A 576,716-nucleotide genomic window follows, 5' to 3' on the forward strand; every position below is an offset into this window, starting at 1 on the left:
TCCTTCTCCACACCCTTTTCAAAAAGTCATTTTTACCTTAGTCACATCCTTCTAGCACAGTAATCTGCCCTTTTGATTTCACCTTCTTCTCTTCCTAAGCCATGCTGTTCTGAGCTCACAGGGACCCTTATATGGTGTGTATATATTTAATTGATAACCCAACACTCTAGTTGTAAAAACATCACAATTCACTACAGAATAATTTTAGTATAACTAATTGCTGTTTTGCCATCTCTTAAGTCACTAGGTCTTCTCCTTTGGGCTCCCCAAAGATGCCAAAGGCTTGCTGAGGCATGCTGGGACCCAGGACCAAAGCCAAAGCTTGGGCCCGGCTGCCCAGGGTCAAAGCCTGAGGGCTTCAGCTCTGAGCAGTTGGGCTTAGTTTACAGGTCAGCTGCCTGGGGCTGAAGTCCTTTGGTTTTGGCTTCATCCTCCACCAGGATTGGTGGGGCTCGGAATTTGGTGTTGGCCTTCCACCTGGGGATGGCAGGGCTTGGGTGGGCTCAGGCTTCTGTAATCTCTCCTGGGCTTATGTAATAATTGCGGTTGTCAGATGGGCTTTGCAGTGCAATGAAGTCTGAAAACTCCTGGAATAGTGAATCTGGAATCATGCTGTCTATCTACAGTGGTCCTCTTCTCTGACTTGTGTTCTTGGACTTATCTGAAGCATTCATTGTGAGGGACTAACTTCTTCCTCTGTATAGGCACTAACGCTGTGCTAATACATGCAGAAATTGAAACATTTTGTTTTCTACAAACAAAGTGAAACTGACCGGTCCATATCTGAGCTGTACATAGTAGTAAATAGTGAGAAGTTCAATAGATAGCTAAAATTTAAGCTTTAATAATCCTGTTCTTTTCAATGATAATCATGATTGAGTGTGATCAGCAGGATTTGAACTGTAACATACAGTATATAAAGATTTTTTTTACTTTTAATAACTTTTAACAGTTATCAGTATCCCCATAAGTCTCCTCTTCATATAACTCTAGGTGTATATAGCTAATCTGTTGAATGCAATTCCTTATTACTTGTGATTAACACCAGTATAAAAAAAGACATGAAAATCCGCTGATTCATTCTTTATGATCTTGGTTTGCTAAGGTAAAAGTTAATACGAAGAATACTGAGGGCAGAATGTTAATGAAAATCAAGAGCCAAATAAATGCCAGTCAGGAAAGAGAGGAAATAAACTTCCATTTACCATTGAAGGTCATTGAATCCCTTGTTCAGCTCTTGTACACCTTTGTTTTAAATTCAATTTAATTTAAGTTTACTGCTTCTTGAAGGAACCACATTGGGACTCTTTAGCTAAAACATACAAACTAACAGGAAAGTACATGAAATGTGCATTTTCACTGACAGGAAATAATAAAGGAAAATATTTGTCTGTTTAGCTCATCCTCTGTCATGCACGCAGAAGTGCTTGGCTGGAACCTGGCTTGGGTTTTCGTTACGATACCTACCTCTGGCACAGAAATAGTTATTATATTTATTGAAAATTGCAGGGTGGATCCTCCTGTGAACTGAAAATAATACTTTACATTTCTTGACGAAAATAAGTAAATATTTTCTAACAAGGGTCTGTGAAGCATGCCCTGTACTCTAAGTTCAGAAGAGTGCAGTCTCATGGGATTTGCCAGCATCCATAAATAAGCTTGGTGAAGTCACAAATATAGACGTGTTTAGTAATGGTTAAACAGCCATTGGTAACTGCTTCGATGCTTAAGAGCTTTCAAATGGGCTCTAATAGAGAAACTTCACTTAGAAATCTTTGAGTTTGAAAATGTTTTGAAACGCAAATCAGTGATGAGGTTTACACATTGGAAATTCTGTAACTTATGCTTTCTCTGGGGTGGGTTTAGGGTGGAGTGTCGATGCAAGTGTTTAGCTTCATATTACTGCCTGGCATTAAGCCACAAGGCTGCCCCAGACCAGAAAGTGATTTCTGTATTCAACTATTGATAAGTAGCTAATGCCTTAGCTAGAATGCTGAGGTTACAAAGCCCCCACTCTAGTGTTACAGTAGTGTGTATATATATATATATACACACATTGCACCCAGGGACCCATATATGTGATTATATAGTTGTGTACATTGCTGCATGGTTATCCTTTTTATTTTGCCACAGAACTGCACTCTAGAATCTAATCTTTCATTGTGAAAATAATTAAAGGGCCAGATTCTCTCAATTTGACTCACGTTAAGTAACATCTCATTCCAGGAGTCAGAAATGGATTGCTCACACAGCAGGTAGATCCATTGCCTGCTTGGGCTTGAGCTGTTCAGCTGCTTCATTGCTGTGTAGTCTTCTGAATTTGGGTGGCAGTACACTCTGAGTCCCTCTGAAGGGAAGATCCTAGATCTCAGTTCCTAGCTGAAACTCAGAAGAGTACCCAGCAATTAGATAGGCCTGTAGCCCAAGCAAGCTGACCAGAGGCCACTTGTAGGTGTCTAGTTGCTATGTTAGATATACTTAATAAGATCATTGAATCTGCTCAAGAACTAAGGTTGACAGATTGAAAAGGAATCTTTTTGAAATTAAAACAGAAAGTAAACCAGCACAGGGAAACAGAAATATTAGCCTTTAAAGCTGCTAAGTGCTTTAGTCATCTTCAGGGTGTTCTAACTCCAATCCTTTACATATCGCTTCATTAGACATTTAATGCTGCTTATTTTAGAACATTTAATATACACCCTTTTGTTATTGGATACTTCTCTGCTTGTATCTGTACACAGATACTAGGACATCAACAAAAAGCAGTTCAGTGGCACTTTAGAGACTAACAAAATAATTTATTAGGTGATGAGCTTTTGTGGGACAGACCCACTTCTTCAGATCTGATACTACGACATGTTACAGTTGTCACTAATTAAGATGACATGTTAAGCAATCTCTGCCTGTTCCCATCCATTGTCAGATGTTTTATTCTTTTTTGAAAAAAATATCTAATACCTAATGCTTTGAGCAAAGAGGAGCTTTTCTGTAAAGTCTTCATGGAACTAAAAATTTAGAGACTGTTTTTGATTAAGAACATTTTATTAAAATGCGTATACTTTATTGCTCATATTGCATTTTGAAGATATAAAGCATTAAGTATACGTAAAGTTATTTCTTTGATCTGAGGGACTGTTGTGCTTAACCTTCAGTGCTGGAAATGGGAGACAATTTTCTTTAAATGAATCCTTTGCAAAAGACATTTCAGGACAGCCTGTTAAATCACACCTCATCTGTTTGTGTAATTCACATCATAGTTGGGTAGGCATTAAATAATTTTTTATTTACGATACTGAGAAAGCTATCTTAAGTGACAAAGTGTAGACCAATAAAAATGGGCTGCCTTGCATAGGATTTTGCACATCAGTAGTGGAGCAAAAGTGTTCTTTGTAGTTCAGAAATTCTCTGGATGGCTTAAATATAGGAATAAGTCTAATAAATATGATCCATGGTACCATTTTCATTGTATTAGTTAAGTTAGCTATTTTTTTCAAGCTTCAAATTCCTGAATTAATGTACCAACTAATTTTAGATTGCGCTTATTAATATAGAGCTTTCCCTCTCAGTGCTATTTTGTCCCATTTCTGGGAATCGTTGCTTGACGCTCCTACCTAAAAATGACTCATGCGTAAACGGCCCAAATTAATTTCAAAATAAAACAATAACCAAACCAAATAAAAAAAAACTAAAGACAAACATACACTGAATAACTTCAACCACTGAAAATTATTCCTCTCCATCTAATGTTGACACCAGTTACAATAATCATGTTTATATGACATATTTACACTTAGTTCTGTTAGTTATTCCTCATAGGTCTTGCTTACAAGTCCGTATTGTCAACATCTAACCTCTTTAAACAGACATTTGAAAGAAAAATAGGAATACACAGCCTAACTCCATTGAAATATATCCAGCAAGACTGTGGTTTGGAAATAGTTGAAAAAATGAGGATAAATAAGGCTATCAAAGTACTGTTGGAAATCATTCAATCTCCACAGTAAATATTATGTATTTTGCAGGGCTGTAGCACAGGCAGAGGCCACTTATTATGGTATAGATATGCTGGAAGCACAAACACTACATGAGGCCATTGGGTTTCACTTATTCTGGGCTTGCATGGACAATCTACAGATGTCTAGCCCCCCATGTTGGTGCATACAGGTATGTCCTACAGAAATGCTTTATCCTGGCTGGTGAATACATGGGCCTCCTCTAGTTGTTTAGCTGTCTTTTGCACAACTGGCAGGTATTGTGCCAACTTCTGTTGGACTCAGCACAGCAGGTCTTTCTGTTTTTATTAGCATCCTCCAGAGCCACAGTCTTTTTATTGAATTTGATGCAAGAACTTTTGTTTGTGGGTGATAGTGGTTTTCTGGGACTAGGAAACCCATAATGTATCATAATAGAGGTTCACTTGCTGGATAACATCTATTTTTGTATCTATATAATTAGTTGCTGTCTTTTTCTCACTTCCACCTGTTTGCCTGTCACTTCCCAGATACAGCCCTATACCCTAATAGAGTCCTGCGTGGGACTATTTTTTAGTTCCACTCGTGTCCTGAAATTCTTATGTCCATTTACTCCTGCACTGTCTTGAATTTTTATCTGGCTCTTGATATTATGACATTAGAACCTGCAGCATCCCAGTCCTGCTGCAGTACTCTAGAAGTGCTCCAGTAATGGCTGGACATACTACTCCTTAGGGACCCAGGGGAGTCTAGTCCTGCTGCAAGCCTTTAACTCCCACCTCCAATAGTGCCACAATGCCAGCTAACATCATCCCTTGTTTCCATATACCCATCAGACTGAGAATCTTAATTTCTTATATGGAGTGTCTTAGAGCACGTATTTTTATTCCATTGATAATTTAAATATGCACATGAGGATACGGGAGGTGTAGCCACACACGTGAAGGATATTTGCAAATGGATATTTTAAAATTCCATATAATTGCAAGGATCTAGCTCCTGCTTGGGACCTCATTGTCTTGCATGGTCAAGCATTAGTAGACTTAATTATTTACCTGATATTGTGGCTCCCTCGTAGATAACCTGGAAAGATCAGAAGTGTTGCGCTGCTAATGAAAGATAGGATGCATTATTATGGTGTTAAACCTCCACTGAGCATATTCACCTCAGCTATTATGTAATCAGCTGGTCAGAGATGTGTCCCGTCTAGCAGGACAGACTACATGAGCTATTGTATTTTTTGTAATATATGACTCTCTTGTGTTGAGAACTGGGTTGTTATCACAAAGTAGATGCCAGTGCAGTAGAAATATCAGTGCAATTACAAGGGAATTTAAGGTGAAATTTAAAGGTGAGCCTGAACCCCCATTGTTTATGTAACAAGATGTATTTTGTTGAGTTGATAGAAGTCAGTTAATTCCCACAAGGACAGATTCTCCATGTTGGTAGTTACATGTAACTGCCGCTAGAGCCTTTTTTCTTCATAGAGGCTCCCCTTCTCTCACCAATTAGTTGGGAACTTTTCCAAGCCCTGGTACAACATCCCAGATCACTGGACTGCTTCTTTGTTTTGATAGCATATAGACTAGCACGGCTATCTCTCTGTTACTATCCCAGATCATTGCGTTTGTATCTCTTCTTCGCATCTAATAGGCAATCAGAAGTTTCTACTATGCTACTGTCTACATAGTTGACTTTGCCCCTCCCTCGTATAAGTTAGCATGAATGCATTAGCACTATCATTCCATGTATCTGGTACAGACACCTGCTAGCAAGCTACTATGCATTGCTATGTAACCCTATGAGAATGGAAGGCATGGTAGACCAACCTGTTTCTCAGAAAGTTGATCTCTGAGATTTTAGCTAATGTAAGAATTTTGGGTATATGTCTATGGTTAGCATATCTTTGTACATCAGAAAAAGCCCACTTTTCCCCCCACCGATTAAACTCACACTTTGCTTAGTTTGCCAGGATGTGGGCCAGCACAATCCTTTGTAGAAACTTGAGCACAAGCTGTGGTGGCAATTTTAGCGCATGTCATAGAAAGTACCTTTCAAGGAGGTAACAATCAGTACAACTTATAGTGCTCTGTAGGTGGTATTGATGTCTTATTACTTTCATGTACTTACAACAAGAGGCAAGTGGCTTCAGTACTTAGGTCTGCCCTTCATCTTTCTCCCTGTTCCAGAGCCAGCACACAAGTCTTCTTCACTGTTTCTTTTGAATCTAGTCTGAGAAAGTTTTACTATGAGGAATTGCCCAGATTTATCACAGCAGCACTGGCAGTTTCCTTGTTTTGTGTCAATTACTGTTGTTTAGTGGTTACATACTACTTGTTATTTAATTACTTATTGAAAAGTGGTGGCTAGGGAAGCCAGTCAAAGATCCTTATTTTGCTAGGCACTGTACAGAAAAGTGACAAAGACGGTACTTGAAAAAAGTTCACAATGTACTTGACAAACAATATGCAACAGAATGAAACAGACAAATAGCATGAGGCAAGAAATGGAATGGTGGTGGCCAGGAAAGCAGAAGTCAGAGCTAGTCACCTGGAGCTTCACAGGCATGAGGTAAGGGACTGCATGGATGAATGCATGGTGGTACATGCTTGAGAAGCAGGTGCTTGAGGCTGCTTTCATTAGTAGAGCAGGGTTCAACAGTCCAATAATCTGTTAGATCTGATAAAGTAGGGTCAAATGGTGATAGGCACTGAAGACAGAAAAGGTGCTAGTGCTTGATACGAGGGAAGAAAGATCTTGGAAGGATGCAAAGAAGGTAGTTTTATTAATGAGGTGACAAACCAGAAAAAAAATGGCCTCAGTAGCATTAGTCTGAATAGTGACTGAGAAATTCATGAAAGTAGGTTTTCAGGCATATTTGCATAAGAGACCAAAAGTTATATTTTGGCTATGTTCAGCTTAAGTTACCAACTAGGCATCCATGAGATGTCAGAAAGAGATGTGGGGATTGTACAGATATACAGAGGCTGCCTTGTTTCCTTTTTGGCTCATGACATTGCAAGTATTTTTGACTGAGCACATTTGCTGCCCAGACCAGATGCTGCATTTTCAGAAATTTTACACTATGTAGTTCCATGGTACACACATATATTGAATACTGTATGCAGTTCTAATTACCCATCTCCAAGAAGATACATTAGAATTGGAACCGGTACAGGGATGGACAACAAAAATGATTAAGGGTATGGAAAAACTTCTGTACAAGGAGATATTAAAAAGTCCCAGACTTTTGCAGTTTGGAAAAGAGAACTGTACACATCCTGATTAGTCATCTATAAAATTATAACTCACCGAGAAAGTGAATAAGGAAGATTTATCCCTTCCCATTACACATCAACCAGGGGCTACCAATGAAATTAACAGGCAGCAGGTCTAAAACAAAAGGAAGTACTACTTCATACAAGACACAGTCGACCTATGGAAACTGTTTCCAGATGTTGAAGGCCACAACTATAGTTAGCTTCATAAAAAAAAAAACAAAAAAAACTAAGTAAGTTCATGGAGTATAGGTCACTCAATGGCTATCAGCCAAGAGGTTCACAGGGCAGATCGTTCATTTCCTTGGAAGTATCTGGCACTGGCTATTTTCAAAAGTTATCATACTGGGCTAGAGGGACCATTGGGAATAATTGCCATTCCTATGTATACCACTTGCCCCTAAGGTTTTCAAATTCCTGATTTCTGGAATGCTGAAAAAGTACTCCCATTTCTTTGCATGTCTACATCACCCCAACAAATGCTACGACCAAGCAACCTACAATTCACTTAGCTTCTTAAACTGTTTGCAATTGCCACTGCAAGGCACTTCAGAATACATAGGTCAACATTCATTTATATCTAGAGCAGTAAAAGGTAATATCTTCAGAAGTACCTAGGAGCTTTAGGAGCATGCATTATATTTTCTTTTTATATGCTGTGTTCCTGAAATGCCAAAGTACTCTTGAAAATCCTAATCATTGTAAAAGACAAAGCTTCCCTCTCACGCAAATTCAGATTTGTGCAGATTTGATAGTTTAAAAAAAACCTATATTGTATGTAATATGTCTCAAAGGAGCTCTGTGCGCTACACTGGGCCAAGGAAAAACAATTGCAAGCAATTTAAAATATTACATTGCATTACAATTAAAAACTTGAAGTGTCTAATGGTACCAGCAAAAGCTAAATTTAAAGTTCCGCTAAGCTACGTGTACATAGTAACAGAGAGTAAGCCATGCTACTCTATACACTATCAAAACAAAAAGCAGTCAAGTAGCACTTTAAAGACTAGCAAATTAGTTTATTAGGTGAGCTTTCGTGGGACAGACCCACTTCTTCAGACCATATCCAGACCAGAACAGACTCAATGTTTAAATACTGAATATTAAAAAAATTAAATTAAAATGTAAATTAAATAAAAATTAAAAATTAAATATTAAATATCTTAAATATTGAGTCTGTTCTGGTCCGGATATGGTCTGAAGAAGTGGGTCTGTCCCACGAAAGCTCACCTAATAAACTAATTTGCTAGTCTTTAAAGTGCTACTTGACTGCTTTTTGTTTTGCTACATGTACATAGCTTGCATTGTAACAATATTATCAGTGCAGTCTGTTTTAGTCTTGAAACCTTTAAATATCTGAAAAAAATTCCCCCAACTGGGTAATTAAAAAAACCCAAAACTAAAAACACTTGCACTGGTCATGAAGCACAACTGCTTGACCTACACTGTAAAAGGTGATCTGCAAAACAACGATGGGTAGTGTCCATTTGGTTCTAAAACAGTATATAAAAAGTCCTAAAATGGGTATTTAAATACACAAAGGATCCCTTCCACAAAAGAATTCTTGATTAATTTTTCACCATAAGGTACGTATATTGTGGCAAGGTGCCCCCTTATCTGGTTCCCATCCCATGCCTCTCCCCCTAGCTGTAGGGTTTAGACTGTGGCTACCTCTGCTGCTGCAGACAGGTAGCCAGTCTCTTTCCCTCCCCTACTCACAGCCAGGGCTGTCGACCTTGCTGGGGAAGAGGAACCCAGGAACTCTTTCCTCCACAGCTGTCGTTACCTGCACTCCTTGGCTGCATCTACACTAGCAAGTTCTTTCAAAGATCCCAGAGCATCTACACACACAGGGCATTCTTTCAAAAGTAAATCAAAAGAATGCAGTGCTCCTTTTGAAATCAGTCTTCCTTTCCTATTTCAGGAAAAGTGCCTTCTTTTGAAAGCTTCTTTCAGAAGAAAATGTGTGTAGACACCCTGCAGGGCCCTTCTTTCGAAATAGCAATCCTCATGGCACTTGAGTTTTTTGATCCCTGGCCCATTCTTTCAAAAGAGTGGGGACTGTGTAAACACACACTTTCAAAAGAGATCTTCCAGAAGGGCTTTTTTTGAAAGATCTCTGTAGTGGAAGACATAGCCTTTATCCGTTTTGCTTTCTCCTCAACTGGTCTCAAAACTCCTCCCTCATTCTCTGCCAGTTCCTACTTCATGGACCTGCTTTTGAGCCTGTGGGCAGTCAGATCCACTGGCTCTCATTATTTGATTGCAATTGCTCTCATGTGTTGCAGCACGAGCTGCTTCCCCAGCTCGGCTGGCAGCTTGAGCTGCCTTTTCCTCCTTCCTAGCAGGGTTTGCTCGTCTCCCTGTTACAGTATGTAAGAAACTAATATGACCATGACATTTCAGGGCTTAAAAAGAGTCAACTCCAGCAAGGGCCTTGGTTCTCTCACCTCCGTGATCACACATCTTCCTGTTAAGCCCTGCAAAAGCATTCAGTGCTGCAGTGGAAACAGGTGCATCTCCCCAAGCTCCAAAGATGTCATGGCTGGACCAGAAGTGTTCCTCCTAAGGCTCTAGAAAGGAGCACCTGGGACTGGGAGGGAAGGGGCCAGTAGGTCCAGCTATTAGGTGGGGAACCATGAGGCTCTTACTTGGGTGGACAGGGTGTTTCCCTCGCTCTCAGGAGCTGGACCTACTGGTTGCTTATGGGGAGCAGCACAGTGCACAGGACACGCAAACACCTAAACCACCTTACTCAGCATTTCTGACCATAAGCCACCCATGTATGCCCCAGACTCAAGTCCCTGACCCATCTTGCCTCCCACAAAACCTGCTGCAACCTCCCAGCCTTAAGTCCACAGCTTGTATCTGCTCCCACATGCAAGCCCTTGACCCAAAATCTTCACCCCTACTGCTTCCCAATCCCCTGCTCCACCCTACTACCCCATCTTGTGTTCCAAATCCCTTGGTCCCACCCCCACAACCTGGAGTCCTCCTGCACCCCCAGCTGCTCATCTCCTGTCCCACTCCAGAGCCCAGACCCCCTCCTGTTCCCCCAGCCCAGAGTCCCCCCCACCCCCATGTAGCTGAATGCCCCTTTGGAGCCCTCACCTCACCCTGTCGAGATACCCAACGACGTTTGTTATGGGCCATAAGGGGAAAACTGCTCAAGTCAGGCCTGCCGCCCCTTCCGGGGCTACCCCGCAGCCAACCATGCAGGAGGCGCGTGGGGTGCAGGGGGAGCTCCAGGCGGTCCGGGAAGGACCGTTCCTGCCACAGCTCTCGCCGCCTTTTGCTAAACAAAGAACTCTGAGCCCGCCAAGTCTTTGTCCGCGCACCGCGCCCTGCCCCGTCACAAGCGGGGTGCGGCAGGACCGTGCGCAGGAGGAAGGACTGCCGGCCAGGCTCGAGTGAGCAGAAGCCCCAGCCTGGCACGGGGAGCAGGCAGAGAGGAGGGCCCGGGCCGGGGGTGCCCTCGGCCCAGCCTCACCCCCTGGCCAGCGCCCCCAGCTCTGCTCGCTGCCCCAGGCCACGCCCCACAGGCACCAAAGCGGCCGGCGGCGCCTGGGGCAGGTCCCAGCGGAGCTCTCTGGGTCCGGCTCCCCGCCGCGTTATTTGCGGCCTAGAATAACCGCTCCCAGCGGCAACGCGCTGCCTGGCGCCGCAACTGCTACTGCTATGGCTCGGTGGCTTTGTTCGCCGGCCTGTGGCGGGGGCGGGGCCGTGGCGTGCGGGGGCGGGGCCGTGGCCTGAGCGGAGAGGGGCGGCCTAGGCCAGGCCACGCGGCTCCTCCCCTGCCGCTGTCCCGGGTCCGGGCCCCACCGACCGCCCGCTCCGCGCCGCCGCACGTTGGTGGGAGGCGCCTGCTGAGGCCGCGGAGGCGGCGGGAGCCACCATGGCGGGCGGGCCGCGCTCCGCGCTCTCCCAGTCCGGCTGGTAAGTGGGGCCCGCGCCGGGCACGGTGGCTGCGGCGCCCATAGGCCTCTCTCTGGTTCCGCCCCCGCAGGGTGCGCGGAGCAGGGTGGGGGAAGGGAAGTGGCGCTCGCTGTTGAATGGCAGCTGTTGACGTTACGGGTCCCGTGGCGGGACAAGGGGCTCAGACCCAGCCCCGGGCTTTCCCGGCTTGCCGGGGGGCGAGACCTCGTCCCGCGGGCGGACCTCTGACACGGGCCTGCTGGGGCCTTCTCCGTTGCTTCCCGCACAGGAAGCGGGGTCGCGGGGGGCTCTTCATGCAGCTGCTCAGCCCCCCCCCCCCCAGTAGCTGCTCCTGAGCTGGTGGGACCAGCGTGAGCAAAGGGTGAAGCTTAATTCGCCAAGGAGGTGCCTACGTGGGCAGGCGCTGTGCGCTCCAGCCTTTCTGAGCAGGGCTGGTAGTGGGGTGCAGCTCCACGAGTCCGCAGAGCCAAGCCACTCCGCACTGGGCAGGCAAAGAGGGAAGGGAATAGTGAGGGAGGCCGGAGACACCAGCGGGCGCTGAGCCCTTGGCTAGGGCGGCCAGCCGTCCCGTGTTGGGAGGGATGGTCCCACACTTGGGGTGCCAAAGAGGGGTCCTGATTTATTTTTTAAAAGGGGACGAATTGTCCCATATTTAGGCCCTTCGGGGATGGGGGTCCCACGGCCACCACTTTCCCAGGGCCCCAGATCAGCATCGCCCGTGGCTGCCCCTTCCCTGCGAGGCAGCTCCCCTGGGGCTGTGGGAGGAGCACCAGCTCCATGGGGCTTGGTGGAGCCAGGAGGAGCCACCCTTTCCCCCTGCATATCTCCCTGTCCTGTATTTGGGATAGGGAGGTATGGTCACCCTACCCATGGTTGATGATGATGATGATGATGCAGCTCCACTAGTGGGATGGCTGATTTAGCAAAGTTCTGAACACCTGCCAGTAGTTTTTACTTTCATTTGTGAAGGCACACTGCAGATATGTTCAGTTGAGCTGTAGTTAAAAATGCTGTAGGTCACTGATACATGTTGAACCTCTCTACGCTGAAAGTCTCTCATCCAGCAACATCCATAATCCAGCATGATTTTAGTAATCTAGATGACCACTTACCATTGGTGTGACCAATTTTTCTGCAGTCCCATAAAGTTTCTTTACAGCCACAAGTCCTGGTCTCAGTGTGTTATTTAGCTGTAATTTACCCCAAATGTCTTGTAAGAGCCCAGTGAGCAGTGGAAGTGTTGGTAATATGTTAGACAACGTTCACCTCCTATGGTCTGGCAAGTTCTCTAGTTTGACAGTGGTCAAGTCCCCAGGGTGCAGGATGAGGGAGGTTCAACCTGTACTCTGACTGGTTGTGCTGCATGGGTGGGAAGCCATTTAAAAAAAGGGGCTACTGCAAAGAAAGCTGTAGTGTTAGGCTAGAACACAGGAATCCTGACTCTGTCCAGTTTGTGCTAACCAGTAGAGATATTTCTGCTCTCAGAAAAAACCACCTAACCAGACTTAGCATTTTTTCCAGTACAAAGCGCACACAAACGCAGGAGGGTATGGGTTCATATTACACTAGTTTAGATGTTTTTCTTGACTGTTTTACAACACTTTTTTGTAAAAATGGGCACTCCTAGCCCTGTCTGTGAATTGTAATACTTAGTCATTCAGACTTAACCTGGAAAATTACTATAATAGATGCTTACGCTGCAAGCCTGTGAGTAGGCTCCTTGACTTGAGTGAGAATATTTGCTTGTTTGAAGTCCCACATGCCTAAATTTTAGCATGTACCTCACTGAGTTCTATTGGATGGTGGCCTTAGAGTACCTACATTTGTTACCACTTTAAAAGGCTCACAGCAAAGGTTGTATTTTGATTGCTTGAGCTTATGCACTATTATACTTACACTGATTTTTTTTTTTTCCCCCTCAAATTTTAATTCAGAGTTGAGTTTCTGGAGAAAATAACAATCTATAGGAAGACTGTAGAGCTGCTGATGTGTGAACTTTCTTCTCTTAGAAACTTGGATTGCCTTTGAAATAACCTGCTTTTCTTTTATGGACTCATTTATCAAACTGAGAATCTGAGGTGTCTTACTAGGACTGCTTCTCTGCAGATGCACGACCAAGGACTAAGGGTGCTAATTTCAGAAATTACATTGTTTTAATGCTGTTCTAGAGTGCAGGTTTTAGTAAAAAATGTCATGACTTGGCTGCTAGAGGTGAGGCCAGGATTGGACAAAATATGGTGTGTGGGCTGCATCTGGCCTGCCAAACCAGCCCACCATTGTCTTGTGGCCTAGCTAGAGCTTTAGGTAGGCTCCTTGCCAGTTGGGCTCCTGTTTGCTGCTCAAAGCAGCTGGCTGCAGTGCCACATTCATATTTGTATGCTGCATGCCTGGTGGCGGGTGAGATGGGGCAGGGCTTTGTATTGTGCTGAAGCCCCCAGCAAAATCTTGCAGCTCCCTTTGGCTGAAAAGTGGTCAGTGGGTACTGCCTGGGCCATCCTTGCAGCAAAGGCAGCACATGGAGGGGCTACCCCTTCCCTTAGGGGCATGCAATTTGCAGAGATGCATCTCCCTGCAGTCAGCCACTTTGAGGGGCATGCAGGCACATTGGAGGCAGGGAGCCTGCCTGAGGCGGCTCCTGGGCTGCTGGCTGGGAGCCACTTAAGGTTAGGTGCTTCCTGGTCAGAGCCTGCACTTGGCACCCAACCCTCCTGCACCCCAACTCCCTGCTCAAGGTTACACATCAGATCCTCTGCCCCCGGGGTTGCATCCCTGCGTCAGGTCACAACCCAGACCCTCTGCAGTCCTGCTTCTGGAACTATAACCCCTCACAGACCTTGCATCTCTCCCCACCTGGTCACAAACCAGACTCTACTTACCCACGCTTGCATTCCCTTCCACAGATTACAACCTGCTTCTTCAGCCAAACTCCCTCTCAGACCCTGTACCTCAGTCCCCTACCCTGAGCTCCCAACTGCACCTAATCTCTCTCCCAGATCCTGTACTTCCTCTGTTAATATAGAAGAGTATGACCCTTGAACACTTACCACATTCTTGGTGTGCCTCCCCCCATCAAAAATTATTGCCCACCCTGGATTATACACTTCAATTTTCATAAAAATTGTGGTCAAGGAGATCAGCAGATATAAACTGAAATTAGCAAAATTCCCAGACAAGTTATTTTATATTTTTGTACTTCAGCCTTTTTTGGACTATCCAGTGCTGTGGGCCACAATTCAAGAAGAATGTTGAAATATTGAAGCTGGTTCAGAGAAGAGCCATGAGAATAAACAAAGGATAAAAGAATGCCTTGTAGTGATAGGCTTGAGCTCAGTTTATTTAGTTCAACAAAGAGAAAGTTAAGGGGTTGGGGTGCAGGGTCCAGGAGGGGAGTCTGACCAGGGAGAGGGACATAGGAGTGGGTGCAGGATCTGAGAGGGAGTTGTGACCTGGGGCCGGGGTTTGGGGTGGTGGGTCCATTGGAGGCATGGGTGCAGGAGTGGATTCTGGCCTGAAGGGAGGATGTAGGATGGGTGCAGGATCTAGGGTGAAGTTGGCATGCAGTGCCAGAAGCAAGCTCTGACCAAGAGATGCTTACATAAACAGTTGCTGTTGAGCAGCACTTTCCGGTAGGCTTTGTTCCCTGCTAGGAGCCCCAGCCCACTGGCCGTTCCATGTGGCTCTCTGCACTGCTTCCTTTGCAGCCCTCACCCCCAGCAGAATCTCTCAGCTCCTATTTGCCAGTAATTGGCCAACGAGAAGCAAGAAATTGTGTTGGACTGCCCTTGGCCACAGTGACAACTCTTCGCTCCCATTGGTTTCTGGTCAATGTGAGCTGAAAGAATTTGCTGGGAGCTGGGGTGGCACCTTGAGCTATCCCCTGCCACAGGCAGCTGTATGGGCAGGCTGGATTAAAAGGACCGTGGACTGTTTCGTGCCCAGCCATGTTTTAGATCCCGTCTTATTGTACCTAGAACTACTTAAGTGCTTGGCATCTGTACTCAAGATCTTCTTCTGTTGTTGGCTCTGTTGGGTCTGGTAATTATTTGCCTTTACCCTTGTACCCTCTGGTAGTAGCAGCAGAGCTTCAAGCAGCTTTTAAATAAGTCTTCCAAACTGTTACTTAACTGGTGTGTTTCTGATCCTGGCTTGTAGTTTAAAACATGCTCAACACCAGTTTCCTTGTAACTGTGGCTGGCACACTTTGTCAAAAGTGGGTACCTTGTACTGTAGAGAGGGTTAAAAGAATCTGTAAGCCAAATTTTGTTCTCCTTTACACCAGTCATGCTCTTTTTTACGTATGTGAAACACCACTGTCTTTCTGCAACTGCAGTTTAATGATCTTATCTGTTGGTTTCTGAGGTACCATGTGCTCCAGCTTTCTTTCCCAAATCCTTACTGGGTCAGCTACAGTTAAAAGAATTGAGAGTAATAAAAAGTTATTGCTGACACTGAGGTAAGCAGGTATAACTCCAATTGCATTTATGAAGCTGATACATTGAGTGAGGTGGTGGTGACATTATGGAGTCATTTTGCAACGTAGAACAGCACTTGATTTTTTTGAATGTAGGGATATTTTAAACTTATTTTCCCCTAGACAGTTGTGCCCATTAAAGTATTGTAGTTTGGAATTGCTACTAGACTCCATTTTACTACCCGATATAAGAACTTCTATGAGCACAGAGAACTACCGTCTGATTCCAGATAAATAAAAGTTTTGAGATAGAAAACAACAGTCTAGCTTACATCCAACTGGAAATATTAAAGATTTGTCCTATGTATTTGTTTTGGTATTACCAAATGTATTGTTTTTAATTCCGTGAATGTTATTTGCTGTCAAGTGGAACTCTGGTGATCACTAATTATAGTAGGTGTATTTTCTCACCCTATTTGAAAAATGTAGAGATTGAGCCTGGGTAGTATTATCACTGATGTTAATTTAGCTGTATTTCGTTATGTTTCTTTGTTCAGTTTGGAAATTTTTTCTCTTTGGAAGTCCAGAATGCCAGGTAGTAGAGGGTGTTGTTATAACAGGTAGTTGCAACAACATTGATAGTGTCTGATAAATTTTGCACAGTATTTGTGTGTAGTCTATATGAAAGACACTTAAAATTTGATGTAATACAAAAGTATTTGAAATTTTTGGATTTGGAAATGCTTTTGATATTTCAACTTCATTATTGTATGATGCCCACAAAAATGATATTAATAGTATATTAAAATAGATGTTCTCATACTGTTCTCCTTCCCAGTCACCTCCATCTATTACTGTTTCTGATTTGGTAAAAATTGGGAAGAAGGTGTGTGCCCTTGACTTTTTTAAACATGTATTTCAGCCTGTGCTTTGAATGAAACCAGGTTCTGTGAAAGAAGTGTGTGTGATAGTCCTACATTATGCTACGGTTTTTTTCCTGTCCTAATACACGCACACAAAGTAGCAGATAAAAAGTGGCGTGATCAGTGTTTAATCTGACATTTCTGACTTTTGAGTGCTTGGCGTTGTAAGCCAAATGATGATGGATTCTCAGATGTATGAGATTCAGCAAAAACTTTAGGTGAACAGGTACATTTGAGGCCAGACCATAGTGAGAAAGGCAAACAAAATTATGTGGGCATGTAAGATTGCCCATGACCACTACAGGCTGTTGTGTGTTTGCTTTGTAACGGTTTTTCAAGCAAACTGTTCCTGTGCCTTATTTCAAAGTGGTCATTGATAAATCTGCCATCATGTAGTTTTATTGTAGGCTCTTGCTTCCCATTTCTGGGCTGAAACTTGATGTGCTTTCAGATATGGGCTTCAGTGTACCTTTATATCATTTGGAATCTTAAATAATTTTCTTTTACAGTCTTTTTGTAACTTTTTTTAAGGAAAAAAATTTAACCGTGCATATTTTATTGTATACACTTGCATCATATTTCTGTCAGCAGAGTTTGAGCCCTGTTCCTTTTGTGGTATATGAAATAACCTTCCCATACAAGTTACAAAAGTTGTGTTAGCTGACTGTTGAAGAAGATTGTTACTCTAGATGATGATAGGACCGTTGATGATAGGTGGAGTCCAGCAGGTTATCAGGGAGTTGGCCGACTTTTACTCTCTCTCCTGCCACGCTTGATGGAAGTTTCTTATCACATGATGCTTCTGAAATGGGGGATGGCCTTTGAAATAGTGTGCTAGGTCTGGATGGTTGCTGTTGAGCGTAACATGACCTTATTCTGTTCTCAGGATGTCTGCAGCAGTTGCTCAGACAGGGTCAGAAAGTTTCTAATGCAACAGCTGCTGCTTTGCTTTTGTGTGGGCCCAGCCTTAAAAAAATGTTTGTTTTCATGTTACTGTTTTGGTGTGCTCCCAGAATTTTCCTGTGGAATGCAAGAAAGGGGAAGAATGTGGTAATTTTCAACAGTTGTCTACTGGCAAAACTTTAAGGCTATGTCTATACTACAGCAGTCTGTTGACAAGTTACATTGGAAGAGATCTTCCTGCAAAACCTATGTTGACAGATCATGTCTGTGCACAGAAGTGAATCAAAAGAGCAATCTGTTCTGTTGACAGAGGGGTCCAGACTGCTTGTCAGGTCTCTCAACAGATGGGTCAAACGGAGAACCGGAAGTCTTATCTGTTGACAAAATAATGGAGTGTCTACACGTCTTTTTGTTGACAGAAAACGGTTGATAAAGGCATTATACCTGAACATGGAGAGGCACAGTGCTACTGATGGATGTGCAGGGTTTTGTTGACAAGTCTGACAACAAAGCACATTTTGTATGTTAGACGCTCCACGAGTCTTTCTGATAAAAGGCCGGTTTTTCTGGAAAAACCCTCTTGCGTGGATGTAGCCTAACAGGATATCATGGCACAAATGAAATATACCTCTCTAACCTGAGTGATTTCCCCACCTGCCAGATTCCAGTGGCTTTCTATGATGGTGGAAAATTTAAACTTCACAAACAAACCAGTCCTTCCTCCCCACCCTTCGCAAAACAGTTGCAAGTATCTTTCTTTTTTATAAGATGAGAAGTGTTAGGTAACCTAAATATAGGGTTTGCTACCAGGATTCCTTTTAATAGAAAGCAGTGTTTGCCAATAGTTAATACAAAGGTCATCTATTTGTAAGTACAGGGATATACTGAGAACATGAGACTGCATGGTATGTTAACTGTTGGCAAATTCTATTTTTTTTTCCTCACTGCAAAGACTGCGTGCTGATTAAAATGTTACTCCTGAAAGAATTCTGCACCAAAACCTGAAATATTCTGGGCACAATATTTTAAAATTCTGCAAAGTTCTGCATATTTTTTAAAATAACAGAATATTACCAGATTATTTTCAGTTTGCTGATACCTATTTTGAAGTAAATGACAGAATAATTGAAAATGGTGTGATCATATTTGTTTGTGTTATTTTGACAATTAAAATATGGGTAAGTTTTTCAAAGTTAAACTTTTTCTAGTTTCTCAGTACAGAATTCTCTTGAGTTCCAGTATTCTGTGTGGTGTAGACAATGGTGCAGACAGGGTGGGGGCAGCTTGGTGGAGCGTCTTGGTGCCCATGGAAGAGTTGGTGCACAGTGTCTTGGAGCTCTGGATTCTAGGCTCAAAGGAATGAGACTCTGGAAGGCTACATGCATGCCAGCACTTCAAAGTTTGACACTTTGAAGGTGCTGCAGGAGGAGGGGGGAATTAGCCTAATGAAGTGCTGCGTATTCACTGCAGCACCTCATAAGTAATTTCCCATCTCCCTGATTAACATGCCCCCTTGAAAGTTGGGGGCAAGTGTAGACAAGCCATTTGAATTTTATTGTTGAGGAACTCTGCAAGAGTACTAAGAATTTTTATTCAGTAATGTTAGTGGCTCATGCAGGAGTGGGAGAAGAAAGTGGATTATTTTCAGAGATCTGTCTGTGACTTTATTCATGCATCCATTTTTTGAGTGAGTATAATACTAGGAGACTGAAGTGGTGAGTGAATTTGAGAATGAGGAGCCTCTTTTTTTTTAAAAAAAAAATGAAATGTTTCATAACATGAATAAGAATGCCATTACTTCTTTTGATAAAAAAAATCAAGTTCTTGAAGATGGAAACCATGAATACGTTGTATCACAAACATGCGCATGCAAGTGCACACACACATAACATACAGATACATCACACAAACATTTACACACAGATATATTTCTATCAAAACAAAAAGCAGTCAAGTAGCACTTTAAAGACTTGCAAAATAGTTTATTAGGTGAGCTTTCGTGGGACAGACCCACTTCTTCTGGTTCATAAGACACACTGAGGTACATTTTTTAAAGACCTGTGTGTATGTGTATGTATATATCTGTAGGTATATCTATATGTTAATAGCCTCAAGAAAATTCATGACTGAGAAGAGGAACATTTAATTACTCTTCAGTAAGTTTGAAAACATCTACAGACTTTGGGATTCTTGCTTAAAGTAACCAGTATTCAACACTTTCTCTTAGCATTATCATTAACTTTTCATCTGTAGAGTGGTGTGTGTATGTATAATATTTTAAATCTAACATTACAAACTCAATAGTAGAAATTCATTTTGGTATTAACGAGCAATACCAGTGTTTCTCAACCAGGGAGATGTGTACGTACCCATGAGATTTCGAGATTTGCTTAGGTTTACAACAGGCTACGTAAAAACACTGCTAAAGTCAGTACAATCTTAACATGAATTCAGACAGTGTGGCTTATGTTGAAATGTAAGTACAGTATTTCTATTTCAATTGATTTATTGATAATAAAATGGTAGAAAGTCAGCAAGTTTTCAAAAGTAGTGTGTGATATTTTTGCATGTTTTTGTAAGTAAGTAGTTTTTAAGTGAGGTGTAACGTGGTGGTATGCAGGACAAATTTGACTCCTGAAGAAGGTACGGTTATCCGGAAAGGTTGAATGGCACGTGTCTCAAGACCTCAGATTGCATTTATATAGCATTTTGCATTTTCAAAGCACTGTACCTACATTATATAAGGTCAGGTGCTCTAAAATCTGCCTTTCTGTGATAGCAAAGGCTGTTAATGAGTTCACACATGGTTTGAAACATTTGCTGTGCACAGATTACCCAAAGATCCATGCTGATTAGTCAGAGGCGTATTCCAAAAACGTAGGGAGTCTACAAGTAGCAAATGGGTGAGAAGACTCTTTTTAATCTTTGTCTGGTAGTTAAGGAATGTTAACTTTTGGCTTTTCCCTGTTCCCAGCCTTGGATTTATCCTTCTGTGTCAAATGTGTTTTTAAAATCTGCCTAGCAATTTATGGATATCTCTATTGTCTCTGGGCTGCTGACAGAATGAGCGGAACCTGTCTCTTGCCATAAGTCTAGGAGGAGCGAGCGGCACATTTCAACAAAACACTGGCAGAGATTGTGACTGGTCCTTTGAATTCCTCTGTCTTCATATTGGGAGGCTTCTCTCTTCAACTATCTATACATGATAAAGTCAAATGTAAGACAGTTAGCTCAGTTTTACAGTGTCAGTGTCTTTACTGTAAATACTATTATTTTGATTTTAGGAAGTGCTAAGGTCGATCTCATAACATCATCGAAAGCTGTTGGGTGAAATGTCAAGTTGGAATTTAAAAATTTGAATTAAGGCTAGTGTGGAAACGCCGTGTCTACTAGTAGACTTTAATAGCCTCCAGAGATGTCCCATATGTATCCCAGAATGCCTCACAGTCCTCCGCTTTGGCTACTTCCATCTCCACTGCTCTCCAGATGCGCAGGAATTAGATAACAGGAAACCCATGAATTTGAACTGAGCACCAGGAAGCCTGTGGCTATGGGGGTCATACTTCTCAGCCTCTCAGACAAGCGTCTGTCTTTGCTATCAGTGCTGTGAGCACATCTTCTCATTAAAAGTAACCCACAACACGGAGTTTATGGTTCTGTGTCTACCTCTGCAAGCTGTGCACTTGGGTTTTTATTTCAGCGTTGGTGCCAGCCTGTCCTCATGCACGACATGGCAGCTAGGCTGTCATGGGAGTTGTGCTTGTACGAGAGGCCGAGAAACTTCTTTCCTGTGACTTACATTTGTGTGTGAACCCTCTTTCTCCCCCACAGGTGCCACGCAGTTGAGGTCTTTCCTGTGCCCAACCACATCATATGGCTATCCCCAAGCATCCAAGGCATCCTTCAGTCTGCGTAGACTATGGATCGTGCCCTTCGTAACTCCATTTAAGATTGTCATTTGCAGCATTGACTGTGACTGTGGAGGCCCACGTGAGAGTGACAGTCCTTGATACATCTGCTGCATATGTAGTGGATGTCTGACAGGTCCTTGCTGTCCTTTCTACGGGCTTGCTTCTCCTCTGCCAGCTGTCTGATCTTCATCTCGCCCTTCTGAAGGCCTTTGTGTAGTTCCTGCTTCCAGCTGCTGCGGTCATCTGCCAGCTCTTCCCAACCATCTGGGTCGATGTCTACCTCGTTGAGGCCCCTCTTACAGATGTCTTTGTAGCACAACTGGGGGCGTCCAGGAGGTCTTTTGCCAGAGGCTAGCTTGCTCTACAGGATGTCTTTTGGGATCCTTCCATCATTCATCCTGTGGATGTGGCCAAGCCAGCGGAGCCGCCGCTGCCTGAGGAGGGTATGCATGGTTGGAATTCCAGCTTGCTCAAGGATGGCGTTGTTGGGCACTCTGTCCTTCCATGATATCCCAAGAATGTGCCTGAGACAGTGCAAGTGGAAGACATTCAGCCTGTTTTCCAGGTGGGCATACAAGGTCCAAGACTCGCTGGTGTAGAGGAGGGTGCTGAGGATGAAGGCTCTGTAGACTTGCATTTTGGTGTGAGTGTACAGCTTGTTGTTCCACACTCTTGCTAAGTCTGAACAGAGTTGTGGCTGCTTTTCCAATCCTTCTGTTTAGCTCAGACTCCAGAGACAGGGTGTCAGTGATGGTGGACCCGAGGTAAGTAAACTCGTGGACGGCCTCTAACATGTAATTGTCAGTGCCGATTGATGGAGGTTCAACAATGTCCTGACCAAGTACGTTTGTCTTCTCTAGGCTGATGGTAAGCCTGAAGTCCTTGCATGCTTTGGAGAAGTGATCCAGCAGTTTTTGAAGCTGGCCTTCTGTGTGTGTCATTACAGCAGCGTCGTCTGCGAACAGCATGTCTCTAATGAGCACTTCCCGCACCTTAGACTTAGCCTTCAGCCTTGCAAGATTAAACAGTTTACCATGAGATCTTGTGTGCAAAAAGATGCCCTCTGTTGAAGATCCAAAGGCATGCTTCGGGAGGAGCGCGAAGAAGACTCCGAACAATGTCAGAGCAAGGACGCATCCTTGTTTGATGCCACTCCTGATGCTGAAGGCATCAGATGATGTGCCATCGTATTGGATGGTTCCTCTCATGTCTTTGTGGAAAGAGTGGATCATCTTGAGTAGTTGTGGTGGACAGCCTATCTTGTGGAGCAATTTAAAAAGTCCATCCTCACTGACCAAGTCGAAAGCCTTGGTCAGGTTGACAAAGGCGACATAGAGTGGCTTCCTCTGCTCTCTGCATTTCTCCTGCAGCTGCCTCAGGGAGAAGATCATGTCAATGGTAGATCTTGTGGCTCGGAATCTGCACTGGGATTCAGGATACACCCTCTCAGCAAGCTTCTGGAGTCTGCCGAGGATGACACGAGCGAATAATTTACCAGTGATGCTTAGAAGGGAGATTCCACGGTAATTGTTGCAGTCACTTCTGTCTCCTTTGTTCTTATACAAGGTTACAATGTTGGCGTCCCGTATATCCTGTGGAACCTCACCCTTTCTCCAGCACCAGGCACAGCAGCTCATGTGGGGGTTCCAGGAGTGTGTCCAAGGCACACTTAATTACCTCTGATAGTATGCCGTCCTGGCCAGGGGCCTTTCCTACTGCAGTGCTGTCAATAGCTTTCTTCAGTTTGACCACAGTTGATTCTTGGTCCAGCTTGTCCATGACTGACAGGAGCTCGATGGCATTGAGGGCTGTATCAACCACAGTGTTCTCGCATGAGTACAGCTCGACGTAGTGCTCAACCCATCACTCCATCTGTTTGGCTTTGTCAGTGATAACTTCACCAGATTTGGATTTCAGAGGTGCCATCTTGTTCTGGATGGGTCCCATTGCTTAATTTATGCCCTCGTACATTCCCCTGAGATTACCAGAGTCAGCACAGGTTTGGATACTGCTGTATAGCTTAAGCCAGTAGTTGTTGGCACAGCACCTGGCTGTCTGCTGTACTGTTTTTCTGGGTGCTCTGAGTGCTTGCTGGTACTCTGACTCAGTGAGCGTTTGTACTCCAGAAGCGCAGCGTGCTTCTTTTCGGTGTCTGAAATCATCTCATCAGAGTTAGCTTCAAACCAGTCATTTGTGTTTCCAGCTCTTCTTCCAAACACTGACAAGGCCGTATTGTAAATTGTGTCCCTCAGATGCTGCCATCTGGATGTCGCATCTGCACCCCCAGGGCTGCTGCGCAGATTCTCCTCAAGGGTCTTTCTGAACATTTCAGCCTTCTGAGTTTGCCGTCTTTCTGGCATCAATGTGGGGCCTTCCAGTTGGTTTAGAGTGGTGCAGCTTCTTGGGTCTCAGCTTGAGCTTGGAGCAGACGAGCGAATGATCCGTATCACAATTGGCACTGTGGTAGCTGCATGTCAGGAGGACGTTTTTGAGGTTGTCACATCTGGTGATGACCAAGTCTAATTGGTGCCAGTGTTTCGAGCGAGGGTGTCTTCATGACACTCTGTGCTGTGGCTTGGTTTGGAAAAATGTGTTTGTGATGCACAGATTGTGGTATGTACAAAGTTCGAGGAGACGGTGTCCGTTGTCATTTATTTTTCCACACCGAGGTGACCTAGGCAAGAGGGCCATGAGTCATGATCAGCTCCAACACTTGCACTGAAGTTACCCAAAAGGTACAATTGTTCGCTAGCAGGTATTTGCACTATGGTGGCACTGAGCTCGTCGTAGAACTTGTCCTTTGCTTCTGGTGTGGCATGCAGGGTTGGAGCGTAAGCACTGATCAGGTGGACGGGACTGGCGCAGGTTTGAGGTTTGACCTGAAGGAGTCTTTCTGATCTGCCCGTGACTAGTTCCACCATTTGTAGAAGGGTGTTTCTGAAGGCAAAGCTGACACCGTGCTCCCTGGGTTCTTCTTGGGCTTTGCCCTGCCAGAAAAAGGTGTCGTCCTTTTCCTTTAGGGATCCCGAAGCTGCGAGTTGTGTCTCATGCAAAGTGGTGATGCCACCTTGGAGCCTCTTCAGTTCCTCGTTGATGACAGCGGTCTTTCGGGTGTCGCTGATGTCCTGAAGATCTTCAGTCAAACTGGTCAACGTGGTCCGTACATTCCAACAAGCAAGCTTGAAACTTTGACGATTTCCTTTTCTTAATAACTTTCTTGTTGGTTTGTCTGGTGCTCGTTTTAGTCACTTGTCAGGTTTGGGAACCTTAAGCCTCATGCACCCAGTGAGGCAAGTGAACTGTGGCAAGACAGTAACCTACTGGCTGGAGACTGCCCAGCTTAGGGCGGGCGGTGACTGTCCAATGAAATGCGATGATCTCTCCCACCGTCGGAAGCAACCCCTGGCACTTGTTCTCTACGCCAATCGAGCAGGAGCTTATAACCAGTATCTGTTGCCTCCCGTGTTGGTTCAACGCTGTTAAGCGCTGCTGGAGTACCTCTCCAAGCGCAAGCCTGGGCAATTTTTATGGAGACCCTGTGATGCCCAGACACCAGGCCCTGCCTCTCGGCTTTACTGATATAATCCAAAGGAAAGGATAACCTCTACGTTTGGTACCAGCTCAGCTGCAGGAGTTGCCGGACAGTGCCAGAAGTTGACACAGAACTGCCTTAGGACTCCCCTCCAGATTTTCTATCAGGGTTTACTCCCTTAGCCGTACTCCTTCCCAGAATAACCCACAAGGCAGTGGGGCATCTTTCTCCGCCTTCACAGGAGTTGTCGATTTGCAGCACCACACCTTCTGGTCCGTTGTTGAGACTGTGCATTAGAAGGGAGAAGGAACAAGTCCCTCCATAAGGTCGGTATGAGAGACAGACCAGACCCCCCTCACTGTGTTTCACCTGCGAGCTGATGCAGTTGCCCAGGGGATGGTGTCTCTGTAATGCACAACAGCTGCTAGGAGCCAACAATGAGAGTTGAGTCGTGGGTGAGGACGAGTGCTTCCGTCCGCCTGAAAAGGCGCAGCTGCTGGAGAGTCAAGTGTACTTCCTCTACCCCAGACACCCACATAGCCCCCGGCTAGCCCCCAACCCAATAAAAGGATTATTCCTGCTGTTCAGTGCAGATCATGTTGCCAGGCAGCACCATTCCTGACTTGCAGGCTGTGAGGGCCTTCAAAGATGGGTAAGATTTTTGGGGACTTGCTGCCATGTGGGGGAAGTCTTCCCTGGCGACTAAGATTTTCAGGGGCTTGCTGCCATGGGGGTGACCATATGAGCTGTGCTCTGCAGCCACAGAACCTCTCCCATGCACCCAAAGAGTTCCAGGAGGTTTGCTGCCACCGAGGGTCTATGTCAACTGGCTCTACAGCCACAGACCCCACATACTCCCTATGGTGATTAAGGGGGCTGACCCCCAACACAGTTGAGGCTGGCCCCCCCACCTGAGCAACACTGATGGGACCATGTCAACTGACTGTGCAGCCACAGACCCCCACATCCCTCGATGGGGATGAGGGGGACTGGCCCCGACAGAGTCAACAGGGGCACCCCCCCCCCCACCACCTGAGCAACGCTGCTTGTTAAAATTTGATGAGCCCCATGTTGGACAACTTGATGTAGTGAAGTGGGAAGTCAAAATCTTTTTCCTAACTTTTTCGATCCTTTCTTCGTTTTGGCCGCCTTAACACAGGGAAAAGTGACTGGAGGAACAGTTGAGATGATACAGACAGACATCTTGGTGCAGTTTAAGCCCATTGCAGACACTTGTGACTTATTGTAATAATCTTTGGTATTTCGGTTATTTCTTATCCTATTCTCTTTCTTCAAGCTTTGGCTCTCTTAACATAGGGAAAAGTGGCTGGAAGGCCAGTTCATAAGACAGACACCTGCTACTTTTTGCAAAATCTTTGTTGTTTCAATTGTAAAAGCTAGATATTTCATTAATTTGGCGATCATTGTTGATGCCCTACTTTTCCTTCCTTCCTTCTGGAAAAATGGCTGTTTTGTTTTCCACGGGAGGGCAATGCAATGTGGGAAGATGACATCACGTACCCACAACCACTTGTGGGGCATTTTTTTCCCTTGCTGTACCAGCAAAAATACCCAGATTGTTACAGAGCTGAGGGAACTGTGGGGTAAGTTCCCAATATGCACTGCTGCAACAGGTGATGTTTGATGATTGAGTGTGGCAGCAGTAAGTTGATTTTTGTGGGGAATTTGTGGGGAGGTGAGAATACTCCAATTTATAAAACCCAGCATTACACCATCAATTTTAATACATTCAAATTTATCTTGTAGTGTAGATGTAGCCTTCTAGTCCCTTCTCATTCTTCTCCTGTCTTTTTTTCTTGATCCTCTTTATGCTTAGGCTACATTTCTACCTTGTAAAACTCATCTTCCCCTCATCCAACCCTCCTTGTGTTTCAGTGGAAAAAACAACTGGTGATCTAGTAGGCTGCACATGGAATGATGGGATTGAGACAGCTGAATCACATGACACTGTGTGCTCCATGAAGCATTGCAAACCCTTCCCATAGCATCCTACAGTCAGTTCACAATGGGATAGCTATACACAATGTGCTGTTCTCTTTGTTGATGCAAAAACTGCTAGCGTGAATGCACTCTGTCAACACAAGAACATAATGTGGACGTGCTACAGCAGTTTAATTAACATGATGGCTGTGTCATGCTAACTTTTATTGACAAAACTCTGTATTGTAGACAAAAAACTTATGAATTTTTTTCCCTCAAGGAACTCCCTGTCTCTTTGCTGTCCTGAGACCCTAAAATACAAATGATTCATTTCCTGGGTCTAAAAAAGAAAGAGAATACAGTACAAAATGTAGTAGTCTGTTTCCCATTGCACCTCATTTTGTCCTGGTGAGGTTTGACAGAAACAAAAGTTAAGTCAGTCCATTTATTCCTAGGTTGGATTAATTTAAGTCAAAGTGATTTAAATGATCCATTTGCATCATGTTTTAAATCAACATGCAGGAAAGAGAAGTTACTCACCTGTGTAGTAACGATGGTTCTTCGAGATGTGTCCCCGTGGGTGCTCCACAGTAGGTGTTGGGCTCGCCCTGGCACCGCAGCTCGGAAATTCTTCAGCAGTCTCCGTTGAGTCGCACATGCGCCGATGCGCGTCGGCCCTTACCGCGCTTACGGTCACGTGCGCGATCCGGTCCCCACCGGTTCCTGATGAACCGCTCCGGACACCCCTGAAAAACACACAAACAGAGCTCCGAAGTGGGGAGGAACGGGTGGGTAGTGGAGCACCCCCGGGGACACATCTCGAAGAACCATCGTTACTACACAGGTGAGTAACTTCTCTTTCTTCTTCGAGTGGTCCCCGTGGGTGCTCCACAGTAGGTGACTACCCAGCAGTAACACCCCCCCCCCCCAAAAAGGAGGTGGGTACCCGATTTATGCGCAGCTTGCCCGTGAAAGGACTTCTGTCGACAGGCGTGTATCCTCATCAAGCATCCTGTGCATGGCGTAGTGCTTGGCGAAGGTGTCATAGGAAGACCACGTCGCCGCTCTGCAGATACCTCTCAGCGCAATCCCTTTGAAGAAGGCCGTTGACGCCGCCATCGCCCTAGTAGAGTGGGCTCTTGGCGGAAGTGGCAGAGGAGTCTTGCGAAGCTCGTAACACAGTCTTATGCAAGACACAATGTGATTTGAAATCCTCTGTGAAGATAGCGCTTCTCCTTTTGACCTGGATGCAATGGACACCAGGAGTCTGTCCGTTTTCCGGAAAGGTTTAGTTCTATCGATGTAGAAGGCCAGTGCCCTTCTTACGTCAAGTAAGTGCAACCGTGCCTCTTTATTTGAGTTGTGAGGCTTAGGGTAGAACGAGGGCAGCACTATTGGTTCGTTAGTATGAAAATCTGAAGAGACTTTCGGAACGAAGGCTGGGTGTAATCGTAAGACCAGCGCTTCTTTTGAGAAGATCGTGCAGGGTGGTGTGGACATTATGGCCACGAGCTCGCTCACTCTGCGAGCTGACGTGATTGCCAGGAGGAAAGTCGTTTTAACGGTGAGTAGTCGAAGGGGGACCGTAGCCAATGGTTCAAAGGGCATTCCCAAGAGGGTGTGTAGAACTAGGTCTAAACTCCATGACGGTGGTATTGGTTTCCGAGGGGGGTACATATTCACCAACCCCTTTAGGAAACGCAAGACAACAGGATGGGCAAATGTGGTTGATCCATCCTCTTCATGCCGAAACGCTGATATAGCCGCCAGATGCACCTTTATAGAGGATAACAAAAGTCCCTTTTGTTTGGGTTGTAGCAAATAGTCCAGAATCGTAGGTATGGTGGCGTCCTGGGGTATTAGTTGCCTGGAGGAGCACCATTCGGAAAACCACAACCATTTGTGCTGATAAGTATTTCTGGTAGAAGTTCTCCAACTACATTCAAGGACTTGTTGTATTCCCTCTGAGCATGTAGTCTCTAAGGCGCTTAGCCATGGATTAACCATGCTTGTAGCCGAAGTCTCTTCGGGTGCAGGTGCAGTATTGACCCCCGAGCCTGAGTGAGAATGTCCTGTACTGTTGGTAGGGGAAATGGCCGATGCTGGGCCATGTGCAGGAGCAATGGGAACCACTGTTGTCAGTCCCAGGCTGGGACTATGAGTATCATGCGTGCTTTCTCCCTTCTGGCCTTCTCCAAGACCTTGTGTGTAAGTGTTGTGGGAGGGAACGCATAAAGTAGAGGGCCCTTCCATGGGATCATGAAGGCGTCCCCCAAAGACCCCTGTCCCATGCCCGCTCTGGAGCAGTACTGGGGACATTTCTTGTTGTCTCAGGTGGCGAATAAGTCGATTTGGGGAAGAACCCCATCTGCGGAACACTTGGTGAAGTAGGTCTGAATGGATCTGCCACTCGTGAGTGGGCGCAAAGTGTCTGCTGAGCTGGTCCGCCTTGACGTTGTGGACACCCTGTAGGTATGAAGCCTTTATGGTTATATTGTTGGCAATGCACCAGTTCCACAGTCGGACCACCTCCGCACAAAGCGTACGAGACCTGGCTCCCCCCTGCCGGTTTATATAAAAAAATGGTGGTGGTGTTGTCGGTATTCACGCCAACTGTTTTTCCGCACAGATAATTGTGAAAATGCCTGCACGCATTGAACACTGCTCTGAGCTCTAATATGTTTATGTGCAGTGTCTTCTCCGCGGGGGACCATAACCCTTGAGTGGTTTTGTTATCCATGTGAGCCCCCACTCCCATACAGGAGGCATCTGTTGTAATGAACACAGTAATTTGCGGTTAGCGGAAGGGCACCCCTGTCAGAAGATTCTTGGGGTTTCCCCACCATGTTAGTGACCTTCGTGTCCTTGTTGTAAGTGACACCCTCTTGTGAATGGTGTGGATTGAGGGTTTGTATATGGTTGCCAACCAATGCTGCAATCCTCACATGTGCAGCCTGGCGTTTTGCACCACAAACGTGGTGGCTGCCATATGCCCCAACAGTTGTAAGCACGTAAGAACTGGAATAGTGGGGCTGTACATTAGTAGTTGTACGAGAGACTCGATGGCACGAAAACGAGCCTCGGGTAAATACACCCTTGACGTGACTGAGTCTATCTGAGCCCCTATAAACTCTATATTTTGCGTGGGGTCGGTCTTTGACTTTGAGAAGTTGATGATGAGGCCCAATGAGGTAAATGTGTTTGTAGTGATGTGTATCATCCGTAATACCTCTGCCCGGGAAGTTCCCTTTAGCAGGCAATCGTCCAGGTACGGGAAAATGAAAACGCCCTGTCTGTGTAGGTATGCTGATACCACCGCTAAGGTCTTGGTGAAGACTCTGGGCACTGAAGAGAGGCCGAATGGAAGGACTCTGTACTGAAAATGATCTGTGCCCACAATGAACCGGAGGAAGCGCCTGTGTGCTGGATGAATTGCGATATGAAAATACGCATCCTGTAAGTCGAGGGCTGCAAACCAATCGCCGTCGTTTAGTGCCGTGATTATTGAAGCCATCGTAGTCATCTTGAAGCGCTGTTTGCGTAGATACTGGTTCAGTGCGCGTAGATCCAAAATGGGTCTCCACCCTCCTGTCTTCTTTTCCGTCAGGAAGTACCTGGAGTTGAAACCTTTGCCTTGAAATTGCTCCGGTACTCTCTCTACCGCCCCTATGAATAGGAGGTAGTCCACCTCCCGCCTTAATTCTGGTAGGTGAGAGGGGTCTCTGAGAAGGGGTGCGGTGGGAGGATTTGGTGGAGGTAAAGACTGGAAGGGGATTGTGTATCCCGTGTTTACAATCTCCAATACCCACTTGTCCAAAGTGATGCTTTTCCATTGTGGGTAAAATGGCTTGAGTCGGTGATGAAACATGTACTGAGATTGGCACTGAGGTACGGTCTTGGCTTCGCGGCCCTCGACATACCCGTCAAACCTGCTGTCTTGCACTTTGCCCTGCGGAGGCGTTGCCCTGCTGAGGTCGGTGCCTAGGGCCCTTATAATGTGTTTGTTGATGACGTCCCTGATCATACAGCTGTTGAAATTGGGTATGTTGCTGTTGGTAACCATAACAGCGTTGCTGAGGATAAAACTTCTTCCTTCTGAACGGTGGGGTATATATCCCCAAAGTCCGAAGCGTCGCTCTGGAATCTTTGCTCGAGTGTAGGACTGAGTTGGTTGATTCAGCAAACAATTTTATTTTGTCGAAGGGGAGGTCTGCAATTTTGACTTGTTAGTCCTTTGGAATGCCGGATGTGTGAAGCCATGACTCTCTCCGCATTTCCACTGCAGTGGCCGCGGCGCGGGCCGCTGTGTCCGCCACATCCAATGCAATCTGGACGCCCGCTCGAGAAGCCGCATAGCCCTCTTGTACAATTGCCTTAAGAATCGGCCTTTTATCCTCCGGAAGGAAGTCCATGAGGGCGGTAAGTTTGGAATAGTTGTCGAAATTGTGGTTCGACAAATGAGCGGCATAGTTGGCCATGCGGAGCAACAGAGTAGAGGAGGAGTAGGCTTTTCTAACCAGGAGATCCAGCTTCTTTATGTCCTTGTCCAGTCCCCCAGATTTGTACTGGGGTGATTTGGACCTGTGTTGGGACGATTCAACCACGAGCGAGTTTGGCTGTGGATGACTAAATAGAAATTCCATACCTTTCGCAGGGACGAAGTACTTTTTGTCTGCTCTTTTGTTGGTAGGAGGAGCGGATGCCGGAGTTTGCCATATATTAGTGGCTGCCTCCATGATTGCATTGTCCAGAGGAATAGCTATTTTAGAAGAGGATGGAGGCCTGAGATTTTTAAGGAGTCTGTGGTGTTTCTCCTGCACCTCCGCCACTTGAATATCCTGGGATTGAGCTACTTGTTTTTGAACAGCTCCTGGAACTGTTTCAGGTCATCTGGGGGAGAAATGTCTCCAGGGACCACCGCCTCGTCTGGCAAGGATGAGGAGGCATCACTATGGTATCTCTCCTCCAATTCCTCTGGATCCTGGCTGTATTGGTGTGATTGCTTTTGTGAAATTTCGAGGTGGGGTTCAATGTCTTTAGACCCAGCCTCTGATTGGGGAACTTGTGGTGTTCCCCCAGGTGGAAGCTGAACACTGGCGCTGAGGGGGGGTCGACGGAGATCCACGGTGAGACGTCAACCTCCTATGCTGACGCCCTGCATAATGATGGCGGTCATAGCAACAGGGACAGGGGCCCGGTGATGGGGACCTGGACCATGATCCAAAGATGTAAGGGTGGTGCATGGAATGTCGAGACCAGCCTCTGTGGGAATACTCATAGGGGTCTCTGCTAGATGATGGAGAGAAGCGTGCAGCCCCTTGAGATGGACTCCGAAGAAAAGGAGAAAGGCGTCTGTGGCAGGCTGAAGGTGTTGCTGCCCGTCGAATCTCCGGTGGTGATCGTGGTGACAGAGGCAGCGCAATTACCTCGAGAGAGGGGCTGCGGTGCCTGGTCTTTGTTTTAGCCTTCACCCTCTCGAGTGGTCTTATTGGTGAGCTTGGTAGCGTAGCAGGTGTCATGCTGATTTCCACTGCTCCCGGTGCCGTCGTCGCCGGTGCCATCGTCCTCGGAGCTGTCGTCTCTGGTGCCTCTGGGGGAGCCTCGATCGGTGATGCAGTAGCCGGTGCTGGACTGTCTAGTGCCTGCACAGCTCTCTGTGCTGTCTCCCCAGTAGCTGTAGGGCCTTGAGTGGTTACATGCGCCGTGGCTTTACCAGTGGAGGAAGCCAGCGTGCGTGGGCCCTTTGTTACACTCGTCCTGCTCTCAGAAGTAAGGGGCAGGGATCGAGTAGGCGAGGCTCTGCTTTTCTTCTGCACAGAGGAGGTCAAAGAGGCAGCCTTCCTCTTGTGCGATCCTGAAGAGCCCTCCGCGTGCGTTGTCTCTGATGAGGCACGTTGAAGTTCTTTGTCAAATAGCAGCATCTTCAACCTCATTTCCCTATCTTTTCTAGCTCTATTCGTCAACTTGGAACAATTGGAGCACTTCTGGGGAACGTGTGTCTCCCTGAGGCACCGTATGCATCTGCTATGGCCATCCGAAGCAGGCATGGCCTCCCGGCAAGATTCACACTTCTTAAAGCCGGGGGATGACATTGTTAAAGCTGAACTCTGAGTCCTTAGGTGCTAATAGCACACTGAACAGTCTATTAGGTGATGTTAATAACCGTTGGCCTTTGGAGGCTTGACAAACAAAAGTAGCAGGCCCGCCCGGAGGTGGCCGCTGCAGTCTTTAAGATAGCCTTTAACTTCTAAACGAACTGTTAACAAGGTAACTAAACTATAACAACCATAGAACTGCTAACTATGAACTATTAAAACTATTAACACGAGAGAAAATAAGATTTATCTGTCTCGGGCGTTGGAGCCGGAGAGGATTCCGTCTGCAGCCGTTGGAGATTGAGAAGGAACTGGCGGGGACCAGATTGCGCACGTGACAGTAAGCGCGCGAAGAGCAGATGCGCATCGGCGCATGCGCGACCCGACGGAGACTGCTGAAGAATTTCCGAGCTGCGGCGCTGGGGCGAGCCCGACACCTACTGTGGAGCACCCACAGGGACCACTCGAAGAAGCAGCTCATTTAAATCATCAGGTTGAATCATATTTTACATTTGTACTCTTTTTAGTTGTTTTCCTAATGACAGTTTGACTCCCACAGGTGGTAACCATTAAAACATGTTTATTTACAACTAAATATGGCTTTAACATTGAATTCGATGCTTTTTTTCTGTTAACCTGGAGGATACATTGTATTAATGTACATATATGTAAGCAATTATGTAGCTTAATTTACATTTGTTCATCTTTTTGATTTTTACAGTTAAGTTAGAAAAAGGATGATGAATTATTTACTGGATTAATTTTTTTTAACTTGTGATTTTTGTCAAGGTCTGTCTGGATGGTAATTGGAGTAAAGTAAAAAAGCACAAATCCACATTTTACTTTTTTTAAAAAAAGCAGCTGTATGAGAAAAATGTTGATTAAATATTTTAGATTGAAATTGGTTTGAACCAGGGAAGTATTTTCTGTAGCTAGGGAGTTGAATAGATATTGCTGATCTCTGTTCTTCAATATGAGATCTCATTGTAAGGAGACCTTTGAAGAAGTCTACAGGGATTTCAGCAATTTGAACCTCACCATGAATATCAGCGTCAATCCTTCTGCACGAGATCCATTTCCTAGACCCTACAGTAGTCAAATTAATAGCAGTCTGTACCGGAAACCCACTGGCTGCTCTTCTTACCTACATGCTTCCAGCTTCCATCCAAGACACATCACACAATCTACTGTTTACAGCCAAGCTGTAGGATACAATGGTATCTGCTCTGATCGCACCAACAGAGATAAAAAACTACAAGATCTTTACCAAGCATTTGTAAAACTTAATTACTCACCAGGGGAAGTAAAGAAAGAGATTGACAGGGTCAGACGAGTTCTCAGAAGTCATCTACTTCATGATAGGCCCACGAAAGAAAATAACAGAGCACCACTTGTCATCACCAATAGCCCTCAGCTTAAGCCCCTCTTACTTCATCATTGGCAACCTACAGCCTATACTGGGGTATGATCCCTTACTCTCACAGGCCTTGGATTTACAGGCCTGTTATCTGCTACAGACAGCCACACAACCTCAAGAAAATACTCACTAGCAGCCACACACCATACCACAGAAACAAGAACCCAGGAACCTATCCCTGTAACGCACCCTGTTGCGTAGCTCTGTCCATATATTTATACTAGAGACGTTGTCACTGGACCTAACCACATCAGCCACAGCATCGGGCTTATACACCTGCACATCCACGACTGTGACATATGTCATTGGGTGCCCGCAACACCACTCTGCTATATTCACTGGACAAACTGGACAGACTCTGTGCTAAAGGATGAGTGGACACAAATCTGACATCAGGAATTGGAATACACACAAACCTATAGGGGAACATTTTTACTTTCCTGGATATTCAGTAAAGGATTTGAAAGTAGCCATTATTCTACAAATGGGTTTTACCACAAGATTACAGAGGGAGACACATGAATTGGAATTAATTTTCAAGTTTAACACATTTCTCCTGTGCCTTAATAGAGATTTCAGTGATCTTATGCATTCCGGTCCAATTTCCCCAACTTTGATATTTTCAGGAATGGCACTCATCCCACTTAATTTATTTCTTCCACTGATCATATGATGACAGGTGACTCCTCCTGCCTTTCCTTCCTTCCTTCCTTCCTTCCTTCCACCTGTCCACGAACCTATAAACTGTTTTTTTTGTTGTTGTCTTGTTCAGTCTGAAGAAGTGGGTCTTGCCCATGAAAGCTCATTACTTAATACAGAAAATTGTTAGTTTTTTAAGGTGCTACAAGACTGCTTGTTTTTTTTATTAAGTTTTTGTTCATAGATGGAAATAGGTAGAAATGCTTTCTTGCTTTTTCATCTTCTGGGAGGTTTCTTAATTATGAAAGTACTAATCATTGGACTGAACTTGCTGAGTAAACTTGGTTTAAAAAAAAAAAAGCCTTCTCTGTGCATTTGAAGAGGCTGTGAAAGTCAAAAGCTGGTCACAAATCAGACATCAGGAACGGTAACATACTGTATATGAGAACACTTCAATCTCACTGGACACTCATTAACAGATTTAAAAGTAGCAGTCCTACAATAAAAAACTTCAAAAACAGACACCAAAGAGAAACTGCAGAGCTGCAATTCATTTGTAAATTTGACACCATCCACCAAGGATTGAATAGAGACTGGAAGTGGCTGGCCAATTACAAAAGCAGTTTCTCCCTTCTTGATGTTCACACCTTCACATTAGCTCCTGATGCTGGGCTACATACTCCATGACTGAATTGACCTTGTCATCTCTGGCCCACCCCTTGACTGAGATTCCCTCATTTTCAGAAGCCTATATTTAAACCCTCCTCTGGAACCCCTCACTCATGCATCTGAGGAAGCTGGTCATTGCCCACAAAAGCTCATACTCCAAAATATCTGTTAGTTTGTAAGGTGCCACAGGACTACTTATTGTTTTTGAAGATACAGACTAACTTGGCTGCTACTCTGATAAAATCTGGTTTAGCATTTCAGCAAATTCTGGTTTGAGATGTTGAGCCAGTGAGTTATACCAGCTCATGCTGTTACTATCTTTATAATTTAACAACACACACTCCTTAATATCTTTTAAAATCCATAATTAAAATAATTTATTCTAAGTGTAGTCCTCAACATAGGTTGCCAAAGTTTGCTGTTTAAAATATAACACTTTGGCCGTGTCTACCCTAGCCCCAAACTTCAAAATGGCCATTCAAATGGCCATTTTGAAGTTTACTAATGAAGCACTGAAATGCATATTCAGCGCTTCATTGGCATGCGGGCGGCCGCGGCACTTCGAAATTGACGCGGCTCGTCCCGACGGGGCTCCTTTTTGAAAGGACCCCGCCTACTTCGAAGTCCCCTTATTCCCATGAGCAGATGGGAATAAGGGAACTTCGAAGTAGGCGGGGTCCTTTCGAAAAGGAGCCCCGTTGGGATGAGCCGCGTGGCAGCGAGCCGCGTCAATTTCCAAGTGCCGCGGCTGCCCAAATGCCAATGAAGCGCTGAATATGCATTTCAGCGCTTCATTAGTAAACTTGGAAATGGCCATTTGAATGGCCATTTCGAAATTTGGGGCTAGTGTAGACGTAGCCTTTATTTTGAATTAAAAACATCATTTTTGAATTCACCTGTTAGTTCTTTGTTAATATAAACAAACAGTAGCTAATTCAAGTCCCCTAAAAACAGCCTGTTACTTAACATGTCAAACTGAGATGCCTAAACTTTGACATAATCCTCCCGTGTTGTCCTTTGGAAGCATCCGTACTTGAACGAAAGGGATTGTTCTGTAATATCTTTCAGGGTATTAGCAATGGTGCATGATCAGAACTCTTTCTTTCATGGTGATAAATATTCGAGTCATCTACATTAAGATAGACTTTACTTAAATGGATGATAAAAGTGGGGAAAATTGAAATTATACAAATAGATGGTGAAAGACACCTATTGCAGCAAAGTATTTCTGCATAAAATTCAGTAGTCTGTTAATTCTTATTACTTCAGCCATCACAAGACTAACTTGCTTATAAATAAAACTCTGAATTTTAATGTTCCAAAGGATCATATTTAGGTTTATCGGCCAAGTTTAACAAATACTTATTAGCGGTTTCTGCAACTCTGCCCTACAAGTTTGTCACGTCATTGTACCAGGGTAGCCAGCTTGAACCTGAAGGATATAGATTTCACCAACATACATTGCTGGAGAGCCACAATAATGTGTAATACTTGTGTATCTATGCACAGATATGCTTGTGTGCCTATGCACAGTTCTCTTGAAGTTTGGTTTGTGTTCAGTTGTGCTTACACATAGCAGTTCTTTTAAGTGACCATTTGTAAAATTGATCAGTGCTTGCATTTCACATGTTTGAGTGTCCAACAAAACAAAAAGGAAACCAAAGCCAAAACCAGCCTCATAAAGAGATGTTGAGGCAAACAGAAGATAAATTGTAGGGATGTACTTATGTTGTTGGGGTACTTATTCTTGGGTACAGATTTCCAGAAAGTGAGGGTCGTATTTGTGTTCTGAACAGATTTCACTCTGTCATCTTCCAAAAGTTTTATTATTTCCATGTGGAATATTGTGTCATAAGTGACTAAAGAGGGCATCAAATAATTGGTTTCATCACTAAAAGGATGAATCAGAAGTCTAATAGGTCTTGTCATGTGCCAATCTTTTATCAAAACTTGTGTATCTGGCTGTACTCTGTTTTAGGGGTTCTGCTGCCTCATCTTTTGATCTGGCTTGAAGTTGTTACATTGAGGGAAAGTGAGTCAACTCTCCCTCAATCATTTATATGCTTTGTACTAAATCATACAGCAAATACAATTTTCCTTGTAAGTTCATGTTTAATTGATCTGCTTGTAGCAGCATGAGTGAAAGAAATACCAACTTTAGAACCCACCCAGTGTTTCTCATCTTGGGGTCTATTCTGTGAACCTGCAATTGTAGTGATTCCATGAGCTCAAAAAGAAGAAATTTATTGTACCTCTTGAGAACCAGCAAACTGTGCAGTGGAATGGCAAATTGACAGAGTAGTTGTCTTTATCGAGTTCTTCAATTAGATTTTGAAATTGCTTGAAAGCACTCCATCACAGACTGTGCAAGACAGGTTACACGATGTGCTCAAATTAGAGATTTTTATTTTTTGGATACTGGTTGTTCCAGATGAATAATACAGTAAAATGCCCAAAATTTGGGAGAGCTCTTGTCAGACTTAGAGTGCCCAAAAAATGTATTCACAGATCCCCACATGGATGGAGCCTTGTCTTTTGCAGCGAGCTTCTGTAAAGGCAGGTCATGTTTTCACAACTCCCCACGTCAGTGCTCCCCTTAGATCTCATCCATGACTTCTGTCCTTCAGTAACACAATGACAGTGACACAGTCATTGGACTTAGTGTAGACGAACTAAGGTATTAGTCTGTCCTGGGCATCATACAGCTCCTCCCCTGTGATGCTGAAATACTTAAATTGCTGAAGTTCCGCAAGTAGTTTGTCACTGTTCAGGTCAGAGACTTTGTGTGCCATTGTTGTTGCTCCTAAGGTAATTAAGTGTAAAAAAAAAAAAAAAACAAAAAAACAAAAAAAAACTGTGTGCCAAAACCTGAAATATCCTGCACACAATATTTTAAAATTCTGCAAAGTTTTGGATGTGTTTGTCAATATAAATATATGAATAGCCTATTTTCTATTTGCTGACATTTATTTTTATATATATTACTGAACAATTGAAAGTAGTGTGATTATGTTGTTGTGATTGTATCGTATTGACAATTAAAATTTTGCAGAACTTGTAAGAATTTGAATGAATTTGTGTTTTTCAGTGCAGTTTTGTTTTTCCAAGACTACTAGGTTCTGTATGTTGCAGTCTGGTTTTGGGGAGCTTGAGTGGAGAGGGAATTGGTGCACATGAATTGGTTGCATTCTGGGTGAAAGGGTAATGAAATTCTGCAAGGGGGATGAGATGAAGTTGGTTACAGATCACTGGGTGGGGAGTGGGGCTTGTGGGATGTGAGGGTCAAGGTGCATCTGGGTGTGACTCAGTAGGGCTGAGGGTCTAGCTATGGTGTGACTCTGATGCAGGGGGTGTGGTTGCGGGTGCAGGGGGACCCAGTGGTAGGGAGGGGGCCCAGCATGAGGGGGGGACGTCTAGGTGTGAGGGTTGTGGAGAGGTGTCACTGTTCAGAGAGGTGCTCTTCCTGTCTGTTCTACCTCATGCACCTGGAACCTCCCAAGCCTTACCTGCCTCTCCTGCCACAGTGCAGAGCTTCCTGCCACCAGGGGAAATTTCTGGGGCTTGATATGACCTAATCTTAGCTGTACAGTGCAGGGAAGGGGAACACTGTCTTCCCTATCTCAGCTGGGACTAAAGTCTCTGTGTAGCCAGGACATGTCCAGACCCCCCTCTGTGGTTTTCCTCTGCTTGGCCACCGGGGGGCAGACATGTCAAAGCAAGCAGGAGCAGTGAGTGTGTGTCTACAAAGCGGCCTTATTTCAAAATGAGCTATTCTGGAAGAGCTTATTCTGAAATAATGCTGCTACGCACAAAATGCATTTTGAAATGGCACTTAGCTGTTTCAAGAGAATGTCTGCCCACAGAGCCTGTTTTGAAATGTAGCTATTGGGTGCACTGTGACTTATTTCAAAATAGGCTCTACTCCCTGTCTAAGCAGCTCCTATTTCAAAATAGCTGTTTTGAAATAGGCACTATTCCTTGTGCAGTGAGGCTTACCAATTTCGAAATAAGCCACCTTTTATTTTGAAATAGTGGTTATGCTGTGTAGATGCTAGGATAGTTATTTTTGGAATAACAGTTGATATTTCAAAGTAGCTTTGCTGTAGAGACCTACCCTGAGTGGGCAGCGATTGGCGCAGCTTCCTTTTGCTTCCCTTCAGAAACCATTTTCTGCAAGGAAGCAAGGGAATTCTTCAGAAGGAATTTCTCTGCTGTGCTGCAGGTGCCGAGATTTTCTCCAAGAGCAATTATTTGGCATTTAGGCCTGAAATGTTGTTCTGTAGATTCTTATTCTCCGGTGACAAGACTGAAATCACATCCGTGATTTTATAACTCCCCTTTGGAGTAGAGCTGTGTCGTATGGGCTGTGTGGCAGGCCGCATAATAGGAAGCAGACGTTACCGTCTGCTGTTGGTTGGCAAATCTGGTGAAGAAAGAGCTAGGCTTTCTGCATCTATCTTTTTTTCTCTTAAGTTTTCATTTTTAAAGTGTGGAGTTCAGAACCTCATGGGAATTTTTGATTCATGTGTGCATGGTTCAGAGCAAAATGTCAGTGGAATTGTTAAGATTTAAATACGTCTGGCAGACAGGACACGTGGCCTTATTTTCTTCCTCCTTTTGGAAGCCTTGATTTTTCATCTGTGTTTTTTCTCTCTTTTTTGCATTTGCCTTCCATTGTTAGCTGTGTAAGAAAAATTCTGATTAAAAACTTGCATAGCAGAACAAACAGCATTTATGATCTTGTTTCTGAGCCCAAATCAAATAATGGGCTTTCCATAAGCAGTCACGTAACATTACAGGAATAATGTGACATAATGGCTGTGGGAGCTAGTCACCACAGCTACGTCTACACTAGAAGCATTGGTCAATAGAAGTTACTGTAATAGGGCCCTGTAATTGAGTATAGGCTCACCACCATGGCGTCTGCTGTTGGTCAGTCCAGGAATTGGCTCAGTCTGAGTGCAGTCTCTGGCTGGTGTCTCATCCATCCTCTATTCTGCTGCCTACACCATCCATACCTGGACCCATTTCACTCCTGGATTTTGGCATTGACTTGAATGCATGGCCCTCTGGCTGTGACCCAACTCCATTCTCCCCATTTCCATGGGAATCGGCAGTCTGGCAGTCTATGCACCTGCCTCCTTGGCCAACTGCAGCTTCAAAATTTAGCCCATCATCTCAATTGTAATGAACAATGTATCTTGGCTGTGCTCCTCTGTGGAAAGTACAGTACAAAGGGGTGTGGTGGATCCCCACCTGCTCACCACTCTGGGTCTTGACCCAGGGAACTTGTAGTGGCAGACATAGACCACAACTCCTTTTCTTTTTTCCTAGGTTTGCATTCCCTGGGCTACTTCTCCATGGCCCTGACACCTTCTCTGCCCATTTGTCAGGGGCCTTAGCCTAGATGGAGCTCTACCTCTGCCTACCCAGTACTGCTCTGTCCAAGATGCTTTTCACTTCTACAGGAAGCCAGGTTTTCACCCTTGCTGATTGGGTTGTAATTGAAGTCTAGGAAATGAATATCAGTTGCCAAGTCTCTACCTTGTCAGTCAGGAAGGGTTGGAAATGCTACTGTTTTTTTCATGTTTATTTCATGCAGAATGAAAAGCATTGCAACACCCATAATATTCTCTGTTGCTGTTACTAATTAAGGTATTTAGGAGGCTGTGGAAGGAAACTAATTTTAGTCTGGTTTTTCCTTTTCTTCCTCTCCATATAGTTATGTAAAGGATTTTTTCCTTAAATAAAAAAATGCTTTTATTCATTAATCTAAGTTTCTCTAATGTGTTTTTTTTAAAAAAAAAAACAACCAACAAAAACAACAAAACCCAAGATAACATACCCGAGACTTCTTGTTTCTTATTTAATATGTATTTTGGGTGAGTATCTATACATGAAGTCTACAGGAATATAAAATAAATTGTTTTCTGCCAACTTAAAAAAGGTTTTGCCTGTTGAAATATTGTTGGTCTGCTGTGACGTATAAGTGGATTAGTTACTATACTGTGTAAACTTTAATGTTTGCATTTGACTTTCGCCCTGATGCTGCAGTTCATCTATGGTGGTGAATCTCTGTGCACATTTGCAGATTTATTGATGTTTGTGAGATCTGGGACATGGGATTGCCTGTATGCATTGGCTCTCAGGGTTGGGCTTATGGAGTTTTATCAGCTATGTTCTTACTATTATATGAACATAACTATTTTTATTTTAATATACTTACAGTTGATAAATGTACCGTAAAGCAGTTGATATGCTGTTATAATGAAATGGACCTTAAGCTATCAAAATAGTTACATATCAGTTGCTAATATAACCACAAAACAGGTCTGGTATTAAATGTGTGCTGAGAAATATAGTTGGTATATGCAACAGTGCTTAATTTTTTTGAGTTGACCAAATAGGTCTAATAAATGGAGTGAGCAAGATGATCCTGGCACTGTTGGAGAAATATTTTTGACAGTCGGCATAGGTAATGTTAAGAGTTAATGGGACATCTTGGAAATGGTCTTCTAAATGAACATTACTGTCGGTGCAGGCAAAGTCGCGGGCCAAGGCCACACTGACCGCACACCAGTATGCTGCTCGGATCCTCAAGGGGCCTGGGACGAGGATAAGGAGGGGACGGCGGAGACCCGGCGACGAGTAGAGGTCGCCCCACCCCTCTGCAAGCTGCCCCCACCCACCTCCGGCAGGAGGCCCCTGGGGATTGTGCACTGGCCCTGTACCGCTGTTTGAGAGGCTGGCAGGTTTTTCCCTGGAAGGCAGGAGGCTGGCTCTAAGAGAGAGGGGTGAGACGAGAAGAGGAAGGCTGGTGCAGGTGTAAACAGTTACGAAGTTTATTGATTAACAGGACAGGAGAAAAAGGGAACAACAAATATAACACAGTAAATTATTTCTTACAACGTAACTATATAAGCTAGTGATTACTACTACTAATATACTAAGTTGCAACACTTAAACACTTACAATAGTAACACACAGGAAATCCATAGGGCAGACCTGTATGGCAGTTTTTATTGAGTTGGGAGGCAAAAGGATGGTTAAAAGGAAAGCTTATGGAAAGAGGCTTAGGAGTTTTAAATGGTTTTGGCTTCCGAGCAGGGGAAGTTGGTTTGCTAGGCCACCCTAGTGGAGGCCCTAGGGCTCTGCCTGCTTGGGCCTCCTCCCAGCTGAGTGAGGGGGAGTGTTACCTCCCCAGCTGGGGCTTGGAGGATAAGGACAGGAAAGGGGTTAAGGTAAAATGCAGGGTTTGCAGGGTACTGGGAGGTCAAGCCTCTACCTAGATGTTTTGCCTATTTTTTGAGCCACTAATACACTTATTAAATATTATTGCAAAATAAACACTATTAAGATTAACAGATTGACTGACTATAATCGTACTAAGTAGACACTATTAACCAATTAACAGAAAAACTATTAATACAAGTGTGCAGTAATAATTTAAGCCTGGGCAGTAAGGCCCGGCCTTAGGGTTGAGCCCCTAGGTGTGGCCCTTCCCTGGCCCTGGAAGGGCACGGTCCGGTTTGTGACCCCGAACCCCGCAATGTGGGGACCCAATGTCCACAGTGTTGTGATAGTATAACTTGTATGGCCCGGGCTGGGCCTCGGGCCTATGAAAAGTCTATGTGGCCTGGGCTGAGCCTCAGGCCTATGGTAGTCCTAGTCGCCTGGGCTGGGCCTCAGGCCTGTAATAGTTGCCTGGGCTGGGCCTCAGGCCTATAAGAGTCTGTGTAGCCCAAGTTAGGCCTTAGGGCTGTGAGAGTCTGTGCAGCCTGGGCTGGGCCTCAGGCCTGTGGTAAATTTACGTTTCCGGACGGTTGCAGTCCTGTCAGGCAGGTGGGTTGTGCCCATTGTCGTCTCCGCAGAATGGTTGGCGGCGGGAGCGAGGGTGCCGCTTCGATGGCAGGCTCTGGGCTTCAACAGCTGGGCACGCAGTACCTCACCCTAATGGTGAGGCCAGTTCGCCACCCAGCTGATCCACCTCAGAGCCTGCTTGCCGCTTTAGATGGCAGACCGTGGTTTTTAGCAGGCGAGCGCGCAGTACCTCACCCTAGAGATGAGGCCAGTTCGCCGCTCGCCTGATCTATCTCAGGGCTGCTGAGGTCAAAAACCAGCACGCTGTCACCGCAGCAGGCGGACCCTGCTGGGCAGTGCTGGTAATGATTCAGGAGCTCTTCAAAAAAGGCAGGAGCTCTTCGAAAAGGCAGGAGCTCTTGTACCGCAGCCAGACCCCGCAGAGTGACACTGAGTGCTGTGCTGCGCCGCCTTTTATTTGGTGTCCTCATGCATGATTTATGATTCGATTTTAATATTCATGATTCTGTCCATGGTTTTCAACCAGGTCCTCCAGCCTGTGGAAGTTTCCAGAATCTCTCCGCAGGTGCCCAATCAGAGTCCTGGATTTTGAACCTGGGCATGAAGTGTTTGAGTTCAGGGTTACCAGGGAAACCAACTGACTCAGAGTGACCGTTACAGGGGGCTGCTAAATGGCAGCCTATGTGTTTTTAGATTCTACCTGTACTTGTAATGATGTTTAATGGCCAAAGGCTTGTTTCCCCTGACCCACGGGGGCGATAATGCCCGATGGATGAAAAATCCCTGACAATTACCACTGAGTACAATCAGAAATTGAGTGGAACAGCTTGCAAAACTTCAACTGCAGTTGGACCTTTCTCAAAATATTCTAAAAGAAAAAAGGAATGAAATATTGAGATACACTTAAACTAAGTAATTTGACAGTAAACTGGGTGATAGTCTTATTTTTGTGTTTCTGTTCAAGCATACACTGGCCCAGTTTCTGGGCTGCAGCTCCCTGCCTGTGGCCTTGGTGTCCAGCATCAGGGCTCTGCTCCCCAGCATGGCTGCCTGTTCTGGCAATATCCATATGGTTCTGCTGTGCTAGTTTTCCCCTTGAGGGCTCCAGCCCCAGACTACCAAGGGAATCTCTGAGGATGCGATCAGAGTGTCCTGGACTATGAGTAGTAGTGTCCTTCTTGTCTATTTGAAGTTTTTGGTGAGATGCCCTTATTCTTCTTTATTTCAGTCTGAATGAACCATAGTGTCTTCTGATCCAACAGCAGATTCTAAGCCATTGTTGAATTTCTTGTGATTGGGTAGAGGAAACCTTAAGAACAGGCAAACGGCTATATTTCCTTTTTTCCTCCTTTCACAGTACAGATTAAAAAAGAAAATCCCTCAAAGAAGGTGTAGAAAGGACGACTATATGTTCAAACTGCTCAGCTTTGGAGATTCAGCTGAGGATGAAACGGAGGTTGAAGCTTAATGGTTCTTAGTATTCTGTACAGAAATCTTTTGTATCTTGTGCTGAATTTTAATTTGTATTGAGCTAAGAAATTAGCAGCAGCCAAACATCTCCTGTGAGCAGCTGTCAAGAGCATGTTATCTCCAGTTGCAACATATTAACTCCACTGAAATGTCTGTCTAGTGAGAGCACTCACTGGGCAGTTACTGTAGTATTACCATCTGCTTGCCTGCAACAGGTTCTGAGATAGCAGTTATTAGCAGCTTGCCACTTTAAACTTACATCTGCTGAGCACGCATTTTAATAATCAAGTGATCATTTTTATATTTCTTTTAGCTCCATGAACTCTGATTTTCAGCTGAGAAGCCTATTAGTGATGGACAGTTGTCAAATATAGGTCCCAATGCCTCTGAAATATGTTCTCTGTTTTGAGAATCAATTAATAAATAACCAAATGTACATGTAATATTAGCCATGGTATTGCTTTACCTATATGTGATAATGCCTAAAAAAGCTACTTTGTCACTGCATTCTTTTTGATGACTTTTTCTTATGGCATCAGGCTGAAAAAAATAGGTAGAACAATATCAGAATAAGCACAGAACAGTTTACTCATTTGGATAGCTTCTTCCTGCTTCATAATACCTATATATTTGTCTCCTGGCTTGTCATAGATTTTCGTTCATTTGCCACGTGCATCATTTTTCTTTCAGGTAAAGATTTCCTGAGCTTCCGTAATGTGTAGCTCAAATGTACTTCATCGCTCTCAAAATGATTTTTGTTCATACACTTGCTTTTATCATGCTGCTGACAGACACCAAGAGCACAACATCAAAGATGTCAGCATCATCTGCCAACCAGTGTCTTTTCCATGGATTTCATAACATTCTCACTTTTATAGCTTTGAATTAATCTGGATTTTCTGAATTGGTGACAAGAGGCGATTGATCTATGTATGTCATTATCTGTCAGGTTAACATTGCTTGACATGGCTTCAATCATCTGCTTGAAAATGAAATTGAATTAGACAGAGTCTAGTACATAGTTTCTATTTTACTTTTGTCATTTTGTTCTCTGTGTAAATTGATTTGTTTATAATTATTTCATTAGTGGGGGGCTGTCAAGAATAATCAGCTTTTAATAGCCTTACACCTTCTCCTCTTCAATGCAGATATTAAAAATGCTTTGCCAAGACGGTTACGCTAAGTATCAGCAGATTCACAAGGCTATGATGCTGCTGTGGTGGTGCACAGAATGGGCTATCATATTTAGTGGTTCCTTGCAAGTCATCTTTCTTTGGCAAGAGGTCAGTACAGGACGATTTAGACTTCTTAAATCCTTCACTTTTATCTTCCAGCCTTATTGGTGGCCAGCCTTCTGCTCTATTTCCTTTCATTTCAGCTCCATAAAATGCCTGCCCAAGTGTACTAATTGACACTTTTCTGTTTCTCTCCTGTAGCTGCTGCATCTCACCTGTTGGATTATTTTATTTCTCTCATCTGTTATCCTACGCTTTCCATTTTTCATTGATGATTTTCCCCCACTGTCTGTCCACATTTTCCTCTTTGTTTCTGTTTTCCCTTAATTTTCATCATTTCTTTCCTCTTCTGCTTTTTCTTAATGTTGTTCCTTCGCCATTTTTCTTTATCTCTCGTGCTTGCCTCCGTAGTCCCAAGTCTTCCCTTTCCCTGTTCCTGCTACTGTAACTCAGTGCGGCTCTTCTGCTCTACACTTTCCCTATACCTTCATATTCTCTTCGTCTCTGTTCAGCTTTTATAAGTAGCTTTTTGTCATCTAGTCCTGTGCCAACCTGATTCTTCTTTTCTCCTTGCTGTCTTCTTTTCCCTTTGTTCTCCCATCTCCAACCATTTTTCATGTGTGTTGTCTGCTTTTTTGAGTGTTGGGTCTCAACTTGTCCTGGTAATTCTTGTGCTTTAGCAGTTGCAGTGAGGGGTGCCACGTAAGTCACACCCAGGAGGTTTTAGAGGAATAAATCACAGAGGCAGCAGCAGAAACACCAGGAGGGAAGAAGAGTATCTGGCAATAATTCTGTGCCCCTCCAGTATTAGAGATAAGGACACAACTTAATTTGCTCTCTGTGGGGTCTGTGTCAGAGACTACAGATCTGTAGCCCATCGCATATTGGAAACAACTAAAATATAACAAGAATATAGCATGGTTGTTAGACACTTAAATAAATTTAACTCAGGTAACTGAATGTTACTGAGAGAACATTAACTATCTCTAGAATATTGTGTATTATAGGCAGAACTGATTACTACAGGTAAGATTATCTCACGTTTTCTGTTACAAGATCCTGTTTTCGATTGTTTTAACTTTGCCAAACTTTAAGGGTGTGTCTACACTTGCATTCTTCTGTCGAAAGAGGTATGCAAATGAGGTAAATATAAAATGCAAATAAGGTGTAAATTTGCCTATTTGACACCTCATTTGCATATTCTAATTTCAAAGGAACTTCTTGCAAAAAAGAAAGCCAGTTTAGACGCTGCTCTTTCGAAAGTAAACCCCATCTTCGAAAGAATCCTTCTTACCATTAAATAAAGGCTTTCTTCTTTCAAAATTAGAATATGCAAATGAGGTATCAAATAGGCAAATTTATACCTCATTTGCATTTTCGATTTACCTTATTTGCATGCATCTTGCGAAAGAGGAATGCAAGTGTAGACGCACCCTGAGAGTTAGAGTTGAAATTTCCTATGCTAGGTTTCTATCTCAGGCTGATGTTTATTTTGAAAGTTTGAGCTACAAAGGACCAGGTATTTCTGAGACAGAGACTTTGGGAACAAGTATTGTTTTGCCAATGTTAAACAAGTCCTATAACTGTTATCTTGAGGAAACTCCGTGCCAAAATGATAAATGTGAAACATTTCATTTCACCCATGCTTAGCGAAGTTTTATTAGCTGCTAGGTTCTACAAAAAGTCATTTTTTAAAGATAATTTCGGAAGTGATTTTTAACCAATGTCTTAGAAAGCCCAAGAAGCTCATAATTTGGTGTTTTTAGGTTTAGATGTGTAGTAAAGGCGGCCTTGGGCTCCATGTCGTATGAGGATAAACAGAAGTATTAAATTGGTGAGGGGGCGGGGAGTAAAGTGCCTGTCAAGACTAGCAGAAGGTGTCTGGACCAGGACATCAAAGTAGGTTGTCGCAGTCATTCTTTATTCTGATACTTCCTATTTTACAACATTAATGCTCTTTTAATGTGGTGTTTTTATATACGCTAATATGATTTTTAATACTGTTCAGATACGATTATATGACAACTATAGTTTTCATTAGCCCATCCACTCAGGTTTTTCTGTTGCTTCAGTTGCCGTATGTTTAATTACATAATTTTAACCTCACATTTTAATTTGATGCTTGTAATTTGTACAAGAAAAGAATAGGCAAGGGGACAGAATAAAATGTACTTAATGTGCAAATGACTGAATTAGCTCATGAAGCCCGCTTCTCATTTATGTGAATCAGCACAGTTGTTGCTGGTATTGTCTGGCTGGGCGTCAATTTGTGCAGACGTAGATTAATTGAGTAGCTTGGATAGGTTAGTATCGTTGCAGTTGAAGAGGAAATGTAATGTTACAGGTGGAACTTCTGAAATCTGTGACATGCTGGTCTGGCAACATCCCAGAGAGGAGAAGCCTGGAAGTTCAGATGGGGAGTGGTGAGGCTGCGGCAGCTGGGCTGGGGAGCAGTGGGGCTGGGGCAAGGAAAGCGCAGCTGAATTTGGGAAACCAGCATCCAGAGCTAGGCAGTTGGGGCTGCGAAGCCTGTAGTCCTGTGGCAGGGGCCAGAGACTGGAAGCCAGCTTCTCAGACTGGGGAGCTGTAGTGGGGTGTAGGGGTGGTGGCTGACGGCTGGGAGGGGAGGCCCAAGTACATTGACCTCCCCTGGTCTGGCAAAATTCCTGGTCTGTGACTTCTCAGGACCTGAGGCTGCCAGAGCAGGGAGGTGTGCATCTGTATGAGAATTGAGGCTGGAATTAGGAAGTTTCCAGAGAAACTTAATGCAACACACTATGTCACCTAGGGTTTCCTTTCACTAATGTTAAGGCAGTACTCTGCTTTGTAGGCATTTCCCCCAAGGAGATATTTACACTTCTTGTATGCATATTGTTTTGATTGCAGCAGCATCCCTTGCAGATATCCGTTTTAGGCAAGGCAGGCAGGGAGTATATCTCCCACTCTGATGTGAAATCAGAAAAGTTACATACTTTGTGTATGTCAACTTGGATCCATAATTTATCACCCATGGGTGCTTTAGTGTAGGCTGATCTTAGTTGCTTTTACGACCAGATGCTGAGCTCTGTCTATACTTCAGCTTCCACCTCTCCTGTTTTTAGTGCCTCTGTGTGTAGCAGCAATGAATTTACAGGTGCCATTTTCCATTTTGCTATTGTAAATGCAGTCAGAGCAATCTGAATAAACTGCTATATCTTAGGAGGCTCAAAACGGCTACTCAGTTACTTGCTACTTTCCTTTATATTTTCCTGTAAAGTGGCGAAGAGACTTATAAATGACTCATGTCTGTTTGATTCTCTTTGATTAATTTTGTATTTAATAGTTAGCAATAAAATATTACTTGTATTTTGTTTCTTTTCACCCTCTTGAAACACAAATGGCTTAATTTAGGGCAGGTCTACATTACAATGGAAGGTCGAATTAAGGCACACAGTTCCAACTACATTAATTATGTAGTTCAAGTGGACATACCTTAATTTGGGCTTCTGTGCCATTTCCACTAAGGGAAGTTGATGGGAGTGCACGTTCCTGTTGACTTTATGTACTCCTAACCAGGGGCAAGAGTACCAGAGCCAAAGCAGGCAGCCTATAAGTTTGATTAAGTGTGTCCCTACTACGCGTGTTAAATCATTTCTGGAAGATCAACCACGGTAGGGTTGATCTTCCCTGCAGAGAAGACATACCCTTAAAGAGAGAGAGGGAGGAGAGACAACCAATGAAATCCTTGGGTATAGCAAATTTGGGTGTCTGCTCTGGATCCTTTGCTTTTTGGGAGCCCCCTGGAGAGGTGAGGTGCAGGAGGGCAAGCAGGATGAAGAGGGGGACGTACTGCGTGTTCTGAGACTGCTGTAACAAGAAGCATATGAAGGAATGTGGGTAAAACACAGCAGGATGCCTGCAGCTCTCTGCTCGGGGTAGACACCCAAAAATAATCAGTTTTTTTTTGTTTTTTTGTTTTTTTGTTTTTTTTTTTAAAAGAGCATTATCAGCCTGTGAGTGTGTTTTCTGGAATGGTATCCGAAGCAAGGGAGGGCATGTGAATGTTAAGCATGTCCGTCACATACATACATTAGTGATGCCTGCTACAAAAGTGCCACGGGAACACCTTTTCTGACTTTCAGGTGCTATTGTAAATTAGAAGCGGGTAGCATTTATCTTTGGGAAATTTAAGCAAACATTTCTCTGAGTGATAAGGTGAGCAAGAAATATGACTGAGTGGACTCATAGGCTCTAAAGATTGTGTTTTGTTTTTGAGTGCAATTATTTAACAAAAAGCCTTCATTTGTAAATTAAACTTGCAAAATAAGAGATTACATTAATTTACTTGCTTGAGGTAAATTTAATTGTTTTATTTCATTTGTTTATTTATGATGCAGACATTTGTAATAACATAAAGTGAGCATTGTAAACTTTGTGTTCTGTCTTGTAATGGAAAAAAGAAAAGTCATCCAAAGTAGTTAATAAATTTCAATTTGCAATATATTGTTTAGCCATACAATTACAATTAGTCATGAGAACAGCCACACTGGCTCAGAGCAAAGGTCCATCTAGCCCAGTATCCTGTCTTTCGACAGAGGCCAATACCTGAGGCCCCAGAGGGAATGAACAAAACAGGTAATCATGAAAGCGATACCTCTCCTGACATCCATTTCCAACCTCAGACAAACAGAGCCTGGGGATACCATTCCTGCCCATCCTGGCTAACGTCCATGAATTTATCTAGTTCTTTTTTTGAACACTGTTTAATCTTGGTCTTCACAACCTCTTCTGACAAGGAGTTCCACAGGCCAGCTACGCATTGCGTGAAGAAAACCTTCATTCTGTTAGTTTTGTGCCTGCCACCCATTAATTTCATTTGGTGACTCCTAATTCTTTTGTAATGGGAATAAGTAAATAACTTCCCTATTCACTTTTCCCACACCAGTCATGATTTTATATATCTCTATCATTCCCCCCTTAGTTTCCTTTTTTCTAAGTTAAAAAGACTGGGACTTTTCAGTCTTTCTTCATATGGCACATGTTCCAAATCCCTAATAATTTTTGTTGCCCTTTTCTGACCCTTTTCCAATGCTAATATATCTTTTTTGAGATGAGGCAACCACATCTGTACGCAGTGTTGAAAATGTGGGCATACCATGGATTCATATAGAGGCAGTAAGATATTCTGTCTAATTTTCTATCCCTTTTTTAATGATTCCTATCATTCTGTTTGCCTTTTTGACTGCTGCTGCTCATAGACTGGATGTTGTCAGAGACTTCAAAAGGCACATACTGGGTGGGTTTTGTTCTTGGATAGGATAGTGTAACTGAGGTCCTAGGCTGGGAAATGGTTGATTATTTTGGCTGTAGCCTCTCTATTGTTCATTCACACGTAGTGGTTGGCCGGAGTGATAAGTGTATGCTTCTGGAAGTGTAAGAATGGGAGAAGGTCTGCAACTTGTTACAGCATCACAGTGTAAGAGGGAGCCCAGGCTGGTGGGTCATAGGGCTCAGAGGTACCCAATTTCTGATGGCATCACAGAAGGAACATCAATGTGTTTTTGTTGGTCACGTGCATTTTTAAAACTGTCCCCTGTTTATAAACTGGTTGAAGTTAGAAACTACAGTTTCTTACGTATAAGCTTTTTGTATTGTATAATTTGCATACAGAATTTGTTTTGTCTGTGTAAGTCCCATAAGAGTTTGTGTGCAAATGAGTGAGCACAGACTTTCATGAGCAAGCAAGTGCCTTATTTTGGAAATTTCGCACTGAGTATCCCTTTTTAATTTTTGGAATAATTTTTTCAGAATATGGTACTGCTGGATGTACAATTTGACATAATTTACCCTGCCGAAGGGAGTCCAGGCCCATAGCAAGGTGCTGCCTGGATCCGAGAAGAAATCTTGTGGGAGGCCAGCCAGTTGGTTGGCTGAACTAGAGAGCTGTGCCCCAACTAACTGGATGTGTAAGAAGCACGCTAGGGTAATGCATCATGGTGTGAAGGGTACCTGTTTCCCTGTTCAGGGGTGGACACACACTGGGCCTACGGCTGGGACTCCTTGGAGAGTGAGGGCGCAGGTCCTCCTATATCTGCCCCCTCCTGCCCGTGATAACAGTCTTAAATGCTCAGGCCTCCCAGCCAGCAGGTGTCTGAGAGCCAGCTGACAATCACTAGGCCGTATAGGCACCCTGCTTCTTGTTACAAATTGGTGGAGAGTGCGGTCAGATGTCCTGTTCCCTGCATGAGAGAGCTGAACAACAAAAAAGGAGGAACCCATCTCTCTTCTGTGAAATGGAGCTTGAGGTGGAGATGCTGTTACAATGGATGACTAAAAATATCACCAGCCATCGTAATGAACAGCAACAACTGTTTGAGCAAATGGCCAGCTGGTTAACGGAAGCTGATCCATGAATTAGTTCCTGAGCAGCAACAAGAAGAGCAACAGCTGGTGGTCGCTGTACTCAGGTCATGTACTCCAAACCCTGCTGTTCTGGCCCATTTGTTTTGGGGCTAGTGGTCCACAGTTGCAGCCCATTCAAAGGTTTCAAGGAAGGCCTCAGAATTGCCTTTGGGCGCCATCTTGATAGATGCTACCCATTGGGTGGGGCATGGCTTGCTGGGCTCAAAGGCTTTCTTTAACCCTGTTTGTACTGGCTGGCGGTTACTCTGCTTCATCACACTCACCTTTTGAAGTTTTTTGTAATTGGCATGTGGAAGGTTCTAAGAACTAAGATAAATAATCTAAATAATGAAAGACTTGTTATACTATGTAAGCCAGAGACCAATTTAGGAAAGCAGAACTTGGTGCAAGAGCACATATGTTATTTTCCTACCAAATACACATATTTACTGCTGATCTAAAGTTAGAGATAAACTTCTGGATTTGGGCCAAACCTAGTTTCCAAGAAGAGGAAGTGAAAATGATAGATTAAGCATAATTCAGTTCACTTTAAAGATAGGGTAGCTGAGAAGTTTCACTTTCTTGATGTAGTTTAAGGTTGCAGAGACATTAACAGAAACATATTTTTCCATTAATGAATTTTATAGTTAAGAAAATATCATACAATATCTGGGTGAATTGCACAAATAGAACCTGCTGAGGTACCTGTGCCCCGTTTTCTTTTGGGAAAGGAGCGTGTGATTAGCCACATCCAGAACAAATTCTGTAACTTCTGGGTGACCAGATAGTCTTGCTCCCAGTGGAAGTGCTGTTGTATTAGCTCTTCTCAGGTATCCAAGGTATGAAAAATGACTTTTGACAGGATAATAGTCCTGGGCTTTACTAGGGTCTAATGCACAATACATGGTATGCATTACTCTGGTTAAGTAGGGGCTAGCACCAGGGCCCATCTTGTTAGTGACATTTCACTATTCAAAGTAGAAACAAAGAATACCATTCCCAAAACAGCACCTGAACGAAGATGAATTATCACAAAAACAACAGATTTGGAGTAGTAATGCCCAAATGCTTTAAAACAAATGAAAAAATTAATGTTGTGGTTTTACAGGATAAAGAACTGAAGGGTCTCTTTTCAGGAGAGAAATCAAGAACCCTAAGATGCTTTATAGTAAGTATTTTCATGCTTACTACAGAATCTCAAGTGAAACACCTGCATGGCGCTGAAACAGCAAATTGTTTGAGGCAGAAGTTGGCTGTTAGCAGAAGCTCATTAGCAGAATGCCAGTACAGATGAGCAGAGACATACGTATTAAATTGCCCAAGGCCTGAGGCAGCTCTTCACCATCTAAGAAAAGTAAAGATACTTCATAATGGGTCCCATTTTTATGCGATTTGACTAGGTGGCTGGCTGACTCCAACTGATGATTTAAATAACCTCAAATGTACTTTTGCATATACATAAAAAGATGTGTTATCCAGGTCTGCATCAGTTGGAAAGCTCTCTAAACTGGCATTTTAGATTTTCACTGAGAGTCTAGTTCATTGTTTGGTTGGTGCAGGGTCAGCTGGCTACTTGTCTGGTTCTGCCTGGCTCCCCAGAAGCAGCAATATAAGAGATTCCTGCTGCTCCTAATTGGAGTCATTGCTGAGGAGGTCCGTGTGCTATTCCCGCTGCTCCTAGGAGAGGGGAGGGAGAGTGTGTGTGTGTGTGAGATTTGCCTCTATCTCAAGTGCTGCATCCACTCTTTGCATTGGTCGGACCCTGAGCCAGAGTGAGATGTGGGGATAACGCATGCAGGTGGAAGCAAAGCATAGCTGCGCCTCTGCCTAGGAGCAGCTGGGACATGTTGCTTCTTATGGGGAGCCAACTAAGGTGAGTGTCCTCCAGATCTGGCACTCCAAACCTCCTGTGCTCCAGCTCCCTGCCTTGAACTTTCTCCCACCTCATACTTCCTACTTGAGTCTGAACTCTGTACCCCCCACATACTCTGGGGACATAGTTGCCTGCCAAAGGAGACTGGGGAGGGACCCCAGCACAGAACCTTCCAGAACTACAGAATCATTGTCTTGTCACTACTTTGTGGCTGCTCTGTCTGCAGGAGTCCAGGACCTACAGAATAATATCACCTCCCTGGAAATCCTTTGGAAAGTCGTATGCCCAATCAACTGGACTAGAGGGATTGTGAAGGCTGTTTCCTACTCTGACACTCCAAGTGCAGAAGAGCTCTTAAAAATATCTCACCTCTGTAGGCTTCTGCCTAAAAGCTTCCCAAGATCACAGTTCCCTGACCTTGGGAGGTAGCTTCCACTACCCAAGTGAGAAAACCCCTCTTTAGAACCTAGGAATATGCACCTGGGATGTCTCCCTGTGGAGTAACCCCAAGCTCTTAATCCCTCCCTTAAGAGAGAGCTTGAAAACAGAGAAAAAAAACCCCAAAACCTAAAATACAGTCTCTGAGAGCTGACCCTTCAATCTTAGACATGCATACACAGACCCTTTTCTGGGACACAGGAATCAAGTCATTGTCTTAAAAATGAAATTTACCATCAAAAACAAAAGATACACACAATAAAGCATACTCGGTTGCCAGGTATTTAGAGAACAGCTAAAAAAGTAGATTAAAGCACAGAGAATTACTTCCGTGGGATTCAATTTAAAAGTTAGGGTATTGGGGGATCTGTAGATCAGTCAGCCTGAGCAGTCTCACATCAAGCCCAAAATGAAAAAAAAAAAACATGGCATCTGACTAAACATGGCCTTTCCCAGATGTTCCCTGAGGCATGGATGTTTACTGAATCCTCCAAGCCTATCTTAGGCTTACATCATATGTCTCTCTTTCCTCTGGTCATACAAAAAAACCCCACCCTTCTCACTTTCCATTGGCTCATTGACTGCTTGTCAACGGAGAAACCACTATCTTTGGGTTTAAAACTTTACAGCCATTCATTCATGACATAAACCGTGGACCCAACCAAGTGGATGTGTAGGAAATAGCCCAGGGAAGTGGATTCTGATTGCATGTGATGAGGGACATCCCATCCCCATTCAGCAACTGACATGCACAGGGCCTTGGTCTAGCACCCCCTGCCACCTCAGTCTTAAAGGCTGAGGGCTCCCAGAAAGCCGATGGCTGAAAGCCAGGTGATTGAACCTCTAGTCCCTGTTGCATTGAGGTAATTCTCATTATTCCCATTTCAGAAGGTGTGAGTGAGGGTCAGTTCTTAATCCATGTCTCACAGGAAACAGTGGCATAGTTAGGAAAGGAACCCAGCTCTTACTGTCTCTCATTACTCTGCCCTGGTTATTGGGTAGCAGTGCAGGTTCTTGCTAATCTTGAGGCACAGCAGCAGATGGCAATATCTCTTTGATGTGTCATTTTTAAAACATGAAGTTTTCTGTCTTACATGATGATCTGGGTTTACTTGAGTACAACCGTTGAACAACAGGGAGGGGATTGTTACTGGTTAGAAGACTATCCAGACCTAGTTCTCTTCTTGGTTCTTCTGACTACACATATCAGAAAGCAAATGCAAGCAGGGGTAAGGTGAAGAAGGGAAAGTTCAGGGTTCACAAGAATATTCCCTCATCCACAGTCTAACTCTCAGAAAATAATGTGTGGTCCTGCAGTGTCCCAGGCCATATCCCTATGCTGTTGAACATAGCTGTCAATGATATGAAATAGAGGTTAGCAGTGAGGTATCAAAACCTGCAGAGTATACATGATTACTGTGGATAGTTAAGTCCTAATTGATGGTGAAGAGTTACAAATGAATCTCCCAAAATTGCGTGGCTGGGCAACAAAATAGAGGATGAAATTGAATGTTGAGAAATGTCAAATAATGTGCATTGGGCAACATCATCCCTACAACATGATGAGGCCTCTGTTAGCTGTTAACACTCAGGAAAAAGATACTGGAGTCATCAGGGAGAGTTCTCTGCAAACATCTGCTTTATGTGCAGTGTCAGTCAAAAAAACCTAACAGTGTTATGAACCATTGGAAAAAGGGCTGGATAATAAGACAGAAGATATCGTAAAACCCCATTCTCTGGGTCTTCACCTTCTTGTGGTGAGTGGGCTGGCATGTTGCAATGAACTCAAGAGATGTGGTATGGAGTCTCGTATTCCCAGCAGGGTCACCCATCATGGCGAAGTCAAGGGGAAGGATCCAAACGAAGAATGGCCCTAAAAGTTCTCAATGGCAGAACAGCAGGAGGATAGCAAGGGTAATGCGAGGGGCATGGGTTGGATGTAGGGTGGCCTGTTCTGTGAGGCTTCAGTGAATAGGAGATTCCCAATCATTGTGGATCCCATGCCATTAGTCCTGAGCCAAGAATCGTGTGGTGGCTGCAGTGCAACAGTTCAGCAGTTCCCCCACCGTACAGCAGTTCGCGCACATGTTGAAAGAAGTCATGTACAGCTGTTTCCCTATGCGTATAACTCTCCTAAGCCTAAACCCTACAGTGACTGGTGAATGGCAACGGGAGCAGAATTGTGAAATCTGGAAGCTTTTAGTCATGGAGCAGCATGTAGGTGGTGAAGGCATATATCAGTTGTTCCGTTTCAAGGATCAAGGTGGTATAACAGTTCAGCAGCTCCATACACAACTGAGTGGTCTTATTCAGGGTCAGCTCTGCTAATCCTGAATGGGGAGCGGGTTACAAATGGTGCCCTAAACATAGTGCACCCCACCCCCAGAACGTGATAACTGTGCCCAGTGGGTTCATTTCTGTGTGGTAAAAATCAAAGGGTACACTTTGGAACATGGCATATATGGACTCCAGTGGATAACCCAGCCAGTGAGTGAACTGAAGGGCACACGGCAATTATTGCCTGCCAGCTGCGGCAGTTCAACACTACCCTGGCAGATAAGTGTAAACCAGAAGGAGGACAGCTAAGACAAGAAGGCAGAGGGTACGCTTTTTTTTCTTTTGGGAAAGGAGCCCTGAAGGAAGAAAAACAAATTCATGGGGTAGGATTTGCCATCAGGAAGGAACTGAAAGAGATTATATCTGAAGTCCCTGTCAGCATGAGTGTCTCTTGACTCTGCGCTTGATGTTTGCTAAAAACCAACGGGAAACTGTCGTCAGTGCTTATACACCAACTCTGGATGGTGAAGGTGATGTGAAGAAGTAGTTCTATACCCAATTGGACACAGTCTTGAAATATGTGGAACATGAGTTTGTTATCACAAGCACCCTCTTCTGCCAGAAAAACAAATATAAGACCTCATGGCTGCAACCTCAATGGAAGTACTGGGACCTCATATACTGTGTGACTATCCGTGCTTGGAATTGGCGTGATGGCCTTCACACACGTGCAGTGACTATTGCTGGTGACTCCTGAACTGATCACTGCCTTATTTAATTCACAGTGGTGGTTAGAAGTGTCACCAAACAGAGAAGTCAGAGAAAACACATTTAGCAAAAGATGAATGTTCTGTCCTGAAGGACCCCATCAGAGGAAGTGACTTCCAGATAGATCTCCAAAGGAAGCTGCTGACAGGACTCCCCGTGTCTCTAATTGGGCTGGTCAGCCACGAATGGACTCACAAATAGGAGCATGACATGAAGATGTCCTATTCATTATTGAGTGATCACCAAGATCATAATGCCACTGTATCAATCCATCCAAAAATAATAGAATTACCAAAAGTACAGAAAGGGCAAAACAAATACGATTGGGGTATGGAACAGCTTCTACAGGAGGAGAAATGTGAAACACCCTCACCATTCAGCTTAGAAAAGAGAAGCCTGAGGGAGGCTGGATAGTGTTGTATCTAATCATGAATGGTTTGCAAGTAGTGCAACAGGAGATTTGCTCCTTCACATACATGAAGGACTACCCATGATATTCAGAGGCAGCAAATTTACAACAAACATAGAAGGAAATTTCATCACATAATACACACTAAGCCTGTGCTGCTCTGCCAGGGGCATTATGTGAAGGCCACACATGATTTTGATGTCCCTAAACTTTATACTGCCAGAAGCTGGGAGTAGATGACAGCTTCAGAGGGAGAGTACAGACAGTCATTGAATGATGAACTGCCACTGACGTGTCCGCTGACCCAGCATGGACATTCTTACGTTCTTGATAAGGTACAGACAATTCTACTCAAGGCTGTATCTAATAAAATAAACAACCTGTGATTCACTCTGAAAGCATCCCAGACTTCAAAAGGCACATACTGTTGAAAACAAAAAAAGCTTGAAAGTCTACAATTGAAACCCAAAGCATTAACTTAGTACCTAACCTGGTAACTATTCTTTTCACACATGCCTTTAGCTGGCAGTAAGCTCTTGCCAACTTACTACGTTTTCAGTGCTTAGTACACCACAAGTCTTTGATTTCAGCTGTCAGAACATGCAGTGCAGACGTGATTGAAATGGAACTGCTGGGCTAGTATTACAAATCTTTTATAAATTAGCAAAATGCTGAATTCTTCTGGTGGTTTCTTGCTTTCTACCATTTCCACCTTTCTTATCCATCTACCATAGCAGCTTGGAAACCCTAGTCATGGTCCTGATTAGTTGTGAATTCTAGATCCCCAATTTTAAGTACTAGAAGAGAGAGAGAATGAACTCTGGATTATATTTAGTCATTCACCTTTTTCTCCATTACTCCTTCAAGTATTGCCTCTGTATTAGAAAATAGAAGATTTAATTGGTGTTGTGTGGGTCCTTTACTGCGGAGTGTTTGGGTGTGTGTCTGTGTGTAGGTGGGGCTGCGTGGGTCAGGAGAGGGGCTTGAAGGTTTGCCGGGGGGCTTGGGGAGGAGTCTGGATGTGAGCACTGTACACTTTGCGTTCTCTGTTATAATAGAAATCTATTTATTTTGAAAATTATAGAAAAAAATCCAAAATATTGATTACATTTCAACTAGTATTCTGTTTGTGATTAAAAATGTGATTAATTGTGATACTTCTTTTACATAATCACATGAGTTAACTGTGGTTGACAGCTCTATTTAGAACATAATTCATCTTTATTAGTTCACAATATATGCTGCGAAATATCGCACCGCTGTGCAGACGAGGACAGGTGGAGAAGAAGAAAAAAGCATCAAAAATTGCACCATTCTCCTCCAACAGTTAACAACACCTGACCCTTTTGTGATAAAATCTGTGGCTCCAGAATCAGGCTGATCTGCAATCGACAGACTCAGAAATAGTAGGGTGACAGGAAGAGGTCCTCCTAGTTATTGAGTGACTGCTGAAAGAGAGGATACCTTTATACCATATCCATATACTTGGGTCAGAAGCAGACTAAGATGTAGTAAGTAGTATAAAACAGTCTTAGGCTGTGTGTACATACAGCTTTTAGTGACTTTCACTGAAAGTCAGGCAGTGTAAATGCCCTTTCCCATAACTTTTGAAAACAAAATACTTATTCTTCTTATGAGCAAAAGTTGCTTATTGATAGGAGAGTGCTTCTGTTGTCAATGAGGTGTCTACACTGTCATTTCCCATGGCAAAATTTTTGCCTTTTGGGAATTAGGCAGTTGAGTTTGTTGTTCAGTTGATAGCGTAGCCTCTTCCTGATTGTAATTGCGTCAGTACTAGAGGCTGTCTTGGTATAATGTGCCCTGCCCCTAAAATAGTAACATTGTGTAGACCAGGTTACGTGATGGCACAGATATTGATAGAGTAGTTCCTCTCTGTGCCTTGTTATTTAAGGATCTGAAGTAATGCCTAAGGCAGTATTGCTGTAAAAGTGAATTAGACTTCAAAGTAAATGCAGGGTGTGAAATTGAAAATATTGAATGTGGCATCAAAGTCTCAGAGGAATCTTGTGAGGTTTGAAAAGCTCCATTGCCTGGGGCTTTTCAGCTTTCTAGTGAAGGGACACTTTATTATCAACAGTTTTGATGGGCAGCCAAACTGTAGTAATATAATTATTTAAACTCAGAAAGTTACTATTTACACTGAGAAATGTCTCATTTCTTTGAATCATGTTTTATTGTAGGATACTAGGATAAACGCTATAGTTGTCTTCATTTAAACATTAGATTGTAGTGAAATGCTACGTCCAGTACCGTTGGGTTAAGTCCGGCTTTCCTTTTGAATTTCTATGGTTCTAAGAGCTATAAAATCCACACAAGTACTTAGATAGCCCTGACATTTGGTTTAACTCAGAGGGTTACCAGGGGTCACTTAGTGTAATTCAAATTTGGAGACTGTTGAATAAGGGATTCCAGGATAGAGCCCCCTGAAGAAAAATGACTTGGGCTTGTTGTACATGACAGAACTTTTAGGAACACACCTGTCTCACTACAAGTAGGGCAGTATAGCTGCTATTTTTTGGCTCTTTTGCCAACAAAATGCTTCCACCCCCTCCCCAGCTGTCAGTGGTGTTTACATTTCAGAGGTTTAGGGGGTGGGCTTGAGGTTTGTCATTTAATTGCCAATGTAGACATAGCCTTATATTAGCAATGTTTTTTCTGCCCATAACTGCCATCAAAGCATTGGTTCTGTTTGGGGTTCAGGAATTTCACTTGCTTGCAGTTATCTCCGGAAACTTCGTGGCACTCATTTAGCTCTTTAGACGGGGAGCAAAATCAGAATGTTGCTGGCAAAAATATTTGTTTCTCCAGGTATTCTTATGCCTAAAGTTCAAGCGCAACTAGGTTACGCTGAGTATGTGCAAAAAGAGAACTGAAGAACACTTCAGTGGAACACTTCCTATCATCATCATCATCATCATCAACAACCATGGGCTCAGCACACCCTTTGGTGTCCTGTGCCTCCCTCATTATTTCCTTCCATCATTCCCTGTTCAGTGCGGAGTTGGCTTTGTTTCTGTAGACTAGTTCCCCACCAATCTATTGTATCATCTACCTATTCTCTGTGGAGTCTGCCTTTCCCATTTGAGCCATCTATTATGCCAAATACCAGGGTCTTTGACTTTTCGCTTGTTCATTCTGCAGCTATGCTCGAATAGCTGTAACTTCCATTGTATAACATTCGGCAGTAGGTTCTCTTTCAGCAAAATCTTCCTATATAATTCCTCATTGATGCCCTTCTGCATCCATCCTATTCTCAGGATCTTTCTATAACAACTCCTCTCTAATGCTAATATCCTTCTTTTTGAATCTTTCATTATCACCATGTCTCACATCTGTACAACATGCTGCTGAATACATTTTCAAGACGCTCAGCTTTGTTCCTAAGCTAATACCTTTGCTTTTCCAGATCTTATCCATTACCTTCACACTTGCTCTTGCTTTTGCTATTCTAGTTGCTGTTTCCTTCTTACAAGCTAGATGATATGTCATGTTGCTCTCCAGATAGGTGAATTTCTCTACTTCTCTAATTTGACGCAATCTACGCTGATCTTCTTTCCTATTTCCTTATCTCCAAATACAATTTTGTTTGGTTTTTTTTGATGTTCATAATCAGTCTGTACCTCTTCCCTTCCTCATTTAATACCTACACTGTTCTTGCTAGCTGTCCTCGATAACTGTATCATCCATGAACCTCAAATTGTTAATTCTTATCCCGTGCACTGGTATGCCTTCTACCTCTTCCTTGATCTTGTCCATTGCTCTTTCTGGGTGCACGATGAAGATACTTCTTGTTTCATACCTCTTGTTCTAAACCAACTTAACAACTCTCTACACATTCTCACCACAGCCTCCGCGTTGTCTTTGATATCCTTCAACAGTATCAGTCTGCCATCCACTTTATAGGACTCCAACACCGCCCAAGTCACTTTGTGATCTATACTGACAAATGTCTTCTGAAAATTGACGGCGCAAATGCATCTGTCCCGTGAAAGCTTATCACCAAATAAACCATTCTGCTAGTCTTTAAAGTGCTACATTTCTGCTGTTCTGTTTTATGCACCAACTGTCAGTTCAAGTCACAGCTAGTGTAGACAAGTGAATGCTTTTGGAAGGGGAGAGTTTAGAAGGTGTGGCAAAAGGTGGGAGAGTGTTTGGGCTGCACCAAGTAGATATTGCCAGAGACGGTAATGAGGGGGAATAAATGGGAATAGGTGGTGAAGAGTTGGGAGTTGTAAGTGAGGTTTAGGGATCTTGGGAAGAGGGAGAGGATAACGTCAGAAAGACTGCAGTAGAATAGGTAGGGGCAAGGGTACTTGTCAGACTCATACTCTGTCTTGTGTGTATGCCAGGATCTGGATTGTTCTGAACCCCTCTCTATTGCTATGTGTCTTCTGGAATTTTTGCAGTCCTCTTCCCTTCTGCGGGGTGTCTGAGTCTCATTCCTTGTCTCTATTCTATAGGACAGCAGTTCTCCAACTGTGGGTTGGGACAACAAAGTGGGTTGTGACTCAGTTTTAATGGGTTTGTCAGGGCTGGCATTAGATTTGCTGCGGTATAGGTCTGAAGCCGAACTCCTTCTGCATGGGGCCAGGAGCTTCAACCTTGGGTGGTGGGCCTCTGCTTACAGACTGCCTCTTTGGGTATGAAGCTTTTGGGCTTTGGCTTTGGCCTTTTTGCCTGGACCAGTGGAGCTCAGGTGTGCTTAGGCTTTGGACCCCTCCCCACTCCTAGGATTGTAGAGTAATTTGTGTTGTCAGAAGAGGCTTTGGGTGCAATGGAGTTGGAGAACCATTGCTCTAGTGGTAGTCTGTGCCATATTTGGGGCGGGGGAAAGCCTTTATAAGGATTTGACAGCCCTCCCCCCCGCATACTGATATGCATTTGTTACAGGGGGATATGGAGAGGCTGTCAAATTAGCTTAGATAGATAAGACCTTCCCCCCTCCATCAAGTGTGGCACAGACCCAACCCTAGCTGAGATTTTAACATTGTGTAAAGAAAAGTATTCATCATCCCAAGTTGGGTTTGCACTGTTCCTTTGTGGGGGATCTGCTCTGTTTTGCTTTTTCCCCTCCCGTGAGTCAGGATATTCAGCCTCTTTTACAGACCTTTTACCCTTATGCATATGATGCTTTCAAACACTGTATTTACACTTAACCTGCATTAAACTGACATAGTAACACCTGTCTTCCACCTACCTGGTGACAGTTCCCCCAGGAGGAAGATTTCTGTGCCCTGCTAGTCACATAGTCTTTACACAATGTAGGTAGTCGTAGGCATCCTTCAGTCTGCATAGACTATGGATCGCGCCCTTTAAAGTTTCAATTGAGGACTTCATTTACAGCGTTTATTGTGACTTTGAAGACCCACACGAGAGTGACAGTCCTTGCTGCATCTCTTGCAGATGTAGTGGGTGTCTGGCAAGTCCTTATTGTGCTTTCTGTGCGCTCACTTCTCCTCTGCTAGCTGTCTGATCTTCATCTCACCCTTCTGAAGTCCCTTGTGTAACCCCTGCCTCCATCTGCTGCGGTCGTCTGCTAGTTCTTCCCAGTTGTCCAGCTCGATGTCTACCTCTCTGAGGTCTCTCTTGCAGACATCTTTGTAGCGCAACTGGGGGTACCCGGGAGGTCTTTTGCCAGAGGCTAGCTCGCCATACAGGATGTCTTTTGGAATCCTTCCATCATTCATCCTGTGGACGTGGCCAAGCCAGCGGAGTCGACGCTGCCTGAGGAGGGTGTGCATGGTTGGAATTCCAGCTTGTTCGAGGACGGCGGTGTTGGTCACTCTGTCCTTCCATGATATTCCAAGGATGTGCCTGAGGCAGCGCAAGTGGAAGACGTTCAGCCTCTTTTCCTGATGGGCATACAGGGTCCAAGTCTTGCTGCCATAAAGGAGGGTGCTGAGGATGCAGGCTCTGTAGACTTGCATTTTGGTGTGAGTGTACAGCTTGTTGTTGTTCCACACTCTCTTGTTGAGTCTGGACAGAGTTGTGGCCGCTTTTCTGATCCTCCTATTTAGCTCAGTGTCCAACGACAGGGTGTCAGTGATGGTGGACCCGAGGTAAACGAACTCGTGGACGACCTCTAACGTATAGTTGTCAATGCTGATTGATGGGGATTCAGCAACATCCTGACTGAGTACATTTGTCTTCTTTAGGCTGATTGTGAGCCCAAAGTCCTTGGACGCTTTGGAGAACTGATCCAGCAGTTTTTGAAGCTGGTCTTCTGTATGAGACACTACAGCAGCATCGTCTGCGAACAGCATGTCTCTGATGAGGACTTCCCGCACCTGAGACTTAGCTTTCAGCCTTGCAAGGTTAAACAGTTTCCCATCAGATCTTGGCTACGTCTACACGTGCAGCCAACATTGAAATAGTCTATTTCGATGAATAATGTCTACACGTCCTCCAGGGCCAGCAACGTCGATGTTCAACTTCGACGTTGCTCAGCCCAACATCGAAATAGGCACAGCGAGGGAACGTCTACACGTCAAAGTAGCACACATCGAAATAGGGATGCCAGGCACAGCTGCAGACAGGGTCACAGGGCGGACTCAACAGCCAGCCGCTCCCTTAAAGGGCCCCTCCCAGACACAGTTGCACTAAACAACACAAGATACACAGAGCTGACAACTGGTTGCAGACCCTGTGCCTGCAGCATAGATCCCCAGCTGCCGCAGAAGCAGCCAGAAGCCCTGGGCTAAGGGCTGCTGCCCACGGTGACCATAGAGCCCCGCAGGGGCTGGAGAGAGAGCATCTCTCAACCCCCCAGCTGATGGCCGCCATGGAGGACCCAGCAATTTCGACGTTGTGGGATGTGGATCGTCTACACGGTCCCTACTTCGACGTTGAACGTCGAAGTAGGGCGCTATTCCTATCTCCTCATGAGGTTAGCGACTTCGACGTCTCGCCGCCTAACGTCGAAGTTGGTGCCGCTACTTCGAAGTAGCGTGCACGTGTAGACGCAGCTCTTGTGTGCAGCAAGATGCCCTTTGTTGAAGATCCAAAGGCATGCTTCAGGAGGAGTGCGAAGAAGATCCCGAACAATGTCGGAGCAAGCACGCATCCTTGTTTGATGCCGCTGCTGATTCTGAAAGCATCCGATAATGCGCCGTCATATTGGATGGTTTCTCTCATGTCTTCGTGGAACGACTGGATCATCTTGAGTAACCGTGGAGGACAGCCTATCTTGTGGAGCAGTTTGAACAGACCATCCCTGCTGACAAGTCAAAGGCCTTGGTCAGGTCGATGAAGGCTATGTAGAGTGGGTTTCTCTGCTTCCTGCACTTCTCCAGCAGCTGCCTTAGAGAGAAGACCATGTCAACGGTAGACCTCTCTGTGCGGAATCCGCACTGCAATTCGGGGTACACCCTCTCAGCAGTCTTCTGGAGTCTGCCAAGGATGACGCGAGCGAACAGTTTACCAGTGACGCTTAGGAGGGAGATTCCACAGTAGTTGTTGCAGTCGCTTCTGTCTCCTTTGTTCTTATACAACGTTACAATGTTAGCATCGCGCATATCCTGTGGAACCTCACCCTCTTTCCAGCACAAGCACAGTAGCTCATGTAGGGGTTCCAGGAGTGTGTCCTTGGCACATTTGATTACCTCTGGTGGTATACCATCCTGACCAGGAGCCTTTCCTGCGGCAATGCTGTCGATGGCTCTCTTCAGTTCATCCACAGTCAGTTCTTGATCCAGTTCGTCCATTACTGGTAGGAGCTCGACGGCATCGAGGGCTGCGTCAACCACAACGTTCTCGCGTGAGTACAGCTCGGAGTAGTGCTCAACCCAGTGCTCCATCTGTTTGGCTTTGTCAGCAATGACTTCACCAGATTTGGATTTCAGAGGTGCCATCTTGTTCTGGGTAGGTCCTAGAAGAGCTTGGGTGAGTGTGGGATTTGGGGGGCAGTGTGGTGAGCTGGTGGGTGACTGTCTGTCTGTCTGTGCAGCTATGTTACTTTGCAGAGAAGGGCAGTTTGATCAGCTGCCTGGGTGCCTGTGCTTGTGCTGTGCAGAGAAGAGCAGTTTGCAAGGTATGAATTGGGGGAGTTCCCTGCCAGGTGAGCCTTCAAGGGCTGATTAGACTGGAGGCAAGGCTTTGAGCCAGGCCTGACCAGCTAGCAGCTCTCTCTATAAGAAGGGAGCTCCCAGCGAACAAGGGCTACGTCTACACGTGAACGCTCCATCGAAATAGGCTATTTCGGTGAATAATGTCTACACGTCCTCCAGGGCTGGCAACGTCGACGTTCAACATCGACGTTGCGCAGCACCACATCGGAATAGGTGCTGCGAGGGAACGTCTACATGCCACAGTAGCACACATTGAAATAAGGGTGCCAGGCACAGCTGCAGACAGGGTCACAGGGCGGACTCAACAGCAAGCCGCTCCCTTAAAGGGCCCCTCCCAGACACAGTTGCACTAAACAACACAAGATCCACAGAGCCAACAACTGGTTGCAGATCCCGTGCATGCAGCATGGATCCCCAGCTGCAGCAGCAGCAGCAGCCAGAAGCCCTGGTCTGAGGGCTGCTGCACACGGTGACCATAGAGCCCCGCAGGGGCTGGAGAGAGAGCGTCTCTCAACCCCTCAGCTGATGGCCACCATGGAGGACCCTGCAATTTCGATGTTGCAGGACGCGCAACGACTACACGGTCCCTACTTCGATGTTGAACGTCGAAGTAGGGCGCTATTCCTATCCCCTCATGGGGTTAGCGGCTTCGACGTCTCGCTGCTTAACGTCGATGTTAACATCGAAATAGCGCCCAACACGTGTAGCCATGACGGGCGCTATTTCGAAGTTAGTGCCGCTACTTTGAAGTAGCGTGCACGTGTAGACATGGCTAAGGTGAGCAGCGAACAGGGGGCAGCAGCTAACAGGGAAGGGAGTTTGCCTCTGGGCAAAGCGTCCTAGAGGAGCTTGGGTGAGTGTGGGATTTGGGGGGCTGTGTGGTGAGCTGGTGGGTGACTGTCTGTCTGTCTGTGCAGCTATGTTACTTTGCAGAGAAGGGCAGTTTGATCAGCTGCCTGGGTGCCTGTGCTTGCTCCCCGTCTAAAGAGCTAAATGAGTTCCACGAAGTTTCCTTGTCTTGGCAGCCATGGCCCCAGTGCTCCCCAGCTATCTTCCTGGCTGACTCTTTCGTCCTGGTTACCTGGTCAGCTAGCTGACCCAAACCAGCTTTCTGTGGTTACTCAGCCTCAGTGGGTTCTTGGCTCCATGCTTTCTGCTGGCTTGTGAGCCCTGCAGCTTTCCAGCCCCGCACCTCCCATGCCGGGTCCCCAGCCCTGTGGTTCCCTGGCTGGCTTCCCAGCCACTGGGGCCCCTCCACTCACCACTGGCTTCTGCTCTCCAGCTTCACTCTTCCTCCTTCTGCAGGGGCTTGGTGAGAGCTCCAGCAAGGGGTCTGGCTCCAGCCCTGAGCTCTAGCTGGGGGCTCTTTACTTCCCCACCCCCCAGGGGCTCCAGTTCTGGCCAAGGCCAGGCTACAGGCCACTGCTCTGGCCTTAGCTCCTGCCCTGCTGATGCAGCTGCAGCCCCAGACTAGGGACTCTTTGGTCCTGCAACATCTGTGATTATGCCAGACCATAGATATTGCTGGACGACAGATGACTGGATTTAAGAGGCTCACCCTCGAGAAAATACAGATGAAATGGCTCTATCGGTGTGAAGTCATTCATCACTGCGTGGCTGAAAAGTGTAGCTATTGAATTTTTCCCCCTTGACTAGGTAGGAAAACGAAGGCTAACAGGAGAGAACTATCAGAGAGGTAGCCTTCTTAGTCTTTATCTTCAAAAACAACAAGAAGTCTGACGAAATGGGTCTGTACCCACAAAAGCTTATGCTCCAAAATATCTGTTAGTAGAGAACTAGAAGCTTTTACCACACACCTTTTTTTTTTTTCCTTTTTTTGCTTTAGGTGTCTTCAGGAATGCATTATCTCACTAGTCAGAATCCGAAAGAAAAGTCTGAAATATTAAGATTTAACAAGTATCAGCAATTAACTTTTAAAAAACTGTTTTGCAAAACAATTTTAGCTCTAACCCTTGGGAGGATTTTGCAAGTCTCATTTCAACAAAACTTGAAGTTCTTCTTCGAGTGGTCCCCGTGGGTGCTCCACAATAGGTGTCGGGCTCGCCCAGCGCCGCAGATCGGAAATCTTCCAGCAGTTTCTCCTGGATCGCACATGCGCCGGCGCGTGTCGCCCCCCTGCGTGCCCCCGGCCGTGTGCATGATCCGGTCCCCGCCAGTTCCTTCTCAACCACCATCGGCTGCAGATGGAATCCACTCAGGCTAAGGCCAGAGTCAGATTACTTAGTGGTTTTTTTCCACGTGTAATTTGTTGTTTTCGGTTATTAAACAAAAAAAAAAAAGAGAGAAGGCAAAGACAAAGAGAATATCAGCAAAAAAAAAGAAAAGGAAAAAGAGGAGCGGAGAAGAGAAGAGCGGATGTGAAGGCCATTTAGGCCGCCCACTGCCGCAGGCTGGTGATCACTATTTGGGGTGGAAAGGCACGGATTAAGTGCTAAGTACCCTATTAACAATAAAGGACTCACTGCAATGACCTCTTCAGGTTTTACAAAGTGGGAGTCATGCCGTGAAGCAATGCTGGCCTCCGTGGGGCATAGCAAAGGCATCCGATGCCTGGGGGAATTACAAGCTACCCAGACGCGTTCTTGCTGTGCTAAGCTCACAGCCAGGGCCAGGAAGGACAGGGCGATGAGGCGTAAAATGCTCTTGTTGATAAGGCTCTCCAGCCGGACTTGCCGGAGAAGCCTCACCGAGAAGGGCCCTCTGGGTTGCATAGGAGGAGGGTAGTTTTTCTCTGACCCCCTCAGTGCAGAAATGGAGGAAACTCTCCCTGGCTCGATCCTTGCCGTGCGTTTGCAGCGAGCAGGACGAGCGGAGCACACAGCCCCCAGACGCATACTCAGGCAAGCGGCAGCGCACATGGCAGAGGCTGAGCCTCCAGTTATACAACAGCCGGCAAGCGTGGCGCCTAGAGTGTCAGCCAGGCAAGCACCGGAACCGGCGGCATCCCCACAGGTGGCACAAATCCCCGCCGCACCAGCGGTGCAGGGGCGCCAGGCACGGAGCCTGCAGGCACCGGAGGGGGATACCCGCGCGCACCGCAGCTGACAGTGCCGAGCGCGGCGCTGACAGCGGGGCCGAGATCCCCGGCATGGGAGGGGGCAGTGCCGGCCCCACAGCAGAGGGGCAAGGCAACATCAAAAACCCGGCACCGCAGTCCATCTCTGGACAGGGCTGTGCTGCTGTTAGCACCAAGCCCTCCCCCTGCGATACGCACGCCGCACTGAAGGCCTGTCTCTCCACCGGCCCATCCGGAAAAAAGAAACAAAAAACCTTCTTCTCTGTTCCTCCAACCAATGTCACCATGGCTTGGGCCACCTTCACCATTTCTGGGATTGGATCCCCTGGAGTACTGTCGAAAGCCAGTTTCACCTCTATCTGTGTTGTCGCGGAGGTCTCGCTCTCCCAGACATTAGGGGTACACACCCCGTGAGTGGTCCAGGTCTCCATCCCCGGACGCTTGCCCATGCTGCCATGTCGTCCTTATCATGCTGGACACAGACAAACCACAGGCCTACACCCAGGGGCAGGTCCCCCCCCGGCCGCTCAATACCCCCGTGGGCACTCCCAATCGGGCACGGAAACACAGTTGTCTCAAGGGGAGTTAATTTTAGAACCCCGAGACTTTCCTTCACGATCCTCCAGCAAGCAAGTGTATCATCGACCGCAGGAACCAGAGGGTTCGAGGGAGGTTTACCTTACTGGTTCCTGCTCATCCTCCCCAGATGAGGCCATGGCCCCCTGGGATGCCTCTCCCCTGGATGACCTTAAACAGTTTCAGGAGCTGTTTAAAAGGGTGGGTTTCACGCAAGACATTCAAACGGCAGAGGTGCAGGAGAAACATCACAAACTCCTGAAAAATTTGAGACCCCCGGCTTCATCCAAAATTGCTATTCTGCTGGACGAAGCCATTCTGGAGTCAGCCACTACTATATGGCAGACTCTGGCCTCTGTTCCGCCTATGAACAAGACAGCGGATAAGAAATACTTTGTCCCGGCAAAGGGCATGGAGTTCCTCTTCAGTCACCCACAACCAAATTCTTTGGTGGTCGGGTCGTCCCAGCAGAGGTCAAAGGCTTCTCAGTACAAATCGGGGGATTGGACAAAGATGCTAAGAAGCTAGAGCTGTTTGGCAGGAAGGTATATTCCTCTCCTATTCTGCTATTGAGAGTGGTAAATTATGGGCACACCTAGCAAACCATAATTTTGATAATTACTCTGGGCTTACTCCCCTCATGGATCCACTTCCAGAAGATAAAAAGCCGGTGTTAAAGGCGATTGTTCAAGAGGGCTACGCAGCATCGCGGACGGGAGTCCAGATCGCCCTGGACGTGGCGGACATGGCGGCACGCTCAACGGCTACAGCAGTGGTCCTGCGTAGAGAATCCTGGCCCCAGACGTCGGGTATCCCGAGGGACCTACAGGCGAAGATCGTGGACCTTCCCTTTGATACACAAAAGCTGTTTGCAGACTCAACTGACTCGGTCCCTCACTCCAGTAAGGACTCGAGAGCTACACTTAGAACCTCGGGCATTTATACTCCCCCATACAGGAGGGAAAAATTTTATCCTCAGCAAAGACGCTACGCTTACAACCACAGCGTGCTCAATATCAACGGGGCTACAGCCAAGGGCGCTATCAATAGCGGCAACAGTACAGAACTCCTAGGCGACGTTCTCCACAAAGCCGTACGCCCTTGGGTCAGGCCCAAAGGCAACAAGTTTGATGGGTATGTCGGGGGCTGCACTATCAATACCCTCGCTCAATGCCACTCTCATCTCATGTTCCATCATCGCCTCAGACCGTTCCACTCCCAATGGCAAAAGATCACCACAGACATATGGGTGTTGGAGATCATAGCCACAGGTTACGCAATCCCCTCCCAGTCGCTTCCACCGACGAAGCCTCCCACCAGGCCTCACCTCAGGGACGCTGCCATGAGGCGAGGCTCAAGCAGAAGGTTAATCACCTTATGTTCATAAGGGCGGTGGAAAGAGTGCCGGAATAATTCTAGGGGAAGGTTTTTATTCACGCTACTTCCTACCAGGGAAGAAAACAGGACACTGGAGGCCCATCTTTGGGGCCTCAACCGTTACTTGAGCAAGCAACGGTTTCGGATGATCACAGTTGCCTTGATACTCATGGCACTGGACGACGGAGACTGGGTTGCAGCACTCGACTTATGAGATGCTTACTTTCATGTAACAATCCACCCGGCACACAGACGCTTCCTCCGCTTCACGGTCGGCCAGGAGCGCTTTCAGCACAGGGTTCTTCCGTTCGGCCTCTCCTCGGCCCCCAGAGTCTTTACCAAAACCCTGGCAGTGGTGTCAGCCTACCTGCACAGACAGGGGGAGTTTATTTTTCCCATATCTGGGTGACTGCCTGCTAAAAGGGACCTCGAAGGCAGAGGTCTCACACATGATACGCGTCACAGAGGACACGTTTCTTCGCTGGGCCTAGTCATCAGCCTCGCAAAGTCAAATTCCGAACCCACACAACGTATAGAGTTCATAGGGGCACTCATAAACTCTATCTCAGCAAGGGTGTACCTACCCGACGCCCGCTTCCGCACAATCAGTTCGCTGGTGCAAGTCATTACATACAGCCCCACGGTGCCGGTCTTAACGTGCCTACGGCTGCTGGGCCACATGGCGGCAGCGACGTTTGTGGTACAGAATGCCAGGTTGCACATGTCAAGCCTGTAGCACTGGCTGGCGAGCGTTTACAAACCCGCATCCCACACTGTCCACAGGGTGGTGTTGCCCACAACAGAGGTGCGCAGATCCCTGGCGTGGTGGGAAGACCCCGAGAATCTGCTAGTGGGGGTGCCTTTTCACCAACCACAAATTTCTATTTTCTTACTATTGACGCCTCCCACATGGGATGGGGAGCGCACATCGGGGACAAAGTAACGGAAGGGCTATGGTCCCCTGCGGAGCAGACACTGCACATATCCATACTGGAGCTCGGAGCAGTGTTCAATGCCTGCAAACATTTTCGAGATTCCCTACATGGCAAAGTAGTCGGGATTCAATACTGACAATACCTCCACTATGTTTCTACATCAGTCGACAAGGAGGAGCACGATCCCATGCCCTATGTGTGGAAGCACTCCGATTGTGGAATCGGTGCATCGCCAACAACATAACGTTGAAAGCCTCGTACTTGCCGGGCGCTCACAACATGAATGCAGATCAGCTGAGCAGGCGCTTTGCAATCACACACGAATGGCAGATCCGCTCCGATCTGCTACAGCGCATTTTTCGTACATGGGGTTTCTCCCCAGATCGATCTGTTTGCCACCCAGTACAACAAAAAAAGTGTCCCCAGTACTGCTCCAGGGCAGGAGTGGGGCGGGGGTCCCTGGGGGATGCATTCATGTTTTCATGGAAGGGCTCCCTACTTTACGCGTTTCTTCTGCAGCGCTTATCCGCAAGGTCTTGCACAAAGCCAGAAGGGAGAGAGCTCGCATGATACGCATAGTCCTGCTTGGGATCGGCAGCAATGGTTTCCCTTGCTTCTGCGCATGTTGGACCGCCCACCACTCCCTGTACCGGTGGTGCTGGACTTACTCACGCGGGCTCAAGGGTCCATAGTGCACCAGCACCCTCAGGGTCTGCACCTACAAGCATGGCTAATCCTTGGCTCAGCTCCTTAAAGAGCACATGTATGGAGGGAGCACAACAAGTCTTGGAATGTAGCCGAAGGACCTCCACCAGGAGGACTTAGAAGCAGAAATGGACTTGATTCACAGTCTGGTGTTCCGCCAAGCAGTTAGCTCCCCTTGACGTTCCTATACCCGTAATACTAGAATACTTACTGGACCTCAAGAGAGGTGGGCTTTCTCTATCCTCGCTAAAGGTCCACCTCGCCGCTATATCAGCGTTTCGGCATACAGAGGAAGGGCCCACGGTATTCGCCCATCCTATCGTTACCAGGTTCTTGAAGGGGCTGGTAAACCTGTACCCCCCTTGGAAACCGCTTCCACTATCGTGGAATTTGGACTTGGTGCTCAGCACGCCATCGGGTCCACCTTTTGAACCATTAGCCACAGTTCCCATACGTCTCCTTACGATGAAAAAAAAAATAAATAACCTTCCTCCTTGCAACTACGTCAGCCTGCAGGGTGAGTGAGCTCGCGACAGTGATGGCAATGCCGCACTGCACAGTATTCTCAAAGGAGGCGGTAACCTTAAGGCTGCGCCCAGCCTTTGTTCCAAAAGTCTCTTCGGAGTCCAATCTTAACGAGCCAATAGTTTTACCCTTGTTTTACCTGAAGCCTCACAGCTCCGGCAAGGAGGCACGCCTGCATCTCCTAGATGTGAGGAGGGCATTGGCCTTCTACACAGAGAGAACTAAGTCCTTCTGGAAAACCGACAGGCTTCTAGTCTTTCTTGCTCCCGGGTCAAAAGGAGAAGGTCTCTCTTCCTGGATAATCTCAAAGCACATTGTGTCCTGTATAAAAATGTGCTTCGAACTTCAAAAGACTCCTTTGCTGGCCCCGCACAGGGCTCACTCCACCAGGGCGGTGGTGGCGTCAACAGTCTTCTTCAAGGGCATCACATTAACAGACATCTGTAGAGCGGCGACCTGGTCATCCTATGACACCTTCGCCAAGCATTATGCCCTGCCTCGGGTATTCTAAGAGTATACCCGTCTGTTGACAGCAGTCTTCTCGGGGCAAGCTGCACATAAACCGATTACCCACCTCCTTACTTGGGTTACTGCTGGGTAGTCACCTATTGTGGAGCACCCACGGGGACCACTCGAAGAAGAAAGGGAAGTTACTCACCTGTAGTAACGATGGTTCTTCGAGATGTGTCCCTGTGTGTGCTCCACCACCTGCCTATCTTCCCTGCTTCGGATCTCTGTCTAGTGTTTTTCAGGAGCATCCGAGGCGGTTGGTCAAGGAACTGGTGGGGACCCGATCGTGCATGCAGCCAGGGGCGCGCAGGGGGGCGGCGCGCACCGGTGCATGCGTGATCCAGGAGAAACTGCTGGAAGATTTCCGATCTGCGGCGCCAGGTGTGCCCGACACCTATTGTGGAGCACCCACGGGGACACATCTCGAAGAACCATCGTTACTACAGGTGAGTAACTTCTCTTTCGAGGTAGCATCTTGATGCACAGTTGTGCTGGAACTTGAGAACTTTTGATGACTCTTGAACTAGTTTCAGACAGTTGTATTGTGCTGTGTCATTTTACTTTGCTGCGAATTTAGTCACTTTCTTCAAGTCTCTTCTATTATTCCTTTGGGGAAAAACCTTTTTTTTCCCTACATTTCATCAGATTTAGTGTGCTTTTTATCCATTTTTTTAATCGTTTATTGGATTTGTGCATTGGCATATATTACTCCTTTTATCTCATCTACTTCTGTGTTCTTCTTTGCTTCATCTAGAGGTGGTGCATACAAAACAGGAGATATAAATTTTGGACAAATTTATTTGGCCCTTTGATTCTGAGTCCCTGGTTCTACTTTCAAAACTTGTACTCTATACATTTTCTGAAAAGAATTTCAATCCCATAGGTCGTTTCTACACAGGCCACTTCCGTGGCATACTAATACACAGAGCGAAAGATGCTAATGAGGCATGGATGCAAATTCTCTGCACCTCATTAGCATAACGTCACATGATTTGGAGTCTGGAAGACTGTTCTTCCGGACTCCAAAATGCTGTGTAGAAGCATGGCCCCCAGGGTGGCTTCTGGAAGGAAGTCCTTCTTCCGGAGGCCCCTTCTTCCCGAAAATTTTTGCATCTTTCGCTCTGTGTATTAGCATGCCACTTCTGAAGGAAGTGGCCTGTGTAGAAATGGCCATAAGTACTTATTGGACATACAGCTTCTTTTAAGATGAATTTAGAATTGTGACTAACTGCAGAGGTAGTTGCAACTTTGTGTCCTTTCTTGTCGAAGTACTAACCCACTGGTGTCAAACCCCATACCTTTGCTTATCTTGGGGTGGAATTCTCCAATTCTTGGATGAGGACCTAGGACATGGAACCATTCTTACGCTGCAAGTCCGCTGCAAGTACTTAATATTGTTTTCTTTGTTCAGTGATGTACATGGATCAGACAGCCTTCATAAAATACAGGTATTTGTTTCATTTTAGCAGTAGGACCAAAACATCCAGAGAGAGAAGGATTTTTAAACAATGGTCTACACTTGTGCATGATATATCAAAGCCCCATCTCTGCTGGGTGAGCTAGGAAAACCCAGGTTCTCCAGATATCGATAGATGGTGACTATGAGTTTTGCAGATGGCTAAAGAGAGAAGTAATACACTTAAGGGTTTCCTTCTTTTCTGTTTCTTTCAACCAATCCCTTGTTGAGCTATTATACAATAATCATCCCAATAATTAGACAAGCGTACAGTATTCATAAATTGTCACAGAGCAGCTCCAAATCCATCTCAAGAACGTTACTGTAACTTTCTAAACTTTAACAGGTAAATTACACGAGCAAGCTGAATAATGGAATCTACTTTATTATATGGTCATGCATTTGAGAAGTTTCTTCAAGGTTAAAAATATTAATAACAAATATTTGGGTTGTTTGTATGTATCTAAGACCTATTGTTTAATATGAACTCTTAATCAGATTTGTTCCTAGATGAGGGAATGTTTGCAAATACAAAAAAGAGGTTTGTATGAATCAAAAGAGAGCATTTAATAGGCCCAAATTTATATTACCTAGTTTAATATCTTGAGTGAACAACAGTTTTTTGTGTATTACTAGTTTTCTTCCCTCCTTTAAGTAACAATTTTGTTTTAAAAGATGTTCCTCTAAACCCCCTTCTCTCAAAAGAAAACCTTTACAATCATTGCAGCCACAGTGTGTCTGTTCTTGATAAAGTATCTTTTATGGGCATTGTATGAAACATCCTATGTTCTAAAGTAACAGAGAGGGAGCCATGCTAGTCTATATATATTATCAAAACAAAAAAGCCGTCAAGTAGCACTTTAAAGACTAACAAAATAATTTATTAGGTGAGCTATCGTGGGACAGACCCACTTCTTCAGACCATGCTTTAGGAAGAGAAGCTGCTGAACTCTCTTTCATGTTCAAATTCGACACATTAACATGTGATTTGAACCAGGATGCAAATTTTCTGGGGCATTATAGGGGCTCTTTGGCATACTTGGCTTAATCTAATTCTTGACTCCCCACCCCCCGCCGCCCCTCTGCTCTCTGATTTGCTCACCTTGATAATTTTTTTCTGATTTGTCAACTGTGATTACTGTTTTTGGTTCTCTGTGCCTTAAATATTGAGTCTGTTGTGGTATGGCTATGGTCTGAAGAAGTGGGTCTTTCCCATGAAAGCTTACCTAATAAATTGTTTTGTTAGTCTTTAAAGTGCTACTTGACTGCTTTTTTTATGTTCTCAAAGGGCACTTGAAATGAACAGTACATAAATAAGTTCTTTCATAATACAGTATAAGAGAACAGTTATAAAACTGTTGGAAATGAAAAACAGACTTTAAAATATTTTAACCACTATTGTGTTCTTACATCTATTAAAACACACACGCACAGCTTCGCTTTATTATTAATGATGATAATAATAAAGGAAACTTCCAAAATAATTTGGAAAAAGTATTGAGGTGTTCATACCTTGCATGATCAGGCCTGGTTTAGCTGAGCAGGAAAGTGTGGAAAAAGAGAAATAGGTTAGCCACAGGTGCTTTAAAATACTATATTAATTTAAGGCATGGGGAGAAAAAAAAATCTACCAGAGAGAACTGAAATTTGCTTTAAGAAAGACAAGTTGTAGATGCATTGGTTTCTCTGCCTGATAGTAGCCCTCAACTTGACGACTCCTTTCCTGAATGAATAGTAACAGTAATAGTAATAGTAAATAGTAATAAATATTACTATTTATTTACTATAAATAAATAGTAATAAATGAATAGTAATAAATATTGAGTATGTTCTGGTATGGCTATGATCTGAAGAAGTGGGTCTGTCCCACAAAAGCTCATCACCTAATAAATTATTTTGTTAATCTTCGGAGTGCTACTGGACTGCTTTTTTGTTTTTCTCCTGAATGAGTGAAATAATGCCTGAGGGGAGATCCATGCCTTGAATTGAGGCCAGTGTAAACACTATATTGTATTGAGTGATTGGCCTGTAGGTATTCCCAAGTGTTCTGTTGTAAACCTTCTGTCTAGCACTTTGAACTCCAACAGTCTTCAGCCAAGTGAGCAGGAAAAGCCCTGTGAGCTTTTGAATGTTCATTTTCCATTGCAGCTTACCAGCAGAGCTGAGCATGCATGCCTAGGGTCACAAATGCCTCCATCATCAAGTGTTCAGGACAAAGTGGAACTGAGGGGAGAAGAGCTTGTGCAGGCAGAGCTCTGAACCTGCAGACAAAACTCCATCTGTCCCAGCATCACACAGTGTATGGCTGATGAGGGGTACAAAGGGGACATAGAGAAATGCCGCTTGAGAATAAATGTGCTCCCATGAGCATGCCAAATAACGGAGGTCATGTCTGAGCCACAGAAATGGGAGACTGATGACATGCACCCACAGCCAGCTGCAATAATGTTTTATTCCATGAGGCGTTCAGTGCTGCTCCAGAATTCCGTTCTGTTGCAGGGACAGTTGGATAGCTATCCACTGAAATGACCTGGTTTCTTCTTTCTTGATGTTCGCAGCTCCACATTAACTGCTGATAATGGGCCATATCCTCCGTGATTGAATTGGCCTTGTCATCCCTGGCCCTCCTCTTGACGGGGATTCCCTCCTTTTCACGAACCTGTATAGTTAGACTCTCTTCTGGACCCACTCAAGCATCTGATGAAGCGGGTCTTTGCCCATGAAAACTTAAGCTCCAAAATATCTGCTAGTCTATAAGGTGCCACAGGACTTCGTGTTGTTATTGAAGATACAGACTAACTGGGCTACCCCGCTGATACCATACACAGTGCATCACTGGCAGTGAGAATGTGCTGTGTCAACCACTACCACCTAGAGGGGACTTGCAAAATTGCATTTGTGAAATTGGATGCTCAAAATTGAAGTAAATAAAAATTGAACTAGGCTGTGTTTACACTATGAAATAGAATCAGTTGTATTAAAATCCATTTCTTAACACTGGGTTTTATCCATTTGATTTTGAGCATTTTCACCTTCCCACATGCTCCCCACAAAATCGAATTACTGCTGCCACACACAAGTAGCTTAAATTGAGTGCTGCTGCAGTGTATTGTGGGAACCTATCCCACAGTTCCCTGAACCTATTTACATTCTGGCCCCACAAGTAGATGTGGGTATATGAAGCCATCTTCCCACATTTCATTCCTCTCTTTCCCCTGCCACGTTAAGTATGTTTAAGTAGACACGGGCGCTGTATTGAAACAGCGTGCCTAGGCTTTATTTTGGGCTTGGATATTGATTTAAACCTCCTGGGAAAAGAGGACACTAAGGAGACAAGGGTTCTACACTGAAACTTCAGTGAATCATCAGTAATGGCCAAGGGTGGCTAACAGACAATACTCTTTTGACAGCCACAGAAATTGTGACTGCCCACAGAGGCTCTTTCAGGAACTTGAATCTGGATTTAGGCCATCGGGGAAAGAAACCGTTATGCGCAAGGTATCAGTTCAGCTATATTTAAATTAAATATGGAGAAAGTTAGTATTTCATGTAGTTTCATACAACTTAAGACCACTGTATAAAAGCTGTGATAATTTGTTAATCCACTTGCCAGTTAGCTTTCACCTTTCCATGGTCTATTTTCTGCTGCTGCTCCTCAGCTGCAGTACATGTCTTTGGTTGTCCTTTGGGGTATGTAATTGATAGAGGTCTACAGAATCATGACAGGTGTGGAAAAAAGGAATAGCGAAAAGTTATTTACTTGTTCCCCTAACATGAGAACTAGGGGTCACCGAATGAAATTAGTGGGTAGCAGGTTTAAAATTAACCAAAGGAGTTTTTCTGTGTGCAGCACATGGTAGGCCTGTGGAACGTCTTGTCAGAGGATGTTGTGAAGACCAGGACTTCAACAGGGTTCAGAAAAGACCTGGATAAATTCATAGAGATTAAGCCCATCACTGGCTGTTATTCAGGAGGGGTAACAATGGGGGTCCCTAGCCTCTGTCAAAGGCTGGAAATGGATGATAGGAGAGGGATTGCTTGACTGTCTGTTCTGTTCACTCCCTCTGCGGCATCTGGCGTTGGCCACTGTTGGAAGTTGGGCTAGATGGACTTTTTGTCTTACCCAGTGTGGCCATTCTTATGAGTTTGTTTGAGTCTGGATGTCTCCAGTCACCGTGGGGTCTCTGGGAGCTTTTTCACTGTCAGACTGTGTTGCAGTGCCTCAATGTCTGGGTTCTTGTTACAGCTTGAGTGGAGTGGGCAGCACACATCCCTCTCCCCCAGTCATTACCCGCAACTGACTTGAGGTCCTTGCTTTTATACCTGATCAGTGGGTGCATGCCTAGTAAGTGGAAAAGGTGTGGCTTTCTCAGCCCTCTGTGCAGGGTTAACACTCTCTTGCCCAGTGTGGGGTGAGCACATCTTGGCATACTGCTGTTTTGTACCAAAAAGCCATTTGAAGCAGCTTCTCAAACATGGTTTGATTGAACAGCAATCACATGAATACATAATTTCATGATGAGGCAAAACCCTGAATATCTAAGATGTCTTAAAATGTAATTTTTGAAAAACTGTAAACACATACTATTTAATACAATAAAAAAGACCTTAGGAATAATTTTATTATATGGGCTGAAAAGTGTGCATTTGAAAAAAACAAAATAAAATCAACCCTGATTTATTGCATACTTGTGAGAATGGTGTCTCTGATTAGTAATATGCTTTTTACCAACTTTTGTCTGAGAGAGCAGGGAGGGGAGAGGTTGGGGGAAAAGGAAACAAACCGAGCGCCTTTGTCTACGCTATGCAGTTTTGTCAATAAAAGTTTGCTTTCGCTAACAGACTAGTGGAGGTGCAGACATTGCAGTGCTCTTCCTGGTGATTTAACTTTCCAGCTACACCTACAAGATAAACTGCCTGAACAAGAGGCGTAAAGCTTTTTTCAACAAAGTTAGTGATTGATTGTCAGTGTAGACTGTATGCTTGCATATGTTGTAAATAGGCTCCATGAGGTGTTCCACAAAGTCACCGTGACTGCTCTGATCAGCAGTTCCAGTTTCTCTTCCCTGCTGCAGGTACAAATATATGCTTCCTTTTTCTTTTAAAGCCCTGGAAATTCTTAAAATTCTATTTCCTGTTTGCTCAGCATGGAGAGTTCACATAGCATCTTTACAGCTCACCACATGAATTTTCTGCTGTAAATGCATTCTTGCCTGGAGCACACCTGGATTATTGGAACTGCTGCATCTTTGTGGATAGGAGATTTTGCAGTTGCATTTCCCCTCCAGACATAGGAAAATTGATAGGCACGAGCAGATGGCTTGTGCCATGGGGGCAAAGGGGCACAAAAGGGACCCAGAGCAATGCTGTGCTAAGACCAATGAGTTGAGGCAGGTGTTGTAGAACACAAGGGAAGCTGACAGTCATGCTGGGACAGCACCAAAAACATGCTGCTTCTACAAGGAGCCTCATACTATCCTCTCCAGTAACCCCACCTCCACCGCCAAGAACACTGTGAATACTTTGGGAGGACTGGAGGCAGCAGCCAATGTAGTCAGCCCTCTGGATGAAATGGGGTTGGAGGAGAATGTGGAATTCTCAACAGGATCACGTGGTGAACCAGGGCATCTTTTTTTGGCTACAGAGCCAGTAGCCTAGCTCTGAACCTGAAGCAGGAGGGTGGGGACACAGGTAAGTACTGCATGACAACCCTGGAGTAGAGATCTTTTATTTTGTTTACGTGGGAAAGGTGGGATAAAGGGTCACAGTTAACACTAGGACTGTTTTCATCTGCGACTCTGTGCAGCTGTGAGTGGAAGCCCCACAGAAAAGTTTGTAGTGCACATAAGAATGCCCTGGGAATTCTCTAGAGAGATCTTTAGAAACTTTTCTAGAGGTACTTTACAATCATCTGCTGAACTTACCTTGGGAAAATTGCTTTGTTTCATCCTGTGCTTTGAAACATTACTGTGCCAGTTAGTGATTACTACTTCAGGAAGAAAAGTAGCACACAGGTGAGCAGCATTCAGACCTGATCTGCAGCTGCATGCATGCCAGAGGTACACTCTTTCATCCTTGGTTACTGTTAGGAGTGAGATCGCAGCTTCAATCACTTCTGTCTGTGGAAAATTGTGCCAATATTTGGAATAGTGTCCCCAAGTGCTTGTAGTATTTCCTCTTCTGAATTCACTTTGTCCCATCTTATCCTTTTTCCTGCTGGACCAAATTCACCATGTTGAGTGATCTTACTATACTTGCACGTTTGACAAGGGAACCTATGAAAGAGGTGTATGTAACTTGTGATTCAAGACTGAGTGTATTGTTTCTTTTGCTTCTGCCAACTTTTCCCATTGGCTTCACAAATACTATGCAAAATATAGCAAGCTGCTATGATCATGGGATATTTTCCTCCCTGGTGTTTAACCTGCCAAAAGTCAGTGCCAGTGACCATTTAATCTGTCACAGATGCATTCTGAGGTTCTTACAAGCTTAGCAAGTGCCATTGTTGAATCACTCCTTTCTGCTTTCCAGGTTACCTGTTAAGTCTCTATGTGCCACTACAGTAAGGGGTATGCTGAGTCTTCCAGGATCACTGTGGGGATTTCTACATTCAATATTGTAATCCTCTGCCTTGAAAAGGGAGTTGCTGCTTGCAGCATTTTATACATGCCCTTGATCCTCAAGATGTGTGCATGTCATGCACCTTGCGTTTATGTTGGTAAAATGATGTTGCTCCAGTCTATGGAGACGTGCTCCTTTCTGTTGATGAAATCTTGCTTCCCAAGTTTCCTGGTCTTAAAAGCTGAAGTTGTAGTTTGGATTTGTTTCCCTAGCTAGCACTGTGCACAACTGTCAGAGGGGATTTCTTTCTTTTCATTTTTGGTAAGGAGATCATGAAATATCTTGGAACTTGCTGCAGCATCTAGGAAGCACAGTTAGGCTGAACATCACACGAAGGTGTTGACTGTATGTCTCTCTGTGGTCTTTGATTTCTACACCACAGAGCTGGATGTGAAACTAAGCTGTCAAAATCAACTTAATTAAATCATGAAACCTTGAATTAAGGGCAATCTTTTGAAATGTTTCAGATGTTTGTGCAAGAAAATAAATGTACCACTGTTGAAAAATATTTAAAGGAAAGTGCAGATTAACATTGGTAAATTAAAATGGTTAATGAAATATTAATTCACATACTGGGCTTCAGCTTCATTGTTTTTATTTTTTTTTGCGAAGTATGAAATTGAAAGTTTGCAACTCTGTGATGCTTCTGTTTTACTCCCCATTCCACCATTTCTCCCCCCAAAAGCCTGCCAATCTCTCCCTTACTTTCAGCAGTATTGTTTAGCTTGTTTGTATATGAATCAACTAATCTGATATGGGCAGATTGACACTTCATGGAGAAACATAGAATCACATGACTGGATAGGACCTCTAGAGGTCATCTCCTGTACTCCTGGCAGGATTAAGTATTATCTAGACCATCCCTGATAGGTATTCTCTAACATGCTCTTAAAAAATTTCCAGTAATGGAGGATCCAAAACCACCCCAGGCAATTTATTCCACTGGCTAACCACTGAAAGAAGCACTTGCCCCCTCTTATAAAACAGCAGTAGTACCTGTGCTCCACAGAGTGCAAGAGTTTAAGCCAAGTTCGGCTTTGTCTACACTGTGAGATAAATTTGATTTAAGGCACTTAGCTCAATATTGCAAGATGACTGTCTTCACCGTGAATACTATTAGCTGGATTTAGGTAGCACTAACATTGATATCATAACATTGCTGGAACCGGCTGGGTGTAGCATCAAGTTTGCATTTAGAAGTTCAAATAAAGGCCAGTATGTGCAAGGTCCACATTTTAAAATTGAATTTATTAGCCTCCATAGGTATCTTATATGTACCCCTCAGTGCCCCCCAGTGCTCTGCTCTGGCCGCTGCTTTCCAGGTGCACAGGAATTGGGTAACAGGAAGACCATGGCTTCAGGATCATGTTTGAATGAGAGGCTGAGAAACATCTGTTTTTCTTTGCTTTCAGCAGTGTGAGTGCATCTACCCATTACAATAGCCCCAACATGGAGTTTGTGGTTCTGTCTCTACCACTGTTAGCTGAGCACTTGGTATTTTTTCCTGCTCTGCTTGGTGCCAGCCACTGCCCCGCAACACCATGTGGCAGAAAGGCTGTTGTGGTTTACATTTGTGCATGCCCTCCATCTCCCTCCCCCCGCAGGCACCATGCAGTCCGGGGGTGGGGGAGTCTTTCCCACACTCAACCACATCACTTGGCTAGCCTCCGACCCAATAAAGAACATGCCTGCCATTCAGTGCTGACCATGCTGATAGGCAGCACCATGTGCTGGCTTGTGCGTGGTTAGGGCTCCCAAGGGTGGGAAAGAATCTCAGGGGCTTGCAGTTGCTACGGGGAAGTCTCCCCCAGTGGTGAAGATTTTTTGGGGCCTTTTTGTCATCCGGGGGACTTCTTCAACTTGCCCCACCACCAAAAATATTTTCTTTGGCTTTCCTGCTGCTGGGAGAGGGGAAGCTCTCCTGACAGCTAAGATTTTTGCAGCCTTTCTGATGCTGATGGGAAGTCTCCTCTGGTGGTGAAGATTTTTGGGGTCTTACAGCAGTCCGGGGGGACTACCTCAACCTGTTCCTCTCTGAAACCCCCAATTTCCCTTGCCCCCATCAAGGACTGGGGTGGGGAGAGTCTTACCCAGCAAATGCGAATTGTGGGGCCTGTCTGCCCGCCCCCCCCCCACCCGGGAAACAGTTTAAGTGGCCTTCAAGCCACGGGAACCAGTTTCCTGGCTCCCACAAGGCCAGGGGAGCCCGGTGCCCGGCTGCTGCCTGGTTCCCGGCTCCCCGCAACTTACATGAAATTCGAGTTACATAAGATTGCCCAGGAACGCAACCCTTGTGTAATTCGGGAGTCTACTGTATTATTTTCAGGGATCAGATGCAATCAAGGGAGTGGGAAAGTCAGTGGCGGGCCCGCCGGAACACAGACTGTGCATAGAGGCTGTATAATGATCTGGGAATCCCAAAAGCCCTCCCCTCAGCAAATCTTTTTTCAAAACTTTATCTACTTTTTCTTCATGATTTTTGTTGTCCCTGTATTGTTTTCAGGGATCAGATGTATTAAAGGGAGAAGGGACAGTTGGTGGAAGGTGAGAAGACACACACCCGCTGATTTCTATAAAATCTTCCACAGTTCAGTTACACCTTCAATTTTAAAAAGCAATTCAGTTAAAGAAGAAATAGATTTCTGTGTATTTGGTGATCTTAGTTGATACACTAGTTTTCCTTCCTTCCACCTGGAAAAATGGACATTTGCTTACCATGGGAGGAGAATGAACACAATGCAATGTGGGAAGATGTCATATACCAGTGAAAATACCCACAATGCATTGCTGCAAAAGTCGATGTTTGCTGATTGAGTGTAGTAGCAGTAAGTCGACTTTGTGAGGAGCAAGGGGGAGGTGAGGATAGTCAAATTTGAATTTATAAAATCTAGTGTTGCAGAATCAATATTAATATATTTGAATTTATCACATAGTTTAGGTGTAGCCCAAGTCAATAGAACAGGTGGCTGTAGCGCAAATATTTCACTCCTGTTTTTTGTCAGATTACCTCAGCATCTTGCAGAAAGGACCTCCTCTAAGGATGAGAGGGTATGTTATTTTCTTTGTCCCTTCAGTTCTTGGCCTTTTTTCTCCAGAGACTGTGCAAGCCTGTTGGCACTTGTGATGATGGTTTTTGTGTTGAAGGTGCTCAAACATAGTTAAATGTGCTGAGACCAACAAATTCATTTCATGTATAGTACTGAAAAACCACCTGGTCCTGTAGACCCTGTTCCCCTACCTCCCCTGCAGACCAATCTTTCCAGGGCTCAGATTAACCTGAAAGTTTTTATATTGTATTTCATCACAAAAGTTTCTTCAAAGGTTTATTGCTACAGTACCATAGCTGTTTGAAGGACAAAATTTTCTGGTGTTTGGACAGTGCCTAATACCTTGTGGGTTTATCTGGAATACAAATTATATTGCTAAGATTTTCTTTTATGAAATCTGTGACAGTAGATTTACTTAATCTTATGTTGGAGTGCTGTCAAATAATGAAAAATAAACCACACTTGTACGAAGATGAACAAAACATCTATTGCATTTTCTTAAATTGCTTGAATTATTACTTAGTGGTTGATCCTATGAGTGGCAAGGATGATGCTGAACACTTTCAGATTAAATGAGAACTGAAGGCACTTGGAATCTATTTCTAAAAATGACAGCTCACCAGTGCATAGATTTTTATAGTCATTTATGGGTTTTCCAGCTATTTTGAATTAGCAAAGTTCTACTCTGTTAGGAAAACTGTGAACTCAGAAATCACTCAGGCTTTTAATAGTGGTATATCGTGATAGGTAATACCTTTTTATTATGTACATTTCAATTCTCGTGAATCTTGCATTTGCTTTTTGTCAGGGATTTTTCATCCCTTGGGCATAATCGTCCCCGTGGGCCAGGGGAAACAAGCCTTGGGCCATTAATATCATCACAGGGGCAGGCAGACTCTAAAGGGTACATAGGCTGTCAGTTAACAGCCCCAGTAACGGTCACTCTGTGTCAGTTGGTTTTACCGGTAACCTGAACTCACCAGCATTTTAAATCATGAATTTCAAAATCCAGGGCCCTCATTGGTTAGAGGTAAGGCAGCTCCTGGAGAGGGACCTGATTGAAAACAGGCCCCTCAGAACTTTCGTATGCTAATATAATCATAAATATTCATGAGTACAGGAAATATAAGGCGGCGCCCCGCAGCCCTCGGGGGTCAGTCCGTTCCCATTCGCCCAGCCTGCCAGCTGCTTCAGAAGACTTTGTGAAGAGCTCCTCATTTGCGAAGAGCTCCTGTCTCCAGAGCCTGCAGTTCTGCAGCCGCCCAGCAGAGTCCGCTCTGCTGAGGCACTTTGCTTGAAATCACTCTTGAAATAACCCTCTCTAAAAGAGCTTAGGCAGATAACCCTGAGGTAAATTTAGGTGAGGGTCGAACTGGTCCCACCTTTAGGGTGGGATACTGCGCCCTCACCCCTTAGCACCCAGGGTCTGCCACATAAATCACTGCGGCACCTTCGATCTCGCCGCCAACAACCGGCTGAGAGCGGACGTGGAGTGGGACGAACTGGCCCCATCAATAGGGTGGGGTACTGCGCCCATTCCAACTGAGGCTCAAGGTCTGCGACTCACGCAGCACCACCGCCCTCGCTGTCACCGCCTCAGCCTTCCACCACCGGACATGACTACCGGACTCGACCAACGGACCACACGGACACGTAAAACCCCACATCCCGGAATACTAACTTTCTGACTTTTAAACCGGGCTTCGTGAGCTTAAATCTAACAAAAAACCATTATCTGGGCCGCACATTTGTTTAACAAAGCCCATAGTTAAACTTGTTAAGTTAAATCCCCATAGTTATATTCCCTTTTACCTCTTTTTTCCTACTTCTCTCCTTTTCCCCTTTTTTCTCCAAGCCCCACTGAATAAGCCAGTGGGAAAGGAGCCTTGTTTGGCTGGACCGCGAGGTATCCAATAGGGTAACCTACCCAGTTACCCAGGGTAATTGAGGGGGGCAAATTAAACCCCCCCTTATTGCTTGGAGAAGGCAAAAGGGCTCATTAAACTTTTTGTCCTTGTATTTAGCAAGGGAAGTCTCAAAGTGGCTTCATCAATGGGACCCTTAACTATACTCATTGTAAGTTAAAACCTAGGTAAATAAGATAGCATATAGAGTGGTAGTTATAAAGTAGTAGTTTAATTATTATATTGTTGACCTGTTAATTATCGTTGGCGTTAATAAATATAATTGTTGTTTATTATAACCTTCCTCTTCGTGCTTTACCCTCGTCACAAGCAATCCCTTGCCAGTTCCTACCCTGCCAGTGGTCAGCTTCTTCCCCGGTCTCTGGCGTTGTGTCTTAGGCCCCCTGCCGGAGGTGGGTGGGGTTGGTCTGGGAGGAGCGGAGCGGCCCTTGGGCGGGCTTTCTGCCGGCTCCTCTGTGCCCTCGTCTGAGGCCCTGTGGGGATCCGAACGGATTGCTCGTGCGGGGTCAGCGGGGGGTTTCATCACCCGCGATTCTGCCCGCACTGTCACTTTTGTAACTGGTAAAATATTAAATCATTTTTTAAATAAAATAAATCCGGAATTCAGGGAGATAATAGCACATAGTTCTTTTAAGAATTATATTTCTGTTGCTGCAGCAGCAGAATATATTCCTAGTGTTAGTAGAGAACTGCATAAAAGCTCTTCTCTTTAAATCCATGATTTTCCTGCTTTAATATAGAATTATATTTGTAAAACACCTTTTTAGAAGCTTTAATGGTATAGTCACTCAACAAAATTTGTGACACTACAGCAAATGTTTCTTCTTTTAGAAAACTAATGTTATAAGTTCAGCAGAAACCTTTGGATCTATACTGGGAAAAATATTCCCCAAGTTTGAAGTGACTCAGTAATAAAAATAGAAAAGCAACACAGTTGTTGTATTATGTAGCAGTATTGCCACCTAGTGGATATTTCAATGTTGTGCATTCCTTCTATAATTTCACGTTCTACTTACTTTAGATAAAATTTCTACTTATTTTAGATTAAAAAAAAGCAAATTATAAAATTGACTCTTTTGGTGACTGGTTAAAGACATTTGCATTTTGTGTATTCAGATAACAATTTTAAGAAATTCTCTTCTGCTTTTGATATTTATTTTGTAGGAGAACAAAAAAAATACAAAAACCAACAAAACAAAACAAACAGCCCAACCTGGTTGGGTTCTCAGTTTGACAATCTGAAAAAGGATTTTGATTTTTGATGTCTGCATAATTGAAGGTTCAGCAAATATGTAAAGTTTGGCAATAAGTCTCAAATGTGTTTAGGTGTCTGAAGTTGAGCTGGAAACACGCCGTTGCAGGAAATGCTGTAAAGTTGGTTTCATCTTCTGCTTGCACTAGTCAGCAGGTTTTTGGAGAAATCTGACTGTGTTGAGTTGGAGTACCAGTGCATTTGTGTTGAATGTTTATTAAAAATGTATCAGTTGTGTACTTGTTTGTTTTATAGTGACACAGAGGTAGCCGTGCTAGTCTGTAGTCTTATCAAAACAAAAAAGCAGTCAAGTAGCACTTTAAAGACTAACAAAATATTTTATTAGGTCATGAGCTTTCATGGGAAAGACCCACTTTTTCAGATCTGTCCCACGAAAGCTAATAAATTATTTTGTTAGTCTTTAAAGTGCTACTTGACTGCTTTTTTGTTTTGTTTTATATTTTTATTCTTAGCCAGAGCTGCTGCTTGCATAATGTGCAAAACCAGGAAGACGAGAAGAAAATTTAAAATAGATTTGTGACAAAAATACAATAATATGGGATAGCAGTAGTAGAAGATATTGAATATTGCTGTGAACATATGAACCATAAAACCCCCAAAGTGATCCTAATTTAATACATTTAAAGATAATTTGTTGTTGTATAGAATGACTCTTACTTTGAAAGTAGTTTTACCTGATTGATTCAGTTCAGCATTAAGTGCCCATATTTAAGGTTCCTCTAAGTAATATATTTTATTGGGTTGATTCAGCTTTATAGAAAGTAAAGAGCAAGTAAAATTGGATCTTGTTGTAGCTAACATTGATTTGGTTCCACATTTCAGGCATTCATGGTGTTACTGATGTGAATATGATAAGCGTTTTGAGTTTAGATATTTGGGTTGTAATCTGCTATCCTTAAAGAGTATAAACTGGGATCAGTGAATACAGGTGGACACTACCAGTGCATTTTTGTCAATGAGTGGATTTGTGAAAATTACAGTTCATATGCCTCTAAGTCAGTGTTTCCCAAACTTAAAACATTGGCGTACTCCTTTCGGGATGTCGGCTTCATTGGCATACTTCCTCTCTAAGTGCCATTCCAATGCTTATTTTCTGATTTTTAGTAATTTATTTTCTGCCATGTACCCTTGAAATCCTGTCATATATCACCAGTGGTAAGCATACTACGCTTTGGAAAACTCTGCCCTAAGTGGATAAGGTATATTCCTGCAATATAAAAACTTTGGATGTTAAGTATATTTACTTTATTTGATATGAGGGAAAATTTGGAAAACAAAGCCAAGTATGTATTTTCCATTGACCGGGTCCAGTTTTCTTCAGGTGTTAATGTAGTATAGATTAGAAACTACTTATCGAAGAAGGAAGTAGAGGCCTTTTTACATGCAAAAATGTAAACTCATCCACCAATGAATAGTAAAAAATATTGACTGTTTCTTTAAGTTTTTTCACTATTCTGCTTTAGTAGTAAGCTGATAACTATATGCCATTTCGAGAAGGTAGAGACATTAGTACTGCCCTTCCTTCTGTTCAAGAAAGACAATAGTCACCTGACTAAAATTGTTATCGTTTATTGGATACAATATAATTTTGATTCCAATCCACCTCTTCCTGCTCCCCACCGGGTGGGGGAAGAGCAGGGGACATGGAGAACATCCCATTTGAGCTCTTAGAGGGCATAAAATAGAAGAGAGGAATGCTGAGGTCACCTGATTGTATGTAGCTGCTGGGATTTCTTCCTCACCAAGTGAAAATTACACACATAAACTTGAGTGGCCTCATTTATTAGCCACTGTCAGGTATGTGTGTGTTCTGGTGAGCTTTAGGTGCTTTTTTATCATAATCCAAGATCACAAAGTTCACACTGATTCATAGTGGATTGCATTGGTATAAATCCATTGAATTCCAGTGTGTAAAACTGAAGTAACGCAGCAGTGAGTGAGATTAAAAACAGACTTAAAAGTTATCAAATAGCATTCTTATTTAAAAAAAAAAAAGTAAATTCTACATTTATGTATTTCATATTGTTTTGAGGGGCTTCAGCAGGGTGTGTTAGCATAATGTAACACTTAAGTATCTACAAAATTCAGCATCAGTGTTGCAAGGTATGCATAATGTGTGTAAGCAAATGAATAATTATTGGATTTCTGGGATTCAGGAATACTTTGGAGGAATATCCAACAATGCAGATGTTTGTGTGAACTTCCATTTGCTCCCGTCAGGCCTTATTGTCTCATGTTCCTTTCTGTTTGTGATGGACTGGATTGGATGTCATGCTTGCTTCTTTGTACGGGTTTTTGTGAGGCAACCTCTTCTATTTATTTTCTTTCTAGGCCTTTCTCTTTTGTTCTTCCTCTACCACTCTTGTGCCCCTTTCCCTTGTTTTGCAAGTGTTTTGCTTCTGCAGAGAGTGTGTGTGAGTTGTGGGGAGGGGCGGGGAGCACAATATAAAAGAGAATGTTTTCTGTTGCTGTCCAAGCTAATACACCTTTTGCTTTCTTGTTGAGAAGTAATTTGTGTATAATGATACACTCACAACCCACCTAGGTTAAGGGAAGGAGATCAAAGACTATCCAAAGCACAGACTATTCTGCTTTCAGGTGCCTGCTGAGAAGAGCCCTGCTCCAGCTGGCTGTCATTGCAATAGTAGTTGTCCAGTCTCTAGTAGAAAGCAGGAGTAAAGGGGGACTTCCTGTCTCTTGCAAACATATAGAAGGGGAAGGAGTGAGTCCCTGTAGGAACAGGGTGAGGAAATGTGTATGTGTACCTGGGGAAAGTAGATATTTGTCCTTATATCATTAAATTTGACTTAAAAATGTGCAAGTAGTACTTTAATCTTCCATAATCCCTTGTCCCCATAGAACACACACCAGCATATTATATGTTATGAAGTTCTGTGTATCTGGGTCTGCTGATCACTATATCTTTTCTGTTGCGCCCAGAAGGAATCAGATTGTTCCTCAGACATTTAAAAAAAAATGAATTTCCCCACTTCACATCTTAAGGGTTAATTTAGCAAGCTCTATACAGGCTTTGGTATAGCTTCAAATTTCTGAGGGTTGTATTTGTGTTTTTCATGTTAAGTTTACAGGGTCTCTGAATTAGATTTTTTTTAACTTGCAAAGCACATTTTATTTGTAATGCTTCAATTGGCAAAATTTATGAATAATAATTTCTATGCCTTGTTGAAATATAATACATCAGCCAAATAATTGAGTGAGAATTTTCATTAGCTTTGATGGTACATAATATGTACAATGTGATTGTGAAAAACATAATTTGATGTAAGGATTTTTCTCCTTTTAGCTATTTATACAGGAATCCTATCTAACCTCGTTAGAGCTCAGGTTGTGCTTAATAAAGCAGAATGTCTACTTATATATGTTTAGTCAGAATAGAAGTGATTAGGTTTGGAATATAGTGCATCCAGAGTTCCCATTAGGAAGAGAAAAAAGCATGCTCTTGCCAGTTGTTTTAGTAAACAGGAGTTCTCTGGGGTAAGAGGGTTTTGTTTTTTTTATACTTACAGTGGTGTGTGTGCTCTTGGGTCCTATATGCTCACAGACAACACCTGGGAACTGATTAGAAAGCTCAAGGCATTTTGATCCTTGTCTCCTGAGGTCCGCCGGTGCAGGTGTGCTGAGTTATCTTGAGACTTACTCTATACTAGTCTTTTTTCTTTTTCCTGTTGATGGAAGTAGTGATGGTGTTAAAACCTCTGTTACTTAAAAATGAGCACAGTTTTCTAATACATACCTAACTTTTTCTTAAAATATAATTTGTTTATGTTGATAGTGTCGTGTTTGTTTAATCTATAGAGAAAAAATGTTTGTGCCTTGTAGCAGTCTTGGGATTCATTAAGTAACAAACTAATGAATGACAAATAAACTTGAATAAAACCACTGAAGAGCTTCCATGGTGAGCTGCTGCAAATAGCCGTGAACTTCTTCCAACCCCCATCTCCAAATTTTTGCACCCACAATATTATCCCTTTATGATGGAGCATTTCTGAATCAACTATTTCATAAACGTATATTTACTAGCCTGTAAGCATATCAATTAGTGCCTTGTTCTTTCAGTTGGATCTTTTCCAATACGGACCCAGTAGATTTCAGATTAACAGGTATAAGGGTCTGCCTACTTACTTGCTTGGAACTGAATGAATGCCCAAGTTATGATGAGGGGATGAAATAAAAGAGGACATGGGTAGTTTAAAGCTACAGTATGATAATTGTATGACAGCTTGGCAGATTAGTGTATTGTGTAGACATTTACACAAAAAATAATTTGTGGTTATTACAAACAATGAAATGAAGGGACTTGAAGAAAAATGGGGAGGAATGGCAGAAATGATTTCTAAGGGGACAGTCAGTAGTGGGGCAGGGTGAAATAATCCTTTTATCTCTCTGTTGTTTCCTCAATTGCATTTGTAAGGATACAGGAGATATAGAATATAATGTATATTACTGCTGACCAAGCCTAAAGACCTGACATTGTGGTGAGGCTTCTAAAAGAAAGATTAACTACAGTAGCTTAGACTAAATCTCAAATGTATTTCAAATACCTTCCTAAAATAACTTCCTTTTGTTTTAACAGGTATCTTTCGGAGGAAGGAATTGAAACTTGCACAAATTCTTCTGACGAAATCAATATAAGTGATGTTATCCTGATTGCCCTTAATGTAGGTTACTGTTGCTAAATTTTTAAAAATATCTCATATTAGACTGTTCAGTCTTTACATTCTGTACATAATATACAATGTTTTTATTTCAGTGTATTCTTGATATTTTTATATCTGAATTAGATCTCAGGAATGTCATCTTTGCCACACAGTGATCTTTCTTTCTTTCTTTCTTAAAAAAAAGAAAAAGAAAAAAGCTATTTTTTTAAAAGAGCATATTTTGCATTGGAAAAACATGTAGTGTTTTCCAACCAAATGTTAATGTATTAAAAACTAACATCAACACCAAAAATACATTGCTTTGTGAAAGCATCCTATCGTGTAAGTATAAACACGAATTGTTGTGGTAATTAAGATATTTCATTGGGTACTTAGACTGGATCCCACATGCCTTAAAATTGATACCATGGAAAAATAACTCATCTATTTATATGCTTACAAACATGCAACTTGGAAGTAAAAAGTTTACTGTTGCAGGTGTGTTGCTCTGCCCATATCTGTTCTGACAGCCCTGATGATACCTGTGTATAAACAATGGACACAATGGATCAGAACGTTTAGTTGAAAAGGCCAAAATTTAACTGGGTGCTTTAAGTTTTGGAGAGTAGTTGATCGGTTGTTAAGGATGCTGCTTTATGATATAAAAATATTTGAGAAACTTTACGGTGCTTGTAACTGTCTTACACATGGTGTTCTTATATTACATCTCTTAAAACTACGTGCTTATAACTTCTATGAATATTCTTCTTGTAATACATTCGTCCATGGACTGTTCAGCATACCTGAAGATGCTTTTATGAAGGGACAAAAGGACAGCATAAATGCAACATGATTATGGCATTAAATATATGCATTTACAGAAGTAATCTGGATGAATAGTCTACCTATTCCTGTCAGTACATGGATAAATGATATATAAATATCTGAGTCTCATGTTGCTCATTTATCTTTTAAGAAGATTGGAAAAGTACGTATGAAATGTTAAAAAAAGCTGAGAATTGAAGCCAGTGCTTCCTCAATAAATATGATGGAGAGGTTCACTTGCTTTCCCCCCACCAGGGTATCAGTGACTCTTCAAAGAATAGACATCTTCTAGCCAGGGAAAGAGGTCTGTCCGTGTATCTCAGTTAGCATTGGTCAAGAAACTTAAGGTCTTACGAGTCTATCCCCAGCCTCAGATGAGGGTCCTAACTACCAGGCTGTAGTGAGTTTTCAGTCTCTGCTGTTGGAGCTTTTACACTTTGTATAAATGATTAAATATTCATTGAATGAAGGAGAGACCGAAGTATTGTCTCCAGAATTTTGTAAATGTAAGTTATGCTGACATTAAAAAAAGGTATAATTACATTGTTTATGCATGTTTTCACAATGCTCATTCTGTCAGCAGAACGTACTTTAGAATTGACAGAGGGACCAGGTCACAAAGAGTAGTGTTTTCTGTCTCTGCTTGCCACTTACGCAGGTAGGAGTTGTGGGAAAGTTGAATAGATGACAGTGCTTCAGTGGTGTAGGCTCAAAGTCCCATTTGCAGTTTTTTCTCTCTCTGCATTACATGGGCTTCCCACTTTGGTTTGTGGAGTTGCTCAATGGCCCCTGTATACTCTATGCCCACCATCTCTATCTGATCCTGCATTGCGCTCTACTGTTGCAGTCATTCTTACGAGCACGTCACATCTTGTCATTCAGTGTATCGTGAGCTCCCAATCTGAAATTTTTTTTTTGACGTTCATAGAGCAGCTGCACATGATGGCCTGTTGCTTTTACACTTGGGAATCAAACGCTGACTGAGTAGTGGGATCACATTGTTAGGCAGTCCTGGGATGACGAGCTATGGCTACAGAACTTTCAAGACCTGGAAAGCCACGTCTCTGGAACTGTACACAGAAGACATGAAAAAATATTGTGCGAGTCTGAGCTCAAGAGCAGGACTTACATCCATCATCAGAACATTGTAACTTTTGGCAGTAAACAGGATCTTTTGCAAAGGATTGGCAAGTGCTTCTGGGCAATTTTCCTATAGCATTCACTAGATCATCAATAACCGTGGGCTCAGTGCCCGTTGGTGTCTGGTGCCTCTCTCACTATGTCCTTCCATCTTTCCTCGTCCAGTGCGGAGCGGCTTAGTTTCTGTAGACTAGCTCTGCACCAATCTGCTATATCATCTATCCATTCTCTGTGGGTCTGCCTCTCCTATTCAAACCGTCCATTATGCTGAATTACCAGGGTCTTGATTTTTCGTTCATCATTTTATTCTGCAAATAAGCCCAAATAGCTGTAGCTTCCTTTTTATAACTTTCTGCGGCAGGTTCTCTTTCGGCTGTATCTTTCTATAGAATTCCTCATCGGTGACCTTCTTTATCCATCCTATTCTCAGAATCTTTCTATAACTCCTTTCAAACACCAATATTCTTCTTTTTGAATCTTTCGTTATCACCCATGTCTCACATCCATATAACATGCTGCTGAATACACACGTTTTCAAGGTGCTCAGCTTCGTTCTTAAGCTATTTGCTTTGCTTTTCCAGATCTTATCCATCGCCTTCAAACTTGCTTTTGTTTTCGCTATTCTAGTCGCTGTTTCCTTCTTCCAGTCTAGATCATACATTATGTTGCTCCCCAGATATGTGAACTTCTCTGCATTTTCTAGTTCAATACCATCAACACTGATATTCCTTCCTATTTCCTTATTTCCAAATACCATTGTTTTTGTTTTATTGATGTTCGTCATCAGTCCGTTCTGCTTCTCTTCCTCTTTTAACACCTGCACCTTTTTCGCTAGCTTCTCCTCATCTTCCTCAATGATAACTATATCATCCGTGAATCTCAAGTTACTAGTTCTTTTCCTGTGCACAGATACCGCTTCTACCTCTTCCTTGATCTTGTCCATCACTCTCTCCAGATGTGCGATGAAGATACTTGGTGATATTGGATCTCCTTGTCTCGTACCTCTGCTTGTTTTAACCACCTTCCCAACTCCCCATATGTTCTCACCACTGCCTCTGCATTATCACTGATATCCCTCAACAACCCTATCAGTTCAGCTATCCACTCTGTATGACTTCAACACCGGCCAAGTCACTTTCTCATCTATACTGTCAAATGCCTTTTGAAAATCGACAAAGCAAGTGTATACGTTCTTGTTCTTTCCTCGAGCTTTTTCCTCTATCAGTGCAATATCTGCTGTATGGTACTTCTATCTTTTTTGAACCCCGCTTGCTCGTCTGCTATATGTTCTTCTATCTGCGATCTTAGGGTCTCAGTCAGTATCATCATCAGCACCTTGCCTAGATGACTCATTAGGGCAATCATTCTGTAGTTCTTGCACTCTGATGTACTTCCTTTCTTGGGTATTGTCACTAGCACAGATCTTGTCCTTCCTTATGTGCCTTTCCTTCTTTCTATGCTATATTACATAGTCGGTGTATTTCCTGAATCATGCTTTCTCCGCCATATTTGATCATCTCTCCCGTGATCTTATCATTTCCAGGTCTCTTGTTGTTTAGTCGTTTCACTGCTTTTTCTGCTTCTGCCTTCAAAATATTGGTCTCGATCTCGATGCTCAGTGGAGATATGTCTTTCACTTCTTTAATTAGTCTCTCTGAGACACTGGGGTCCAATGGTGCATTGTATAGGTTGGTGCAATATCTCATCTGTTGCTTCATAGTCTTCTCCCTGTTCGTGAGCATTTCTTCGTTCTCATCTTTGGTTGCCGTTTCCTATTAATATTCCTAATTGTCTTATATACCTCCCTGGTCTTACATTCGCTGTAATACCTTGCTATATCTTCACATTGCTCCTCTAACCATTTCTCCTTATCCTTTCTGGCTGCTTTTCTTACCTCATTGCATTTCACCCTTAATTGCTGTTCTGCCATCTCAGAGACATCTCTTCTGAACTTCAACGCTGTCTTCTCTTGAACCAACTTCAGTGTCTCTTGGGTAATCCACTTCTTATTGATTTTTTTCTTCTTCTGGAAAAGTCTGCTCAGTTGCCTCTTCTACTGCAATGGCTATCCCTGCGACTCTTTTATCTAGGTCTTTCTCTGTGGGGACATTCTTAATCTCTTTGAGGGCTGCTCTGTATGCATTCCCTGTTTCTTCCTCACATAGCCTCGCCACGTCTCTTCTTTTCTTAAACTGTGTCTTACATTTTCTTTTGAGTTTTATCTTGATGTTTGTGATCACTAGACTGTGGTCTGAGTCTATATCTGCTCCTTGGAAAGTTTGGCACTGCTGTACTGATATTATCCATCTTCTTCTTATCAAAATCGTATATATTCTGTTCTTGGACCTCCTATCGTTCTATCGCCACATCTACTTCCTACAGTCCTTTTGTTGGAATCTCGTGTTACAGATCACCATCTCATGCTCTGTAGCAAAGTCTAGTAGTTTTTCACCTCGTTCATTTCTTTCTCCATATCCATACCTTCCCATGACTCTCTCCCACCCTTGGTTATCTGTTCCAACCTTCGCATTCCAATCTCCTCCGATGATCAACACATCTGTCTTCAGTATCTCCTCCACCGTCTTTGTCAAGTCTTAATAGAATAGCCCAATCTTTTCCTCCGTACTGTCCAACGTGGGTTTGTAAACCTGAATGACTGAAATTTTGAACAGCTTTTCTTCGAATCTCCCTACTATCATTCTTGCACTCACCAGTTTGTATCCTAAGAATGCTCTTCTAGCTGTTTTGCTAAGAAGGAATCCAACTCCTGCTTCGTGCTTCATTTCAGTTGCTGACCAAATGACTTTGCATCCGCATATCTCTCCTGATCCCATCCAGCACATCTCTGCCAGTCCAAGTATATCACATCGGTATCTCTCCATCTCCTTCCGAAGCAGCTCTTATTTTCCAGATGCCCACAGTGTTTGGACTTTCCATGTTCCAATGGATAGCATATGTATTAGCTGTAATTTTCTTTTGGTAGCCAACTTATCAACCCAACCCTGATTGCTCGATTGGTATCCCGGACCTTGTTTATCCAGGCGACGTCTGATCCGGCATCTTTTACAATTTAGTTGTGCTGGCATCAGATTTTATTTGTATTGTTGTTTGATGGTCAGTGTATCAACACACATCTGACCAACCCTCCTCCTTCATCCATGCTTGGGACTGGCATGGAGTTCATAGAGGCTTCATGGTGGAGTTCATTCACTAGATGGTTCCTGTGAGATCTAATTGTGCATTAACACACCATTCTGTTGCACTGTTTATCTGCAAAGGGAAATGGAAGGCATACACAAGCTCAGTTAGTTTTGTATATTTCTATTCTGCCTGCAACATGATTAAGGATTTCAGCATCTCTGTTTACTCCTCCATCACTTTTATTATCCACTCCTGGCTCTCCTTTCTGGCCTGCCTGGCTGTTTTATAACTTTTGTTCAAAATCTCTCTCCATATCCTGCATTCTTGTTTTGGTCTTGGTTGCTTCCTTATCTGGTGGGGGCACTCTGCTGATGTGTAGTGTGTTGCACTGAAAATTACATCTGCAGAAGCACAAGAAACAATACAAAGAAGCATGATTATTAGTGCATGCACAGCATGGGATTATAGTATAATGTACTTTTTAAAAATGTGAATCCATTTCTCATCTCTTGGCAAACATGGCTTGGTGAGAACCTGAAGTATGGTGAGTTTGGGCTTGGGTGGGGGGAACCCCCATTCAATTAACAAAGCACTCTTGTGGATCATACGTCTGCATGATCTATGGCAAAGCCAGTGTTAGCTCATATTCCTGTGGTTGGATGGTATAATTATGGACCAAATTCTCCTGACTCATTTGCTTTCTAGGCCCTCAAAACTTAGGGTTGACTTCTGCACCATCTGTCTGTGCAAAAGTTTGTAAATCTCCAGCTGTATGCAAACTGTCAATATGGTATAAAAGGCAAAATATCTTGTGTTTGTTTTATTAAAAGGGATTACTGCGGGGGACTAGGGGCAACTGTAAATTCTGCCATCATTTTCCATAGTCTCATGTCACTGTAGCTGATTATTTCACTCCCTAGAATAGGCAAGGATGTATTACCTGCATGGGTCTCCACCCTGCTCACCTGTGTGCTGCTTTATTCCTTGTGGCAGTAATTGACAATATGCACAGGACAGTTTCCTATAATTGTGGAAGGAAAAAGGCTAAATGTGAGCACAAATTTGAGAATGTACTCATAGATTTGTATGTTCTACTATCTGTGCAACATAGTCCATAGGACTTCCTTGAATTAATTTGTATAAACTAGAGAATCTCTTCTTTAGAAAATATTGAATTTTGATTTAAAAATATCCAGTCATGGAGAATCAACCAGAACCCTTGTGCAGTTGTTCCATGTTGCACCAAAACTAAAGATTTTTCCCTTTTCCATCTCAGGATGTTTTCAATATATGGGACCAGTGATAGCCTCACAACTTATTTTCCTTGGCCAGAGAAATGTTGGTACTCTGAAAGTGTGTTTTACCCATGCAAGCTTATGCCCAAATATATCTGTTAGTCTGTAAGGAGCCGCAGGACTCGTCTGTGTTTGTACTGATCCTCTATTTCAGCTACTCCACTTGCATGCTTAATTTATGCTTTGGACTGCCATTTTCTTTGGGAGACAAGGTGTGTCAGGTGCTATCTTTTATTGAACCCAAGAAATCTTTTATATCTGTTAGCAAGAGAGAGCAGCTTTTGAGCATAAGCAGAGCTCTTAGAAGACCTTTTAAAAGATTCATAACTTTTCTTAGATGATGCATGCAAAGGAAAACACTATTTTTCTAGTTAGTTACCTTTTTCTATAATTTGAAATCAGTAGGCTGCTAGAAAAATGGGAGACCAACTACTGGGTGCAGGCAAATCTGACTGATTTGCTGTTGTCAAACAATACTTCTCCCAAATTGTGTCAGATCTTATGTCTTATAAAAACCATGTCAGAAGAGATTACTCCCAAGATAAATCACACTTTAAGGACTAAATTTTCAAATTATGCCATCTGCTTGTTCACAGCATGAAATTACATGCAGGAGCAAGTACTCCAAGTTTCCATATTTAGTATAAATTAATTTAAGCTTTGCAATCTGTGTGAAATTTTCATATATTTAATGTAAGCAGTTGGAGTCTGCCCTCATTGTAGATCCAAATCTTTGAAGTTAGTTGATATGTTGGTACACAGGTATGTAGATTCTTCTTTGGGTGATGGTGCATACAAATACTCTCTTTGTGGGTGTTTATGTGCCCCATGGTCTAGAGCAGAAGGTTTTTGTGGAACTGTCTATTGATCGGCACAAGTGCAGTGTGTGTCCTCATCCTCCCAGCTGAGTACATAGTAAGTCAGTCTGGCTGACATCTCTCTGCTTCCCTCTTACTGTTGCATGCTCAGAGTTGGAACCCCTTTTATCCTCTGTCGTCTTACTGTTTACTTTCTTGTAGTTGTATGCTATTAGTATTCTTTTAGGGTGGATAATTTACATAGTTGTGACAATTTTCCGTGGTCATGGTCAGATCCCGACTTGAAATTGTCACATAATCCAGCATTCAAAAACTGTGGTTTGGTGAACATTACTCATTCTTCAGGAAAAATTAGCCTCGTACTGTCTCAGGGAAGCCCGTGTCACTGCACAGTCTGCCGTTTATAAGGCTTTCCTGCTGTGCACCTGGGAACTGCAACAACTTCAGTTCAGGAAGCACCTTTGGGAAGAGGCTATGAGGCTGCATGCATACTCGCATCTCAGCTTGTTAGAACTGATGATGATCTTCAAGTATAGTTTCTTCAAGTGCTCTGTTTTAGGCAGTTGTGAACCCTGTGCCTCTAGCCAGAGAACTGCAACAGTAGTGCTTGGCTGGGCTGCACATGCTCTCTTATAGCTGCAGTGGCCGTTGACTAATGAGACCTTCCATCCCCCAGTTCTTTGAGTGTTTGTTCGTGTGCATTCCCATCAGGCATGCATGCGCATGCAGAGTTAGGGGATTTTTTTTCCCCATTAGCAGGGTCTTGTGTTGATGACACTTATACCCATGCAAAGAAACTCCAGGGGTACTTAAGAGATGCAAGCCCTTTCCATGTTACCATATATACAGTTCTCATCACTACATTCATCCTTTCACTTTTAACACAGAACTTAGCTATTTTGTATTATTCTTTGCTTGTCATAACAGTTTGCCAGCCAACCCCTCCCTCCTCAGATGAATGCACTCAAGGCACTGGGTCTTACCAATTCCCCTGTCCCACTTCACGTGGAGAAGAGCATTAGCAGCCTTCAGGCACTATCCTTCACCAAACTCTGAAACTTAGTCTCAAGACTTTTTTCTTATTTGCAGTGCTGCCTTGGTCACGTTCACCTTGACTCACTCCTACCACTGCAATCCTTAACAACCCAGCCTTGCTTTCTCAGGCCACTGGGATTTTCATCTTCATCTCTCCATCTCCTTGCTCTCTTTCACTCTTTTCTACATCCCTTCCTCTCTCTTTGCAGAGGAGGGAGGGATAATTCAGTGGTTTGAGCATTGGTCTGCTAAACCTAGGTTTGTGAGTTCAGTCCTTCAGGGGTGGGAGGTGGCATTTAGGGATCTGGGGCGTATAGATGAAGAAAAAAATCAAACAAACATCTGTCAGGGATGGTGGTAGGTCCTTCTGTGAGTGCAGGGGGTCTGGATTCAATGACCTCTCAAGGTCCCTTCCGGTTCTATGAGATAGGTATATCTCCATTTATAGGCTCATCCTGGGCACACCTTGGAACAGTGCTTTTATGGTGCCCAATATTGTGCCTTGCCAATGACTCCGCATGCCCCACCACTTCCCAATGCCTTCTTACCACCAGTGATGGCTAGCTGAAACTCCCCTATGCTCTTGTTCCCGAGTGCAGCAGTCCTTGTTTAATTCTCTCTGATTCTTAGTGTTCAGTAGTTAATAGTTTTAGTAGTTATTTACATTGTTTCAGTTGGGAGATCTTTTTCCTCCTGCAAGCCGTGGCACCAGGGCAGGCTTCAGACCTGTGGATCCTGTGGCAGACATGCCCAGAAGCAACCCCCACGCTTCCTGTTGGAAGTGCTTAGTTAAAGGGTCATCAAAAAGATTTCTGTGTGATTTGCCAGACCTTCAGGTGCTGCACACTTGAAGTAGAGATCAGTGCCTCATAGTCTTGCTGAGGAAGGCAGCACTCTGGTCCCAGCCAGACCACGCGCTGACTGTTTTGGCACTGAGTGTTGCCTGCTCCATGTGCGGTGCCCTGGCATCTGTCTCATAAGCTCAGGTGCCTGCTACAGATTCACAGCACCGGACGGGCTCTTCTCGCGGCACCCACCAGAGCTGTCAATCACAGTCATTGGTGCTACAAAGGAAGCTGGGTAGAGGGCGGTGTCCCACAGCCAAAGCAACGGATAAGCCTGTGGTAAGATCTGAGTTGGACTAGCCTGTTCCAACTTCGGCTATGGAATCCTCCTCCACTCAAGTTGGAGGACCGTGAATTCCACTTTGGGCTTGATCTCCAGAGACATCAAGAGAACTTTGTGTGCCGTCAACGCCAGAGGTTTTTCAGTCAGCCCATGAGTTGATGCACAGTACAACACCCTTCTCTTCACCTGGACCAGCTTCTTCTAGGGCACCCCACTGGAGCCATGATGGCTCGGTGATCCCCTACACGGGGTGGAGAAGCATTTTCACAGAGGGGCAACTTCATGAATTTTGGTACTGGTTGCAGGCTGGGCCGTCAACAGAGTTGTAAGCTGGGGGCTACAGAGGGAGATAGAATATATGAGTATGAAGGAGAAACACTGTGTTTGAGAAGCAGATTTTGAGATACAGATTATATGGTACATATGTGTTAGTGACTTTGGTGTGGAACAAACTGGGTATGTGTGACTGTGACAGTGACAGTGTGTGTACATGCTGGCTGCTGCTGAGTGAGTTTCTGAGAGAAGCCACGCTGTCTGTCTCTTAAGCAAAATCTGTCCTGCTCTGTTGTCTTCTCACCCCCACCTCCGCCTCCCATGCTCCCGGTGCTCGGCACTCCTGAGTCAGTCACTTACAATCCATGTTTCAGACTGGAGCGGTTCTAGTGTGTGTCTCCTCTCCCTGATTCCGGCTCTGCAGATGTGGGATATAGAGGCAGGAGAACACTCTGACTTCAGCACTACGTTCTCCTGCACAGGTAGAAGGAGAATCCTAGGAGCAGCTTGGTTGTCGATGGAACCAAGGGGGAGGAGGAAGGGCAGCTGAGAACATGCAGCTGGCTATGGGTTATGCATTCTGTGCTGATCAGCTGTTCTCTCTGGCCCACACTGCGTGGTGGGCTAGAGCTGGTCCCCAGGTCTGATTTTTGCCCACCACCAAATGCATCCCTCTCCCATGCTGCAACAAGGGCACCAGAGTGGATCTTTGCATTTGAGCATAGTTCATAAAAGCACATTCCCTCCCTGCTCTTGTACAGATGCTAGTACCACAGTAGGAGTAGGTGATCTACATCCACCCATAATGAGCAGCACCGTTACACAGCACCATCGCCAGTCCAGTGGTAGTCCTTTGCCCAGTGGCCTTTTTTGGACTCCATGGGCTTATTATCAAAGCCAAGGTAGGAATAAAGGCCCCTGTTTAGGGCATTTTCTGGGCGCGGGGGAGAGGGGAGGAGACACAGACATGTTTACTACTGATGAGAGCACCATGAACCTTCGTGCCAGTTCCTGATGCAGGTCCGCCAACACTTTCAATCCCGCTGCAACTGGACACTGCGCCACTATTCTTGGCACCATTTCCCCACACGTCGTCTTTGGCACTGTCAGTAAGTTCAGCACTGGCACCACTTTAGTTGTTGTCAAGGTCTTTGACATCAGCGCCGTTACCTCCTGCTGGCACCAAAATCCTCCTCTTTGGCAGTGAAAGCATCTACAGTCAGTGGGGCACAGAGCGCTCTAAGCAGGGGCTATGCAATAGTCTCAGGAGATGGATGTCAAGGAGCATCCACTTTGGTGGGCCACCTCCTTGTTATTTTCTTCACATGAGGCACTAGTGTCACAGCTACTTTCCCAGCCCTATAAGACAGCTTGCAAGAGCTCCTTAGGAATGTGGCACAGGGTTTCAGTATTGAGTCAGAGGTGGTGGTACAGGACGTTGACCCTGTTGTGGACATACATGCTTGGTCTGCCCCAGCTTTGCCTCTCATTGGGACAGTTTTGGACACCACCAGGGTGTGGCTCACCCCTGCCTTATTGCTACCAACAACCAAGTGCAAAGAGAGATGTTATTTTTGGGCCATCCAGAGTTTTGGACCTACCTTGTGAGGTCCAACAGACCATTCAGGACCTTCCATTTGAGGGCACAACTCTTTTTCTGAAAAGCATGGCAAGAAACTGTATAGTTTTAAAACTCCAGAACCATCCTCAGGTTTCTAGGCCTCCACATTTCTGCAAGCAATGCAGGGATTTTACACCTCGCACCCACTCCTTCCCATACTGACCTCAGGGCTGCAAAGGTGGGCCAAGGAGGAGGAACAGGAGTGGCAGAAGCTTCCATTCTCCATGAAACCAAAGCTTGGGCCAACTCAAGGTGTCAACAGGCCATAAGCAGGTCTTTTGAGGGTACAGTTGACGATTATGTACCAGTCACCTTTCTGGATCTCTTCCACCTTAACTTCTCATGCCCACTATCTCCTTTCTGTCATGCCTCATCCTGAATTACATCAGATCAACGAGTACTCTCTGTGATGGAGTGTAGCTATTCCATGAAGCTTTCTCCTTCCCCCGTCATTTCACCCCCACTCCGTGTCTATCTTCAGGGATCCTTCTCATGCATTTCTCTTAATTCAGGATATGCAGTTGCTCCTGTCTCTCTGGTAGGGAGGGGAGGTCTCTCTGGAAAACTGGGAGTGGGGGTGAGGTGGGGAGGAAGGCATTTACTCTATTTACTTCCTAATACCAAAAAGCAAGGGTTGTCTCGGTCCCGTTTTGGACTGGCAGGATTTCAACAAGTTTTAAAAGAAGTTCAAATTCTGCTTGGCTTCCCTGATATTGATAGTTCCTGCTCTGGATCTGAAGGACTGGTATGCTACATTCGACTTCAGGGATGACTACTTCTACATCTCAATCTACCAACCCTACTGGAAGTATTTAAGATTTGTGGTAAACTACATGCAGTATCAATTCACGCTATTCCCTTTCAGCCTGTCCTTGACCGCTCAAGTGTTCACCAAGTGCATTGCAGTTATTGCCACCTTCTTTCACAAGCTTCAAGTAAAGGTGTGTCTATTCCTAGATGGCTGGCTCATGAAGATTCCATCCAGGTGTCAGGCAGGGGCCCACGTGAAAGTCATCAGAGCCACTTTTGACAATGTAGGCCACCTCCTCAACAAGAGAAAATTCACTCTTTCCCCTGTTCAGAGAATAGAGTTCATTGTGGCAGTAGTGGGCACAACCCAAGTAAGGGCATACCTTCCAGTGGAGAGGTTTCAGGTCATGGCTACAATCATTCAGGGGCTCAGACAGTTTCATACTACCAAAGCCAGGAACTGCTTGAAGCTGTTAAGTCACATGGTATCGTGCATCTATATAGGACATTATGCGAGACAAAGACTCATTCTCCTTCAGATATGACTGGGACCAACCTACTACCTATCTTGAGTCAAACTTGACAGCCTGGTAAAATTAGCCTGCTCAATACTAGACTTCCTCCTGTGATGGTTCTACCAGCATCAGGTGCACTCCAGAGCCTCCTTTGCAGCATCACGGCTGTTGTGAGCCCTGGTGGTGGACATCTCAGACTTGGAGTGGGGAGCACACGTAGGAGATCTTGGAACTCAAGGCCTGTGATCCCCTGCCAGTCTGGACTTTCACACAAACATTAGGGAACTCAAGTCAGTGTGGTACGCTATGCTTCCCAGACCCACCTGGCAGGTTTTTTATGTCAGTTTTGATGGAAAACACAACAACAGTGTTAGGTATCAGCAAAGATGGCAGTGCACACTCCTCTTCTCTGTGTCAGAAAGCACTTAAACTATGGGACTTATGTGGAACAGTCAATACACTACAGGCTTTGTACTTCTCAAGAGTGCAAAACAAGTTAACCAGCAGCCTGTCAGTCCTTTGTTATACCCAGTGGTCTCTTCACCTGGCTGATGTGTAGTCAATCATGCAGGAGTCGGGGCTTCCCTGGTAGGTGTCTTTGCAATGTGGCACACGAGAAGATGCTATCAGTTCTGCTCATTCTGTAGCCTCAGCCTGGATGCATGCCTCCTGAATTGGGCCGAATGTCTCTTTTATGCTTTTCGACTCATACCACTTCTATACAAGGCGTTGCTCAAAATCAGATGAGACTGAGTCCAGGTCATTCTCACAGTCCCAACCTGGGTCCACCAACATTGATATACCTCTTTGCAGCCCATGTATGTGGAGACCCTGATCCTGCTTCCATTCTTGCCAGCCTTGTGACAGAAGACTATGACTGTTTACACCACCTGAACCTCAAGTCTATTCACCCCAGCATGGAAGGTCCATGACTGAACCTTTTGGCGCTCGTTTGCTTGGACCAGGTTAGACAAGTTCTCCTGGGCAGTAGGAAACCCTCCATGAGAACAGTCTACCTTGCCAACAGGAAGAGATTTTCAGTCTAGTCCATGCAACACTATTTGCACCCAATGCAGGCCCCAGTACCCTTGATTCTATACTGTTTCTTCCACCTCGAATAGCAAGGGATTTCAGTCTTGAGTTAGTCCTCCTATCAGCTTTCCGCCCCAGGGCACAAGGCTGTTTCATGTTCATGAACCATTTGGTCTACCTTTTCTTTTATTCTTCAGTCTGCAGGCTGGTCCCTACCTGGAACCTTAACTTAGCTCTTTCTAAACTCTAGGGGCCACCATTTGAGCCACTTTCTGTGTGCTTGCTTCTCTACTTCTATTTTAACATCCCCCAGGAGGGTGTCTGAGCTCAGGGTTCTGTTATTGGAGCCTAGCTTGCCAGACGTTTCTACTTGAGATTCTTATGATACAATCACAGCACATGCAGCTCCTCATGAACAAATGTTGCAGCAATAGCTTACATCAGCAAAGAAGGTGGTGCCAGATGTTCATCCCCCTGCACAGTCTGTACTTGTGTGGAACTGGTGCATCTGCCATTATATGATGCTTCAGGCTACATGCCTGTCAGGCATCTCTAGTTCCATAGCTGATTATGCTTAGAAGAGCTGTCCACTTCAACCATGAGTGTGAACTTCACAAGCCACCTCTCTGCTACATCTTAAAAATCTGTGGCACCCCATTCTTGGACCATTTCACCACTTACGAGAATTGCAATTTGCTTCTCAAATGCACTTTTTCTGTTCTGGATGGGAAACACCCGTTATGCCTTTCCTCCCATTCCCCTTCTTCCACAGATCCTCCATGAGATTGACAAGACTGGGTTGCCATAATACTCATTAGCCTCACTGCCTCATAACACTCCACAGCTTCCAACAGCCTGATATTTGGATGGAGCTTGATGATAGACTAAGCATACTCCACTTCAGTGAACCCTGTCATTACTCAGAGTGGAAGGGTATCCACCACAGCCCACTAACAAGTTAAATAGAAATGTTTCATTGCTTGACCTTGCTGCCACCGCAACCATCTCAGTGTGATTTCTATTTGTGTCATCCTCAGGTTACTTCCTTGAGTTCAGAATGTTGGGCTTTGCACCCAGCATTATCCAGGCCCACCTGGCAGTGTTTAGTGACACCTTCCATCCAGTGGCTGGAATCAAAGGCTGCATCTACATTACGAGATAAATTTGAATTTAAGGCAGTTAACTCAATTGTACCAAGTGACTGTCTTCACTGTAAATATCATTAGCTCAATGAAAGGAGCACTAATATCGATATTATAATATTGGCAGAACTGGGTGGGTGTAGCATCAAGTTCAAATTTAAAATCTTAGATAAAGGCCATTGTGGAAGCCCCATGTCTTTAAATGGATATTATTAGCCTCCAGAAGTCTCCTGTATGTATCCCACAGAGTTTACACGGTTACCTGCCAAGTATGGCTGCTTCTTTCTCTGCTGCTCTCCACCAGGTGTGCAGTAAGAAGATCACAGGAAGCCCATGAATTTTTGATTAAATTTGAATGTATCAGCACCCAGCTGTGCAAATATAAAGAGCATCCACAATGAAAAAAAATTCTTTCACCCATTGCCATCACATCGCATCACACCACATGGGTAGTCATCACATTGCACTGATAGCAATCACATTGTTAGCTGTCTCCTGCAGTCATGAGCACTTGGGTATTCATCTACCTAGTAGTTCTCAGGCTTGCAAGAGAGCTCCAGCATGGGCCCTTTAGGAGACTCTGGATCTTCTTGCAGGTTGGGGAGACACATCAGTGGCTAGGAAAGCTTGGGTGGCCAACAGAATCATGCACCTCTATGCGTGAGATGACCGCCAGAGGTTAATCCTGGGACTCTATGCAGTGCTGGGTGCAGGTGAAAGAACTCAGGCCAGCCTATCACAAAGTTTGGGAAGCCAACCAGTGGTCAGGGTCATCTCCACAGACCTGCCACTATTATCAACAGCTGCATGTGTTTATCCAGGCACTCTTGTGTTTTTTGCACAAGATTTTTGGGCAGGCATGACTTACTGCAGTTTCCAGGATAGCAGACCTTGCCGCGCCAGGCATCTAGATAGTGATCTGGTGTTGCGCTACACAGCAATTTGGCAAATTGTCCAGGCTTGTGGTCACCCAGGATGAGCAGCTGTTCTTTGTGTGGAGTCACTGAAGTTTTTCTTGCTGCAGTCCATGTCTCCTGTGTAGGGCTTCATCAGGTAAGGGAGAAGAGGCTAAGCAGGGTTACCCAATATTATCATAGGTATCTCCACATCACCGATCTGATTTTCCAGTCTGGGAAAAAGTCCCATCCGTGACCTTTACCTGTGTACCAGAATTTTGGAAGATGTGCACCTTGTGAACCCTCCCCAACCATCCCATACAGATATTGGTGAAATGATCTTTCTGATCTACCAACACATGCAAAACCGTGGAGAAGTATCACTTCTGGCTTATAAGGGCCAGGTGGGCCGGGGCCTTGATGGGGATGTATGTGCCATCTGTTTCCTCACTGCAGTTAGGAAACCCTGGGCAGCAAAGCTGTCCACTATGGCTTGTCTTCCTGAGGAGACAGCGACAGATTGCATGGGCTACCTCCATCACCACAGACCTCACCCTAGATCTGCACCCCCCAAATTGATTTGTCACTGATCGGTAACTGTCAGACGTTGCAAACTTCCACAGAAGGATTGCCACTCACTTTTGAACTATTAAAGCCAGCCTCATTCTTGTGGTGTTGAGACTCAGTGCAGGGGTAAACACATCACAAAGTTCCATAAAAGTGGACTTACGTGTGCAAAAATTCTACAGCCACTGCTGGTGGTCCCAGGATTCCAAAATGATGTGGTCCTACCAGTGTGTACTGGTCTCACGAGTCTAAAACCGCCACTCCACTGTCAGCAATGCACCCAAGGCATCCAGCATTCATGAGTTCTTGGACTGTAGTTGTAAGATTTGCTTTTCAAAACCACCATCATTGTCATCATACTGAACCATCACTGCACTTTGTAATAGAAATCAATGGTTGTGCTAGTGCTGTGCTGGAGAAAATGGTACAATCTCCAGTTTTTCGCGTGGTTACTGGGTGCTCTGAATTCTGGGACAGTGCACTGCATTCTGGGATTCTGATACGAAACACCCACAAGCAACTGGGGCTAAGGCGCTGTCGGATAGGTACTCACACTGCATTGCTCACAGTCAAACTGGGATAATGCGGTGGGGGTGTGGAAACTAGATACGGAGAAATGGCTCAAGTTTCCAGAGAGTTTGTAGACACTTGAATTTGATAAGAACAAGGTTAAAAATTTATATTGAGTATATGTTGAATTTATTTCCTTGTTTAGATGCAGCCTAAGTGTTTTCTCACCTCACTACCACTTACTCTTCTCAGCACCTGTTTCCCAGCATTTAATCCTACATGCTTGTGGTATCTTGGTCTTGTACTTCTCTGTTCTCAAGAGCTGCTGGAAGAGTGCTCCTGTTTCTTCAATGAAGGTGTGGTTCTTGGTAGTCATTACCTCTGTTACATGGCGATCATGATGGCTGGTTTCCCTCCAACCCTCACTCACACCTTCACACCATGTTCTACAAAGACAAAAGTCTCCCTAAGATCCTCCCAAAAGTGATGTCACAGTTCCACCCCAATCTTTACATTTCCGCCTTCTGTCCCAAACACACAACTCCACTGGGTACAGGTACCTTTTGCTTTTGTAATGCCCTCCATACACTGGTCATCTAATCTCCACTGCCTTTCGGGCATTACTGGAAACTATTTGGTGCAATGCAGAGTTCTCAAAGCTCACACAGTTTTCTCGCAGTGGAACTGGGTCTCTCAGCACCCACACACTCTCCCATGTACAGCTGCTGGATATAGTTAAAGTGCCCTACATGTGAGCATGAGCTACCACATCAGCATACTTCATAGATTTCTTAAAACAAGATATCTGTCCAGCAGTGACATGGTGCTCTGTTCACATCTTCACATTTCACTACACCATTGCCAGTGGGGCAGCTGCAGATACTGCCATGGACCATGTTATACTGTGCACGGCATTTTCTCCTGCATCCTCCTGTGCACTGCGACGCTGATTAATGCTTGCTACTCACCCATGATTGGAATGCATACAGAATCCATCAGTCGAAGAAGAGTAGAAGGATACATATTTGTAACTTGAGGTGGCTTGAGATGTGTGGTCTGTATTTGTATTCGGTGTTCACCTTCTGTCCTCTCTGTGGGAGATTATCATAGCAGCAAGAGCATCAGTGGAGATGTGTTAACCCACACAACCTGTTATAACCTTAACTGGAAACGTGAGGAGAGTTGACAGACACTGCTATGACAGTATTTTTGCTGTGGCACATGTGCACCCATGATGGTAATGCAAATAGGGACCACACATCTCGAAGAACCTCCAATTACAGGTAGGAAGTTTCCCTTTCACACCTTAGGTTGTGACTTTGCCAAGTTATGTGTTTTGAGTAACAGTGTAAAGTCTGTATGATAGTAGGGAGTGTAAGGAGTTATTTGGGATTTTTAATGAAGATCTGGTGAAGCTAAGAAGTAGCTAGCTATTTTTCTAAACTGTATATAATAAAAAATATGCTTGACAGGATTTTCAAATGTTTCCATTGCCTGAACAATGTCTTCAAAGGATGTTATGTGGGATATTTTCCCATCCTGTCATTGCTGGGATGGCATAAAGTCCCTGTGACGTCTATACCTATTGCTTCCATGATTAGGCATATCTGGGAAACACATAATACCTATTTAGTTAACTCTTAATATGATTTAACTTTTGAAAATGAGAAGTCATTGCCAAAAGTCAGATCTTTCCCTGCAGATAACTTGAATTGTGTGTGAGGATTAAAAGAAAAAACCTGTTCTCTACTACGGGGTCCTCACAGTTCTGAAGTGTGGAGAATAACCATTTGGTCCAACTTTTATAAGTTATTAGTTTTCTAGTGTTTATATAATGTATCAAAGTAAATAAAAACATAAAAAAGAAAACTTAATGGAATTAAAATAAAATAGTGTAATATAAAATTATCACATTATTCCAATGTAAACCCATGCTTCTTTAATACATTTTAATTGGAGTGGAAGTCGATCTTGTTTGGTCACTCTGGTTGTGTCTCCACTTGCATTCCTCTTTCAAAAGAGGCATGCAAATGAGGGAAATCAAACATGCAAAGGAGGTGCATATTTACATATCTGGCACCTCATTTAAGTCAGACTATGAACAGGAGGCATCCAGACAACTCTCCAACACCACATATTACAGACCTCTCTCCTCTGATCCCATTTTGGAATACCAAAAGAAATTACAACTACTACTTAAGGAGCTCTCTGCTGCTACTCGGTACCTTATTCACTCAGACACACAATCTGAGCCCCAACCTGGATTATTCTATTTACTTCCCAAAATCCACAAACCTGGGATCCCCAGATGCACTATCATTTCGGGTATTGTCACCCTTACCACTGGACTATCCAGTTATGTGGACTCCCTCCTCAGACCCTATGCCACCAACACTCCCAGCTATCTCCAAGATACTACTGACTTCCTGAGGAAATTACAAAACATTGGAAAAGTTCCTGACAACACCATCCTTGCCACTATGGATGTGGAGGCTCTGTACTCTAATATTCCACACAAAGACAGATTACAAGCAATCAGGAATACGATCCCTGACATCATCACAGCCAGTCTGGTGTCTGACCTCTGTAACTTTCTTCTCACCCACAATTATTTTCGATTTGGGGACAATTTATACCTCCAGATTAGTGGAACTGCTATGGGCACCTACATAGGCCCCACAATATACTAATGTATTTATGGCTGACATGGAACAATGATTCCTCAGCTCTTGTCCCCTATAACTCATCTGCTACTAAAGATATATTGATGACCTATTTTATGATTTGGACCCATGGTATAGAGACTCTAGAATACTTCCACAGAGACTTTAACAATCTACACCCCACCATGAACTTACGCCTCAATTACTCCATGTGAGCGATACATTTCCTGGACTCTACAGTACAAATCAAGGATGGCCTGATTGGTACCACCCTCTACTGGAAACCCACTGATGGCTATACTTACCTACACACTTCTAGCTTCCATCCTGCACACATAATTAGATCCATTGTTTACAATCAAGCCCTTAGGTACAATTGCATTTGTTCTGATCCTAATGACAGAGACCGAAAACTACAAGATCTTTACCAAATATTCATGAACCTGAATTACCCACCAGGAGAAATGAAAAAACAAATCGACAGAGCCAGACAAATACCCAGAGACCAGCTACTTCAAGATAGGCCCAAAAAAGCCAATAACAGAACACGACTGGTTATTATTTACAGCCCCCAACTCAGACCACTGCAATGCATTATTAAAGACCTACAACCCATCCTTAATCAGGATGCCACACTGCAGAAGGCCCTAGGTGACAGGCCTGTTCTCTCCTACAGACAACCTCCCAACCTTAAGAGGATTCTCACCCACAACCACAGTCTGTACCGCAGGAACACCAGTCCCAGAACTTTTCCTTGAACAAAGCCCGCTGCCAGCTTTGTCCACGTATCTATTCTGGAGATACCATCACTGGACCTAACCAGGTTATTCAGAGAATCATGGGCACATTCTCATGTTCTTCAACTAACCTCATATATACCATCATGTGCCAACAATGCCCAGATGCTTTATATATTGGACAGACTTCAAACTCTCTTAGACAAAGAGTTAAAGGGGGCAAAACAGACATAAAAACACTCCTGATCCACAAACCTGTCAGCCAGCATTTTACTGGAGTGGGCCATTCTGTTAATGACCATAAAAGTTTGCATCTTACTAAAAAGGAATTTTCACAACAGTCTGGTAAGAGGCTGCTGAACTCTTCTTTTATATTCAAAGCTGATGCATGAACACGTGGTTTGAACTGGGATGGGAATTTTCTGAGTCATTATAGGGGCTCTTTTGCATACTTGGCTTAATGTAATTCTTGGTCCCCCTCTCCCCTGCCCCTCTATACTCTCATTTGCTCACCTTGATAATTTTTTCTGATTTGTCAACCTCGATTACTATTTTTGGTTCTCTCTGCCTTAAATATCGAGTCTGTTCTGGTATGGCTGTGGTCTGAAGAAGTTGGTCTGTGCCACAAAAGCTCACCTAATAAATTATTTTGTTAGTCTTTAAAGTGCTACTTGACTGTTTTTTTGCTTTGATAATTATAAAACGTGTTTAAATGCAATCCAGAATGATACAGCTTGTTACACTAAACTGCCAAATACAAATTTATGTGAAAATAACATTCTTTTCAATATTGAAACACCCAGCCTATAAAATATAGAAGTGTGATATTTCAGACAGGTGAGGTTATTTAATCTTATGCTGTTTTGGATATTTGAGTAAACACCCTGTATGTGTTGTTTTCAAAACCACACATATGCAAGCTTACTACCAGTCACTCACTAGGATTACTAACAAAAGTGCAAGAATGTTTAGGTTAGAGGAGTCTCTCTATGAACATTTAGGAGAATCAAAAAGTTGATAGCTATGTTATCAAAAGTCTTATGGTTTCAATCAGCATCAGAAAATTCATATATCAGCTGAGAGATTTTTCTGTCTCTTGACTTCTCTTTCTCCCCTCTGGCTGCATTTGTGTTAGCAAGTTGTTTTGAAAGATCCCGTGGAGCGTCTACACTAATGGTTCCCAAACTTTTTGGCATCACACCCTCCTTTGTGTTTTTTTGCAAGAAATTTAGTAAAATTTGGATTAAGTTCCATTAATTTTGCATAGTGTCTGTTTTAGACACGGACTGTCGTCCTGTTATCCAGTCTCAGTGCAACTCAGATGCTTATCTAAATTGTGTTTATATCCCCTGTTGTGATTGCTTGTGGTCCAGTTGCTTCTTGATCTTATGATGGTTCTTCTTTAAACATATTTAACATGTATAATTTTTTAGTATTCTCTAATATAAATGTGATATAAACTCTGAATATAATTATAAAAATCATCCACAAATTTTGAGTGATTTGAAATATGTACAGATGGAAATCAGGTTTTTAAAGAGTGTGGAGAAACACATGTTTACTGTGTAAATGACTTTATTAATTTGTTTAACGATTAGAGGTACTTAAAATGTTTGAGTTGCATATTTCTCTCAAGTATTTTGAAAAGCTTTCTAAAATAAATTCATAAGAGTAAACACACATTTAAAATGACCATCATCATAACTCTGTGGCTGTGTCTACACTAGCTCCTTACTTCAAAGGGAGAATGTTAAGTTGGGTGTCAGGAGATGATTAATGAAGTGCTGTGGTGCATATGCAGCTCTTCATTAAGCTAATTCTCCCCTGCAGCAACTTTGAAGTAGCCTGGGCGCTTCGAAGTACCCGTGGGTTGGCTGCAGATAAATGCAAGCTGGCTCTTAGATGTTGAACACGTCGAAGTTGCCACAGGGCAGAATTAGCTTAATGAAGTGCTGCATGTGCACCGCAGCACTTCATTAATAATTTCCCGGCACCGACCAACCGTGCTCTCTTTGAAGCTGGGAGCTAGTGTGTAGACAGCCTGTGTGTAGTACATTTTTCTTCTAGAATAAATCACTCCTTTTATTGAAATATATACTCACACTGCAATATGTAACAAAATATGCAAGTTGAAAGTATTGGGTGTAATAACTGGTAAATGTAGTGTGTTTCTGCTATTGTATGTTGACAAAGCATATTGGGATAATATATTTAAACTGTATTTTTTTTATCCTGTATTTTAATTTCAGACAGATTTAAGAACCATTGGCAAGAAATTCCTTCCTGGTGACATCAATGGTGGAAAAGTGGAAAAGGTACCAAAGAATATGAGTTACTAATTTACCTTCAGCCATTTTGAGTTCTTTATAATAGTTATTCCATGCTACTTTAATAATCTGGCTCACATTTAACATACATACTATGCAGATATTTAGATCTTTGTGCTTTTTCAGTGCATATGTATGTTTCATTCACAAGTTTTGGAAATTATGAACAAGTGTAAGTAACTTAAGTCAATTAAAATGAATGGAAATGTGATAAATTGTACCCCTTGTCTAGATGTGATGATCCATAAGTGCAGTCCTTTTTGTTTGAAACCATGATAAATGTGGTATGGGTTGTCTAGTACTTTCTGATCTGGCAATATCTGTAGTCCATCATGATTTTACTTAGGCAAATGTCCACTTATAAAGGACCTGGACAATTCTCTTGTGGACCCATAAAGTTTGTGTACAGTCACCAGTCCTGACACTGAGTTCTGTGCTCTTTTTTAGCTCTGATTTACCCCACATGTCTTCTGAGAGCCTGGTAAGCAGTGGAAGTGTTGGTAATGCTGCTAGACCAGTGGTTTCCAACATTTTCACTAGTGCGGACCCCAATCACACCGCTCAACAATTTGCCGACCCTCATCAAAGCCAATTTTAGCTGCTATGTACACTTAAATGAAAAAGGAAATCACAACATAGATTTTCATACAGCAATTAATAACATTATTGGCAGATATTTTATTTAAAAATAATAGACTGTAACTTTGCAATTTATTCAAATTATCTTGGTGGGTCTGTAGACCTCAGGTTGGGAACCATTGTGCTAGACAATAGTGATTTCTTGTGGTTCGGCAAATTCTCTGGTTTGGCACCAGGCAGGTCCCGGGGTGCCAGACTAAAGAGGTTCAACCTTTATTAGCTTTAATGAAGGAAACAGTACCTTATTTGAAACATTTTGGCAGTGTCTACACTAGCAAGATCTTTTGGAAAAGCCAGGGCTCTTTCCGAAGATCCCTTGGATCATCTACATGCAAAACATGTTCGTTCAGAAGTAAATCAAAAGAAAGCAGCGCTTCTTTCGGAGGCTGTCTTCCAGTCGCAGATCAGGAGGACCACCTTCTTTTGAAAGAGAGCATGTGTAGATGCTCCTCAAGCCCTCCTTTCGAAAGAGGAGTCATCCAAGGTGCCAGCCAGCTGGTGTGCAGAGACACCATGGCCATTTCTAGACGAGTTCTATACTCCCTGCGTCTGGCTGCCTTAAAAGCACAGGGAGCCCCGCAGACCCCACGCGGGAAGCTGAGAGCGTGCTGCCAATGAGTACATGATCCCTGAAGCAGCATATCCTATTACCCATCCCTACAGCTATTGGAGGCAGGATGTCTGGCACCCAGGCACTCCACTATCCCAGGGGGCACCTGGGCAGCTGACCACATGAGCCCACCCAGGCCACCAAAATGAGGCCCCTTCGTGGATGGAGCTGGAGCACTGGACCTCCTCAGGCTCTGGCAGGATGAAGAAGTCCTCCATGAGCCCATGAACAAGAAGTAGAATACACCCTCCTTTGCCCATCTGGCTGCTGGCTTGGATTCCCAGGGACACCACACCCACAACCAGGAGCAGGTGCACTCCAAAGTAAAGGAGGTAAGACAGGCCTACATCTGGGCCAGGGATGTGTCTAGCTGTTCAGGGTCAGCACCCGCTAACTGCCACCTACTATTGGGAGCTCAAGAACCTCCTCTGGGGCAAGGATGCCTCCTCATACTACCCTGAACAAGCTGAAGCCTGAGGTGGAGGCAGAGGAGCAGCCGGGATCTTCCACCTGGACTACACTTCTGGAGCCGGAGCTGACTCCATCCTTGGATGAGGAGGGATCCAGTGATGGGGTGCTGTTGGCTTCCTCCAGTCAGGCACCCTCGAGCAGGGTGTCCCTGGATCTTCCCAAGGGACTCTCTGGTAGGTACCCGGTACATTGCACACACTAGAGCGTGGGGAGGTGGTGCCCACTGCTGCCACAGCTAGAGGTGGGCCAGCCACGTGGCCACCACCTCCAGTCGAGACACCCCCCAGGTGTGGATCCCCTCAGTGCCCAGGATCCCCATGGCCGTCAGATCGTCGAACAGAGTTAGGGGTGCTGCTGCCTATAAGGGGTGGGAGATACAGCCCACAGCATTGGGCTGCAGGACTCTGTCTCTCTCCCTTTCCATCCTTATAGTTGTGCCATCCAAGGGCTGGGCAAGCCTCGACCAGGCTGTGAAGCTGGGGAGTGTGCCAGCAGTGGAGGAGAACGTCATGACACCCCCACCACTGGTGCCTGGGTGGCCCTGCAGGTCGAGGGTAGGTCACCACAGGCGGGATGAGGAGACCGTTGCCTTCATGGCTACTCTCTTCTCCACCAGCAGAATTCCCTCTTGGAGGAGTGGCTGGTGCTTGAGCAGGCTGACCTGGCCTGGTGGCGGGAGGCCTGGGGCAAGGTGGAATTGGTGCTGTGCACCCTCACCCAGGCTGTCACCAACTGGCTGGCCCAGTCTCCTGTCCCCCAGGGTGCCTCATCCTCCTCCCCACCAGCCTTCTCCCTCCACAACTCCCCCCCCCCCCAACCCCTGCTGTACCCCTCCCATGTCCCTACCTCTCTGTGGTCCCGGCCCCAGTGAGGACTCTGGATGCAGGGCGTTGGGGGCTCCCATGGCCGCCTCATTGTGGTCCTCCTCTTAGAGGATTAAGGCCTCCTGCCCCAGGCACCCCTCCACATTCAGATACCTCCCCTGTCCCATGCCCCCAATATGTACAGTATGCCTCTGCAGTATATAGTTACACCCCCATCCCCAGTCCCCATTGTATAGTTACTTGCACAGTTTGTATTTTGCACAAAGTTTATATATTTTGTTAAACAATTTTTTTTTTGCCTCCACCTCCATGTCCCTTGTTATTTGTTGGGGAGTGGTGAGGGGTGGATGGGTGGGAGAGACTTCAAGGAGCTGCCTGGGGGAGGGTCATTGGAGCCTGCGGGTGAAGCTCTTACAGAGGGCCTCCCTGATCCATACCCTGTCACCATGGGCCTTGTGGCTTGGGGCAGTGGCCTGCTGTTCGTAGCCGGGGCCGACTTTGGCTGCCCACCCCTGGACTAACGCCTCATCCTTTCTCTCAACCACGTTGTGGAGGGTACAGCACATCACCACCACCTGGGGGGGATTTTATGCAGCTCAATCTCCAGGCACATAAGGAGGCACCTGAAATGGCCCTTCAGGCGTCGGAATGTGCACTCTACCAGGTAGTGTACCTGGTTGAGCTGGCTGTGAATCAGCTCTTGTGTGGGGTCTGGGTGGCCAGTGTCGACCACATGAGCCGGGGCTGTAGGGGATAGGCCACGTCTGCAACCATGCAGAGGGGCATGGTCATGTCCTTGATGGAGCGACTCTGATGGGTGATGAAGGTCCCTTCCTCCATTTTCTGGCGGAGGCTGGAGTTCCAGCACAGAAGCACATTGTGGGCCCGGCCCCGCCAGCCCATGCAGATGTCCGTAAAGTGTCCCTTATGGTCCACCAGGGCCTGCATTACCACTGAGTGGTAGCCCTTCCGATTGATGAATCAGCCCAAGCTGTAGTGTGGGTCATGGATTGCAATGTGTGTGCCATCCAGGGTGCTGAATCTGAGGTTGGCGAATCCACTGATGAATATAACCCTCCAGAATAGCATGGTGTTGATGGCCTTGATGACCTGCATGGGAAGGAGAGTGCACGCACATGTGAGTGCGTGACAGGGTTCACCCAGTCCTTGGTGGGCTTCCCTGCCCCCTCTTGGCCCCCTTCTCCACTGCAAGGCTTGTGGGGTGGGTCAGTCCCCTGGGGATGGGCCTCCCACCACCCCATCCCGTCCCCTCACAGCCCTGTCCCCAGTCCCTCAGGGTCTCCCTTGCCCAGGAACTCCCTCCCCAGGGTGAATGTCTGAGCTGAGCATGCCTTATCTCCATGAGGACGGCCCCGACAGTCACCTTACCTGCCCCAAACTGGTGTCCTATGGACTGGTAGCTTTCCAGGGTGGCCAGCTTCCACACCACAATGGTGACCTATTCTGCAAGGGGAGAACGGGCTGCATGCAGGTGTCCTGGTATCGGAGGGTGGGGGCAAGCCAGTTATAGAGCTCCAGGAAGGTCTGCTTGGTCATCCTAAAGTTCTGGAGCCAGCGGATGTCATCCCACTCCCTCATCATGAGTTGGTCCCACCACTTGGAACTTCTGGGATGGCTCCAGAGGTGCCAGAGCACCTGGTGTGTCTGTGTGCATGCAGCCTGTGCCCCAGGGAGAAGGACTGCATGACCCCGCCGGGGCGTGGCTGGGATTTGCCTGCTGGAGTAGGTGGAGTGTGGCCAGCAGGCTGACCATGGTGTCTATGGGGTCTACACTGGGGAGCTGCTGGGCATACATGTGCCTCTGCAATGGGCTTCTGATCTATGCACCAGGTCTCCTCTGGCAGGCCTCAACAGCATGTGCAGGGAGGGAGTGTTGGGAAGGGCTTGCCAGGCATGAGACCCCATCTGCAGCGTTACCTGCTCTGCTCTTTTGAAAGAGTGGCTAGGACTGTGTGGCCACTCTCTTTTGAAAGAACGGATCGATGCTTCAATCCTGCTGTTTCGAAAGACCATCATCCAGAGGATCCCTTCCAGAAGATCTTCTTTTGAAAGAGCACTGTAGTGTGGACGTAGCAGAACAGATGTGAGTTTTCAACCAAACGTATCTTAATATGAATGTCAACAAAACAAAACAGCAGAAATGTAGCCCTTCAAACACTATGTGGATGTAGTTAACTATTTAAATAAATAAGTTGTCTCTGACAAAAGGTTTCTATTTTTATTTTACCTATGAAAACTGTTTAAATATTTCTAGAAACCTTTAAGTTGGTGTTTTATTATATGTTGCATGTAGGTGGATTTTTTATCCTCTGAAGCTTCTAAATAATGGTCTGTTTAAGTTTGATATTTTCCGTTCACATCACGAGTGCTCTCTTCACATTTGGTTTTTATTTGACTCTCTTTATCCATTTCCATGTCTTCTTTCTTTATTTCATATTTATTTCTCTTTCTGTTTTTTTGAAAAATTATTTTCTTTTGGTAAGTTGATAGGTTGTGTCATAATGACAAATTAGTATGGAAAGGAATAAAACAAATACTTCATGCTTCCTCAAACACCAACATAGTGGCACTCCAATTAATTGCTGAAGTATCACTCAGTTTTTGGCTTCTTCTCACATGGTACCCACCAGACTCTGTTGGGCAACACATGAGGTGTTTGAGAACTGGTTAATTTCCTTTGATTGCACTTATGGATTACTTGAATTGTAGCTGTTAGTTGGTTTTCACTGGTCACTGGGAATAGATCAGAAAATTGTGTTTGTCAGCTACTTCAGGCCTTTGCTCTCCAAGAAAATGCTTGCTGAAGTGTTTGTTACCTGACCCATGTTATTTCAAAATTTGAAGGCTATTTTCTCTCAAATATATTTGCATACTGAAAATTTGGTCACTAATCTAGTTGTTCTGGTCACTGTTGGATTCTGTTTCTTTTGCCATTTCAGAACAGATTAGAGAATGTGTTTTCCCAAAAGTGCTTCACAAAGGGCTCTGTGTTTGGATACCATGGTGACAGGTGATTTATAAGTAACAGAGATAGTAATGGCCAGCTGCTACAGCAAGCAATTGCCAAAAAATACAACTGCACTTTGCAGGATTGCATGCACAAAAAACTGAACTGTGTTTTAAAGGTTGTGCTCCACAATGTGAAGAAGAATACATTGCCCTTACTTTAAATTTTGAAGCTCACCTATAAATCTATTGTAATCTCTCAGGCATAATCTAATTCTGGTGGTACATTATTTGCAGTTGAGCAATGTGATTCACACTTGGAATCAACCTGTTGTTTGGCTTTCATTTTCTCTCCCATCTTCATGTTTTTTCTCTGTTTGCTTTGTTTATTCGTCTTTTCCTGTTAATATATTTCTGTGTCATGCTATGCTGACTTGATCTGCTTGTGGGAGCACTTGGATTTTCAAAGAGGATGAGTCAGATAGATTTCACTTTACTTTTTACAGATTGAGCACGGAAATCTTGGGATAACATGAGATCAATGTAAAAATCAGAAAAAAATCACGTTGTGGTAATGTGTTAATTCTAGAGCTAATGAATTCTCAGATGTCACAGAGGCCAGCTGTACACGTACACTTATATCAGTAAAATATACATCAGAGTTTTGAAAAACACCCTTCCCTGCTTCCCTTCGAATGACATACATTTCACTGGAGTAAGTGGTAGTGTGCACCGTGCTATGTTGGTGGGAGAACTTGTCCCACAGACATAGCTGTCACTGCTGTTGGATTGGGTTTAATTATATCGATGGGAGAGTTCTCTCCCCTCAGCATAGAACAGCTACTCAAGATATTTGCAGTGGTGCAGCTTCATCAGCACTGCTGTGCCACTGTAAGCTCTTTAGGGTATACAGCCTGAGCAACAGGAATGTCAACTGCAATAGGTATATCTTTGTTAGTTAAGTCTTAAATTTGATATTAAAATTATCTAGTGAGAATTATGTTTTGGATTCTAAACATCAGCTGGACTCTCTTAGATTTTCCTTATCTATTTGTTATAACAAAGGGCGTGGGTGTGGGGAATAGCAGTAATGCCTGGAAATACACTGTTTTTGTTCTGTTGCTTCAGACAGAGCCACCCAGAAAAGGGAGCACAAATCAACTAGCTTCTTTCCTTTTCAAAAGCCCTAAAGTAAAAGACACTTGACCATAACTGAGTTCTGGGAATTCTCTGATTATATGCTCCAATTGCCAACATTGAGTATTTCAGAAATATAGGACAGACCTCAGATGCCCCCCATCTTGACTTGAGTCTCTGAGAGAGAGCCTCTTCTCCTCCCTTACCTTTTCTAGGAGTTGTGTTCTCAGATCTGGATTCTGCACAGAACCCTGGGCCTCAGATGTAAGGCTCTGGGTGACAACTGTTGCGTCTTTTCAGGTTCTGCAGTGGTGGTGGTAGTTATCAGAGGCCGAAGTGGGTAGTCTTTGTGTGCTGCAGGATGCTTCTGGGAGGCTTTGCTGCAACGAGCAAGGTGCCATTTCAAATTTCAGTGGGAAGGGCAACTTCTTCTTCGAGTGTCCCAGTGGGTGCTCCACATTAGGTGTCGGGCTCGCCCAGCGCCGCAGATTGGATCTTCCAAGCAGTTTCTGCTGGACCGCGCATGCGCTGGTGCGCGCCGCTCCCTTGCGCGCTCCTGGCCACGTGCACGATCTGGTCCCCGCCAGTTCCTCTTAACCGCCGTTGGCTGCAGACGGAATCCGACTAGGCTATGGCCAAGTTAGCGTATTCAATGGTTTTAACTGTTTTTCTTTAAAGTTTTCAAGTTCTTAGGCTACTGTTAAGTTAGCCAGTTGTTATTTTCAAAAAAAAAAGAAAAAAGAAAAAGAAACAACAAGCAGGACGGCATTCAGTCCAGTCCTAGTAACAAGCGGAGCACCGGAGGCCAGGAGCCTAGGGCCATTAGCCCTCCTGCCGCGGCAGGCTATTGGAGAGGGGGAAAACAGCACAGAGAAGGTGTGGGGGGGTACTACCCCATTAACAACTGAAAGACTCACCAACAATGTCCTCTACAGGATTCAAGAAATGTGAATCTTGCTGAGAGGCAATGCCAGCGTCTGATGGGCACAGTCACTGTGTAAGGTGCCTGGGGGAGTCCCATGTCACGCAGAAATGCTCCTTCTGTGCAAAATTAACAGCCAGAGCAAGGAAGGACAGGGAGATGCGGCTTAAAATGCTGCTCTTTGACAAGGCCCTCCAGCCAGACGTGCCGGAGCGGCCGCAGCAGGAGGGACCCTCCGGGGCCCATAAAAGGAAAGCTGCCTCCCTCACCCCATCAGCGCAAAAAAGGAGGAAAGTCTCCCCAGCCCGATCCCCGCTGGCAGCAACAGCGAGCGGAACGGGAGGAGCGCACAGCCCCCAGCCGCAGCAACAGCTGATCGGCGGCGGCACGGAGAGCCACGTGGAGGCGGCTCAGCCTCCGATAATCAAACAGCCGCCCCGCACCGCAGGCAGGGCGGCGGCTAAACAAGCGCCGGTACCGTCGGCACCGCAGGCAGCGGCACCAACACCCGGGGAACCGGCGGTGCAGAGCGCGCAGGCACGCAGCCTGCAGGCACCGGAGGACACCGCCCGTGCAGCACTGCCCATAAGCGTGCCGAGCACGGCGCGGACGGGGCCGAGATCCCCTACATGTCAGGAGGCGGAGCTACCCCCTCAAGGGAGGGGGAAGGCTGCACAGAAAAGAAGGCACCGCAGCCCCTCTCCAGACAGGGCTGCAGAGTTGCTTTCTCTCAGCCCTCCGCTCATGCTGCTGACTCCAACTAGAAGGCAGGGGTCCCCCCTAGCCTACCCGGAGCCCCCGTCTCCATTTTTACAACCAGCCTCGCCTGGCTGGGACCACCTTCACCCTTCCTGGGGTTTGAGCCGCTGGAGTACTATCACAAATCGCTCTCTCCAGTGTCCCAGGTCTCTCGACGATCTCGCTCCCCCAGATGCAGAGGGTATGCACCAAGGGAGTGGTCTAGGTCACCTTCCCAAGAACAGTGCCCATCCTGCCATGGTCGCCCTTATCACGCGGGGCATAGACACCACTGGCAATCTACCAGGGAAAGATCCCCATAGACGGTCCCGTATCCCCGAGGGCAATCGCGAACGGGGACAGAGACTCAAGTATCTCAGGGGGAACTGGTTATGGAACCCCGAGATTTTCCCTCGCAAGCTTCCAGTGAGCGGATGTACCATCACCAACAGGAACCGGAAGGGTCCAGAGAGGCGTACCCTAGTGGTTCCTCGCTCTCCTCCCCGGACGAGGCTACGGCCCCGGGGGACGTCCATCCTCCGGCCGATCTCAAACAGTTTCAAGAGCTGTTTAAGAGGGTGGCCTTCACACAAAGCATCCAGACAGCAGAGGTGCAAGAGAAACACCATAAGCTCCTCAAAAATCTGAGACCTCCGGCCTCCTCCAAAATAGCAATACCGCTTGACGGAGCAATCTTGGAGTCCACCACTATGATATGGCAGACCCCTGCGACTATTCCGCCTGTCAACAAGAGAGCAAATAAGAAATACTTCGTGCCAGTGAAGGGCATGGAGTTCCTTTTCAGCCACCCACAACCAAATTCCTTGGTAGTGGAGTCGTCGCAACAAAGATCAAAGACATCTCAATTCAAGACAGGGGAAACAGACAAAGATGCCAAGAAGTTAGAGCTGTTCGGCAGAAAGGTCTACTCCTCCTCCACTCTACTGTTGCAAATGGCAAATTACGCAGCGCATCTAGCGAACCATAATTTCGACAACTGCACTAGGCTAACCTCCCTCATGGACTCGCTTCCAGAGGACAAGAAACCGGTGCTCAAGGCCATCGTGCAAGAAGGCTACACGGCCTCAAGCACGGGAGTTCAGATGGCCCTGGATGTTGCGGACACAGCAGCACGCTCCACAGCTATGGCAGTGGTGATGCGAAGGGAGTCCTGGCTCCAGACTTCGGGTATACCGAGGGATCTGCAGGCAAAGATAGTCGATCTTCCCTTCGACATGCACAAGCTGTTTGCTGAATCAACTGACTTGGTCCTTCATTCCAGTAAAGATTCAAGAGCCACACTTAGGACCCTGGGGATTTACACCCCTCCATACAGAAAGAAAAAGTACTACCCTCAACAAAGACGGTACCAGTACCAGCAACAGCATCCCCAGTACCACAGGGGTTACGAGCAAGGGCGACATCAACAGCACCAGCAGTACAGAACTCCAGGCGACGTTCCCAACAGAGCCGTGCGTCCTCGGGGCAGGGCCAAAGGCCACAAGTTTTGAGACACAGATCCAGGGCTGCACCATCACTACCATCGCAGAAGGTCATCCGAAGCAGTTATTCCACCATCGCCTCCGACCATTCTATGATCAGTGGCAAAGGATCACCACAGACAAATGGGTGCTGGAGATCATAGCCACGGGGTACGCCATCCCCTTCCAGTCGTTCCCACCGCCACGACCTCCACCCAGGCCCCACCTCCAGGAGGCCTCCCACGTAGCGAGGCTCAAGCAGGAGGTAGACCATCTCATGCTCATAGGGGCAGTGGAAAGAGTGCCGGAGCAACTGCAAGGGAAAAGGGTTCTACTCGAGGTACTTCCTCATGGAGAAAAAGACAGGAGGCTGGAGGCCCATCTTAGATCTTCGAGGCCTCAACCGGTACCTGCGCAAGCAACGCTTTCGGATGATCACAATCGCCTCCATCCTTACGGCACTAGACGATGGAGATTGGTTCGCAGCCCTCGACTTACAAGACGCGTATTTTCACATAACTATCCATCCGGCTCACCGACAATTCCTCCGGTTCATGGTAGGCAAAGAACATTTTCAATACAAGGTCCTGCCGTTTGGCCTCTCCTCGGCCCCCCAGAGTCTTCTCCAAGACCTTGGCAGTGGTGTCAGCCTACCTGCACATACAGGGGGTATTTATATTCCCGTATCTGGATGACTGCCTACTCAAAGGGGCCTCGAAGGAGGAGGTACTACGCATGATACGCGTCACAGCAGGCACGTTCTCTTCGCTCGGCCTGGTTATCAATCTGGCAAAATCAAAGATAGACCCCGCACAGGACATAGAGTTCATAGGGGCACGCATAAATTCTATTACAGCGAGAGTGTATCTACCAGAGACTCGCTTTCGGGCCATCGGCTCCCTCGTGCAAGTCATCACCTTCAGCCCTACGGTGCCGGTCCTGACGTGCTTACAGCTGCTGGGCCACATGGCAGCAGAGACGTTCGTAGTACAGAACGCCAGGTTACACATGTGCAGCATGCAGCACTGGCTGGCGAGCGTATACAAACTGGCAGCACACACTGTTCACAGGGTGGTGTTGCCCACAGCAGAGGTGCGCAAATCCCTGCAATGGTGGGTAAACCCCAAGAACTTGCTAACAGGGGTACCCTTCCACCAACCACAAATATCGGTTTTTCTTACTACAGATGCCTCCCTCATAGGGTGGGGAGCGCACATGGGCGAAGAGGTGACTCAAGGGCTGTGGTCCTCCACGGAGCAGTCACTGCACATAAATATACTGGAGCTCAGAGCAGTGTTCAACGCCTGCAGACACTTTCGAGACCATATACAAGGCAAAGTTTTCGGGATCAGTACAGACAATACCTCCACCATATTTTATATAAATCGGCAAGGAGGAGCTCGGTCCCATGCCTTATGTGCGGAAGCAGTCCAGTTATGGAACTGGTGCATCGCCAACAATATAACCTTGAAAGCCTCGTACTTCCCAGGCGCTCACAATGTGAAGGCAGACCAGCTGAGCAGGCGTTTCTCACTCACGCATGAGTGGCAGATCCGTCCCGATCTGCTACGACCGATTTTTCACGCATGGGGCTTTCCCCAGATAGACCCGTTTGCCACTCAACACAACAAGAAGTGCCCACGATTCTGCTCCAGGGCAGGACTGGGACGGGGGTCCCTGGGAGACGCATTCGCGATCTCCTGGAGGGGCCCCCTGCTTTACGCTTTTCCTCCCACAGTGCTGATCCAGAAAGTCTTGCAGAAAGCCAGGAGGGAAGGAGCCCGAATGATCCTGATAGTCCCAACGTGGGATCGACAGCAATGGTTCCCCCTACTCCTGCGCATGTCAGGACGTCCACCGATGCCCCTTCCGGTGGCGCCGGATCTGCTCACGCAAGCCCAAGGGTCCATAGTGCATCCGCACCCCCAAGGCCTGCGACTACAAGCGTGGTTAATCCATGGCTCAGCTCCCTAGAGAGCACATGTACGGAGGAAGTGCAACAAGTCCTAGAAAGTAGCAGGAGGACTTCCAGCAGGAAGACCTACAAGCAGAAATGGACTCGCTTCACGTCATGGTGTTCTACCAAACAGCTGGCCCCCCTTTCGGTGCCTATACCTGTAATATTAGAGTATTTACTGGACCTCAAGAGAGGAGGACTCTCACTATCCTCGTTAAAGGTCCACCTTGCCGCCATTTCGGCGTTCAGACACGAAGAGGAAGGGCACACGGTGTTCGCCCATCCCATGGTTACCAGGTTCCTCAAAGGGTTGGTAAACCTATACCCCCCTCGGAAACCGCTTCCACCTTCGTGGAACTTGGACCTGGTGCTTAATGCGCTCACGGGACCACCGTTCGAGCCTTTGGCCACGGTTTCCCTCCGCCTCCTTACGATAAAGATGACCTTTCTTCTCGCAATCACGTCGGCTCGCAGGGTGAGCGAGCTTGCGGCAGTTACGGCAACGCCACCCTGCACTGTTTTTTCCAAGGAGGCGGTAACCATATGGCTGTATCCAGCCTTTGTTCCAAAAGTTTCTTCTGAGTTTCACAGTAACGAACCTATCGTTTTACCCTCGTTTTATCCAAAGCCTCATAACTCTAACAAAGAGGCACGCCTGCACCTCTTGTACGCGAGGAGGGCGCTAGCCTTCTATATAGAGAGGACCAAGTCCTTCCGGAAAACGGATAGACTCCTAGTCTCTCTCGCTCCCAAATCGAAAGGAGAAGGTCTCTCTTCGCAGAGAATCTCGAAGCACATCGTATCCTGCATAAAAATGTGCTACGAACTCAAAAAGACTCCTTTACTGGCCACCCCCAGGGCTCATTCCACTAGGGTGGTGGCGGTATCAACAGCCTTTTTCAAGGGCGTTGCGCTAAAAGACATTTGCAGAGCGGCGACCTGGTCATCCTATGACACCTTCGCCAAACATTACGCCCTTCACAGGGTATTCCAAGAGGATACCCGTCTCTCGACAGCGGTCCTCTCGGGGACAAGCTGCACGTAATCCGATTACCCACCTCCTATCTTGGGTTACTGCTGGGTAGTCACCTAATGTGGAGCACCCACGGGGACACTCGAAGAAGAAAGAAAGGTTACTCACCGTAGTAACGGTGGTTCTTCGAGATGTGTCCCCGTGGGTGTTCCACTACCCGCCCATCCTCCCCGCTTCGGATCTCTGTTTAGTGTTTTGAAGGAGCATCCGAGGCGGTTGGTCAAGGAACTGGCGGGGACCAGATCGCGCACATGGCCAGGAGTGCGCAAGGGAGCGGCGCGCGCCGGCGCATGTGCGGTCCGGCAGAAACTGCTTGGAAGATCCGATCTGCGGCGCCGGGCGAGCCCGACACCTAATGTGGAGCACCCACGGGGACACATCTCGAAGAACCACCATTACTACGGTGAGTAACCTTTCTTTTCAGCAGGCATCCAAGAATCTTTTTCAGCCAGCCCCTGCCAAGTCAGATGGGTGCCAGGGCTAAATTTAAATGGCATTGTAATGATGTGCGTCTCGTTAAGTTGCCAGCCAGCAGCATTTTGCAAGTGAAGTGTTCGAGTGTTGTTCGGTGCTGGAATCCAGGTTCAGGAATAGTGCTCTGGACTGCTTTGGCACCATTACAGCCCTAGTAGAAATACAGGATAAAAGGTGGCCTGTACTGATTTAGTTTGAGACTTGTTTTATTTAAGTAAGGGACATCCATTCTAGTATGGGATTGTTGGTAATGGTATAAACATGAAGGGCTATGCCCTGGCCTAAGCAGTAACTAGGAAGGGACTTCTCATTATTAAGCTCCCCCTGCAACGTGCCCCAGTTCTGTCTTGTAACAGTGCAGGATCAGGAACTTAACAATTATTCTATAATTGCTCTCCTAAAAAGACAGACATGGTACACAGAAAATGATAGATAAACTTGAACAAGGGTGGATAAAATATGGCTCATGGGTTGGATCTGGCCAGCCAAACAGTTACATCTTCTGGGCTGCTGATGTCCTGCGGCCGAGCAGGGCACTTCGCTTGTCAGCCTGTTATGGCCCCACATGCTGCTTAAAGTGGCTGATTGCTGGGGCAAGCCTGACTGTGTGCGTGGCCCTTGTGGTGAGAAGGGTCAGTCAGTCTCTGCATGCTGCCCCCACCCTCAGAACTATCCTCACAGCTGCTGCGGGCTAGAAAGAGGCCCTTCCCTCAAGGGCCGTGTAGGGACATGGTTGCCCCAGCAGTTGGCCACTTTCACAGTTTTGTGTGGGTCTGTAGCCAGCAGGCAGCCTGTCTGAGTACCCCACTGGGCCACCGGACGGGAGCCACCTACAGTAAGTGCCTCTTGGCCAGAGCCTGCAGCTGACATCCTCTCCTGCACGCCAACCCCCTCATGTATCCAGACTTCCTCTCAGACCTTGCACTGCCTGCTGCATCCGTATCCCAAATCAGAGCCCTTACCTGCACCCAGTTTCTCTTCTGCACCCTCCACTCCTCGGTCCCCTGCCTGAAGTTCCCTCCTGTATCCAAATTCCATCCCAGACCCTGCATTCTCTTTATTAATATGAGAGAAAAGCATGGCCCATGATGAGTTGCTAAATTCTTGGAGTGCACTCCTCCCCACACAAAAAATTAAAAATTATTGCCCTCCTTGAGTTTGAACAGACCTTATTTCTAGACTCTTGCTTACTTCCTCGTTAGCAGGATCAATTAATAAAAGGAAATCTGCATGTTTCTGTGGAAAGAGCACTGTGGCCTAGTTATGTGCACTGAGGGAGAGCAGAAGAGTATTACTCTCCCTTGTGAAATTGGTTCTGCGCTCTGACAGCATAGAAGTTGCAAGCTGTGCATTGCAGTGCTGGAATTTTTTTAAACAGCTTAATGATTAGGGAACACAAGCACATTGACTGTAGATTGAAATGTTTCAAACTGCATTAATCAAAGGTGCCATCCATCCAACATCAGTTCTTTTTCTGTAAATCTTTTTCCGGGTGTTTGAACGGTCATTTTTGTTTTGCTAGTTGAAAATATTTAGCTTTAATATTTAATGTAGGTTTTTAATGTGGAAACTGTTTTAACTTAGATTTTAAAGAAACTGGATTCATGGCAAATACATTAGTTGCTTCACTTCATGTGGGGTAATATACAGACTAGCAGCTTGCATAAAATGTCTAGGGGAAAAAACTTTCCACTGAAATGGTACTCTGCTTGTGCAGTTTTTGTGCTAAGGAGCTTTGATCCAGACGATTCCTTTTCCAGCTTAGTTCTTAGTCACCTGGGACCCAGACCATTCCTGGGCTATGTCTTAATTACAGGGATTTGTTGTTGGCAGAAGTGTTTGTTGGAAGATGCCTTCTGACAAAACTTCTGTCAACGGATTGTGGCCAAACTGCCCTGCTGCCTGGCTGCTCTATCAGCAAAACAGCCCAATTGAAGCACATCAGACAGGGCTTCTTGGTGTCCTGGAATCCCTGTCTGTTGACAGAGCCCCCCCCCCCCCCCCCAATAATGTCCAGACCAGCTTTCAGTGAACAGATTTTTGTCGACAGAGGAGTTATGCCTCATGGGGAGCGGAGTACAGCTGTTGACAAAAGTGCTGTGTTCTGTCGATTTACTGTTGACATAAAGCCTTGGGAATCTGGATGCTCTGTGGGTTTTGTTGGCAAAAAGTCAGTTCTGCTGACAAAACCCTCTGGTGTACACATAGCCCTACTAACTGATCTCCTTCCTGCTCAAGGGTATAACATGAGAGATGAAAACTAATGCTGACAACAACCAATTAAAAGATAAAGCTCTGCATCTATGTTTATTAATGAGGCTGTTGAAGGTAAGACTATTAGTGACTTTTAAAAATATCACCAGTACTTGGACCATACATCGACATCAAAAGGTTGTATTAAGGCACTGTGCCTCAGAAAGGTTGCTGACCCCTCACTTAGAGCTTAGATTTTTTTTTCCTGGTAGTTCCTTACAGCCTGTTCCAAAGAGAGGAGACAGGTAAATGATGATTCTTACTCAGAGGCAATAATATGTAATGAATAGTGAGTGTGGAGAGTGTTCTGTCTGGCTGTTACCTTTGTTTTCAGTTTCAGAGCAGTAAGTATTTTAATATATACTTTAATATATATTTTAAGTATATATGAAGTTACATCTCTCATAGAGCTCTTAAGGGATCTTGGGAGGTCATCAATTCCAGTCCCCTGCCCTTTTGGCCAGACCAAGCACCATCTCTTTTAATCTCTTTACCCCAGATCCCTAAATGGCCCCCTCAAGGATTGAGATCGCCACCCTGGGTTTAGCAGGCCAATGCTCCAATCACTGAGCTGTCTGTCCCCCATAACTTCATACTGCAAACTGACCAATATGTGCATAATTAAAATTAACTGATATGCAGCATATTTGATAACTTCCTCAGCCTTTTTAACATTTATTACTTTTATGGAGCATGCCATAAAATATTAGAACACTACAAAAGCACATGAGAACATATGGAAATCAAACATTTTATAGGTAAGCCTGGTTGCTGTGATTTCATCAACACGGTTCCTGCTGCTTGGGATTCTCTCCAAGACATAACTTGTCATTTGTGACTCCCAAAAATTTGAGGGGAAAAAAATTAGAAAGTATATTTCAAGTTATTGGTGGAGTGCCACTTTTACTTTTCTCTCTTTTAATAGATGATTATAAAAGTTTATAGGTTGTTTTGGAAAGGTATTTTCAAGTCAGCTGCAGCTGTCTTCATATTAAATATATGCTTTTCTAATTTAGTCTAATCTTCCTTGGGAAATACCCTTTTTTTTGTAAAATAACAGTCAGTACCAATACACACACAGGTTTGCAGATTTAAGTGTTAAGAATTACTCACAGTTCAGAGTCTGAGAGGTGGTCGTGTTAGTATCGGCTAAAACAGCGAGGAGTCCTCTGGCACCTTAAAGACTAACAGTTTTGGACAGATTTGAGCAGAAGCTTTTGTAGGTAAAAACCATGTGACAAAGTGGTTTTTACCCACAAAAGCTTGTGCCCAAATAAATATGTTAGTCTTTAAGATGCCACATGACTCATTGTCGTTTTCACATATAAATACCTTGAAAGACAGCACAGATTCCATATGAAATACTTTGACAGAAAGAAACGTGTAGCATCACCACCAGTATTCAAAAATTATTGGCATGCAGGCTGATTTTATTTGTATATATATTAACCACATTTTATTCTGTTTTGCATGGTTCTTAAAACTTGTATTATCAATGTCAACCACTAGATGGCTACATTAGCTTAAATTTAAAAATCCTCGCTTCTGTCCTCCTAATCCGTATATACCATGCATAACCAAGAAGCATCTTGATTTAAATGTAAATAAATCTTGTAAAATGCTTAATTTATTATTGGTGTAATATTTAAAGCATTGCTTTAGTTTTCTGTCACAAGTTAAATATTCACCAGCAGAAAAAAGTACTAAAAAGAAAATTTCTGATAATTGAGCGGAAAGGTACGTTTGGCAGCAATCCAACTTAACTGGAGTTATGCATTTCTTCAAAGTTTTAGAGTAGGTTTCCTACTCTCTCCTTAGTCATGTAAGTCATGCCAGCAGCATTCATGATAATGTACAGTAGTCGCTCAAGTTACGCAAAGGTTGCATTCCCATGCGCCCTCACATAACTCAAATGCTGCAAAAGTCGGAGGGGCTGCTTCTTTCCCTGGCAAAACACGTGTTCTGTAGCCGGGGAAGTAGCCGGAGCACCTGGAAATCCTTTGGAAAGGTAAGTGCTGGGGTTGGGGGGAAGCTGGGGGGGGGGGGGGGTAAGCCTGGTGGTGGGTTGGGGCTGTGGAAAGGGGGGGGGTGCAGCCTGGGATGGGTTAGGGCTGCAGGGGGGACAGGGCGTGGAGTTGAGCCAAAGCCACTTGCAGGATGTATGAGAGAGATGGAGCCATGCATGGGGGGTTTGAACAGGGGAGGGGGTTGAGCTAGAGCAACGCGCAGGGGTGGTGATCCAGGCTGCGGGGTGGCGGGGGCAGGGGGGTGTTGAACTGGGGCAGGCGTGGTGAGCCATAGCTGGAGCCATGTGCGGGTGGTGAGCCGACCATTGGGGGTTTGAACCAGGGCAGAAGGAGGGGGATGGGTCGAACTAGGGAGTCGGGGTGGGGGTTGTGGGGGGACATGTTGAGCCAGGGATGGGGTGGTGTGATTGTGATTTGCACTTAACATGTTAATGTGAGTTAAGTGGGGTTAAAATCTCACATTTCAAGGGTTTACTGTACTTGGATTCCTTCCTCAGCCTTTCCAGGCTTTTTTTTTCTTGTGTGTCATATACATTAGTTGATAAAATCCATCAGGTAACACTGGATGGCTGTTACTTTGTCATAATGGTCAACCATATTATGTTAGATCACATTGTGCAACTCTTTCTCATTCACTATCCTACTTGCGACTGTGTAGCATCTGTGACAACTACAGGAATTGTTTATGAAAGAAGGCTATTGTGAGGTAAGGTATCTATTTTCATCCTGAATGCATTTGTACTCAAATTACACCACTCTCATCAAATTCTATAACGGCTTGTTTGCTAAATGTACAGTATTGCATGCTCATTCTCCTTAATCTGTTAACCACCATAGACACAGTAGTTCACATGCCTCCTCTTGAAGTTTAGTTACCTTTTTTTTTCCTTCTCTGATAGCCTTTTCTTGGTTCTCTCTCTACCTCAAAGCTCTCTCTCCAGTGTCACCTTTGGAAGATCCTCATCCATTTTTCAGCTTTTTATTGGTATTCTATAGGGCTCCATCCTTGCTCCCCTTTTTTGTCTTCGGCAGGATCTGAAGTTGCAAGTGATTCCTTAAAGAGCCACAGGTTGCCGACCCCTGGTCATTTTCTTGTGGAACCCTTATTTTCACCTTGCAGAGCACGCTTTGGGAAACCCTGCTACAAGATCAAGTAACACAGCTGAAAGATCTGTCTGAGATCTCATCATCTCATTCTTGATTAGTGCAATGTTCTTTTTCTTGGCCTTGGGACAAGCAGTTTCACTCAACTCATCTCTATGTCGAATTTTGCTGCAGAGATGATTTGCTAGTCTCTTGTTTTGACCACAAGTCATGGTTGTTCTCCACTCTGACACTCCAAGTGCAAAAGGTGGGGGCCCACAAGAGACCTTAAAAATACCTTGCCTTCATAGGCTTCTGCTTAAAAGTTTCCTAAAGTCACAGATTTCCTGACCTTAGTAGGTAGTGTCCACAACCCAAGTGAGAAAACCATCTTTCAGAACCCAGGAAGATACACTTGGGATTTTCTCTGTGTGAAAGCCAAACTCTTAGTCCTCCCTTTGGAAAGAGCTTGAAAACAAAGTAAAAGCAATCTACAATCTCTGAAAGATGACCTTTCAGTCTTAGGCATGCACGCCTACTAAACCTCCTCTAGGACACAGGAATGAAGTAATTGCCTTAAAAATATGATTTTATTAACAAAATAAAAAAAGGATATGCTTATTAAGTATACTGGTTGCAAGATGTTACACAGCAACTAAGAAAAAGGCAGGTTAAAGCACAGAGAATTACTTTCCTGGGATTCAATTTAAAAGTTACAGTTTACAGAGGGAGAAGATGATGGGGGTACATCACACAGCTTGAGAAGTCCCGCACCTAACCCAAAATAATAATAAAAAAGCCTGTTCATGTCATCTAAACGTTTCCTTTGTAATTAGATGTGTTATTCCAAGATTTCTCTTGAGGCCTGGTTATTACTGAACTCTTCCAAGCCTGACTTCACACTTAATTCATCTCTGTATCTGCCCTCTGACCACACAGTAGAATCTCCCAACAGGTAATCGCTTCAATTCGAAAATCCACATCTCTTTCCACTGTCTAATCTGGCTGCTTGCCAACACAGGACCCCTTGGATTAACCATTTATAGGCAGTTGACTTAACTCAATACTGGGATGTCTAGAAAAAAGGTAGTAGCCCTCCCATCTATCACACCATGTCAGCCCTCTCTTTGTTTTCCTCCAGTAGCTCCCTTTTTATTACTGAATTGAATATATACTGCTTGTCTTCACTTTCAGGGCCCTTTGTGGCCTTTGCTCCTCTGACCAATCACATTTCATTCTGGATCAAAAGTTTGTCTTTGAATTCTGATCTGCTCATGGCATTCACAATTGATTTGGTTGCTCATATAGTCAAATATTTTCATGCTTTCTCCTGTGTTCCTGCTCATGCTTGGGAGATGCTCCTTCTAAACTTTTCACAGCATTTGATTACTTTTAAAAATCTCTCCTTTGCCATTATATCTACCCTCTCCATAGCCCGTCTTGCTGACCAGTTTTATCTCATTGTTTTCTCTGTCTTTGTCTTTGTGTTTTTTGTACAGCCCCTGGCTCACTGGGGTCTGATAAGTGCCATCATACTACTACTAATTAATATCTTAAGTATGGTGCCCATTTTTGGGAAGAAAGTTGGTGTGATTTTGCTCCTCATTTAATCTCTGATCTGAGTTATTCTCTTCTTTTCAGCCTATGTTGCCTACTCCTTTGCTCCCCTGTAGGTTTACACATTTCTAATTCCACACTGTCATGAGGTGCAGTCACAGAAGACCACTTATGGTGTTGCCCAGTGTGCAGATCATGCCACTGACAGCCACTTTCTTGCCCTCTGGGGCTCACTACCACCTTTCCTGGCCCAGCCACAGAGTTGGGTTTACTGCCTTCCTTGCAGAGCAATGGAGACACTGATTTATTTAGCTCTGGGAGGATACTGTTCTAGGGCACAGAACCCAGGAAACCAACCCCACCTCCCAAACAGGATTACAACCCTAAATAAATTCGTGCGAATCGTTTGATTTTCACAGAGAGAGCTCATCTGGTAAGTCCCCTTTATCACTGAAAGGAAGATACAACCATTAGCGGCCCTCTCCAGTTAGTAGTTACTTCCACTTGGCTTGATTATAAACAAAAGTGTTTTTATTAAGCAAAAACAGGAGGATTTAAGTGGTTATACATAAAAAACAGGTGAACATAAGTTACTAAAGAACATAAAAGGCAAACTCTTCGCTAGCTCTAACTTTCTTAAGAGACTTATGGCATACAGATTCTAACCCTAAAGAGCTGTTGTCGTGTCAGGTAAAATCTTCAAACCAGACCTGTTTCTTTTCTCTGATTTTCTCTAGTACCTGCCACCTTTTATATTTAAAAGGACAAACAAAGCTCTTTACAAGTTGTTAAGCTGATCACCTAGCCCTTATGGTTTCAGGAGCAGGAATTAGAAACTACAAACAGACATAAATCCACATTTCTGACTTCACATAGAAGAATGATACATGCACAAAAAATGTGCATTCAGCAGATGATAATATTAAAAATGATAGGTTACAAGATGTGTATTGTCAAAAGCATCTAAATTATACATGTTTATATTCAAAACCCAATTTTTGTGAAAGATGGATGGGGTGGTCCATCACACACACCCACATGTGTGTTTCAGTGTGTGTAGTTTCAGTCCTGCTACTTCCAGCAATCTCTGGGATAGCCCGTTTCCACTTTCTGTTGTGTGCATGATTACCATCTAATGAAAGTGTTTCTGCATGGAAATCTTTAAGAAAGCCCTTCTTGATACTGTGTGCAAGAGGTAGCCAAACCTGTTTAACATGTCAGCTCTGTGGTCCACCAGACAGTAGCGTGCAGGCTGATTTAGGAGCAGATGAAATATTTCAGCTTGTGAAATAAAATAATTTCTTCTATCTAGTGATTTATGTGTTACATGTTTTATAGTTTCGTATCTTCCTTATCGAGCTAGAATTCAAGCATCTGTTGCTTAGATTCGGAAGGAGAGCGCTAATGGTATTCTGGCTTCTGACACTGAGTATACATTGTAATGTGGCCAGTCCCATGTGCGTGAGAGAAAGATGGCAAGTACTTGTCTTCAAATCCAGTTCTTGACTAATTTCATGGGTTGAACCTCCCTAGTGTGGCACCCTTGGGACCTGACCAGTGCCAAACAAGAGAATTTGCCAGACCACAAGAGGTCAATATTGTCTAAGAGCATTGCTAGCACTTCCACTGCTTACTTGGCCTTTAGAAGACATTTAGGGGTAAATTACAACTAAGTAACAGCAGAGAACACAGTGGCTGTCGCCACACTTGGCCGAAATTTTGAAATAGCCATGCTAATGGCCAAACCAGAGGATACTAATGAGGCGCTGAAATGAATATTCAGCACCTCATTAGCATGTTGGTGGCTGCAGCACTTTGAAAGTGCCTCTTTTGATCGCGCACAGCTCAGCTACACGGGGTCCTTTTCCAAAGGACGCTGCAGACTTTGAAATCCCCTTATTCCTATCAGCTGGTAGGAGTAAGGGAATTTCAAAATGTGTGAGATCCTTTTGACAAGAACTCCCATGTATCTGAGCCGTGCGTGATCTAAAGTGGCACTTTTGAAGTCAGGACTGCTGGATGGAAACAAACTTCATGGGACCTTGGGAAACTTGGCCATATCCATGATAAGTGGTCATCAGGCTAACAAAAGTCATGGTGCATTATGGATGTTGCTGGACACAATAGTTCCAGATTAGAGAGGTTCAACATGTACCGCTGTTTTATCTAGAGCAATACTCTTCCAGTTTATTAACCTTCTAGACTTGCTGGTAGGCCTGCTTACTGTAGGTGTGGTGATAAATTCTGCTGGAAAATGATAAATATTAACAGAATGTTTTTATTTGTTTATATATGATGATTTAGTGAAGAAGGTCAGTAGATTTGGCTATATTATTGAACATTTAAACTTAAGGTGTACTCAGCAAAGGATAAGCACTCCTTGAAATTGAATGAGTGCATTAAAAGAAAAAAAAACTAAAACTAAATTGAGCAATATTTAGCTTACCTTTACAATGCTGAGTTATTTTATGATGATGTTTTAATTTATTTAAATAGTATGTGGGGTACAAAAGTGTAATTTAAGCTGTTGTATACTGAATCATTTTATTTTAAAAATTACTAAGATTTAGTTTAGAGAAATATGAAATGGAGGTCAGCTCTTTATGAATTTTTTCTCTTCCTGCCAGTTCAGCCATGTGATTCTCACTGCTTTAACCACACGTGTTCATTTACATATATTTGAGGATGCTACAATTAAAACTGAGCAAAAGAATAAATTATTGAGAGATATTTTATTATTAAAGTGAGGAGAAGAAAACAGTATTAAAACAATAACCTATTATCTTTTGTATGTTTCTCAGGGCTTGTTTACACTTTGGTGAAGATTGACCTGGTCAGGGTCGATCTGCAGAGTTTGATTTTGTGTGTCTGGTAAAGAGACACAAAATTGATCTCTGTGGGATCGGCACTTGACCCCGTACTTCTCACTGTCTTTATTTGGAAACATGAAATGGGCATGTACTTCCTGTGCCAACAGGGTACATGAGGAGTCATTGCTTTTCCAGTTCTAGCAATTCCTTTTCATCTTTGAAAAATAGCCCAGCATGTTCACAGTTCATTGAAGAAGATATTCCCTTAGCCATGCGTTTTCTTTGTGGCCTTCATTGCCAGACACCAATATGGATACAAATCATTTTTTTAAACAAGAAGGTTTTTTCATTTAAATTGGATTTGATAAAATATTTTTTTTTAAATTTGAAAATTGACATCCTGAGCAGCCTTACTAACTACAACTGATTTACAATAGTTTAAATTGAAAACAAAAATATTTACTACAAGTATGCTGCTAAGTTTTAGAAAGAGCAATATCTTGAACTGGTGGAAGCCACTGGCTAGGTACATTGAACCAGAGTTTGTTAAAAGGATAAACCAGTTTTTAAAGCAATAGCCTCTTCTGCGGAAGTGGACGGAATGTTTTCTCGGTTTCAGTTTATTCAGGTAGTTAGTTTCAATGACTCGCTGGTTAAAAGTAAAGACAAGCTGGGAGCTGAAAATATGTTAAATCTTATTTTTCTCTTCAGCTTATTTTTCTCTTCTGTGAGCAAAAACTGTGTGCGAAAGGATAAGGTCTCATTCTAAAATCTTGAAGGAATAATTGTTTCAGTTCATGAAATGGAGATACTATTGTCTTTTATTTAGCTAATCAGTATTTAATTGCAAAATATGTTGATAAATCTTTTTGTTATGACTCCAGCACATCAGGTAATTTTAATTTAATAATAATAAGGATGATGATAATAATAATTCCCCATCAGTGCATGTTAATTGGACATAAATTTCCATCTAAATAGAGCTTGTCACAAATGTAAAATTAATTATCTAACAAATAAAAAATGCATCATTCTAGCAATAACAAAAAGGAAAAAAAGCATCTGAATAAATGCAAATAGAAATGTATAACTGCTTCAATTTATTGTGCAGTCTACTAAATTAGTGTTTTTGCTAAACCAGAGGATTTAGCAAACTATCTTCAGATTCAGCGTAAAAGCTATATTTAGTTTCAAAACAATATGTTTTAATGGCCGTCAACCAGTGTGAATGGTCTTTTCTTGAGGTAATGTTAAAAAACGAAAGCAAATATCAATTAAAACAGATTATTTAAGTCAAGGTTTTGTACTTACTAATTTAAATCAATGATTTAAATTGACTTAATTTAAATAAATCCTCCCTGACAGATACTCATGTCTTGTTTTTATTAAAAGTAATTTCCTGAACATTTTACTACAGTAGAACTTTAGAGTTATGAACACCAAAGTTACAAACTGACCAGTCAACTTATATCTCATTTGAGAACCATACACAATCATGTAGCAGCAGAGACCGAAAAAGGAAAAGGAATCAGAGACAGTACAGAACTATGTTAAATGTAAACTACCATATATAAACATAGGAAGCTTAAAACAGCAAGGTAAGGAAACTCTTTTTGTGCTTTTTGCATTTATATTAAGGTGGTTAAAGGCATTATTGTTTTTCTGCATTATAAAGTTTAAAAGCTGTATTAAGTCTGTTTGGTTATAAACTTCTGAAAGAACAGCCGGAACATGTTCAGAGTTGTATACTACCTCCATTCATGAGGTGTTTGTTGGTAATTGAGGTCTAATATACATCCACTGCGGAAAACACCTCAGTTGTGTCTACTTCTTCATTCCTCTTTCAGAAGAGGAATGCAAATAAGGGAAATTGGAAATGTAAATGAAGCACTGATTTACATTTCTCACACATCATTTGCATCATCTCTTTTTGGAAGAGACTCTTTTGAAAGAAAAAAGGGCAGTGTAGATGGTGTTCTTTCTCCATTTTCGAAAGACCCCTTATTCCTAATCTTTTTATGAGGGCAGCAGCATCAGTGAACAGAAGCTCCATGAGTAGCACCTTTTTGGCTTTGGCCTTTGACTTAAGTCAGGGTGTGTTAAAAAGTTTCCCATTTCATCTTGTGAAGGTGCACTATCTTTCATGTATTCAATTTTTCATGTCCTTAAATATGATCTTTCAGTTATCTGAAATGCAAATATGCTAGAAGAAGTCCAAGTGTCAAGCTATTTAGGTTCCACAATGACCATCGGTCTCTCAATGGTTGAAAAACTAATTGTTCACAGTGGAAAGGGTGTCACCACCTTTAGCCAAATAACGAGAATAGCATGGAACAACTCAAAGCTTACCATCAAGAACAAAATGCTCATGTCCCAAGCTTGTGTCCTCAGCACTCGCATGTATGGTGGGGAAAAATGGACAACTTCTGCTCATCAGGAGAAAAGGTTAAACAGTTCCCATCTACATTGTTTATTCTACATCAAATGGCAAGTTAAAGTCGCAGATGCAGAAGTTTTTCAAAGGGCAAATGTGATTGCCCGGTTCAGGCAAAAATGACTGCACTGGCCAGACCATCTGAATAGTTTGCAAGACAGGTACATACGCAAGGACATGCTGTATGGGGAGCTGTCAAAGGGAACAAGAACATGACATCCCAAACTTTACTATAAGGGCACATGCAAGCAAGAAATGAAGACATTCGGATTGATCCTGAGCAGTGAGAAATCTTGGGAAGTGGTCATGGCAAGTGATGCCATTGTCTCCATGAGGGTACCAAACTGCATGACAGAAGCTGGCTCCTACAAAGAAAAAAGAATCCATGGGAACCAAGTATCAGAGAGGTAGCTGTGTTAGTCTGTACCTTCAAGAACAAGAAGAAGTCCTGTGGCACATTATAGACTAACAGATATTTTGGAGCACAAGCTTTTGTGGGTCTTTATCACAGGACTTCTTGCTGTTTGCATAGGAACCGAGCAACTCCCGGCCAAGATAAATACGTTTCCAATAACTGTCGAAGATCACGTAAATCTCAGCTTGGACTAGTCAGTCAAATGAGACATTACAAGCCATATACACCATGGGCTGCAGTTCCAACCAGCTCTTGAAGACAAAAGGATGTCAACAAATATTCTTTAGTTCTGTGTCTGTCCCAGCTTTCTGATTTTTTCTCCTGATGTGGCAGGCAGAATAAGTAAGTTGTGGCTGTAGTGAGGAAAGGGTGCTTTTATTTCTTTTCTCCAGTTCCACTTTCAGGAACTAGAGACAAATCTAGACAGGGTAGATTCCATTTTCCTGTATTTACGGGGACTTGGATTAATCTTTCTGTATCTAGAGATTAGACGAGTGAAGGAGAGCCAAAATGGATATTCTTTGTGCCACATTTTAACTTTATCTCCAGTGGATCAATATACCTTAAAATGACTATTTTTAATTTTTTAATTAATTTTTCTTAAAGTTAAATTTGAAATTATGACAATTTTATGTTGAGGATTAAATTTACTATAGCCTATTAGCATTCATATTGACAGAAAATGTGTTGTAGTGAGATGTCATTACCGGAGGTGTCTGGACATCTTATCTGTTCCAGGCTACGTTGCTAACGCTTGGCTGCGTGTGTGAGCTCTCTCCGGACTGCTGCGTTGGCTTCTGCAGTTAGCCAATGCAACAGATGTCTGGGAGGCCCCAAGAGCGACAAATTAAGAGAGGTACTAAGGAACTGGAACCAGGTTTATTGTCCCTGACACATGGGCTTTAGTACTCTGGGTATCCTCATTCGGATGCCAACAGTTTTAAACTACTGCATGCATGTGTGCTGACAATGGACTCAGCGCATTTCTGGGGCGGGGGAGTGCCCTATTCCATTCCCCAGGTCAGTGGACACAATCCTGGTGACATACACTTCTATACACAGGTATAAACAAGTTACGTTTACATTACGTATCCCAGGCAGATCCCCTTTAATGTAAGGAGTCGACCCCCTTAACGTAACTAGATACTATGCATTAGATGGTGGTACCATCAAAACAACACTATCCATCATGCTGTCATACTGACCCTGTACTGAACCTGGCTCAGAATGTCCCTGGTACTAAGCTGTTATCTATGGGGAGTGTGCTGGTACCATGCAAAATGTCCTGTTATCTTCCTAAAACGTGTTTTTGTATCACTGAGCGCTTAGCACTTGGGGGGAATTTTCTGATAAGCCCTGTCTCTGCACAGTCCCAAGAGCAGAATCTACCTAGCTCACATGAGACTGGCCATTACTGGGTGTCATACCAAAGGTCTATCTAGCCTAGTATCCTGTCTGCCAACAGTGGCTAATGCCAGGTGTCCCAGAAGGGGTGGACTGAAGACAGTCATCAAGCAACTTGTGTCCTGCCATCCATCTCCAGCCTTTGACAGAGGCCAGGAACACCATTCCTGTCCTCTGGCTAATAGCCTTTTATGGACCTAACCTCCATGAATGTATCTAGCTCTTTTTTGAACTCTGTTGTCTTAGGCTTCACAGCCTCCTCTGGCAGTGAGTTCCACATGTTGACTTTGCGCTGCCTGAAAAAGACTCTTCGCCCACAAAAGCTTATGCTCCAAAATACATTAGTCTGTAAGATGCCACAGGACTTCTTGTTGTTTTTGAAGATACCAACTAACTTGGCTACCCCTCTGTTTCTTTTGTTAGTTTTAAACCTGCTACCAATTAATTTCATTTGGTTTCCTCTAGTTTTTATATTGTGGGAACAAGTAAATAGCTTTTCTTTATTCACCCTCTCCACACCACTCATGATTTTATATTACTCTATCATATCCCCCCTCAGCCTCCTCCTTTCTAAACTGAAAAGTCCCAGTCTCTTTAGCCTCTCCTCATATGGGACCTGTTCCAACCCCTTAATCATTTTAGTTGCACTTCTCGGAACCTTTTCTAATGCCAAAATTTCTCTTTTGAGGTGAGGAGACCACATATGTGTGCAATATTCAGGATGTGGGTGTACCATAGTTCTATATAGGGGCATTAAGAAATTCTTTATCTTATTTTCTGTCCCTTTTTTTACTAATTCTTAACATCCTATTTGCTTTTTTGACTGCTGCTGCACACTGCATGGATGTTTTCAGAGAACTATCCATGATAATCCAGAGATTGCTTTCCTGATTAGTTGTAGCTAAACTAGCCCCTATTACATTGTAATATATACGTGGCATTATTTTTTTCAAATGTGCATTATTTTACACTTACCCACGTTAAATTTCATTTGTCATTTTGTTCCTCAGTCACTCAGTTTGGTGAGATCTTTTTGAAGTTCTTCACAGTCTGCTTTCCTCTTGACTAGTTTGTACATGTTAGTATCGTCCACAAACTTTACCACCTCACTACTTACCCCTTTCTCTAGATCATTTCTACCCTTTGTTTCCTATCTTTTAACCAGTTCTCAATACATGAAAGGATCTTCCCTCTTGTCCCATGACAACCTAATTTACACAAGAGCCTTTGGTGAGGGATTTTGTTGAAGGCTTTCTGGAAATCTAAGTATACTATATCTACTGGATCCCTGTTGTCTGCATCCCCCCCCTCTAATAGATTAGTAAGACATGATTTCCCTTTACTGTAACCATGTTGACTTTTGCCCAACAAATTATGTTCTTCTGTCTATCTGACAATTTTATTCTTTGCTATTGTTTTGACTAATTTGCCCAGTACTGACATTAGACTTACTGGTCTGTAATTGCCAGGGTCTCCTCTAGAGCCATTTTTAAATATTGGTGTTATGTTAGTGGTCTTCCAGCCCTTGGGTACAGAAGCTGATTTAAAGGGTAGGTTACAAATCGCAGTTGTTAATTCCGCAGTTTCACATTTGAGTTCTTTCAGAGCCATTGGGTAAATGCCATCCGTTCCTGGTGATTTTAACTGTTAAGTTTTTCTGTTTGTTCCAAAACTTCCACTAATGTCAGTGGAACCCTTGGGACAGTTCCCCAGATTCATCACCCGCAAAGGACAATGCAGGTTTGGGAATCTCCCTCACAGTTTTTGCTTTAACCTTGGCTGTGTCTACACTACTACGTTCCTTTGAAGGGAAGATGGTAATTAGGGTGTTGAAAGTTTACTAATGAAGTTGTGCCATGCTGCATAGGCAGCACTTCATTAAGCAAATTCCCCCCCCACAGCAACTTGGAAGTTTAAAACTTCGAAGTACTGGTACGCATCTAGCTTGGAGGAGTAAGGGGACTTGGAAGTTGCCCCGGCACTTCGGAGTACTGGCAGGTGTGCCATGGCTAGATGCATGCCAGTACTTCAAAGTTTAAAACTTCAAAGTTGCTGGAGCGGCAGGGGCGGGCAGGAATTTGCTTAATGAAGTGCTGCCTATGCACGGCAGTACTTCGTTAGTAAACTCCCAATGTCCTAATTACCATCCTTCCTTCGAAGGATCGTGGTAGTGTAGACAAGCCCCCTATGTTGTTCAGGCGTAAGGTGCTTTAACTAGACATTGACCATTGTTTTAGGCCTGTAGCTTTACACCAAGTCTGTGAGGCCCTCTCATTACTACATGTCAGATAGCCTTCATCAAATTTTAATGAGGGTAAAGGTACTGCATTTTAATTGAATACAGAATCAGGAGAAACTTTTGAGATAAACTCAAGCTTGTAAATAAGTTACCATTATAATCAGTATGTATATTATTTTTAACTTTTATAATGAAATGAATGTTGACATTGCAGTTTTCTTCCACTTGAAATATTTTGGGTTTCTGTTGACCCAGGAAAGCTTTTGCGTTAGTTTATTTTTGGTTTCAGTTTAGTTAGCATGTTCAGAGATAATGTTTTCTTCATTTAGTCTAATTCATTCATGTTTGGGAACCAACAGCAGTTTTTAATAACAGGAGAGTTAATTTTCCTTTTCTAATCTCTGAATAAATGCCAGGTGGGAGAGGATCACATCTACTAATTCTAAAAACTTGAAAGATCAGCATCCAGATTATCAAACAAGAAGTCCTGTGGCTACCTCTCTGATACTTCGGATTATCAAAGGCATTTAGGCACCTGACGGTGAAAATAGGTGCATAAGGAGTGTTTTTAAAGTGCCTCAGCAAGTTAGGTGTCTAACTCTAATTCATTTTCTCAGAGGATAAGGAACTAATCTTCTTAGAAAATTCTTTTATTCACCTATTTGCATCCTTAGGCACGTAAATAGCTTTGAATACTAGGGCCACAGTGACCAGAAGCAATCTGTGAAGGCACTAACTACACTTAATACTTCTTTTGTTTAATAACTCTGTTATTTTAAAAGCAAAGTATTTTATTTAAACCTTTTCTTAGTATTAAGCACATTGAAGGCAATTTTATTTAATAAAACAAATTCAAAATTCTGTTTCAGTGCATTTAAATTGTATTCCTGTGTCTGTCCAAATACAACTTGTCACAAACCGTTAGTTAAAAATACATTGGATGAAGAGCACCATTTACTATTTTTAATATAATACAAAGGTAAAAAAATAAAGAATTTGAATAGATTTTTTTTTAACTTACATGGTTGCCAAAATAAAATGTGTGCAGATATAATAGATATTCTGGGTAGCAAAGAAGAAACTCTAAAATTAGAGTAATGGCTATATTTGGTTGAGAATCAAAGTGCTTTAGTGGTTGTACCAACCTTTTTAGCCAAACAACTGAAAATATAAATACAAACAAGATAAATGGTGTTTAAAGCAAGGTTGCCTGCTTCCTCACTGAAATAATGAAATCACTTGAATTTGTTTTAAATCACTCAGTGTAAATCAAGCAAACTGAGATTCTTTCTGTGGGCTATGTACTCAACATGCATTTGCTGAATTTAGTTAAATGCATTCTGCAGGTTGAACCTCTCTAATCCAGCACTCCCATGTCCAGCAGCACATGTTATCTGGAATGATTTTTGTTAGCTGGGCCAGTTTTTGTGGATATGGCCAAGTTTCTCATGATCACATAGTTTGTTTACAGCCACCAGACCTGGCTTTCAGTGTTCAATGCTATTGTTTAGCTGTGATTTACCCCTAAATGTCTTCTAAGAGCCCAGTAAGCAATGGAAGTGCGGGTAATGCTGCTGTACAATACTGATCTACGATGGTTCATCAGATTCTCTCATTCGGCACCTGTCTGATCTTAAGGGTGCTGGACTAGTGAAACTCAGCCTGTACTAATGTCTTCTGGGGGCCATGCATTGTTATTCCCTAATTTGAAGACCCTATATGCTTAGACTAGTTGCCAGAGCTAGCTAGAACACAGCACTTTTAAAGCCAGCTGGTGTGTAGAGCCATACTGACTTCGGGAGTGTGTGTTGTAGCATTTTCAAATCCTCATGTTTGGCTTCCCTGATAATCTGAAAATGACTGTTTCCATAGCAGTGGACATTTATGACTAGACGTAATGTATTTCTTTGTGCCTAGTATACACATAGAAGAATGCCTTTTCTCTGCAAATCTCTTGTATGTACAATGTAGTTTAAAACAGGAAGTTTCAGAAATTGCAGACCATTAGAGTGTGTGTATCATATAGGGATTTTTGTATGGCTACACAACATCATGTAGCAAAAGAATAATTAAAAAGAACTGTATTTCGTGTTTTCACTTGTAATTTTTTCCCCTTTTGTGTTTATAGATCGAAGGCCCATGTGTCCTGCAAATACAAAAGATACGCAATGTTGCTGCACCAAAGGATAATGAAGAATCTCAGGCTGCTCCCAGAATGCTGCGTTTGCAGATGACTGATGGACATACAAGCTGCACAGCAATAGAATATAATTACATGTCAAAAATAAGGTGAAAAACAATTTTCCTCACTGAATCTTTGTTACAACATTTAAATATTATATAGGTTAATGGAAAAATCAATCATATGGGAACCATTTCCTACAATGTCAAAATAACTTGAAAAATAAGTAGAATGAATACCTACCATGTAATAGTTCTTTTTGTTCTTGACCACATTACCTTTTCCCCTCTTCTTCCCTTTTTGTTCTTTTTAAATCTCCGCCTTCCTTCGCTTCCCCTGGGAGGGGGGGGGGCGGGGCGGGGGGAAGCATGTCCTCCATAACTTTTGCTTTTTGCTCCTTCCATGTCAGAAAGCTTGCATGTTTCTTGGCAGTTTTTATGGTTAAGTTCTATGGAGAATAAATAGAACAGTCAAAGACAGTTGCCTGGTAAATTTGTGGTGATGAGGAAAGCTGGAAAATATTGAAATGTCAGGCAACCCAGGTAAAATTAGCTGTTGGCATATAAGAGCCAACAGATTTGTGAAAATCAAACAATAAATGTGCTCATGATCCTTGATCAGAATATATCTTTTTCTTTGTTTTTGTCACACAGTATTGATAAGTAGAACCCTGAAATTTGCTTTATGTCCATGGATGTGGATACTTGCCCATCATTTTTGCAGCTGTGGATACAGATACAAATTTTATTATCCACACAGGACTGTACTAATAAAGTTATGGAAAGCAGAGAGAGAAGAGAGTAAATGAAGGTGTTCTCCAAAATAACAGAAGTATTTCTTTCAGATGCTTTCTAATTGGGGACTCTCACCTAAGCATGGAGAAAAGAGAAGCTTTGAAAGATTTACTAATGTAGCCCATAAAAATGGCAGCACTTTGATTAGATTATCAGTTTCTTTTTAAAAGTATTTATTTTTTATCTGTCTGGAGTAACAGGGCTTTGGATTGGCTCTGGGGAAAAGCTTTGAGATGAAGCTCTTCCATCATGTTGTGGGAGAAAAGCAAATGAATTAAGTTTTTGGGACATACACTTTTGTGTCCTATTGTTACGAGACTGGTGTGTTTCCTGCTTTATCGGATGTCTAGCTGATAGCTGTTCTCTATCACTGTATTTTTCAGGAAATGTAATAGGGTATTCATGTTGAAAGGGCAAAAATGATGAAAATGTGTCCTCCCCCCCAAGATGGTGTGCCAGGGCTAGTGACTTGAATTGCAAATTGCATTTCTCTGGCTAATACGAATAATGCTGTGAAAACAATGTATGTTGTGAGAACACTGGATATGGTAGGACACAGAAGTTGCCATACAACTACCAACATAGACAAAAACTTATTCAACTGTATAGGAGATATCTCATCACCCTGGAGCAATATAAGGGTTTTTCCCTAGTCTGATTTTTGTGCCATTGCATTTGTTGAGCTCCTCTTTGTTCTTCGTGTTTGATGCAAGCTGTGGTTTAGTTGATCTGTATCCTAGCTTCTTACTAAGTTGTATCCAGTACATCTAATCATACATGTCCACTGCAAAATGCCCACTGTCACGTAAGAGTGACAAGAAAAGAAAATTGGGCTCCATTTTTATTGGAGGAGTTGCAGTAATAATTCATTACTATGGATGCTTCTCTCAACTAGTTTCACTTGTACTACCTTCAGTCTTAATTCTGTCAAACTGCTGCTGAAGTTTTAGTCATTAAAGAACATTTTCTGGGACGGGGGGAAAGCAATATTTATACTTGCCGATATTTGTCCTTGTTCTACTGTTGAAAAACAGCAATTTCAACTTCCCTCCCCCTTTTTTTTTAAACGGAATGATCTGTTCAAAGATCTCTAGTTGTTATTTGAATAACAAAACTTGGAGCATGTGTACCATCCCTTCTTGACCTGTTCCTTGCCATAGGAGGGGTATGTGGCTTGGTCTACACCAGGAGAGTAGGTCAGGTTTAGGTGACTTAAATTGAATTTCTAAGCAATCAGACCACACCACAGGGTCTGTTCTGCCAACTTTAAGGGCTCCTAAGGTTGACTTGCGTACTTCTGTTTTTCATGAGGAGTAGTGCCACATTTGACCTTGCATGGTTGACCTTAGGCTAGTACAGGTGGAGCACTGTGATACTGGACATTCTTGGCCTTGTGGAGGTGCTCCACAGTGCTGAGAGCTTTATGAAGATGTGCAGGTAGGAGCAACTCTCCTTCCCCAGAAACATTGTTTTTCCAAGGGCCCCAGGTGTTACTGGTACAACGCCTACCACAGATTGCACCCAATTGCCTCAGCCCACTTGTAGCATGATTAAAAACCAAAACACACCAGAGGTGCCCTGCCCACCATCAGGATCCAACTGCGAAATGTTCTGTGAGGAAGGGATGAGATCCAACATTACAAAAAGGTCCTGACTGCTGGAGAGCTCAGGTGCTCCATTCACCTAGAATCATAGAATCATTGAATCTTAGGGCTGGAAGGAACCTCAGGAGGTCACCTAGTCCAGACCCCTGCTTCAAGCAGGATCAACCCCCCACAAAGTCGTGCCAGCCAGGACTTTGTCAAGCCGAGTCTTAAAAACCTTGAGGGATGGAGAATCCACCACCTCTCTAGGCAACACATTCCAATGCCTCACCAATCTACTGGTGAAGCAGTTTTTCCTAATATTCAGCTTACACCTCTCCCTCTTCAACTTCAGAACATTACTCCTTCTTTTGCTATCTGACGCCATTGAGAACAGTTTCTCACCATCCTCTTTAGCGCTCCTCTTCAGGAAATTGAAGGCTGCTGTTAAATCACCCCTAAGTCTTCTCTTCTGTAAACTAAACAAGCCCAAATCTTTCAGCCTCTTCTCATGGGCCTTGTGCTCCAGCCTCTTAATCATTTTTGTTGCCCTCCACTGAACCTGCTCCAGCACATCCACATCCTTTTTATACTGGGGGGCCCAAAACTGGACACAGTATTCTAGATGTGGCTTCACCAGTGCTGAATAGAATGGAACAACCACTTCTCTAGATCTGCTCAAAATGGTCCTCCTAGTGCACCCTAGTATGCCGTTAGCCTTCTTGGCTACAAGGGTGCACTGTTTACTCAAATTCAGCCTTTCATCTACCATAACCCCTAGGTCCCTTTCCATCGTACTGCTGTTGAGCCAGTCAGTCCCCAGCCTATAACAGTGCTTGGGATTCTTCCGCCTCGGGTGCAGGACTGTACAAATCTCTTTGTTGAACTGCATCAGATTTCTTTTGGTCCAGTCTTCCAATTTATCCAGGTCACTCTGGAGTCTCTTTTTACCCTCCAACGTATATACTTCTCCCCCTAGTTTTGTGTCATCTGCAAATTTGCTGAGGGTGCAGTCCAGTCCCTCATCTGGGTCATAAATAAAGATGTTGAACAACACTGTCCCCACAACTGAGCCTTGGGGCACTCCACTTGAAACCGACCACAATCCAGATATTGAGCCATTGACAACTACCTGTCCGTCAAGCCAGCTTTCTATCCATCTTATAGTTCAAGGATCCAATCCATACTTCCTTAACTTATGGGCAAGAATGTTGTGGGAGACTGTATCAAAAGCTTTGCTTAAGTCAAGGTATATCATGTCCACTGACTTCCCCATGTCCACAGAGCCTGTTACCTCGTCATAGAAACTGATCAGATTGGTGAGGCAGGACTTGCCCTTTGTGAATCCATGTTGGCTTCTTTTGATCACTTCCCCCCTTCCAAGTGCTCCAAAATGGATTCCTTGAGGATCCCCTTCGTTATTTTCCCAAGGATTGAGGTAAGGCTGACTGGTCTATAGTTTCCTGGATTGTTCTTCTTTCCTTTTTTAAAGGTGGGCACTATGTTTGCCTTTTTCCAGTCATCCATGATCTCTTCCAATCTTCAATAATCTTCAAAGATAATAGCCAAAGGCTCGGCAATGACATCTGTCAATTCCCTCAGTACCCTTGGGTGCAGTAAATCCAGGGAATTCGCTCAGGGAATCGAAGTGTGCTCTTTAGAAATCAGGGGTCTGTATGTTACTGCTCACTCGTCTTCCTTTTGTCCAAATCCTGAAATCAACCATCTCATGGTCACTGCAGCCCAGGCTTCCACTTCTTCTATTTCTCATACTAGTTCTTCATTGTTCGTGAGTGGCGGGCAGTAGGCCAGTGCACAGAAGAGAATGAATGTGTTATAAATACAGTAAAACTCTGGTTTCCTGACATAAGTGGGACCAACTGATGGTCAGATACCTGAAAATGTTGGATATGTGGGGGGTGGGCGGGGCAGTCATAAGGGGAGCAAGATGGTTTGTGGGAGGGCTGCCTGGGCACCTTTTGAAATGATGGTGGCTGGCTTCCTGGGGCGAGCTGCCGGCTGCTATAGAGCGGTTTCCCTAGGACTGGTCCCAGGCCATAGTCACAGCAGGCCCCAGGCAGAGGAACCCCATTGGCTGGGGGCATGGAGCCCCAGTTGTCTCAGGTGGGAAGCCCCTGCTGACCATGAGGCACAGGCCTCAGCTGCCTTTGGTCGGCTCCCTAGCAATCAGCTGCTGCCAGCCCCAGGGCATGGAGCTACTGCTGGGCCAATGGTGCGGAGCTGCCACTGGCCCTGGGGTGAGGAGCCCTGGCTAGCTGGGCTAGGCTTCTGGATGCCACTGGCCACATAGCTACCAGTGGCTCCAGGGTGCAGAGCCTCAGTAAGCCACTGGCTGCTCCGGCGCCATCTCCCCCAGCCAACCTGGGCGGGGAGCTGCAGTTGGCCCCTGTGGGGCTACCAGCTGTTCAGGGTGGGCTGCCAGCTGTGTGGTACTGGGGAAGAGTATTCAACCCCCAGGTATCAAACATTCTTTCTCATCCCATACAGGCTCAGGTGGTGTCGGATAAAAAGGAGGGTTGGTTAACTGAGGGGTCAGATAAGCAGGGTTTGCCTACATTAATAGACCTACAATTAAAATACTATTCAAATACCTTAGTATTTTTGATACACATGTAATTTCATATTTAATACTTTAGAAGGAAAAAATATTGCCAGCATCAGGTTTTTTTCATAGAGTGCCTCTATTCACATCATGTGGAACACAGTTTGGGAAACACTGCCCTGTGTCGTTGTTACCTACACATACCATGACCACTGTCTTCTCTGCAGCAGTGAAGTCTTTTTGGATGTTTTGAGAGATGTGCAGTCTTCACACGCTCCAGGCTATTCACTATGTGGTTCTCCTGGGCAACAAAAATATGCCTTCTGGATTCGTAGTACCTGAATCCCCCATTACTGTTACCTGTCTTCTGCTAATAACTGGAGATCCCTCCCCTGAAGGGATATTGTCAAGAAAGAGGATACAGTGGCATCATCTGGAAGGAAGAGCACAACCACAACTAAGGGATTGTTTCTCTTTGCTCTAGTTCATGATTTTCCAAATGGGGGGGTGGGGCATGAAGAAATTCTGGGGGGATGTGAGGCAACCCAGACCTGTCATACCCCTGACCCCAACAAAGAGCCAGCCCTTGCTTCTGGCTCTCAGCTCTTGCCATTTCATGTGGCTTACCTGGTGCAGCCACCATAAAGAGCAGAGAGCTGGCAAAGGTGAGTGAGTGTGGGTTGGGGGAGGAGGTGGAGATTGGGGTTAGATGAGGGTCTGGTGTTTCCTGGATTTGGGGGAGGAGAGGGGCTCAGATGGGTGGCTCACGGGTGGCTGGGGTGGCTGGCCTGTAGCTCAGGTGTGCATCTCCTGGGCAGCTTGGGCGGCTCACCCTGGCAGCATTGGGACTCAGGCAGCTGGCCCTGGAAGCACCTGGGTTGGGGCAGGCGGCTTGGACATCTGGTGCCAGCACTGCTGGGACTCGGGCAGCTGGCCCCAGCAGCACGGGGCTTGGGCGGGTAGCTCGGGTGGTTGGCCCCAGGAGTGTGGGGGCTTGAGTGGCTGGCTCCGACAGTGCAGGGCTCAGATGGGCGGCTAGGGCAACTGGGCGGCTGGCCCCAGGAGTGTAGGGGCTTGGGTGGCGGGCCCCAGCAGCATGAGGGCTCAGGCAGGCAGCTAAGGCAGCTGGCCTGTGGCTGGCCCCGGTAGCATGGGGACTCGGGCAGACTGCTTGGGCAGCTAGCACTGGCAGTGAGGAAGCTTGGGTGGGTGGCTGGCCCCAGAAGTGCAGAGGCTTGAGCAGACAGCTTGAGAGGCTGGCCTCAGCAGTGCAGAATTCAGGCAGACAGGCAGCTAGCACAGGCCTCAGGCAGCTGGCCAGCTTGGGCTGCACCAGGCACTCACAAGATGGGGCCTTCAAATTGAATTTTTTGTTAAAAGCGGGGTTGGATTATGGTAAAGAAGAGGTGGGGGATGTAAGGGTTTCTCAAAAATCAGAAGGGGGGGTGACGATGAAAAGTTTGGGAACCACTGCTCTAGTTTGATAGTCTCCTTCTCCAAAATTTCATCTTCCTGAACAAAACAGAGGCCCTCAGGCTGGTGTGGGGGAGAACTCTACTGTGCATTGGAAACTCTTCCATATGTATATACCTCTTCGTTCCTCTAGTTTTGCTGCTCTGTCTCAAGAGCCCATAATTGGTCTCTGATGGCTATGAGCTTCTTGCACCAAAAGCACACAATTTTTCTGCACAGTAAACTAGATAGCCTCCAGTCTGCTACTGGACTTTAGGCTGCTTTATTTTTACTCTTTACAGAGGCTTTATGAGGAAGGGGAAGGGTTGTGTATGGGGTAATTTCAGTGAATACTTAATGTATATGGCTCTCTTAGTCCCTGCCTAAATTCCTTTGCAGAACTTCTGCTTGTTGCTCTTGTTCACTAATTCTTTTGCTTGTTTAGGAGGTGAGTTTTAAACCCCCTGTTCTCCGTGAGTAGCTTTGCCCCTTAGTTAAGCAATCTTAGAGAAATTATGCCAATGGTACCCTATAGCCCCATTCAGAAGCTCTCAGCCTTGCCTAGCAGACTGCAAAGCTCAAAACTCAGTTCCTCAGACAAATTATACTAAAACTTCAGTGAAGTAGGCATATGGCAAAGAGCAAGTACGTAACAAACACCCTTAGGATCTCCATGTGGAGAACTCTCTCACAAAATTCCCTTGCTTGCTGCTGCTTTTCGCTAGTTCCTCTGGTTGTTTAGAATATTATTTTTAACCCTCCTGTTCTCCCTAAGTAGTCCTGCCTCTTGACACGGATACTTCAGGGGTTTAGAGGTCAAACGATGGCATCTAGATCCCTATTAAAAGCATCAGATTCAGGTTGGTTAGAAGTAATTTTTTTTGAGTGCTTGCTCATTTTGTTGCCATGTAGATGTGTAGATGTACAGTTGTTGGAAGGTTTTTCCCTCTAGTGGTACCCGTGGACCAGCTCACCGCCAGGCTTAAACCTCCCCAACAGCCCTCCCCCAACTCCAGGACTTACTGTTGAGAAAGGAGCTGCAGGTGCTCCCGCTGCTTCCCTGGCAGCAGAGTGTGCATTCCTCTGGGGAAAAAAGCCCCCCTCCCCCAACTTATGTGGAATTCAGGTTACACAAGGATGCGTGGGAACGTAAACCTCCTGCAAATTGAGCGTCTACTGTAGTTAGTTAGTAGTTTTTAGTATAGTGTAGTGTTTGAAACCTTCCCCTTGTTAATTGATGATCCCTGCCCTGTTTCCTTCCTCCTGTCTGAGGCTGTGACATGCCTTTTTTCCAGTGCTTGAAACCATGTGGGCTTCATCAAAAACCTAAGCCGAAGGACAACCTGCACATCTGCTTCCAAAAGTGGATGGGGGAATCCCACCACGCTTATTAGTGCAAGATCTGCAGAGGATTCTGACCCAGCATTAACAAGGAGAGGATCACAAACTACAGCTGTTGCTGATGGAAGTACATCTGTGACTGCAGTCACAGTCAAGTCCCAAGAACCTGGCAAGGGGTGCTTCAGCATCAGTGCACAGCGCACTGTTTTTAGTCACTGAGGTTGTGGCATTGAGGAAGGGCTGTGGGGTCAGAGACCCTAAACACCATCAGCCCACAGCACAGAAGACTTCTATGAATGCAGAGCCTTGCCTCTAGATGAGTGGTCTTCCAGTGTCTTCCAGGGATATACTTTTGGATCATTGCCTATATCAAAGCATTTTATGATTCGACAAAGATACCTACACCGCGTGCTGATGGCACATTCTACAAGAGCACAGGCCACCTCAGTAGCATTTGTGGTCTATACATTTTGTCATACTCTCCAATGCTTTATGAAAATTGGCTTATGAATATGCATAACTCAAATATGCTTTAGACAAAATTTCATGTAACATATCAGTTTTAATGCTGCAGTCTACTGAATATGTATATCCTGTGTGTATGCAACTATATTCTTGTATTTGAAATTAGAAACATGAAGCATGGATCTGTTTATAGTTCTAAATGTGCTAATGAGGGCCATTATTGATGCTCTGAAGACTGAGTCGTTCAGTGATCAAATCAACAATTTGTCTGCGCCTATACTCGCATTCCTCTTTTGAAAGAGGCATGCAAATGAGGTAATCGAAAATGAAAATGGGGTACACCTATTTACACATTCTTATTTCAAAATAGCTTCTTTCGAAAGAAGAAAACTAGCATAGACACTGCTCTTTTGAAAGTAAACCCCATCTTCAAAAGAATATTGCTTCTCTTTTTTTAATGGGAAGGATTCTTTCCAACATGGGGTTTACTTTCAAAAGAGCAGTGTCTACGCTGGTTTTTGTCTTTCCAAAGAAGCTATTTCGAAATAAGAATATGAAAATGAGGCATCAGTTATGCAAATTTGTACCTCAGTTGCATTTTGATTTACCTCATTTGCATACCTCTTTCGAAAGAGGAATGCAAGTGTAGACACAGCCCTTAAGAATAGTCTTATTTGACCTATAAACCCAAACTGTGGCTGGCCCTAGAAGATATGTGGCTAGGCCACTTGATGCTGAGATCCATTTTGGATCTCGTGCTTTTGCATTCAAGGTGAGAAATGTTAGAGTGGAACACAGAGAATTCTCACCTGGTCAAAAGGGATATGGGATGGGAGGGGGAAGAACAAACAATATAGGCAGTTGCCAGACACCAGGGGACCCGCTTCTTACTGCCTTCTTCTGTTTATTTTAATTAAGTAACTTATTTGGTCTGACTGTTCTCACTTCCAAACATTAAACCCATTTTCATAGTTCAAATGGTTGTGGCAGCTCCTGTTAGCCAGAACCTGGGAACGGGCAATATAGGATAGGTCACTTGATGATTACTTGTTTTGTTCATTTCCTGGGAAGCACATGATATTGAGCACTAATGAACTATATGGACCTTTGATCTGATCCACTAGGTTTCTTCTCATGATCTTTTTAGTAGAGTTAAGTCATATTGTTAGCAACTGCACCTTTCACCCTTATCAACTCTGAAGCAGCCTTTGATGAAAATTGAAGGATGACAGGATATCACACACATGCAAGTACCGATGTCATCTTTGGTACCAATATCCACTGCATTGGTGGTTCTTAGTCCCCAACAAGTTAGCCAGGTACTGTGGCTCGGAGGCCATTGGAAGTAGTCACACTCTTCATCAGACTTGGAGGTTGATTTGTGTTACAGGAATGTCTTGGGTTCTAGCTCTCTTTCCTCTGACACTCGTTCATGTGTACACTGTATATGTTCATACAGGAGATAGATTTGGAGTTGGTAGAACTGTCTATGCACATTTGTGTCCTAATTTGGCCCAACTTTTATCTGTAGAGTATGCTCTCTACTTTGAGATTGGGCCTCCCTCTTTGTTAAAGTCTATTTTTTAAAACAAAATGCCCTGTATCTATCCTGGTTCTGACCATGTTATCTACTGCTGTTGAGGCAGTATATCCTTTAGCAGCTTGATTTATACAACTGCAACCTCAGGAACAACGAACACACTTTTTAGCAGCTCTCCCTGTCATTAAATACATCATCTTCATCCTCCAGAGAGCCTCTGGTTTTCAGCTCTTCAGGAATTTGAGATGATCATATGAGGAACTACTGAAGAAAGTGTCTAATTACAGGGACATAGAGTGAGAGTTAGTACAGAAGAAGCCACACAAATTGGGGAGCCATAATTGACTACCTGGCAAAATTCCTGGTCTGGAGCTGCTCAGGTCCTGAGGGTGCCAGACCAGGGAGGTTGAACCTGTTTTTCTTATCCATCAAAATGCCTTGCAATGGGAGCAAATCACCTGTCAAGAACTTAGCCAGCAACAGTGTCTGTCCAAATTCAGTTTGGTTCCTGGCCTAAACATCTGCCACACTCCCACTCCTGACAGAATAGTATTGCCTGTTAATAAAAATACATAGGAACCAAGAGTGGGCACTCTGGTGGATATCCTCTCCCTTACATTCCATTGCTATAAGGTTTATACACATGTATTAGGTTTCTTTGCAAGTGAAAATATTTTCTTCTGCCTGATCCTAATATCTTTGGTGGTTACAGTTAACGGTAAAACTCATCATGGCTGCATGTCATCTATTCTAAGAACAAATACTCAAAGTTGGACTTCCTTAGTCATAAACATTTTTAAGTATCAAGAATTCAAATTGGTGCAGCCAATTTTCAAACACTTTTGGCAAGTTATGATTTTCCTAACTGGGACATGATGTCCAGGCTCCTGGATAAAGTGCTGGAGGAGGCCAAGGAGAAGTTCCAGGCAATTGAGTGTTGTATAGTGGCAAGAACATACTTCTGAGCAGGTCTACGTGTAGCTGACCCAGCAGTGAATGTGATGACAATGGTGTTGATTGTGCATTGTTCTTCAGAGTTTGCAATCCTTTGGCATATCTGTGGAAGTCCAGTAAACAATTCAGGACCTGCTGTTTGAGGGGTATAACCACTTCTCTGCGGGACGGGGAAATTAGTAAGGCTCTTAATTCTATTACGGTTTCTAAGATGCTCCCAGTTTTGGGAATCTGTCAGCTCCAACAGGAAACAATGTCGTCATTAATATCAGAGAAGCATATTTGGAGAATGGCTGATACAGAATGGTTTAATGATGAACCTGACTGAATGGCTCATGAGACAACCAGACCAGGCTCGAAGACATAAGTCATGGAAAGAGATCTCTTTGAGCTTCCACCTTTGTTTAAATAGCCGTGTATGTCCAAGACATTGTTTTGGCTCTTTGGTTGAGGCAGCATATCAAACCATTTGAATCTTCCATATGCTATTCTTTGTTGGAAACAGGTTATCTTATTTCTGCAGTGCTTGAACCATCACTGTAAAAGACAGTTCATTCTGAGCACTGTGTGACTGTGTCACAATCTGCAGTTTTCCTTTATCCCTTTTACTCACAACTCTTTCCAGTTCCTTTTTGGAGACCAGTCTCATGAGGTTGTTCTTCAGCACGATACTTCTTTGTTCTTCTTTAGATGGGCTTTATAGATTCAGAGTTAAAGGTGTTCACATGACTGTATCACTGTCCAGTATTAATCAGTGTTAAGCAAGATATGAGCTTTGGTATATGGACACCTCAGCCTGCTTAATATCATAGCAACATTCCAGTAAATTCATGCAAAAGGTTAGAAGTTGTATTGGTTAAAATGCACAAAAGAAAAGGAATAAAGGAAATGCGAAATGCACTGAAAATGAGATTGCATTTTGCAGAACAAATGTAATGAAAAGCTTTCACGTTCTTTTTAAAGAAGGTTAATATTGGTCAGTTTATTACTCTTGCAAACAGTCTGGGGTGTGAGAAGAATTAGTTCTGTTCAGTTCTGAGGCAGGAGTGATTCACTTACTTGATTTAGATGGAACAGCTACGTGGGGTGTGTGCGGCGAGTGGGGAGAAAAAGTGATAATGATGGGAACAATACAGCTTTTGTTCATGTTCTCAGGATAATAGTATGGCTGATCAGTCATGGATGGATGCTTTAGGTTGGCAGGTTGGTCACAACAGCTGTTGCACTGGTCCCAGGCTCTCTCTTCTGGACAGGAACATAATTTGATGATAATTGAACTTGACTGAATGGTTCTATATCTCTTCATCAGTGGTCCACTTCAGGCCAAGCAGAGCTGGCTGGGATGTCTCATCGCTCCATGCTAATGCCAGGCAGGGCAGTTCATTGCAGGATCAGATGAAAATCTGAGAGAGGTGAGAACAAGTATTAGAGGATGGAAGAGAAAGACAGAGCATGTATCAGCTTAGTGTCTTCACTAGTGCGTCAATGATTGACTGACAGTCCATGACCTCTGCGACTTTTGCAGAAACCAGCAGAGTTGATCCCAGGGCCAACCGCTCTGGCTGTTGCTGGGGCAGTCTTAGGCTGCTGTGCCACCTGGTCCCTAAACAAGCATTAGCAGTGGTTCTGGGCCTCATGACCTCACCCGCGTCTGCTGAAGCACTAGTGTAAGTCCTGGCTATGTGCCACTGCCCCCAACCCCGCCTAGAGCAACATGGCACCTCTGGAGTGCCCCCCCTCCAGGCATCCCTGGCACCCAGAGCTCCCCATATTTCCAGTATTTGAAGAGCAGTCACTTGGTTTTCTCTTCTTGTGTTCACCAAACATTACATATCTCAGTAGATTCCAAGGATTGATCTTGGGAAAGGCGATTCTAGAATACCTTTGCAGATACTCTCTAAATAGTGCCTCTGTCATTAACTGCTTTGGTGTCACCTAACATGGAATGGACACTGCAATCTCTTGCAAAAGAAGGAAAGGCTACTTGTGTGCTTTGTAACTATTATTCTTAAAGGTGTGTTGCGTGTGCCACTTCCCTGATTTACCCTCAATGCTTCAGAGTTCAGATCACTTTAGATACCAGTGTTTAAAGAACCAAAGGGTGGTTGAGGTTCTTCTTTCTTTTATACTCTCACCTGGAAGCATAAGCAGATGCTGCGTACCATTTAGGGGAAAGTATTTGTCTTCGGTCATGCACAAAGCTAAATGGATGTAGATATGTGCCACATTTTTCAAAGTTCAGCAGTTTCAGAATAGGTAAGTAACTGTATATATGTATCTGCAGGCAGATTTGCCCAGTGTGGCTCGGGTCCTTAACTCAGTTAACATTTTTAAATAAAAATATACATGCTTTATTTAAATAATTGTATTTTTTCAAAAGTACACAGCTATTTTTATTGTTAATTTTATTTCAGATTTCTTGAAAAAAGATTAACATTTGCCCATTTAATTTTTTTTAGTAATTTTAAAATGAGCATTCGTGTATCTTTTTTTTCATCCTTATAAACTCTTATTCAGTATGTTATTGTAGTTTTCAAACCTTAAGCATTAATTTACCTGTGCCAAAAGAAAGCATTATTCCACCTTTCATGTTGTCAAGTATCAGAGGGGTAGCTGTGTTAGTCTGGATCTGTAGCAGCAACGAACGGTCCTGTGGCACCTTATAGACTAACAGAAAAGTTTAGAGCATGAGCTTTCGTGAGTTAACTCTGAAGAAGTTAACATCTGAAGAAGTGAGTTAACTCACGAAAGCTCATGCTCTAAACTTTTCTGTTAGTTTATAAGGTGCCACAGGACCCTTCATTGCTATTCCACCGTTCTGTATCTCTTTTCTGTAGAGGTTAAAAAGCAGTCCTGTTCCAGGTTCATCCTATTTTTTTTGGCTCATATGATTTGGTCTCTTTCAATATTTGTTATGTTAGTTTTGAGGACTGTACTTGATTTTATGGTTGTCTCTTTTATACTTGGTTTTATGAGAAGCATTCCCATTCCAGGCATATCCTGCTTTTCTGAAACAATCCAACTTTAAGTTATGATAAGAGGAAGCAGTATATGGAATTTGATGATCCTAGCTCTTACTGTTACTTAATCAAAACAGATAAACCTCTTTAAAATATATGGTACATATAAAATAAATACACATATTCGTATGTAATGGCACCTTTCATACTGAAAGATCCAAAATAACATTGAAACCTATGTCTGAGGTATGAATAATTGTGCAGCCACCTCCATACTGGTGCCCAACTATATGCCTGCCTTATGATAACTTTGCATTAGGACACAAGGATGCAAGTAACAGATAAGTCCTATATTTTGAAGCTCTCCTGAAAGATCCTTGCCACCCTTTGTATACTACATTCCGTACGTATCCTTCAGTTAATTTCCCTTAGACAATGAGTTACTGAGGGTATATCTGGATAGCAAAAACCTGTGACTGGCCCATACCAGCTGACTAAAGCTTGTGGGGCTTGGGCTGTGGGGCTATTTCATGGCTTGTGTAGATGGGATGGGAGGGTCCCTCATCTTGGGCTTCAACCCAAGCTCAGAAGTCTACACATCATTGAAAGAGACATTTTACCCAGGTTAGCTGGCATTTACCCCTTGTGGGTTTTTCTTTTCTGTGTGAACATATCCTAAGTTGGTCCCTTCAAAATATAAACCTTGGCTTCCAGAAATTTAGGCTTCCAGAAATTTCAAATGTGCTTCTAGACCACTTATCTTCTGTGGTTCAGCATAGGTTAATAAATTAGTTCAACATAGGTTAATAAATTAGTTCACTGTTTCCCTTGCCCATCTATAAGTAGGCAATATTAGTAGCTGAAGTGTCTAAACTTCAGTGATCCATGTAGTCCTTAATATATAGACTAGTGAATTCTCTGTGTAGAATATTGGACACTCTGCTCATTATTTATCATCTTTTTTGCTTTGCTGTTTTCTCTGCCATTTTTGTCTTGTCTTTTTTGTACAGAGAAAACTCCAGAGTATTCATGCTTTGCCTTACTACCTGTGGACACAGCTTGTAGTAGTCAAGATTGCATGATTCTGACCAATTGAATTTTATTCCTGGCTTTCTAAGGAAAGGTAGCTTAGTTCACTGCAGTACTTCTGAGTGTGAGTAGTACTGGTTATCCTGAGGAGACATGCTGAAAAGGTGCCTTAAGGGGACGGGAATACTTTTGATGAGAAACATGGTAGCGTTGCTGATAAAGCAGAGGCTAGATTTAGGATAGATAGATTTGCTACACATAACTGTTTGGAATAGGAATGCTGTTATGAGTAATACATGTAACCTTAAGGAATGCTGTATAAATTCATAAACTTTACCTCCTAGGAATTGCAGAATGCGAATCTGTAGTTGAGGTGCTGATTTAAAAAAAAAGGTGGGGAAAGGTCTGACATTTGTTGTCATTTACACTTGCATGTGGCAGATACAATAATCATATATGAAATATGTGCAGCTAGGTACTTTTTCTGGTTTCAGTCTAGTAGATATGGTCAATGCTCTGTATTATATCCGATTTCAGCCCAAGTTCCCCTTTATGTTAATAATTGTAATTTATAATATTACTTATAAAGAATTCTAAACTTCAGAATTTTATACAGTGAGAAAGCAATTGCAATAAATATTCTGGGAGGCACCTCACACCTCCCCTGTATTCCGTCTGGGGAGGCACACCCCACAGGTTAAGAACCCCTGCCATAGAATGTGGTTTGCATGAGTGTTAATAAGGATTATATGTATAAAGCTGTAGGGCAATGAGTGTGAAATAAAGAAACTGTTAACAAAATATCCTGAGGATGGACTGGAGAAATGATTATTTGTGGCTTGCGGACACAGAGTTTAATGTATGTAACTGGCTTGAATTTGGCTTGGTTGGTAATAGCTGAGAAGTCGTCATCGTTTGACAGCTGATGAGTGGCTTATGTGAAACAAGTAAATGTTTCAATCCAAAAATTACTAATGGACTGGTTCTACATAATAAAAACTGTCATCAAAATTGGTATTTTTTAGTACCTTTCTTGGCACTCAAGCAGAGAAATTAGTCAGTCTCCTGAACAGACGTGGAGATAGCTCATTCAAAGAGTTATCTGCAGAAGAGAGTTCAGGGAAATTACTGTAAGAGGGGCAGGAGAAAGTTTGTATCGTCTCTCCTTGCGTTCTAATTGTTGTGTAGATAAGGAGAACATTCCTCCGGGGTGTAAATCTTTCCTAAGCATCACATTTAATTTAAAACATACAATCCTAATAGTGTGTTTTATTGATTGAATTTTATTGTTTACATTCTGCTTTTTGTAGCTGCTAATCATTTGATTTAATATTTCAATTAAACCAAAAATTACTATAAAAAGCAAATAATTAGGATAACGCTCTCAAAGAATGTTACAGATGTTTTATAGTTACAAAATATTTACTTTCATCCATAAATACACTTATTTTATTTTTAAAAGTAACTATTAGTCTATCCTTATATAAGAAAACATTTATTGCTTTAGTTTTCTATAAATATGCTTTACTGTGTGTGAATGCACTGCTCTCAAACACCTTTGGTGGCGTTTTGTCTTGTGGAATTTTTATATGTATTTGAGATTTCTTTTGTTTGTTTCTGATTTTAGCTTGAACACTCCACCTGGAACAAAAATTAAGCTGTCAGGAATTGTTGAAGTGAAAAATGGATTTTTGCTTTTGGATGACAGTAACACTGTAGTTCTCGGCGGTGAAGTGGAGCATCTTATAGAAAAGTGGGAGTTACAAAGGGTGAGGTACCATCACTGTGAATGATTGTCTTACGTGAAGTTATTCATATACAACTTCAAGTTAAATTTTATTAATCAAATGTTAGTTTTTATAAGTCATACTATTCTAAATGCAAATATCTATAACTTTGATGCCCAAGTTATTGTTACGGGTAAAGCCAAATCACTTTAATTAAACAATATTTTATGTTGCAGTTCACGTGCTGCATGTGCAAAAATCAAAGCAAACCTTTTAGCAACAAATGATTCTTTTTTTTGCTCTGCAGAATTTTAAGCTTAAAATGTGGGTTAAAAGTTATATTGGCCGGCAAAATATTTTTAAGTGAATTGTTCTCGTCACTTGAAACAGGTATGTGGCCTGTTCCAATGTATTGAAGTGTGATGATGGTCATTAGGATTCTTGTGGGTTCTCTGACCAGTGCATGTAGGGTTTTCGCTTGCAGTAGATTTTACAATAAAAGTTTGCTGTTGCAGTCTGTAACACACCTTTATGAGCTAGTGGGAGAAAATTAAAATCTTTTTTACAATGGCCAGGGAAGTTGTTAGAATCCTACAAGCTATATCTATGTTTAAACAAAATTTTAGCTTATGCTTCAACAATAATAGCATAGAGCTGTAGTACTTGATGTAAACTGGAGGCATTGATAGCTTTTAAAGAAACCATAAAGACTTCAGATTTCATTCAACCCACTGTAATGTGGCCAAATTAGGAGAGCATATCAGTGAAGAAATGTTGCAGGCTGGGTGTTTCCTTCCCCTGTATAAATGTTAATTCAAAGCATTGGTGATTATTTCTAGAGCAGGAAATTGGAGTCTGTCAACTGACTTCTGTTCTATTCAGGGGCTGATTCAGATCGAAGCCCTTTGTTGGATGGATGTAGGGACCATTGAGTGATCTTAGTTCACTAAACTGGTTCAGAAAGTAGACCCGTTGCATAAGTCAGCCAATCCAATTGCATTTTATCCTGTAGATATGAATTTATGTGCTAGACATTATGGCTCACCACTGGCTTCATCTGACTAGAAGATATTTAGATTCTTGTCCCAATTTAGGTTATAATGGGGGGAAAAGTCAAAGAGCTCTCTCTCCGAAAGATAATTTTGGGGTACACAGCAAGCACACTTAAATTGAGAAAAATACCAGTTCATTAAAGTCTTCATTAAAATACATGAAAGGCTAACAGACATCAAAAAGCATAAGGTTATTAGAACATAATACAATTTTAGAACTCCTTCTTGTAACATGATTAAGATAATGAATTACTTAGTCTAGCATACTCACATCCCTTTTTGAAGACCTGATATTGTAAGATGTAGCATCAGCCTCTGCCCTGGCTTATCTGTTGAAGTTGGAAGTCTCAGCAAGTGGAGTGCTGAGTGCCTAACTTGTACTATAAAGCTAAGCTAATTGTTGGTAGAGGAGAAACTCACAGCATGTGTGTATTGGCAGCACACAGCAATAATAACAACTGAACTGCATTAGGTGACAATAAAATAAACCCAAACTAGCTGAAAAGCCTTGATATTTTATAGGGACTTTGCTTCTAGTCCAGCCTACCAGGCCCATATTTTATTTCCTCATCCTGAGGAATTTTCAAATACTTACTCTTAGATTAGTAGATTCTGAAGTTTATCACTACATATTAATGAAGATAATCTCATCCTTGAAACCATTACCTTTTGCCCTTCCAGAAGCTTCTTTGCCTTAATGTCTGTTTTGCATTACCAATTAGTTCTGGCACTGAATGAACTGGCTCAATGTAAGGTTCAGTTCTCCTAGCTGGTTCCCCAAAACTGAGGAGCAGAAAGCATTTTATTTTGGACACATGTCACTATACTGACTGACTTTGCAAATATACTTTAGCTATTCATACAGGGTACATACCTGCAGGTTTCTTGTGTTATAGTTTTAATACTGTGGATAATCATGAATAACTTTTAATGAATATATACTGTGGCTATATCTGTTGGTTATAGTAATTAATTAGTAGGAATCACTCAAGGAAAGCATGTTAGCAGGCAAGCAGCTTAACCTTATGAACTACAGTTCACGAACATTATTTTCAGAAGACCCTAGTTCTTGGCAAAGGTTGCAACCATAAAAAATACATCTTTGGTCTTATAATGGGAAGTATTTTTTTTAAAAAAAAACTTTTTGGATAAACTGAGTTTTAATGGATTTGATTTTGATTGATAAAAAATACAGATGAAGAAAACGTGTGCTAATGTGACTTTTGTGCTTCTGTAATTGCAAAATAATTGCTGAAGTCAATATAATATATAAACTACCTACGTATCCTTAAGCAATGCTACCTTCATAAAATAATCTCCTAATTGCTAAATCTAAATTGCATTATCTTATATTCTGTGTGTCTCCAAATCTGGTGTTACAAAGGAGAGAGAATTCCAAAGATAAGGGCTCTCAGATATATAGCTCCACTAATATTCTCAAAAACTCAGATCTGTGCCCCACAGCTAAATAATCTCATCTAATCGCCTGTCTCATCTGATTGTATTTATTAGAAGATAGGTTGAAAAAAGGTCTCTTGGGTACTGTGACTGGCCATTTCATTTCAGATTTAAATTTCATTTTAAATAATTTCAGGGTTTTAAAGTAGATTGAAATTCACCTGTGATGTCAGGTAGGTCTAGTACCTTGTAATTACCTTGAAATGTGAAAGCACAATAAGTTGTGTATGTCAATGCTATGTTAATCTTTTAGTTACAACTTCTTTCAGTATATATGGTACTGTTGATAAATTTTGTAGTCATTTGCTTGACTGCACTTTGTTTCATTGTGAAATATATTCAAGAGGGTATACAGCCAATGTCAGTCAGGATTATTATTACATCAGGGTAATCTGCTGGCAGGCTGCAAGACATTTTTTTCTGACATTGACTGTCTGCAAGCATGACCTGTGCAGCTTTCAGGCATTTGCCGTTTCTGGCCAGTGGGAGCCATGGAAGCTATTGTTCCCATTAGCGAGGAGTGATGAACCGTAGCCTCTGGTGGCCACTTTCTGCAGCTCCCCATTGGCTGAGAACAGTGAGCCACAGCCAGTCGGAGGTGGAGAGTGTCATGCCTGCAGACAGCCATGTCAGCAAAATTTTTTGCAGCTGGCCAGCAAGTTAGCCTGTGAGTTTCATGTTGTCCATGGACCACAGGTTGTGCACCACTGCTCTAAACCAATTATTATATTGCACAGGAAAAATGTGCTCTATCGTACCAATCTCTGGAAAGCTGTCTCTTACAGCACTGTTTTGGTCACCCTATGCAGAATGTGTGCTCACGTAGTTAACACTTTTTAGTGTCATGAAGATTTTTACAAGCTACATGTCTTTTTCCACGTTACTGAAATCCAGCCTATTGTCCCACCCACTCATCTAACTGTATCTCCTGTTCCCTCCTTTTTCCTTTTCTGGATACTAGCATTTCAGGTACAGGCCTGAGAAAGTACTTCTCTGACTAGTGCTAAGATATTAAATGAAAGTTTTTCATTTGATAAATGTCCTGTCTGCTTATGTGACATGGTTGCTTAAGCAAATGTAAGGTATTTTGGGCTACTTTGCGGAAGTGAGCAGGTTTGTGATTTAGTCCTGTTAGGCTATATCACTATTACAGTATTTAGGCTTAATGCTGTTGGTGCTTTATTTGTACATATATAATATATAAATATGGTTCAAATAGTATATATTATTATGAAGAGGTTTAAGCCTTCCAAAAGCTAGAGAGGAAGGTCACATCACCAAAGTCCTCTAAGAATGGATATAAGAGTACACGTATAAGAGTATAAGTGCATCCAAAATCCTAATTGCTCCTTTTCATTGGTAGCATGGAAACTGGCACCATTTACTCTGGCATTGAGGCAAGTACTATTGACTGGGCATTGAAGGGGTTACCTTCTATGTATGAAACACCTCGGCATTTCATGACCATCTCAGTGCTGACCAAGTTGTAGGCATGTCTGTGAAAGAGATCTGGTCTTACTACAGGAGCCCATGCTCTGAGTAGTAGACAGTGGAATGCCAGTATCATTGATGCTTCACTTCACAATGCAATGACTTCTGTTGCCTTAGACTTCCCTTCTGTAGGTACCATTGAAGGGGAAGTCTGCAGTGTTGTCCGATCTATGTTCTTCACCAAGTTGGTACTGGTATCTGGCATTGTCAAGAAAAGCATTCCCTTGAACAAAAGAGGAGCATTTGTCTTTCTCTGAATTGAGAATTTCCTGCCACGTGTCCTGGCTTCACAGCCAGACTTGTTCCTCTCCACAGATGAGACCCTGCAGGGAATTAGTTCTGGGTCTGATTCTGTTTAGTATCTTCATTGGTGATTTGGGAATGGCATTGAGAGAACACTTACAAAGTCTGTGGGCAATATCCGGCTGTGAGGGGAAGCAAGGGCAAATAATCTGAATGAACTGTAGAAATGTCCTGAAATAAATGGGATGAAATTCAATAAGGATAAATGCAAAGTACTTCACATAGGAAAGAACATGTAGTTGCACACTAAGTTAATTGAGACAATGACTTATCTCTACTGTTTCATATGCCTTACGTTGAAATGAAAGTACAATATTTCTATTCCAGTTCATTTGTTGTTAATAAAATGGTAGAAAGTCAGCAAGTTTTCAGTAATAGCCTTCAATGATATATTTGCATGTTTTTGTAAGTAAGGTGTAATATGGTCATATGGAGAACAAATCCAACTACTGAAAAGGGTACGGTAATCTGGAATGGAATAGCATTTGTTTCAAGATCTCAGATTACTTTAGGACCATGTTTCTCAGCCAGTTGTACACATAGCATTAGGGGTACATGAGAGAAGTTTGGGAGTACTTTAATTTTTTTTAAAAGGGATACTTTATTAAAAATAATAAAAGGTTGCTGCTCTAGTCAGTGTGTAGATATGCACTGAATCCCCTTGAGTCGCCAAGTGGCGTACACAAGTGCAATCACTCAAAGAAAAAATAGTTATTAATCTTCTGTTACTGCTGTTCTTCAAGATGTGATGCACTTGTCCATTCTGGAACCCACACTCCTACCCCTCTTTGTTAGTTTTGTCCAGCAACAAATAACTGATGGAGTGATGGGGCAGCTGGTCCTTTTATAGCGACAAGCAGTGGTATGTGGTGCCAGAGGGTGTTTGAGCTGTCCCTGAAAAGGATCACCGAGTTAAACATTTCTGTCAGCCATGCACACAAGGAATGGACTGGACCTGTGCAGCACCACAACAGTTATGGAAGGTTAGTAAACATTTGTTTTCAGTGGGTTCCACCCAGGAGCCATTCTTAATTCTACATTTTTTGATAACTTTATCAGTGATCTGGAGAAGACAAAATCAGCACTGAAAAACTTTACAGATGACACAAGAATTTGGGGAGAGGTAAATAATGAAAAGGGCAGGTCAGTGTTTCAGAGTAATCTGGATTTTATGGTAAAGTGTGCATAAACATTTATTATAACTTATAGTAAATGAATACAATAATGTTGGCCATACTTACAGAATGGGAGATACTTTAACTGAAGGCAGTGGCTCTGAAAAAGATTTGGAGATCATGTTGGATAATCATGTTAACCGGACATGCCAGTGTGATAGTGTGTACAAAAGGGGGTAATGCATTTCTGGGATGCATGAAGAGAAGACTTTGGAGTAGCAGTAGAAAGGTCATTTGGCACTGGTGTGACCACTGCTGGAATTCTGTATCCTTCTGTTCTGGTACTCTCAGTTTAAGAAGGATGTTGATAAACTAGAGAGGGCTCAGAGAAGAGCTTAGAGAACAATTCAAGTATTAGAAAAAATGTCTTACAATGTAAGACTCAAGGAGCTCAGTCTACTTAGGTTAACAGAGAACACCTATATGGAGAACAAACATTTAATAATGGGCTCTTCAGGAAAGCAGAGAGGTGTATAACACCATTCAGTGGCTGAAAGTTGACGATAGATAAATTGACTTGAAACAAAGTATAAAATTTTAACAGGAAGAGGGATTAACCATTGGCACAGTTTACCAAGAGTTAGTTCAATAGCCATCAACTGCCATTTTAAAATCTTGTTTAGATTGGGGGCAGGGGCAGTTTAAAACGATATGCTATTGGAATCATTTTTGAAAAGTTCTGTGGGCTTTGTTCTATAGGACAGCTGAGTAGGGCTTTATCTAAACTACAAGATAAAATTGATTTTATTAAAATTGATTTAGCACTGAGTTTTATCCATTCAGTTTTGAGCATCTTCACCTTCCCACATGCTCCCCAGAAAATTGACTTATTGCTGTCACATACAAGTAACTTAAGTTGAGTGCTGCTGCAGTGTATTGTGGGAACCGGTCCTACAATTCCCTGAGTCTTGTTGCATTCTGGCCTCGCAAGTAGATGTGGGTATATGATGCCACCTTCGCACACTTCATTCCCTACTTTCCCTTGCCATGTTAAGTATGTTTAAGTAGAGACGGGTGCTACACTGAAACAGACTAGCATGGCTTTCTCTCTGTTACTTCTCCCATTTGGTCTGTCTGCTGCCCCAAGGGTCTTCACCAAATGCGTGGCAGTGGTAGCAGCCTTCCTGCAAAGGCACGGGGTCCAGTTGTTTCCCATGTGGACGATTGGCTGGTCAAAGGGAACTCTCAGGCTCAGGTGCAACAGCATCTACAGGTCATACGTAAAACGTTCAAAGGTCTTGGTCTCTTGGTCAAAGAGACGAAGTCCCAACACAAAGAATGGAGTTTGTGGGAGCCCTCTGGACTTGAGCAGAGTCAGGGCCTTCCTGCCAGACAGCAGGGTTCAAACTATGGTGGGTCTCATACATGATATTATGAGGTTGCCCACCACAACAGCCAGGTGCTGTATGAGTCTGTTGGGTCAGAAGACAGCCTGTACGTTTCCCTTGTCATGTTAAGTATGTTTAAGTAGTGTCAAAGTTTGACTCAGACTCACAATTTATCAGACCACTCTGTTTTATTAGCAAAGCCGCTCTGCTAATACATTTAGAAGTGAGCCCCCCGAGTGGGGCTTGTGTCTCTTAATTTATGCAGTTTTTTGGAGAACAAGTTACAGAGAAGTTACAGGCAAAAGAAGAAAAAGATTTTAGTCACCACCCTTCGAGATCCCTGAGACCAGTCACGTATCTTCAATTACCTGCCACCCTTAACAATCTCCTTTAACAGCTTCCAGTTAACTTAACTAATTGCCCTTCACACCTTCCATTCTGATGCCTGCTTCTTAGACGTGCTGGCTCCATCTTAATTGCTTCTCCATTCAAAAGCTAACTGTCCCTACGTGTGCTCCCTCAGATACTTTGTAACATGTTTTGGCATGCCCTCTCATATACGATGTATCCAGCATGTCCCCTTATACAACGTTATACTTAGATAATGTTATACTTCCACAGTAGACATGGGTGCTACACTGGAACAGATTAGCACAGCTTTCTCTCTGTTACTTCTCCCATTTGGTCTGTCTGCTGCCCCGACGGTCTTCACCAAATGCATGGCAGTGGTAGCAGCCTTCCTGCAAAGGCACGGGGTCCAATTGTTCCCCACCTGGACGATTGGCTGGTCAAAGGGAACTCTCAGGCTCAGGTGCAACAGCATCTACAGGTCATACATCATACAGGTTCTGAATGTGTTCAGTTCAGCTGGGGCTGGCCTCAGTTTACCAACCTGTCAGGGACAACATAGACACTTTAGTAACGATTCCCCCTCAGGTCCTGTGCATGCTCAGTTGGTGGCTGGACGCTCAGACAGTCTGTACAGGAGGGCCCTTAAAGCCTCCCGAACCCTCGCTCTCTCTGGTGAGAGATGCTTCGGATCTGGGCTGGGGGATTCATCTGGGGACGTGCCAAACCAAGACTTCAGGCTCCATATAAATGTAAGGGAGCTCAGGGCCATCTGCCTGGCATGCAAGGTCTTCCAGGACAGTTTGACAGGGCATTGCATGGCTGTGAGTACAGATGACTGCAGCACCCCAACCTTCTGTCCCTACACTTCACAGCATGGAAGCTCAGTGGTTGAGAGTTCTCATGCTTAGACCCTGCGAGGGAAGTGTTGTTAAATAGTAGGAGACCTTCCACAAGGCCAGCCTGTGTGGCCGAGTGGAAGAGGTTTTCTGTTAGGATTTTTCAGAAGGGGCTCTTCCCTTCGCAGGCCTTGATATCTTTGATTCTCGACTGTTTGTGGTATTTAAGCCAGGAAGGGTTGTCTTTATCCTCCATTAAGGTGCATTTGGCAGCTATTTCAAGCCTTTCACCCCAGTCCCAAGGTATCCTCAGTGTTCAGACCCTGGCAGTCTTTTACCTAAAACCTCATGCCTGTCCTAGGGAACAGAGCTTACATATCTTAGATGTTTGAAGGGCTTTGGCCTTCTACATTGACAGGACCAAACCCTTTAGAAAGACACAGCAATTGTTTGTGTCGGTGGCTGGCAGAATGAACAGCCTTCTAGTCTCCTCTCAGCAGATCTCCTCCTGGATAGTGTCCTCCATTAAGGACTGTTATAAGCTGGTGGGGGTTTCCCCTCTCCTGATCAGGGCTCACTGTACCAGGGTGCATGCACTTTACGTGGCTTGTCTAGCCTAGGTTCCTATACAAGACATCTTCAGGGCGGTTACCTGGTACTCAATTCATACATTTATGGCCCATTACTCATTGACGCAGCACGTAAGGGAGGACATAGCAGTGGGCAGGGCTGTCCTTCTGGGGCTCAGACCCCAACACCTAGGTGTTCGGCTTGTAATCACCCAGTTTAAAATGCACGTGAGCTATCACTCAAAGAAGAAAAGACAGTTACCTGTTCCAAAACCCTCCCACGTTCCCCACTATCAGAGTAGCCGTCAAGAATTGGGGGTGGGGGGTGGGGGTTGCATATATAGTTTGCCATAATGCCAGCACTCCAACTCGATGGCTACTGGCTCGGGCAAAAAGGTTCCAGCAGCTAGGCACGTGTCATCGTACATCCATTTTGGAATGGACATCAGCAGCACATCTCAAAAAACTGTCTTCTCGCTGTCCACTACTTGCATTCATACAGCAGTGTTTATAGAGGTGAAAAGGAGCAGAAGCTTAGTTTATTCAGTAAAGTAAAGGGAACAAAAGGAAACTTTTTACTGTCTTTTCTATTATAACTAGATTTTAATATGGCAAGGTTTCTTTATGATGGTCATTTCCTGAAAACAAAATTAATGTCGGAGTTATTTTCTTGGCAATAATATTAGTGGGAATTTAAAAAGGGAACATGTCTAAGAGAACATTTATTTTACACATGAAAAGAAAGCAAGTTTTGCTTCTTGTCCTATCTCTAGCAGATATTTTGGAGCATAAGCTTTCAGGGGCAAAAGACCCGCTTCATCAGATGCATGAGTGGGGGGGTTCCAGAAGAGGGTCTAAATTTATAGGTTCATGAAAAGAGGGGAGTCCTAGTCAAGAGGAGGGCCAGAATCTATGCTCCAAAATATCTGTTGGTCTAAAAGGTGCCACAGGACTTCTTCTTGTTTTTGAAGATATAGACTAACTTGGCTACCCCTCTGATACTTGTCCTATCTCTGTTAATTTGAGTGGGAATCAGCAATATTAAAACTCTTTATTTTTACCTGCAAATTCTTCCCTTTACTTTACAAATGGAATATGAGAAGTAATTTTTTCTTAAAGACTGCATGCAGTTTTTTTCCTTAAATCTGCTACTTTAACATTTCTAAGATCCCTGTCAATCACAAGCTGGAAGAGTTTCTTGGGTTGAGAAGAATCTGATAACAGCAAGTTACCATTCAGATGGTGTATCTTGTTTATTTGTGGTAGTTTTTTTTTTTTAATTCATACCTTTGAAAATAATTTTCATTCACAACTGATGGAGTGGGCACGTGGCTAAATAATGTATAATGCACAGTATTATTCTATACTGTATCATCAGTGTAAAGTACTATGCAAGGTACGAAATATACATTCAGCAACCCAAACACAATGCATTAAGTGTTTTATAGGTAATTTTTGTGGCCAGAAAGTAAATTTCTATATGTTTTGTTGTACAAGCAACCCACAATGTGGTTTTATTTTTAGTCATAGACACTGAGTTCAAAAAGTGAAATCCTTATATAGGTAAGAAAATATTAATATACAGATTGTAAGAGTTGTGGATTAGGGACCTTTTTGGGTATATGTGTATATGGTGCCCTGCATATTGGTCTTCTCTTTCTGATTAGGGCCTATAGATGCTATTTTACTAACTTTCAAAAGGAAAATGGCTTCAGCCATCCAACAATGTCATCTGGGTCTTTCCAGCTTTGTGATGTTCTATAATCAAGCTATACTGCTTGTCATCATGGCCAGAGGTATAAGCAGCCAGGCAGGTAGGGCTTCAGTTACTGTGTATTGAAATAATAATATTCTGATGATGGTCTCACTGGGTTTTGGTATCTATGAAAATTCTACAAATAATCCTTTCTACCTGAAGAGTATATTGTACAATAATCCACTCTGAAATTTGGATTTTTTTCCTACAAATTAAATACAGCTCCAGCAGCAGGAGCTAATCCAGTGTGTTTCAGTGAGTTTTAGAACTTCTGGTATCTACAGCTCATATGCCTCCTGGGAGGGTGGCTGGGTAGAGGTGAGCAAAAGGGAGAGGTTCGTTTACTCCTTGTAGGCAGGAGGAAGGTCCAGTAGTTAAGACAAATTTCAGTAGTGAGACCTGGGTTCAATTCTAAGCTTTGTAATGAACTTTGTGTGGGCCTTGGGCAAGTCACTTAGCCTCTCAGTGCTTCAATTCCCTTTCTGTAAAATGGGGATAATAGTGCTTCACCTCATAGAGATAGTGGCAATATATATTTGAAAGATTACAAAGCACTTTGAGATCTGTCGATTAAAAAGTACTGCAATATATAGTTGTCAGTATTTCCTTTATGAAAAAGTCTAAGCTAAATGAATTTACAATAGTCTGTAACTACGTTACTCTGTAGATTCCGCCCCCCCCCCCCCCCACAAAAAAATCGGTCCTGTATCACCTTCAAGACTAACAATTTTATTTATTAGGTAATTAGCTTTTGGGGCTAGCACCCACTTCGTCCTGCATATAAGAAAGAGGCATTACTGTATTTATTAAGGTATTAGGAAAATACAGAAGACTAAAAGAAGGCTAAAGACTCCATACGTTGTTTTTTTTTTTTTTTTAAGTGTGTTTGGGGAGACTGCAGGGGGAGAAAAAAAACTTGTCCTGTTCTGTAGTGATGTATTGAACAGTTCACAAACACATAATGGGACAATAGATCTCTGTTTTGAAGGAAGATATTACTAATTAAACAAAACAGAGATGATGGAAGGCACCTGAAGACGGTAAATTCAGCATGTGTTTTGATGGTTGCATTCTTTTTATAATTTTTAATAAAATTTTCTTCTACATTTTTTCTTTCTGTGATATGTGGTACGGGTTGTCATGTTGTCTGGAGTGGCTCACAACTGAAAATGGTCACCTCAGGGCAGACTGTCAGAAAACAGAAATAATTAGACATGTAATAGCATATAGTAGACAGTGTTACAAATTAAACATTTAGCTTCCTGTCCTATTAAAACTTCTCATCTTATGTTCAAGAAAAATTGTTATGATTTCACAGGGATGAAGTACATGTTATGGTAAGGTTAATCTTCCCCTTTAAAAATTGACTGGCATATAGAGTGAAATATATGGTATGTGGAACACAGAGGCATACTCCTGATTGACATATAAGGTAACCTGCAACAACGGGCAGAATTTTGAAGTTGGTTCTAAGAAGTGTAAGTTTCAAATAGATAACGTAATATATTTCTTCCTAGCCCACAGATGAACAGTAAGGAACATTCTGTTGCATTCTGTCCTTTATAGTTTAGTGGATTTTATAAGGTTTATTGCCTGTCAATGTTTAGTCAGATTATCTTCTGCTTCTGTAATAATAAGTTACCTATTCTAGCTGTTTAGAGTTAGACTGTAGGTGGTTGTATATGTGCATGTAGACATCCAACCTCTGATGATCCTCCTCCCTTTTTTCCCCTGTTGGTAGGAATATAAATTTTAATGTAAAGCTCTATTTAGTGAGGAGATATAAATTTTAGTCTAATTTCTTACATGAAAAGATGAACTTCCAGATTCAAAGATGTTTGAATGATACTACAAGTATTTTTAAAAAGTTCTTGTTTTGTATTGCACACTATAATACATGCTATTCAGTGTTGATGTTGGGGGGTTAAATTCTATCAACGTAAAACCCCAGAGTGCAAATCGGCTGAGCAGTAGTATCATCGGCTGTCTCTAAGGCTATGGCTACACTAGTTTACTAATAAAGGGCTGAAATACATATTCAGTGCCTCATTAGAATTCCGGCAGCCACGGCACTTCGAAATTGACGCGGCTTGCCGCTGCGTGGCTCATCCAGACGGGGCTCCTTTTCAAAAGGACCCCGGCTACTTCAAAATCCCCTTGTTCCTAACAGCAGCCATTTCAAAGTTTTGTGCTAGTGTAGACACGGCCTTAGAGACAGCCCATGATACTACTGCTCAGCCGACTTGCACTCTGGGGTTTACGTTGATAGAATTTAACCCCCCCAACATCAACACTGAATAGTATGTACTACAGTGTGCAATACAAAACGAGATCTTTTTAAAAATTTGCATGGCCATTTCGAAGTTTTGGCCTAGTGTAGATGTAGTCTAAGGCTGTGGCCCCACTTGGCCAAAACTTCGTCAGAGATTACTAATGAGGCACTGATTTGAATATTCAGCACCTCATTAGCATTAGGACGCTTCCGGCCACGGCACTTCGAAAGCTTTCGAAAGCCCGCAGCTCGGAGCGGCTACACGGGTCCTTTTCGAAAAGACCCCACTCCTTTTGAAATCCCCTTATTCCTCTCAGCAGAAGTTTTGGCCAAGTGTGGCCACAGCCTAAGTGTTTACATCTCTGTGTACAGTGATTTGCTATTGTGAAACACTATTTGATAAATTAGTCTTGAGGCATGCTAGGCATCTTTTATTTGGATCAAGTAATAAGCCAGTAATTGTGTTTTCTACTCCAAGTGAGGCTCCTGAAGAAGGCAGTGATTGGCAATTGCATATACTGAGTGATTTGGTATTGCAAGTAACATAGCTCTTTTTGCTTGTCAGTGTTCTAAAAGTAGGTGCTCGATATAAAGGTACATTAAAAGGCCTTATAGTTATGGTCCAAAATTCTACCCTTATGCTATATTCAGAATGCGGTCAGCATTCTAGTGTCCAGGGGAGAAGTCATTTTTTCCACAGTGTTTTTGAGCTAGTCAGCTGTCTTCCTGGTGCACTCCTGTGACTTGTGAATTCCTGGCTTCAATAATAATCAGAAATGGAGTGTGGTTCATATGGATGCTCTTACGTTTTGCTTTCAGTGTGGATTAACATCATTTGATAGATGTGTGTGTAAATAAATAACTATAGGCACACAGAGAAATTCATAAATTGAGAGGGAGACTGTATAATGGGTAAGAGGCATGCAAATTGCTGAGCATATATAAGCATCTCCTTCCATTGTATGATAGGAAGCAGGAGCTCCAATGAAACATATTTTACAATTTTTTTGAAAGATAAGGAGTAGTAGAAGCTCCTCTGATAACAAATACAGATACAGGCTGTTCTTCTAGTAATGTCCCTGTGCACTCCGCTGAGGGGTTGTGCACAAGTGCCACGTGCCCAGATTCAGAGCTTATTAAAGTAATACTGTTTAGTAGTGCCAGTGTGTGCCCTGTGCCAACTTGTGGTTTTGCCCAAGGCGTTAAAGAACATGATGGACTATTGGCATCACCAGTTCCTTTTCAATACCGCATGTTCCGAGTCAGTGCATCTTCTCTTGTATCATCCTTGTGCACCGCTTTGAAGAGTACAAAATATCAAAAATATGCAAAGGTATCCTTAGTACTGACTGTTCACCAGTGCTCATCCTGCAAACCTCCTTTGGGGCCACCTCAAACATTTTTTACCATAATGGAAAGTTGTAAGAGTGGACAAGTGACCCTTAGGTATTATCTAAGATAGCTACATCATAGAGATGACAGTGATGCCCCCATCGTGCCCTCCTACTTGGTACATGTGCATGCAACACCCAGACAATGACCCCCTCCAGCTAGAGGTTGACTCCCTTCTGCAGAGAGGAACTGCAGAAGTAATCCTGAGGCCTTTTCAGAGAGCCAAGTTCTACTTCAGTTACTTCCTAGTCCTCCCTCTCAAAAAATAGGACAGAGACTGCTATTGGATCTTCAGTGTCTTTAACTTTTCAATTCCAAACCTAAGGTCTCTTGCTTGCTTATTATCCTTGTTTTATGTAAATTGCTTTTCTCATCACCATTACATTGTCTATGAGGGTTTGCATTCTGGGAGCCATGATGGCTAACCCACTCTTCGCCACTTTACATAAAGACAAAGTTTCTTTATGCCTTCACCCCAAGTTCCTAACCTAGGTAATTTCCCAGTTTCACTTCAGTCAAGCCATATGTTTACCTCCAACTTGTACTATTTTCAAAAACTCCTGCTCCTGTTGTATGCACAGACCCCATCATTGGATTACAGCTAGGGACCACATATGTTGAAGAAGCTCCAGTAATGGGTATGCAGCCTTGTTTGTAAAATAATTGTGTGTACTGTTAATTTAGTATTCCATATATGCAGGTAGAAGGTATTCAATTTCCAAAGTAAGTTCCATAATGGAATGGATCTATTTTTTTCAAATATTCTACTTCTTATAATAGCCAATATTGGATGCCTCAGAGGAATGAGTCAAAGCCGTATATTTGACCTAACTATGAAGTCATTTACCTTTTGGAGTGGTATTTCTTTGTGTTCCCAAAAGATTATCTTAATCAAATGTAATTATAGTGTTAATAGTCCTTGTAATTTTATCTTAGCAAATGTAACCATATGAACTATTTTTATTCTTATAAATGAGTACTCTCTTTTTTCCACCCTAATCTCATAAACATATTTACTTCAGGGGTATATCTTGGATCAGTTGTTTACAGTGTCACTCCTTGTGGCCTTGATTTATTAAAGCACTGAAATCAGTGCTTAACATTTGGCATGTTCTTCTGTGCTCTCAGGAATGCGAATGTTTGTCTGAATCATGTCCATATGAATCGGGGGAGATTAACCCTAGCCAAATGGCTAATTCCTGTTCTTCAATATAATATGATTAAAACCACTGTTGCAATTCACCCCAGAAGTGGCTGAATTGTTCTGAAGACAAATGTTTTACTTTGACTGTGAAATTTTTAAATGCTTATGTTGATGCTGCAGAGATCTGTTGATCTAAGCTATGCAATTTGAGTTACATTACAGGTTGAACCCTCTCTGTTTCGGCACTCTCAGGACCTGACTTATGCCGATTAAGAGAATTTGCCAGACCACTGGAGATCAATATTCTTTAGCAGTATTACCAACACCTGCAATGCTTACTGGGCTCTAGAAGACATTTAAGAGTAAAGTAGAGCTGAAGAGCAACACAGAACACTAAAAGCCAGAATTGGAGGCTGTAAAAAAAACTTAGTGACCATGCACACCCATGATAAATGGTCGTCAAGCTAACTAAAATGATTGATGGTGTGCTGTGTGGAAAAGAACTTTCTTTTATTAGTTTTTAACCTGCTATCCATTAATTTCATTTAGTGTTCTCTAGTTCTTACATTGAGATACAGTGCACAGGTTATTACCGAATGACTAGCAAATTCTTATGTTGTAAAGAACTGTGTTTTTAAAAACACTCACCTTGTCTAAATAACATTGGTATTAAAGGGCATTTCTTGATTAAAGTTTATTACTCATGCTTAAGGTTTGATAAAATCCATAACACAAACATTTTTATAATGTTCCGGATTTTATCATCCTGTCACTTCCATTAGCTTCCCAAAATAGTGAGATGTTTGTCAGATAACCTTGTCATGTTTTCAGTTGCAATTTATTAATCAAAAGCTTTGTTTTAATTTTACAGAGCTTATCAAAACACAATAGAAGTAACATTGGAACAGAAGGTGGACCGCCCCCGTTTGTACCTTTTGGGCAGGTATAGTAGTCTTTATTTAACTTTTGACCTTGGTGTAGATGTAATCAGGATAAGTGTTTTGCAGAATAATTTTAAAATAATGATGACTGGAAGCTCTGTTGTTAGAATGAATAGAGTATTTTATTGACTAACAGGAAGAATGACATCTTCATTTTAATACCATGCTTTTTGATGTTTCAATATAAAGTTCTTTTTACTTTTTTGAGGAAAAAACCATGATAGTTAACTGTATACCACAGCGATAAACTGATACTTTGATGATTGGAAACTTTGCTGTCTCCAGCACCTCATAGCTTTCAAGTCATGACCAAAGTTATCCATTTATAATTAAAAAAAAAAAAAAAAAGTAAAATCCCCAAACATCCTAAAATATCTTAAAATGCAACCCAATGGTTATTTAAAATTTTGTGTGATATTTTTTATGAATATCATAGTCCCTGCAGTTAGCTCTTATATTACCCTGCCTGACTGCCAGGAGTTAAATTATGAGAGACTTTTAAGGAGAAACCAATAAGAAATGAAACAATGACATATATGAGTGTCTTGGAGGAAACAAACAAAAACTGTTTTATTGGTGATTACTCCAACTGATTCCTTTCAGGCTAGGATGGTTTATTCTTAGACTGAGCCTACGATCAATGAGAGTGCTAAATTTATGAAAAAATGTTCTTTGGGAAGGAGGAGGGTGGATTATGAATAGATGGAAGCTGATGCTCAGATTAGCAGGCGTAGGGAGAGCGTGGTATGGACGAAATAAACTGCTCCTCTTGGAGCTACAGATAGAGAAGTTTCTAGAAGGAGCGTTCACATCTAGCTCTTCTATTCTATTAACTCATTTAGGCAAATGCAATATACCCAGTAGTATTTTTTTTGTGTGTGTGCTGGTACTTGCCAGTACTGAGTACCGGCATGGGTGCAAGGAGATGGCTGAGTATTGGCTTCTCTCCTTTTTTTTTTTTTTAAATACAAAAGGGCACTGATTATAACCTTAGGGAATGAGCATATAATGTTTGTCTTGGAGACACTGTTGTGTCACTGCTAATGTACACTTTTATGGTCTTCCAAAATGAAACTTACAGGAGCCAACGTCCAGCTGTTAACATAGCTTTCAGTCAGTGGACTGCAACCTAGAGATCCAATCTGTAAGTGGACAGACCTGAGATTTCACCTAGAGTGAAGTGCAGAAAGCCCAGGATTTCAGTTAAGAAATTCATTTGAGAGGAACTAAAAAGGGGTCTAAGACACAGTTGGCCCTGAAGCCATGTCTGTTGGTGACTGCTTAATCTTTTCTGTTCAGACCACAATATCTAGGACTCATAAAGCTAAAACAAATGGTATCTAGTTGTGTCCCTGAGAATTCCGGATGTTTTACAGGAGTAGGCTTAGACTTCAGGTTTTTTTAAGATCCCTAATAAGCCCTGCTGTCAGTTGTGTGATATTTGTGGATCCTTTGATCCTACTGAACTGATCAATGTGTCATCCTGAGAATTGTTACAGGACTGCTTGTTTTTTGTTAAACACTAGAGTAAACCCTTGATATAGTGATCCTGATTTAACGAACTTTAGAAATAATGGACGCTGTCCACCAGCACCGCCCCCTCCTCCCCTAATAAATATCAGCAGCTCACCAGAGGAGCCTGCCAGAGCTGCTGGGGCTGGAGGAGCTGCAGCTGCTGGGGTAGGTGATGAGTAGCTTGTGGTAGGCGAGCCCAGAGGCTCTCCTCTCTAAACAGTGCAAAGAGCCCGCTGCCAAGCTCTGTCTCCTGAGCCCGCTACTTTCTTCCCAGGTCTCGGACACAGGGCTCCCTAATGCACCTTGCAAGGTGCCTCCAGTTCTGCAGATTTAGATTTAATGGGCTTTCAGTGTTAGCAGACACCCATTCCCCCCATTAGTCTTTGAGAAGACAGTGGAATTTTCTTTAATACCCCTGATTATTTTTTTTATTTAGGGGTTTACCTAATGAATTTGAGTAGCACTTGTGAGCCAAATTCAAAAATTTTAACTTTGGCTTTTGAAATCTTCCCCTTCCAACCTTGTTTGTCACATTTTCCTGTCAACAACCTTCCATCCTTGGGGGGTGAGAGTTTATGTCAAACTTTTGAGCCTCTCCTCCTTCATTAGAGATGAAAGTTTGAGGGCCACTTTTCACCATGGACCAGAGATATGCAATGAATCAAGACGTTTAGTTGTCCTAGCTATATATATTTTTTTGTGATTAACTTTATAAAAAACATTAACACAATACTAGTGTTTCGTTATGTAAATCCAATGAGAATAGAGTGCTGTAATACTGTTTTTGTGTCCCAGAAATGTGTCTCTTCTGAGCAAGTGGATAGCAGTGAACTTGATCGGAGAAAGACTCTGCAAATGATGAGCACTGCTAAGCCTGTGGGAGACAATGATGAATTTGAGAAACAGAGAACAGCTGCTATTGCAGAAGTAACAAAGAGCAAGGAGGTTAGCATATACATTTGCTGCAATCTTTTACTTACTATGCTTGATTATTTTAGTTATATCAAGTATTTACCTCCTTACTATGAGACGTGTAGTATCTGTTTTCTTACGTTCTGTCATCTACCAAGTATTCAGAAAAATAAAAAAGGAAATCTAACCCAATAAGCCTCTGTGGAAAAGCAGAGTGTGTTTTCCGTTTTCCAAAGCAGTAATGAGATGTAGAGTAATCATGGGATATTATCTTGTGGATCTGATTTTGCCCTAAATCAATTCTACTAAAATATGCATGAATTTTATAATTCAGTTTTGCTTTAGACAAACAGTGCCATTTGAATAAGGACATTTTATTTAATAGACAGGCTGTATTTGAGTCATTTTGATGCTTGGACTAAGGTAATAAATACAGTTACTAAATTCAATCACTGTTTTCAACTGTGGAAAAACTTTGATTCATTGTATTTAGTATTGTTATGCTATGGAATTTATCATGTTTAATGCTCAGGCTATTTTATATCCCCCCTTCTGTTTTCATTTAACTTAATTTTAATGATGTGCCTCAGAGTAACTCCTAAAAGTTACATAATTTTACTTTTTATAGCCTTGTTTGGTCATAGGGAAGAAAGGAAATTCCAGCTCGTAATTTACTCTTGTATTATGGAAATTATAGTTTATATAGCCAAAGAGATTGTTAAACATTTATGTACGTGACATTTACTGCATTTTTCTGTAATAGGATAATCTTAACAGTTTTTTTCCTATAGTTAGCCACTGTGTTATGTATGGATTTTTTCCTCCTTATCTAAAGACCAAGACATTTGGAGGAGGTGGTGGCAGTACTAGAAGCAATCTTAATGTGAGTGTTGGAGGAAATCGAAACAGAGAAGTGTTCCAGAAAGAAAAAATTAAACCTGAGGGGAAAAATGAAGGTGTCTATCGTGAACTGGTAAGGCTGAGAATCTGAACAGAACCTTGAATATCCATATTTAACATGTAGACTTAAAACTACAAGCTAATGAGTGTTCCTTCTTTCTGTATAAAAGATTAAGATTTTTATATTTTACTCTTCGTTAAGATTGGTTTATTTTTGTGTAGTACCTAACTCATGGAGGATACATTTGATTAGGCTGTATATTGCAACCATTGAGAAACTCTTACACAAAAAAGTGGCATTTGCAAAGTAGTAATATTTGTGTGATAGGCTTATTACAGCAGTTCTTTACTTTCTTAAACTTTTAAAATAAATGCAGCAGCTTGCATGTTAAAGTAGCTTAACTGTTATGATCAATAACATTTTTATACCACAATTTTAGAGCCCAAAGCAAGACACTTTGAAGCCATTTTCCTTCTGGATTATTGGTTTATCATAAAAGCAGATGTTTAGTGCTTAAAGGATGGAGTGAAGTGCTGCTTCTGATATTTTGATCGTAATAAAAGAGGAGGGAAACTCCTGTTCATTCTCATGTTGGAAACCCATGTTGTTTGGGTCACAAATAATATCGTGCATTATGTAAGATAGTGGCCATTGGCAGGAGGCTGAAATCTATAAATTTTAATCAAAACAATATTTTTAAATCTTGGTCTGTTACTGGGTGTGCATAACTTAAGAGTGGCCAAACTTGGTCAGACTAAAGGTCCATCTAGCTCAGTGTCCTGTCTTCCAACAATGGCCAATATCAGCTGCCCCAGAGCAGCCAAGTCAGACTCGTGCCAGGGGGCCACACGTGGCCTTATGTTTTTTTGCGGCTTTCAACTAGATGTTAATAAAACATGTAAGTGCAGCCCGCCTGGTCACACACCCTTCTCTGGCACACATGAGTGGCAGGTGGTGGGACAAACACCAATCCCAGCTCCTTGGGCTGTCCATGTCTGGCACATCCGTATTAAAACCTGCTCCCTGGGGGTTTTAATACGCACATGCTGGACACGGACAGTCCGAGGAGCCAGGATTGGTGTTTGTCCCACTCCCCTGCCGCTTGTGCGTGCCAGAGAAGTGTGTGTGACTGCTCTAAGGAGAGGTGTGCCTGCATGGGGCAGCTGCAGGTGGGGAGCCACAGGGGCCAGAGCAGGGGCAGCTGAGGAATACGAGGCAGAGTAATATGGGGAGTGGGTATGGGGGGGTGCAGTGCAAGCCTCGTAGGGCCTGGGAGTAGTGCTTCAGGGGGCAGTGCAACCCTCAAAGGGCCTGAGTGGGCAGTGCAGTGGGGGCTGTACTGCAGTGGGAGGCAGTGCAATGAGGGCTGCACTGTAATGGGGAGCAGTGCAGGCCTCAAGGGACTGGGGGGAGTGCTGTGTAAGGCAGAAGGTGAGGGGAGTACAAGAGGGCAATGTTTCTCCTCCAGCGGAAATGAAAGAAATTCTCCTTTCCAGACTTTGTGCAATAGCTACCCGGTGTCTCTCCGCATCATGTCTTCCCCTACTGGGGGACAGCCAGTCCCACCCAGCCCCTTTTCTCTCTCCCCACTTCCTGTATGCAGGAAGAAAAGCCAGAATGTTGAATTGTGTGGTCTCCTGTGGCCCACTAAAAGTGGATCTGGAAAGTAGAATCTCTAAACTCCATATGGGTAGAGAGGCTGCTGTTGGGGCAAGGGAGAGAGTTCACTGTATTATACCCACCCCATAGCAAGGTGAGAGAGAAATACATAAAATCAGCCAAAGCATCATTCAAACCTGGTCACAATGATCAACAAAGCAGCCCCTGCACAATGGAAACGTTCCGACTTAAGTACACCCTCAGCGACACAACATCGGGGCGTTCCACGAGTGAGCAGGTGGTAATCAGTTTTTCTTAACCCTAATCTTCATTCTCCGAGTCTGTACAGCTCCATTCCCCTCAGATACTGCTCCTTTAAATTGACTCTTGCTGCCGTTCCTTCCAGCCGCAAATCTCATTTATTCATGTTGGTATCTCATGAGTTTCTTGTGTGGTAAATTATCCTCATTTTTAGAGATCATGAAACTGACAGCACCGAGAGTGCAGTTAGTCATAGAATGGAGGCATCCTGACATGTGTCTCTGCATGTTCACTGCAAAACCATCTGTCCCTTCTTTCTTTGAGATGATTTGGCTTTTCTCCCTGGTCTGCTTTCAACAGTGTTTTCTATCTCTCTCTTCCCTCACTGCTGAGTGTGTCTTTTCTCAAATTTTCTGAACTATTAATAAAATTATAAAACAGTAAAGTCCATATTACTTGTTAAATCCTCAATTTAAATTATTGTATTAGAGTCAAACAAGACCTGAAAAATATTATAAAATATACCCGAACCATAATCTATAATATTAAATAATTACAACTTTCTGACCTGCATCTGACAAAGTGGGTCTTTGCCCACAAAAGCTTATGCTCATACATTTATGTTAGTCTGTAAGGTGCCACAGGATCCCTCGTTGCTTTTGCAGATACAGACTAACACGGCTACCCCTCTGATACTTAACTTTCCGACAGAAGTACGTTTTCTTTGGTGGCCCTGAAAGCTATCGGTTTTCATTTGTGTGGCCCTCAGTGGATTTTGTGTTTGACATGCCTTTCCCAGAGGGAGTGAACAGAAGAGGCAATCATCAAGTGATGCCTCTCCTGTCATCCATTTCCAGCCTCTGACAAACAAGAGGCTTGGGCCACCACTCCTGCCTCTCCTGATTAATAGCCACTGGTGGACCTATCATGCACGAATATATCTGGTTCTTTTTTGATCCCTGTTAAAGACGTGGTCTTCAACATCTTCTGGTAAGGAGTTCCACAGGCCTACCATAGGCTGCAAGAAGAAGAAAAAAAAACTTTTTTGTTTATTTTAACTCTGCCACCAATTAGTCCCTTTTGGCGACCTTTACTTCTTACGCTATGGGGAACAAGTAAATAACATTTCCTTATTCATTTTTCCACACCAGTCATTTTATAGACCCCTATCGTATTCCCCACTACTTCCCCTTAGGCTGCTTCTACACAAGCCACCTTCCGTTAGAGGTGGCATGGCAATGAGGCAATTTGAAGCAGGCTAATGAGGTGCTAACATGCATATTCAGTGCCTCATTAGCATTGGCTACTTCAGCTTTTCTTACATCATCTGACACAAGGTTGCCTCTCTCATCCCGTAAGGGCCCCACGCCTTCCTCGATAACCCTCTTATTGTTAACATGCCTGGAGAAACCCTTCTTGTTATCCTTCACATCCCTTGCCAGCTGCAGTTCCAATTGTGCCTTTGCTTTCCTGATTATTGCCTGGCATTCTCCAGCTATATATTTATACTCCTCCTCAGTCAGCTGTCCACCTTTCCATTTCTTATATGCATCCTTTTTGAGTTTAAGCTGACCAAGGATTTCCCTGTTGAGCCAAGCTGGTTGCCTACCGTATTTACATTTTTTCCTGTGCAGCGGGATGGTTGGTTCCTGTACCTTCAGTAAGACTTCTTTAAAATAGTGCCAGTTCTCATGTACTCTTTTCCCCTTCACTGGAATAGGAGAGACTTGAATTGGTTTTCTCCTCCTGGAAGTCACATGCTTCCAGTTCTCCTCATTTTTGAGTTTCTCCTCCTCTTCTGTTTTGAGCAGCGTGATGTTCTTGCAGTATTATATGGTGCCTTCTATCCAGCAATTGACATTTCCATTTTTTATTGTTTGAGACAAGCATATTGTTGGAAAGAGGTGTCATTTGTGACATTGGGACAGCGCCGAAAAAAGAGACAAACTAGTTTGAAACGGTTAATAATTGCTTACCATATATTTATTCCTTCCAATTGCTAAACCATTATTAAACCAGGTTAGAGACTGGTTTCAAGTAATTGTTTATGTAGCAGGATTTGAACATAGGTTGAAAGTCTCTGATCTGGCACTCTCTGGTCTGGCAGCATCCATGGTCTGGCATGATGTCAGTTAGCTGGATGTGCACTTATCATGAGTGTGGCCAAGTTTCCTGTGGTCCCATAAACTTTGTTTATAGCCACCAGTCCTGGTTCTCAGTGTTTTGTGTTGATATTAGGTCTAATATATCCCTGAATGTCTTCTAAAAGCTAATAAGTAGTGGAAATGTTGGTAATGCTGCTAGACAATATTCACCTCCCATACTACTACTACTATCACTACTACCATATTCCCATACTACTACTACTGCTTAACTCTTGTACTCCACGTGGAGCACTGGTCATCTACAAGTCTCTTCCACTACAGTCTGTCTTGGGACAAAACCTCTAGCTGGCTCCAGGAGTACACCAGTTACCTGTCAATCTCAGCTGACCTTTTACACATTGTCTGAGGTCTTCCTCTTCTGCGTTTTCGTTGTGGGTTCCATGTGAGAGCTTGACGGACAAAGCTGGGTGATGGTTTTCTGACAGTGTGGTCTGACCATGCCCATTTTCTTCTCTTGATTTCAAGGTCAATTGGTTCTTGTCTTGCTGTGTTCCAAAGCTCCTCATTTGTGATCAAGTCCTGCCATTTGATGTGAAGGATGTACCTGAGGCATCTGTTTATGAATGTCTGTAGCTTGTGGTTTGAAGACTTTTTAGTACACTAGGTCTCTAGAGCACACTCCTCACATTTGTGTTGAAGATCCACATTTTCATCCTGGCAGATATTATTACTGAACTCCATATGGAATGGAGAGTCCTGAATGCAGCTGTTGCTTTATGGCTTTTGGCACTGATATTCTTATCTGTTCCTCCATAATGCTCCCCAAGTAGGTAAACTGCGCCACATCTTCCAGCTCATGCCCTCCCAATGTGGTGTTGGACTGGTTGATCCTCCTTGTCTTGGTCTTTCCTCTGTTAATGCTCAGTCCAATCGCTGAGGCAGTTTTGTCTAGTGTTGAGACCTTTTGTTTCATGCTTTTCTGTTTCTGTGAAAGGTGGGTGACATCATCAGCAAAATCAGTGTCCTCTAGTTTTTTGAAAAGTGTACTCTGAATGCCTCATTGATGGACATCTTGTTTTGCTGGTGTTCATTGCTGCTTTTCTTCCTTTCATTCCTTCACTTTCGTCAGAGTTCCTGCTGTGATTCATTCTTTGTGATGCCTTGTCCTCTTTCCCAATGTTTTATTGCAGATCTTTTTCCAGGCTGTTTTGGTGTGTTCCCAAATTTGTTCCATGATAGCATCTTTCAGGATGAGATTTACCAGAAGGTGCCTATCTGTTGGACAGCTCCACTTGGAAAATGGCTCTTGTTTCTAAATCCTTCAGCTGTTCTGTGTTGAATCTCAATCCCATCTTGGACACTTTTGTGGAGTACCTCTTGAGCTTGAACTTAAGTTTTATCATGACCAAATGGTGGTGTGAACTTACATCTGCTCCTTTTCTAGTGCAGACACCCTGCATCAGTCTTCTTAACGAACTGCTGATACAGATGTGATCAGTCTGGTTTTCTGACTGGTGGTCTGGTGAAACCCAAGCTGTAGGTATGTTGTCAATATTTCTGAAACTTTAGTTTTTCACAGATAGGGTTCTTAATCTTAATTCAACCACGTCACCTTGGGGAGAGGTGATCCAAATTTGTCTGGTCTCTACCCTTTGACCTGTCCAGTTCGGGTGACCATTCCAGGAGCTTTAGCTCCAGCTGCCATAGTCCTCTGGGTTCTTGAGACACACAAGCCACCTCACCACAACAAGGAATGGACCATGAGGTAGTCACCTCCCATGATTCAGCATTTTTCTGGTCATAAGTACCATCTGTTTTCAACAAGGTGGCTGCTTCCAGTACTGGATTTAAAAATTTTAAAACTAATGAGAGTTTTATTTATTTATTTAAGTCATAGATCATTTCATATGGTAGGTGTTTCTTACATTTATATCCTATGCTTCTGAGAGATATGCCACCGCAGTATGAGGATATCATTTATATGAAGATAAAAACTTGAATTTTTCATAAACTAGATTATAATATTCTGCCGTCGTCACATGACTAACTTAACACCACTTTCAAGAGAGGCATGGCACTGAGGTTGACATAGTCAGAACAATGAAGTATCACTCTAGCCATGCAATTATGTCAACTTAAGTGACCTTAAGAGGTGCGTCATGATGTCTACCCCCCATGACCATTCTGGTCTCTCTTTTGAGGGGCTGGCATGCCCCTTGCCTTCTAATGAATTTTTGAAATGCCATTTCCTGTTTGCTCAGCATGGAGAGATCACATAGGAGCTATGTGGCTGACCATGGGGGCTCTGTGCCTGCAGACCTTTGCGTGCCTGGAGTACACGAAAGGCGATGGATGTCCTTGAAATAGACGTGGTGCAGACACAGTTCTGATGCAGCCATAGGAATGTTGATAACTACATACAGGTTGCTTAAGTCTTTGGAGTGAAGGGCTACAGCTAGTCATGTTAAAGGTTAACCAGTAAGCATTAGGGTTTGCAGAATGCTTACTGGGTAACCACTGAACCAAACTTGTCCAAACCCCTGTGGATGGCGAGCTGTGCTAGGCTGGAGCTGTCCCAGCTGCATCAGGCCACGCAGAAGGACTTTAGGAACAACTGCTTCAGGCTGGCATGTGGGGGCACAACTGCATGGCAGGCAGGTGGGACCCTGGCCACCAGCGTACCAGCACAACCCCAGTGAGCAGACAGTAACCCAGACACAGCTGTGTCAGATTAGTGCCAGCCTAGCCTGGAGCAGTCCTGTGCCTCTTATGGGACTCCAGCCCTGGCTGCCTTGTGCTGCCCATGGATGGTTAACCGATTAGATTGTACAGCTTTAATTGTTTAACTGGTTAACTATTTTAACTGATATTTACATCCCCAGCCATAGCAAGGACATGCAGCAGTGCCACGTGAAAGTCAAGGAGCCGTGTAGCAGGTGTGCCAGAAGGCAAGGGAAGCTAACAGTTGCTCTGCTGCAGAGCTGTAGACATTCAGTTTTCAGGAAAATGTACACCAGGCTTGAGAGTGACCCCACCACTGTCTCCAAGGGCTCTGTGGATATTTGAATCACAGGGCTGGAAGGGACCTCAGGAGGTCATCTAGTCCAGCCTCCTGCTTCAAGCAGGATCAACACCCACTAAGTCATCCCAGCAAGGACATTGTCCAGCCGAGACTTAAAAACCTCAAGGGATGGAGAATCCACCACCTCTCTAGGCAACGCATTCCAATGCTTCACCACCCGTCTGGTGAAGTAGTTTTTCCTAATATCTAACCTACACCTTTCCCTCTTCAAGTTCTGACCATTACTCCTTGTTCTGCCATCTGACGCCACTGAGAACAGTTTCTCACCCTCCTTTTTGGAGCTCCCCTTCAGGAAGTTGAAGGCTGCTATTAGATCACCTCTAAGTCTTCTCTTCTGTAAACTAAACAAGCCCAAATCCCTCAGCCTATCCTCATAGGTCTTGTGCTCCAGACCCTTAATCATTTTTGTTGCTCTTCGCTGAACATGCTTCAGCAAATCCACATCCTTTTTATACTGGGGGGGCCTAAAACTGGACACAATATTCAAGATGTGGCCTCACCAGTGCCGAATAAAGAGGAATAACTACTTCTCTGGATCTGCTCGAAATACTCCTCCTAATGGACCCCAGTATGCTATTAGCTTTCTTGGCTACAAGGGCACACTGTTCACTCATATCCAGCCTTTCATCCACCATAACCCCTAGGTCCCTTTCCATCGTACTGCTGTTGAGCCAGTCGGTTCCCAGCCTGTAACAATGTTTGGGATTCTTCCGCCTCATGTGCAGGACTCTACACTTCTCCTTATTGAACTGCATCAGATTTCTTTTGGCCCAGTCCTCCAATTTATCCAGGTCCTTCTGGATTCTCTCTCTACCCTCCAACATATCTACCTCTCCCCCTAGTTTTGTGTCGTCCGCAAACTTGCTGAGGGTGCAACCCAGTCCCTCATCCAGGTCATTAATAAAGATGTTGAACAACACCAGCCCCAGAACCGAGCCTCGCGGCACTCCACTTGAAACAGACTGCCATCCAGATATTGAGCCATTGACCACTACCCATTGGGCCCGACCATCAAGCCAGCTTTCTATCCATCTTTTAGTCCAAGGATCCAATCCATATTTCCTTAACTTATGGACAAGAATGTTGTGGGAGACCGCATAAAAAGCCTTGCTGAAGTTGAGGTATATCACATCCACTGACTTCCCCGTGTCCGCAGAGCTTGTTACTTCGTCATAGAAGCTAATCAGATTGGTGAGGCAGGACTTGCCTTTCATGAATCCATGTTGGCTACTTTTGATCACTCTCCCCTCTTCCAAGTGCTTCAAAATGGATTCCTTGAGGATTCCCTCCATTATTTTCCCAGGGATTGAGGTAAGTCTGACGGGTCTATAGTTCCCTGGATTGTCCTTCTTTCCTTTTTTAAAGATGGGCACTACATTTGCTTTTTTCCAGTCATCCAGCATCTCCCTCGATCTCCAAGAGTCTTCAAGGATAATGGCGAAAGCTTCAGCAATGACCTCTGCCAATTCCCTCAGTACCCTGGGGTTTATTAAATCCAGACCCATGGACTTGTGCATGTCTATTTTTTCTGGATAGCTCAGACCTTGTTCCTTCCCCACAGATGGCTGCTCTCCACCTTCCCATACTGCATCATCTGGGACCATCATGGGGAAGTTGACTTTGTCCATGAAGACTGGGAACAGTCAGACTCACAACTTACCAGAGTGGAGTGTGAGGATGAAGTGTTGGACAAAGAAGAAAATAGGAGGGGACAGAACATCTGGGAATTCAGTAACTGAGGAAGCCAGGACCTCTTTTGGACTCCAGAGCAGTCAAACTAGTTCATACAGTGGTATATAATGTAGCCTTGTAAAGGGAAAGGAACAAGACAGCAGTGTGATTTGATATTGCAGGGACACAGATGTTCATTTAATCATGTTTTATCAAGCTGCAAGAGGTAGTGAAATAACCAGTAGAGGTAGAATTACTGTCTGCTGCTCATTCCCCTGTACAGTTATGGAGAAGGTACCCTGCAGAATATTTGAGTACTGGGATGTCACATGAATTCTCTGTAAAAAAGCTTTCTTGGAGGTCAGTGTATTTCAAACGGAAGTGAGAATATAGTGCTTGTATCTTGTGTGGATCAAGGGGAATGAGTTCATTATACCAAGTTTCCATTTATCTTGTGAAAACGTTCACAATAGGTCCTCTGTACATTGTATTATTTTTTTTTCATAGCTGGAAATACAGCTTTGAAGAGAGCCTGCAAGCCTTTTTGCAGATACTTAGGGTTTGGAGGATCAAGCTTGCAGACAGAATTGACCGCAGTAGTGCAGACAGGAGAAAAGCTTGGGAAAAGGTGTAATATGAAGCAGGAGATTATAACACTGACAGACATACAGAAGGAGCGACTGACAGACATACAGGAGGGGCTTGTTGACCTACAGATTCAAAAGATTTGTGTCCGCCTTCTGTGCAGACCACAGAGAACTGCATTCTGAGACCTCCGTGCACTTACTCCCACCACATTCCACGTGGCATCTGGGGCCATTGCAGTATGCATACCCTTCCATCCCCAAGGGGAGTACAGACAGTCAAGCTGCATGGCCACTGACTGATGTTCCCACCAACATTTTCCTTCCTTGGTCAGGCTGAATTTTCTTTTGGGCAGGTTGAAATTTGCCTGCAACGCTAATAGTGAGGCTGTGTGCGCACAGGCACAAGTACAGCCCCCCGCTCATCTATAAATATATATATTTAAACAGTTCATAAGTATGGAAGAAGAAAAAATATTAAAACAAGGGGTAATTGACAAAGAGCAGTGCTTAAGATGTTTTGTTTTTATTTGATTTCATATTAAACAAACACTATCCTTGGAATACAAGTGTTGTCATCCTTTCTAACAATTCAAGCTAATAAATGCACCAAAATGGGGCATACTGAGAACAGCTATATAAATAAATCAGACACGACCTTTAAGCATACGCATAAACAGTGCATCAGAGCCTCAGTTTAACTACTCCCATATACAACTAAACCTTCAGAATCTCCCCCACTAAAGCGGCTCTCAAAAAATGAATTATCTTCCAAAACACTAACGTACTACTGACTTTTTCAATTCACAGAACTATTCCTTTTGCATGCATGCATATTGTCTACACGCAGCTCAGCTTTTAAGGTGCTGATCAAATCTGAGTCAACTAGAAATAGTCATGCTCTCTTTGCAGATATTAATAAAATATTTACTATTCAGAACTCTACCAGTTAGCAAAGCTCTGGCCTTAATGCTAATACTCCTCCTCAAGTAAGTTCTAAAACTTTATAGAAATCACTGGCCAGATAAACAGCTTCTATAGTAAAGTTCCTCCAGTTTTAACAATATACTATGTATGTATTAGTAATACAGGATTTTTAAAAGAAATCATTCAGATCAGACTTTTCAGATATATACAACAGCCCAAAATTATTTTAAAAGAATCCTTTTTAATTCTTTTACCTTCAGCCATTAACACGTACGTAAAGATTGATTTGTTCTTTAGAGTCCATAGATACCTTAAATGTTACAAGGAGTGTATGAGAGAGTGTGTCTTTGGGAAATTGCCTTTCCCTCATGGCTCAGTTTATGGTCCTGTCCAGGATTAGCTTTCTATGGCCCAGGCTGTGAGTGCTGGGTGGCTCCTGTTGAGAACAACAGCTGTCATATACATCAGCAGACAGGGGACACTGACGGGACAACTCTGAAAGGAGTGATGTACCATTGGTGCATCGTAGAATTTCCTTTCTTCCTTGTGATAAATGTGCAAAAGATATATACCCCACCCACCTTATCTATCTGCAAAGGAGACAGAATAGTAGAACAGATTTGCTGAGCACTAGAGAAATAAATTTTAACCATCGCTGTTGTTTTGTTTTCCAGGAGAGCAGCATTCTAATCTGCCTCTTTTTTACTGGTACTCTGAACTCCATGGCCCTTGTCACTGTACTCTCAGTGTACTTTTTAATCATTAATAAATTTTATCCTCATCACTCCCCTGTAATATAGGGAGGCACTATGACTGTTCTACCAATGAGTTTGTCACAAGTTAGATTAACTTTTGGAGCCTCACATACGAAGTCTGTGACTGAGCTGAGCAATGTGTATAGGTTGCTTCAGTGTTAGTAACATAGACCATCTTTCCTATGACATTAGCAGGGTTGAAAGTAGATATTGGGACTTACTGATATGCCCTGCACTATCCCCCAGCACTCCTTAGCAAGGAGAGTGCCTCTGGGCCCCCAGAAGGAGTGGAGTTTCAGGCAGAAGGGTGGGGCTGGGGCAAACACCACCCACCACCCCCTACAAGTGCTTCACAGCCATTGCTACTGTGGTAGCCAAGCATCCCAGAGCTGCAGTGGCAGCGACGCTAGAGCTCTGGTAGTGATCTGAAGAGTTCTTTAATGTCACTGCCATGTTTGCCCCTGTGCAAAAGATGCAGTGAAGTGCTGCCACTGTAGTGATTCCAGACATTGTGGCAGGACTGCTGAGAGGGGGGAGCAAAAGGGCTGTGATGTTACAATGGGAGCGGTGGGAAGTGCTGTGAGCTAGGCTACTAGTTCCTGTAGGTCCTGTTGGCCAGGAACAGGGAACCAAGGCCACTAGGAGCTGCCAATGTCTGTGCCTGCAGATGATCAGGTAAATAAACCATCTGACATTCTGCCAGACACTAACATAGATGAGACACGTGCCACTAGCATACCTGAAGCTACCTACCCTCACATTAATCATTGTATATCTAGCCTCCCTGTTCTGGGGAATGTATAACCTGATTTTTTTTAACCATTGTCAGTCATACCTTTGGCAACTTTTGTATGAAGAATGGAAGGCTCCTTGATAATGCTTGCTATGCTTTTGCTGCTTTTTTTCCTGTTATGGGAAGAGATACTCTTGTCTATCAGGATATTTATTTGTATGATGAGTTAAACTGTGTAAATCATTGTTTCACATTTGATATTATTTCTTAATTTAAAAAAACAAAGCAAAAAGGAAGAACAAAAATCCCTTCCAAAAATCAGAACCCGAATCGAAGGAAACCTCCCAAAAGCACATGAAATCCCCCTAAAATTGCCATCTGCTCCTGTCCCCTCAACTCAGTGTACTCTAGTCATTTACAGAAAGCTTACTTTTTAATATTTTTATAAACAGTGCAAAGTATTAATCATGATGCGTTAAAATAAATTAATGTTTTAATGAAATATTAATGTGTGGTTTACAAGCAAATCTACTCTATATGAAATCTGTATTATAGCTTGTGATTACTTTTGCATGTATATCTTTCATTACAGGTTGATGAAAAGGCTCTAAAACACATAACAGAAATGGGTTTCAGTAAAGAAGCAGCAAGGCAGGCACTTATGGATAATAGCAACAGCCTGGAAGCAGCATTAAATTTTCTTCTGAACAGTGGTAAACAGAAACCTACTCAGGGACCACCACCTAGAGGTATAACTTGTGAAGCTGTCTGTTCAAGTGAATTGTCTGTGTAATAGAGGGTTTGTGTTGCAAGCACAAAAAGATAATAATGGTCTTTGCTAGTGTATTTGGAGTTATACAGGAGCATATATATTTTTCTGTAGATGATATTGTATTCAAGACTTGGCCATGAATATTGGAAAAGTGTTATGTGTATTATATCTGTAGCTGTTCCCTAGTTAAGAATCACACATTTAAGTGTTCTTAATTGAAAATAATCCCATGTAGTTTGTGGATCTAAATATATTTTGACTCTTAAAGGCTGCAACTGTTCTATAAAATCAATTCCAATGAAAAGAAATGTAGAGTTTTTGTATATTTATCTGGATCTAAGTCATTTATTTGTAATACCAACAGGGAAAGGAAAGGGCAGAGGCCGATTAAGACCTGAAGACGAAGAAGAAGTAGGAAATGCCAGACCTTCTGCACCCAGCACACTGTTTGACTTCTTAGAATCAAAAATGGGTACTCTAACAATAGAAGGTATGCAGCTGACATTGAAATGGCCTGTGAAAGCAAGTTCAGATGTTATTGGCTTAATTTTTCTTCATTGTTAACTATCTTCTTTATAGATATTACTGAGTTGTTTTGTTGAATCAGAATAATGTTCAGAATAATTTTTTTAGGTGTGCCAAGGCATGTGCATATGTGCACCACCAGTAGAAACACGTGCTGCAGGCTCTGCTAATCAGCTGGACATCATTTGAATCTTCTCTGGGCAGCTGCCGAGGTGCTCGGCTTACAGGGAACGCTGCTTGTCAGTCACCCAAAATTGAATATAACAGGGACCATTACGCAAAGTAGTAGTAGTTAGTTACTTGTAAATGGAGGGTCTTCAATGTGTGTGGTCCCTATGTGTATTTCACTTCCTGCCTTCCTGTACCTCAGTTTCAAATCTGGCAGATTTATGATGGTGAAGAAGCTGGAGTCGTGGTTGGTCCACTCCACTCTTTATCAAATGGAAGGTTGGGGCACATACGTGGAGTAGTGGACACTTCTTTGAAATTCTCTAACTTTAGGCACATAGCGCACATGTGTAAACCTCAGTGGAATACAGAACCTTCAGTTACAGGTGAGTAACTTCCTCTTTCCTTGAAGACAACCCAATATCTGCTGAGGATTACAAAGTTTATCAGAAATTAAGGGAGATGGCATCAGACTTGGGCATTCAGGTGAAGGATGCCAGGGAATCATCTCATTGCCTGATTGATATTCTACCAATGGCAGGTTCACTTAGTGTGGCACTGCCAATCACTAAGGCTACGTCTACACTAGAGAGCTTTGTAGACAAAACTCATGGAGCATCTACACACAAAATGCATTTTGTTGACATAAACTTTAGACAACAGAGCATTAAAAAGATGGATCCTGTTTTATGTATAGACCTGATCTGTCAACAGAAGTTTTGTCAGAACATCTCATCTGACAGTAATTTCTGTAGACATGCTTCTAGTGTAGATGTAGCCTAAAACAATAGTAGAGCCTGTAAATTTGCTGTACTAGAGTCCATCCTCACTGCCTGATATTTGAAAGCATGAAGGTAACAATTCTTAGGTTCCCTCACAAAAGTTTTTGACTATCTTTACTCCCACCCATCTTCAGGATCAATACTATTTGTAGTGGCTTATGAGTGGGTGTATCAAGGGTATCAGGTTGCCACTTCAGTAGAGGCCAAGAAACTGAGCTTGTTTGTACTGTATTATGATTCTTGACTTGGCAGAAGGCACAAAAACCAGAATCTTGCAGAAGTTTTGGGTACCATCTCACCGAAAGCACTAGAACATCTGTCATATGCAAAAAGCTGAAGTTCAGTATCAAGTTTCTCTGGCACTGATGGCATACAGGGTAATTTTAGCCTCAACCTCCATGTTGGCACTATGGAAAAACTCAGCTGAATAGTGCAAGACAGCAGCTTCATTATGCCATGTGATGATGAAATATTTTGAACAAGTCTTGGCCTGCTGGAGGGCTTTTATATGTATGTTGTGCATTTAACTTGCCCTTTGAACAAATATGAGACAGTGGCTTCTTTATTGTGACACCGGAGTTACTTGAGGAGTACGTGATTTTGTATTAGACAGGTACAGTGCAATGGAGAATCTTTCTGGTAATATTTTGTCTTAAACATGAGAAGGGTGTTGTAGGTCTAGTAGTTTCTCATTATCCTCATAATTACATGTTCAGGCAGATGTTAACAATCTATGCTTTGTCTAGACCTTGTACCTTAGCAAAATTATGACCTATGCCATACAATGAATTACACTGACAGTTCTCGGCTGGCATAATGTATCAGTCACTTTGTTAGTAGCTGCTGGTATGAGAACGTCATGCAAGATTTGCACTAGCTTGTTTTTTGATGGCACATGTGCATTATTATGCAGCATTTGAACACTCGTTGTGGTACCATAGAGAACTTGTATTTTCCCCAAAGGGTATCAACATCATGCTACGATCTGTAAGGACACACCTGTCTGTGGTTAGCTCTGTAATAGTTCCTTGCTGCCTTCACTCTGACTTTCTTCTCTACATTTGAGCGCAGCTTTAGTTTGTTTTTCTTGAATGGAGCCCATTGATTTTCCCTGCAAGAACTTAGTTCATAGTACGGTCATTGTACAAAATCCTTTAGATTTCAAGGAGACCATTGCCAATAACAAAAGACATAATTGTACATAATGCAGTAAAGAATATGTGCAATTCACTAGGATATAGAATCCACTGTCCAAAAGGATCACAATGGGTTATTAGTTGATGAACAGATCGGTAAAAGCCCAAGCCTAGTATCATGAAAAAAGAATCTCTTTGTTTTTGTTCTGCAAAGATATTTATTCATGTGTTCCAGCTGGTTAAGGAGTGTTAATTTGAGCGATCAGTTGAGCTAGGAGGATCTGACTGCCAGGAAGGGTACACTCTAGCATCGTCTGTCGTGCTAAGTTAAAGGCAGCCTGTGATGGAATGCTGTGTCCGGGGTATACAGACCATTGAAGACACCTTCTCTTCAGCTGAAGCTGCAGTCAATGATTTTTTACCTCTGGAATGCATCTCTGTTTTGCATTATAACCAAGTGATGTCAGGATTAACAAATGTAGAATACTGTAGTCAATTCAACTATTTCATTGAAAACAGGACTTGTTGGCCCCTTCAAGAAGCAGTTCTTTACTGTCTAGCCAGCACTCGAGGCCGAGACTTGCCCCTTAATAAACTCCTGACAACAAACCATAATAGTAGTTACCTTTGCCATCTGCTGGATCATCAAGGAATAACTTACCAAGAGCAAAGCCTAATGCTATGCTTGATGAGGTCTAGGAGAAGCTACCAAGTTTCATTGTTTCATGTGACAAACAACCTTGTTTGCAATTGATCTGTGCAAGTCTTCCAAGTTGAGTACTTTACTGTAGTCGGTGGAGCCAGTGCTGTGCCAGCTACACAAGCAATTTGCTGAGAGTTTTCAAATCAGTTGCTAAACTGCTTCTAGTGATCGGGGTTTATATGTTACATAGTTGTTGTGTATGTGTTGAAAGCCTGCCTTCCACTCAAGCACTCATACGTGAGGCTTTGTGATAAATGGCAGCCTTCTGCTTCAGTTGCTTATTGTCATGCTAGTGCTAAAGTCACTTTAACCACTGATAAATCACTTATAGTAGAAGATCAGGTCAAATAGTAATATTTTTTTCAGGTTTGGCATCAGCTGCAGATCCATGAAACTCCCACGTACTTCAGAACAAATTGCTTTTCCATAAAAAAGTAGCTGCTGTAAACAGTCTCTTCATATTATTGTTGACATTGGTGCTTTCTTCTGGTTTTGATGGTGCCACATCTTTTCTAGATTTTAGGAATATGCACTGTGTTTAATTTCTGTGGGTGAGACTGCAGTTTCTAATAATTTCTGTTTGGACACTGATGTCTGAACCAGTTCCTTGTTACAAGTTTTTGGCACAATATATAGCCATCCAAGATTGTGACAGATGAAAGGAGATGGAAAAAAGTCAGTGCAGTAGTGGAGTTTAGGAATGGTATGGAAAAAGAGCCCGATGTGCAAGCAACAAACATTCCCACAGTGGCTACAGGTCCTGTTGGCCCATAGCAGTTGAAGCAAACTTTATTGCTTTACTTGCTTGCATGTGTCAGCCTGGGTAGTCTGATGGCTGTCTATGGGGACTGCACAAGCTTCTTCAACCATAATGATTTTGGAGAGGATTTTGCCTCTTCTTAGTGGCACTGTTTAATTTTGTAAGCCCTTGCTTCACCTTACTGCTGTATCCTGTTTGGAGGAGAAAGGACTTTTGAATGATAACATGCTCAGCCCATTGTATTATCAACAATTTCCATCAGGAGTGCTTGAAGCAGGGATACCACAGTGCAAAGGATTACACTTTGGAATTATGATTATCATTAAGTTGCCCATGGAATTAGACATACTTTCAGGTTTCTTGTTAAATACTGGCGCACAGTAATACATTCAAGATTTTACAGTTAAGACACAGTATAATTATGTTCAATATCCGATCACTTTCCACAGAACTGACTGGGTTTTCTCTGCTGTGTGCTGATTGCCTCTTTGTTCCAATCTTCTGCTTTCCCCTCTCTTAGTCTCATCTCTTCAGTTTCACTCCATACCTACTTTATCATCTCCCTTCAGCCCTACCTGTCTCTCTCGATCTCTTCCCCTCGGTGCCTTCTTCCCCTTCACCTTCTTTCCATTTAGCTTATCCACTCCTCACTAACTTCTGATGTACCCCTAAATAAGTCTGTCTTGTCAGTTCAGTAGTAAGCTCTTTAGGAAGGGGATTGTCTGTTACTTTGTTTTCTGCAAAATTCCTAGCACATTCTTGGTTGCAGCTAACATGATAAACGTAAGTAATGATGACATTAATGGTTCACCGTCAAGTGATGAGCTAATATCTCACAAAATGACATGTTAATTCTACAATTTTGAAAGGAAATTTTATTCATTTCCTACCCTCCAATGCTGAAAAGGAAAAAAGAAAGGAAGAAAAATCATTATAGTTTAGATATGAAGACTACCTAAAATAGTCTTGGAAGGCATATGCCCTTCTGAATGAATGACAAGGCTGGAGATACTATTAAAGCCAAAAAACTCCTCAAAATTTGGAAATGTAATCTAATGTAAATCAGTAGCAAAGCTGCTTACAGGACCATAAATTTACATGCATGTGAGAGGGAAATTGGAAGAGCCACTGTGTATTTTGAAGAGCAGATTGCTTCAGAGGTGAAAAGAGAGAGCAAGGTGTTCTGTAAGGATATCAGAAGTAGGAAGCTTGTGAAAGAATCGATGAGTTCTGGCTGTCAGAAGTTAGTGAAAATTCAAGATAAGCACACTGCTGAGAAGCTACATGATTTCTTCACATTTGTCTACATCACAGAGGATGTTAAGTTGTTATCTATTTCTCATTTAGAATATTTTGTTTAATAAAAAGAGAGAAATCAGAAGATTTAAGTAGTAAACTGACAGTTTACAAAGCATGTCACCTGATACAGATTATATACACCCAAGAGTTCTGCATGAATTGAAATAAGAAGTGTCTGATCTACTAAAAATGTGTGTGGTTTCTCACTCTAAATAACTGCTACACTGGAGGATTATAGGGTAGAAGTTCTGTACTTACGTTTAAAAATGTCTCTAGGGGTTATCTAGGGAATTTGATACTATTCGTCTTATATAAATACCTGGTCAGTTGGTTAATTAAAAGGAGAGTATTAAAACATTTTAAACCATGTTATGACAGTGTCTAACCAGTACAGTTTTTGAACAGGGGAATGGTCTTGGTGCAATCCATTAGAAGTCTTTGAACTTGTAAATAAAGTAGTGAATATCAGGCGGGGTGGGCTACAGTCAGGATCCAGACGCCCCCCCAAGGAGCTGGCCCACAGTGCAGTGGGGGACATGGATCCCTGAGTCCCACAGGCTGGACTGAGGCAAGCTGGGGCCAGATCCAGCCCATGGGCTCTGCCAGGGAGCAAGGAGTGGGAGGGCAGTAAGCAGCTCTGCACAAGGCCACTGGTGCTGCTTGCTGCTTTTTCCCCAGTGGGGGAGTGGGCGGGGAGGAGGAGCAGCTGTGCTGCCTGGAGGCTTTATGCTGCTACTCTGGCCAGAATTTCAGCCAATCAGAGCAGTGGAGGGTGGTGCCTAGGAGTGGGGGGAGGAGGAGGCACAGAGCTATGTGTGTGTGGGGTTATGACACAGGTAAGCTTCCCCCACCATCACCCATGCCCCTCAAGTGCTCCCTACTACTCAAACCCCTCCTGCAGTCTCCCTCCCACCCAGATTATCCACCCCCACCCAGACCCCTGCACTCCAAATCCTCCTGCACCCAGACCCCACCCCTCAGCCTGTTTCTGCACCCCCTCCAACCCAGAAAGCACCCAACTCCTGCACCCTACCCTGCCCAGAGCCCCCCTCATAGCTGAGTGTTAATTCCTTCAGTAGCCCCAGTGGATTGATTTTCACTCCCCAACCTATAAGAGGCTTATTTCCATATTGCTGTACATCTACCTCACAGGTTGGTTTTACTGAACAGATTTTAAAACTGATCTAATTCAACTTCTATGATCCCTAATTTACACATACAACTTACATTGATTCAGCTTATATAGATAAATTACCAATGTAAGCTAAATCAATAAAAGTAAGGGCTAAATCATATTGGGAGGTTACAGGAATTTAGCTGAATCAGTTTTCTGATCTGTGAAGTGAAACCAGTGCACTTTTCTAATACAGAAGAAGCTCTCAGGGGTAGGGGGAAATTAAATTAAAATGGGGGAAACTATGTAAGGGTTTGTTGGTTGACTATGGTAACAATGGAAGACATGCGCTTTATGGTAATTCGTTTAAAATCTGTTAGCTATCTCTGCTGTTATTAATTTGTTGATTAACCTGTAGATGGCTACAGTGCTATTTATTCATCTCTATTTGTACTTACAGCTGTGTCCTGGGGTCTAGAGGCTGCTAAAAATGTCTGATAATTCAAATCCCTGATATAAAATTATAATATTAAAATCCTGTTTGCTTCTGCACTATTGTGTATTGCTTTAATTTTGACGTTTCTTGTAAAGGATGTCAGAAGTTAAATTGAGGAAGTTCAGATGGAGGGGAATAAAGCAATCTAGAAAACTAAATCTTGTAGCTTTGCAGAAAATTCTGTCTCCCTTTTGGGAAGTCTCTTCAAAGAGAGAGGAGGACAACTTTTTAAATTTATTTTTTGTAAATGGTAATGGCAGATTCTTGCAATAATAGTTAGACCAAAGATTCAGTGAAGCAGCTGGCAAAAAAAACAGGTATCCTGCAGTATTTCCTTCAGCCTCAAATGTGGTATGAGCCATTCTAAAGTTCACCAAACATTTTATATGATATGCTTGGGTCTAAGTATTAACAGAAGTACTTTTTCTCATAAAATGTGATTGCAGATAATTGTTTTGCTGGGAAATCCTGTATTATGACAGTTACTTATATAATTTGAGCTTTATTGCAACAGTCCCATGTGTGCCTCAGATACATGATGGTGGGTAGCATGAAGGGGCAAAGGCTCTGGGCAGCATTTACATGCGAGGGGTTTCACTAGAAGCAGCTACATGTCCTTCCCTCCTTCCCCCACAACTCCTATTGGCCACAGTTCCCAGTTAGTAGGAGCTACCTGAAACGTGGAGCTAGGAGCTTGAGGAAGGACATGTCAGCACTTCTAGAAGCCAGAGACAGAGCCTGCCAACCACGCCAGTCTCCCATGCCCTTGCACCAGTAGGTGTTCTTTCCCCCACACCTCCCACCCCATATACCTGCAGTACCACCTCTCCTCCTCCCAGCACTTGTAATGCCTCCTGGGTCCCCTTGGAGTGCTGCAAGGACTGCTTCCTCCCAGCACCCCCAGGCCGGCAGCTTCCCCTGTGCTCCCACAGTCCCTCCACAGCTCTGCTGTGATTTAGTCAAGGGTAAAGTACAGGTCGTGGAGCTTTTTTTTTTTTTTTTTTTTTTTTTTTAATGCTCATGATGTGTCCATGACTTTTACTAGAAAATATCAGTGGCTAAAATGTAGCCTTGCAAATGAGCATTTGTTTTTGAAGTTTATTATTATCTCAATGCTGAGGGATTTACGTAGTTAATATTCACCAAAGTGAAAATATAGACCTTTTTGCAATGACTGGAGAAGAAATAATGTACAGAAGATTGTCTTTGCTACAGCAGTACATGCTGTGGATGTAGTGTACTTAAATTTTGGGAGAGCCTTTGACAGGGTCCCTCACCAAAGGCTCTTAAGCAAAATTAATTGTCATGGGATAAGAGGGAAGGTCCTCTCTTGGATTGATAACTGGTTAAAAGCTCATAAACAAAGGGTAGGAATAAAGGGACAGTTTTCAGAATGGACAGAGGTAAATAGTGGTGTCCCCCAGAGGTCTGTGCTGGGGCCACTCTGTTAGCCGATGGCCTGGTGAGATATCACATATGCCTTCACTTTGTCCAAGTCTTTAACTGCTAGGACAGACAGTCCCTTCACAGCGGGCAGCCAGGGTTATACTGAGAGCCTACTTCACCCGAGTCTTTGACTGCTAGGACAGACAGTCCCTTCACAGCAGGCAGCCAGGGTGGCTGACAGGTGCCCCAAGATTCTGCCCCGTGGAGGCGACACGACTCAACACCCAGCTCTCAGTACACCTCACCAGTGACCATGCTAATGCAGCCAAGACCAGCTTGGGTTCTTTGTTTGTGTTCGGTTTAGTACAGTAACAGGAGGAGTCAGGCTGAAACTTAAACAGTTACTGTTTATTAGATAAGAAAACTGAACTCTTATGGTTACAAGGCTCTTACTTCACTTCTTTCATTACAAGTAACTTACATATAGCAAAATAATTTTAGCTTACAGATCTGTTATTGAATGCACACAAAAGAAAAATACATAGTAGGTATAATTCTCACCCCTGCGTTATCCAATTTTGGCGTGCCCAGCATCTTTCACTCAATCCCTTGGGAAGAAGTAGTACGAGGAGGGCATCCCCTGGGACCTCGGGAGGCAAAGACTTTCCTGACCAGCCGGTATAGGTAATTGGAGCTCAATTAGAGTGGGCTGCCAGACCCTTCTTTATACCCCTTGGGTCACGTACACTCTTCCTTATCTTAAAGATGCCAATTGTGTTAGATGGTCTTTGTGATGCCAGTTCTCACAGAGGGGTTACAGAGACTTAATTTACACCTGTGTGGTGAAGATAACGTAGGCATTCTTTTCTTATGGGCGTGAGATACATCTCCTGGGATGGTGTGTAGGCATATCAATTGCCAGTACCAGACAAGGGCAGCCTGAGGCCCCGGTCGTCAGCTAGCCCGTTTGTCCTTGTTGTCTGGTTTCTGTCTGTTCTTCAGGGTCATGATGAGACAGCACATCTGTGCCCCCTGAAGCATCAAAGACTGCTCTCTCTCTCTCATGATCCAAGAGGGAGGAGGGGAGGGGGTTCTGTCTGGCTAAGCAGTCCTAGTCAACATATTCATAAATGATCTGGAAAAAGGGGTAAACAGTGAGGTGGCAAAATTTGCAACTGAGACAAAACTACTCCAAATAGTTAAGTCCCGAGCAGACTGTGAAGAACTACAAAAGGATCTTAGTAAATTGGTTGATTGGGCCACAAAATAGCAGATGAAATTCAATGTTGATAAATTCAAAGTAATGCACTTTGGAAAATATAATCCCAACTGTACATATAAAATGATGGGATCTGACTTAGGTGTTACCAGTCAAGAAAGAGATTTTGGAGTCATTGTGGATAGTTCTCTGAAGACATCCACTCAGTGTGCAGCGGCAGTCAAAAAAGCTAACAAAATGTTGAGAATCATTAAGAAAGGAATAGATAATAAGACAGAAAATGTCATGTTACCTTTATATAAATCCATGATACATCCACATCTGGAATACTGTGTGCAGAGGTGGTCGCCCCATCTCAAAAAAGATGCATTGGAATTGGAAAAGGTTCAGAAAAGAGCAACAAAAATGATTAGGAGTATGGCACATCTGCCATATGAGGAGAGATTAATGAGACTGGGACTTTTTAGTTTGGAAAAAAGACAGTTAAGGGGGGATATGATAGAGGCATATAAAATCATGACTGGTGTGGAGAAAATAGATAAGGAATTGTTATTTACTCACAACACAAGAACTAAGGGTCACCAAATAAAATTAATAGGCAGCAGGTTTAAAATGAATAGGAAATGTTTTTTCACACAACTCACAATTAACCTGTGGAACTGCTTGCCAGAGAATCTTGTGAAGGCCAAGACTATAGTAAAGTTTAAAAAAGAACTAGATAAATTGATGGGGGATAGGTCCATCAATGGCTATTAGCCAGGATGGGCATGGAGAGTATCCCTAGCACTAGTCCCTACTGGGGCTGGAGGTGTTCTGTCACAGCAGCTGGAGAATTTGCCACGGCCTTGAAGAGCTGCCACTGCCACCCAAGCCGCCACACACTCTTCCCAGGAGTGAGGGGGGGTGGGGGGGCGTCGTATGCAAGTGCTGATGCACCGCATCCATGGTGGGAGAAGCACGTGGTGGTGCCGGTGGTCCAGTCTGTGATGGAGGGTTCAGCTACGGTGGCTGGAAGCAAGGACACCTCCAGCCGCAATAGCGGTGGCTCTGGTAAGTCTCAATAGTCATTTGGGGAGATGGGGGGAGGGATTTAGGATTTTATGGACCCCAGCAGACTTCGAGGCCTGGTGGACATATGTCATTCCCTAAGTCTGATAAATTGGGGTCCTTAAAATTGAGAGATTAGTTTACTGACAATCTGATATATTTTCCTGAGATGAAATTTTCAGGTGGATAGCCCAACTGAGCTCACAAACTATTAGAAAGTCCTTCAATTGAACGACCAAAGAGACTGAATTTTGCATAGTTTTCTGATTTTTGAATCATTTCTCTCAGCTGTTAAAATTGAATAATTGTCAAAGTAATTCTCAGGTCTGTGTACACTCAGCACTTATGCAGTCTTTGTAAGAATGCCTGTGTTTAAACTAAAGATCTGGTCTAAAAGTATTTCATGGTGTCCATAGCAAGTGTATATTTTTCTGCATATGTGCCAGAGTCTGGTGGCAAAGTTCTAGGGCTGTTGAGGAAAATGCTCAGCAAAATTCACTGGTAGGGGAAAAATGGGAGAAAAATGGAGTGAAAATTGGAAGACATTTACGGGAGATTATAATGTGGCCAAAACCCACAATATTAATATATTAAAAATACAACTTTATTTGAAAGGACATCCCAGTTGAGTGGTGACATAAAAGCAGCAGTTAGAAATAGAAAATCAATATTTATCTAGACAAAAAAGCAGTCAAGTAGCACTTTAAAGACTAACAAAATGATTTATTAGGTGAGCTTTTGTGGGACAGACCCATTTCTTCAGACCATAGCCATACCAGAACAGACTCAATATTTAAGGCACAGAGAACCAAAAATAGTAATCAAGGTTGACAAATCAGAAAAAAAGGATCAAGGTGAGCAAATCAGAGAGTAGAGGGGCAGAAGGGGTGGGGGAGTTCAAGAATTAGATTAAGCCAAGTGTGCAAACGAGCCCCATAGCGACCCAGAAAATTCCCATCCCGGGTCAAACCACATGTTAATGTGTCGAATTTGACTATAAAAGAGAGTTCAGCAGACTCTCTTTCCAGACTGTTGTGAAAATTCCTCTTCAGTAAGATGCAGACTTTTAAGTCATTAACAGAATGGTCCACTCCATTAAAAAGCTGGGTGACCAGTTTGTGGATCAGGAGTGTTTTCATGTCTGTTTTGTGCCCATTAACTCTTTGTCTTAGAGAGTTTGAAGTCTGTCCAGTATACAAAGCATTTGGGCATTGTTGGCACATGATGGCATATGTGATGTTAGTTGAGGAACATGAGAATGTGCCCGTGATTCTGTGAATTACCTGGTTAGGTCCAGTGATGGTATCTCCAGAATAGATATGTGGACAAAGCTGGCAGTGGGCTTTGTTGCAAGGAAAAGTTCCAGGACTGGTGTTCCTGCAGTATAGACTGTGGTTGTTGGTGAGAATCCTCATAAGGTTTGGAGGTTGTCTGTAAGAGAGAACAGGCCTGTCACTTAGGGTCTTCTGGAGTGTGGCACCCTGATTAAGGACAGGTTGTAGGTCTTTAATAATGTGTTGCACTGATTTGATTTGGGGGCTGTAGGTAATGACCAGTGGTGTTCTATTCTCAGCCTTTTGGGGCCTATGTTGGAGTAGTTGGTCTCTGGGTATTCATCTAGCCCTGTCAATATGTGTTTTGTTATTTCTCCTGATGGGTAATTCAGGCTTCTGAATATTTGGTAAAGATCTTGTAGTTTTTGGTCTCTGTCACTAGGATCAGCGCAAATGCACATTGTCCTCCCCTACCAACACCAAAAGAAGAAGAACTCTATGTGGACTCCCCCTGACGGTCGTAGCGTAAGTCTGGATTTCTACGTACAATGCTTCCACGTGTGTGCTCAGACTGACGTTATATGCGAACAATGCCAAATGAGGCACAATCTCAACTATGCTGAACGCTATGCTCTCCAGAGTCTCAAAAATAACCCAGACATTATAATCAAAATCAGCTGACAAAGGGGGTGCTGTTGTTATCATGAGTAAGTCAGACTATGAACAGGAGGCAGCCAGACAACTCTCCAAGACCACATTTTACAGACCTCTCTCCTCTGATCCCACTTTGGAATTCTAAAATAAAGTACAACTATTACTACTCGGGACCTTATTCACTCAGACACACCATCTGAGCCCCAGCCTGGATTATTCTGTTTACTTCCCAAAATCCACAAACCTCGGAACACCGGTCGCCCTATCATTTTGGCTATTGGCACCCTTGCCACCGGACTATCCAGTTATGTGGACTCCCTCCTCAAACCCTATGCCACCAACACTACCAGCTATCTCCGAGATACCACTGACTTCCTGAGGAAATCACAAAATATCAGAAAAGTTTCTGACAACATCATCCTTGCCACCATGGATGTAGAGGCTCTGTACACTAATATGCCACGCGAAGACGGATTACAAGCGATCAGGAATACCGTATGTGATGTCACCACAGTCTCATGTATGACTTTGTCTCACCCACAATTATTTCCGATTTGGGGACAATTGATACCTCCAGATTATGGGCACCCACATGGCCCCAAAATATGCTAATATATTTATGGTTGACCTGGAACAACGATTCCTCAGCTCCTGTCCCCTATTACCCCTCCTCTACTTAAGATACATTGATGACCTCTTTATGATTCAGACCCATAGTATAGAGACTCTAGAAGAATTCCACAGAGACTTCAACAGTCTGCACCTCACCATCAACTTATGCCTCGATTACTCCACATGAGAAATACATTTCCTGGACAGTACAGTACAAATCAAGGATGGCCTGATCGGCACCACCCTCTACCGGAAACTCACTGCTGACTATACTTACCTACACCCTTCTAGCTTCCATCCTGCACACATAACTAGATCCATTGTTTACAGTCAAGCCCTTAGGTACAATCACATTTGTTCTGGTCCTACTGACAGAGACCAAAAACTTCAAAATCTTTCCCAAATATTGATAAGCCTGCATTACCCACCAGGAGAAATAAAAAAACAAATCAAAAGGGCTAGATGAATACCCAGAGACCAGCTACTCCAAGATACGCCCAAAAAGGCGAAGAACAGAACTCCGTTGGTCATTAGCTACAACCCCCACCTTGATAATTTTCCTTCACCTAGATAATTTTTTTCTGATCTGTCAACCTTGATTACTATTTTTGGTTCTCTGTTCCTGAAATATTGAGTCTGTTCTGGTATGGCAATGGTCTAAAGAAGTGGGTCTGTCCCACGAAAGCTCACTTAAGAAATCATTTTGTTAGTCTTTGAAGTGCTACTTGACTGCTTTTTTTTTGTTTTGATCATATATAGACGAGCACAGCTTTCTCTCTGTTACTATTCAATATCAAGTGGAATAAAGAGGAACTGGTATGAATAAAGACTTTTGAAGTGAAGCAAATTGGTTAGGTCAGCTAAAAACATCAGGTAAAATCTGTGGTTGGCAGGTCTAAAGACAATATGAAGCATACTGGGAACAAACAAAATCCTGGCAATGGCATAGGTCCATTACTCAAGGTATCATTTCTGATAGTGAGGTAGAAAGGCAGAAGTGTTCAGTAGAATATTTGTCACATTTTGAAAAAAGCAGAATGATAAACTTGTATTCCTTTAGGATGTTGAAGTATTTTCTAGACCATTTATAATCTACGAGTGTTATAAACTTTTTTAAATTGGCAGGCCTTGATTACTCGCACTCAAGAGTCCTTAAAGAGCTAGCTGGCAGAGTAGATTTCTGACCACCTGATCATATTTAGTAGATGTTGGAATACTAAGGAAATTCCAGAAGACTGGAATGTACTCAAAAAGTGCATGCAGGGTGACGCTGCTGATTGTAATGCAATTAGCCTTACATCAATCCTGGGCAAATTATTGGAAAATTGATATTGTACCCAATTGATAAGGAATTAAAGAATAGAAACATGGAAGTCAACATGTTCTTTACACACCAGATTGATTTATTTCTTTGATGAGATTACAAGTTTGACTTGCTAAAGGTAACTGCATAAATTAAATAGACTGAATTTGTTTGTAAGGCTGACTTTGTTAGATTGTGGTTCTTTCAGTGTAACAGTATAACTCATTTTTAGACTGCTCTTGGTTTGTTACAGTAAATATGTAGAGAAAAGAAGAGCCAATTTGGATTTTACAATATTGAACTGAAACCTAATTCTGAAAGGTCCAGATTGTCAAGCTTTGGAGGCATGAGAATTTTCATATATTGTTAAAAGGATTTAATTATTCCATATGCCAAGTGGAATGGAAATCCAAATAATCTTTTTAAATTATGCTCGTTTCTCTGATACCATGATAAAACAATAAAGATTTTATGTGTTTCCACCACCCCATTTGGTTATATAATACCCGTTATATTAGAAATATGTTGTTTTCCAAGATGTAAAGCCAATATCTTTGCCAGCTTTGTTACTAAAATTTGTGATGTGTTTAAAAAACAAAAGGGGGGGCTTACGTGAGTTCCTCCAAGAACTTAATTACAGACAGATTTAGCTGTTTCATGTTCTGAGAATGCTGCCAAAACCCTTCTACTTAAAAGCTTCTATTTTCTGCTTCACTGTTATGCTCTTCTGAATCTTTCTGCTCCTCTGTGGGTTGGACATTAATTGCACACCTCAGAAGCAAAATGTCTGTCTCTTAAATGAGCACTTTTTCTGGAAGGGCAGTAGTCTTTAGGGGTAATTTATAATTTGAATTCTGCATCATTAAAAAAAATCCTTCTTTTGACTTTAACAATGATCTTGAATTAAATAAAATAAAAGGATGCATTATCTAAAATAGTAATGTTCTGTAAATGTTCGTTGAAATTGCAATCAGTAAGAGAAGAAAAAAAAATGACCTGAAACTAGTTTGTATGATGATGTATAATTGGGTTCCCCAGGAACAAATGAAAGTCCACAGTGTCACAGTTCCTGCTCTCCCCTGTTCCTCTACTGGAAGTAAATGTTGTCAGCCCTATACTGGTAGGAAATGAATTAAACCTGCACGCAAATCATCCAGGTTGTGGGGGCAGAGTCAGTATAGCATTGTCTTTCTCTCGCCTATTGTTTCCCACTCACTTGTGTTGTAGAGAGTGTGGTGTGCCCCTACAGCAGCTACTCTGCCCACCTTGCACAGGCTAATGATATGGCTTGACATCTAAAGGAAATTATGGTATACTTAGTGACCCGCTTTCTCTCTGGTTGGGTATTAAAGGAGGTTCAGGCTTGAGCCCTTGCTATCTCATTTTATAGCATGCACTGTATTTAAGTAATTTGAAACTCCTTACACAATCTGTATAGATGTGGGACTTACTGAGATGGCTGTAAAAAGACAGAGATACAAGCCTTTTAAATATAGTCCCCAAGTGTAATACTATTGATTACGTGACATCCAGAACTGTATGCTTAATATTGTTGGGGTTTTATAATATTTATCCTGAAAAAAATGTGATAAAAATTGTGTATATGCACACTTGTATCTGTTATGTGTGATGGATCATTATGCCTCTCAGTCATCTATTAGGATGGTTTATATTACTTGCTCCCAACTTTTTTGGTTCTCAGAAAAATAGAAATTCATACATATGGAAGCAGGGGGCTGCCTTGATCTAAATGTAGTGTCAGATATTATAGGCAGATGTGTGTGGGATAGTTCCACTATGCCCATGACTAGTAACATCCTAGGTGTGATGCTGCTGGTAGCTTTCCTGTTCAGGGATTGTCAATTATATGCAGTTTATACGATTGGTTTGTAGTGGAATTTCATTATTCAAATCTAGCATGTGGAGTGCTATTGATTCTTTATTGTACATTGTTTATTTTGGTAATAAACCTTCTGTATTTGTCATTGTATACTTAAGTGTATGTTTCCTTGTGGTGTTAAACTGCAACCCCTCTCCACCTCCCCTAAAAATCATAATTGGTAGGAAAATTTCAGAAACTGACAAAACAGCAAGTATTTCTGGTTATTTAATAATTTAACCCCACAGTAAGTAAACTCAAACACCTGTGGAAGTATTCCAGTTAAAATATTACATTTATTGTCATTATGGTATGAACAGACTATACTGCAAATGGTCATCTTTTTCAGACTACCATAAAAATTATTTTGAAAATGTCCTATGCATAGAATTTCTGCCCAACCCTAAAACAAATACAGGAGTTAAATATAAACATAATATCTTCTAAGTTTTCATGCAGCTATAAATACATGTCTCTGATGTGCCTCATGGCAAACTGTTGTTGAATAACTGTCATTGATTTAAGAAGAAAGTGTCCTCAAACCATATGAGCTCATCTCTTACCAATATGAACTCTGAAAACTCTTCTAAAACTTACTGCATTCAAATTGTTTAATCTTCACTTATGTTAGGAGACAGTTCGTACGTTAAGCAATACTATGTTTCACAAACTTAGAATAAATTACATGTTTTTCTTTAGGAATGTGAAAAATTACTGTCATTTTACCACGGTGGAGAAAAATCAAGGATTGTTTTTAAAAAAAAAAAGTTTTTTTTTTAATTTTGTGTTTAAATTGTGTTAAAATAAATCTGTTTTAAACTGAAATCTCAATTTAATACAAAATATAAGACCTAAAATACTTATTTCCTACAACATATAAATAAAAAAAGAGGTTGACACCATAAGCTCACATGAACACTTTTGAGTTAAAGGCTGCTTTTCTGTATAAATAAAAATCAGGAGAAAACACCTGCCTTCTGATGTCAAGCTGTATCAGTATGGCAAAGAAGGTAAACCTGAGGTCTGGTCTACGCTAGAGAAAAAAGTCAGTCTCATAAATACAAATCTAGATATGCCATTAGTGTAACAAGAATCGATGTATCAAGATCAGTTTTGTTCCCTAGTGTAGATCTGGGCTTTTGGGCTCACACCAATGTTCCTTACTCCACAAATGTGGCAAAATCAAACTCTGGAGGATCGATCGAGGCATGCTGAATACCAGGGAAGTATAGACATATCCTACATAATTTAGGAAGTTGTCTCATTTTCAAGAGACTTAAAGTTCCAATCACTTTCCCTTTGGCATATTTGAAAATTTTCCTGGGCTGACCTTAAATAATTATTTTAAGTCACTATTATAGATAACCTGTCATTTTATAAATCAGTTATTCTTAAACATTAAACTTACTTTCTTAAAAGCATGGTATCAATCATGACAAAAATTATCTGATATAAATGAGCAATATATCAGTCATCATGTTATAACATACTTAAAGGGTTTACAGTGTTTACTTGTATTGGTCCCAAGATATGAGAGAGACAAGGTAGATGAGATGACACGTTATTGACCCAACTTCTCTTAGCAAAAGAAGTAAGCTTTCAAACTACAGGGAGCTGAAGAAGAGCTCTTTGTAGCTCAAAAGGTTATCTTTTTCACCAACAGAAGGCCATACTAAAATACATAGTTAATAAAAATCTGAAAAATGTTGCTTAAATAAATGTCATTCTCCTATACCCTCCTAGTAGCATGTAGATGTACTAAATCCAGTATAAAAGTGTATTTAGTTACAAATTGACATGTTTAACAATTGCATTAACCAGTGAGAATAGACATTTTTGTGGAGAATAACTCAAGAACAAATTGACATTTTATTAAAATCAGTTATTTAAATGGAACCTTTTCAGTTGGCAATTTAAATAAGTAATTGATTTGCTGATTTAAATAGCGTGGATCTAAATCAATGTACCTTGCATTAAACTGTTAAAAAGAACTAAACGAATTGCAGGTGTTCTACATCCTGTGGGTATAGCTATGCTGCAGCTAGAGACACATGCAGTAAATTGCCATGGATATCATTAAATAATTGTCTAGGAAAACAAAATCAGCTTACCTTGGAGCATATTCCATTTTCTTACACACTGTTTTTGTAGTATCCCGTGTAACTTAGAATTCTATAATTCTCAATTGTTAGCAGTTAGTACTTGGTATGGACTTGGTTAAGCAAGGTGCATAAGCATGTGTTTAAAGTTAAACACATGAATAGTCCCATTGGTTTCAGTAGGGCCCTGATATGCTTACTTCCCTTGCAGGCTTCTGATATATTTTGGCACTTTTCTGGTAATGCCATTTCTGTTGATTTTATGGCTTTCCTTGATGTGTACTTGTCTGTTTATATTTTTCTCACAAAACTTCATTGCTATTTACCAATTTATTCTTGCTCTACATAATTCTGGTATAGTGTTTAAAAATATGTTTGCATATATAAGGCTTCACAAAAAAGCTTTATTAAAAAATGTACTCAAAGAATTAAATGTACCTTATTTTCAAGCATTTTCTAGCAAAAGAGACCCAGGAATAATAACCTGCCGTGTTCATCTGATTGCCTTGTACGTGAACAGGCATTAGGGAATAGACAATATTAAATATTGAAAAGGTGGTAGAAGCATATAAGAGCATTGGTAGTCCCCAAGGCTTTTTTTTCTGGCAGTATGTCCGAATAGTGTGTACCAGCACCTCCTTTCCAAGGTTCCTTCAGCTGGGGCTGTTGGTGGGGCTCCAGGCCTCAGCTGGCTCCCAGCTGTGGGGTGCCAGGAGCTGGAGGCCCGCCTCCTCACTGCCCCTCTGGTAGCCCCATCTGTGGCAACCTGGGCAGTGAGGAAAGCAGGGAACTGTACCGACTCCTCTGTTTTTACAGAAAAAGCACTGGTATTACATGATAAACTCTGAAGGTTTGTAAAGTTTCTAGGTAGATCACTAACTTTTTCATATGAAGGTCTCCCTGGTACATCCCATTTAAAGGTTTATCTATTATCAATTTTTCAGATACCATGTCTATGCCAATTTGCTGCCAAAGAGAAGAGGTTAAAAAATGACCTTATTGTATCTAGAATAGTTTGATATCATCTACATCTTGCTCTGAAGTAGGACACCTTAATTAAAATTGGAAATCTTCCTTTTCCCTTCAGTTTCTCCCCTTCCTTTTCTCCATATTGGGATCTTTATTTTTCTCCTCTTTAAAATGGCAGATGTTCAAGTAAATTGCCATTGAGAAAAGACGAGTGGTTTCTTGCAAATCTCACACCAACACTTTCATGTTAGTAGGTGTTTTGGTGGAAGTACTACAGAGAGTCGTACGTATTTCCCACTGGCTTTGGAAATGATAATATCATACCTAAACCCAGCGATCTTCCTGTTAAACACGGCGTACTATTCCATTGCCACGCTGCAGAAGTGAACACAAAGTGATTTTCTAAATTAATCATAGAACTGCTGTGTCTGACACGTTATTTCTTAAATCTAATTCTTTGTATACTCTAAATTGTTCGTGCCATAGATTAATTGTGCCAGTAATTGAAAGACATTATTGTGTTTTTCTTGTAGAACCCAGATCACAGTCTCATCCACAGCATCATATACAACATCGACTGCTGAGTACAGAGCAGAATGGTATAAAAGACTACACCCATTCAAGACATCTTCCTCGAAATGATAATAGACAACCAAGAAATGAGAAACCACCTCGTTTTCAAAGGGATGTTCAAAATTCACGACAGGTTTTGGAAGGTAGTGGGTTGCCAAGAAACAGAGGTCTTGAAAGACACAGCTCCTTAGGACCAGAGCAATGGACTGAAGACAAAAATAAGTGTGATAGATCTTATCCAAGAAATGATAGGCTAAAGGATATTGTCTATCCCACAGCTACTTACCAGAGTGATGTTGCTTTCAGAAAGAGAGATAATTCTATGCAAAACAGACTAGGAAAAGGGGCTTCATTCATGGAACTCGGAGAGAATTCCAGTGGTCAAGATAACATAGATAACAATAATCAGAAACGAGGAAAAAAGGAAAACCAAATACATAATCCTGACAATTTTTATGACCGGAAAACACGAACAATAAGTAATGAAACTTTCAGTTTAAAAAATGAGCAACGTTTTGGTATGAACAGTGACTACCAGAATCCCATTAGAACTGATAATTTTAATGCATTACCAAATGGAGATATTGAACATCCACAGAAAGGAAGACGAGTAGGACCTATTAAATCACCAGGGCCCAATATTGCTTCACCTTTTGAAGACAAAATGTTGTATTATAACGCTGGTCCCAAAAGGAGATCAGGGCCCATCAAACCAGAAAAAGTATTGGAACCATCTTTTCCTGTGGAGTATGGAAAAAGCTGGAGGCCTGGGGATGAATGTTTTGCTCTTTACTGGGAAGACAACAAGGTATGCTATAGTCAAATAGGAAATATTCTAAGTTGTATCGATAAAAACAAAAGTGATGGTAGCTTAAGTGTATGTGTGTGTGTTTGTGTGTGTAATTTCTGACTCAAGGTGTTATCTTGTTACCTAGGGCTACATATGTGAGGTATGTGACATATTAAGTCTTGGGGTAGGAAAACTGAATTTCTTGCTTTCCAGAGTGGTCTTCATGACATTTTTGACCAATTTTAATACCCTGTGGCCATGAAATTGACCAAAGTGAACTGTGAGTTTAGAAGGGCCCTAGGTATTGCCATGCTATCACTTGGGTTTTTTTTTAATCTTCTCCTCCCCTTTTTTTTATAATCTGAAAATTAAAAAAAAATGTTATTTTGGGGGGAGTCTTTGTTTGTTTTTTAATTATTGATCTAACAGCTCAAGTTTCAAATAATTTAATGTCTATTTTTTCAGGTATTACTATTGTGTGTTAGGTATTATGTATTTTATTATTTTAACCAGTCAGTCAGTGGTATAAATGTACACAGTGGGAACTGGCCAGGCCAGTTTGGCAAAATTAAACTTTTACAATGTGATTTTGAAAAAGAAGCAGTTAAGGGTTGTTGTTATTTTAATCTATCCCATTGGCTTATATGACTGAGACAAATGGTCAGATGTGCGTACACAAATGTTTACAGTCATGAGAACAAGTTAATACGGTAATACCAGGGGATTGCATCTGTCATATATATGTACCTATTTGGAAGTGACATGTATGTCATGTGCACTGATGTATGGATGGAATTTTTTGAGAAAAACAGTTTAATTGTTGTGTGATGTTTGATGCTCTGTGGATAGTCAAGAACTCACAATACTGATGGAAAACATGTTAAACAGGAACATTAATTTGTTGCTTGCTATTGATGTAATCCTGTGGCAACTACCAGACTAACAGATATTTTGGATCATAAGCTTTTGTGGGCAAAAGCTTTTCAAACCTGTGCTGTCGCAAGTGGTTGTTTAGAAAGACCCTGTAGCCAGCTGGTTAAGAGCAGTGGTGATTGACATTACTCTGTAAAACAATGATTTCTTAATACTCAACTCTATTAAGAGTGGTGGGACATCCTCCAAAGATTTGTTTCAGGCTGGAGGTTATCTGAAGATACATCCTAGACTGTTTTATACAGGATTGGTGCTGAATGGGGAGGATTAATTTAACCATTGATTTGAACATGTATCAGCTTAGTTCTGTGTTCTGGAAGAAAAAGGCTAAGGTTAGTTCCTTTCACTCTTGCTCTAAATCCCCTTTAAGACCCTTGCAGAAATGAAATAAAAGTGTTTTTGTCCAAACTTCTTGCTTTGTTAAAAGTTAGAAAAGTGAATCTGTATTCTTCTTCTGTAAATCATTCTAGAAAGGCAAACTAGTTGTCATCTTGATATCACCTTTCTGTCTCTCATAATGCGGCCAGGTCTTTCCTATGTTTTAAAACTCAAGTCACTTAGACATTCTCTTGGTCTAGAAATGCTTATATTATATTTATAATAACCTGACTATGTTCTGCGTAAAAATTCCAAATGCATTGTAAATCTCAGCTTTGTCTACACACTGTCTTTATTCCATTATGTGAAAATGTCCATTTCAATCATACACATGTAAATCTGCATTTGGTTTCTGGTACCTGAAGATATGGTACAGAGATCTGTTTAAATGTAATAAATTTAAAATTGTTTAAAATATATTTTAAATTTGTTTTATTTTTATTTTTTAATTTTCTTGCAATATTTAATCCAATGTGTTATGACTGTGAAATTTCTCTTTAAGTTTTATCGGGCAGAAATTGAAGCTCTTCATTCTTCTGGAACAACTGCAGTTGTTAAATTCTGTGATTATGGAAACTATGAAGAGGTGCTACTAAGCAACATCAGGCCCATTCACGCAGAGGCATGGGTATGTGATAACACATTGTATGCAAAGGTATAGACTACATTATTTGTATAAAATACGTAGCTTTCAACATGAGTACTCCAAAGGGTGTAAATGTAATGGCACTGTGTAGAAAAAAAATTTAAAGCTGAATAGTTTTGCCATAGTTATTTAAATAAACACACCCTAAATAAGAGAAAAGCATCCTATCGTACCAGTTTCAATGTATAATAAAATTGAATTGCAGTGTTTTGAAAATGAATGCTATTATTTACTTGGTAGAGAAACAGTGATTTGTATATGCACAATGGGCATTTTATGCATATTTTATTCTCTCAAGTTTGTGTTTATGTATGGAATATAATGTAATTGTCAAAATAAGATTTTTGGTTCACTGACTTGGTTCTTGTGATTTAGTACATGTAAAGATCAGGGGAAAAAAGCCTTTCAAATATACATAAATATTCCAGAAGATTTTATTCTGTGTATCTGTGTAGATTAAAAAAAAATTGTTTGTATCATGATTTTTTTTGTTTTGTTTCACTTATTTCTTCTTTGCCAAATATGCCAGAACTGTGTGATTATCGAGGCTGTCTTAGAATATATTGGCTTTACATCATCCAATTTTTAAAAGGCTTTGGAAATATGAAGTGCTACATTTAGGGGGAAAAGGGGTAAAAAGTGAGTTCTCTTCTAAGGTTCTTATTTGTTGTCTGAATACATGTACAGAAGTTATTCTTTGTTGCTTGTGTAACTAATTTCTTATTTTTGAGGGTGTTTGTCATCCCTAGAGACCTTGACTGTTGTTAGTGTTGTTAATGACCCTTACTTCCTCCATAGTTCCTAATAGGCATGTTGGTAACTTTGAGATAGAACAGTCACCAAGTGTTTACTGCCAACTGTCTTTTTCATCTTGAGTTGTTACCTGTCATTCTGTGGACTTCCCTTGTGGATTTTGTTTTTGTTTGGCAACACTACAGGAATTCAAACCTTCTTCTAATTTCTGCATTAATATTCCTGTGATGTCTCAATCATATTTCCACTGGTTGAACTGCTGCTTACTACTCTTGACATTTAAAAACCTTGCATTTTAAGGCACCTAAGTCCCTTCTCCTGTCTTCTGTCTTTGAGTTTCACCACAAGCTGATAGTTGGTCTCAAGCTGTTTACAGAAAAACCTGAGATTTTGCTGTTTTGCTGCTCAGATAATCTTATAGTTATGAGTTTCTTGAATGAGAAACCTACTTGCCATTTGTTATTTTTATGTTCTGATGCTAAATCAAATCCTCAAATCCTACCCCACCCCACTCCCATATTTATAAGTGTAAGAGTTTGGCAACATATACAACAATGCAAAGTGAAGTTCTAGTGCCTTGTAGTTCACCATAAAATTTGAGATTTTGGGCACTTGATCTAGTTTATAGTATTCTCCAAACTGACTGCAGGGATTCCTTTCCATCAGCCATTTTCTATTGTCAATGAGTGGTTATGCTCCTTCCTTTAGAGAGATTGTCTGTGTTTAACCCTAGTCTTTCCCACATAATATTGGCTCTTCATTATCTGTATTGAAAATGTGTTGTTACATAGAGGTGTCTCCTTTTGTCCCATGCTTCAGCTCTGGTTCCACAATACTGCTTTGTTCCCCAAGATGTATTTAAAAAGCATCTTTTGCAGCAAGAATCAGGGCTGATAGGAGTAGCTTTAAAGATCTGACTCTTTCGACTATGCTGCAATAATTCCTTAGTACTTATTTCTCCTAAACACTTTCTTGGTGCTCATAAGCTGAATCACGTCCAAAATTTCTCAACATACATCTAAACAGAGAAAATACTTCTCTGCAAGGTAACAAGGCTAAACTGTCATGTCAGCAGCAAAGTAGGAACCACTAAACTGAAGGCATATGAAAATCAAGCTTAACCATTGTTGTTCTGTTTCTTTTGGTTGACCTATTGTATTATTACCCCAATGATGGTGTGATACTGCTGATATACTGCTTTCTTAATTAGCATAACTCACAAACTGTTCATTGTATAAATGTAGTGATTCTTTGTGTATCAATGAGAAGATTTTTCTCATGGCTAGAATAGATAAAGAACCAGGATTGCTGTAGTGAAAGAATCTTGTCTTTGCTGGGAGGTAGAGCCCTTCTGTCTTATATTTCTGAGATTCCCTGTAATTTCTGTGTCATCTGAAGAAGTGCTTGCAGGATGATCTTAAGGTTGCTAGAGGTATGTATTACATGTCGAAATCTATTGCTGCAGAGTGATAGTTTAGCTGTAGTGTTCTTCCATCACCTACTTTTTTCTGGGTCCTAGTATGTTTCTTTTGAAAAACATTGTCTGACAGCTAACATACTGATTCCTACAAATATGAAAAAACAAATGATTGGCATAGGTGTACCAAATGTGACAAATCTAACTCTGCTAGCTAAATAAAAGGGCTACTGAGAATTATTTTTAAAGTCCCTTTTAACAACTATTGTATTTGTTGTGCAAAAATAACAAATCTTTATAAGTTTGCTAAACTCTTGTAATATATGTATAAAACCCTGTAATTTGAGTGTTTTAAAAAATACATATTGACATTATATAAGATTTTTAGTGGTTATCTCCTACATTAGGTTTTGAAAATTGTACCCTAGTGTTTCACTAAATGTAGCAGTGATCACTTAATGAAAATATGTTCCTGACAAAAAACACACAAAAAATCTTTGTGAAAATAGCAATTGCTTGTTTTTTCAATTAAAAGATGTGAAGTTATACTAGCAAACTGAAAAGCATAAAATGTTAAGGGGCTTCCTGTCTAAATTAATAATCTGTTGTATGGAAAATAAAATAAAGTGAAGATAATACTTTAAACCTAGAGTGTTAATTGTTTTTCTGCAAGTTTTAGGATTATTTTTCTGATAAATTACTACTGGTTTTCTTTGTAGCACAAGTTACTTCACTGTGAAGATCATTTATTTTCTCCTTTTCCCTCTTGTCCTCCTAGATAATCATCTGGTAGGTTTTGCTTATGTATCTACAGGTAGAGTTTAGTTTGTGGTTATAATTGCTTTTTCCCCTGTAATATGAAAGAAGGTAATGCTCTCTCTCTCCCATTTCCACACATTATGATCTCATTTTGGTGCTTCAAGAGTCCAACTAGGATTAGTTTAAAAGGAACTTCTGTCCATACATCTTTACTTAAATAATAGCAAATATAAAATAGTCTGTCATTTTTGTTGTCGTGTCTTCTTCCTGAATCCCACAGGACATTTCTTCCTGGGGAACATTATGTCTCTCCTCACCATGAAGCAAGGAGGTAAAAAACTGTTGATCAAGATAAGTAATGTATAGAGATACACATCTCATGGAGCTGGAAGGGACCTCAGGAGGTCATTGAGTCCAGCCCCTTGCCCTCTTGGCAGGACCAAGCATCCTCCCCCGCATTTTTAAAAAAAAAAATCAATTTGCCCCAGATCGTTAAATGGCCCCCTCTTGATTGAACTCAAAACCCTGGGTTCAGCAGGTCAGTGCTGAAACCACTGAGCTATCCTTCCCCCCAACTCTGTTGCTTTATGAAAAATGGAATCCATTCATCAGCTAATATCTTGTTTTAGACTGTCTAGTATGGGGAGATTGCAGAAAGGAGAGGAAATGAGAAAGGAACCTGAGGCTCCAGCTGCATTATTCCTGTGGCATAAGTATTTCTATTGGTCCTTTTTGGTCTTAATTCTATGTGATCTTGCTTCCATATTTCTGTCTCCTTCCTCACAGAGCTGTAGACACTTTCATAAGCTCTAACCCTTTGTTAAAGCAGACTTCATCTTTGGCTCTTTCCCACAACAGTTTACCATATCAGATAAATTAAAAACCTTAGAGCCCTTCTACAATCATTGTGGAGTAATGCACCATGAAGTGCTTTCAGATGCCTCTCCTCCTTACATTAATTCATGTAGTTCTTTTAAAAACAAAACAAAACAAAACAACCACCCACAACCTGTTGCTGCAGGTTCTGAAAGTCTGTGTTTCTGGGGCTTAGGGTGACATCCCCTTCTGCCCCCCCTCCCACCCATTCTTTATTTATAGCAACTGTGGGTTCCTTGAAGGGTTTGATGTTCTCCTTGAGTACTAGTTTATTTAATGCCTTAGCAACACATCACACTGCTTTCATGCCTTTTGTTTGTGGAGCAACCCTCCCTGTTATAAATATAGAAGTAGGCTTAAAAAAAAAAAGAGCATCTTTACTGTTGTTCTGCATCTAACCCCTGTTGACTTGTTGCTTATCACCTTGTTCAGTTAGCCACCTAAAAATGAGCCTGCCAAAAAAGGCTCTTCTAACATAGTTTTTCTGAAACTGGGGGGTATGACCCACAAGGGCTCTTGGGGTGGGGGGATCATGAGAATGGTGGATGCTGGCCAGGCACCGAGCTCTTAAGGCAGCGCTGCCCCCAGCAGTACAGGAGTAAGTGTGGCAGGGAATGGAGGGAAGACTTGACAGTCTCAAATATTTTCAGAGGGGATCCCAGTAAAATAAATAAAGAAATATGGGGGGATCCCTAACATGATCTAATATACTGATCTAAAGATTGCTTCTGGGGAAGTAGCCATGCCTAGCTGCATCCACTAGGACCATAATAATTATGCTTATAATATCTACTTCAGATAGTATTCAAGAACTGTGACTCATTTGCCATTAAAAAAACTTCCAGGTTGATTGTTGGTTTCACTGTGTGTTGAATGACTGAATGAATGAATGAGGGTTCCTTTGTACAGGAGTTCCTGCTGCCTCCTCATCCCTCTTTCCCTCACCCCAGCACACTCACAGGGTACATCTACACTAGGAACTAACTTCGAAGTTAGGCGCTACTTCGAAGTAACCAGAAGAGAGTTTACACATCTTTGGCTATGTCTACACTAGCCAAAAACTTCAAAATGGCCATGCAAATGGCCATTTCGAAGTTTACTAATGAAGCGCTGAAATACATATTCAGCGCCTCATTGGCATGCAGGCGGCACTTTGAAATTGACGTGGCTCGCCGCTGTGCTGCTCGTCCAGACGGGGCTCCTTTTTGAAAGGACCCTGCCTACTTCGAAGTCCCCTTATTCCTATGAGCAGACGGGAATAAGGGGACTTCGAAGTAGCCGGGGTCCTTTCAAAAAGAAGCCCCATCTGGACGAGCTGCGCGGCGGCGAGCCACATCAATTTCGAAGTGCTGCAGCCACCCGCATGCTAATGAGGCGCTGAATATGTATTTCAGCTCTTCATTAGTAAACTTCAAAATGGCCATTTGCATGGCTATTTCGAAGTTTTTGGCTCGTGTAGACATGGCCTTTGAAGTCCTTACTCCATTCCCGGGAATGGACGTAAACATGGCCACATAGCTTTCATCTGAAAGGATACAACTGCAGGTTCTATCTCTTTACATGCTGGGAGTATGTTTTTGAGCTCAGATAGACACATATGCTAGCTCTGCTTTTATTGGCATGCTTTAAAAGTAACCATTTAGCCAAGAGGTGGCCGAGACAAGGTTTGTATGTGGTTGGCTATCACAGACTACAGTGCTGTTTTTAGTGTGCTGGTTTGAAAAGAGCTAGTTTGTGTTTGTCTACCCAAACTGGGAAGCATCTCAGTTGCAGTGTCAACATCTCTATACAGGCACAAGCTATGTCTACACTAGACCTAGAAGTCGACTGCTGATACACAGTTTTGGCTACACTAATTGTGTAGCTAAAATCAACTTATCGGCAGTCGACTTCCATGTCTGTCTACACAGAGGAAGGTCAACAGAGGAAGCATTTCTCCCATCAACCTTCATTATTCCTCTCCTCTCATGAGGAATTCCAGGGTCAACTTCAAACCTTGAAATCATCATTTTGCGTGTGCATGAAACCCCAAAATAGTGACCCTGAGTGGACTGATCTTCTGCAGTAGTGTGGCTCTAGCCATAAGCAGTGTGGAAAGTAGCTCTTGGAGTCCATCTGGATTAGGAGTCAGGGTAGATTTCTCATCTTGGTACATATAGATGGTACAATTATACATGTTTCTCTCTGATTCTAGGTTAGCAAATGCTCGCCAAGAGGACCACTGTAGGCTAATCCATTATAGGCTAATTTTGAATCTCATACTCGGGCATTTCTTATTCACACAGCTCATGTGATATCAGTGCTTGTTACTATAGATCATATAGCTCCTCAAATTTTGAGGAGTAAAGGGACTTAGAAGTTGCCCAGACACTTCAAAGTACCAGCGGGTTAGCCGCAGCGACACGTGAGCCAGCACTTCGAAGTTTAACACTTTGAAGTTGCTGCTGGGGAGAATTAGCTTAATGAAGTGCTGCATATGCAGCATGGCTCTTCATTAATAATCTTCTGACACCTTACTTACTGTGCTCCCTTCGAAGTAGGGAGCTAGTGTAGACAAGCCCCTTGTGTCTAGCCCTCTTAGTCCAATAAGATATAGATGTATCTAATTTATTTGATGAAGTTAATTTGAAAGCAATCAATACATCTTTTGGATAGGTACTGTTTTGCCGCATCTACTCTCTGTCTGAAAGGAGAAAAAGACAGTGGTTAAAAAAAATTTACTCATGGGTAATTATGTGTTAATGCAATCTCTCTTCTCTGTTTTTTCCAAACTCTTTCCCCATTAACTTTGGGAGTTTGATTGACTGCCCTTACAGGATTATCTCAGGAATTTTATAAACCAAGAGAGAAGTGAAAGGACTCAAAAGATTATCCCTGCCCTTAATTGATGGGTTTTTGCGCTGGTGAGAGCAGATGTACATGTTATGTTGTGTGGTAGTGTAGAAATTATGAGAAATCTTATCCTTAGACAATAATTTAATTCCCTTTTCTGTTCTTTCTTACTGCATGAAGCGTATGTTCAGTAGATGCAGAATTTATAGTGAAGGTTTAGTGTCCCACCCGTAGATGTTCACACTGAGAACCCTGATAATTTGGGGGTTTCTTCATTAGTTGGCATTCTATAAGAATTACCAGTTTCCCTCTGAGAAACCTTCTCCACCTAAGGAAAAAACTTAAAAAATAATTTCAGTTAACTGTGAAATGAATTGGTGGCAGAAAAGCCAGTTGTCTCTGTGCCTTAGTCACGTGGAATATTTTTTTCTCCTATTGAGATCTCCCAAATACAGAAAAAATACTAAGAAAATTAGTAAAAATTTCAGAGCACTGTGTTTCCTGACTCTGTTATTAAAGAAAACTATTTTTGTTCTCATGTTGACTTATCAGATCATAGTTAAAATAGTGGCAGGAATACTACTGAGAGTCTCACTCTGTTGATGGCAGTTCAATTTAGAAAGTATTTCATGTCCCCAATAAAGTTTTATGGCTTGGTGTTAAGTGGAGTAGGCTTGTGAGTTTGGATATTTGCTTATAAGAGAATGGTAAATAGTTTAACAATCAGTGCTGCTCAGAAGGCCATGATTGAGTATAACTAGAATAGGAAACTCACAAAATCTAAAATATTTTCTACAGATTAGTCTGCTTTTATGTCTTATGAAGACTATCTACATTTTCAAAACCTGTATTAGAGATGTGTTTACCTGTTTGATCCTTATGCAAAAGTCATGTCTGCATTATTGAAGCTGCCAATAGTTAATTGTGGCTGTTAGGCAAATTTAGGGAACCACCACTTTGCTAAATTCCTTTTCTAGCCATATGACGAAAGATTAAAAAGACTGGGACTTTTCATCTCAGAAAAAAGAAGACTAAGGCATGGGATACACTAGAGGTATATGAAATCATGACTGGTGTGGAAATGTGAATGAGGAAAAGTTATTTAATTGTTCCCATAATGAAGAACTAGCGGAGTCACCAAGGCCGTTTCTACACAGGCCACTTTCTTTGAAAGTGGCATGATAATACGTGGCCCAAAATATGCTAATGAGGTATGGATGCAGATTTCCCGTGCCTCATTAGCATACGGTTACATGATTTGGAGTCCAGAAGACCGTTCTTCTGGACTCCAAAACGCTGTTTAGAAACGCAGCCCCGGGGGGGTCTTCCAGAAGGAAGTCCTTCTTCCGGAGGCCCCTTCCTCCTGAAAATTTTCAGGAGGAAGGGGCCTCCGGAAGAAGGACTTCCTTCTGGAAGACCCCCCGGGGGCCGCACTTCTAAACGGCATTTTGGAGTCCAGAAGAACAGTCTTCCGGACTCCAAATCACGTAACCATATGCTAATGAGGCGCGGGGAATTTGCATACATGCCTCATTAGCATATTTCAGGCCACACATTGCCATGCCACTAAACGGCCCATATGAAAGTATTGGGTAGCAGATTTAAAACTAACAAAAGGATGTTTTTTTTCTTCTCACAGTGCCTGTGGAACTGCTTGCCAGAGGAGGTTTTGAAGAACAAGACTTTAACAGGGTTCAAAAAAGAACTAGATGAATTCATGGAGGTTAGGTCCATCAATGGATATTAGCCAGGATAGGTAGGAATGGCATCCCTAGCTTCTGTTTGTCAGAGGTTGGAAATGGATGTCAGGAGAGGGTTTGCTTTGCTGATTACCTGTTCTGTTCACTCCGTCTGGGGCATCAGGCATTGGCCTTTTAGGGAAGACAGGGTACTGGGCTAGATGGACCTCTGATCTGACCCACTGTAGCTGTTCTTATGTAATGAGACGAATACATGTAGCTAATTTGCATGTATGTTCTTCCCTATAAGTATGGATTGTTATGTCAATCCCAGGATATGAAAGAGAGAAGGTGGATGAGGTCATGTCTTTCTTTTCTTGGGCTTAGTTCTATTGGTGAGAGAGAGAGGTGGCATTTACAAGGGAGCTGTGGTGGGAGAGGCCAGTTTTCACTTCTAGTCTTACTGTTTGTGACACCAGTGAGCTGACGTGGAAAGAACAGTAAAATTCTAGTCACGTTATATCATTGGTTATCTCCGGTAGAACAAATGTTCAAAAATTTTTTTGGTGTTTCAGCTGCAAAAATATTTAGAACAATTACGTCTTCTTGTCAGAGGTTTGAGAGCCAGTTAGGCCTTACACTAAACTAGCTTCATGTCTTTTCCTTTGTAGCCAGCATTAAAGTTAACGAAAACATAGTTTCAATGTGAGAAATACTCAAGTTTTCTTCTTCAAGTGGTCCTTGTGGTTCTCCACATCAGGTGTCGGGCTCACCCCCGCACCACAGTTCCGAGATTTTCAAGCTGTAGTTCCTCAGATCGCGCATGCACAGGAGCGCTCCGGGCCCTTCACATGCTTTCGGTCACATGTGCGATCCAGTCTATGCCAGTTGCTCTCAACCTTCAGCGGCTTAAGGTGGACTTTGCTTGTGCTCCAACACACGTCTGAAAAGATAAACCCAATTTGTTTGTTATACTTGCCTTTTTACGTTTTCAACATTTTTAGAACTTTTTACTGTATATAGATTTGAAAAAAAAGAAGGGCGGGGGAGAGAGAGAGAGAGAGAGAGAGGAAGAAGGAGAAGGATGTAGATGAAGGGAGAGCTAGGGGAGTTTATGTAATGGTTCAGATTTTCTTATGAGTTATCTAGAGACTGTTCTTATCACCTGTTAAATATCATTTGTTATAGTTAAGTACTGTTAAGTATTGTTCAAAAAAAAAAAAGAGAGAGAGAAAAAAGCCGCAGGGTTTAAGAAATGTGAGTCATGCCAGCCTCTGATGGCCACAGCAAATGTATCTGCTGCCTGGGGGAGGTCCATATGCATAAAAAAATGCCCCCACAGCTCTAAGCTTACTGCAAGGGCCAGAAAGGACAAAGAGATGAGGCTAAAGATGATTCTCTTTGATAAGGCTCTTCAGCCTACAATGTCTGAACGGATATCCCCCGAGGGGTTGTCATTACCTCAGAAGTGAAAAGCTGCTTCCTTGGCTTCCTCAGGACATAAGAAAAAGAGAACATCTCCTACTCTATCCTTGCCAGTGTTATCTATGAGCAGGATGAGTGAGACTGGAAGCTGTGATCCCTCTACATCTAAAGGGGAGAAACAGCCCAAAGAGCAGAAGTCAGCAGCTTTAACCCAGATGCACAGACGCACCTCGTAACTGAGGAGCTCATGTGTCTCTAAATGACCGTTGCTGGAGGCTACGGCACCAAGGCAACCAACCCCGGCAACAACAATAACATCAGAACCGGAGGCACCGGCGGACAGTCCCACAGCACCGAAGACCTCTGAGAGCATGGAACCAAAAGCTTTCGAACCAAGACCTGAACCAACAACAACAAAGCCAACGGCACAGAAGCCTTTGGTACTGAATATATTACAAACTGTGTCAGCACCAGTCCAACCAGCGCTGTACATTTCGATCTCCGACAGTCATATAGCTCAAAGAGCGAGGAAAGCGCAATCCAAAACACAACACCTTAGTCCTTCTCTGGACTTGGTTATGCCATTGCCTTTATTTCCAAACTCTCCCCCAGAGCCATTTATACCAGACCGGCCTTTGATGCCTCCATCACCATTTCTTAGACCTCCATCTCCCTTCCTAAGACCTCCTTGGCTCAGGCATCCCTCGCCTACTTCTCAACAACCACGCCAACTACAAGAATGTTCCTATCAGATATCTCCACCTCCTTCTCTATCATCAAGGCAGTCTCACTTACCATGCTCATTCCATCATCACACCTATAGGTGACATTCATGATCCCGATCATCTTCACTGGGATCATGCCCTTGCTATTATCTGCACGCATACCATAGAGAAGGATAACATCGGGGTTGTTACTCTCAGATGTCCAGACTAACATCCCTCATTTAAAGAATCTTCATCTCCTCCAAAGAGGCACTGTTCCTCTTCAAGAGAATATTTGGAGGCAGCTATCGATGCCCCTTCAGAACCCAAAGAAGAACAGTTACAAGAGGTGGTGGAAGAGCAGAGAGAGGCCTACCAAACCGACGTCTCTTCATCATCTCCAGATGAAGCAGTTGTCCCGGGACACATATCCCCTCCTGATGACCTTAGGCAATTTCAGGAGCTTTTTAAGAAGGCTGCTCAGTCATAGGATATGCAGGTTGCGAAGGTGTAGGAAAAGCAGCACAGGCTCCTCAAGAGCCTAAGGCCTCCAACATCATTCAAGATAGCCCTTCCATTGGATGACACTATTGCAGAAGCTGCTACCAATATTTCTCAAACTCCCACCTCAATCCCACCAACCAATAAGACAGCAGACAAAAAGTATTTCATCCCCTTGAAGGATGGAATTTCTGTTCAATCACCCTCAACCACACTCTCTCATGGTAGAATCTTGCCAACAGAGATCGAAGACACCTCAGTATAAGTCCACAGTGTCCAGCAGGGAAGCTAAGAGACTCGACCTATTCGGACGAAAGGTGTACTCATCTTCCACCTTGTTGTTACACATGGCTATCTATGCTGCACATGTTTCGAATAATAATTTTGATAATTATACAAAACTGATATCTCTAACGGACTATCTCCCTGATGATAAGAAACCCATTCTAATATCAATAGTACAGGAAGGGTATACTGCCTCACATATGGGAGTCCAAATTGCACTTAACGTTGCAGACACAGCTGTGCGATCAACGGCTACCACGGTGGTAATGAGGCAAGTCTCTTGGCTACAAATGTCTGTCATTCCCAAAGAGTTACAAACAAAGGTGGAAGACCTCCCATTTGATAAGTCAGAATTATTAGCTGAATTCATAGATATGGTTCTGCACTGTAGTAAGGACTTGAGAAACCACGTTGAGAATACTGGGTATGTATACACCCCACCCCATATAGGAGGAAGAGGTACTACCCATATCAGTGCGGTTACAATTACCAGCCTCAGCGTCAATAACAACAAAAGACTACCAAGGCGCTGAGCTCAACAAGGCCGCACCCCTGTACTGCAAATGGCTAGGCAGCAGGTTTCACTACCATGTTGAGGACTGTGACACCACACTCATCGTCCAGTGCCACCAGCCATCTCACCATCTGTTTCACCACCACTACAGACCTTTTTATCAGCAGTGGAAAAACAGTACCACAGACATATGGGTGCTGGAGATCATCTCTGTGGGGTACACCATTCCATTCCACACACTACCACCAGCCCTCCCCCCCACCCAGTGCCTCTTCAGGGACCCCTCTCATGAGACTTTGTTGAAACGCAAGGTGGATCACCTCCTATCCATAGCAGCTGTGGAGAAAATTCCAGACGAATTCAAGGGAAAAGGGTTCTGCTCCTGTTACTTCCTCACAGAGGAGAAGATTGGGGATGGAGACCAATACTCACAGGCTCTCAACTGTTATCTTTGCACAGAGCATTTCAAGATGGTCACCATCACTTCTGTATTTACAGCACTGGACGATGGGGACTGGTTTGCAGCCCTTGACCTACAAGATGCATATTTCCGTGTAACCATTCATGCTGTCCACAGGCATTTTCTTTGTTTCACATTGGGCACGGAATGTTTTCAGTACGAAGTTCTGCCTTTCGGTCTGTCATCAGTGCCTAGAGTTTTCACAAAGATACTCTTAGTAGTATCGGCATACCTATACTGCCAAGGTGTCTTCATCTTCCCCTTCTCTTAAAGGGCACCTCACATGCTGATGTACTTCACATGGTAGACATTACTGCAATGCTGTTTGTCTCTGGGCCTCATCATCAATTTCCAGAAGTTGACCACCGAACCCATGCAGGACATAGAATTATTAGGGGCTCACCTCAATTCTACCATGGCGAGGGTGTATTTACCCGCTCCTTTTTTCGCACCATCCAATCACTGATACAAATTATGCTACACAGTCCTACAGTGCAGGCAATAACTTGCCTATAGTTTCTGGGCCACATGGCCGCCACAACATCTGTGGTGCAAAACACCAGACTGCATTTTCGCTGTCTTCAGCTTTGGCTGGCAACGGCATATACTCCAACGAAGCATACCATTCACAAGAAGGTGTTGCCAACTGCAGAGGTATTAAAATCCTTGCAGTGGTGGATGAACCCCAGAAACCTCTGATTGGGGGTCCCCTTCCATCAGTCGCAGACTGCTGTTTTTGTTACAACATGCTTCCAGTATAGGTTGAGGAGCACATATGGGAGACAAATCAGCGCAAGGACAGTAATCACAACAGGAGATGGCTCTGCACGTAAACATGCTGGAACTAAGAGTGGTGGTCAATGCATACAAGCACTTCCTGCAGTATATACAGCACACAGTAGTTGGCATCAATACCAACAACATTACTACAATGTACTATATCAGTTGGTGAGGCGGAGCCAGGTCTCACGCATTGTGTGCAGAGGCTGTTCGCCTGTGGAACTGGTGCATTGCAATCAAAATAGTTCTGAGGGCCTCATACTTACCGGGCATTAGCAACATTGCGGCAGACCTGCTGAGCATTGCACTTTGCACCCTATCATGAATGAGAGAGCTGTCCCAATATATTTTCGCCCCATATTCAGCAGATGAGGGTTTCCTCACATAGACCAATTCGCAACCTGCAACAACAGGAAATCCCCTTATTTTTGCTCCAGGGCAGATATTGGCTCAGGCTCCCTTGGAGATATTTTAATCATACCGTGGAAAGGACCCTTGTTTTATGCATTTCCCCCTCTAGTACTTATTCACAAGGTTCTGGAGAAGGTGAGGATAGAGAGGGCCAACTTAATACTCATAGCCTCCACGTGGAACCATCATCATTGGTTTCTGCTGTTACAAGAAGTGTCATGTTGCCCTCCACTCCCCTTCCCTATTGCCCTGGACCTCTTGACACAGAATCGAGAGGCTCTGACCCACCCTCAACCAAGAACATTACGCCTCAAGGCACGGTTGATTCTTGGTTCAGCACCTCAGAGACCTTATGCTCAGACTGGGTCAAAGAAGTTTTGATATGTAGCAGATGAACTTCCACACGGAAGACCTACGTCTACAAATGGAAGCATTTTACCTCCTGGTGCTTTTCCAAGCAGCTACACCCTCTAGATGTACCCATACCTACAATTTTAGATTATCTACTGGACCTTAAACAAGGGTGACTCTCTCTACTATCGTTACAGGTCTACCTTGCAGCCATATTGGCCGTCAGACATGCTCTGGAAGGATCAACTGTTTTTGCTCATCCTATCACAACCTGGTTCCTAAAAGGCCTCTCAAATATATGCCTTCCTCAAAAGCCAATTTTGTCCTTGTGGAGCTTGGATCTGGTGCTTGACTTGCTGTCTAGACCAATTTCAAGCCTTTAGCCACTGTTTTGCCTCATTTACTTACCTTAAAAATGGCATTCCTTCTGGCCATCACATCAGCCCATAGGGTTAACGAGTTGGCTGCAGTAATGGCAGCTGCACCCTATACAACTTTCTCCAAGGATGCGGTTTTGTAGTGCGATTACATTTACATCCTGCGTTCCTTCCTAAGGTCTCCTTGGAGTTTCATATAAATGAACTGATGATATTACCATCCTTCTATCTTAAGCCGCATGCCTTAAATAGGGAGGTAAGGCTTCATGCACTTAATGTGAGGGGAATGTTGGCCTTTTATACAGACAGAATGAAACCTTTCCGCAAAACGGACAGATGACTTGTATTTCTTGCACAGAGATAGAAGGGATATCATCGCAAAAGATCTCAAATATCATCACATCTTGTAATAAGATGTGATACTCGTTACGTAAAACCACCTTATCTCTGCCCAACACTCACTCTACCAGGGTGATGATGGCTTCAACAGCCCTCTTCAGAGGAGTTTCTTTGAAAGACAGTTGCAGAGCAGCAATGTGGTCGTCCTATGACACATTCGCCAAGCATTATGTGATCCATCAGCACATGGAAGAAGATACATGCCTTCCCGCAGCGGTCCTCTCAGGGGCAAGCTACACATAACTCTAATACCCACCCCCAGCTTTGGGGTCACTGCTGTGTAGTCACCTGATGTGGAGCACCCACAGGGACCACTTGAAGAAGGAGAAGTTACTCACTTGTGTGGTAATGATGGTTCTTCGAGACGTGTCCCCTTGGGTGCTCCATTATCTACCCATTCCTCCTTACTTTGGAGGTCAGCTTTATGTTTTCTAGATGCTCCTGGGGTGTTTTTTTCAAGGAACTGGCATGGACTGGATCACAAGTGACCAAAAGCGCGCAAAGAGCCAGGCGCACTCCTGTGCATGTGCAATCTGATGAAATACGGCTTGAAAATCTCCAAACTGCAGTGCTGGGGCGAGCACCATACCTGATGTGGAGCACTGACAGGGACGCATCTCGAAGAACTATCGTTACCACACAAGTGAGTAAGTTCTTTCTATAAACTACAGTCAGAGGGGAAATCTTCCTTTGTCTTTACACTGGATTTTATTTGAATAGGTCTGAAATCTATGATTTTTTTTGTTTGTTTACCAGAAAAAAAGTTTGTATTGAAAAGTTAACATTTGACAGTAGTTGCCACGTTGTAGCACAGTATTTCCTAATATTCAAAAATAGGATTTGTCTTTTGGTATCTCAGATACTTCTTTGTAGTGACTTGGTAAATGTGGGGCTTTTTAATGACAAATGTGTTAAATGAATTGTTCGATCTTAAAGTGTCAAATTCTTCTGTAATCTCCATCAATGCTTTTTGTATTTCATAAGTATTATGCATATGTATTACCAGAGAGTTTACTTCCATGGTCGTGGACCACTACAACGTTACTCTGGGTCCTGTACAAATACAGAACAAAATTCCTTGTGCTAAATCTAAGACAACTGAGAACAAACTGGAAACAATAACTATGTTCATTTTTGAACAAGTGATTTAAGCCAATTTACAATTTGAAAGATACCTACTTCCTACTCTTTCATAAATTTTTATAGGTAATTCAGAACAAATAAATTTAAATAGAACCACTGAGTTCAATGCAGTGTTCTTAAAATTTGGAAGCCAGAATAGTAAAGTATGTCACTGCTTTTATGTCATATCAAGGTGCTTGTCTTCACTGCTGAGCTCAATTGGCTCTGCTGCAGTTGAAGTGGTGGCATTGATTTAGTGGATCTGATGAAAACAGGTCAGTTTGAAGAGTGCTCTCCTGTGGAAATAGGTGAAAGTCGTGTGTCAACATGAGAGCGCTTGCCATCGACAGTGTGGTGCAGACACTGTTAAGTCAGTGTGCATTATATAGTTTAGCAGTTGAGATTTTGTATCCCTGACTAACGTAAATTATGTCAACTTAAGCAGTAGTTGCCTAAGAAATATCACATTTGTCATAGAATTCCTGAATGGTTTGATGATTGGAGTACTTCATGCAAATGTGTTCTCAATATGTAACTACTTGCAAAACTGAAGAAGTTCTCTTAAAATTTACAGAATTTACAAAATATAATACTTACTCTGGAACTAGGGTGAAGAGTGACATTAGTAAGAATTTTGTCCTTAGAATACCCAGTATCTTCATGATAATGACTATTGATTTTACACCAATAAAAAAATTCCGACCACAAATATATTTCATGACATGGAATCACATTATTGAAATCTTCCAATTTGTCCTCATTGTTAGAGTCCACTTGAGTCCTCCTTGAGAATCCATATATTACTTAGTGAGATACTAGAAACTTACATTTCTTCAAGAGATATAGAAGATAGTAAAACTTGGCAATGTACTATAGATTGAGCATGGACAAGGACTCAAGAGATCTGGTTTCTATTCCTGGCTCAGCCACTGTTTTGCTGGGTAGCCTTTGGGGAAGTCACGTTTTCTCCCTCTCTCTCTTTGCAAAGCCCATGAGAGCTACTGTTGAAAAAATTCTGTAAAAGAGCTAATTGTACCTAAATAGCAGAAATTAGTTCATAGATCATACTGGTTTCCATATGCTATGTCATCAGTGGTCTCTGACTGCTGTTAAGATTGATGACAACATCTGGTTGTACTATTGCCATCTTTTCCATGTGTGTACACTAAGGCTACGTCTACAGTAGCATACTACATTGAAGTAGCCTATTTTGAAGTAAGGACATTGAAATCGGCTACTTAGACGCGTATCATCTACACGTCCTCCAGGGCTGGTGCCATCGATGTTCAACGTCGAAGTAGCGACAGAGAACATTGAAAGGAGCCGCCCCGGAAGGAAATGTGGAGCGTCCACACACACAAGTTCTCCCCATCGAAATAAGGGGCCAGCAAAGCCCCAAGCTGCTCCCTTAAAGGACCCCTCCCAGACACACTCGGCCTGCACAGCACGAGATCCACAGAGCCGACAAGTGGTTGCAGACCCTGTGCACGCAACATGGACCACCAGCTGCAGCAGCAGCAGCAGCCAGAAGCCCTGGGCTAAGGTCTGCTGCACGCGGTGACTGCAGAGGCCCGCAGGGGCTGGACAGAGTGTCTCTCAATCCCTCAGCTGATGGCCACCATGGAGGACCCCGCTATTTCAAAGTAGCGGGACACAGGTTGTCTACACAAGCCCTACTTCGACGTTGAACGATGGGAATAGCGATTTCGATGTGTCGCCGCCCAACGTTGTGCCAGCTACTTCAAAGTAGCTGGCTAATGTAGGCGCACCCTAAAAGCGATAAATTATACTCGTCATATTTTCAATATCCAGAATAGTGGAGTCAAAACAAAAATGAACATCGTCACAGCAGCTTACCATATGAACAGATGGTGGGAAATCTGATAAACTCTTTTGTGTTCCTCAATTCTGGATATGATGATTTATTAATCATATTTCACTATCAAACATTCTTTTGCCCATGCTTCAAGAGTAGTTTCAAACATATCCAGAACATGGCTATTTTAAGTCTAAATTAATGTAACCATACAATAATAACATCCTCTAAATGTGAAGCACTCTGTGGTATTAGATCTGTTTACAGCACCCTGCAACCAAATTGTCTCAAGAATCAACTTCTTGGAAACCATAACATAACATGCTGGCTACTTTTGAGGTAGTGTGACCTTCAATCTTGAAAACCAGTTTTAGGAACAGACTAATTGAAGTGTAACTTGAAGTAACATACTGATCTCCTTCTGACCAGGGATCCAATGCTGAAATGTACTAAATCTCTCTTGTGAGAGTGTGCTGAGCTGTCTTATTCTCATGGAAGTCGCCATCTTGTTTTGGACTTACGGAAGTATCCTTGGTTCATGGCTAGTAAATATAACATCATAGTACTCACAGAATATGGACAAATGAAAAGCATAAGTGTGCTTCCCCCTTTCTCCCAATTTCAGGATGATACCCTCCAGTGTATGAAAAAATAATATGGAAGAAACCCCTATATCTCTTCTTGTTTCAAATTTCAAAGGAGATACAAGCTTCATAGAGATGGTTTACTTCTTAGGTTAGAAGAAATGTCTTAACCAGTATAGCTACACATTATCTGCAGTTGTAGATTGTCTGGAGTATCTCTTTTGATGGAAATTACATCCTGTCAAAGGCACACCTGACAGTAACTTCATTAGGGTTTTCAGAATTAGTGTTTTTTTATACAGATGTATATACGTATAACCTCTTAACCAGGAAATTAGGGCTTTAACAAAATTTAAAATGCATAGCTGTTGAAAAAAATGACAATATTTGTCACACAGCTACATTATTTTGATTGCATATGCAGAAAAACTAAATTTGAATCATTTGGAAAACTTAATGCAGTATTAAAATTAACCTCTTGGGCTCTGAAAGCACACACATAATTACGATCATAAAAATTATTTCATAACTATTAAATCTGCCAGAATTGGGTTCGAGAGAGACAGGTGCTTTAAATCTTTTGGTGGGGATGTCACAGAATTGTTAAGACTAACAGCTCCTTCATGTCTAAAACTATGGATTTGAATATTATTTTCAAAATATGTTTAGGAGCCATAATTAATAATCCTGTTAACCCGTAGGAGTTGGTTATCACGACAGCAATACATCTCTTAGTTTTAGAATGTTTAAGGAAGTGCAATAGATTACATTCTAAATAATAACACTGTCAGTAAATATCGGTGAAGTGAGGCATATTAATATTTAGCAACATGCTGGGCAATGCTTCAGCACCACAGTGGCCAGAAATACTGCAACAGATTCTCCCCTGCTTAGCAGCATCATGGACCCAGTTGCGGGTCCCTGATCCTATGGACCTGTCTGTTTTGGCCCTGGTAGGCCATATACCCACAAAGATAAATGTGGCAGTAGCAGACTTGTGTTATAAAATGCCCTTTATACTGGGATATGAGTTGCTGGAGGACGTGGTGAAGCAGGCTTTGTGCCAACAGGAAGATACCATATGCCATGGAATTCCCTGTGGGGTATCAACACAACAATCCAATCACCTGAGCAGAACAAGGTTGAAATATATTCTGGAATCTAAACAGAGAGAAAGTTGTGCTAGTCTGTATACTATCAAAACTAAAAAGCAGTCAAGTAGCACTTTAAAGACAAACAAAATAATTTATTAGGTGGTGAGCTTTTGTGGGATAGATCCACTTCTTCAGACCATAGCCATACCAGAACAGACTCAATATTACTTTTTTGGTTCTCTGTGCCTTAAATATTGAGTCTGTTCTGGTATGGCTATGGTCTGAAGAAGTGGATCTATCCCACAAAAAATCACCACCTAATAAATTATTTTGTTAGTCTTGAAAGTGCTACTTGACTGCTTTTTTTTTTTTAAGTCTAGAATCTGAACTATTAATTATTGGAAGTGATTTTACTGTTCTCATATTGTAAGCGTTTGCTGTTGTATACTATGAACTTGTTTTGCTAGCAGTAGTGATCATAATTAATTATTCTTGTACTGGAATTAGTTAATCAAAAATGTTTGTGAAGTTATTTCATGGGCATCCTGTTGTACTTACCACATTGATTCCCTGAGCTGTGCTGAGATTTTTCTATGCTGTCCGAATAGTTCTGCTGTTCTCCTATCCTATCCTTTCCCACCTCATTTCTCTTCTGAAGATCTTCTATTGGGGCCAAAATGGAGCTGAGGAGGAAACAAAAACTTGAGTTTGTAGCTGTTGCAGCAGTGTATGTTCCTTTGTTGATGGAGCTCCTTCCATGCACACCTCCTTTTCTTTTTCTCTCTATGACAGTGATGGTGAACCTATTTGAAACAGAAGGACAAAAGTGAAATTTTGCTAGTTATTGGATGCAGACTTCAGAGTGGCTTCAGTTGTGTTTGGTCTTTCTCCTTGCTAGCTTTCACTCCTCTTCCCTATCTACTTCTTTCATCTAACCCATGCCGTTCATAATTTTCCCCTTTCAGTTTGTTCTCGGTCTTTCCCTTTTTTCCCTTTCAGTCTACTGTCATCTATCACGTTTTGATCATGCCGCTCTTGATCTCTGATGTCAACTGGATTGCGTAAGCTATTTCCGCTGCTGAACACCACTTCTACCAAGGCTTGAAACTCCGTTTGTGGCACAACCAACAGAACGGCATCAGATGTCATAGAGGTTCATTATCACTGTTATAGGAGATGAGTGAGTCGAGCACTCAGTGAGAGAATCACTCTGGCTTTGTACAATATGTTTCAGCCCAGTTACAGGAGGGAACTGCAGACCAAAGCTTGATGTCTTGGTCTGAAAATGACTATCTAATGCCGTGTCATTTTTGTGAGCTTCATCAAGGAGGGAAAGGAAGTACTGCAAACGTGAGTAAATCTCCTTTATTCAGGTCTTATTGTGCCATGTTTTGTTTCTCATGTGAACTGAAAGCTTTCAAATTTATATCAGCCACATGTTAACATAAAAATTACCACGACCAGACTCATCATTTTGTTCTTCCTGCAGCAGCTGGTGACCATCGGGGCCGACAGCCACCCTGGGGAAAGGGGCAGGGGAGCTCCACACCCCTGGAAATGGCAGGGACTAGGACAATCAGCCCTTTGTTGGCCTTCACCCCTCCCTCACAGCTGCGTGGAGCAGCACTGCTGTGGCATTTCAAAGGGACCCAGAGCTCTTGCCACTGATAAAGCTCTGAGCTTCTTTGAAATGCTGGATTCAGGTTCAGCTCCACACCCCCTTTGTTACATTCCTGTTGGCAGACCTGCTGATGACATTCCTAACACCTAAAAGGAAGACATCCTTGCACTTCTTAGATCCACATGATACCATCAGCTTTTGCAGTAAATCCAGATTCCTGAGCTCTGATTTTAACACTTAAGTAAAGGTGGGATTTTCATGTTTACTTTTAAAATCATTCATAATTTCCTGTCCGCACATAATGTGGAGATAATGCTGTGAAAGCTTACATATTCAAGTATTCACAGAAATCTTCAGTTTTGGGTTACTGCATAGACAGTTTAACCTTTTTCTCAGTTTAATTCTTCAGATGCCGCCCACACAGCAAATGGCAGAATGCATTTGTAACTTTTGCTTCTTCTTCGAGTGGTCCCCGTGGGTGCTCCACAGTAGGTGTCAGGCTCGCCCCGGCGCTGCAGCTCGGAAATTCTTCAGCAGTCTCTGTCGGGTCGCGCATGCGCCGATGCGCGTCGGCTCTTCGCGCGCTTATGGTCACGTGCGCGATCCGGTCCCCACCAGTTCCTTCTCAACCGCCAACGGCTGCAGACGGAATCCTCTCCGGCTCCAATGCCTGAGACAGATAAATCCTATATTTTTCTTGTGTTAATAGTTATAATATTACATAGTTAGCAGTTATATAGTTATTATAGTTTGGTTTACCTTGTTACAGTTCGTTTAAAAGTAAAGACTATTTTAAAGTCTGCAGCGGCCACCTCCAAGTTTTTGTCAAGCCTCCAAAGGCCAACGGTTGTTATTGTTAACAAATAGGCTGTTAAGTGTGCTGTTAGCACCTAAGGACTCACAGAGTTGAGCTTTAACAATGTCATTTCCTGGCTTTAAGAAGTGTGAATCTTGCCGGGAGGCCATGCCTGCTTCGGATGGCCATAGCAGATGTATCCGGTGCCTCGGGGAGACACACGTTCCCCAGAAGTGCTCCCATTGTTCCAAGTTGACAAATAGGGCTAGGAAAGATAGGGAAATGAGGTTGAAAATGCTGCTATTTGACAAAGCACTTCAACCTGCCTCATCAGAGACACCGCATACGGAGGGCTCTTCAGGATTGCACAAGAGGAAGGCTGCCTCTTTGACCTCTTTGACCTCCTCTGTGCAGAAGAAAAGAAGAGCTTCTCCTGCTCGATCCCTGCCCGTTACCTCTGGGAGCGGGACGAGTGCAACGAAAGGCCCGCGCACGCTGGCTTCCTCTGCTGGTGAAGCCGCGGCGCATGTAACCGCCCAAGGGCCTACAGCTACTGGGGAGACAGCACCGAGATCCGTGCAGGCACTGGACGGACAGGCACTGGCTACTGCGGCACAGAGTGAAGCTCTCCCAGTGGCACCGGGGACGACAGCACCGGGGACGATGGCAGCGGAAACCAGCATGGCACCTGCTATGGTACCGAGCCCACCGGCACCGATAAGACCACCTGAGAGGGCAAAAGCTAAAACGAAGACCAGGCACCACAGCCCCTCCCCTGAGGTAATTGCGCTGCTTCTGTCACCACGATCACCACCGGAGATTTGATGGGCAGCAACACCTTCAGCCTGCCACAGACATCCATCTCCTTTTCTTCGGAGTCCATCTCAGGGGGCTGCACGTTTCTCTCCATCATCTGGCAGAGACCCCTATGAGTATTCTCACAGAGGCTCTACCCATACGTCGGTGTCATCTCGACGGTCACAGCATTCCCTGCACCACCCTTACATCTTTGGGTCATGGTCCAGGTCCCCATCACCGGGCCCCTGTCCCTGTTACTATGACCGCCATCATTATACAGGGCGTCAGCATAGGAGGTCGATATCTCACCATGGATCTCCGTCAACTCCCCCTCAATGCCACAGTGCACAGCTTCCACCTGGGGGAACACCGCAAGTCTCCCAATCAGAGGCTGGGTCGAAAGAAATTGAACCCCACCTCGAAGTTTCAAAAGGACAATCATATCAATACAGCCAGGATCCAGAGGAATTGGAGGAGAGATACCACAGTGATGCCTCCTCATCCTCACCAGACGAGGCGGTGGTTCCTGGAGACATTTCTCCCCCAGATGACCGAAAACAATTCCAGGAGCTGTTCAAAAGGGTATCTCAGTCCCAAGACATTCCAGTGGCAGAGGTGCAGGAGAAGCATCACAGACTCCTTAAAAATCTCAGGCCCCCGTCCTCTTCTAAAATAGCTATTCCTTTGGATGATGCAATCATGGAGGCAGCCACTAACATATGGCAAACTCCGGCCTCTGCTCCTCCTACCAACAAAAGGGCGGACAAAAAGTTCTTCATCCCTGCGAAAGGTATGGAATTTCTCTTTAGCCATCCACAGCCAAATTCGCTAGTGGTCGAATCGTCTCGACATAGGTCCAAATCGTCCCGGTCCAAATCTGGGGGACTGGACAAGGATATAAAGAAGCTGGATCTCCTGGGTAGAAAAGCCTACTCCTCATCTACTCTGTTGCTCCACATGGCCAACTATGCCTCTCATTTGTCGAACCACAATTTCGACAACTATTCCAAACTTACCGCCCTCATGGACTTCCTTCCGGAGGATAAAAGGCCGATTCTTAAGGCAATTGTAAAAGAAGGCTATGCGGCTTCTCAAGCGGGCGTCCAGATTGCATTGGATGTGGCGGACACAGCGGCCCGCTCCGTAGCCACTGCGGTGGTAATGCGGAGGGAGTCATGGCTTCACACATCCGACATTCCCAAGGAGTTACAAGTCAAAATTGCAGACCTTCCCTTTGACAAAATAAAATTGTTTGCCGAGTCAACCAACTCAGTCCTACACTCGAGCAAAGACTCCAGAGCGACGCTTCAGACTTTGGGAATATATACCCCACCATTCAGAAGGAAGAAGTTTTATCCTCAGCAACGCCGTTATGGTTACCAACAGCAACATACCCAATTTCAACGGGGGTATGACCAGGGACGTCATCAACAACCACATTACAAGGTCCCTAGGAATCGACCTCAGCAGGGCAACGCCTCCTCAGGGCAAAGTGCAAGACAGCAGGTTTGACGGGTATGTCGAGGGTCGCGAAGCCAAGACCGTATCTCAGTGCCAATCTCAGTACATGTTCCATCATCGACTCAAGCTGTTCTACCCCCAGTGGAAAAGCATTACTTCGGACAAGTGGGTATTGGAGATTGTAAACACGGGATACACGATCCCCTTCCAGTCATTACCTCCACCAAATCCTCCCACCACACCCCTTCTCAGAGACCCCTCTCACCTCCCAGAATTAAGGTGGGAGGTGGACCACCTCCTATTCATAGGGGTGGTGGACAGAGTACCGGAACAATTTCAAGGCAAAGGTTTCTACTCCAGGTACTTCCTGACAGAAAAGAAGACAGGAGGTTGGAGGCCCATTTTGGATCTATGGGCACTCAACCAATATCTACTCAAACAGCGCTTCAAGGTGACTACGATGGCTTCAATAATCACGGCACTAGACGACGGAGATTGGTTTGCAGCCCTCAAGTTACAGGATGCGTATTTTCATATCGCAATTCATCCAGCACACAGGCGCTTCCTCCGGTTCATTGTCAGCACAGATCATTTTCAGTACAGAGTCCTTCCATTCAGCCTCTCTTCAGCGCCCAGAGTCTTCACCAAGACCTTAGCGGTGGTGTCAGCAAACCTACACAGACAGGGCATTTTCATCTTCCCGTACCTGGACGATTGCCTGCTAAAGGGAACTTTCCAGGCCGAGGTATTACGGATGATACACATCACCACAAACACATTTACATCATTGGGCCTCATCATCAACTTTTCAAAGTCAATGACCGACCCCACGCAAAATATAGAGTTTATAGGGGCTCGGATAGACTCAATCATGTCAAGGGTATATTTACCCGATGCTCGTTTTCGCGCCATCAAGTCTCTCACACAACTAATAACGTACAGTCCCACTGTCTCAGTTCTGATGTGCTTCCAACTACTGGGGCATATGGCGACCACCACGTTTGTGGTGCAAAACGCCAGGCTGCACATGCGAGGATTGCAGCATTGGTTGGCAACCGTATACAAACCATCAATCCATACCGTTCACAAGAGGGTGTCACTTACGACAAAGGCACGAAGGTCACTAACATGGTGGGGAAACCCCAAGAATCTGCTAACGGGTGCCCTTCCGCCAACCACAAATTACTGTGTTCATTACAACAGATGCCTCCCATACGGGATGGGGGGGCACACATGGACAACAAAACCACTCAAGGGTTATGGTCCCCCGCGGAGAAGACACTGCACGTAAACATATTAGAGCTGAGAGCAGTGTTCAATGCGTGCAGGCATTGTCAGAATTATCTGCACAGAAAAATAGTCAGCGTGAATACCGACACCACCACCACCATGTTTTATATAAACCGGCAGGGGGGAGCCAGGTCTCGTACACTTTGTGCGGAGGCGGTCCGACTGTGGAACTGGTGCATTGCCAACAATATAACCATAAAGGCTTCATACTTACCGGGTGTCCACAACGTGAAAGCGGACCAGCTCAGCAGACACTTTGCACCCACTCACGAGTGGCAGATCTGTTCAGACCTACTTCACCAAGTGTTCTGCAGATGGGGTTTTCCCCAAATCGACTTGTTCACCACCCGAGACAACAAGAAATGTCCCCAATACTGCTCCAGAGCGGGCATGGGACAGGGGTCTTTGGGGGACATCTTCATGATCCCATGGAAGGGCCCTCTATTTTATGCGTTCCCTCCCACGACACTTATACCCAAGGTCTTGGAGAAGGCCGAAAGGGAGAGAGCACGCATGATACTCATAGTCCCAACCTGGGACCGGCAACAGTGGTTCCCATTGCTTCTACGCATGGCACAGCATCGGCCGTTTCCCCTACCAACAGTACCGGACATTCTCACACAGGCTCGGGGGTCAATACTGCAACCACACCCGAAGAGACTTCGGCTGCAAGCATGGTTAATCCATGGCTAGGCGCCTTAGAGACTACATGCTCAGAGGGAATACAACAAGTCCTTGAATGTAGTTGGAGGACTTCTACCAGAAAGACTTATCAACACAAATGGTTGCGTTTTTCTGATTGGTGCTCCTCCAGGCAGCTAACACCTCAGGACGCCACCATACCTACAATTCTGGACTATCTGCTACAACTCAAACAAAAGGGACTTTCTCTATCCTCTATAAAGGTTCATCTGGCGGCTATATCAGCGTTACGGCATGAAGAGGATGGATCAACCACATTTGCCCATCCTGTTGGCTCGCGTTTCCTAAAGGGGCTATTAAATCTGTACCCCCCTCGGAAACCAATACTACCAACATGGAGTTTAGACTTAGTTTTACACACCCTCTCGGGACCGCCCTTTGAACCATTGACTACGGTTCCCCTTCGACTACTTACCATTAAAATGACTTTCCTCTTGGCAATCACATCAGCTCACAGAGTGAGCAAGCTTGCGGCCATAATGTCCACACCACCCTGCACGATATTCTCAAAAGAAGCGGTGGTCTTACGTTTGCACCCGGCCTTCGTTCCAAAGGTCTCTTCAGAATTTCATATTAATGAAACAATAGTGTTGCCCTCGTTCTATCCTAAGCCTCACAACTCGAATGAAGAGGCACGGTTGCACTTACTTGACGTAAGAAGGGCACTGGCCTTCTATGTCGATAGAACTAAACCTTTCTGGAAAATGGACAGACTCCTGCTGTCCATTGCATCCAGGTCAAAAGGGGAAGCGCTATCTTCACAGAGGATTTCAAATCACATTGTGTCTTGCATAAGACTGTGTTACGAACTTCGCAAGACTCCTCTGCCAGTTCCACCAAGGGCCCACTCTACTAGGGCGATGGCGGCGTCAACGGCCTTCTTCAAAGGAATCGCGCTGAGAGATATCTGCAGAGCGGCGACGTGGTCTTCCTATGACACCTTCGCCAAGCACTACGCCATGCACAGGATGCTTGATGAGGATACACGCCTGTTGACAGCAGTCCTTTCACGGGCAAGCTGCGCATAAATCGGGTACCCACCTCCTTTTTCGGGGGGGTGGGGGGTTACTGCTGGGTAGTTACCTACTGTGGAGCACCCACGGGGACCACTCGAAGAAGAAAGAGAAGTTACTCACCTGTGTAGTAATGATGGTTCTTCGAGATGTGTCCCCGTGGGTGCTCCACTACCCAACTGTTCCTCCCCACTTCGGAGCTCTGTTTGTGTGTTTTTCAGAGACGTCCGGAGCGGTTAATCAGGAACTGGATCAGGACCAGATTGTGCACGTGACTGTAAGCGTGCGAAGAGCCGACGCGCATCAGCGCATGCGCGACCCGACGGAGACTGCTGAAGAATTTCTGAGCTGCGGCACCAGGGCGAGCCCGACACCTACTGTGGAGCACCCACAGCGACACATCTCGAAGAACCATCATTACTACACAGGTGAGTAACTTCTGTTTGTGTTAGAAACAAGTCCCTCATATCATTTTAAGAGCTAGATATTAACTAGGTTTATCATTGTTTCCTTCACTCTGTCTTGAATCTTCAGTATCGTGCATCTTTTGGAAATTAGGCACATACCCAAATCACATGAAAGTTGGAGCGTGTTTATTTACATAGCCATATACCGTGTTCCCTATTCCAGCCTTCAGCTCACTTAGGGAGATTTTCACACCCAAATTTGGATTATATGGTGTGCATATAGCATTCCTTCTAACTTAAAATTGTAACTTAAGAAAAACATGATCAGTTTTTATGATAGTTTTTTACTCTGGCAACCAAGAGGTTATCACTTTATCTTTTGAAGGCTTCCTTTTAATCCTTTGAATTTTCAGTCCACTTCCAAAACTTGGGATGCGTGATGTCTGTCTGATTTAATTGTTCATCAATTGTTCAATAGTCCATTATATGTTTTTCTTACTAGAAAAGTATATGATCACTGTTAAGGGTATACTCAATTTAAGAAAGCAGAGCCCTGAAATTGTTTCCAAACGTACAGCCTATATCACTCCTGGCAGCATGATTTGGGCTGCTGATATATCAGCACACTCACACATTATCCTTTATTATCTTTGTAGAGATTTTACTTTAAAAAAAATCCTTATCTCAGTCATTTGAAAATTTAGACTTCTTTTTTTAATCAGCTACAAAAGCAGTTATTGAAACACTTTTCTGCAACTCTCATCTTTATTTCCACTTGCTGGATTGTTTTTCATTGCACACATAATCTAAGAAGCTAAACAAAATTATGTGGAATTTTTCCACAGGAAATAAATGGTAGCATATATTTTGACACATACAATATGAATTCTCAGTTTGTAATCAGTTATTCGTTTTTTCAAAGTTCGTTTGATCATTTTTTTCCTCTCCTTCCTTGATTAATAAGAGGTTTTCTGTGAGATATCTTATCATAGTGCATCAGTTTTTTTCAGTAAGCTGCTGATATTTACAGCTTAATGTTTACTGCTGTCTCACATTTTTAATGCTCTCTGTGTGTGTATGTGTGTGTGTGTGTGTGTGTGTGTATTAAAAAAAAAAACAAAACAAAACTTCATTTTTGTACCAGTAGGTAGTCTCTTTTCTTCTAACCAACTTGTAAAGGTAAACCCAGTTGTTTCATATTGTGTTATGAGGGAGCTAAAATAGTATCTTGGAAGGACTTTCAAAAATAGTGATTTTTCTCTCTCTCAGAATTTTATTATACCTTGCATCAGGAAATGTTTGCATCGATTACAATCAAATACTGCAGTCTTATGTGCCAGTGGAAATTGTCATATAAGTTTCAAGTGTCAAAGGCTCTGTGTTGTTGTCTTCTGAACCTATAGTTCCACTGCAAGAGAATAGCAGTGCTAAATGAACTATTGTGGGAGAAGTGAACCCAAGGCTTATGTGATCCCAACATTAAAGGAACTTAATTTTAAGATCTGTTGGGATGTCTAGTATTCTGGAAATAAATGAATATTTGTGAACTTTTTGTTAAATTGAGGTCTACTAGAGGTCATACATCCTCTTGTCCATGCCCTGATCTTTCATTCCTTGATTTTTACAAGGAATTATTTATTCCCCATCATTTGTGTATTGGATAGCATTTGTTCCCTTTTCTGAGGAAAATAGAATGTTTTTAAAAGGGCAACTGTCTTTAAGACTTTTGATAACCTGTAATACAATGTAATAATTTTCCCAAATGGTGCTTTATTTGCTGGGAATATAAATTATTTTAAAGCTGCGGAACTCTTTGTTTCCAATACTTTCAATATTAGTAAATAAATCATTGTCAATTTAAATTCTCAATTTATTAAGTGAAGAAGCATTTCTTTTGATTATTGGGAAATACGGGGGGCTAATAAAGCAATAAGGACTGTTAAAACTTGACAGCATGCAATGCCCAATGGAAATACATAATAGATTTTCATCACAGCCAGAAAGGAAAATGTAAAATAATTTAACAGTTTGAGAGTTTACTGGAGATGTATCTAGTGTACAAATAATTTAGTTGCTATACATAAGGAAGAAACAAAGGACTTATCCTTTATTACAAATGAAATTGTCTTTGAAATAATTACTGAAAGGTGAAATAGCAGACAATATATGTGGATTTCACCTTTGCATTTATACTTTGTAATGAATCATACATAGTCTACAGTGAGTTATACAGTTTGATGGAAAGAATGGAAAGAAGAGCATATGAAATTCAGTTAGGGGAAGGACATAGGAATTTTTCTGTGGAAAATAAAACTGCTTAAGGCACATTAGAATACCCTATTTAAGCTTCTGTATTAGAGTCATTTGTTTATTTTTGGTCCAAATTCTGTTAAAGAAGGCATTCTTTTTGAAAATGCAAACATTTGTTGCTAAAACACAGCATAAAAGCAGTGTACTTGAAAAAGGAATTAAGATTAGGATCAAATGAATTGGAGATGTGATTTTATGGACTTGAAGTAGCTCACGAATTTCCATATTCAGACAGCAGAGCAGCAGAGAACCAAAGTCATAGTCTTTATGAAAGACATGATATGTTGTAAAGAAAGGACTTGGGAATTAAGGTGAGAGCTAGATAATACTTTAAAATATTTGCATAAGGTCGATCAGCAGAATAAAAGATAAAGATTATTTCAGGGTCATATGTAGAGATAGAGCATAAATGGGCAGGAATTATTCTGGCTATGTATACTGTCCTGGCACAATAATTACATAGTTTCTATTCAAAGTCTCAAGACTTTTCTCAGTAAATCTTACAATATCATATGCTAATTCTATTTTATCCTGTAAAATAAAATAAATTCTGCAGTAAATCTCACTATAATTCTCATAATACCTGTAACTGTTGTGCAGTTGCTGTCTGTTGCTATTATCCAGTATTATTAGTAAGACTACATTTAGAACACTATGTAAATCAAATCATTTTGTTATACATGGGATGATGCATTAAATCTGAAAAGGTTCAGCAAATGGTTCAAGATTTTATGGTCAAAATTAGAATGAGATTAGTTAATTTTATGTAGCTTGCCGTCTAGCTGCATATGTGCAGTATGTGTGTGTGTAAGTGAGAGGGAGGGAGGGAGGGAGAGAATGATATATCTTAGAAAAACTGATTATAAGTGTATATCATAGTAATAAGTTCCTGAAAGAAAACATAAATGAAATCATCTGTTGAAGGTACTTAGTTATTTAAACTCTAATACTGGCATTTACCTATGCTCAGTAGTAATATCTTACTTGTATGAGTAATCTCATAGTCATTTGTGTTTGCATATTCAAATGTTACTTGGCAAGTTTAAAGTTGACAGATTTGGACCACCTGAAAAAAAAGAGAAATCAGAAGCAGACAGTGAGACAGAAAATGGTTTATTATCCATTGAGATGGAATTCTCTTTTGATAAGTGCTGTCAATGTGAGGACATGTTACAGTCCTAGATAGAGATCACTATTAACAAGTATGTCAAAATATTTTTCTTTCATCAGTTTAGGCCACTGACATTGTATTCTTCTGTAGATCAGCCTAAATAAGTTACCACCATCTTTGGGGTTCACACCTTTCAGATAAATAACAGAGAGTAAGCCGTGCTAGTCTATACACTATCAAAACAAAAAGCAGTCAAGTAGCACTTTAAAGACTAGCAAAATAATTTATTAGGTGAGCTTTCGTGGGACAGACCCACTTCTTCAGACCATAGCCAGACCAGAACAGACTCAATATTTAAGGCACAGAGAACCAAAAACAGTGAGCAAGGAGGACAAATCAGAAAAAGATAATCAAGGTGAGCAAATCAGAGAGTGGAGGGGTGGGGGGAAGATCAAGAATTAGATTGAGCCAAGTATGTAGACGTGCCCCTATAGTGACTCAGAAAGTTCCCATCACAATTTAAACCATGTGTTAATGTGCCAAATTTGAATATAAAAGTCAGCTCATCCACTTCTCTCTCTAAAATGGTGTGATAATGTCTCTTCAGTAACACACATACCTTGAGGTCATTGACAGAATGCCCCATTCCATTAAAATGTTGACTAACTGGTTTGTGGATCTGGAGTGTTTTGATGTCTGTTTTGTGCCCATTGACCCTTTGTCTAAGGGAGTTAGAAGTCTGTCCAATATACAAAGCATCTGGGCATTGTTGGCACATGATGGCATATATGATGTTTAGTAGAGGAGCATGAGAAAGTGCCCCTGATTCTGTGAGTAACCTGGTTAGGTCCAGTGATGGTATTTCCAGAGAAGATATGTGGACAAAGCTGGCAGCGGGCTTTGTTGCAGGGAAAGGTTCCAGGACTGGTGTTCCTGGGGTATAGGCTGTGGCTGTTAGTAAGGATTCTCATGAGTTTGGGAGGTTGTCTGTAGGAGAGAACGGGCATGTCACCCAGCGCCTTCTGGAGTGTAGCATCCTGATTAAGAATAGGTTGTAGGTCTTTAATAATTCATTGCAGTGGTCTGAGTTGAGGTCTGTAGGTGATGACCAGTGGTGTTCTGTTCTTGGCTTTTTTGGGCCGATCTTGGAGTAGCTGGTCTCTGGGTATGCATCTGGCCCTGTCGATTTGTTTTTTTACTTCTCCTAGTGGGTAATTCAAGTTCATGAATATTTGGTAAAGTTCGTGTAGTTTTTGGTCTCTGTCAGTTGGATCAGAGCAAATGTGATTGTACCGAAGAGCTTGACTGTAAACAATGGATCTAGTCACGTGTGCAGGATGGAAACTAGAAGGGTGTAGATAAGTATAGCGATCAGTATGTTTTCAGATAAGTGCAAATAGGTACATGTCTCCCTGGTTCCGGTTCAGGAAAAATCTTAAAGTTTGTCCCATTGAAGACCTGCTTAAGTGCTATCCAAAATACACCCTTTACTGTTGGTTAGTGCCTCCACATTCCCTTCTCTGCATATACTACTGCATAAATCAACACCTGAACTTTTTCTGCTTTTCTTTGATTTTTCTTCAACATTTTGACATCTTGCGGGTGATGCGTATAGAATTTCAAGGCTGGGTCTACACTTGCCCCCAACTTTGAAGGGGGCATGTTAATCAGGGTCATGGGAGATTACTAATGCTGCTGCAGTGAATACACAGGACTTCATTAAGCTAATTCTCCCCTGCGGCAATTTCGAAGCTTCAGACTTCGAAGTGCTGGCATGCGTATAGTCGTGAGCTCCTTGAAGTGCGCACACTACTTCAAAGTCCCTTTAGTCCTCAAAATTTTGCGGAGTAAAGGGACTTCAAAATAGTGTTGGCACCTCAAAGTGCCTGCAGCTACATGCATGCCAGAACTTCGAAGTTTGAAGCTTTGAATTTGCCACGGGGGAGAATTAGCTTAATGAAGTGTTGTGTATTCACCACAGCACTTCATTAGTAATCTCCCATGCCCCATTCGAAATTGGGAGCAAGTATAGATAAGCCCCAAATGTTATGGGGAAGACAAGAAGATGTAACTACAGATTAGGTGTGTTGCACTTCAGGTGGATTGATACTTTGTATGTTTAAAACCCGAAACTTTGATGGGCTTTTTAGTATATATATTTTTACTATCTTCAGTTAGAGACCTGTTTCTTTCTTCCCATATTAAGTGCAAATACCACAGGAAAGCAAAATGTAGTTTTGTTTTTCATATTGGTTCAGATTAGTACCTTTCAGCTAATAACAATGTGTCAGACATGCAATTGCTATGTATTAATTTGTGGATATTGATATGTAATAATGGTATGAAAACTGTATGTGCTCTGGTCAGTGAGATTGTTATGATGGGTTATTAAGATTTTCTGAATAACTGTATTTATGTAACTGTGAAGAATAAAAAAAGAAGGCAACACAACGGTGCCATATGAGCGATATCCTAGCAAATATAGAGGTAAGTAAAATACAGTGGCATACTATTATGCTCTAGGCTGACATGACATAGTTCTTTTGCTAGTGTCTTTTGATCTCTACACTCCCAGTACTACACTATGAACTATGTCACGTCAGCCTAGAGCATAATAGTATGCCACTGTATTTTATGGTGCTACTCTGGGAGTGTAGAGATCAAAAGACACTAAAGAGTTAAAAAATTCTTCAGGGTCAAGGAAGGGGTATAATTTGTCAACCACTCTTGGCAGACAAGCTAATAAGGAAAAAGACTTTGTGAAGGCCATCTAAGGAAGTGGCACCTCCTGGGACCTTGTGATTGGTAAAAGATTATGTGCACAATCTATGTTGTCTTAAGATCTTTTTGTCTTAAAAGGGAATGTTCTACATAAATCGTAAAACACTAGAACTGGAAGGAACCTCAAGAGTAATGAGGTCCAGCCCGCTGCCCACATGGAAGGACTAAGAATCATCTATACCAGCGCTGTTACATATTATACAACATGTTCTTAAATATCTCCAGTGATAGAAATTCTACAGCCACCCTAGGCAATTTGTTCCAGCACTTAACCACCCTATTTCCTAATGTCCGACTTAAACTTCTGTTGATGCAATTTAAGCCCATTGCTTTTTGTCCTACAAGGTGCTAAGAAAAGCAGTGTTTCTGCTGAGACTGTGTGGCATATGGCCCTATAAGTACTGTGCACTAGCCTATTGCACCCCTGCCAGAGCCTGATTTAAAACATTGCTCCAGGTGAGGCTTGAACTCACAACCTCAGCATATCTGTTTGCACCATTGTACCATTAATTAAACAAAGACATGGGAACATGGAGCTTGAAATAACTGCCTTAGTGTTATTAGCATCATACTCTAACCCACTGAGCTAACTCACCTGTGAAGGAAGGGCAAAGCTGTGTGAGGTCCTGGAATGGCTGAGATTGAACCCAGACCTACTGCTTGAAAATCAGCCATGCTAATTACTGCACCGTCAGTGCAACCTAAATGATACTTTACTTTAAGGAGGTTGTGTGGTTGCTGATTACCACTGTCATTGTTCTTTAGAAATAGAACTGTAGGCACTGGACATAAACCAGACCTGCTGAGGTATAAATGTCAAGGCTTAGGAGAGTGCCATCTAGGACCTGGTTAGAGAGCAAGAGAAATGTGTGATTCTATCTAGAGCCACATTTCAGCCTGAAACTTAGGAGACACTACACTTGACCAGACCACCAGTGCCTGAGGTGCAGTATTTTGCAGTATTTCGAAAACTGTGCCAAACAGCATGACTAGGGCCCTGGTAAATTTTTGGTCCATATTAGTCGATTTCAAAGCCATAAGATTTTTAAAAAATGTAAATTTCAGGTAAAGACAATATTTCACAGTGTTGTAATTGTAGGCATCCTGGCCCAAAAAAGAAGCTGGATCCTAATCCAAAACTGGGCTCCCACGGTTATTGTAGGAGAAACTGCGGTACTGCTACCTTTTACTTCTGCAGTGCTGCTAGTGGTGGTGCTGTCTTCAGAGCTGGGAAGCTGGAGGGTGATGGTTGCCAGCCAGGAGCCCATCTCTGAGGACAAACCACTGAGCTATCTCTCCCCGCAGCAGCACAGAAGGGAGGGTGGCATGGTATGGTATTGCCACCCTTCCTTTTGCGCTGCTGCTAGCGGGTGCTGCCTTCAGAGCTGGGTGCCTGGCCAACATCTACCACTCTCTGGCTGCCTAGCTCTGAAGTCAACCCAGAAGTATGCATGGCAATAGTGCGATCCTCCTAAAATAACCTTGTGATACCTTACAACCTCCTTTTAGGTCAGGAACCCCAATTTGAAAAAAAAAATGCTGGGTTCCCCTGTGAAATCCGTATAGAATTGGGTAGAAGGCACATACAGATTTTACAATGGGGAGACTAGATGTCATGGTCCATGACATGTTTTTCATGGGTGTGAATTTGATACTGCCCTAAGCATGACAGATGTGTGGATAACTTTGTGATTCAAATTCAGCTGTTTATAAGTCAGGATTCAAAGGCTACCTCCCCGCTAAAGGAGATTTGTTCTCATCCTTTTTTCTGTTGTAGTTGCTAGAAATAAGTAATATATGGTGTGATAGCACATCTGTTATTTTCAGCATCACTGTGAATGGTGGGCATGAAATGATGATGGAAATTAATATCTGAACATTTTGAAACAAAAGCAGTTAAGCATTGGGGAAGAGTTCCTAGGCTTATTAACTCAATGGTTGTTTTGCCATATGGGCCAGAATTTTACTCCTGCTGAATATAGTCACCTTAAAACTCCTAAATAAATGATAAAAATAAATATAACAATAAAAATAAAACCTTAATAAATCAAGTTCCAATAAATTATTTATATTTATGAATATGTTGTAAGGTCCCTTGTGTCTTTATTTTTCTTTAAAAAAAATACCTTAAACTTTGCAACAGAGAGATATAACTGTGTTAGCCTATATTCTGTCAAAACAAAAAGGCAGTCCAGTAGCACTTTAAAGACTAATAAAATAATTTATTCAGCAGCTCACCAACTAATAAATTATTTTGTTAGGCTTTAAAGTTCTGCTAGACTGCCTTTTTTCTTAAACTTTGCCTTGTCTTTCATTCTCTTAAATAATTGGCCAGGTGATCATGGGTGGACTATAGGATTCATACAGTGAGCTGAATAGAATTATCTTATTAATGCAGGGAAACTTATCATTTTGTACAAAAATTTTCAGGAAAAACAGGAAGAGAAGGAAAGCCCGGGCCCATTAGAAACACTTGGTCTTTGACTTGAAGGAATTTTAGGCGGCTCTTAGTTTTTTGAGCTGGAATTGGAGGGAATGAGTTTAGTCACCCCAGAGAGAAGTCTTTCCAAATTCCTCATTTTTATAATATACTTGACTGGGAGTGGATAGAGGGAGATTCAGCCAGTGAATCTTAATTTCTCTAGGACTTCCAAGTCAAACTTCAGTACTGTAAATACAAATGCAGAAATAAATGGGCCCAAAGGGAATACGTAAAACCTTTTAGGATTCTCTTTGATTTGCTAACTAGAAAAGCTGTCTTTTTCTAGAAAAAATTGTTTTAGTAATCTGAAGACACTAATTATGTAGGTGCATACTGATTTTGATTGAGAACAAGAATCTGGAGTTTAGTGACTGAACCACAACACTGAAATAATTAGAGGAGGTTTCTGATCTGCACAATAAAGAAATTCTGACTGTGCCGTTGGTTGTGTTGCAAATGAAGTACGTAATATTGAAAGAGGCAGCATGTTACAAGGAAACAGACTCAGATGCATGCAAGTCCTGAGATGTGGACTTCTTCCTTTTTGTTAACTTAATCCTGCAGTGTTCCCATCTGTCACTTCCACATGTGCAGGCCATGCTTTGGTCAAGCGTACGTGCATCATCTCATAAGAACATAAGAATGGCCATACTGGGTCAGACCAAAGGTCCATCCAGCCCAGTATCCCGTCTGCCGACAGTGGCCAATGCCAGGTGCCCCAGAGAAGGAGAACAGAAGACAATGTTCAAGTGATTTATCTCCTGCCATCCATCTCCTACCCTTGTACTGAAGGCTAGGGCACCATACTTTACCCCTGGCTAATAGCCATTTATGGACCTAACCTGCAAAAATTTATCGAGCTGTTTTTTAAACCCTAATAGAGTCCTGGCCTTCACAGCCCCCTCCGGCAAGGAGTTCCACAGGGTGACTATGTGCTGTGTGAAGAAAAATTTCCTTTTATTAGTTTTGAACCTACTACCCATCAATTTCATTTGGTGTCCCCTAGTTCTTGTATTATGGGAAAAGGTAAATAATTTTTCTATATTCACTTTCTCCACAGCATTCATATTTTTATATACCTCTATCATATCACCCCTTAGTCGCCTCTTTTCCAGACTGAAAAGTCCCAGTCTCTCTAGCCTCTCCCCATATGGGACCTGTTCCAAACCCCTAATCATCTTAGTCGCCCTTTTCTGAACCTTTTCTAATGCCAATATATCTTTTTGAGGTGAGGAGACCACATCTGCACACAGTACTCAAGATGTGGGCGTACCATAGTTTTATATAGGGGAAGTATGATATCTTTTGTCTTATTATCTATCCCTTTTTTAATAATTCCTAACATCCTATTTGCTTTTCTAACTGCTGCTGCACACGGCATGGATGTCTTCAGAGAACTATCCACTATAACTCCAAGATCCCTTTCCTGATCTGTCGTAGCTAAATTTGACCCCATCATGTTGTACGTGTAATTTGGGTTATTTTTTCCAATGTGCATTACCTTACATTTACCCACATTAAATTTCATTTGCCATTTTGCTGCCCAATCACTCAGTCTGCTGAGATCTTTTTGTAGTTCTTCACAATCCCTTTTGGTTTTGACTGTCCTGAACAACTTGGTGTCATCTGCAAGCTTTGCCACCTCACTGCTTACCTCATTTTCTAGATCATTGATGAACAAGTTGAACAGGATTGGTCCCAGGACTGACCCCTGGGGAACACCACTAGTTACCCCCATCCATTGTGAAAATTTACCATTTATTCCAACCCTTTGTTTTCTGTCTTTTAACCAATTCCCAATCCATGAAAGGATCTTTCCTCCTATCCCATAACCGCCTAATTTGCATAAAAGCCTTTGGTGTGGGACCGTGTCAAAGGCTTTCTGGAAATCTAGGTATATTATGTCCACTGGGTGCCCCTTGTCCGCATGTTTATTAACCCCTTCAAAGAATTCTAATAGATTAGTTAGACACGACTTCCCTCTGCAGAAACTATGCTGACTTTTGCCCAACAATTCGTGCTCTTCTACGTGCCTTGCAATTTTATTCTTTACTATTGTTTCTACTAATTTGCCTGGTACCGATGTTAGACTTATCGGTCTATAATTGCCAGGGTCTCCTCTGGAGCCTTTTTTAAATATTGGCCTTATATTGGCCATCTTCCAGTCATTGGGTACTGAAGCGGATTTAAAGGATAGGTTACAAACCACTGTTAATAACTCCGCAATTTCACATTTGAGTTCTTTCAGAACCCTTGGGTGAATACCGTCTGGTCCTGGAGACTTGTTACTATTCGGCTTATCAATTAACTCCAAAACCTCCTCTAATGTCACTTCAATCTGGGAGAGTTCATCAGATTTGTCACCTAAAAAGGCTGGCTCAGATTTAGGAACCTCTGTAACATCCTCAGCCGTGAAGACTGAAGCGAAGAAATCATTTAATCGCTCCGCAATGGCACTGTCTTCCTTGATCGCTCCTTTTATATCTTTGTCATCCAAGGGCCCCACTGCTTTTTTAGCGGGCTTCCTGCTTCTAATGTATTTAAAAAATATTTTACTATAGTTTTTTGAATTTTTGGCTAGCTGTTCCTCAGAATCTTTTTTGGCTTTTCTTACTACATTATGACACTTAATTTGGGAGTGTTTATGTTCTTTTCTATTTTTCTCACTAGGATTTGACTTCTAGTTTTTAAAAGCTGCCCTTTTCTCTCTCACTGCCTTTTTAACATGGCTGTTTAGCCATGGTGGTTCTTTGTTAGGTCTCTTACTGTGTTTTTTTATTTGGGGTATACATTTAAGTTGGGTCTCTAGTATGGTGTCTTTAAACAGTTTCCATGCAGCTTCCAGGGATTTTAGTTTAGTTACTCTACCTTTTAGTTTCTGTTTAACTAGCTTCTTCATTTTAGTGTAATCCCCCTTTTTGAAATTAAATGCCAGAGTGTTTGACCGCTGCAGTGTTCTTCCCAACACAGGAATATTAAAAGTTGTTATATTGTGGTCACTATTTCCAAGCGGTCCAGTGACAGTTACCTCTTGGACCAGAGGACTAGACCAGAGATCTAGTCAGGACTAGATCGAGAATTGACTCTCCCCTTGTGGGTTCCTGTACTAGCTGCTCCAAGAAGCAGTCATTTAAGGCATCAAGAAATTTAATTTCTGAATCCTGTCCTGAGGTGACATGTACCCAATCAATATGGGGATAATTGAAATCTCCTATTATTACTGTGTTTTTTATTGTGATAGCCTCTTTAATCTCCCTTAACATTTCAGCATCACTATCACTGTCTTGGTTAGGTGGTCGGCAATATATTCCTAATGCCATATTCATATTAGAGGAATGAATTGTTATCCATAATGATCTATGGAACATTTTGATTCTTTTAGGATTTTTGTTTCATTTGATCCTATATTATCCTTCATATATAGTACCACTCCGCCACCCGCATGACCTGTTCTGTCTTTCCGATATAATTTATATCCCGGTATCATAGTGTCCCACTGATTGTCTTCATTCCCCCATGTTTCTGTGATGCCTATTATGTCAACTTCCTCCTTTGATATGAGGTACTCCAGTTCACCCATCTTATTAGACAGACTCCTAGCATTTGTGTAAAAGCACTTTAAAAAACTACCACTATTTATATGTCCGCCTTTCACAGACGCCTTGGATTTTTTTATATGCGATTGTTTCACATCTGATCTTGCCCATATATTATTTCCCACGTTCCCTATCTGACTAACTTCTAAGGAATCCCTATCTATGGAGCCTCGTGTAAGAGAAGTCTCCGTCCGATCCAGGTGCTCCCCCGCACCAATCGGCTTTCCCCCACCTCTTAGTTTAAAAACTGCTCTACGACCTTTTTAATGTTTAATGCCAGCAGTCTGGATCCACCTTGACTTAGGTGGAGCCCATCATTCCTGTATAGGCTCCCTCTACCCCAAAAGTGTCCCCAGTTCCTAATAAATCTAAACCCCTCTTCCCTACACCATCGTCTCATCCATGCATTGAGACTCTGAAGTTCTTCCTGTCTATCTGGCCCTGCGCGTGGAACTGGAAGCATTTCAGAGAGTGCCACCACAGATGTTCATCAGCACAAAAAACTGATGCCATGCCTATTCATTAAAATACAAGTAATATGCTAGTCAGGAATTAAGGCTATCATGAAGTAATTTCAGTAACATGTCTACACACTTGACTTTTTATGTTGTCTCATACGGATTTCTTTGTGTGAAGTTTGTTAAATTTTTGAAAGGTAATTTCTGTGATTTATGGGAAGGAGTTTCAAACAGTGAGGCTACGTCTACACGAGCCAAAAACTTTGAAATGGCCATGCAAATGGCCATTTTGAAGTTTACTAATGAAGTGCTGAAACACATATTCAGCACCTCACTAGCATGCAGGCGGCCGTGGCACTCGAAATTGATGTGGCTCGTCCAGATAGGGCTACTTTTTCGAAAGGACCCCCGCTAGTTCAAAGTCCCCTTATTCCTACCTCATTAGCGTGCGGGTGTCCGCAGCACTTCGAAATTGACGCAGCTTGCCGCTGCGTGGCTCATCCAGATGGGGCTCCTTTTCAAAAGGACCCCAGCTACTTCGAAGTCCCCTTATTCCTATGAGCAGCTTATGCTAATGAGGCGCTGAATATGTGCTTCAGTGCTTCATTAGTAAACTTCGAAATGGCCATTTGCATGGCCATTTCGAAGTTTTTGGCTAGTGTAGACACGGCCTGAATAATACAAATCAGACTTTTTAACAGATATTTTGATATATGCATAATTTATCTTTTAAGCAAATTAATATTCTAATTTGAAATTAATTACAGCTTTTTTCACATGTGCAGCTATAGTATTGTTAGTTGTCACTATTGCCAACCTTTTTCCTTCCTCTCATTTTAATTTATCTTGTAGGAAAAACAAATATATAACGAAACAGTTATTTTGGTTATGGTTTTATACTCTTCTTTAATCCCAGACTCAAATTACACTGCATAATATGTTTTTTAAAAAGAGACATTTTATAATCCCATAATTCTTAATTAAATGAGCTTCTGAACAGAGTTTTTGAGTGAAGTGCAACACTCATAATCTTTCAGTGCTTTGCAAAAAACATTGGATTCATAGGGCTTTAGAAGCAAACTGAAAGTAGGTCTCCTAGATTATACAGAGGTAGAAAAAATGTATTGTGGATGACAGTCTAGTAGAGCTCCTGCTGAACAGACCCTTTTAATACTTCTGAAACTGAAATTATGTTGTTAATCGTGTGTTATGGTGCTTACAGGCTTGGATAAGGATCTTTTTAGTTATTTTTAAAAAATCAAATTTCCACCCATCTATAGCCTAATGGTAATGAGTCAGATTAGCATCTTTGACCAGATTAGTGACATGAATGTAAAGTCCTATGTTATCTTCTGCTTTATAATTTTATTTGTCTTTTAAAGGTTATTATAGTCCTGACGTGGCCAGGTGGAGTTAACCTATACTGTTAAATTAGTGGATACAAGTGTATGTTTTGTTAATATATTTCTCTAAGTGAAACTTCAGATTTATTGTCTAGTTTAAGGCCACTTGCTGTGGCAGTAACATTTAATCCTGATAAAATAGTGCATTGTTAATTTTGTAAGCCTTTTACCATTTATTCAAGACCTTTCAAAAACTGAAGTTTAATGTCATTTTCTTTCCTTCTTCTATTCTGAGTTTGTTTCATTCTTTCTCCATGGCAAAAACCAGCCTCCCTTCAGGGTATAATTTATATTGTAGTACTTCACACAAGATTCTTCATGCAGTATTTCAAGTCCATTTGGTAGGCATTTCAATGTGGAGAGCACTTTGCTAAGGAGCTAAGTATTGATGTACTGTAGGAAAATTACATGATGCTAGCACAAATACTGTATGATTTGTTCTGATATTTTTTTCAAAATGTACACACCAAATTCCTCCTAAACAGTAAGAGGTAAGACCACCAAATATGATACTCTGCTGCCTCTGGACATAACTGAAACGCAACGTAAGGGTTTGGTGGTGCCAGGAAAATGGGATGTACTTGAAATGGGTTTGGTTTTCATAAACCTGTACAGAAAATAGGCAGATGACAGGGATTGGCTGGGGCAGGGGGGCAGGTACATTCACCTCCATCTGGGGCTCTCTCAGCCTTGAGCTTCCCATCCACCACCAGACACCCTTGAGGGAGAGTGTTGGGGGGAGTGGGCACTGAAGCTCTCCTCTACCCTTATTCATACAGGGACATTGTTGGCTGTTCCCCTTCATCACTATTAGGGAAGAGGGGAAACTGCACAAACTTAATTGACGCAAGCAACTATAGGTAAATGTGCTTGTTATTTAATATTTGTTACAGTAGAGCCCAAGATCCGGATTAGGATCAGGGTCCATTGTCCTGTGTGTTCTAAAAAGAAGTAGACATGATCCTTTTCTCAAAGCACTTACAATATAGGGAAACATACAGTATACAAAGAGATGGGAAGATGGAGACAGTTGAACGTGTGTAATAGGAGAAAAGTGAGCATTGTGGAAGAGATGGTAGATCATACAGGATCATGTAGATATTTGTAAGAATTGGCTAGATCTTGTACAGAAAGGGCAGATAGGATCTTGGAAGGAGTCAAAGTTAGTAAATAGTTGTGTTTGTGATTTGGTGAAGCTGAAGAAACTGTTGTTTGTCAAGATTTTGGACATAACTGAATGAAGACAGCAAATTTTTAACATAAGTAGTTTATGTGGTCATGGGACCTTCTATAGAGGTGTTCAGGAGCAGCAACAAGGAAGTAGATCTTGGAAACGAGCTAGGATTCATGTTACACAGGACAGACATTATGTTGGAAGAGGGAAGACAAAGAGGAATGGAAGCATTTGACAGCAGATTCCACAGAAGAAGATGATTGAGAAAGTCAGAGATGTCCTGACATAAATGCATAGGTAACTGTGGAAGGTTGGGTGGATGGGCAGTGTTCCAAGAAGTGAGATGCTAATAGCAAAGAAGGAATGTAGAAGTCAGAAAAGGAAAAGTACATAATTAGAATAATAAATAAAACAAACCCCGCGGCCAACTCTGCATATCTATACAAGTGACACTATCACAGGACCTAACCATACCAGTCACACCACAAGGGCTCATACACTTGCACATCTACTAATGTGATATATGCCATCATATGCCAACAGTGTCCCTCTCCCCTGTGCATTGGACAAATCAGTCTCTGAATTGAAGGATAAATATACATAATTCTGACATCAGGAATGGGAACATGCATACCTATAGGGGAACACTTTTAACCTCCGTGGACGTTCAATAATGGATTTAAAAGTAGCCATTCTTTTACAAAAGAATTTTACCACAAGATTACAGAGGGAGACATCTGAACTGGTATTCATTTACACATATGGTACCTTTAACATTGTCCTGAATGGAGATTTTAACTAACTTATGCATTACAAGGGCAATTTCCCCACCTTTCATATTTGCAGGAATAAGACATCTCCCATGTAATTGGCTTCATTAACTGGTCTTTCTAGTGACAGGTAACACCCCCTCCCCTTCCCTTCTGTATAAACCCTGGATTCTGTTTTTCCAGTTCATTTTCATCTGAGGAAGTGAGCTTTACTCATGAAAGCTCATGATCTAACATAATTGTTAGCTTCTAAGGTATCACAGGACTGCTTGTTATATGTATAATTAAAATTATGTCAAGCAAGTGGCCATTTTGGTGAGTGAGACAGGCAGGCAGCTAACAAGGGCCAAGAACAATAGATGAAGATATTGGCTTGTGAGCAAAGGAAGGGAGAGCCAGGTATTAGAGAGAGAGAGACACGACGGGAGGGAATGCAGGGGAAGAAGAAAGAAGACTCAAATAGCATGTTGTTTGTTAAATGGGGTCTTTGTCATTATCACTTGTTACAATGCTATCTTTTGTTTTCCCAAAGATTCAAAGAAGAAGAAAGATAATTTTTAAATATTGCTTTACAGACTGTACTGTAGAAAAGCTAAACTGAATTGGAATATGTGTGCTTTCAGTTTTTCAGTGCGTTTATAAAGGAGTGAAAATACACTAAAATTGCTCTTATTCAATTTTTAGTTTTAATTTTGGTAGATCATTTGTGTTTCTGGGGTTCCAAGGACCAACAGCATTAGGAGCAGAAGCTTTGTACAAGCAAGGAGTTGTGAAAACTCTTGTTTTAGATTATCAATGGCCTTTACTCTGAAGAGTGTGTCACTCTTACAGGTAGGCCCTATTCCTTACTGTGAAAGGTAATTTATTCTTCAAATTATTTAGTTTCTGACACTTTCTTGAGGAAAACTATCAGTCCTGTGAAATAACATGTAGTGTTTTTCATGGTATAGGTAACTACCGAATAGCTTCAAGCTTTACTTAGGCTCTTAAAAAGAAATTGAAATGGCTGATTCAGTGCACTCTTTTGAAAAAAATCCAGTACACATTGCTAAACCTTCAGCCACAATTCTTTGCAGGTTAGTCTGTCTGTTCAAGAGAAACCTGCATTCAAGAGACAGACCAGGTTAATTCTTCACTCTTAAAAAGAATAGTGTTTTTATTTTCATGTTGAAGACTTTGGCAGGCAATTGTAGGAAATCTTAGATTGTCTTCACCCTCTTGGAAAGTAAATAAATGTAAAAAATTTTTTTTGCTTTCAGTGCTGCTGATTCCCTGCGAAGGAAAGACACATTAACAAAAACTGAAAATTGACAATGATGGAAAAATCAAGTAACTTTCCTATTAAAGTTGTCAGCATGTCTAAGTTTAAATAACTTCATACTGACAGCATCATCTGTTTATGAAAATAGGGTTTAGTGGTTAAGTCCTAAGGCTTATTTTACTTCAGTTTGTGAAATTGTAGATTTTATTTTCTTTCCTCTGGAGGGCAAAAAATATTCAGTACTGTGTTGAACTCAGTGTTGCAGGAAAAGAAGAGTGGAAAAAATGTTTCACTATAGACTGCATTGTAGCAAAGCTAACTGAATTGGAATGTGTGCACCTTTGGCTCTTCGCTAGGTTTATGATGGAGTGGCAGTACAAAAAGTTGGTCTTACTTTATATGTAGTTTTAATTTGGACTGATAAGTTGTGTTTCTGGGGTTCTGAGGACCAACAGCAAAGAGTAGTTAGGTTACTTAGATTCTGAAAGGTCAGTAACAGTGTTTGCTGTATCTGTAAATTTAGAATAACCAACACTGATGCATAGTAAGTTTGATTTCAAGAGCAATGAGTCTAATGTCAGTAATACATAATTTGGCAAATAGGGCAGAGGTCTGTGATTTGTCAAATATACTTCTCTCCCCCCACCCCCGACACACTGAGGTTTGGGTGGGGTGCTTGTAAGCTTTCCACAAGACAATTACAGTTACACAGAATGATTGATGGAAGAAAGCTTTGTAGGTGAATAGCTAAAGAGTTTCATTGCATAGGCCGTCAACACATTTATTTTATCGAACATATTTGGTAACTGTTATTGAACAACTGTATTTTTAGACGGTTCTCTTTGTTTTCTCTGGTCCCATTCAACTGCTGTCTTATTAGTATCTACAGCTGAAATTTTAATTTATCACTAATGAAAAATAGAGTACAATTAGAGAATCTTAGCATGTGAAGAAACTTTGTATTAATTATACAGTCTGTCAAAAGGATTTAGAGTACTGTATTGCTGAGGGGCCTTGTTTATTTAATCTGTATTTTAACATAGAAACTTTTTAGAGGCTTAAGGAAGGAAATGCAACATGGATTGTAATGGGCCTTGGGAATAATCACATACTTTTAACTCTGGAAATGAAAGAAATAAGAGGATATAATGCTGCCAGCAGTTCTAGATCCATAGTAGGCTACGGCCGGGCATGGTAATAGTTCCCATTCTACAGTCTATTAAATGACGTCTCATTACGTGTTCATCTTATGCTCCACAAGGTACTCTTTTCAAGGATGATTCTAGAACTGCCTCTTCAACCCCAATTCTACAGTGTCTGAAACCCATTACTTAGCCCTTACTTCATTGCACTTACCTTAGAATGAATGAGACCTAAAATGGGGTAATTCAAAGACAGTACTTTGCTACAGCATCTTCCACCCATATTCAAAGTTGTTACTAACAAAACTTAGCTGATTGTTGCAATACCCATTTGAAGTAGGCATTATTTTATCCCCATTTTGCTAGTAAGGAAATTGAGGCACAAGAGAGATTTAAGTGAGTGGTAAGTAGTAAAAAAAGAAAGTTGGTGCCTGAGCCACAAATAGAATATTCATCATCTGACTCCCAGTCCTGAGACTTAACTACAAGACCAATATAAAGTATTTGTTAAAGAATTTTTAAAAATTTCAAAACATAATTACGTCACCGAATTGGACACCCACTACTATATATATATACCTTCATAAATGTTGATCAACTTCTGTGCAAGTGAAAATAATGATCTAGCTCTGTCTCATATACTGAGAGCTATCAACTATCTGTGTTCTGTTGCAGGAGGTTATTTGAGGGGCTATCCAATTGCCAGACACTTTCAGACATGAACTATTGAAAAATAGATACAACTTTAAAGAGAAACTAAAACCTTTACAGATAACAGAACGCGAGATATCCAAATTTGTAATTTTCAACCTACAGGTTCTGAAAAATTTTGATTAAAGTACAAAAGTTTGTGCAATAATTATAGCTTTCACTCCTGTGGGTTTAAGCTGTCTTTTAGTCAAAACAATGTTTTTGTTAACTCACGTGATTTGTTTATCCCTGAGATTAAATAGGACCAGGCTTTCAAATGATAAAAATAACTGTTTGCCTCCTACTCAATGTGCCTACATTTGTCCTTCTGCTCTTACTGTAATTAATGTGGAAAGCTGTAAATTTCAAAACATTTTGATGTACTTCATATGAAAGAGACTAAAATAATCACTCTTCTGACCCCTTCTCCACATTCCTTTTGCTTCTTTCTCAATAATAGTTTGTGAGAAGTTGTTGTTAATGTTGTTTCATGTAATGAAGAATGTTTACTATTAGGTGCAATATGCTATATGTTGATTCGAATGAAGTTTTATACCAGAACCCATTTTTTCTTTGCTTTTGGATATGGTGAATGCATCAAATGTAAAAAGAAAAAAACAAACAAAAAAAAACAACACCACCACACCACCCTACATATTCCTTCTAAGTCTGTACGGGAAATTCTTTTTTCTTCTCTTGCCTCTCCCTTTATAAGGCAGTCAAAATGCATTTGTGCCCCCAGGAAATTTAGCTGTGTCCAAGAACCTAGTTCATTTGAGCATCTAAAAAGGAAATAGCTTTCAAAATAATATTCATGTCTAAAATAACCTCCAAATCATTGTCCGATTAGAACATAGATTGAAGGTTAATTTCCTGGATAAATAAAATCGATTTGCCTTTTTATAAAAGTAAGATATCTCTCGTGTTTAATATAATTTGTAATGGAACACTTTGCTGTGTTTCGCTTAACCCTTTAACTACACAGCACTATAGGAGACAAAAAGCATGATTCCATGTTAGTTTTCAAGACTTGTAGTTTCTTACTGAACTTCTAAGATACCTGTAAGACGGGTCCTTAAGTATATCATTTGACAGAACTGACGATCCTTTTTCTTCTTCTTAGTTTTTTTAATCCTATTTCTCCTTTCTCCCTTTTTTGTAAGGTTTTACGTTCCTATTCATGACACAGAAATCAGCCAGGAAGAGGGAACCATAAGTGATTTACTTACTGTGCAGGACTCTTTCTCAACTGGCATTCTTAATACACTCATTCTGCCTCTTGAGCTAACATTTCCTGTTAGCTATTTAATAGGTTTTTGCTGTGTGCAGTTATGCACTAGTCTGCTCTAGTTTGTGTTCAGTGATGGGTAACATGGGGTTAACAGTTGGGGTCAACAAGTAATGTTGCCTTTTCGGACAAGCAGGATAGTGGATTTCTGCAAAGTTGAAAAAATAACTTTTTTTATTTGAACTGAATGTGTTGTGTTTCAGCAGGAGATTCTGCCTTGAGGCAGCAAACCAGAAATTAAAGCAACCTGTACTGGTCATTTTGTCAGTCTTCAGAGCAGGATTGTTTGCTACAATATGTTTATTAATTCTTCATGTTCAGGCTAGTTTTAATATCCCTAAAACTTGAGCTTCCATCACCTGCTGTGAGAGACTGTTTAACAGTCAAAGATTCATAGATTTGAAGGCCTGAAAAGGATCATTGTGATAATCTACTGCGAGTTCTTGTGTAACACAGGCCTTAGAACTTATCCAAATAATACCTGGGGTGTCGTCTTTAAAAGAACATCTAAGTCTTGATTTAAACGTTGTTGGTGATGGAGAATCCATCACTGGTAAATTACTCCTATAGTTATGTTGCTTTGATGCATAAAAATATACTCATTTCCGGTTTTAATTTGTCTAGCTTCAACTTCCCAACATTGGATCACGTTGCATCTTTCTCTTTTAGATTAAATAGACCATTTTGAAATATTTGTTCCTTGTGTTGGTACCTGTGTATTGGAATTGTCACCTGATTATCTTCTCTTTCTTGGTCTAAAAGATTGGACTCTTTGAGTCTATCACTGTAAGTGACTTATTTTCTAATCCTTTAATGATTCTCAGGGCTGTTCTCAGAATCCTTTCCAATTTTTCAGGAATCTTCTTGTACTATGGATACCAAAATGGGACACACTATTCTACTCCTACTCAAGATTTCCCATCTTTTATGAACCCCACAATTGTATTAGCTCTTTCAGCCACAGAATCATACTGAGATCTTATGTACAGCTAATTATCCTTGATCACTCCCAAATTTTTTTAGTGTCATTGCTTCCCAGGATAGACTTCTCCATCTTGCAAATATGTTTTTGCATTCTTTGTTCCCAAATGTATACATTTACATTTAGCACTATTAAAGTATTTTCTTACACCCTGTTTACCAAGCAGTTCAGATCATTGCGTCAGTGACATACCTTCATTATTCATCACGGTCACGTGTCAGGATTTTTTCTCCTAATTTTAAGCCTAAATTGGTCATGTCATTGCCCTTAATGATGTCCCCTTGTCCCATACAAAGTACTTCTTCCCTACTTTTAATGTATACACCCTTTAAATTTTGGAGACAGCTAACATTTTGTGCTTTAAAGTATTTTTAGAGAAGCTACATACTTAGCTCTTTTAATCTTCCTTTATAAATCAATCTTTTCAGACCCTTAATTATTTTTGTTGCTCTTCTGTGAACTCCCTGTAATTTGTCAATATCTTTCTTGTTTTGAAGTGCCCAGGACATAATGCAATATTCTAGGTGTGTAATTACTTCTCTATGCCATTACTTGGTGCCTCTGAGTATAACAAAGCTATTTTTATTATCACTGCACATAGCAAATTCCTGTCTAATTTTCTGTCTATAGTTGCTTGTTGGTCTCTACAGCATTACTCCTTTATGGTTTTATGTCTCCTGTGTCAGACCTGTATTTCTGAACATATCTCCCCAGATTTATCCTATTGCATTTTTCCATGTTGAATTTTTCTTTCTTACATTCTGCTCATGTTTTTGATCTTTCAAGGGCTAGCTTCTACAGCTCTCATTGGTTTGGGCAAAGTTATCTTGCTTCTTGATTATGTGGCTTTTATGACTTTTGTAAATGAATTTGTACTTCCATGCATATATGTCTCTTCTGCAAGTCCCTGGCACATTTTCCTGCCGTTTCTGATACCTAGTTTTGAAACAATTTGAAAAAACGATCCATTATGGCAGTTTCCATGTCACTATGGCAGCTTCCTGAGTGATTATCATCAAAGAAGCAGCCATTTCTATTCATATATAATTCAGTTGTTTACTCTCTACATTTAAAACAATGCTTTTTACCTGCAGGAGGAGGAGGAAGATGCTTATGAACAAACTTTAGAGTTCCGCAGAGGAGGTGATGGTCAACCAAGACGGTCCACACGACCAACCCAACAGTTTTATCAGCCCCCAAGGGCTAGAAACTAATAGGAAAAGTTAAAGGTAAATGTGTAGCAGTGATATTTTATTTATGGTTTTCAGTTTCAAGACAAGTTCATCAAATGTGGCAAGGGATACATACTGTAGTGTTATACTATGGCATATTCAAAGTTACCATAATTATAAAGAAAAAACTTTGAGGGATTATTTTCTCATGCTTTTTCAATGATGAGATTTTTCTGGGGCCTTCAGTATTGAGTTGCCAATGGTGATCAGATTGAAAAAGAAGAATAAATTACAGTAATTTCTGTTATACAATACTAAGGCCAAATTTACGGTTCAGTGTTCCTAGGCAGAAAAGTGGGTGTTTATTAAAAAAAAGAGCTTTATTAAAATAAGTAAGCAATGAAACATGACATGGCCTGCTTTATATTTTAACAATGGTATTTTTCAGAAGTATTATGAAGCATAAGCCAAAAACCCACACCTAGAAATGACTGTTGTTACAGCTTAATGTGTGTACTAAATTGTTTTAGTGTCTTTGTAAAATATTTGGTTTTTAATAATTATACTAAATTAAAAAATTCCATATTTTCCTTCAAAATATGTTGTCTCAGGAATGATACAACAGTCTAATGTATAATCTTAAAATAAAGATTTACTGTTGTCTTTTTCAGAATCGATCCTTTGTAATTAGACAGAATAAAGCTTTACTGAATAAATTTGACACTGTTTTGCTTTTATTAAGTTTTTTTCCCTGTTGTCTTGACTATTAAGAGTTATGTCTTTTGGTTGTAAAATGTGCCTGCATGGGATACAACCCTATGGACTGAACATAGATTAAAAATACATTTGTCATTTTTTCCCCTGAATGTTGTCATGAGGGGTACCTGAATATTGACAGCAGAGTGGAGCTATCCAGTTTATTGCACTGAATGCAGCATGTTTGTTTACTTGCTTTGTGGTTAGGTGTGATATATGTATGCACAGAGGCAGGTTAGGGGTTTGTGGGACCATGGGCCAGAGTAAGTGGGGATCCAACTTCATATGCTGCCATCTGTGGATGGCTGTGGGTGCTCTGCTGATCAGCTGGGTGGCACCTGAGTCTCTTGTGAGTTGCTATGCAAGTGCTTAGCTTACAGGGAACACAGCTCCCCATCCCCGGTGTCCCTGCTGGGGAAAGGGGGTGAAGGCACAGGGGTTTGCACCACTCCATACCCCTACCTCCTTCTGGGGTACAGGGACAGGGATAAGGTCAGGGCATGTGGTTCCCATTCCTACCCAGTGCTCCTCCCTGGGATCAAAGTTGTACTTAGGACTTCTCTTCCAGGTGATGTCATGGTATTCTCACACACTGAGGATACCCCTCGTAGGAGGAAATTCCAGTTATTAGGAAAAGACAGATAATAGAAATGGGGGATTCAGTTACTGGAAATACAGCTAATTGGGTTAGTAATGACCAGGAGAATCACATGGTGAATTACCTGTTGGATGCCATGTGTTCAGACCTCTCAAGAAATCTAGGTAGACTTATATGCAGTGCTTGGTTGCGGCACATGTAAATGCAAGTGACCTAGGAGGAGGTATTAGAGAAGTTCTGGAAGCCAAATTTGGGTTGCTAAGAGAGGCTGAAGTTCAAAACCTCCATGGTAATATTCTCTGAAATGCTTCCATTTCTGAAGGCAGGGCCAATTAAGAAGCAAGAAATTCAAAGTCTCAATGAGTGGAAGAGATAATGTTTCTGGAGAAGAGTTTTAGGTTTATTACAAGCCAGGGATCCTTTTGGGGGAACAGAGAAGCCGTACCGGAAGTATGGGCTCCAGCCAAACCAAAATGGAACCAGATTGCTGACCTGCAGAATTAAAAATGCCACACAGTAGATTTTAAACAAAGGATGGGGAGAAAGCTGATTAGTGTGGAGGAGTGCATAGTTTGAACAGACACATCCTGGTAAGGAGGAGAGGCTGGACATTGATAAAGTATAGGCAGGAACTGACGAGAACCAGGTAAACAAGATTCCCATTTAACTGTATCACATGAAGGCAGCTTGCTAAATAAGGACAAATTTTATAAGTGTTTTAATACAAATTCAATAAATATTAAGATGGGTGAACTAGAGTGCTTGGTATTTAATTAGCTTATTGATATAATGGGCATCACAGAAACTTTGTGGATTCATGATAATCAATTGGACGTGGTAATAATAGAGTAATGTATGTAAGAATAACAGAATAGGTCATGCTGGAGGGGAAGTGCCACCATATAATCCAAATGTTGACCCAAAACCTCTTCTGTGAATACAGTTTTGAGGGTGCTTTTAAAACAGATTAGCAGGCCTGGCTTTAACTAGGGTTTCTCTTCAGTCTGGGCTGGCAATCTGTCTACTTTGCAGTGACAGTGAAGGTAATGAAACTTGGGTGCTGTTAGTTCTCCAGCCATATCCCACATTGATATCAGATGTGTGTGATATCAGAAAGACCCATAATTCAGGGAATGTACCCTAAATCAACTGTTTTATGATGATTACTCTGAGAAGCTGACAACAGAGGGAGTTGAGCAGATGGATTCTCAGTTCAGGGACACTTTCAGCTATGATAAACTGCATGAATTTATAGTGTGGTATGATTTAATGTACTCCACAATGAACGCCACTGGTACTTCTGAGGTGAGAGGACACAGATTTTTCTTGTCTGATCATACGCTAGACCCCCCCCTTTCTTGGGGTCCTATCCTTTTAGTTTCGGCAACTGGGCATACAAAATTTATTCCTCACTTGTGCTTTCCAAACCTCTTGAGATATGTGCAAAGCTGGATTCAAAGTTTGTGTGTGTGAGGGGGGAAGAAGTTGTATGTCGTACTCACCTTAGTAAAAGCCCTGTTCAAAAGTCAGTGGTTGTCTATAAAGCTAACAAAATAGTCAGTGATAATGAGAATATAGAATGTTCATTATATAAATGGATATTACAATCTGCCTTTGAATACTGTGTTGTACTGTGGTCACTTATCTCTTATACGAGTCCAAACCTAGGCAAGGATAATGGCTAGGGGCCCCAGCATAAGGGAGTGATTGAAAAACTTTAATTTAGTGTGGTGAAAAAGAAGGGATTTAAGAGAGGGTAAAATTTGGTTGCTCCGTCTTAGCCTTTGTCATATTGCAAGAACAAAAAGGTACTTCATTAAAATGAAAATCAACAAATTTTAATCTGCTAAAAACACTTTGCCTTGAGTTAAATTGAGGTCAAGAGTGAAATTCTAGTATTTCCTGTTGACTTAATTGGGGCTAGGATCTAGTTCATGATTAAAAAAAAAGTATTTTAGGCATTTAGAAGGATAAATAAAACATTCTCTGTTTCATAATGCTGGAAATATATGATATTTGGGGACAGTGGTGGTAATGCTTATTTCTTAATATAAGCAAGATACTAACTGATAGGCGTTACAAAGAAACTTCCCCAATGAGTAGATTAGTCTGTAATTGTTTACACGGGGCTCCTTGCGCCTTCGTTTAAAACATCGAGCACAGGCCAATGATAGAGATGGGATACAGAATTAGGTGGTTCTGCTGGTCCTATCATGTGCGACAAACACAATCTTCCTAACAATATTCTAAAATGTCAACCATGTTTTTTTATATCATGATCTCTCTAAATTAAGCATCTGTATTTAGGTGGAACTTATCTGCACAACAAAACAAACTTAAATACACTTTATCAATAAGTAATAATTAAATTCTGCTGAGAAAATTGATATATAATTTCTTTTAAAAGAGGATTTTTAAAAAAGGTTTTGTCTCATTAAGCTGAAATTTTCTCAGCATGTGTTATCCTCTTTTCAGAGAGAGCCACAATAATGTTTTAAAATATCACAATAATTTCTCATAATTAAATTATTGTTCCTCAGCTCAAGAAATTGGATACTTCCTCTCCTTCAATTCAGCACAGAATTTACTTCAACATTTGCTCATAAAGATACATCCAATAGCTATTTCTTATCCAAAACTTGGGGCTGTTTGCCAAATGCAACAAATGGCAAGTGGCAAGTTATTGGACTGTTACAACTCAACTAATGTTCTTGGTCCAAATGCAGTTCTGTCTTAATGTACTTTTAGTTATGCAGCTCAAATATAAAATGTTATGGGGTTATACATATCCAATATTCATTGTCATTTCAACTCAGTATGATATTATATCGTTTGCACACTAACAAATACCAATCTTCAGTTGCGCTAGATCAAAAAATTAAATGAGTTGCTCTCTTTTCCTACTATCATATGAAATCTCAGTAACTATGACTAAATATAAGCTATTTTAAAATGTGCAAGTCATACACTGGTGCTTGTAAATCAGTGTGCATAGTTTATATTAATAAAATGTTTAATGTCCAACTTTCATTTTTATTATCAACTTTAAGATTGCATCTGGGAAACTTCCAGTACAAAACATTGTAAATGTTTATAAAGAGCAAAATCTTTCGTATAATGCATGTTAAAAGTCTATTCCATTTTTATACAAAAAGAAAAAAGCATTAATATTTTAAGGCAAAATTATATTTACAGTTTTTGTTCTCTCATTGTATTCTGTAATTAGAAAAAGAAGTGAAATGACAGAAAGATAATAGGAGAAGAAACAGGAGGATATATGTGTATCCATGAATTTAGTGGAAGTTACTATTTAAGACAGATAGTGTAACAGTTCCAAATAAAACAGACTTCTGACTTTATTCCTTTTGGAATTTGTAATGAAGTTAATCTTCCCCTCACCTCCCACAATGAGTGCTGGAATCAGCAGTGCTGTTTACTTTTCTAGGAATGGTTTATAATTTTTATCTTCTTGGTAGAAACAATTGATGCTTAATTTTAGAACTATGTGTTTCACTAATCTGTTTGGACTCTAAAGTACAACTCTTAGTTCTCTATTTAACTGAGTTCAATAAGTTTGCTTTATGGAGTTTGTGAGGAGTCCAACAGAACCTACAATGGAAACTGTCCTGTCTGAAGTATAGGTGGTTAAAGAAAAGATAAGATTTACATTGTAGTAAATAGATGATGTAACCAAAATGCATCAGACAGGCTCTGTTGGTATCTATTTTCAGACAGATCACTATGCTGCTCTCTGTATAGTACATTTTGTGTGGGATTTTGATAAGGGCTCAAAACTGATCTGACTCACTTTTCATTGAGGTCAATGGACCAGAGATAAAGCAGTGCTGAAAATTCATCCTAGACGGGGGTGGTTTGCCCTTTCCCCATTGTTTTAAATATCTTTGGCAGGAAGGGGTGTCATTATAAGTTCCTCCACAATTTTAAATATATGTAATAAAGTCAAAATGGACTTTTCCTCTTTATCTTCTTTAGCTCAAAAGAGCTTTCAGGGCTGTGTGAATGAGAGCTTATGTAACTGGTGAACAGTCCTAAATGCTGACCCCTTCCTTGGTCTTGATTTCTGAGAACTTTTCAGAGAGTGTCATTTCCTTTTCAAAGAGTTATTCGATACTGTTCAGGCAGGAAGTAGAGTCTTTCATATGCTGTTAGTTAAAGACATAGGAGTTGTCACATGAAGATGGAAGAAATTCAGTGAGGGACAGTTGTGTTATAACTTGCTAACTTGGTTAGTGGTCGCCTAAGCAAGAGCTTTGATCTCATACATTTTTGTCCTATCTAACACAACTGATAATCTTCCTTGCCCAGAGAAATAATCATGAATAGTATTAAAAATGCTGAGTTTTATGGAGTTTGAACAGATAATAAGTACATTTTTCAAAACTGCCCGAGTCCCATTTTCAGAGGATACTTAGCTTCCACTGTCTTAGTTTGACTTCACAAGCACCTCAGTCACTTATGAAAATGGAAACTACACTTCTAAGTATCTTAAGTGGTTTGGAAAAAATTACCCAGAACTATTCTATAATCTTATTTCCAGCAATTATTATAGTCTCACAACAATGTGAAAAGCTTTTATTCAACTTTCACTGAGAAGTTACAGCAGTAGAATTATTATTCCAGGAAGAACTAAGAGAAGCAGGGAAGGTAAGGAGCTCAATCTTAGAGTTTCTAGGTGTCCAGTTTTCAACCATAACACCTGCTCAAAAAGGAACATTGGTGGCTGTAGTCAGTACCACTGTCTGGGCCATTAAATGTATTTGGCAGGACAGGGGTGCGGGGGCGGTAAGTCAGGTTCCCTGCATGCCTTGGCTCTGCATGGCTTCCGGAGGTGGCTATCATGTCCAACTCCAAGGCATCGGGCCAGTCCTGGGGGCTCTGTACACTGTCCCCAGCCCAAGTGCCAGCTTTGCAGCTCCCATTGTCCAAGAACCACAGCCAGTGGGAGCTGTGAGAGTGGCACTTGTGCACACAGGTAGGGTGCAGCGCAGCCTGGCTCCTCATTCCAGGAGCCAGCTGTTTCAGCCATTCCAAGGAGCAACCTGAGGTAAGCGCTGCCCAGCTGGAGTTGGTGACCCTTACTCCAACCCCACCCCAGAACCTGCACCCATAGACAGAGCCATCACCTTCTTTCACTGCCTCCCCTCACCGCAAGTTTAATGAAAGTGAGAGTGGAGGAAAACAATCAATGGGGGGAGTAGGGCGGAGTCTTGAGGAAGAGGCAGGGCTAGGCTGTTCAGTTTTGTGCAATTAGAAAGTTGGCAACCGTAATTAGGCTTGGTTCACATAAACTAGGCCGGATTCTTTACTGCTGCCCTAGCAAAAGGGCTGTGGAGTGTATAATTCAAACATTTATTGAAGAAACAATAGAAGACCCTCTGGAACTATCCTTGAAACACCAGTAGTCATTAGATCACAGATGGTATCAGGTATTATTTTAGCAGTGACACTTGTGTAGTGAGGCACTGTTATGCCTGTAAAAATCCATGGAATCTTTTTCACGGGACAAGGCAATATGCCACATTTGTTTAAAATGCTTAACAAATATTAAAATCAGTTTATGTATGCACATTTTCTCTCTCTCTCTCTCACACACACACATACACACACACACGTGATCTAGAGCTGGTGTTAGTTACTAGTCTCTAATCATTCTTCAAGTCAGTCTAGTGGCCAGCTGGACTGAACACGAAAAAGAGCGAGGCCTCTGTCGGATGCATACCAAAGTTTGGTCGTTACAGAATGAACCCAAATCCTCCTTGCTTTCACCCATATTTTATAGTAACAAATCCTCATTCAAGCCTGCAGACTTTGCTGTGGTATGGTTGGATCATTAATTACATAGTGGTTGTTTACACAGTTCTCCATCAGCAGCATTAGGATTGTTAATCACAAGCTGGTTGTTTTTTCCACTGTCTTCCATCTCCTTATCTCATATCTTGTTCTTGATTTAGGGCAGATGCCTGTTGCACTTTGTGGTCATCAGTCTGCACTGTTTGGCTGTCAAGGTCTGAGGATAATGCTGGTGTATTCACCTCTTCGCTCCCTCTTTTTGTAATTTGTTGGTATCCTTTACCTGTTCACATACCACACGTACCTCATTCATGCACACAACTTCACAGTGAGTTCAAAAGAAAACTTCTAATAAGGCAGACCAGAGCAAAGCAATCTTCAACATTACTAAGTCAATATAGTTCAATATATAAACTTACATTAGAATAGTTTCATCAAGGAAATTTATAACTAAACAATTTTATCGCAAGCAAGTAAAGGTATCAGAATCATGACCCCATCAGTGAAAATGTTGTCTAGTCCTCCTTTGCTAGAGATAACGTCATTTTAATGTACTGTGGAGGTGTGGGGCATAACTGAGAGAGAAAAATGTCTGTGCTTGCACAGATTGTAGGTCTTGGAGAGTGGCTGAGGAGATCCTAAAAGCTCTTTGGTCATTTATTTATTTTTTAAACCTCCCTTTGCTCAGTGGAAATTACTCTGAACCTCTTTGTCAAAGACCCTGGAAGATTCTAGTTGCAATTCTCGCCAAAGAAAAAAATGGCATTTTTATAGGCTGTCATTGCTTGGAAAAGTGTGTGGGTGGTGGAGGGGGAGAGGCATTGCAGCTGTGTTGGTTTTTTTTTTTTTTTTTTTTGTAGCAGTCATATATACTGCATTGGAGTATAACCTTTCTTGTTTACCCTTCTAAAGGCTTATTTCTCTATAAGTACAATAGAATAAATCTTTACTCTTTGGATGACAAATAGAAAGTGAAGTACACGTTATGCAAAACCAGAGAGCTTTGTGGTTTATATATTTTATTTTTTTTCATTTAGCTATTTTCTTGAGGGGAAAAAGTCATCGACGCCCCCAGTCGCTTCAGACTTCTAGAAGTACCCCTGACTTTTTCCTAAGGAACAGCATCCAAGAAAGAATGGCAGGTGTGATCAGGAGGACTCCAGAGCTGATCAGTACTCAAGTGACTTTTTAATTGTATGAAGCAAAAATACTTTTTACATATGAAATTGTTATTGCTACCATCAATAAACCTATGGTGCACTAATACATTCTTTGCCTTGTATTTTAATTATCTTTTGGTATTACTTAAACGCCAGTAGTATTCTTTCTGGAATGGACTTTTTGTACAAGCCTGCTTCTGTTTTAAAAAATAGCAAAACTTCTTTTACATTAAATGGAAGCAGGACTGGATTCTAGTATTATATTTCTACAATACCCATGCTAAAATTTCGTAGAATATCTCCAGTAATTATTGTGGACTGCCATCATAGATGGACTCGCACACAGCTTGCTATATTCCTTTTCCAAAATTACTGAAAGCCCCAGTTACAACTCTGCAGGCTATGCAGTTCACAAAATGTACTTAAAAGGCTAATGAAGAATAATTGGTCATTATTTCAACAGTAATATCCTAAGTAATTTTAGCAAAATATTTCCTTTTGTAAATTGCTGTGGAAAGAGATATTGACTGACTGTGACACAGCAAGGTATGGCTTTGCATCAAGGGACTTTAACTGAGCATAGCGCTCCAAGGCCATACTGAAAGACACAGGAGAACATAGAGTCCATTTGAAGTGTTGAATGTAAAATGCTCACTTTTTCATTCAGTTTTACATTTTGCTTTTATTGTGTTTCTGACACAGTTAGGAACGTTTTAATCAATCTTCCTTGAAGCTTGACAAAGGGGCCCCATGTGTAGAAGGGTACATTTCATTTTAATCGTTATTGCAGAATGGATGAAACTTTAACTTTGGACAGAGATCAGTACCAGACCTATGAACTACCCATGTCCCATTTAACCATATTTGGATGGCTGAAATGGAATAGAAATGGTGTATAAGGGAAAGAACAAGTTAAAAATTACTTAGTCAAAGTAGATGTCTTCAAGTCACCAGGGTCTGATTAAACGCATCCTAGAATACTCAGGGAGCTAATTGAGATATCTTACCCATTAACAATTATATTCTAAAAGTCATAGAAGAGAGAGTTTCCAGAGGACTGAAAAAGGACAAAGAACCAATCTATAAAAGGGGAAATTAGGACAACCTGGGGAATTACAGGACTACTCAACCTCACTTCAATACCTAGAAAGATAATGGAGCAAATAATTAAGCAATTACTTTGCAAACATCTAGAAGATCATAAGGTGATAAGCACCAGCATGTATTTGTCAGGAACAAATCCTGTTAAGCCAACCTAATGGTTTTCTTTGACAGGGTTACAAGCTTTATGGATAAGTGGGAAGTGGTAAATATTATCTATCCTGACTTTAGTGAGGCTTTTGATACTGTCTTGTGTGACCTTCTAATAAACAAGCTAGGGAAATACAAACTAGATGAAGAACAAGGAGTCCAGTGGTTCCTTATAGATTAACAGACTGATTTGGGTATGAACTTTCACAAGTAAAAATTAATGGCAAAACCCTAACCCATGCTCAGCCCAAATAAATCTGTTAGTTTATAAGGAACCACTAGATCCTCGTTGTTTTTCCATCTACTTTGTATTTCCCTAGTTTGTGTACGATGACACAGGACTACTCGTTGTTTTTGTAGATACTAATACAACTACACCTCTGAAATTAGACAGAGGTACTACCAGGTGAGTGCATAACCGCTTGGGAAAACCATTCCCAGAGAATAGTTATAAATAATTCATGGTCTTTTTGGAGGGGTATAATGAGTGGGGATCCAAAGGGATCAGTTCTAGGTCTGGTTCTGTTCAATATCTTTATCAATGGTTTAGATAATGGCATGGAGAGTGCACTTATAAAGGTTGCAGATGGTGCCAGAGTGGGAGGGGCTGCAAGTGCTTTGGAGGATAGGGTTATAATTCAAAATGATCTGGACAATCTGGAGAAATGGTCTGAAATAAATAGGATAAAGTTCAATGAGGACAAATATGAAGTACACCCACATAGGAGAGCACAATTGCACATATACAAAATGGGAAATAGGAAAAACTACTATGGAAAGGGATTGGAGCGTCATAGTGGATCACAAGCTAAATATGAGTCAACAGTGTGACGCTTAAAATAAATAAATGAAAGAAAACATTCTGCATTGCTTTAGCAGAAATGTTGTAAACAAGATACATTTACACTTCTTTTACTCTATTCCATACTGATTAAGCCTCACTTGGTGTACGGGTTGAACCTCTCTAATCCGGAACTCTTTTGTCCAGCAACATCCATAATCCAGCATCATTTTAGTTAGTTGGATGACCTCTTATCACAGGTGTGGCCAAGTTTTCTGTGGTCCCATAAAATGTGTTTCCAGCCACCAATCTTGGTGCTCAGTATTCTGTGCTATTATTTAGCTGTAATGTACCCCAGATGTCTTCTAAGAGTCCAGTAAGCAGTGGAAATGTTGGTAATTGTTCTAGACAACATAGACCTGCCGTGGTCTGGCAAAATTTCTTGTCTCACTGATCAGATACAATGGATGCCAGATTAGAGAGATTCAACCTCTTTTGTATTGAATTCTGAGTGCAATATTTCAGGAAAGAGGTGGACAAATTGTAGAAAGTCCAGAAAACTGCAGCAAAAAGATCAAAAGTCTTGAGAACATGACCCTCTGAGAAAAGTTGTAAAAAACTGGTTTGTTCAGTCTGGAGAAGAGAATTCTGGAGAGGGAGCATAACAGTTTTCAAAGACAGAGAGAGTGTAACAAGGAGAGAAAAATATTTATCTTTAACCTCTGAGACAGGACAAGAAACACAAATTGAATCAAGGGCAGTTTAGGATGGACATTAGGAAAATCTTTCTATCAAGGTAGTTAAGTACTGGAATAAATTGTCTGAGAAGGTTGTGGAGACTTGTAAGAACAAGTTAAACACCTGTCAAGGATGGTCTAGGTAATTCTTAACCCTGCCTTGATTGCAGGGACCTGGATTATAAGACTCCTCAAGATCCCTTCCAGTGCTATGATTCTATATGACTTGATGTTCACAACCAGTCCAGAGTCCCTATTGGAACTCCCCCTATTTCTAGGTCACATATGATGTGTTATAGCTTTATTTCCTTTCAAGAGCCCTTCTGGTGATGGTCATCAGCACAAAGATGAGTTTCACCTAGGTAAGTGTAGAAGGATCATTTCATCAGTCAGTAAGCCTGTTGGTCTGCACCTCTGATACTACTCTTCCTTTTTTGAATGATTGCTCATGTGCATTCCAGTGTAGGTTTGTACACGCATGCATGCCCAGTTTTTTTTCCCCTAGCCAGTAGCCATCAGATCAGTGTGGTGCCCCCTGGAGTGGGACCAATATAGCACCCAATATAAGCACCACCTGCACCCCATCCCCACTCAGTTCCTTCTTGCTATGGTGTCGGTTGCTGGAACTCCCCTTCACTTGTGTGAGCAATCTCTCCATTAGCTGGTAGCCATTAGATTTTATCAGTTAATATTTTCTAATTAGCTGTTAATAGTTGAAATAGTTATAGTTCTATTGTTCTTACAAGAGTACTTCATCAGGCCTGAGTAGAGAGGTCGCTCTCCCTCCTTGACACTTCGGCACCGGGGCATGCTGAAGTTGCCAGGCTTCAAAGTCTGTGTTGACTGTGGGAAGTGCATGCCATAGAGCAGCCCGCATTTGGCCTGTTTGAAGTGTTTGGGTGAGATCCACCAGCAGGACTGCTGCCCAATTTGTAAGACTTTTAAACCCAGGACCTTGAAGGACATTGCTCAGTGCCTCAATGTCTTGTGTCTTGTTGATGGAGGCAGCTCTCCAGCCTGAGAAATCCCTGTCTGCCAGCCTGAGCACATCTTTGTTGTGGAGTGCCCCAGCACCAAGCTTGGTCACGGCATCAACGAAGGGGTAGAGAGCCTGGCTCCATGGTGAAGGGCTGGTAACTCAGCCTCCCAGGAGACATAGATCTCAGTCCCTAATGCATCACAAAAAGAAAAGGCACAACGGGGGCATTCTCCCTTCATATCTCAGCAGAGAGAGAACCCCCCGACAGCATCAGGGGAGAAATGCCATGGGCATACCTCTGAGGGCCAAGCATCAAAGCTGGTCCAGAGGTCCAGTCCCCTCTCCCTGGAGCTACCATCCACTCCAGAGGCATTCCCAGAGTGGAACAGAGCCTCCTCCAAATCACAGTGTCCTTCTCATCTTCGAGAACCATGTCCCTGTGGCAGGAGTCAAGTTGTCCTTTGTCCTGGAACAAGTCAGCAATGTTGGTATGGCCACCTATGCCCCTGGTCCTGCCAGTGAATATGGTGCCAGTGCTGGTACCATCCCAGCTAGTGCTGATGCAGATGCCCTTGGGACAGGCAGTGCCTTGGTCTTTGGCAATGGAGGCATCTGAGTTAGAGTCCAACTCCTACTTTTCCAGCTTGGGCAGGAGTAAGAGTTCCTGTTCATCCTCCATACGGAGTTGATGCTCTGTGCCGGGGCAGTGGCCACCAAACTGGGAGCTGATGCTGCAGTGGCCATCGAACTGGCAGCTGGCACCACAATGGCTGTTTTGCACCCCGTGGGCTTTTCATGAGGTAGAGACAGTTCATCCATCCACCCATCCCAGGCCCTGTCATTAGTGTCAGTGTTGAAAGTACCCCCAGTACTGTATTCAGCACTGTCGTCTTCACTGGGAGCTCCTCCACAGGTTGGATCTTCGGAACAGCTGTTTTCCATGGAACAGTCCTCATCAGCAGTATCGGTCTCCTTGGCTCTGACTCCCTCAATGCCTATATCATTGTCAGCTCTGGTGGTTTCGTCCCCCTTTCCTTCAGTGCTGAACACCATGGTGTTGATCATGTTGGCACCTGTGGGGCCTAGATGATTCCAGGTGATATTGGCATCCGTGGTTTCTCCTCCTTTCGTAGTGTGGGACTCAGCGCCGCCCTCCTTGGGCTTGGCGTCACATGCGCAGGCATCACAGCTGTTCCCCTCGCATCAGTGGGCAGACGCACTGGACTTATTGGCAGTCATGGATCTGGGCTACACATTGCAGGTGGGTGCCTCCTTATCCTTGTCCCTTGGCCCATTCTTCTGCCTCCCCAGTCCTTGAGGACAGCTGGACCCTCCAGCATCTCCTTTGCCAGGTGGTCCAGAGCTTGAGGATGCAGGTGGAGGAGATCAAGGCTGAGTCTGACCCGATGATGGATGTTCTGTCCTCTTCGGGTTCCATTAGAGTGGTGCTTTCCCTCATCAAAACCATGATCCAGATGGCTAAGACTGTGTGGTAGACCCCAACGTCAGCCCGACCCATGGCAAGGAAAAATCAAAGATGGTATTTTGTCTCCTCTAAAGGGCAGGAGCCCCTCTTCACACACTCCTAACTCCCTGGTTGTGGATATGGCCAACCGCAGAGAGAGACGGGTTTCTGCGGCCTTTGCCCAAAAACTGAGGCAAAGCCATTAGACTTATGTGGTAGAAAAGTTTATTCAATTGGAGGGCTACAGCTGTGCATAGCTAATCAGCAAGTCCTTGTGAGCAGCTACTCGTACAATTTAGTTTTTTCCTTCAAAATGTACAGAGCTGATTCCCCCAGATGCCAAGCCTGAGTTTATGGCTGTCGTGGAAGAGAACAAGCTAATCTCGTGTGGCTTTGGAGGCCACCTTGGACTCTGCCAATGTGGTGACAAAGGTCACGGCATCAAGGGTGGCCACGAAAAGAGGGCATGGCTACAGGTCTCTGGTCTCCCATGCAAAGTGCAGCAGACTATTCAAGACTTGCTCTTTGAGGGACTGACTCTATTTTCAGAAAAAACTGATAAAACGCTGCACAGCCTTAAAGATTCTAGAGCCACCCTGAGGTCACTGGGCCTCCATATACCTGCAACACTGCACAGGCATTTCAACTCCTGCCCTCCCTCTAGGCAGGTCCCTCAGCAGCTTAGGGATAAAAATAGGTGGAGAGGTTGCAGCAGCAGAAGTCACTTCGTTCAGCCCGGCCAAGGCCAGGGGCAGCAGAAGCCCCTACTGGAGCCTAAATCCAGCTTTGGAAGGAGTGATCAAGAGTGCCGCGCCACACCACTCTCCAATTTGGATCCAGCACACCCTTTGTTTTTGTTCCACCTGTCCCCTTTCTAGCCTGCATGGTGCCAAATAACATCCAACTGAGGGGTCCTTTGCACAGTAGAAAGAGGGTATGCTATCCAATTTAGTTCTTACCTCCCCTTCCTGTTCTTCTTCCCCATCCCTCTTCAGGGAGCTCTCTCATGGGAGTCTGCTCAGGCAGGAGATAGTCACTTCTCAGTCAGGGGTGATAGAGGAGGTTCCTCCACAATTCAGGGGACAGGGGTTTTACTCCCATTATTTCATAATTCCAAAATTGAAAGGGGGAATGGGGCCCATCATGGACTTGCAAGGCCTGAACAAGTTCGTAAAAAAGATAAGGTTTCACATACTCTATCTGGGGCTCATAATCCTGTTGCTGGGTCTGGGGGACTGGTTTGCTGCTCTTCTCTTACATGATGTTTATTTCCATACCATGATCTATTCCTGCACCCCCCTCCCCCCACAACAGACACACACAGGAGGTTCCTGAGGTTTGTGGTGAATGGAGGTTGCTATCTGTTCACCGTCCTTGTGTTCAGCCTGTCCACGGCTCCAAGTGTTTTTAACAAGTGCATGGCAGCGGTTGCTACCTTCCTTCACAGACATGGTGTCCAGTTGCCCCCCATCTGGATGACTGGTCAGTCAAAGGGAGCTCAAAGGCCCAGGTCCATCAGCACATAAGGTTCATTAGCCAAACCTTCAACAGTCTCAGTGTCCTGATAAATGAGGTGAAATCAACACTCATCCCCACTGAAATAACACAGTTTGTGGGGGCTCTCCTGGACTCGGTGCTCTCCAGCGCCACCCTTCTAGAGAGCAGTTTCAGGCTATGGCTGGCATTATAAATGATGTGATCAGGTTCCACACCACAAAGGCCAGGTCTTTCATGAAGCTCCTGAGACGCATGGCAGCTTTGTTCATTCTTGGAGCAACATGCCAGACTTTGGCTACGTCCCCTCCAGTTGTGGCTTGTGTCAGTGTGCCACCCCCCGAGGGACAATATAGACAAATTAGTGATGTTGCCACAGCAGGTGGTGTGGACCTGCACTGGTGGGTGGACACTCAGGGCTCCCCAACCTTCCCTGTCCCTGGTAACTGACATCTCAGATTTAGGCTGGCGGAAGCATCCAGGGGAGTGCCAGACTCAAGCTCCCTGGGGTGTGTCAGACCTCGAGCTTCACATCAGTGAGAGAGAGCTCAGGGTGATCAGATTGGCATGCGAGTTGTTCTGGGGCAACCTACTGGGACACTGCGTGTCTGTGAGTACAGACACATGACAGCAATGCATTATAGCAACAGACAAGGGGGCCAGGTGCATGCTCCTTTCTCCTGTATCATGAGGCCAGCAGGCTGTGGGAGTTCTGCATTCAGCATGAAATTCTCCTGCAGGCCCATTACCGGGTCCACAATACCGTAGCGGGCCACCTCAGTATGTCGTTCATGAACTGTGAGTATCCATTCACCTGGGCATGTGGAAATCAATTTTCCGAGTTTGGGGTTATCCCCAGGTAGACCTGTTTGCCACGCACCTCAATTTGAAGTGCCAAACATTTTGTTCTTACCAGAACCAGAGACCAGGGTCCTTGGTGGATATGTTGTGTGTCCTGGACAAGCCCGCTGCTGTATGCATTTCCTTCCGCCTTCCCCACTGTTGGAGTAGCTGGCAAGAAGGAACTGAGCAGGGAGCGGTATGGGTGGTGCCTATTTTGGGTGCTATATTGGCGCCACACCAGGGCAATTGCTACAAGCTAGGGGAAGAACTTGCCAGCAACTGGGCATGTGCGTGTGTGTGCACATCTACATTAGAATGGACAGGAACAACACATCTTGAAGAACACCAGTTATGAAAGTAAGTGACTCCCTTTCCAGTTCAGTGCGTCCTGGCCCTTTAGATGGGCTGGCCCAGGTGGACTTGCCTCTTTGCTGACAGTCTGTAGGCCTGCCCTCCTCAAGGGGAGAGGGGAAAGGGGTTGCGGTGTCAAGAGTTGTACGTCTGGAGTGAGCAGGGAGACGAGGGTCCCCCTCACCACCTAGTCCTCACCTAGGGCCATGAAAGTACAATGGTTTAAAATTATCCTAGGCTTGGCTGGCCCCTTGCAGTTCCTACCAGACTTTGTCTCTACATTTGTGGTGTGACTGTAGTTTACTTAGTCTTTACTTCAAAATTACTACTATGTAGGGCTAATGCTTGTGGTCCTCTTATGCCTCTTTCCTGTGGTTCTTGGCCAGGGTGGGGAGGGAAGAGACTCGCAGCCACATGCCATCAGTTGAAGTTGCTTCCGCTGCTGCAGAATGGTGCTTCTCCTGGAAATGGCCTCTTTCCCTTTTGAGTGTGCGTGCACGTGTGCAAAAAACCCTCCCTTTATATTAATTAGTCTTCTCCCAAGGAGCATAATCACTGGCGTATGTGAGACAGGACCTTCCAGCCTCAGCTCTTCCCCTGCTTCGGCCTGAGTATGGGGGTTTGTAAGCTCTGTCACAGGAAGTGTTAATAACGTAGGAAAGCATAATCAATTCGTGTATGAAAGCTGATTTTCTCTCTACTAAGTGCTAATACAAAAGACACCAGGAACATCAGAACTACTACAACAGAACAAGACTTTATACTGGTGTAATTAAATAAATTTATATAAAATATAAGGAACATATTGGCTACGTCTACACGTGCACGCTACTTCGAAGTAGATTATTTCGATGTTGCGACATCGAAATAGGCTATTTCGATGAATAACGTCTACACGTCCTCCAGGGCTGGCAACGTCGATGTTCAACTTCGACGTTGCGCAGCCCGACATCGAAATAGGCACAGCGAGGGAACGTCTACACGCCAAAGTAGCACACATCGAAATAAGGGAGCCAGGCACAGCTGCAGACAGGGTCACGGGGCGGACTCAACAGCAAGTCGCTCCCTTAAAGGGCCCCTCCCAGACACACTTTCATTAAACAGTGCAAGATACACAGAGCCAACAACTAGTTGCAGACCCTGTATATGCAGCACGGACCCCCAGCTGCAGCAGCAGCAGCCAGAAGCCCTGGGCTAAGGGCTGCTGCCCACGGTGACCACAGAGCCCCGCAAGGGCTGGAGAGAGAGTATCTCTCAACCCCCCAGCTGATGGCTGCCATGGAGGACCCCTCTATTTCGATGTTGCGGGACGCGGATCGTCTACACGTCCCTACTTCGATGTTGAACGTCGAAGTAGGGCGCTATTCCCATCCCCTCATGGGGTTAGCGACTTCGACGTCTCGCCGCCTAACGTCGATTTTGAACTTCGAAATAGCGCCCAGCACGTGTAGACGTGACGGGCGCTATTTCGAAGTTACTGCCGCTACTTCGAAGTAGCGTGCACGTGTAGACGCAGCTATTGTGGCCCCAAATCTACAAACACTTATGCACATACTTTGCTCTTAAATATGTAAGTAGCCAGACTGAAGTCAAACTTTAAAGTTAGCATGTGCCTACGTGTTGGCAGGATCATGGCTTTACCTGTAGTTTATATAAATGAAATCACTATCTTAGAATAATTGTGTGTTTCTTTTCTAGTCAGTTAAATAAAGAGGAGGAAGCTTGGTCATCCTCATAGATCCTAAACAATGGTCTGAGAATTGTTATAAAATTCTAAACTGAAATTAAGGCAAAAATGTAAAATTATTATCCAGATTTGAGCAGTGCAATGTGGAAAACATTTACCGTTACTTAACACGTAAGTATTTAGTTTTGTGACATTTCCTCCTTTAAATTCCAAATCCTTACCTGGAGACCATGAGTCAGTCAAATTAGTGCAACTAAACTGTATCAGCAACTCAAATGACTTAAAACCTGAATTATAGGTACTGCTGTTTGACATTTCCCCGTCAGCATTATCAATGAGACCACTTATAGCAGCTGTTCGCTCCACAAAACTGTACAGGCTAGAGTACCACTTCATATGTAGTTTTGTTTTTTCCACTGTTAGTCAGCAGTCTGCTTGTAAATGTTTTATTAAGGGTAGAGCCTTACATGTGATATAACAAAGCAGTCCATGAAGTTGAAATAATTTTGTATGTTACTCTGAAATCTCTTGCCTCCTTGAACTAAACCCATAAAATCCAAAAAAATAGCAGTCCATGAAATGCTAAACTGAATACACACTCCTCTTAATTTATTCAGCAAATGCAAAGAATCTATTAAAATATGATGTTCCCCTATGGCACATTTGTGAAGTTCTAAAATTATCAAATGTAAATGGACTAGTTCATATACACATGAAATGTGTACAAAACTCTCTTTGTGAAACACTGATGTCAACATCCATGTCCTATTTCTCCCTCGGGGTACATACGCTGCTTGGTGGTGCACAGGAACTAGAAAACTTGTGTAACTGGCCACTTACATATTCTCACAATGAAAGAAGGGAACTTATTTCAAATGTCTTTATAGTCCCTGGCTTGGAGTAGTTTCCTTCCTGAGTTTAAGTTAACTGTTTCAAAAGTTGCTACATTGCTCTGATTGTTTAGGCTCTTGAATATGATTAGAAAACATTTGCAAGAACCTTGTCTCAGAGGAAGGGCTTTCTTGTCTTTCACTGAAATATTGTCATGGCATTTAACACTGATCATTGATGCAACATATGGAAACAAAAAGAAGATAATATGTGTGTCCTCTTATTTCTTGATTTACATAATGCATCTATGAAAAACAAAAACCTCTATATACACAAACTCAAGCATATTAATATTAGTCTAAATCATTTGTCAATCAAAATACAATAAATAGATCACCCATGCAAAAGGAAAAAAAAGTTTCATACGCTCTCTCTCAGAAAAAAGCCTTAGCTTATTTTTCAAGTGTGTCCTGAAAGTCAATGAACTTTCCTTTGTCTGGGCCAGCTGGGAAAGTAAATTTCTGATTCTAAAGTTCTCCACTGAGAACGTTATGCTGTCAGTCTTCTGAAATGGACTAATAGGTCTAAGGTTCTCAAATTGCTGACCAATAGTTAGCACGCAACTGTGGCCAAGCTGTGCGCTAAAGGCCACCAGGCCCATAAGCTTTAGGGGTCTGGGACAGTTGCATGGCTGGGGTCAGAGACTCAGGACTCCCAGCAGAGTGTGGGGTCTGGGGTTGCCCACCCATCCACAATTTCTGGGACTACTGCCTGGCCCTGCAAAATGCAAGGCTCTGGGTGGCTGGAGTTCCAGGGCTCCTGTCTAGCCCTGCCAGCTCCAGAGCAACTGCTCGCTCTGCCTGGTGGTTGAAGCCAGAGCAGTCTGGGGGCTGCAGAACTGAGTTTTACATGGTCCTTTGGAACTAAGTTACTGCTGCTGCACAACTGTATTTTTCTCAGAAGTTTTCTCATCCAGACCATAGAATGACACATGCATGTGGATACCCAGGAAAGTGCACTGATCCTCATGTTCTGTGAAGAGAGAGAGTTACATTTTAGATGCAATGTCTGCATACATGAGACCATAATCAGGCCTTTTGAAAGTACAGTATATTTCAGAAAAGGAAGCCTGCAAATGCTATCTGTAAAAAGGGACATTAATCCTTACATTCAAATAGCTAGGCACCCTAAAGGATAATGAGATGCAGCATACCAATCAAGCATTGTAGATGAGAGCAATAAGATATTTCTACAATATTTCAGTTTGACCTCAAGGAAAATATTTCTAACAACCAGTGGCTCAACAGCCACCGCGAGCCCAGTGGCAGGGTCTGATGAGGGCCCTGCTCCCAGAAAGGATGGGGCCAAGAGTGGAAGGAGTATGGTTTAAGAGCTGTCAGCCCTGCCCCCCACCCCCACTACACACACAGTGGCAGCACAGTGCTCCATTGCATTTCAAAGAAGCCCAGAGCTCTAGCTGCTGCAGTAGCAGCAACGTCAGCTGGAGCTCGGGGCCCCTTTTAAATGCCAGGCCAGGAGGCAGCTTCCCCTTTTACCGCTTCTCCTTCCCCCATTGGCAGGCCTGCTAACAATATTCTACATAACTGTTACTAACAGAAAAAAAGCAACAGTATGAAATGCCAGTTCATTTTAAATCCAAGTGGCTTGCTTCAGCACCCAGAACAGACTTACACCGGCAGTAGTTAGTCAAATTACAATCTGGTGCTCTGTACCCTCGATAGTTGACAAGACAAAAACGACGTTGTGCAGAAGATGCTCCTGCCATGTGCAAGCTTCATCATGGGCCTTACAATTGAAACTAGAGTCCGTTTTTTCATTCTGTTTTGTTTATTTCTTTCAACTGGAAAGGTTAAAAAGGTAGGTAACATTTGAAAACTCCTTTGCAGTAAAAATTGTATGTGTACCCTCAAACTTAGCATGCCAACCATTAGAGGAGATAACTAATGTTTTGCTAAGGCTGCTTTAATTATATGTCATTGCGCTCCAATTGAAAATCCAAATTAATTATCTGTCTCATGTTGAGTCTTCTCTTCGTGCTAGTCAAGAAGGCAATGATTGAAGAGGTGCATAACTCTGGCTGAGCATGATAATGATAAGAAACAAATCATAACCTCTCAATGAAAGGGACTGTGGGTCTTTAGCTTACAGAAAAAGCTTAGCTGATATGATAAGCGTTGACAGTATTGACCTGGCACAAATGCAATGGCAGTAAATTATCTACCCGAAAAGTAAAGGAGCAAGATGATGGCTAAGATGTTCCAAATACCATCCAAAGGAGTAAAATAGCTTTCAAAAATAATTACCTTTTTCTTTTTCTTTTCCATGCATTCTTTAGCTCAGGTAATTATATCCAGTTTTGACTCTTATAGGATGATACAATGTAGGTGTTTTTAATTTTAGTGCTAGCTAGTGTTAGCTGATCTTAAACCCTGTGTTCCAGTACCGTCTTCCTTACTCAGTGCTCGCTTCGACTTGGTCTACACTAGGGAGGTAAACTGATTGCAGATATGCAATTCTAACTATGGTAATTGCATAGCTAGAATCAACTTATCTGCAATCGACCTACCTGGCCATCTTCACAGAGGGAGGTCAATGGGAGAAACTTTACTGTCAACCTCACTTACTCCTCATGCTATGGAGGAGTACAGGGGTCAGATAATTTGATTTTGTGCCTCTCTACCAGGACTCCCAAATTCAAACTCCAGAAGATCAACCCTGACTGGGTCGATCTTCTACGTAATGTAGACGTACCCTTAGTAATTTCTCACAAAAACTCACACAAAATGAAGCTGAGTGAAAACTGGATGAAGGACCTCAGGATTTGGCTGTTTGTGTCACTGTCTACACCTGCTAGAGTGATATTAGACTATGGCCTGTAGCCCAGGGCCCACGTATGCCACAGCTGCAGAATTCAGCCCTTGGCACAGAATTGTACTCCAGAATTGTAGCTTTCATTTAAGAAAAATTCTAATTCTGTCAATTGTCCAAGTAACTGTACAAAATATGAACTGCTGCGGTGATAGTAGCCTGCATCTTCAGACTGCCAGACTGCAGATGTTAGAGCCGGAACTTGGGTCCAATTGACAGCCAGGGATTAGGGGTCCAGAAACATAAGCTGGAACACTGGGCTAACTGAAGAACAGTGCAGAGGCCAAGTATATTAGTTGAAGTCATTTTAAAAACTTCTGTCTGAACCTACATGGCAAGAAGCCTATTGTTGTGCAAGGTGCTTGGAAAACATGACAAGAGCTGCAGCCTGGGAAATGGAACATGGGCCACCTGCAGAGCATAAACTCATCCTCACAAATAATCACGGGACCAAAAATAATGGTTGAAAATAAGCACTAGTACATGTTATGTTGGCAAATATTTTTGACTATTTATCATTGTTGTGCAGAAGCTAGGGGGTATTTTGTGAAAACAGAATACATTACTTTTTGCTACCGTTATACACAATATATGGGGTCCTGAAAATCAGCATCTACTGATCCAAAGTGCCAAGTTTTTTAGAATACAGAGGGATGATGCTGATTGAGATGTCTCCTCATAACGTGCCATTCAGCTTACAAGTGTTTGTCCTTTATCTTTCCTTTGTCTTGCAATGAACATAAACATCTTGAGAGGCTGCATCATATCAGACACTCCATGCTGGTGGCTTATTTAAGGAGCGCTCAGTAATACGGAATCATGTGTACCTGAGGGTAGATGATGTGCTGTTTCTGTTCCCATGGCCTAAGAAGAATAACCTGTGACTAACACAAGGCTGTGTCTCCTTTCAATTTGGGGTCAGAAATGATTGTGTTTGTGTCTTCTTTACACTAGACCTTGGTGCTTGTGTTTATGTGGCAAATGCCTGGAGTAATATATTTACCAGCTTAACAATTGTGAATACTACTGCTCCCTTTATTGTCTCAGCATTCACAGAATCAAATTCATAGCTACTATAATTTTCATTGTAATTCAAAATCATGCTGTTTTTTAATTGCTACCTGTTATGGCAAAACTTGTGCTGTTTTTTGGTGCTCGTTACAGCCTATATTTTTGTGCAAGTTAGTTCCCCCACCCCCGGTTTTAGTTTTAACTTAAGATGTTCAGTCACAACTATTAAGGCTATTAATAACACCTAATCTCACCTCCTGTATAATGCAGGCCATAGAATTTCACTCAGTAGTTTTTCCTCGGACCCTTAACTTCTGGCTGAGCTTAGCCCACAAACTTTGGAGTCTTAGCCTGTTCAGATTTTGGGGAACAAGCTGTTGTCACTGCTTGAGTTGTGGTGAACTCTTTCAAGTTCCGTTTGGAAAAGGCTTGTGTATTTTCGTTTTGAGAGAGAGCGTTCCAAGGGCAGTCCTCAGAGAATTCTGCATCACTGTGCATGGGAGGAATTCATGTGCCCGGCAGATTTTTTTGCTTCGCATATTTTCTGCCGGAGAAGTACTGCAGTTGCACCTTTCGGCCACTGGGGGCTGCTGTGGTGCCAGGACAGAAACCAGCTAGCTCATCTGCCACAGCAGACAAAAGGGAAGAGGGGAGGTTGGGTTCTTCATGGTGTCTTACCCATAAGACCAGTTAAGGAACCACAGATGATGGCGGGTGGAGAACAGGTAGAGTGGGACGCACAGGAACACTGAGTGGTCACATAAGATGAGGTTCGGAAGGGCTGGTTGTGTGGACAGACTGGGGCTGGAGCTGAATGGGAGTCGATGATGCAGGGTTTAGTGGGACGGGAAGCAGGAGGGTACAGGACCACATGGGGGCATTTATTTTGCCTGAAATTTTTTAAGTTTGTTTATTTAAGAATTTATCTACAGAGTTAAAGAAAAGTTAGCAACACTGTCCTTTGAGTTAGAAACCACTGCATAGCCCTTCTGCCTATTTTATTTTTGCTTGCATTTAACTTGTCTTTTTGTCTCTTTGGTAAAAGGGTGGGGATAGCAATGCAAATTTCTCAGTGCTTGGGGATTTTCTTAAATCTTAGCCCCTAGAATTATTTTAAAATAAAATAAATTCTTTTAAAATAAAAATTCCTTCTCTAGCCTGTAAAGCAGTAGAGAAAAGCTTGAAAACATGACCTCTAAAGGCTTAAAGAGCCCCTATTTATTATTTTTAAAAGCCTCAAGATTTTAAGGCAATCTGTTGCTTTTTTGAGGGAAAGAGAAACATTGGCTCATAAAAATTTTTGTATGCTTGCGGTTGTCGATGCTGAACTGGGCACAGTAACTCAAACAGGGTTTGCTACTATCCTCTTAAAATTCACCTTAGTAAAATCTCCTTGAAAAATAAACTCTGTTTGAACAAAACGGGCTTCAGTTAAGGGGCGTGAAAATCCACACCATAAAGCAACATGGATAACCAGGCCAACCACACTTGTCTGACAGAATTCTACTGCTGACCTAGCTACCTCTGTGATAAGAGGGTTTTTTAAAAATTGCTCTAGTCCTATCAGCGCTCAGGACAGAGACATTTGAGTGCATCAGCCTGCAAGGAAAAACCTTGGAGGGTTTTAAATAGCCGAAACGTTCACTTCCCTCAGTCAACTCAACAAAGATGGTGGCGGAATCATGCTGTTTTGGTTTGCATAAAACTGTAGTTAGTGTTAGATTGAAGGCTTTAGATAAGTTATATTTAATGACAGTTCATGATTAAAAATCCAGCATAGAATCATAGAATAGTAGGACTGGAAGGGACCTCGAGAGGCCATTGAGTCCAGCCCCCTGCCCCCATGGCAGGACCAAGCACTTTCTAGACCATCCCTGAAAGCCATCTATCTAACCTCTTCTTAAATATCTCCAGTGATGGAGATTCTACCACCTCCCTTGGCAATTCATTCCAGTGTTTGATCACCCTGACAGTTAGGGTGATCCTAATGTCCAACCTGAACCTCCCCTGCTACAATTTAAGTCCATTGCCTCTTTTTCTCTCCTCAGAGGCAAGGAAGAACAAGTTCCCTCCCTCTGCCTTATGACACCCTTTTAAATACCTGAAAACTGCTATCATGTCCCCCCTCAATCTTCTCTTTTCTAAACTAAACAAGCCCAATTCTTTCAGCCTTTCTTCATGGGTCATGTTCTCTAGACCTTTGATCATTCTCGTTGCTCTCCTCTGGACCCTCTCCAATTTCTCCACATCCTTCCTGAACTGCGGTGCCCAGAACTGGACACAATACTCCAGCTGAGGCCTAACCAGCGCAGAGTAGAGTGGGAGAATGACTTCTCGTGTTTTGTTCACAACACACCTGTTAATGCATCCTAGAATCATGTTTGCTTTTTTTGCAACAGCATCACACTGTTCACTCATATTTAACTTGTGGTCCAGTATAACCCCTAGATCCCTTTCTGCTGTACTCATTCCTAGGCAGTCCTTTCCCATTCTGTATGTGTGACACTAATTGTTCCTTCCTAAGTGGAGCACTTTGCATTTGTCCTTATTAAACTTCATCCTGTTTACCTCAGCCCATTTCTCCTGTTTATCCAGATCCTTTTGAATTATGACCCTATCCTCCAAAGAAGTTGCAACCCTTCCCAGCTTGGTATCATCTGCAAACTTAATAAGTGTACTTTCTATGTCAATATCTAAATCGTTAATGAAGATATTGAACAGAACCGGTCCTAAAACAGACCCCTGCGGAACCCCACTAGTTATACTTTTCCAGCCGGATTGAAAGCCATTAATAACTACTCTCTGGTTATCCAGCCAGTTGTTCACCCATCTTATAGTAGCCCCATCTAAGTTGTATTTGAGTAGTTTATTGATAAGTATATTATGTGAGACCGTGTCAAATGCTTTACTGAAGTCTAGGTATACCACATCCACCGCTTCTCCCTTATCCACAAGGCTCGTTATTCTATCAAAGAAAGCTATTAGATTGGTTTGACATGATCTGTTTTTAACAAAACCATGCTGGCTGTTCCCTATCACCGTACCACCTTCCAATTGCTTGCAGATGATTTCTTTAATGACCTGCTCCATTATCGTTCCTGGCACAGAAGTTAAGCTGACTGGCCTGTAGTTTCCCGGGTTATTCTTGTTCCCCTTTTTATAAATGGGTACTATATTTGCCCTTTTCCAGTCTTCTGGAATCTCTCCTGTCTCCCATGATTTTCCAGAAATGATGCTAAAGGCTCAGATACTTCTTCTATCAGCTCCTTGAGGATTCTAGGATGCCCCTGGTGATTTGCAGACATCTAATTTTTCTAAGTAAATTTTAATTTGTTCTTTTCGTATTTCAACTTCTAAACCTACCCCTTTTTCACTAGCATTCTCTATGTCAGGCATTCCTTCAGATTTCTCAGTGAAAACCGAAACAAAGAAATCATTAAACATCTCTGCCATTTCCAAATTCCCTGTTACTGTTTCTCGCTCCTCACTGACCAATGGCCCTACCCTCTCCTTGGTCTTCCTCTTGTTACCAATGTATTTGTAAAAAGCCTTCTTATTTCCCTTTATGCTTGTAGCTAGCTTGAGCTCATTTTGTGCCTTAGCCTTTCTAATCTTGCTCCTGCACGCTCATGTTGTTTGCCTATATTCATCCTTTGTGATTTGTCCTAGTTTCCATTTCTTATACGATTCCTTTTTTAGTTTGAGATCATGCAAGATCTCCTGGTTAAGCCAACGCAGTCTTTCGCCATGTTTTCTATCTTTCCTACGCAGAGGGATAGCTTGCTTTTGGGCCCTTAATAATGTCCCTTTGAAAAACTGCCAACTCTCCTCAGCCGTTTTTCCCCTCAGTTTAGCTTCCCATGGGACCTTACCTACCAGCTGTCTGAGTTTACCAAAATCTGCCTTCCTGAAATCCATTGTCTCTATTGTACTGTTTTCCCTTGTACCCTTCCTTAGAATTGTGAACGCTAGGATTTCATGATCGCTTTCACCCAAGCATCCTTCCACTTTCAAATTCTCAATAATTTCCTCCCTATTTGTTAAAATTAAATCTAGAACAGCTTCCCCCTGGTAGCATTTTCAACCTTTTGGAATAAAAAGTTGTCTGCAATGCAATCCAAGAATTTATTGGACAGTCTGTCCCCTGCTGTATTGGTTTCTGAACATATACCTGGATAATTGAAGTCTCCCATCACCACCAAATTCTGGGCCCTGGATGATTTTCTTAGCTGTTTAAAGAAAGCCTCATCCACCTCTTCCACCTGGCTAGGGGGCCTGTAGTAGACGCCTAGTAGGACCTCATCCTTGTTTTTAACTTCTCTGAGACTAACCCAAAGACTTTCAACCCGTCCATCTCCTATGTCAATCTCCACCTCTGTCCAGGTGTGTATATTTTTAATATACAAGGCAACACCTCCTCCCTTCTTTCCCTGTCTGTCCTTCCTAAGCAGGCTGTACCCTTCAATACCAACATTCCAATCATGAGTATTATTCCACCAAGTTTCTGTGATGCCAACAATATCATAGTTGTATTCATTTATTACTGCTTCCAATTCTTCTTGTTTATTTCCCGTACTTCTTGCATTTGTATATAGGCATCTGAGACATTGATTTGGTCTTGCCTCCCAGTTTTGCCCTGGCCCTCTTTTTACTCTCCCAGTGTATCCCATACTCCCTCCCATTTCAAGTTCATCTCCCAGGTATCCATGCTCTCCACTTACCTGCAGGCTTTGCTCCCCTCCCCCCGTCGAACCTAGTTTAAAGCCCTCCTCACTAGGTCACCTATTAAAGATTAGAGACTGTCAAAATGGAGGACACAGACTGAAGTGAGCAATAGCAGATGAGAGACAAGGGTGAAACAAAGTTCAGTAAGTTATGACCCAGCTTACTTCAGAATATGAGCAGGGAGGAGCAGCAGCCAGAGTGACAGGCGAAAAGCAGGACAGTTGCCACCCATGTATCGAGGCACCGAGGAGGCTATCATACAAACCCAAAAGGTCAGCCAATCAGAGGAGGCCATAAACAGCATACAGCTGTTCCACAGTAGTCTTGGTGAGGAAACATGAGTGTAGGAAAAAATCAAGAGTGGTGGAGAAGGCAACCAGGCAGAAGCAGCCGCAAGCATGGGGAAGAGATCTGAGTGAAGACAGAGCCGAAGCACCTGAGACAAGTCTGAGGGATTGGTGGAGGACTGTTGGGTCTAATTTCCTTTCTATGTTAAAGACTGTTTGAGTGTGCCTGCTAATAAAGCTGGATGCCTGGGCTTGAGCGTGAGCTCCATGACCCCCCTCGCCTCCCTCCCACCCAAGCAAACACCCATTCTGTGATTGTCTGGCGAACACTCACAGAATGTTGGTATTAAGAAAATGTTTTTCTTAATATTCAGATGTTTTCTTATACATATGCATAGAGTGCTGCATATTCTGTCATCACGGATTCAGTGTTATACTGTAACAGCACGTTCAAAGCTCTATACATTTGAATGAGAAGATTTTGTGAGTATCCTTAGCTTAGTTTATTGTAACTATATGTAGTCTCTATCTCCTATTTATTCCATTATGCTGTGCTGTTTGTATTTTTAAAATTATGCTGTGTATTGTTTTTGAATGTACACATGGAGAATTTATTACATTGTAATACCCCAGTGTTATATCACGGAGGACCTGGTGCATAAATATAAAAGGGTCAGTGTTTACCAATACTGCAACATTGTAGCAACTCTGTAAGTCGTGTTTATTCTACTAAGTTGCCTAAATGTATAAAATGTAAGTACAATAGTATTGTGCCTTGCTACCTATTACACAATATAACGCTTTCTTCTGCTTTATTAAATATACTGTACCGCTCTATTTTTTTTTGTGAAGAATAACTGCTTGTTTGTTAGTCCCATGAATGGAGGGATTTATCTGTGCCCTTCCAGGGGATAGCAGGACTAGCCTGCTCTGGGGGGCATTGGGGATCCTCTATGGGCCAGAGATAAACTCCCTGGTAATATTCTGGCAATTCCTGTAGAGCGGGATGTCACCTTTTACCCATTTGGACCAACTATCCAACTGGTATCAATTTATGGTTCTAGGCAAGATAGCATTGGTGAGCTCTGGGTCCAAATTGTAGAGAAATGGCTCCTCCTGGGAAGGTCAGTTGTTTGCTCTGACAAGAAAATCCATCCTCTGGTGCAGCTCTGCTCCTGTAGAAGTTTACAAGTAGACACCTTGTAAGCTTTCCTTCGTGGAATAGAGGCATGTCATAGTCCCTGCTAGGTGTCAGCAAACTACAGTTGCTAATTCAGAAACCACACATGATTGAATTTATCCCAACAAGCTAATAGAATGTAAATGTCCTGAGACGTCAGGAGGTCAACCTAGTTGAGACTCTTGCTCAAAGCAGGACTAACCCCAACTAAATTGTTCCAGGCAAGGAGTCTCCAAGGATGGAGATTCCACCACCTCTCTAGGTAGGCCATTCCAGTGCTTCACAGCCCTCAGAGTGAAATAGTAATCCTCTGTTAGATAGGCATGTACCTCAACATCAGCAGCCCTATATCAGTAACCCCCAAAGAGGTCTTCCTATGCCTTGGCATAAGCCGCATCTAGTTAAACAGGTTGAGTCAATGACTGAGGTCTATAGCTTGACATTAGGTACTGATTCTCTCTTTGTAAGTTCTTAAATATTATTCTATTATTGTGTAAGGAATAGACCCTCTGTAATCCAGGAGTCCCTGATCTGGGAACACCCATGTTTCAAACCCTAGCAAGGGGAGAAGGAAGCAGCTCTGCATGTTGCAGCTCCCTCCTTCCCCCCTTGCCCCACCCCGGCTGGGGAAATGACAGCATAGCAAAGTGCTAATCTGTAGGCTTTTCCCCTTGCCGCTCCCAAGCAGTGTGTGGGGGAGGAGGGAGCGCAAAGCCATGTGGGAGACCCCAAGAAAGCACCCCACCTCCATCCCTGTCCTGCCCAGATTCCACAGCACCCTCCATAGCTCAGAAAATTCTGTAACCTGACATACTCTATTTCCCATAGGTGCTGGATTAAAGAGGTGCAAGTGTACCAAAATTAATCATAGATATCACTTTCTGAATGTTTTTAGGCTGCTTGGAGAGAATTTGTATTTCTCTGGTGCTTTTATCTCAGAGGATCTCAATGAACTTCTCCAGTATTCGGTATATTTCACAGCCCCAGCCTACTATGAGGTAGGTGAGTAATACTATATGCATTTTATAAATGGAAAACTGAGGACTGGAGAGGAAGTGATGTTCCAAACATCACACCATGAATCTGTGCTTCTATGAATACCCCTTCTTGACCATTTCAGAAGACAGAAGCAAAAGGAATGAGCTGATGAGAAGCAATTTGGTAACCCTCTCGGGGCAGAGTTGCCAAAAGAAACTCAGACATTTTGACCTCAGCAGCCTGTTGCATTACACAGCTTATATCCAGATGCCTCAAACAAGCCTTATGAAGGGCTCTTCACCCAATATTTCAAGTTGTAGCTAACTAAGTAAAATTAAAAAAAAAATTGAGGAGTAAAGGGACTTCGAAGTTGCCACAGCTAGACGCGAGCTGGCACTTCGAAGTGTAACACTTCGAAGTTGCCAGGGAGTGAGGAGTGGGGATTTGCTTAACGAAGTGCTGCATACGCACCACAGCACTTCATTAATAAACTCCCAACACCCTACCTCCCTTCGCAGTAGGGAGGTAGTGTAGACAAGCCCTTGGTGGAGGGAATTCTTCCTTGAGAATTCCGGTACCTTCCATTTTGCCTAGGTTGGAAAGGTAAATCTTTGGCTGGTATGTTGGCTGAGACCAGAAAGCTCATAGATACATAAAGGGAAGCTTAAGAGTCTTTAGAGAGCCAGATTGCCTAGTGCACTAGTTTCCAATCTCAGCTCCCAGTGGAAGGGCTTTCAGTCCCTAAACGCTGTTTGTGACTGAGAGTCACCTCAGGTTTTGCAATATCCTTATTCTCTTCTTAGAGGAGGAATGGAGCAGAAATGAGGTAGGTAGTAATGAAGCCTGGGCCCACCCATTCCATTATTCTCTGACCCAGGGGACTATAACAGCCATCAGTGTCCAACAGCCTGAATCACCCTTGGTGTAGCCTCCCTGGGTCATTTTCTAGTATCCATTTCCTTTTCCCCTCACCCATTTCTAAGCCAAATATTGCCTGGATCATGGTTTTCTGCTCAGGGCACAGCTTCAAAAAATAGATGTATAAGTGGGTCATTTGCATTTTCCGCCAAGCTTCTATTAGGTTAAGTCTATACTAGGGAAATAAGTTGCGTTCAGATATGCAATTCTAGCTAAGGCATTTGTATAGCTAGAACTGATGCATCAGAATAGACTTATTTCCCTAGTGAAGACCTAGCCTCTATGCGCTTGTGTCGACCTCCCTTATTCCACATGACAGTGTGGGTACAAGGGTCAACTGCCAACTCCAGAGAGATCAGTTTTGCTGTGTCTTCACCAGATGCACACAGTTGAACTCTGGAAGATCAACCCTGAATGTGTCGCTCTTCCGTTTAGTATTGACAAACCCTATGGAAATCCACCTCAATCCATGCAATACCGTGGAGACTTTTGTATTTTAATACAAGTTCCTAAGCCCATATCAAGAGGTTTAATAACTTAATTCCATGAGTTTTTCCAGGTATTGCAGGATATTTTCATGCCTTTTGATAAGACTCAAAGGTCTTAAGTAGCCATCATCATAGGCACAAGAAATTCTGAAGTAGCAATCATAAACTATATGAAATATCTCATTTTGATTCACTGACTGAAAAATAATTTTCTCTCCACGTTACTAAAGCAGCTCATTTTCTGGGCAAACCCTAGGAAGATCCAGAAATAAGTTGTTAAATTTATTTAAACAAAATAAGCATATATTTTTTGAGTTAAACAACATTACTGAGCTCAGCTCAGACACGCTTTGCCAATTCAGACACCTCTACAAGTGTTGAATCTGAATCTATTCCTGCTGAGTAGCTTGATGCAACGCAAGCACACAGTGTCTGCTCTGTGTTGGTTGTGTTCTTCTTGTGACTAACCCTTTTGATTTATATGGGAACCCTGCATGGAATTACTATGAATTCTTGCTAACTCACTGTAGGAGATAATAGTGCTTTGGATATAAGAAAAGTTTGGGGTTACGTTTGGGTAGAGAAGGCTCTGGGCTTGAATAGTAACAGAGAGGCAGCCGTGCTAATCTATATACTAGCAAAACAAAAAGCAGTCAAGTAGCACTTTAAAGACTAGCAAAATTAATTTATTAGGTGAGCTTTCCTGGGACAGACCCACTTCTTCAGACCATAGCCAGATCAGAACAGACTCAATATTTAAGGCACAGAGAACCAAAAACAGTAAGCAAGGAGGCCATATCAGAAAAAAATGATCAAGGTGAGCAAATCAGAGAGTGGAGGGGCAGAAGGTGGGGGGGAAGGTCAAAAATTAGATTAAGCCAAGTATGCAAACGAGCCCCTATAGTGACTCAAAAAATTCCCATCCCGGTTCAAACCACGTGTTAAAGTGCTGAATTTGAATATAAAAGACAGCTCGACTGTCTTTGAATAGTGGTGCAAAAATTTTTCTTCAGTAACACGCAAACTCTTAAGTCAGGAACAGCGAGGGAGTGCACTTACTTTTGCAGCAGCCACAAAAGTGCATGTTTCTAAGTTCCTCCCGCTCCCAGGCTGGCTGCCCAGGCTACTGCGGCTCCCCCTCCCTTCTCCAAGCTGGGAGAACAGCAGTGAGCAGCTGCAGAGCCTGGAGCCACATCCCCGCAGCTCCCTCCATGGCAGAGCCCATGGTCTGGTTCTGGCCCAGTTTCTCTGTTTCTGCCCTTGAGGCTCCAGACCCTCCACCCATTGTGGGCCGGATTCTATGGAGTGGAGCCCTGAGACGGCGGGGTCCAGATCTAGACGAGCTACAGCCCGGATGCAGACTGTGGCTGTGGGTTGCCCATCTCTGTTTTAGAGCATGGTCACTGTTTCAAGCAGTGATACACTGTAAACCAAAATATCGATTAAAGTCAACATATATGCCAGATTAATCGAATTATAGAGGAGAGACTGCGTGTGTGCTTTAGGACATTTGATTAGTGCTTCTAATTGTTAAAGCAACGAGAAGTCCTCTGGCACTGTATAGACTAACAGATATTTTGGAGCATAAGCTTTCGTGGGCAAAGGCCCGCTTCATCATTGCATCTTGTTGTTTTTGCAGATTCAGACTAACTCGTCTACCCCTCTGATACTTCCAGTTGTTCTAGTTCTAAATAGCTCCTATATAGTACATAGGATCTGATCATATTAGTTGAATATGACCAGTGCTTTTTTTGTGCCGGTATTTGCCAGTACTGAGTTACTGGCACCTTGGCAGCCCCAGCCATTGGCTTGGCTGCTGGGTAGGGGTGGGAAGGTAGCTGGCTGAGTACCAGCTCCTTTTTTAATTTTTGTACTAAAAAGGCACTGAGTATGAGTGATAATGAGATTAACGTTCATATTTGTAAGACTCATATAATAATTTTATTGTTAGTGAAAATTCTGATCATCATAGCCTAGTAAGGTTTATCTATCAGAAATATAGCCAATTGCTTGCATTATATGGTTCAGTTTAAAACTAAATAGAATGACTTATTATGCTACATGAAGACACTGTTAGAGAGGGTAAGGTAATATCGTTTATTGGATTAGCTTCAGTTGATGAGGGAGAAGCTTTCAAGCTACCCAGAACTCTTCCTCAGGTCGCAGAAATGTATTCTGGGTAGAACTATGGGAGAGGTTGTTTAGCATAAATAATTAATAGCTATTGTAAGAGGTCCTTCAAGATGAAGTGGCCAGTCAACACCTCTGCAATTGTGGGACAAAAAGGGAGTTTAGCCGATTATAGATAGGTGTAATGAGCAATAAATCCAGTGTCCTTGTTCAGTCCCTGATTTTAATGTCTAGAAGGGTAATGAGTTTAAATTCCCAGACTTATCCTTTGCAAGTGTGCAAGTTTACTTTGCAGATGAGGATGGAGAGGACAGAAATGGAGTGATGGCTTTGGGAAAAGTGCTTGCCCTTGAGTGATGTGGTGGTTTTGTTTTCTGTAAATTTTCTGCCTGAGTTCAAAAGTGTAGTGATTGCTTGGTTTTACCCAGTTGTTTATTGGAGCAGTTAGTGCACTGGATGAGGTAAAACAAATGTAATAGGCATATATCTAGGCCCCTGTGATATTGGGAGTGGGAAGGTGTCAATCATTTTAACAGTGGAAATATATCTTCATGGTTTGCATCTCTTGTTAAGGCAAATATTTTGCTGCTTTGAGTCAGTGAGTCATGGGCCATAGAAAGCTTGCTTCTGATGATGGGATAGGCAAAGTTGGAGAGTTATTTGAAGGCAAGAAGTGGGGGGGTCAGGAAAGATTTTTGTCAATATATGTTCCTTATTAAATATGGATTGCCCTCTTCTAACTCGCCTTTACTGCTTGCTTCCTTGGCCTGCTTCCCTGGGCCACTTCTATGCTGCCCCAGCACTACTCTGCTCTGTTGTGGCAGAGCCCCAGTCAGGTAGTCCTCAGCCTCTGATGACCTTACATTTCCTTATACTGTCTTAGGTGCTTCTCTACTCTTCCTTGTCCAGAGGAAGACTGAGCTCTTCTCTACCCAACAGCCTAATAGGGCCCATCGTGGCCCTATTATCTGCTTTCAAGCCTCTACTTGTTTGGTTCCCAATAAGCCCTTTCCTGGTTGGCTGGGATTCTGCATAGCCTCTCTGGCCTGCTTTAACAACTTCCATACCAGAGTGGGGCAGCTCCTCCACTACAGTCAGAGTTACCTGGGATGACTTTGGCAGTGTATTTGGGATGTGGCCTCTGAGTGTTGTCAACTGTCTTGTAGATTCTTGAGACAGACAGAGAAGACACTGTTTTGAAGAATGTTGATATACAGGCAGGTGATATCCATTTTGCTAAGAATGATGTTCGGAGGGAAGTTGCACAGTTTCTGGAGGAAATCAGCTGTGCTCTGAAGAAAATTGAGCCTTTGTGTCGTGAGTGATTTGAGGATAATTTCTGTTGTTCCTGATAATTCTTTATTAAGAGTGCCATGGCCAGATATGTGGGATCTTCCTGCATTCTTTTACTTCAAAAACAACAAGAAATCCTGTGGCACCTTATAGACTAAGCAGGTATTTTGTAGCATAAGCTTTCGTGGCCAAAGACCCACTTGTCCATCTTGGGAAGCATGCAGAAGTTCCCTCGGACGTGTTCATGGGGGGATGAAGTTATCAAGTTTATCTTGTAGGTATTTGGGGAAGGATTGAAAGATATCCATATGTTCCTGGGTGAATTGTGGGGTGCAGTAGTCTTTGAGCTCTTTACAATAGAAGATATTGCCGAATAGTAGGGCTTCATTAAAGTAGTCATCAAGGTTGAGAACTCCAACGCACATCCCCTTAGCAGGGATTATGATGAATATTATATTCCTTATTGATATTTTTCCTCCTGAAGCAATTCGTATTGATAAAGAGTGTGGTTTCATTGGTTGTGGGATGTCCAGTCCCATTGTTCTTTGTTTCTACTTACTGTCATGGTGATATAGCTGGTTTTTGTGGTTGTTTCCATTGTTGTGAAAGAATTCTTCCAGGCAGCATTGGTGAAATAATTCTTCCAGGTCTCCATGTTAGGATGATATAGGCTTTGTGGTTGGGAGAAGATCAAAGCATTGGAAAGTACTTATAATTCTTTTCTATTAGGGGTAAGCTTGCTAAATTGATGATATTAGAGTGTCATGTATTGTCCATGCAGTGAGTCCTGGTATCACGGTTTCTTTTGATGGCGTTGTTTTGTGGTTGTAGAGTAGTTATAGTTGGTTCCACCTTTTGTTTTTGGGTTAGATAGCTGTTGTCAGTTCTTTGATACTTTAATAGTTGTTTTGGGTTTCTTGCATGATCCCTGGATATGTTTCCTTTTTTCCTTTCTGGTGTGTGGGAGTAAGTGATGATTTCTTGTCCAGGGTGGTCACTTCTGGAGTATGTTAGGTGGTAGAGATGGTTCCTCAGTTTTTCTGAAGTCCTTTTGCAGAGCTATTCAGTATATTTGGAATTGTATGCAGTAGTCCGAAGGTCACAGATGGTGAGTCCTTTGGGGATGATATTTTGTTTCTTGCATTTGCTCAGGAAGTAGATGTCACTGTTAGATCGTCTTCCTTTTTCTTCATACTATAGAGTTTCCATTTCAGATGGCAAAATTCAATATCTTCTATTATTACTAGCAAAGTGGTTATAGCCAAGTTGGTCCAAGGATATTGGAGAGAAAAGATGAGGGAGGTAATATCTTTTATTGGATCAACTTCTGTTAGTGAAAGAAACAAGACCTCAAGCTACACAGAGCTGTTCTTTGGCTCTACGAAAGGTCTTCCCTGTGTCACACCTAAAGGTGAAACAGGGTGGTTTTTTGTTTTTTTTTTTAAGTGAAAGCAATTAACATCAAGGTACTGAAGGAATCTTAAGGGCAGCTGTAAAGTAACAGGGGAATCTTGCATGTTTGCATGTGCTTCTTGGAATTGTCTTTGTAAATGCATGTTGGGCTGGATGGCACTTTGCAGTGAGTAATGGGCAGCTCTTACAAAGCAGGGACCGTAATGAATCACTATCTGGCCCCTTTTTACCTTTGGTATACAGTAAACCCTTGAAATGTGCATTTTCAAAATCCTGCTCCCCCTGGCCCTGGCTCAACACCTCCAGCCCTGTGTGGCCCTGGTTCAACCCCTCCCTGCCCCCAGCTCTGGTTTAACTTCCCCCATGGCCCAGCTCACCACCCCTTGCATGTGGCTCTGGCTCACCACCACCACCCCCCCTGTTCAGCCCCTGCCCTGCAGCCTGGCTCACTTCCTCCACACATGGCTCCAGCTCAACCCCCCAACCCCCAGTTCAACTCCCCCCTCCCGTGTGGCTCCAGCTCTGCTCCCCATGCGTGGCTGTGGCTTGACTCCATCCCCTGCAGCCCTAACTGACTCCAGGCTTAACCCCCCTTACCTCTCCCATGGCCCCAACCCATCACTAGGCTTAACCCTCCCCAACTGCCCCCTGGCCCCAACCACAGGAATTGCCTTTCAGAAGGAGCTCCAGGTGCTCCTGCAGAACCTGAGTTCTGCTAGCTGGGGAAAAAAGCCTCTCCCCTGATTTATGCAAAATTTGAATTATGTGAGAGTGACTAGGAATGCACTCCTCGCATAACGCGAGGGACTGCTGTATCAGGGAGATAAGCCACACAAGCCCCTTTCCTCATGTACCTTATTTCCTACTGCTTGATGAGTCCTGCCAAAGTTCTGCCCATTCCCCATCCCTGCCCACCCAGTCCCAAACCACCTGAATTAAGAAGGGGAGTATTATCCTGGTGGCAGCTGCATTCCTTTCACCTTCCCTCACCCCAGCCCACAACCCAGGTAATGTGGGTAGCCCCCACTGGGTGCAAGGGGGCTCCTTATATCATTTTATGATTCTATATAGGTACAAAGTCCGACTCACAGCTGAGCCCAGTGCATTCCATAAGCCTTCTACCAAGTATTTCACATCTATTTTTCCATTACACATCAAGTATGAATGTAGTGTGCATAATCTGCCAAACTCATTACTGAGATGCAAGATGTTCCTTGTGAAATGTGCCTGTGCAATTCTTCCGCTGCAAGTTCTAAAAACTTGTAAAATAGCTGTACTGCTCTGAATTAATCTGGCTCCCTGGGGACTTCCTGCTTCATTTTAAAGGATGTGTCTTCTGCTAATCCAAACTTGCAAAGGAAGATTAATTAGTGGTGTTTACACAGCTCTTTGAAGATATAAAGCTCTGTGTAAGTGCTAAGTAGTTATTATCTCAGGAATAAATGTGGCTGAATCATGCCATTCTAGCTATATTTTCTGCTTCTTTCTCTCCACTGTCATCTTGTTGTTCAGAATCTACGTAATACTCTGGTAGTTCTTGGTTTAGAATTGCCACACTAGAATTAAGCTTACCTCTGTTTTTTCTGGGAATATTTTAATTTGATCACCCGGCTTTTCCATGGTAGTTTTACTCACTATTTTACCTTTTTTTACTATATCATTATCAACATATGTAAACCCTCTTTGAATGCCAGTAGGACTAGAGTCCTCTTAATGGGAACTGAAAGAGTTTTTAATGCCTAGCCCACAGTGTCAAGGCATCACAGAAGGGTGTTGTGTTCACAGAAGGGTGTTGTGTTGTGTTGTGTTGTTTGTTTGTTTTTTTCTGTAGCCTGGCCATTGCTGTAGGTGATTTGCAAGGGGACATAGTGGATTTTTATTGATTGATACAAAAATGCCTATAAAAATGTTGCGTTTTTACGTAAGTAGCAGCTTCAAAAAAAAAAAAACGCTGAATATGATTTGACTTCTTACTAGCATGGCTTTCTCTCTGTTACTAATCTTTTGATGTGTGAAAAACAGCTTCTGCTTTGTTTCACAGCAAATATTTCAGTTTTTGTCTGTCAGTTTTTTTAACGTGATTTTTTAAAATTTTATAACAGATTTGTTTTGATCTGACTTGATATTGTTTTAGAATTAAATTGGCTTCATTTCTGCTATAGTAATTCTCACATTCATTGTGTTTTGACAAGAATCCTTTCTGCTCAGGAATGTGATTTCATTGTATATTGGTAACAATATGTTTCAGGCTTTGACATTTCTTCCTGTAAATTTATTAGGAGTAGCAAGATGCTGTGACTGAGCAGGACAGAAAAAATCTTCTTTTTCTATGGTCAAGAAAGTAATGGCTCTATTCTACAGAAGATATCTCTGTGGCAGCATAGCCTGAATGAGATCAGCTTGTATGTTCAGGAGCATGGATGAATATGTGTGTTCTGGGCTATGTGTACACTAGCCCCAAACTTCAAAATGGCCATGCAAATGGCCATTTCGAAGTTTACTAATGAAGTGCTGAAATGCATATTCAGAGCTTCATTAGCATGCGGGCAGCTGCGGCGCTTCGAAATTGACGCAGCGAGCCGCCGCGTGGTTCGTCCCAACGGGGCTCCTTTTCGAAAGGACCCCGCCTACTTCGAAGTCCTCTTATTCCCATGAGCAGATAGGAATAAGGGGACTTTGAAGTAGGTGGGGTCCTTTCAAAAAGGAGCCCTGTTGGGACGAGCCGCGCAGTGGTGAGCTGCATTAATTTTGAAGCGCCGCGGCTGCCCGCATGCTAATGAGGCGCTGAATATGCATTTCAGCGCTTCATTAGTAAACTTTGAAATGGCCATTTGCGTGGCCATTTCGAAGTTTGGGGCTAGTGTAGACACGACCCTGGTGAATTGGGTAAAAAGCTCAGAATCCCAAGAGAGACCATTAAGTAGCTATCTCAATAGTTTTTTTTTAAAAAAAAAAAGAGAAGATCCTGTACTGCATCCATTTCAGTCTCCCTTGCCAATCTTTGTAGCTTTGCAATTATATGTTCCTATATATATATATTTAAATTCCTCTCCTGTTGCTCTATGAAAGACCTTCACTGACTATATACAAAGTGATGACTGATTTAATTCACCAAGTAAGCCAATTGATGAAATACAGAAATGTTGTTTTCTCTAATATTTTAGTTAGGGTAACTATAGCTGTCACTTGCTGGTAGGTAATTAGTGGGTAACAGTAGGTAAAACAGTTGAAACAGTGACTGGCTTGAAGGTGTCTCCTGAAGCTTTTAAAATAGTTTTAATTAGGGAAGGCTCCATGTAGATTTCCAGAATTCCTTATTTCTGTAATATGCATGCTTTCTGGAAAACAGAGAAAACTTCAGCTCTTGCTAAATTTTTATGTGATCTTCTCATTTGTATTAACTTTTGTCTGTCAACACGTTTAAAGAACAGGCACATTCTAAACATGATGAACAGTATTTGATTGAACACAGCAAGCGTATTCATTTGTAAACACAGTGTTTAATGACAAGTATCAGAGAAGCATACATGTGGGATTGGTAAGGTGTCTTGCCCATTCCTGTAAATACCCATTTAAATGGTTGAGCTAAATTGCTCAGGTGTCTTTTCCTGGTGCCACAAGCCCCTGCTATTACATTTTTCATCATTATGTTGGAGTACCATGCATCAGAATATTGCAGGATCATTTCCATATTATAGTAAACTCTTTAATATCTGGCATGCCAGATATTCAAATATTCTGGATACTAGGGAGGTGTATCTAGCAATGCATAATGCTAAAGAAGAACACGATTGGATATTAAGAAACAAACAAAAATATACGCTGAGTACTTTATTTACCAACAACAATAGTATTATACACGGTAAATTTACACTATTTATTTGTATTTACTTTCACTATACTGTACTTATGGAAAATGTAACTAAAATTTCCTTATGGTTAAAATGCCGGTTATTTGGGAGTTCTAGATGATAGAATGCCAGATATGAAAGAGTTTATTGTACATGGAGGATGATATATGTTAAATAGAATTCTGGAGTCGCATTAAGTTCCTAGTATGGTCTAAAAGCACTACATAGGATGAGACTGAACTAATTTGGGGCCTGCTTCCCTGCAACACTCCATGAGTCACAGATATTTGAGGAAAATTTCATATGCCAAGGAAATTATTTTTGTGTCTACAGGGGAATATTTTGATGGTAGAGATTAGGGGTTTCGTGTGCTTGGGAGTAAAATGCAAGTTGCATTTGTCTGTGAAAATCTTTTCTCCCAATAGAGGAGTCTGCATCCAGGCAACAAACAGCTGTGTCCCAAAATCTAAGTACACTGCTCCCCTCAGCACATGCTTTCCAAGTCTGAGTTAAAAACAAAAGAGCGAACGGACAATTTTCAGTTAGTTAAGAATGGGTGCTAGGTACTTCAGTGATGTGGGCATTACAGCTGCAGAAGCTTGAGAAGGATCCCTGACTCTGTGTGTATAGTGTGTGTGGAAGTTCTCATGATGATTACTAAGGTTTTTAGTGCCTCTTGGCATGGGTTTGTGATTATCTGGTAATTACTTTGGCAAAGTCTACACTATGGGGAAAAATCGATTTAACGTGCACAACTCTAGGTAGGTGAATTGCGTGGCTGGAGTTGATGTATCCTAAATCAATTTTTCCTGCCATCCCCACAGCAGGAGGATGATGGGAGAAACTCTTCCATAAACTTTCCTTACTCCTTACTGAAGTATCATGGTCAATGGTGCAGCCCTGTGTCACATGGCTGGACTTTTATATTGGGTCTGGAAACCATTCATAAGTCCAGTGTGGCTATTGGCCCCCAAAATTTGTCCTGGGGTGCTGTGTGAGGTGTCAAATGAAAGCCAATGATGCCCTGAATCTGTATGGTACTTGTGTGTCTGTATCATGTATTCAGGTAAAGTTACAGATTTTTAGCTCTGTAGCTGTGTGAGAAATGTTTCAGTGCTGAGGGTCACAAAGGGAGGTGGGGCTCCACCCCAGCCAGGGCAATAGACTGAGCAAAGGCCCAGACAGTCAACACCCATTTTGTGATGGTGGGGTTTTCCTACTGGGACTGCAACAAAGGGAAACACAGCACAGTGACCCAGCTGGTCAGATGGTAAGCCAAGGCCTATGGAGAAGAATGGAATTTTCCTTCCGTATATGAAAAGCTATAAGATGGGCCCTGGCAGATATTTTCTTTGTTCTTCAGTCCTTATGAGTTAAGCCTCTCTGAACTGGGGTCCCATCCCTCAAAATGATGCTTTCAGAAATTTTCAAGAATCAACAATTAACATTGCTGGCCTGCTTCAGTAGTCATGACTTGTGCATGTAAAGTATTGCTTTAAGAATTCTTCTCTCCAACCCTGTTCTTTCTTTTTATATTAATAAACCCTTAGATATTAGATCTGATGATCTGGCTTTCAAATGGTTATTTGGGTAAGATTCAAGTATATATTGACCGGGGTCTGGGGCTGGGCCCTTTGGGGTCTGGAAGAACCTGAGTGGTGGTTGGTGAACTAGGCTTAAGAACCTCTCACCTGAATTTGGGGGTTGTTGGTCTGGGCTGGTAGAGCAGCTGAGAAGTCTGTGAATTTGCTTGTGTGGCTTCTGGCTGGCCAGTGGGGCTGGCAGAAGTGCTGTGGGGGCTGGTTGGATTTGTCTTAGTAAGAGGAAAATCCCAGCTTGGGGCTGTAAGTGGCCTGGATTTTAAGCAAACATACCCTGAATTGGTTTCTCTAGCTGTGCCCAGAAACCACGTCCTATTACACCCTGATTGTTCAATTTAGTGTGGCCCCCACTAGGCACACTTAATCAATCCCAGGAAGATTGACTGCCACCATGTTGATCTTCCAGTAAGTGTACATGTACCCTTTGACAATCTTCTACCCTCTTACTTGCTGCATTCCTCCAACTTGAAATGAAAATGTCTAAATCAAAGTTTGCCAAATTGCAAAGCAGCTTAAGAATCTGAAGTAGCTTAAGAATTTTCAAGCAGGTGCCATTTGTTATTGAGATGAACTCGTCTCATCACTGACATTTCCATTTGATCTTGGATCCTACCTTCTTATAATGACTTGCTCCCTAACATGCAAACTTTCTTTGAAGTTGAATTGGAAGTTGCCCTCAGTAATGGGAAGGAAGTCAGATTTATTGCTTTTTCTTTGTTTTAAGTCATCTCTGTCTTCTTTAGTACCTGTAATATATTTTTTCCTTTTTATGATGGCTAAGGTAACTCTACTTGCCAATATTTAAAATAAAAATATTTCAGGGAGGAGGTCGATATACCTGTGTTTGCTACTGTGTCTTCTAGCTATATTTTCTCCTGCAAATATTTCTTTTGATATTTTATTCCACCCCTTGCAGTAGACCACGTCACTTAAAATATAGTACTGGTCATTTCCATAGAGTTTAATAGTGAGTTTTTCCTTACTGTAATTCCGTATCATCTGTTGTCACTAATTAGCAGCTGGTTGCTGTTTAGCCAACTGTGTTCATAAATGAATTTACCATTTATGCCTATGGGTGGCCTATGTGTACTTTCCAGTCTCTCTAGAATGGGTGAGCTGGAGCTAGTTGGGCTGGAAGTTATCAACAACATGATTCCCCCTGGAGACATACTGCTCCAAGGGATGCGGAAGCCCAGGCAGCTGTGTGTTGCAATAGTCTGGAGACATGTCCTTGGTTGCATAGAAGGGAATTGAGCTGCGTCTCTCCTCAGCAGATTCATGGAATAAGTTGGTTGTGGGCATTAGAGGGTGAGGGCAACTTGCAGCAATTGCACAAGACAAGCTGATGCAGACACACAGTATATGAATACTCATTCTAGACAGGCCCACTTCCTTGCAAGGGGTCCCTCTTAGAACAGGGTCCTGTGAATTGCCTGAGCTGGAGGGAGCACAAATGAAGTAGCACTGCCAGAGGGCCTGGAATCGTCCCAAAGCAGAGGATGTTTGTGTGGATAGATGTGTATTTACTCCTTCTGTTGTCTAGCAAACCATTGGATGATAATGGAAGAACCTTGCAGAAACTCCATGGCAGAAACCTTGAAGAAAGTTATTCTTTCCATTTGTCTCTGTTACACTGAGGTGCACCAATGTCATTCTGGAGCTGAGAAGAATGTGCTGAGTGTCAGTAGTCTTTTTAGTGATGTTATGTGGTGTTTTAGAGATGTGATGCATATAAGGCAAGAGCATAGTAATTGGTGCTTTGTGAGAGAATCATAAATAAACAGTTTACGTGTGGGGTCCTGCTGTTCAATATGATACTGCTTTAGCTTTGATATGGGTTAGATTGGTGTCTCTGGGGCCAGGCCAGGCTTTTCATGTGGCATCCTTCTTTCCATCTGGTTTTGAAGAGTGATTCTGGTTATGCACTGTTGTAAGGAAAACATAATCCAATGTGTTTGCTGGTTGGCTTATTAAACCTGTATTCAGGTTCACTGTCTTTCAATCTGATTGAAGCATTCAGCTCTTAGAGTAAGGTCATTTACATCTTTGTCTATTACTAGTTTCAGGACATCACGTGTTATTTGGATGATCTCCAAATTTCCTGTTAAAGAAAATGTTCCTTCTTCAAAGTTCCTTTCCTTTCTGTCCTCAGAGGGAAGGTAGCTCTATTAGCTTACTGAAGTTTCTGGTCAAAGTGGTCACCAGGAAGCAGTGTATGTGTTTTATTTCCATTTTTATTGCACATGGGAACTTCTTAATCTCCATTTGTATTGGTTTTTAAAACTGCAGATATAGTGGGATTCAATAGAGCATGATTGGCTTGTTTGCTATCATCCTTGTTATTTTCAGCTTAGATTTCTATCTCTGTTCCAACTGTTTTTCTATTAAGAGGGAAATTGCACATGCTATTTCTTTGTTTTATTATTTGCTGTACTCAGTTGTGATGGGGTGGAGCTTTACAGACTGGCTCTATACACATTTTTTGAGGTAAAACTGGATATAAAATTTATCAATACAGATTTCAGTATAAGAAGTGTACAGGTTGTAAGTGTAAATATTGTGCTGGCCATCACACAAGTTATGGACTCAAGATTAAGCTGTTTTTTATACTTATTCAGTGAACACATTTAAATGACCCGGAGGATACGGACTGTTAATATGAATGTGAGAGTGATATTTTCTTTAGCTCAACTCAGACTCTACCTACACAAAAATCTCTCTGGAACAAGCACAGCCTCTCCCTTCCTCAGGCTGCTTCTCTAGCCAGAGTGCTCTTGAGTGGACTAATCACTTATTACCACTTTCTTGTCCCCCTGCAGCTGCTGCTTCTTTTATAGGATGGGCTCATCTCAAAGTTCCCTCCATCCCTCATGTTTATTGATCCTACAACTGGGACTAGAACCAGGGTTCACCTGCTGTTTCCCCTCATCCTTCTCCTCCTGCTGCTAGGAGCTGGGATGTCTTGAATGGATTATTTGCTTATCCTCTGCTATGGTTGCTGCTCATTCAGTGGGACTGGGCTCAGCAGTTCACTTGCTCTCTTTACTATCGCATTTGGAATGGGGCTTCTGGGCTCTCATATTTGTATCTGCCTCTAGAGCTCCCTCTCCAGGTCCATATTCCCTTTTTGTGTGCTCTCCCATTTGACTGCATAGTACATTCTATGTCTAATGATGTACCCTCCATCCTGTACTGCTACCCACAAGTTCATCTATCCTGGCTGCTGTCCATTCAGTTCAGCCGGCACATCAGTGCCACCAACCTCCAAGTGCGTATGTTCTCTATCCTCTCCCCATATTACATCTCTTCTCTACCTTCCATCAGTCCATTCCAGGTTTATAATCAAACCAGAAGTCATAAACTGAGAAGGTGAGAGCCCATCATTGAATTCTGGCAGATGCCTGCCATCTTGCTAAGCTTGGAATTCCTTCACCCCAAACTCCACTGCTAGACCTTCTGGTTCTAGTTGGGAATAATTTTTTTTCTGATGCAACTTGGGACCTAGGTACACAACTGACAGGCTGCTCAGATCCATCTGATGTTTGATGGTCTAATACTGCTCTCATTCCATTCAGTGAGTTGCCACAAGACAACACTAATTCTTTCCAGCTGTCTTAACGAGCTCAAAGGTTTGATGACTTTAGCAATTTCTGTACTTTGGCTAAGGCTACTTCTTAAAACTCACTGGAATTTTATTCTTTTCTGTAACAGTTAGTGCAATGGAGTGACTATGGATGCCAAGCTGGGCAAATATTACCATAATACTTCAACAGGCCTAGAGAAAAGATTTCTATTTGGATGCTGACTTTGGTGTTGATGGCTTATGCTTTCTCCTCTAATTGCATGTAAGCCAGTTACGTCAAATTTGTGCCCAAGATAAATATCTTCAGCAGCCCCAAAATACACTTTTCTTTCTTAAAACACATTCCTGTGTCAGCCAACTTTTGTAGCCCCCATTTGAAATTTTGCAAGTGTTCTGACTCTGTGTCCCCAGTAATTAAGATATTATCAAGGTATACAAAGTGTCCAACGCCCTTTGAAAAACACCTGGAGTTGCTGACATTCCAAATGGGAGGTGGATTGATGAAGCAGCCCTTAGGGAATACTGACTGTTGCATAGGATTTAGATTTATTTTCTCTTTTATGCTGTTCATTGGTCTAGGGGTATGAGTCTCACTGGGTGTGTGAGGGGTCCTGGGTTCAAATCCCAGATGAGCCCTGTAAACTTAAAAATCTCTCAGGGCATGGTGCTTGGCCTTGCTAAGAGGGCAGGTGACTGGACCTGATGACCTCCTGAGGTCCATTCTGGTTCTATGAGATGTGTATCTCCATATTTTTGGGAGAAGGATAGCTCAGTGGTTTGAGCACTGGCTTGCTAAACCCAGGGTTGTGAGTTCAGCTTTTCAGGGGGGCCATTTAGGGGCCTGCAGCCCATAGAAGGGAGATGGGGGGAAAAAGAGGGGGATGGTGCTTGGTCCTGCCCAGAGGGCAGCTCAATGACCTCCCATGGTCCCTTCCAGCTCTGTGAGATGTGTATCTTCATACATTATATTATTAAAGCAGAGGTTTTCAGCTGGGGGTCTGCAAGCTGGTTTCAGAGGAATTGCAAACCCTGAGGCCCCCCGTGCCACAGGACAAAAGCTGGCAGCCCAGTGCCCTTCAGGCTTGAAGCTCTAAGCCCTAATGCCCCACAATGCAGAAGCCTGGAGCCCTGAGCCCTAGGGTTACCACACATCCATGTTTTCCCATGTAATTTTTCTCTTTTGATCTCCCAGCATCCCTCCAGGAAGGTTTTTCAGAGCAGAAGCAGCTTAGAAAAAGTGTTTTCTGCAGCCTGGTGTTTTCTCTTGCAGCTGCAGCATGGGAGGCTCCTGCTACCAGACCCTGAAGCCCTTCTCTGGACAGCAGCTCTGCCTGGGGCTGCACTTGGCGGAAAGGCTGGTGTGAAGGGCGGAAGGATGGGCTTGTGGCTCTTTCCTGGAGAGGTGCTATGTGCAGTCCCTGGCAGTGAGAGACAACTTGCACTGAGTGCTGCGGGGGTGGTGTGTGTGTGTGTGTGTGTGTGTGTGTGTGCAGGAGAAGTTAGGGGCTCAGGAAATGCAGAAGAGATTAGGGGATCCCACTTGATCTCCTCCTTCCCCTGGTAATTTGCTCTTTGGGGAGCCTGAAACATGGTAACCCTACAGGCGGCTAAAGCCCTGAGCCCCAGTGCCCCAAAGCTGGGGCTTCCCAGTTGCGGCTTCCCATAGGTCAGAAGCTCTGAGCTCCCAGCTCCACAGGGCTATAGTTCCTTCCCCTTCCTGCTCCACCTGCTGAATCCCCACACCCTTACTTACTTTGTGTGAAGTGCCAGACAATTTGTTCATGGTACCCACAACTGTTCACATATTGCTTAATTCATCCCAGTAAATCCAAAGCATGCCGTGCGGCTACTTCCAGGCCTGTGCTATTTCCTGAGCTTTTTAAAAATCTGCGGTGGATTCTGCCAACAGACGTCTGTGAATTCTACCTTCACTAATATCACAGGCAAGTCTGTTCCATAGCATGGTATTTAGTGTGTCTCAAATCCGCAGTGCTCTAACAAATGATGTGGTTCTGTTACAACTGCAGTGGAGATTCCATTAATGGCAGGAGAAACTTAACTCTGTTTAGCTTTCTTTTTGTTGTTTTTACATAAAATATATTAACACTTAACAAAACCAAAACACATATAAAGATGTGCACAAGATGGAAATAGCGTATAATTAATAAAATTCAATGTTCATTATTTATAAAAACCTGGAAAAGACCAAAACCAACCAACCAACGTAAAAAAATTAAAAGAAAAGAGAAAACTCTGAACTTGCAGATATCATGCAGGTCATCAATTATTAAAGTTTCTAAATAAATAAATGTATGAAAACATAACCTATGAGTACTGGGAACTAATGTAATCAATTGCAAATGTATGCAATAATTTCCTATTTTTCCAAGTATTTTTATTGCCGAGTCATTTTTCCATCAATGCAGTGGTAGAGTTTACCGAACTAGTCTGAGGGAAGCAGTGCAGATTTCCATTTCCTTACAATAACTCCTTCAGCTACTAAAATAGTTGCTTCAATCCGTTCCTTAATGTTAGCTCGTAAACCAACTCATCCAGCACCCTAAAATATGCAATCTAGGAGAAGGATAATGGCAATACAGCCTTTTTGAGAGGTCACTGAGGATGGTGTTCCAGAATACATGTGTTTTTAGTAGGTATATGTGAAAGGTTGGCATGTGGCTATTTGCATCTCCAGTGTTGCTGCGTGAAGATGCTCTGGAGTCCAAACCTTGTTTTAATAATTTGTTCAGAACAAATTGCAAGAATAAAGAACTTGACATAGTTTTCACCTTAAGTCAGACAGCCTCCTGGGTTACTGGTGTGATAGTAAAGCGACATTTTTTTTCCTATTGTACTTCGAGTCTGAGATTGAGGGGGTAATGCAAAGCATTAAGCTATCAAAAGTAATTCCTACAACTTTTGTTTCTGTATTTCCTAATATGTTCTTTTAGAGGTGAAAGAGTTGAAACAGACCAATTGTCTCCTATCCTTTCATGAGTCCTTGAGAATAGTTCTTCAAAGACCTTAGAATTGTGAGACAGCAGAACTTGATATTTGTTACACATGTCATCAAAGGAGGTCAGTGTATCACCTTGCTTTATATCTTGAATTGTGAATCCTTTTTCTAGCTATATTTTCTTAAGTGTGGAACTGGCTTTGATCCTGAAGCATGGGTTATTCCATAGTGGTACGAAAGACGCTATAATCAGCTTAGCTTATTGCAGAAGGGTCTCTATAGAGGCAGAGATCAGATTTTTGTTTTCCCGTAAGGCATATAGAAAAGAGAAGGAAGCAAATGGCATAGCTAAGCTTTTTTATTTAATTTCAAACCAGGCTGGTGTGTATACAGAACCACTGGAGGGGAGTCTGCTAACTCCACAGTGTAAGTGGATGGGTACTTGATCTGACTTTGGCTCCCTCCTCAGGATTTGTTCCATGCCATTGACACAGTGCTCTTTTTTTTAAGCTGAGCTGAGAAGTCAGGAAAAGCAGAAATGTTGTGGTCTTTGTACATATGAGTTTCAGCTTTTCTGGCAGCCTGCACTGACATTATGTTATCATTGAACTTCTGCAGCTTGAAGATGATGGGTCTGGTCTTAAAAGACTCCTGCCAGCTAGTATAACTTATTTGATGAGCCCTTTCAATATCTAAAGGGGGTTGCTAGCTGTCCAATTTAAGTATGTCGGGAAGCAGCTTCTGCAAAAAGCTGATAACATCTTTCTCCTTTAAAATCTCAGCAATTCCCAAGAGGTGACGGTTGTTTCTTTAAGATTTGTTTTCTAGTCATCCTATTTTTCTTCCAGCTCATCTAGTCTGAGCCTAAAGGAAGCAGTTTCTTCTTTAATTTCGCTGTCAGTCTTTTGTTGCTCATGGTCCTAATGAGCCACCTAAGATTTTACATTGTATATATCTTTAGAAATGCTACAGATAACTTGAGATTTTATCCAGTCAGTCTATGAGGAAATCTTCAGTGCTGTGATCTGGACCAGTTTCTACTGTGGTCAGGGCGGCTTTCCTTCAGCTACTGAGGGCACATCTTCACTACAGGGAACATCAACCCTACCACGGTCAATCTTCTGGAGTTCAATTTAACACGCCTAGTAGGGACACATTAAATGGAATGTACAGGTCACCTGTGTTTGCACCATTACTCTTGCACCACCATTATGAGTAAGGGAAGTCAATGGGAGCGTGAGCTTCCCTTAGTGGAGATGGTGTGGAAGCCTGAATTAGGGTATGTCCACCTTAATAATTAATTGCATACCTTAATTTGAACTTCCACTATAGTGTAGACTTGCCCTAAGGTGACTCTGGCTTAGGTCTTCTGTTGCCTCTCATTTTTTCATATTCAGCAGATTGAACTTTACCCAGGAGATTAATTTAAGTGATAATGACAAAAACTTATTGCCAATTTGTTAAGAAAGTAATTGCTGGAGACAAACTGATATGTGAGTTGTTAGGAGGGCCAAGAGTAGGCAGGAGGCCAGGAGTAGGCAGCCATCTTAATTAGGGGCACCTAACTGTTAAATTTTAAATGCTACATGATCTCTGAATGCATGGGGTTATGATAATGCATAACAGCTTTAACCATTTCATCAAAGGGTTTGATATTGGGCTTTTCTCATGCCAATAAACTTCAAATTAAGCTGTAAGTTTTTTCCTCTACAATGCTCAATAAAATGGTGTGTTGCTTATTATCATCCTCCATAGCTTTTGTTATGTAGTGCTGGGAGAGTTTTCTCCAAATACTCCAAATCCCTCCGTGTCATACTCTTCCGTTTTTCTATACCTAGCCATAAAAAGAGAAGGACCATGTCCCTCTACCTCGCAGACAGCAATTAAAAAAAAGGTGCCTCTTAGGCTATGTCTACACATCAGTGTTATTTCAAAATAAGACAGTCCAGAATAGCTATTCCAAAGTAGTTTATTTTGTAATAACACAGCTACACACAGGAACGCAATTTGAAGTAGCACCCAGCTATTTCAAAATAGCATGTCCGGACACATACAGCCTATTTTGAAATAGCACCATTGGATGCTATTATGGCTTATTTCGAAGTAGCGCTATTCCATGTCTTAACAGCACCTATTTGAAATAGCTATTTCAAAATAAGCATTATTCCTCCTGCAGTGAGGTTTATGAAATTTGAATAATGCACCTGCTATTTTGAATTTGTTTCAAAATCACGTGGGCATAGGTAGATGCTCGCAAAATTATTTCAGAATAACAGCTGATATCCTGAAATAACTTTGCTCTCTGACCATAGCCTGAATGTGTAGAATTTGCTGGTGGTTGTTTTCAGTTTCCCTTTTCCACCCATGTAGTATATGGCAATTGGAACTGAACAAGATCTTTTATTCTGTCCCAGACCCCTGAAATGTGCTCAGTACGGTCTTGGAGCGTCTATTAATACATAGCTATTCTCACAATGGCCATCAGATGGCAATACACTTAACAAAAATGCATTACAATTCCCTCATAACATGGAATATAATCCAGGAACAGGTCCAATGCAACTGCTAAATTTCTACATATAATCTTAAATTCATCAAGAATTACTATAATAATTTTCAAGAAACAAAACCCAAGTGAAATGTCAAAAATTGCTTTTAGTACTGTTATTTTCCTTTGCATTTGTAAGCTACAAAACAGTGTTTATACCTTGGAAGGACTGGAGAATTTACACGAGATTCAAATAAACCAATGAACTTTGACACTCAGACTATTGACAAAAAGCTTATCTGCTTTTCTGAAGACTTTAAAAGTAATTAACTCCCCATCATTTTCAGAGGGAAATGATTGCATACTGATTTAGAAAAAGCAAGGTGATACAATGACAAAGCACAAACCCCCTATGAATAAAACTAAGTAATATCTACATCTGTGCACGAATATTCCCATTTCATATACACTATTCAATGAGAGAAGAAAAAACGTAAGTGGACTTGTGTAATGCTTCAACCCAAATGGAATAAATTGCAGGTGGAAAATAAGTCACATGCTTCAGAACAGTTCTAGACCAGTGTTTGGAACAAGTGCTGCTATGCAACTTCTGAAAATTGCAGACACTTGAGTCCTTATAAACTGCTACTCACGTTGAACATGGTGTACATGTTGAAAGTAAAAGCTGTAGGGATCAAACATCATTCAACTAAAGAGCACTTTTTAAATTCACGTTAGCAGGCTGAGCTGGGCTTCAGGAAGGGTGGATGAGAGGGGCTCCACAAGACAAGAGACATCTGATGTTTTGTAAAATCTCAGAGACTGAGACTTTAGGGTATGTCGACATTGCATTAGATACGTGATTGTAGCCTGTATAGATGTATCTCAGCTAGTTTTGATCAAGCTAGTGTGAGTAGAAATAGAAGGGAAGCCATGTGAGCCTGGACTTCTGGTGTGCAAGCCCACCAAGGAGACTGGGTACTTAATTTGGGTGACTAGCTCACACTCAGCTCTGTGCTCCTGTGGCTTCATTATTAGTGGTACTAATGCTAGTTAAATTAAGGCTAGCTCAAAGCTATCTTGGGTGCATCACCACAGCAATATTATTATGCTTGTTTAACCTACTTACTAGCTACATCAGCATCCTCCAAGTTCTCCACTTTGTGAGCATATATTGAAGCAGCTGCACTGTGAACCAGTGCTTTAGTCATTTTTCCTGGGCCATTTCTGACAACCAATAATCCTTCCAGCACAGGAGTGAACAATTTATTTGATATTCAACTGTTCACTGAGCTTGGCAATTAAATTGCAAACGTTTCGTTAACATTCGAGGTAACATCATCAATGCGCAATCCGTTTCAATAAAGTCTTCCCCAGCTGGTCTTTAGATGGTCCTTTTTGTGTGAGCCTGACCAATAGTCGATATTGATTGATTGTTTACCTTTGACCAATCATTGTTAACCATGGTTTCATTGAAAGATCTTTTCCTATTATCTCTTAATCTCATAGGCTCAAACAACGGATCCAAATCAACGTGCCAGATGATTGAATCATTACCCGAAAACCAATCTTCTAAAACCTCCCTTCCTTGTCTAAGGTCTGATTGTTCTATAACTTACATGTTGTTAAAATCAAATTTATGGCCAGTACTATCCTCATGCAATGAGATCATGGATAAAGGGTCATGCTGTTTAACTGCCATTTGATGTTCATGTACACGTGCCCAATTTCCTTCCTGTTTGTCCAGTGTAATGTTTAGAACAACTTGAACACTGTATTTTATAAATCACATTTTTTCTACATATACATTCAATTGGGTCCTTTGGCTTAGATAAAATATTTCTCAATGTATTTGTTGGTTTGTGTGCCACCTCAGTTCCATGCGGTTTCAATAATCTTTATGTCATCTCAGAAATATTTTGAACGGATGTAATCCTAATCTTTCAACTAAAAGTTCAGTGCTTATTGCTTTTGGACTCAGCTGGAGTGGACTTTATTGAACTGGATTGCACACTGATGTTACCTGGAATGGTAACGAAATGTTTGCAATTTAATTGTCAAGCTCAGTGAACAGCCGAATATCAAATGGAATCTCCTGAGCTACCAATTTTCTCTTCTGTTTTAGAACAATTTGTTTCTTATATTGAAGTGACCATGGCCCATTGTGACTTACTGGCAGGGAATGTGTGGGAGGCTGCTACTCCCGGCCAGCAGGGGGTGTGTGCTGTGTGCATGTCCACCAACGTTTCCCGGTCTGCTGGTGCTAGTGGTGCTGAAGAAGAGTTCAAAGGAGGAGGCATAGAACAGCAGTTCCCACTAGGCAGCAGCAAGTCTGAGGGAGCCTCTGACAGGTGAATTCTTCTCTCTGCACCTGCCCCAGGGATTGTAAAGTCCCTGCAGCTGTCCTGTGGCATGGAGCTCACCTCAGGGCCAAGTAAGAGCGCATCTTCTGCTCCACTGAAAAGCTCCATGGCTTTTACTGATACCTAAACTTTTTTTATGAATTTTACACACTGGGTCCAAATTTAGCTCTTTTTTATTGATTGTCAATAGCTTTACTAATGGTTGGCAACCCTGGTATATCCACACACAATGTTGCATACTGCTGGTAAGACCCTTACTTTCTGTTGGTGACTGAAACCTCTCTCTAACAGGCCTGCTGATGGGTAGGGTGGGTGGGGGGAGGTTGCGAAAGGGAAGCAACTGTACAGGGTCCTGGCCTTTCAAAGAGCTTGGAGTTCCCAGCCATTGCTACTGTGGCAGTGGTGGTGGCCAGAATCCTGGATCATTTTGAAATGCTACAGAAGCAGCACTTCACATGGCTGGCTGGCTGGCTGGCTGGCTCTGTGTGTGTGTGTGTGTGTGTGTGTGTGTGTGTAAATGGGAGGCACCCAGCATCATTGCCCTCGGCCCTGTGCCTTCTGTCAGAGAGGAAACATAATTCTGTGGTGTGCACATTAGCCTGCTAACCCCAGGGTTGTGAGTTCAGTCCGGAAGGAGGCCATTTAGGGGTCTGGGGCAAATAGATTTGCAAAAAATCTGTTGGGGGTATAATTCAGTGGTTTAAGCATTGGCATACTAACCCCAGAGTTGTGAGCCTAGCCCTTGAGGGGGCCATTTAGGGCTCCGGGGCAAATAGATTAAAAAAAGGGGTGGTGCTTGGTTCTACCAAGAAGGAAGGCAACTGGACTCAATGACCTCCCAAGGTCCCTTCCAGCCCTATGAGAGGGGTAACTCTCTATAGAACTTCATAAACTTATCTCCATCTGAGGCTCTGCCCCTTCTGGGGGGGAGGGGTAGAGCATGGTCCCCCTCATACCTTGTCCCAGGCCTGTGGTGGCTGTTGGCCTTGCTGCCCACGAAAGACACATGTTGTTTACTGGTACAAAGCCAGTGTGGAAGCTGTCTGTACTGAAACACGCCTCCATGAACAGCCTGGCAATGGCCCCACACAGCAGCTGTGTTCTGGTCAGAATTTGAACTGTGGTGCCCAGGCCCCGCACTGGAAGTCTCCTTCCCTTGGTTAGAATTCCCAGTATGGTGTAGAAACAATTATCCTACTTTGGGAGTGCAGAGGCATGGCTCCCTGCTGGGACAGGGTCAGGCCAGAGGACTAGCATGCAAGGGGAGGGAGGCAGCTCTGAAAAGCAGAAACAGCCTGGGCTGCTCAGATGTTTTTACAGGTAAAGCAGGAGCAGCAGGGAGGGGGCTGTTATAAATCAATTAGAGCCAGCTGATCCCATGTGTGGCCATTTAAAAGCCTTCCCCCAGCAGGGAGACACAGTGGAAGAGGAGAGTGGAGAGAAATGAGGAGATTAGAGCAGGGAGGAGAGCATAGTGAGGGAGAATAGCAACAGTATCAGAGACAGCAGGGGAGGTGAGGAGCAGCGGCAGGGAAAGGTTGTGCTCCCTGCCTCTGGTAACCTCAGTGCCCAGCTAGAGGCTGGGAAGCACTGGTTACTCAGCCCAGGTGAATCAGGGCGTTCCCTGATCACTGCTCTTCAAGCCAAGGGAGTGACGCCTGAACCCCAGCAAAGGCAAGCGGGACCTATACTGTGGGCCTTTGGACTGAGCAGATATCTGAGGTCCTGGAGTGGTACTGACCCTGTCACAATGCACACTTACTTTACACTGTCAAAACAAAAAAGCAGTCAAGTAGCACTTTAAAGACTAACAAAATAATACATTAGGTGAGCTTTTGTGGGACAGACCCACTTCTTCAGACCGTGTAGACTAGCATGGCTTTCTCTCTGTTACTTTACACTGGTCCAGGAAAAAAGTCTTGGATTTCTCAGCCTGTGGGTAGAGTGAGCAATGCAAGCCCAGCTGTGGAATAGTGATGGAAATTAAGAGGGCATGCAGCAGCTGTGAGGTCACAGGGCTGAGCAGCAATTGCAGGCCAAGGGGACAGAGATGTGAAAGTACCACCAGAAAACAAGGGAGCCAAGGGTGCCATTTCAGGGGGGTGGGGCAGCAGCCTTGGGAACTGGGATGCTGCTTGGTCTTCCCATTCTTCTCAGGGAGCAAGGGGAGAGTACATGGCTTCTGTGCATGCCTCTTCCTCCTGTAGGCACAGCTGTAGCCCTGCCCCCACCCCGCCTTTCAGAAATGGTGCCCTAGAAGGGAGGGCCATAATAATCTGCTGCCCTGCGGTACCTGCTGCTTCTGTCTGGAGTTCAGTGCTATACTTGGCAGGGATCCTATCTTCACCCATGAGGGGCAGTGGGCACCTTGGGAGGCCTGCAAGAAGCAAGGTCAGTAGTTACCAGTGGTGCTGAGCTCATAGAGCGTGTGAGAGAGGGAGGATGTTTCAGAGACGCGGCAAGAGCCCAGAGACAGAATACAGACAGGAAGGTGGGAAGGTAGTTCAGATAGGTGTATTTTTTCCCTTTTCTCTCTCTTCGTGGTTCCTGAAACTTCCCCTCCCCACTGGCCACTCCTTCCAAAATGGCACCTGAAAGCACAAAGGCAGAGAACACAGGAATTGCCTTGTGAACAGGGTCATCAGTTTTGATTAGATGTGTTTGTGGAGGTTTTATCAAATTACATAATCTTTAACTGAAGATTATTTTTAATTCCTGAAGAATCCAGAACGATGGGCCAATGCTGCTTATCTTGTAGCCAATTTATTTAAAAATGTGTTGGCTGTAAAAATGAGAGACTACCAAGAATTTAGAGGTCATGAAGATGTCTAGATTTTTGCCTGGGGAGGCAGGCAGGCAGATCAGATTTCTGCTAGCAGAAATTAGCACATTCTGAAAAACATGCAAAGAAATAGATTGAAATGGATTCCTGACTATATAAAAATAAACTTCATGGAACCTTACAAATCAGCTGTCTAAGCAGTTCAGTAAGTGGCTATTCAGATTATCTGATTTTAATGAATAAACTTGGAAACTGAACATGTAACATAAATGTGGATATAGCAGGGGTTTGGTTCTTCAGTCTGGGGGCCCACGTCCGAAGCAAATTGTTCATAGGTGGTGGCTGGTGCCTGGGTCACAAGATACTAGGAATCAGAAGAAGCATGTGAGAAAAGAGAAGCAGAAGGACCAAAAGGACAGGTTGAAGAAGGCACTATGCCATGCCTTAAACAGCAATATCAGAGGCTTGTTATGTGGCATCATGACATTTTTAGCATGGCATGACACAGGGCAGGGGTCAGGTGCTGCTTCAGACGCTCAGTGCACACTGCCTTCTTGGAGCAGAAGGTCTTTGTGGCCTTCCCCTCCAGACACAGCTGGCAGCACAGTCCCAGCAGGGCCCTGGAGTTGCCTGCTTTCAGACCAGAGAAGGGTTTGGAATTCTACCTCAGTGCTGCCGTCTGAGGCAAGGGCCAGCACACTTTGGGCATCAGTTGATCAGGCTCCATGCAGCACACAGTGCAGTACATGTGACACCCCAGGGGATGACAGAAGCTGCTGTGCCCCTCTTGCCCTGTAGGGGCCACCCCAGCTTTTCTGTTGCCCCTGGAGACTCAGTGCATGGCCTCAGTACCACATTCCACTCAGACATTTCTGGAGCCATGCAGGAAGTGGCTTCTGCTCCAGCTGCCATTTGGGCCATTGCCCCAGGGACTGGCCAGCTCCTGCTGTGACACCTTTTGCTTGGACTTCTAGGTTCTGCCAGATGGGAACAACAGCGTTGCTGCAGCGGCTCACAGTGTGCTCAGCTAGCTCTGATGCTCAGTAACACCTGCCAGTACTGCTTCCAACCCAGCCGTCTGTTCTCCCAGGTCTTGATTCCCCACGCAACAACCCAGTGGACAAATGAGTTCTACCTTTGCACGCCTGGGCTGCATTTTCCAATGCACAGCTGCTAGGAAGTGAGCTGATTAAAGTTATGTGGCCTAGGCAACAGGATGCAAGTTGGAGCATTGCAAAGGATGCAAGTTGGAACATTGCAAGACTTGTCACCAAAACACCCTGAGATGGCAGAATTGGGATCTGTGTCCAGGAGGGGACAACAGTCTTACCAAGACCCTGGAAAAGCAGAGGTGGGACTGGCACCACACACCTTTTATTTCAGTTAGCCAGAGGCCCCCTTATCGTGGGTGTTCAAGTTTCCTGTGAGCTCATAAAGTTTTTTTACAGCCACCAGCCCTGGCTCTCAGTGTTCTGTGATGTTATTTAGCTGTAATTTACCTCAATTTTCTTCCAAGAGCCCAGTAGGCAGTGGAAGTGTTGGTAATGTGCTCAATAACAGTGTCCTCTTGTGGTCTGGCAAATTCTCTTGTCCACCACTGATCATGTCCCGAGGGTGCCAGATGAGAGAGAGTTTCAACCTCCATCAGTTTAGTTTCCAAGCTTCATGGATTGAACAACCAGGTCCGTTGTGCATGTACCTGTCCCTGTGGTTACATAATCTCTCACCTGTGAGAGTAATAAAGGGAAACTCTGTAGCATGCCAGTCAGTTAATGACCACGAATTGTTTTGGAAACTGAAACCAAGGACAGTTTCCTGGCATGCACACATATCTCATAGAGCTAGAAGGAACCTCAAAAGGTCATTGAGTCTAGTCCCCTGCCCTCTTGACAGGACCTAGCACCATCCCTGACACATTTTTGTTTGAAATCTATTTGCCCCAGACTCTAAATTACCTCCTTAAGGACTGAACTCACAATGCTGGATTTATAAGGCCACTGCTCAAACCACTGAGCAGATGCACTGACCCTGGAACGTGACTCTAATCTTTTCCTGTAAATGAAATTTTTATCAGCGAGAATTTATTTAGATTGGGAAAGATTAAATCACCTACATGGGAATGATTGTGCCGCCTCCTTTGTGCCTGTAGTTCCCTAAATTTATGCCTCCTCCCCCACCCTCCACAGCTGGCCAGACAGCTCTGACAGCAGAGCAGAGAATGCTGACCTGGCACCCAAGTCTGAAGGCACCACTGTCGGAGCAGTGGAGTGCGGATGGCATGGTGTGGTGCTGATGCTTTTACTTCCATACGGTTTTGTAGGTGATGGAGATGCCTTCAGAGCTGGGTGCCTTGCCAGCAGCTGCCATTCTCCAGCTGCCCAGATCAGAATGTGTGCAATAAAATCTCACCACTCCCCACCCCCCTGAAGTTTCTTGTGTCCTTCATAAAACATTCCATTCCTCCCGTTCAGGAGCCTCTGATCTATTTTAATTCAGTATTTATAAATTAAGAAACAGTCCTAAAGCCACAGATGATGCAGCCATCCAGAATGCATTAAAGCAAGTCTTCATTTGGCATCTACCAAACAAAAGCCTATTTTTTCTATTCTGCTCTGTAATTAGTACAATTGTGGTTAATGTTTATATTGCCCCTACTGTAAGCAAGTAACCAATGCACTTCTTGTTCTGACTTTTTTTTTAAAACATGGGTTAATGAAACATTTTAATATATTTAGCTCTACTTCTAAGTCAATGGAAGAAAATGCTGTAAAATAAAATTGCATTTTTCTTTTGAAAACGTGAAGTAGTCAGTTTATGTCATCTCTCTTTAATAAGGACTATGCTATAGCAGCAGGGTGGATAAATGTAAATCAAGGCAATTTGCATAACTGATTTTAATCATGATTTAAATCAGTGCACAGGAAACCTTGATTTAAATAATCACGTTCAATTGTGTTTTGCATTCATACCTTTCAGTTATTTTCCTAATGAAAGGTTGATTTTGTGTTGATTGGTAACCATTAAACACAAGGATTTGCAATTAAATATAGTCTTTGAACTATATTAGGTGCTTCTTTTTTCTAAGCAGGAGCATATATTATGCTGATACACATTTATTTAAGCAATTATATAGCTTAATTTATATTCATTCGGATTCTTATTTTGTACATATTTTATTATATAGAAAAGGGTGAATGCTGTGTTTCTTATGAGAGAAAATACTGTTGTGATTTGTGTTATCTTTGAATGGAAATTAAAGTTCAATTAAAATTCAGAAAATTGTTTTTAATTTTTTATTATGTGTAAGTTCTTTATGCTGAATGTATATTAATTGAAGCTTATCAAAATATTTTGGTATTTAAAGCAAACAGGTTTGTTAAACAAAGGAAGTATTCTCTGTAGAACTGAGTGGATTTTTTCTGGCCACCTTGCCCTTCTTAAGGAAAATAAGCTTTCCTACTTTTTCAACTCCCAGTAGATTCATCAACTTTACATGAACCAGTTATTGAAGTGAGCTAGTTGAATCAATGGAAATGAACACAATATCCTTTTTGCACAAGCAGGAGTGGCTACTGCTATCAACAGTCAGGTTAGTGCTTCTACAAACTGTAGTTCCAGGTTCTTACCTTAGTGGTGTGGTTTTCTTTAAATCTTGGCAACAAATACATTCTGCTTAATGTTATATGTAGCTGTAATGAGAATGATTAAAGTAAACTATCATAATTTTAGATCTTAACGAAGGTTGTCAATTTCAAAATTAATTTCAGGTCTATACTTTAAAGATAAACCTCCATTTACAGAGAGAATAATTTCAAATGTTTCACAATTTTGTAAACTTTCCAATTTCAACATATTTACATAGGTTCATGCCTGTTGTTATTGCATGGCCACATACTTCCTGGAAAATCAGTAGGATTTTTGTGTTTACTTACAGGTCAGACCTGTGTGACACATCAATATGAAACAAACCTTCATATACAGAAGTGACTGGATAAACTTAGAGCATTAAACTGAACTTAGTGGTATTATAAGAGGCATATGTGCAGTTAAGACCTTTAGATTGAATAGCTCCCACTATGAGGTTTGGATTGTGCTGATGTAGCTGTGCTTGTTGTCTCTTGGGTCACGAAAATAGGATGTGAATCTGATAATTTCAGCTGACTGGTGTAAGGAAACGTGATACTGTCCCTCTTGCACTGCGATCTTGGACATTCCCAATGTAAGTCAGATAGGGCACTCACACAGCTCTGAAAGGGGCCACAGATAAATGCTGATAATTGTACTTGTGACCAGTGCTTTTATTCTAGAAAAAAGGGTGCCAGAATTCAAGCCCCTTCCTCCCCCGCATGACCCCAAACTGCTGCCAGGCTACATACACAGAGAGAGAGAGAGAGCACAACCCAACCCAACACACACACGGGCAAAACCCAACTCCCGAAATAGCCATAATTTCTGACACAAAAGACGCACACATAATCCCAATACACAAAATGCCCATAATGCCCAACACAACACACACCATCCCAATACTAAAAATACCCACAAGCCTTAAAAAAAATGCACACTCCCCCAACCCAACCGCACACAGCACAGCCCCAAATACACTCTGGAAAACAAACACAAACATCCCCACCCCAGCAAGCAGCAGGACACAAACCCACAGCCCCAGACTAGTGTCCCTGCCCCACACCTCCTGCAATACCACACCAGGTCTCTGCCATCTCCAGCCCTGTGGGGCACCCAGACGGTGATTCCCTGGAGCAGCCAGGTGAGCTGGTGAAGGGTGGCTGCCTAGCTGGGGACCAGCTCCTGGGAAGGGGGAGTTGAGCCCAAGGAACGGTGGCTGGAGGATGGGGTAAAGTGGGTAAAACAGGGGTCGGGGGGGATGGAGCTATGAGTACCAAACAGGGGGCGGAGGGAATGGGGCAGGGAAGCAGGTGTAGGGGTTGGTGGGGACAAGTTGGGCTGTCAATAGGGAGAACCAGGCATAGGGCACCAGGCGTGAGGGACAGGGTGGTCTGTGGGCTGGGAGAACAAGGTGGAGGGCACTGGGTGGGAGGCTGGAGACAGGCATGGTGCTGTGGCCAGGGATTGTGGGGGGTCTGGGCATTGCTGGGTGTGAAGGGGGAGCAGCTACCTCCCTGCTAGGCACAGGGGCTCCACAGGTACAAGGCACAGATGGCAGTCCCCAGCTTTCCTGTGGGCCACTGCACCCTTCCTGCCACCCCTGGGCAAGTTGCTCCCTGGCTCCTGCTGTAGCCAGCAGCCCCTGGGATGCCTTGAGCCTCTTACCCACCAGTTTACCCCCTACCCTCTGTGGTCCCAACTTGCCGCAGCCTAACCCACCCCCCTGAACCTCCCCATAGCCCCACCCACCTCCAGGCTTAACTCCCTACTGCAGTCCCAAACTGCTCCCCAACTACCTCACACAGGAGTGGCCAGTGGCTTCTTTGCTCTCCCACCCAGAGTTGCTTCCCATGTGGTGCAGCCATGCGAGAGCTGCCCAGAGCAGCTTCCAGAACGGCATGGAGCTGCCCAGAGCACCCCACCCCATCTAGGGAGGAAACGTGCCAGAACACCACTGGACAGCAGCCCACCCTTTCCCCCCGCCACATACCCACAGCCCTCCCTGCCTGATATCCTGCTTGTGACTTTATCTCGCTGAGCTCCATTTTAAATCAGTAAACTCTCTGGGATATTGTTACATTATAGACAGGGATCTCTGTTGTTTCAGTTGTTTGCCATGTTGAGAAATTCAGCCGGAGCAGCTGAGAGATTAGTTGTTGGTGGGGGTAGGGCAAGGACAGAGAGATGTCTAGGGAACAGATTAAGACAGTCTATCTATCAGTGGTTTGGTATTTATATGCCCCACCCCCATAGCTTACAATCAGCTCACAATCTTGAATGTGTTGTTTTCAGAACAGCCTCGTGAAATAGGGAATGTTCCCATTTTACAGATGGAGAACTGAGGCACAGAGCAGTAAAAGACTTACCCAAGTGACAGTTGATCTATGATGGAGGAGGGAATTGAACTTGTTGCTCTCAGCCTAACCACTGGACTATCCTTCCATGTGTAAATCACAAGCACATGGGCAGCCTCCCAACTCAAATACAAATTTGGGCCTTAGCACTCCTCTGATCTGGGAAGATTTGCGTGCTGGACCAATGTCTCTCAGTGACTTAGAGCAGGAATGGAGAACCTACAGCACTCCAGCTGCAGGCAGTTCATCAAGGTTAGCAGCTGGTGGGCTGCCAGATGGTATATTCACTTGCAGGCATGGAACCCCACCACTCCCAATGGCTGCGATTTGCTGCTTCCAGCTAGTGGGAGCTGTGGGAAGTGGGGTAACCTGGCCTCAAATTTCCATTGTGGGAATGGACAGCCACAGCCAACTGGAGCGTTGAGTGGCCATGCCTGTACACTCTCAGGTAAAGAGAGCATCTGGTGGCCTGCCAGTGATTAACCTGAGTGAATTGGGTGCAGCCCACAGGCCAGAATTCCCCCACCCTCTCGTCCCCGACTTAGAGCATCCTGATCGCGGCGCCAAAGTATACAAGCTCCCCAAAGAGCCCATATGGCAACAATCAATTTACAAGGCTATAAGTGGAAGTTAGAGGGAGTATCAAAATTGTGCCACATGACTGATGGGCTCCCCTGCCCTCTGGCAATTTACCTTACCACGGAGAACAGTGCTGCTACAATGCAGCACAAAATCCAGGCCTGCACACGTCAATTCAGGATTGGTTTGCACATCTGTACGCAGCAGTTGAATCTCCAGGAAGGCTCAGCCCAGCCCGGATTATTGTTATCGAGTGAGTTGTATGCAAAACACAGGGCATATTTTGAATTGCATATTAGGGTTTAGGTGAGTCTGACCAAATGCTTTATTGCTTCTTAGCTGACTATGACTTTAAAATATAATCCTAATTATTCTGAAATTGTTCCCTTTCCTGTATTTCCGTTATTAATGGATGCAACGAGTACAGGCAAACTGCTTACAAGTACAGTAATCTACTTCCTGAAAGTTAAATTGACTTAGATGTATGACAGCCCAAACTCTGCTAATATGTTTCTCGCAGTCTTGTGAACATTAATCACATCCAGTATTAAAACAGAACCACTGTGAAATGTAGTTAAAAAGAAGTTCAAATTCCTGTTAAGACTTCAGCTAGTTGTTGAATCTTGGAGAGTCAAGTACATTAGAAGGACACACGGCATAGAGAGTTCAAGTGATGTTGCAGAAAATTGCATGATGGCAAGTTAGTGATCTGTGTTGTGTGTGGCAGAGGAATCGTTTCCCCTATTGCATGATTCCATTTGAAATGTGTTAGATGTTGCACGACATATTGTAAAGCTCCAGTGATTGTAACTGAACTTTTGTGACTATTGCAACTTTTGAGCAGCTGTTGGAAAGATTAAATCAAGGTTATTTTTACCGTTTCCTCAGCTAATATAATTTGTACTTTCCAATATTTAATTTACACCAAAAATTGCCAGATATGTGTTTTTATTTCTTTAACCCAGTGGTAACTCTTCTTCTGTCTCATCGGTATAGTTTTCAAGAGTCTACATTTAAGCTGGGCTGTAAAAACCAACATTTTGCATAAGAGGCTCGTAGCTACTATTGTTAGGTTATCTTGGATCTTTTATTTTAAACTGCCCTAATTATTTCAGACCAATGTATTTCCCATTGATTACTGGCGAGTTGAAAGAGGCCTTCTCCGAACTTCATTAACTCCCACTGGTTTTTATTTCCTGCAGAAATATGAGGTTACTGCTATGATATACATAACAATACCCAGAAATAAATCTTTCAAAGCATCTTTTAAAATCATGCTGCCAGCTTCTTTTTAAGTTACTCACATTATTAGTAAATTGTTATTGGCACAGCACCAACATTATGCGAAGCATTTCTGTAGAGCTACATCCTGTAAGCCTTTAACTTAGGGCAAGTGGTTTCCATTGACTTGAATGGATACAGTTTCAAGCCTCTAGTGCAAAGGTATTTTTATTTGCAGAGTCCTCAAAATAACAAATGGAGGGGTGGAATCCTTTAGTAATCTTAGACATAATCTGAAGACATTTGGGGAGCCATGTGAAACAGGTTGAGAACTATTGTTCTTTGGCAATGACAACTATTGGTACACACCCACAGCTACCATCTGTCGATACCAGGTTTATAATCTAGTGTGCTAGGTGTTAGTTTAGTGGCAACATTGGGTTGTTGTGCTACCTATTTGTGTTCCTCACAGATTCAAGGCCTGGGTGTATGCTAGAGTCAACCATCTCCCCTAGGAGGAGAAGGGCTGACACTTGGCCTGACTTGGATAATCTTGAGATGAAGTTGTGCAACTGCCGACAGGCAGGCTCAAAACCAGGGACCTCTGGATCTTAGTACAGGCCCCTGTACAGCTCAAGCTAAAGGCCAGCTGACTCTCAGCTTAGGCTATAGAGGACACTTATTCTTTCTCTGTGAAGTTGTCTAGGGTGCCACTACATGGGACAGTGAACCACACATAGGTGTGTGGGTTACAGTTGCATCTAAATGGTCTTGGCTGGGTGAAAGATTGCAAGACACTAGAAGACACGAGATGCAAGACACTAGAAAGGTGAAGCGAGGAAAGAAAGAAAATGAGATGATGTGCTGGATCATACCTCTAGCCAATCTCTTTGGGAAGTTCTGGTGGGCAAGAGGAATGCCTTTATTGGCTGCCTCTTTTGTTGCATGTGTAACACTGATAGATCACAGTCATCAGTGTCTGGGATCAAATAAGGCACCATTGTGTCTTTTAGCCAAGGTTGTAGCAGACTCATCAAGCTCTAGTTGTCCCTAGACGGAGCCAGAGTGTCCAACCAAGGAGGCATGGGTTGCATACTTCTCTTAGCTGAGCAAGTACCTCCCAGGCTTCAGTGACTTCCCAGTTCATTACCTAGATGCACCACCACTTGTAATGCCAATGGATCCTGGTCATCATCAGGCAGGTTCAAATCTGGGACCTCTGGAGCTTAATGCATGAGCCTGTACTGCACAAACTAAAAGACACGTCTTCTAGCCAAGTGCACAACAGAATTCACCAAGTGCTCTGCTTTATTTTTTCTCTCTTCCTTTTGTTCCTCACTTCATAATGACAGCAGGAAAATGGATATATGTGTGCTGAGGAGTAGCAGTGATGTTAATATGTTCAATGTTCTTTGCTGAGAAAGGGGTACCTTTATAATGAATCAGTGATTGCATTTCCTGATTACACACACAAAAGGGGATATTGGTATTGCCAGTTAAACTGGAAAAAATCTAGTCTGGTGACTAGTCTGACACAGGTTGTAGTGCCTTATTGTGGTTATGAGTTTTTAAATTATTTGTTTTGATGTATATGCCAGCCTTCACTTAATTATTTCTGTTTCTTCTTGACAGCCAGCTAGAAATGCCACTGTTCACATTGTCCCTTTGTAGAGCTGATGAAAAGCACCTGTGGGGGTTGGAAACCTTCACAAAAAAATTCACCAGACAATAAAAGAATCAGGATCCATTTCCTTTACAGTCTAGTGTCAGTGAAGTATAGCAAACTAAACAATAATGAGCATACCGTGCAGCTGATGAGTCCTGTGCTGTGAGAATTGTTGATTGTACAAGTGCATTTTAGAAATCCACCAGCAAAGTAATTGCGGGGGCCTAAGTGATGCACATAAAAGCCAACGAGTTACAGCTGAGATTGAAATGCTGGGTATATTAATACTGAGAAGAAAAAAAAAACTATGACAAAGAGTCTCAGACCCCAATTCAACTGTTTGGGCTAAAAACAGCAGCATAGATGGCCCAGCTCAGGCTGGAGTCTGAGTTGTGAAAGCTGATGAAGGTGATGGGTCTCAGGATGTCTGCACTAACCCAGAAGATTAACCAGCTCAGGGAGTTTGCTTTCTCGCATCTAGGACAGATGCGTGAGATCAACCCATCAGGGGTTGCCATCAACCCCTGTACTCTTCACAAAATGTGAGGGGTAAGGAAAGTCAATGGGAAAAACTCACCCACTGACCTCCTTCAGTGCGGATGGCCAGGTCAATCAATTGCAGATATGTCAATTCTGGCTAGGCAACAGCAACAGCTAGAATTGCTTATCTGCAGGGGACTTACTTTCCCGAGTGTAGACATAGCCTCAGAGCCCATACTCCAGTGAAAGCAGGAGTAGCCACCCTGCTGTTTAGAGCCCCATAGCCTGAGTTAGTTGACCCTCGCTTTGACACTCGCTGCTGCAGATATTTTTTGCAGTGCAGACTTAGCCATAGTTGTCTGCTGCTGTGCCTAGGTATTAACATGATGCATCAGACTACCCACTTGTTACAGACCTCTGTGATAAGCACACAGAAGATGGTGAAAGCGAGCAGGTCGTAGGATGTGGTTGTGGGACAGATTGTGATAAAAATTATATGTAAATGGGTAGGGAAATTCATCAGTTTTGGTGGATGCTGTGATATGGGGGTCTTATGCTGTTGACATGTGACTGTGCATTAATGGGACACAGTATGAAGCAGAGGAAAAGAAAGAGACTGAAACGCCTTACCTGTGTACCAAATTTTCATCCTGCTTGCTTTACTAAGCTCTGTAATCCTATGAAAATCAGGGTTTTTCTTCTGCTGTATCACCCCTCAACAGCATTGCAGCACCTTTTTTCAAAAGCCGGCTTGGTGGCTGTGTCCAAGATGCATCTGGACCTTTAAGAGCCATTTGCAGCTTGGACCCAGCCACATCTGGCTGACCCCTCCACCACTCACTCCCCGCTGTGAAATGCCAGCAGGGGGTGGCCATGTGGAGGAGGCAGTGGCAAGGTAGAGGGTAAGATAGGGTGGGTGAGGAGCAGGGGGAGTGGGATATAAGTGGTGTGGCACATTGTGGCTGCATGGGGGAGTTTCACCATGCGGGCAGGGATTAGAATGGAGGAGGGGGGCAAACCACTGGGGTAGGGGCTTGGGGCCACGTGGGTAGATTTGTGCGCTGCCGGGAGCCAGCCTGGTGGGCCCCATGTTGAGGGCAGGGCTTGGGCCCTGCTGGGGGCCAACTTGAGCCTGCATGTGTGGGAGTAGTTTGGGCCCTGCATGGCAGGCAGTTAAGCTGCCGAGGAGCAGCTTGGGTCCCACCAGGAGCAGCTTGGGTCCTGCACGGCAGGTGGTTAGAGTTGGGGTTGGATGTCAGGTCTGTGGCAGGGTGGGGTTGGGGCTTGAGTTCAGCCACCTTTTTTTCTAGATTGTGATGCAATGAAATGTAAATGTAAATGTAATTCAGCAGTTTTGGTGGATGCTGTGATATGGGCTCTTGTGAAGCTGAGATGTCAGACTGTGCATTAATGGGACACAGTATGAAACAGAGGAAAAGAGAGAGACTGAAATAATCTGACAGGAGCTTTGTCCTCAAACTAAGCAAGAAAAAAAATAGTGCACAGGTTACCTGTAGGAAAATAACTGGTAATACCTCACCTGTGTACCAAATTCTCATCCTTCTCACTTCACTCAGATGTGTAACCTGATGAAAATCCCATGGTGCTAGGTAGGGGGGTGGCAGATCCCCGACTGAACTGGACAGCAGAACACCTTTTTCTTTGTCTCACCCTAAGCTCATTGCCAGTGTCCGGCATAAATCTCCAGAGTGATTACTGATGACTCATGCTAGGAGATGTGAAGTGGGTCTGTCCCACGAAAGCTCATCACCGACTGAATAATTTTGTTAGTCTTTAAAGGGCTACATTTTTGCTGCTTTGTTTTGCTAGGAGACAGTGATGGATTAGGCACTGGATCATTGGGGCCAATGCCCAGTGTCCCTAGCCAATTGAAGGATCTCGGAAAAGTGGTGTCACCTCCCACTTCCCTAACTCACTCTGCCTGCTGGCATTCTTTCTGAGGAGTGGTATCGGGGGTACAGGGGCACCCTGGCAGGACCACTGAGTGGGTGGGTGGAACAGAGGAAGTGCCTGCACCCCAGCTCTGCTCCCAAGTGGGAATGCTGGAGACAGGGCAGGGGAGAGTGCAGGTGGAAGGGATCCCCCCTTGTTCTGTCTCAGGTGCCCCACAAAACCCTACTTTGCCCCTGCTGGCACATGGATCTTGTCAGCTGTAGCTAGGAGGCATGGAAGTATCTCTCAGAAGCTATATCTACACGGCAGAGCTATTTCACGATATCTTAGTGTCCCAAAATAGCTGCTCTGGGTCTTTAAAAAGCACCTGTTATTTCAAAATATTTTTCTGAAATGATGGGTGTGCTATTTTGGCATCCCTGTGCACCTTACTACAGGAGGAGTAAGGCATGCATCAAAATAGCATTTATTTCAGCATTTGGCACTGCTTAGAAATAGCCTGTTTCGAACTACAATTTAGGCTGTCAGATATATATAGCCTGAGAATGATACAAAACTACAGTTGGGGGTAAAAGAGGATCCCTATGCATAATAAAACTTTCAGAGAAAACACCGGGTAACCTACACAATTATTACACATATATGATTATGCATTGGGGTCCAACCTGAACTCGTCATGGAGAAGAGGTTCCTTTTCCTGGGTTAATTGAGAAGATGAAATAGGCTGAATGAAACTGTATTTAATACAGCCAAATATAATTTAAATGATAGGAAAGGATCTATGTAAATAAATATAAGAATAAAATAAATACAGCAAAGTGCCTCCTTCTATTGTTCATACTTGCAGCTTGTCACTGACAAACGATGGAGCTACCACTAACAATTCCAAGAATATGGTCAACTTTTCTCTGTGCTGCTGTCCTGATCCTGCACATGTGCGTACGAGTAAAGTGACCGGGAACTCAGTGTGAGCATTTGTATGGGAAAGTGGCCCAGGGTTAGATTCACAAAAGGATTTAGTACCTAACTGCTTTTTTTAGATACCATGGTCATATGAAGTGGTGTTGTAGACCTGCTGGTCCCAGAATACTAGAAAGAGACAAAGCTGGTGAGGTAATATCTTTTGGTGGGGGTGACATGCTTTCAGACTGACCCAGAGCAAAACTGCTGTTCAGCAGCTGCCTCGTACTATAGGTGCCTAAATTTCCTTTCAGGACTAAATTCCCACTGGTGGGTCTGCTGGCGCACAGATGGTGGGAGAGTAAATGGGGAATTGCCCTGGGACCTCTTGAAACACCGCAGCAGTGGTGCTCTGGGCAGCTGAGAGGGAGATTGAGGGGTGGGCAGGGCTGTGGTTCAGGAGGCGCTAAGGGCTGACTGCCCTAGGCCCCAATCCTTCCACCCTTGGTTCCTCCTCTTCCGGGGGCGTGGAGCTGGCCTCTCCTCCCACCTTGCCCTCAGGGCTGCAGTGGCTGTTGGCCCTGCTGCGGGTATGTGGAATACCACTTAAGTCCTGGTGCCCACCTCAAATCAACGAGTTGCTTGGAGCCCTCGCTTATGCTCCTCAGTCCCAGTGGGATTCTCAAACCATGTGTTCCTCTGCCTGCGAGGGACAATCTGGTGGCATACTGAAAGCTTTCCTATCTCATACAAAATCCATCTGGAGGTATGAGACTGTGTGTGTATCTATGTCCACATCCCCCACAGCCCAGGTGAGTGCTCTAACTGTGGGTGTTGAATTTTGCAACCCTTCAGGAGAAACTTCTGTGATATTATTGGATCTTGAGCTGAACATGCAAAACATTGTTGCAACCACTGTTCTGTATTTGCACCAGGTCTTGGGCAAAGTGGGAAAAATGAGGTGTTTATTGAAAGCTTATGATTCACCAATTCTGTTTTTACTGCTCACGTTTGTATCATTTTTATATCTGAAGTTGTAGGTATTAGCTCTGTACTTGTATTTGAAATTTTAGTTTCTTGGAGACCTTAGCAGGAGGCTTGGCAACCTATTGTGAAAAGGGTTCCCAGTGAAGTGAAGCAGTTCTTGACAGAAAAAAAGCCTTATAGGTGCCAATCAATGTAGGAGAAATTTGGCTGTAGACATGCAATCTAGCAAACAGGCAATGGCTGATTGCCTCAAAAGGACTTGGACAGGTGACCTGGTCATGTGGCAGACTCCATCTAGGATATGCTTGCACACAGCAAGAACAATGAAATTCCCTCCACATGGGCCACGGTATAAAGGGGGCCCTGAGAGCTCCTCCGCTTTTGTCTTCACTCCAGCTCATCACATCAGAATCATCTTTGCTATGAACATGGGCCCAGAAGGACTGACAAAGCATTCTAACAAAGTGCATATTCCAGAGACTTACAAGATAACAGTCTATTCCTCCTCTGCTGCAAGCCTGCATCAAGAACTTTGTGACTGGTGTATGCAATTTGATTCCTTTAACAATTTTATTCTCAGCCAAGTCTTTACTTCTTTTTATTAATAAACCTGTATATTTTAGGTCCCAAAGGATTGGCACAGTGTGCTCTTTTGGGTAAGACCTGAGGTATACATTGGCCTGGGGACTTGGCTGGTCCTTTGGGATTGGAAGAACCTGTTCAGATTTGGTGGGATTGGTTTTCATAACCTCTCATCTGTGTAAGGCGTGGGAGAAGCTGGAGTGTGCAAGGGAATTGCATGTGTGACTTCACACATGCCAGTGTGGCAACAGAAGTGCTCTTTGTGACTGGTTTGGTGTGTCTTACAGTGGAGGACCCCAGTCTTGTACTGTAAGTAGCCCTATTTTAAGCAATTTGACGTGGTTTGCCCCTGTCAGTGGTGCCCAGAAAAACCTCCCACATTACAGCTTTACAAAAGAAAAGACTGGGAGGAGGGAGGTACCTCTTTCTAGCCTGTCAGTCAGGTGCCTAGAGGGTCAGAAGAACAGGAGCAAGGCACCTGAAATGCCATTGAAGATTTGGGAGTAAACGCTGCCCTTTCCTTTGTGAACCGAGTTCAAAGTGCACAAACATTAGCAGGGTTCTGGGGGAGGTGTGTGTCTCACTTTGACAGTCTGAGGTTATTTTTGCTGGCTCTCTTGTTTTGCTCTTATTTAAACTTTTATTTGTCTTGAGTGTTCTCATAAAAAGTAACCAGTGTCAATTTTGACTGAATAAGCACAGCAGAATTTGTCTCGGGCAAAAAATACTACTTCCCATTCACAGCCACACTTCCTAATCTCCTTCACCCTTACACAATAATGTCCCCTACCAACTAACTCAGAGAATATGTAATTTATTATAGTATTTTAGCAATATATTACCTACAAAACAATTGTAAAAATTTACATTTGCCCTTATTTTTGTTGTTTCTTTTCCTCCATCCCCCATCCTTTTCCTTTCTCTCACAACTTTCTAATTCGTTCTTTATATCTTCTAATTATTCTGTCTTTTCCTTCACTTCTTACTCCACACTTCTACCTCACTCTTCATCTCTTCTCTTCAGGGTCTCACAACACTTGTCTTCAGGAGTGTTCTCTTACCATTAGACAATTCTAACTTCCACAGATACAAAGGAGATAATAAGGTAGCTAAACACAGTGATTTTCCACAGAATCTTTTCTGATGTTCCAAGAGTACAACTTTTTAAGAAGAAAACAGTATTAGGTATACAAACAGATATTTTGGAGCATAAGCTTTCATGGGCAAAGACCCACTTCATCAGATGCATGAGTGGGGGAGGGTTCAGAGGGGTATTTAAAGAGGGTGGTCCCAGTAAGAGGGAGGGCCAGAGCTGATAAGGTCTATTCAGCAAGGTAGAAATGGCCCAGTATCAACAGTACTTATCAAAAGAGGAAAAAACAAGTTAGATCAGACAGGGGGATGTGAGCCTTTGTCAGAGTCTAATGGAGAGCTATTAGCACCCAGAGCAGAGAAACTGCCTTTGTAAACTGAGAGTCACTTGCAGTCTCTGTTTAATCCATGGTTAATGGAGTCAAATTTGCAAATAAATTGCAGCTCAGAGATTTCTCTCTCCATTTGATTTTTAAAATTTTTTTGTTTCAGAATTGTCACCCTTAAGTCTGCCACTGAGTGTCCAGGGAGACTGAAGTGTTCCCCCGCAGGCTTCTGTACGTTACCATTCCTGATGTCTGATTTGTCCATTTATTCTTTTACGGAGAGACTGTCCAGTTTGGCCAATGTAAATTGCAGTGGGGCATTGCTGGCACATATTATATTAGTAGATGTGCAGGTAAAGGAGCCTTTGATGGTATAGTTGGTGTTAGGTCTTGTGATGATGTCACATTTTAAAAATCAAATGGAGAGAGAAATCTCTGAGCTGCAATTTATTTGCAAATTTGACTCCGTTAACCATGGATTAAACAGAGACTGGGAATGACTCACAGCTTACAAAGGCAAAAAGCAGTCAAGTAGCACTTTAAAGACTAGCAGAATAGTTTATTAGGTGAGCTTTCGTGGGACAGACCCACTTCTTCAGACCATAGCCAGACCAGAACAGACTCAATATTTAAGGCACAGAGAACCAAAAACAGTAAGCAAGGAGGACAAATCAGAAAAAGATAATCAAGGTGAGCAAATCAGAGAGTGGAGGGGTGGGGGCAAGGTCAAGAATTAGACTGAGCCAAGTATGCAGACGAGCCCCTGTAGTGACTCAGAAAGTTCCCATCACGATTTAAACCATGTGCTAATGTGCCGAATTTGAATATAAAAGCCAGCTCGGCTGCTTCCCTTTCCAGAGCGGTGAGATAATGTCTCTTCAGTAACACACATACCTTTAGGTCATTGACAGAATGCCCCATTCCATTAAAATGTTGACTAACTGGTTTGTGGATCTGGAGTGTTTTGGTGTCTGTTTTGTGCCCATTGACCCTTGTGTAAGGGAGTTAGAAGTCTTAGGTACAATCGCATTTGCTCTGATCCAACTGACAGAGACCAAAAACTACAAGAACTTTACCAAATATTCATAAACCTGAATTACCCACCAGGAGAAGTAAAAAAAACAAATCGACAGGGCCAGACGAATACCCAGAGACCAGCTACTCCAAGATCGGCCCAAAAAAGCCAAGAACAGAACACCACTGGTCATCACCTACAGCCTCCAACTCAGACCACTGCAATGAATTATTAAAGACCTACAACCTATCCTTAATCAGGATGCTACACTCCAGATGGCCCTGGGTGACATGCCTGTTCTCTCCTACAGACAACCTCCCAACCTCACGAGGATCCTAACTAACAGCCACAGTCTATACCCCAGGAACACCAGTCCTGGAACCTTTCCTTGCAACAAAGCCCGCTGCTAGCTTTGTCCACATATCTTCTCTGGGAATACCATCACTGGACCTAACCAGGTTACTCACAGAATCAGGGGCACTTTCTCGTGCTCCTCTACTAACATCATATATGCCATCATGTGCCAACAATGCCCAGATGCTTTGTATATTGGACAGACTCCTAACTCCCTTAGACAAAGGGTCAATGGGCACAAAACAGACATCAAAACACTCCAGATCCACAAACCAGTTAGCCAACATTTTAATGGAATGGAGCAGTCTGTCAATGACTGCAAGGTATGTGTGTTACTGAAGAAGAATTATTGCACCGTTCTGGAAAGGGAAGCAGCCGAGCTGGCTTTTATATTCAAATTCGGCACATTAGCACATGGTTTAAATTGTGATGGGAACTTTCTGAGTCACTATGGCCACGTCTACACGTGCACACTACTTCGAAGTACTGGCGCCAACTTCGAAATAGCGCCCGTCACGGCTACACGTGTTGGGCGCTATTTTGAAGTTGAAATCGACGTTAGGTGGCGAGACGTCGAAGTCGCTAACCCCATGAGGGGATGGGAATAGCGCCCTACTTTGAAGTTGAACATCGAAGTAGGGCACGTGTAGACAATCTGCGTCCCGCAACATCGAAATAGTGGGGTCCGCCATGGCGGCCATCAGCTGAGGGGTTGAGAGACGCTCTCTCTCGAGCCCCTGCAGGGCTCTATGGTCACCGTGGGGAGCAGCCCTTAGCCCAGGGCTTCTGGCTGCTGCTGCGGCAGCTGGGGATCCATGCTGCATGCACAGGGTCTGCAACCAGTTGTCAGCTCTGTGGATCTTGTGTTGTTTAGTGCAACTGTGTCTGGGAGGGGCCCTTTAAGGGAGCAGCTTGCTGTTGAGTCTGCCCTGTGACCCTGTCTGCAGCTGTTCCTGGCACCCTTATTTCAATGTGTGCTACTTTGGTGTGTAGACGTTCCCTTGCAGCGCCTATTTCGATGTGGTGCTGCCCAACATCGAAGTTGAACGTCGACGTTGCCAGCCCTGGAGGACGTGTAGACGTTATTCATCGAAATAGCTTATTTCGATGTCGCTACATCGAAATAAGCTATTTTGATGTAGCGTGCACGTGTAGACGTAGCCTATAGGGGCTCGTCTGCATACTTGGCTCAATCTAATTCTTGACGTTCCCCCCACCCCTCCACTCTCTGATTTGCTCACCTTGATTATCTTTTTCTGATTTGTCCTCCTTGCTTACTGTTTTTGGTTCTCTGTGCCTTAAATATTGAGTCTGTTCTGGTCTGGCTATGGTCTGAAGAAGTGGGTCTGTCCCACGAAAGCTCACCTAATAAACAATTTTGCTAGTCTTTAAAGTGCTACTTGACTGCTTTTTGTTTTGATAGTGTATAGACTAGCACGGCTTCCTCTCTGTTACTTACAAAGGCAGTTTCTCTGCTCTGGGTGCTAATAGCTCCCCATTAGACTCTGACAAAGGCTCACATCCCCTTGTCTGATCTACCTTGTTTTTTCCTCTTTTGATAAGTACTGTTGATACTGGGCCATTTCCACCTTGCTGAATAGACCTTGTCAGCTCTGGCCCTCCCTCTTACTGGGACCACCCTCTTTAAATACCCCTCTGAACCCCCGCCACTCATGCATCTGATGAAGTGGGTCTTTGCCCACGAAAGCTTATGCTCCAAAATATCTGTTCGTCTATAAGGTGCCACAAGACTTCTTGTTGTTCTCAAAGCTACAGACTAACATGGCTACCTCTCTGATACTTGTCAGTATTAGGTAGGTGATTAGGCAGGAAAGAAGTCCATGATAGGCTATTTATCTGAAAAAGTGGTTTGCAAAACAAATAGTTTAGAGAATCATTGGGCCAAGTTATATCTTCCCTTACGCTTTACTTATGGATATTAAAGATGGATGATGTATATTACTAGCAGCTAATCACCAAATGTCATAACCATTTTTCAAGTAATGGTGAACATCAATTTTCAAAAGACTGGCATTTCTTGCCTATTGTAGATTTTAAGAAATATCATTAATAAAACAATTAAAGCAAACAGAACTTTGTCAGACACTCTGAAGAAAATATTTGGTGCAATTTTTGAAAACGATTGCATAAATATGATACAGTTTGTTTGCATTAAATACCTCATGATTCGGATATTCTACATGAAACCTATGATGGATAGTTCTCCTCATTATTATTGTTCTCTTGCAGCATTATTAATGGTATGGTTTATGGAATTCACTGCATAAATATTTGGAAGAAGCTGTTTTCTAGCTTTTTCACATCCCGTTTAATATTGTTTTGAAAGTTTCAATATATAAACATCTGACTGAGATAAAATTAAACATTTTAAAATTAAGTCTATGAAAATGACATATGAAAAATTAATTAGTTTCCTGAAAATTTGTTAGTAACAAACTTCAGGCTTAGGAGCATACTAATGAGACATAAAGTTAATCAACTGACAATATACTTATGCATATATGTTAAGTTTTGCTTTAAATATACAATAACAATTGATAAACTTGTGCTTAAAATCTATACGTAAAGTATTAGGACATTATACTTTAATACACTGTACTGAAAATTCCAGATAAGATATTCTATGGAACTTTGTCTTTTAATACCATCGCTGGGTCTATTCTATATTGCCTCTACATGGGCTTTTTTTGGGTCCTAGCTTGCATTCCTTGGTCCCTGAAGCTCCCTAAAACAGCTGTTATAAATATGAATGTTTCAAGACCAAGAATCCACCCTATTTTTGACAAGTGGACCTGATATAATTCATCTTTCTGTATGGAGTGTGTGCAGGAAGAAACATTTTATCTCTTTTGGAGGAGCATAGTCTGTATGTACTCCAGCCATGCTCCCAGGGTGGAAGAACTCAGTATTTCCACCCTAGTCCCACGGCTGGAGGAGTTCTGTGATCCTGCCGATTATTGGGTGGGTTGGGGGAGCTGTGCCCTGCTTGCTCCCCACCTTGCACATGCCCCTGCTTCAGTACTATTGAATCATCAATAGCAAATTAAAGGCTTCATTTTGTACGTCTGGGGCATGACTCACACAGAGAACACCACTGACTTCATTAAATACAGCAAGGAGTCTTGTGATACCTTAAAGACCAACAGACTTATTTGGGCATAAGACGGGCAAAACCCCACTTCATCAGATGTGTGAAGTGGGTTTTTGCCCACAAAAGTTTATGCCCAAAAAAGTTTGTTGGACTTTCAGGTGTTGCAGGATACAGACTAATATGGCTACTCCTCTCATACTGACTTCATTAGGATTCTTTGTGAGTAACAGGGCATGTTGAGTTGCATGAAGCATTGGGTTCTAAAATTCTGTTTCTTGTCGTGTGTGTGTGTGTGTGTGTGTGTGTGTGTGTGTGAATGTAAGTTTCCTTTTTAGTTAATTTTTTTACATAATAGAAATACCAGGGCCCAGATTTTGTCACACAGTACTATGTCCAGGTCAGAGAGGCAGAATCAGGGCTGAAATAAATATTGTTATTTTACTAAAAGGGCTCATATTTTTCAGGTTTTTCCATGGGACAGTTACCTGTCAGGAAATAAATTCAGGCTATGTCTATACCAGACACAGAAGGTGACTGCCGATACACAATTTTAGCCAGACCAATTGTGTAATAAAATTGATGTATTTGTGGTGAAAGTCCATGTCTGTTCGCACAGAGAAATGTTGATGGGAGATTTTCTTCCATCAACCTTCCCCATTCCTTGCCTCTCATGAGGAGCACAGGGGTTGACCTTCAGTGTGGCTCCAGTCTTAGTGACATAAACCCAGGATTTGTCTGCTATAATGTATTTACAAAGTATATACACATAATGTCCGATTTCAACATAGATTAAAAACAGCAGAAAGGCACAAACCCTCTGGTCAGGAAAGCAGCTCTGACCATGCGCCTCCCTCTCTCTGTTGGCACATCTTCTCTTTTCTCATCCTGCTTGTCTCTTCGGCCCAGGAGAGCCAACAACCCAAAGTCAATGGCTTTCATTTACTTAAATACTGCAATGGGATGTTTGAAGTGGACTTGCCCACCAACTCTTTCCTTTTCCAGCTGCTCTGAAATGCAGAGGAACTTCATATTTGTTTTTCATGTATTCCTTCATGCCCATTTTATACGATAAAACCAAGAAAATAATCCAAAAGAGAGGTCTGTTGATATAATCAGCTCAGGCCATACTATCATCTCTATAGTCTCAGAAAAAATGGTTTATGTGGCATGCGTGGACAGGTAACAAATCTGTGCTGTGGCTGACAAAGTAAAGGGAATGAGTCCAAAGTGAAGGTCCCCTCCCAAAGAATTCTTTATCTGAGGTGAGGGGTTCCAGTTCAAGCTGTTACGGTGATCTTAGCTGTGCCCCTATGTCAACAGGAGAACAAGGCAGTCTCCAAACCCCAGAAGGACTTATATGTTGAAACCAACACCTGGAATTTCACCCATGAAATAATTGGGAACCAGTAGCCACTACACAGCTGCCAGTGAGGTTACCTTGCTTCAAGCATAGGCCTCAAACATTCTGTACTTGCTTGAGATGCCTCATACTCCCAAGGTGTAGAATGGTGAGAAGGCTTAGATCAGAGAGGAAAATACTGTTCTTGCTAGGAGGGAAAAAATTGCTCTTGGCTTTAGATACCACTTGGACCTCAGGAGAAGCACAAGATATATCAGCAACCTCAAGTTGTGCACTTGTTTGCTTAATGGAGCATACCTGCCAGATCTTTCTCTAGCTGTCCATGAAGACAGGCTTGACCAAAATCAGTGGTTAGTATAGGTAGGTCTCTGCTAATCTCCAGAAGGCTATCTCCTAAGGAGAATTTGGGTGAGGTTGCTGCAATCAACCTTGCATAACGTGGTCCTGGGTGATGCGGCCTATGCTTGAACTTTCTGCAACTATCACATTTTTATCAGCTATTCATATTAATATATCCCAGCGTGCTTTTCATGCCAATGCTCCCATAATATTATGGTGCAGTAGGGAGTTTCTGGGTTTAGTACAATTAAACTGATATCAGGTTTGTCTGCAGTGTTTGTCATTGTTAGTGATGGGCTGAAGATTTATTTTTAAATATTTTTATTGTATGTTAGCCTTTCAGGGGAAACAAAACTTTTTTCTTAAATGCATTTAACCCCCTCTGAGCTATTGTGTGGCAATTGTTGCTCAAAACTTATTACAGATAAATAGCTATTCATGATAAAGAAAAGAAAACTCTCAGCAGCAAAGGCTTTTTGTTTTTTTTAAACAAGATTTCTTCACGTTTGCTAACAAAATAAGCATTTTCTTCCCATAATCCATCCAGGAGATCTCCAGTTTGGGGGAGGGAAAAAAACCCAACTACTCTGTTTTTTAAAAGAGAAAATGTTTCTGGAGACACACAGACATTAGCTCCAAGCAGTATTAAACTTCCTGCTATAAAGAGGGTGGATCTTTCATAAATTCATTGCTATTTTCTGTAACTTTTCAAGATTATAGTTTCTTCACCTTGTATCACAAATTATTAATTTAGAATGCTAAATCTCATACTTGAAACAACAAATAGAAGAATCGTGAGTAATAAATCGTAAAGATGAGGAACACTCATTTCTTCATTAAACTGTATCTTGTTTGAACAACAGAGAAAACCAAAATCTCTCTCTTGGAAATGTGTCGTAATAACAATGAGCACTTTAGTATTTCAAATGAGTACCGTATTTGGAAAAATCACCCTTTTTGTACATGTTTTCAACTACTCAGAGTCATAGTTAGTGGATTATTTATTTCACACATTTATTTCTCGGGTCTAAAGGCAAAATAGTTAAAGTGGGGCTGTCAAGCAATAAAAATATTAATTGCAATTGGATGCACTGTTAAACAATAATAGAATACTATTTATTTAAATATTTTGGATTTTTTTACTTTTTCAGTTATATTCATTTGAACATGGAGAGCCAGAAATAGGTCTGTATTCTGTGAGTAGAGAATACAAAGTGTAGAGTGATCACTATATTTTCATTTTTATTAAAATATTTGCATTTAAAATAGTGCTTTTTCAATCCACCTGAAAGTACTGTAGTGCCATCACTTTATCATGAAAGATGAATTTACAAATGTAGAACGATGTACAAAAAAACCTACATTCAAAACCAAAATGCTTGAGAGCCTACAAGACCACTCAGTCCGACTGCTTGCCCCCCCAGACAAACGTTTGCTAACATTCACAGGAAATAATGTGCTCTGCTTCTTGTTACGATGTCACCTGAACATGAACACGTGCATTTACATGGCATCATTGTACCCAGCATTGCAATGTATTTACATGCCAGTTGCACTAAAGAGTCATATGTCCCTCATGTTTCAATCACATTTCAGAGGACATGTGTCCATGCTGCTGATGTTTTTTCTTGATAATGGCCCAAAGCAGTGTGGACCATTTTCATCATCTGAATCAGATGCGAACAGCAGAAGATTGGTTTTCTCTTTTGATGGTTCAGGTTCTGTGGTTTCCTCATCAGAGTGTTGCTCTTTTAAGACTTATGAAAGCACACTCCACACCTCATATTTCAGATTTTGGATAGCACTTCAGCTTTTTATACCTTGGGTCAAGTGCTGGAGCTATCTTGAGAAATCTCACATTGCCATTTGTCAAATCTGCAGTGAAAGTATTCTTAAAATGAGTAGGTGCTGTATCATCTTCCAAGACTGCTAAAACATGGAACAGATGACAGAATGTGGGTAAAACACAGAGCAGGAGACATACAGTTCACATACAATGAATCATAAATACAATTAACATGGAGAATCATCAGCATGGAAGCAGGTCCTCTGGAATGATTGAAGTACAAAGAGCCATATGAAAGTTTAGCATGTCTGACATATAAAAGCACCATGTGAACACCTGTTCTCTCTTTCAGGTCACATTGTAAATAAGAAGCAGGCAGAGCTATTTTTCATAAATGTAAGCAAGTTTGTTTCTTTTAGCAGTTTGCTAAAGCAAAAGTAGGACTGAGTGGATTTATAGGTGCTATAGTTTTACATTGTTTTGGTTTTGAGTACAGTTATGCAACACTTTACATTTATAAGCTGCACTTTAATGATAAAGAGATTCCACTACAGTACTTGTCTGAGGCAAGTGGAAAAATGCTATTTCTCTTATGATTTTTACAGCTCAAATATTTGTAATTAAAATGAAGTGAGGACTGTATACTTTGCATTCTGCATTGTAACTGAAAATGTAGAAAAGCATTTAAAATTTTTAATACATTTCGATTGGTATTCCATTGTTTAGCTTTGCAATTAAAATTGCAGCAATTACAATTTTTTGAGTTACCTTCATTATGATTAGTTGACAGTCCTAGTTATAAACTTATAGTCTCCCTCTCTTCTAATAGCTTCCAGCCACCCTTCATTTCCCTCTCTGTCCTCCAGTGCTGGCTCTCTGCGTCCAAACAGTTTCAGTCTGCAGCTCCCATTTGCAGTTTCTCTCCTCTTCTCCATTCCAGGTGAAACCAGTCTACTCCTTTATCTTCCCTGTCCTGTCCCAACCCTTTCCTCTCTGCCAGCAAAGACCTCATTCACAGCAAGAGAGACATTCCATTCTCTCAGTAGCAGTGTCCAGCTCCATCCTGACTCAAAGCAGCTATGGGTAGCCATTAAGGGAAAAGCCCTTCTATGTTACCATAGCCCAGGGCTGGAGAGAACATGCTTAGTCACTCTGTGGGGTTAGCACACATGGGCTACACCTACACTACAGCAATCTGTCGATATAATTTACTGATGGAAGGGATTTCCTGACAAAACTTCTGTTGACAGACTGTACCCTACATATACAAGCAGATTGAAAAAGTGATCCGCTCTGCCCACAGACAGAGGCCAAATGCTCTGGCTGCTTTGTCAGCAGAACCAGTCCCAAAACCCAGAAGACAGGGTTGCATGGATGCCAGGTCCTTCCAGGCCTTCTGGCTGAGCTAACCCTTAAAGGGCACCCCCTACACCCTGAACCATGTTCCCTGCCCATGCAGAAGCTAGCTTACGTCCTTGCTGGAAAGCAAAACTGTTGCAGGGCTCCATAGCCAGCTACAAGAAACCCAGATCTTTCCTGACTGCAAGCATGCCAGAGCAGCCCCCAGGCTTTCCTGGACCAATGAAGAGCTGCTGCAGGTGCTACCAGTGATCGTGCTGACCATCTTCCACCACTTCTGGAAGGAGGAGCCTGCCAGCTTGCTCATGGAGTACTCCCATGATGCCCAAGTGCCCCACCCACCCTCACCCCCGAGGGTGCTCAGGAAGGTCTGGAGCTGCCCCACCAGCTCTGACTAGTGAGATCAGCTGGCCGTGGGGCAATGGGACAACGAGAAGTGGCTCCAGAACTTCTGGATGTACAAAGATACCTTCATGGAGCTCTGTACCTGGCTCACTCCCACCCTCCGATGACAGGACACTACCATTTGGCCTGTTCTCCCCCTTGGGAAGTGGGTTGCCTTTGCCCTATGGCAGCTGGCCACCCCCCGACAGCTACTGACTGCTGACCTGGAACAGCGCTTCCTTAGCTCTCGTCCACTAACACCCCATCTCTACTTATGCTACACTGATGACATCTACATCATCTGGACCCACGGGAAGGAGACTCTGGAGGAATTCCACCGGGACTTCAACAACTTTCACCCCAACATCAACCTCAGCCTGGAACAGTCCACACAGGAGATCCACTTCCTGGACACCACGGTGCTAATACACGATGGCCACATCAATACCACCCTGTACCGTAAACCTACTGACCGCTACACCTACCTTCATGCCTCCAGCTTCCATCCCAGACACACCACATGATCCATTGTCTACAGCCAAGCGCTAAGATATAACCGCATTTGCTCCAACCCCTCCGACAGAGACAAACACCTACAGGATCTCTACCAAGCATTCTTGACACTGCAATACCCACCTGAGGAAGTGAAAAAACAGATCAACAGAGCCAGATGTGTGCCACGAAGCCTCTTACTACAGGACAAGCCCAAGAGAGAAACCAACAGAACACCACTAGCCATCACCTACAGTCCTCAGCTAAAACCTCTACAGCGCATCATCAGGGATTTACAACCCATCCTGGACAATGATCCCCCACTTTCACAGGCCTTGGGAGGCAGACCAGTCCTTGCCCACAGACAACCTGCCAACCTGAAGCAAATCCTAACCAGCAACTATACACCGGAACACAGTCACTCTAACTCAGGGACCCATCCATGCAACAAACCTCGTTGCCAGCTCTGCCCACATATCTACACCAGCAACACCATTACAGGACCTAACCAGATCAGCCACACCATCGTGGGTTCATTCAGCTGCACATCTACCAATATAATTTATGCCATCATGTGCCAGCAATGCCCCTCTGCTATATACATCGGACAAACTGGACAGTCTCTACGTAAAAGAATAAACACACACAAATCAGATATCAGAAATGGCAATATACAAAAACCCGTAGGAGAGCACTTCAATCTCCCAGGCCACACAGTAGCAGACTTAAAAGTAGCTATCCTACAGCAAAGAAATTTCTGGACTAGACTCCAAAGAGAAATTTCTGAGCTACAATTCATCTGCAAATTTGACGCCCTCAGCTTTGGCTTAAACAAAGACTGCGAATGGCTGGCTAAATACAGAAGCAGCTTCCCCTCCCTTGGTGTTCACACCTCCAGATCAACTGCTGGTAGTAAGCCTCACGCTTGCTGACTGAGCTAACCTTGTTATCCCCACCCTTGCTCTGGCTTATTTATACCTGGCCCTGCAGATTTCCAAGACCAGCATCTGATGAAGTGAGTCTGTGCTCATGAAAGCTCATGCTCAAAACTTTTCTGTTAGTCCATAAGGTGCCACAGGACCCTTTGTTGCTGTTACAGATCCAAACTAACACAGCTACCCCTCCAATTACTGACATGGACAGCTTCAAAGCCCTTGGTTTCACCAGTCGTTTTGGGGTGATCAATGGGACTCAGTTCCCTATCTGGGCCCCAGACCACAGTACAGCACAGTACATCAATCGGAAGGGTTATTACTCCATTGTGCTGAAGCCCTTGGTGGACCACTGTGGACAGTTCCTAGACACCTATGAGGGGTGGTCAGGCTGGACCCATGACACGAGGGGGTTCCTCAACTCTGTCCTATACCGGAGGATTGAAATGGGCACCTACAACTCTCACCAGGAGCTGGTCATTGGGGATGTGGACATGCCTTTATGTATGGTGGGGGATGCCGCCTATCCACTCATGCCCTGGCTCATGAGGCCCTACACTGGGCACCTGGCCCCTCACCCTGGAGTAGTTCAACATCCACCTCAAACAAGCATGCTAGCATGTTGAGTGCATCTTTGGGTTCCTGAAGGCAAGGTTCCATTGTCTCCTGACACAGCTAGACACTGGGGAGCAGAGTGTTCCCCAGTTCATGGCCATCTGCTGTGATCTGAACAATCCTGTGGAGGGAAAGGGAGAAGCCTTCCTTCCGTGGTGGGGGCCAGGAATGCGTGCCTGTGCCCCCTGCATGTTGATCTGGTGGATTACCAAGGATCTACCAGGATGGGCTGGTGGATTACTAGGGATCTTGGCATTGCTAGCAGTGGCATTGGAAGTGGGGTGACTGAGCCCCAGCTTGCTTCATTCTGCCATCTCCCAGCCGGATTGTGCCACTCCATTGAAGTTGCAGGAAGCAGAGTAACCTGGCTGCAGCACTTTCCCACAGTGGCAGGAAGCAGAGTGACCTGGTCCCAGCCCATTGTACTGCCTTCCAAACCATGTGGTTTGAAGTCAGGCTTGAGAGAGGGCAGCTGGCTGGGTCTGGGTTGCTCTGCTTCCCTCCACTGCAGTGAGATGGGGGAGCCCAACTGCTGTTGATGGCACCAGGTCCCCTGGTAATCACCTGAGCCACATTGCTTTGGGGAATGGATGCAATGGGGGAAGGATAGGGCAGAGCAGGGGCAGGAAGAGATGGGGTGAGGGTGGAGGTGGGCTGTCCCAGGCCCCACATCCCCTCTAGGGAAGGTGCTGCTGAGGACCCAAATGGTTGAAGATTGGCAAAGTTCTGAGCTGCTGAACACATGGTTTTATAATGCAACTTGGTGGGCAGTCTTACCTATCAAGTGTCACAGACATGTAAATTCAAGTCTGTTTATGATAAAGGATATGAAATACTTTTTCTTTCCTTTAATGAACTACCTCTTGTGAAGCACTACTGCATCCCAGGGCAATAACTTTGGAACTGTTGTATTAAATATATGAATAGGTTATGCATCACTGTGCTCCACTCCAGCAGTGGAAGGGAAAGTTAGCAAACTCCTATAGCAACGAAAGCAGCTGGTCATGGTTAGCTCTGGAATTGTAAAACAGCTCCAGAGAATTTCCATCTCCTGGGGTTGTTCACATGTAGTGATTCAAACGGGGTTTTCCAGATACTAGGAGACAAAGAAAGGGCTTTGTATTAAAAGGGGAGAGATTCAACTGACACAGAAGCTTTATTCTGATCCACCAAACGCACAGAACATTCTGTCCAAGGGAGACATGAAAGTGTAAGAATGGCCACACTGTGTCAGATCAAAGGTCCATCCAGCCCAGTATTCTGTCTGATGACAGTGGCCAATGCCAGGTGCCCCAGAGGGAGTGGACTTAACAGGTAATGATCAAGCGATAGCTCTCTTGCCATCCATGGCTGTGTCTACACCAGCCAAAAACTTCGAAATGGCCATGCAAATGGCCATTTCAAAGTTTACTAATGAAGCGCTGAAATACATATTCAGTGCCTCATTAGCATGCAGGCGGCTGCGGCACTTTGAAATTGACACGGCTCACTGCTGCGCGGCTCATCCAGACAGGGCTCCTTTTTGAAGGGCCCCCAACTACTTCGAAGTCCCCTTATTCCCATCTGCTCATAGGAATAAGGGGACTTCGAAGTAGGCAGGGTCCTTTTGAAAAGGATCCCTTCTGTACAAGCTGTGCAGAAGCGAGTTGCATCAATTTCCAAGTGCCGCGGCTGCCCGCATGCTAATGAGGCACTGAATATGTATTTGCATGGCCATTTCGAAGTTTTTGGCTAGTGTAGGCACGGCCCATATCTAACATCTGACAAACAGAAGCTAGGGACACCATTCCTACCCATCCTGGCTAATAGCCATTAATAGACCTAACCTCTATGAATTTATCTAGCTCCTTTTTAAACCCTATTATAGTTCTAGCCTTCACAGCCTCCTCTGGCAAGGAGTTCCACAGGTTAATTATACATTGTGTGACAAAGAACTTCCTTTTATTTCTTTTAAACTTGCTGTCCATTAAATTCATTTGGTGTTCTCTAGTTTTGGTAGTATGGGAACAAGTAAATAATTTTTCCTTGTTCACTTTCTCCACACCATTCATAATTTTATATACCTTAATAATACCACCCCCCCCCGCCCCGATGAAACGTTCTCGTCTCTTTAATCTCTCTTCTATCCTTGCAGAAGGGCTTGAAAAGTTTGGATTATGAGGGACCCATACAGCTGATGGGTGACTCCTCCTATTAGTGGGTATTTAAATCTGGGTATTGTTCTTATTATATTTTCTCTTTACAGCTTGCTTTTCTTTTAAGAATAAATTTGCTTGCTTAGAAGAGCTGTGTGGTAACTGCTGGCAGAACAGTTGTTGCTTGAGTTGCAGGAGGGATGTGTTCCCACACACTCTCATGTAACTCAAATTTTGCATGAGTCAGGCAGGGGTGGCTTTTTTCCCTGGCAGAATGCACGTTCTGCAGCTGGAGCTCCTGGGGCTCCTTTTGAAAGGCAAATCCTGGAGTCTGGGGGGTGGCAAATGGGGAGGGTTAAGCCTGGTGGTGGGTTGGGGCTGTGGGAGGGGGGCAGGGGGTTAAGCCTGGGGTGGGTTACAGCTGCAATGAGGATGGGGGTGTGGTGATGAGCCAGAGCTGGATGTGTGGGGTTTAAACCAGGGCAGGGTGGGAGTGGGCCAAAGCCATGTGTGGGGGGGTCATGAACTGGGTTGGGGGGGGCTTGAACTGGGGTGGGGGTGGTCAGCTGGAGCTGCAACCATGTGCAGGGGTGGTGAGCTGGGCTGTTTGGGGGGGAGGGGCTTTTAACTGGGGCTGTGTGGTGGGGTTTGAACCAGGGCCACGTGTGCTGGGAGTTTGAGCCAGGGACAGGGGGAGCGGGATTTGGAGTAGCACTTAACTCATGTTAAGTGAGTTGAGCACAACTCAAAATTGTGCATTTCAAGGGTTTGCTGTACATTGCTCATAACTTCTTGAGACAGAAAAACATGCAGGTGCTGGCCACTAGTCAGCCTGGCTTGCTGGGTAAAGAGAGAGAGAACTACCTCAAGCAAATCAATAAAAATAACACAGAAAATCAGTTCATGAATTTTAAAATGTGGCTAATTTGAAACAAGGTCACAAACCTTTTAATTAATTATGTTAAGTTATGGTTAAGCTAGCAATTACAATTAATTATTTAATTACGAAGTTAGTCAGCAAAATCTAAATCGGTCATGAAATATGTGTGGTGACTTCTTCACGCAGAACACGGCACAGGTCCAAACTATCTCAGGCAGGTTGTTTGATAAAAGAGAGCGCAGAGTCGCAAATGCTACTTTACTCAACTCTTGGGCTGTGCCTACAGTACAGCGATCTGTTGACAGAAGTCACTGTTGGAGAAGGTTTTCTGGCAAAATTTCTGCCAACAGATTATGTCCATACACAAAAGCAGATCGAAAGAGCAATCTGCTCTGTTGCCAGAGAGCGGCCAGACTGCCTGGCTGCTCTCTTGACAGAATGGCTAACTGGAAGCTCAGCAGACAGGCCTGCCCGGTGAACCAGGAGCCCTGGCTGTTAATAGGAGGCCCCACTGGAGCATCAACATGGATTTTTTGTCAAAAGAAACTGTCAACAAAGGCATTATTCCTCATCGCAGAGAGGCAGAATGCTGTCAGCAGCAGTGCCTCATTGTGTCAACAGACTGTCAACAAAATGCATTTTGTCAACAAAACTCTCTCGTGGAGAGGTGGCCTTCGTGTAAAATTGGACTGGTGGGGAGGGGAAGCAGTGGACTGGTGGGGAGGGGAAGCAGTAGACTGGTGATTCTGGGACTTGCAGAGGGAGCCATGATGGGAAGATGGAAAAGACTGGAACAGTGGGGACAAGGGTTACATTTGTCCAAGGTGAATTCCATTTTATACTGCTAAATATCAAATATCTGAGGTCCTTTGGATTATTTCTCTAAGGTTTACTAAACACACTAGGTTTGCTACACCTTTCATTTTTATTGGATGCCCCAAGGGTGCACCAATGATCAGTGAATAAACTCTGCAATGCATTATTTTAAATATACATTGCATTACTTTAGTCTAAGATTATTTATGCTTTTCGAGGCACATGTACTTCTATGGATTGAGACTGTAAAGCTTAGAATTTTAATAGACATATTTTTACATGTTTTAAGGAGTTTAAATAACCTGTTTCTCTTATGCATTATTCAAAACAGCCAGATGCTTTAGGGATTTTGATTGCCTTTGGAAGCAATCTAGCTTTTCCAATTCGGTGTCATAATTTGAACTGAAATATCTAGGCCTAGCATAGTTAGCATACTTCAGTGCTTCCAATCTCATTGAAAACATGAGTGAATTATCTCCATAACTAGGTAGTTTTGGTTTCTAAAGTATTCTAGAGTCCTGCTGTTGGGAAATATTAATATTTTCTGTGTCTGTGGGAATTAGTTTCTCCAAACATCTGTTAAGAGTTTTATACTTTTGGCTCCACTACCTTTTAACTTATTTTTTGATTAATTAGGGCCAAATGCTGCAGTTCAGACTCATTATAAAGACTGAGGATAGGAAAAGAAGTAATGGACTTAAACTGCAGCTAGAGAGGTTTAGGTTGGTCATTAGGAAAAACTTCCTAGCTGTCAGAGTGTTTAAGCACTGGACCAGATTCCTAGGATTGTGGAGTTTTTAGGAAGAGGTTAGGCCAATGCCTATCGGGGATGGTCTACAGAACACTTAGGTTTTGTCTACACTAAAGAGGTAAGTTGATTGCAAATACGCAATTCTAGTTACTGTACTTGCACAGCTAGAATAGACTTTTCTGCAATTGACTTGCCGGGCACTCCACACGGAGAGAGGACAATGAGAGAATTTCTCCTGTTGTTCTCCCTTACTCCTTGTGATAGTGAGGAGTATGGGATTGACTGCCAATCCCAGACAGTTCAATTCCACGTCTCCACTAGGTGTGCAAAAACAAACTCTGGAAGATCGACCTTGACAGGGTTGATCTTCCCAGAAGTGTAGACATACCTTTAGTCCTGCTTCTGTACAGAGGACTGAAAAAGATGACCTATCAAGGTTCCTTCCAGTCTTACATTTCTGTGAGTCTATGTAGATCATCAACTAATTTGGAGTTGTACCTAAGATTTTATTCAGCAGTTTTATTAGCAAAGTACTTACGTATGTGCATAAAGTTATTAAAGTGATTAAAAGTTTGCTGAATAAGAAAGGATTCAAGGATGTATTCACATGTTTTGCAGTACTGGGGAATAAGGAAGGTGGTATTTGTTTGTGTATGCACAATATATATATGCACACTTAATTGATTTAGGGCTGCATTAATGTGGATTCAAGGGCAAATTTAAACTGACTGAGGGTGGGTAAGGTGAATGCACTTAATTGTTGGTGCTTCAGGTGGTATATAATTTACTGTGCTAATGTAGACAGAACCCAAATCCCTAATGCAGTTGTTTTCAATCTTTTTTTCATTTGCAGGTCCCTAAAAATGTTGAATGGAATTGTGTATCTTTTTGGAAATTTTAGATATATCATCTGGACATAAGTATCCATGGGCCACCTGTTGAAAACCACTGTTCTATGGTAATGACAGACATCCATAGACCCATTAGACATAGTCTGTGGGCCCCCAGAGGTATGCATTCAAGTTCAAAAATACTAAACTATGATAGTAGGTACCGTTCAGTCTCAAGAGACCATGGTTATGCACCCCTGAGAGATAGTCACCACTGTGACTGAAGAGACCCACTCAAGAGATACCTCTCTCACATCTGTACTGTATTTAATAGCATATCCAGCTCTTACTACTTACTACATTCTGTTCCCAAATGCTTTTACCAAGGACTGAAGGAAAAATTCCGGAAAGTATAATAATCTGCACATAAAATCATAGAATTGTGCGACTGGAAGCAACTTAAGGGCTATGTCTACACTAGCCAAAAACTTCAAAATGGCCATGCAAATGGCCATTTCAAAGTTTACTAATGAAGCGCTGAAATACATATTCAGCGCCTCATTAGCATGCAGGCGGCTGCGGCACTTCGAAATTGACGTGGCTGACCTGGAGCATCAGTGTTGAACAAACCACCAATGAAAGGTAAACATAATTTCTTGTAGTTTCCAGACAGGAAATCAGATGAACAGTTAGAGGAACATAGTCCCAGGAACACTACCTTCAGTGACAAGTTTGTTGGTACTCCTTTGGAATGGAGGCAGAATTTATGTGTGTTTTGTTTTTATTTAAATTGAATCCTCCTGTCTTGCTTGCTGAATTGATCATTTTTTCCTAAGTTTCTCTGCATTTCTGGAGGAGAGTTGATGTTTTTTCTTGTGCTCTCCAAGAGAGATTTTGTTAAGAATTTTTCCCCTTTTCCCCCAGCTTGGCCCTTGTTGAGAGAAGTAGGGTCAGTATGGAACTTCATTTGGGAAGTCTGGGGACTTAGCTTAGTGTTAGTGATTGCAATAGTTGAGCAGCCCTACCATAACAATTAACGGTAACTTGCAGTTCTACTGAATGAGTGATGTACAATGCATGGAGATGATTTCCCTAGTGTTAGAGGTTTCTCCTGGTGGCTGCATCTATGCTATGAGATCAATTCAAACTTAAGGCAGTTAGCTTGATATTACCACCTGACTGTCTTTGCTGTAAATACCAATAGCTCAATGTAGGAGGCACTAATATCAATGTTATAATATCGTCGATAGCTGATGGGGGTAGTGTCAAGCTGGAATTCAAAAGTTTGCTTAAAGGCCATTGTGGAAGTGCTACCACTTAAAATCAAATTGATTAGCCTCCAGAGGTGTCCTGTATGTACCCCACAATACTTCCTCAGTGCTCTGCTCTGGCTGCTGCTCTCCAGGTGCTCAGGAATTAGGTAACATGAAAACCATGAATTTCAAAGTGGGACCAGGAAGCCTGTGGTTGTGGGCTCATGTTTGTCTGAGAGGCTGAGAAACGACTTTCTTTCTTTGCTATTAGCTCTGTGAGCTCATCTACCTACTACAAATAGCCCCTGCTTGGAGTTCGTGGTTCTGTCTCTACACTTGTTTTTTTTCTGCACTGCCTGGTGCCAGCTGCTGCCCCACCACACCCTATGGGAACAAGGTTGTTGTGGGAGGTCGTGCTTGCATAAGAGGCTGAGAAACTTCTTCTCAGTGGTTTACATTTGTGCACAAACCCCCATCCCTCCTCCACAGGCGCCACATCACCGGGGTCTTTCCTGCACTGAACAACATCACGTAGATAGCCCCAGATCGAATAAAAGGATGTGCTTGCCATTCAGTGCTGACCATGCTGCCAGGCAGCACCATGTCATGGCTTGTGCATGGTTAGGGCTTCAAGAGCGGGAAAGAATTTTGGGGGCTTGCTTACACCTAGGGGAGGACTCCCCCACTAACTAAGATATTCGGTGGGACTACTTCAACTGACCCCCCACCAAAAATTGTTGGGGCCCTTCTGCTGCTGGGGGGAAGTTTCCTCTGGTGGCTAAAATATTTGGGGGCTTGATGCCACCGAGGGAAGTCTCCTCCGGAGGGGAGGAATCTGAGGGGCTAGCAGCTACTGAGGGGAGTCTCCCCCGACGCTAAGATATGTGGGGGGAACAAATTCAACTGGTCCCCCACTGAAAGCTCCCCCCATGCCTAGCAAGAGACCAGTGGGGCATGCTGCCACTGGGGACACTCTCCCCCAGCAGCTAAGATAGTTGGGGAGCCTACTTCAACTATTTCAACATTTCAACTGGCTCTGCAGGCACAGACCACAGCCCCTCTCTCCCCCCCCAGCCAGAAATGTTTTTGGGCACTTGCTGCCCGTTGCAGACATCTGCTGGTTTGATAATTCTGTTACAAAATGTTTTTCTTAACATTTCCTATCTGTCTTCATGCTTTGACCCCCGCCTCCTGCACCCAAAACACAGGGTGGAGAGCCAGTTGAGATTCCTGTTTCTAAGTTCATTCAGCGTATGAGATTTCAAGGCCATCCCCCGTGTTGGCAATGTCTGTGCAGTGAAGAGGGAAGACAAAGGTGTTTTTTCATGGACTTTTCTATCCTCTTTCTTCTGACTTTGAGAGTACAGTATGTCCCTGTACTATTTTCAGGGATTGGACGCAATCACGGGAGGTGGGGATGCTCAGTGGATGGCCAGTTGAGAATTCAGCTGCAGAAGAAACAGATTTCTGTAAAGTTTTTTGCCATCTCTGGATGCCCTATTTTTCCTTTCTTTTGTGAGGAAAATGCAATATGGGAAGATGATGTCAAAGACCAGGAGCATACCTAGAATGTTACAGGGATGAGGGTACTCTAGGATAAGCTCCCACAATGCACTACTGCAAACAGTTAGTGTTTGCCAATTGAGTGTGGCAGCAATAAGTCGACTTTGTGAAGAGTACATGGAGAGGTGAGGATAATCAAAATCAAACTTACAAATTCCAGAGTTACAAAATCGATGTTAATACATTCAAATTTATCTCATAGTGTAAACACAGTCAGTGATTACCACTTTACAGAAACATGGCAGGATCTGCTCCTGTAGTCTAGCAATAACTGCCTCTTGCTTTTTTGCTTAGTGCTTTGGGACGTACTAAAAGGTTCAGTAGGATGGTTCATCATCATGTGTACTGTATAAATAAGTCCTCCACTTTCACACCAGATATTCTGGGATTGCTGTGAGGCAGCTTTTGAACCAATATTGACTGTTCACTGCTCTCCTAGACTCTACATATGCGCTTACGCACACATGTACACAATCCACCCCGCACAACATTGTCTCAGAAAATATGGTGGTTTGGTGCTTTCATTCAGATACAACTTTTCAAGTCTGGTCCTGCCAGTTTGAGCAGACACTGCTTCTTGATCAACACTCCTGAAAAGTTAAAGATGAAAACAGACAGTTCTTGTGGGATTCTGGGGGTTTATTTGCCACTATTGTTAAAGTGTATCAGTTTCTTTCCAGTACAAGTGAGTCTGTGTACCAACCATGCTGAAAATTGCTGAAAACCAGTTCCATTTGATTTTCAAAAAATAGGTGATGATCAGCTGCGTGGGATAGCAACATGCAGGGGTGACCAGAGATATTCCAAATGGTTCCTTAGGGAAACTCTGACTCTAGCCTGGGTGTAAGAGAACTCCGCTGGGATATGGGAGACATGGGGACTTGAAGCTAGGCGATAGGGTCAATCTCCCTGGCCTAATGAATATTAACTTATTTTGATAAACTGGAGTGAATGAGAATGACACACCTCAGAATAGTCAATAATCAGGCAACTATGGTACTCAGCTGGAATGTGGGAGACCCAGGGGGTTAGTCCTTGGTTTGAATGGGGCAGAGCAGCGATTTAAACCTAGGTCTCCCACAGTCCATGTGAGTGCCCTCAGCAATGGACTATTCTACAGTTAGTCTCTGTTCAGTTATTTTTTTCACAAAAAAGGGAAAGGCTTTGGTTTTGTGTTGTTGCAATATGGGAAACCGAATATTGCTGGTTAATTACAGTTAACTCATGCAATTGACTATACAATCTAATTGTGATTAAAATTAACATGCTGCTAAAAGTAGATTATCAGTTAAAATCTCTTAACTGTTTGGGATGTTTTTCTCCATTTTCTGTTACAAAATAGAGCACAAACTGCATAGTGCTCACTTTATATTACTTTTGTTACAAATATTTGAACTGTAAAAATTATAAACAGAGGAAATAGTATTATTTAATTTACCTTACAAGTATTGTAGTAATGGAGATAAATAGTACATAACTCATAGCACTGGAAAGGACCTTCAGAGGTCATCGAGACCAGTCCCTGCTCTCTTTGCAGAATCAAGCACCATCCCTGACAGATTTTGTTTTTTTTAATCTATTTGCCCCAAAATCTAAACGGCCTCTTCAAGGATTGAGCTCACAACCCTGGGTTTACAAGGCCAATGCTTGATCCAATAACTTACAACTTACAAATGTAGATTGTTGCATAACTGCACTCAAAACAAAATAATGGAAAACTTTAGCACTTACAATCCACTTGGTGTGCATCTTGTTCAGCAAATTTCTAAACATAGCAAATGTGTTTACATTTAAAAGAGAGAATGTTGCCAACTTATTTATAGTGTCACCTGAGAGTGAGAACATGCTTTCCCATGGCATTTTTGAAGCAGGAATTGCAAGGTATTTACATGCCAAATACGTTAAACATTCAAATACCCCTTTGTGTTTCAACCACCATTCCAGGGACATGTGTCCATGTTCATGACGCTTGCTCAAAAATAATGCGTTAATGAAATGTATGGCTCAACTCATTGTAGGAGAATTGTATGTCATCTGCTCTGTATTTTATCCTCATTCTGTCACATATTTTGAGTTATAGCATTCTCAGAACATAACCCAGCACACGCTGTTAATTTTAAGAACACTTTCACTGAAGCTTTGACAAAAGGCAAAGAAGGTACCAATGTGACAGTTCTAGAGATAGCTACTGTACTTGACCCAAGGTGTACGACTCTGAAGTGCCTTCTAAAATCTGAAGGGTAAGGTGTGAAAAATGCTTTCAGTAATCTTAAAAGAGAAACACTCCATTGTGGAAATTACAGAACCTAAACCATCGAAAGAGAAAACCAATCTTTTGCTGTTAGGATCTAATTCAGATGACGAAAATGAACATGTGATGGTCCACAATGCTTTGGAATGTTATTAAGAAGAACCCATGGTCAGCATGGATGCATACTCTGTGAAATGGTGATTGAAACATGAGGGACATATGAATCTTTAGTGCACCTGGCATGTACAAACTTTGCAGTGTTGGCTTCAACAATTACACATGAATACGTTTTTGCTTTCAGGTGGCACTGTACACAAGAAGCGGGCAGCATTATGTAAATACAAACAAACACAGAGAGGTAGCCATATTAGTCTGTATCTTCACAAAACAAACAAGCTGTCCTGTAGCACTTTAAGGACTAACAAAATGATTTATTAGGTCATGAGGTTTCGTGGCACAGATCTACTTCTTCAGATCTGGAAGTTCAGAGGTGGCAGCTGCATGAGTAGGGTTGGTAAGAAAGAATGTTGAGTACTCTGAGACTTGGGGTGGAAAAAATGGATCAGATCATTGCGATGTTGTGGAGGAAGAAATGGCAGTATTTGGACATGGCCTGGATGAGAGGAGAGAATGAAGGGGCGACATTTAATGTTATGAACCTGAGTGACAGAGTATAGTGATGTGACTCCCAAAAATAATAGAATAGAACAGCCCCTGGCATGGGTGCCAAGAGTGGCACGCAAGTCAATTTTCATTGGCGTGTGAGGCAGGAGCTCAGTCCTGCCCTCCTCCCCATGCAGCCAGGAGCTTGCTCAAAGCCATGCTGCCTGTGGATTAAGAAAAGACCATGTAACGATACCAACCACTACCTAATTCGTAAAGCTCTGCATCTTAATTTATTTATTAATGAAGCTGTTGTAAATAGGACTCTTAGGCTATGTCTACACTAGCCAAAAACTTCGAAATGGCCATTTGCATGGCCATTTCGAAGTTTACTAAGGAAGCACTGACATACATATTCAGTGCCTTATTAGCATGTGGGTGGCCGCAGCACTTCAAAATTGACGCGGCTTGTCCAGACGGGGCTCCTTTTCGAAAGGACCCCAGCTACTTCGAAGTCCACTTATTCCTATGAGCAGATAAGGGGACTTCGAAGTTGCCAGGATCCTTTCAAAAATGAGCCCCATCTGGATGAGCCACGCGGTGGTGAGCCGCATCAATTTCGAAGTGCCGCAGCCACCTGCATGCTAATGAGGCGCTGAATATGTATTTCAGCGCTTCATTAGTAAACTTTGAAATGGCCATTTGCATGGCCATTTCGAAGTTTTTGGCTAGTGTAGACATGGCCTTAGTGACTTTAAAACGTATTACTGGCACTCAGATCATACATAGACTTCAAAAGATCAAATTTTGGCTCTCTACCTCAGAAAGGTTGCTGACCCCTGGAAGAGGAAATGCTAGCATAGTTCACTGGTCAGTTTATGTTACAGGCTCCCCTATCTGATCCATGGGCCTCAGATTCAGAGGCTTTTAACTCAAACTGTAATGACTTGTGCTTTTACTTCTGAAGGTTCCTGGGTTAACCTCTGGTGTGTTGGTCAAGATGGAAGTTGTCATGCTGTCTGACAAAGAACGCTTGCTAGTTGAATACGTGTGTGAGGTTCAATCTCCTTACTTTTCCAACAGAGCACCACATGCTTCTTTCTACTGAACAAGTTAGATAAGTTTCTTTAAAGGTAGAGCCTTATTTCCTCTCTAATACATTACTTTGATATTATGATCTTATCATGCCCTCTTTCATGCTTTTAATAGTATATTTGGTTGTAATTTATAGCTGGCACTGGGAAAAATGATGTCATCTCACAATTACAGCCTTAGAAATTTAAAGCTTAATTATTATCCAGTGAGTGCATATTAAGTCTAATGAAAGAGTAACACAGTGAATGTATTGTTCACTATTAATCCACATGGCAGAAAAAGTTTAGCCAAGTGCAGCCAAACTCTTTTCTGACTTTCAGGCTCATGCCATAAACTAACTTTTCTGTGTGGTGCCACAGCTTGCAGGTAGGCTATTCTCATTACCACATTTTTACTAGTCTTTGGGTCTTTTATTTCTTTGTACCCAAACCAGAGGAAAGAAGATCACAGGCTTTTTTGTTGAGATCATCAGTTAGGTGGGGGTCACTGACACTGAGGTCAGATTGCTCAACCAGGGCTGGATTAAGGCTAAATGGGTCCAGAGCCACCAAAAACTTTGAGGCTCCTTGAACATCAAAGAGCCTTTTTGAATGATGATCATCTAATATCATCCCCTAGGAAAGATTCTTACTTTTAATCCTCCTCTAACTCTCCAGCTGGCTTCTTGATCTGCCAATAAATCTTAGTTTCTCCTTGCAAACCAGCTCCTCTGAGACTTCCAGGCTGGATCCAAGCATCCTATTTAAATCTGCCTACATAGAACAATCTTCTTTTAGGTGTTGTCTCAAAAATCAAAGAAAGGGTGAATTTTGCTGTTTTTCTATAAAATAGTGGCAGGATCAACAGAGTGACAGAACTAAATCTTTTGAAAGGGTCTGTTGAATTCCAAAGGGGTTGATTGTAGGTACTTCTGTGGTTTGGTGCAGTGTGAGTGAGGAGACATGCTCCTCCCAATATATTACTCCTTCAAGAGTGATTTATTGTACATATATAGGAGTCATGTAATGTGTATATACCCATGAAATAAGGAAAATAGGGAGAATTATAGACCAGTCAACTTAACTTCTGTACTAGGAAAGATAATGGAGCAAATAATTAAGCAATCAATGTGCAAACACCCAGAAGATAATAAGATGATAAGTAACAGTTAGCATGGATTTGTCAATAATAAATTATGTCAAACCAGCCTAATGGTTTTCTTTGACAGGGTAATAAGGCTTGTGTATGGGCTGAAGCATTAGATGTGGTATATTTTGATTTTTGCAAGCCTTTTGTATTGACTGACATGACTTTCCAATAAACAAACTAGGGAAAAATGACTAAGCTGGAGCTATTATAAGGTGGGTGCATAACTGGTTGGAAAACTGTTCCCAGAAGGCAGTTATCAGTAGTTCACTATCAACCTGGAAGGGCATAATGAGTGGGGTCCTGCAGGGATTGGGATCTTGTTCTGTTCAATATGTCCATCATCAGTGATTTAAAGAACATCACACAGAGTACACTTACAACGTTTGTAAAGGATACCAAGTTGGGAGGGATTGCAACTGCTTTGGAGGGTAAGATTGACTTTCAAAAATGAGCTGGACAAACTGGAGGATGAAACGCAAGAAGGGCAAATGCGAAATACTCCACTTAAAAAGGAACTATATGTTGCATGAATACTAAATGGAAAATGGCTGCCTAGAAAGGAGTATTGTGGAAAGGGATCTGAGGGTCATAGTGGATCACAAGTTAATTATGAGTCCAACGTATAACACTTTTGCTGAAAATCAGACATCGTTCTGGAGTGTATTAGCAGGAGTGTTGTAGACAGGACGCAAGAGATAATTTTCCCGCTCTTCTCCATGCTGGTTATGCTACAGCTGGAGTGCTAGTTCTGGGTGCCAAATTTCGGGAAAGATGTGGACAAATTGGAAGAAGTCTAGAGAAGAATAACAAAAATGACCAAAGGCCTAGAAAACATGACATATGAGGGAAGGTGGAAAGAACTGGGTTTGTTTAGGTTGAAGAAGAGAAGATTGAGATGAGAAATAACAGTTTTCAAGTACATAAATGGTTGTTACAAGGTGGAGAGAGAAAAAACATTGTTCATAACCTCATAACTTCCACCTAAATAAGAAGCAAAGGGCTTAATTGCACCAAGTGACGTTTAGGTTGGACATTAGGAAAAAAAATCCTGTGTGTCAGGTGGTTAAGCACTGGAATAAATTGCTTAGAAAGGTTGTGGAATCACCATCATGGGAAATTTTTAGAGCAGGTTAGACAAACACCTGTTATGGATAGTCTAGATCAGTGGTTCTCAAATTGTTGGTTGGGACCCAAGAATGGGTTGTGTCCCTATTTTAATGGTGTCCAAAGGCTGACTTAGAGTCATCCAGATAACAGGGTTCAGGTTACAGGGGCCCCAGGTTATGGGACTCAGGTTTTGGATTTAGCCAACTCCCTGCCCCAGAGAGGCAGAGCTCAGGCAGGTTCAGGCTCCAGTCCCACCCTCTGGAGTCATATAGTAATTTTTGTTGTCCGAAAGTGGGCATGGGGCACAACGTTCGAGAACTCTTGTTTTAGATAGTGTGTTCTGTCATAAGTGCAGGGGACTGACTAAAAGACCTCTTAGGTCCTCTCCCATCTTACGGTTCTATGGATGTCCTGTTGAACCTTACATCTGAAAAGAATAGAATTGGAACTGGGAAGAGTAACCTTTATAACCATTCCCATGCAAAGTTATATAACTAGGAACATCGATTGTATTTTGGGAAGTGATGATTCCGAAAAAGTCTTGGGGATCATGGTGGTTAATTAACTCAACATGGGTGCATCTATGCTAGCCGGCTACTTCGAAGTAGCCGGCACAACATTGAAATAGCACGCATCGCGTCTACACGCACCAAAGATGGACATAGCGCCCTACTTGGATGTTCAACGTTGAAGTAGGGCATGTGTAGATGATCCGTGTCCTGCGACTTCGAAATAGTCGGGTCCTCCATGGCAGCCATTAGCTGAGGGGTTGAGAGATGCTCTGTCCAGCCCCTGCAGGGCTCTATGGTCACCGCGTGCAGCAGCCCTTAGCGCAGGGCTTCTGGCTGCTGCTGCTGCAGCTAGGGGTCCATGCTGCATTCACAGGGTCTGCAACCGGTTGTCGGCTCTGTGGATTTTGTGCTGTGCATGCTGTGTATGTCTGGGAGGGGCCCTTTAAGGGAGCAGCTTGGGGCTTTGCTGGCCCCTTATTTCGACGGGGAGCACTTGTGTGTGTGGACGCTGCACATTTACTTCCGGGGTGGCTTATGTTCTTATGTTCTTGATGTTCTTATCTTCTTGATGTTCTTATGTCGAAATAGGCTACTTCGACGTAGCGTGCTAGTGTAGACGTAGCCCATGAGTTTCCAACATGGCTAATGGGATCCTTGGATGTATAAGCAGGGAAATCTCAAGTAGGTGTAGAAAGATTATATTCAGTGCCTCTTTTGTAAAACTAAAAAGATGTGCCAGTACTAAACTGACTCCCCCCCACCCCTACTCCCAGCCAATCCCAATGGTACCAGCAAGTACCAGCACAAAAAAAAACCAAACCACTGATTATGTTACATCTGCCTTTAAAACTGATCCAACTGCTACTGGAACACTGCATCCAATTATGGTGCTCACAATTCAAGAAGAATGTTGATAAGATGGAGATATTTAGAGGAGAGCCATAAGGTTGATTAAGGGATTGGAAAATGTGCCTTATGCAGAAAGACTTGAGGAGCTCAATCTATTTAGCATTTCAAACTGAATGTTAAGGAATGAATTGATCATAGTCTACTAGTACTTACCTGGAGAACAAATATTTGATGATAAAGGGTTCTTCAATCTATCACATTAAAGTTGATTGGAAGTTAAAGCTAGATAATTTCAGACTGGAAATAAGGTGTAAATTTTTAACAGTGAGGGTAATTAATTATCAGAGCAGGGCTGTGGTGGATTTTCCATCACTGGCAACTTTTAATCAAGATTGTATGCGAAAAGATTTTCTGTAGTTCAAGAAGAATTATGTCAGGAATGTTCCATGTTCTGTTATGCAAGAGGTCAGAGTAGGTAATCGCAATAGTCCTTTCTCACCTTAGACAATATGAAAACCATTTCTCATTTATACAAACTTATCAGATTGAAGATACAGTTTAAAAAGCTGTATGTAGGAAACCAAGCTCGTTTAGAATTACAAAATCTCTGTTGTGAAGCCATCCAGACCACATCACATTTTCAGACCTGTGCTAGCAAGTATGCCGGAGTGCCCAGTCATCATTACAATAGTGCTATCTGGTACTCTGCACTTTTCAGTCATTATTATGCTAGCGCCATCAAGTATTCTGCACTACTTAATTTCTATGCCAGAGCACTCAAACGTATCAGAATGTTCCATCGTTCAACATTACTAATAAGCACTTCAGTCTGCATCAGCCTAATAATACCCCAGTTCTAGGGCTATTTCCAGACTGCTTCACCAGATTAATCAGATACTATCAAAGTACTCCTAAATGTCCCAACACCATTACCTCACAACTATACAAGTTGCCCATTGTACTGAACTTGTTATTCTGAATTCTTTTAGAAGAAACTAATTATGCAAAATTCACTTTTATGAATAGTGCCGTAGTTGGGGTGCATTGATACGCCCTGAAAGACTTCTCTGGTTTGGTCTGTACACAGTGGAGACAGTTACATACTCATTTCCTTGACTAGGAGTAAATGGCAACAGTAGTGAGCAATACAGTGACTGCATTGAAGCTGTGGGTGCTCCACATCTTGAACATCAAGCCATTATCATAGAGCCAGTTCTGCTCTCATTTACTCCAGTATAAAGCAGGAGAAAGTCAAATAAATTTTATCAGGCTCAGAGATCAGAATCGGATCTTTACACTTTGAATAGCAACTTAGAACTTGAAATATGTTGCCAAGAAGTCAGTAAAAATTGAGTGCAACAATATATTTTTTCCCCAGAAATTTGTTTTGGGTGAATTTCAATTCCATTTCCTTGGATAATTTTACATCCAGTATCTGAGAATGCAATGTAGCTTGAAATCTGAAGAAGGTCAATCAGCTGCAGCATTTGTTGATAGACTTTTGGTTTGTTTGTTTTTTATGATACTTAGTACATAATATATAACAAGATGCCACCTGATAATATAAAACTGTCAGAAGGGTGCACACAGAGTAGTAAAAAATAGGGAAAGGTGCAGTGAATGAATCATCTCTTTGTCAATCAGTACGTTCTTCCCTAGCTCTTCAGAGGAAGTTCGTCTCACTAAAAGTTCCTCTATTTTCTTTGTGATGATTCAAGGTGCCTCTTACTCTTCAAAGCAGCACCTTTAATTCCTGTTTTCTGGCAAAGTATATGCTTTGCTCTTATCTGAAAAGAGGAAAAGGTAAATCAAATAAATAAGTCACACAGGAATGTAAACATCTTAGAAGTTGTTGGCTTCCTGTCAATGCAAATTGATTAAACTTTGCAGGAGGGGTAACCTCAGGAGATTAAAGCATTGACATGCCACACTGTGCTAGTGAACATTTGAGAATATATTAATAGTACAGAAAAAATATTCTACATGGTTTCCAGTGGCCTATAGGATTAAGGAATGAAAAAAATTGATTGTCCCCTATGTTGGTGATGAATGTTGCATCACACACATTATTAGTATGCATTGTTGTATGTTCTGATTCCCTATTGTAGCTGCAGACTGGCACAGGCATTCATAGAAAGTACAGCAGATTATATAGACCAAGGATCTTGAATGATTTCTAATTAAATGTAGCAAATAAGGAATTTGTATTTTGCTCTGATACATTTATGCCCAACTTAACATGAAGTCTGGGAAAATATAAATATAATAGCACATAAATTCAAAGTCCAAACATAAATTGTTATCTAGTGACTTAGATTGAAAACTAACAATGACACTTTACTGAAATATCTATTACTGCACTAGTGTCTACTATGTAGTCACTCCATATTGTCCCGTCCTCCTAGCCAAGCTGGTGTGGGTAGAGGTAACCGGTTTAAACATATGCAGAACATTTACTTGTATCAGGTGTGAGATCTACAAACAAAAAACACCTCAATTTGTCTGTAGTTGTCAGCAGATACTTTATAATGGAATGGACATGAGAGGTATAGGTTGGAATATATGTTTAGATCTTAGTAGAGCAGGGGTGGACAACCAGTTAGGGACTAAGAGACATGGATAGTGTGCAAAGAGATACATTATCTATCTATCTATCTATCTATCACTATAGATATATAAAAATAAATATAGAATACGTGGTTCAATGCCTTCCCCCACCCCCCAAAGCCAGCCCCCGCCCCCAGTCCCTGCATTCAAATTCGATGCTGGCAACTCACTGGAGCTGCTGCCACCGCCGCCACCATTACACGCGTCTCCCACCAAGTGCTGGGGCACGTGCACAGAGCGGCAGAGGGCTCTCCTGATGCATGGCTCCAAGCAGGAGCCGCATTTAATTACTCGAAGATCCCATGAGGCTTGAGAGCTGCTGGTTGGCCACCCCTATAGTAGAGGATGACCTTACTATCAGTCTCATAGCTGTTGCTTGTAAATGTTGTGAAAAACGAGTAGATTTATGAATAAGATGGAAAATAAACAAAACCGTTGTAATAGAGGTTTAACCCAGGGGTGGGGAACTTCCAGCATGCTAGCCACACACAGTTTGTCAGAGTTAGCCACTGGCAGCTGCCAGATGATTTATTTACCTGAGTGCCTGCATGCACAGAGCCCCCACAGCTCTCAGTGACCATGATTTGCGGTTCCCAAGCTATGGGAGCTGTGAGAAGCAGCACAGGCCAGGCCACCACTTCCTGCAGCTCCCATTGGCTGGGAATGACAAACCCTGACCACAGGGCATGGAGAATGGCTATGCATGTAGATGCTCAGGTGGACAAAAATCTAATAGCCTACCAGCAACTAACCCTGGCAAAGGGCATGTGGGCTGGAGGTTCACCACTCCTGGTTTAAACCTTGTTAACTGACTTTGTCTGGGGATCTTACATTGCCTGGTTGGCTATTTAATATTAGTTGTTATAAATATTTAAGTTTGTTATTTAATATTTCAGTGACGTCAGTAACTAATGCCATGGATACATTTGTTTTGTAAACCCTTGTTTTCAGGGAATAACATTTCAGCTTATAACCATTCACTTTGATTTGAGCCTCAGCTAACACAATCAGAGCCAAGTAGGGGCCTGTTCTTACTGGGGTCAATCGTAAGCCTCACATTTTGTCATTATTGTGAGGCAGAGCAGCACTAGGATTAAGGAATGACTTTCTTCCAACATGCAATGGGCAAGTTTTTCCCCACAAGTACTGGGATGTAAATATACCCATGATTTTACTAGTTTCATCTTTTTAAACAGACTGGTCATTTAGAATTTGTATTTCAGGTTCTTGGTTTGGAATAAAAACTAAGGACCTACTACTTGAAAGTACTTAAAGCAACCAGTTATACAGAGGTAGAGAAAAGAGTTACTGTTCCTGCAACACACTTTTTTCTGACTACATAGTCAGCATTATGGAAACATAAGAGTGTACCAGCGTATGTGATGGCTTTTTCATATGCAAATATATTATATTGTGAATATGCAGTTGCACTGTACTGTACATAATAATGATGTCAAAGGAGCCATTACAGTGTTATCTGTCAATGTGTCTGTCAACCTGTCAATTAAGACTCAAAACATGACTGCGTACATTTGATGTTGCAGTTCTATAAGAAGCATTAACAACAGTTTGCATTCTATAGTTGTAGCATTCTCACTCATTGCAGTGTGCACTGTGAAGCCATATTAAGAATAATGTATTGTGTTCAGCTGAATTTTAAGCATGCTGATTGGCATGTCTTCTCCACCTTTTAAAAAGTACGGCCATAATTTCTCCTAACGTCAAAACAAGTTATATAAAACTGCCATGGCCTATGTTTACAAAAAGTTACAAGTCTGATTTAAACTCACGTAAGTATGGCTGCATTGCTCCGGGTATATTAATAGGAATACTGACCCCTTAATTCAAATCACAGGCAGTAGTAGCTTTAGGTTATCATCATCTTCAGGCAGCATCATGGTCTATGTGAAATGAGAGCCTGAGCCAAGTTCCCAGTGGGCAGGTATCCACGTCATATAACTACCTCCACATGTCTTAGTACTAGGAGCTCTGGTTGGAATCTCCCATGAGAGGTCGAAGATACTCTGAGACTGAAAGGTGAAGTACTCCATTATCCCACTAGTGTTCATCCTGTCAGGACAAGGTTGAAGAGTCTATGTCTACACTTGTATTCCTCTTTCAAAAGTAGGTGAAGGTGAAGGTGTGGATCCATGCTGAGCAAACTGTGACTCCACCCTAGTTTCACATCCTACAGGGACACTGCTTCACAGCTGCACCATTGAGTCCTTTGTTTTCATCTTCTTATGTTGTTTAAAATTTCTCAGAAGTTTATTACGATATGGTACCAAAATTAATAAATGAGTGAAAACCAGTGCAAAAATTAGTTTTTCTGGATTAGTATTGAGGACTGGGAAGGCATTAAAAAGTGACACAGAAAAGTAAGTAAAAGCAATACAGTGAAGTAAAAGCAGTTTAATGGTGGGATTTATTTCCTGAACTGTCAATTAAAACATAGTGGTAGCCATGTTAGTCTGTAGCTTCACAAAACATTTGTTTTGTAAATTAAAAGTTTGTAAATGTGCACACACGTATGAGTGTGGATCTTCTATTATATTCCCTTATTTTGAGACAGCTTCATATATACACATAGACTGTTTATGATAAACATATCTACTCAGTGTAGCGGAACTGGATTTTCTCAACATTAGCAGTATTTTCATAACTGTTCCAAAGTGTGGGCAAAAATCAGTAAAATCAATTTTTGCTGGTATAAAATCAGTAAATACTAAATACAAAGGGCCTTATGCAAGAGGCTATGAGCACAGGAGCATTGTTGGTGCTGTTCACTGGTGCTGCTGGTACCTGCCTCTTCTGGAGTGAGAAGAGGACTTTAACATGTGGCTTACAGCAATGTCCCCAGTTTTACCTGATCCTCTATGCACTCCTAATCTGTGGCTCTGCAATGTCCTAAGACCTCTTTGTCAACTTCCTCCTGGCACTGCCCTAGATAACTATCTGTCAGTCCAGGAGAAGGCTGATCTAGGCATTTCTGTACAACTCTTAGGTCTATTTACAGTCCATTCGTGCATCTGCCCAGAAATCTTTTGGGTGGGGTTCATTGGCTTTTTGGATGACACCTCAGAGCAGTGCATAGTGTCTGGAGTTCCCATTTTTGTTCTTCTCCCTGCCTTTCATTGTTTTGGCTCCTCTCTTTTTGTCAAATAGGCTGGGAATTTTTAATAAATCTGTGTGATGATTAGTTGCCACTAGATGGCACTGTTTATTGTTAGGGAAATATCTGCCTCTCTGGTTATTAGCAATTTTTTTCACTTGAGATTTGGGGATGATTTGGGATAACAAGTAGCTGTGCCATGGAGAGAAATTCTATCACCTGAGCTGTCTGGTCTTCTCTTGCTACTGTTACTAGCATATTAGATAGAATCAGGCTATTCTGTCATATACACTGTACATGATGTGTTTTCCAGCAGCACCTGAGAACAGGAAGAGGGTTAAAAGGCAGGATCGAATCTTAGCAAAAAATTTCCCTCCTTGAGGAGTTTAGGCAAAACTCAGTATTATTTTTGTATCGTTTTAACTCATTTAATTCAGTGAAATCAGCTCTATGGAGATCATGGCCACTGTGGCCCTATTCCCTCCTTGTGTCTTTAATTGGATTTCCTATGCATGTCTCATTTATCACAATATAATCAAATGGTAATGAATGTGAATATTTTTCTCTGCATCAGACACTGCTTATGCTGCTGATTAATATGGCAACTGCTAGATACTGTTATTCAACCTGTATGTAGAATGCGAAAAAAGACAACATAACACAGATAATTCCTATTTTAATGTCTGAGAAGTGGGAAATTGCTTGTGTGGTGCACATAGTAGCCCACTGGCTAAATCCTTATTGGACTGATGATCATATATTGTATTTAGAATGTTCACACTTTGGCAGGTGGGTGGGATATTTCACAACTCAAGTGATTCAATTCTCACTAACAACAAGAAGTCCTGTGGCACCTTATACACTAACAGAATTTTTTGGAGCATAAGCTTTCATGGGCAAAGACAGGAAGTGGGTCTTTGCCCCCAAAAGCTTATGCTCCAAAATATCTGTTAGTCTACAAGGTGCTACAGGATTTCTTTTTGTTTTTGAAGATACAGACTAGCTCGGCTACCTGTCTCATACTTCTCTTCTTACAGAGATTTCTTGTTATTGGAGTTCACTTACTTATTCCCTACTGCTTATTGAGTTCTCTGAACATGTTCAATGGAATTTCTTGAGAACAAGAGGAAAAACTAAAAGGTTTGGTTTCATGTAGAGATGTGCTCTGTTTCTTTTCAGCTTTTAAAAACTTTGTGAGGGCATATGTACAGATAAAGAACATATCTCTCTGGTGTGATCACTGGGGGAAAATAGTTGACAGAATCTGCTGGAAACCTGAATATGAAGAAGACAGATAACACTGCTTGAATGTTATACTGGGAAAACTGAGTTTGTTAGAAATTCAGATCATATGCTGCTTTCATATTGCAAAACACAGCCAATTGATGTAAAATGTATTTCCAGTGATATTATTCAGGGTGGGATTTTAAAAGACTGAAAATCAGTATGGTCCTAAATCCCCTTATTGCTTTTGAAAATCATCCCTCCTCAGTGTTCCGCATTAATTCATCTAACACATGGGACCATATTTTATTTATATCAGATTTATTGTAAAGTAAATGATCACTGAATCACAAGGTTATAAATAATTGTAGTAAAGGAACCTGGTGCTATTTTTAACACACAAGAACACAGCAGTAGTTTTCTTCTCTATGTTTTATTGATTTAAATCTGTTTTAAAATTCACACTTGCTATTAAGATATCGGTCTAAACAATTTTTTATTTCAATTTTAAAGCAAAGCTGAGAGCTTGGTAATGATTCACTGGAGAGGGAGAGTGCTCAAATGCAATTCCTCAGTGCCAATCCAGAAGGACCATTCCTATGGGCAAGAGAGGGGATCAATCTCTACATTCGGTTATTATCTTCTCTGCTGAAATTACGAATGAGAGTACCAGGTGTACTGATTGTTTTGTGATACAGATTCTTGCCTAACCATGACATGGACCATGGACATCAGCTCTTCTTACACGGGCCACCAAAGTCTGGTTTGCTGTTTCTGAAAGAGAAGTGAAAAAATCAAGTCAGGCCAAAGCTGAGATGGCAAAGTTCCTTGAAAAGGAGCAGTGACTGCTTCTTATCATAGAAATTTATGGCTGATAGGGATCTTGAGAAGTCAGCTACCTTGCCCTCCCCCAGAATGAATGCAGTATTATGTATCTCTTGACCACTCCCTGGAGATATTTGTTTAACTCAGGAGTGAACAAACATTTTACATTGGATCCCACTTTTCGTCCCTGAAATTAGCAGGCCCCCACAACCTGGCTAATGTAATCCAAAGCAATGGGAATTTCAGTTATATTCACATAAAAAACAAACCCTTCTGCCATGTGTAAGAAAATAAGTATGCAGAACGTAAAAAAACTTTATTAATCGATATATAAATGTGAATACACAGACATACGTACAATAATATATTTCCACATTTTTAATGAGATGGATGAGCCTGACACCTACCAGTTGGTCCTGCTGCGTCCCCTGCACGAAATTTCATGCCCTCGCTGAAGGGGCCGGCTCATCACTTTGCTCACCCCTGGTTTAACCTATTCCTAAACACCTCCCAAAAACATGGGAATCTGCAACTTCCCCTGCTAGGCTAGGCTAGCACAGTAAACCCCCGATGTGCACAAGAATTACATTCCTGGGGAACCAGGCGTAATCCGAAGCTCGTGCAGCTCAAGGTGGGAGCGGGGCTGCCAGCTCCACTCCAAGGTAGCTGCTGGGGCTGGGGGAAGCCCCCGCAACAACGGGGTTGGGAGCTGGCAAGAGCTCAGCACTCTGCATCCCCTGCTCAGCCCCAGCCCAGCCTGCTGGGCCAGCCCCAGCTACAGGAGGCGCAGAAGGAGGCGGCAGCCCCAGTACCCCTACTCCCCCTGGGCTCACAGGCACACATGGCCGTCCCCTTGTCTCCCAAGCTGGGGGTGACCCCTGTGCTCTCACTATGTGTGGCGGAGGGCTGTTCTGCTCCTGCTGGCCGCTGCAGGCTCTGAGCCATTAAAGGCTCCATGGGGAGGTGGGGGCTGGGTGGCCCGGGGGTCAGCAGGAGCACCATGGCCACTTGGCACTGAAAGCACAGTGGCTGGAGCAGGAGGTGGCTCCGCCCTTTACCTAACCCAGCCCCATGCCCGCCTGCCTGTAGCGGGGAGCTGGAGCTGCCAGCTGGAGCAGCAGATGGCCCCGACCCTCCCCTAACCTGGCCCCTGCCCACCCATCCACAGAGGGAACCGGAACTGCTGGCTGGAGCAGGAGGGCCACAAGCCTTCTCTGGCATTTGGCAGTGCATCCTGCCTGCTGTGCCTGGTCCTCCCCTCTGGCGGCGCATTCCTGGGTGGCCACAAGGCAGGAGCTGCCTCCTGAGAAGCCCCTGAGCCCCATGGGGCTAAGTGGCAAGGCAGGATGCAGGGAAGCAGGGCCCCCTCTCAACTGGACTCGGCTACTGCACTTGGCTATCCTTATAGGTAAATGCTTTCACTAAGATCTAACCAAAATCTCTGTTTCTACTAATCAAGCTGATTACTTCTTTTCTCACCATCAGTGGTCATAGAGAAAAATCAATCAATGCTCTTTGTAACCACAGGCGCAGGAACTAGGGGCTTGTGGGAGGTGGGGCGTGCTGCAGCAGCTTGGGGCTCCTGGCCAAGGGCCCTGAGTCCTAACTGTGGCCCCGTGCACTGGGGGTGGGGCTCTGCTGCCTGCCCCATGGTGCATTCCTGGCTGAGGGTCCTGTGTGCTGGTCCCGATGGGCTCTGCTATGAGCCCAGCACCTGGGGTCCTGCTGCTGGTCCTACACACCAGGGCTTTGCTTTCAGCATCAGCTGCAGAGGGGTGAAGGGGAATGGGCAGTGGTAAAGGGGCTGAATTTCAGCACCCTTGCTACTAAAAATGTTCCAGCACCACTGTTTGTAACAGCCTGTAACATATTCGAAAACTGTTATCTAGTTGTATCATATTGTGACTAAACATACCCAGTTTTTATTTCCTTTCCTCCCAGGCCAAGTTTCTTAAATACTTTATGATTTTTGTTGCTCCTTGGGTGTCCCTTCAGTTTGTCCAAATATATCCTGGAGCGTGGTGGTCAGAATTGATTTTACATCCCTTCTCCAAAGTCTCAAACTCATATTGAATGTTAATCTTCTCCTCCAAATTGCTTTCAGCCCCTTCCAACTTGGTGTCATCTGCACATTTAATGAGCACACTCTTCTCTACATTATTGAAGTCATTAAAGAAAATAGCAAGTAGTACCAGACCTAGAACAGATGCCACTAAATACACCCACTCAGTTTGACAGCAAGCCATTGATCACTGCTCTTTGAAGACATCTTTCAACCAAGCATGTAGTTATTTTATCTAGGCCACATTTCTCTAGTTTGCTTATGAGAAAGCCATGAGGGTCTATGTCAAAAGCCTTAATAAAATTAAAATATATCTATGCATCCCACATTCACTATGCTGGTTTTCCACTTAAAAAAAAAGGTGCATTTGGCATGATTCTTTCTGTTGGCTATTACTTACCATTCTATTATGATCTAGAGAACCAAAACCAGGAATCAAGGTGGACAAATCAGAAAAAATTATCATATTATTGGTATATTATTATTATTGATAATTTTTTTTTCTGATTTGTCCACCTTGATTCCTGTTTTTGGTTCTCTGCCTTAAATATTGAGTCTGTTCTGGGATGGCTATGGTCTGTCCCATGGAAGCTCACCTAATGAATTATTTTGTTAGTCTTTAAAGTGCTACTTGACTGCATTTTTGCTTTGATAGTATATAGACTAGCAAGGCTTTCTCTCTGTTACTATTATGATCTAGGTTTGAGAAAATTAAGCAATAAATGATTTGTTCCAGTATTTTTATGGGTATTGAAGTTAGACTGACTTGGCTATACTTTCCTGGGTCCCGTTTGCTCCCTTTCAAAAGATGGGTAGTATGTTTGGCTTTCTCCAATCCTCTGGTCTTCATCCATCTGCCAAGAGATCTTAGAAATAATACCGACTAATTATGGAATTTCTCCAGATAGTTCCTCATGTACTGTTGGGCCAATTTCATCAGGCTCTGCTTATGTCAATACAGTAAACCTTCTATTTTATGGACCCCCATTTAGCAGACTTTGGGAACAATGGATGTCCCCGTTGTTCCCAAAGTCTACTGGGGTCTGTAAAATCATTCCCTCACCAAAAAAAAGTTAAAGGACCTACTGCTGGTGCAGCCTGGAGGAGCCACCACCTCCTCTGCCAGAGCCACCCTGCATGAGCTGGGGGCTTCGGTGATGTCTCTTCCGGGCAGTGCGGTGGCCGCTGCAGCTGTACATGGTGGGGAGCCTTCAGCCGCTCATGGCGAAGCAGCTCTGGCTGCACAGTGAGGCAGCTTTGGCTATGCGGCGAGGCAACTGTAGATATGTGGAGAGGCAACTCCTGCCACGTGGCGAAGTGCCTCCAGACATTCAGCGGGGCGCCTCCAGCCATGCGTGGTGAGACAGCTGCAGCTGTGTGGCCAGGTGCCTCTAGTCACATGTAGGGTCCAGCAGCTCCTCCAGTGAGTGACAGGGCTTTTGTTTAATTTTTTTGTCAGGGGAAGGAAGGCTGGGGCTGGGGAAGCCTGGCAGGGGCGAGTGGGCAGGTAAACCCTCGCATATAATGGACTTGCAGTAATAGTACACATCTTTCCCCTCATTAGTCTGTTATATTGAGGGATTACTGTACAGTAAAAGCTTGATTATCTGTCATCCCCAAGGGTTATTTGAGCAGGGCAGCCACACTGCAGCCACCAATCAAGCAGCCTCATGGGCCACTATTCCGGATAATGGTACTTGCTGGTTGTCCAAGTGCTAGATAATGCAGCTTTTACTGTACATCTAATTTAGCTAAATATTTACCTAGTCTGGTTTCCCTGTTTTGGCTTGTGTTCCGTCCCCTTCTTTTGTTTTTGTACAATGACCAGTGAATCAAGTTTCTTGGTATTGCCATAATTTTAATGGATGCTAAGAAAATATTGACTGATAGCTTAAAATTGGAATGAGATAACATTTTTATGCTACATATTTGCATGTTATGTTATTAATCTTAAGGAGTACTACAGCACACTATAGAACATACTACCTTAATTTCATTTCCCACAATGGCTCACATACAAAACAATCCCATTAACTCTGGGGGGTAATATGTCAATCCCATATTTGGAGGTGTTGAAAACATTGTGGGAGTATCAAACATCATCTTTAGAAATAGTCCAGTTGGTCAGTTCTACCAGACCAGGAAACAGGGAGAATCTTGGAAGAGAAATGTTTTGTGCCCTTTCAAACTAGTTTGCTAAAATGCAAGAATTGGAGGGATATGATGTAATAATGCCTCATTTCTGATAATCTGGCTGAGCTGTTGAGCAGAGTAATTAAAAAATACTTAATTGTATTACTATGCATATTTAGATCAGAACTCTGTTCTAGACAAGAACTTTGGCAATGTCAGTTATCCGTAAAGTATTCATTACTTGTCTCAAACTGGGGCCTTGTGCTGCGCTGATAAAGACCTTTCTGTTAAAAAAGGAGAAAACAAAAACAGACACTGTCTAAGTAACAGATTGGAAGCTGAAGGAGCTCAACACTTCAAAAAACAAGATCACTTTATTTAGATGCCTAAATATGGATTTAGGTACCTGTCTTCAAGTATCTGACTTTGGAAAATTTTGTCTCAACTGAGATGAACACAGCAAAAGAAAGGAATGAGTGACAGTGCTATCTTTGTCTGACAAGTATTAAGTTCTGGAGAGATTTGAAGTAAATGTGGCTAATAAGTATCACCCATCAAAAATATTTTAAATATTAGGATAGGCATAACAATTCTACTTTAAAAAAGATGTTTGCATGAATTGGCTAATGGTACTAGAGAGGCAATTCTTTTCTACTCAGTTTGTTGTTTCCCAGTGTGAATAGCTATAAGCTATCATGTTGCGGTTAGTAAACTTCGACTGAGGGTGTTTCATATCTTACAATGCAAATGAGTCTGTAGCTAACTTGCCAGATATGTTACTTATCAAATTCCTATGCTTTCTGAGTGTACATAAAAGCTAATTGAAAATGGCCTTGAATGCTGCTGATTTATCCATACCTCACTAGGCTGGGAGATTGTCCATTTGAACATATGCATTTTATTCATCATGTGCTCTAAAATGCCCTTGACACGAGTGAAATCTTGAACTGTAGTCACAGCTGCAAATGGTGTGGAATATAGGGAGGCTGAAAAGAACTCTGCAATTCACATGAAAAATGGTAACAAAGATGCATAAATATGGCTGTGCAACCTTGAAAAGAACAATATATTAAAGGGTGTTAGCAGTCATATTTTTTTATTGGACAGCTTTATGTAGGTGGAGAAGCTATTTAAATTTTAGTAAGTCATAGATGAAGAGCACATACACAGGTCTGCAAGGCCTTTCATCAGGTTAGTTAAAATATTAACGGAAATCTTTATGGCTGTGTTAAATCAGTAGGTTTCACATGCCTCCTGCAATTCACCTGCCTGTGCTTGTATCATCACTTCATTTCACTACTTTGCTACCCTTTTCTATGATTATCAGTTGTGAGTAACCAGCTTCCATGCCTGCTCCTATATTACTTGCTGTATCCCTGCACTACCAATCAACAGTTTGCAATGAGTCTGCAGAGCTCTGGCCAAAGTGCGAGTTCAGAATTCTGGACTGGAATGTACCACTGGCATTTTAAGATAGCACGTTCATCTTACCTGGTTCAAGTCACCATATACTGTGTCACAGTGAGCTCAGCTCCAGCACCTCACAGTATGATCTGTGACACTGGCTGTGTCATGTGTGTTTGTTCTCCCATCTCCCGGTTGTCCTGGTGTAAATGTTCATCATCAGCTGACACCACTACAAAAAGATCTCAGCAAACTGAGTGATTGGGCAGCAAAATGGCAAATGAAATTTAATGTGGGTAAGTGTAAGGTAATGCATGTTGGAAAAAATAACCCAAATTACACGTACTACATGATGGGGTCAAATTTAGCTACGACAGATCAGGAAAGGGATCTTGGAGTTATAGTGGATAGTTCTCTGAAGACATCCACGCAGTGTGCAGCGGCAGTTAGTAAGGCAAATAGGATGTTAGGAATTATTAAAAAAGGGATCGATAATAAGACAAAAGATATCATACTTCCCCTATATAAAACTATGGTACGCCCACATCTTGAGTACTGCGTGCAGATGTGGTCTCCTCACCTCAAAAAAGATATATTGGCATTAGAAAAGGTTCAGAAAAGGGCGACTAAGATGATTAGGGGCTTGGAACGGGTCCCATATGGGGAGAGGCTAGAGAGACTGGGACTTTTCAGTTTGGAAAAGAGGCGATTGAGGGGCGATATGATAGAGGTATATAAAATCATGAATGGTGTGGAGAAAGTGAATATAGAAAAATTATTTACCTTTTCCCATAATACAAGAACTAGGGGACACCAAATGAAATTGATGGGTAGTAGGTTCAAAACTAATAAAAGGAAATTTTTCTTCACACAGCGCACAGTCAACCTGTGGAACTCCTTGCCCGAGGAGGCTGTGAAGGCCAGGACTCTATTAGGGTTTAAAAAAGAGCTTGATAAATTTTTGCAGGTCAGGTCCATAAATGGCTATTAGCCAGGGATAAAGTATGGTGCCCTAGCCTTCATAACAAGGGCAAGAGATGGATGGCAGGAGATAAATCACTTGTCTTCTGTTCTCCTTCTCTGGGGCACCTGGCATTGGCCACCGTCGGCAGATGGGATGCTGGGCTTGATGGACCTTTGGTCTGACCCAGTATGGCCATTCTTATGTTCTTATGTTCTTACCATAGGACAGCCCTTATGGTGTGGTTCTGTTGCCTCAAACACCGTGTGTGCTGTATTTGTTCTTTCAGTTTCCACAGCTTTGTTGGTGCAATAATTCTTTGTAAACTGTTTGGCTATGGATGGTGGCAAGATCATATTTAAGGGTGTGTCATTTTAAATCAACTGTCATTTTAAACATGGGCTCTCTCTTTAAAGTAACATTAACAATGTTGTGTGCTAAGCCGGGGTTTAGGGGTTCTGAGCCATACATCACACATCTTTAGTGGTTTGGTACAATAGGCAAAGTTTGCCAGGGGCTTGGTCATAACATTACATCCCATGTAGCATCATTTCAAATAGTGTCACACCCCTGTCAATCAATCTCTTATCCCATATCAATGCTATTTTGACAGAAGCCAAGGGTATTGTACTATTGATAGATACTAATGTGTTCAGCCTTTTAACTAGGCTAATAATTGCAATTAAAGAGATCAATCTGACTTTGAATAGTCTTAGAAATTTTACAGATCTGGTCAGTGAACTGTGTACATTGTGATTGTTCCCTGTCTGAACTTAAATGGTAACCACCCCCAAAGAATCTCCAAACCCCAATAAAACACATGGAGGGAAAATCAGTAATCACTTTCATTTTATACATATTGCATAAGGGAATCAAGCATCTGATTTTTTCAGATGAATTCCTAGCAAGTAGTCAGCAATCTTGTATATCAGTACTTAAGAACCTTGCATCATGGTACTCTGCAGTTCTTCAGAGAAAATCAGGTCTAGCAACATTGTCAGAAAATCTCCTTTTTATGTTTGTTATTTAAAATCTTAGCTAATAAAATAGATTTTGTGTGGAAAGAATAAATATACTGATGATGGTACAAAATAAGCATACACACACACCATTATACAATATTGATCATTTTGTTAATGAATTATCCATTGTATCACACTGTACACTGAAATCACTTTAAATTGTTTTAGTTTTTCTTTTCCCCCACCTTCTCTTTTTCTTTTTATGTTCGAAAACCTGAGATGAAAGGAAGGAAAAAAGCAATCTCACAAAGACTCAAGATTCTTAATAGAAAGTTGTTAAGAATACAGTTAATTTATCCATTAAAAGCTCCACATTCTTTAGGGCACGTGGCTGTGGTAACTGAACCAAAAAAGAGATACCGTGGAATTAGTCACTGGGGAGCTGCAAAATTTAGTATTTACTGGTTCCCAACATATATTTGCTGAGGTTGGAAATGAGGAATTTGGATGATTGAACCATTATAGCAGGATGGAGGGATGCAGAACCATTTTTGCTGACTCATCCAAATGTCAGATGTTAGACCTGTAGAATTATTTTTACTGACTAGGTCTGATGTTTGGTCAGATAAATTCTACCGGCTATTGAAGACTATAAGGTAAGATGGAATACTTCTTTGTGGCAGAGAGAACTCAGAGGCTCCTGCAGAAAAAAAACCCAAAAACTTAGGCTGAGATGTGTATTGCAGTTATTTAAGTTTTTCATAAAGTGAAACTCCAGGAAGAGAAGGAAAGAGGATTCTGGTCCATTTTCATTAGCTGAGGATTCTGGTCCATTTTCATTAGCTATTGTGCTAAGAGAAGTGTTTTTTTGTGCCAGTACTTACTGGTACTGAGTACTGGCATCTTGGCAGCACCAGCCATGGGACTGGCTGGGGCTTGGGAGCCAGCTAACTACCAGCACCTGTTCTTTTACAAAAAAGGCATTGGCTAAGAGCAAGGTAGGAGCTACGTCTGCCCTGTACTTGGGAGAGGGGAATGGGGGACAAAGGTTTGTACTCTTGGGCTTAAAACCTGTGAAAAATATAAATGCAGTCATGGAAGAGAGGAAGGAGTTCTTTTAGACCAATGGCTGAAGATCCACCCACATAGAAACCTGTGCACTATATACTTAGTTTAATGGGCAATTACAAATAAGGAAAGTAATCAGCCTATTTCTCACTGAAGAAATGTTCTGTATTTAGGATTGTTTCACACTAGACCATAGTAAAGGTGTTTCAGAAGTCCTCCTGGCAAAGAAAAGCAGATTACATAGTTCTTAAAATAAATCAAAACTTAATTGCAAATGGATGCTGTTCTTGCTGTTCCTTCTTAACTTTATTTTTTGTTGTTTTTATGTAAAACATAAAACACAAAGTAACATGACATGTAATAAGACAATCAAAACATGGAAATATCCTATAAATAATAAAATTCAACTTTCATTATGTACAAAACCTGAAAAACAACAAACCCAAAACATTACAGTGACTAAATGAGGAATATGTGAGAACAAAACCATTGAGTATATTAAACTGCAAAAGTATATAATAATTTTATGACTGACAAGACCTCCTCATATATTGTACTGTGTTTAATAAAATTGCATGGGATGTGAATTCTGTAATTATGGGCATAGTATAAGAACCTAGACAGAGAGTGGCAGTTAGACCTATATTGTATAGCAAGTCTCAGAGGGGTAGCTGAGTTAGTCTGTTTCTTCAAGAACAACAAGAAGTCCTGTGACACCTTATAGACTAACATTTTGGAGTATAAGCTTTTGTGGGCAAAGACCTGCTTTGTCAGATGCATGAGTGGGGTGGCTTTCAGAGGAGGATTTATTGTATAGTAATAAACTGTGTCTCCTGCTCTGTATTTAAGAGGTTGATGTTGCATCCGATTAGGCTCCTACTGCTAAGATGCTGTGTCACAAAGCCAAACTCGAGATCATCCATCACACCACAAAAGATGGCAGGGCGGGGGTGGGGGGAGAGCATAATTTGACTAAAATGGAATAGAAGCTACATAGAACATGGGCTCATATTTTGTCACTGGAAAAAGTGTGCATAGGAAGAAGACATTTTAGCATGTAAATGTCAAGCTTAGATGGAATAAATTATACACTTTTGTATCCATAGCAATAGAGGCACTAGAAAGCTTTTTGGTTTCTTATAACTCCCATTTCAACCATCTACATGAGAAGCAAAAATATAAAACTGAGGAATACGATGTGAATTTGTCACACTACCTGGAACACACTGGGTCCATAAACCAACAAATGCATGACAATAAGCTCTAAATATGCCACTTTTCATCTGCGATAGATACACTTTCTTCAGTACTGTTCATTTTATGTAAATTTGTTATTTCTTTTAGCCCAATAATACAATTTTTAAAAGTAAAGCATATGTTGTAAAATATTTTTGATAATTAACTTGTCATTTCCTGATTTATAGGAACGTATCTGAGATGAGCAAAATGGGTAGTGTTGTCTTTTGACTGTTTTACAAAGCCATTTGTGAATGAACACTGCAAAACAGAAGTAGTTTGAGCAAAACATGAAATGAAGTTGCGGTAATTTCTGGAAAATGCTTTTTTGTAAAGTGAGACATGACAGGAACATTTTTTTTTGGCTGTGTTACAGTGCCTCAGAGATTCTAGACTAATAGCTGTCTGTGGTGATACAGTCTAGATAGCTTGCTATGTCAAATGATGTGTCAGTTCTGCTCTTAATAGTATCGGTAGAGAAAAGCTGTTTTTTATGCTTGATATCATAGACAACATAACACTTTAAGAAGACAATAAGGAGAATGACTCGACGAAACATATCCTTTGAGATATCTAGCAGATGCCTCCAAGAGCAGTTAATACAAGCTAGAGATTCTCCTCTAGTATTTGTGATGAATTAGTGGACCTTAGCAGATTCCCAGCAGATCATGGGATTCAGATATCAGAAGATGCAACTACCATATTCTCTCAGCTCACACAGTTCTCATTTTTGCTCCAAGAAAAGTTGTGTGAATAGTTCATCAGCCTACAAAGGACCTGGAAGGCTTCTCTTGGGTAGGTCTACACGGCAAAGTGATTTTGAAACAACATCTCTTATTTCAAAATACATATCCTACTTTCTACACAACACTACCACTATTCTGAAATAGCAGCTGGCTTATTTCAAAATAGATAAACCTTATTCTGTGAGGAATAGTACCTATTTTGAAATAGCTATTTTGAAAGGCTGGGGCCACGCTACCCCTTACTTTTGGAAGGGGCATCTTAAAGAGGCAGTTTGGGAGATGCTAATGAGGCACTGACATGAATATGCAGCACCTCATTAGCTTAATGGCAGCTGCGAGTGATTTGAAAGTGCCGCTTTTGGAATGCACACCGCCTGTGTTGATGGGAGGCCTTTTGAAAGGACTCCCTGATTTCGAAAGCCCCTTCTTTCAGTTTGGTTTTAGGAAGAAGAGACTTTCAAAGTCAGGGGGTCCTTTCAAAAGCCCTCTGGCTACACAGGCAGCGTGCATTTCAAAAGTGGCACGTTTGAATCACACATGGCTGCCATTATGCTAATGAGGTGCTCCATATTAATGACAGCACCATATTAGCATCTGCTGAAATACCTCATTACTATACCCCTTCTGAAGGGAGGTGGCTAGTGTGACCCCAGCCTGTGTGTAGATGCTGTATTTCAAAGTAGCTAAGTGCTATTTCAAAACGCATTCTGTGTCTAGCAATGTTATCTCAAAATAACTCTCATCACCTATTTTGGAACAGCTCTTCCAGAATAGCCTGTTTCAAAATAAGGCTGCTGTGTAGACACACCCTCATTTTCAAACTCCTGTTCAACCTGACCACTGTGCACAGATGCTGGTTAGGCTAAAACCAAATAGGAAAATTCACGTTTGTATAGATATAATGTTGGACTCAAATGATTGACCCCACTGTAATATCCAGCAATAGCAAGATTTAAATTCAGGTGGCTTTTTGACATGGATGAAGTCTATTCTCAGTACAGGTTGCACTTCTCTTGTCCAGCATGAGGGAGACCTGACAGGTCCTGAACAAGAAAAATTTGTCAGATAAGGGGAGTTCCAAGGCTTCGCCCTCCAGACAGCCCTGAACTCCCAGTGCTGCTGTGGCCCCAGCCTGTAGCCTCTCTCCTTCGCCCAGAATTCCAGCCCCAGCCTGGCCTTACTGTGGCTGCCTCAGGGCTCCAGCCCCTCTCCCTGGCTATCGTGGGGCAGCCTGAAGACTCCGGTGCTATCCACTGGCTCTGCACAGCAGGTTGGAGGGGGGGGGGTCTCTTGCTCCTCTCCAGCTGCTACGGGGCAGGAGCAGGGCTCCTGCTCCCGACCCCACTGTTGTAGGGCAAGTGGGCTTTCTGGCTTCAGCCCCAGTGCTGTGGTGCAGGCAGGGCTTCTGCATGGGACACAGCGCCATCCTGGTACTCTCTTGTCTTAGAACATCCATGGTCTTGCCAGACCACAGATGTTGCTGGATGAGAGAGTACCAGATTTGAGAGGTGCAACCTGTAGTTGTTCGTTATTAACCTGACTCATTATTTTTGAGACTTCAATCAAAACAATTGAAATAAAATAATGAACAATGACAAAGACGTAGCTAGTGCTTTTGATGATATTTTAGTTGCAGCTACGTGATGCTTTGTGAGGTTTACCTGGCATTTTGAGGCACCTGATTACCCTCTGCCTTTGGCATATGGAAGCTGCATCTGTGCCTTCCTGGGCATCAGCTCCCCTTCTCCACTAGCCATTGGCACATCCCTCTAGGTCTGCACAGGCCCTAAAGCAGGGGTCAGCAACCTTTCTGAGGCGGAGTGCCGAAATTTGACTTTTGAACTCTGTGTACAGTCCAAGTACTGGTGATACTTTTGGAAGTCACTAATAGTTCTACTTACAACAGCTTTGTTAATAAATAAAGAAGCAGAGTTTTACTGCTTAGGTAGTGCTTGGTAGTCTTAGCTGGTCTTTTGTTAATCCACGCATGGAATGGCTTTGAGCAAGCTCCTGGCTGCATGTAGGAGGTGGGGCATGGCTGAGCACCTGCCCCATGTGCCAATGAAAATCAGCTTGCATGCCACTCTTAGCACCCATGCTGGGGGTTGCTTACCCCTTCCCTAAAGGTTATAAACAGGGTCCTGAAACCTCTGAGTATCTCACTGGAGTGTCCAACTCCTGTTCCATTGGACACTTGGACTATGGCTACACTGAGGTTTCTATTATGGGATACAGCTATTTTGAGACAGGGCTACAGGGTAGCCCTACCCTCATAGTATTCATAGGTTCACTGCTTCCAAGGAATTTGTCACTTTCATACTGAACTCCATTCTAAATGTGGGTCATTGTCATTGAGAATTTGTATAGCTGTCTCCAATGCACTGAAGAATTCTGAGTGTTTTAGTGTCCAGCGTTTTTTGTGATTCATCCAATTCTTCCTCCTCCTTTTCTGAAAACCTTTCTGCATCCAGCTGAATTATTCTATATTAGTCATTTCTTCACCATGTGACAATAACAGGTCTTGAACATCATCTGTGTCTACCTCATTGAATCCTACTTGAGCTGCCAGTTTCACAATAGAATTTGAATGTCTTTCACTTCACCTTCAAAACCACTGAAATCATGGATTTACTTTGGCAATAGCTTTTTCCAAACACCGATCAAGATACTTTGAGTAATTTTATTCCATACAGTTGTGATATTTTCTATAGCCATGTTGATGCTGTAGTTCTTCCACAACTGCTTAATGGTTGGTTTGTTTTCTCCATCTGATGCAGATACCAAATACCTCATCACCGGTTGCAGATAGTGAGCTTTAAATGTAGCAGTAACCCCTTGATTCATTGGCTGAAGGATGGAAGTGGTATTTGGTGGTGAAAAAACCCACACAAATGTTATTGCTGTAGTCTTCAACATTGATGGAGTGACCAGGAACATTATTGAAGATCAGCAGACATTTATTATCCAGATTATTTTCAGCACAGTATTGAGAGATGGATGATAAAAGGTAGCTTGTTATGTAAACCTTTAAGCACCCTCAGATTTTCAGAATGGCAAACAAGGGCCATGTCTACACGAGCCAAAAACTTCAAAATGGCCATGCAAATGGCCATTTCGAAGTTTACAAATGAAGCGCTGAAATACATGTTCAGTATCTCATTAGCATGTGGGTGGCCACGGAACTTCGAAATTGACGCGGCTCGCTGCTGCGTGGCTCATCCAGATGGGCTTCTTTTCGAAAGGACCCCACCTACTTTGAAGTCCCCTTATTTCTGTGAGCAGATGGGAATAAGGGAACTTCGAAGTAGGCGGGATCCTTCCGAAAAGGAGCCCCATCTGGATGACCTGCGGCGGCGAGCCGTGTCAATTTCGAAGTGCCGTGGCCACCCTCATGCTAATGAGGCACTGAATTTGTATTTCAGCGCTTCATTAGTAAACTTTGAAATGTCCATTTGCATGGTCATTTCGAAGTTTTTGGCTGGTGTAGACGTAGCCAAGGAGAGACTTAATTTCTCTTTCCAAATTTCCACCAAGAAGTGATGTCAGTTAATCCTTCAAGGCCTTGAAACCTATTCCTTTTGTTTTCTCCCTTGCAATAAGATTTGAGAAGGCATTCTTTTCCAGAAAAGCCCTGTTTTGTCAACATTAAATATTTGTTTTGGAGGATATCCTTCATCAGTTATGCCTTGCAATGTGTCTGGGAAAATGTTAACTGCCTGAATATCAGCAGATGCTGCTTCACCTAAAACATGCAGACTATGATAGAGTGCACTTTAAAGTGCTCAAACCAACCATGACTTGCTTTGAATATTACTTTGGCAGTCCCAAGTTGCCTCTCTTTCTTGGCTATTATCAGGTCCTCAAACAAAGACAGGGATTTCTCCCTTATCATGAGGAAGCTCAGAGGCACATTGCATTCATTATGGCTGTTGATCAGATGTATTAAAAGTCTTTCAAGTGTACACATTATTACATCCCTAGCCTTTGTTAGTTGATGCAACTTTTAGCTCCACCAACATACATTTCTGCCATTTTTTTCATCTTTTCTTTCTGCACTAAGATCATACGCGCTGTCGATATTGCCAAGTTCATTGTCAAACATATGTCTTTCGATTGCTGGCCCTCTTCAATTCTTTTAATAACCTCAAGTTTGGTCACCTTGGTTTCTAGGCCTTAGTAACAGCTCTCGAAGAAACTTTTTCATGTCTAGGACCTATGACGATCACAAATAATAAAGATTATGAAGATTAATATCACTCACAGTCAAGATGACACAAACACGAAGAAAAATGCAAACCAACTGGGAAGAGCTGGGCAGCTGAGAGAAATGAGTCAGCCTCATATTGAGTTCTGCTGTATTCCTCCATGTTCATTACCTACTGAGCGGATGTTCAGACCAAGATTGGTTCTTCTTTGTATCAAAAATAGGTTAATAAATTGAAAAAGTGGTGTAAATTTACGTTGTTTGTTGTAGTGAAAATTCATAAATTGAAAGTTTGTAAATTGAGGGATGAGTGTACTCTATTGTCTTGTAAAGTAATGCTCACTCACAGCCCTTTCAGCATTTTACAGCCAGGTGACTGCCATGATGTCAGTGGGAAAACTCGTGGTTAGCTTTTCTCCTTGGGGGAGAGTCCAGGGTGTTTTCTGGTATCTCATGATCTATTGTAACAATTCCTTGCTCTTAATCATAGATTAGATACCTCCTGCTGATCGTTTATTCCTCTGTGTGACTGAGAGTGTCTCACTGCCATGGCACCTCCTGCTGGTCCCAACAAACCGATCTCCAGAGCTCCGTCTCTTTTTTGCATCTTGATCACAGTTACCTGTTTGCTTGCCACAACTTTATATCAGGACCAGTGCTCCCTGTCAGCTTGGATGGCCACCCAGGAGAGATTCAGTTGCTGCCCCGCTGATTAGCAGAGAACCCAGAGCCACCCACATTGGGCAGCATGTGTTTCTACTGGTGGTTCACATCCACGCATTCATTGGAGCACAAAACAAAATTTATTCTGCCCATAGATGGAAAAAAGTTAGAGCAAACACTAATAAGGACTCACGTCCCTCCCAGACCACAATGCCCTTCCTTCAGGTACTGCCCAGTGGCAGTGCCCCACACTCAGGGGTCCTCCCTTCCCAGGGAGCCCCAACCACCTGTACCTCCTTTACCTCAGTGACCATTTGTCATCTAGCCCCTTACCTTAAAAATGAACTGCAGCCTGAAGTGGCTACTCATCTCAGGCCCTACATCCTTCAAGTGGGGTCAGGCCAGAGCTCCCCAGCTCTGCTGCCTTTCCCCAGCACTACTCTGTCTCAGGAAGCCTCTGTAGCTTCCCTGGGAGCCAGGCCCTTCCTTCTCCACAGCTGGGGCAAGAGTCCTCTCACCTCCTCCCCTGGAGCCCCTATTTATAAAGCCCCAACTGAGCCGTAATTGGCAGCTAATTGATTCAGCTGCTGGCTCCACAGCCTCAGCCCTCTCTCAGGGCTGGGTTTAACCCTTTATTTTCCTGGAATGGGGTAGCCACCCTGCTGTACTCTGGCTTTCCTTTCTTGTTGATTTTCAAACCTCTTGCTTAACATCAAGCTTAGTATGCAAATAGACACACATTGTGAGCTGGCCAATACATACTTGACCAGAAAGAGAGAGAATCCTCTGTTAACGCTTGCCCCTAGGAATACTCTTGAGATTTGTCACCTCCTGCTAGCTTCCTTTAATCCAAATCTTTAAGTCATTTTCAGTGCAGATACATAAATAATATCTGCAAATACATTCCACAGTGATTTTGACTACTAGATGTCTTCTGGCTTTTGCTGAAGACTTCACATGGTTAACTAGTATGCCCATATCAAACCCAAGGGATCCCTGTAAAATCTGTGCACACCTGTGCCCTCCATCAAAGTGTTCCTGGGTCACAGAGTTGGGGTTAGCCTCTGTTCCTTGAAGAATGACATATAGTATGTAGTGCTATTACATGCAGCCCTGCTGGTTGAGGGACAGATTTAGATAAAATTTAGATTACTTTCTGAATTCGTAGCTGTTCAATGTGCTAATTGCTTTCTCCCGAGGGAAGAATTCCTCTGTGTTTAGATATGTGGGATCAAGGAAAGAGTAGATTACATATTATTATGTATCAGTCACTTTTAATTTGATCAAAACAAAAAGCAGTCAAGTAGCACTTTAAAGACTAGAGAAATAATTTATTAGGTGAGCTTTCGTGGGACAGACCCACTTCTTCAGACCATAGCCAGACCAGAACAGACTCAATCTTTAAGGCACAGAGAACCAAAAACAGTAATCAAGGTGGACAAATCAGAAAAAAAAATGATCAAGGTGAGCAAATCAGAGAGTAGAGGGGTCTGCGGGGAGAAGGTCAAGAATTAGATTAAGTCAAGTATGCAGACAAGCCCCTATAGTGACAGCCTTGTGAGAGTAACTGCAAGGAATCTGTCCTTACACTCTTTACCACCTTTGTTGCAAGTGGTGTTTGAACATCTCATAGGAGAATGCTGACCCACTCCTTGTATTGGAAGTTTCCATTTTCTAGACAGGTCATCGTGCATTGTAACCCTGTGAAAGTGTAATTTTCTGGATTCTTTAGCTACTGCTGTATGGTTGCTGTCAGGGTTGATATATTCTTAGTTAAAAATAATTTTAAAGAGGAAATGTTTTGGAATTATAATTTCACCAGGTTATACTGCATATCAGACATTTTAAACAATCCCATTCTGTGATAGACTTTCTTGTAATCTCTTTCTGCATCGTCATCACCTGCACATTCATTTTAATTTATATGTACTGAACTCTGTGATATACTATCCATATGCTGAATAACTGGGAACAGAATAGAAAAAAATCCATCAATGCACTTAATATGAGTTTCACAAAATAAAGCAAGCATCATGTAGCACCTTAAAGACTAACAATTTTATTTATTAGGTAATGCGCTTTCCTGGGTGAGCCCCAACATGGTTACGCTTCTGAGTCTGCTAATATGTTTGTTTGCAAAACAACACTTCATCCTTATTTCCAGTTATGACAAAATAAATGACTACACCACCCAGTCCTTTGCACTCCCCCCCCCCACCACCTTACAGAATCATAGAACAATAGAGCTGGAAGAGACATAAAAAAGCCATCGAGTCCAGCCCCCTGCTGTAAGCAGGACCAAACCCATCAGATCAGCCCCACCAGGGCTTTGTTGAGGTGAGACTTAAACACCTCCAGGGATGGCAACTCCACTACTTCCCTGGGTAGACCTTTCCAATGCTTCACCACCCTCCTAGTGAAAAAGTTTTTCCCAATGTTCAACCTGGACCTTCCCAACCGCAACTTGAGACCATTGTTCCGTGTTCAGCCATTCGTGACCACTGTGAACAGCCTCTCTTCAGCCTCTTTGCAGCCTCCCTTCAGTAAGTTGAAGGCTGTTATCAAGTCCCCCCTCAGTCTTCTCTCCTGCAGACTGAACAGTCCCAATTCCCTCAACCTTTCTTCGTAAGTCATATGCTCTAGTCCCCTAATTATTTTGGTTGCCTCCACTGGACCGTCTCCAGTGTATCCACATCCTTCCTATAACTGGGGGCCCAGAACTGGACACAGTACTCCAGATGCAGCCTCACCAAAGCCAAATAAAGAGGAATAATCACTTTTCTGGATCTACTGGCAATGCTCCTCTTGAAGCAACCTAATATGCCATTAGCTTTCTTGGCTACAACGGCACACTGTTGACTCATGTCCAGCTTCTCATCCACTACAACTCCCAGGTCCTTTTCTGAAGAACTACTGGCGAGCCAGTCGGACCCCAGCCTGTAACAATGCTTGGGATTCTTCCGGCCCAAGTGCAGGACTCTGCACTTATTCTTATTGAACCTCATCAGATTTCTTGCAGCCCAGTCTTCCAATTTGTCTAAGTCAGTCTGGACCCTGTCCCTACCCTCCAGCGTATCTACCTCTCCCCCTATGTTAGTGTCATCTGCAAACTTGCTGAGGGTTCAATCCAACCTCTCAACCAGGTCATTGATAAATATGTTGAACAGAACAGGACTCAGAATTGAACTTTGGGGCACTCCACTAGAAACCGACCACCGTTCCAATATTGAGCTGTTGATCAATACCCGCTGGGCCCGACCTTGTAGCCAGCTTTCTATCCATCTTACTATCCATTTATCCAATACACATTCCTTTAACTTGCTGACAAGAATATTGTGGGAGACCGTATCAAAAGCTTTGCTGAAGTCGAGATAAATTACATCCATTGATTTTCCCCTATCCACACAGCCTGTTATCTCATCATCAAAACTAATCAGATTGGTCAGGCATGACTTGCCGTTCTTGAATCCATGCTGACTATTTCTGATCACTTTCCCCTCCTCCAAGTTCCTCAAAATGACTTCCTTGAGGAGCCTCTCCATGATTTTTCCAGGGACTAATGTAAGACTGACCAGCCTATGATTCCCTGGATCATCCTTCATCCCTTTTTTAAAGATGGGAGCTACATTTGCCTTTTTCCAGTCATCCAGGATCTCTCTTGATCTCCACGACCTTTCAAAGATAACAGCCAAAGGCTCGTCAACAACATACACCAACTCCCTCAGAACCCTCGGGAGAATTAGGTCCGGGCCCATGGATTTATGTATGTTTAGCTTTTTTAGATAGCTCCTAACCTGTTCTTTCCCAACCAAAGGCTGTCCACCTTCATCGCACAATGCATCCCTTATCGCATTAGTCCGGGAGCTGTCCTTGTCCATGAAGACAGAGGCAAAGAAAGCATTAAATACTTCAGCTTTCCCTACATCATCTGTCACTGGGTTACCTCCCTCATCCAGTAGGGGGTCCCATGCCCTCTCTGATCACCTTCTTGGTAACATGCCTGTAGAAACTTTTCTTGTTATCCTTCACATTCCTCACAAGTCGTAATTCCAGTTGTGCTTTCGCCTTCCTGATAACTGCCCTACATTCTTGAGCTATAGATTTATATTCCTCCCTAGACATCTGTCCAAGTTTCCAGTTTTTGTAAGCTCCCTTTTTGTGCCCAAGTTTTCCAAGGATTTCCCCAGTAAGCCAGTCTGGTTTCCTACCATATTTACTTCTCTTTCTGTGCATTGGGATGGTTTCTTTCTGCGCCTTCAATAGGGCTTCCTTAAAATACTGCCAGTTTTCCTGGACTCCTTTTCCCTTCATGGTAGCATCCCAGGGGATTCTGCCCATCAGGTTCCTAAAGGAGTCAAAGTCTGCTTTTCCGAAGTCCAAGGTGTGTAATTTGCTACTCTCTTTCCTTCCTTTGGTCAGAATCCTGAAGTCTACCATCTCATGATCACTGCTTCCCAGGTTGTCACCCACCTCTACCTTCCCTATTAGTTCCTCCCTGTTTGTAAGCAGCAGGTCGAGCCGCGCATGACCTCTGGTTGGGTCCTCCAGCACTTGTACCAAGAAGTGATCCCCAACATTCTCCAGAAATTTCCTGGACTGCTTGTGTGCTGCCGTATTGGTCTCCCAACAGATGTCAGGGTAATTAAAGTCCCCCACGATGATAAGAGCTCGCGATCCGGAAACTTCTCTCAGTTGTCCAAAAAAAGCCTCATCTACCTCATCATCCTGATTTGGCGGCCTGTAGCAGACACCAACCACCACATCTCCAGTGCTGCCTACACCAGCAAGCTTGACCCATAGATTCTCAACAGGCTTTTCTCCCTCTATGTACTGGAGTTCCAAGCAATCATAGTGCTCTCTTACATACAGTGCAACCCCTCCTCCTTTTCTCCCTTGCCTGTTCTTCCTGAACAGTTTATACCTTCTCTCAGGATATGCAGTACTACTACACACGGTTTAACACAGATTGAGGGAAACTTTTGTGGAAGCTCTATTGGCAGCGCGTCAGTGAAGAAAATAGTAAAAGGTTAAAAAAAAACAACCTTCCTTTACCAAGGATGTGTCTGAACAGATTCAGCATCTCACTTACACAGGTGGTCTAAGGCTGCATCTCTCAGACATGGGCTTTGACGGCATCTTTCTGACCTCCGGGTGCAATAACTCTGCCTTCAAAGCCTGGCATTTGTCTCTTTCTGAGGTGTGATTTCTCTTTCTGCTTCTTTCTTTCAAATGAGCTCTCCCTCTCTGCAGAACATTTCACTATCTCTCATTCCCTTTCTGACAATTTCCTCTTTTTAGCTGACATCCTTTTCCTAACAATGATTATTTATTATTTATATAGCACCAGAGATGTGCAATAAAAAAGGCATTCTGAGTCGTGGTCACTGCCCAAAGTGTTTAGTTACCAAGGTGCATAAGAGCTCTTTAGATAGACCAAAATGCAGTACACTATAAAGTCTGAAGCATGAAGCTGGGAACAGGCAGGCTTGTAGTGACTCTGTGATGGAGGGCCGTGCTGCCAGCGTGTTCTCTCAGCTGTCAAGTAATTTTTAATCTAAGCATAAATTGGCTGTAGCCCACCCTCACTTCTCCAGGGCTGTCTTTCATCTTCAACCTGTCCTCAAACCTCTATCTTGTAAGTTTGGACAGGTTGTCAAAGAAAGGTTGTACAGTAAACTCCTTCGTATCTGGCAGCCGTGGGACTGGGAGGCTGCTGGATATTTATATATACCGGACAACAAAGGTAATCTCCCTGCTCCCCAAGTACCGGCTCCTGCTCAGCTGCTGCCCCATTATTTTGTTGGTGGGGATGATGGGGAGCCACTTGTGGGGCTCAGCATGGCTGCACCAGGTGGGCAGCTGCTGCAGCAGTGGGCACTGGGTGGGGAGCTGCTGCAGCAGTGGGTCCTGGATGGGGAGCTGCTGCCCGGGTTGGCTGCTGCACGGCCTCTCGGGGAGTCACTGCTGGGTGGATGGTCAGGGAGCCACTGCTGGTGGTGGGCACTGGGCGGGGAGCTGCTCGGAGGTCAGCTACCATGCTGCTCTGAGGGCTGTGGCCGCTTTGGGAGCTGCTCTGGCTGGTGGGCACTGGGCGAGAGAGTGGAGGAGGCCACTTGAAGAAGAAGCGCATGGCCGGGGCGAGACGGAATGCTGGTAAATTGTGAATTCTGGTTGTTGGAATACCTGATCAACAGAGATTGCTGTACATTAGTAATTAGATAATTTGCAGGCCATCTTACTGTGGTGCTTGTATTTATTTGTCAAATTAAAGTTAAAAACATCAGCTCAATGAGGATCTTTTGGCTGAAAATTATTTTAATGGATTTTTTTTTGGAGGGGCGAACTTTGTCAAAGTTGCCAGATTTATATAGAAATGGATGAAGCACTTTAAATACTAACAAAATGATTTATTTGGTGATGAGCTTTCGTGGGACAGACTCACTTCATCAGCTCAGTCAGGCTGATCTGAAGAAATGGGTCTGTCCTGCGAAAGCTCATCACCAAATAAATCATTTTGTTAGTCTTTAAAGTGCTACATTTCTGCTGTTTTGTTGGAGTACAGATTAACACAGCTGCCTGTCTGTTACTATAGAAATTGATGATTTCTCTAAGGAGTTTGAAAACATCAAAATGTATTTTATGACTCACATGTGTTGGTTTCCCAGTGTTTTGCCCCATTCTTTAGGGGCTAACCTCAAATTATTTTTTAAACACCATGTTCTGATGACAGTGTGTGTGACATGAGTGTTTGACTGCTTGTATTTGATTGTGCTTGTTATGATCAAGTAGCTTGTATATGACTGTGATAGTGCTGGCTTCTCAATTGCTAGGTGAAGGCAATTTTCTTGCCATGCTGACTTGCGGACACCAATAAAAATATATGGTATCATGGTTTTAGTGAACAGCTAAGATCAGCCCTGTATTAAATGGCTTAAGATGCAGCTGTCTTTAAGGATGCCTCTTTCTCTGTGGCCCTGTTGTGGAATTGACTTATATTGTTGTCTTGACTAAAACATCTGTGCTGTTCAGCTGATTTGGTTTATTGGTTGAGTGGTAGATACTTAGTAGGCAGGTTTGGTGTTGATGATGGTAAAGGGGTTAATTGCCTGTTTTGTGGCTAAGTTTAGCAATATAGTTATTGATAACTTTTAATTTTTGTTGATCTGCCCAGTCATGATGGAACTAACATAAGTCATTAAATTATCATTTCCTAACTAACTTTACCAGAAGCCACACCAACTTGGCCACATGCCTTAATGTGCTACTGAATCTTCATATGACCTGAAAGAGATGTAGCATTTCAGATGGTGCATTGCTTGTTGGTGCTCACATACTTAAACAAGTTAATATTTTAGGTTTTTTTTCTAAATCTGAACTCTTATGTTAGCCAGACACAGGGGCTACATCTACACTACACAGTTCTTTCGAAAGCAGCCCTTTCAGAAGATTTCATCCAAAAGAACTTCTTTTGAAAGAGAGCATCCACATGCACAAAAAAGCGGATCAAAAGAGCGATCTGCTCTTTCGAAAGAGAGTGTCCACACAGCCCCCACTCTTTTGAAAGAACAGGCGAAGGATCGAAAAATCAGGCCCAAAGAGGACTGCTCTTTTAAAAAAAAGGCCTTTAGGATGTCTACACATATTTTCTTTTTGAAAGAAGCTTTTGAAAGAGGGCGCTATTCCTGAAATGGGAAAGGAAGAGCGATTTCAAAAGTAGAGCTGCATTCTTTCAATTTACTTTTGAAAGAACACTTTTTGTGTGTAGATGTTGTGCTGGATGTCTCAAAAGAGCCCCCTTCTTTTGATAAATCTTTTGAAAGAACTTGCTAGTGTAAATGCAGCCAGAGAGTCTGAGTCTCAAAAATTGTGACCAATAGTGTTGGCACAATCTTAATTGTGTGTGCGAATTCTAACTTAAATTTTTGTGCGCAAAGGCCATTTTTATGATTATAAAGCAGCATTTGTGACAATGGTAACCATCTGAGAATATTATTTTCTCTGTTTATAACCAGAAGGAAACAACTGGAGCTGATTTGAGGTATCTGTTGGCAAACAGGGATTTTTTTAATGGTGCTCAATTTAAAAGTGCAGTTGCTTCTTCTCAAAGTGCCATGTCCTCAGCCAACATACATCATGTATTTTAAAGTGGTCTCACTGCAGTGACTTCACAGTTGGTGTAATGGGAACCTTTTGTTTTTCAGGACAGATGCTGCATACTCTTAAGAAGAGTACTTCAGGGGTTACATTGGGCTATTGGATCTTTTATTACTTCTATAAATCACGAGAAATGATTAACAATTCATCTTTCATAAATCGTATTGATCTTTTTAGGGATGATTTAAACATCCATTGATACCCTTTTGCAGCCTCCCTCTAATAAGAAACACATTATCTCCTCTCCATTTGCAATTCTTACTGTGCCATGAATCTCACAATTATGTTCATTTCCTTCAGTATTAATTCAGAAATATCTATTTATTTTTGCAGTTAATCAATTACAGAAAATTACCGCATGAAATTTAGATTGTTTTTCTGGAGCTAATATCATTCTTATCTAGCCATATCTTATGTGATTTGTTGTCTGTAATTTCAATATAGATTGATTTTTACTGTGGAAACAGAAACCCAGGTGCCTATTTAGTAAGAGTCAGTCCTATGAAATGGTCTAAATTAACTGCCAGTAAGTTTCATTCTTCTGTGGTTTATAGAATTAAATAATGAATTAATTATAGTCTGGAGTTAGACTGGGATGGTGAGATATTGAAGCTTCATCCAGTAGGAGTGAAACACACAGCTTGTGTAACCTCCTCAACTATCTGGACAAAACTGGCCTTTAAAGTAAAATCCTGATTTACGTGATTTTGACTTGTGCATATCACGTGGATCAGCATGAGTCGAAATCAGCAAGTGAATGTTAAAGGGAAACGCCAGATGTGCGCGGTTCACGTGTATATGCAAACACGTGCTCCTGGGGTTCCCAGCAACAACAAGGGGGACTGGGGGCTGGCCAGAGGGCAGCTCCACCTCCAGGGAGCCACCTGGCTGGTGGGGGTGGGGGGGTGGAATCCCTGGTAGCAATGGGGGCTGGGAGCTGGCTGGAGTGCAGCACGCCACCCCAACTCCAGCCCCAAGGAGCCTCCTTGGCTGGGGTGAATCCCCAGCAGCAAAGCAGCTGTGAGTAGGCTAGATGGTGCAGTGCTCAGCCTGCGGGTCTACCCCTGGCTCCCCCAGCTGGAGGAAGCTGGGGGAGCAGCCATGCCACCCTGCCAGTCCACCCCCCCCAGCACCCCTACCCCCAACCCTCTGGTCTGTCACCCCACCACTTGCGGGAGCCAGGAAAGTGACCAGCACTGCTGCACCTGGTTCTGGCCTCCCTGCCACTCACAGGAGCAGGGAGCTAGGTGCAGCCAGGGTCAAGGGGACCTGTCCTGACTTACATGAAATTTGCCTTACAAGTGGTTGCCCAGGAACGCAATCTATGCATAAGTTGGGGGCCTATCGTGCTTGGAATTTAGAATAATTTTATGGAAACAATGTGCCACTTGTCAGCTGTTCATTAACTAGATAGACTCTATCAGTCTGTTTCCACATCGTTACATTTGATTATTTCAAAATTATGTTTGCTATTAATTCATGAATCCTTTTTGGGTAACTGCATTTATAATTGCAATCACCCACAACAACAAAGAGGGCCTGTACTTCAGATCTGGCCTACTAGCTCCATGGGAACTTTCCTCCATTGTACTGTGCAGTATATTGTCAAGTTGGATATGTTGTCCTTCTTTCAGACTCTTTTTTAGCATAATTGATTAAAGCACCTTCTCTGTGACTCGGGTTTCCCATGTGCGGTTCTTAAAGTCTCTGGAACCTGATAAGCTTATGTTACAGGAGGAGAAATGTTTCATGCAGGCTGAAATCATCCCTCTTGCATAAAGAAAGCATTTCATCAGCTTCTGCTCTGTTGCTGGCACAGTGACACCTGAAGCCCGTAGACTAGCAGTAACTAACTTTTTTTTTTGTCCTTGCTGCAAGGAAAGGGATTTAAGAACAAGTTGTTTTGTTGTTCAGGAATGGGTGATATTGGTGAATAACAGAATATAAATGTGTTAATGGAAAGAATATTGCTTCAATTTTCTTTTGGGGGGGAGGGATGGGGGTAGAAAGTGGGTCCATTCTCTGTGAATGGCAAATGTAACACCTTGGTCCCATTTATAAAGCTGCAGTTAAATGCAAAGCCATTGGTATTTAATTTGTGAACTCTTTTCAGACCACACATTCCACACACTGCAGTTTAAATGAGTGAAACATCAGAATCCCAGCATGCTTTTCTTCGTGAAAGGTTCAAACTCTGGCAAACAAGCTGATATTGCCTTGCCAGATTAAGTGTGGCCAGCAGTGACATTTGGCTGGTGGTAAGGGGAAGACAAATAGGTGTCAGAGAGCATTATTTTTCATACCTGTCACTTTCAAATATGACCGGTCCTTCTGGCACTCTGCATCAGTGAAGTAAGAGTGTGAGTACATTTTGAAGTACCAGCAAGGAGCTGTAATTAAGCTCTCAGTAGGCTTGTGAACCAATGCCTTTTTCTTCCCTTAAAGACATGCTTTCCCACAAAGCACACTTTTCTAAACACCCACAGCTGTGACAAAATGCAACAGAAGTACTTTTTGAACAGCCAATTGTCTTTTTATGTTTGAACCACTCCAACAATTAAAGAGCATAAATGTAAAAGGCTTATTTCAAATTTAAATTTTTCAAACATTGACTTTTATAATGTGTAAGTGATATGGATGAAGGTACTTAGATTTGACGACTCATTAAAATGTGTTTGCAATTTTAGATCTTCAAGAGATAAAAATTGATTAGTGCATGTGACTTTGTGCTGTTTCATGTGTCACTCTAATAGGTTTATTGTGAAATTGCAGGTGTTATTCTGAGGGAATAAATAAAACTTGTAAAACAACAAGAAGTCCTGTGGCACCATATAGACTAATAGATATTTTGGAGTATAAGGTTTTGCGGGCAAAGATCTGCTTCATCTCATGCATCTGATGAAGTGGGTCTTTGCTCACCAAAGCTTATGCTCCAAAATATCTGTTAGTCTAAAATGTGCCACAGGACTTCTTGTTGTTTTTGAAAACACAGACTAACATGGCTACCTTTCTAAAACTTGTAAGTTATCCTAACCCTCCAGCCACCCTGCACTGCCACACAATCCCATTTAAAAAGCTCAGTAAACCTGAATCAACTCTCTATCTGGGTGGGTGACCTATCAGCAAAACTTGGATTCTATGGGAAGTGTTAATGGTTCAGCAGGTGGCAATTTTTTCTTTGTCTGAGCAAATACTACATTATGGTGTTAGAGGGCATTGTAGAGCTAGAAGTGTAGTATATGGAATAATCTTTTGGATTAGTAATACTTACCCTTTTTCTTACTTACATCTCAAATTGCCTAACTAAGGTAGGTAAATAATAATATCCCTGTTTTATGGATTGGAAAAATGAGAAGCAGAAAGATTCAGGGTTGGAATCCAAAATTCTTGCTTACCCTGAGTATTTGACTCAGCAAATAATTACAGTGAAATCAGTGGAACTGCTTGTGGAATGAGATTCTATTCAGCAAGAATAAGAATTTCAGAATCTGGATGAAAGTGGTGTATGGAACAAGTCAGTGCCGCAGCTGGGAATAATATCTAGTTTTCCTGACAACCATGCACTATCCACAACCATGGGCCTTCTGATAGTCAGTGGCGGATTAGCTGATTTGCCCCTACCCAGGGGCCCCAGGAAAATGAGTGACCTGCTCCCAATGGCCCCTCCACTTGCTCTGGCCCAGGGCTCCACAAAACCTTAACCATTTCTGCTTATAGTCAGTAAGGCCTAGAATCACAGAGGGGAGTTAGTCATTGCCACGTTCAGTGTTGCAATGCCTAACATTTAAGCACTCTTCTAGTGAAATGTATGACCAGGTTCTCCATACAATCAGTGGGCAAAGTTAGATGCCTGGAAAAGGGATTCATAAAGCCCAGCAGTCTGAGCAGGAAGCAAGCCAAATTAGCCATTAGGAAATCCCAAGGAGGATGGCCTAATCCCCATTCTTCAAAGAGAGTTAGGTGCCTATCTCTGGGCTGGAGGGAGGCACCTGCCACTACCTAGGATTAATGGCTGTGAATCCACTCCTGGACCTGGGTGCCTAAGCCAGTCAGTTGTTTTCCTAGAAGACCAGAGAAAGAGACAGCTGTCACCACAGTTGCCCTAATACCCCAAAGCTGGCACACTCAGCTGGGATGTGGGAGTCCTGATGAAATCCCTTGTCTGCCTGATGTGTGGCAAGGCTCTAGACCCAAGTCCTCCATGTACCCTAAAAGTGCCCTCACGAGTGTGGAGAGAGAGTCTCTCTCTCTCTCTCTGTTGAAGCTCTTCCACTGCGTATAAATAATTAAATAATTAATTAATGACAGGAACCTGCCTCGCTAGCTTCCCAGATGAGTGCATTAGTGGGTAGTCATTCCCATCCACTCTCTGGCCCTATGACTCTAGATCTAAAGATCTAAAGACATTTTTGGCGGGAAAGAAGGGTCAGAACAGCTAAATAAAAATAAAGTCAGACTATGTAATTGTGCAGTTTCCATATTATTCCCCACCCAGGGGTAAAAAACAAAATCTCATGAGTTGGCCAAGCTGGTGAGATTTTCCATTTTGGACCCAAGTACGTGAGAGCTGTGCTTCAGATTTTGTGCTCTAAAATCTAATTTTTTGTATCATGTAACGTTTAAAAGCTTCAGCCATGGACCAGGACCAAGACCTCACTGTTGCAGGTGCAAACAGCAGAGAGGCAATCCCTGACCTGAAGATCTTTGAAGCCTGAGCCCAATTTGACCTGGACTGTGAACACAAAACTCTATTATAAATTCAGTCCTGATCCAGTCTCTATTTCTGTTGCCTATCTCTGGTATTAGGCAACTCCTTGGACTTCTCACTTTCTGAATGCTTTTGTCACATGTCAAGTGAAAGTCAAGCCTATAAGAGTGTTCTAGAAGGCTTCTGCAAAACCATACTTTATCCATCACTCATGTACATTGTCAGGCTAATTGAGGCTTGTATACCTTTCTGGCCTGATCCAGCCCCCTGGCTGACCACTACAATATGCCCCTTCCCGCTGAACCATCAGCCTGGGTGCCCCAGCAAACCACTCGCTTTCCCCGACCCCACAGAAAGAGCAGCATGCACCCAGTGCTGGGTCTTCCTCCCCGTTTGCCCTTCCACCTCAGTGCTGTGTGGCCCCCACACCCAGCAGGCTCCCTTGAGAGCAGCCTGCAGGCAGGCAGGATGGGGTGGGGGAGCTGGCTTGGGCTGCGGGTGGGTTGATGGGGCCCCACCCATGTCTATTGGGAAGGCAGTCGCTTCATTATGTGCCTCCCATGATTCCCAGCCTGTATGGAGTTTCCTGAATGCCATCTGGGTATGCCAGGAGCCATAGGTGCTGGGAATCTGGGAATCCTCTATTTCCCACCCACTGCTTTCTTCTTGTGGCTGTGTCTTCTATTTCTGAACTGGGGAACTTGGCTCTGCCAGGTCCAGTACCCTTAGTAGTGGCCAGCAGCTATAGAGCCTCTTTCTTTGAGGGCGGGGCAGGGGAAAAGAACTTCTGTGCGGAATATTAATTCGGTGGAAGTTCTGCATTGCGCAGTGACACAGAAGTCCAGCAGGAGTATATTTATCAAGAAGTTTTATCCTGTTATCCCAACATAAAAGCGATAACCACCCTGACAGTATATTCCTATAACTCATATTGGGATGATAAATTGGAGGAATGTATGAAGATGCTGAAATGAGGGCTCCAAGCAGAAGGGGTTTATAAATTTGAGAGAAGGTTATTTAAAAGTGAAGGTGATTTTAGGAACCCGTATTTCAAAATCAGATACCAACATTGTGCTTGGAAAACCCAGGCAGACATCAATTATATGCATGAAAGTCTATGTTGCATGGACAAATAGAGTGTGCATGCAGCTAATCATTTTGTGTGAGTAAATGAATGTTTTTCATGTCATAGAAACACATAAATATTTGTACAAACATATAGACAATCATTTTTTATATTTGTGCTGAAATGTGTTTTCTCTGAAAAAGTCCCTCATCCTGAGACAGAGATGCTTTTAAGAACTACTTAAAAGTGAATTCTAAATGAGGTTATCTCCTTCAGGTTAATGAGACCTGGGAGGCTGGTGCCTGTTATTTCTTATTCCATACAGAGCCTGCCTGTATAGAACCTGCCAAACCCTATAGAGAACAGAAAAAAAGGTAAAATGATTAATAAAAACTCTGACAAATGGCCAGCAGAAAGTTGTACTGGATTTTCTTCTTCCCTTTAAATTTGAAATGAATGTGATGCTTCTGAAAAATACCAGAATGTGGGTGCCAGAGTGTGGGTGACTGAATTGTTTGGTTTATCTTCAGATCTGCTGCAGCAATAACAGAAGGAGAGGTGGCTTCCCTGACGATTTCTAAGTGAAGTTGCTCATCCAAGAGCTGGGCAAGACCATGGGTGCATGTACACTAGCTGGCTACTTCGAAGTAGCCAGCACAATGTTGAAATAGCACCTGTCGCGTCTACATGCGCCAGGTGCTATTTTGACGTTGAAATCAACGTTAGGCAGCGACACGTCAAAGTCGCTATTCCCATCCAAGGATGGGAATAGCACCCTACTTCGACGTTGAACGTTGAAGTAGGGTGTGTGTAGACGATCTGCGTCCCGCTACTTCGAAGTAACAGGGTCCTCCATGGCGGCCATCAGCTGAGGGGTGGAGATGCTCTGTCCAGCCCCTGCAGGGCTTTATGGTCCCCACGTGCAGCAGCCTTTAAGGCACCATGGACCTGGATTTCCTGTGTCAGGAAGCTGAGAGCGTGCAGGCAGCAACACATGCACATGCTAGCCCTGCATGCTTCTCACAGGCCCCGATCTCCACTGCCTCCACCCATGGCCTCAAGCCAGCCCCCCAAGCGCCCCCAGGGCTCCCCTTCTGAGGGGACCCAGGCACCCTCAGCAGCCAAGCGGGGGGCCAAAAGGACACGGGGCCCCTCCTGGTCAGAGGCTGAGCTCCGAGACCTGCTGGGGCTCTGGGGTGAAGAGGAGGTGCTCCATGTGATGGGGAGCAAGCGGCAGAATGCAGAAGCGTTCACCCGACTGGCCAAGGGCCTGGCTGCCCGGGGTCACCCTGCCTGCACTCTGGATCATGTCTGGAGTAAGGTGAAGGACTTGCAGTGGGGTACGCCCAGGCCCGGGACTCGGCCAGCTGGTCTGGGGCTGCCCCCACTGCTTGCCCCTATTATAAGGAGCTCAGGGCCATCCTGGGCCCCCAGGACACCTCCTCCCCGCCGGCCACCCTTGACACCATGGCTGACGAGCCCCAGCAGGCCTCGGAACTGGAGTCCGGCCCGGAGGCCAGCCCCGCACCCCGGGGCCCACCCGAGGAGCGCCCCCCGGGACAGTGGAGGAGGGGTCAAGAAGCGAGGAGTGGGGGCTCCTCATCGACCTCCCTTCCCAGAGCAACAGCCAGGCATCCACCCACCGGGCTCCCCCCGACCGCGGAAATGTACAGTCAGGTACGTACCCCACAGAGCACACACCCATGGGCCACAGGGCGGGGGCACCAGCCACGACTGGGAGCCTCACACACCCCCAGAGGACCCCAAACCGCGAATGCCCAGTACAGTCCCAGGACGATGGCATGGCCATCAGCGCCCGTCAGCACCTGTACCCATGGACAGAACTCAGTCTTGACCCCGGGTGCGGGGGGACAATGCCATGGTGACAGCCAACAGGGACATCAAACCCACCGATGGGGACGGAGACCCAGCACCCAAGAGGGGGCGGGGAGAACGGGCCACGGGCCAGGGCACTGTACTAGCAGCCTTCCCCTCTCTTTCTCCCTCTCTCCAGCTGCAGCATCTGACGCCCCGGGCAGTCAGGCACCCTCTGTTGTCCCCAACAGCCCGCCGGAGGTCAGCCACCGCCAGTGGCTGGAGACACCCCCAAGGGCAGTGGGATGGTCCCGCCACCGCCGGACTCTGGGGATGGCCCCGGTGGACCCTCAGCTCCTGGCAGCTCTCTGGCGGCGGACAGAGGTGGTGGAGGAAAGACTCCGTTTTGAGTGGAAGGAGTCCACCTGGAAGTGGGCGGCATGGGAGGGCTTTATGGGGGTTTTCAGGGACATAGCCTGTTGATCTGGGAGGCCATCGCCTGGCTCCTGCCTGGCTCCCACCCCCTGCTGCCCCCCCGGGCCACTCTCCCCACCGCTTCACCCGCCTCGCCGCATGCTGTCCCACCTGCCGCCCCACCCGCCTCGGCGCCTGCTGCCCCGCCTGCTGCCCCACCCACCTCACCACCGGTAAGCTCCATAGAGCCCACTGGGGCTGAAGACCGGCCAGTGGAGGCCATACTTGCCGGTCCTCCCAGCCCCCAGCTGGCCATGCCGGGGACCGCGGACACGGGGGGGGGTTGCGAGCTGTACCTGCCGGGGCTCGCACCCCTCTACCCCCACACCGGACTGATGGGGGCCCAGCGGACGGCTCGGCTGTTGGCCATTGTATATAGTTGTCCCCCTTTTTGTATATTAGTTGCAGTTTCTTTGGTGAACAAAACAAGTTGGAGGTGTGTGATTGTTGGGGGGGGTGGCGTGCGGGTGTTGGGGGCTGTGTGCAGGCAGTGCGGGCTGTGTGTGTGGGTGGGTCTTCTGGGGAAGGCCAGTGACGTGCTCAGAGGTCTCCCTGATCGAAGTGGGCCCGTACCCCCTCATGGTGGGCCTGGCAGCTGGGTGCAGTGGCTGGCTGGGGGAAGCCCGTGCTGGCGTCAACCACCCACCCTGAACGAAAGCCTCCCCCTTGCTCTTAACAATGTTGTGGAGCGTGCAGCATGCTCCCACAACCTGGGGGATGTTTGGAGGCTGACATCCAGTCGGGCAAGGAGGCACCGCCAGTGGCCCTTCAGATGGCCGAATGTTCTCTCCACCACCTGGTGGGCATGGTTCAGGTGGGCGTTGAACCGCTCCTGGCTGGCATTGAGGTGGCTGGTGTATGGGTGCATGAGCCAGGGCTGGAGGGGGTAGGCCACATCCGCCACGAGGCAGAGGGGCACGGTGGTGTTCCCCGGAGGGATCCCCCTCTGGGGGATGTAGGTCCCCGCCTCCAGCTGGTGGCACAGGCCCGAGTTCCTAAAAACATGGGCATCGTGTGTGCAGCTGGGCCAGCCCACGTACACGTCCTGGAAGTGGCCCCGACTGTCCATCATGGCCTGCAGGACCACGGAGTGGTAGCCCCTGCGGTTGATATATCTTCCTCCACTGTGGTCTGGGGCGTGGATGGGATTGTGGGTCCCATCCAGAGCCCCGAAGCAGTTCAGGAACCCCATGGAGGCGAATCCGGTGATGGCTGCGTCCAGGTCCCTGAGTTGGACGACCTTCTGGAGCAACATGGCGTTAAGCGCATGGACCACCTGTTGGGAAGGAACACAGGTGCCTGTGAGGCTGTGCAGGGTGCCCCAGGGCCCTTCCCCCAGGCCCCCCTCCCAGGCACCTCCCCGGGTACCCCATTTGCCCAGCCCATCCCTCCCCGGTACCCCTCCCTCTCCAGCCCCACACCCGGCCCCCCAGTGGGTGCACGCCCGGGCCTCCTTACCTCCATGACGATGGCCCCAACTGTGGCCTTTCCCACTCCAAACTGGTGTCCCATGGAGCGATAGCTGGCTGGAGTGGCCAGCTTCCAGACGGCTATTGCGACCTTCCTCTCGACGGGGAGGGCGTGCCGCATCCGGGTGTCGTGGTGCCTCAGTGCTGGGGTGAGACACTGGCAGAGCTCAAGAAAGGTCTGCCGGCGTATGTGGAAGTTCCGGAGCCACATATCGTCGTTCCACTCCCACATGATGAGCTGCTCCCACCACTTGGAGCTGGTGGGGTAGTTCCAGAGGTGTGGGAGCAGCCGGTGAGGGAGGAAGAGGGGAGCCCGGTGGTCAGGGCATCCCCATCTGCCTCCGGGGAGGTCTTCTCTGGCAGGAACCACTGGGCAGTCTCCCAGGCAGCACCTAGCAGGGCGCTTGCCCCCGGATGACTACCTGGAGGGCCTCCACTTCCTGCTGCTGCTGCTGCTGCTGCTGGGTGTCCATATCTGCTGTGACTTGGTCTGTGAGAGAGTGGCTACTGCTGTGCAGACCTCGTGCTGTGCAGGCCGGGTGTGTCTGGGAGGGGCCCTTTAAAGGAGCAGCTTGCTGTTGCCCCAGAAAGGCTAGTCCAGACTGTGAGCCAGTCCGTGGGCTTTCCTGGCCCCTTATTTCGAAAGAGGGTGCTTGTGTGTGTGGATGCTCTGCATTTCCTTCCAGGGCAGCTCCTTTTGACGTTCCCTGTCGCTTCTTCGATGTTGAACATCGATGTTGGCAGCCCTGGAGGATGTGTAGACGATAATCATCGAAGTAGCCTATTTCGATGTTCTTACTTCAAAATAGGCTACTTCGGCGTACTGTGCTAGTGTAGACGTAGCCCATTATGTTTTAAATACCTGACTTCTCTACAGACACTTATAGCACATATGAGTATGGATACTTGACTAGAAAATTTTCATTGGTGAGGGAGATGTAAACCTGAGTTTATATTGAGCTGTACGATTAGGCTAGTGTAGTAGTATCATTGCACTGTTACTTTTTGCCTCCCCTTTGCTGTATTTGCCTAGTATCTTGTCCCATACTTTGTGTCTACACTGGAGCTGGAGGTGCTATTTCCAAATTGGTAGACATACCTGCTCGAGCGCTGACTGGGATAGTGCACCTAAAATAGGAACGTAGCTGTGGTGGCATGATCAGCAAGACATTCTAGCTTCCCTGTCTGACACCCTAGGTACATATTCAAGGTGGCCAGTCTCTCTCATTGTTTGTACCATCATTATTACACCTGTGTTTTAACATGCTAGGTCAAACAGCGCTAATGCAGGTATGTCTACCCAGATGAAGATTACACCTCCAGCTCCAATGTAGACATACCTTTAAATTGGAGGATCTTGGGGGCAGAGACCTTTTTTTGTTTCATCGTCATCATCATCATCATCATCAACAACAACCATGGGTTCAGTGCCCATTGGTGTTCAATGTCTCCCTCAGTATTTCCTTCCATCTTTTCCTTTCCAGTGCAGAGTGGTAGTTTCTGTAGACTAGCTCCACACCAATCTACTATATCATCTATCCATTCTCTGTGGGGTCTGCCTCTCCTATTCGAACCGTCCATTATGTGAATACCAGGGTCTTGACTTTTCATTCATTGTTCATTCTGCAGATATGCCCTAATAGCTGTAACTTCTGTTGTACTTTTGGCTGTATCTTCCTATATAATTCCTCATTGGTGACCTTGTGCATCCATCCTAGTCTCAGGATCTTTCTATAACAACTCTTCTCTAATGCCAATATCCTTTTCTTTGAATCTTTCATTATTACCCATGTCTCACATCTGTACAACATGCTGCTGAATACACACATTTTTGAAGATGCTCAGCTTCATTCCTAGGCTAGTCACTTTGCTTTTCCAGATCTTATCCACCGCCTTCGAACTCACTCTTGCCTTTGCTATTCTAGTTGCTATTTCCTTTTTACAGTCTAGATCATATGTCATGTTGCTCTCCAAATATGTGAACTTCTCTATATTCACTAGTTTGATACTGTCTACACTGATCTTCCTTCCAGTTTCCTTATCTCCACATACCATTGTTTTCATATTATCAGTGTCCATACTGCTTCCTTTCTTCTTTAGCACCTGCTTCATTCTTGCTAGCTTCTCTTCATCTTCCTCAATGATCATTCATGAACCTCAAGATATTAATTCTCATCCCATGCACCAATATCCCTTCTACCTCTTCCTTGATCTTGTCCATCACTCTCAGTGATATTGGATACTCAGTGATATTGGATCTCCTTGTCTTGTACCTCTGCTCATTCTCAACCAACTTTCCAACTCTGCTCACATTCTTACCACTGCCTCCACATTGTTGTTGATATCCTGTAAAACCTATAATCATTGAAGGGTATCAACAGCAATGTGGAGGCAGTGGTAAGAATGTGGGCAGAGTTGGGAATATATCTATATCTATATCTATATAAAGGTTTTATATCTATCTATCTATCTATATAAAGGTTGTATACTTCTTTTGGCTTTGTGTATACAATACCTATCATAATAGGGCCCCAATGCTGATCGGCATTTCTTAGCACTACTGCAGTATGCAAAGTATTAATAGTAATAAGTAGGTCAGTCATGTCATTGTCACACACTAAATTAATCTAAGGCCATGTCTACGTTATGAGCTAAATTGGCATGCTATGATTGATAAAGCAGTGTCAATTTAGTGGGTCTGGTGGAGACACACTAAATCAATGGAAGTGCAGTCTTAGGTGAAAATCTGTACTCCATCCTGTCTAGATGTGGAAGTGATATTAATGGGACAGTGTCTCCTGTCAAAATAGTGCAGTGTAAACACCACTGCAAATTGACCCAAGATATCTCAATTTCAGTTATGTGACTTACACAACTAAATTAGTGAAACTGAGGTTCGAGAACAACAAGAAGTCTTGTGGCACCTTATAGACTAACAGATATTTTGGAGCATAAGCTTTCATGGGCAAAGACCCACTTCATCAGATGGTCTTTGCCCATGAAAGCTTATGCTCCAAAATATCTGTTAGTCTATAAGGTGTCACAAGACTTCTTGTTGTTCTTGAAGCTACAGACTAACACGGATACCTCTCTGATACTTGTAACTGAGGTTGACTTTCATCATTAGTGTAGACTAGTCCCTGGAATCCAGTGTGTTTCCAGTATGAATGAACATAAAAAAATAGATCTTATTCATTTTCATCTGATTATGTATGTTCACTTTTCCAAATCATTGCAGCAGCAAATTGTCAGTCAGATGAAGAATAAAAAGTCTCTCTGTCCAGTGACCTGACAGGATGCAGTGTTTCAGGTATTATCTAGCCTTTAAAGTTAAAAATTAGAGAGTAAAAATTATTCATGGTATTTTGTAGTTTACTACAAAATCAGACAGTAATTTTGTAAAAAAAAGACAGCTGCTATAAAGTGTTTATATTTCATTGTGATAGGTGTCTATTCTAAGATAGATAAATCTATTTTTAGAGGATTTGCATACATGTTTGCTTCCTGCTGCTTTACAAAAGCACTCAAAGACCTTTTCCCTGACCTGTGCTGACATCACTGTTATACCTAACGGTAAATAAGGATATTTCGGCATAAAAAGGTGCTATGTGAGTTGTTAAATGAAAGCAGATGTTCAATTTCATTTCTACTCACACACAGGAACAAAACAATGTTTTTGAAATGGGAAGTACAAAATTGGTAGCTCTTTTGTGGACAGCCAGACATAAGGTTTAGTAAATAAATGAAAGATTCATCTTTTGCTAAGATTTGCAAAGGTGTCTTATTTAAGATGTCTCCAGAAAGTCACAGTATTGTGCATCCTTTTTCTGTTTCTAGTGATAAAACATGTATCAGCTTCTGAATTTCATCTGATCATCCACCTAGATAGGCTAGTTCCCAATATGAAAATATCATAAGTAAGTTGTGGGTGAAAAAGCAGTAGAAGGCTTATGGTACATTTTCAGAAGTACCTAAATGACTTACCAGCCTACAAGCCACTTTCTAAAGTGACTTAGGTACTTAGAAGTGTAATTCTTAGTAAAAGTCCATGAAACTCCTAATGGCTAAAGTTAATTTTGAAAATGAGTCTCACACTGAAGTTATTTAGATGCTCTTGAAAATCTTATCCCATAGTTTTGGTTCTTATGAGAAGGCTATATAAATGTGTAGACTCATAACAAAATGAAAGAAATAATAGATTTAAAAACCAACTAACCAACCAACCAGTCCCTCATAAAAGGTCTTATAAAAGAGAAAAGACCACAAGTTTCAGTTGTTGTGAAATTTGCCCTGGGGGGTGGGGGCGTCAATAACAGGCATTGTCTCTCTCATCTAATGTACATTTATTCTATTTTATTGCATTTTTCATCACAGCATGTAACTGCTTGCACAGTAAATTGTATCTACATTCCTTAAAAAAAGTAAATATACATTTTCCAGGGCAAATAGACGACCAACCAATAGTGATTCTGTGTTCAAAGCATTAAGACTAAACTATTTGCATTAGTCTAGTTTAAAATGGAAGTAAGGTTTGCCAATTGCTCATGACATTGGTGTATCAGCTACTTGGAAACACTACACAATGCTGTACTTTGTAACAACAATTCATACTGAGTTCATAAAATGGAGGGTTCTATAATGATGATTCCTGGGGTTTTCTAAGGCCAGGAGACAGTTCACTATCATCTGCACTTAGCTTGAGGATGCTTTGACTGATAGGAATCAGCTCCTTCACTTTGCCAGACATTGACAACATATGCACTCTCCTCTGCACCTCACAGGCCTTTCTGTCTCCTGGAAGATTGGTGATAGACAAATTCCAACTCTTAAGTCCTCTGAGCAGCTCCAGCCTGGGGTATACTGGGCACTCACAACACTCACACATTTTCTGCTTCTAAAGAAATATTATATCTCAGCTTAGCAGTTTGCTGGAGAATCACTGCTTTGCTTAACATACAGCCCTTAGGTGCATTTATGTAAAATTAAGTATAAGTGTATTAAAGAAAGCATAGACATTCAAATAATAGCAAATAATAGCAGGTATGGGAAACAAATATTTATATATAAAATAAAATTGTAATATGCAGTCTAGAGCTTAGACTTAAGTAACTGGATAACCTTGTGGAGTATTGCTTACCCAAAATCCTTGGGGTGTTTACAGCCGGGTAAGACTGTGATCCTTCCTACATGATGAACAGTAACAGAGAGGTAGCTGTGTTAATCTGTATTCTAACAAAACAAACCAGCAGTCATGTAGCACTTGAAAGACTAACAAAATAAATTAAATAATAATAAATAAATAATTATTAAATTATTATTTATAATTAATAATAATTATTAAATTATTAATTTTGTTAGTCATTCAAGTGCTACATGACCGCTGGTTTGTCTTCCTACATGAGACAGGCCTGTTGTCAGCTTGTCTCCTTGGTGAAAAACTCCATGCATTTCCTTCTATGCCCAGATATGCCTTAATAATTCTTTGTTTTTAGTCATGAACATCACCTCTTCCCTCTGCTGCTTTGTTCCTTCCTGTAGATTTTCTATCTTGTAGATTTTATAACCTTTCAACTGGCTTCTTGCTTAATATGCAAATAGGCTATGTCTACACTACAAGGTAAATCTGAATTTATTAAAATCGATTTTGTAATGCTGGATTTTATAAATTCTAATTTGAGTACCCTCATCTCCCCTTGTGCTTGCCCACAAAGTGAACTTATTGCAGTCATACTCAATTGGCAAACATTGACTGTTGCAGCTGTGCATTGTGGGAACCTGTCCCACAGTTCCCTCATCCCTGTAGCATTCTGGGTATTTCTGCTGGTGCATCTTGGGAAAAAATGTCCCTCGAGTGTGGTTGTGGGTATTTGACGTCATCTGCCTACATTGCATTGCCCTCATTCCCATCCCAGGGTAAGCAAATGTCCATTTTCACAAGCGGAAGGAAGGAAAAGTAGGGCATCAACAAAGGTTGCCAAATTAACAGAAAACTCTTTCTTCTGTAATTGAATTGCTTTTTAAAACCGTAGCTGTAACTGAATTACCAAAGATTTTATAAAAAGCAGCAAGTGTGTGTTTTCTCAACTGGCTCTCCACCCACTGTCCCCCCCTCCCTGGATTACATCTAATCCCTGAAAATAATACAGGGACAATGCAAAGATAGAAGAAAGAGTAGATAGTAAAGGTTTTGAAAAAAAGAGCTTTGGTGAGGGAGAGTTTTTGGCTTCCCAGTTCATTATACAGCTTCTATGCCCTGGGATCTCCCAGCAGTCTATGTCTTCTCAGCTGGCCCTCCACCTACGCTCCCTATATGAAAGGGTCAAAGACAGAAGGAAGATAATGGAAAAGACTAGGAAAAAAGATTTTTGGCTTCTGTCTTCACTATATGGACATTGCCAACATGGGGGAAGCAGTATGTGGCTCACCAAATTTCATTGGCATTGTGTGGGGGGTTTGATATTTGGGAGGCTGAATGGCCAGTTGACGTAGTCCCTGAAAATCTTTTTGGGAAGTGGGGTGTGGGGTCCATGGCTTGAGGGCCACTTCCCATTTCCCCTGGGTCACAGCCAGGCCCTGCAATTCATAGACATTGGGGAGCCCTCCCCCTGGTGACAGCTAGCCCCTAGTTTCCCTTTTTGGTGGAAAGCGTGGGGGGGATTTGGGTGGAAGGCCAGTTGAGGTGTTCCTCCTGGGTGGCAACCAGATCCTGCAATTCACAGCCACTGGGGGAGACTTCCCCCTGGTGACTGCTGGACCCCATTTTCAGTACTGTGGTGGTGGGTTTGGGTGGAAGGCCAGTTGAGGCATTCCTCCCAGCTGGAAGCCAGGCCCTGCAAGTCTTATCTGCTGGGGGAAGACTTCTCCTGGGTGGCTGCAAGCTCCTGAAAATCTTTCTTGCTCTAGTAGCCCTCACTGCACGCAAGCCAAGATATGGTGCTACCTGGCAGCATGGTCAGCACTGAATGGCAGGCATGTCCTTTTATTGGGTCAGGAGCTAGCCACACGATGTGGTTGGGAGTGGGAAAGACTCTGACCATGTGGCGTCTGTGCAGGAGGGAGAGGGGCCTGAACAAATATAAGCTGCTGAGAAGAAGTTTCTTGGCCTCTCATACAAGCATGACCTCCCCAACAGCCCAGCTGCTACGTGGTGCAGTGGGGCAGTGGCTGGCACCAGGCAGCTCAGAAGAAAATACGAAGTGCTCAGCTAGCAGATGTAGAGACAAAACCACAAACTCCGTGTTTGGGCTATTTGTAATGGGTAGATGCGCTTACAGTGCTAATAACAAATAAAGAAAGATGTTTCTCAGCCTCTTATACAAGCATGACCCCACAGCCTTAGGCTTCCTGGGCCTGGATAGAAATTCACAGTCTTCCTGTTACCTAATTCCTGTGATCCTGGAGAGTAGCAGAGACTGAAGTGGCCAGAGTGGGGCATTGTGGGGTACAAATGGGATACCTCTGGAGGCTAATAACTTCAATTTAAAGCCATGGCAATTCCACACTAGCTTTCATTTGAACTTTTAGATTCAAACTTAATGCTACACCCAGCTGGTTCTGGAGACGTTATGATATCGATACTAGTGCTCCCTAAATTGAGCTAATGGTATTTACAGTGAAGACAGTCACATTGCAATATCAAGCTAATTGCCTTAAATTTGAATTTATCTCCTAGTGTAGATGTAGACTTAGATATCTATTGAGAGACATATAATGCACAAAACACATGTGGGCATACATGTAGATATGTGTCTGTTACTTCTTACCTCAAAGGAAGATATGTAAGTTATGTGATCTTCCATTGACTTGTCGTAATGTCACAACATTAAGAATATAATTTTTAGAGATTGAGTCATTTTCTGAGTAATAATAAAAAATGACATATTAAAGATAGAATAAATACAACCTGAGGGGGGAAAAAACCTGAGATAAAATTAAACAAGCAGAAATTGGGGGAACAGGAGGGAAGGCCTGAGTTTTTGGAGAATGGGAATGTATTTTGTAACAAATGATCTGCTTATCTAAAACAATCAAAAGGCTCCACTGAGCACATTACTTTTAGTTTTCTGAGTTACATTATGAATAAAAAGTGTTAAAGGATTCTTTGTCTTAGCATTAAAATACACTACTGAACTCCCAGCTGTTGGTGATTTTAACAAGATTGAGGCGAACATGAGGTCAATGAGCAATGTGTCAAGATAAGTCTCACTTTGCTCCACCTTAGAGCTTAGTTTGGTGAAGTTATTCTGATGATTGACAATCAAACTGCAGTCATATTTCATTTTCTCATCCTAGAGCTACAGCAGATAATGAAAAACTGTGATTTAAACAGAGCATAGATGATCTTCAACCATCGCCTTTAATCACTCTGATCTTAACAGTGAATAAATTTAAAATGAAGAAACGAATGTAGAAATCATCAGAATTTAACACTCCACCACTGTCATAAAGTTCCTTGGTAAGCTACCATTCTGAGTGGTTGCATGCACTGACCCTATCAAATTACTTGCATTGCTTCCAATCTGTAGAAGACACTTTAAATCAAAATAAACAGATAATAAGTTTGGATGGTATTCATCAGTGTTCTTTCGGGCTCAATCCTGAAAAGGAATAACAGTACATCATTAAAAATATCAAATATTTCATCCTAAAGTGTTCCAAAGTGCTTCACCAATGGATGCCCATTTATTGACAGGGATCACATAATTTACCAGCTGAGGTTTTGGGGTGAAATATTGTAACTACACTGTATGATATGGGATGGGTGCATAGCTTTATATTTACATAATATTCAGATCTGTGCGTCTGGGAACACCACAATTAAAAATCTTCTGGAATATCATGACTGTGATGCACTGACTCAATAAAGTGGAAATAATCACATTCCCTTCTGACTGACCTTCCACTACCTTCCCTTGAGTGTCCATGAGTTCCACTGCAGGTTTACAGACCTACTGATGACATTTCTGTGGGCTTGTCTACATCACCACCTTCCTTCGAAGGAAGGATGGTAATTAGGGTGTTGGGAGTTTACTAATGAGGTGCTGTTGTGCATAGGCAGCACTTCATTAAGCAAATCCCTCCGTGGCAACTTCAAAGGTTTAAACTTCAAAGTACCGGCACGCGTCTAGCTGAGGCTCACCTGCCGGTACTTTGAAGTACCAGGGCAACTTTGAAGTCCCTTTACTCCTCAAAATTTTGAGCATCATGAATGCGGGGGGTGGGGGTGGGGGGGCATGTTCCAGAGGAGGATTTAAAGCGGTGGTCCCAGTAAAGGCAAGGGACAGAGTTGACAAGGTCTGTTCAGTCAGGGTGGAAACGGCCCATTATCAGCAATTAGCATGGAGTAGTGAACATCAAGAGGGGAGAAAACAAGCCAGTTCAGTCAGGGGGGATGTGGCCCATTGTCAGTTGCTAATGTGGAGGTGTGAACATCAAGAGCAGAGAAACTGCTTTTGTAATAGGCCAACCACTCCCAGTCTCTGTTCAATCTTTGGTTGATGGAGTCAAATTTGCAAATGAACCACAGCTCAGAAATTTCTCTTTCAATTTTATTTTTGAAATTTTTTTGTTATAGGATTGCTACTTTTAAATCTGTTTCTGAGTGTCCAGGGAGATTGAAGTGTTGTCCTACAGGTTTCTGTACATTATAGTTCCTGATGTTTGATTATGTCCATTTATTCTTTTATGTAGAGACTGTCCACTTTGTCCAATGTAAATTGCAGTGGGGCATTGCTGGGACATGATGGCATATATTATATTAGTAGATCTGCAGGTGAAAGAGCCCCTAATGGTATGGTTAAAGTTAGGTCCTGTGATAATATCACTGGTGTAGTGTGACAAAGTTCCTTGTCAGCCTCTGTGGGTCCCTGCGCTTCCTGGCGGATCTGTGCTGCCTCAGAGACTCACGGAGGCCCCCCTTTTGCCCAGACCCTTCTAAAGGCAGGGGTCTCCGCTTAGCGAGCCATCCTCATCATAGGCAGGACCAGTACAGGGAGAATAATACCAGTCCTCTTGCAGGCCCACACCTGCTCCAGTAAAGTGATCCCTCGGGGGAAGGGTGGGGGGAGTCCAGACCCACCCTCTACCCTGGACTCTGGCCCAGGGTCCCTATGAGAACAAGAGGCAACCAGCAGGACCTTTACTCCTGACCCAAAGTAGTAGCCTCACCCTGGGCCACTTCGCCCACCACTTCCCCGTGGTACCTTTTCGCTGTGCTCCTGCTCCTCCCAAAACCTTCCCCCCGCTACCAGATGGGGAGCCTTTTATAGGGAGCACAGGGCCTATCTAACCAATGAAGGTCTGGGCCTAGACAGGGAACAGAAACGCTCTGTCCTCCAGGCTGTGGGGGTTCCCCCGGGGAGCCCCGCAGTTGGGAGGTGAGTACTGGGGGACAGGCAGCCTTTGGCTGCCTCAACCCCATCTGGGACTGTCGTTTGGCCCCTTTCTTGGGCCAGCTTCTCTTCCCTGCCTTGGGCAGGTTTCTTCTTTCCTCCCCCGACTCCACCCTTCCTGGCTCGTTTCCCTCTGGAGCTGCTGGGTGGGTGGTGTGTGGGGGCACTCTTGCTGCCCTGCCTCTTGGCAGGGAAGGGGGTACCCTTCCCCTCCCTTTTTTTCCATCTTCTTGGGGGGAATTTTCTGGCCGTCCATTTGGGCCCACTCTTTCCATCTACTGGCTGCTGCATCCTCGCTGCTTCGGAGGAGGTAAGGGGCTTCCTTGGGCGGTGGCCAGGCTTTCCCTCCACAGCTTGCTGTGGAGTGGCTGGGGGGGTGAGTTTAGGTGGGGTCACTCTCCACCAGGGCTCCACAGGGGTGGCTGCATAGTTGGGGGTGGGGTGTTAGGGTGTGGTCCCTGCCCCACCCCTGCAGCCGCTGCCTCCTTTGCCACCCCCCCACACCCAGCTGCCACTTGGGCCCTCTCCATCTGGGCCCCACCCTAACCATCTGCCCCTTCCTCCTTCCTCTGTTTCTGTGAGGCTCTGCAGCAGCTGCTGTGGGCCCACCCCTCAGGCACCCGTGGGCACATCCCTCCCTTTATACCCCCTGCCCCCCCCTTCCGGTTGGCTCTGCCACCCCCTTTCCTCCCCCTCTTCTCCCTCCCCTTTGTGCCCGCGAATCCCCCCCTTCTTTTGTTAGGTGCCTGAGCCCCTTCCCCTTCCTTGCACTCACCTCCCCACACACACATCTTGAATTCCCCCCACATCCCAGTGCAGAAACAGGAGCCATGTTATCATCTTGTGTTGGGAGTTGTGGCCTTTTTGTGTTCCCTTTCCTTTGTTTTTTCTTTTACCCTCCTGCCCCACCCCTGCCTGTCCAGGTCCTCAGCCTGGCTGGTAGGGGAGGGGCAGCCATTTTCATTTTCTCTTTCTTTTTCCCCTCTCCCCTCCCCCACTAGTTAAAGGACCCACTCCCATTTTTTCATGAACCCTTATACCTTATAAAATGGCCTCCCTACCCACAGGGGGGTTGTCCATAGATGCCCCTCCCCCACTGTCACTCCTTCCACCTCTGCAGCAGTGGCCGACTCATCCAGGGCTGCCGGGAACTCTGTGACGGTTGAGGGCGCAGGCATGGGCTCCGGGGCTCCTGCTGCCCCCGCCGTGGCATCCTCCTCCGGTGACCCCACCCCAATCCACCCCCCCAAAAGGGCAGGAAGGGCCAGGGGACCAAAAAGGGCAAGAGCCCTGCCTGGAAGGCCAAACTTCCCGTGGCTGGGCCCTCCACCCCAGCTGCCGATGTACCTGCTGCAGCCCCTCTTTCCCTCCCCCCTGCTCCCACCACTGATCCTGAGGGCTCGGATCCCCCGTCCCCCAGGTCGTACGCCCAGGTGGTGGCGGCCACCTTGCACCCTGCTCCTTCCGCCTGCGCTCAGAATACCATCCCCAACGGTCATGGCCCCTTCCCTGCCCTCACCAGGAGGCATGGAGTCCTCTGCCTCATGGTGTCAGCCTCGCCCCACATGGAGACCTACGTGCGGGCGTTGGCACGGGTGGTGGGGCCCGTGGCTGTGGTGGCGGCCTCTCAAATATTCGGGAAGATCGTCTTCTTCCTGGCGTCGGAGGCCACCGCGCAGGAGGTGGTGGAGAGGGGCTTGGTGGTCGGGTCCGTCCATGTGCCCCTGGAGCTGCTTGAGGACCTGGGCGTGCGGGTGGTTTTCTCCTCTGTCCCTCCCTTCCTTCCCAATTCCGCCCTTCTGCCTTTCCTCACCTCCCTGGGCCGACCCTTGTCGGTCCTGAGTCCCCTCCCTCTTGGCTGCAAAGACCCCGCCCTACAGCACGTGCTTTCCTTCTGCTGGCAGATGCGAATCCAACCGCCACCGGCGGCAGCACAGGGTGGGGTAGCCCAGGAGGGGACAATACTGGTGCCTCATCAAGGGGTCCAGTACCGGGTCTTTTACACCTTGGGGGAAGCCTGGTGCTTTGTGTGTCAGGCGGTGGGGCATGTCAGGAGGGGTTGCCCCCTGCCCTGGCATGAAAGAGAAGAGCCTGGGACCTCCTCTGACCCAGGGGTTGCCAGCCACAAGACCGGCGACACCCCGACCGTGACAGGCCCTGGGACCGCCCCTCCTCTTCCTGCCCCGGATGGAACCATCACCGCTCGGGTGTCGGAGGATGCCCAGGCACATGGTGAGGGGCAAGAAGAAGCAGGCGCCGGCGCCCGAGCGGGCATTCAAGCCAGGTCTGTGGAGGAGAGGGAGGCAGGGCCGGCGGCAGGACCCGGACAGGGCCCACCCCAGGGCGGGCTGTCCCTTTCCCTCGCTGTCCCGTCCTCCTTCTCCTTCCCTCTCTCCTCGTTGCCTCTGTCCCCTGGTCCCTCCTCCTCTACCACTGAGCCCACCTCTCTTGAGGACTGGGTATTGGTAAGGGGGAAGTGCAAGAAAAGAAGTGCACGTGCCTGGCACTCCACCCAGTTGGAGGAGGGGGTGGATGTGCCATGCAAGGCATTAAAGAGAGCCGCCAGCCCTGATCCATCTGCTGAACCCCTGGCTACTGACCATCTGCCGGGGGTGACTGAGGCCGCCGCGGCGGCAATGGAGAATATCGCCCCTCCTGTCCTGGAGCCCGGGCCCAAAGGGGCAAAGAGGGCTTGTCCTGAGCCTGTGCCCTCCTCTGACACCCCTCCGTCCACTGCCCAGACCACTGTCGAGGGGTGCCTGGAGTAGATGAGCCTCGGCCTCGCCCTCCTGTCGCAGGAGGTCAAGGCCCTAGGCCTTACGTCAGCTGCTCTGGATGTAGGGGGTCTGCTGCTAGAGGCCTGTGGGCCAGCCACACACACACAGCTGCCCCCCTCACCTTCTCTCTCCCCACCTGCCAGTGATTCCCCAACCATTATCCTCCCTTGTTCTGGGACGTCACAGGGTGCGACCGCCCCCGCAGCTGAGGATCACCTCCCGGCTGTAGCTGTCCTGCCCCCGGATATCCCGGAGGCATTTTTGTTCCCCTTGTACCTTGCCCACCCCCCCGGTATCAAAAACCCCAACGCCGATCCCTCCACCTCACTGGCGCCTGCTGTTAGACGCAATGGCACCTCACCCTTAACCCCCCCTCCCCTCTTGCCGCCTGGAAAAGCCCTCCCCCACACCCCTCTTACTCATACCTCCACTTTCACTCCCTCTTCCAGTCAAAGTCCCATCCCAGAAATGGTGCCCCAACCCCCTCCAGACCCTCCTCCTCCTCCCTCTCCCCCACCCCCTCTCCCTCCTCCTTCCCCTTCTCTCCATGACACTCACCCTCCCCCCAATACATTCATCAACTTTGCCCCGATCCCCATTCTTCCTGCACCTCCCCTTGACCCTCGTCTGCTCATAACTGCCCCTGAGGCCGCAATCCCTCAGGAGGCCCCCTTTGTCTTGCCCTCTACCAGGAACTCTGGGGCTGCTCTCCCTTTGCCACCCCTAGTCCTCCCAAAACCAAGCCCCAGCCACTGCATGACCTTCCCTGCTGGCTGTGGAGCCCAAAAGGATACGAGGCTGAGGGGCATTCAGGACCCCAAGGCCTCGGCACCCCATGCGCTGGCAGACGAGATGCGCGAGTTCTTGGAGGACATTCACGGCTCCAAGAACAAAGTAGCTCTTGCCCTCCAGCGCTGGGGTGACTTCCATCTCATCCTTGAGTCTGTGAGGGCCCTTCTGAAAGAGGGCAAGGGGACTAGGAGGAGGGACTCTACGGCCTACCAATGGGCCTGCGGCTTCCGTGATGCCCTAATCACCTATGGCATCGGCCGCGGCTTGCTGTGCAGCCCCACGGGAACCGTTGGAATTCCCTCTGGCGAGGATCCTCCCCAGCCCTCTAAATGCTGCCAATCATCTTTGCCACCTTGAACACCGGGGCTGCGGGTCGGGTCTCTGCAGGTGTCGGGTGCTCTCCTTCCTCCGAGAGGGGGGGTACTCGGTTACCTTTCTCCAGGAGACCCACACTACTCCAGCCGCCGAAGCCAGCTGGCAGCTGGAGTAGAGAGATGGGGTCCACCTTAGTCACCTCTTGGCCCATCGGGCTGGGGTGGCGACCCTGTTCTCCCCAGACCTGCAGCCTGAGGTGCTGGGGAGTGTCAAGGTCATGCCAGGCCACCTGCCGTATCTCTGGGTACGGGTGGAGAGGCTGCCCCTCCATCTCGTCAATGTCTACGCCCCAACATCTGGCCCGGAGAGAACATCCTTCTTCTGGCAGACGGCGGTCTTCCTTGACTCCATTGATCCTCGCAAGTGCCTGGTCCTCGGCGGGGATTTCAACTGCACCCTCGAGGAACGGGACCGTACTGGGATGGAGGAGTGCCCGGCTGCTGCGGACGTCCTCAGGGAGCTTATCAATCATCACTCCCTGGTGGATGTCTGGCGCAGTCACCACCCGGATGAGGACACCATCTTTACCTACATCCGGGTGGTGGGCCACAAATCCATGCACTCCTGGTTGGACCGCATCTACATCTGTCGCCACCATCTCTCGCGGGTCCACTCCTCCAGCGTGCGGCTGGCCCCCTTCTCGGACCACCACTTAGTGGCTGTGAAGGCTGCCCTCTCTCCGGGGAAGCGGGGGTCGGCCTACTGGCATTTTAATAACAAGCTGCTGGAGGATGTGGGCTTCGTGGTGTCCTTCCGGGAGTTCTGGCTGGCCTGGCGCAGGCAACAGTGTGCCTTTCCCTCGGCATGGCGGTGGTGGGATCTGGGAAAGGTGTGCGCATGGCTCTTCTGCTGTGACTATACCCGGGGGGCCAGCCGGCGGCGGGATGCATAGATAGGACAGCTGGAGTGGGAGGTTCTTGAGCTGGAGAGGCACCTGGCTGCCAGCCCCAGAGATCCATCCCTCTGCGGCATGTACCGGGAGAAGCGGGACAAGCTCAGGGCCCTCGACGCCCTTTGGGCACAGGGGGCCTTTGTGAGGTCACAGATCCAGCTCCTTCGGGAGATGGACCGCAGCTCCCGCTTCTTCTATGCCCTGGAGAAAAAGAGGGGTGCCAAGAAACATATCCTCTGCCTCCTTGCGGAGGATGGCACCCCTCTTATGGATCCGGCAGAGATGCACGAGAGGGCTCGCGCCTTCTACGCCACCCTTTTCTCCCTGGATCCGACCGACGCCGACGCCTGCAGAGTGCTTTGGGACCAACTCCCTTCGGTCAGCACAGGCGACCGGGACCGGCTAGAGCTTCCTCTCACTCTGGCTGAGCTCTCGGAAGCCCTCCGTCTCATGCCCACCAACAAGTCCCCGGGCATGGACGGGCTGACCGTGGAGTTCTACCACATGTTTTGGGATGTCCTCAGTCCAGACCTGCTCAGCGTCTGGGCCAAGTCCTTGCAAAGCGGGGTCCTCCCCCTGTCGTGCAGGCGGGCCATCCTCACCCTGCTGCCCAAAAAGGGAGACCCCCGCGACCTTCGGAACTGGCATCCCATCTCGCTCCTCAGCACGGACTACAAGATTATCACTAAAGCCATCTCCCGTTGCTTGGGGTTTGTGCTGCAGGACGTGGTCCACCCCGACGAGACCTACACCATCCCGGGCTGCACCATCTTTGACAATCTCTATCTGGTCCGGGATCTCTTGGAGCTCAGGTGTAGGGATGGTCTGTTGTTCGCCCTCCTGTCCCTGGATCAGGAGAAGGCGTTCGACAGGGTGGACCATGGGTATCTCCTGGGCACTCTGTGGGCCTTCGGCTTCGGACCCCATTTCATCGGGTTTCTCCGGGTGCTGTACACTGCCTCATAGTGTTTGGTCAAGCTCAACTGGATCTTGACCGCTCTGGTCAGCTTCGGGCGAGGGGTGCGTCAAGGCTGCCCACAGTCAGGCCAGCTCTACGCTCTGGCCATCGAGCCCTTCCTCCGTCTCCTTCGACAAAGGCTGATGAGGTTGGTGCTCCGTGATCCAGAGCTGTGGCTGGTTCTGTCAGCGTACGCCGACGACGTACTCCTTGTGGTCCAGGACCTGGGAGACCTGGTGCAGTTGGAGGCCTGCCAAGCCGTTTACTCGGCAGCCTCCTCTGCCCGGGTCAACTGGGTCAAGAGCTCTGGCGTGTTGGTTGGGGCTGGGTGGCAGGTGGGCCACCTCCCACCTGCGCTTCAGGCCATTCAGTGGAGCGCGGGTCCACTATCCCATCTAGGCATCTTTCTATCTGCCATGCATCTCTCTCCGCCAGAAAACTGGCAAGGTTTAGAGGGCAGGGTGGCTGAGCGGTTGCGGAGGTGGGCGGGGCTGCTCCAGTGCCTCTCCCTGTGGGGGTGGGCAGTGATGCTTAACCACCTAGTCCTGTCCATGCCCTGGCACTGTCTCAACACCCTTGTCCCACCCCTGGGTTTCCTGGCCGCCCTCCAGAAGGTAGTTCTGGAGTTCTTTTGGCCAGGACTGCACTGGGTCCCTGCAGGTTCTTCATCTCCCCCTGCAGGAGGGAGGGCAGGGCCTGACCTGCCTATGCACTCAGGTCCATGTCTTCCGCCTCCGGGCCCTGCAGGGACTCCTTAACAGCAATAGTGCAGATAGTCCGGCATGCAGCACGCTGGTGCACGCTTTCCTCCGTTGCTTCCGAGGGCTCCAATACGACCAGCAGCTCCTTTATTTGCCTTTGAGAGGCCATCCGCGAGACCTCTCGGAGCTGCCGGCCTTCCACCAGGACCTCGTCCGCACCTGTCGGCTGCTCTCAGTCTCCAGGTCTTTAGGGGCCGCCGCGGGGGAAGACCTCCTCACGGAGCCCCTGCTACACAACCTGTACCTCCGTGTGCAGGAGGCGGAGTCCCCCGCGGTGTGCCGGAGGCTGGTCTTCGGTGGAATCACCAGGGTCGGAGATCTCCTGGACTACGGCCGGGGAGACTGGATGGAGGCCCCGGCACTTGCCCGGAGCATGGGGCTCTCCACCCTACTTTCTCCCTGGCACGTACTCAAGGAGGTGAGGGCTGCCTTTCCACCTGCTGCTCACGTCTACCTGCACCAGGTCTTGCGAGAGGGTGCACCCTGCCCCCCTCTCACTCCTGGCCCTCCAGATCTCTCCGTGGGCCCCCGGCTCCGTGAGCCTTCCTGTCCCCCTCCCCTGCATCATCCCAGCTGGCTGCACACCTTGCAGCCGGTCCCCTTTTGAACCGCGCCCAGACATCATCTGTACACGCTCGTGCTTCACACGTTCCACTATCCCACCCTCATGTCCTGCCCAGACCACAATTGGCGGGACCTTCTACCATCTTCGGAGGGTGGGGAGCCCCAGTGGGCCAGCCTTTATTCTTCCCTGGTCCCGTGGCCCACTGGGGACATCAGCTGGAGAATCCTGCATGGGGCGGTGAGCGTGGTCATGTACCTGGCGCAGTTCACCCCCCTCCTGGATACCTGTTTCTTTTGTGGCACGAGGGAGACCCTGGCGCACATTTACATTGAGTGTGTCAGGTTGCAGCCCCTCTTCCTGCTGAGGTTCTGGCTGCACTTCTCCCTACACCTCCTCATTCTAGCACACCCATCCATGGCCCCACTAAGTTGCGGGACCTCCTCGTCAGCCTCCTCCTGGCTATGGCCAAGGTAGCCATTTATAACACTTGGGAGAAGAGGCTGGCAGGGGGGGAAGCCTGCGACTGTGGGGCCTATTTCCGCTCTGCTCTCTGCTCACGAATCCCGGCAGAGTTCCTTTGGGCGGCATCCACTGGCTTTCTCGACACCTTTGGGGGGCAGTGGGTGCTGTCTGGGGTTCTCTGCTCAGTGTCCCCTTCTGGTTCCCTCATTTTAAACCTTTGACCTCTACTCCTGTCCCTGTTTTTCCTTCAGTTGTCCCCCGCACTCTGTCGGGGCCATGGTTTTTTTTTAATGGGATCCCTCTTCTATTAAGAGGGGCCTTTTAGTCCCCACCCACTCCCTGGTCTCCAAATAGACCCAGTATACTGTCCTTCTAGAAGGCTCTGGAAGCTTCCAGGTAAGGGTCTACCACTGGGTTTACGACAGTAGATACGTGAGCAGAGTTGGCAGCGAGGTTTGTTGCAGGGATTGGTTCCAGGTTTAGAGTTATCTAAACTCCTACTTTCCACATGGGGGCCACAGTAATGGTACCCTTAACTCACATAGCAATATTGTCAATCAATCCAACAACACACTTGGCCTGGCAGAAGAATCTGCCCTTTCTCGGGGACTCTCTTTTTGCCCCGCCACCCCCACTTGATACAATTCTGCAGGGATCTGGAAGCCATGTTGAAGTGAAAACTGGAGGAGAATTTAGTTAGGCATTCTGACCCCTGTTGGAGGCTTGTGGCTTTGTCACACCCTGTCCCAGTAACTATAGAGGAGTCCTCTGAAGGAGGCTAGAGAGTCAGCCAAATGAAGTGACAAATCAAGAACCAGGAAGGCCCTATACAAATAGCAACAGCACCAGAGCCAGCTGAGTGCCAGGTAAATTCTCCAGGGGAGTGGATCTACTGGACAGGCTGTTGGAGCTTACTGTGGAGAGGTGGTAAAAGACTATAGTGCTAATGATGTGTTTTTATGGACTAATAGTGGAGCCCTAATCTAAGGGTGAAGATTCTGCCTCTGGGAGAGGAAGCCCTGGAGGCACCACTCCCTGCTTAAGTGGGCAACAGACGGTGGTGGGACTTTGGTGAGGGCACTGTGGTGGGCCTCTGTCAAATGGTTACCCCAGAAGAGGATCATTGCTGAGAACCTGTGTGACTCAGCTGAGAGTCTAAGAGTCTTTGAAAGTGCATCAGTGCTGACCTGCACATTTGTCCAGGTGGGTGCGTTTGAGAAAGGTGAGACTCTGTTACAGGCATATTGTAATTTTCAGAGTTCCATAAAGCTAAGGCACCTGTTTGGTGCAAGTGGTCAGGATCTAAGTTTTACTTCGCATCCAGAAGCTGGAAGCACCAGCAGTTTAATGTCCCTTTATATTATATATGGGCTGTTTGTTCAGTCCTGACTTAGAGAGAGAAATGCCATTTTCTGGATGACTAACAACTTTCTGCAGCAACTACATGTTCTTTGCAGGTCTTCTGGCCAAGTACAAAATATTGATTTTTTCGCATGTTTTTTTTTAACATGATACTGTTTGTTTGATCACAGCATAAAATGGTGTAAGTGCAAGATCTATATGTAATAATATGCTTCATGTTTGATGTCTCCCAACTGCTTGCTGATAGAGTTTTCAGGAGGAACAGGAAGTATTGGTATGGTGAATATTTATATACTCTCTCTCTCTGTGTATACTATATATAGTATTGATATTCTGTGTCAGACCTCTGTACTGAGCCAAGTATTTTCCTGTCTTTGCTTTGTGAAGTCAATAAAACAGGCATCTGATTCATACTCTGTTTCTGTATGTAACACAAATGAGTCCAATTAAATAACTGGGAACAAATAGAAATCAAATGAGAGGTTAAAAGAGCATCCTTGAGGGAAAGACAGTCAATAATACCACTGTTATGTAAAACAATAAATCACTATGCAACCATCTAGGTAGAGCTCTAGGGAGATTTACAGTAATAAGAATGATCAGATTTCCTGAGTTCAAGAAGAAATTAATGAGGTATTATATTTACTCTACCATTCCAATAAAAAGACTGTAAACTCTTGGTATCTGATTCTTTACTATCTCAAAGCTTTTGTAGCTGTCAAGTATGTACAAAATGAATGTAAAATATTACAAATCAGAATACATTTGCCTTTTACTTTCTTTTTTGTACAGCTCTAAATTAACAAACCAGGTGTAAGAAAATGTACACATAAGGACACTCGTCTTCAGCCTATGAGTGGGGGTGCATGCATGTTGAGCAAGACAAAAATTCCTGCATGCTGATCAGTAAAAAATCAATAGAAAAACTCCAACATACTAGTCAATTGAAAATGTGACTATTAGTTTTTCTTCATTTATTATTTTACTAAGAATTGGGTTAAATTTTGAAAAGCGGCTAAATGACTCAGAAGCTTAAGTTTCTTTTTTCAGCACTTCAGTCACTTGTGTGTCTCTTAAGCTCATGACCCATTCATCCTTTGGTCTCTGCTGAAGATATTAACAAAAGTACCCATTGAAATGGCAGTTTGGTAGGGTGACCATCTGTCCCGTTGTTACCAGGACAGAGCCTTATTTAAGCTGTCTCATAGATGTCCTGACTTATTAAGAAAATGGGCAAATCATCCCATATTTTGTAAAGCTCCTGCTCCTCGGCACCCAGTGTCTAGGGACAGCAGCCCCTGCTGCTAGGGAACTCCTTCATAGAGCAGTTGCCCCATTTCCTGTCACCCACAGTGTCAGCTCCTGCTGCCATGTGTCCCCTCCAGGGGACAGCTGCCTCATACCCCAGCATCCCACACCTCACAGAGGCAGCTTCTGTTTCAGGGAAGCTCCTCCAGGGGTGGCTACCTTGTTCCCTGCCCCCCCACCAGGAGGCTGCAGAGTCCCCATCCCTGGTGCCTCACCATGGGGCAGCAGCCCCCATCATTGAGGAGTCCTGTCATGGGACTGCAGCCCCCCATCCCCAGAGGCCAGTGTCCCGTATTTGCCATAGGGCAGTACGGTCACCTTATAGTTTGATGTATTGTAGACATTCATCCACCAGCAAGTCGATTCGCGCTGCCCACTCTTTGGGTCCAAGTCATTCATGCCGATTGATTGTTGGTCATTATTTCATTTTTTGATTGAACCAATGACCCAGAGTCAGAAAATTATGTATCTCATTATCAATCCCTTGATTTATCCTTTAATACCTGAGAGAGGGCCCATTTCTTGAGCCATTAAATTGCAAAACTCAATAGGAATGAGATGTAGACTCTTAAAAAGTAATTCAGTGAACTAGTAATCAAAAATTATAAGTAGATCCATTATATTATAGAATGTGGGACAAAAATAAGTCAAAAGAGTCCACATAACTTATTACAGTAAAGGACCCATAGATTTTAAGGCCAGAGAAGACCATTGCGATGAACTAGGTTGACCTTCTGTGTAATAGAGGCCATATTAATTCGTGTTTGACTCAGATCTTATATTTTAGTAAAACATCTAATCTTGATTAAAATAATTTAAGTGATGCCAAATTATTCAAACCTCTGTGCCATTACTAAGAATTTGTGCCTTATTTCTAGCTTAAATATATTTACCTTCAGCTTTCAGTAATTTGATCTTGTTATATCTTTGTATCTAGATTTAAGGGAACTCTATTATCAGCTGTATGTTCCCATACAAGTACTTATTGACCATGATAAAGTCACTCTTAACTGCCCTTCTGATAAACTAATAGAGTGAGCACCTTGAGTCTGTCCCTATACAGTATGTTTCCAATCCTTTAAATATTCTTGTAGCTCTTCTCTGAATGTCATTTTTTTCAACACCTTTCTTGAATTGAGGACACCAAAACTGGATACAGAATTCCACTGGCACTGCCAAAAGTAATATAACACCTTTACTCCTGTTCAGTGTTCTCCAGTTTAAACACCTGAGAATTGCCTCTGCCCTTTAATCACAGCATCACACTGGGATCTCCTATTTAGTTCATTATTCACAATGACTTTCAAATCTTTTCCAGAGTCACTGCTTCCTGGGATGGAATCCCTCACTCTGTAAGTAGGCTGTCACATTCAGGGGCACAGCTGATACACCTGAAAGGTAGTGTCATTGCTTGTGTTATAAAATTGGGTGCCACCAAAATGCTTCTATTGCTATGGCTGCATCTATACTACAAGATAAATTTGAATTTGAGACAGTTAGCTCAAGTGCTGAGTAACTGTCTTCACTGTAAATACCATTAGCTCGTTTTAGGGAGCACTGGTGTCAATATAATATCGATATCATAATATCATTGGAGCCGGGTGGCTGTAACTTCAAGTTCAAATTTAAAATTTCAAATAAAGGCCAGTGTGGAAGCATCATGTCTTTAAATTGAATTTATTAGCCTCCAGAAGCGTTCCATATGTATTCCACAAAGCTATGTGGTTACCTGAGAAGTATGGACGCTTCCTTCTCCACTGCTGTCCATCCAGGTGCTCAGGAAGAAGGTCGCATGATGTCCATGAATTTTTGATTAAATTTGAATTTGAATTCCTCAGCAACCAGACGTGAAAATATAAAGGGCACCTACAATGAAAAAATTCTTTTACCCATCACCATTGCATTGCACCGCATTGGTAGCCATTGCACCACATCGGTAACAACTGCATTGTTAGCAAGCACCTGGGTCGAAGGTACTGTGGGATAACTGCCCACAGTGCATTGCTCACAAAGTTGAACTTGGATAAGGCAATGGGGATATGGAAAATCAACACTCAGAAATGGTGGTTCAAATTCCAGAAGTTTTGTAGACACATATTCGTAAGAATGAGGTTAAAAATGCTGATTTAGTCAATGTTGATTTTATCTCCTAATGTAGACACAGCCTATGGTTCTTTGCCTGGGTTGCGCACACGGCCAGCATGCACTCTGCATTCTGTATACTGCACAGCTCTGATGCAGCCAGTTTGAACCCAACAGTCTATCAGCAGCTGTCAAAGGCACACTCTTGTCTTTACCACAGTTGGTTAAACTTATCATGTGATCCGTAGCCCCCAGGTCACAAACTTTCCCAAACCTGTGTGCTCTACAATGTCTAGCTTCTGCTGCAACATTCAGCAGAATAATGTCTGCTTGCACCTCGTTGGAGAAAAAAGCACAGATAATCACTTTAATTAGATGGAGCTAATTCAAACACAACTTTGCTGGATTAGAATAAAAGTAAAATAAGTAAAAAGACAGGATTGCAAGTGAATTCATGTACGAGAGAGAGGCAGAACTGAATAAAAGTGAAACAAGCTTTTTAGGGACTAAAACTTAATTTAGCAATATACAATTTTTGTCCAATAAGGCTTTTTCACCCATAATCTTCCTGAAAGATGGCTAGACCTCTTCCCCAGTCAGGACTGCCTTCACAAACCCAAAGTGCTGGTTCCTTTGCTTTCTTAGCTAAAAGAGATCATGTGGTGTTCTTTGCTACTTTATTACGTAGTTCAATGAATCTTTGAAAATGGATTCTGTTGAAGGTTTCCCCTGAAAGTCAAGTTTATTTAATCAGTGAAGCAGATGACATGGAGTCCAGCGATGAAGGCCTATCCATACTGTTTTCTTTCACAGCAGTGTTTGCTAAAATACAAATTGTTCTGCTTCCTGCAATCGCCTCCCTTTGTTATCTTGATAGCCTTTTTTACTGCCCATGTGGAAATGGAGGTAACCCATATCTCTTTCCTTTGGACAGACCTATTTAATATCTTCACTGAGGCAAGGATCTCTGTTCTTGGAAATGTGCTAGTCACATCTTACGAGTGGAACTCATAACTTTACACATGGGCCGCATCTACACTAGCCGGCTACTTCAAAGTAGCATGCATTGCATCTACACATGCTGTACGCTACTCTGAAGTTGAAATTGACGTTAGGCAGAGAGACATTGAAATTGCTATTCCTATCAGAAGATGGGAATAGCACCCTACTTCGATGGTGAACATCGAAGTAGGGGCTGTGTAGATGATCCACATCCCACTTCTTTTAAATAGTGTGGTCCTCCATGGCAGCAATCAGCTGTGGGGTGGAGATGCGCTGTTCAGCCCCTGGAGGGCTCTATGATCAGCACATGCAGCAGCCCTTAAAGCACCACAGACCTGGACTTCCTGTGGCAGGAAGCTGAGAGCATGTAAGCAGCAGCAGCCACACGTGCTTGCCCTGCACACCCTCTGTGACATCCCGGGTGGACAGCTCACGTCCCATGCCCCACCATGGGTACTGGGTCTGCATCACCTGTCCCGCATCCATGGGCACCAGGCCTAGACATAACCCTACCACAGGCAGCCAGCACCCAGAGCACCTCCCAGGATCACATCCAGAGCAAAGTAAAGGAGTTGAGATAGGGTTATGTCTAGGCCTGGGATTCGGCCAGCTGGTCTACTTCCCCCTATTACAGGGAGCTCAGGAGCATCCTGGACCCCTGGAACACCTCCTCCTGCCTCCCCCTGGTCCGCCTTCCGCCCGCCCCCCCAGCTGTCCTTGACACTGTGGCCGAGGAGCCCCAGCAGGCCTAGGAGCTGGAGTCTGGCCTGGAGGCCAGCCCTGCACCATGGGGGCCACTGGAGGAGCCAGCCCTAGTGACTGCCGAGGAGGGGTCCAGGTGAAGAGGGGAGCTCTTCACTGACCTTCCACTCTAGAGCTCCAGCCGGGTGTCTGGACGATGGGCATAGCCTGACCGCAGCAGTGGACCATCAGGTACCCCACAAGGCCTACCCCTTGGGCATCTCTCCTGGGCACCCCACCTCCCGAGCCCTTCCGGGCACCCCTTCTGGGCATCTCCTTGGGCACCCCCCACCTGGGCCCCCCTCCCAGGGCCCCCAACCTGCAGAGTGTGCGTGCCCAGGCCTCCTTACCTCCATTATGAAAGCCTCAATTGTGACCTTGCCCACACCAAACTGGTGGCCCACGGAGCGGTAGCTGTCTGGAGTGGCCAGCTTCCAGACAGCTATGGTGACTCTCTTTTCAACAGTGAGGGCGCTCCACCTCTGGGTGTCCTGTTGCCTCAGTGTGGGTGGAGCCACTGGCAGAGCTCAAGGAAGGTCTGCTGGTGCACGTGGAAGTTCTGCAGCCACATGTTGTTGGCCCACTCCCCCATTGCCAGTTGCTCCCAACACTCTGAGCTGGTGGGGTATCTCCAGAGGTGGCAGAGAACCTGGTGGGGTGCTGTGTTGGAACAGGGGATCTCTATGCTCTGGGGTGTCCCCATCTGCCCCTGGGGAGGGCTTCCCTGCTAGGAGCTGCTGGGCGGCCTCCCATGCAGCACCTAGTAGGGTGCTTGCTCCCTGTGGGACAGTCTAAAGGGCTACCAGCTGCTGCTGCTTCTGCTGCTGCTGAGGGTCCATGGCTGCTTGTAAAGCATGTGCAGGTCTGGTGTCAGCTTCGCAGGACTTGTACAGTGCAGGCCGAGTGTGTCTGGGAGGGACCCTTTAAAGGAATGGTTAGCTGTTGCCCCGGAAGTGCTAGTCCACCCTGTGTCCTCGTCCGCAGGTTTTCCTGGACCCTTATTTCGACACACTGATTTTTCTGTCCGAGGTGGCCCCTTTCAACATTCCCCATCGCTACTTCAATGTTGAACATCAATGGCACTAGCCCCAGAGGATGGATAGACGATATGTGTCGAAGTAACTTACTTCAATGTCATTACATTGATTTTCCCCATCCACAGAGCCAGTTATCTCATCGTAGAAACTAATCAGATCGGTCAGGCATGACTTGCCCTTCATGAATCCATGCTGACTATTCCTGATCACTCTCCCCTCCTCCAAGTGCTTCAAAAATGACTTCCTTGAGGAGCCCCTCCATGATTTTTCCAGGGACTGATGTAAGACTGACCAGCCTATAGTTCCCTGGATCATCCTTCTTCCCTTTTTTAAAGATGGGCACTACATTTGCCTTTTTCTAATCATCTGGGATCTCTCTCGATCTCCACGACTTTTCAAAGATAACAGCCAAGGGCTCGTCAACAACATACGCCAACTCCCTCAGAACCCTCGGATGAATTAGATCCAGGCCCATAGATTTATGTACGTTTAGCTTTTATAGATAGCTCCTAACCTGTTCTTTCCCATCTGTCTCGGTTCCACTTTTTGTAAGCTCCCTTTTTGTTTTCCAAGAATTTACCCATTAAGCCAGTCTGGTCTCCTACCATATTTACTTCTCTTGCTGCACATCAGGACAGTTTTTCATGATCACTGCTTCCCAGGCTGTCACCCACCTCTGCCGTCCCTATTAGTTCCTCCCTGTTTGTAAGCAGCAGATCGAGCCGCACATGACCTCTGGTCGGGTCCTTCAGCACTTGTACCAAGAAGTGATCCCCAGCATTCTCCAGAAGTTTCCTGGACTGCTTGTGTATCACTGTATTTGTCTCCCAACAGATGTCAGGGTAATTGAAGTCCCCCACAATAACGAGAGCCCGTGATCTGGAAACTTGTCTCAGTTGTCTAAAAAAAGCCTCATCTACCTCATCATCCTGATTTGGCAGCCAGCTCCGCTCAACTGTTACCCCTTTTACCTTTTGATGAGGACAGCAGGAGCCACTTGTGGGGCAATGGACATGGCTGCATGGAGCATGGAGCCACCTGTGGGGTGGTGGACATGGCCGCATGGCACATGGAGTTGCTTGAGGGTTGGTGGACACCAGGTGGAAGAGCCCACTCAGTCTGGTGGGCTCATGCAGCACCCTGGGACTGTCTGAAAAGAGACAGAGAGGAAAAAACAAGGAAGCCACATCATGGCTCAGAGTTTATGCCAGTTATCTGAGAGTTCCAGCTGATTAAATACTGGATAGACAAGAGTTTAATGTACCAAGTACAATGCATTGCATAAATATAAGTACATTGCATCAACACTTTTATAACTGAACATGTAAGCTCATCAAAAATGAAGATCAAGCTAATTAAGACAAATTCTATTTTCATAAACTAATGCTAATTAAGAATTACTTCCTTTTAGTTGTTTTTTTTTATTATTGAATCCTGTATCACCATTAACATTTTGTCAGGGATCAGTGTCAAACAAATGAAAAAATCTCCATTGGCATTTAATGAAGTCATTAGGCAAAACCAAGTAAATTATTTCTTGATAATCTATTAGAGTTTCCTTTAAGAGTATTTACTTTATATATTTTGACATGATATTGACAATGTGAGTTTTATCAATTATAAAGCTTTAACTTTTAGAATTTTAACATCCTGGCTACATCTACACTAGCCCACTACATCGAAGTAGCCTATTTCAAAGTAAGACCATCGAAATAGGCTACTTCGACTCATATTGTCTACACGTCCTCCAGGGCTGGTGCCGTCGATGTTCAACGTCAAAGTAGCGACGGGGAACGTCAAAAGGAGCCATGCCGGAAGGAAATGCAGAGCGTCCACACACACAAGCACCCTCTTTAGAAATAAGGGGCCAGGAAAGCCCACGGACCGGCTCACAGTCTGGACTAGCCTTTCCGGGGCAACAGCAAGCTGCTCCTTTAAAGGGCCCCTCCCAGACACACCCAGCCTGCACAGCACGAGGTCTGCAGAGCAGTAGCCACTCTCTCACAGACCAAGTCACAGCAGATATGGACACCCAGCAGCAGCAGCAGCAGCAGCATCATCATCAGGAAGAGGAGGCCCTCCAGGTAGTCATCCAGGGGGCAAGCGCCCTGCTAGGTGCTGCCCGGCAGGCCACCCAGTGGTTCATGCCAGAGAAGCCCTCCCTGGAGGCAGATGGGGATGCCCTGACCACCGGGCTCCCCTCTTCCTCCCTCACCGGCTGCTCCCCCACCTCTGGAGCTACCCCACCAGCTCCAAGTGGTGGGAGCAGCTCGTCATGCAGGAGTGGGACGATAATATGTGGCTCCGGAACTTCCGCATGCGCCGGCAGACCTTTCTCGAGCTCTGCCAGTGGCTCACCCCAGCACTGAGGCACCACGACACCTGGATGCGGCGCGCCCTCCCTGTTGAGAGGAGGGTCACAAAAGCCATCTGGAAGCTGGCCACTCCAGCCAGCTATCACTCCATGGGACACCAGTTTGGAGTGGGAAAGGCCACAGTCGGGGCCATCATCATGGAGATAAGAAGGCCCAGGCAAGCACCCACTGGGGCCTGGGGGGGGGCCGGGTGTGGGGTTCGGGAGGGAGGGGCACCGAGGAAAGAGGGGCTGGGCGGGTGGGATACCCGGGGAGGTGCCCGGGAGAGGGGCCTGGGGGAAGGGCCCTGGGGCACCCTGCACAGCCTCATGGGCACCTGTGTTCCCTCCCTGCAGATGGTCCATGTGCTTAATGCCATGTTGCTCCAGAGGGTCATCCAATTCGGGACCTGGATGTAGCTGTCGCCAGATTTGCCTCTATGGGGTTCCCAAACTGCTTCGGGGCCCTGGATGGGACCCTCATCCCCATCCGCGCCCCAGACCACAGCGGAGGATGATACATAAACTGCAGGGGCTACCACTCCGTGGTCCTGCAGGCCATGGTGGACAGTCGGGGCTGCTTCCAGGACATGTATGTGGGCTGGCCCGGCTGCACACACGATGCCCGTGTTTTTAGGAACTTGGGCCTGTGCCGCCGGCTGGAGGTGGGGACCTACATCCCCCAGAGGGGGATCCCTCTGGGGGACACCACCGTGTCCCTCTGCCTCATGGTGGACGCGGCCTACCCCCTCCAGCCCTGGCTCATGCACCTGTACATTGGCCACCTCAACGCCAGCCAGGAGTGGTTCAACGCCCACCTGAACCACGTCTGCCAGGTGGTGGAGAGGACATTCGGCCATCTGAACGGCCGCTGGCGGTGCCTCCTTGCCCGACTGGATGTCAGCCTCCAAAACATCCCCCAGGTTGTGGGCACGTGCTGCACGCTCCACAACATCGTTGAGAGCAAGGGGGAGGCTTTCGTCCAGAGGTGGGCAGTTGATGCTGGCACGGGCTTCCCCCAGCCGGCCGCCGCACCCAGCTGCCAGGCCCACCATGAGGGGGTATGGGTCTGTGAGGCCCTGCAGACTCACTTTGATCAGGGAGACCCCTAAGCACCTCCCTGGCCTTCCCCAGAAGATCTCCCCCCCACACAGCCCGCACTGCCCACACACCACCCCCAACACCCGCACGCCAACCCCCAATAAGCATACGCCTCTGGCTTTTTGGAAAATAAAACCTTTTTTTTCCTGAAACCTGAAAACTTGTTTTGTTCAAAACAGAAACTGCAATGAATATACAAAAAGGGGGACAACTATATACATGGGGGACAACAATATACATGGGGGCCTGGCGGATGGCTCGACCGTTGGCCCATCAGTCCGGGGGGGGGTAGAGGGGCGCGACCCTCGTCAGGTACGGCTCACAACCCCCCTCCCCATGTCCACGGTCCCCAGCGTGGCTGGCTGGGGGCTGGGAGGACCTGCAACTACGCCTGGGATGCCTCCACTGGCCGGTCTTCAGCTCTGTGGAGCTTGCAGGTGGCGAGGCGGGTGGGGCGGCAGGCGGTGCCGTGGGGGGACCTTGAGGAGAGAAGTGGGAAGGGCGGCCCAGGGGGCGGGGGAGGCGGGAGCCAGGCGACGGCCTCCCTGATCAACCTGGCTATGTCCCGAAAGACCCCCATAAAGTCCTCCCATGCCGCCCACCGCCAGGTGGACTCCTTCCGCTCAAACCGGAGCCTCTCCTCCGCCACCTCCGTCTGCCGCCGGAGAGCTGCCAGGAGCTGTGGGTCCACAGGGGCCATCCCCAGAGTCCGGCAGTGGAGTGTCTCTGGCTGCTGGCGGCGGCTGGCCTCCGCTGGGCTGTTGGGGACAACGGAGAGTGCCTGGCTGCCTGGGGTGTTGGCTGCTGCAGGTGGAGAGAGGGAGGGGAAGGCTGTTAGTACAGTGCCCTGGCCCATGGCCCGTTCCCCCCTGCCCCCCTTGGGTGCTGGGTCTCTGTCCCCATCGGTGGGTTTGATGTCCCTGTTGGCTGTCGCCATGGCATTGTGCCCCTGCCCCCGGGGTTAAGGCTGAGTGCTGTCCATGGTTGCGGGTGCTGATGGGCGCTGATGGCCGTGCCACCGTCCTGGGACCGTACAGTGGCTGGGCATTTGTGGGTTGGGGTCCGCTGGGGAAGTGTGAGGCTCCTGGTCATGTCTGGTGCCCCCGCCCTGTGGCCCATGGGTGTGTGCTCTGTGGGGTATGTACCTGACCATCCATTGCTGCAGTCGGGGGAAGCCCAGTGGGTGGACACCCAGCTGGTGCTCCGGGAGGGGAGGTCGATGAGGAGCACCGCCCCTTCTTGCTGCTGGACCCCTCCTCCGCTGTCCTGAGGGGGGCTCCTTGGGTGGGCCCCGTGGTGCGGGGCTGGCCTCTGTGCCGGACTCCAGCTCTGAGGCCTGCTGGGGCTCGTTGGCTGTGGTGTCAAGGGTGGCCGGGGGGGAGGAGGTGTCCTGGGGGCCCAGGATGGCCCTGAGCTCCCTGTAATAGGGGCAAGCAACGGGGGCAGCCGCAGACCGGCTGGTCGAGTCTGGGGCCTGGGCATACCCCACTGCAACTCCTTCACCTTACTCTGGACATGATCCGGAGTGTGGGCAAGGTGACCCTGGGCGGCCAGGCCCTTGGCCATTCGGGCGAACACTTCTGCATTCCGCCACATGGAGCACCTCCTCTTCACCCCAGAGCCCCAGCAGGTCTTGGAGCTCAGCATCCGACCAGGAGGGGCCCTGCCTCTTTTTGGCCCCCTGCTTGGTGCTGGGGGTGCCTGGGTCCCCTCACGAGGGAAGCCCTGGGGAAACTCAGGGGGCTGGCTGGCTGCCATGGCACTGGGTGCTCAGGTCAGGGTCCGGAGAGGGCGTGCAGGGCTAGCACGTGCGTGTGCTGCTGCCTGCACGCTCTCAGCTTCCTGACACAGGAAATCCGGGTCCATGGTGCTTTAAAGGCTGCTGCGCGCGGGGACCATATAGCCCCGCAGGGGCTGGACAGAGCGTCTCAACCCCTCAGCTGGTGGCTGCCATGGAGGACCCTGCTATTTCGAAGTAGCGGGACTCGGATCATGTACACACACCCTACTTCGACGTTCAACGTTGAAGTGCGGCGCTATTCCCATCTTCGGATGGGAATAGCGACTTCGACGTCTTGCCGCCTAACGTCTATTTCAATGTCAGAATAGCACATAGCGCGTGTAGACGCAACGGGTGCTATTTCAATGTTGTGCTGGCTACTTCGAAGTAGCTGGCTAGTGTAGACGCACCCCTAGTGTCTATAACTGGAGATTTATGGATATTTGGAAGGCGTTACTAATTTAGGTTAGATTTGCCAATCTGACTTGAAGATTAAAGGCCCATATCTACTCCCCAATCACTTTAAACACCACAGAGCTAGACATGTTCTGGGACTGCAGGTAGTTCTGGGATTCCCAATGATTACACAATTGAATTTAACAAAACTCTTCTTTACTTCTCTCTCATAGCAGTATGATTTAAAACAAATAGCTGAATGAATATAAAAGTACAAACTGAGTGATACTGAGTAATTGAGAGAGCTAGTATTGAATTGTGCAGACTATATACCTTTTCATTATTTTAGCGCACCATACTGATTATTGTTTGTATTACAGTTATCACAGTTTATAGCTCAGTAAAGTACAATACTCACTGTCTCCCAAGCATCCTAGGAGTTGAAACCTGCTCTGTTCCACACATGGTGAAGGGAGATAGTATGTTAGTAGAACTAGGAGGTTAAGGTTAGAAAAAGAGAGAGAGCCGGTACCAGAGAAAAGAAATTAAAGTGAGGCAAGAATCTTAGAAGCCCTTGAGGAGTTTCTTATAAGGCTGTTATAAGCCTCTTCTGAGCCTTCTTTTCCCACTAGCCATGGGATATTAAAGTCCCTTTTATGTCACCTTAGCCCAACCTTTCCAATACCAAATGAGGCATTGGCATCCTAGGAATTTATGGTGTTCACAGACGTGATTGGTGACATCCATTTGAGGTGTTGTACTGAATATGCATGAGGTGTGATGTTGTGGCCTCATGCATAAGTTCTGAGAAAAGGGGAAGAGTACTCAGGAATACCACCTTGGCAACCCTTGCCTTACTTTTCCACGGTAACAGGATGGGTGATCTCTGACGCATGCCTCCATGATAACCATTCCTTTTTAAGTTGGTATGTGGTTAAAAGAGTATGACTTGACAGTCAGATCTAGGGCCTTTATGCCTCGTATTTAGGGTAAGATATAAGGGAAAACAGAAAAAAACCCTGCAACAAGCTAATTCTTGCAGATTCTTGTTGTTACTGCAAAATACAGTATAATAAGAACATAAGGTGGCTGTTTTCTAGGTTAAGCCAACTATGCACTGAATTAACTATACTGGATTAATACATATAGGCTGCATCTACAATGAGACGTAGTGCCGGCAGCTTGATGCAAAGAAGGGCTCTTGAAAATGCAAATGATGCTCATTTGCACATTCACATTGATGATTTGAATATTTGCACAACATCGCCCTGTTAGCAGAGGCTGCTGCCATCAGGAAACAACCAGTGTAGATGTGGGTCTGCCAACAAAAAACCCCTTTACTGGCAGTTCCTTATGTCTGGAAAAAATTAGGGATACGGGGTTTTTTGCCTGCAGAACTGCATCTATACTGCTTGTTTTGTGCCAACAAAAGCCTCTGCTGGAAGGGTGATCTCATGTGAATATGCAAATTAGCTGTGTGAATTAGCAAATGAGCATCCGTTTGCATTTTTAGGAACCCTCCTTTGCATAAAGCTGCCAGCACTACGGCTAAGTAGGCACAGACATAGAGAAGCTTTAACTAAACTAATAGGCCCTATATGCTGGCAGGCTACAAGTAATTACATAATTATTTGATGTCCTTTAAAATCCCACAAATGTACAAATATAAATTTATAAAAATTGAAAAACCTTAAAGATAAACATCAACCTTATCCATGAAATTATATATAAAAATCAAATTCTGCTACACCCCCCATTACTGTTTTTAATTCTGTGGTGTATAGTTTTTCCTTATGTCCTTTAAGCTTTTCTGTATTCTTTTCTTCCTTTATCAAAGGTTTACAATTCCTGGTCTCTAATTTATATTCATTGCTAGTGGCATCCCCTTTAACAATGTATTTATGCTTATAGATATATAAAAATATACAAAATGGGAAATCGCTAGGAAGGAATATAACGTTTCTGATTTTACTTTACCTCCAAGCCAGGCTGTGATTTTTAATCTTCACAACCTTCTTTTCACTTGTGACGTTCAAGAGTCTTGGCCCTCATATATGCAGAATATAACCATTACTGTAGAATATTACATTATGCCAGTCAAGAAAGTTCAATGACAGGTTGCAGGCACACATTCAATTCAAAAATCACATTTCCATTGGAAGGAAGCAGGAGTTTTGCCACTGATTTTTGGGGGCCAGGGCTCGACTTCTTCTAATTATTGCAGCAGGCCCTATTAATATTTCCCAAACAAAATTAAATTAGAGATGTTGTCTGCACACAGATATCTTTGTACTTTTCACTGCATTCATGGTCCATTGTATTATTCTTGCACACTACTCTAGAGGGAGCTCATGTGCTACTTCTAATCTAGGCTCTGCAAAAGGTTATGTCCTAGGTCAGAACAGCTGGTTGGATCTTAACCTACAGTAGGATAGTGCGTACTCAGAAAGAAAGAGGGGTGGACAAAAGAAGCAGAAGGCCTGAGCATGTTTGATATTACTTCTGGGTCCATTCAAAACACCCTTACAAAAATAAAAGTTAATGAAAACAAAACAAAACCCTACAAGCCTTGCACATTTGAAAAAGTAATGAGAATACAACAATCCAGTCCAGACCAGTTACAAGGTCCTGTTAGTTTTTCATTTAAAAGAACAGTAGGTTGATAAACATTCACATTTCCACTGTCCCTTTAATTGGTTTGTAAAGTGGCAATGGTCTACTATTGGAAAGTACAGTTCCAATCAAATTGAGCTGATAAATACCAGAAGAGGGTCACTGAAGGAGACAACAGTTTTCAAACCTATGTGAAACAGATTTTTTGCATGTAGTTGTACTCATGCAAACCTCAGAGAAGTCATAATGATTTGTACTGACAGAAGACCATGATGTGCTCCTACACTCTCTAAATGTTATCTCAAAAAATTTAAAATGAAGCTGTGATTAAAATAAAAAGGCTAGTCACCTTTGTGAATGTTTAGCAATGTGTGTGTATTGGCTGACCCATTTCCATCATGTCACGTGTACAGACTGGAGCAGACAAGACCAAGGCTCAGACTTGTAGCTAGGTAAATAAAACTATAATCTCTGGAGAGGAAATATGTAAACTTGGTAAACACTCCAAATTCAATTTGTGAAGCATTAGAAGATTTTAGGATAGAAATTAAATACAGGAGTAATAGGGAAATAGAGAAATGGAGTTTATATGACACCTTAGAATTATGGGTCAAGGCAAATCATTTTTACTTTTTTTTTTTTTCACCTATCCACTATATTAAAAATCACAAAATTCACAAAGGCTGGCCATAAATATATAGTCTCATCCTTCTCCTACTTCAACGATTGCCTTCTGAACTGGGGACATGGGTGGGTGAGGTTGGGCTGCAACTGGACAAACAGCGCTGGCTACTAGCTCATTGCATTGTATCAATAAACCACCAAACATACTTCCAAAATCTTGTGCTCATGTAGTTCCTATCAGACACGCAAAGCATAAACTCACTAAAAAAGAGACTAACAAATTTACTGGGTCACAAGCTTTTGAGGGAAAGGCCTACTTCTTCAGATGATTGGCTTCTTCAGTCAAAAGCTCATGACCTAATAAATTAGTTTGTAAGGCTATGGCTACACGGCAGAGCTATTTCAGGATATTGGGGTATTTTGGCCTCCCTGTACTCCTCGTTGCAGGAGGAGTAAGTGATGCTGCAAAATAGCACAGTATTTTGACATTTGGCACTGTGTAGATGGTACCAAATGCTGAAATAGCCGATTTCACAATAAACTCCAAACAGGATATGAAATTTGTGTAGTGCAAATTGCATATCTTATTTTGAGTTTAGGATGCAGTTTAACTATAGCCTAAGATGCTACAGGACTGCTTGTTATTTGTGAAGCTACAGACTAACACATTTACCTCCCTGAGTCAAAAAAGAGAGTTAGTCTTCACTGATTATATGACAACTCCAGTGTCTTGCCATTAGATGTAAGCTATGAGTAGGCAATTTTTAAAAGTGCATATTTTACTAGTGTTTATTTTTTGGAAATGCTTCATTACAGAACATTGACTCTGCATTTAATACAGATAGCAACCACTATATAAGTGTTCAATTATTGGCAAAATGAGCCTTAAAAACACAAGGGCAAGTTCTCTGAGATTGGCTCCAATCTTCGCTGTAAAGAGAAACTTGACCTCTTTCCATGCAGCCTGTAAACCTTCCTTCTTGCAAGAACCCTGGCATGGTGACATGCCAGGGATGGAGAAGAAGGAGTAGTACAAGTCTGCACTCTGGCAGCCCTCAGCAGCCATTGCTCTTAGGGACCACTGGCAGTGTTTTACAAGAGCTGCTCTAATCTACATCTGGGACTTGGACCAGGCAGACTCCGAGAGCTGTAAACATTTCCCTGATGCCCATGTTGGCTGTGTTCTTTAGAAGCTGCATACAGCAGAAATTCTTGCTAACAGGTTTTCTGCAATAGCTGGTAAATATCAGTAGGCATGTATGTGAAGGGATCATCTCTATGAGATAGCAGTCTGTGAATGTTTTAAGTGGAAGTGTGTTTGTCTGATGGCTATCCCCCTGTCTGTTCTACACACTTCCACGGGATAGGATTCTTCTCTGCAGTAGCTGCATGTAATAGCTGGGAGGCTTGGGGGCTGCATTGCTTTCTGCTTGCCTCAGGATCAGCATGCTCAGCTATTCCAGGCTGTGACAGTAAAAGTGACGGTTGATGCAGGCACTGCAGTGAAATGAAAACAGACACAGGATAAATTTGAACATCAGGATGCAACTTTTATTACACTTTTAGTAAGTTACTTTCCACTCTCAGTCCTGGTGCTAAGATATTGGGGCCCCCACTCTATTAAAATGGGCAAGTTCTTATGAAAATAATATAAAGCAATGGCAGGCCCCTGAGCTGCTTGGAGCCCTGGGCATTTGCTTAGCCTGCCCCTGGGTAGCACTGAATCTGCTCCCTTATCACCCAGAGTCTCTTGTGTCAGGCATTGAATTGGTTTCAGTGTGTGTGTGTGCGTGTGTGGGGAGGGAGAAGGGTTACCAGGGTCCTAACATATAAACTATAACTCAGGGCAGGCGCTCTTCAACCTGCTCACCAGGATTCAGTTTGTTCTGAATTCTACCACCACCTCTGTCGTGGAAGAGACAGAGGATGCAGGAAGGTGGGGATCTTGGCTTTGAGGGCCACAAAGTCTTGCCCTATCTCATGAACCCAAAGCCATTATTTCTGGTCTCTTAACTCTGGGAGATGTTTATATTATCCTTTAGTTTCACTGGCTACTGGCTACAGTGGCCACCAGTGACTAGCTTGGTGTCTCTCTCCCACCACAACAGCTCCTTCCCAGCACATTCCCTCATGTTCTGTAGTCACATATTGGCATCTCCATCTGATAATCGCACACCATCATCCCTGCAAAATTCAGGCTGATTGTAACAGATCACCTCCCTATGCTGAAAACCCTGCATGCTCCACTGAAACTCTTGCTTTCAGAAATATCCTGGTGACCTCTGTAGTCACCTTCTTTTATGACTTGCTCAGACGGCCTTGGGCTGCAACTTCCTGAGAAGACCCTCTTTGAACTTACTAACCTGACTGCTGGTCATGATTGGCTCATTGAGCTAACCTCTCTCTTGGATTCCGCTCCTTAAGCTGGTTCCAGTGCACACACCAAGGTTGTTATCCTCATGCTGAATGACCAGACATCAAGTGAGTCTGTATTGTCCATCAGCAGGTGAAGGAGTGGCATGAGCTCATTCCCTCTGCATGGCTTTTCTGCCAAAGCACTGCAAGGTAATGTCTCTAGTCCTGAACTGAGATCTGCCAGTGCCCTGACTATCCTCTTGTGCACCCTGTGTAGTGCAGAGTGCCAGCAAATCCAAACAGTGAGGCAGCTCTAGATATCTTCTGGAGGAAATAAATGCATTGGGTTAGTTACCTTTTTTCCTTGTCGCTTGCCATTTTTTTCCGTGGTGCAGAGGTAAGTCTCGTAACACCTTGATTTCCAGAGTCCTATTACCTGCACTGTAAAAATTGTGGAGTATCACCAGCGGTTGAAGTTATTGTGAGGGTACAGGGCAGTTTTCATCACTGTGTAAGCTATGGATCACGCAGGTTTCCCCCGACCAGAGCATTGTGAGGCATCGGGGGAGGGGTTACTGGTTGAACCAGCTGGCTGGGTACCAAAGACCAAAGGAGGCTTAGGACATATAGCCGTAAGACTGGTTTGACTAGACCTTCCCCCATTGTTTAAAGATAGGATAGATGCAGGAGTCAGTATTCTTTTTGTGTGAGAAACCACCCTAACAGATACTGTGCTTGAGAGCTGAAATCACAGGCATTTTGCCTCCATCCAAATCCACAACAAGGAGGCTGGCAGGAGCAAGTGGAAGACCAGCACAAAGGTGGCATTGCCTCAGGTGTGAGGAGGGAATGCATCAGGATGATGTGTCAGGGCCTGCATGGAGTGGACAGAGTTGTAAGTGGGGCATTTGAAGTGGGGTGCTGAAAGAGTTTGGGTATGTGAATGGGAGCCTTACAGTATTGGACTGGAAAGCCTGAGAGGCACAGGATACTGCTCAAGCCATTTGAGCTGGAACAGTTACTTGAGGGTTGATTATGAACTCTGGGTGTGGTATTTTCCCAAGCTTATGCCATAAGACTTTTCTGCCTCTTTCATTAAAAGTTTCTTTTCTACACTCAGACTCTGTGAAGCATTGCCTCTCTGATGTTCCCAGGGGTGTGGGAAAGGCTTTGGGGCCTTTCTCCCCAAAGTGGAGAGTCTGTTCTGGCAATAGTGACTGTCCAACTGTGAGGGTCATAACCCTGCCCAACAGCATGGGGAGCTCTGTTTAATATCAAAGCAAGAGGAACTCCATGAAGGCTTCCTCCCCCGACACAGGAGGCTTGAGCTGGTTCTATGTGACAGGGATGAACAGGAACCCCTAAATATTGAACCTGGCCCTGGTTGCTGCTGACTGCAGAAGGGTTACACTTGTCTTTCCTGTCCTTTTTACCCCTTTCCACTGTGAACTCTTCCCTAAGCAACAGGGTAAATAAATTCACAAATTCTCCCTTCCAAATCTATTCCAGGCTTATCCCCTTTGGGCAGATGATTCCTGAGGGGCTCATTGGATCACACATAAGTTCTAGGTGAATTAGCCACTGTACCCCATGCCCTTATCTTGTTAGGAGTGCTGTCCCTCTGGAGATAGGGAAGTTGTTCCTCAGTTGCTCCATACAAGATATTACTCTCACCCCAAGTACATGTAATGCCAACAAACCCAGGTTGCTGTCCCTAGGGCTAGAACCTGGGAGCATAGGGTCTAAAGGCCTGCACTCTATCATGTAAGCTAAAGGCCAGCTGGCTCTCAGCCAAGGCTATAGAGCAGAGACTTGACTCACCCCAGATGAGGTCTCAGTACCTCTGGGTACTACATATGTGACAGTATTACCCCATTGCCTGAGACGGGTCTGCTTTTCTCTGGCAGGCTTCTCAGCTTTCTCACCAGCACCAACAATTTGGCAGGTCACCTCAAATTCCTGGTGTGGGGGGAGACTGTCAGGAGGAGGAGTGACCTGTGGAGTCACCATTATCTTGTGCATCAAGGCTCGCAATCTCTTCCTTTCTCATCTGTGTGCTGTTGGCTACTCCCATAGCCATATGCAGGGGAAACCTAGACTGTTAGTGGCTTCTGGGAGTAAGAGACACTTACACACTCCTCGGCCACCTCAGTGAGGCTCAGACCCTCACTATCCTCAAAGTCAGATCTTGAATCCATCTGATGAATACACTTCTCCAGCTTACCACTATCCACAAAGGGAACTGTCTCAGACAGTGTTCTGGTTCCTGCTCACTGTTCCTCTCTTCCCTTGTCTCCTCATTCACATTGGTTGTGCCCCATTGATCCTTGCTTGATCACTGTTCCTGTGAAGACTGAGCACGTCAAGCAGAAATCCCAGGCCCACAAATCCTTGGCAAAGCTGCACAGCTGAGGTCACCATTTTCAGAACCTCTAGTAATGCAGGGCTAGGTGGTCCCTCCTGTGGCCACTGGAGGACAACTTATTTGTGTCACATCCCAGCAGATCAGAGAAAGGACTGGACATTCTGATTGGCTCCCTCAGAGTGGCTCCTAGACCAGGAATTCACAGCCTGTCTGGGCATACCATTGGCTAAAGCCCTATGTGGAGACAGCACGTAGTAGGACACAAAAAGCAATGTGCTCCTGTCGTAGCTGAAATATGTCCATGGGCTCCTCTCACACAAGCACAGGGCAGAGGGGGAACTGGGTTGAGAGAGCTGCAGATACAGACTTAACATGGGCCGCACTATCCCAGGACCTAGATGCCTCATCAGCTTTCCCATGAAGCTCTGGCCTGCTTCTCTGAAATATGGAGGGTCGGGGGAGGATGCCTTCACGGAATTCCTCTTGCTTCTACGTTAAACAGTGCTCCCATGCTGTTGGGCAGGGTTATGACCCTCACAGTTGGACAGTCACTATTGCCCGGACAGACTTTCCACCTTGGGGAGAAAGGCCCCAGAGCCTTCATCAGCAGTTCTCTGCATCCTGAAGAAAACTATTGCTGCTGTTGCAGTGGTCACCATCCCTTTTTCTGCTGTATCAATGCCAAAAAGTGCCAAAGGATTGCAGTTCTTGATTATATGCTAGCAGCTGAGGAATGCAGGCCAAACAGCCCCTTTCTTCCCCAGGGGGTGCCAAAGACTCTAAGAGTTGGGAGGAGTTTCTTAGTGTCTCTCTGGGAGTGAATATCCCTTGAAACTCCTGCTTCTGGGACTGCTTCCTTTTATTGTTGGCCCATCAAGTTTCCCCACCTGCGGAGGCAGATGGGTGGTATTTCTCACTGAGGAAACTGTGGAATGAGCTCTCATAACACTCTTATCCCAGATACCCACCATCCCAGGGTGCTGGATTATTCAGGTTAGAACTATTGATTGGTAGTCTCCTATATTTTTATTTTCGTTTTTATTTTTTCACCTTATCTAGCATAGCATTGCCACTGTAGCTAGATTTTCTTCTGCAAGTTTTAAACATGGAGGCTTTAGCTTCAAAGTGTTTGACATTTGAACTTTCAGCATGTGGCATAAAGCAGGACACAATGCATGTTTCACTGAACATGACAAAATCACAGAGCTCATTTTTTTGTTTTAGTTTGTTTCATGGTTGTTTTCCCCTTTTTTCTGTGTCTAAGTGTGAGTCAACTGTAAATGTAGACTTGATCACAGGTCATCTCTGGAGTTTCTTCAACTGCCTGCAGATTACACACTGAAATTTTTGCTAATTTCCATACACTCCAGACAGCGAACCTGTATTTAACTAATTTGTGTGTCTGGAAAAATAAAAGGAAGCATGTTTATCGTGGCCTGGTACTCAGTGTTTCACTATTTCCTAGATAGGAAGGCCTTATCACATGGCTCTTTTACCTCCTCTGTATGATTTAGAGACACTGCTAGCCTGTTTCTCCATGGCATTTCCCACTACCTGCCATCTATGCACAGTGCTGTTCTTATCTCTTGCTGTCTCTCTCTCCCTCTGTTAATACATGTGGTTTGAGCAAAATGAGTGGCAATGAAAATGTATTCTGTTTAATGCATTGCTCTGTCCCTTGTCTTGTTTCTTATTCAGATTGTGTTCAAGTTCAATGGCAGGGGAGTTGGGGGTGTGTGGTGCTTATTACCATGGTAGTGTGAGATGCAGTGGAGCTGGGTGGGAAGATGTTTGATATGGAGAACTAGACTACTTCAGAGCCTGAATATTTGGATAGAGTGAGGGCTATACACTATTTCCTTACCATATCATGAAATATTTTGGCCGCTAGTTATCTGACACTAGATGTTCCTTATTGAAATGGGCATCTATGTCAGTGTAAAAACTTAGCTATAGTCAAAGCCTGGAAGCCAGGCAGCACTAGTATAGGCTGGAGATTTGAGCAATGAGCAGTGAGGTTAGGTTGTGGTGCCTCTGAGATATGAGACTGGTGATCTGTTATCGGAAGGGCATAAGGAGATGGCACAGAAAAAGATTTGGGTCTGGGTACATTTATTGTCAGTTCCACTCATTTAATCATCCTTCTGGTTCATAATCTGCAGTTCCTGTTGTTCAATACAATGTTTAATGGTCACTCATGTCTGTCATTGGGAAAATTGAAAGAACTGGGTTTGGAAAAGAGAAGAATGAGAGGGGACATAACAGCTTTCAAGTGCGGAAAAAGATGGTTACAGGGAGGAGGGAGAAAAAAATATTGTTAACCTCTGATTATAGGACAAGGAACAATGGGCTTGAATAGCAGGAAGGGAAGTTTATGTTGGACATTAGGAAAATCTTCCTGTCAGAGTGGTTAAATACTGGAATAAATTTCCTAGGGAGGTTGTGGAATCTCCATTACTGGAGATTTTTAAGAGCAGGTTAGACAAACAGCTGTCAGTGATGGTTTAGATGGTGCTTGGTCCTACAATGAGGGACTTGATGACCCCTCAAGGTTCCTTCCAGTTCTAGTATTCTATGATTAATCATGGATGAGACATTTACTTTTACTGACAGGTCTTTTACTTGATCTTATTGATAGTGGAAGACTAGGCCTTTAGTAGCTCATCTTTCTACAAACTGAACACAAAGGAGATGTAGCTGTGCTGCCTGTTCCAAAGCAAGACGTACCCAACTCCAACAATAGATGAAGTGTGTATGCCAATTATGAAAGTTGCAACATGGACTTCAAATAGGAACTACAGAGGTGTTCAGGCTGATGTGCTACGTGCTTGGTTTCCCCTCGATTCAACCAAGTTCTTAGGATTGAGGCCTTGTGTTGAAGATACCCAAGGTTATTTTCCTGCCTGACTTCAGTATTCACATGATAGATCATGTGAATGATTCTTCCTTCTGGCAGTGAACAAAGGTCTTTGCTGATTATTTTGGATCTGTCAATCTTAACTGTAGTGTTGATGGGTAAAGAAAATTACATGAAACAACCCATATTTTATTGCATAGATAAAAGTATTTTAGGAACTTAGTGTTGCACATCATTTGCACAACTTTTGAAAGCAGCTTACTATTTGCAAAAACTCCTTATGGCAGATCCTTTCAAAACAGAACAAAATGTGGGTATCTAAAAAACCTTGTTCTATTTTGTGCTGAGATTGAAATGTCACCTCCTGCCTGCCTCACGTCATTCATTTATTGCATGAGATGATAAATTTACCATGCACTCTAGAAAGGCACTATAAATTAGATAGTTTACCTTTATTATCTTATAAAATATACTCTGAATTTCTAGGAACTGTAAATCATCTATTACATTTCATGCATTACTCTGGTTTTGCATGACAGTAATTAAGCTGCTGGCATCAGATAATTCCCATTGAATTATTAAATTGATTTCCATTACTTTTCTGGATAGATAAAAGGCAGCATGAAGTAGTGAAATGAAGTCCAAGAGTCCAATTCTTCTTTCACACATTTTACATCAGTGTAATTTCAAAAGTTACAGGAATATCTACAAAAAAACCTACAACTACACAAGTCTTGGGAGGAGTTCACAAACTGCTTGGACTGAGTATGAAACATGGCAGGGAAAGCCAAAAGGAAGCTGCCCCATTGATGACTCTTCTCTCACCAAGGACAACCACCCAGTTTGATATGTGAAATGTTTGGACTATGTATCAAGTGGGGAAAACAGCACAGATTGTAGCAGAGATGAAACAGTACAAGGTTGCAGGTTTGGGCTTGTGTGAGACAAGATGGACACAATGGCTACGTCTACACGTGAAGCCTACATCGAAGTAGCTTATTTCGATGTAGCAACATCGAAATAGGCTATTTCGATGAATAACGTCTACACGTCTTCCAGGGCTGGCAACGTCGATGTTCAACTTCGATGTTGCGCAGCACCACATCGAAATAGGCGCTGCGAGGGAACGTCTACACGCCAAAGTAGCACACATCGAAATAAGGGTGCCAGGCACAGCTGCAGACAGGGTCACAAGGCGGACTCAACAGCAAGCTGCTCCCTTAAAGGGCCCCTCCCAGACACAGTTGCACTAAACAACACAAGATCTACAGAGCTGACAACTGGTTGCAGACCCTGTGCCTGCAGCATGGATCCCCAGCTGCAGCAGCAGCAGCCAGAAACCCTGGGCTAAGGGCTGCTGCCCACGGTGACCATAGAGCCCCGCAGGGGCTGGAGAGACAGCGTCTCTCAACCCCTCAGCTGATGGCCACCATGGCGGACCCCACTATTTCGAAGTTGCGGGACGCACAATGACTACATGGTCCCTACTTCGACGTTGAACGTCGAAGTAGGGCGCGATCCCCATCTCCTGATGAGGATAGCGACTTCGACGTCTCACCACCTAACGTTGAAGTTAACTTCGAAATAGCGCCCGACGCGTGTAGCCGTGACGGGCGCTATTTCGAAATTAGTGCCGCTACTTCGAAGTAGCGTGCACGTGTAGACACAGCTAATCTGGGCAGCTACCTGTCAACAGATGAAACCCTCATCTATTCAGAACGTGAAGAAGATGGTGCACCACACACAGAAGGTGTGGGCTTGATGTTATCAAGAGAGGCATCTGGTGCTTTAATGGAGTGGACAGCGGTATCCTCATGCATCATCACAGCCAGATTCTACACCAAAGCGTGAAAGGTACTAATTGTGCAATGTTATGGACCAACCAATGAAGCATCTGACGAATGTAAAACAGACACCTATGCAAAACTGCAAAGTATGGCAAACCAGAAAGCAAAGAAGGACATGTTGATTTTCAGGATCCTGACAAAGGGAAGAAAGATGAGTAGTAAAATACAGACCCTTGAATTCAAAAGAGCAGACTTCGACTCCCTGAGAGAACTGGTGGGCAGGATCCCTTGGGAAATTAAGATGAAGAGGAAAAGACTTCAGGAGAACTGGCAGTGTTTTAAGAAGTCTTACTGAAGGCATAGGAACAAACCATCCCTCTGCATAGTAAGAAATGCAAATTGGTAGACAGCCAGCTTGGCTTAACAGGGAAATCCTGGGTCAGCTTAAACTCAAAAGGATGCATATAAGAAGTGGAAACTTGGACAATAGGCTAAGGAGGAGTACGGCTGGAGAATGCCAGGCAGTAATCAGGCAAGTGAAATCACACATGGACATGCAGCTGGCAAGAGATGTGAAGGGTAAAAAGAAGGGTTTCTCATCGGTAGTCTGTTGTGTCTGACGATGACGTCTTGAGCTTGCACAGGCTCATCGGTTGTGGACTCGCATGTGGCTGAGGAGTCCAAGCTTTGAATGGCATGGGCCTTCACAGTGGGGGCAAGGGAACTGTGCGGGCTTTCTTGGTGCAGCTGCTGCTGTTGCTTTCTTCCTCTCACAAGCATCAATGAGGCATACGCGTCGCTGCTCTTCGAAGTTGTCATACGTGTGTTGTATGAGAGCACGCCAGCCTGTTCGGTCTTTTGCATGCTGCTCTAGCTGACCTGGTTTTAAACCAGCATGAGCAACATTGGCCTTCACACAGTCTTTATACCGCTTGCAGTGCCTACCTTGATTCCTTTTGCCCTGGGAGAGTTCACCATAGAGGAGTTGCTTAGGGATTCTTGACTCCTCCATTCGTATGATGTGCCCTGTCCAGCGAAGCTGGGCTTTCAGAATCATGGCTTCTATGCTCTGGTTCTTGCTCTGTCCAGGGCTTCCAGGTTCATAACTCTGTCCTGCCATCGAATGTGCAGTATTGATCTCAGGCTGCGTGTGTGGAAGTGCTCCAGCAGTTTTATATGTTTTCTGTACAAGGTCCAGGTTTCACAGCCATACAGGAGACTTGTACGGACTACAGACTTGTACACTTTCAGCTTAGTGGACTGTCGGATATTGTGCTGATTCAACACTCACGCGCTCAAACGTCCTAGTGCCTGGCTGGCCTGGCAGATTCTGGCATTGATTTCTTTGTCAAGGGAGCCATCACTGGCTATCACACTGCCAAGGTACTTGAACTCCTTTACTGTTTTTAACTCTGTTCCTTCAATAAGGATTGAAGTGGGGAGAGCAGCAGATCCCGGAGCAGGTTGAAACAGTACCTTGGTCTTTCCTAGGCTGATGGTCAAACCAAAGAGGCGAGTGGCATCAGCAAACTTGTTGACGATGAGCTGGAGATCAGATTCCTTGTGTGCTATAAGTGCACAGTTGTCAGCAAACAGGGTGTCAAGGGTGAGCCTCTCAAGTATCTTGGTTTTGGCATTTAGATGACGAAGGTCGAAAAGTGACCCATCAAGTCTGTATTTTATGTAGACTCCATGGTCCAGGTCCCTAACTGTGTGGCTGAGGATGCACGTGAAAAAGAGGTTGAATAACACTGGGGCCAGCATGTACCCTTGCTTCACACCATTGGATATCTCAAATGGATCTGAGGACTTGCCATTTGAAAGAACAAAGCCAGTCATGTCATCGTGGAACAGGCATATGAAGTTAACAAATCTTCTTGGGCGGCCAAGGTTTGACAGGATAATCCACAGGGCTTCTGCACTTTTCCTGGACCTGACGAACAGCAAAGATCACGTCAATGGTGCTGCAGCCTGGGCGAAAACTGCACTGTGTCTCTGGTAGGTTCTCCTCTGAGATGCTGGTGATCAGACAGTTGAGGATGACTCGAACCAAGATCTTCCCAGCAGTACAGAGAAGGGAGATGCCCCAGTAATTTCCACAATCAGCTTTGTTGCCCTTGTTCTTGAAGAGTGAGATGATTGTGGCATCTTTCAAGTCTTTGGGCACGTCTTCTTCTTCCCAGATGCTGATCAAGATGTTGTGAAAGGCTTCAAGTGACACTGGTCCTGCCACTTTGAAAATTTCAGCAGGGATACCATCCATCCCAGGAACTTTGCTGGAGTTGGCCTGGCTGATTGCCTTTTTGACCTCATCCATTGTAGGGGGCAGGTCAAGAATGTCTTTTGTGGTTTTCTGAAGAATCTGGTCTAGGGCCACAGGGTTGACAATGGAGGGTCTGTTGAGAAGGTTGCTGAAGTGCTCTCTCCACCTATTGTTGATGCTGTTCTTCTCCCTCAGAAAGGTCATGCCATCTGTAGGCAGGGGAGATGTAGTACTTGACGTACTAAAAAGTCCTCAAATCACAAGCTACAGACATTGATAAACAGATGCCCAACGTACATCCTTCACTTGAAATGGCAAGACTTCATCACAAATGAAGAGCTTTGGAACAGAGCAGGAAAAGAACTAATTGACATTGAAATCAAGAAAAGAAAGTGGGGATGTTTAGGCCACGTTCTCAGAAAACCATCATCCACCATAGTCCATCAAGCTCTCACAAGGAACCCATAAGGAAAACGCGAAAGAGAAAGACCTCGAACAACATGGAGAAAGTCTACTGAGATTGAAGGACAACTGGTATGTGCCTGGAGCCAGCTAAAAGTTTTGTCCTGAGACAGAGTGTAGTGGGGTAGACTTGTAGATGACCTATGCTCCATGCAGAGTACAAGGTTAAGTAGTAGTAGTAATTACATTAACTTCAGTGAAGTCACTGTTGAATTCCCACATGGTTTGAGTCTCATCAAAGTTGCTTTGGTGTGATATAGGAGTAACTTCCATGAAGTCAGTGGCATTGCACTGGTACATGTGAAATCAGGAATGAAACTTTAAACTTGTCTGACTAAAGAATAGTGTGCACCAATGTTGGCGAACAGCGTTATGACTTTTATCCCTACGTCCAGAGCTCAAGTGCACCTTTGGAAGTAATGCTAGTGAATGAAAGCTATGGTTGTGGTAGCTTCTGTGATGTACATTGATTGTATAACAGTTCCAGTGTTATAAATACCATCTGCCATGGGCTTTGTGAAGCCAAACGTGAGCTATTCGCCCACGTTGACTGATATTCGTAACGGATGGCTGAAGTCTAACACTCAACTAGAAAATGCAGTCATCACAGCTGAAGCTGGATAGGGATGCACATAAGCAACGGAAATCAGGGAGGTTTGGTGTTCCCATAAAATGCACTTGCATGGGCCAATGAAAGAGGGAGAATAGTATATTTTTATGAATGTTTTTGTACAGCAGTAGCAACGAGGGGTACCGTGACACCTTGTAGACTAACAGAAATGTATGACCGTAAGCTTTCACGGGCAAAGACCCACTTCGTCAGACTTGCATCTGACGACCCCTCGTTGCTTTTGCAGCTCCAGACTAACATGGCTACCCCTCTGATATTTGTACTGCAGTGTTTACCGTAAAGGAGATACTGTCACATCACTCAATGAAGTGGAGGGTGGGGGAATTATTATCACTGTACACGTTGAAAAGAGAGAGATGTTGATTGCCATGAATTTTTATTTTGGAGGATATGACTTTTAATGTAACAGGAAGAAACTGCATTTACATTTCGATCGCTCGACATAGATGTATTGAGGCCTGTTGTGCCTTCCCCGGTTTATCTTAATTATTCAAAGTATGCCTGATAAAATGTGATGTAGTGATGGCAACAAACTTTCTTAATAAAATAAAATACTTTATTTGCATTACAAAAATAGCAATACTAAAATGCTGCCAAACAGGTCAGCTGCTGGTAAAATACCATAATAACATTAATAAACTAAAGTGCATAAATCAAACACCGAACAGTGAACACAATACCATCAGTATAATCCCTTACTTTTGCATGTCCCTTGGTGTGTTCTCCTTTCCCTTTCTTGTGTATTTGACATGCATTTGCTGCTACTGCATGGGTCTTAAGGTCTCTGGGGAGTGCAGAGGGTGGCAGGCTGCCAGGAAAGGAGGGCCTGTATGGGGCTGGATGCATGCAGTGAGGAGAGGTCCAGTGTGGGGATGGAAGTATGTTGGCATTATATTTCCTCACTCTGGATGCCAAATCCTGGTGGCAAGGGCCTTGAAATTGTCCATGGTGTTCTTGGTATGCAGCACATGGAATCATGAAGGGGACTCAGGTTGTGATGAAGAAACAGAAGGAGACTATTCATTTGTGACCCTGAGCAAAGACAGCCACTCAAACAGTGCTTTTTGCTGTGTTTCTCTTCCTTCCTCAGCCAGTGTTCCAGTCCTAGAAATTGCAATGCAAGTGTCTGTGCCTGTCCTGCAATTTTGTTCTCAAGCTCTGCAGAGTGCCTGAGACTTTCTGCTTGCTTCTTCACTTGGCCTTTCTACTTGCCATGAATCCTCCTCACTTTCATATCACACTGGCCCTATCCAGAGCACCAACCATAACAAATTCATCATGGAAACAGCTTCCTCTCAGACAAGTCCATGACTGTACAGAGACCCAGGCCTCTGCTGGAGTGTGTGTGAGCTACTGAGGCACATTGACCAGTACAGGTAGGCATGTCTAGGCAGACGTAAAACAGAACGTTATTGTCTTAGTGCTTCACAGATTGGTCAATGCATGAACTAACTCTCTCTTCCTTGCCTCTCAGATCCTTGCAGAAGCTCAATGACAAAAAATTATAGGTTGTAAACACGTGCTTCAGTATATTGTGAGAGGAAGATTTCACATCTTAGAAGCTCCATGACACAACTGGGTTTATTTCAGTGAAAAGAGTACACAGTAAGTTAAATATCACAGTGTTTTTTTCCTTTTTAATTGCACACCATCTGGGGCTTTGTGGAAAAGGGCAGTCACCGTGTAGAATATGCCCCGTCTATCATTTCAGACATTCCACGTTTTGACGGATTTATCAATTCTTCTGGGTCATGAATTGTAGAGAGATTTTATTTAAAGGCTCTGGTGGCAGCTCAGTGATGCTGTATGCCACTTAAATATTCAAACTTGTAGTGACTGAACCGGAGGTCTATGAGTGAACTGGGCTGGTCAGTTGTGAAGTATCAGAGGGGTAGCCATGTTTAGTCTGTATCTGCAGAAAGAAGTAGTCCTGTGGTACCTTATAGGCTAACAGTTTTTTTGGAACATTAGGTTTCGTAGGCAATAAAATCTCTACAATTTACGAACTACAAGAACTAATATAGCCTTCAAAATGTGGAATGTCTGAAATGATAGAGAGGACTTATATACTACATGATGACTACCCTTTCCCCCAAGATAGAGTGCAATTTAAAAAAAACACTGTCATATTTAACTTACTGTGTACTCTTTTCACTGTAATACACCCAGTTGTGTCATAGAGCTCCTAAGATGTGAAATCTTCCTCTCACAATATACTGAAGTACATGTTTACAAAGTAAAAGTAAAGTATAACATAAGCTTTAGTGGGCAAAGACTCACTTTAAAAGATGCATCTGAGGAAGTGGGTCTTTGCCCATGAAAGCTTATGGTCTAAAAAATCTGTTAGCTTATAAAATGCCACAGGATTTCTCATTGTTTCACTGTGAAGGTGACCCTGGAAAATTTGCAATTTCCTGAAAAGTAACTTCCTGCCTGTGGTTCCTGCTGTGGGAAATGTTTGCACTTACAGGTTCAAACTCCCTCGTCTGGTACTCTCTTCTCCAGAAACTTCCCAAGTCCGGCAGGACAAAGGATGTTGATGAACCAGAAAGCAGCCTTGGGATCCCAGCTGTGGGAATCCCAGTAGCCCTGCAGCTGGGAGCTGGCTGGGGTGCAGAGCCCTGCTGGCAGCCACGTGGCTGGGAGCTGGTTGGGTTGTGCCCTGCTGGCAGACATGCAGTCTCAAGGACCCCTGCCAGATGGGGAGGAGCCCAGCAGCCCTGCAGGGGAGTCCTGCAGGAGTGAGGGTCCCCCTTCTAGCAGCCAGCCTGGCCTCCCCTCGTCCAGCAAATACATTCATCTGGGACCACTCAGGTGCATTTCTGGATGGCATATTCCCTCCCTCCAGCTGTATTTCAGACCAATTATTTTCTGCCCCCTGGACTACACTTTGCTTCAATGGACGAGATTCTGTACATTTCAACCTCTCCTCTGCTCCCCTGTTTTCATTCAGCTTTTTACGGTTTCGTTAGTACTGAGCAGTGTACCAACATGAAGGACAATCTAAGCTTCTTATTTTAAAGATCTCTGGACACCTTAACAAGACTGTGGGTTTTATAGTACAGTTTCATTTTCAAATGCTTTTTTCACTGTACATTCTTACCAGGCACCATTTTGAATTGCAGGTGGTAGTACTGGGGGCGAACCACGGTGCATGCAGGTAATCCACCATCAGTGGATACCTTCTGCTGCACAACTTTTGCATTGAATCATATCCTAGAAATCTCTCCCATCCCTATATTAATAAATCAAACATGGAGTCAGGAACTTACCAGGCTCCAGGGTGAGTGCTGTCTCTTTAGTGCCTGCTACTGGTTCTGCAGCAGGCTGCTTCTCTGGAGGAGGCATGTGAAAGCTTCTCTGATTAAGGATCTAGGATATTCTGTGGCTACATTGGCAGTAAAACTCCCCTAGGGACTGAGTCTAGCACCATAATCATTTAGCCAGCCTGTTGGAGCCACTGAGGTTCTGGATTCTGTAGGCGGTGCTAGCTGTGCTATTGTCAGCAGAGTAGGAGCAGCTTTGGGCTGTCAATGAAGGAGTTTGCTGTGTGACCTCTCTGGGTCTGCACACCTGCAGTAGGACTCCTTGCTTGCTTATGTTTATGATTCATGTGAAAGGTACCCATTTACTAATAACAGCTCTTAGTTGGTTAACTTGTTTACCCATCAACAGCTCATGTTCTCTATTTATTGGTTACGTTGTTTATATATACTCTATGCCAGTGGATCCCAACCTTTTAAGTATCACGGCACACTGCAATGGGACAAAGAATTCCACGGCATGCCCACTTTTTCAGCTGAATCAGTTGCTCACATATGTCACATTTACTTACATTTATTATGGTTACAGTCTTCCTAGAGAGGTTTGCAATGCAGTAGTGCATGCAACAAGCTAAACAAGGATCAAATACATTAATATTTTGAATCCAGCGCAGAATACACCTTCTTAGACAGCAAGCACAGCCATATTTTCAAAATCTGCTCAACACCATGCTAGGGGTATTGAATAAATGAATAACAACTGAAAATTTCAGTGGCTACTCGAAGGGGAGGCGGTGGAGGGGTGGCTCCAGAGAGCAGGCTCCCAGCCCCTGCAGCTGGGTTTTTAAGTCCTGGCTTGACATGGTCCTGGCTGGGATGGTTTAGTTGGGGTTGTTCCTGCTTGAAGCAGGGGGCTGGACTTGATGAGCTCTTGAGGTCCCTTCCAGTCCTATAATTCTATGGTTCTATGATTTGAACTATGTCTCTGCTCCAACAGATTCCAACCCTCCCTCTGTCTCTCCCCCTTCCATGGCAGGGACTGGGGGGCAGGCTCCTTTCCAGTTTGTTCTGGCTGGGAAGCAACATTTCAGCTGCAGCGTTGTCATTTCCCCTCATGGTGGCTCTGCAAAGCGCCACCATGAGGGGGTACAATTGACAAATCCCATTCCAGCTAGCACGCCGGTAGCCTTGATGCTTGAGCCCCAGCTGGCGCAGGGACATCAGCTCCCCCTCCCTCCCCATGGTGACTCTACAAAGAGCCACAGTGAGGGAAACTGAGGAAACTTCACGGTAAACTTGAACAGTTCTCATGGCACACCAGTGTGCCACGGCAGACTGATTGAAAACCACTGCTGTATGCTTTTACCAGCTCTTTGGAACTGTCTTCTGGTGGGCTTATGCCTCTGTGACTCTACCTGAAGTAGAGCTCCCATGTCTGTAGCCTTGCATTTTTAATAAGATTTTTGCCTTCCCGACTGACCAGGCCATTGTGAAATGCTGCTGGTTCTGTGCTCAGTGCAGTGCTCCATACTTGATGTTACATGACTGGATTTTTATATTGGGTCAGGAAGCCATTTTAATGCCCATTGTGGCTATTGGCCCCAAATAGTATGTTGCGGGGGGTGTGCATGTGTAGTGTCTAAGGAAAGCTAATGATGCCGTGAATCTGCGCTGCTGATTATACGTCTGTATCATGCTTGATGTAAAGTTGCAGATTTTAGCTCTGCAGCTGTATTAGAGATGTCTCAGTGCTGAGGTTCACAATGGGAGGTGGGGCTCCACCCCACCCAGGACAATAGACTGAGCAAAGGCCCAGATGGCCGACATCCATTTTAGGAAGGTGGGGTTCTTCTTCTAAGACTGCAATAAATGGAAACACAGCACAGAGACCCACTGGGTCAGGTGGTGAGCTAAGACCTATGGCAGAAGAAGGAAATTTTCCCTCCACATAAGAAAAACTGTAAGATGGTCCCTGGCAGGTACTATCTTTGTTCTTCTGTCCTCACGAGTTAAGCCTGTCTCGACTAGGGTCCCATTTGCCCAAGAGAGATAACAATGGTGTGGACTTAGCAGGGTCCACCTTGGCTCCTTTTATCTCCAAAGGTCCATGTCAGAGACTTTCAAGAATAAGCAAATAACACTGCTGGCCTGCATCAGTAGTTATGGTTGACGTATTTAAAGTATTGCTTTAACAATTATTTTCTCTAACACTGTTCTTTCTCTTTTGTTAATAAATCTTTAGATATTAGAGCTAAAGGATTGATAAGCATGTTGTTTTGGGTAAGATCCAAGTAGATGTTGACAAGAAACTGGGTCTGAACCCTTTGGGGACTGGAAGAATCTGTGTGGTGTTTGGTATAACAGGCTTAAGAGCTCCTCACCTGAATTTGGGGGGTTGTTGGTCTGGGCTGGTATAGTAGCTGAGAAGTCTGTGGGTTTGATTGTATGGCTTCTGGCTGGCCAAGGGGCTGGCAGAAGTGCTGTGGTGGCTGGTTGGATTTGCCTAAGTGAGAAGAAAATTGCAGCCTGAGTAGCCTGGATTTTGAGCAAAGGTACCTTGGACTGATTTTTCTAGATGTCCCCAGAAACCCCATGCTATTATACCTGATCAAACTCTTTGCAGAAGAGGCAGGATGATGGAGAGTTCTTAGAGGTTCCCTTGACTTTCCTGTAGTCAGTCTTGAACAACTTAATGTACTTCCCAAACTCATCACCAGCCTGGGGAATCCTCAGTGCTGCCAGCTTCTTTGTTCTCTCCTGGTACACATAGTAATTCCTGGCACTTTTAATATAATAAAAGTTTTTGTCTGCCTATCTTCAGAGATAAACCAATAATTGTGAGGACTCACACAACCAGGAAGGGGTGGACTTGCTAAAGAATTTCTTTTGGTTGGTGGTCTTTGTGTTTGTAACCCAGTCAGATCAAAATGGAAGGGTTAAATCCTGAGCTGAGGTACTTGCTCAAGGTAGGGGGAGTAGCTTCTGTTTTCTGGCAGTCACTTGGCTATTTTAAAGATAGAGGGAGGACAAAGAAAACCGGTCTGTGGGATAGCATTTGCGGACTCATTAGGCCTAGGTCAGTGGCACCGCAGCCCAAGATGCATTTACCCTACAAAATGATGGAGTTAGGGCTTGAGTCCCAGTGGGAATGTGTTTAAACCCACCATGTGGGGTTCTGGGGCCCAGGCGCGAGTCACAGAATTTTGTACAGCTGGAGCAGGGGTTTGGGCTCAAGTCTGAGTCTGCGTCTGAGCCTGAGACCAGGCTTACACGGCAATATAGACATGTCCTTAGTCCATTACTGTGTGGCCAAGCATGAATATAATCACAGCTGTATTAACATGTATGTTTACTGACCATGCAAACTCAGAAAATCAAGGGTTTGAAGGTATATGGAGACAGAATTGCTTGTTCACTCTTAAATATAGTCTATTTTGGTCAAAACTGAGAAAGACAATAGTTTGCACTTCACTTCCAGGGCTGTGTCCCTTCTGTGGCTAAGTGAGGACTTCAGGACGATCTCTTTAGCATATTTCATGGCACCGTGAACATTAGGGAGCTCAGCTGGTGATGTATCAGCCAGTTGCTTAACCACAATTGCTGACACCAGTTCTAAGTGTCCATGTGATAATGCTGCATCTGTTTAGTTTTATCTCTGCCTGTATCTTTGCTTGTCCCCACAGTCTCACATTCCATACGTTCTGTTCTATCCCTTTTACTCTTTCTTTTACTCTGTTTCCATATCACTCCATTTATAGTATTACCTCACTTATGCACTTTTACTTGTCAGCTTCTTCTTCTTTCCTTGTCCTCCTTCAATAAATACTTAATTCCAGAACCCTTCCTACTTTTCAATTCTCACCATTCATTCCCCAACTCACCTCCTTCCTGAGCTCTCATTTTACACCTCCTCTTTGCAGATGGTGACCTCTTTGGAGTAAAGAGTGGGCCATATTCAATCTGTGGAATATTTCTGGAGTAGCCCAAAGAGTAAACTTGGCTCTCAGTGTTTAACTGTGTGCTTGTAAAGCACCATGTAAATGTATGTCAGTATAAAAGTAATTAACAATAATATTGTTATCATTGTTAATAATAGAATCCATAGGCGTGCAATTATCAATTTGTCATCTTTGCTGTAGCTGCTGAATGACTACTGTTCTGCTGGTAATAAACATTTCCAACAAATAATAATACCCTTGATTATAGAGGAGGCATTCTGGTAATTTACCTTTTCAGTAATTTACCTACTGTAGATAAAATTTGAAATGGGTCAGTAATTATTAATGTCGTTAGAATTACTCATTTACAGAGAGAAGCAATTACTGCTTACTTCCACAGCTCAATCACTTTTCATTGCAGAATAGAACATTAAAATATCAGAGTCGGCTCAGTCTGTGGGTAGAATTTTCAAAAGCATCAGAAACCTGAGATTTATTTTCACAGTGGCTTAGGTTCCGTTTCACAAGTGACTCAGGCACTCAGGGGCTTTCTTCTCATGTTTTGTTTCATGCCTGGTAAAAGAATGTTTTGGTTTGTTTCCAGTTTTGGTTAAACAGAAGGGAGAGACTTGCCCACTGCAACTTGGAGCCCAAGAAAAGTCTTCAGAAAGGTGATGATTTTTTTTTTATATTTGTTATGCTTCGTTCATTTTGAACGTTTGCACCAACCCAGAAATATTAATTTGCGGCAGAAATCAGGGGTTAAACAGCACTAGTGGCTAAATGCGGACTCCATGTATGTTACTGAGCGTTTGATATGTTTTTCATTTCTCAGGTTCCTAACCTCTTCTGTTTCAATGAGGGTGCATCTACACTAGCAAGTACATCCGAAATTTGTGTTGGAAGATCATGTTCTTTTGAAGTAAGCTGTGGAGCTTCCACCCACACAATGCATTCTTTTGAAAGTAACTTCAAAAGAACAGGGGAATTCCTTCAAAGTTGGTCCTCCGATCATTTCAAAAGAGAGCAAGCGCAGATGCTCCACAGCCTGCTTTTTCGAAAGAAGGCATCCTCCACGGCAGGGATCAGCGGGCAGGTGGCGGCACGGCGCACAACACTAGCACAGCTCTATGGCTCCAGCCACGTTTAAGGAAGCAGGTACCCAGAAACCCTCAGGCAGGAAGCTTAGAGCGTGGAGGCAGCAGGGAGCCCATGCTGCTGCACAGCACGCTCCCTGTGATGGCACAGCCCATCAGCCTCCCCGGCACCGTGGCCAGTGCCCCAAACCCCTGCCCACTCCAAGAGCCTCCCAAGGACACTGGGGAACGCTCCCAGGAGTGGAGCCAGCCCCCCATGTGCCAGGCCCCCTCCTGGACGGAGACTGAGCTAAGGGACCTCCTTACCCTCTGGGGAGATGAGGAGGTCCTGCACCAGACAGGGGTCCAGCGCAGGAATGCAGCACCTCGCCAAGGGCCTCAATGGCCAGGGTCACCCCACCCAGGCCCTGGAGCAGCTGAGGTCCAAGGTGAAGGAGCTGTTTCGGGGCTACTGCAGGGCCTGGGACATGGCTGGGGGGTCCAGGGGAGTGCCCACCAGCTGCCCCTACTATAAATACCTGGACCACCTCCTTGAGCCAAAGGTGGCAGGACCCCTGGCCATGCTGCTCAACACTGTGGACTTGGAGACGGAGCAAGAGCTCAAGACGGGGACCAAGGGGGAGAACTGTCCCAGACCTGCGGCTGGCACGAGGCACCCATGGAAGCTGGAGACCATCAGCAACCATGAGGGCTCAAGCTAGGGGGTCCTTGTCATCGACACACCATTCAGGCCATCCAGCCACACCCCATCCACCCGGGCCTTGCCCGACTTCCTGGAGGGACCCACAGGTAGGTGACGTGCACACCAACCACCTGGGGACTGGCGAGGGGCCATTTTGTACTGCCCAGGGTGGCTGCAGGCTTCCCACATGGCCGCTGCCCCAGGTCCTGTGGATCCTGGGATGGCTGTGCTCCCTGGGCCTGGGTGGTGGGTGGCGGGCATGATGTGAGGCACTCAGCACCACACAGTTGGGACAGCAGCATAGGCTGGTGTTGGCCAATGGCCACGGGTGAGATACCACATGTGCCCTCACTTCATCCAAGTCTTTAACTGCTAGGACAGACAGTCCCTTCGCAGCGGGCAGCCAGTGGTGGCTGACGGATGCCCCAAGGATTTATCACCCGAGTATTTAACTGCTAGGACAAAAGTCCCTTCACAGCGGGCAACCAGGGAGGCTGACGGGTGCCCCAAAGGTTGTACTGAAAGCCTCCTTCACTCGAGTCTTTGATTGCTAGGACAGAGAAGTCCCTTCACAGTGGGCAGCCAGGGAGGCTGACGGGTGCCCCAAGAGTCTGCCCCATGGAGGCGGCATGACTCACTGCTCAGTTTTCAGTACGCCTCACCAACGACCACACTAATACAGCCATAAAACCAGCTGGGTTCTTTTATTTGTGTTCCGTTTGCACAGTAACAGGAGGAGTTAGGTTAAAACTTAAACAGTTACTATTTAATTGATAAGGAAAAGCTTAATTCTTATGGTTACAAGGTTTATAGTTTCACTTCTTTAGTTACAAGCAGCTAGCATACAACAAAAGTACTTTAATTCATAGATCTATTATTAAATGCGTGTAAAAGCAAAACACATAGCAGGTCTCATTCTCACGCCTGCATTTCCTGACTTTGGCGTGGCCAGCGTCTGTCACTCAATCCCTCGGGAAGAAAAAAGTACGAGGAGGGCATCCCCTGGGACCTCAGGAGGCAAAGACCTTTCTGACCAGCTGGTATAGGTAATTGGAGCTCAGTTAGAGGGGGCTGCCAGACCCTTATTTATACCCCTTGGGTCATGTACACTCTTCCTGATCTTTAAAAATGCCAATTGTGTTAGATCGTCTCATGACGCTAGTTCTCACAGGGAGTTTCAAGGGCTTAATTCACACCTGCGAGGTGGAGATAATTTAGACATTCTTTTCTTATGGGCGGGAGATTCCTCTCCTGGGACGATGTGTGGGCATATCAATCACCGGTACTAGCCAAGGGCAGCTTGAGGCCCTGGTCATCTGCTAGTCCATTTGTCTTTTGTTATCTGGTTTTGGTCCATTCACAGTCACGGTGAGACAGTCCATCTGTGCTCTGAGGCATCAAAGATGCACATTATGCAAAGGCACATAATGCAAAGGCATTAGATGTCTGCAAATCACCAGGGCCTGATGAAATGCATCCTAGAATCCTCAAGGAGCTGATAGAAGAGGTATCTGAGCCTTTAGCAATCATTTTTGGAAAATCATGGGAGACGGGAGAGATTCCAGAAGACTGGAAAAGGGCAAATATAGTACCCATTTATAAAAAGGGGAACAAGAATAACCCGAGAAACTACAGGCCAGTCAGCTTAACTTCTGTGCCAGGAACGATAATGGAGCAGGTCATTAAAGAAATCATCTGCAAGCAATTGGAAGGTGGTAAGGTGATAGGGAACAGCCAGCAAGGTTTTGTTAAAAACAGATCATGTCAAACCAATCTAATAGCTTTCTTTGATATAATAACAAGCCTTGTGGATAAGGGAGAAGTGGTGGATGTGATATACCTAGCCGTCAGTAAAGCATTTGACACGGTGTCACATAATATACTTATCAATAAACTACTCAAATACAACTTAGATGGGGCTACTATAAGGTGGGTGAACAACTGGCTGGATAACTGTACCCAGAGAGTAGTTATTAATGGCTTTCAATCTTGCTGGAAAAGTATAACTAGTGGGGCTCCACAGGGGTCTGTTTTAGGACCGGTTCTGTTCAATATCTTCATTAACAATTTAGATATTGACATAGAAAGTACACTTATTAAGTTTGCAGATGATACCAATCTGGGAGGGGTTGCAACTTCTTTGGAGGATAGGGTCATAATTCAAAAGGATCTGGATAAACTGGAGAAATGGGCTGAGGTAAACAGGATGAAGTTTAATAAGGACAAATGCAAAGTGCTCCACTTAGGAAGGAACAATCAGTGTCACACATACAGAATGGGAAAGGACTGCCTAGGAATGAGTACAGCAGAAAGGGATCTAGGGGTTATACTGGACCACAAGCTAAATATGAGTCAACAGTGTGATGCTGTTGCAAAAAAAGCAAACATGATTCTAGGATGCATGAACAGGTGTGTTGTGAACAAGAAACAAGAAGTCATTCTCCCACTCTACTCTGCGCTGGTTAGACCTCAGCTGGAGTATTGTGTCCAGTTCTGGGCACCGCAGTTCAGGAAGGATGTGGAGAAATTGGAGAGGGTCCAGAGGAGAGCAACGAGAATGATCAAAGGTCTAGAGAACGTGACCTATGAAGAAAGGCTGAAGGAATTGGGCTTGTTTAGTTTGGAAAAGAGAAGACTGAGGGGGGACATGATAGCAGTTTTCAGGTATCTAAAAGGGTGTCATAAGGCAGAGGGAGGGAACTTGTTCTTCCTTGCCTCTGAGGGTAGAACAAGAGGCAATGAACTGAAATTGCAGCAGGGGAGGTTCAGGTTGGACATTATGAAAAAGTTCCTAACTGTCAGGGTGATCAAACATTGGAATGAATTGCCAAGGGAGGTGGTAGAATCTCCATCACTGGAGCTATTTAAGAAGAGGTTAGATAGATGGCTTTCGGGGATGGTCTAGAAAGTGCTTGGTCCTGCCATGAGGGCAGGGGGATGGACTTGATGGCCTTTCGAGGTCCCTTCCAGTCCTACTCTTCTATGATTCTATGATTCTATGAAAGACTGTGCTTGAGATTAGCGCATCTGTGCTCTCAGGCATTCCAAGACTGGGCTGTTTCCTTTGTGCTCTGAAGCACCTAAGAGGGGCAAGATGGAGTAGAGCGGGGGGCGGGATTCTGTCTGGCTACAGCTGGCTGGCCGTGGAGGGACTGGGGGGCCAGCATGGGGGAGCCTGAGCCCTTGGCACCCATGCGGGAAAACCTGGGACACGGGCATCACAGGGCCCCCTGGGGGGGCGGGGGGGGTGGCACAGGGTTCTGTGCCTGGGACCAATGGCCCCTCTCCACTCCCTTCTGTCTCCACAGCTCCAGTAGCCAGCAGCCAGACTAGCCCCACCACTGAAGGAGAGGGAGAGCGGCCTGGACCCCATGCTGTCCCTGCTCTGGCCCACTGATGGGCCATCCGCTGGTGCCACCATGGTAGGGAGGAGGAGGAGGGGACGCTGCCCACACTGCAGCACTGCAGGACCTTACTGGTGTGCTGCGGGAGTTGCTAGCCATGGAGCAGCAGGCCTGGGACCGGGTGGCGGCCAGCCTCGATGCCCTGACCCAGGCTGTGGATCAGCTGCCTCAGGAGCACATTGTTAATGGCCCAGAAGACCTGCAGGACAGGGAAGGCACACTCGTGAGTGTGGCCTGGTGTGCAACATGCACACCCATCCTGGTCCCAGGTGCTGTCCCTGGCATGGATGCCCCACTGGTCTCTAATGGTGCCCCTTGCTGGGGTGCCTCCTCACCCTTGCTCCCCGCATGCAGTGTGGGTGTGACCTGGCCATGGCTTACCTTATTGAGGATGGCTCCAGTGGTGGCCCTGCTCACCCCAAACTGGTGGCCGACATATTGGTGGCTGTCTGCGGTGGCCAGGTTCCAGAGGTCAATGGCCACCCATTACTGGAGTGGGAGTGCCGGCCTCAGGCAGGTGTCATGATGCTGGAGGGCTGGGGTGAGCCAGTGGCACAGCTCCAGGAAAGTTCCTTTGGTCACCCTGAAGTTTTGTAGCCACCGGTCATCACCCCAGCCCTCCAGCACTGGCTGGTCCCACCAGTCTCTGCTTGTGGGGAAGCTCCACAAGTGGTGGATGATCCGGGGGACCAGGTGGGAATATCATGCCCTGAGGATGGTCTCCAGGAGGGTGGCTAGCTGGGTGGCCACCCAGAGCTGCTGGTGCCTGGTGGCCAGGACCGCAGCCAGTATGCCAGCCACATCCTCGGTAGTGGGGGGGAGCTTCTTGGGATCCATGGGAGCCCGGGATGTCTCCTTGGCTCGCTCTCCCTGCGTGCCTGGAGACAGGTTGCTGGCCCTCAGTGTGCACAGGCTGAGACTTGGAGTGGGGAGGACCTTTAAAGGGATGGCAGCTGGCGACCCAGCAAGTGCTCGTCCACCATGTGACCCTGCCTGCGGCGCTTCCTGCTCTCGCTCTTTTGAAAGAGTGCTCTCAGGTGTGTAGACACTCTCTTTCAAAAGTGCAGTGAGGGAAGTTCTAAAGAGCGGGTCAAACCTTTGCTCCCTGTTGGGCTGTGTGGACACTAAATTTTGAATGTCTGTCTTTTGATGTTGCTTTCGAAAGACATCCTTTCAAAATTTAGCTATATTGTAGACTCAGCTTTAGTTGCTTATCTTGATATGGATGATGGGGAAAATCATACAGTAAGCCCTCGAAGTACATGGCTTCAAGTTGCGCATAACTCACTTTAACACGAGTTAAGCGCAACTTGAAGCTGCTCTGTGGCCCCTTCTTCCTGCCTTCACCCAGAGGTGCGGGCTGTCAGCCTGACAGCTGCACCACTGGGGAAGGCAGGGAGAAGACTTTTAGCTTTCCTAGCAGCCTGCAGCTAAAAGCCTTCCGCCTGCCTTCCCCCAGCAGTATGACTATTAGGCTGATGGCTGCATAGCTGGGAGAAGGCACAGAGAAAGGGATCTTACTAGTCTACAGATGTGGGCAGTGAGGCAAGCTAAAAGCCTTCTCCCTGTCTTCCCCCAGTGGCACGGCTATCAGGCTGACAGCTGTGCAGCTGGGGGAAGGCAGAGGGAAGCAGCCAGGAAGCCTGTGAAAGCTTATGCTCCAATATATCAGTTTAAAACAAGAAGTCCTGTGGCACCTTATATATATATGTTTTTTTCAGGTACAGCCTAACACAGCTACCCCCTGATACTTGTGTAAATTTATGTTAGGATACTGTTATTAAACAAGCTGTTTCTATGTCAGACTCTGTGCTTGTGAGAGGGGAAGAACTGCCTTTACAGGCACCCAGCAGGTAGGCTTACAGTGCCCCCGTTGGGGGTTCAAGCCAGTGGGTTGCATTATTGATGGAATCCCAATTCATTAGGAACTGAACCTGGCCCTTCTTCTGGTCACCTGTCACTAATAAAAGGGTTAGAAGTGGTCGTAAATTTTAGTGGTCGGAACCAAGCTGAGCTCCTCAAAATTAAGGCACACAGTGTTCTCTTCTGATATGTTTAGCCTTTATCTCTCTCTTTACAGATCCTTGTCTGGAATCAGAACAAATGTGTATGGAGTACGTGTTGGTATACAAAACACAAAGGCCGTGTCTACACTAGCCAAAAACTTTGAAATGGCCATGCAAATGGCCATTTCGAAGTTTACTAATGAAGCGCTGAAATACATATTCAGTGCCTCATTAGCATGCGGGTGGCCTCAGCACTTTGAAATTGACGCAGCTCACCGCTGCGCAGCTTATCCAGATGGGGCTCCTTTTCGAAAGGACTCTGGCTACTTCGAAGTCCCATTATTCCTATGAGCAGATAGGAATAAGGGGACTTCGAAGTAGCTGGGGGCCTTTCGAAAAGGAACCCCATCTGGACGAGCCGCGCAGTGGCGAGCGGCGTCAATTTCGAAGTGCCGCAGCTGCCTGCATACTAATGAGGTGCTGAATATGTATTTTAGCGCTTCATTAGTAAACTTCGAAATGGCCATTTTGAAGTTTTCGGCTAGTGTAGATGTAGCCAATGACATACATAGCTTTGCTTGTTGGGAATATGGACACCCAAAGTTTATGCCATGAAAGCCTTGTACAATAAACTCTTTGATATCCAGCATCCATAGGACTGGGAGGTTGCTGGATAATCGAATATTCTGGATAATCAAGAATACTCATGCTGGGAGGGAAAGGAAAGGATCCTGCTGCTTGCACTCAAATGCAGCATCAAGGGATGTAAAGCAGCAATGAGAGGGCTGGACTGGCTCCCTCCCCCTTGGGCGGCAGGGAGTTGCTCTCCCTCTCTCTGCAAAAACTCCAGCCCTGATGTTGCTTCTTCGTGCTCCTGCCCGGTGTCCACTGACCCAATCTGCTCGACTGTGAGTCATGCTGGTTATTCAAGTGTGCCGGTTAATCAAATACCAGTTAAACAGGTTTCAAATCAGACCATTAGAAAGATGTTGCATATTTTAGAAAATGTCAGTAAATTTAAAAATATTTGCTATGTTTCTGATCTTCTACAAAAATGTTCACATGTACAGGTAGAGTGAAAGTAAAATTACTGCTACTAACTTTTCAGAGACAGTCTACAATTTTTCTAAAGCTGCCTATAAAGGATAGTGTTATGAGCCAGGAGGGGCAGAGACGATGTCCCTTGCCCGTTTACAGAAGCTGGGATTGGGTAAGAGGAGGTGGACCACTTGATGATTACTTGTTCTGTTCCTTCCCTCTGGAGCACCTGCCATTGGCTACTGTCACAAGACAGGACACAGGGCCAGCTGGGCCTTTGGTCTGACCTGGTATTGGGGTTCTTATATCCATATGTTCTTATTTTAGGATGTAAAATCTGCTAGATCTAGAATCCAATGCTTTATATCAGTACCCCTATTAAGAGAAAAGAGCAAATGTCTTGGACTGGTTTACTTTGGAGATATTGGTTATTTAAACTATAATGTCTTCAGGCCTGAATACAGTAGGCCAAATTTAGAAGTGAGATGTAAACTGGAGTATTATGGTCAGACTTTATTACACACACTGTGGTGGGAGGTAGTGTGGTTAAATTAGTGTGATTTGCCTGCTGAGGAGCCAAAAGAAGCTTAATCAGCCTTTCCAACTTGTGACATATGCTATAAATGTAGCAGGAAGGATTTGTGTTAGAGATTGCTTTAGATGATGTGCTGTTTCTTCTCTTGGGAGTAGGAATCTCAGGTATTGATTGATCAATAATTTGACCTTTATCAAGCACACTCAGCAAAACCGCTTTAGCAGAAATTGTCACAGAGTGACAAGAATTCTTGCACTATCCTTGCTGTGATCTGAAGCTACTAAAATGGACATGGTGGAAGAGGCTGATATCTCTGGATGAGGGAAACCTCAAAAACTTATTGCAAGGAGGTCTGCTAGGAATAGAAATGCTGCATCATATTAAGTTGAAGAAACTATCCAGAGACTATTTTTTTTTAGCTTTGTGAGGAGCAACAGCCGGTATTGTGAATCCTGCTAGGCTTTATCCTGGGTGAAAGTGACTGACAGAGTCAGAAATTGATTCTGCATGAATGCTGATTGTATCCTCCGAAGAGTCATCACCAGTCCCCCAGCACTGCACTACTGCATGCCTCTCCTTCACAGATTCCACTTGTTGTTGCAGCTCCAGCAACCCTTTTCAACAAAGATGAGTAGTCTATATTTTATAGTCCCATTGCATTTAGAACCAGATGGCAGCTTGTTACCCAACCTCACAGAGGTACTTGCTGTGTCTTCTTTCTGAGACAGGTGTTTATTATTTTCTTGCTTGCCAAGGCACTGGTGTTTAAAATCAATAGTAGGTTACATAGAACTTTCGGTCTGTTTCATGATGATGCGTGTTGTGTATGTTTTATATGCATCTGAGGCAGTAGCTAGTCTTGCAACTGCATAGAAAATATTAAGCATAATTCAAATACATGCACATGAAATTTAAAAATAAAGGCTGTAGGACTGACGAGTAATTCCCTGATTTTATTGCTCCTGTGAGCAAGCGTATCTAAATTTAGAATAATCAACAGAACCAAAGGATGACAAAGCAAGAATGTTGCTCTCTGAATTAGAAATTACCTATTACCATCAGTATCAATTGAGACTAGTAGTGGAACAATTCCAGACCTGTTTGTTTTTGAGAAGTGTAAATATTCATAATTCTTTTCTTCTCTTCTGTGGCCTTACCATGCTTTTATAGCCACAGAGACACATTTGCCATGTGCAGCAAAAGAATTGAATGTGATAGTCACTCTTGGTTTAATGCTAGTTAATAAAACATCCATTGTCAAGAACATTATAGTTTAATATCCATTATCAGATGGGTGATCATGGTCACCTGAAGCAGTAAAAGATTCATCCAGATTTTTGAATAAATCTAGGACAAAATATTTTGTAGGGGGAGCTTGTACCTTTGTCTTCTGCAATGCAGGGAGATGGAAAGTTTTAATAAAGCCTGCTTCTGGTTTGGAGGTATAAATAAGGAATATTTGTTTTATGTACCTTTCTGCAAGTCTTCAACAGTGGAAGTTTCTCCATTTTTTCCCTGCTTCATCCCATTCAGTCAAGATCTCTAACTGTGGCAACCGTTCTATTTTTCATTTGGGAAACAGGTTCTGGCTGTATAACTTTCTAAACAATTGCTATTGTGCATGGCAGAATAATTTTTTTCTGCTACCATATTCACCTTTGCTTTGTTGCGTGATTTATAGAGACACCAGATCAGATGCCTAAAAGGTATTGGTGTTGATATTGCCAACCTGAGTAATTGAATCTGCTTGGTTTCTTTTTTTTCCTTCCTATAGAATCAAGTTTAATCTGAAAAAAAAAATCCGGAAGTTTATCTTTCGGTGATGGATGTTTGGTTTCTAAATGTTTCAACAACAAAGGCGCCATATACACTCTCAGCAGCCAGCACTTCAGAACAAATTACATACTTTCATTTTGAATCAATGGTTGTAAAATAATACATTTTATCTGTTATTGTATTTCTCCCCTTTTCCCTTTGTTTCTGAGCCACTATTGGAACAATTTTCTACTGTCCTTATTATGGAATAATCAGTCTTTCTGAATGGACCCTTGGCCAGAACTGAGCAGCAAACAGCATATAATGAGTGGTTTGGGTGAAACTCAGTAGTGACCTGCATACATATCCATGCTACACCCCAGTAATACATTATGTTGTGGTTCATATGCATACATGCTTGTAATTCATGTTAAACATAGTAAATGAGATATCTTTTAAATGGAGCATGTTTCATTTGGTTCAAGGTAAATCCAGGCACAGCCTAGCAGAACACTTTTTGCACTTTTCTGTGACTTTTCAGATTGATGCCTGAATTAATCCACTGTGATCCACTGGTGTTTGCAACATTATTGTGATCTTAAAGAGAGCCTTCCTTACTAGATGTGTGTTGTAGATCTGGTGTTTATTTTGTTTTCACTTGCAATTTTTTTTTGCAAAATTATACTTTTTGCATGGCCATCTCTATATGCACACAGAAGTTTCAATCTACAGTCTGAAAAACCCTATTACAGATAATTAAGGCAGCTCTGATTTGCTTCAAACGTAGCTATGACTAATGTTCAGCTGGAAGAAAGCTTTTGTCAAATCTAACAACGTTTTGTGGTGAAGGAGGTCTGAGAGCAACTGTTTCAAGATTGGAAAAGTGACTGCTCAGTGGAGTAATTCAATTGGATGAGTCAGCAGATGTCACTGGCTCTGGGCAACTTCTAGTGTTTGTGAGCTAATGAATTTAATGGTTGTGCTGAAGATTTGCTCTTCTGTAAAGCTGTGTGAGGTGGCACAGTAGGAAAATATTTAATCAGAACTTTTCTGGAGCAATCAATTATTTCCACATTTAGTGGGTGTAGTGTGATGCAGGCTGGATTGACAGTGTCAAGGACAAATACATTTATGGTCCCGTCACTCAGATCAGGAAAGTGGCACCTAGTGACTTGGCTTCACATTCTTGTGCAAAGCACCATATATCTGCTACTAAGATAGTAACTGAAAAATCCAGTAAGAAGCTGTTAAAGCTGTGAACTTCACTGAAGGCTACCCAATGAGTTCATGACTTTTTGCACAGTTCTGTGACTATACTATGGGTTCCTTTCAACAGTAAGTTAATTACAGTGAGGCAACATTTCCATAAAATAAAATGTTCACTTAACTTTTTGAGATGGGAAGAGGAAGTATAGAATTTCTAGAATGATCAGCAATCTCCCCTTGCTGATGGTGGCTTCAGTGCTTCATTTTATGTGGTATACCTAGTCTATCTTGCTGATATCTCTGAGCATCTGTAGCCAGACAGAATCCCCCTGCTCTACTCCATTTTGCCCCTCTTAGCTACCTCAGAGCACAAAGAACAAAGAAGCAGCACAGTCCTAGAGGCCTGGGAGCACAGATGCGCTGATCTCAAGCACAGTCTTTTGATGCTTCAGAGCCCAGATGTGCCGTCGCATCATGACCCTGAACAGAACAACACAGATAAGAGGGCTAACGGTCCAGCCGATGACCACAGGGCCTCAAACTGCCCTTGGCTGGTACTGGTAATTGATACACCCACATATCATCCCAGAAGAGGAATCTCCTGCCCATATGAAAAGAATGTCCTGTCTTAATGATTTAGTTATCTCTATCTTACAAGTGTAAATTAAGTTGCAAATCCCTCAGCAATTGCTTACAGATGGTCTTGCAACACTTCTTACCCTGAGTGAGGTCCAAGCTGCCATCAAAGTGATGAAGTGCAACAAGGCAACCGGAATAGATGGAATTTCCACTGAAGTCTTCAAAGAAGGTGGGCCAGAGATCCACAAACAAATCCACCTCCTGATTCTCAAGATCTGGGATAAAGAGCAAATGCCACAAGCGTTCAGGGACCCTTCAAGAAAGCTGACAAGTCAGACTGTGGAAACTTGGCGTCTCTCCTCTGGCAACAGCAGGTAAAATCTTAGCTTGAGTCCTTGCAAACTGACTCCTAAAACAACAAGAAGTCCTGTCACACCTTGTAGAGGTCTATAAGGTACCACAGGACTTCTCATTGTTTTTGAAGATACAGACTAACACGGCTACCTCTCTGAAACTGACTCCTGCCACTCTCAGAAGAAATTCTCCCAGAATCCCAGTGTGGCTTCTGACTATTCTGAGGAACAGCGGACATGATCTCTACAGCCCAGCAACTGTAAGAATAATGTTGTGAACAAAACCAAGTGTTATATATGAGTTTCATCAACCAAAACCATTCAGCTCAGTCAATCATACTGCCCTGCAGGCCATCCTCTCAAAGACTGGCTGATCCAAAAAATTCATTAGCTTCTCAAGGCTGCTTCATGACAACATGACTGCCACAGTAGTGAGAAGCAACGGATCCTAAAGCGAACTCTTTGAGGTCAAAATGCGAATCAAGAAAGGCTGCATCATTGCCCCATCACTGTTCTGCATCTTTAACACCATGACCCTTCACCTCATTGATGGCAAGCTTCCAGGTAGTGTGATGGTTGTCTAGAGAATGAACAGGAAGTTTTACAGTTGCAGGAAACTGAAGGCTAAAAGCAAGACCACCATGACTTAGATCATGAAGCTCCACTACATGGATGACAATATGGTTGCTGCTTTTTCTCCTACAGCCCTTCAGCTCATCTTAAGGGCCTTCGCTGAAGCATATGAGAATCTCAGCCTCACACTGAACATCAGAAAGACCAAAGTGCTCCACCAATTTTCACCAATGGGACAGTCTCATGCACTTTCTATTGAAGTCAATGGAACACTTGTGGAAAACGTGAAGCACTTCCCATAACTTTGAAGTCATCTTTCTGCTAAAGTCAACATTGATGCTGAAATCCAGCATTGTCTGAGCTGTGCAAGCTCTGCTATCGCCTGCTGGAGACAAAGGGCCTTTGAGAACAGGGACATCTATCCGAAGACAAAGCTCCTTATATACCATGCAGTGGTTGTTCCAATGCTACTGTATGTGTGTGAAACCTGGACAGCATACGAGCATCATTTGAAGGCACTTTAACAATATCATAAACGCTGCCTCAAAAGAATCGTAAATATCTCATGGTAGAATAAGCACACAAATACTAATGTCTTGGAAGAGTCAAACATGATCAGCATTGAAGACATTATCATTCATCAACAACTTCGTTGGACTGGTCACATGGTTTGGATGTCAGAGCAATGCCTCCCAAAAGAGATTCTGTTTTCAGAATTAGAGTAGGACAGAGGAGTGTTGGGGGCCAGCGAAAGCGATATAAGGACATGCTGCAGGCACACGCAAAAAAATGCAGCATTGGCATCAACACTTAGGAGACTCTTGCCCAAGACCATCTCTGGTGGAGAATGGTAATCCATGAGGGGGTGGCGCAATTTGAGAGGTCCTGCCACAGTGCAGATGAGGAGAGGTGGAGATGAAGAAAAGAGAATCAAAAACTGCCCTGTGCCCCTCCAACAGCTACCAACCCCTGCCTCCTCTGTGATAAGATCTGCAGCTCCAAAATTGGGCTGAACAGCCATCAATGGACTGACAAATAGGAGGGTGACATGGAGAAGTCCTACTCATTATCGGTGACTGCCAAGAAGAAGAATCAATGAAATTGCTATAACTGCTATGTATCATTCTGTTAAAATTCACGTATAATCTTTGTATGTGAAGTTATGAAAGTTGGCTTTGTTTTTGTTTCTCAGATATGTTGTTTTCTTAGGTGACATCCTATGATGGATTTTCATCAAGGCCAGCCAGCCTGGTTAATGGCCCATTAAGGGCAATTGGCTTGCCAAATGACCCCCTCCTGGAAACATTTCAGAGATCATGGATTCAGCAAAGCATGTAAGGATATGTGATAAGAACATGTGATCTAACATTCCATCTTTCCATGCACTTGGGCTGAAAGTATAGATGGAGACAGTGACATCACCTCTTTGTCATCATTCCTGCTCCTCATATTTGGATGTGATTTTTAAGAAAGAAGACCTTTGAACAATGAACTGATAACCTCCAGTTAAATGAATGAACCAGAAGGATTTATTACAAGATAGCAGATTTAACATTACTTGTATTTTCCTGGCCTGCAGAGTCTGAAATCAGTTATCTATATTACAAGTCTTTAACCAATTAATACATCTTTTATTTTATTTTTATGTGAATAAACATATAGATTTTTGTTACTAAAGGATTTTTGGATAAGATCTGAACAATATAATGCACAGGAAAAGTGCTTACTCTTTTAGAATTAGAAGAATACTATGTGAGATTAATCTGTTTTTCAGTAACCTCTCATCATAAAGACAAAGGCCATGTCTACACTAGCCAAAATCTTCAAAATGGCCATGTAAATGGCCATTTCAAAGTTTACTAATGAAGTGCTGAAATACATGTTCAGCGCCTCATTAGCATGTGGGTGGCCACAGCACTTTGAAATTGACGCGGCACGCCGCTGCGCGGCTCGACCAGACGGGGCTCCTTTTCAAAAGGCCCCCAGCTACTTCAAAGTCCCCTTATTCCTATCTGCTCATAGGAATAAGGGGACTTCGAAGTAGCCGGGGCCCTTTCGGAAAGGAGCCCCATCTGGACGAGCCGTGCGGTGGTGAGCCATGTCAAATTCGAAGTGCCGCGGCCACCCGCATGCTAATGAGGCGCTGAACATGTATTTCAGCACTTCATTAGTAAACTTCAAAATGGCCATTTGCATGGCCATTTTGAAGATTTTGGCTAGTGTAGACGTAGCCTAAATGTCTCAGTGGTGAGAGGGTTGAGTTGCCTAAGGGAATTGTGTTCTGTCTTTCTGATAACCACTATGTTGATACAAGAGCTCTCCTTTACTATTAATCTGGCAAAGTCTAATGTTAGGAAAATCCACCAGTTTGGGAGAGTAACTAGTCTGTTTTTATTAATCTGGCATGAATTTGGCATTCTCAGCTGTGACCCACAACAGACATGGTCACATCCTTTATAATGTTTTTTTTTCTCAACTTCATTATTAGTTGTTATTCCAGGTATGATTATAGCCCCAATGGCATGAGACTAAGATCAACTATTCATAGATTAAAAGCCGAAAGGAACTGTTCACAACTACTGGGCAACAAAATGGCAAAAGAAATTTAATGTAAATAAATGTAAAGTAATACACATTGAAAAAAATAACCCCAACTATAAGTAAAATATGAAAGGGGGCTAATTTAGCTACAGCTACTCAGGAAAGAGATGTTGGAGTCACCATGGATAGTTGTCTGAAAACATCCATGCAGTGTATAGCAGCAGTCAAAAAAACCAAACAGGATATTAGGAATCATTAAAAAAGGGATAGAGAGTAAGATGGAGAATGTCTTATTACCCTTATACAAACCTGCAGTACTCCCACATCTTCAATGTTGCATACAGATGTGGTCTCCTCATCTCAAAAAAGATATATTGGCATTAGAAAAGGTTCAGAAAAGAACAACTAAAATGATTAGGGGTTTGGAATGAGACCCATATGAAGAGACATCTGACGAAGCATGTCTTTGTCCATGAAACCTTATGATCCAAAATATCTGTTAGTCTATAAGGTGCCACAGGACTTCTTGTTATTAAAGAGACTAGTACTTTTCAACTTAGAAAAGAGGAGACTAAGGGGGAATATGATCGAGGTATATAAAATCATGAGTTATGTGGAGAACGTGAATAGGAAAAAGTTATTTATTTGTTCTCATAAAATAAGAACTAGGGGACACCAAATTAAATTAATGGACAACAAGTTTAAAACAAATAAAAGGAAGTTCTTCATGCAGCACACAGTCAAACTGTGGAATTCCTTGCCCGAGGAGGCAGTGAAGGCTAAGGCTATAACAGGGTTTAAAAAAGAGCTAGATAAATTCATGGAGGTTAGGTCCATTAACTTCTATTAGCCAGGATGGGTATGGAACAGTATCCCTCAACTTTGTCAGAGGCTGGCAATGGATGACAGGAGAGAAACTGGTAAATTATTTCCTGTTTTGTGTAACCTAGGGCATATATTTTAGAAAAAAGTCCAATCTTAATTTCAACAAATAAATAAAATAAAGGTATCGGGAGAATATGTAATAAAACATTTCTTAGATTAGGTGAAAGGGAGAAACATTAGCTCCTAAAATTTGGGAAGTCTTGTTCTGCAGTGATCACTGTCAAATTCCTCTTTCCTGGGAGCCAACCATGCATTAACAATGCAGTATTCCAGTCAGCGACAGTCTGGAGAGTAAGGATCCAGGGAAAGAATTAAATTAAAAATTAAATTCTGGCCTTCTGCTTGGCCACGTGCAATATAGCTGTTGGTTTGCCAGGCTAGTTCAGCAGTTAGATATATACTCAGGTATGGAAGGCTTATGAGATGGTTATTTAGACAAGGATAAATTAAGGTTGGAAAGCTTGATCAGTAATTTTGAGTGTTTCTTATCTGCAAATGAACCCAACCTTCTGTTTTGGTTGACATTATCTGAGCCAGCTAATACCGTTTTTTCTCATTCATCTTGATTATCAAAAACAAAGATATCAAGTACTCTTGGGGTAACACAAATGGCTTAATTTTTAACAAATGTGACAAAAAAAGCTATTCTAACATCCCATTTTCTTGTCCATACAATAGCTCTAATATTCTCCCAGAAGACATATATCCTTGTCAAGATCTTTCTTGCTCAATCACGTTTTACTCTATTTTTCCTGAAGTGCCACATGGCCTCTTAAATCTATTTTCTGCAGAAACTTGGAATATTCATACAAAGTACACAGAACCCTCTGAAGGGACGAATTGTGTATCTCATGATTCCTATGGAACAGGGAAGAAGTTTAGAAAAGGCTTGCAGTGCCCTTCACAGCATTGTATTGTCATGTTGAAAGACTACTTAATATGTAAACACAATTAATGGTATTTTGAACACAATCTGCAGCATTATTTTTCCAGATTTTACACATAGGCATTCAATGCATTTCATATCCTCATTTCCAAGAGAATGTAATTCCAGATCTGCTTAGTGTAGTGTCAGCCCTGACTCAAAGCATATCAAAATGCAAATAAGCATATATGTCTTGAGCAGAAGCCAAGGCAATAGAAACTCATGTGCAAATGGCCACCATTTAAAAATCAGTCAAATATACAGTATGTACCAATGTACTATACATCACAGCAAGTTCTAGTGTCTCTGGCCTCTGGAGGTACTACAGTGTCCAGAATTTGTGCGCAGCTGAATTCATGACTATTTTCTCATCCTGATACATGGGAAGTTATTGGCTGTACATGAGGCTCTGGTGGGGATATTGTGTCATCAGATTCTATGATACTTGGTGCCTTATGGCATCACAAGCTCAGGAAGAAGCGGCATGGAATTTGCAAATTACATGCCCTAAGGTCTAGCACATCCTGACTTTCCAATGAGCTCTCACCTAAATGTTTAATAGGAAATGGTATTTCACTCAGGCTGACAAAAAGAAAGTATGCAAATGCCATATGGAAACTTAGTTCAACTGTAGTTGTGTGTGCTTAAGACCTCTTCTGGGCGCTCAAAAACTGAGATACTACAAGTAGAGGGTTCTTTAAAACAATTTATGCCTGAGAGTTTTTTCTAAGGACTTCAGCAATAGCAGGGCTGACTGCCAAATGGTACAGTATAGAGGGATGGCTAATAACAGAAAAAGTGCTAGTTAAGTTTGTCCCCTGAAAGAGATGAATCATATTTCTGTATGAATCTGTACTGGGCTTCATAGACATCATCCATAAAATGAGAGGAAAGGCCTTGGCTCTTTTCATTTAATTAGCAGAAGGAGTTCAGCTATCTGTGGTGAGTATTAGGATGAAATAATAGAAGGAGTGGACCAGGTGCAGACAATTAATGAGCCATTCCACAAAAGAGTGTTTCTATGAGGAGCAGGTATCCTGTGGTCACTGGCCCAGGACTAAAGAGAAGAGTGGGTCTGAGGAAATAACTGGTGAGCTGAGTGACAGCGTGTACTCACTTCTGGGATTTGGATGAAGAGAATACCAATTTGCACTTGGTTTAATGAAAGTGTGGCAGATATAAGCCAATGGGCTACGGTAGTCTGGCAATTGGATGAAGAGTTTTCTCTTCCCTGAGTAACCCAGAGCTAGCAGGAACTTACCAGAATCAAACAGGGCAGTCAGGCCATTTAAGACACCTGGAGGTAGATGGAAACATATTCCAGAGTCAATGAAGGTAGGCTAATCAGGACACCTGGAGCCAATGAAGAACCAGTTAAAAAGTGTTCTTTTTAATGTTATCTTACTGAGTAAGGTGATGCATTGTGGAAGAATTGGGAGTGGTCGTGTACTGTGAAGATAGTTCTTGGAGGAGCCATTTGGGGAAGTAGCCCAGGGAAGAGCTATAACTTGGGTAATGGAGGAAAAACTACCTGTTGATGCTGCCATTATGGGACCTGGGATGAAACCTGTAGCAGGGCAGGCCTGTTTTCCCCTCAACCCTCCGCATGCCACCACAGAAACACTTGCTGAGAGGGAAGACCAGAATGTCTGATGTTTGTCACACCAAACACCTGTGATGTAGTGGCTCAGTAGGCTGTGACCCTTGCTTCCCAAAAGGGAATGTGGCTACATTGAGGGTCACAGTGAGCCTCTGAGGTGCTCCTAACTGCCTAGCATCTCAAGACCCCGGAGCCAAACTGAGAGCTCTGCTGCAAAAGCTAGTTTTCATTCATATTCAGCTCCTCAAGGATCAGGCTGATCTTCTGTCCTTGAAACGCTCTGCAATAAGCCACACCACATTAGTACTGACAAGCCATACATTAGTGTGTATTTTAATTTTGGTATTACCACTGTGCACATGGATATGCCATATTGGCACATGACATAGTCTTGTAATTTCTCATCAAACACAAAATGAGATAAAAATCATCCCATGGTTTCAAAACAGGATTATTGACTCCCATTTAGGAAGAATTGAAAGGGGGTTTATTCTGGCTATCATCTATCTATAGACCTTGAATATGAAAAATTCATTTGAACATTAGTTCATGTTCGTCTTAAGCACCCCCATTAGTAAAACTTACAGGTCTTGTAGGGCCTAAATCACATGCAGTAATGAGTGCAAGGCAGACTTTTTAAAACATGCGCTCAAATTTTAGAATGATGTATTCTTAATATTAAATAAATGTCTGTGGTTCTCCTGGTGCTGTGGGCCAAGATCACCTGTCTTTTAGGTGATGACTCCAGAAATTTGAGGCACTAGAATTTACATGAAGTCCTAGAGGAAAAGAAAAATTAAATGGATTAAATTGCTCATCATAAGTAGAAGCTCGTTTATAAGATACACAATATTATATTTACTGGAGAATGGCTGTTTGCCTTCAGACAGCAAATTTAATCTCAAACATTTCTGGTAAGTGTCTTGAAAACGTATTCAGCAGCATGTTGAACAGATGTGAGACATGGGTGATAAAAAAAAGATTCGAACAGAAGAATATTGGTGTTCAAAAGGAGTTCTTATAGAAAGATTCTGAGAATAATATGTATGCACGAGATCACCAGTGAGGAATTATATAGAAAGGTACAGCTGAAAGAAAACCTGCTGCAGAAGGTTATAAAATGGAAGCTACAACTATTTGGGCGTATTTGCAGAATGAACGATGAATGAAAAATGAAGACCCTGGTATTCAGCATAATGGACGGTTCGAATGGGGGAGGCAGACCTCACCGAGAATGTGTAGCTGATATAGTAGATAGGTGTGGAGCTACTAAGCCACTCCGCACTGGACAGGGAAAGATGGAAGGAAATAGTGAGAGAGGCATCAGACACCAACGGGCGCTGAGCCCACTGTTATTGATGATGATCATGATGATTTCTGGTAAAATTATTGTGACGGTTAAAGCACACACAGATACATTTTACAAGCATGGATTGACTTGTACATACAAGACTTATAATGTCATAGGAATATCACAACTGGACCCATGACCAGGAGTTTGAGGTGACCAAAGAAGAGACCACTCCCACTCTTTTTCTAATTTTATGCTGAGCCCCGTGCTTGCTGCAACAGGGCTTTCAGAATGCTGCATGGATGCCATTGCAAATGTTAAAACATATAGGCTACATCTACACTAGCCCCAAACTTCGAAATGGCCATGCAAATGGCCATTTCGAAGTTTACTAATGAAGCGCTGAAATGCATATTCAGCACTTCATTAGCATGCGGGCGGCTGCGGCACTTCGAAATTGATGCGCCTTGCCGCCATGCGGCTCGTCCCGACGGGGCTCCTTTTCGAAAGGACCCCGCCTACTTCAAAGTCCCCTTATTCCCATGAGCTCACTCCCATGAGCTCATGGGAATAAGGGGACTTTGAAGTAGGCGGGGTCCTTTCGAAAAGGAGCCCCGTCGGGACGAGCCGCGTGGCGGCAAGGCGCGTCAATTTCGAAGTGCTGCAGCCGCCCGCATGCTAATGAGCTCATGGGAATAAGGGGACTTTGACATCCTTACCTTCTATTTGCTAACAGCATGCAAGCAGAATACACATTATAAGCATACAGAGCCATGTTCACCAATCCTGATTAAGATAGTTGAACTTCCCCTGTTAGCCAAGCAAGATCAGTCTCCACTGGATTCTGGTTGCTGCTCATCACAGTTGAGCAGCGGATGCTCAGCTTCTTTGATGTTTGATATTAGATATTTGAGCAAGGTCTTCTTCCAAGTCTTTCTTTCTTATTTTTCTGTTCCTTCATTTCCTGCTGTTCTCCTTCTTGGACCTCAGTTTATACAGTGGACCTGGTGTCCTGCTTAGCTATCTCTTAACCAATTCTTTTATGAACATTTTATTAACCAGTCCTAACGTATTGTAATGTAACTCCATAACTAATTATGTCCCACCATCTTAGCTGATTTACATCCAGCAATATTAATTATACAACTGACAAAACAATTAAAAACCAGGCAGAGATCATATGAACAAACAGTAGGGAAGTAAGGGACCATTATGATAAACAATAAAGAAATGAGGATCGCATAACCCCAACTATTAATAAGTAGTGTCTTCTCAGATAAAATGCTATCAAACTAAATTTTCTTTAACCATTTTGATATCTGTTTCTTTATCTGGTGATAGCAGGTGCCATTAGGACAGGGTCTCCTTCTTTAACTCGTTGGTATTATAGGTATTATGCTATTTTAGTGCAATTTAGATGGAATGTGAGTTTGCGACTTCCTGCTTTTCAGCTAATGGATTCTGCTCTTTTAATCTGGGTGCAGACAAAGACCTTAGGCTTTCCAACATGGCTCTAGACCTTACCACATGGTTACAGCAGAAGGCTTCATACATATGGAATTTCCCTCCTTTACAGTCCCCTTGTAGGATTCATTTATTACAAGGGAAAACCCCAGACTTGCTACAAGTCCCAACACCATAATCCAGACAGTGTATCAGATGCTCTAGCATCTCTCACCACACTCTGGCTCTCCAGCACAGGCCCAGAATCATTCTTCACACTTTGGCTGTCTTCAACTATCCAGTACCAGGAGCCAGCAAGTATCTTTCCCTGCAGCTTCTAGCCTTCATCCCTTTGAGTTTTCCAGCACTGGCTTTGCCTCCCGAAAATCAGCAGGTGAGACCCACTTCTGTCTTCCTGATAATTCCATCCTTTCTCCAGGGATGATGCTACATGAAGATTTCAGCTCTCTGAATCTTTTCTAGGAGACCAACTCCAGGCTCATGGCTCTGGCAGCCCTAACTCACCAGCTTTCTCTTTCATAGTCTTTCATAGCTTATAGAGCCTTGTCTACATTCCCACAGGCTGTTGATCTAAGTTACACTAACTTCAGTTATGTAAATATCAGAGTTGATATTGATGTACTTTGCTCTGCTTACCACATTGTTTTCACAAAGGTAAGTCAACAGGTGATATACTCCCGTGCTGAGAACTCTACTTGTTTTTCATGTTCTAGTGGAGTACCAAAATCAAGAGGAGAGTGCTCGGCAGTCAGTTTATCAGATCTGTACAAGGGATGGTAAATTGACCCTCACTGGATCATCCCACTGATATAGTCTGTAGTGAAAACATACCCTAGGTTCTGCCCCTGCCCTCTTACTTGGCAGAACAGGGAGCACCTAATTTGGCAAAAGGAGGCTGGACATGCTTCCTTTATAGGGCAGCCACCCTGTGACACTGCAACACTGGATAAAAAAGAACAAAGCCCAGCTTTCTATGTGCAAAGGGAAAGATAGGCAGAAGTTTAGAAGTACACTTACATTCCATACCTGCATGTAGGAATGTACATAGAAACTCAGGGCAGGGGCTGCTTGCATGGCTGCCCTAGAAAATGAAGTGGCATTTGAAGGAGTATCACTTGTTGACAGGGTACATCAAGCTCACACGTGACAAGTCCTGTAGGAAAATGGGCCATGATAGGAAAAGATCATTTAATATTGAACTCACTCAAAATGAAATGTTTTGGATCAGTCCAACAAACTGAATTGAAAGGGGAAACACTGATTTTATGCAAGCTGAAATGTTTTGATCAGAAGCAGCAAAATGAAGGGATTTGACATATTTTGCACAAAATTTGCTTGAATCTTTCATCCAGCCAAAAGTTAATATTTCAAATTTTCATCCTGATTTGGAAGGAAAACTCATGCTGGCACTTACTGCAGAAGAGAAACTGTGGGTTTTCACTCAGCTCTAGTCATGATGTAGACATGTGGAATGGAAAATAGAGATAGAGGAAAACTCTTCTTGAAATACGGCTTAAGTCATATGCATAACCATGTGTAAACCTTAATTTGCTTCCATGTTGTATTTATAATTTAAGCTGTACTCAGATCTATAATTGTTATTATCTGAAGCTTTCATAGGAGCATATGGGAAAATCAATGGGGTTTAGATGCCTAACTGCCCTGCGTACCTCTGGAAAGCTTTCCTGTTCTCTGTTGCAGCATGTGGTAGGTGAAATAGCTGATTTGCAGAACATATAAGACATTGTCCCTGTTCCAAAGAGCTTGAAATAAAATTGTAACTGTAAGAAGTGAGGTTAAGAAATAATTGGTGTGGGGGGAATGAGGTAAAGAATTAATGAGAGATATTGTTAAGAACACCCCGAGTTACTCAGATTGTGTCTGAAAACTGGAGATCAAATACATATAAAGGGACTCAACTTGGTTTCCAGTTACATACACATAACATTGCCCATGCAACTCTGTGGCCAACATCATTTGCATCTTGTATACTAGTCACTTGTTTCAGATGCTTATTAGTTATTTTAGTTTAAAGCACATTCTGCTACTGACATTATTCTGTCGTTTGCATTAAATTGATGCCTGAATACCCCAGAAGAAATCAAGGACCCCTTGTGCTAGATGCTACAATTATGTTGTAACAGACTTCCCTTTCCTAAAGGTCTAATTTTCTCAATAGATAAGACAGAGGCTATGTCTACATTACAGCAATTTGTTGACAGAAAATTGTGTTGAAAGATACCTTCCAACAAAACTTCTGGTGGCAGATTGTGGCCAAATTGTCAAGCGTATCGCAAGAGTGATCTGCTTTGTCAACAGAAAGTGCCCAGACCATCTGGCTGCTCTCTCAACAAAATGGCCAACCAAAAGGAGAGTAGACAAAGCTTTCCGGTGTCCCAGAAACCCAGTCTGTTGCCAGAGGTACCCCCACCCTCTCAAACGTCCAGACCGGCTTTCTGTCAACAGATCTGTGTCGACAGAGATGTTATGCCTCATCGGGAGTGGGATAAGACTGCTGAGAGAAGTGTTGCTTTTTATTGATTTACCGTTGACAGAACACCTTGGGAATCTGGATGCTCCCTGTGTTTTGGTGACAAAAGCTAATTTTGTGGACAAAAACCCTTGAGTGTAGACATAGAATGTTTTTTTGCAACATGCTCAATTCTTCCTTCTCCTGTCACCTATTCACAAACCTTCCATCCAGCACTCACTGAATCCAGTGGAAAACTTCCATTGACCTAAATGATATGGAACTGGAATCAAAGAGTCATTCAGTATAATAGTGTGAGCATTTTAACTGGGAATAATTTCACCAATATTTATTTGCCCTAATACTTACCTTTATTGGGACTGCTCACACATGTAAATGTAAACATGCAGATAAGTGTTTGCAGAATGAGGGTACAAGAAGTTGGCATAGAAGTTGGCACAAGACACACACATGTGCAGACAATGTTTCCATAAGTAGGCAGCACTATGTTTTGAGATACTATCAAATTTTGGTCTCATTTAAATTTTCTTGTCATTCAAGGAGGTCACTCTGGTTGTTCAAATTTGTCTCTACGGTGCATTGACTTACAATGGCATAGTTAAACATCTTTAGCAAATCATTTAATTTGTTTCACATACATAGTATCAAATATGCCCCTGGATTAATTATAAATATTACACATAAGCACATCTGATGGACAATCATGAATTTCTATGCCATAAATAAAACATCATTTGTATTATTATTCATGATTTAATACCTGAGCAATATGCTGGGCAGCTAATGTTGGCAGTACTGTAGCTGGTGTCTTTCTGATCTTTTACAGACATAGGCCATGTCTACACTAGCCCCAAACTTCGAAATGGCCATGCAAATGGCCATTTCGAAGTTTATTAATGAAGCACTGAAATGCATATTCAGTGCTTCATTAGTATGCAGGCGGCCGCGGCACTTCGAAATTGACGCGCCTTGCCGCCGCGCGGCTCGTCCCGACGGGGCTCCTTTTCGAAAGGACCCTGCCTACTTCGAAGTCCCCTTATTCTCATGAGCTGATGGGAATAAGAGGACTTCGAAGTAGGTGGGGTTCTTTTGAAAAGGAGCCCCGTCGGGACAAGCCGCACAGCGGCGAGCCGCGTCAATTTTGAAGTGCCACGGCCGCCCGCATGCTAATGAAGCGCTGAATATACATTTCAGCACTTCATTAGTAAACTTCGAAATGGCCATTTGCGTGGCCATTTCAAAGTTTGGGGCTAGTGTAGACATAGCCATTGTGAAAGAATTAGTATATGTTCCAATATAATTATTTTTAAAAAAATCACTTTCTTTAAAGCCTTTTCCTAGAATTTTATTTGTTGGAAAGCTGAAAATTGCACACAAAAAAAGTATATGCCTGTATCAGACAGTATGGGGCTGAAAATAAATGGGTTTGGAGAAATAAAACAGAAAGAGGGATCATTAGGAAACCACCAAGCTGCTGAAAGAACAGTCAGTCAGACAGGGTCATAAAGATTAGAAATGCTGCAGTGGTGATTTTTTTTTTTTTTATGGCAGTCCTCAATCAGAAAGGTCATGGCAATAAGGGGGATGAAGGGTTATCCTTTATGATCTCCAGTAATTTCAAATAGTGTAAACAAATAAATCCTGAGGACGAAGAAATGTTTATTAGCCTACAAACCCTTTGCAAACGTTTAGTTAAGTTATTGGAGTGTTGTGGGTGTCACAGGGGGTGATTGAGATGATCAGTACCTATAAATATCTACACTATATTTTAATACCTCTACGAAATGGTCATACAAAGTCTAACTGATAATAAAAAAAAGCATCATTCCGAAATCAAAATATTGTGATATAAAATAGCTCCAAAAAGAAAAATAGACACAATGGTTAAGGGCTGTAAGAGTGCATCACTGAAAATATAATCAGGCCACAAAAATTAAGAAGGTGCTATATATGCTGAATGGAAGAGTGGACTTGGCAAGTTTGGCAATCGATTAAAGATTTTTAGGTTAATCCCATTTATTTAAATTCCCAGAGGCGTTCATGGTTGAACAATTACCACAGATAATAAATATAGTAGCGTCTCTCAAAAGGGTAAGCCTCCCTAATTTTAAAAAATGATAGGTCTCAGAGAGTCTCAACCTGGTCTCCATTTTGAACACTGGCACTTGTTTATACAGCAGATGAGTTATTGACATCATTTTGTTTTGGGGATAGAATTTACCCCCTTTTAACCAGGATCTTAATCATCTATATAACTTTAAGCATCAGTAGGTAAAACAATATCTTCTATTGGATCAATCAATGTCTGCTGGTAAAAAAAAATGAGCTTTGGAACTTACACAGAGCTCCTTTTAAGGTGTGGAAAGTGTGTTCAGGACTCATCTACACTTCAAAGTTAGGTTGATACAATGCAGCTTGCATGAGCCTGGGTTTTGTGTGTGTCTAGACCAGGAGTAGGGATCCTCCAGCTCATGGACTGCATGTGGGTCATTGGGGATAGCTGTTGGTGGGCGGCCAGACAGTTTGTTTGCCTGAGTGTCTGCAGACACAGAGCCCCACACCTCCCAATGATCATGGTTTCTCCTGTCCAATGGGAGCTGCAGGAAGCAAAGGCCTGGCCTGCATCACTTCCTGCTGATCCCATTGGCTGGGAATGGTGAACTGTGGCCGCTGTGAGCAGTCTTATCTATAGATGCTAAGGTAAACAAGCCATTTGGTGGCTCACCAGTGGTAAACCCTGATAAACCACATAGGACCTGGAGGCTAGATATTCACCACCCTTGGTTTCAACTAATTTTTTCCCCCATTGATGTAAGTATGTCATCATGCCAACATAGTAACACTGAGAAGCATAGAGTTACAGGCAATGTACATACGTCAGTACAGTAAGAATGTAGACACTGCATTGCTTATTTGACGCAACAATTTTCCATAAGTTGTCCTACAATGTGCTAGATACATGGACTGCTCTGGTTGCCATTGTGAACATCACTGCCCAGAGGCCATGGAGACTGGATGACCCAACTTCCCTTTAAAACCCTATGTATTTTTGGAATTTCTTCTGATAGTCCAGCGTGGCGAGCACCCCCAGTGGATCCTCACTGTTAAGTGAAGCTGCCCAGCTGCCCATGCTGGCGACACATTCCAGATACATTCCTGCCTGTACTAGGCAGTGTACCCATGTAGCTAAAATGTAGTTTTCCAGTGTTTGTATAAGAATATAATAATACACTTCATGCAATGTGCCTTAGGGTGCTCTATCACACACTCTGCCTAGCAGAAAGGAATAGACTAATGCCATTGGTAAAAATGCATCAGCTATGCTGCCTGTGTCTGTTAGTGATGTCAAGATAGGAACAGACCAGAACAGTCCTAGCAACTGATTAGGGTCACCTTAGCTACGTCTACACGTGAAGCCTACATCGAAGTAGCCTATTTCGATGTGGCAACATCGAAATAGGCTATTTCGATGAATAACGTCTACACGTCCTCCAGGGCTGGCAACGTCGATGTTCAACATCGACGTTGCGCAGCACCACATCGAAATAGGCGCAGCGAGGGAACTTCTACATGCCAAAGTAGCACACATCGAAATAGGGGTGCCAGGCACAGCTGCAGACAGGGTCACAGGGCGGGCTAGCGCTGCCGGGGCAACAGCTAGCAGCTCCCTTAAAGGGCCCCTCCCAGACACACTCAGCCTGCACAGCACATGGTCTGCAGAGCCATAGGCATGCAGACCTTGGGCAACGCAGTCATGGACCCTCAGCAGCAGCAGCAGCAGCAGCAGCAGCAGCCAGAGGTCCACCTAGCCGCCCCTGCAGGAGCAGGGCTCGCCCTGCTCCATGCCATGCGGGAGGCAGCTGAGCAGTCCTTGCCACACAGGAGGAGGAGCTGCCCACGGGGAGGAGGACTCAACCCCCAACCCTGCAGCACCCTGACCCCCCCCCCCGTCTCACACGCCGGCGGCTGTGGAGCTACCCCACCAGCACCGAGAGTGGCTGGTGCTTGGGGAGTGGGACGACGACCGCTGGCTCAGGAACTTTAGAATGAGCCGGCAGACATTTATGGAGCTATGCCAGTGGCTCACCCCCGCACTCAGGCACCAGGACATCGCCATGCGGCGCGCCCTCCCTGTGGAGAAATGGGTCGGCATCGCTGTCTGGAAGCTGGCCACTCCAGACAGCTACCGATCTGTGGGACAGCAGTTTGGCGTCGGCAAGGCCACCGTCGGGGCTGTCCTCATGGAGGTAAGAGGACCCACGGGGGGGTGGGGGGAGGCAGCCCTGGCAGTGCAGGGGGGGCCGGGCAGGGGAGGGCAGGGCAGGGCAGGGGGGCCCAGGCAGGGCAAGGCAGGGCAGGGGAGGGCAGGGGGGGGGTCGGGTAGGGGAGGGCCACACACACCCTGCTCACCCCCCATTGGTGCTCTCCCATGTGCTTCCCCTGCAGGTCGTGCGCGCCATCAACGCCATGCTCCTCCACAGGCTCGTGAGGCTGGGGGACCCGGATGCCACCATCGCGGGCTTTGCCACCCTGGGCTTCCCCAGTTGCTTCGGGGCTCTGGATGGGACTCACATCCCCATCCGCGCCCCGGTGCACAGTGGAGGACGCTACATAAACCGGAAGGACTAACACTCAGTGGTCTTCCAGGCCTTGGTGGACAGCCGGGGCCGTTTCCAGGACATTTATGTGGGCTGGCCTGGCAGCACCCACGACGCCCGGGTTTTCTGGAACTCAGGCCTGTGCCGCCGGCTGGAGGCGGGGACCTACATCCCCCAGCGGGAGAGCCCTGTGGGGGACACCACCATGCCCCTCTGCGTCATCGCAGATGCGGCATACCCCCTCCGGCCCTGGCTCATGCACCCGTACACGGGCCATCTGTCTGCCAGCCAGGAGCGCTTCAACCAGCGCCTGAACCACACGCGCCAGGTGGTGGAGTGCTCATTTGGCCTCCTCAAAGGGCTCTGGAGAGGTCTCCTCACCCGCCTGGATGCGGGCCCCACCAACATCCCCCAGCTTGTGGGTGCGTGCAGCGCCCTACACAATCTGGTGGAGAGCAAGGGGGAGGCCTTTTTTCAGGGCTGGGCTGTGGAGGCCGGCAGGGCCGACATGCAGCCACCCGCTGCCCCCATTCGCCGGGTGGACCCCGAAGGGACCCGGTTCCGGGAGGCCCTGCGGGCCCACTTCGATGAGGCCGTGGGGTGAACGCTGCCAGGCCCCCCACTGCGCCCCCCCCCATCCTTCACAACACTCCCTGCCCCTACGCCTACACCACGGAGCACCCAACAGCACACCCCCCTGCCACTTTTCCTGCACAAATAAAAGCAGACACTTGTTTGTGAAATCAAACTGGTTTACATTCAACTCTGTTCTATAACTAACTAATACAAACTATGTACAGGAACTTCTAACTAACTTATATATGAAAAGTGTACGTATATATTAACAAAAAAAACAGGGATAACAAGGAAGGGGAGAACTATTTACATGGGGGGGGACTGGGCAAACGGGGGGCACAAATAAATAAATACCAACTATATACAAGGGGGGGGCACGTCCTGGGCCCCACGCCCCTATAGTCCGGCACTGGGGGTGGGCGGCCCGGAGCCCTGCCTCGGCCACAGCCCTGTCCGGGGCTGGCTGGGGGCCGGGCGGACCGGCAGATACGTCTGGCGATTATCAGCTGGCCCCAGGTCTCCCTCGGCGGAATGGCCCTCGGTGGCGGGGCGACGGCGGATGGCACGGCGACGAGCAGAGCAGCGGGTGGCGTGGCGGGTGGAGCAGTCAGGGCAGGCGCAGCGACGGCCGGTGCAGCATGGTGGGCCAGGTAGTCCGCTATCCGGTTGAATGTCTCCATGTAGGCCCCCCATGCCTCTTGGCGCCAGGCCAGCGCCCACTCCTGGAGGTGGAGGCGGCATTGCTCCACCCGCAGGCGCTGCTCCGTGACCTCCACCTGCCAGCGGTGGAGGGCCAGCAGCTGGGGGTCCATCGCCGGCGGCTGGTGCTGGGTCCACTGTCTTGCCCGCCATGGGGCCAGTCGGTCCTCCACCGAGGGTCTGGCCTGGAGCGATGGCCCCAGAGGGGATTCCAGGACCACGGAAGCCTCGCCGGCGCTCTCCGGTCCTTCCGATGGTGCAGCTGCGGAACACAGGACGGGGGGAAGAAGAGTGGAGACAGGCGTTAGTGTGGGCCCTGAGCCGTGGCCCTTGTCCCCCCACCCCTGTGCTGCAGGTTCCCCATCCCCGTCCCCGGGAGATGCTGCTGTGATGGGGTTCAAGGGTCCCCCTGCACTGCACCCTGTCCCCCAGCAGGAGTGACTCTCACTTCACTCAGCAGGGTCTCTGACAGGAGAGGTTTCCTAGGCAACAGATGCCCAGTTTCTCCCAGAAGTGACAGTCCAGCAGTCAGAGACAGTCCTTCCAACCCGTCCTGGGGAGAAGACCCCGAGGTGAATGCCTGGGTGCGTGGATGGTGTCGCCGGGAAGGCTTCGGTTTCTTCGACCACGGGATGCTATTTCAGGAAGGACTGCTAGGCAGAGATGGCGTTCACCTTTCGAGGAGGGGAAAGACCATATTCAGACACAGACTTGCTAACCTGGTGAGGAGGGCTTTAAACTAGGTTTGCCGGGGACAGGGGAGAAAAGCCCGCAGGTAAGTGGAGAACATGGAAACCTGGGAGTTGGGTCGGAAGTAGGAGGGAGCATGGGCAACAATGTCAGAGGAAAAAGAGGGCCAGGAAAAACCTGGGGGGAAAGTTCAAATCAATATCTAAGATGCCTATATACCAATGCAAGAAGTATGGGTAATAAGCAGGAAGAACTGGAAGTGCTAATAAAAAAAATACAACTATGATATCATTGGCATCACAGAAACTTGGTGGGATAATACTCATGATTGGAATGTTGGTATTGAAGGCTACAGCCTGGTCAGGAAAGATAGACAGGGAAAAAAGGGGGGAGGTGTTGCCTTATATATAAAAAATGTACACACTTAGACTGAGGTGGAGATGGACATAGGAGATGGACGTGTTGAGACTCTGTGGGTTAGTTTAAGAGGGGTGAAAAATAAGGGTGATGTCCTGTTAGGAGTCTACTACAGGCCACCTAACCAGGTGGAAGAGGTGGATGATGCTTTTTTTAAACAACTAACAAAATCATCCAGAGCCCAGGATTTGGTGGTGACGGGGGACTTTAACTATCCAGATATATGCTGGGACACTAATACAGCGGGGCACAGACTATCCAATAAACTCTTAGACTGCATTGGAGACAATTTTTTATTCCAAAAAGTTGAAAAAACCACCAGGGGAGAAACTGTTCTGGATTTGATTTTAACAAATAAGGAGGACTTGGTCGAGAATTTGAATGTGGGAGGCTGCTTGGGTGAAAGTGATCATGAAATCATAGAATTCACAATTCTAAGGACTGGTAGGAGGGAAAACAGCAAAATAGAGATGATGGTTTTCAGGAAGGCAGATTTTGGTTAACTCGGAGAGCTGGTAGGTAAGATCCCATGGGAGGAAAAACTGAGGGGAAAAACAACTGAGGAGAGTTGGCAGTTTTTCAAAGAAACATTATTAAGGGCCCAAAAACAAGCTATTCCCCTATTTAGGAAAGATAGTAAATATGGGCAAAGACCGCCTTGGCTTAACAAAGAGATCCTGCATGATCTCAAACTAAAAAAGGAATCCTATAAAAAATGGAAACTAGGACAAATTACAAAGAATGAACATAGGCAAATAACACAGGAATGCAGGAGTAAAATTAGAAAGGCTAAGGCACAAAATGAGCTCCAACTAGCTACAGGCATAAAGGGTAACAGGAAGGCCTTTTACAAATATATTAGAAACAAGAGGAAGACCAAGGACAGGGTAGGGCCATTGCTCAGTGAGGAGGGAGAAACAGTAATGGGGAACTTGGAAATGGCAGAGATGCTTAATGACTTCTTTGTTTCGGTCTTCACAGAGAAGTCTGAAGGAAAGCCTGACATAGTGAATGCTGGTGGAAAAGGGGTCGAGTTAGTTTTTGAAATAAAAAAAGAACAAGTTAAAAACCATTTGGAAAAATTAGATGTCTGCAAGTCACCAGAGCCTGATGAAATGCATCCTAGAATCCTCAAGGAGCTGATAGAAGAGGTAGCTGAGCCGTTAGCTCTCATTTTTGGAAAGTCATGGGAGACAGGAGAGATTCCAGAAGACTGGAAGAGGGCAAATATAGTGCCCATCTACAAAAAGGGGAACAAGAACAACCCAGGAAATGACAGGCCAGTCAGCTTAACTTCTGTGCCAGGAAAGGTAATGGAGCAGGTAGTTAAGGAAGTCATCTGCAAGCACTTGGAAGGTAGTAAAGTGATAGGGAGCAGCCAGCATGGTTTTGTAAAAAAACAAATCATGTCAAACCAACCTGACAGCTTTTTTTGTCACGATAAAGAGACTTGTAGATAAGGGAGAAGCAGTGGATGTGGTATACCTAGACTTTAGTAAAGCATTTGATACGGTCTCGCATAATATTCTTATTGACAAACTAGGCAAGTCCAACTTAAATGGGGCTGCAATAAGGTGGGTGCATAACTGGCTGGCTAATCGTAGCCAGAGAGTAGTTGTTAATGGTGCCCAATCCTGCTGGAAAAGCATAACAAGTGGGGTTCCGCAGGGGTCTGTTTTGGGACCAGTTCTGTTCAATATCTTCATTAATGATTTGGATATTGGCATAGAAAGTACGCTTATTAAGTTTGCAGATGATACCAAGATGGGAGGGGTTGCAACTACCTTGGAGGATAGGGTCATAATTCAGAATGATCTAGATAAATTGGAGAAATGGTCTGAAGTAAACAGGATGAAGTTTAATAAAGATAAATGTAAGGTGCTGCACTTAGGAAGGAATAATCTGTTTCACACATACAGAATAGGAAAAGACTGTCTAGGATGGAGTACAGCAGAAAGGGATCTAGGGGTTCTAGTAGATCACAAGTTAAATATGAGTCAACAGTGTGATGCTGTTGCAAAAAAAGCAAACATGATTCTGGGATGCATTAGCAGGTGTGTTGTTAACAAGACACGAGAAATCATTCTTCCGCTCTACTCTGCACTGGTTAGGCCTCAGCTGGAATATTGTGTCCAGTTCTGGGCACCCCAATTCAAGAAGGACGTGGAAAAATTAGAGAAGGTCCAGAGAAGAGCAACTAGAATGATAAAAGGTCTGGAGAATGTGACTTATGAAGAAAGGCTGAAAGAATTGGGGTTGTTTAGCTTGGAAAAGAGAAGATTGAGGGGGGACATGATAGCGGTTTTCAGATATCTTAAAGGGTGTCATAAAGAGGAGGGAGAAAACTTGTTCTTCTTGGCCTCTGAGGAGAGAACAAGAGGCAATGGACTTAAGCTGCAGCAAGGGAAGTTTAGGTTGGACATTAGGAAAAAGTTCCTAACTGTCAGGGTGGTCAAGTACTGGAATCAGTTGCCAAGGGAGGTTGTGGAATCTCCCTCGCTGGAGATATTTAAGAACAGATTAGATAGATGTCTATCAGGGATGGTGTAGATAGTGGTCAGTCCTGCCGTCAGGGCAGGGGACTGGACTCGATGGCCTCTCGAGGCCCCTACCGGTCCTAGTGTTCTGTGATTCTGTGATTCTGTGGGTGCCCCTCTGGGGTGTAGCTTTCCTGCTCCTCAGGCTGGCTGCCTTCCAGCTCTCCCTTCCCCTAGCCTCTACCTGCGGCCCCCGATTCAAAGCCAGCTTGGCTCCTCCCTCCTCTTTGTCCAGGGCAGAGGTGTAACCTGCCAGTTGTAGCCCCAGGATCATCCTTAGCCACTGGGAGCTTTTCAGCTGGTTGCTCATATCTAGCCTGAGACTCGCATTTGCACTCCCCTGACTCCATCACATGCTGCTGCTGCTGCAGCTGCTGCTGCTGCAGGGTGTCCCACCCGCTCCTCCCGGGGTACCCTAGAGGTTCCGCTTCCCCCAGCCCCGGGGATGGGGCATGGCACTGTCATGCTGGGGGGGGGCGGGCAGGGGCTGATGCACTCCTGTGAGGGATATGGCACTGCTGTCCTTGGGACCATGGCCATCTGGGCATGTGGAGGGCCCTGGCCACATATCTATTACCCCCGCCCCTCAACCCCGGGGGTGTACACCGGGGGGGTACATACCTGTAGTTCCACTCCTATGGTTGGGGGACACCCAGGGGGCGGACGCCTGGCTGCTGCTCCGGGATGGCAGGAGGATGTGCAGGCCGGTGTCAGTAGAGGAGGAGTCCCCCTCCTCCTCCTCCTCCTTCTGCTCCGGTGCGCTGGGGGTGGGCTCCGGGGCGGGGGGGGGGGGGCCCAGGGTGCGGGGCTTACCTCCGGGGCGGACTCCGGCTCCGGGGCCTGCTGGAGCTCCTCAGCCGAGGTATCAAGCATGGCCGGAGGGGAGGAGGTGTGCCGGGGGCCCAGGATGTCCCTGAGCTCCCTGTAAAAGGGGCAAGTGACGGGGGCGGCCCCAGATCGGCCGGCCGCATCCCGGGCCCGGGCGTAAACCTGCTGCAGCTCCTTCACGTTACTGCGTACATGATCCGGAGTGCGGGCAGGGTGACCCTGGGCGGCCAGGCCCTTGGCCAGCCGAGCAAATGCATCTGCGTTCCGCCTCTTGCTCCCCATTACCTGGAGCACCTCCTCCTCGCTCCAGAGCCCCAGCAGGTCACAAAGCTTGGCCTCTGTCCAGGAGGGGCCCCACTGCTGCTTCCCGGACTGGCTGCCAGCCTGGGAACCCTGGCTGCCCTGGATCCCCTTTGGGGGGGTCCTCTGGGGGCGCTGGGGGGGGCTGCCGTGTGGCCATCACAGCTGGGGTGCGTGTCTGTGGCGCTCAGAGACGTGCAGGCTGGCCGCGTGCCTGGGCTGCTGCCTGCACATTCCCTCAGCCTCCTGCACAGGAAGGGAGGGGGTGGGGACCTTTAAGGGGCCGCTTCACGCAGCCACCATTGAGCTGAGGGGCTGGAGAGAGCGTCTCTCAACCCCTCAGCTGATGGCTGCCATGGAGGACCCCGCAATTTCCATGTTGCGGGACGCGCAACGACTACACGGTCCCTACTTCGATGTTGAACGTCGCAGTAGGGCGCTATTCCCATCCCCTCATGGGGTTAGTGGCTTCGACGTCTCGCCGCCTAACGTCGATGTTAACATCGAAATAGCGCCCAACATGTGTAGCCGTGACGGGCGCTATTTCAAAGTTAGTGCCATTACTTCGAAGTAGCGTGCATGTGTAGACACGGCTCTTATGTAATAGGAGTTGCTGATGTAGGTAATTATAATTATCATATGATACAGGATTTGTGATGTAAGTGACAGATGTTGCAAAAGGCATGGCGGATGAACACTGCAGGAAGCATGACTAGGAGAAAATTTCAGGAATCCCAGCAGGGCAAGGAGAGGGAGTTGCACCACATGTAGTGGGGATTTTCATGTGGCAAATACAGATGCTGTAGACTTAGTTGACCTACAGGTTCAAGAGTGCTGGGCTTGCCTTCTTTTGCTTCTCATTGAGAACTCATCACATTACCCCCATCGCTGTACCTCAAGGGGACATTAAAGTGCACAACATCATCACTTACACAGACTATGAAAGCCACAGTTGATGTAGGTATAGCTTAAAATGACATGAATGTTCTTTCTCCTTTATAAGTTCTGTTCTCTGAATTAATTATATTTTGTTACATTTTGAGTGTATTTGTTTTAAAATTGCACTGATTTTATTACACAGCAAAGTTCCGTTGTTTGGAACATAAATGATTTGTATCAGTTCACAAGGAATGCCGCTCAGTACTCAGTAGTTGTGAAAGCAACCACTTACCTTTTACTGGCTGGTGTCACACAACTCATCAGATCGTTCACAAACAGAATTAACTGGCATATAGACAGTGTTTTATTCCTCTGTGTATAGTACAGTACATGATTTCTAATTGGCCTGAAAAATCAGGGGCAGGTAGAGCACAATAAAACAGAATGCATGACTGCATGTCTCACTGTTAAAATGGTCTTTCAAAGCCTCCTGGAGCTATAACTCCATGCTGAGATGCTCAAATAGCCCTTGTATGTGGATGTTTGAATTCAGCAGACAGCCACTCCACATCCATGTTGGCAGAAATTTTGCCCCTTATTTCACAGATACTGCGTGGGACATAGGAGGCAACTATAACCACCGAGGTATTTTTTCTCACTAAGATCCAATCTTGTGAGTAAACAACTCCAGCCAAAAGCATATTTAACTGTCATTCTGCACCTGCTGAGCTGACAGCTGAATCATTCGTTGGTGTTTTTGAGATGGTTGGTGTATGCCTTCATGAGCCAGGGGAACAATGGGTAGCTGGGGGCCCTGGGATCACTGATGGCATGTCAATATTCCCACAGGTAATCCACTGTTTGGGAAAGAATGTTCCTGCTTGCAGCTTTTTGTACAGTCCAGTGTTCTTAAAGAGAAAAGCGTTGGGCATCTCCCTGGCCAATGCACATTGTCAGTGAAGTATCTCCCATGATCCACCAATACTGATATGGCAAAATAGCCATTTCTGTTACCACAGAGACAAGGTGGTCTAGTGCCAAAATAGGAACATAGATCCTATCTGTTGCTCCACTTCAGTTTGAGAATCCTATTTCTGCAACTCACTCCACTGTGTCCTGCACATCGCCAAGAGTCACATGCATAAGAAGTAGTCAGGAAATAATTGCTCTGGTCATGTGCATGATAGTGGTCTCCCCAGTGCACTTCCCAACTCCCAATTGTTTTTAACTGACCAGTTGCAATCTGGTGTTACAGGTTTTTACAGGGAGATGGCTACTTGCTTCTCAACTGTCAGGACAGGTCTAATTTTGGTGTTCCTGGGCTGGAGGGCTGGGGTCAGCTCAGGGCACGGATCCAAGAATATTGGCCTGAGCAGCCAAAAGTTCTGCAGCTATAAGGTGTGATACCACCAATCAGTGCTTGCTTCTCAGGCCCCTAAGCAGTACTTTACCATGTGCAGTTGCTCCATGAATGCCTCGAGCAACCTTGAATTGGGTCTTGTTATGACTCAGTAATCTCATGACAGTAGTGTGGAGCTGTGCGAGCTTCGTGTTCATGTCATAGATGGCAGACAGCTATGAAGGTTACTTGGATTTGTGGCTATTTGGAAAAAAAAGGTCGGCAAATTAAGGGGTACAGATAATACTATGGGATCTCTTATTGGACCAAATTCTGTTGGTGGAACACATAGAGAAAATCTTTTCAGCTTCACAGAACTCTTTGAGTCTGGGAAATGTAATGAAAAATGTCAGAGCGAAATTTAAGGCAGAATGGTTCTTAAGTATAGGAGTTAGCACCTGTTACCAGGGGCCCTTCAAAGTGAAGTGAGCCATTAACACCTACACTCATAGGTCAAATCAGTGCTAGAGGGTTGTAGATTGTTATAATGAGGCATACCATGTATTTTGACAGGTACGTTTAAGACTGATGGATCTTAAAATTGAACTGATCTTCTTGTGGGAGGTATCCATCAACATAGCAGTAGATGTATGGCTGCAGGTTTTACAGGTGTTGGTCTGGCAAGATCCACTGTTGCTTTGAGTGAACATAGCCTGGTCTGTGTAGAGCATGCGTCAGCTGAAGAGCTTGACTCATAGGTCAGAAAGGACAATTAAGATCATCCAGTCTGACCTCCTTCACATCACAGGCCACAGGACTTCACTGACTCACTCCTGTAGTGGACTCCTAACCTGCAGCTGAGTTACTGAAGTTCTCGATCATGGTTTAAGACTTCAAGTTACAAATATTCTACCATTTACACTAATTTAAACCTGCACATGACCTGTGACCCACTAATGCATAGAGGCGAAACATAACAAACCCAGGTGAGGTTGGTGGAGTGTGTGAAAGCCGGAAGAGGGGTTTCAGGGAAGATTTATTCTTCAGTACGTGATCTCCAACAAATATGGGTTATAATTGTTTGCTGATACCCCATAGAAGATCTAGTGTGATAGATTTCAACTTGGGATGTGCAGTTGGTGGGGGGGTTTACTTCTATATTGAAGCAGAATCTTTTGGGGTATTTGGAAAGTCTATTCCATGATGTGATCTACTTACCTGGTGGAGCACTCTCATTTGGTAAAGGCAATTTTAAGTATTTTAAGATATGTATCCTAGACTTTTTTCCTTGAAGCATATGCTGTGGATCTGAGTGCCACGCCGTGGATAGCAGATTTCTTGATGAGTTTGGGTGATTTAAGAATATTTGAAGGTAAATGTGGTCATCAGTGGGTTACTTGTATACAGTTGTTTGTAGGGTTTTATTGTTGCGGCTGACTGTGGTGCCCAGCAAGATCATGCTGGTGTGAAAGTGTTTTATGAAGTGTTTGATATTTGGGTGTCAGTTTTTGAAGTTGTATTGGAAATCTTTAAGGTAGTTTAGGTCACTGCATGAGAATATCATTGATATATTTTAGGTATATTTTTGATTTTGTTTTATATTTTTCCAAAAATTCTCCCGTAAGTTGGGCGATGAAGCTGTTGGCATATTTGGGAGCCATCTCAAATGATGAAAGTCATGCCTATGTTTTACAGCATATACAAAGTTAAGCACTACAAAATAAAAGCTTTTCTTGTCTAGAGATTTTAATACAGTAGACTGCTGATTTAGGTGGAGGTTTCCTGTCTTCTGTGAATAGTGGGCAGCTGAGAGCCTGACTTTTGGCTGCCCGCCACTCACAGGAGTGGGGGAAACTGCCAGCACTGCAGTTCCAGTTCCCCATCACCCTGACTCACGTTAAACTGAGATACATGAAGCTTGAGTGATTGTATCTCAGGGTTCTACTATAGTTCTTTTTAAGACATGAAAACTATGACTTGCATTTTTAGCAGAATTTTTTAATATAAAGATATATATATATATTTTTAAATTAACGTTAGTATGGAAAGACATTCTATGCTTTTAAGAGTGCATCTTTGCCTGAGGCTTATTCTTCCTTTGTATTAAAATATTCTGTAAATGACATCACAGTTGGTTGTTGCAGAAAGGATTATAACAGAAGAGTTTGACCCAAAGGGAAGAATGAGCAGATGAATTATCAAAAAAAAAGATCCTGTTTCCATGCAAATGTTTCTAATGATAAAAAGACAGGACAAAGAAAAATACAATAACCTGTGCTGTGTAAGTAAAAGTGTCTCCAGAGAGAATGCTTTTCAAAGGGGACATCTAGTCTGAAATGAAAGTTTGTCTTTATACATTTAGGCTACGTCTACACGTGCACCCAACTTCGAAATAGCTTATTTCGATGTTGCGACATCGAAATAGGCTATTTCGATGAATAACGTCTACACGTCCTCCAGGGCTGGCAACGTCGATGTTCAACTTCGACGTTGCTCAGCCCAACATCGAAATAGGCACAGCGAGGGAAAGTCTACACGCCAAAGTAGCACACATCGAAATAAGGGAGCCAGGCACAGCTGCAGACAGGGTTACGGGGCGGACTCAACAGCAAGTCGCTCCCTTAAAGGGCCCCTCCCAGACACACTTTCATTAAACAGTGCAAGATACACAGAGCCAACAACTAGTTGCAGACCCTGTATATGCAGCACGGACCCCCAGCTGCAGCAGCAGCAGCCAGAAGCCCTGGGCTAAGGGCTGCTGCCCACGGTGACCACAGAGCCCCGCAAGGGCTGGAGAGAGAGTATCTCTCAACCCCCCAGCTGATGGCCGCCATGGAGGACCCCGCTATTTCGATGTTGCGGGACGCGGATCATCTACACGTCCCTACTTCGATGTTGAACGTCGAAGTAGGGCACTATTCCCATCCCCTCATGGGGTTAGCGACTTCGACATCTCGCCGCCTAACGTCAATTTCAACTTCGAAATAGCGCCCAACACGTGTAGACGTGACGGGCGCTATTTCGAAGTTACTGCCGCTACTTCGAAGTAGCGTGCACGTGTAGACGCAGCTTTAAAGTGTTAAAATAGTATATATGTTAAATGCTCAATACCCCATATAATACATGTGGGCTGCGTCTACACGTGCACGCTACTTCGAAGTAGCGGCACCAACTTCGAAATAGCGCCCGTCACGGCTACACGCGTAGGGCGCTATTTTGAAGTTAACTTCGACGTTAGGCGGCGAGACGTCGAAGCCGCTAACCTCATGAGGAGATAGGAATAGCGCCCTACTTCGACGTTCAACGTCGAAGTAGGGACAGTGTAGACGATCCGTGTCCCGCAACGTCGAAATTGCTGGGTCCTCCATGGCGGCCATCAGCTGGGGGGTTGAGAGATGCTCTCTCTCCAGCCCCTGCAGGGCTCTATGGTCACTGTGGGCAGCAGCCCTTAGCCCAGGGCTTCTGGCTGCTTCTGCGGCAGCTGGGGATCTATGCTGCAGGCACAGGGTCTGCAACCAGTTGTCAGCTCTGTGTATCTTGTGGTGTTTAGTGCAACTGTGTCTGGGAGGGGCCCTTTAAGGGAGCGGCTTGCTGTTGAGTCCGCCCTGTGACCCTGTCTGCAGCTGTGCCTGGCATCCCTATTTCGATGTGTGCTACTTTGGCGTGTAGACGTTCCCTCGCTGTGCCTATTTCGATGTTGGGCTGAGCAACGTTGAAGTTGAACATCGACGTTGCCGGCCCTGGAGGACGTGTAGACGTTATTCATCGAAATAGCCTATTTCGATGTCGCAACATCGAAATAAGCTATTTCGATGTTGGCTGCACGTGTAGACGTAGCCGTGATATTTTATGTAGTATGAAACATCTTGTTTTGCAAAATAGATTAACATAAGGAACCATAGCTTTGTTTTAAAATGACAAAGGTATGTGTCTTCTATGAGGCCCTCAAAGAGCAGGTTGATTTTGACTGCTATTATCTGCGCTGAGGTTTATGACTTCATGACTGTGTCTACACGTGCCCCAAACTTCGAAATGGCCATGCAAATGGCCATTTCGAAGTTTACTAATGAAGCGCTGAAATGCATATTTAGCGCTTCATTAGCATGCGGGCGGCAGCCGCGCTTTGAAATTGACGCTCCTTGCCGCTGTGCGGCGCGTCCAGACGGGGCTCCTTTTCGAAAGGACCCCGCCTACTTCGAAGTCCCCTTATTCCCATAATAATTCCCATAATAATTCCCATAATAAAGAGCTATTTAATGAGAGTGTATTCAAGCCATTATTATATGTCACAAGGCCCATGCTTTGCCGGTAGGAGCCTGGCCCAGCTTGTCTTTGTTGTAGACTTTGACAAATTGAATTTACGAGTTCATTCTGATATATCAGGGGAGTAATTTCCTTGACAAAGGGGACAGATGGGGAAGTAGCATGGTTTCTGTTGGCTACATTGTGAAATGGTAAAAAACCCTGGGTAGGATGCTGCAATTTGTTGCATTGTCTCTCAGGCAATGCACAATGAAGACTTCAGTTCACAGCCATGATCTTCCTTCTGGAGATAAGTCAGGGGAGGGAGTAAACTTTCACTTTATGTCCCTTGCTCTATCATCACTAAACAAAAAAGCAATCATAGCACTCTGAAGACTAACAAAATTAGCTTTTGTGGGGCAGACCCATTTATTCATATCTGGAAATAGTGCTTAAAATGAACAGGCACAACAAATATATAACAGAGAGATAAAAAACAACAAAAAATGAAATAAAAACTGACAAATCAGCTAGGAGGGCAGGGTGAAGGGTGGGGAGGAAATTACTTACTGTAAGTGTCTGTTTACTTGCCTGAGATCACTACAAATGTTGAAGTGGGGAATCTGTCTTTGTGATGCTTGTTGTAATGGCTACCTCTGTTAAGGCCAAGGTGCAAAGTTTCAAATTTGAGAATAAATTCCAGTTCAGATGTCTCCCTTTTGTAATCTGGTGTTAAAGTCTCATTGGTGTAGAACACAGATTCTCAGGTCTTTAATACTGAAATGCTCAGTGACAGGTTTATGAATATTCAGATTCCTAATGTCTGATTTGTGTTCATTCATTCTTTGGTGAAGTGATTGTCTAGTCTGTCTAATATACATAGCTGAGGGGCATAGCTGGCGCATGATGACATATATAACATTGATGGAGGCACAGGAATTTGAGCTCCTGATCATGTAAATGACGTGGTTGAATCCAGTGATGGTGTCTCCGAAGTAAATATGTGGGCAAAGTTGGCAACGTGGTTTGTTGCAAGGAAATGTTCCAGGATTAGTATTTCTGTGGTATGGTGTGTGGTTGCTTGTGCAAATTTTCCTGAGGTTAGTGATTGTCTGTAGAACGCTCACCCAGAGCCTCTCAAAGTGTAGCATCAAGTTCCAGTATAGGTTGTAGGTTGTTGATAATGCACTGGAGTGGTTTGAGTTGGGGGCTATGTGTGATGACAAGTGGTGTTCTGCTATTGATCTTCTTGGGCTTATCTAGAAGTAGCTGGTTTCTGGGTATTTGTCTGGCTCTGCCAATCTGTTTTTTTTTAAACATCTCCTTGGGGTAATTAAGTTTTACAAATGCTTGGTAGAGATCTTGAAGTTTTTGGTCACTGTCAGTAGGATTGGAGCAGTTACGGTTATATCTAAGAACTTGACTATAAACGATGTATTGTGTGATGTGTCCTGGGTGGAAGCTGGAGGCACATAGGTAAGAGTAGAGGTCAGTGGGTTTCCAGTAGAGAAACCATCTGTGAACTGTACTGTGGTGTCCAGGAAATGGATCTATCATGTGGAATGGTCAAGGCTAAGATTGATGGTGGGGTGCAGGTTGTCTCTGTAATTCTTCAAGAGTCTCTTTAGGGCTACGTCTACACGTGCACCCAACTTCGAAATAGCTTATTTCGATGTTGCGACATCGAAATAGGCTATTTCGATGAATAACGTCTACACGTCCTCCAGGGCTGGCAACGTCGATGTTCAACTTCGACGTTGCTCAGCCCAACATCGAAATAGGCACAACGAGGGAACGTCTACACGGCAAAGTAGCACACATCGAAATAAGGGAGCCAGGCACAGCTGCAGACAGGGTCACGGGGCGGACTCAACAGCAAGCCGCTCCCTTAAAGGGCCCCTCCCAGACACACTTTCATTAAACAGTGCAAGATACACAGAGCCAACAACTAGTTGCAGACCCTGTATATGCAGCACGGACCCCCAGCTGCAGCAGCAGCAGCCAGAAGCCCTGGGCTAAGGGCTGCTGCCCACGGTGACCACAGAGCCCCGCAAGGGCTGGAGAGAGAGTATCTCTCAACCCCCCAGCTGATGGCCGCCATGGAGGACCCCGCTATTTCGATGTTGCGGGACGCGGATCGTCTACACGTCCCTACTTCGATGTTGAACGTCGAAGTAGGGCGCTATTCCCATCCGCTCATGGGGATAGCGACTTCGACGTCTCGCCGCCTAACGTCGATTTCAACTTCGAAATAGCGCCCAACACGTGTAGACGTGACGGGCGCTATTTCGAAGTTACTGCCGCTACTTCGAAGTAGCGTGCACGTGTAGACGCAGCCTAAGATCGGTCCAAATGATAAGGATATCATCGATGTAGTGTAAGTAAAGAAGGAGTAATAAGGGATGAGAGCTGAGGAAATGTTCTAAGTCAACCATAAAAATGTTAGCTGGTTCAAAATCTAACTCTGTATTTTAACTCCACTACATACTGCTCTTTCAGCTATTTGTATCAGTATTTTCCTGACAGCACAGTTAATTTGCATAGCTCCTTTAGGAGTGGATCTTGGTCCCATTGAAGTCAAGGGTTACATCTCATTAATATTAATGGGAGCAGGATTAGACCTACTTACTTTACAGGAAAAAGCTCTCCTAATTTTGCAAAATGTAAGAAGAGCTTATTGGTGCTCGATACAAGGACAGTGGGATAAGCTTCTCAAAAACCTATACAGAAAAGAGACAGAATCACCAGGCAGGGGAAAGGTGCTGGCTGGAGTTGCTTACCCTGTCTGGGACTGGCCCAGCATCCCACCTTCTCAGATGCCCTTTAAGGAGGATGTGGGAGGAAGCTCCCTTTGATTCATATGGGAATATTGCTGGCTGTTCCCCTTTGTCAGGGAGCAAGTGGAAGGTGCACAGTTTGTTGCATTCCTCACTCTGGCCATGGAATGCAGGTGGCACATGAACCTGGACCTGCCTCGCTGGGGGACATGCACCCCCTCCCAGCTGTGCCCACTGGAACTGCAGCAGCCATGGAGAGGTGCTTCTCACCTGCTCTGCAAGCTGCTGCGGTGAGAAAGGGCCAGGGCAATCCCCTCTCACTTGGGCAGCCTGCATACTGAACCCTTCTCCTCCCCAGCCCCACTCCAGAGAAGTGATTCAAATTAAGCATGCACTTTTTCATTTTATTTTCCAAAAAATGCTCCACAAAATTACTTGAGCTAAGGATCTGAGTAATGCCAGGTGAATCTTCTGTACATTTACTAATTTTGGAGAGGTTCAAAGCATGAATGTCCTGAATTAGACACATATAGTTATATATTAAAAAGCTGCATTTTTTGCCATGATGTAGAGAATAGGATGCATACCAACAATTAATACATACAGATAATGAATTCTGAAGAATGCTAAGCATGATTCATGAGGATCTGTATTGATATATTGTTGGAGTTTTTAAGTAACTCATCTGCTGTACCTCGTATGTTAATTTTATAGGCAGCTGGTAGAAAGATTTAATTTTGTTTTCCTCTTTAATTGCGTTTCTCTTTTGGGGCCTAGATTAGTTGAAGCTTTGTAAGTACAGAACCAACAAGCTGTTGGAAGCTTCTGTGGGTCAGCACTAGCTAAGCTGTTTTTTTTTAATTGACAAGAACTCACAATGAATATAAAGCCACATCTATAATCTCCTGCTGAAGGATCAGAAAACTGGTTTAGAGAAGATCAAATCCTACCATTTTCTCTTCGAACCTTTGTTCATATGTAGAACTTAGGCCAAGTTTTTAGCATCTTCTCATGTATCTAGTTAAGGAACCTCCAGCCTCTTTCTGTCAGTGGAGAGGGAAGAGGCCCCACCATTCCATTTCCCTCCATATCAACTTGCCTACCTCATGCTGCCCTTGCACTCCTGCCCCTTCAGAGAGCAGACAGTTGAACCATTCATTTCACCCAACATCTGGTGGTCACCTTTTCAGGAAGACATTCTTCACTTGGGCAGCAGACAATACACCCTGCAAACACTCTGATGAGTCCTGCAGCTGCCAGCTCTTTAATAATGTTGAAACATGCTGCAGTAGAGAAAGATCTCACACAAAGCAGGGACTGAAATCCATTCACACCCAGAAAATATCTGGTGAGATTTGGTGGAGGAATGAACTGGCCAGTCTTTCTCTGAAAAGCTAACAAAGGGCAGAAAGCTCTGTCCCATCAATATGCCAGAAGGAGCTCCGAATCCTAAATCTTCCCGAAGATTGCTGTGTCTTCCACTTTGGAGATGATACCAGTTAGGCAGGAGCTCTGGGCCTCTATGTAGAGAGGACATCTCTGTGATGTCTGTGATTAGGCAAACTATTAGATAAACTCTTAGACAAACTCTTACACAACTCTGAATGCAAACAGGACATGAATTTCGTACCTTTTGAAGTATTTCAAGCCTTTCTCTTGTCATGTTTCCACTATGGCATCATACAATTCAGCTATTGAGGAAAAATCTTGCTCAATGGTGTTTAACATGACCTTTTAAGACCTTTTTTAGGCCATTATAAGTATTTCTGTGTTTGAAAATTTTTCAGTTATAAAGGTTACTTGTACTATAAAGATAATACAAAAGTCTACTCTGAGCATGACTATAATTACAATCTACAATTCATGGTTGATAAAAAAGAGAAGTTCAAAGAAAAGCAGCACAGCCACGCCTAAAACAGGCAAATGTCAAAGTTGTGACAGATGTGGGCTTGATATGTAATCTTATGATTACCGAGATGTAATCATTTTATGCTAATGTGTGTGTGATGGTGTGATGGAAGGGAAATTATTGCATATTTGACTATCAAAATTTCCTATGTGTCTACTCATTTAGTTTATATTGGTGGTAATATACATGAAGGAAACAGTGATTTTTCTTCTAAGAACACTGAAATGCACTGGAAAGACAAAGATGCAAGCTGCTAGCTTCCAGAATCCTGTCTCCAGGAAGTTGCAAACATTGTTTTATGAAGCTTGGAGTTACCAGATCAAAGCAACGTAAACCAGTTAAAAAGTGCTCTGAAGGCTATGGAAAGAATTAGTTGTTATGGGCTGCTCAGGATGTTGTTAGTGAAATCTGAGAGGGAAATGGTGCTAACAAAGAGAAAATCTGTGGAAGATTCCCTAGTGAGCTAGTCCTATGAGGTTTCCCAAGTGGAAGATGTTTAAACATCTGGAAGGTTAGATGTATGTATAATCTCTTTTATTGTTTTTAAGATTTTTTTCTAAAATGCTTTAGTTCTGAATATCATTTAAGGAGGCTGATTGATCTATAATTACTAGTCATTGCCTCAGAGGGAATAGAATTTCAGTGCTTGTATATGAGTTAGATCTACTGATGGAAAACATGGTTGATAAACCCGGGACTGCAATCTAAAGTCTGCCTTGAGACTGCAAGAATCCATTATTCCATCCTAACAGGGATGGCTAGGGGCTTCAACACTAGAGTGGGTACAATCAGAGAGAGCAGGATGGTTATTAAATGTATGTATGTGATAGTCTGGATCCCATGTTTACTAGACTTTGGTACATTTTATACTTTTGAAAGAACGGGCCTGGGATTGAAAAATCTGACAACCAGAGAACTGCTTTTTCAAAAAAGGGCCCAAGGAACATCTACTTTTGCATTTTTTCAAAAGAAGCTTTTGAAAGGATGTGCTCTTCCTAACCCAGGAGCCGAAGAGGGCTTTCGGAAGAAGAGCCTCATTCTTTTGATTTCAGATGGAAAGAGCATATTTTGTGTGTGTAGTATCAGAGGGGTAGCTGTGTTAGTCTGGATCTGCAAAAGCAACGAAGGGTACTGTGGCATCTTATAGAATAACAGAAATGTATGAGCATAAGCTTTCGTGGGCAAAGACCCACTTTGTCAGATGCAGGTATCGGAAATTTCTGACAAAGTGGGTCTTTGCCCACGAAAGCTTATGCTCAAACATTTCTGTTAGTCTATAAGGTGCCACAGAACCCCTCGTTGATTTTGTGTGTGGACACTCTATGGTTCTTTCAAAAAATGACCGGATTTTCCAAAAGAACTTTCCAGTGTAGATAAGGCCTCAAAGTTTTTACTGCATGCTATTATACTTTCCTGCCATGTTGGCTGCATTTACTGAAGTCAATGATGCAGTCATTGTCGAGGTAATCCAGCACCAGGTTGGCCATACTTTCGCAACTACGCTTTTCTGACTCAAGGAAAGTTAAAAAGCATTCAATGGGAAGCACATATCTTACAATAACAGGTAGTTGATCAACATGTGAAAGATCAAGTGCAGAGTCAACAGACAAATTAAATTATCCTGCTTCACTTTAGTCATCCCAAATTGATCCTTTTACTTTGTTATCTATAGCCTAGACGAGTTCATCACATATTGTTTTAAAGAAGCAGGATGGTTTGCTAGATCGACTGCTTCCATAATGTTGTATATGGTTAGCAAGAAACAAATCATACTTAGCAATGAGTTCTATAAAGCCTAAAAATTTCTTGTTTCGTGGCGAGCCAAACTTTTCATTGTTTTCCCTAAAAACAAATCTACATTCTACTAAGGCACACACAACTGCAATAACACATACAAGCATATGCCAGGTGTACTCTTGCTCCTTTTTTATCTGGTCCTCCAGGTGTGAATCCAAGGTTAATCCACATTGTCTTATCAAATATGTAACCAGAGCTGCACAATGATTTGGAGACTTCTCATGATACTGAATTGCAACAGGGTTTTGCTAGTAATATTAGAACAATACAGTCTGTTCTAGACTCTGTTTTTCCTCTCTCTTCTATTCTTAACCAATTACATAAAACATGAAATTTAGTAATTTTTTCATATTTAGAGGCCCCTTATAATCTGAGGCCCTAAACTGTAGTTTACATAGTAACAGAGAGGGAGCCGTGCTAGTCTATATACTATCAAAACAAAAAGGAGTCAAGTTTACATAGTTTACATAGTTTGTTCATAATTCTGGCTCTGCTTGAATCAATTTAGATTGCTAAATTAGGTCTTAGTTTGCATATTATCTTTTATTTTCTTTTTAACTAATTCCAACTTAAAGGTTTGAAAGCTGGACAAGAAAAAGGGACAAAATCCAATCACAGACAACTTTTATACATATACAGCCAAAGAAAGACACTGTACTTCAGTATGATTCTATCTTTATTTTATTACAGACATTTGCTGTGTCAGCCCTTATAAAATGTGTCAACATTTTATTTTCATAATTGGGATTTTATGTCCAGTGGGTCACTGAAATCTGCAAAAATAAAGTGAAAACTTATCTATGCATTGATTGAATTTAGTGACAAATACATAATTCATTTATTTAGGCTGTATTTTCTCTGTTTTACTTCAAAAAGGAAGAAAAAAGAAAAGATAAAGGACGAACATATCTGTACCAGGAATAATATCATTTCAGGTTTTCATAAAAGAAAATGCAGTCTATCCCCAATTTTTTTTATTCATAATATACAGCTCAGACCTTAAATGGTTTGGTATGTAGTATAGATGCTGCAGTTTTTGCTATTGTAAGAATCTCTAGTCATTCTTAACCTGTGCATGCCTGTCTGGGGCCGGGGTGGGGTGGGGTGAGGGAGAGGTGGGCAGGTAAAGAGGCCCAGACTCCAGTGATTGAAAGGGGACCAGGGCTTCAGCTACTACTCCTGCCCAGTAGCAGTGGCAGCAGCCAGAGTCCTGGGTCCTGTAAATCGTGGCCAGAGAACCACACTGCCTGCTCCAAGCAGCACTAAGGGCTGGAGGGGTGGAGGCTGATGTGGTGCACTCAATGTCATACTGTGGGCTGGCTGCCCTCAGCATAACTTATTCCAGGGCACCCCCCTACCTTGCCCAGGGGGCAGCAGAAGTTGTCAGATCCCCTGAGCTTGTATATTGTGACCTTCTGACCTTATACTATATGCTTTATGCCACCTGATCCATAAACCTTTGTGTCTTCACTATCAGAGTGCCGGGTGTGTATGTGCAATATTGTATCATAGGTAGGTTTGGGAAGGAATAGTGGCATATATCAATTTCACTGTAGGCACGAACAGATGAACAATATTTCTCTTGGTAATAAAATTTTCATGTAAGTAATGTAATATATTTTGCTACTTCAGAACTTACTAAAATTTGATTTATCCATATTTGCTTTATGTATTTTGACATCTGCCACGGACAATTTGTGTTTCAAATGTTATAAAGTTAGGTCTCCTGTAATTAATTATTGTCTGACCCTCCCTTAATTTCCTGTGAAAATTTAAATCAACATCTAAAAAAAGTGCCTAAGCCTCATAACTTAGCAGAAGTGGAAATGTAAGTAGATAGATATATGTTGTAATAATGCTTAAAATTAACATTAATAATACCTGTTGACATTATAGAGCCAAAATCGAATTCTGCCAAGCGCAGTCATAAATCAGTAATTCCCTGGCTGAGCGAAAAAAAAAAAAAGACTTCAAATTTGAGACCAACTGGCTCTGTAGTTCTGTCAAAGCACTCAGCTGCTGTCAGTTCTTGTCTCTTTCACATATCTGTTATGTCTGCAGCCCTTTTGGATGCTGGATATGCTCTTTGTGGCATTCCAGGAAGAGCAATGAGGACAGACAGAATTCACGGTTGAGAAAAATAATAGAGGCATCAAAAGAAAAAAGAAATCTCCAACTATAGTGTCTCAAATGGCAGCTTGATGTGAGATCAGGTTAAAGCGTACTAGGAGAGGTGCACAGGCATAAGTACTTTGGGAAGAGGGATGGAGTGTGGTTGAAGGGAAGGAAGGAACATAGCTTCTGGGAAATGGTAGGAAAAGGTAACAATTAAGATAATGGGAACAAGCAAAGAAAACAGATGAATGTGGAGAAAATAGACCTGCTGGCCATATTCTTGTGAGCCTCATCCAATTCCCACAACAATTAAGAAAAAAGTCTTCCATTGATGTTAGTGTTAGCTGGACGGGAACTTTGAAGAGGAAGGTTGACAGTGAGTCATAGAGCAGAGTAGGAAGCATTTTACTTTGTGGACATAGGCTTGTTGTGTATTGGTCATGAGAGCAGCTTTTGACGTTTGTATTTTGTAGAAAAATAAGTGGAGTGGCACTGAGAATGGAAAGTGGAACGAATCTGAAGTCTTATAGTACCCACGCTGCCTTCGTGACAACTTTATCATAATAATAATGCATTTAGGCAGGACAGGAAGGGTGTCATTGGAAGGTGAGTTCATTGTATGAAAAAGATTAAGTTTAGCTCTAATATAATTTCTCTTGATTGAAAGATCAAATAACTAATTTTTTTCACATTTTTCGTTTCAGTTGTACTCACTGTCTCAAAGTAAATTAGGTTATTTAACTATAAGATGGTAGACATTTAAGATGTATTTATTTAAACTGTTTTCTGTGCACATAATGGCCACATCTACATGAGCTAGTTCCTTCAGAAAAGCCAGGGCTCTTTTGAAAGATCCTGTGGAGCCTACACACAAAATGCACTCTTTCAAAAGAAAATTGGGAGAACGTAGCTCTTCTTTCAGCAGCGCTCTTCCACTCCTGGACCAGGAAGAGTGCCTTCTTTCAAAAGAATTTTTCAGAAAGAAGTGTGTGTAGATGCTTCATGAGCTCTTCTTTCGAAGGACAGTCCCCCATGGCACTGGCCAGCGGGAGACCTGAGACACCCCTGCCAATACTATCATGGCTCTATGGTCTCTGCATCTGACTGCTTTTAAAGCTGCAAGGACCCAGAAACCCCCTGGCAGGAAGCTGAGAGCGTGGATGTAGAAAGCATGTGCAATGCTGTGACACATGCCCTCCAGCCACCTCTGCAGCTCCTGGAGTCGCCATGGCCAGCACACAGCTGCCCTGTGACATTCAGGGGACCCCCATGCAGCTAACCAAGTGGTCCCAGGAGCCTGCCTAGGGCACAAAATGGAGGACCCCCTCCTGACTGACCAGTGCTCCAGGATGTTCACCTGACTGGCTAGCGGCTTGGTTGCCCAATGCCACCCTGCTTGGACCACTGACCAGATCTAGTGCAAGGTGAAGGAAATACAGCAAGCATACATGTGGACTCAGGACAGCAGCATGAGTTTGAGGCAGGCCCTGGGCAGCTGTCTTTATTACTGAGAGCTGAACAGGCTCCTCGCTGGCGAGGACAGCTCCCCACCCCCCTGCCTGATGGATTTCCTAGCCTGTTCTTTTGAAAGAGTGCCCGTGGCTGTGTGAACATGCCCTTTCAAAAGAACAGATAGATCTTTCGATCCTCATTCTTTGTGTGGGTGCGATCCTTTGAAAGTAGATTTTTCTGAAAAGATCTTCCAGAAGATCATTTTTGAAATATCTCTGTAGTGTAGATGCATCCAATGAGTTTCGCCTCTTTATGGTTCTCAGTGCAAAGTTTGGAAAACATTCATATCACTTAAGGTGGGAGGAAGGTAGTTGTAAGAGAGGAGCAGCTTCAGATAGTTATGGGTATAGATAACTCTGAAGTATAGGAGACTTATTCCTCAGAAGGCTGCAAGGTTTACTGGATGTGTAAAATGCCATAATTTAAGTTGGCTTATGATTTCATTATGTTAAAGGGTCCTCTCTTGTAGTACTGGGCATTATCTCTCACTTCCTCTGCTGACCCCTTCCATCGGTTGCTTATATGGTGTCTCCCCTCTTTTGCTGTAATTTGGAAAGTACTTCCTCTTTGTGACTCAGCTCCCCCAACATAGGATGTGCAGACTCCATTGGTATGGAGACTAAGGAATTAATACAGAAACCACCAGCCAGTGCTAATTGGCAGAAGTTGGGAAAATAAAAGATTGGAGAAGGAGAAGGGCAGACTGTGGGGCAGAGGAGTAAGTAGACTGGAGAAGGAAAGTCTTGCCAGTGAGCTGATGAGAAGCCACCAAAAGACCTCATCTTAGAGAAGGGACAACTGGACATAGCAAAAGGAGATAGGAACCAGCTCAGGGCACAGAAGAAGTTGTGGAAGATTGGTTTGCCTGTCTGGCTTAAGGGTCCCAAGCTGGAATGCGGTGGAGTAGGTGGGCTTAAGGACCAAGAGGGTTTCCAGACCCCTGATGAACAGAATTAAGCTAATTTATCCAAGCATAAGGGGACACTATATATCTCGAGGGGACTGTGAATAAAAACTTTCATAGCCCAGAATGAACATAGCACAGGGGCTCAGGCAAGAGAAGCTGACAGACTGCTCTGCCAGACCAAGTAGACTCTGTGTAATGCTCTGCCTGCTCAGAGGGGAAGTTGTCACATCTTCATCTTCCTTGGCACATCTTCTCCTACCCCTCTGCTGGGGTAACAAGTCCCACTCTGTCCCACGTAAGACTCTGTCTTATGTGATCTTCCATTCCAATAATATTGATCTCATGCCACTTTCCCAGTGGCTTGCTTAGGAACCCAGGGCCTGCTTCTATGCTAGGTTTCAGCCCAGAGCTCCTATAGCCAGCAGCCAAGTTCTGCCCAGTCCTGCTCCTCGCTGCTGTGTCCCTCCTGGCCCAGCCAGGTGGCAGAACTGAGCTCTCAGGCTCATATTAACCCCTTGGGAGCCTCAGTGGGGTACATACCCTGTCATGCATTTATACCAAAAGCTATTTTATCAGAGAAGAGCACAACTGATTCTGCAAGACGGCTGGGTGGGACTGCACTTGTGGCATTGTCTCGTTATATTTTTTAATTGTTATGTAATTGTCTTCAGTATTCCTGTGGTACATTTAAATCGCTAAGAATAGCTTATAAAGATTGTAACATTAAGGGCTCGTCAACGTGTTTTGAGAGTGAGGGAACTTTGCAGTTGCACAGGTACTTCAAAGTGCCCGCGGCTACACAACTTGCCAGCTCTTCAAAGTTAGCAACTTTGAAATTCGCATGGCGAGAATTATGCTAATGAGGTTCTGCACATGCAGTGCAGCACCTTGTTGCTATTCACTGATCTGGGTCACTTACATGCCCCCTTCAAAGGAAGGGGCTAGTGTAGACGAGCCCTAACTGTTCAATAAGAGTAACATTGTACTAGTGATCTGACCACACTAGTTGTTGTATTTGTATGGTAATCAGAATACACCCATCAGTACCAAACCTTAGCAGTTATCTTTCTCTTCACTGGAAAATCACCTCCACTTTTGTAGAGGGAACATACTGAAGCCACCAAAAAGATATTGATGATTTTAATCGTACCTGCTAATGGTTTCATGAAAAATAGTTTTATTCATACAATTCCCTTGGACAGCCTCATGCTTCAGGACTAATTCTGTATCAAAGAGGGGTGGACATTGGCCCAGCCCTCACGGCTGGCTGTTTACATTGACCTCAACCCACTGTTGCCAATGTTTTGAATAGCTCAAGGAAACTTGGTTCTCACAGGCTTAAACTGCATGTGCTGTGTGAATTCGAATGAATTGTTATATAACACTGTAATCAATTTTTGTAATCATCACCATTGTCCCCAGGAGTTAATTGCGTATTTCTCTCATTTTGCAGATTGGAAACTGAGGCAGAAAGTTAGAGGAAGAATCTTACCTTCTGCTAGATTTGACTGAAAATTATGTAGAGACATAAGACAATAGATGAATATTGATGTACAGTCATATTTAAAAAAATTCCTTTTTGAACTACAGTGCTTGAAATAAAACAATTGGAACTACCGAGGTCAACCTTACCCCAAATATAAAGCATCTTGTATCTCTACCGGCATTTTTTCAGCTGTCTTATTATCATAGATACAGTTAGATTCACTGTAATATACTCAGTTCAATTTTTTATTTCTATAGTGTCCTTCATACATTCTGTTACAACACATGGCACAAATTAGAGAATCCCCGTCAGAAGCAGGAAAGAGTACTCTTTCTTGCTAGCCTGGGTCTATCCTTTTCTGGAACAAACTTGCTCACTTCAGCCATGTTTACACATGCCCCTCCCTTTCGAAGGGGCATTTAAATGACATGGATTGGAAATAGTTAATGAATATGAATATTCATCACCTCATTAGCATAACAGCAGCCAGTCTTGCTTCTAAAGTCCTGAATTCGAAACACAGACTGGCTGTGTAGATATGGGCTCTTCGAAATGAACCCCAGACTTTGAAATTCCCTTAGTCCCAAAAAGAATTGGGAATTTCAAAGTCTGGGGTTTAGTTATTTACATGGCCTGTTTACATTTCAAAAGCAGCACTTTCAAAGCCTGACTGGTTGCCGTTATGCTAATGAGGCACTGAATATTCATATCAGCGCCTCATTAACCAGTTTTGATCCGTGTCATTTAAATGACCCTTTAGTGGGAGAAGGCACGTTGTTCCTTCAAAGGAGCAGGGACTGAAGTTGATTTACAACCAAGGTAATCTATCATCACTGCAGCCTGCATGTTAAGTGATAGAGCAAACTTTTTTAAGAGGAGAAGCGGGTTTAGCAAGATCTCTAAAGCAATCAAGACATTGCCATTTTACAGGGATACAGCAATGTCTCAAAATCTCCTAGAAATAGAACATTATTATGAAGGTGGAGAGTGGCAGTAAGTTTTCCTTTTTCTCTGATCTGACGTAGTATGTGACCAGTTTTTTTGTTGTATATAGGCATGTCTTACTTTAGCTAGAAAAATATTTTATATTTCTAGTCTGCTAGCCATAATAATTTCAGGAGTGAGCATTTTTTGGTGTCCATTTATCTCATGATTTTTTTTAATGACTTAGGAAGTGGAAGGTAATTTTTGCTTAAAAATCATATTTATGCACTCTAATGAAATAGTGTTTAAAACACTGTTACAAGATGGAGCCAGAAAGCATGCGTGTTTCCTTACGACAACTCCCCTTCTAAGAATTCAGAGAACTAAGTAGATTTTATCTAATATTGAATATTTGGAGTTCTAAAGAAATACAAGACAGTCTTTTCTGAAACTGCCTCCAAGAAGAATGCTGTACACTGTAATGAGAACATTTAGATAGCATTCCTCTATCTTTTCATATGCGTATGACATTCTTGTAGCCATTTATGAAGGAATAAAAACAGAGTGACCTTATTTTGCCTCTCAATAAATTGCGTGTGTTTGTGTGTCTGTTTTTCTTCTCTTTTTAAAAAAATAACTCTTTGGGGCTCTTATTCCTTCTTTACTTTGAAGTGAAAAAAAATGCTCTTTTTGTGTTTGTGCTTTCTCAGCTAGGTCGCCAACTGATGTGAGGTAAAAGGTATCTACGCTCCGAATATTTCTAAAATGTTTGATCGTGTTAAGTAGAATTCTATTGCAGCTGTGTCAGATGATTTCAAAGACAAAAAATTGAACACTGTTTAATCCTTGTAGAAATTTACATGACCATTTTGAAATCACAACAGAAAAATGGAAAGATATAGTTCCATAAGAATAGCTTGACAGTATTATGTATTATCATATTCTGAAATATAAAAAAAATATTTTAAAAGCCTACATGTTTCCATGAAAGACATAAGGGAAAATAATGCAACATTTAGGCTTTTTCCTTCTTCTTCCATGTCTAAACAAGGGGTACACATAGCGCTTCTGACTTCAGTGGTTTTTACTGAGGCTAAGTCTAAACTAGGGAAATAAGTCAGTTTCAGATGCACAATTCTAACTAGGCATTTGCTTAGCTAGAATCAATGTATCGGAATCTACTTATTTCCCAGTGAAGAGTGAGGTTCCACATGGATCTGTTCTGGGGCCTGTTGTATTCAGTATTTTCATTCAGGATTAAATAAAGGCATAGAGAATACATTTTTAAAGTTTGTGGACAATACCAAGCTGGGAAAGGTTGCACATGCTTTGGAGCATAGGATTAAAATTCAAAATGATTTGGACAAACTGAAGAAACAGCCTGAGGTAAATAAGATGAAATTCAACAAGGAGTAATGCAAAGTACTCCACTTAGGAAAGAATAATTAGCTGCATACAAACAAAATCACAAGCTAAGAGTCAACAGTGTGACACAGTTGGCAAAAAGCAAACATTCTGGGATGTATTGTTAACATGAGTGTTGTAAGCAAGTCAGGAGAAGTAATTCTTCCACTCTACTCTGTGCTGTTGGGACCTCACTAGAGTATTGTGTCCAGTTCTGAGCAGCAAATTTCAGGAAAGATGTGTCCTTTTGCATTCTGTGAAAAAGGCCTCAGATTATATCATAGAAGATGTACATAAAGTTTGAGACAATGGGTCAGATTCTGTTTCCATTTATCGTGGTGAGGGGTGTCCAGGGAGGGGTAGCACCTCTGGTGTGGGGACTTGTCGTGTCTCTTCGGGGCAGTTCACGCACCTTTAGTCCCCACCTGGCACTCAGCTCTCACTGTGGCTCCAAGAAGCTGTAGCATGCAGCGGCCACTCTTAAATAAACCACTTTGACAGGCAAGCTAAACCAGATGAGGGTAGCCAGCAGGTCTGAAACCTGTGCTGAGATAGGGAATTGCAAATGGCCATTTTGAAGTTTACTAATGAAGTGCTGAAATACATATTCAGCACCTCATTAGTATGCACGCGGCCGTGGCCCTTTGAAATTGACGTGGCTCGCCACTGCACGGCTCATCCAGACGGGGCTCCTTTTTGAAAGGACCCCAGCTACTTCGAAGTCCCCTTATTCCTATGAGCAGATGGGCATAAGGGGACTTCGAAGTAGGCGGGGTCCTTTCAAAAAGGAGCCCCGTCTGGATGAGCCAAGTGGCAGCAAGCTGCATCAATTTTGAAGTGCTGCGGCCACCCACATGCTAATGAGGTGCTGAATATGTATTTCAGCACTTCATTAGTAAACTTCAAAATGGCCATTTGCATGGCTATTTCGAAGTTTCTGGCTAGTGTAGACATGGCCAATGCCTGATTGCAAAACAGGAAATCATTATTTTGCCTGCAGACTGCCACCACGATTCTGTGCCTCACACTGTTATTCACATTTATCAGCATTGCAATTAATGATACTGTTAGCTCTTTTCAATCACTCCTAAAATTGCAATTCTTTGTTGCTGCGACCACAGCTACTAGTACTACTTCTGCTTAGAACTGTAAGTAGGATTTAGGAGGGAAATGACTGATGCGATACCATTTATTAGCTACCCCTTCTTCAGAATTCTTCCCTAGGATTCAGATTTTATTTAGTCCTCTGCTAAAAACCCTAGCTCCAAGAGCAGGCATAGTTTAAATTGTCTCTGTATTCAGTGGAGACCCAAGGCAGCTCCAAGAGAAATGAAATAAATACTGTGAGTCATTTGGCTTCTTCTTGAATCAAAGTACCTTCATACCTGACAAACTGTTTAGCTTTTGATTTCTGGACATATGGGTTTAATTATGTGGACAAAGCTGAGTTCTTATACACACAAAATATCACCTGTTACTATCAATTTTAATGAAGAAGGTAGAATCTGTGAAGCTCAGGATAGGTTCAGTCATGGAAGAAATACTAGTATTTGTGTAGCCTGATGAGGGATGACTGGGAGTAGCCCAATGACACAAAGCAAAAGACATACATTATACATAAGTTATACAGCCATCCTATTTCCTATCTCATCTTGACAGCCAGACGTACAAAGGTTGCATTTACAAGCAGGGAATTAGCTGTGCTCTGTGAGAGAAGATAGAATTGATCATTGTTTTGTGGAAAAGGAATTGCCTTTCTTTTATTAGAACATAAGAACATAAGAACATAAGAATGGCCATACTGGGTCAGACCAAAGGTCCATCAAGCCCAGCATCCCATCTGCCGACGGTGGCCAATGCCAGGTGCCCCAGAGAAGGAGAACAGAAGACAAGTGATTTATCTCCTGCCATCCATCTCCTGCCCTTGTTATGAAGGCTGGGGCACCATACTTTATCCCTGGCTAATAGCCATTTATGGACCTGACCTGCAAAAATTTATCAAGCTCTTTTTTAAACCCTAATAGAGTCCTGGCCTTCACAGCCTCCTCGGGCAAGGAGTTCCACAGGTTGACTGTGCGCTGTGTGAAGAAAAATTTCCTTTTATTAGTTTTGAACCTACTACCCATCAATTTCATTTGGTGTCCCCTAGTTCTTGTATTATGGGAAAAGGTAAATAATTTTTCTATATTCACTTTCTCCACACCATTCATGATTTTATATACCTCTATCATATCGCCCCTCAATCGCCTCTTTTCCAAACTGAAAAGTCCCAGTCTCTCTAGCCTCTCCCCATATGGGACCCTTTCCAAGCCCCTAATCATCTTAGTCGCCCTTTTCTGAACCTTTTCTAATGCCAATATATCTTTTTTGAGGTGAGGAGACCACATCTGCACGCAGTACTCGAGATGTGGGCGTACCATAGTTTTATATAGGGGAAGTATGATACCTTTTGTCTTATTATCGATCCCTTTTTTAATAATTCCTAACATCCTATTTGCCTTACTAACTGCCGCTGCACACTGCGTGGATGTCTTCAGAGAACTATCCACTATAACTCCAAGATCCCTTTCCTGATCTGTCGTAGCTAAATTTGACCCCATCATGTAGTACGTGTAATTTGGGTTATTTTTTCCAACATGCATTACCTTACACTTACCCACATTAAATTTCATTTGCCATTTTGTTTGTTTATTTGTTCATTTGCTCCCATTAGGGGAGCAACCTGATTTTTATAATTTAATTATAAAACCTGCATTCCATCAAATAACAACAGTCTTCTGCAAGCCTTAGCAGGTATGTATTGGTTTCAGAGGGGTAGGCACATTAGTCTGTTACAGCAAAAATAACCAGGAGTGGCACCCTAAAGACTAACAATTTTATTATGGCATAAGGTTTTGTGAGTTGCAACTCACTTTGTCAGATAAAATAAGGGAAAGACAAGGAAACAGCTGGTAGAGATAGGGATATGGGAGAGTTTTGTCAGAGGTAATTCAATCAAGAGTCTATGTGGATAAAAAGGTGAGAATAAGTTACTTATTGTAATGCTTTGTAATTGCTTATTGTAACTGTTTATTATTGGCATTCCCACATATTGTCCCCTTACAATGCTTTTTGTAGTTGAAAGTCTGAATTTGTGGTATTTAATTGATTTTAAAAGACTCATTTAATTTTTTGAATCTCGGAATTCCAAAGATCTAGTTCAGAGGCTCAACTTTCTCCCTTTCTGTATAGTAACATATATTGAACTCCCTTGCTAAATATTTCCTCTTTCCTGTTATCTTCTTTTTTGTGCTCAGTTCCATTATTTTCCCAGTCCTATGTACTTCAACTCACTATCTAAGGGTATGTCTACACAGCAGTCTTATTTCAAAGTAAACTATTCCAGAAGAGCTATTCCAGGATCACTTACTTTGGCATAATACTACTACACATAAAAATGCATTTCAAAATAGCACATAGCTATTTCAAAATACCTTGTCTACACACATAGCACCTATTTCAAAAGAGTCATTGGATGCACTATGGATTGTTTTGAAATAGTCTCTATTTCCAGTCTTAAGAGCACCTATTTCTAAATAGTTATTTTGAAAAAGACACTATTCCTCCTAGAATGGGTTTACCAATTTCAAAATAATCCACCCACTGTTTAGAAATTATTTCTAAATAGCCATTGCATTGTGTAGATGGCTAGGATAGTTTTTCGAAATAAAGGCTATTATTTCAAAATAACTACTGTGTAGACCTACCCTAAGTGGCCTGTCTTAAATAGTGAATTACATTTCCTCCAGTTTCTACCAAAACATACTGTAATCTCAGAATTGAGAAGGAAATTGTCTTTGAGCTAGAGCTTCAGTTTAATTTGAGAGCAGCTTCCTTGAAGTAAGTTGAGTGCCTCATCTATTGAAGTCAATGGAGCTAAACCAATTTACATGAGCTGGGATTTGTCTCTTTAACCTAACATGTCATAGTCAGTATTTTTGTTACTCTGCAATATATAAATTCATGGATTCCAAGGTCAGAAGGGACCACTACAATCATCTAGTCTGACTTCCTGTTCAACACAGGCCATGGAACATCCCCGTAGCAATCCACAGTCCGTATCTTTTAGACAAATATCATATCTTGATTTAAAAAATGTCAGTTATGGAGAATTTACCACTCATCCTTGGTAAATTGATGCCATGGTTAATTAACCTCATTGGTAACAAATTATTCTTTATTTCCACTTTAAGTTTGTCAAGCTTCAATTTTCAGTTACTGGATAGCATTATACCTTTGCTGCTGTACTGAAGAGACCTCATCAAATATTTCATGTAGGAACCTATGACATGATCCCTTAACCTTGTCTTATTAAAGCTAAATAGATGAGCTTGTAGAAACTGTTACCATCAGGTATGTTTTCTAATTCATTAAATTCTACAGGTTGGTCTTCCCTCGTCTGGCACACTGGAGACCTAACCAGTCCTGAACGAGGAAGTTTGCCAGACCAAGGGAGGTCAATTTCAGTCCCTCTGCTGATGGCCTATGGGCTCCCCTAGGATTTAGACCCAGCTGGGATGCCATCCAGTCTCCATGCCCTGATCCCGTTCTGCTGTTGGCCTTGGCCATGGGTCTGGCACCCCTCGACTGCCAGCTGGGTTCTGCTCCTGGCCTTTGCCTACTGCCCCAATGGCTGGGGTCCTTTCCCCGATCTCTGTCTCCTCTGCTGGTAAGGTCCTGGGCACTGAACTCTGCACCCTGGGTCAGGCTGTGCTGCTAGTTCAGCCCCAGCTGCTAGGCTCTGTGCTCTCAGCTGGGCTTTGCTGCTGGCCCTGGCCCTGTCCCAGTCACAGGCTCCTGTTGCTGGCTCTAGCCCTAGCCACTAGGCTTTGTGCCTCTGACCACCAGCTCCTCTCCTGGCTGCTGGTACCCAGGCCCTACTGGCACCATGACTACTGGAATCCCAGACACTGGGGTCTCTGATGCAGAAGCTCACTGGTCCAGCAACATCAGTGATCTTCCCAGGCCATGGGTGTTGCTCGACCAGAAAGTCCCACACCAGAGAGATTCAACCTGTACCTCCAATCTGATTTGGATTGTAATTGTTTTCAGACTGTGAAATTGGCCTTTCAAAGCATCAAGTATTTGTTATTTGTCTATACCATATTCTGTTAGCACATTATAAATGTGATCAAAAACTATTATTTGTACCTAAACTAAAATTAAACTTTAGATCTGTGAATAGTCTCTCTTTATCTGGTTGGATGACTAATCACAGAGAGGTAGCTGTGTTAGTCTGTATCTTCACAAAACAAAAAAAGCAATCATATAGCACTTTAAAAACAAACAAAATAATTTATAAGACAATGAGCTTTCGTGGGACAGACCCATGAATTTCCAGATCTCAGGAAGTGGGTCTGTCCCATGAAAGCTCATCACCTAATAAATTACTTTGTTAGTCTTTAAAGTGCTACATGACTGCTGTTTTGTTTTGTCCGGATGAGGTTTAATATAGAATTCCCCTTGTGCTGGATGCAACACTTTTTAAGATAGGTAATCATCATCATAGAAAGTCCAAGAATGTTTCCAAGGATGCTGTCAGCATCAGATCTCCATCATGCCACTCAAATTGGGATCCCCCTGGATCACACTGCTTTCCCCCATATATATCATAGGCACGAAGAAATCCCTACTTCTGTTCTCATAATTAGATCAATTATGGCATTTGGAAGGTCCAGAAAGCTCCCTAATTTTAACATCAACTATCTTCTAGAATTCAGTACCACAGAGAGCCAGCATAGCCATAAAGGTCCAAATACAGCCTGACTGGAACTGGATAGTACATTTTGACTGGTTCCACTGATTTTTACAGGTACATGAATAACCCTGTCAGAATCTGGCCCAAAGGTTTTAATATCTTGTTCAATTTGCCTGTCTCCTGAGCAATACAAAAAATCCCCTCATTATACCTATAGAAGACTGCAGAAAGCTATGTTTTTTCATAGCCTAATTTGCTTATTCTGACCTTAACTGACAAATGTTAGAACAATATAGCACTATTACCTCCTAAAACCATTGTGTAAGTATTGACTGTATGCAGTGCTGAGTGCTTGGGTAGCCTCCCAGGAGAGAGTCAAGTGTCACCCAGCTGACTGACAGAGCACCCACAGCCACCTACCGTGGGTAGCATGTGTTTCTATGGTGATGATGATGGCATCCACACATGCATTCATTCACATAAAATTTATTCTGCACTTGATGGAAAAAATATATAGGCAACACTGGTCATATGTACCACTAGATTGTAAGCCCTTGCATGTAATGAAGGCCTGTGCGAGTCTATAATGAACATACAGGGTAAAAGACCCACAAAATATTTGGCCCTTTAGCAGAGCAAGCTGAATATCAAAGTGCTACCACATTTCAGATTGGCTAGAGACAGCACAGAACTATATGGATATTTGGATTTTGCTTTGCTTCCTCCACCATTAGTGCCCAGTTCTGCACCTTGACCTTGCCAGTGACATGAGTGCTTAATGCTCTTACTCTTTTCTCCTTCTGTCCTGATGAGAACTCCCTGGCTGTCTGATCCACAACTAGATTGGAGAGATGAGCAGAGGAGTGGTTATGAGTTAAACTCAACCCTCCTGTGCTCACCACCTTAATCCCTTGGCCCATCCAATCACTGTGTAAGAGATGAAGATGAAATTAATAATTTCCTTGATGTATCTGATGTGGAAACGCTCAGAAGAAGGGGATCGAAAGCCATTGTAGCTTAGTACTGTTCAAACAACAGTTGATAGATGGTTTAGATGCTGCATTTTATAAATAATTTTTTCTAATAAATTATTGAATCTATATATGCTTTCACTCTTCATCCAGCAGTATGATGAAACTTGTCAACTAAATTTTATGATGAACACTTTTTGGGGGCAGATAAGGGACTGTCTTTCTGGAGAATTTGTACAGTGCATAATAGCAGAATATTGCAGAGCACTTCCATGAAAGTTTCATCTCACTCTCTCAGAAGGATTTAAGAGACCCCACTGTGTGGATAACGAAATAGTTCTCCATACCCGCATCACCACCCTGACTCTAGAGAGGAATGAAAAACACAGAGTAACTTTGACTTTCTACTTTGTATTATTACCTTTTCCAGTACAAGAAAATTAACGGAAATTCAAAAACTGTGGCCTGCTATTTTTTATGCGGGGTGGGGGGGGTGTTGTATCCCTGTAATGGTAAATTTACGTACACATTTACCCACAGGTTCCTTCCTTGCATCAGGCTATTGCCAGGACTGGCTGAATTCTGAGGGAATGCAAAACATGTCTTGGCATAATTTATGCCATGATCCCCTGGTTGCCTGTCCCACATATTTCCTCTCTTCTTCTTCCTAGCTGTTCATGGCAGGGGCCTGTAACATGGGCACCTCAAAGGTATGGATGATGTGATGCAGGGCGAAAGTGGGTCTCCATAGAATGTGATGCCATTGTAAAAGCAGCAAGTCTGTGGCTTGACACCAGATCAGCAGTTTTCCACAGCCTTCTGGTATGCCTGCTGCAACTCTTGGGTTTTCATGAAGCACCGCTGCTGATCCTTGTCATACCCCTTGCTGTTGCATTCCAGAAGCAATTATGTTCATAGATATTGATTCTTTTTTGGTTGTTTTGGAGCTGTGCCTGCACATCCTCTTTTTCCTCACAAGCCTGGGAAATCCAATGTCTCTTTTCTACTCCTAACAGGAGCACATCAGTAGCTGACATGGTCACCTAGGCAATTCTGATCAGTAGTGATCACCAAGCTGAATAGTTAGGAAAGGGAATTTCAGAAAATTGTGGAGCTTTAATGGGGAAGGGCGCTTCTGGTCTATGTAACCCCTGGGCAGTGGAGTTCACCATGATGAGCAGAGCAGAAAATGTGGGGCATTGTGGGAGAGCTGTTGAACGACTGTTGGGGGTGACATAGAGAATTCAGTGCTGACCTCTATATGTCAGTTTTTGCTCAAAGCCACTCATGGAGGTGGTGTTGCTATGACACTGTAATGGCCAGCTGACATGAATGGGAGGCATATTTAAGTGTAGACACATGCACAATTAGGTCAGTGCAAGCCAGTTTACATTGATTTACCTTTGTAAAACAGACCTGGCCTCAATCATTGCCTTCCCCCTTAACACTCTGTCCTGCCCCATTCCTCTCATCCCTTTTCTTCTTCCTACCCTATCTCATTCCCTTTATCTCCCCAGTTCCTTTCCCTTCCTCCACCTTGCAGGCACTTGCTTCTATACAGAAAACAAGATGGTGGCCATACAGGGCACCCACCACCAGTAGAAGGAGATTACAATGGGTATTAGGAAACCCAGGAGACAGGGCCTAACTGCCAAGTCGATGAGCTAGAATGGCCAATCTCACCTGGCAGGAGAAATGACTCCATCTGGGCTCTTCTGTTCCCTGAGTGGCCTGGGGAGATAGGCTGAAAAAAGTGAAGAGGAGCAAGCTCAGCCTGGGGATGACAGATGCCCCCTTCCCTCCCTGCAAGCTGAACAAAGCAAGTCCTACTAGGGAAGCTTGGGGCTTGCAGAAATTGTGGTGGGGGCAGAGGTACATGATCTGGCAGGTCCTCCATGCCTTCTCTGTTGGAGGGCAAATCTCACTCCTCCTCTTCCTTCTATACTATACCCGTGGCATCCCTTCATTTAAATCACCTATCTAAGAAGCAATAGGTAGGCGGATGGAAGGATTCTTCTCTTACCTTAGTACTGTCTATGCTGGAGATTACTTCAGCATAGTTATGAGATTTAGGGGAGTGGATTTTTGAGACCCCTGAGAGGCATAGCTAGGCCAATTTAAGTTCTCATTATAGACAGCTTTTTATTAAATTGGTGCAGTTTTGCTAATGTAATGAAGACCTTAAAATAGGCAGATTTTACGAAGACTTTGGAGGAGAACAGCAGCTGCAGAAAACAGCCCGGCTGAAGAATGTGAACCCACAATTGCTTGGTTTTTGAAAGTGGCTGATGTCTGACAGTTCTAAGCCGCGCTTTGTTCTGCCAATTATACTGTAAACATATTATATTAGGAACCCAAGAGCCTGTGTCTATGGAGTTGTTTACATAAAAAGTTGTGGTTTACATGAAGGTGTAATCTGAAGTAGATTTAGTTAAATATATGCAAAAAGTTGTGTAGCTATCCTTAAATTGATAAGCTACACTTAAACCACAGAAGGGGTTTTACTATTTTAACTAAAACATTAAGCTAAATTGGCATGACTTTTGTGTATAACCAAGGCCCATATTACACCATCTTTTTCTTCAGTGAAAAAATAACCCACTATTGGAGTTCTATCTTTTTGGAGAGCTAGGACACCATGACAACTGCAAAATGTTGATTCTTGATTGACACAACTGAATGTTTCTGTTTAAAAGACCCATTCACAGCGTGAGTCATTATGTTTTTGCTGTGGTTTTATTATCATATTATAAGATTTACTTGACAGCATTCAGCTCCAGTGCCAAATTAATGCAATTTATTTCAGTGCACCAATTTCACAGTTCATGAATTTGTGGTTATTATTACTAGCTTTTCAGTATAACTATGCTTTGAAAATTAACAGTCAGTATAATATCCAACTAAAATTATGTAGCAATAGAAAACCTAATATTCTGGTTGCAGGGGTGCTTGTTCTTAGAAGAAATTGTACCAGTTTTGCTCACCACAGCAAGCTGCAAGTTCGCAGGGTGATAAATATGTCTCACATTGTGTAGATCATGAAATACACTTGCAAATAAAGGACACAATTTGTTGTGCTGCAGTTCCATTGTATTTTTAAATTGTATAAAGGGGTCTGAATTCTTTCTATAATAGACCAGCAAAAATTTTCCAGCTTTTATAAAGACAGTGATCAGGCTTCAACATCAGTTATGCCCTGTCCCATCATAGTGTTGAATGGGGAATATGGCCTGTCAGGAATTGTAAAGGAAGGTTGAAAGAGCTATGTTATGCTGATCCACCATTAACCTAAGATGTCTTAAAAGCTGCTGTAACTCATGCTGAGCCTGGGCTGGCCCAGAATTGGACAGCTATAGCATAAAGTTTCAGACTTAGATGCTTGACATTAGGAATGTATGCCATAATGCCGTATTCAAAAGGTGGATTTTGAGGTTAGGTTACTGATTACTGTTTTAATATCACAATATGCCATTTTGCTTGATTGGATTTTTTTTCACACTTATGGGCTAAGTTTTCCAACACAGCGAGCTAAAATTGCCCACTCAGTAATAGAAAATAAAATAGGTATTGTACTATTGCTTCCAATGATACATGTGTGTTGGCACAAGTACAAGATAAAACTACAGATATGGCATTTTCAAGTAATGTATGATTTTATTTATTAATCAGATTTACAGAAGAGATTAAGGACCAATCAAACTCAAGATCCCATTTTTTAACATATTAAATACATATACCTATTTAAGTCCTCCACTTTCACTAGTAAAAATGTTGAGAAGAGAATAATTTTTTCACTCTTTGTGTAGAACATGAAAAACAATGTACGTGCTCATGATCTTTTACTGACAATAGCAGCTAACAAGCTCTATTTCAGAACTGTATAGGTATAATTAATTATAAAAACAAGCTAAAAAGCATTACTAATTTGAGTTCTTCAGTAAAAATGAGGTCAGGGAAGGAAATACTGTATGTAAACAATTGAAAAGGCCAGCTTAGATAAAGGAAAAACTATTCCTTTTCTAATAAGCTACCGAGGAAAATTTAAGGAGAAGCAAATGTTATTGTTGTTTTCATCATATTTCATTCTAAAATTATCTAAATGTGCATGCAAATTAAGGGCAGTCCTCAGATTCCTAGGAAATTGCTAATGCAGCTCTCAGTGCTGAAAAGTTTTGTGCACTGCAGTTACAACAACATACCTGACCGTGTTAGGTTAAGATGCAGTGTCAAAAAGTATGTCATAAGAAAGTTGAGCCAACAGGCATTCTGTGCCCTGGCAGTCACATGAGAGACAGACAGAGACAGCAAAACCAGGACACTTCTGCTTCACATTTCTGCAAACTCAGACACAAAGGAGTGAATACAACACAGCTCATTGCACAGTATTGGTGGGCAGTGAGGCTTAACTCCAACTTATCAACAGCAGGGGATCTGCTGAATATGTTACCAACTCTATATTATAACAATTAACATGACATGGCTTAGAGTGAGATTTTCCAGATCGCTCCATATGTATCTAAGTCTGCTTCCCACTAAAGTCTATGGGTATCTCTATATTTACTGGGAGATTGACCCAGCCAGGGTCAATCTCCTGGAGTTGGACATGTGAAATTGACAGTTGACTCTGGTAGTCCTCATTATTGGGAGGAGTAAGGGAGCTTGATGGGAGAGTTTCTCCCATAGACCTCCCTCTGTGAGGGTGGCCAGATAAGTCAGTGCCAGATATGTTGATTCCAGCTATGCAATTGTTGTAGCTGCAATTGCATATCTAGGATCGACTTTCAGGTCTGGTGTAAACCTGGTCTATGAGACAACACCAATGACTTCAGTGAAAGCGGACTGAGCCCAACAGCATGTATTTTTCCAGAGATATTGCAGCATGGTCTACATGCAGTTTTTGTATCAGTATAACTATTTCAGGCATGATGTGATTTTTATTGTAAATTTCTGTGTGTACAATGCAGTTATACTAGTATAAAGTGCATTTTATTGGCATGGCCCATTTCCCTTCCCTTATACCAATGGTTTTCAACTGTGGTCTGCAGAACATGTCTAAGATTTTCAAAGGGCTCCACACCTCCATTTAAAATATTTTAGGGGCACACAAATGAAAAATGTTTCAAAACCAGTGTTTTACATTTGCTAAAAGTGGGACCAATGTATGCAGCAGCCTATCAGCATTTTAGAAAGTCTAAACAAGAAACATATTCTTATTGATGTAACATCTAATATTAATTTTGGTAATCCTAACACACACATAGGCAAATCTGGTTTCCAGCTATGCATTTGTAATTAAGGGTTCAGTAGGCCTTGGAATGAGCTGGCACCTAATCGACTAGCATCACAAGGTTATGATCCTCATTTTACAGATAAAGGACTGAGGTACAGAGAATAAATGGCTTTTTACCAGGTCAAACAGGAAATTTGTCTCAGATCCAGAAATATAACCAAGATCTTCCATGTCCCACTCGAGTGCCTTAACAATAAAACCACGTGCCAGAGGCAATACTTTCTTATAACTAGTATTCAACAATATGAGACTCCCTATGAAGCTATGTGTAGATTGCAGGGTTTTGTTTGAAGTTCAAGTTGGAAGATATCTTGCGACAAACCTTCTGTCAACAAAGTGTGTCCAAACACCAAGGTTCATCAAAACAGCAATCCGCTCTGTTGATAGAGAGCAGCCAGACAGCTCAACAAGACTGCCACCTAGAACCATGTCAGCCAGGGTTGTGGGTCATCTGTTCTTGCTGAGAACCAGTGCTGGAGCCCTGTAGAGATGGGCTTAAAGGGACCCCTCCGGACAGCCATTACTTGCCCCTGCTGCGAGCTTGCCTACCTTTGTGAGGGACAGCAGAACCCCTGTGCTTGCCCTGAATTTAGGAGTGACACAGCCAGTCCCTGGTAGCAGACCATCAGAGCTGCCCCTGGCCTTGTGCTGGCCCCACATGGACATGCTGTGCCTGGGGCTGAACTTTCTGGCAGCTGTCTTCCTGTTCCTCACTGAGGGAGACCCCAAGAGCACCTTTGGGGATGGCACCCTGGCTGCAGGACTTGCACACCTACATCCACCCCCCTCACCTACCAGTGCACAAGCTGTGTGGAGTCACCACACAAGTTTCGATTGGTGCGTCTAGCTTGCCCTGGATGACCAGCAGTGGCTCCAAAATATCCATATGCAGAAGGACACCTTCTTGGTGCCCCATGTCTGGCTTGCCCCTGCCCTCAGGAGACGTGACACCCAACTGTGGAAAAGTGGGTCACAATCACCCTCTGGAAGCTCACCACCCCCAACAGCTACCTGTCAGTGGACATCCAGTTTGGTAGGGGGAAGTCCACTATCAGTGCCCTCCTTATGGACATACGGCACTCTCAGGCTGCAGTCCCTGCCTCTGGAGGTGGTATCCTGCCAGAGGGGGGGGTCCCTCAGGAAGCAGGTCAGAGGGTGTGAGGGAAGAGGTGGGGGTGGTAAGCCCCATGCCTGGGGGACCATGCCATCCCACCTTTGCACAGCCCTGCTGCTAGGAGGCAGCCTCAAAGGCAGGGGGCTTCAGGAGAGCTTGGGGGGGGGGAGCAGATAAGAGGGGGCCAGAGCCCCCCCCCCAAGGAGCCAGGTACTCCCTCCCTCAATCCCTGTCATGTGTGTTCAGTCAATTCCCTTGGCAAGTGGTGAGGGCCATCAACACAATCCTGTTACAATCATCCACATGGGAGACCTTGACCAGGTCATTCACTCCCCTGGGGTTCTCAAACTGTGTTGTGGCCCATGATGCAACCCACATCCTGATCCAGGCCCTGGAGCATAGCATGGCCAAGCACATGAACCAGAAGGGCTACTTCTCCATGGTGTTGCAGGCCCTGGTCAACCACTGTGGACAGTTCATGGACATTTAAGTTGGGTGAGTGGGCTGGCCACACAATGCCTGCGTACTCCACAACTCCAGCCTGGGACAGTGGCAGGAGGTGGGCACATTTGTTTCCAGCCATGTACTGGTGGTTGGGGATGTGCAGATGCCACACTGCATTGTGGGGGATGTGGGCTACCCTTGATGCCGTAGCTGATGAAGCCTTATCTCAGCAGCTGGATGCCAGCTGGAATTATTCAATTCAATGCCTGGCTGACCCATGCCAGGATATAGGCAGAGTGTGCTTTCAGCTGCCTTAAGGCACAGTACAGGTGCCTGGTTGCCCGCCTCATCGGGGGTGGGGGGCACAACATCCTCAAGACTGTAGGGGTGGTGTTGTGTCCTGCACAACATTGTGGAGGAGAAGAGAGAGAGGCCTTCCTCCAAGGATGGGTGGTGCATGAGTTGTGTCTATTAGCAGCTGTGCACAGCCACCATCTGCCACGCCCATCAAGATGGGCTGTGGATCTGGGATGCCCTGAGGGAGAGTTTCTCATATGTACCCCAGTAAGCCTCCCTAGGGCCTCGTAACTGAGGCCTTTGGCCCACAGCCCCACCCCATCCTCAGCATGACTCCTCCCTTCACTCCCTCACCCTTCCTCAACCTCTCTCATAATGAAGAGGGACACGAGTGTGGTGAACAATTAACTGAGACAGATGTGTGCAAAAGAAAAACAGTGTGATACAAAACTATTTACAAACAAAATTTTGTGCAGCCATCTGTGAACTATTCCCAGTGGGGAAGCTTGGGACAGGGGTTGGGAGGAGCCTCAGAACATGGTGGTGGAGAGCAACAAACCTGAGGGGGAGTAGGACCCCAAGCAGCATCAGCCTCAGGATCCCCTTCCACTCCTGGTTTGGGATCCCCATTGGAGCTGGACTGAGGCTGGGTCGAGGGGGAGGTATGAAAGGGAAGGAGCTGTGGCAGGGTCTGGCTGGGCAGGGGGAGCAGGGCAGGACCTGGGGGGGGGGCATGGACCTGGGGTGCCATAGGAGGGAATGTGGTTATTTTCCATTTGTTCATGCAGGGGTTCAGAACACCACACAGGAGGACAGGTGAGCGCAGGGGGGTAGGGGTGGCTGTGGGCAGCTGGGACAGCATGTCCCACCAGATGCTGGTGACAGTGTCACATTGGGACATAAACTGGTCTCAGGCCTGCAACAGCCACTCTGAGGTGGTGCTCCATTGTGTTGTGGCAGTCCTATAGCACTGCAATGTACGGCCACATCAGGTCTTCATGGACCGTCCAATGACTCCTCCAGCTGTGGGGGCAGCCTGGGGGCAGCCAGGCCTTCGGACAGTGTCGGTCCAGTTGTACAGAAGACATGGAGGAGTGACAGGGAGTCATTCATGCAACACAGCCCCCAAGACCATGCCTGCCACCATGACCAATGACCAAGACTTGGGCCTAGGGATGGGGATGTCCTGGGAGCAAAGCTACATATGGTCTGCACAGCAGGACCTGCTGCATGGGGCTCTGCTGTGCTTCAGGGACCATGCTGACTGCTGCCCCCCCCGCCCCCGAGTCAATGGGCTAGCAGCCAAGGTGGTTGTCCAGCCACAGACAGGTCCCCTCATAAGTGGTGGGAGAGCTCGGAGCAGCCTACTCCTCGCTGGGGCCCTCTCACACTTGCAGCTCACGTTGCTGCCCATGGGAGTGGATGCTGCCTCACACCTGCAGGCATGCCTGTGTGCTGGATGCCACACTCCTCAGAGGGCCTGGGGTCAGGCCAACACCCTTGTGGCTAGCCTGCTTCCAGCAGTGGCAGGTGCTGGGAGGGCCCCCTGGAGTCTGACACTCAACTGGCCTCCTGTGAGTCCGGCAGCAGAATTCTGCCCTGGGGCTGTTGGCTGGGGCCAGGTGGGGAACATTACCTCTGCATGTGGTTTCATGGGGTGGGACTGCAACGTGAGGTCCTGGCAGAGCTGGCCAAGTGATGCTTGCAGCACCCCCCGCCATCTGTGCCCACCTCCCATGCCATGGGGTTTGTGATGCACAGGGCACTCACTGGAGAGACCTTCATCAACATCAGAGAATGCCCAGGAGGTGGCCTAGCTGCTGGGGACCAGGACCAGCACCCAGAGGAGGCTGCTTGTTTCAGAGTCAGGTTATGTGGGAGTTGGGCCTCTGTTGCTTGCTCCTCCTCCACAGGCTCCTGCTCTGCTGGGCTGGGGGGTCTCGAGCCCTGTGTTGAGGCTCAGGTTAGGGGTAAGGTATCTCCCCCACAATCCCTGTAGTAGGGGCAGGAGGGTGGTTCTGCCCCGAATGGCCCATGGCATCCTGTGCCAGGACACACCCCTGCCTTAGTTCTGTTATCAGAGAGGTAGCTGAGTTAGTCTGTACCTGCAAAAACAACGAGAAGAAGTCCCGTGACACCTTATAGACTAACAGATTTATTGGAGCATAAGCTTTTGTGGGTAAAGAGCCACTTCCTCAGATGCATGCCTGTTCTTTTAGTTTCTCCCTGACCCGCTTCAGGGCATGTCGGGGTGGTCCTGTTTGGCCATGGCCATGGCAATGCAGATGTAGATCTCTGCATTTTGGTGCCTGGCCTGGGGATCTTGGAAGGTCTCCTCTTGGCCCAGAGATCCAGGAAAGCCTCAATCTCCGGGTTTTACCAGGATGGTGTCTGCCTCTTGGACCCCTGAGGCTGCTCCCTTGAGGACCCAGGGCGGTCTTGGGGAGCCTTTGCCATCACTTCTTGGTGTGAGGGTGCAGATGTGAGGGTGTTTGAACAGCAGCGAGTGGCTCTGCTGTTTGCACGCTCTCAGTTTGTTGCCATGGGGTTTCCTGTGGTCCCTGCAGCTTGAAGAATGGCCAGAAGCAGGAACCCTAGCGCACTGATTGCTGTGGACAAGGTGTCCACTGGGGTACCTGTGTGACATCCTGGTAGCCTTTTCTGTTGACAGAAGGCCCCCCTGGAATGTCCACACCCAGGTTTTGTCAACAGATCTCTCTTGACAGCAGCACTCTTCCGCATGGTGAGCTGGGTATGGCTGTCAACAAAAGTGCTCTGCTCTGTAGACTTACTGTTGACAGATTGAATTTTGCAGTGTGGACTCTCAATGGGTTTTAAAGCCCTGTGCTTTACCGCATGAACTAAAAGCTGCAAAGCAGAGACTATGCTCTCCCTTGTCAGCGATCAGTGGTCTCGGTGCCTCTGGGATTACATATGCATGAGTATCTTGGACGTGAATTTGTCCAGATGCAAATTTTCAAATGTTACAGAAGCAAGAGTAGATTTGATCTATTGATTCAAGCACAAAAATGGAACTAAAACCCCAATTTTTAACTCCTGACCCATTTTCCCAAATTATAAAGCAGGACTACTTCCCCATGTCACAGAAGAGTTGTGAGGACAAATTTATCAGTTTTCACAAAGCTTTCTGAGATCGTGAGATAGAAGTCAATATGTAAGTAAAAATATTGTGAGAAACTTTCTTCACTTTTCTGAGGAAACTGCCTGGCTGTGTAACTAAATCATCTTTGGAAACACCTGCACCTGCTTATCATCCGCAAATGGAAAAATGGCGAAGTGACTTGAAATACAGATACTTTTATTGTAATTTCCCACTTAAAAAGGAACACTTCACTATGCTGAATTTTTTTTTGTGGAAAATCATCTTCATAATACACCAGAAAGTTGTTTGAGCCATTGGTTGACCTACAAACTTGATTTAAAATAGCTCTTGGAACAAGTGAAACAAGCCTTTAATGGTTTAAATCTCATTCCTAATGGTTTCAGTTAACATGGAACTTTGCTACTGTTACAGTAATTTCTAGCTCTAACATTTTACTATTTTAAAGGACTAGGCAATACACCACATCACTAAAATTTGTGGCCTTTTTAACCTTAATATTAACTTGGTGACAATAGCTCTTCAACCTTTACATCTATCACATGGGCTAGTGCAGCAACATGTTAAGAATGTATATATCAGAGCCCGACACTTGGCTGCTTTTGCTATTACAAAAAACCTGTTTGTGTCATGCAGAGATATATTAGAGAAATAGCATCATTCTAACATTTCACCTTGCCTAATATGCAACTTTTCACACTCAAACATCTTTCTAGTACACTTTTTCAGATCTTTATTTTAAATTCTCACCATTTCAAATGCACCCTCGTTTCTGAGAACTCCTAGCTTTAATTTATTTCCATGACCAGCATCTGATGAAGCGAGTCTGTGCTCACGAAAGCTCATGCTCAAAACTTTTCTGTTAGTCTATAAGGTGCCACAGGACCCTTCGTTGCTGTTACAGATCCAGACTAACACGGCTACCCCTCCGATAGCTTTAATTTGTGACAGCTTCATTTTCATCATAGAATCAGAAGAAGAGACACCTAGTTTATGAATTGTTTTATTTTCAACGGTGTGTGTTTTTTACATTCAACATTTTATTTGCCTTTGTTATTGCTGCAAAATAACAGTTTTAGGCCCTACCTGGTATTAAAAGTTTCTGTAGCCTCAGCCAGAAGCTCTATTATTACAGTCTACTGTACTCACTGATCAAAGCATCAATATAGAAGCTATCAATTAGCAGCACAGAATAGTCTAAATACACAAGGCAGAAATGGGGGAAAGAAACCAAGTCTTCTTGGCTGTAACATCACCTGTCAGAAAGCACGAGGCCAAGGCTAGCATATATCTACCTTCCCTGCATTAATGATCCTTGTAGAGATGAGCACAGCATGAACTGCTGCATTTTCAAAAAGATGATGCATTTTCCTGTGGATTTAATGGACATACACATCACTGCTGACATATAATAAGTGACAGCTTAAATTTAGGATCTGAAGAGGCATTTAACTAAGATTTACAAGGACAAATGCTGTATGTCAGATATCAGATGATGGCTGGAAGCACTATGAAATGCAGTCATAATAATCCTACTTCCCTATAACTAACCTTTGCCCTAATTTAAAACACAAAGGGTAGAGTGATTTGTCAACAGAAGTTGCTGTCAGAAGGTTTCTTCTGACAAAACCTCTGTTGACAGATCACGTCCGCACAGAAAATTGGATCAGAAAAACAACCCACTCTATCAACAGAGTGGCCACACAGCCCGGCTGCTGTCTTGACAGAAAGGACCTCCCAGAACCTCATCAAACAGGGTTGCATGGCTGGTAAGCCCTTCAGGAGACCTGAACAGGCACACCCTTAAAGGGAATCCCCTCACCCACCTTCCCTACCCATGCTGAGACTTGCCTTCCTACTTGAGGGACGGCATAGCCAGTGCAGGGCTCACACACTTTCTGTAACATAGTTTGCCCTTTCCTGTTAGCCATGGTGCCACAGCTTGTGCAGGCCCCACTCTGAGTTGATCGAGCTGCTGGGCACCTCAATTATAGCCATCTTCCACCTCCTCTGGTGGGTATGCCAGCAACAGCTATTGAGGCACAAGCCCTCAGTGCCCAAGGGCCCCACCCATGCCTGTCCCCCCAGGTGACCAGGCAAGTCTGGAGCTACACCACCAGTTCTGGCTGGTTATGAGGCAGTGGGATGACCAGCAGTGGCTACAGAACTTCCGTATGAGGAAAGAGACCTTCCTGGAGCTCTGTGCCTCGCTCTACCCTGCACTCCAGAGGGAGGACTCCCAGATGCAGCCTGCCATCACCATGGAGAAGCAAGCCACTCTATGGATGCTCACTACCCCAGACAGCTACCACTCTGTCCAGACCCAGTTAGGCATGGGGAGGTCCACCATCAGGGCCACCCTTATGCAGGTAAGGCACTCTCAGACTGCAGGCCCAGCATGGAGGGAGGGAGACTTCTGCCCAAGAGGTTCTCAGGGAGCGGGGTCATGGGTGCATGGGGTGGGACTGGGGAGGGGGGAAGCCCCATCCCCAGGGGTACCCTGCCATCACACCTTCACTCAGACCTGCTGCTGCGGGGGGGGGGGGTGGCATCATGGGAGTGGTGGTATCCAGAGAGCTTGGGGGTGGGGAGAAGGATGGGAGGGGGAAGAGGAACTTGATGGGGCCCAGGGACACTCCCTCTTGTGTGTTTTGTGTCTACCCTGTGCAGGTAATGACAGCCATCAACACCATCCTGCTCTGGAGGGTCATCCACATTGCAGACTTGGACACCATTGTGTCTGCCTTCATCACCCTGAGGTTCCCCAACTGCTTTGGAGCTTTGGAGAAATTGACAGGACCCACATCCCCATCGGTGCCTCAGATCACAGCATAGCCCAGTATATAAACCACAAGGGGTACTACCCCATCATGCTTCAGGTCCTGGTCAACCACCAGTGATGGCTCCTAATTGTTTATGTCAGGTGGTTGGACCAGGCAGAAGACTCCCCTGTGTTCTGCAGCCCTGGCCTCTGCCAGAGGATGGATGCAGATAGCTACATCCCCTGATGGGAGCTGGCCAGCAGGGACATGTAGATGCTGATCTGCATCATGTAGGATGTTGCCTACCTTCTCATGCCCTGGCTCATGAGATCCTACACTGGACACCTGGACCTCACCCAGGACTTGTTCAACACCCACCTCAAGCAGGTTTGGAACCTGGTCAAGTATACCTTCTGTTGTCTGAAGGCATGGTTCAGGTGACTCCTTACCCTGTTGGATGTGGTGGAGCACAATGTCCCCCAAGTCATGGCCACCTGCTGTGCTCTCCACAACATTGTAGAAAGGAAGGGGAAGGTTTTCCTCCTGGGGTGGGAAGTGGACACTAGCCACAGCAATGAACAGCTGGGCACAGGGATGGGCTGCAGATCCAGGAGGCCCTATGGGACAACTTCCCCCACAGCCCCCAATGATCCTCCCCAGGGAACCTCAGGCAGGGGCCTTGGGCCCGCAGATCTATCCTATCCCACTCACCCCTTCCTGAACCCTTCCCAATAACAAGGAATGAGGGGGAGGTGTGTGAAAAAATTAACCATTTCCTTTTACATGGAAAAACTCATGCAAAATAAAAGTTGTGCAGGTAACTATGTACATTGTGCAATGATAGGTGATTATATACAATGGGGGGCTCAGGACAGGGGATGAGAGGGCCTCAGTCTAGGGAGGGGATGGGGGAGGCTGCAACTCCACCATGGAGCAGGACCCTGGGCAGCTTTGGGAATGGGATTCCCTCCCACCATGGGTTTGAGGGTATTGTTGGGGCTGGGATGGGGCCAGGAGCATAGGGAGGTATGGGGATTGGGGGCTGTGGTTGGGTTGGGCTCAGCGGGGGCAAGAGTGCTGGCAGGGCAAGAGAGGGCTGGGGGACAGGGGAGGTGGCTGTGCCAACTGGTCCTGCTGGGTGCTGACAAGAGTGTCCAGGAGGGACATCACTTAGTCCTAGGCCCCCATCCACCATGCCCATTCCCACACCCACCACTCCTGGTCCTCCTGCAGCTGCTGATCCAGGAGGTCCATGTCCCTTCTCTGCGTGGCTGTGTAGGCCTGCAGGGCATCATACTCTGCCTGGTGTTGGCCCCTACACCCATGGGATGACCTTGGCAGTGGTGGGGTGTTGGCCCTTGGACGGTCCAGCTGTAAAGAAGAGGAAGAGGATGATGAGTCATTCCCACCACACAGCCCCTAAAGCCCGTCCCACCACCTCCCATGAGCAGCAGCCTCCACCCCCAAGCCAAGAGATGGGCATGTCCCGGGAGCACAAACATGTGTGTCCTGCATGGTGAATCCTGCTACACAGGGACCCAGTGGTGCCTGGGGGACCAGGCTGACCGTGGCACTGTCCATGGGGGTGGGTGCTGCCTGTTGTCTGTGGGCATACCCGTGAGCGAGGAGCTGCACTTCTCGGTGATGTGTCTGGGATTGGGCTATCACCTGTGTGGCTGGCCCACTCCCAAACATGGCAGGGGCAGATGGACTCCCCTCACCGCCTCAGGCCTTGGGACTTGTGTGGTTGCCTCTGGGGCTGCTAGTGGGCTCACACCTGTACTCAGAGTCTGTCTGCTGGGTCCAGGTGAAGCACGCCTCATTGTACATGCTTGCACATATGCGGATCATAGTGTGGGTGTCCGCCCAAGCTGGACTGGTGAGGCTCATGGCATGCCCCATCTGTACTCCCCCATTGCCCCAGGGTGTGTGACCCATGGGGTACACACCAGTTGGTCCTTCAAAGAGGTCTGGAGATGCCCTGAATGTCACCTCATTGGAAGAGCCTGAGTTCAGGGCACTGATGGTCACATGGCTGGACTCAGGGTCTGTGTCAGGCTCAGGGTGTGCTCCCATTGGTGTCCCCTGCACTGGAGTTTTTGGGGATGGGTGCTTCTCCTTCTCCTTTTTTTGGGGATGGGGTGCTTCTCCTTTTTGAAGGTCTCCTTGAAGGCCTTATCCAGGCACTCTTGTACTTTTTTCATGAGTTTCTTGGGCAGGCTTGACTTTTTGCAGCTTCCATGGTAGCACACCTTGCCACACTGGGCAACCACATAGTGATGTGGTGTTATGGAGCCACACAGCATTTTAGCAAATTTTCCAGGCTTTTGGTCACAGAGGCCAGTTGCTGTTCTTTCTCCATATCTGTGACTTTTAGGAGGGTGATGTCTTCTTTGGCAACCTGCAGAGGTACGTGAATTCACGCCTTCTTTCTTTTTGCTTTCTGCCCCTTTACATTTGCCCGTAGCAGCCGGTGGGCGTTCCATTCTCCATCCCACAATGAACTTTGCAGGCTCTGCCAGGCTCTCCCCCTCCCATGTCCCTTTCCAGCCAGCACTTCCTTTCTTTTTTCAGGACTGCCCTGCACCCCATGGCTGCTAGGCTCTCCTGGGCATTTCCTCTCCCATATCGCTTTCCCCCAGCATTTCTTTTCCAGCATTTCTGTTCATTTTTCATGACTCTCCCATGCCCTGCAGCTGCCAGGGTCAGCTGGGTGTTTCCCCTCCCATGTCCCTTTATATCAGCATTTCTTTCCATTTTTCAGGACTCCCCAGCATCATGGAGATGCTGGGTTCTGCTGAGCATTGCCCCTCCGATGTCCGTTTCCTAGCAGCATTTTTTTTTCAGTTTTCAGAAATCCCTTGTGCCCCACAGAGCATTCCTCTGCTGTGCTTTTCCCCTCCCATGTCCCTTTACATCCAGCCTCTTTTTGATTATTTATTTTTTTCTTTACATTACTTTTATTGTACATCAAAACCCGCCCCCCCACAACTGTCTGTTTTTCACTGCCACAGGACACCCCCAGGACACCCAGCCAGGACACCTGGCAGCTTCCCCTGCTTTGCAGACCTCCACTTCCCCCCAGAAGTGGATAATCAGTTATATCTTGCTATGTCTACAAAGCAATGCGGTGGATAAGTGATGTATTCTGAAATGTATGCTTACTATCCTATCCTTAATAACCCATGAGTGTCCTTCAACAGTAAAGTTTCACTGATAATAGACACAGAAACCCATTCCTTGCACTTCAAAGCACATTACGTGAATTGTATCATAATTTTGACCTTCATTTTCCACAGCCAATGCCCAGCATTGCAGAGAAAAACCATAGATGGAAGAAACGAAAACAAGATCTTATCCTGCAGCATATGGAAAACACTGAGGCAGAGCACACCAAACTGACCAAGGACACACACAGCTCAGTGGCATCACAGTACAGCCGAGTGGAGTCACAGTCACGAAGAGTTTAATAAGAGAACGCTTGACCTCTAGCAGCAGCAAGTGGCAAAGTTGAGTGAGGCCGCAGCAAAACAGGCTAAGGCCACAGCAAAGCTTATAATGGCCGTTACAGAGCAAACAGAGGTCCTGCGCTCCCTGCTGCAGCTGCAGAGGAACTCCCAGACCAGCAGTGCAGCAGCCAATATCTGCTGGCCAGAGTCCCCTGAGGAGAGGTCACCCACCACCCAGCGTTGTGGTCCCTGCACGCGGGGAGGGAAGGCAAGGATAGCCTGGTGCTCCAGCCCCAAGGGCCATGCTTGAGGAGGCTTATTTTCCCTGCAACTTAAATCTCTCCTACCTCCAAAATAAAATAATTCCTTTGAGCTCGGTGTGATTTTTAGTGTGCAAGAGTCGGGGGGAAATGAAATCAAACTGAGTGGGTTGGGGGAGGGCTGAAGGCACAGCTGCCCACTGATACTCCATGGTCCACAGCAGATGTGCAGTTGAGGGAATCGGGTGTGTTGGGTGGGGTGGCTGAAGGCACAGCTTCCCACTGATACTCCCTGGTCTGCAGCATAAGCATAGCTAAGGGAACTGGGCAGGTTGGGAGGGGGGTGGCTGAAGGCACAGCTGCCCACCATATGCATTCTACTTACTGCAGCTTAACCCCTCCCACCAAGTAAAAGCATTCATTCATGATGGCATGGTATGATTTATTGGCAGTAAGTCAGAGAAATACATGGGCAGTATGTGGGTTACACATCAGTCATGAAGCTATTTTTCAAAGCATCCCTTATTACTGCTGCCTGAGTGTGGCTATTGGTGGATGGTTGTATAGGCGGCTGTGAGTAAGCCCTGCCTATGGCCTCAGCTTTGGAATTCCAGATTTACAGGAAACTCTTCCTCCTGGATTCATCCCCATTGTTATTACAGCACATGCTGTAATAACAATGGGCATATTGCCTTCAGAAAGGTCCAAACACGTCAATAAACATCTGAACTTCATTTTTGAATGGCCAAAGGTGCATTGAATTACCATTCTGAACCTGCAAAGTCTGTGACTGAAGTTTTCCTTACTGTGGTCCAGGGCTCCTATAAAGAGTTTCATAAGGCAGGGAGGCAGAGGGTAAGCAAGGCCTCCCAATATAACAGTGGGCATCTCTGCATCACCAATTTTGATTTTCTGATTGGGAAAAGAGTCCCATTCAGGAGTTTTTGGTACAGTTCTGAATTTCGGAATATGTGTGCATTGTGAACCCTCCCCGACCAGCCAGCGTTGTTAAAATGACCTTTGCAATCTACCTAGCCCTTCATCGCCATGGAGAAGTACATCTTTCAGTTTATGTATTCCGAGGCCAGGTGGACCAGGGCCATGATGGGGATGTATGTGCCACCTATTGCCCCACTGCAGTAAGGAAACCTCTGGGCAGTAAAGCAATATACTATGGCCTGGACATCTCTGAGGGTCACAGTCTTCCTGAGGAGATGCGAACAGATTGCATAGGCCACCTCCATCACCATGGACCCCACTGTACATCTGCCCACCACAAACTGATTTACCACTGATTGGTAACTGTCAGGCATTGCAAACTTCCACTGTGGGATTTCCACTCGCTTGTGAACCATTAAAGCTGTACTCATTTTTGTGTTGCTGTGCTTCAGGCCAGGTACCAGCACATCACAAAGTTCCATAAAAGTGGACTTGCACATGCAAAAGTTCTTCACCCATTGCTGGTTGTGCCAGGACTCCAAAATAATGAGGTCCCACCAGTGTGTGCTCACAAGTCCAAAACCGTTGCTCCCATACCAGCATTGCATTCATAGCAGCCAGCAGCTGTGAGTTCTTGGACCACAGTTGGGACATCTGCTCTTTCAAAACATCCCAGTCATCAGCAGCAGCTGCACCATTATGATAGTCAACCATTACTGAGCTTTGGACTTGAAGGACAAATTGTGTGACAGCCACTGTGGTTGCTGAAACAATCTTTGCTATGATTTGAAGTGTTTGGGGATCCATGCTTCTGCTGGAATGCGGCAGCAGGAAATGGTGTGATCTCCAGTTCTTTTTCACGTAGTTATGGATGCTGTGAATTCTGGGACAGTTCTTGGAATGCTGGGATTCAAACTTGTAATACACACAAGCACCTGGGGCTAAGGCACTGTGGGATAGGTACCCACAATGCACTGCTCACACAGGAATGGGGATGCAGAGACTTGACATGGAAAAAAGGTGGGTTGAATTTCAAGAAGCTTTGTAGACACTTTATTTAAATTCATAGTATTGAGGTTAAATATTCAAATTTACTAAACTCGAATTTATTTTGTAGTGTAGATGTGGCCTTAGTCTCTGTGGCCAGAGCTTTTCATAGACTTTAAATGTGCTTTTTTTTCCTGGACGTTAAAGAATGGGAATTGTATAATAACATAAAGCAGCTATTGCAGTTTCAGTCTTCTCAGACAGTTTTGCAAGCACTAAATATTGTTTTCCTTGTATAAGAGTTAAAGATCTAATACTTTGACTAATGCTTCATCAAGCTACCTTATGTATTAAATCTGGCTCATAAGCATTTTGTGGAATTAGGTGAAGTGTTGCAAGAGACGTCCCTCTTTATGTAGGGAAGGCAGTTCTGACAAACTGAATGAGAGACTTTTTTAGTAGTTCAGGGAAAGCGCTCATATTTATGTAGTGTACTGATAGTAGAAACTATTACAGGCTGAACATGTCTAGTCTGACACCCTCAGGACCTGACCAGTGCTAAATGAGAAAATTTACTGCATCGTGAAAGCTCAGTATTGTCTATCAGCGTCAGCAATATTTCCACTGCTTACTGGGCTCTTAGAAGACATTGAGGGGTAAATTACAGCTAAGTAACAGCACAGAACACTGAAAGCCAGGTTTGATGGCTGCAAACAAACTTTATGGGACCACAGGAAACTTGGCCACGCACACGACAAGTGGGCACCTGGGAAACTCAAATCATGCTGGATTATGGATGTTGCTGGATTGGAGAGTGCTGGACTAGAGAGGTTCAACCTGTACTTTGTGAGTAGCTTTTGCAGTTTTTGCAAGGGAATTTGTTTCGGAGACCTATGTATGAGACTGTGGCTGTGTCTACACGTGCCCCAAACTTCGAAATGGCCATGTAAATGGCCATTTCGAAGTTTACTAATGAAACGCTGAAATGCATATTCAGCGCTTCATTAGCATGCGGGCGGCAGCTGCGCTTCGAAATTGACGCTCCCTGCTGCCGCGCGGCACGTCCAGACGGGGCTCCTTTTCGAAAGGACACCGCCTACTTCGAAGTCCCCTTATTCCAATGAGCTCATGGGAATAAGGGGACTTCGAAGTAGGCGGCGTCCTTTCGAAAAGGAGCCCCATCTGGACGTGCCGCGCGGCGGCAGGGAGCGTCAATTTCGAAGCGCGGCTGCCGCCCGCATGCTAATGAAGCGCTGAATATGCATTTCAGTGCTTCATTAGTAAACTTCGAAATGGCCATTTGCATGGCCATTTCGAAGTTTGGGGCACGTGTAGACATAGCCATAGGCATACACTGCAGATGGCCTGGGACTACCTAGAGAAGACAAGTGTGGGTCAGAAGTTATAAGGTATTTGAGGCTTTCAACTACTTTTTGGTCATTGCTGCTATTCTACAAAAGTACTTAAATGTAAAACAAATCATGAAAAGTTCAGAAATACCAGACAAATCTTCTACTGCAGCTTGAGACTCATGGGAGTGAGTGATCAGAATTGAAGACTCTAGCAAGGGCAATTCAGTATTAACTGTCAGAGTACGAGACATTGACTTACATTCCTCAGGAAGAGTAACTAATTCCAGTAAAATGGTGGTTATCTCAGTTGTTATGCAAACATTTGTCATCCCTTGCAACACAATTTCAGATCTGTTAAATGCCGTCTAAATATAGAAGAAGCTAAACATTGTAGTGGAGTACACTTTATATTGACAGTAAATGGAGCACCAATAATAATCAAGCACTAAAAGATAGCAGGGGTGGTAACAAAAATGTAATACAGGTTGAACCTCTCTAGTCTGGCGCCCTCAGGACCTGACCAGTGCCAGAAGAGAGAATTTGCTGGGTGACGGGAGGTCCATATTTTCTAGCACATTACCAACAGGTCCACTGCTTACGGGGCTCTTAGAAGACAATGCTAGGGTGACCGTCCATCCTATTTTCACTGTGACAGTCCCGTATTTTAGGCAGGTGTCCCATCTCTTCTAACAAAAAAGACAATTGTCCCATATATTCACTGACCCTGCTAAGCTGCCATTCCCCCAAGTCAGCCCAGCTGCAGCTGCAGGTAAAATCAATCAGGAGCTGGCCAGACAGCATGTGCAGCACATACTGACCACCTAGTACAGGTAGCAGCAGGAGAAGAAGCCAGGGGCCCTGCCACAGTGGTAAGGCAGGGTATGTTGATGCACAGGGTAGTGTGTTTTGTCCACCCACCTACGATTTTAAGGGGGACCTGGTACTCCACCAGTGCTGGGCAACCCCTCCACGGGGCAGTTGCCCCTGCAGCTGGGGACACCAGTGCAGGGAAGTAGCTCAATCCCTGCACCAGGACAGCCGCCCATGTAGTGCCCCCACCCATCCCCATGGGGCAGCCACCCTCTGCAGCTGGGGAGCCTACCACCCTGGCAGGGCAGCAGGCCCACTGCTGGAGCCCTGAGGCATGGGGTAGCTGGGGCAGTATCCCACAGGGCAGCAGACCTCTTCCCGGTGCCTGGACATATGGAGCAGCTGGGGAGCTCCCCAGTGGGGTGGCAGCCCCATTCCCAGCACCCAGAGAGGTGGGTCAGCTGCGAGTTGCAGCTGCCTCCCACAGCCAGGGAGTGAGCCGCCCGCCCCATATGGCGGCAGCTCCCACAGGGCAGCCACTGCTGAAACCAGGGAGCATCCCTGCAGCATTACCAGATCTGACAGCATGGGGCAGCTGCTGACCACCCCCTTCCTCAGGGAAATGCCCCCACACAACCAGGGAGCATCCCTGTGGGCAGCAGCCCTGTTCCTGTGCCCCATGGGCAGCCAGGGAGCTGCATTTGCTTGACAGCTGCACCCAGGGTGCCACCTCTACTCCAGAGTACCCCATATTTGGCACAGGGAAATATGGTCACCCTACTCAATGCACATTATTTATGTTGATTCCTACTATGATACCCGTCCTTGTTCAAAAGCTACATTGGTGTCATCGTTAGTTTGCAATAAGATTTCAGGAGACATATTAATTCAGCCCAAAACATGAGCATCTTAAAGTTACACCCCTTATTTTTCTGCTGAACATATATTGTGTATAACTGTTTCAGTCTCGAAGAAAAGATTTGTAGTATGATACTTTGTATTGTACTTGCACAATAACGTACAGTTCTCGCATTTGGGGCCACAATGAAATCCCTTAAATATACTATTTCATCTAAAGAAATGAACAATGTGCCATTTTAGGTTTGCCGTTCTACTATTTTTCTTGTCTAGCTTATGTCTTTGATGCAAATTATATCGAATATGTGGGCCTTGCGAATGTGAGGTGTGTGCCTTCGTTTCTAGAGTAATGGGGATTACCTACTGACATCAGTCCAGGTATATAGTAGAAAAGCATCAAAGTCTGTGTTGAAAAATGTACCCGAAAAGCAGACTTAAATGTAATAGCTATATCTACAAAGTGATTTAGCTACCTAACTCCAGTTCAGGTACCTAACTCAAATATCTTGATCCTCAAAACACCCACTTAAGTTGTCAGCTAACTCTGTAGGCAAACAAATTTTGACTGGTAAAATGCCCTAGACACCTATGCATCTGAAGCTCAACTGCAATGCTCAAACTAGGCATTCCTGGCCCGTCTGTCCAAAGGGAAACAATCCAGTAAACATGCTCACAGCCGTTCCGCACCCCCAACACTGACTCCTTCACCCCCCACTTCTGTATCCCCCAGCCCCGAGCCCCTTCTGAGCCCCCCACCCTGAATCCTGCAGCCCTCCACATCTCCAGCCCCCTGCCCTCAGCCCCTCCAATCCAGACTCCTACCACCTCCCATGCCCCACAGCCCTCTGCCTGGAGCCCTCCCACATCCCCAGGCCCCTGCCCTGACTTCTGCTCCCCTCAGATACCCACTCCCTTCCCTGCACCCCCACATCCCGACATTCCCCAACCCCCTTCCTTAAGCTCCCTGAACTCCACCCCACACTTACCTTAAGCCCCCTGCACTCCACCCCACACTTCAGATTGTTACAGGTACTATTGTGTCACAAGCACCACCAAGCTCCTGCCCGCAGAGCCCCCCGAGGGACTGCAATACTACAATAACTGTTGGTAAATTACTTTCACCCATGGACTGAACCCAGATGAGCCAGAGAAGCAGGATGAACCTGGAATAGGATTGCTTCTCAATAAAACTAAACAGAAAAAAGACAGACTCATCAAATCAAGTCCCATCGTCAAGCTTGAAATAACTGAGTGGATAACGACAGAGACTGAACCAAAATGAGGCAGAAAAAATAAGAAGAACATGGAATAGGATTAGTTCTCAAAGAGCCTTACAGAAAAGAGAAAAAATGGAGAAATTTGTTGTAGTGCTCTGTTTCAGTACGGATAAATCAGTGCATAAGGTTTTAAAACCAGAAAAAATGTTATTGGAAACCAAATTCACCATAGCCCTTTTTTGTTAAAACATAGCAAATAGTAAAAGTTGAGCCTTTTTAAAGACATCTGAAATAATAATTAACTTAATACAAATAACACTATATTTTTGAATAAAGCATTCTCATTTTATTTAAAAATGACAGATTTAATTGATTTAAGTACTGGAGCAAGGCTGGGTACATCTGCTAGTCCTGAAATATATGGAAATATCAGAATTCACATTGTGATAATTCTTTTAAACATCGTTATTTGAAGACTCTCATTCAGCAGAGCATTTGAACACGTTTAAATGCTTTCCAAATAGGGACACTGGCATCAGATTTCATTCATATTTTTGCTTCTCAGTCAGTGCATTGTCACTCATCTGACCAATCCTACTCCTTTATCCAGGCTTGGGACTGGCATAAGAATGGGTAGGTGATATACTAGATAGGCGCGGAGCTAGTCTACAGAAATGAAGCCACTCCACACTTGACAGGGAGCAATGGAAAGAAATAGTGGGAGAGGCATCAGACACCAATCGGCGGTGAGCCCATGGTTGTTGTTGATGATGATGGTGATGATGATGAAATAGGGACACAATCCTGAAGTGGGAAGTAGAAAAACTGTTACACTAGAAGGGTGGTGAAGCACTGGAATGGAGGGAGGTGGTGGGATCTCCATCTTGAGAGGTTTTTTAAGGCCGAGATTGTCGAACCCCTGGCTAGAATGGTTTAGTTGGGGTTGGTCTTGCTTTGATAAGGTGGTAGGACTAGACTTCCTGAGAGCTCATCCAACTTTAATCTTCTGTGACTCTATGACTGTGTTTTGTGAGCCATGTCTAACACTAATTTTATGGCCCTGATAATGTCATGTGGGCTGCAGCTCTGTGCTGATTGGACCACAAGCACCTGGCTCACAAGCTGGAGGATGAAAACCACTGGCTTAGATTTCACTTTAAGGGCTTTCAAGTACAGGTTAGATGTACAACTGAGTTGTATTTTATTGTTTTCTTTGCCCATCAGTATTACTTGCAGGAACACAAGTTCGTGCTTTATTATGAAATCATCCTGAAACCATATGTTAAATCAGCAAAATGATAATAATTATTTTCATATAACTCTCATCTAATTTTCACAAGTTTATAGCTACTCCTTGGTCTCTGTTTACAAGAGCATCACTTTCCTTTAAAAACAATAATCATGTAGTAGGATAAAAGTACATTTTTGCTTAGCCACCTTCCTGTCTTCAAAGAAACTGTCTTGAATTCCATATTACATATCCATATGCTGTTTATATGAAGTTTGAATGTCTCTGTCCCATATTTGTGTATTATCAGATAATTTCTTTTTTGGCTTTAATGCAGTTACGTTACCAGCTCTGTGTGTGTGTGTGTGTGTGTGTGTGTGTGTGTGTGTGTGTGTGGTGTGTGTGTGGCGGGGGAAGTTATAGTATTCTATAAAAAACAAGTTTATACTAGGGTCCCTTCCGAAGTTTTGAGCTCAGTGCTTGTTGTCCATAGACTCACAGAGACTGGAATAAACTTAGATTATGAATGATGTTCTCACAGTGGAAACAGCAACAGCACATAGGAAGAGGCTGGGGATAGACTGAGGCTGCATCTACACTAGCAAGTTCTTTCAAAAGATTTTTTGAAAGAAGGGGGCTCTTGGGCCATTTCTACACAGGCCACTTTCTCTGAAAGTGGCATGGTAATACACAGCCCGAAATATGCTAATGAGGTGTGGATGCAAATTCCCCGTACCTCATTAGCATACAGTCACGTGATTTGGAGTCTGGAAGACCTTTCTTCCGGACTCCAAAAATGCCGTTTAGAAGCGCGGCCCCTGGGCATCTTCTGGAAGGAAGTCCTTCTTCCGGAAGCCCCTTCTTCCCATAAATTTTCAGGAAGAAGGGGCGTCCGGAAGAAGGACTTCCTTCCGGAAACTCCCCCAGGGCCGCGCTTCTACACAGCGCTTTGGAGTCCAGAAGAACAGTCTTCCAGACGCCAAATCACGTGACCGTATGCTAATGAGTCACAGGGAATTTGCATCCATGCCTCATTAGCATATTTCATGCCGTGTATTACCATGCCAGTTTTGGAGAAAGTGGTCTATGTAGAGGTGGCCTTGGTTAATAAACCTTTAGATTCCTTGATCTGAAAGAGTGGCAAGAGTGTTTTTTTGAGTAAGATCCAAGAATATATCGACCGGGGACTGTGGCTGGACCTCTGGAGTCCAGGAGAATTTGTGTGGTGCTGGTAAAACGGGTTTTAAGAATCTCTCACCTAAATAGGGGATTGTTGGTCTGGGCTGGTATAGCAGCTGGGTAATTGTGAGTTTGCTTGCGTGGCTTCTGGCTGGCCAGTGGGACTGGCAGAGATGCTTTTGTAGCTGGTTTGATTTGCTTTAGCGAGAAGGAAATCACAGCCTGGGGCTGTAAGTGGTTCAATTTTAAGCAAGATACCCTGGATTGATTTCCTTAGCTGTGCCCAGAAACCCTGTCACATTACTTCTAGTGTAACAGAAATACTGCCATTTGCAGTAGCTCAAAGATGGTGGAGAAAGCATGATTCAGGAGATACACGAACTTTGTAATATAACATGGAAAGAAGGGAAAGCACCTAAGGAATGGATAAGATCCATGCTAATGGCAATACACAAGAAAGGAAGTACATTGGAATGCAAGAACTACAGAATGATTGCCCTAACAAGTCATCTAGGCAAGGTGCTGCTGATGATACTGACTGAGAGACTAAGACTGCAGATAGAAGAACATATAGCAGATGAGCAAACAGGGTTCAGAAAAGATAGAAGTACCATACAGCAGATATTGGCACTAAGATTGATAGCAGAGAAAGCTCGATGAAAGAACAAGAATGTGTACACTTGCTTCGTTGATTTTCAAAAGGCATTTGACATTATAGATCAGAAAGTGACGGACAGTGTTGGAATCATACTGAGTGGATAGCTGACTGATATGGTTGTTGAAGGATATCAATGACAATGCACAGGCAGTGGTGAGAACATGAGGGGAGTTGGGAAATTGGTGTAAAACAAGTAGACGTGCGAAACAAGGAGATCCAATATCACCAAGTATCTTCATCATGCATCTGGACAGAGCGATGGACAAGATCAAGGAAGAGGTAGAAGGGATATCTGTGCATGGGAAAAGAATTAATAACTTGAGGTTTGTGGATGATATAGTTATCATTGAGGAAGATGAGGAGAAGCTAGTGAAAATGGTGCAGGTGCCAAACAAAGAAGGGAAGGACTGATTATAAACATTGATAAAACAAAAACAATGGTATTTGGAGATAAGGAAATAGGAAGGAAGATCAGCATAGATGGTATTTAACTAGAAAATTTAGAGAAGTTCACATATCTGGGCAGCAACATAACATGTGATCTAGACTGTAAGAAGGAAATAGCGACTAGAGAAAGCAAGAGCGAGTTTGAAGGGGATGGATAAGATCTGGAAAACCAAAGCAATTAGTTTAGGAATGAAGTTCAGCATCTTGAAAATGTGTGTATTCAGCACCATGTTGTACAGATATAAGACATGGGTGATAACGAAAGATTTGAAAAGAAGAATATTGGCATTCAAAAGGAGTTGTTATAGAAAGATTCTGAGAATAGGAGGGATGCAGAAGGTCTCCAATGAGGAAAGATACAGCCAAAAGTGAACCTGCTGCAGAAGGTTATAAAACAAAAAGCTACAACTATTTGAGCATATTTGCAGAATGAACAATAAACAAAAAAATCAAGACCCTGGTATTCAGCATAAAGGATTATTCGAATAAGAGAGGCAGACCCCACAGAGAATGGATAGATAGTATAGTAGATTGGTGAGGAGCTAGTCTACAGAACCTAAGCCACTCCACACTAGACACAGAACGATGGAAAGGAATAGTAAGAGAGGCATCAGACACCAACAGGCGCTGAGCCCACGGTTATTGATGATGATTATGATGATGATGATTATCTTGCCTTACCAAAATCAAGCCCTGCTTTGCTAGGTGCTGTACATACAAATTGGAAGGGGAGACCCTGAGGTCAGGAAGGTGACTGTATGGTATGTTTTCCTGCCCAACAGTTAAAAATACAGGCCAAAACCAAGCAGTCCTGTAGCATCTCAAAGACTAACAATTTTATTTATTAGGTAATGAGCTTCTGTGGGTGAGACCCACTTACCTATTAAAGCTCGTTACCTAATAAATAAATTTGTTAGTCTTTGAGGTGCTACAGATTGCTTGTTTTTTGTGAAGCTACAGACTAACACAGCTACCCCTCTGAGACTAAACACAGACCAGTTTTTCAAATCAGTAAATCGGTGTAGTCCCATTAAAGTAAATGGAGATATAGCAATTGACTCCATCCGAGAAGCTGGAACAGCAGACTCTATTCACTTAAGTTACTTGACTACTGAACTCCTTTATTGTTGGCTTTTATTGAGCCTTTGCTAGTGAAAATGCAGTTCATATCAGTAATTGGCTGCACAAACGCTCTAGGTACAGAAATATCGCAGTACCCCGTAGCATGTTTAATTTTGCTTTCTGAGTACCAAACATCTTATTTCTGTATCATTTGAATTTGTGAGAGAAGTACATCTGTAGCTTCTTTGTTATTGCTGTTATTATCTATCTTCTTAATTTCAACAGCTCTATATTCAATTACAGTTGGTAATAGTAGCATATTCAATTACATCTGTAGGGAATATTGAGTTCACTTAGCACTGGAGTTAGTGAGATAGCCTGCTTGACCAGTTGGAAACTCCTTTTTTTTTGTGTCAAACATGGTGTACATTAAATGTTTGTAGGGCTGCTAACTTTGTGGTAAAGTGTTCCCATAAACCTGAGAATGTAGGTATTTTAAATTATCTGGGACAGGTGCTTCCACCATATCTTTCAGTACATTGGTTTTCAGCGTGAGTCCCCCTGCAGCAATAGCATGTCTCTGCAAGAAGTATGTGATGTATTGTACACTGAGTCAGATTTTTTTTCAGAGACCATCATGTTTTACATCTGCAGTGCCTTTCTTAAAGTTATATTATGTAACCCAGTGGCACTGAGAATGGGAGACTGAAGTATACTCTGCAGGCTTGGCTAAAAGGTGGATGGCTTTTAGCTTATGTGGCAAAGGCACATAGCTTTAGCCTCTAAGGCTTCAGCTTCAGTTCCATCTGCTGAATACCTGGGTCCATTAGCTTTACAAATGGGGGCTTGTTCCCTGTCTCAAGGCAGGTCTACATTATGCTGAAAGATCCCCAACCCACTCAGGGTCAGTCTTCCTGGGTCTGATTTTTTGCATCCAGGAGAGACACATGAAATCACCTTCTCGGGGGCATCAGTTGACCCCTGCACTCCTCTCAAGACAGGCCAGAGCCATGCCCAGAACGACGGCCCTGCTGTGGTCCCCCCACCATCACTTCAAAGCTGCAGCCAACCCTCAATCACACCTCGGCTGTAGCCAGAGTCAGACCCAGTTGTGCCCCCTCTCTCTCACCCATCCCCCTGCCTCGCACAGAGAGTGGGGTAGAGGTAAACATACGGTTTGTGATACCATAAGCTTTTCTGTGGGGTACAGGGAATTGCTGAATATAGACACCATTTGCCATTAGTGGTGGGGATTCTAGCTGATAGTTCACTCTTGAGAGTAACAAAGGCACAGAAAGCTCAGCCGCAAGTGATGTGTGGAAGTTGCCTGATCCTGTCTGTTGCTAGCCTGTTTATTGCGATAGCGCTAGCCAAACTATTTGTGGAATCATGTGGAAAAGTGTCTCACTACAGAGGATGAAATAAGGCAGCTATTTATAGTCATGAATTGCAGAGTAACTCCATTAAAGTTTCATTAAGATGCCTCTGGAGGATCCTCCCTATGTACTTAACAAAACTGCTCCACATGGCTTCCTAACTGTTCATAGGAATGAAAAGCAGAGAACGACCACAGTTTATTGTATTGTTTGTCTCTTCTCATACAAGTGTAACAATGAAATCTCAATAGCTGTGTCTTGTTAACTTGGGACTGTGTCAGGCATCCAAATTTAAACACTGGAAGGGAAGAATCATGTACTTGCCCTTTCTCTTCATCATGTTTGCTCACTTTTGCAGGAAATAGGGCATTTTGGGACAGCTTTTAGAGGACTGTTAGGGCCAACACATGACATGCCGTGTCTATGCTGACATTGTGTTGGCCCCAGTAGCTTGACCATTGCACAATGTCTTTCATGAATGTAGTTTTATTGTATTGCATCAGGGTGCTTATATTGGCCTATGGCAGATCATGGAGTAGCATGTAAGCAAACATGTTGATGGAAGGGGTCTTATGTTGATCTAACTTTGTAGTGTAGATCCCTTATTCTCCATGTGCTTCAGTTCCCCATGTGTGAAAGGCATATTAATATTTCCTTTCTGATACCCTTTGCTTGACATGTTTATTTAGACCAGTAGTTCCCAAACTTTTCAGCTTCAGGCCCCCCTTTAGATTTTCGAGAAGCCTTTATGCCCACCCACTTCTTCTTTACCATCATCCAACCCCCCTTTTAACAAAAAATCCAATATATAATATAAAATAAACACAAAAACAATATAAAAATGCTATTTTAAATTAAAAATAGGCACAGGTAGTTTTTCTTGGCCCCTTGTGGGTGCCTGGTGCAGCCCCAGCTGGCCAGCTGCCAGAGGCCCATGCCATCCACCGGATTTGCCCACACCAGCCACTTGCTAGCCCAAGACCTGTGCTGCCAGAGCCTCCTGCCCGAGCACTGCATTGCCAGGGCCAGCCATTCACCCACCAGCCACCACGCCCAGCTGTGGGCCAGTCGCCTGAGCCACCCACCCAAGCCCCATGGGGCTGGGGCCAGCCGCCCGGGCCCCACATTGCTGGGGCCAGCTGCCCACCTGCCAGCCCAAGTTATCTGAACACCATGCTGCTGGGACCAGCCACCCGCCCGCCAGCATGAGCCACCTGAGCCCAATGCTGCTGGGGTCAGCTGCCCACCCACCAGCCCAAGATGCCCAAGCCACGTGCTGACAGGGCCAGCCACTTGAGCCCCACAAGCCAACTGCCAGAGCCCCTCCCCTCTCACAAAGCCAGGCAGCACCAGTCCCCTGCTCTTACCCATCTCCACCCCCGTCACCCAAGCCAGGAACCCCCAGGCTCCCTTCTAACCCCATCCGCCTCCTACCCCAACCCACACCTTTGCAGAAGGCAGCTAGCTCCACTTGGGTCTTTGCTGGCTGCCTGCTTTTTATAGTGGCTGTGCTGGGTCACCCATGTAAAATGGCAGGAACTGAAAGCAGGAAGCAAAGTCCACCTCTTTCTTCAGGTGGAGGGAATTAAGGGGGGGCTGGATCATCTTGCATTCCCTCTGTAATTTCTTCAAACCGCCCCCCCACACAGTTTGGGAAACCATGATTTAGATTGTGAGATTTGTGAGGCAGGGACTGTCTACTGCTCTGTGGTTGTACAATGCCTATTACACTAGCTTTGCTGACACCTCCAGGTGATACTGTTGTACAAGTTTGATCCTTAATGTACAATATTTTAGTTTACATTAAGAAGGCAGGAAAGCCAGCCACATAGGATAATATGCTACAAACAGTGAAACAGTATTTTGCATAGCAAACAATAGAAATTATTAAACAGTGCAGCTGAAATTAATAGTGTTTTGTAATTTTGACTTTGTTATAGAAATACATTGCTTGGTATGTTGCTTAATCCATTTTAATTTATTTTCACTTCAAATTATATATTTTGGGATAAGTTTTTAATATGTATGTATACGTTTGCTGTTAGAAAATAACAGATTTTAGCAGCATAAATGCTTCAGAAATAAAATCCTGAACATAACTTTAACGACATGTTTTGCATTCCTGGCATCTGCAGTATTTTAAGATATCATATTTGCATGACATAAATGCCTTCATTACTGACAAACACAGGGAGCTGTTGTTTTTCTTTTGCTAATCTAATACCATAAATATATTGGACCATATCATCAGCTGGTATAAAACCACATAGCTCCATTGACGTCACTGGAAGTCATGTGACTGCCCACAGGCAGACTCAACCGGCGCCTGCTGGAGCTTAATTAATGAGCCTTTTACAGTTTGAGCTAAAAGCCAGCTGCTACTTACACGAGGCAGGAGAGAAGACTCATTCTTTCTCTGGAAGTGGTCTAGGTGCCCCTCCTAGGAACTGTGAACCACATTCTCGGGCTGCATACACACTAGCAAGTTCTTTTGCAAGAGTTTTCGAAAGAAGGGGGCTCTTTCAAAAGTAAATCGAAAGGAAGTGGTTCCCCTTTCAAAATCACTCTTCCTTTCCTGTTTCAGAAAGAGCTCTCCCCTTTGAAAGGTTCTTTTGAAAGAAAATGTGTGTAGACTCTTCACAGGGTCCCTTCGAAAGACCAGTCCTCATTTTTGATCCATGGCCGCTTCTTTTGAAAGAATGGGAGGATGTGTGGATGTTCTCTTTCGAAAGAGCTGCTCACTCTTTTGATCTGCTTTTTTGAACATGGACACACTCTTTCAAAAGAAGTTCTTTGGAAGAGATCTTCTGGAAGGGCTTCTTTCGAAAGATCGCTGTAGTGTAGACATAGCTTAGGTGTGATTACAGTCACACTGAGTTTTAGCAGCATAGAATCTAAGTCCACTTTATGTAAAAGTGTTTTAATAACACTTTAATGAAACCAGTGTGTGCACGTGCATCTTTGGATGCAATTGTCACAACTGCATGTACAAATTGTTACATTTTTGCATGTATAAGTGGCCAGTTAGATGCACAACTGAACATTTACTAGCATGATTGAAGTAACTGTATGAAACATGGGATAATTATTGTATTTATTTTTGTGTACACTTGGCTTTTTGAAAATAATCTCCAGTTGGTTCTTCTTCTTCTTCTTCTTAGTGGTCACTCAATAATGAGGAGGATAATATACACTATATGTTAAACAAATAATGTGTAACTATACTGTGGCAGTACATGGAGTGAAAGCCCAGTAACTGAAGCAATTAATTGATATACCTGAAAGTACAATCTGTAACACTTTCAAAGTTGAATACTATTATTTCCTTTTAAATACTGCTGTTGTATACACTAAGCTTTTTGTATATAAAGTGCTACAGAAGTAATATAATTATCTATTAAAATTTTATATATTTTAAGGTTTTTTTATATAAATGGTACTGGTTTCCTCCTTATTAGAGTCCATTGCCTCATCTACACTGATCTTTCGAAAGATGATCTTCTGGAAGATTTTTCTTTCAAAAGTGCATTTCCACACACAAAAAAGCGGATCAAAAGATCAATCAACTCTTTTGATAGGGGACATCCACACAGCCTCTGCTCTTTTGAAACAATGGGCCAGGGATAAAAAAATCCTGCACCATGGGGACTGCTTTTTCAAAAATAGGGCCTGCAGGGCATCTACAGACATATTTTTTTCAAAAGAAGTGTTCAAAAGGAGGCACTCTTCCTGATTCCGGAGCTGAAGAGGGCTTCCGGAAGAAAAGCCACATTCTTTCAATTTCAGTTTAAAGGAGCAAACTTCATGTGTGGACATTCCATGTGTTCTTTTGAAAAAGGGCCTGATTTTCTGAAAGAACTTGCTAGTGTAGATGCAGCCTATATGAGTTCACACTAATGTATATACCCTGAACATTTATACTTGCTGAATTATAGTTAACTCATGGGTAGTTAGAAATGGTTTTCATATGGCAAATGTCTTCTAACAATCTGTTCTCCAAAATAATGCTGCTGCACACTGAAATGTATTTTGAAATAGCACTTAGTGATTTCAAAATACAACGTCCCTCCACATAGTTCTGATTTTGAAATAGCACCTATTTTAAACTAGTTATTTCAAAAATAAGTGTTATCTTGTGTCTTATCAGCAACTATTTTGAAATGGCTATTTTGAAACAGGCACTATTCCTCCCACAATGACGTTTATAGATTTTGACATAACGCATCTGCTATTTCAAATTTATTTTTAAATAGTGTGTGCATAGTGTAGACAGCATGAAAGTGATTTTGAAAAAGTTGCTCTTATTTCAGAGTAACTGCTGTGTAGGTGAAGCCTGGAAGTCCTAAGGTCCTGGACTCTGGGGCAGTCCACCTGGCTTACAGTTCTAGGCCATGCCTACATTACAAATTAACTGCGAAGTTGCTTACTTCAGAGTACAACTTTGAAGTAACAAACTTCAAAGTTGTACGTATACACACAAAAAGCCACCCACCCTTATTTTGAAGTAGAGTTCCAGTATGTCAAAAGGAAGTGTCTACATACCAATAGCCCTTATTTTGAAGTAGGAGGCCAGGAAATGATGCGGTCAGGGGTTGCATGACTGACAAGCCCATCTGGGTTTGCAACCAGACATTCCTTTAAAAGGTCCCTCCCAACCCACCTCACCCTGCACATACTCAGGGCTGCCAGGCTGTACACAGCACAGCACATCCTTTGCACGCAGCAGAGCCACCATGGAGTCTGTCACGGATCCTCAGCAGCTCCCCAAAGGACATCTCCTCCAGATCATGGCCGGTGGCCATCATGCAGCAGCAATGCAGGGCCAGTCCCATAGCCCTTGCCCTGCAGGCCCTCTGCCAGGGGGAATGGCCCACCCCAGTGATCCAGCGATGCTGGGGCTTTCCCACCAGCACGAACTGGTGGGACTGCCTCATGCTGGGGGACTGGGATGATGACCGATGGCTGCATAACTTCTGGATGACCTGGCAAACATTCGAGGAGCTGTGCCACTGGTTCACCCCAGCCTTCCAGCACGAGGACACCAGGTGGCCTGTACTCCCCTGCGCAAGAGGGTAGCCATTGCCTATGGAGGCTGGCCACCCTAGACAGCCACTACTTTGTCAGACATCAGTTTGGGGTGGCAAGGTCAGTGTGGGAGTGGTCCTGATGGAGGTAAACCAGGACGGGGACATGCAGCCACCATGGGAGGGGGGGGCACCTGGCAAGGGGTGGTCCTGCACAGGGACAGAGGGAAACTGCATAGGGATGGGGAGGCCTAGCATGGGGATGAGGGGGACCTGCATGGAGCCAGGGACCACTGGGCCACATACTAATGGATGCATCTCTCTTGCACCCTGTGCAGTTCATCTGGGCAGTTAACACCCTTCTCCTCTGCCAGGTGGTCACTGTTGGGGACTTGGATGGCACCCCGGCTGGCTTTGCAGATCTGGGGTTCCCCAGCTGTTTTGATAAGATGGTCAGCATGTACATTAAAATCTATGCCCCAGACCATAGTGCGGGGTCCTTCATAATCAGAAAGAGCTACCACTCTGTGGTTCTCCAGGCCCTCCTGAACTCTAATGGCTAGTTCATGGATGTCTACTTGGGATGATCCGGCAAGGCCCATGCTGTCTGGGTGTTCAGGAACTAATTCCTTGGTCACAGAATGCAGGAGGAGACCTACCTCAACCTGTGGGAGATCCTGGTGGGAGACATCAGCATGCCCCCCTGCACCTGTGGCTCATGAAGACCTATTCTGGACACATTAACCCATTCCAGGATGGGTTCAATGAGTTCCTGAACCACGTCAGGAGTGCTGTGGAGTGGGCATCTGGGTGGATGAAAGGGCAAATTAGATGCCTTCTAACGAGGCTGGAGGTTAGCCTCCTGAACATGCCAGAGGTGGTTATGGCCTGCTGCACTCTCCACAATATCATGGAGAGCAAATGGGAGATCTTTGTCCAGGCCTGGGATGCTGAGACTGCTGCCGGCTATGAGCAGCCATCTGGTGTCCTGTGCCGTGAGGCACAAATGGATGGGGTGTGGGTCAGAGAAGCCTTGTGGGAGGCCTTTGACCAGGGACTGCAGTAAGCCTCCACCACCGCACATCCCCACCATACACCCCTCCCCCACCACAAAAGAGGTACACAGGATTAGGCATGCAACAGCAGATGTTTACTTTGTTGAAAATAAGCTTGGAAATGTATAAACTTGTCAGCATGTTTGAAACTATTTATGCTGGGGGCGGGATTACATTCAACTATATATGGTAGGGATCCTGGGGTGGCATTGGGAGAGGGACTGAACTGGGGAGAGGGTGTTGGGATGGGGGGAGCTCACTCATTTACCAGGGTGGTGGGCTGGGAGCCACAACGGCCACAAGAGGCCCCGCCACCCTGGGTCCGGGAACCTTGTTGGGACAGAGAAGGGACTGGGACTACAGGGAGGTAAGGGTGTGGGAGGGGTGCTGTGATGTCAGGATTGGCAGAGGGTATGTGGGGGGCTGGAGGCAGGAAGGAGGTGCTCACCCTTTGTCACATGGGCCACCAATCACTCTGTCAGTGCCAGGTGGGTGGTGGGCAGTAGGGCCTGAAAGTCGGCACCTGCTGGGGGTGCTCTGGGGGGGCACTGCTGGGCAAGATGTGGAGGGGCTGCAGGGCAGGCTGGCAATGCAGGGGAGCTTGGGTCAGGCAGGTAGTGACAGCCTGGGTAAGGGTCTCCAGGCAGTCAGACACCCGCATCCAAACCTCCTGCTTCCTTCCTCGCCACTCCCACAGCACAGCCACCATCTCCTTCAGAGTGGCTGTGGGTGTCGCCGCCTATTCCTCCCACCCATGATGGCAGCATCTAGGCCAGCAGCAACTCCAGGGGGAGACAGCCTGAGGTGGAGTGCCGGCCTCCTGGCCCTCACTGGCTGAGGGTTGGTCACAAATGGGCATGGGGTGGCTCCCGGAAGGTAGGCCTGGGGAGACAGAAGGGGACAGCCCATCAGTTGTGCATCCTGACCCTGTAGCTTAGAGGCCCTGCTCCATCCCCCCCATTGTCCAGTGCTCTGGGGTCCTCACAGGATACTGGGTGTGGAAGGGTCCCTGCATGGTGTGGCTGGTGCCAGTTTTGCTGCCCCCACCCCCAGTCCCTGGAAGAATGCCCTGAGGGGCTAGGCAGGACTGTGGGCAATGTGCATTGATCGGACATGTGGCCCTCTGCTGGCTGTGCCGGGGTCAGGGTCCCTCTCCCTGGGCCCTGAGGCATCTTGAACATCTGGTGCCTACCTGCTGGTACCTCCACTCACTTGGAGGAAGCCTGGCTGGAGGGGTCCTGGCTGGATGACTTGGAAGGGAGAGCGATGACAAGGGTCCCATAACTGGAATTTTCATCATCGCTCCCCGGACTGGTCCCGTGGACCATTGGGCAGGGTATGGTGTCTCCCGAGGGTCCCAGCTCCTCTGTGATCACTGCCTCTGGCTCCAGCTCCTCCTGTCTCAGTTGAGGGAACACCACATATTTGGGGGGCTGGACCTCCTTGGGCCCCAGGAGGTGGTGGAACTCCTCATAATGGGGGCACTGGGTGGGCTGTGCCCCCAAGCAGCTGCTGGTGTCCCTTGCCTGGCAGTACAGCTGCTGGAGCTCTTTCAGTTTTATTTGGACACTCTTCCTGATCTGGATGGGGAGCCCCTGGGCATCAAGCCCCCTTGTCAGGTGCTCAGATGTGTCAACATTGAGCTGCTGCACCCCTGCCTGGAGTAGGACCTCCTCATCCCCCCACAGTCCAAGGAGGTCCTGCGGTTCTGCCTTGGTCCGCGAGGGGTCCCTCTGCTGCTGCCACTTGGCCAGCTGCTGCCTGCTGTCAGGGGACTTGCTGGTGGGCTCCGGGGGGTCAGGGCACTACTGGGAGAATGCCATGGCTAGCTGGGGGTGTAGGTGACAGCTGTGGCATTGACTGGGGGCTGTACAGCAGGGAGCTCATGGTCCCCCTGCTTCTGTCATGCTCTCAGCTTCCTGCCTGGGGCTGCTGGTAGCTGCTTCCTCTCACGTGGACGGAAGCGACCATAGAGCCCTGCCTGCGCTGGCCAGAGCATCTCTGGGTTCCTGGGGGTGCCGCCGCCGCCATGGTGGACCCTCTGCTTCAAAGTAGTGGGTGAGGAGCATCTACTCATGCCCTACTTTGAAGTTAAACTTAGAAATAGGGTGTTACTCTATTCCTGTGAATGGTGTGAGGACTTTGAAGTTGGGCTCTTTTACTTTGAAGTTAACTTTGAAGTAACAGAAAACATGTGTAAGATGCTCCACTGGTTACTTTGAAATAGCCCCTAACTTCAAAGTTAACTTCAAAGAAAGTTCCTAGTATAGATGCACCTCTAGAGTCACAGGTGCCTGTGATTTCCACAAGACCCTGGAGCCTGTGATTTCTGGGTAGCCTTGCTGTCTGGTTGGAGAAATGGGCTGTTGAGGAACCAGGCGCATAATCTGATAGCTGCCTAGCACTCTGGGGCCGGCATTGTGCCTGGTACTGAAATCAAAATATCTTCACAGACGATGTCCATTTCAGCGAATTGGTTAATTCTCCCAAAAAATCCCACAAAATCAAAACCTTTTGTTTGTATTTTTCCAACCAGCTTTACTCTGATGTATGCTTTCTACGAGGGACAGATTGCTTAGTTTATGTCCTCTCTCATATTCTGTCCAAATTAATCTCGGGAAAATTTACCAGAGAAACAAAAGCATCCTGACACATTAACCAAATGATGTAATGAAACTCCATGAAAAAGATTTAGATACTTACTCTTTAAAAAGAAACACTTAGAGCCTGACCCTTTTCTCATTAAGGTCATGAGTGTCATTCAACTGCCTTTAATGGGAGCTGGATTGAAATCTTAAAGAACACCGGGTGCATGTTCATTAAATCATTATTGAACTTCAGTAAATAAATCTTTAAATAGATTTTTGGGGGTTAAAATGTAACAAATATAAGGGCTAGATTTTACCTGCAAAGACAGTGAGGCATGGACTTTCCATTAAGATCCCAGTGGAAGTTCCTTGAGAACTTACAGGATAAAGCCGTCTTAGATAGCTATATACCGAGCATATACATATTGAGGGACACATATCCTGGATAGTCATAAAATATTTATTTAGAATGAACACAATGTAAGCCAATTTTATTCCAATGGTTTTAATGTTGAATAAGATAGTCATTGATATGTATTGTTTATAACATGCAATAGCTTTTCCTTTAGGAGCAAATAAGTGCCAATTTGGGACCTGTATTTGAAAGCTTGCCTTTGTGTTAGACATTTGATGTTTCCTCTTGTATTGCCATTCTACATGCCAATATCTCCAGTACTTGCCAAAATATAAACATCTGGAAAAAAATCAACACTTAGTGCTAAACACCATGCACTTTACCTCACAATGACTATCAGCACTGTATAGTAAAATCTGACAAATAAGCCATTACTGTTGGAGGCAAAGCTTTTAAAACAGGTCTTAACTACTTTTATTAAGGGCTTGGAAGGTAATCAGTGAAATTATATTTTTTCTCTGTATGTTTATGCTTCTGTCTGTAGTCTTTAGTGATGTGCCAGTTACAATTTATCCACTACCTGTTGTGAAACACAGGTAACAAGATAATACAAGCAATTAGCAAGCATTTCTTTCTGCGGAAAAAAAAATGCTATTTCCTCAGAAGTATGTTCCCCATGGGGGACAACAGCGTGGAGGTGACATTTTGTTCCCATCTTTTCCCATGCTTCTTTGTTCCCTTCTTATCTTAATTGATCCATGACTTTCAGTGAACAGTAACTAGTAATACGGCAATATGTTCTGTTGCACTGAAATGGCATTAAAATTCAGGTTCACAGAAAACACTACTCTATGGCAGGCTTCTGCATGAGCTTCAAAATGAAATATTTTAAATATGTTTCTTCATCAGATTACCTTTTGTTCTCTTTTATATTCCCCCTTTCTCCAGGTTCTTCCATTGTCTATTATACTACCTATGAAAGTGGGACCTCAGGTTCAGTGAAACAGAGAAGGTGGGCTTGAGGCATTGAAAAGAGCTGGCATTTCTATTAGCTGTTATGTTTTCAAACTCCACAGTAATTCTATGTGGTGGAGGCATGACACAGTGAACATGGGGAGGGATTTCTGGGCCAAATGGGAAGAAATCCAATTGTTACAACTCTTAGTCATGTTTCCAATGATACCCTGAAAATGTCACTTGAGATAGTCCAATATCATGGGCATCTACTCTCTTTTATGCCCTCCATATTTACTGGATAGAATAGCAGAGCACAGCCTTGGGATACTGCACCAATGGCAATGCAGCTCCTGCAGGTACCTTGCTGCAAGGTAGGAGGATTTCCTGCTGTACGTGTGGAGGGAGCAGATCATCACAAGGCATGGACCAGGAACAGTCTAGTTGTGCTCTGCTTACCTCAGAGGTCCTCAGGGGCTGGCAGAAATGCTTCTTTCTTGCTCATACTTCTCTTTTGCTGTGAGAGAAAAGCATTGGATCCTTAATTTGCTTGGTTATTGGAGCAGAAATGATGGCCCTTAGTCTCCAGTCTGGCCAAGAAGTTGCTGGGTTCAGGTAGAGAGAATGGGCAGAGGTGGTGGCACATGTGGATGCTTGTAGAGATGTATTTGGAAGCTGGTGCTGGAACTAATGGACTTGAGAAATTCATGTTCTATCTGCATTTAAACAAGAATTTAAGATAATGTCACAAAATGGCTACGTCTACACGTGAAGCCTACATCGAAGTAGCTTATTTCGATGTTGCGACATCGAAATAGGCTATTTCAATGAATAACGTCTACACGACCTCCAGGGCCAGCAACGTCGATGTTCAACTTCGACGTTGCTCAGCCCAACATCGAAATAGGCGCAGTGAGGGAACGTCTACACGTCAAAGTAGCACACATCAAAATAGGGATGCCAGGCACAGCTGCAGACAGGGTCAATGGGCGGACTAGCACTTCCGGGGCAACAGCTAGCCGCTCCCTTAAAGGGCCCCTCCCACATACACTCAGCCTGCACAGCACGCGGTCTCAGGAGCCATAGGCACACAGACCCCGGGCGCCGCAGTCATGGACCCCCAGCAGCAGCAGCAGCAGCAGCAGCAGCTAGAGGTCCACCCAGCCATCCCGGCAGGAGCAGGGCTTGCCCTGGCTCATGCCATGTGGGAGGCAGCTGACTACCTTCTTGCCCCAGGGGAGGAGATGCCCCCAGGGCAGCAGGGCTCAACCCCTACCCCTGCAGCACCCCGCTCCACCCCCCGCCTCACACGCCGGTGGCTGTGGAGCTACCCCACCAGCACTGACTGGTGGGAGCGGCTGGTGCTTGGGGAGTGGGACGACGACCACTGGCTCCGGAACTTCAGGATGACCCGCCAGACATTCCTGGAGCTGTGCCAGTGGCTCACCCCCGCACTCAGGCACCGGGACACTGCGATGCGGCGTGCCCTCCCTGTAGAGAAACGGGTCGGCATCGCTGTCTGGAAGCTGGCCACTCCGGACAGCTACCGATCCGTGGGCCAGCAGTTTGGTGTCGGAAAGGCCACCGTCGGGGCTGTCTTCATGGAGGTAAGAGAACCCACAGAGGGAGGCCAGGGCAGGGCACGGGGGCCAGAGCAGGGCAGGGGGGCCAGGGCAGAGCAGGGCAGGGCAGGGGGGCCAGGGCAGGGCAGGGCAGGGCAGGGCAGGGGGGGCCAGGGCAGGGCAGGGCAGGGCAGGGGGGCAGGGCAGGGCAGGGCAGGGCAGAGCAGGGCAGGGGGGCCAGGGCAGGGCAGGGCAGGGCAGGGCCACGCACACCCTGCTCACCCCTCATTGGGGCTGTCCCATGTGCTTTCCCTGCAGGTCGTGCGTGCCATCAACACCATGCTCCTGCACAGGCTTGTGAGGCTGGGGGACCCACATGCCACTGTCGCCGCCTTTGCCACCCTGGGCTTCCCCAACTGCTTTGGGGCTCTGGATGGGACTCACATCCCCACCCGCGCCCCGCACCACAGTGGAGGACGATACCTCAATCGGAAGGGCTACCATTCAGTCGTCCTGCAGGCCTTGGTGGACAGCCAGGGACGTTTCCAGGACATTTACGTGGGCTGGCCTGGCAGCACCCACGACGCCCGGGTTTTTCGGAACTCGGGCCTGTGCCGCCGGCTGGAGGCGGGGACCTACATTCCCCAGCGGGAGATCCCTCTGGGGGACACCACCATGCCCTTCTGCGTCATCACAGATGCGGCATACCCCCTCCGGCCGTGGCTCATGCGCCCCTACACGGGCCATCTCTCCGCTAGCCAGGAGCGCTTCAAAGAGCGCCTGAACCGTGCGCGCCAGGTGGTGGAGCGCTCATTTGGCCGCCTTAAGGGACACTGGCGATGTCTCCTGACCCGCCTGGATGCCGGCCCCAACAACATCCCCCAGATTGTGGGTGCCTGCTGCGCCCTGCACAACCTCGTGGAGAGCAAGGGGGAGACCTTTCTGCAGGGCTGGGCCGTGGAGGCCGGCAGGGCACACGTGCAGCCACCTGCTGCCCCCAGTCGGCAGGTGGACCCAGAGGGGACCCGGGTCCGGGAGGCCCTGCGGGCCCACTTCGACCAACAGGCTGCGGGGTGAACTCTGGCCAGGCCCCCTACTGCCCGCCCCTTCCTCCCCCACACTCCTACCCCAACGCCCACACCATGGAGCACCCCACCGCCCCCCCCCCACTTGTCCTGGAGAAATGACAGCACGAACTTGTGGGTGAACGTAAACTTTTTTTTGTGTGAACGAAACTTTTTTTTTTGTGTTAACGAAACTTTTTTTTTTGTATGTAAATAAATAAATATGTGAAACACAAACCAAAAAGGAGGGACAAACGTTCAACCAAAGCACAATGGGCACAAATAAAACAATACAACCACAAAGCAGAGAAGTGTGCGCCATCAACAAAAAAGAAAAGCAGGGAGGAGAACGGGGAGAACTATTTACATGGGGGGGATGGGGCAAACGGGGGCACCAAAAACAAACAGTCCAACTATGTACAACAAGGGGGGGGGGCACGTCCCGGGCCCCTCGCCCCTAGAGCCCAGCACTGGGCGTGCCCGGCTGGGAGCCCCGCCGTGCCTGCAGTCTGGTCCGCGGCTGGGTGGGAGCGGGCTGCACCGGAAGGTATCGGCGCCGGCGAGTCTCGGGTGGCTCCAGGGGTCCCTCGGCGCTGTGGCCCTCGCGGGTGGGTGGTGGGGCGACGGCGGACGGCCCGGCAACGGCTGGAGCAGCTGGTGGTGGGGCTGCAGGAGTGGGCAGGGCGGGCGATGGCTCGGCCGGCGCGGCATGGGGGGCCAGGTAATCAACCAGCCAGTTGAATGTCTGCATATAGGCCCCCCATGCCTCCTGGCGCCAGGCCAGCGCCTGCTCCTGCAGCTGGAGGTGCTGCTCCAACACCTCCAGCTGCTGGCGGAGGATGGCCAGCAGCTGGGGGTCCGTTGCCGCCACCGGTAGTAGGCGCGGGGTCTGCCGTCTTGCCCTCCGCGGGGCCGGTTGTTCCTCGGCCGAGGGGCTGCCCTGGAGCGAGGGTCCTGGAGGGCTCTCCAGGACAACCGAGGCCTCGCCGGCGCTCTCTTCCGGTCCTTCGGATGGTGCAGGTGCAGGTGCAGGACACAGGAGAGGAGGGGGGAAAGAAGAATGGAGACAGGCGTTAGTGTGGGCCCCGAGCCGTGGCCTTTGTCCCCCCCGCCCTGTGCTGCAGGTTCCCCATCCCCGTCCCCGGGAGATGCTGCTGTGATGGATGGGGTTCAGGGGTCCCCCTGCCCTGCACCCCGTCCCCTGGTGGGAGCGACTCTCACTTCACCCCACAGGGTCTGAGAGCAGGAGAGCTTTCTTAGGCCACAGATGGCCAGTTTCTGGCAGGAGTGACAGCACCAGCTGTTGGAAGAGACAGTCCTTCCAACCCGTCGTGGGGAGAAGACCACAAGGGGAGCCCCTCTGGGATGCAGCTTTCCCCCTCCTCTGGCTGGCTGCCTACCAGCTCTCCCTTCCCCTAGCCTCTACCTGTGGCCCCCGCCCCCGCCCCCCAATTCCAAGCCAGCTCGGCTCCTCCCTCCTGTTTGTTCAGGGCAGAGGTGTCACCTGCCAGCTGTAGCGCCAGGATCCTCCTTTGCCCCTGGGAGCTCCTTGGCTCTTGTTGCTCATATGTAGCCTGAGTCTCCCTTTGGCACTCCCCCCACTCCATCACATGCTGCTGCTGCGGGGTGTCCCACCCCCTCCGCCCGGGGGCCCCTCGAGGTTCCGCTCCCCCCTTGCCCGGGGATGGGGCATGGCACTGTCATGCAGGGTGGGGGGGGGCACGGGCTGATGGCTGCAGTGCTGTGAGGGCCATGGCCCTGGTGTCCTTGGGGCCATGGCCATGTGAGCATGTGGGGGGCCCTGGACACATCTCTGTTACCCCCGCCCCTCAAGCCCCGGGGTGTCCACCAGAGAGGGGTACCTACCTGTGGGTCCGCTCCCACGGTCCGGAGATCCCCGGGGGTTGGAGGCCCTGCTGCTGCTCCGGGATGGCAGGAGGAGGATCTGCAGGCTGGATTCTGTGGAGGAGGAGCCCCCCTCCTCCACCTCCTCCTCCTCCTGCCGCGATGTCCCGGGGATGGCCTCCGGGGGGGGCCCCCAGGGTGCGGGGTTTGCCTCCGGGTTGGACTCCAGCTGCAGGGCCTGCTCGGGCTCGTCAGCCGAGGTGTCAAGGGTGGTCGGAGGGGAGGAGGTGTGCCGGGAGCCCAGGATGTCCCTGAGCTCCCTGTAAAAGGGGCAAATGATGGGGGCGGCCCCAGATCGGCTGGCCGCATCCCGGGCCCGGGCATAACCCTGCCGTAGCTCCTTCACCTTACTCCGGACATGGTCCGGAGTGCGGGCAGGGTGACCCCGGGCAGCCAGGCCGTCGGCCAGCCGAGCGAACGCATCCGCGTTCCGCCTCTTGCTCCCCATTACCTGGAGCACCTCCTCCTCGCTCCAGAGCCCCAGCAGGTCCCGCAGCTCGGCCTCCGTCCAGGAGGGGCCCCGCTGCTGCTTCCCAGACTGGCAGGTCTTCTGGCTGGCCTGGCTGCCCTGGCTCCCCTTGGGGGGGGTCCCCTGGGGGTGCTGGGGGGGCTGCTGGTTCGCCATCGCCGCTCTCAGGAGCTGAGGGTGCTGCAAGCTGCCCGCATGTGCAGGCTGCAGCCTGCACGTTGCCTCAGCTTCCTGCAGAGGCAGGGCGGGGGAGGGGACCTTTAAGGGGCCGCTCCACGCGGCCACCAGTGAGCTGAGGGGCTGGAGAGAGTGTCTCTCAACCCCCCAGCTGATGGCCGCCATGGAGGACCCGACAATTTCGACTTTGTGGGACGCGGATTGTCTACGCTGTCCCTACTTCGACGTTGAACGTCGAAGTAGGGCGCTATTCCTATCTCCTCATGGGGTTAGCGAGTTCGACGTCTCGCCGCCTAACGTCAAAGTTAACTTCGAAATAGCGCCCGACGCGTGTAGCCGCGACGGGCGCTATTTCGAAGTTAGTGCCGCTACTTCGAAGTAGCGTGCACGTGTAGACACAGCTAATGACAGACATGTAGACTTGATTTCTGAAGTAAAGAATATACTAGAAACACTAAGTAGGACAAGTTTCTAGGGAAACACCCAGGAATCTGTAATTTAATTAAGGATAGTCAGTATGGTTTCACAAAAGGAGATTATAACCTCCATTTGTTTTCTTTTGAAGAAGCAACAAAAATCTGAAGAAGGAAAAACAGGGACATAATTTGCCTGTGCACTAACTTACTTCAGTATTTTCTATGCAGTACACAGGCTGTTAACTACACAATTTCTATTAGAGAAGCAAATTGTATAGCTGAAACTGTGCTTTGAAAATTTAGTAGAGAAAATACAGATGATCTACTTGTTTGCACTGACTTGGAACACAAAGACAGAGGGTAACTACTAAATATTAAGGAAGAGGAAGGAAATGCCCCAGGGTCAGAGTTAGCAACAGTTCTGTTCACTTTGCATAGCAATAACCTGGAGGTAGGAATGTGCAATAAATAGATAAAGTGTCCATGAAACTGGTCTAGTAGTCAGAGACAAAGGAGGGGAATATAATTCAAAATTACTTGGATAGCTTAGAAGCCTGGACAGATAAGTGGTTTATGCAGTTCAGCACTCAGAAGGTAAGGTAGGATAGATCAGGGCACTACAATATTAAAAATATTTTAAGAAAAATTGTCAAACTACATAATTCTTAGGAGAAATGTCTTAGCATAGCAAAGAATGAAATTCTGAAAGTTCCAGACTAGTATCTAAAAAAATAGTGACTAACAAAGTAATAAACAAATGCAACACTCGTTTATTATTGTTTTAAATGCCCTCATTTATGTCATTCATAGCATAGCCCATGTATCAAGAAACATACAAACAAAGGACACTTGTCTTACTCTGGTTGCACTGTTTTCAACGGGAGAGGGATTTGGCTCTATGTTCTAGAGGACATTTGATTCCTTCAAAATAAATGTCTGATATAGGTCTCCCTACATGGGAAAGATGTATGAAAAGGAATTGATTTGGCAGAAAAAGAAATGATTAGGGCAGATCCTCAGTTGATGTTAAATGACTCAGATTCACTGACTTCACTGGAGCAGCAGCAATTTACACTTCTGAAAATCTAGCCCACCTAATAAAAGCCTGAGAAAACAATGCTGTCACACATCTGACAGCAGCTAAGTCACCTGTAGAACTCTCTACAGTATTTGCTTTCATATAGTCATAGATTTTGGGGCCAGTATGAGCAGCTGGGCTGACAGTCACTGTGAGACCCAGGGCTAAGTGGGAGGGAGGCCGGGCTCCATGTCCCTGGAAGGGATGGAGACAGAAGGGGTGGAGCCTAAGGCATTTAGCCTTTGGGCAATCTGGACCATAGCTCTGGGCCCACCTTGCAGGCACACAACAGGAGCTCCACGTCTCTTTGAATCGCTGGGCCCCAGGGCAACTGTCCTTTTTGCCCACCTCCTTCCAGACCTGTCAGTGGGCCTGAGTATGGGCCATCACAAAACATTTCTCAGCTGTGAAGAAGACAACTTCATTTTTCATCACCAGAGAAGCCAACCTGGATCTATTTTTGAGACAAGAAAAAAATTATTTCAGATTTTCAGGACAATGTCTGACCACTTCAGTAAGGAAAGTCTTAAGACTTCATCCAGGAATTTCTGCCCATAGCTTTTGTTTTGAACTTTAGTCTATATTTTGAAAGAGATGTCTGGTCTTGATTTAATGACTTCAAGTAATGTATTCCACTATGTCCCTAGATAAGTTGTTCCATGGTTTAGTTACCCTCATTGTCTAAAACATGTACCTTTTCTCTTGTCTAAATTTGTATAGCATCAACTCCCAGTCATGAAATCTCATTGTGCCTTTTTCTTCTAAAAAAGCCATCTGCTGCTGGAAATAACTTCCCTTTCTAACTACTTGTAGGCCATGAACATGTCATCTCTTAACTTTCTTTATCCTTCTGGCTAAATAAGGTAGACTGAGATTTTATTTTATTCTATTGTATTTTATTTTTGGTGATGAGGACATATTTCTTGTCACTTCCTTATTTGGGATAGGTGGCTGTTATAGCCGTTCACAGTTCAGGAAGACTACAATTGTGATGCCTCTCTGTGGTGACAGCTCCAGCAAGACTGCCAGTACAGGTCTGCTTCACTTTTTCTTCACAAACAGCTCATAGCATAAGTGCAACAGTTAAATTACCACACGGTCCTATCCAAGCAATCACATTTATTCTTATGGTGAAATCACTATAGAAAAAACATATTAAAATAGTAAAATAGTAACAGAGAGAAGCTGTGCTAGTTTGTATACTATCAAAACAAAAAAGCAGTCCAGCAGCACTTTAAAGACTAACAAAATAATTTATTAGGTGTTGAGCTTTCATGGGACAGACTCACTTCTTCAGATCATAGCCATACCAGAACAGACTCAATATTTAAGGCACAGAGAACGAAAAGTAGTAATCAAGGTTGACAAATCAGAAAAATTATTATCAAGGTGAGCTAATCAGAGAGCAGAGGGGCAGAAGGACTGGGGGGAAGTCAAGAATTAGATAAAGCAAAATATGTAAGAGAGTCCTCTTAAAGAGCCAGAAAATTGTCATCCCAGTTCAAACCACGTGTTATGTGTTGAATTTGAATATAAAAGAGACTTCAACAGCCTCTTTCCAAACGGCTGTTGAAGTTCCTTTTCAGTAAAACATAGACTTTCAGGTCATTAACAGAATGGCCCACTTCATTAAAGTGCTGGCTGACAGGCTTGTGAATCAGGAGCACTTTTATGTCTGTTTTATGCCCATTAATTCTTTGTCTAAGAAAGTTTGAAGTCTGTCCAATATACAAAGCATGTGGGCATTGCTGGCAGATGATGGCATATGTGATGTTAGTTGAGGAACATGAGAGAGTGCCTGTGATTCTGTGAGTAACTTGGTTAGGTCCAGTGATGGTATCTCCAGAATAGGTATGTGGACAAAGCTGGTAACGGGGCTTGTTGCAAGGAAAACTTTCAGGATTGGTATTCCTGTGGTATAGTCTGTGGTTGTTGGTGAGAATCCTCATAAGGTTGGGAGGTTGCCTGTAGGAGACAAAAGGCCTGTCACCTAGGGCCTTCTGGAGTGTGGCATTCTGATTAAGTATAGGTTGTAGGTCTTTAATAATGCGTTGCAGTGGTTTGAGTTGGAGGCTGTCGGTAATGACCAGTTGTGTTCTGTTCTTGGCTTTTTTGGGCCTATCTTGGAGTAGCTGGTGTCTGGGTATTCGTCTCTCCCTGTTCATTTGTTTTTTCATGTCTCCTGGTGGGTAATTCAGGTTTATGAATATTTGGTAGAGATCTTGTAGTTTTTGGTCTCTGTCAGTGGGATCAGAGCAAATGTGATTGTACCTAAGGGCTTGAGAGTAAACAACGTATCTAGTTGTGTGTGCAGGATGGAAGCTAGAAGCGTGTAGGTAAGTATAGCGGTCAGTGGGTTTCTGGTAGAGTGTGGTATTGATCAGGCCATCATTGTGCCATACTGTAGCATCCAGGAAATGTATCCCTCTCATGGAGTAGTCGAGGCATAAGTTGGTGGTGGGGTGCAGATTGTTAAAGTCTCTGTGGAATTCTTCTAGAGTCTCTATACCATGGGTCCAAATCATAACCACTGGAGGAGGTGGACCAGGGTGGACACTGGCAGCTGGTTACTTCTTGCAGCAGGCAGTGTCCCACCCCTGCTCAGAACCCTCCCACCGTGGTACTGGAAAACCGTTATGCTGTACTCGATACAGGAGACCAAGAATTACCCCATACAGAAGAGGAGAAGCCTCATACCCCCAAGACTGGGAAGTCTACTGCCACCCCTGCAAGAAGGAAACGTAGAGTAGTGGTGGTTGGAGACTCTCTTATGAGGGGGACGGAGGCGCCCATCTGTCGCCCTGACATTTCCTCTCGGGAGGTGTGCTGCCTGCCACAGGCCCGTATCTGAGACGTTACTCAGGCATTGTCGAGGATTATCCGGCCCTCTGACTACTATCCCATGCTTCTCATCCATGTGGGCACTAATGATACTGCGAGGTGTGACGCTGAGCAGGTCAAGAGTGACTTCAGGGCTCTGGGTGCACGGGTCAGGGAGTATGGGGCACAGGTGGTATTCTTTTCAATCCTGCCTGTCAGAGGTAGGGGCCCAGGCAGAGGCAGGTGTATCCTGGCAGTGAATGCTTGGTTGCGTGGATGGTGTCGCCAGGAAGGCTTTGGTTTCTTTGACCACAGGATCCTTTTCCGGGAAGGACTGCTAGGCAGAGATGGTGTTCACCTTTTGAGGAGGGGGAAGACCATATTCGGACACAGGCTGGCTAACCTAGTGAGGAAGGCTTTAAACTAGGTTCAACAGGGGCAGGGGAGCAAAGCCTGCAGGTAAGTGGAGAGCATGGATACCTGGGAGATGAACTTGAAATGGGAGGGAGTATGGGCTACACTGGGAGAGTAAAAAGAGGGCCAGGGCAAAACTGGGAGGCAAGACCAAATGAATGTCTCAGATGCCTATATACAAATGCAAGAAGTATGGGAAATAAAGAAGAAGAATTGGAAGTACTAATAAATGAATACAACTATGATATCGTTGGCATCACAGAAACTTGGTGGGATAATACTCATGATTGGAATGTTGGTATTGAAGGGTACAGCCTGCTTAGGAAGGACAGACAGGGAAAGAAGGGAGGAGGTGTTGCCTTGCATATTAAAAATGTACACACTTGGACAGAGGTGGAGATGGACGTAGGAGATGGACGGGTTGAAAGTCTCTGGGTTAGACTCAGAGGAGTAAAAAACAAGGATGAGGTCCTACTAGGCGTCTACCACAGGCCCCCTAGCCAGGTGGAAGAGGTGGATGAGGCTTTCTTTAAACAGCTAACAAAATCATCCAGGGCCCAGAATTTGGTGGTGATGGAGGACTTCAACTATCCAGGTATATGTTGGGAAACTAATACAGCAGGGGACAGACTGTCCAATAAATTCTTGGATTGCATTGCAGACAACTTTTTATTCCAAAAGGTTGAAAAAGCTACCGGGGGAAGCTGTTCTAGATTTAATTTTAACAAATAGGGAGGAAATTATTGAGAATTTGAAAGTGGAAGGATGCTTGGGTAAAAGTGATCATGAAATCATAGAGTTCACAATTCTAAGGAAGGGTAGAAGGGAAAACAGTATAATAGAGATAATAGATTTCAGGAAGGCAGATTTTGGTAAACTCAGACAGCTGGTAGGTAAGGTCCCATGGGAAACTAAACTGAGGGGAAAAACGGCTGAGGAGAGTTGGCAGTTTTTCAAAGGGACATTATTAAAGGCCCAAAAGCAAGCTATCCTGCTGTGTAGGAAAGATAGAAAACATGGCAAAAGACTGCCTTGGCTTAACCAGGAGATCTTGCATGATCTCAAACTAAAAAAGGAATCGTATAAGAAATGGAAACTAGGACAAATTACAAAGGATGAATATAGGCAAACAACATGAGCATGCAGGAGCAAGATTAGAAAGGCTAAGGCACAAAATGAGCTCAAGCTAGCTACAAGCATAAAGGGAAACAAGAAGGCTTTTTACAAATACCTTGGTAACAAGAGGAAGACCAAGGAGAAGGCAGGACCATTGGTCAGTGATGAGGGAGAAACAGTAACAGGGAATTTGGAAATGGCAGAGATGTTTAATGATTTCTTTGTTTCGGTCTTCACTGAGAAATCTGAAGGAATGCCTGACATAGAGAATGCTAGTGAAAAAGGGGTAGGTTTAGAAGTTGAAATACGAAAAGAACAAATTAAAATTTACTTAGAACAATTAGATGTCTGCAAATCACCAGGGCCTGATGAAATGCATCCTAGAATCCTCAAGGAGCTGATAGAAGAGGTATCTGAGCCTTTAGCAATCATTTTTGGAAAATCGTGGGAGACAGGAGAGATTCCAGAAGACTGGAAAAGGGCAAATATAGTACCCATTTATAAAAAGGGGAACAAGAATAACCTGGGAAACTACAGGCCAGTCAGCTTAATTTCTGTGCCAGGAAAGATAATGGAGCAGGTCATTAAAGAAATCATCCGCAAGCAATTGGAAGGTGGTAAGGTGATAGGGAACAGCCAGCAAGGTTTTGTTAAAAACAGATCATGTCAAACCAATCTAATAGCTTTCTTTGGTAGAATAACGAGCCTTGTGGATAAGGGAGAAGTGGTGGATGTGATATACCTAGACTTCAGTAAAGCATTTGACACAGTGTCACATAATATACTTATCAATAAACTACTCAAATACAACTTAGATGGGGCTACTATAAGGTGGGTGAACAACTGGCTGGATAACTGTACCCAGAGAATAGTTATTAATAGTTTTCATTCCTGCTGGAAAAGTATAACTAGTGGGCTTCCACAGGGGTCTGTTTTAGGACCGGTTCTGTTCAATATCTTCATTAACAATTTAGATATTGACATAGAAAGTACACTTATTAAGTTTGCAGATGATGCCAGTCTGGGAGGGGTTGCAACTTCTTTGGAGGATAGGGTCATAATTCAAAAGGATCTGGATAAACAGGAGAAATGGGCTGAGGTAAACAGAATGAAGTTTAATAAGGACAAATGCAAAGTACTCCACTTAGGAAGGAACAATCAGTGTCACACCTACAGAATGGGAAAGGACTGCCTAGGAATGAGTACAGCAGAAAGGGATCTAGGGGTTTTACTGGACCACAAGCTAAATATGAGTCAACAGTGTGATGCTGTTGCAAAAAAAGCAAACATGATTCTAGGATGCATTAACAGGTGTGTTGTGAACAAAACACGAGAAGTCATTCTCCTGCTCTACTCTGCGCTGGTTAGGCCTCAGCTGGAGTATTGTGTCCAGTTCTGGGCACCGCAGTTCAGGAAGGATGTGGAGAAATTGGAGAGGGTCCAGAGGAGAGCAACGAGAATGATCAAAGGTCTAGAGAACGTGACCTATGAAGAAAGGCTGAAAGAACTGGGCTTGTTTAGTTTGGAAAAGAGAAGATTGAGGGGGGACATGATAGCAGTTTTCAGGTATCTAAAAGGGTGTCATAAGGCAGAGGGAGGGAACTTGTTCTTCCTTGCCTCTGAGGATAGAACAAGAAGCAATGGACTTAAATTGCAGCAGGGGAGGTTCAGGTTGGACATTAGGAAAAAATTCCTAAC

At 43.9% G+C, this 576,716-nt stretch overlaps 1 protein-coding gene across 5 annotated transcripts; it reads left to right on the plus strand.

The window, feature by feature from the left end:
• Window positions 1-11,018: 11,018 nt before the first annotated feature.
• TDRD3 (tudor domain containing 3) lies at window positions 11,019-356,671 on the plus strand. 5 transcript variants are annotated; one of them, XM_074988707.1, is made up of 14 exons: window positions 11,019-11,185; window positions 92,967-93,051; window positions 115,368-115,433; window positions 147,049-147,209; window positions 163,411-163,552; window positions 179,509-179,580; window positions 181,889-182,038; window positions 182,841-182,978; window positions 195,216-195,372; window positions 195,760-195,885; window positions 215,354-216,201; window positions 217,997-218,149; window positions 267,910-268,044; window positions 276,190-276,418. In XM_074988707.1, exons 1-13 carry the CDS (start codon window positions 11,145-11,147, stop codon window positions 268,027-268,029), a joined length of 2,259 nt encoding a protein of 752 aa, XP_074844808.1. In that variant the 5' UTR covers window positions 11,019-11,144; the 3' UTR covers window positions 268,030-268,044; window positions 276,190-276,418. The 5 variants fall into 5 exon arrangements, with proteins under 5 accessions (XP_074844808.1, XP_074844816.1, XP_074844826.1 ...); XM_074988715.1 differs by having other exon boundaries at window positions 217,997-218,122; XM_074988737.1 differs by having other exon boundaries at window positions 11,133-11,185; window positions 115,372-115,433.
• Window positions 356,672-576,716: the final 220,045 nt, after the last annotated feature.

This window comes from Carettochelys insculpta, chromosome 1 (genome assembly GCF_033958435.1).
Source record: "Carettochelys insculpta isolate YL-2023 chromosome 1, ASM3395843v1, whole genome shotgun sequence".
NCBI lineage: Eukaryota > Metazoa > Chordata > Testudines > Carettochelyidae > Carettochelys > Carettochelys insculpta.

Coding starts and splice junctions, on each gene's coding strand:
- TDRD3 (XM_074988707.1), top strand. CDS start 11,145: ATGGCGGGCGGGCCGCGCTCCGCGCTCTCCCAGTCCGGCTG. Junction 195,373..195,759: donor TCAGGGACCACCACCTAGAG/GTATAACTTGTG, acceptor TAATACCAACAG/GGAAAGGAAAGGGCAGAGGC. Junction 195,886..215,353: donor GGGTACTCTAACAATAGAAG/GTATGCAGCTGA, acceptor TTTTTCTTGTAG/AACCCAGATCACAGTCTCAT.